At 38.1% G+C, this 576,716-nt stretch overlaps 10 protein-coding genes, 2 non-coding genes and 3 pseudogenes across 32 annotated transcripts; 10 read left to right on the top strand and 5 right to left on the bottom strand.

Annotated features, from left to right (window-relative positions):
- The first annotated feature begins 125,564 nt into the window (after positions 1–125,564).
- On the top strand, positions 125,565–126,058 carry LOC110129826 (ribosomal protein eL22-like; annotated as a pseudogene).
- A 106,049-nt stretch (positions 126,059–232,107) lies between these two features.
- Positions 232,108–236,264, bottom strand: LOC139038634 (uncharacterized). Its single transcript, XM_070477526.1, is given in 4 exon segments — positions 232,108–235,104; positions 235,209–235,478; positions 235,710–236,068; positions 236,223–236,264. Coding segments are annotated over 4 exon segments (3,264 nt in total). The 3' UTR covers positions 232,108–232,511.
- A 9,245-nt stretch (positions 236,265–245,509) lies between these two features.
- Positions 245,510–264,268, top strand: C16H14orf28 (chromosome 16 C14orf28 homolog). 5 transcript variants are annotated; one of them, XM_070477996.1, is made up of 6 exons: positions 245,510–245,967; positions 247,184–247,273; positions 257,325–257,849; positions 259,878–259,967; positions 261,217–261,351; positions 262,142–264,268. In XM_070477996.1, the coding sequence occupies exons 1-6, from the start codon at positions 245,957–245,959 to the stop codon at positions 262,323–262,325; spliced, it is 1,035 nt and encodes a 344-aa protein (XP_070334097.1). In that variant the 5' UTR covers positions 245,510–245,956; the 3' UTR covers positions 262,326–264,268. The 5 variants fall into 5 exon arrangements, with proteins under 5 accessions (XP_070334097.1, XP_070334099.1, XP_070334098.1 ...); XM_070477998.1 differs by lacking the exons at positions 245,510–245,967; positions 247,184–247,273 and adding exons at positions 254,145–254,464; positions 256,896–257,070; XM_070477997.1 differs by lacking the exons at positions 245,510–245,967; positions 247,184–247,273 and adding exons at positions 254,145–254,464; positions 255,957–257,070.
- A 3,336-nt stretch (positions 264,269–267,604) lies between these two features.
- LOC139038712 (endogenous retrovirus group K member 7 Env polyprotein-like) lies at positions 267,605–270,093 on the top strand. The gene has a single exon (XM_070477995.1). The coding sequence runs from the start codon at positions 267,767–267,769 to the stop codon at positions 269,030–269,032; it is 1,266 nt and encodes a 421-aa protein (XP_070334096.1). The 5' UTR covers positions 267,605–267,766; the 3' UTR covers positions 269,033–270,093.
- A 1,798-nt stretch (positions 270,094–271,891) lies between these two features.
- LOC139038711 (endogenous retrovirus group K member 7 Env polyprotein-like) lies at positions 271,892–274,457 on the top strand. Its single transcript, XM_070477994.1, has one exon. It carries the CDS (start codon positions 271,960–271,962, stop codon positions 273,394–273,396), a length of 1,437 nt encoding a protein of 478 aa, XP_070334095.1. The 5' UTR covers positions 271,892–271,959; the 3' UTR covers positions 273,397–274,457.
- An 8,875-nt stretch (positions 274,458–283,332) lies between these two features.
- KLHL28 (kelch like family member 28) lies at positions 283,333–311,396 on the bottom strand. Of its 3 annotated transcripts, XM_020881399.2 has the most exons (6): positions 311,176–311,396; positions 301,068–301,212; positions 294,206–295,104; positions 291,436–291,879; positions 289,155–289,363; positions 283,333–288,002 (listed from the first exon to the last, which is right to left on the bottom strand). In XM_020881399.2, the coding sequence occupies exons 3-6, from the start codon at positions 295,102–295,104 to the stop codon at positions 287,839–287,841; spliced, it is 1,716 nt and encodes a 571-aa protein (XP_020737058.1). In that variant the 5' UTR covers positions 301,068–301,212; positions 311,176–311,396; the 3' UTR covers positions 283,333–287,838. The 3 variants fall into 3 exon arrangements, with proteins under 3 accessions (XP_020737058.1, XP_070334094.1, XP_020737057.1); XM_070477993.1 differs by lacking the exon at positions 301,068–301,212 and having other exon boundaries at positions 294,206–295,131; XM_020881398.2 differs by lacking the exon at positions 301,068–301,212 and having other exon boundaries at positions 311,176–311,393.
- A 117-nt stretch (positions 311,397–311,513) lies between these two features.
- On the top strand, positions 311,514–391,103 carry TOGARAM1 (TOG array regulator of axonemal microtubules 1). 2 transcript variants are annotated; one of them, XM_020881391.2, is made up of 21 exons: positions 311,514–313,795; positions 326,941–327,097; positions 330,449–330,583; positions 337,700–337,993; positions 339,511–339,770; positions 342,115–342,347; positions 347,284–347,384; positions 353,399–353,548; positions 363,446–363,544; positions 364,562–364,734; positions 365,232–365,385; positions 368,423–368,576; positions 375,248–375,353; positions 375,655–375,890; positions 376,291–376,449; positions 379,227–379,353; positions 381,685–381,803; positions 383,520–383,709; positions 385,869–386,088; positions 389,269–389,355; positions 389,962–391,103. In XM_020881391.2, exons 1-21 carry the CDS (start codon positions 311,750–311,752, stop codon positions 390,213–390,215), a joined length of 5,454 nt encoding a protein of 1,817 aa, XP_020737050.2. In that variant the 5' UTR covers positions 311,514–311,749; the 3' UTR covers positions 390,216–391,103. The 2 variants fall into 2 exon arrangements, with proteins under 2 accessions (XP_020737050.2, XP_020737053.2); XM_020881394.2 differs by lacking the exon at positions 353,399–353,548.
- Positions 316,094–316,847, bottom strand: LOC110146986 (protein mago nashi homolog pseudogene; annotated as a pseudogene).
- A 4,262-nt stretch (positions 391,104–395,365) lies between the features above and the next one.
- On the top strand, positions 395,366–430,261 carry PRPF39 (pre-mRNA processing factor 39). Of its 6 annotated transcripts, none has more exons than XM_020881400.2 (14): positions 395,366–395,514; positions 409,396–409,742; positions 410,620–410,745; positions 411,396–411,514; positions 414,511–414,678; positions 419,358–419,523; positions 420,259–420,366; positions 421,678–421,842; positions 422,155–422,281; positions 422,644–422,912; positions 423,802–423,986; positions 428,833–428,907; positions 429,055–429,175; positions 429,515–430,261. In XM_020881400.2, the coding sequence occupies exons 2-14, from the start codon at positions 409,425–409,427 to the stop codon at positions 429,569–429,571; spliced, it is 2,004 nt and encodes a 667-aa protein (XP_020737059.1). In that variant the 5' UTR covers positions 395,366–395,514; positions 409,396–409,424; the 3' UTR covers positions 429,572–430,261. The 6 variants fall into 6 exon arrangements, with proteins under 6 accessions (XP_020737059.1, XP_020737060.1, XP_070334090.1 ...); XM_070477990.1 differs by lacking the exons at positions 395,366–395,514; positions 409,396–409,742 and adding exons at positions 410,933–411,001; positions 411,105–411,267 and having other exon boundaries at positions 410,657–410,745; XM_020881401.2 differs by lacking the exons at positions 395,366–395,514; positions 409,396–409,742 and adding an exon at positions 411,105–411,267 and having other exon boundaries at positions 410,656–411,001.
- LOC139038866 (small nucleolar RNA SNORD127) lies at positions 422,982–423,067 on the top strand. The gene has a single exon (XR_011492004.1). It is a non-coding gene; the product is annotated as a small nucleolar RNA SNORD127 (small nucleolar RNA).
- Positions 430,262–430,582: 321 nt separating the features above from the next.
- FKBP3 (FKBP prolyl isomerase 3) lies at positions 430,583–440,683 on the bottom strand. Its single transcript, XM_020881404.2, has 7 exons — positions 440,512–440,683; positions 438,062–438,163; positions 437,345–437,452; positions 434,288–434,423; positions 433,732–433,799; positions 432,089–432,186; positions 430,583–430,913 (listed from the first exon to the last, which is right to left on the bottom strand). Exons 1-7 carry the CDS (start codon positions 440,617–440,619, stop codon positions 430,859–430,861), a joined length of 675 nt encoding a protein of 224 aa, XP_020737063.1. The 5' UTR covers positions 440,620–440,683; the 3' UTR covers positions 430,583–430,858.
- Positions 440,684–442,055: 1,372 nt separating this feature from the next.
- On the top strand, positions 442,056–540,535 carry FANCM (FA complementation group M). 9 transcript variants are annotated; one of them, XR_011491794.1, is made up of 26 exons: positions 442,060–442,763; positions 443,357–443,529; positions 449,500–449,577; positions 452,484–452,642; positions 456,570–456,701; positions 459,059–459,191; positions 459,636–459,761; positions 460,279–460,365; positions 462,109–462,293; positions 467,533–467,739; positions 469,439–469,652; positions 475,347–475,504; positions 476,766–476,921; positions 480,574–482,491; positions 487,272–487,363; positions 487,461–487,529; positions 489,174–489,302; positions 490,008–490,164; positions 492,180–492,286; positions 494,155–494,679; positions 498,391–498,766; positions 500,349–500,640; positions 501,217–501,332; positions 515,824–516,016; positions 532,533–532,646; positions 532,946–540,535. XR_011491794.1 is itself a non-coding variant. In XM_070477986.1 (25 exons), exons 1-25 carry the CDS (start codon positions 442,247–442,249, stop codon positions 532,576–532,578), a joined length of 6,345 nt encoding a protein of 2,114 aa, XP_070334087.1. In that variant the 5' UTR covers positions 442,060–442,246; the 3' UTR covers positions 532,579–540,535. The 9 variants fall into 9 exon arrangements, 5 of the variants coding, with proteins under 5 accessions (XP_020737103.2, XP_070334087.1, XP_070334088.1 ...); XR_011491795.1 differs by having other exon boundaries at positions 532,928–540,535; XR_011491796.1 differs by lacking the exon at positions 449,500–449,577 and having other exon boundaries at positions 442,059–442,763.
- Positions 533,254–552,861, bottom strand: MIS18BP1 (MIS18 binding protein 1). The gene is made up of 7 exons (XM_070477992.1): positions 552,369–552,861; positions 546,600–547,213; positions 542,025–542,144; positions 541,388–541,854; positions 540,356–540,429; positions 538,053–538,183; positions 533,254–533,345 (listed from the first exon to the last, which is right to left on the bottom strand). Exons 2-7 carry the CDS (start codon positions 547,126–547,128, stop codon positions 533,254–533,256), a joined length of 1,413 nt encoding a protein of 470 aa, XP_070334093.1. The 5' UTR covers positions 547,129–547,213; positions 552,369–552,861.
- Positions 552,862–554,565: 1,704 nt separating this feature from the next.
- TRNAW-CCA (transfer RNA tryptophan (anticodon CCA)) lies at positions 554,566–554,637 on the top strand. The gene has a single exon. It is a non-coding gene; the product is annotated as a tRNA-Trp (tRNA).
- A 15,780-nt stretch (positions 554,638–570,417) lies between these two features.
- On the top strand, positions 570,418–576,438 carry LOC110129812 (cyclic AMP-dependent transcription factor ATF-4 pseudogene; annotated as a pseudogene).
- The last annotated feature ends 278 nt before the right edge of the window (positions 576,439–576,716 follow it).

Raw genomic sequence — 576,716 nt, 5'->3', positions numbered from 1 at the left:
GATCCAACCAGTCCATCCTAAAGGAGATAAGTCCTGGGTGTTCATTGGAAGGACTGATGTTGAAGCTGAAACTCCAATACTTTGGCAAGCTGATGTGAAGAGCTGACTCATTGGAAAAGACCCTGATGCTTGGAAAGATTGAAGGCGGGAGAAGAAGGGGATGACATAGGATGAGATGGTTGGATGGCCTCACCGACTCAATGGACATGAGTTTGGGTAAATTCTGGGAGTTGGTGATGGACAGGGAGGCCTGGCATGCTGCAGTCCATGGGGTCACAAAGATTTGGACACGACTGAATGACTGAACTGAACTGAATACCACATTTGACCCTGGTTCTCTCTATTCTCTGCACAATTTCTCCTTCCTTACTTTTGTTCAATGTGGAAAAGCAATTTATTTCTCTCAGAAATCCTATGTTTTCCTGATAATGGCACGAGAAAGACAATTACTCCAAGAAATTCTATGAATATAGGATTCTTGAGACTAGTCATTATGAATTGTCTTCATTCTTTAGTGTCCTAAACTATAGCTATGTAGTAGAAGGGAAAATAAATTGTAAACTTGCCTCCTCCTACTTAGATTTTATATTTTCATACCTCACAGGCCAAGGAGACAAAATTACCCTTGAAAGTCTCTTAGGAGCCCCCCATCAAAAATTAGTATTACATCTTACAATAAATCAATCATAGCTTTTCTTTCAGGGCTGGACTCCATTACTCTTTTTGGCGTAACACCTGATGAAAGACTTAGCTTGTGTTTGGAGTCTAAATTGTATTAATAAATAATTATCCTTAAACATTAGAATCACAATCTCTCTATAAGATCTTGTGCTATTAGAGGCATGAAAGAACTGAGAACATCTAGGAAGAACAGCAGCTTAACACCTCCCATTACACTCTGGATTATAGACACCCTGAGTAGAAGGGTGAAATTGCCCCTATAATTTAAATTTCACTCTTTACTTCCTCTCTCTCCTGCTTCCTCTTACTAAATTTGCCTTAAATCAACAAATGATGTGACCATAGAACATATATGTAAGGCCATTATCTGTCCCACCAAATGACAACTGCCTTGAAATGGAAGCAAGCACCCTTCCTTGCTTTTAGCTATAATGAGACCCTACATGTAACTTACTTGAGGTTATAAGGAGTGAGTACCAAGTGGGAAACACAAATATAGAATGAATATCAGTATCATATTACAGGGCACATTAAAACAATACCTGTGCTTTCAAATACTATGGTCATCCTATACACAAATAGCTTGAATAATTAGAGTCTCTACTCTTTGGGAGTTCATGAACTACAATAAATTAATAACTGCAGATAAAAGCGTTAATGTGGTAAGACAGTAAAACCAAAATAATATGTCAAGCACATAACTAAAATTTTAAATGTAAGAGGTATGGATCCAGTATTCCTCTGGGTAGTAAGAAAGGAGATGTTCACACGGTATAGCATTTTGCTTAGTTTCTGTCCTTACTTACCAGAGTAATTGCATAATTACTCTTGCTCAGCCACTCAAGAAATGTGAAATATATACTTACACCCTTTATACATTACTTAGTAGATTTTTAGGAACAAACTTTTTATTTTTCACAACTCCAAACCTATGTATAAAAATAAAAGTTAGATAAGCTTCCTACCTGGTAGTTTTAGCAACCTTCACCTTCTCCTTGGAAGGAAAGCAATTAGGTGTTAATTGGATGGTTAGAAGGAAAACCTGCTGATATCAAGGCAAACTGGATATGTCGGGTTAGAAAAAGAATGATTGTTCTCATTGATTTAGCTTGGACACCTGGTAAGTTCTTTAGATGACCCCTTACCAGTCTCAGAAAAGCACAATATGGACTCAAATGACCAACCAGATATACAGAATTATGATCATTTCATTTTCTGCCAATAGTTTTGTAAAAACTACAGGCATAGAAAATTAAAGGTTTTATTGCTGACAGATGGGCATGCATGCTGGGAAGGCATATAGCTGGCCGACTCAAAGCGGATGAACAATCCCTGATTTTTATAACACTGCACTTGAAGACACAGCATATTTCATGCCTGAGCAGTAAGGACAAGGAAATAGGAAAGACTCCTTTCTAAAATTTTTCCAGATAGTTAAATGTGAAGTGTCTAGAGAATTTCCACTTAGAGTTAGCTTGACTGTGCTTGGCATGCCTCCTACTAAGACTCATTATCCTACTCAGTTTCAGGTGCCTCAGGGAGGTGGGGAGAAAGGCTATATCTACATGGTCTTGATCTCTGCTATCTGTTAATCCAGTCTAACGATGACAGCAGCTGAGTTACATTCTTTCTCCTCTAGGGTTATTTATATTTAACACAAGGCACAAGCGATGGTTCCCAAACCCTGGTCTAGGAAACATTCAAATACAGTTTCTTTCCAACACACTGCAGTTATGATTCAGTATGTCGGGTGGATGGGGTAGAGGGTCTGCCAGAAAACTGTATTTTAAGTGGTATTCCCAGTAAAAACACCCCCATTTATGAATCAGTACTTAGGAAATCAAAAAGCAACAGAATCCAAAGTAATAAATCTCTAATAGTGCATTTAACACATGGCAATGAAAACAAAAATTTTGGAGGAACAATCACACATTGGCAGCTATCTTCCCTTGCATGTAACCTAACCAGGTTGAGCTATTTTAAATTTTCATCTAGCCAATATCTGAATGTAAAAAAATTGGACTAAATGACTTTTCCATCCCTGCTTCAAGGATTATATGCAGTGATGAGCTGGTAAAAGTTTAATAACCATATCTCTGGGAAAAGATGCAGTGTGTGGATCTATACATGCTCATTATAAATTTTGCTCGTTAAGAGATAGGTAACACAATTTTAGGCTTCTCTCATGCTTCAGTGGTAAAGAATCCACCTGCCAATGCAGGAGATGCAAGTTCGATCCCTAGGTCAGGAAGATCCCCTGGAGAAGGAAACAGCAACTCATTCCAGTATTCTTGCCTGGAAAACTGCATGGACAGAGGAGCTTGGTGGGCTACAGTCCATGGGTTTATAAAAGAGCCAGACACAACTTAGCCACCAAATAACGACCATAATATACAATTTACAAATAAAAACAAAATATATAATATTCTTTATCGTAAATTCCACATACCCAAAACTTCAGTGTGATGTCACTTTTTGAATATCTACTACCAGTTTTTACAATTCTATTGCCAGCCAAACTGTCACAATGAGGCTATGAATATATGCTTGATTATTATCCAATTCAGCCAAGAATTTCCTCATATCACTAACAAGTGAGTGTAGTTGTAGCACAAAAGTTGATTTATAACTTTGTTTACATGAACTTGATTTATAATTTTCTTTACATTATGGGCGTTCCTGGTGGCTCAGCTGGTAAAGAATCCACCTGCAGTGCGGGAGACCAGGTTCAATCTGTGGGTTGGGAATATCCCCTGAAGAAGGGAAAGGCTACCCATTCCAGTACTCTGGCCTGGAGAATTCCAGACTGTACAGTCGATGGGGTCGCAAAGAGTTGGACACAGCTGAGCAACTTTTACTTTCACTTTACATTAAGGAATAAGATTAAAGTGAAATAAGAAAGGCCATTGTAGGAACTTCATTCATTGATGTTGAGAGTAGTTTCTTGACTAAACTGGAAATTGTTCGTGAATACTAAGAGAAAATTTCCTCATTTTTTAAATGCTATTCACAATTTAATAACTACAGGCATGAAACATTTTATTTAATCATCATCAACATTTTCTCCATAAGTCTGAAAACTGAAACAGTGAACAAGACTAAATCAAGTCCTAACCTGCATTATTTGCTGATTTCTGTGGCCTAAAGACTCCCACTTGATCAGTTTCCAGCTACCAACATGACATCACTGAGGGCCGAGTTTTGAAGAGATGTACAGTAGTTTCTTCCACCAGACAGATGATACATATAACCTCAAAAACAGAGTTAATGATTAAAGGTAATAAAATAATTAGATATTAATGAGTTTTGAGTATTGAATATGTTTCAATATGAATTGCTTATATAATGTATGTGACAATATATGTTTCTATAATTTAATTTTTATAATGGCTGTGTTTAACAACTGGTTAACAAAATTCCTGAAAACTTAACAATTGACTATCACAAACCAGTTAGAATCACTGTTATATGTGTGCTTACAATACACAGATGAGAAGAGGAAAGGCAATATAGGTTAGTCAACCCTTGGGGAAGGGAAGGCAACCCTTGACAAACAAAAGATAGAGGAGAGAGACAATGTAGAGAAAAATGGAGAAAAACTTCCTTATCTCTCTGCAACCTACACTCTCAAATATCCCTATTTCTTAATTACATTGGCAGCAAACCACCAGTAGAACAGGAAGAAGTCAACTAATTAATGGTAGGCCGTGATCATTGGCCATAGCACCTTCTCTAAAAGCTATGGGCCAATGATATTCAGCCATGTTGCCTATGAAACTCAGTTGTGATTCTGTATGTGTGTGTGTGCATATCAAGACCACTCAAACCAGAATTTTCTAAGGTGACTGTACATTTCAAATTACTTTGAAATTTTAACCTGGAAAATTCAGCATTTAATTGTGTCTATGATTCACATTGGAGAGTCTGTTTCTGAAATCTCATCTTGAAATTGGGTAACTACCACATTGATTTCATTAAATAAGTGAAATAATCTATTTCTGTGTTTAAATAGAGAACTAACTACATTGCAGCAAATTCTTTTTAGAATCAGCATTAATAAAAAGGAACACTCACTTTAAAAATTCCTTGAAATTTTTTTCTGATATCTAGTCAAAAATTCCTCACAAGTGAAAAGTTTATAGTCACAATAGTCTGTTGTTTTTCTATATTTTCAAAATTGAAAGATGAAGAATAAAGACTTTGATCTGACTGACAAGATGATGACAAGGACAGAAAGAGTATTTCTTAGGACATATTTTCAAAATTGTGCACATAGAATGATACTTCCAACTTGGAAAATCCCATTATTTTAAATGGCATTTACAAGATCACATTTTGAATGCCTTTGAAATTTTAACCTAGAATATTCAAATTTGATGGGTCTATTTGACTTAAGCTCACATTGGATAACTTACTTTTTTTACAAGTCACTATTTCAACACACAAGTGCTTTGAAGTTAAGAAATAACCATCTAACATTTTTAAGCTTTTAATCAATTTTAACATTATTATCAACTTAAGTAAAAATTAGTTTATAGCAAAAAGCAAAACTATTTCTGAAAAACTTTATGTAATTAAAATAGTATAAAAAAAGAGATTAAAAAGGATTACAATCTGAACTTGGTGATATTAGTAATCATATGATGATTTCATGCTTTGCATTGTAATAAAAACATCACATCAGAACATTTATATTCATGATTCAAGTTGTTAACCTAGAAAGTTTTTACATTTTAACCATTTTTTGAGCTGGTAGTCTCTCATTAGGAGGTCAGTAATCTTCTGATAATTTATTAGCGGTTTTGCTGGAGCTGCTCCCCAGGTTTCCATTTTCTACATTTACATATGGCTTTTCCTACCACCCCCACATCTAACAGTGATGGTGTCAGTACCGGTGACACTGTCTCCAAGAGCATGAATCATTTGGGATGATAATCACTTAAAGTTAGCAGCACAACTACAAGGCAATCTGATGGCCAGATTAGGGTTCAATTATCCATTTGCCCCTGAATTCAGTTCAGTTCAGTTCAGTAGCTCAGTCATGTCCAACTCTGTGACCCCATGAACTACAGCACACCAGGCATCCCTGTCCATCACCAACTTCCAGAGTTTACTCAAACTCATGTCCATCAGGTCAGTGATGCCATCCAACCATCTCATCCTCTGTTGTTCCCTTCTCCTCCTGCCTTCAATCTTTCCTGATTGAAATAACACCCAGTTTTTCAGACGCAATGATTAATTAAACCACCAGGGCATATGCAGAAAATTGTGGACACAAATCATAAAATGTCACTATCTATCCACAGTTACCAACTTACCGATTATCATTTCATTTTTGTTCATTTATTTCCATCTGTTTATTGATTGCAAACCCCTCTAGTCAATACATTAGTCAGATACCACCTAACCTTTGATCCCCTGGAGAAGGGAAAGGCTACCCACTCCAGTATTCTGGCCTGGAGAATTGCATGGACTGTATAGCCCATGGGGTTGCAAGGAGTCAAACACGACTGAGCGACTTTGACTTTCACTTTCTTTCAATTTGGTACTTACTACAGTTCCCATTAAACTAAAATTTGAAAGTAGATTTTCAAATGTTGAGTTTTTCTCTTTACCAATGTAAAACTGTAAAACCTTCCTTATCCATTCATTACATCAAAATCTTGATTTCTCTAGATACTAAATCATTAATCTTATTTGAATATATTGATATTTCAAGATCAAAGCTTCCATTTTAACAAATTTGCATGCAACCAACAACAAATCCTAAGACACCCACCTTTTTGAATCATGATCTGACTAAATCTTTTGTCTGAAGCTGATGCTACAATACTTCTATATTTGGAAACAAAGAACATATTTAGGGGATTATATTTAGACAAGGACAGTAAAAAAAATCTTTCTTTTACATAATTTTCCTTTTTCTGAGCACATGCAGTATATTTATAGCTCTACAGGTTAACAGAAAACATGGATGTTATTATACTTGCTGCTTTGTTCCTGACTTTCTTCAAAACATCTAAGACAAGAGCCTCTCAGAATTTTCTGTAACAGAACTTTGCTGCCACCAACTGAACACATTCACCCAATGCAAGGGGATGTTTTTTACAAAGCAGTGCTGGAAAGGAAGATGACAGGAAACTCACACATTCTCTTGGCCCAGATCCCAGACACTAACCAGAACTCCATTTCTAATCCATTTCTAATTAGGAATGCCATCAGAACAATGGCAGCCCTCCCCTCACAGTACTAAACCAATTTATATTAATATAAAACTCCTTAATTTGTAATCAAAGGGCACTTGTTTTAGTCATACAAACAAGCATAAATCAAAGGCTTGTGCCAGGAATGTCATGTCATGAAACAGTCATGCTGAACTGACCAATGAACTAGACTAAGGTGGTTACCAGGTCAGAAAGGCAGACCCTTCTCATCTCATTGTCACTAACAAATTCTTATTAAAAAGGCGGCAAAGTCTCCACTGCGCTGTGCAGTCACTTCCGTTGTATCCGACTCTTTGAGACCCTATGAACCATAACCCACCAGGCTCCTCTGTCGATGGGATTTTCCAGGCATGAATACTAGAGTGGGTTGCTATGCCCTCCTCCAATGGATCTTCCCTACCCAGGGATCTAACCAACATCTCTTAGATGTCCTGCATCGGCAGGCGGGTTCTTTACCACTAGCGCCAAAGTGTCCACAGATGACTCCAATTTCTTCTCTCTGGACCAAATCCATATGTCTTAGGGATAAGATATCAGTCAGCTAGGGCTTCCCTAGTAGTTCAGACTGTAAAGAATCCACCTGCAATGCAGGAGACCTGGGTTTAATCCCTGGGTTGGGAAGATCCGCTGAAGAAGGGCACGGCAACCCACTCCAGTATTCTTGCCTGGAAAATCCAATGGACAGAGGAACCTGGCAGGCTACAGTCCATAGAGTTGAACAGAGTCAGACACAACTAAACCAGCTTAGCATACACACACACATCAGTTACTTGAGTGGCCCTAGACCTTAGCAACACATCAGAAGCACCTGGTAAGATACAAACTGCAACACCCCCCAGAACTACCAATCAGAACCTCCTAAAAGAGTCTTTGGGCACAGAAGATCCTAGTTCACACCCAACGTTGAGGATCACCAGCTGAGTAAATCCTGTTTTCTATTATTTTTTTTTTTTTTTTTGGAAGAGGGAACAGGCTCAAAAGAGTAAAAGTAATGCACCAAATTTTGTGCCCAGGCCCTCAAGGAAAACCTTGAGAAGACCTGGAGCGCTGGGTTTAGACAGTGTGGTACCAGCTCCACTGTGTGGAAACACCTCCAGCATGTTGACCTTTGCCATACTGCTTTGTCCTCTTGAACAATTCAGCACCAGCAAGATGAAAATGCTGTGAGCATCAAAAAAAATAGTCTTTTGAAGGTAGATAGTAAGGAAAATAACTCCAATTTATTTTATTTCATACCTGCCCTGTTTAGCCTGAAATTTTTTGCCTTAAACCGTATAAGAACTGAAAATATCTTTCCTGTGTGTCAAATACAGTCTATTTTGCTAATTCCCATGACACCAATATTTTTCTCTGAATAGACAGTCATATATGTGCTTTAAATAAATGTTTCACATAAAGTATTTTAAGTAAAGTTAATATATATTTGAAGATTTTCATGTGTTTGGCTTAGTATTTATAGTATAAAAAGGAAACAATTTAAAACGTAATACAATGATATTTGCTCCTACAGTTTTGTAATTTTTTTTAACCTCCCTCTTGGGAAGCTTTATTTTAGGCTTCGTTTAGTGTCTTGTAAAAAGATTCATCTGCCACCATAATGAAAGGGAGTTCATTTTTTATTTCTCCTACTTCTTAGACGCCCCCTCCACTCTACCAGCCCTGTTGCCATCCATCCCTAGCCCTACCTCAGTAACTGTGCTTCAAGGCTAACCCTGGTTCACCTACTCTCCTGCCTAGAGATGATTTTAACCTACTCTCCTAGCAAGCACTCAAGAATCCTTGAAATTAAATGGACACTATTGCTCCCACCTGATTGAGATGGCTCTATTCTCTTTTTAGAATTAATTTTTATAGGAGTACAGCTGCTTTACAATGTTGCATTGGCTTCTACTGCACAGCAAAATGAACCGGCCACACATATACATATATCCCCTCCCTTTTGGTGACCTGAATGAGATGGCTCTATCTGTGATAATAAGATGGCTCTGTTCTTGGCAATTAGAAGAAAAATGTGGTTCTTCCTACTAGGACCTTCAAGCTGACACTGCAAGGATTAGAATTGCATTCTACAAAAAAAAAAAAAAGCACAGAGAAATAAACATTTAGTTGTACTCATCTAGACAACAGAGATTCCTATTTTTGGAAATACAACCACTAATTTCTGGAGGCAGGAGGGGGTGAGAGAGAAGCAAACAAAAGGAGGCTGGTGGTAGAAGTGACTTGACTCCATTATGAATGAGAGCTATAAATCTACACAAGGCAGACTCCTCATCAAAAATCTGATAGGAGGAATGGATGAGGCACCTCCTGGGGATAACTAACCCTAAGGAATGAAGTGGCCAAGCAGACAAATTGCTTCCAGTTAACAAAGCTTCAGTTGTTGAAAGGGAATAGGGATACAAGCAACCCTGCTTTGGCACACGGAAAAGAAAAAAACTAAAAGCAAAAACATATTGTATTTCTGTGTCTTAACAGAATACAGCATGGCTTCAGGAATCGTGAGGACACCTGCAGACACAATGTGACTTTGGCCCCAAAGGACTTCACAATATCAGTGGAAGGCAGAGGAACCCAAAAGATGCGGTTTAACCGAATGCCACTGGACAGATCAGAAGAAAGGCCAAACCAAAAAACGAAAGAAAAGAAAGGGTATTACAGTCATTGGAAGGACTAGCTCCTTCAGGAGTATACACGAAATATTTCTAGAAGATTCCCATTAGTAAGTTAGAAGTCATTTTACAGGGGAATGAAGGTGCTGAAAAAAATAGATAAATTGGATTTCAGGCACAGAAATAGAAATGAGTGGGCTCCACCCACAAGACGTTTCACTTCACTTCCAACCTGGGAACGTATTGTATCTCCTGGAAATACAACAATATGCATTCTCCTTGGTCCTGATATGTCCTTATTATCACAAGCTAAAAGTTCCCATAAGAAATGTTTAATCAGGAGGCAGGAAGGTGATATCTTAGCTAAGTATTGCCATAAAGAATAAATAACTGTGAACCTAATCTACTGTATGGGTTTCCCTTGTAGCTCAGAAGGGCTCCAAAATCACTGCAGATGGTGACTGCAGCCATGAAATTAAAAGACGCTTGCTCCTTGGAAGAAAAGCTGTGACCAACAGCATATTAGAAAGTAGAGACATTACTCTGCCAACAAAGGTCTGTCTAGTCAAAGCTATGGATTTTCCAGTAGTCATGTATGAATGTGAGAGTTAGACTATAAAGAAAGCTGAGCACCAAGGAATTGATGCTTTTGAACTGTGGTGTTGGAGAAAACACTTGAGGGTCCCTTGGACAGCAAGGAGATCAAATCAGTCAATCCTAAAGGAAACCAACCCTGAATATTCATTGGAAGGACTGATGCTGAAGCAAAAACTCCAATACTCTGGCCACCTGATGCGAAGAACTGACTCATTGGAAAAGACCCTGATGCTGGGAAAGATTGAGGGCAGGAGGAGAAGGGGACAACAGAGGATGAGATGGTTGGATGGCATCACCAACTCAATGGACATGAATTTGAGCAAGCTCCAGGAGTTGGTGATGGACTGGAAAGCTTGGCATGCTGCAGTCCATGGGGTCGCAAGGAATCAGAGACGATTGAGTGACTGAACTGAAACTGAATCTACTGTATATGTCACAAACTGAACTCCAACTAATTAAACACAACCAAAATAGTCTCATCTAATAAGCCCACTCTTACAAGAGTATTTTTGCAGCTAACTTATTCTAGTAGAGCCAATAATATAGATTTTTATAAAAATTCAGTCTTCTTCAGAGATTAAACTAAAGTTCTCTTATATCAAGGTAATACTTGACCTTGAATATTTCCAGGCTGGAGTAATAGCTTTGATGTTTAAGGTATAAAAATTCAGAGTTCACAACCAAAAACTTGTCTAAGTTCTTAAAATTGTAAAACTCCTCCATCTTACCTATATATATATATGTGTGTGTGTGTGTGTGTGTGTGTGTGTGTGGTTCTTCCCACTAGGGCTTTTGAGCTGACACTGCAAGGATTAGAATCACATCCTTCCAAAAGAAAAGCAAAGCACAGAGAAACAAATATTTAGTTGTGCTCATCTAGACAGTAAATGACTGTATGTAACATCTGCCATGACTCCACAGGGTCCCTCGAGTCCCATAGCAGTATACTTGGCCAACAGCAGTCTGCTTCAAGTGGTTTTTGACGGGTCTGTGGGGCCCACCACTGCTAGCTCTCCTAGGCAGCTGCTTTTCGGTATTGTGTGGGAAGGTCTATCCGTTACAAAATGCTGTATCATTGTACCAGGGCACTTTGTTACTAGAAAAATTCTCACACATATTTGCTCCGGAGAGAAAGTTTAATAAAAGTGCATCTTCCAAACTTCCACTAATGCTGTCCCTATGACCAACTCATATGGTTGCTATGACCCAACCTTAAGGTAAAGTGGGAAAGCCTACAGAAGAAGAAAAATATAAGCACCAAAATTTTTAAAATAATGTTAGCTTTGTTAACTAAAATATTTTAATTAGCCAATTAATTATCAAAGTTTCAAGAATTTTGTGGAAACTTCTAACAGGATTTCACTAGAATCTAAAACTAACTCATAGAACTGGTGGCATAGGAATACTACAGAAATAAAGGCTATGAAACCCAAACTCAAGGCATCCCCACTCCACTGATTATCAGTAATTCACTGTAACATCAAGTCTACACTAAGTTACATGGAACACACACCAAGTACTTAAGAAACATGGCTGCAGAAGAGGGTGTGGCCCTGCCATACATTCACTGATGGATTCCTATCACTGGAAGGTATCAACAGCCCCATTCCCAGAGATGTACTCCAGGCCAGAATACTGCAGCGGGTTCAGTTCAGTTCAGTTCAGTCACTCAGTCGTCTCTGACTCTTTGTGACCCCATGAACCGCAGCATGCCAGGCCTCCCTGTCCATCACCAACTCCCGGAGTTCTCTCAAACTCATGTCCATCGAGTCAATGATGCCATCCAACCATCTCATGCTCTGTTGTCCCCTTCTCCTCCTGCCCTCAATCTTTCCCAGCATCAAGGTCTTTTCCAATGAGTCAGCTCTTGGCATCAGGTGGCCAAAGTATTGGAGCTTCAGCTTCAACATCAGGCCTTCCAATGAACAGCCAGGACTGATCTCCTTTAGGATGGACTGATTGGATCTCCTTGCAGCCCAAGGAATTCTCAAGAGTCTTCTCCAACACCACAGTTCAAAAGCATCAATTCTTCTGTGCTCAGCTTTCTTTATAGTCCAACTCTCACATCCATACATGACCACTGGAAAAACCATAGCCTTGACTAGACGGAGCTTTGTTGGCAAAGTAACGTCTCTACTTTTTAATATGCTGTCTAGATTGGTCATAACTTTCCTTCCAAGGAGTAAGCGTCTTTTAATTTCATGACTGCAGTCACCATCTGCAGTGATTTTGGAGCCCAAAAAAATAAAGTCAGCCACTATTTCCACTCTTTCCCCCATCTATCTGCCATGAAGTGATGGGACTGGATGCCATGATCTTAGTTTTCTGAATGTTGAGCTTTAAGCCAACTTTTTCACTCTCCTCTTTCACTTTCATCAAGAGGCTCTTCAGTTCTTCTTCACTTTCTGTCATAAGGGTGGTATCATCTGCATATCTGAGGTTATTGATACTTCTCCTGGCAACCTTGATTCCAGCCCAGCATTTCTCATGATGTACTCTACATATAAGTTAAATAAGCAGGGTGACAATACACAGCCTTGACGTACTCCTTTACCTATTTGGAACCAGTCTGTTGTTCCATGTCCAGTTCTAACTGTTGCTTCCTGACCTGCATACAGTTTCTCAAGAGGTAGGTCAGGTGATCTGGTATGCCATCTCTTTCAGAATTTTCCACAGTTTATTGTGATCCACATAGTCAAAGGCTTTGACATAGTCAATAAAGCAGAGGTAGATATTTTTCTGGAACTCTCTTGCTTTTTTGATGATTCAGCAGATGTTGGCAATTTGATCTCTGGTTCCTCTGCCTTTTCTAAAACCAGCTTGAACATATGGAAGTTCATGGTTCACATGTTGCTGAAGCCTGGCTTGGAGAATTTTGATCATTACTTTACTAGCGTGTGAGATGAGTGCAATTGTGTGGTAGCTTGAGCATTCTTTGGCATTACCTTTCTTTGGGATTGGAATGAAAACTGACCTTTCCAGTCCTGTGGCCACTGCTGAGTTTTCCAAATTTGCTGGCATATTGAGTGCAGCACTTTCACAGCATCATCTTTCAGGATTTGAAATAACTCAGCTGGAATTCCATCACCTCCACTAGCTTTGTTCACAGTGATGTTTCCTAAGGCCCACTTGACTTCATATCCCAGGATATCTGGCTCTAGGTGAGTGATCACACCATCGTGATTATCTGAGTCATGAAGATCTTTTTTGTACAGTTCTTCTGTGTATTCTTGCCACCTCTTCTTAATATCTCCTGCTTCTGTTAGGTCCCTACCTTTTCTGTCCTTTATTGAGCCCATGCATGAAATGTTCCTTTGATATTTCTAATTTTCTTGAAGAGATCTCTAGTCTTTCCCATTCTATTGTTTTCCTCTATTTCTTTTTTGTTGTTGTTGTTTTTCCTCTATTTCTTTGCACTGATCACTGAGGAAGGCTTTCTTATCTCTCCTTGCTATTCTTTGGAACTCTGCATTCAAATGGGTCTATCTTTCCTTCTCTCCTTTGCTTGTCACTTCCGGTCTTTTCACAGCTATTTATAAGGCCTCCTCAGACAACCATTTTGCTTTTTTGCATTTCTTTTTCTTGAGGATGATCTTGATTCCTGTCTCCTGTACAATGTCATGAACCTTCATCCATAGTTCATCAGGCACTCTGTCTATCAGATCTAATCCGTTAAATCTATTTCTCACTTCCACTGTATAGTCATAAGTATAGTCATAATGTTCCCTTTTCCAGGGGATCATCCCAACCCAGGGATCAAACCCAGGTCTCCCGCATTGTAGGTGGATTCTTTACCAGCTGAGCCACAAGGGAAACCCAGTGGTAAAGAACCCACCTGCTAATGCAGGAGAAAGTAAGAGACACAGGTTCAGTCCCTGGGTCGGGAAGATCCCCGGAAGAGGACATGACAACCTGCTTCAGTATTCTTGCCTGGGGTATCCCCTGGCCAGGGGAGTCTGCCAGGCTACAGTCCATAGGGTTGCAAAGAGTCGGACATGAATGAAGCAACTTAGCACACATGCACAAGTTTCAGAGGTAAATATAGGTCAATAGCTTTTAAATTATTTTTATTTGATTTCTAATGTAGATTAATTGGAAATCAAGAAAAAAAACAATTCTACCATATTTATCTAATAATGTACATACTTCCTGGTAAGTATTGACTGCATTAGTCAATAATAATAGCGAAACTGAAATAAGGCTCCAAGTTAATATAACATATATTTGAAAGCAATGTAAAATAATACATTGAGGAAAAGTAAGGCAAAGCAAAATACAACAGGAAAAAGAACAAATTATTCAATGAAAAATTAATCAAAGAATATTTGTTGAACACTTACTATATCCAAAAGATACATTTTTTACTTAAGTGCATTATTTTGGTTATTTCTCTATCACTGTAAGAACAGAGATGATATCAGCCCTACCCTTGAGATGAAGTTGAGGCTCAGACATTTTTCCATGGCTACACATCTAGAAAGTTAGGTAGGAGGCATTCAAACTGACACTAAATCCCAAGAATGTTTTCAATATAATAACTTACTTTTAATATAACAGGTTTCTTATTCTATTGGTTGTAGGAACACAGGTTGAAAAATTATGAAATAGGGTGCCCAAAGCCAAAAAATCTAGAAAGTATTTGATGCAAATGCTAAATGATCTTTCCAGCAACTTCGCTAAGTCACTTCAGTCGTATCTGACTCTTAGCGACCCCATGGATTGCAGCCTACCAGGCTCCTCCATCCCTGGGATTTTCCAGGCAAGAGTACTGGAGTGGGGTGCCACTGTCTTGTGCATTCCAGCAACTTTAGAGGACGTGAATAACATGGTTATTTTAGGGACAGATGAAGAAAATAAAATCGAGGTCAATTAATACTTTCAGTGAACATTTTCCATGAAGTAAGAAAGGTAATCACCAAGAGCCACTAATGCCTCAAACAAATGGAAAAATAGAACAGTTTATAAATAATCAACAGGTAACATAGCTTCCCAGGTGACGCAGTGGTAAATCCACCTGCCATTGCAGGAAGCACAAGAGATATGGGTTTGATCCCTGGGTGAGGATGGTCCCGTGGAGTAGCAAATGGCAATCCACTACAATATTCTTGCCTGGGAAATCCTATGGACAGAGGAGCATGGCACTCTACAGTCTATAGGGTCACAAAAAGTCAGACACAACTGAGTGACTGAGCGCACACACACACACTCACACACAGCAGGATAAAGTACCCTTGGCAGATATAAAGAAGTATAAACATGAGAAATAGTTTTACTACAGAAGCCAATAATCCTTGTTTAAAACATGTCTCATTTTCAATGATGTCAGTTATAATCTTTTCATACTTGAAAACAACTTAAACATTGTAAGGACAACGAGGCAGTATTCAAAAGAAACTGGAAGGCTACAGAAAAAAAAGTAAAAAAGAGTACTCTCCTTTTTTGTTCTAGTTTTTTACAGTGTCTTACTTTGGTATCATTCTCTTTCCATCTGACTTCAGTACATCACACTGACAAGTGATTAAGTTACAAAAACAAATTTAAAATATTTTTTAAAACCCTGAGAATTTTCTATTACAAGATAAATGCTAGCAAAGTTAAATTAATCAAAGAGAAATCGACGAACATGCTCAATTTATAAGATTGAAAAATTATTCAAATTTTTTAATAGAAAGTAATTATCATTCTCCTCAAAGACTAATCATGTTATGTCCACACATAGAAAATAACTGGACAAATGAGGCAAACTGAAAAAGACAAACTCAGAACAACAACAAGAAAAAGACCTCCCTATCTTAAACATTCAGATAATTTATACATGACGTAATTTGTAAAACCTCATATTGTAAAACCTACACAATTTTCCCCTTTCAGCATTTACACTAACTGAAATATATAAAAAATGAACATGGAAATAAGCCCAATTGTCTACTCTGTTTTGAGAACAAAAATTAAGTACCAGAGACTTCCCTGGTGGTCCAGTGACTAAGCCTCTGTGTTCCCAATGCACGGGGCTTGGGTTCAATCCTTGGTCAGGGAATTAGATCCCACATCCTGCAATTAAAAGGATCTCACATGCCACAACTTTAAAAAAAAAAAAAAAACCCACTAAAGAATCTCTGATGCCGAAACTAAAGACCCTGCAAACCACAACGAAAATCGAAGATCTCATGTGCCACAACGAAGACCCAGTGTAACCAAATTAATTTTTTTAAATAAAGTACTAATAAAACATGGATGCTGAACTTGAAATATTTGATATAAGACAGATGAACTTCAAAAATACAGCGCTAAGGAAAGAAGCCAGACTCAAGAGACCATATTTTAGATTATTTAATTTATATACACCAACCAGGATAAACAAATCTATAGTGACAGGAAGTAGATTTGTGATTGCCTTGGGCTGGAGGTGGGAATAGAGAGTCACTGAAAATGGACAGAAGGTTTCATCTGGGATGATGGAAATATTCTAAAATTAGACTGTGATGTTGGTTGCACAACTCTATAAATTTACTAAAATTCATTGACTTGTACACTTAAAAGGAGTGAATTTTATGATATGTAAACTATACCTCAATAAAGTTATTACACAAATTGTTTTGGCTCAGACAGTGAGGAATCCGCCTGCAATGCAGGAGACCCAGATTCAATCTCTGGGTTGGGAAGATCCCCTGGAGGAGGAAATGACAATCCATTCCAGTATTCTTGCCTGGAAAATCCCATGGATGGAGGAGCCTGGCAGGCTACAGTACCCAGGGTCACAAAGAGTCAGACACAACGGAGGAAGTTCACTTTCTTTCTACCAGATACCAATTTAAATTCTGAAAGAGTTCCTTTACCCTTTGTTAATGTAAAATAAAAATAGTTCAACCAAACGAATTCTCTCCTGTCATTTCTCATGACTGTGGAGGACCCAATAGAGCAGTATTTTTCTCATCTTCCTCTGAAACTTTCCCTATTCAAATGAAGACAAAAATCTCAGTTGAAACCATGAACCTCTGAAACCATCAGCTCTCGTCCTCTTCGACATCACTCATAAAAGGTTACAAAATAGTTAAATTCAGGGATGGGTCAAATTCTGAACTAGAAGAATGCTTACTACTAAACATGTCTGAGCGTACCTATAATAAATGTACTTAAACATAACTTCTCTCTCTTAACGTCCTTTATATTTTGGTATATAGATACTTCAAAAAATTAATTTTTGAGACTGTGACTCATAAACTTACTTCCTTAAGTTTTCAAAATTAGTGCTAATGCTTTCTTGAACCTGAAAGGAGCTTCTTTTGGTCTCACTTTTATCTTATCTGCCACATCAGGTTGAGTTAGTCACAATTGTTAATGAGAAATCTTGTGATTAAATGGAGCAATCACAAAACCAATTTGAACAGAAAAAAGTATGACAGTAATAGAAATGACTCTTCTTACCTTTGTGGTTTTAAAAAAGATGTGAAGACATGACTCCTAACAGCTAAACAGACTTGGAGCCTGTCCAGGACACCTGAGAAGAAAAAGACTACCACTTCAGTTTTAGCCTTTTCCTGGGCACAGACAGGTAACTCTGAACAGCTACTTCCCCCTTGTGTGTTTTATCCATCCCTCCCAGCTCCAGTCCACCAGAAATTCAAGTCTGTAGTCCAATTTTGGTCTCAGTCCCACTCCATTCTCATACCTACACCTCATTCTCTGCATTTACTTTTAAGTTTATCCTCTTTCTTTCTTTTTTCCTTCCTCCCTTCTTTTCTTTCTTTCTTTTTTTTGAGGAAGGAAATCATACCTCAGAAAAGGTTTTCAAGAGAGGATAAATTTAAGAAGTGCTTACATAAGGAATGTGGTCATTTATACTTTTGTTACTTTGCTATGTTCCAAAGATGTTCCAATATATTTACTACAAGATAATATAAAATTTAAAAGAGGACAAAGTAAGAAAATTGGGATGGGATGTGGACTGCCAGCAAGAAGATAGAAGAAAAATAGAAAAGTCAAGAGAAAGCCAGAAATCAACTTATAACACAAAATGCACTCTATAAGGTGGAACCCACAGTTAACAAAAAAAGTTTTTGGTAACCAACACAAAGAAAATAAAAACTGTTACATATATCATTATTTTGACAAGACAGCAATAGGCCAGCTAAGAAAAGAAATATATATGAGATAAATTTTTATTACAAGCAATATAGTGAATATCTTCAACAATAAATATAACAACAATTTTCATAAAGAAATGCCCAGAGGGTTAGAATAAGCATGAAAAAAAAGCAGTTAACTATGTGCCTGGGAGAGTAATAAAGGTTGCCTAACGAGAAGTGAAATGCTAGTTCTAAAGAAACTCTAATATTCTCTTCTACTTATCACTGTCTTGTGTTTTCACAATAAAGAATTCTATAATATTGAAATCTGTGTATCTTAGAAGTCTGCTAACCCTATTCTCTACTTGTTGCATATTTGAGCAAGTGATTAATCAACTTTTAATCAACATTTCTAGTATTGAGAAATATATTATTTTCCAAGGCAATCCACTTTTTGAAAATTCTATTTATTAAGCACATATCCCTTATATTGAATCAACACGTGCTCCTACTCACTGATCCTCTGCCTGGTTTCTGGAGTTGCATAAATAAACTTCACTGCTAGCCATGTGATAGAGAGCCTGCTGAATGTTTGTAGACAGCTAGCATGGTACCCTGCCTCTCTGAGCTACATATCTCAGATATCCTGTTTATAAAGAAACTAAGAAAATTCATTATGTGCAGATGCTCATCTTCTCTGAATCAGCTAATACAATGAAAGAAAATTGTGTTTAAAAGAAGAAAAGAAGATATTGGCAAATAAGAGAGAGAGCCAAGGCACATTTTATAAAACAGCCTTTAAGTATCAGATTCCTGAAAAATTAAATTCTTGGGTTTTCACTTATAAAAGGATATTCTTAGTAAATAAAGCATAAAATGCCCAAATATCCTTATTTGTACAAGCAACAGTCAGTTTGAATAATTTTAAAAGTGAATTATTAAAGGATCTATTTTTCCTACATTTTCTGAAAAGGTTAGAAGGAGTAATTTAGTACTAAATGTTTTGAAAAGAAAAGGGCAAAGCCTCTATTTAAAGGCTTACTTAAATTAGGATCAAATTTTGAGTGGAGGAGAAATAATTAAACTAGTGATGAGCTATATTTTTTAAGATTTATCTGTTCCTATATAGGAAGAATATTCTTTTAATCCAAAGTGAATTGCTCTCATTTGAAAAGAAAAACATTAATTCAACCACTCTTACATTTTACTTACCAAAAAAAACCACGAGTTTAACTATATATACCACCACCACAACAAATCCAAGAATTTACATTTATTTCCACTTTTTAAATCAAATTTCTGAATAACATGTCATGTGCAAGAAAAGAAAATAAATAAAGAGAATGTATCATCAAAATATTTCAAAATGCACATAAAAAATAAAACAAATAATTTTTTAAAAATATTTCAAAATGTACACAGGAACCTCATTCACCCTCCAGTCCCTCTGGCTTTCAAAGCTGCACAAAGAAAGACAGCTGGATTGTCCAAAAGCTCCCAGTGTCCACCCTTCAGGCTTTGCACACACAATCTAGGGATCACTGGATAAAAAGGCATCCTTTGGTGCTCACACCCCCCATCCCTTTTTCTTGTCTATTGGTGAGTTGTTGGGGCTTATAATATTCTTATTTAGTTCACTCTGGAGTGTGAAATAAGACTGTTATAAAAGAATCCAAAAGAGAAATCAATTGAATGCTACCATGGAGAAAATTGGAAACTATTTAAAGTGCCAAGATGCAGAACCAAATCTAAGTGTCTATGATCCCTGACATTTACAAAAGCAATCAGAGATCCATGGCTCTTTTCAAATATAAAACTCTTTTCCTTAATAGTAATACTCAACTAGACAGTGATAAACAGAAGCATTAGTGAAAATAAATTAAATTATCCCATTCTTTGATAATGAATAGATAATATTATCTGTCCAATTTGGAATCATCCAGTTTCACAATTTCTTAAGACTAAAGGTAGTGCTTGTTACTCTTGTACTTTCCACAAAAAGCATGCCTTGTTTACGTGGTCTCTGCATTGATCCTGTCGCATGGTTTGGAGTTGCACAAAATAAACATTCACTGCCACCATGTGATAGAGAGCCAGTAGTGAATGTTTGTGACAGCTGCACTGGTTACACTGCCTCTGACTACATGTCATCAGTCAGATATTTGTTTGAAATAAGCAAATTCCTTTGTGGATGCATTTGCCAATGCTAAACTGAAATACCAAATTGGCTTAAATGAAGCAAAAGAAGTATTGGGCAATAAACGGAGGAGGAATTTAATCAAGCCTGCCTTTGTATAGATTCCCACTAAAAATAAATCTGTGGTTTTCTTATAGAGGTTTTTGGGTAGTATAAAGCATATGCAATACCTTGTTTGAAAGAACAAGTAGTTTGATAATTAAAAGGAATTATTTATTTATTTTCACTACATTTTTGAAAAGGTATGAGGAACAGATAATGTTCAGTACTATATGTTTTGAATGAATGAAGAAGGGCTAAAGTACTATGTAAACTTACCTTAAATTAGATCAATTTGGGAGTGGATGGAGAAATAATGTTAAATAGTGATGAGCTTTTTGTTTAAGATTTATCTGTCTTAATAGGACATTTCTTTTATCCAATGAAGCTTTTCATTCAGACAAGAAAAAGCATTAGTTCAAACACTACTTAATTTTCTTACCTCCACATTCATCTATATTATAAACCAAACATCAAGAATTTTTTTTTCACTTTTTTAATAATTTGTAGCTGTATGTTCAATGAAAGAACATGAGAGTACATCAAAATATTTCATGCACAAAAAAAAAGAAAATTCTTTTAAAATATTTTATGTACAGGATCTTCATTAACCTCCGTCCCTCTGGCTGTCAAAGCTGAAAAAAGCCTTTTGTAATATATCCCTGTATTAGGCTTAGGCAAACAATCTAGGTCTGGATTAAAAATCATCTTGTGTAACCATGCCTTTTTCTGTGTATTGGTGAGTGGCTTTATAATCTTATTTATTATTGGAGTGTGATGAAGAGTTGTGAAGAGACTAAACCAGATAAAAGTATTCATTCTAAAATGAAATGATGTATCACTAACACATTTTTGGAAAAAAGAAAAATAGAGTAAGTTGTGCTTCTTACCCATTTCATTTAAGCAGTACTTTTCTTTTGACAATTCCCTACAATACTTATCCTAACTTGTCCCGTCACTAAAGACTTAGAAGATACAAATACTTAAATTGGTCATATAATGCTCTTAAATGTCAAAATTTTTGAAGTCAAGAAAGAAGAAAGATTTCAACATATTGACTTAAGGGTATTGCCAACTTTTCTTTTCCATCTCTCATTGTGCTCTAGCTGTTCACTCACAGTTCCCAAATCAATGAAATTATAATGGAATTGATTTCCATTTGCAATTCTATGGTTGGTTTGTAAAAAAAAAAAAAATCCTTCTATTAATAAAAAAATTAAGTGTTCTTAAGGGTATAACTGAAGAAAACAGACTATTTCACAAACAGTTCTTATACATAAAATATTCAATAGCTCATACAGTCTGGGGAAAGAATAATTTTTAATCTCATAACATTGAACTTTTCATGGGGCCCCCATTCATCTTACTGCTTTCTTCCTTGTTTTTTTTTTTTTGTTTTTTTTTTATCATGCACCATCTATCTAGGGTTTTCCTGGTAGCTCACTGGTGAAGAATCTGCCTGCAACGCAGGAGACCCCAGTTCAACTCCTGGGCCGGGAAGATCCCCTGGAGAAGGGATAGGCTGCCCTCTCCAGTATTTTGGGCTTCCCTGGTGGCTCAGATGGTTAAGAATCCGCCTGCAACGTGGGAAACCTGGGTTCAGTCCCTGGGTTGGGAAGATCCCCTGAAGAAAGGCAGAGCAATCCACTCCGGTATTCTTGCCTAGAGAATCCCCATGGACAGCGGAGCCTGGTGGGCTACTGTCCGTGGAGTCTCAAAGAATCAGACACAACTGAGCAACTAAGCACAGCACACACCATCTAAGTACTTAAATTCACGTTTTCTCCACAACCCTGAAGGATTGGTTATCATCCTGACCTCTTTGTTATGCCTGCTGAACATTATAGAGAAAAAGTACAGGGAAGGAGAAAATGATCTATTGGACTCTGTGGGAGAAGGCGAGGGTTGGATGATCTGAGAGAATAGCATTGAAACACAAATATTATCATATGTGAAACAGATCGCCAGTCCAGATTCAATGCATGAGACGGGGTGCTCAGGGCTGGTGCACTGGATGACCCAGAGGGATGGGATGGGGAGGGGGGTTCAGGATGGGGAACACATGTAAATCCATGGCGGATTCATATCAATGTATGGCAAAAACCACTACAATTTTGTAAAGTAATTAGCCTCCAATTAAAATAAATAAATCTTTTTTAAAAAGAAGATGAATTTACATTATCTCATTTGATTGGAATAAAAGAACTCTGAGGAAGGGAAGGAGAGAAGGACAGCATTATGACCATATCCATTTCACATGGAGAGGAAAACTTGGAGGTCAAGAGACTTGCCCTCTTGAGCTAGAAAGTTGCAGTCAGAGCCAGGGCTAGAGTACCTATCTTCTGAGCTCTAGTTTAGCAGTCATTCCACTTTACCATTTGTCTTCTCTATACATTTCTAAGATCGCTAATCCCCATTAAGTTTCATATCTTTCTCTTCATCACAAAGGAAAGGGAAAATCTGATTTGAATCAAAGTATGAAGAATCTGAAATATTTCATATAATTTAAGGGTACATACTTTAAGTTTCAAAAGTCAGTTATGTTAGGATGCAAGAGAAATAAATCTACTTTCACTGTTTTTACTTAAACTTTTGAAAATTAAATTTTCTTCTGTTTAGATATTATTTAAAATACTGGAGTTTCTGATATTTTAGTACATCTGTTCTTCAGCTAAAACTGACTATTTCTAACACACCACCTCTGAAGTACTATCTTATGATTTATCTTATGACTGTGAACACAAACCATGAACTAAACCTGAATATAAAGGTGTCTTCCATGTTCCTCCCAAATGAACAACCACATTTGCAAAGCATGTTTCACCTATGCAACATCAATCAACAATATCAAAGAGAAACATGGCTCATGTGTACATATACATCTTCATTTTGCTGCATATCAAGTGTTTGAGGTACACATGACATTTCCTGAGGCTTATTTGTTTGTTTTCTAAACTTTTTCTTTCATATTGTTTATAGCCAATAAACAATGTTGTGATAATTTCAGGTGAACAATGAAGGGACTCAGCCATACATATATACATGTATCTATTTAAAAAATTTTTAAAAAACTATTAATCAACATTAGCAACCTTAAACTATAAAATGCTTGAAAGCTTTAATCTGCAGCATCCATGTGCTGCCAGGACTGGCACTACCAATAAGCAGACTCTCAAAGCCACAATATCAAATCTTTCTCCTTTTTATTGTAATTCACAGCTTGATCAACCAGAGAAATGTGGCTTTCACATTATTATTCAGCACAATCTCATCAACTTTATCCTTTAGCAATGACCTTATGATAAGAAACTAAGCCCTTTGAAATAGCATTTGTAATTAATCCATTCCATAAGATTAACATGTCAAATATCACAAAAATACATGTAACAGCCTTCTGAAACTTCAAACCCTTAATACCAGTGTGATCAGTGATTACACTGATCACAGTGTAATCAGCAGAAAATAAACTGCTAGGCAACCCTTGTGTTTTATGTTCATTCATTTATTCATTCATCAAACATTTATTAATATGTCCATGTTGCACACACCACACTGCCAGAGTCTAGAGAAATAGACAAAGAAGGCTAAGGTGTGATTCTGAAAGCATTCACAATTTAGAGAGTAATACAACCTTATTTTTAAAAGATAAGCTACTCCAATGAGCTATAAGAGAGATGAATAAAATCAGAGGTCTTAGAAGCATAGATTCAGGAACATCTCTACACATATAACAGGAAATATTCCAAGTAGAAGAAATAAAGCGCTACAAACAGAAGCATAACAATTAGGTATCTCTGAGAATAACAAGCAATTCATGTGAAACATGACAAACCATCAAACACTGTATCCCTCTTCCTTCTAAAGTATTAGCAAAGGTAAGACTACCAGCAGAGTGACAGAGAACAAAGCTAGAAAAATAGGCCTGACACCATAGTTTCTGTGTGGCCTTGTACATTATGCTAAGAAGTTTGGAGAGGATTTTTTAGGTTTTATCCAGAGGTTAGGAAGCCACTTGAAGTTTCTAGCAGAAAAGCCACGTGATAAGAAACACGCTTTAGAAAAATACATGTTGTTACTATGTACAGAATGGATTGTATGAGAAGAAACTGGAGATATAGAGACTGAGTAGAAGACTACTGAATTAACCCCAGCAAAGTTTTGAATAAAAATGGAACTATTGCTAAGGTGGTAGAGAAGGAGAGGTAATGAAAGTGAAAGTGAGAGTTGCTCAGTTGTGTCTGACTCTTTGCGATCCCATGGACTATACAGTTCATGAAATTCTCTAGGCCAGAATATTGGAGTGGGTAGCCATTCCCTTCTCCAGGGGATCTTCCCAACCCAGGGATCTGAACCCAGGTCTCCCACATTGTAGGCATATTCTTTACCAACTGAGCCACAAGGAACGTTTAATCATAGACTTCAAAGTTAATTAACAGTGAGTTAGTGAGTAACTGGGGTAGATGGTAAGGGGGAGAATAATACCAAGTTTTCCTATTTAAAAAGTTATGTGAATTAACTACCTGTGAGGTTGAAACAGGAGGGAAGGGGCCAGGACACAAAATTTGAAAGAATGATAAAAGCGACAGGATATGACCAAGACTGGTTAGAACCAACTGGGTCCAAGATAGCAGCATATTTGACTTCTAGTGGACCTTGAGCCTCATTTTACACCCATTGTATTACATTAGCATATGCTAAATGACACATCACAAGCATCATGATACTTCTGAAGTCGACCACTGAAGGCCAAAAAGTTGGTGGTAGAAATCCCCACCCTTCCCCCAAAATAATTGGACTAAAACCTCACATTCATTTGCCTATGAAATCACCCAGCCCATAAAAACTAAGCACGCCAAATTTCAATGTTGTCTTGCCTACTGAGATGGCCCACACTCTGTCTGCGGAGTGTGTTTCTCTCTAAATAAATCCACTTCATACTATCATTTCATCTCCAGATTCTTTTGTGATAAAGCAAGAGCCTGAAATTCATGAGCAACATTTTAGAAAAGCCAGCCAGGAGAACTGGGTAAGCACAGCTTCGCTGCTATTGTACTTCCCACCAAGGCTCTCCGCTCTCCTATTCTCTCCTTCTTTTTCTTATTCTGTTGCCTTTTCAAACAACCTCTCACCTCCCTTGCGCTTGAGAGGTGCAGCCTTACTCTGCTGGAAATGGTAAAAAGAAATCTGGCCTGCATTTTTCAACCTTGTTGCTAGGTTTTCTACTTTTTACTGTTACATATGCACAAGGAATGACAGGGAACTTTTCCAGCCATCCTCCCAGGCAGCTAGGGACCCAGACCATAGGATTTTTCACTCAAGGTTTCACTTATCCACCATTTAACTAACTGTTAACAGGTCCAACTATGTAAAAACATAAAATACTGCCTTACTTAGAGTTTGCGCCATGATCACAGAGACTGCAATCCACTTGGGAGCTCCCTCATCAGCTGGGAGCTTATGCCCTCAGGATGTAAGGGGGCTGGCGGGGGATGGTCCAGTGCCACACGGTTGGGATCCAGGGTGGTGGAACCATCCTTCATTGCCCATCTCCTGGTGTTTGTCTGGCCCCATCCAGGGCCACCCTGACCCCACCCCCATCCCACCCTGTTAGGGAGGGGCAGGCAATTCAAGATGGGTGGGTCTCGCACATTGCCACACCCCAGGGATACAAGCCCGGACAATGACCCACATTTGCTGTGCTTGCCTCCCCTCTGGTCCTGCGACTGGGAATGTCCTTCCAGGGTCAGAACCCTCCATCCCCCTGACTACAGTCTCAGTGCCTCTGCCTCAGTTTCCACATCCACTAATGCACCCAGTCCCACTGCCAGCTAGTGGCTAGCCGGAGCCTGTGTGTAGGAAGGGGCGGGGGAAGGATGACACTGAGGCCCAGGGGTGCTGCCCACAACAGGGAAGGGAGAAGAGAGTTGTTGTTATTGTTTTTCCACAAACCATCTCCCTTAATGGCCAGTGCCTGTTTTCCAAAATTTAACCACCTTTTTAGAGAAAAAGACTGGAACTTAAACAGGTCTCAGAACCATGAGGAAGTCCATTCCAGGGGAGCATTTCCCAGGACACAGGGATTAATCTATAAAATCTATAAAAAGTCTTCAGGAATGTCAATCATCCTGGGTTACCACAGATGTCAGGATAGGACATAGGCCCTATGATGCTAGGTCCTGGACATGTGGGCAGTATCCACCCTCACTGTGGATGAAGTCAACAGAACTAGGTGGCTGAGGATGCCTGGAACCAGTCCTCCTTTAAAGACCCTCCATGGGGCCTCCTAACACGAGTCCTCTCTGGTATAAGAACATTCTCTCCCCAAAGGGACGATAGAGAACACTTCCTCCATCCCCAAGGACTCATCTCTCAGGTGCATTTTTAGTCACTGCTAAAAGTTTTCTCTCCAATACTTTGGCCACCTCATGCGAAGAGTTGACTCATTAGAAAAGACCCTGATGCTGGGAGGGATTGGGGGCAGGAGGAGAAGGGGACGACAGAGGATGAGATGGCTAGATGGCATCACCAACTCGATGGGCATGAGTTTGAGTAAACTCTGGGAGTTGGTGATGGACAGGGAGGCCTGGCGTGCTGCAATTCATGGGGTCGCAAAGAGTCAGACATAACTGAGCAACTGAACTGAGCTGAAAAGTTTTCTCTAGATTCTTTAAAACAAACAAAAAAAGCTCATTTTCTTTTGGAACACCCACCTATAAACTTGAAAACAATGAGGCCTAACCAGAAACTGGGAGTCTCAACTATAATACAATCCTACAGTTAGACATCTTTTGCAAAGGGTAGGGCAAATGGACAGAAGTTCCATATGTACATGCTTTTACAGCCCAAAGAGAAAACCCAGAGTTATGTAGGTCCTATGTTAGGGAACCTCGCCAACTGGGACCCATTCAGGCTAAACAAAAACCCTTGCTAGGGGCAGCCCTAGAAGAACAGGAGCCCCAGACAGAAGACCCAAGCCTCAACATTCTTCTACCATCTTCAACCTCTCCTCAATCCTATAAGCCTCTTAACCCTTCCATGTCAGAAATGCAGCCAGAGCCTCTTTTCCTCCTTCTGGAAGCAGTAGGTGGGCCTCTGGGAATTACCAGAGTCCACACCCCTTCTTCCTTGTCTGACTTTAACCAATGTCACACCTGCTTAGGCAGATTCTTGAACAACCCTAGCTGGTTCACCAAAGAATTCCAGCCCAAAAGCTTGCCATGGGCCCCAAACTCCTCTAAGCCTTCTTACTGACACAGACTTCAGTGTTCCGAACAGTAGAGACCAGGTTGAGTAGGAAAAGAAGGAAAAGCATGACAAGGAAGGAATGATGGCAAGCCAAGCTTCTGGTAGCTGTCACAACCCACCTCCTGCTCACCCCAAACATACTCCCAGAAGACCCCCTCCAGGGAAGGGAACCAGTTTCTGCTGTGGGAGTTTTGAACCCTGGAGCCAAAAATGCTGTTTCAGATCAGGCATCCTGATAGGCAGAGTCAATGCCCCTGCTCAGCCTTGAAGCAGTTACAGAAGACGGACCATTGCCCCTCTGCTGAGACAAGTGCTCGGGCCTGGTGCACTGGGAAGACCCAGAGGGATCGGGTGGAGAGGGAGGTGGGAGGGGGGACTGGGATGGGGAATACATGTAAATCCATGGCTAATTCATTTCAATGTATAACAAAAACTACTGTAATGATGTAAAGTAATTAGCCTCCAACTAATAAAAAAAAAAATTTAAAAAAAAAAAAAAAGAATGTGGGAATACAACCTCTGAGGAAGGAGTGAAACAGGAGGGAAGGGGGCAAGGCACAACTTTAAAAAAATGATAATAACCATGTCATTGTGTGTGCTCAGTCGTGTCTGACTCTTTGTGGCCCTTTGGACTATATCCCACCAGGCTCTTCTGTTCATGGGAATTTTCAGGCAAGGATACTGTAATGGGTTGCCATCTTCTCTTCCAGGGGATCTTCCTGATGCAGGGATCAAACCTGCATCTCCTGAGTTTCCCACATTGCAGATGGATTCTTTACCCACTGAGCCATCAGGAAAGCCCTGATAATAACCATAGGACATGATAAAGACTGGTTAGCATCAGTTGGATCCGAGATGGCAGAAGATTCAACTTCCAGGGGACCCTGAGCCTCATACACTCATTGTAATACATTAGCTAAATGACACACCCACCAGCACTATGATAGTTCTGAAGCCAATCATAAAAATGCCAAAAAGTGGGTGGTGGCCCAATTCCTAGAAATCCCTGCCCCTTCTTCAAAATAATTGGTGAATAATCCTCCCACTCATTAGCCCTGAAATTGTTTAATAGCTATGTCAGACTCTTTTTCAACCCCATGGACTGTAGCCCACTAGGCTCCTCTGTCCATGGGACTTCCCAGGCAAAAATACTAGAGTGGGCTGCCATTTCCTTCTCCAGGAGATCTTCCCATCCCAGGGATCGAACCTGCATCTCCTGCATTGGCAGGTGGATTCTTTACTACTGAGCCACCTGGGAAGCCCAGCCTATGAAATTACCCAGCCCATAAACACAAATCATACCATATTTTAGGGGCTTCTTGCCTTCTGAGATAGCCCACACTCTCTGAAGTGTGTTTCTCGCCCTAAATAAATCCACTTCTTACCATCACTTGGTCTCCAACTTCTTTTGCAATGAAACGAAAACCTGAGATTCACCAGCAACAAGGTGAAGATGCCATAACCAAAATTAGAAAAGAAGTGCATTTTGAGTGGAGAAGGAATGCAGTCATATTAGTTGAGGAAATGAAAGAGTATTTGTGAGGGAATGAGCTCAGGAGAAAGAATGCTGGTACAGGTTAGAAGTGAAAGCTGTAGAGCCCTTGGCAAATAGGTAGCACTTGCAATCATATTGTTAAATGAAATTGCCTAGGAAAAGCATGTAAATATAAATAAAATATTAAATAACCTTCCTTAGTTCCTCTTAAAATACAACCTCTGCAATACAAAAGGTGAAAACAGGAAAATGTTCAATATTTAATATCCTCACCCTTCTAAGGCAATAGAAAAATTAACTAAAAATATATACAATGCTGTCAGCACTAGCCACTTTACTGTTTAATTCATTTATTGCTTCAGCAGAGGGTGGGGAATAGGTGATCAAAAGAAGAGGATTTAGTAATGATCTAAATAAGTAACCAGAAGTCCCAGGATAGGGGTAAAAAAATAGTTAATTTAGGAAAATATGGAAAGATATATTCTTAATAATTTCCTGATTGTTTTAAGAAGTTATTTTGTTATATAATAATGATAATGGCTTACATTTGTCTAGTGTTACTAGAATAATATTAAGCATTTTGCTGCTAAACTCTTTATATGCATAGTTTACTTAATCCTTATAACAAAACTGTGAGCTAGATACTATTATAATTCCCATTTTATATGTGAAAACTAAGGTTTATAGAGATTAAGTATCTTACCCAAAGTTACAAATAATATAAATGAAAAAATTGAGATTGGAAGACAAGACTCTAACTCCAAAGTACTTCCTCTTAAACACCACCCTGTGCTTCCTGGTTCTGTCCATATTAAATACTTCCTGATTGTTAGATTCAGTTTTCTTCATTGAGCAAACATCTAAGTCTACTATCACTACTTCTATTCAACTTGAACTAGAACTTCAAGTCAGGGCAATAGGTAAGTAAAAGAAAAAATGGGCATCCATTTTGGAAAGAACGAGTAAAATTCTGTTCATTCAAAGACAATGTGATCTTGTATACAGACAATCCTAATAAACTCACTAAATAATTCAAAGACAACGTGATCTTGTAAAGAGACAATCCTAATAAACTCACTAAATAATTCAGAGACAATGTGATCTTGTATAGAGACAGCCCTAATAAACTCACTAAATAAAAAATACTGTTAGAACTAATAAATAAGTTTGGCAAGGTCACAGAATATAAAAGAAAGAAACAAAAATCAATTGTATTTCTATACATTGTCAATGAATAATCTGAAAATGAAATTAAGCAAACAAGCCTATTCTAAATAGCATCAAAAAGAGCAAAATGTTTTACAGTAAATTTAACCAAGGAAGTACAAGACTTGTACACTGAAAACCACAAAATTCATTGAAAGAAAAACAGCCTATGTGCAGGGCTCAGGAGAAGCATATTGTTAAAGTTGTAATACTCCCCAAATTAATCAACATAGTCACTATAACCCCTATCAAAACTCATACCAGCTTATATGCACAAATTGGCAAGCTGATCCAAAAATGTATGTGGAGATACAAGTGACCCAATTACAAGGGACCCAACCACTTCCTAATTTCAAAAGTTACTACAAAGTTAGAGTAGCCAAGAGAGGATCACTTCAGTTCAGTTCAGTCACTCAGTCGTGTCCGACTCTTTGTGACCCCAGGGACTGCAGCACGCCAGGCTTCCCTGTCCATCACCAACTCCCAGAGCTTACTCAAACTCATGTCCATCAAGTTGGTGATGCCATCCAACCATCTCACCCTCTGTCATCCGCTTCTCCTCCCAACTTCAATCTTTCCCAGCATCAGGGTCTTTTCCAACAAGTCAGTTCTTTGCATCAGGTGGCCAAATTATTGGAGTTTCAGCTTCAGCATCAGTTCTTCCAATGAATATTCAGGACTGATTTCCTTTAGGATGGAATGATTGGATCTCCTTGCAGTCAAAGAGACTCTCAAGAGTCTTGTTCAACACCACAGTTCAAAAGCATCAATTCTTCAGCACTCAGCTTTCTTTATAGTCCAACTCTCACAAGACAGAAATATAGGTCAAAGAAGTAGAATTGTGAGTCTAGAAATACACCCATATTTTTATGGTCAACTAACTTTTAACAAAAATGCCAAGAAAATTCAATAGGAAATGGATAGTCTTTACAATATATGGTCCTGAAACAACTGGATTAATGAACATGTGAATGAATGAATGAATGAATAACTCAAAATGGATAGCAGACATAAATGTCAGAACAAAAACTATAAAACCATTAGGAGAAAATATTGGAATAAAACTTTGTGACCTTGGGTTTCTTAAATATGATAAATAGCAAAAGAAAAATAGACAAATTGAACTTTCTCAAATTAAAAACTTTTCAAAAGATACCATCTAAAAAGTGAAAAAACAACCCACAGAATGGGATAAAATATTCACAAGTCATATATTTAATAAAAGTCTTATTATAGATATATGAATAATTCTTACAACTCAATTTAAAAAAGACAATCTTAAAATGGGCAATGGATTTGAATATGTTTCTCCAAAAACAAGGATACACAAGTGGACAATAAACACGTGAAAGATGTCACTAGTCACTGTGGAGATGCAAATCGACTCCACTATGAGATATCATTTCACACACACTAGGATGGCCATAATCTTAACAGAGTGTACCAAGTATCAGTGAGGATGTGGAGAAACTGAAACACTCATACATTGCTGGTAGGACTGTTAAATGGTGCAGTCACTTTGAAAAACAATTTGATGGTCCCCTGAAATATTAAATATAGAATATCTTATGACCCAACAATTCAACTCCTTGGTGTTTACCCAGAAGAGATGAAAACATACGTCCACACAAAGACTTATACACAAATGCTCACAGCAGTATTATTCACAACAGCCAAAAAAGTGGAAACAACTCAAATATCCAGCAACTGATAAATGGGTAAACATAATGTGGTACATTCATACACTAGAATATCATTCAGTCATAAAAATGAAAGACTTGCAGGAGTTCGCTGGTGGCTTATCGGTTAGGATTCAGTACTGTCACTACCGTGGCCCAGGTTCAAACCCTGGTTGGAGAACGCCCACAAGCTGTGTGGCGTGGCCAAGGGAAAAAAGTAGAATTCAGGAAAAATGAAAGACTGATTCACAAACAACATGAATATTAAAAGCATAATTCTCAGCAAAAGAAGCAAATTATAAAAGGCCACATATTGGATGATTCCATTTATATTAAGTGTCCAGAATAGGCCAGTTTATAGAGACAGAAAGTAGATTAGTGGTTGCCAGGGGCTGGGAAGAGAGAAGACTGCTGCTGCTGCTGCTGCTGCTGAGTCACTTCAGTCGTGTCCGACTCTGTGCGACCCCATAGACGGCAGCCCACCAGGCTCTCCCCTCCCTGGGATTCTCCAGGCAAGAACACTGGAGTGGGTTGCCATTTCCTTCTCCAATGCATGAAAGTGAAAAGTGAAAGTGAAGTCGTTCAGTCATGTCTGACTCTTCGAGACCCCATGGACCCCAGCCTACCAGGCTCCTCTGTCCATGGGATTTTCCAGGCAAGAGTCCTGGAGTGGGGTGCCATTGCCTTCTCCAAGAGAGAAGACTAGAGAGTGACTAATGATGGGTACAGACAGAATTTGTTTTCTTTTCTTTAACTGTGTTAAAATATACATTTAAAATGTATCACCACCATATTTAAATATAGTTTGATGGCATTAAATGAATTCATATTGTTGTGCAACCATTATCAACATCCATCCCCAGAAATCATCTTGCAAAAACTCTGTACCGATTAAATAGTAATTCACCTTTCCCCCTCCCCTCACCCCCTGACAACTACACACACCTCAAGGTTCAGCCATGTTGCAGAATGTGTCAGAATTTCTTTCCCTTTTAAAACTGAATACTGTTTCATAGTATATATGTACCACATTTTGTTTATCCATTCACCCACTGATGGACATTCCACTTGCTTCCACCTATTGCTGTTATGAACATGAATGCACAAGTATTTCTTCAAGACCCTGATTTCAATTCTTTGGGGTTTACACCCATAAGTGAAATTATGGGATCATATTAGGTAGGGTTTTTTAATGATGATGACAATGTTCTTGAATTATGGTAGTAATGGCTATATATTTCTTTAAATATATAAAAACCACTGAACTGTACATTCCCAATGGCTGATTCATATTGAGGTTTGTCAGAAAACAGCAAAATTCTGTAAAGCAATTATCCTTCAGTAAAAAATAAATTAATTTTACAAAAAGTGATTATATTTCTCTTTTGAAAGAAAGAAATACAGATGCTTATGCATTTGCTGTTTAATGATAAGTCAAATGAGGCACTTTAGCCACTAAATTCAGCAAACAAAAACTGCTGTAGTTTTATAAATAGTAGATAGAAGAAGAAATGGGGGAAGTGAAGATGGAAGAACAGAGAGAGAAAAAGACATAAAAAGATTTTAATAGAAGAGAAAAAAATAAAAATGGACATAAGCTCACACATAAATTTAGGTTAAAATGTAAATATCCAAATCCTTTCAATCCTGACTGATTCTCATTTTCCCACTATACCACCCCACCACAACCCCCTCAGCCCTCTTTCTGATCTCTGAGTTCCCTCTCACATAAGCATGTGACTCTGAATTAAAGTGCTCATGTTATGATCTCCAATTCACTTAACTTGTAAGGATCAAAGTAAATTACCATTTATTAAGCAGAACAGTTAGCTGGAAAGAAACTTGATTTAGGAGTCAGAAAGCTTGGGTTCAATTCAATTCATCTATTTTTCAATCTTATATGCTGTCAAGCTGAAGTACTGAGAACAGTGCCTGTGGTTGAAAACTCTGAATTTCTCATCATATTAGTAGTAATTGATTAAAAGATCTAATAAAAGGCATTGAGAATTCAAAATAGCATCTATGGTTCATGTCAAGATGTGCCAACTACAAAATGCTATGAAATCAATACAACCTTAGAAGGGAAACTGCAGTTGGCTAAGAAAACTTCAAGAGATTTTCATGACAGGCATGCATAGGTGACAAAGATGACAGAGGTCACAGTTAGTGACCTGTTGGGAACAAAATAAATGATATGAACCACTTCTTAATATACAATGACTTTTAACTTATTTCTTATGAAATATAATTGACACATCATCTGTGCTGCTATTTTCATTGAACTAACATGGGACTTTTCCAGTTTCATTGTCTGCATTCTATGCATAATTTTTTAAATTTTTATTTTGTATTGGAGTAAAACAGATTAACAAACAATGTTCTGATAGTTTCAGGTGAACAGTGAAGGGACTCAGCCCTACATATAGATGCATTCATTCTCCCCAAAACTCCCCTCTCTTCCAGGCTGACACATAACATTGGGCAGAGTTCCATGTGTCTAAGAATAATCTTAAAGACTTAAAGGTAATGTGAAGGATGTGTCTACTAAAAATATTAACATTTCCTTAGATGTTCTAATAATTAAAATCTTAATCCCACTGTTATTGACTCTATAGAATCTATGTTGTTTTTCATACACACCAAAAAAATGGGAGTGTGGGAGTCAAAAAATAGAAGATGAAAATAAGTGACTGACTGGAGACTCCAGTCCTTACTTTCTCTCATAAGTTATCATTCTTATTAATCTTATCACTCACTACTCATGTTCCTCTCAATTCTATAAGAGACTGGCTGGGCTTTAGAATTCAAACAAAAGAATTAGAACCTCTGACAACATTCGGTTCCCTCTTCAGTGTGGCAAAAATTGGCTACAGCTGGGTTGCAGGCACCCTCTAAATGGTTCATGAGTTCTCTAGAGTGACACATTTCCATCTGACCTGTTTCTTTCATTTATGTTCCCTACTTGATCACCACAGGGCTTCTCTATTAGATTGAGTCTTAAGAAATTCTAACATGTAATGGCCTGAAAGAAGACAGATTTGCCGAGGAAGTTGAGAAGGGGTCACAGAGATAGGACAACTTGGAAGTGATGTGAAGAGTGTTGTCAGAAAAGGAGAATGACCAGTGTGTTTCACATGTGGCCAAGAGAACAAATGAGACAAGAACTGAGATATACTCACTGAATTTAGACTCTTAGAAGCTGGCAATTTTACCTTTTTTTGTGGGGTTTTCTGTTGTGGTTTTGTATTTGATGGTTTATTTCATTTTGTTTTTAAGTTGGATCCTACAGCTATATAGAAGTGGGTTTAGGAGCTTCAGAAATTACTGACTTGAGTAATGCTCTCCAACCCCTACCCCTCAACTCATGTCCACCTGGAAACTGTGACTTTGAATGCAATTTTTTGCATCCAAAAATGAATGCAATTTTTGCAGATGCACTTGTGTTAAGATGATGTCATATTAGATTGCTTGTGCATGCTCAGTAGCTCAGTCGTGTCCAGCTCTTTGCAACAATAGACTATAGCCTCCCAGGCTCCTCTCTACATGAGATTTTCTAGGCAAGAATACTAGTGGGTCAAATGATTCTTGTCCTTAGAGAAGAAAATTTAGGCTCTGAAAGACGTCAGATAGGAGAACACCATGTGAAGGCAGAGATAGAGATTGCATCCACAGGCCAAGAAATGCCAAGGGTTTCTGGCAAAACCAAGAGTGAAGAAGAGAACAAGGAAGGACTCATCCTTGAAGACCTCAGAAGGAGCACAGCTTTGCTGACACCTTGATATCGGACACCTAGCCTCCAGAACTGTGAGAGAATGATGCCTGTTATTTTAAAATATACCAAGCTTATGGTGCATTGTTATAACAGTGCTAGAAGCTAATATAGGGAGTGAGAAAATTGAAACCATGAGTACAGAGATATTTGAAGAAGTTTGGGTACATGTAGAAGAAAAAGATAGGATGCTACAAAGAAAGAGAGAATCAAAAATTGATCATAGTAATTAGATATTGTATACTTTTTTTCCAAAACTTCTTGGTTGCTGCAGTGTAGACATAGAGAATTGAAGAGTAAGGTTTACTGAAGAGTAGAATTTCATCAAGTAGTTATAATGGAAAGACAAAGGGATAAGAATTTATAGATTCATAGTTTTACTGAAATGAAGAACTATGGACTCCATACTGCCCAAGAAGGAAAATTAAGAAAAAAGAGGATTGATGGACTTGGAGAAAGTAAAGGGGCCAAAGAACCAGAGAATATCATTAAGTCCATGTTATGGGCTGAAAGGTATCCTCCTAAAATTCTTGTTAGAGCTCTAACTCCCAATGTGACTGTATTTGGAAACAGGGCCTTCAAGGAGATAAGGTTAAAAGAACTCATAGCAGTGGAACCCTACCTAATCCAATAAGACTAGTGTTCTTATAAAAATTACAATAGACTCCAGACTTCCTAATCCCACTTCTATTGAACTGCTGTGAAATAATTCTGATTTTTTATATGTCTGCTTGATTTTTTATTTTATATTATAATATAAATATAATATAAATATAATATATTATATTGTATTGGGATATAGCCAATTAACAATGTTGTGTTAGTTCCAGGTGAACAATGTAGGGACTCAACCATGCATACATATGTATCCATTCTCCCTCAAACTCTCCTCCCATCCAGGCTGCCACATGACAGGCTCAATTTTTAATACTGTGTTAAGCTGACAAGTTATGTGGTTCAGTTTTGGCTTATAGACTATCATTTACAGTGTTTGCCTCAGAGTCTCTCCATGTCCACAACTTCAGTTGCTAATTCAATACCAGCGTTTGTCAAATTTTCTTCTTCTCCAATTTACATAGCATTAGTCGCTCAGTCATGTCCAACTCTTTTTGATCCCATGAACGGTAGCCAGTCAGGCTCCTCCATACTTTGGATTTTCCAGACAAGAATACTGGAATGGGTTGCCATTTCCTTCTTCAGGGGATCTTCCCAAACCAGGGATTGAACCCAGGTCTACTGCATTGCTGGCAGACTCTTAACTGTCTGAACCACTAGGGAAGTCCCAAAGTACATGTTTTGGCTGACAGAAAACATTACAGGACCTCTCAGCTCAGTTCAATTCAGTCACTCGGTTGTGTCCAACTCTGTGAGACTCTACGGACTGCAGCACATCGGGCTTCCCTGTCCATCACTAACTTCTGGAGCTTGCTCAGACTCATGGCCATTGAGTCAGTGATGCCATCCAACCATCTCATCCTCTGTCATCCCCTTCTCCTCCTGCCTTCAATCTTTCCCAGCATCAGGGTTTTTTCTAATCAGTCAGTTCTTCGTATAAGGTGGCCAAAGTGTTGGAGCTTCAGCTTCAGCATCAGTCCCTCCAATGAATATTCATGACTAATTTCCTTTAGGATTGACTGGTTTGATCTCCTTGCCAGTCTAAGAGACTCTCAAGGGTCTTCTCCAACACCATAGTTCAAAAGCATCAATTCTCACATCCATACATGACTACTGGAAAAATCAGATAGCTTTGACTAGACAGACTTTGGTGGAAAAGTAATGTCTCTGCATTTTAATATGCTGTCTAGGTTTATCACAGCTCTTCTATTAATTTCATGGTTATAGTCACCATCCACAGTGATTTTGGAGCCCAAGAAAATAAAGTCTATCACTGTTTTCATTGTTTCCCCATCTATTTGCCATGAAGTGATGGGACCAGATGCCATGATCTTTGTTTTTTGAATGTTGAGTTTTAAGCCAGCTTTTTCACTCTCTTCTTTCACCTTCATCAAAAGGCTTTTAATCCTCTTTGCTTTTGGCCATAAGTGTGGCATCATCTGCATATTTGAGGTTATTGATATTTCTCCTGGCAATCTTGATTACAGCTTGTGCTTTATCCAGCCCGGCATTTCTCATGATGTACTCTGCATAGAAGTTAAATAAGCAGGGTGACAACACACAGCCTGATGTAGTCCTTTTCCAATTTGGAACCAGTCTTTTGTTCTATGTCCAGTTCTAACTGTTGCTTCTTGACTGCATACAGGTTTCTCAGGAGTCAGGTAAGGTGGTCTGGTATTCCCAATTCTTTAAGAATTTTCCACAGTTTGTTGTGATCCACACAGTCAATGGTTTTAGCACAGTCAGTGAAGCAGAAGTAGCTGTTTTTCTGGAATTCTCTTGCTTTTTCTATGATCCAATGAATGTCGGCAATTTTATCTCTGGTTCCTCTGGCTTTTCTAAATTCAGCTTGGTCATCTGGTTAGCCAATCCCCTAATCAAAATTTCTATCTGGAGACCTCAGAGCACCTCAAAATCAACACGACTGTAAGTCTCATGATTTCACTCTCCAGACCTACTCCTTCCTGTTCCAGTGTTTCTAACCTTGGCAAGTAACACACTCATTCATCTGCTTGTGAAAGCCAGAAGTCTAGAGGTCTCTCTCAACAACTCTCTGTCCCTCGGCCTTTATATCCAAGTCCCACAATCTTATCTCCTAAGCATCTTGGTCTTACCTTACTGGTTCTATCTCCTAGTGTTAGTCGATCAGTTGCGTCCAATTCTTTGTGACCCCATGGACTGTAGCCCACCAAGCTCTTCTGTCCATGGGACTTTCCAAGCAAGAACACTGGAGTGGATTGCTATTTCCTTCTTCAGGGGATCTTCCAAACCCAGGGATCAAACCCAGGTCTCCTGCATTGCAGGCAGATTCTTTACTGTCTAGCCACCAGGGAAGCCTTCTATTTCCTAAGCATCACTCAAATCTGCCCTCTCGCAGCTACTAATTTATTCCCAGCTTTGATCATCTCTTCACCATCACAATGCAATGGCCTATTAGCTGATCTTTCCACATTCACTCAGTTTGAATTCAATTCAATCATTTCTCAGCTGCAAACAGTGTAGTGTGATCTTTTCAAAACACAAAACTGATCATGCACCTATGCTTCCCTTCTCCCTCTAGTCCCAATAACTTTGCACATCCCCAAAATCCTTAACATTGCAAGTTAAGTCCCCTTGTGTTCAAGCCCTACACAACTTTCCACTCACATCTCTTCAGAGTTTCCCTCACTCCCAGCCCCAAACTCAGACCCCTATTCCAGTCACACTCACATTGAATTTCTCTCAACTTTTTGAATGTATCATATTAACTTCCATCATGGAATCTTTGTGCATGCTGAAAAGATCTTCCTTTCATCCACAAACCACTCTCCTTACCCTTTTCCCTAATAAAAGGATCTTCACTCAAACACCACTTAGCCTTTAAGACCCAGTCTGAGACTTTGCTGTTGTCCTCATAAAAATGTATGTCTTCACGTAACAGCCTTATCTCAGTTTGTAATTAAATATTCTTCAGGGTGATTATGTGACTAATGTCTGTCTCCCCTACTAAGTGAAAATTCCATTTAGTCATCACTAATTGACTAAGTATATTTTTTTTATCATCCTTGATTTCTTTTTTTTTCTGATTTTTTTTTTTTTGGGGGGGTGGATCTAGGAAATTTTTTTTCCATTTATTTTTATTAGTTGGAGGCTAATCATCCTTGATTTCTATTGCCTAACATAGTGCATGGCACATTATAGGCAGTTAACAAATATTTGCTGAATTACTAAAGGTTACATTCTTCCTAACTAAAACTGCCTTGCTCATAGTCACTGAGAAAGAGGCAAGTAGTCACATTTTTTGCCATAATGCCAGCAAACTGCCTACCAGGGCTGGTTAGACCAAAAGGAATAGTCCTCCCTCAGTATCCATAAGGGACAAGTTCCAGGACGCCAGCAGATGCCAAAATCCAGGATGTTCAAGTCTCTTATATAAAAACAACATAGTATTGGCATGTAACCTATGTACATCCTCCCATATACTTTAAATCATCTCTGGACTACTTATAGGATACAGAATATAATTGCAAATTCTATATAAATAGTTGTAACTACAATGTACATGCTATACAAATAGTTCTCATACATGGCAAATTCAAGTTTTCTTTTTGAAAATTTCTAGAATTTTCTTCCCCGAATATTTTCTATCCATGGTTGGTTGAATCCATTGGTGTGGAACAAGAAAATATAGAGGGTGAACTGTATCTCTTTATTCGTTACTTTTTACTGTTTTGACTAACCCAGATAACCATGATGATGTGATCACTCACCTAGAGCCAGATATCCTAGAGTGTGAAGTCGAGTGGGGCTTAGGAAGCATCACTGCAAACAAAGTTAGTGGAGGTGATGGAATTCCAGCTGAGCTATTTCAAATCCTAAAAGATGATGCTATGAAAGTGCTGTATTCAGCAAATTTGGAAAATTGAGCAGTGGCCACAGGACTAGAAAAGGTCAGTTTTCATTCCAATCCCAAAGAAGGGCAATGCCAAAGAATGTTCAAACTATGGCACAATTGCACTCATTTCACATGCTAGCAAGGTAATGCTCAAAATTCATCAAGCTAGGCTTCAACAGTATGTGAACCAAGAACTTCCAAATGTACAAGCTGGATTTAGAAAAGGCAGAGAAACCAGAGATCAAATTGCCAACATCTACTGGATCATAGTTAAAAAAATAAGAGAGAGAGGGAATTCCAGAAAAATATCTACTTCTGCTTCATTGACTATGCTAAAGCCTTTGACTGTGTGGATCACAACAAACTGTAGAAAATTCTTAAAGAATTGGGAATACCAGACCACCTTACCTGACTCCTGAGAAACCTGTATGCAGTCAAGAAGCAACAGTTAGAACTGGACATGGAACAATGGACTGGTTCCAAACTGGGAAAGGGGTACATCAAGTCTATATATTGTCACCCTGCTTATTTAACTTCTATGCAGAGTACATCATGCAAAAGGCCAGGCTGGATGAAGCACAAGCTGGAATCAAGATTGCTGGGAGAAATATCAATAACTTCAGATAGCAGATGACACAACCTTTATGGCAGAAAGTGAAGAGGAATTAAAGAGTCTCTTGATGAAGGTGAAAGAGGAGAGTGAAAAAGCTGCCTTAAAACTCAACATTCAAAAAACAAAGTTCATGTCATCTGGTCCCATCACTTCACGACAGATGGCGAAACAATGTAAACAGTGATAGACTTTATTTTCTTGGGCTCCAAAATCACTGTGGATCATTATTGCAGCTTGCTCTTTGGAAGAAAAGCTATGACAAACCTAAACAGTGTATTAAAAAGCAGAGACATCACTTTGCCAACAAAGGTGTGTGTAGTCAAAGCTATGGTTTTTCCAGTAGCCATGTACAGATGTGAGAGCTGGACAATAAAAAAGGATGAGTGCTGAAGAACTAATGCTTTTAAACTGTGGTGTTGGAGAAGACTCTTGAGAGTCCCTTGGACAGCAAGGAGATCAAATCAGTCAATCCTAAAGGAAATCAGTTTTGAATATTCATTGGAAGGCCAATACTTTGGCCACCTGATGCAAAGTGTTAACTCATTGGAAAAGACACTAATGCTGGGAAAGACCGAAGGCAGGAGGATAAGCGGGAGACAGAGGATGAGTTGGTTGGATGGCATCACCAACTCAGTGGACTTGAGTTTGAACAAACTCTAGGAAATAGTGAAGGACAGAGAAGCCTGGCATGTTGCAGCATGCGTTTGCAAAGAGTCACATACAATTGAGAAACTGAAGAACAACAACTGTATAGCAAACTATGCTAATACTTAGTAGCTTAAGCAACAGCCATTAATCTACCTCTTGGTTAAATAGGACAGCAATTTGTCCTGGAATAGACTAGTTGATCTGGTTGATTTGGGCTAGACTTTGTTGGCCCCATTCATGAATTTTCAGTAAGCTGCCAGTGCCTGGGGGCTGGCTAGTCTAAGAGGGCTTATCTCTGTTCACTTGGTCTCTCAATTTACGTCAGCCTAGCCAAGGCATGTGGCAGAGTTCCAAGAGGAATAGAGGAAGAGTTGAAGTCTTCCAGAGGACCAAGTATGCAACCCCACTTCTGTTTCCTCCTACCAGCCAAAGCCAGCCTAAATTTAAGCATAGAGAAACAGACTCCATCTCTTGATGAAAGAGGCTACAAAATCACATTGCAAGTATGTGGTTACAGAAAACTGTGGCTCTTTCTGCAATCTACCATACCATCTGTTGGCTAGCTGATGACTTATAGCATGGTGTAGAATACAAGGTGAGCTATGACAATAGGATCCTGACTCTCAGGAACACAAGCCTGAAACACAAGCCTGAGAAATGTACAGTGAGAGCTGAAGCTTGAAAGGAGTCTTTCAGCTGGAGATGAAACAGTGACTACAACAGGCTCCATATCACCCGAAACAACTAAAGCAGAGGAAGAGAAAAAATGGTTCAGACACCAAGAGTGACACAGTGATGCCATAGAAGGGACCCTGAGAAAGATCAAGAAAGAAGCTGGAAATTAGAGCTGTTTTTGTTCCACTCTGCCTTTCATTCCCAGTTCTAATCCATACAGAGCCCTACAATAAGCTTCAGCTTTATTCAGGCTGAGTTCTTTGCAACCAAAAGTCTAACCAGATCAGCTTATGAGAAATGTATGCGCAATCTTTTTCCTTTTTCTTTCTTTCTAAATAGAATTAAGCCACCCACTCACCTATTCTTTTAAAAAATAAGAAAAAAGTGCTTTTTGGATGCATGAACAAATTTTGGACTGAGAGGAGCAATAATTTGATAATGAAAGTTCTGAAATAGTACAGTACACAAGTGATAAAATACAGTTAATTTTTATGAATAAAAATTCTATGAATTTTCTTATATTCATATTCAACTTTCACTCTGTAATGGGTAAATGTTCATGCAGAGGTATGTAAGAGATATATCTTTATGTCCATGTTGCTCTTCTCCACTGTTTTCCACTTGAGAACCACTGATACAAAGAAACATAGGCTTCATTACAAGATGTAAACATTGCAATCTGCATGAAGGAAATCATATTACAAGCTAAATTTGGATTTGCAGCCAAGTTACAGTCCACTAAATTCTAAGTACTTTTTTTTCCAATAAAGCCAAAGAGCTATATTGCATTTCAAGTCTCTTGTTAGAAACTGATGCTAGGAATTGACAAGATAATAGGATGGAGAAAGTTTTCAGATCTCATTTACAGCAGATGGGAGAAGGGTCAGTTTCCTGGGTAATGAAGCATTGTCTGGTTGCCCCTAAATCACTCCAAACTCTGTCTGGTCCCCAGAGGCTTAGAAAAGTATGCGCATTATCCCTATTCTTCAGAGCATTATTCTAACACCTCAAAAAAGAAAAGTTGTGATAAATGATCTGGGAATTGGGAGACACAAACGCCAAACTTCAAATTTTGGCTTAAAAAAAATAATCCATTCTCCTTTTAAGACAGAGAGACTCACAATGCATAGAAACAGCTTTTAATTTATATCTAACACTAGATCTTTTGTCTAATTTGTTCTTACTCAAACTAATGAGTCTTGAAAGCTCCCACTGACAACTTGTTGCTAACAAAACACAGAGGAAAATTAGGGGGCACTGCTTCTGCCCTTCATTCCAGTTCTATTCTCATGGCTTCATTCTTCCATCTGTAGATACTTTCCTTCCACTCTTATCTTGCAGAAAGCTGCCTGATCTTGTGAGTCATGTGTTTGCCTTCCCTGGGAAGGCAGGGAACACGTTGTTGAGGATTAATAAAGGAAAGCATAGTCCCTAATCTTTTAATTTCAGCATCAAAGAGCTGTCTTTGGCCCCCATCCTTGGCTCAGTTAAGCCCTCATGGAGGCCCCTGCCATTTTGAAGGATAGAAGAGTTTTACAGAAATCCAAGGATTTCTGAAATGACAATTTATATACTATTATGAGTACCTAGATAAGAGACTGACTTATCAGGCTCACCAGCATCCACAGATGTAAGGAGAAACAGGATCTATGTGCAAACAGCATTGTATACCAGACAGAATGTCATACTGAAAACCATAAGACCTGGTCCAGAAATTTCTACTCATAAAAATTCATACAGGCCTAAAACCCTTTCAAGGGTTTACCCACTTCTTTCAAGCTTTTATATCTTAGAGCAGTAAATATCAGGAGCCTGAATATGAACTACTGTTGTGAGCCATATTTTACAAATTTTTAAATTTGTGATTTGCATAAGCTTGATTTATCTGAATCCTGGTCTGTGATCCTAGACTAATTTATAGTGATTAATTCATCATTCATGTCCTCACTGATTCTGAAAAGCTATCCCCACCTTCTTGATAGTTTACTCCTCTCCAACTCACATGAATTTCTCTGTTTGCACCAACATTCTTTTGGCTTCTTTACAGATTTGTGTGCATGACCAGAGGAAAGAAAAATGATTTCAAGAGATATCGAAGTAACATCTTCCCAACAATGACTGGGTAGGGGAAAAGATTCCCATATCTGCCTGCATACATGGGAAATTTCTAATCCTAAGGTATGTGGCATATTAGAGAGATATTCACATTCTCTTTCTTCAAAGAAAGACTTTAGTGAACCTGACTCAAATCTAGCTCTTAAATTCCATTCCTAATGTAAAATATAATGGAAATTGTGGCATTACTATTAGTAGTGGAAATATTAGTGTCAATATCAACAGCCTCAGATATGCAGATGACACCACTCTAATGGCAGAAAGTGAAGATGACTAAAGAGCCTCTTGATGAAAGTGAAAGTGGAGAGTGAAAACGCTGGCTTAAAACTCAACATTCAAAAAATTAAGCCTGTGGTATCTGGTCCCATCACTTTATGGCAAATAGATTGGAGGTAAAAGGGGGGAAACATATGGGGGGAAAAAAAACAGTGACAGACTTTATTTTCCTGGGGCTCCAAAATCACTGCAGACAGTGACTGCAGCCTTGACATTAAAAGACACTTGCTCCCTAGAAGAAAAGCTATGAGAAACCTAGACAGTGTTTTAAAAAGCAGAGACATCAGTTTGCCAACAAAGGTCCACATAGTCAAAGCTATGGTTTTTCCAGCAGTCATGTACAGATGTGAGAGAGTGAGCACGGAGAAACTGATGCTTTCAAACTGGTGTCAGAGAAGACTCTTGAGAGTCCCTTGGACAGCAAGGAGATCAAACCAGTCCATCCTAAAGGAGATCAATCCTGAATATTCACTGGAAAGACTAATGCTGAAGACAAAGCTTCAATACTTTGGCCAGCTGATGTGAAGAGCCGACTCATTGGAAAAGACCCTGAGGCTGGGAAAAGTTCAGTGCAGGAGGAGAAGGGGGTGACAGAGGATGAGATGATTGGATGGCATCATTGACTCAATAGACATGAGTTTGGGCAAACTCCAGGAGATAGTGAAGGACAGAGAAGCCTGGCGTGATGCAATTCATGGGGTCACAGAGAGTTGGACATGACTGTTAGTAGTGGAACTATTACTGTTATAAACTCTGCAACATTTCCGTATTTGCTGTTTCTCGTTTTTTATATCCCCTGTTTACTACCACACATTAATTAGCAGAAAATTTCTTAAAAGAAAAACCTTGTTGCCTGTGTCTGGCATAGGAAGAAAGAAAGGAGTTATGGACTGAGACCTATCTCCCTAGTCCTAGGATTCAAAGTGCTGGGTTGGGTGTGATTATCTCCTAAGAAGAGAAAGATTAAAGAGGGGCTCCTGGAGCTGCCTGGGTAAGGAGGAGCCACACTGGGCCAGAGAAACAGCTCTGGGAGTAAAATAGGAAGGTCTATGTGATGTTCTTCAGCAGCTGTGAGCTGTGTTCATTCTATATTCTCAACACTCTTTTCATAATTATCCCAGAACCAGCAGCACTATCCAGCAGGTTCTCCTGAGAATAAAGCTATAAAGAATGTATTCTTAAGATGGAGATGAGCAGCTAGCGTGCTCTGTGCACCAGCAGGCTGAGTGTCATTGAGTTTTTTGTCTTGTTTTGTTTATATGTTTTGCTTTGATTTTGATTGAGCATTTGGATTTGGTGTGATTTGCTTTGGGAGCCAGTGTTCATCCTGTTCTTCCACTTCTAATAATGTGCCAATCTCTCCATGGGTCTGTTCCCAACTTTCCTGCTGTCTTCTTTGCTTTCTTGTTTTCTCTTATATACCCATCTTCTCTGACAGTTCTCAAAATTCATTTTGATTATCAATGTATATTCCATTTACATGGTATTTAGTTTTCAAAGTGCCCACACATGTCATATGCATTTAAATCTGATAATAACCTTAGGTGATGTATATTATGATCATCATTTTATAAATAAAGACAATAGTTAAAACCAAATGCTTTTCTTTCAGATCTATTAACAGTTAACACTACTGAACGCTTGAAACCTTCAAAAAGGGTTTGTGCTAGTCTTTGTATCTGCACTCTTAATTCTCACAGCAGTCCAGTGAGGTAGACATTATTAATTCTCCTTACTTTGCAGAAAACAAGTAACATGTCCACCTTCGCGTGACTAGGAATCGGCATAGTCTTGGGTTTTCCTGAGGTTACATAACCACTAAGCACCAGACTCAGACTAAAACCCCTGTCTTCTGATTCTGAATCAGAAATCTATTACAAATCTATTACAGTTCTTTTGTTTCCTCTTCAAGCCCTGTATCATGGCAAAACACATTTGGTTGTTAGATTCGTTAAAATATTCAAAATAAAATGTGTTGAAAGGCATCGTAATAAAAGGAAGTATTTTCTCTAGAAACTATGCTTCACACATCAGAAAGCAGTGTTAAAGACCCCACTAAGAGTTAAAAAGACCCCACTGAAGCTGATTCACCCCATAATTTATCTAGTGCTATAAAAATGAAAGACTTCTTCAGATTCCTGACCGCTTAGCCGTCTTAAAGGTGAAATGCCCTCGGGGTCTATAAATAGGTTTTGTTCTTTTGCAGTGCTCAATGTTTCAAAGTGTTTTTTATCTTTAAAATATTAAGTAAACACTGCAAAGTACTTAAATGGGCTCTGGGGGCATCTCGGGTTTGATTCTGGCCCTTCGGCAAAGCTACTGAAGTATAGATCTGGAGAACTAATCAAAAGAAAACTAAATTCACAGCTTTCTTTAAATATTTTATAGCATAACGTGTTAATGTTTCACCTGCCAGCTGCTTCACTGGGTTTATAAGCAGCTGTCTAAGCGCATGGATTGAGCTGCCTGCATGGTCACCGCATCCACAAAAGCAAGACCCAGGAGCTGGGGAGCAGCCAAACAGAGGAAGGCCCTGGCCCCTGCCAGTTGCAGCCTCCTTTTCTTTTCCAACTTCCCCTCAGTAGGAAAGTACATTAGGAGCTGCTTGAGATGAACAATAATTTGTCAGGGTTTCGTCATCTCTCTGGCAGCAGTGTCCACAAGGAGCACTTAACATTGCACAGAGAAAATGGTTCCCGGCCATCAACTTCCTCCCCAGAAGCGGCCAACCATTTCACAAATGGGGGCCTGGAGAGTAGCAAGGATGCCTCAGCTCAGACTCGTCCCTGCTGCTGCGAAGAACAAAAATTGCGACTAAATACTTCATGTGCCAACAGTACATGTCAGTATCATCATCATCTATACACAAAGGCTTTTTAATAGCAATTCTAAATAAAACTCCAACACATTCCCCACCCATCTGAACTCTCAAAGTTTCAAGAACAAAATCATTCAAGGGATTTATTTTCGAGCTATGTCCTATACTCAGTAAAGGAAAAAGCAAATAAGACCCTTTTCCCACACACACTCACAGACACAAATACTGAGATCTTTTTCTAGATCTCAGAAATACTCACCCCCAAAAGGTTTTTGCGGTAGTTCAGAGAATCTGAACTCCATTTCTCTTTCTGCCTCTCCAAAGATCTAAGTTACTGTTACTTAACACAGTAAGAAGGACAAAAACACAGAGACCTCACGCTAAACAATACTTCTCCCCTTCTCCAAAATCCATATGTTGCTCTGAACAGTCCCCAGTTGTCTGGAAACACGTGAGACTCGGATCCACCTGGCATGAAGGGTTGGGTCACTCACAGCTTCTGGTATCCCTTTACATTCACTGACTTACATGAGGGATGAGGAGTCTTCAAGGCAAACAACTCAAATATAGTCCAGTCATAGATGGCATGTCTGACCAACAAAGGTGAGCAGAGGGAGAAGGCAAATCGCCTGAGAGCCCTACAAAAGAAATCATTCCAAGCAAAGATGGTGGTATCTGGCATGATGACTCAGCAACAGAGCCTAAAGTTTAGAGGAAGGTGTCAGTTATGGCTGCCTTGAAATAGGTATTTGAACATGCCCATATCCAGAAAAAAGTGAAACAAAAGCAGCCTGCAGTTACAGCGGAGTATACCATGGGCAACCAGGCCAGAGTGGTGGTGTGGTACCCAGTGGGGCAGTGACAGCAGTGACTGAGCACCGATCACTTGTGAAATACCCAGAGACCCACAGAGAAGACTAGAGTCTGAAGAAACTCAAGAGAATGGGGTTGTCATCCTGCCTTGAGGTCAGCATTGGGAGTTATCCAGCCAGAAAAATAACAAGGTTATATTTATAACTTCTGGATATAGCAGGTTACTGAAGAACAATCACTCAACCATCAAATACTTATTTCTAAAAGGTTATGGCTCTCCACTCTAGATCGACAACAGCTACTCGAAGTCCCAGCATGAATTCATGTGGGAACCTCCCTATGTTTTCAGCTGTTCTGAGCTCCTGTTGAATCCCCAGTCATCCTTTCAGACAGGTAGTATCTGAAGTATTGATGCATTCAGAAGTATCTGAAGCCCAAGCTAATATCTGCCTAGGTATCTATTGATACAAATATCTCCATACAGACTAATGTAGGGATTTCTAAAATATAAGGTGTTTGACTCTTTTGGACCCTGTATTTGAAAATCTTGTTCTTTTATCTTCAATGCTACCCTGAATTTTCAAAAAGCAATATAAATTATAAAGAACACATGATTTTGCTTTTAATGGAAAGTATATTTGAGCTTATTTTATTTCTTGACCAAGTCCTTTGAGATATGACATCAAAGAAGTAATGTACCCTGCAGCCCAAACATTTTGTTGCTATGCCTTCTCACAGAATGATATCAAAAGTGATAGGGAAAAGTCTCAAACTTATGTGAAAAAGTAGTAATTACTCCATTTTCTGGCCCCTTTACAACAAAAGCCTTTGGAAAGAATTGCCTCCACATATTTTCCTCTCATTCCTTTCTGAATTCACTCCAATCTGTTCTGTCTCACAAATTATATGTTAACAAATCCAATGTCAACTCTTAGTTGTTATTTTACTCACTCTATGAGCAGCAATTGGCACCTTTGTTCACTCTTTTTCTTGACTCACATATTATTTCTCTGGTCTGGGCCTCTAGCCTAAAGTCCAGATTCATGTATCCAGCTGCCTATCTCACTTCTCCACTTGATAACTAAGGCATTTCAAACTGAACATTTACAAAACCAAAGTCTTCATTTCTTCTTCCTACAGCCTGCTCCTCCCCTCTCAGTTTTCCCCAGGCTCCATAAATGTCAACTCTATTCCTCTGTGGGCCAGAAATCTTGAAGTCGTCTTTGACTCACCTCTTTTTCTCAGACCTCATTATTAAAACCATCATAAAATCCTACAAGACTGACCTTCAAATATATATATCTAGAATCTGATCACTTCTCACCACTGTTCCACTGTCTAAGCTTTCATTATCTCTTATATGCATAATTGCAAATGTCTCCTAACTAATCTTCCTGTCTTCACTCCTTTATTCCTCAACAATCTTTATCCACATAGAAATCACAATGCTTCTGCTAAAATACAACTAGACCATGTCACTTCTCCACTCAAAACCCTTGCCCAACTTGCTGTGTATCATAAAGTCCAGAGTTCTTCTTACTACATCTCCAAGGCCTGACATAATCTGGAGCTCGCCATCTCTTTAAAGTCATCTCCCACTACTCTCTCCCTCCTTTCTTCCACTGCATCCACACTGGCCTACTTTCTGCTCCTCCAACAGCCTAGATGTTCCCATCTCAGAGTCGTTGTTCCCACTACCTGGAGTTATCTCCTATTTCATGATTCATTTTTTCCCTTCCTTCTGATCTCTTCTCAAATATCCCTGATCAGAGCTACCTTCCCTGACTCTGACTGCTGCTGCTGTTTAGTCACTAAGTCATGTCTGACTCTTTGCAATCCCATGGACTGTAGCCAGTCAGGCTCTTCTGTACATAGGATTTCCCAGACAAGAATACTGGAGTGTGTTGCCATTCCCTTCTCCAGGGGATCTTCCCAACCCAGAGATGGAACCAGCGTCTCCTGCTTGGCAGGTGGATTCTTACCACTGAGTCATATGGGAAACTGACTATCTAACTATTCTATAAGAAAAGAACACCCCCACTTCCACTCTCCTTCCCCTTGCCCTATGCTTCCCCTTCAGCGCTAATGATCACCTGACATAATTATTTGCTCCCCACCCCCCACATTAGAATGTGGGCTTCCCCCGTAGTTCAGATAGTAAAGAATCTGCCTGCAATACAGGAGACCCGGGTTCAACTCCTGGTTTGGGACGATCCCCTGGAGAAGGAAATGGCAACCCACTGCAGTATTCTTGCCTGGAGAATCCCATGGACAGAGGAGCGTGGCAGGCTACAGTCCATGGGGTCACAAGAGTCAGACACCACTTAGTGACTAAACCACCATCACCCCCACATTAGATTGTAAGTTCTATTAAAGTAGGGATACTGACTGCTTTGATCACTGAGATATCCTCATCACCCAGAACATTATTCACTCACATTACCACATTTCAGCTTCCCAGATGGTGCAATGGTAAAGAATCCTTCTACCAATGCAGGAGACACGGGTTCAATCCTTGGGGCAGGGAGATTCCCAGGAGAAGGAAATGTCAACCCACTCCAGTATTCTTGCCTGGAAAATTCCATGGACAGAGGAGCCTGGTGGGTTACAGTCCATGGGGTTGCAAAGAGTCGGACATGACTGAGCAACTGAGCACACACACACATCACATTTCATCTCCTCCAAGACTTTCATTTTTACACATTTTAGTATCTCTAAATTGGAGATGCGTCTTATAATGTGCAACTTCTTTTCTTTCTTAGTAGTCCATATAATAGTGGTCTATATTATAATTGACACCTTCAGTCAGTTCAGTTCAGTTCAGTCGCTCAGTCATGTCTGTCTCTTTGCGACCCCATGAATCACAGCAGGCCAGGCCTCCCTGTCCATCACCAACTCCCGGAGTTTACTCAAACTCATGTCCATCGAGTCAGTGATGCCATCCAGCCATCTCATCCTCTGTCGTCTCCTTCTCCTCCTGCTCCCAATCCCTCCCAGCATCAGGGTCTTTTCCAATGAGTCAACTCTTCGCATGAGGTGGCCAGAGTATTGGAGTTTCAGCTTCAACATCAGTCCTTCCAATGAACACCTAGGACTGATCTCCTTTAGAATGGACTGGTTGGACCTCCTTGCAGTCCAAGGGACTCTCAAGAGTCTTCTCCAACACCACAGTTCAAAAGCATCAATTTTTCAGCACTCAGCTTTCTTCGCAGTCCAACTCTCACATCCATACATGACCACTGGAAAAACCATAGCCTTGACTAGACAGACCTTTGCTGGCAAAGTAATGTCTCTGCTTTTTAATATGCTATCTAGGTTGGTCATAACTTTCCTTACAAGGAGTAAGCGTCTTTTAATTTCATGGCTGCAATCACCATCTGCAGTGATTTTGGAGCCCAAAAAAATAAAGTCCTTAGATTCAATGAAATATGGTATTTGCATTCAAAACATATTTCAAATGAACAAATAAATTTTATTTATAATATTTTTAGAAGAAGTGTGGGGCTCAAGCTCTTGGGCAAATGGCTACTGAATTACCGCTTAACATATAACTTTATCTACTGATTTTGAATGCTTATCTAATTTGCACTGAAATAGGGGTAGCAGGGAAAAAAATAGATTAAGAGTATCAAGGAAAGGGAATTGAAATGGCCTAGAGTGAAAAGAGACAATATAGGCAAGAGGATCACCAGAGCTTATTAAAAAATCTAAGGTAATTAATCAAGCAGACCTACATAACTCATTAGCCCCTGAGGGAAACACTATATTAACATATAAAACAAAAATTATTCATAATGGTAACCTGAGACCTAGTCATCTCAAAATGAATAAGATATTTAGTATGCTCCGCTCAAGAAGCAGAAAAATAGATAGCACATTTGTGTTAGGTTTCTTTCAAAAAATGGCTAAAATAAAAATAATTAATTTGGCTTTTAAAGTGATAAAATTTAATAATCTGGAACATTCATTTCAGTGGCACACTTACAGCTCTCTTAATGATATTATCATCAACAGGGTAATTCTCAGAGAACTTCTATTGGTATTCACTGTGCTTTTGAACCAAATTCATCAAGACCCAATACAATCCCATACTAGAAGAAAATCTAGGAAAGTGCAGTTATGAAATCTTTTTACATGAATCTAATCTTACTTCTTATTCTGATAGAAGCTCTGAGTTGAAATGTGTTGGAATACTATTGATCATTTTCTTGTACTTACATGTTACATGCTCCTGCAAATGAATAAAACTTACCTTTGGCCACTTTGTATGCTTCCTGCAAGATGATGGAGGACATTTTTTTCATAATTTTCTAATTGTAATTTTTTCTGCTATGATATTTATACAACCTGTTAAGTTTTTATATCATCATAAGTTTTGAAAAAGTTTTATCTACATGAGAAAATAAAGTAGAGTCAACAGGTAAATCGTGTGTAGTAGAGAGAGGAGGATGGATTGTAGTTTGGGGCAGAGTTAAGAGTATCTTACTGATTTCAGCTCCATATAAATGCAGCCTCATGTTGTCCGTATAAAGTCAGTATTATCAATAGAGCTAATTTCTCACATGTCAGTTACTAAAATATTCATTCCTTGGTATATCTGCTCTTAAAATATGTAATAAAAGAATCCATTCATCAAAATGCTAAGCGGTTACATGGGGATTTGTTCTGTAGTCTCTAAGACATGTCCAGCTCTTTTGCGACCCCACAGACTGTAGCCTGCCAGGTTCTTCTATCCATGAGATTTTCTAGGCAAGGTTACTGGAGTGGTTTGCCATTTCCTTCTCCAAGGGATCTTCCCCACCCAGGCATCAAACCTGCATCTTCTGCATTGGCAGGCACATTCTTTACCACTGAGCCACCAGGGAAAAGAATCATTATGAGGAGACTAAATTATACCAGTAAAGAAATCTGAAAGATATGTGTTACATAGAAAAATTTGAACATTATTATTACTATTACTAGTTTATTGTTGCTGTTATTATTAAGAAATCAGAAAATTGGTTTAAAACATCAACCTTGGAATTGAAGGCAAAAGATTTAATAGAATCTCCCCTTGGGCTGTTTCCACAAGGACTCTGAGGGGATAAAGGCTGACCTCTCAATTAAGTAGTGGAGGAAATGAGAAAAAAGAATGTGGAGGGTTGACTGCATTAGTTACCCGCCCCCCACCCACCCATCCCTTCTTGTACACTTGTCTTTGCCCTGTAAGTTTGTATGGCTCTTCCACTCTAGGCAGGATATTCTGTTTCACCTTTAGTTTCTTGGCTCAGCCAAGTAACTTGTTTTAGCTTTGGGGATGTTATTAAGAAGAAGTGTGAAAAAGCACACATTTCTACTTGACTTTTATTCCTCTGCCTCTGCCACAAGAACACGCCCAAGCTAGCCTGCTAAAGGATGAGAGGAACAGAGCCTCAGTTGTCCTAGCTAAGACTTTCCTAGATTAGATTATAAGCTGTCCAACACTAGAATAGTGAGAGATCCCAATCATGATCAGTCAATACATGAATTACCCAAGCCAAGGCCAAAAACACAATCCAGTTCACCTGAAAATGCATAAGTTAAATAAATGTACTGCTTTCGTCACTGAGTTCTGGGTGGTTGTCACACACATTATGGTGGCACCAGGGCCTCACTTGTAGCACAGTTGGTAAAGAATCTGCCTGCAGTGCAGGATACCCAAGTTCAATCTCCGGGTTGGAAAGACCCCCTGGAGAAGGAAATGGCAACCCATTTCAGTATTCTTGCCTGGAGAATCCAATGGACAGAGGAGCCTGGCAGGCTACAGTCCATGGGGTCACAAGAGTCAGATACTACTTAGTAACTAAACCACCACCACCATGGAACTAATACAGAATTTGATATGCTGCTGAGAGGAAACAGTGAGAAGACAGATGTTATGAGTCCTTGTTGGTGAAAAAGACTATACAAAGTGACAAAATAAATATTAAAAATAAAATATTAAAATTATCCAGGGGCTGGGCGCTCGCCTTTCAATGCATTAAGGAACAAAGGACTGTGTCCCACTATAAACTCAGTCTTGGAAAATCTAAGGAATGAATTGAACAGTGGCAACTTGAAAACAGAAGGGAAACCAGGCAGAAGGCCTGGATGTGCAGCAAGTGGGAAAGGAAAATAGGGGAAATTAGCCTCATCCTGAAAAAGTCCTTTGGGTTCAACAGAAGAAAGCTCCAAATGCTTCCCCAGTACTTATTCTAACAGATTTCCTTGGATCATTCTAATCTTTCAGTCAAGCAAATAGCATTATTTTTTAAATGCTCTTTCTCTTTTGCATGAGTACGTGCTCAGTCGCTTCAAACATGTCCAACTCTTTGCAACCTAATGGACTGTAGCCCACCAGGCTCCTCTGTCCATGGGATTCTCCAGGCAAGAATACTTGTGGGTTGCCATGCCCTCCTCTAGAGGATCATCCCAACCCAGGGATGGAGTCCACATCTCCTGTACTGGCAGGTGGATTCTTTACCTCTGAGCCACTGAGGAAGATTTTATTAGTCTTTCTCTTTTTAATAGTGTCTTTCTCTCTTATTAGTCTCCTATTCATTTTCATCATCAAAAATCTTACTTCCTTTCTTCTCACCTTACTATTGAAAAATAACCATTTTTCTAGCCTAACCTAGTCCACTCTTCGATCATGAAATCTACTGTTAATACTGCTACCAGATAATTTTTAAAGCAAGTTGAATCATCTTTCTTTGCTACCTAAAAATCTTTAGTGGCTAATTGCATGTTAAATTACTTATACTTGGATCACCTTTTCATTTAAGACTCTCCAAAAAATAGCTACAACCTTCCATTCCAGGATGGATGGATAGATGGATGGCTAGACAGATAGATAAGTAGACAGATAGACAGATAGAGGACAGGTAGATAGTTAGAAAGAAAATAGACTCAGAACTTAAACTATTAGTCACAAGAACAACTTGATTTTATGTTTGGGGTTACAAATGTGACTTTGTAGGGGTGGCTTTATATACATATTTCTGAGCTCCATATTTAGAGCTCTGAGGAGCATTGAGACTATAATTCAGTAATCTTAACTTCAACTTTACATTGACTGTAAAGCTTTTGAATTCTCCTTCATATCTGAATGAGATCATTGCTGGGTACAGTAATCTGGATTGTAGGTTATTCTCTTTCATTACTTTAAGTATGTCCTGCCATTCCCTTCTGGCCTGAAGAGATTCTATTGATAGATCAGCTGTTATCCTTATGGGAATCCCTTTGTGTGTTGTTTCTCCCTTGCTGCTTTTAATATTTGTTCTTTGTGTTTGATCTTTGTTAATTTGATTAATATGTGTCTTGGGGTGTTTCGCCTTGGGTTTATCCTGTTTGGGACTCTCTGGGTTTCTTGGACCTGTGTCACTATTTCCTTCCCCATTTTGGGGAAGTTTTCAGCTATTATCTCCTGGAGTATTTTCTCATGGGCTTTCTTTTTGTTGTCTTCTTCTGGGACTCCTATGATTCGAATGTTGGGGCATTTCACATTGTCCCAGAGGTCCCTGAGGTTGTTCTCATTTATTTTTATTCTTTTTTCTTTTTTCCTCTCTGCTTCATTTATTTCCACCATTTTATCTTCTACCTCACTTATCCTATCTTCTGCCTCCGTTATTCTACTGTTGGTTCCCTCCAGAGTGTTTTTTAATCTCATTTATTGCATTATTCATTTTTAATTGGCTCTTTTTTATTTCTTCTAGGCCCTTGTTAAACATTTCTTGCATCTTCTCAATCCTTGTCTCCAGGCTATTTATCTGTAACTCCATTTTGTTTTCAAGATTTTGGATCATTTTTATTATCATTATTGTAAATTCTTTTTCAGGTAGATTCCCTATCTCCTCCTCTTTTGTTTGGCTTGGTGGGCATTTTTCATGTTCCTTTACCTGCTGGGTATTTCTCTGCCTTTTCATCTTGTTTAGATTTCTGTGTTTGGAGTGGCCTTTCTGTATTTTGGTGGTATGTGGCTCCTTTTTATTGTGGAGGTTTCTCCCAGTGGGTGAGTTTGGATGATTGGCTTGTCAAGGTTTTCTGGTTAGGGAAGCCTGCGTCGGTGTTACAGTACATGGAACTGGATTTCTTCTCTCTGGAGTGCAATGGAGTGTCCAGTAGTGAGTTTTGAGATGGGTCTATGTGTTTGGTGTGACTTTGGGCAGACTGTATGTTGATGCTCAGGGCTATGTTACTGCATTGCTGGAGAATTTGCATGGTATGTCTTGCTCTGGAACTTATTGGCTCTTGAGTGGTGGTTCGTTTCAGTGTAGGTATGGAGCCTTTTGGATGATCTCTTATTACTTAATGTTCCCTGTAGTCAGTTTTCTGGTATTCTCAGGTTTTGGGCTTAAGTCTCCTGCCTCTGGATTTCAGTCTTATTCTTCCAGTAGCCTCAAGACTTCTCCAACTATACAGCACTGATAATAAAACTTCTAGGTTAATGGTGAAAAGATTCTCCACAGTGAGGGACACCCAGAGAGGTTCACAGAGTTACATGAAGAAAAGGAGAGGGAGGAAGGAGATAGAGGTGAGCAGGAGGAGAAAAGGGGGACTCAAGAGGAGAGAGACAGATCTACACAGTACTCTGTTCCCTAAGTGTTCTCCATAGCCCAGAACATCCATAGAGATTCACAGAATTGGATTGAGAAGAGAAGGGTGAGGGAGGAAATAGAGGTGATCTAGGGGAGAAAAAGGCGAGTCAAAATGGGGAGAGAGTAATCATCACATTCCTGAGTAAAAATGGGTACTGAATATTGGATTCTTAAATGTCCAAAATTGATATCAAATACTGAAAAACAAAGATTAAAAATCTAGAGTAGAGGTTAGACTCTTAAAAATACAATATTAAAAACAAAAACACAAAAACTTTAAGAAATATATATGAAGTTTGCTTTAAAAATGGGGTCTTTTTTTTTTTGCAAGGTTATAGTGAAATGAAAATGAAAATTAAGGAGTAATGGAGTAATAGAGGTCTTTAAGAGAAAATAAAAGATAAAAATAAAATTAAAAAAAGAAAGAAAAAAGAAAAAAGTTTTTAATTAAAAAAACAGATAGTAAAAATATATCTAGGAATTTCTCTGGAGTTGTTGCGGGCAGTGTGGATTCTGTTCAGTTTCAGATAGCTCATCATTCCAGCTTACACTTCTCAATATCTATAGGCCCCTTCCGGTGTAGTCGGTGTTAACTACAGGGATTTTAATCTGTTGCACTGGTCCCTTCTGAAGCGGTACCCTTTGTTTATTTGGCTTCTGTTTGCAGGTCTCTTCAGTGTCTAATTTCCACCCTGACACAGGCGGGCGGAGGTGGTCTCTTGTTTAGGTTCGCTTGTTCAGTCTTGCTGTGGGGAGGAAGGGGCGCTGCAGACAAATGTCACTGGCCTGTGTGGGGAGCACTCACAGTGTTCCAGCCACACTGGGTTTGCCCCCGTTCACAGCGCGTGTGTCTCCCCGTCTACAATGCTCAGGCTCCAGGCTGCTCCGTAGGGAGCGGGCCCTGAGGTGCGTGCAGTTCTAGTTTTCAGGTACTCCACAAAGACGCAGACTTGGTTGGGCCTGCGTTTTGTGCCTTCCCCACCCGAGCAGCTCAGGCAGCCAGGAGCTTGACCAGCGCACTCTCCCCGGTGCGGCACGCCTTATCCCCTCCACGGTCCCTGCCTCAGTTTCCACTGCGCACTGGTCTGGTGCGCCTTGTGTCTGTTCTGGGGAGCTGTTCTCTAGCCACGACCCTCCCAGTGGATGTCAACCACCCAGAATCTCAGGAAGTCTTTGGTTAGAAGCTGGGAGCCTGTTTGCAGTTTGGTAGGGAGTGCCGTCTCTGGGACCGAGTTTGCCCCTTTCCCCTCCCCACTGCCTCCTGCCTCCTGCGGGGATGGGCCCACCTACCGCCAGCTAGCTCTTCTCCGGGATCGCTCAGTTCTTCCTTTGTTCTGCGAACTGGCCGCTGGCAGTGTGTTCAGTTAGCGCTTTTCGCTGGTTAATTTTCTCTCTCTCTCTTGCCATCCCACAGTTTAAGTTGCTATCTCATGTTAGCTCCCTCCAATTGCCCTCAGGGCATTCGGGCCCGGTCCTTACCCTAAGCAATGCCGCCTGCTCCTCTCCATTCCCCCCCACTTGCTGGTGGGGGATGCGAGCGTCTGGGGTACTTTTCTGCTGGGAGTTGCTTTTAGGCATGTAATCTGTGGGTTTTATTTATTTTTCCTCCCAGTTAGGTTGCCCTCCGAGATTCAAAAAATTCCCCCAGACCCGCCAGTGAGAGGGTTTCCTGGTGTTTGGAAACTTCCTCTATTACGGGACAAGTCTCCGTCCCTAGCTCTTTTGTCTCTTTTTTTATCTTTTATATTTTGTCCTACCTCCTTTCGAAGACAATGGGCTGCTTTTCTGGGCGCCTGATGTCCTCTGCTAGTGATCAGAAGTGGTTTTGTGGCGTTTGCTCAGCGTTCAAATGTTCTTTCGATGGATTTGTAGGGAAGAAAGTGGTCTCCCCGTCCTATTCCTCCGCCATCTTAGCTCCTCCCTCAACTTTACATTGAAATCACCTGAAGGGCTTAATAAATATTCATGTTTGTATTCTGAACTGATTGTTATGGAAAATCGAGTTTGTTTGTTTTTTTTTTAATTCCACTGCTATAACTGAACTTTACTGGAGAATTTTTCTTTCCTTTCTAGTCTTAACAAAGGTGACTGGCTCTTGAACTTTATTGTATAATGCAATGGGAAGTTTTGAATCTTTTTCTTTATATTGAAGTATAGTTGATTTGGACTTCTCAGGTAGCTCAGCTGGTAAAGAATCCACCTGCAATGTAGGAGTCCCCATTTTGATTCCTGGGTTGGGAAGATCCCCTGGAGGAGGGCATGGCAACCCACTTCAGTATTCGTGCCTGAAGAATCCCCATGGACAGAGGAGCCTGTTGGGCTGCAGTCCGTGGGGTCACAAAGAGTCCGACACGACTGAGTGACTAAGGACAGCACAGCATATAGAAGATTTACAATGCTGTGCTAGTTTCTGGTGTACAGCTCAGTGATCCAGTTATTTATATATTTCATATTATTTTCCATTGTAGTTTATTATAAGATATTGACTATAGTTCCCTGTGTTATATAGTAGGATGTTATTGTTTATCTGTTTTATAGATAGTAGTGTGCATCTGCTAATTCAAATTCCTAATTTATCCCTCCCCCACCCCATTTCCCTTTTGGTAACTATAAATTTATTTTCTATATCTGTGAGTCTGTTTCTGCTTTGTAAACAAGTTCATTTGTGTCATATTTTAGATTCTACATAAAAGTAATATCATATGGTATTTGGTACTAAAGAGTTAAGTATGAAATCTTAATAAGCACATTTCAGAGTGTTGGTATCTGTAGAATAGAAATGTGGACTGTGTACTCTATCTTCTTTCTACTATTTCTCTAGAATTCTTTTTTAATAATGGCAAGAGAATGAGAATTTTGCTTCCATTGGATGCAAATTGATGGGGCCCACATGATATGCAACAAGAGGAAACTTAAAAGACACTAACTGATTGGGTTGTGAGTGCCAGCCTGCCCCAGTCATGTAAAAGCAGATGACCTAGCACATACAAGGCTGTTTGCTCTGCACAGACCACGTTTTAGCTGCCCCAATTATTGCCACATATGAATATTGCAAACTTTTATATCAACATGACATTCTAATTCCGTTTGCTCATGCATCTTAAACAGGGTATCTTAGTGGTTTGAATGAGAAACTATTACTTCTGATAAGAAAAAGAGCCCTCTTCCACAGGGCAAGCTTAACAACTCTTTCTTTAGACTATGTCAGCCCCCTGAGGGACAAATTCAAGGGACTGAATGACTGTAGGACTAGGCTGTGTGGTTCCAGTTTTTTGGTGGTGGTTTTTTTTTTTTTCTTAACTCACCCATTCATTTTTTACCCCTGGCCCCCAGCTAGAATTATCAAAAAAGCTTTTTGGAAAAGAATTGGATCACACCACTATAATCAGTTAAAGGCTATGGTTTTTCCAGTAGTCATGTATGGATGTGAGAGTTGGACTACAAAGAAAGCTGACCACAGAAGAATTAATGCTTTTGAACTGTGGTGTTGGAGAAGACTCTTGAGAGTCCCTTGGACTGCAGGGAAATCCAACCAGTCAATCCTAATAGAAATCAGTCCTGAATATTTACTGGAAGGACTGACACTGAAGCTGAAACTCCAATACTTTGGCCACGTGATGCAAAGAACTGACTCATTTGAAAAGACCCTGATGCTGGGAGAAATCGAAGGCAACAGGAACAGGGAGCAGCAGAGGCTGAGATGGTTGGATGGCATCACCGACTCAGTGGACATGAGTTTGAGCAAGCTCCAGGAGTTGCTGATGGACAGGGGAGCCTGGTGTGCTGCAGTCCATGGGGTCACAAAGAGTCGGACACGACTTAGCAACTGAACTGAACTGAATCACAATCAGCAGAAAGATGTGTGTGGCTAATTAGTTCCTTCCCTCGCCCCCTTTATGTGATCCTATGAAGCTCAGGTTACTGCTGCCTTGGCCAATGCTTTTTTGAAGGCACTAATGGCACCTGCCTTGTTGGGAGTTTTCTGTACCTTCTGCCTCAAGTGAACAGCAAAAAATATGACTTTCTTAATGATCTTTGATCTACATGATTATAGCTCTTTTGGCCCTAAAATATAGTCCTACTCTTTTAAGTTTTATAAAATCCTCTGTACCAAAAGTTACACCAAGTTCCCCAGGAGGCTGGGCCAACAGTAGATTCAGGTGGTGCCTCCTACTTCACAGTGACTTCTTTGTCCCCCAGGACACCCCCAATATTTAAAGCAGCCTCTTTTTTTCTCCTTCATCATGAAACAGTCATAAATATAGTATCTGGGAGCCAAATTCTCAGGTCAAAGATCCCCATGGCCACCTCAAAATCACTGCATGTCCTTGTGGTGGTTTGAATCAATTATACAGGGCATTTCTCCCTGGTTTCCTTTGGCCAGTCATCTTGCTTTGCCTGACTCTGAGTTTATACTTGGTTTATCTCAGGGTCCTTTCCCTGTGTGTGCACAGATTTCTTAGCCAAGATGGATTCGAGCAAAGAGACCTATGGGTACATTAACACCACTTACTATGAGGGGACGTCTCTTCCCTTTTGACCTCTGAGGAGCCTTTTGTGCACATCCGTAGTCAAGAAAGTCTCCTTGACCTCAAGACTGAGAAATATGTGGTCTCTTATCTGGACAGGGCTCAGCTCCTGTCTTGCTCCTGCTATTATCTTCATCTTGGGGGTTTCTGTCCACAGGAGACAGAATGCTCAGCCTGAAACCCATCTATCTCCTGCCTCAAGACAGCTGAAACACAATGACCTTAACTTCCTGGAAGCACTGTTGTTTCACTGAGAGGATCTGTGAGACACACCATTAGTCTCTTTTTTTATTTATTTATTTTTTTACCATTAGTCTCTTTTAAAGTGCCCTTTATGTGACTGAATACTACCCTGTGGCATGACCTTTGGTTTTAACAGAAGTTTTGACAGTCACATCCTTTGCTTCTTCTTTAAACTGCTGTTCTCCTGGCAGTGCTCTAGATTTGATCTTTGATTAAAAGTTATTTATTAATTTTGGTACCAGTTGCCATCAAGAAAAACAGAATTTTCAAAACTATCAAGTCTTGGCTCTTATTCATACTTTTTATCCCTACTTCAATTTAATTTGTTCTTCTCCTATCTTACTATAAGCAGCAAGAAAAAACTGGACAGCACCTTCAATACTTTGCTTGGAAATTTCCTAAGCTAGATCACCCAGTTCACAAAGTACAATTTCTACATTTCACATTACTATAAGAAATGAGGTTTCTAAGCTTTCTGCCACTAAATAACAAAGACTCCCCTTTTCTTCAATTTTTGCCACCATTCATCCTCAGTCTTATAAAACCTGGAAGGGTGGGATGGGAGGGGACAGGAAGGAGGCTCAAGAGGGAGGGGACATATGGATGCTTATGACTGGCTCACATGGTTATATGATAGAAACCAACATAACATTATAAAGCAATTATCCTCCATTAAAAATAAATATAAATAAATAAAAGACAAGAAGACTCCTAACAGCTTCTTCAGGAACTTTAGAATTTCACTAACATTTTGCTCAAATTCCAGTTCTAAAACCACTGATACATTGTAGGCTTTCATCATGGCAGCACTTTATTTCTAGACACCAAAATCTGTATTTATAATTGCTGCATAACAAATTACACCAAAAATTTGCAGCTTAAACCAACAAATATTTATTATTTCATTGTTTCTGGAGGTCAGTAATCAGAAGCAGTGTGGCTCCATAATTTTGATTCAGTGTCTCATGTCTCACAGTCAAGCTGACAGCTAAGGCTACTACTATGTCAAGAGTCAACTATTTATCTGGGGATAAGATATCTACTTCCAAGTTCTTGTGACTATCAACAGGCTTTAGTTACTCATGGACTTTCATACTGAGGGCCTCAGTTCTTCTCCACGCCATCTGGCCGTCTCTATATGGCTCCTCAAACCAAGGCACTTTGCTTCCCCTGGCATAAGAGTTGTGAAAGAGAGAGTGTACACACCCAAGATGGAAATCACCATCTTTTTTAACTTAACCTCAAAAGTAACATCCCCCTGCTTCCACCTTAAAAGTGGATCAATAAGTTCAGCCCACACTCAAGGAGAGAAGATTACGTAAGGGCATGAACACCAGGAAGAGGTGGTCATTACGGACCATTTTAGAAGTTGCCTTTCACACAGACCCCAAAATGAGAGATGGAGACCATGTGGCAAGACAGAAGGAAAGATCACCTGATGAATTTCCAGTTTCATGAGAGATGGCGGTTTCCAGTAGTTGCCTTCTGTAAGATGTTTCTGAACATTTAAAATAAATGCACCTACTCTTTAGCAAGCTCAATTGAATTACTGCTCTTTATAACCAAATTATTTCTGAGACTAAATCCTATTTTCTTGCAGAATCTGTATTCCAGCTTTGAGACTGAAAGCAAATATAATACACCCCTCTACAATCTAAACAAGACTCACAGTGTCTGAACTGACTTGCAGATGCTGTAGATCAGGCATGTTCTGTATTCTGCTGACCCTGTCAGCAAAAAGCTCTCTGGCAGCACATTAATGACAGCACACTTATATTAGAAGCTGCACTTTTAATTTCTGTGACATGTAATGAGGCAAGTCTCACTAGCCAGAATATCTTATTAGGTCATAGTGTGTTAAATGTGGTTTAATCAAGAGCTGCCATTAGGTAGCTTCCCAATGAACCTCGGATGTAAGAAGATCATATAACAAATCATCTGTGGAATCCCTCTGAAACTGTGCTAAGAAAGATAGGTCAGTTATGCAATGCAAGTAATAATACCCTCATAACTAGTAATAATAATGATGAAAACAGCATTTATTGAGCACACACATAAGGTTCTCTTATAACTAAAAATGGCTATACCAGAAATGCCCATCATTTTCTACTCACACACACACACACTTTTTAGAAAACTTACTAAACTAGACCAGGAAAGAGAATTTCCATGTAGTAGTTACTAAGTGCAACTACCTGAAATGGTTACACAATCTTCACACTCCTAAAATTCAGTTACCATTATATCCCCATTTCAAAGATGTTGCTTTGAAACTTTGAACTAAAGTTTAGCAATATTGAGCAAACAGTCCAAGATCTAATAACTTGCTTCCTGATAGTCATACCCTAGGTGGTTCCCTTTCACATTGTGTCAGGGATGGTCCGTGGGGGCAATCATTATAGCAAAAGTAATGATGAGGGGCTTTCCAGGTGGTGCAGTGGTAAAGAACCTGCCTGCCAATGCAGGAGATGTAAGAGATGCAAGTTTGATCCCCGGGTCAGGAAGATTCCCTGGAGGAGGGCATGGCAACCCATTCTAGTATTCTTGCCTGGAGAAACCCATGAACAGAGGAGCCTGGCAAGCTACAGTCCCTAGGGTCACACAGAGTAGGACATGACTGAAGAGACTAGTACACAATGGTGAATGACTTATGATGCTGGGTCATAAAAATAATTTCACCAACTTCCACTTTGCTCTCTTGGATCACTCTTTATCAGTCAAGTCAGATGCCTTACTGTGAGAATACACAGATCAAAAGAAGAGGGACATGTGGCAAAGAACTGAGGTCTCTTAACCACCATCAACTTGCCAGCAATGCCAGTGATCCATTTTGGAAATGAATCCTCTAGCTTCACTTGATTCATGAGGTGACAATAGCCCTAACTAGCATCTTGACTGTAACCTCATGAGACACCCGAGGCCAGAACTACCCAGGCGAACCACTCCTAAATTCCTGACCTAGAAACTATAAGATAGTAAATGTTGTTTTCTTGTTAGACATAAATAGTTAACTGACATAAGCAGTGAAACTGGGTGCTCCCATCTCAAATTCTCTTATAGATTGTAGTTGGGATGTTTGCCAAGGCTGAGGTTTCCATTTGAAGGGTTGATGGGAAAGGACCTCTTTCTAAACTCATTCTTGCAGCTGTTGGCAAAAATTTAGTTCTTTGCTGGTTATTGGACAGAGACTTCCTTCACTGTCTTATCAATGGGTCTCTCTATAAAGCAGCTTGAGACATGGCAGCTAGCTGTCCTCCCTTAGAGCAAGTAAGAGAGAATAAAAAGAGAGTACCCAAAATGAAAACTATAGTCTTTTTGTTATGTACTCTCAGAAGGGATATCATACCCAGTCTGCTGTAGTCTATTTCCTAAAAGTTGGTGATCAAATCCAGCTCACACTTTAGGACAGGAGATTACACAAGGGTGTGAATACCAGGAAGCGAGCATCATTGGGGGTCATTCCCCACACTGGCTTATGGCTCCAGTGGGCTGGGTTGGTGCTTTTCAGCATTATCCTCTCTGCCTCTCTTGATCTCGTTGTGGATTCCAGTCATAGAGGTAGGTCCCAAGCATTGGGCATGCCCTCTGATCAAAGCACTCCTCTCCAGGATATTCACAGAAGGGTGGATAGGCTGCAGGCTGCTCCTTAGTCACTCCCACATTACAGCTGTTTCTACTCCCCAGTCACAGTTCTACCTCAGGTCACTGTCTAATCAGCTGAACTCAGACTCTATCCCTTCGCTCTTCAAAGTACCACCAAGTCAAGACTTTATTAACAGACAGCTTTACCATGGCTCCGGGCTAACTGAAATTATGTACTGCCTCTCAGCAGATGTCTTCAAAATTGAACATTAGCCAGTTCTGTCCTTAAAGTTCTTTCAGTCCCCTAAGCACTGGCAACTTCTCAGAGGTCACCTTTCACAGAGGTTCCGCTCGGGACTTCGTTCCTCACTCTTCGGAGGCAGCACACAGTCCTACACCTCGGCTCGTGCTCTGCTCCCCAGTCTGAGGCACACGCCCTGCAGCAGGGCCTCCCCCGCCTCAGGCTGCACAAGCGCCGTCTGGGCGAGGTGGCGCGCTCTGCCCTTTCACACTGCTTTCCAGGCCACCTTCTCTGACGTCTAAGCTGTTCTTGGAAACAAGAAAGAGAAAAAAAATGATAAAAAGCCTACTATTAATCACAATTTACAAATTCTAAGAAAAGTGAATCCTAGAAGTTAAAGAACTTATTTTTTTCTGCTGAGCACATAATTTTTAATGCAATGGTCTTTCACAGACTTGATGAAAGAGTTCGGTGGAGAGTGTGAAGATGAAAAATTAGAAAAACTTGGGAAAAGCTAAATTCCTTTGTTTAAGAAAAGGGATATAAAAATATTGGTAGATATAAAAATACTGGCAACCCAATCCAGTAGTCTTGCCTGGAAAAGTCTGTGAACAGAGGAGCCTGGAGGGCTACAGTCCATGGAGTCGCAAAGAGTAGGACATAACTGAGCACAAACTAGGGCCCACCCTAAATCCAGAGAGATCTCATCTCAAAATCCACAATTGACAGGTGCAAAGATTGTTTTTCCAAATAAGGTCACCTTTGCAGACTCTGGGGGTTACAACTTGGGCATACCTTTGGGGGCCACTATTAAACCTGCTGTAATATGGTAACAAAAATAAAGAAATAAAGGAGTTGGTGAGAGTCTGGAACCAGGAGCTAGAGGCTGCATGGAGACTGAGAAGAGCTACTTTGCAGATAAAAGATATATCTAATGGGCTTTTTTTTTTTTTGGAATGAAATGTTGTTTGCCTGAGACTTAAAACACACTTTCATCTTCCTAAAGTTTACATTACTCACAATTTCCTAATGATATGTGTTTGCTTGGATAGGAGACAGGGATAGAAGTGACACTATAGACATGTTTGGGTTAAAAACTCTAAATTTCTTACTCTATTTCACAGAACACTTTAGTTCTCACATTTCTTCAAATTCTCGTGCATACCCCAAGGCCTATATTCCCATAGCCCCAACAAAAAGATTTGGGCTAAACCAAAGACAATATGTCTTACTTCTCTAAGAAGAGGCTGTTGTCAGTGGCTATTTAAATAACAATTGTTCTTCTCTATCAAATAAACTTAAAACTCCCCACCAAATTACTAATGTGCATCAGGTTAAGTAACTTTGGTTGTATCTCTGGAATTTTCACACATATCATATCATCAAATAACCTAAGAAAACTAGTATTATTCTCCCATGTTACAGATGAGGGAATAACAGCTTAGGGAGGTTTAATAACTTCTAGAAGGTAATGAAGTAAGAAGTAGAAAAAAACAGAAATCAGATCTCTGACACTAGAACTCCACTTTTTTCCCTTCAGCATATATTGCCACAGAAATAGTTTGGTCTCAGGTGAAGCATCAGCAAAGAGCTATCGATATAGAGTATATAGAAAATGCTTGAATTCCTCAGACCAACAAATAATGAGCTTGCTTGTGTTATGCATCCCTATTTTAAGAGCTCCAAGATAGATTGAAAGCTTAGGAGCATATTGTCCTCAGGAAGAAGATTCACAGGCACTCAAAATGACCAAATATTTAACATATGCAAACCTGTGCCCATGGCATGATTTGCACCAGTATGATAATTTACATGAAACAGAATTTTTCAATTTAAGAGTTTCAGCTGAGGCTCTGAGTTAGAATAGATAGTTAAATACCAAAGTGATTTTTGAGAAAAAAAAAAAAACTGTATGCATATTTTCAAGACATTATCCAAAGACCAGATCAAAGTCTGGTTTGTACCCATAGGGAGATATAAAATACTTGAAAAAGTACAGTTGGGGAGAGGACTCTGTGAGAAAAATGAGGATGCTATATTAGGAGCTCTAACCCTTCAGATCACTAACAAGAAAGGATGAAGAGGTTTCTGCTCCTTCACCTCAAGCTTACAGCAAAGAGTGCTTCCATGAGATCACCATGAGAGATGGAGATCTGACTTCTATCAGCTTAGGACACAAAGGTTGACCTCTCCCTAGGAACACTTGGAGAGCTGCTTTGGCATCAAAGCAAAGATGGATTGTTGCTGCATATGAAAGGTATCTGCATTTGCAGTCAAATCATATGTGAGTATTGAACGTATACCAGACAGGTCTCACAGTAGTCAGCTGGCAGCCTGCCTAAGGGTTGATAGCCTGGAAGGGTCACTGGGATCCTTCAGAAAGAGACTATCGAGACTATCATATCTCATAAGTCATGCTTGTTCATACCCCAGTTACAAATGAAACAAAGTTTGAAGAGGTCCAATCAGAGTTTTGTCTTCAAAAATAAGAAAGCTTTTCTTGGTTTAGAACACTTCAACCACAAAAATTACTTTGAAAATGATTAGACTTCATAGCTGACTTTACCTCACAAATTACCCATATGTTCCAGCTCATGTTACAATTTCTTTGGGGAGCATTAAAATGATTTTTCAATTTTCTCACTCAATTTCTTCTATCTCTGCTGAAAATAAGAGATGACATCGTATGATAAGAGCAAATCACTTTAAATTAGACCGACTTGACTTTTGTCTTGCAGTCAATCAAATGCTGATCAAATGTGTTTTTTCTCCAGAGAAAAACAAACTGTAGAGAATTAATAAAGAAACACTTCTTATATTTCTCAAAATATAGAGGTTTGTTTTAAAATTCCTCTATTTTAAATCTTGTCAAACTGATAAGCTGTGAATTTTAATTTATCACTTTATCACATCATCAAAACAAGGACAAAAAGCCAAGAAATTTATTTATTTCTGAAGAATAAACACAATAAGGTTTCTGTTGTGATACATTTCTTTAAAATGTAGAACTGTAATTATTTCAAATAGTCCATGAAAATTAGCCCTTACTGATCAGCAGATTTTGTTTCTGTGACTTTTTGTCAGTAGAACATAATTTTATGCAGAACTTTCAAATCCATGTTCAGAACACAAAATGCTTTAAAAATATTTTGAGAGAACTAATATAAGAAATATGCTAAATTTATATTTAGCAGAAATTCCAAAAATAAAAGCACATGTTACAAAGTTAAATATTAGATTTAGAGCAAACAATGAACAATATATACTATGAACTCAGAGTGTGTTGAAGAATTTGCTGTTGAAGTAAATGTTTATGAATAAATAAATGTGAACCTTACAAGATATGTCTGTCACATACTCTCTGAAATTATGCAGAGGCAGAAAGAAAACTGTAAAATTCACAAATACATGGAAATTAAACCATATATCCCTGAACAATCCATGGGTCAAAAAATAAAAGGTATAACTTTGATACAAATGAAAATGGGAACACAACCCACCAAAATGTATGCAGTGCAAAAGAAACTGTTCTAAGGGAAAACTTTATAATAAAAAATGCCTACATTAAGAAAGAAAGATCACAAATACACAACATAACTTTACACTACAAGGAACTAAAAAAAAAAATAGAAGAAGAAAAATAAACTAAGCCCAAAGTTAGTAGAAGGAAGGAAATAACAAAGATTGGAGCAGAAATAAACAGAATTGAGACTAGAAAAGCAATAGAAATGATAGATGAAACAGCTGGCAGCAGGAGAATGTCTCCACAGCGCACCCACAGGTTTCAGCAATGCAGCAGGAGAGTGCCTTGCCTGTTGTGCACACCTCAGTCCTAGGAATGGGAGAACCAGGCAACCACTCACACTTGCCTGCTCGAGTACTGCAGGGCTGTGGGATAGTGCCCTGCCCGCTCAGCCCTGCCTGTCTCAGCAAGGCAGTAGAAGGGTGCCTCCTCCAAGCCCATGTTCCTACTAAGCAGGGTAGGTGGAGAGTGCAGTAAGGGCATCCACCAGCACCTCCATCTCCAAGGAGACTTTCAACTGACTCTCCACAGATGATTTTAGAGTAGCAAATGAGTCCCTTTCTATAGAGGAGGCATTATTCAGACCTCTTTCTTTGCTGGGTCTCAGAGCAAGTGCGAGCAAGCCCTTTGGAAGAGGAACCCTAGTTTCCTACAGTACTTTGAGTCCTTGGACATTAGTCGCATTGCTTTTCTGACAGATGTTTTAGGGGTTCACCTCTCCAGTGCAGACCCCATCAGCATCCCCTGATGTGGGACACGAACCCATCAGTCCTCTGGGAGAAGCACAGGACTAGTGAAATCATTCCGTATTGTGTGTTGCCATGCCAGGGGTGGAGTTTTGCTGAGACTGTGTTTCTGCCTTTCCTACTCAACCTGATGCAGTCCTTTTATCTTTTATTGTGGAGAAGGAGTTGGTCTAGTTTTCAGATCTTCTTCAGAGGGAAATGATACATATGTAGCTATAGATTTAGTGTGTCCATAGGAGGAAGTAAGTTCAGGATCTTCCTACACTGCCATCTTGGACCACCACCCCCTCCAGGTAATTCTGATATAAACTAAAATTTGAGAAGCAGTGGGTTAGCCCAAGAGAACAAAAGCATTTTTGTGCATATGCACAGTACCTCACAGCCTTATAGATCTTGGGGGAAAGGGAGGGCAGGAAGAAAGAAATGCCCCAAGATGACATGATGAGCTAAGATATCCTATAAGAAAAAATTTAACTAAAGAACTGAAATTTAGGACTTCCCTGGTGATCCAGTGGTTAAGAATTCCCCTTGCGATGCAGGGACACAGGAAGATCCCACATGCTGCAGAGCAACTGAGCCCACACACCACAACTCCTGAACCTGAGTGCCTCGGGCCCCTGCTCCACAACAAGGGAAGCCACTGCAATGCGAAACCTGCTTACTGCAATGAGTATCCCTCCCTTCGACGAAGAGTAGTCCCGCCACAACTAGAGAAAACATGGGCATAGCCACGAAGACCCAGAGCAACCAACAATAAATTTTTAAAAAAGAAGAGCTGAAATCTAGACAGTTGTGGGATTCCCAGGTGCTGCTACTGGTAAAGTAGCCTGTCTGTGCAGGAGACATGAGACCCAGGTTTGTTCCTTAAGTCAGGAAGATCCCTTGGAGAAGGACATGACAACCCACTCCAATATTCTAACCTGGAGAAACATGTGGACAGGGGAGCCTGGAAGGCTATGGTCCATAGGGTCACAGAGCCCAACACGACTGAAGCAACTTAGCAGAAGATAGATTTAACCCTCTAAAATTCAGAAATATATTAAAAATAATTAAGGAATGTTCAATTTATTTTATGCTCATCATATGATATTTTTAGTTATTTGTCACAGACTTCTTTTTCCATTCTTTCTCCTTTGGTTTAGGGAAGGCACCATGGTTAAGCACAGAGGTTCTGAAGCCTGATACTTCTAACTTCAAACCCCAGCTCCCTTACTATATTTATTAGCTATACAACTTGGACATGTAAACCTCTTTCCATTTCCTCATCTTCAAAAGTGTGTGCTTGTGTGTGCTCAGTCATGTCCAACTCTTTGTGACCCCATGGACTGTAGCCCACCCAAACTCCTCTGTCCATGGAATTTTCCAGGCAAAATACTGAAGCAGGGTGCCATTTTCTACTCCAAGGAATCTTCCCAACTCAGGGATCAAACCTGTATCTCTTCCATCTCCTACATTGGCAGGTGGATTCTTTACCTTTCAGCCATCTGGGAAATCCTAAAAGTTCAGATGACTCATAATTGAGAATCAGTCCTCTACATAGCTCTTGATGAATCAATATTCTGTAACTACTTTCCTATTTTAGTTTTTCAGTTTCCTGACATTTTAGTGTATGCATAAGTATGCACACATGCTCAGTCGATCAGTCATGTCTGACTCTTTCCAACCCTATGGACTATAGCCTGCCATAGACTAGGCTCCTCTGTCTATGGAATTTTCTAGGCAAGAATACTGCAGCGGGTTGCCATTTCCTACTCCAGGGGTATCTTCCCGACCCAGGGATCAAACTCGTGTCTCCTGCACTCACGGGCGGATTCTTTACCACTGCACCACCTATAACTAGAGTCTGCAAATGTAGGCATATAATAATTGAACCTCTTTCACAAAGTGGCTATAAGGGTTAAATAAATTCATACATGTAAAGCACTTGGTCCTCTATACATAGTAAGTTCTACATAAGTGTAAGCTATTTAATATGCATTCACTTTTCCACTTCAATCTGATTTTAGGTTATTTACATCTTAACTCATTATGTTTTAATAAAAGAAGAATTTTGTTTAAAATCTACATATTTAGTACATGGCATTGATTTAGTGATTTCAGTTTAGGATTAAAAAAAAATGTGACAGTATCTTGTTGAAGTACTGGAAAATCCTTAACAATCTTTATTTTATTTTAGTTGTTGAAATTAGTTGTGTTTGAAGTATTGGGAGGATTATATAAAGGTTTGATACTTGAAGAGTTTAAAGCTCTTATCAAAGGGAGAAACTAGCTGAATAGAAACAAGTTTAATTAGCAAAAAAAAAAAAAAAGTGATGTGACTGCAGAAGTGTGTGCATGCTAAGTTGTTTCAGTCATGTCCAACTCTTTGTGACCCCATGGATTGTAGCCTGCCAGCTCCTCTGTCCATGGGATTCTCTGGGCTAGAATACTGTAGTAGGTTGCCATGCCCTCCTCCAGGGCATCTTCCCAATCCAGGGATCAAACCTGTGACTCTTAAGTCTTCTGCATTGCAGGCAGGTTCTTTACCACTAGTGCCACCCGGGAAGCCCCACAAAAGTATGCTTTGCATCTACAAATAAGAGTCACAGCAGTCAAAGTATGAAAAAAAAAAGTGTTGATTTAACAAAGTTAAAGTTTCCACAGGGCATACCGAGCCTACAACATTTTTCTTTCATTTCATTTAACTTTCTTCTTGGATATTTTCCTAGGATTTCTGTTAGCAGATTCATTGCACTTCAGCCAAATGTGGCAACTTCTTCCGAAGCACTTTTCTCAACCAGAGAGCGCATCAGATCACAAGGGGAGCTAATTCAATATATACATCCCTGCCAGAGCCCAGTCCTAAGAGTTCATCAGACTTTCTCAGAAGGGGTTCCAGGCACATGTACTTAACAGAAGAATCTCCTCAAAGGACTGGGATATTCTGCAACTCATCTCACATTAAGCCCTCATCTCCCACCAACCATACACACACATAACTACAAACTACTGTTCTAAATGGCAGCTGGTTCCCCAACAGAAATATTCAAACCATGTGTTCCACACAAAATAGCACAGTATGGTTGTTAAAATCTGAGGCTCTGGAGCCAGGTTGGGTTTGAACTCGGGCTCCTGTATGTGTGATCTTGGCCAGTTCACCCTTTAATGCTACTGTTAATTATATCAGCTATAAGTAACATTGAGTGTTTTCTATGTTCCAGGCACTGCAATAAACACTAAACATGGATTAATTCATTTCTACAACAAATCTATGAAGTTGGTGCTATCATTATCTCAATTTTACAGATAAGGAAGTGGGGTCTTAGAGAAAAGGTAAGTAATAGTTAACTTGTTTAAAATTATATACTCAAACAGTAATGGAACTGGAATAGCACCCAGGCTATCTAACACTAGAGATCATGCACTTGATCAATTCATTATATTGACTTTCTGGAACACAAAAGGAGTAAGAGAGAAAAACCTACTAAGAAAAACAGGAGCTCAAAAGTCTAAAATGGAAATCAAAAGGCAAAATGAATTGCAGTATCCTGGCACTGTGCCAGAAAATAAAGTGATCAAAAAACAGGAATGGTGGATAATGTTCTAAGGAAAGTAATGGGGTGGTTTCTCATGAAGGCATTTTACTGATACAAAAGGGATTTCCATACCAGCTTCTTCCCCACAACTAACCTGTTAAATGAAGAATGGCAGAAGTCATATTCACACTTAGCCTTATTAATAGACTTTTCCTGAAAGCACTTCCAGTATGACAGCTGTTCAGCAGGTCTAGAAATCATCAAGTTCAAAAGTGGGACAGGAAGATACAGGGCTCTGGGAGGGAGGTCTCCAGGGGGAAGGAAAGAAAGGGAGACTAGAAAAAACAAGGACTATTTTGGGAAAGTTGAGGTAAAGATTGGGTCAAAAAATGTAGGCTAATTTTACAAATATGCACCCAAAAACAGAACTTCTTGACTTTGTATTGAACAATATTTACCCAAGTATAACTACTAATAATATTTATGGCTCTCAACTTTTTGAATCAACCTATGGACTAGTCACAAAAGACCTAATTTGGGTTACAAAACAGATTGTAACTATTATAGTGTTATGAGTCCAGTTGTGAGAAAAACTCAAACTACTGCTGCCTTAAACATGAGAGTCTATTGTCCCTTCATATGAAAAGAGTCTATAAATAAGTGGTCTAGGGCTCTTATGTTTCCATGAGGAGAGACCCAGGCTTCTTCTACCAAGATGAGGCTTCCACTTAGGACCCACAATGGCTGCTCAAACATCAGACATAACATCCACATTCCAGATAGCAGAAAGGGACATTTCCTGGAAGCCACACTGGACACTTCTACTTGCGTCCTATTGACTAGCCACATGGTCACACCTAATCACAGGGAGACTGGGAAAGGTGGTTTCTATTCTGGGCAGCCACCTATCCAACTAAACAGAAATTCTATTACAAATGTAGAGGTGAGAAATGGATATTGGGTGACAATTACCAGCTTTACCCACAGTTATCATTTATGGCAATGTAAAAGAATAGATAATAGAAATTAGAAGATGAATGTAGGAAAGGGAGCTGAAGAAAAATGTATAAATAGTTACAAAACAAGGAGTTAAGAAATAGTATTTATGTTTACAGAAAAATTTAAGTAGAAGTAAGAAATTTAAAATACTGTAGTGACATAGTCATTGGAAAGAGAAAAATAATTTGTTGTTCAGTCGCTCAGTTGTATCCGACTCTTTGAGACTCCATGGACTATATAACATGCCAGGTTTCCCTGTCCTTCACCATCTTCTGGAGTTTTCTCAAACCCATGTCCATTAAGTCAGTGATGCCACCAACCACCTCATCCTCTGTCATCCACTTCTCCTCTTGTCCTCAATCTTTCCCAGCATCAGGGTCTTTTACAATGAGTCGACTCTTCACATCAGGAGGTCAAAGAATACATATTGATAATTAGTATAACCAATGTTATGCCAAGAGCCAAGTAATTGGAAAAGACTCTGATGCTGGGAAAGACTGAAGGCAAAAGAAGGGGGCAGCAGAGGATGAAATGGTGAGATGGCATCACTGACTGTGGTGATGGACATAATGGACATAAATTTGAGCAAACTCTGAGAGAGAGTGGAGGACAGAGGATGCTGGCTTACTGCAGTCCATGGGGTTGCAAAGAGAAGGATACAACTTGGTGACTGAGCAACAACAATAAGAAAGCTAAATCATAAATCTCTTATGTTCTTTCTGGGAAACAGATTTAGGGAGGGAAGAGAAGGGATGGGAAAGTGGGCTGGAAGATAAGAGAGACAGTGAGAGTCAACCTACTAGGAAAAGGGAGCTCATGAATTTAATACATAACAAATTAAAAATTAAAAGAGAAATTCTGCTTTAAGAGAATACAGTAATTCTTAAGAGAGTATTCTCTTAAGAGTATTCTTTAAAAGAATACAGCAATACAGTAAATCTTAATCTCTAAATTAAAGGCTTATGAATGTATTCCATTTATGAACTTCCTTCCCCTCACCAAAAATAATCAAAAAAATTTAATCTATTCATGGTTTATATGCACAAAAGAAGTGATAATGATGTAACTTTATTAGAAAAAAGTGAAAATTAAAGTTAATTATACATAGAAAAGATACAGTGCCCTTTAGCTTCAAATTCCTTAAAAATGCCAAAAGTCTCTTTCAAAATCCCCTCAAACATTTCTGTCCACTCCATCACTTTTCAGTCACATCTGCTTTTCTAAAAGCACTGACATTTGGAAAAAATTTTAAACCACCTTATTTTCTTTTATGCATCTCCTTCATTATTGATGCTGAAAATGTCAGAAACACATTCTCTAAGTTCTTTTAACATATTCTATGTTTGTTTTAAGATCCTGAAAAAAATGTCACACTGTTTTCATGTAGTTTATATAATATTTTTAAGTATTTCAGTTGCATCATAGGTTAAACAGGCTTGGAATACAACTATCATCTATAGTATAGCTTTTCAATAGGAAAATATGCTCTGAGTGCCAAACAACTGATCTGTAAATAACCTGGAAATGTAAACCCATCCTGGAAGGACTACTCTGCTCAGATGCCTTAATTCATCTAACCCATGAATCTACAGTTACAACCTAAAAAGTTGATGCCATGATGATGAAGATGTGAACTGATAAATAAGATGAAAACTAACACCAGATGTGACTTTTTTATTGTATACTTCATGCTGTCTAAGAAAAATAGCACACATTTCTGGAGCAGCACCATGTTTGAAGTCCTACGATTTTGTGTAACATCAGCAGAATAGAGCCTGATGTCAGCAACAGTTTTCCTGAGCTAGCCATATGTCTTGAAGGGAGGATGTCAGCTTCTCAAAGAGAATATTATATCCCAAGCAATGTGGTATAAAGTACTAAATCCTATCATTCAACTGTATGGAACAAGATTCAGTCATACACACCTACAATCATGGGAGGTAGTGATAAAAAGATGGTATCAATTTTATTGGCCTTTCAATAAAATTAATCTATTAATTATGAATGATTACCCTTCTGTGAAAGTGATTCAGTAAATAAGCTTTTGTCCATCTAACAGAACCCTAAACTTTAAGAATGAATATTAAAGTATGTGAAAATGGACAAAGACTCTGTAATGCTGTATTTCACCAAAAATCCTTAGAAGACATTTTCCCAATTAAAATCAACCTTGTGTTGCAGATGCCTAAAACTGAGAGTTTTGAAAGGCCAGGTGCAGCAACAGAGCTCTGAGCTGACTCACTCGCGACTACACTCCTTGGTTCATGTAAAGGGCCAATCTCTTCTGCTAAGTAGAGCCACTCAGCTTTATTTGCTTACAAAAAACATTTTTAACAATGATACAGGACTAAAGGACAATTTTCACAAATAGCAACTCTTGGGAAGAAAATCTCTGCTAGCCTTGGTTTCTTTTCGTTATACATTACGTTGTTCTGTTGTAACTGACAGAAATAAAATTTTCTTCGGAATTGCTAAGTTTAGAATATTTCAGGCCATCCTGTGACTGTTAGAATAAAATATTTTTTAAAATGAATTTCTTTCAGTAAAATTCTTTATATTTTGTTTCTTTTTTGGCATATTTGTCTGCAACTTAGCTGAAATTGCTCTGAGTACAACACTTTGGCCACCTGATGCTAAGAGCCAGCTCATTGGAAAAGACTCTGATGCTGGGAAAGATTGAAGGCAGGAGGAGGAGGGGATGACAGAGGATGAGATGGTTGAATGGCATCACCAACTCAATGGATATGTTTGAGCAAACTCAGGGAGATAGTGAAGGACAGACAGCCCTGGTGTGCTGCAGTTCATGCGGTTGCAAAGAGTCAGAAATGAGTTAGCAACTGAACAACTGTTCACAGAACAAATAAGATCCTTGAAGAGACTATATATATTTATTATACCCTATTCATACCTTTTTTCTTGTGTTTTAATTCTACTTTGCAATTTATAAATTCTATGTAAGTTCTGAATATGCTCATCATCATGTTTGTATAGTCACTTCTGTCAGCGAAACAAGACTGTTACATTTTCTTGAAAGGAATTCCATTCTTCCCTTGAAGGTAATGTTTTAGATACTTGGAGTGGGGTCAATAAGTGATCTCTCTGGTTTAAATAAAGGAATCCATCTCCAAAAAGCCTCTTCCTCAACTTGCCTCTTAAATTTCAGTGTTTCTCATATCTCCTTCCTCCATCTCCCAGATTACCTTAAGCAATCTTCTGAGTTGATCTGAAGTACATTTTCAGTGAAACCCAGAATGCAGGTGACTCCACTGTCTACACCTCCAGTCACATTTCTCCTGAGTCCTACTACCGTAAAACTATCTGCCCACCGCTCCCACCCCCCGGAAGTCCCAAAGACTCACATCTATACTTATCTTCTTTACCTCACATTTTATAAAGCATCCTATGAAGCTTATCTTAATAAACGACACCTCTGTTACCTGAACTAGACATGAGAATTATCCTACGTTTTTCCCTTTCTCTAATTCCCCAAGCATCCAATCAACCCCATAAATCTTATGGATCTGTTAATGGTCCCAGCAGACCCAAGCAGAAATATGACAAATTGCTACAGACCTCCTCAATTCTATGCCCACCTTCTCACCTCCAATTCACTTGGGAATCTATTCTCTTAAACTTCAGGGGCTTGGGGAGCTGAAGAAAGAGAAAGGAGATCAGTCTGGTGAGACAGTGAAATGGTATAGAAATGAAAGCAGTACAGTATCTATTTCACAATCAGTTCAAAGGGACTATTCTGACCCTGTATAGAGAATGGGATGCATTGCCAGTCACCTGGTTTTCCTGTATTTTATGACACTCCTTCAGCTGACCCTCCACAGAACTACAAGGGTAGTCTTTCTAAACCATTAACTTAACGATTTCATTTTCCTGTTAATGAGATATCAAAAACTTCCCATAGCTTTGAAGTGATACAGCCACTTTGCTGCCCTATTCTCCCCATCAGTCCCATGGTCTTGTTCCATCAGACCACTAGTAGTTACCAGAATATATCCTAGTGTTTCATGTCACTGTGATTTCACATGTACTGTCCCCTCTTCTTGGGTTACCCTCCTCCTTCCTCACACAACCAATATGCTAATATTTATTTATTCTTTAAAATTATTCAGATTTTGCCCTCCAAGGAAAATCTTCTTTGGCCCATAGAATAATTTACATACCCATTGTATGTGCTCCCAAAGCATTCAACATTTGCCTCTATCACACTCACCAACAGTTATAAGGTCTTTGAGGAAGTATTAGTCATCTTTCCTTTATCCCTGTACTGCCTGGCACATAATAAATACACAATAAATTTTTCTGTATAACAATATAGCTATTTTCATAAATGTATATTTTCCTAGTTCCAAACAAATTGGTATACAAATATGTTTTGTGAGCTCAATCTGCTCATAAGTTTTATAGACTCTATTCTGGGATATTGAAAGTCACCTCATATACCACACATAAATAATCAATTGTCAAACAGAATAGAATAAAGCACACTAACTCCAAAACTGCATCAAATGTAAGCTGTTGTTCAGTGGCTCAGTCATGATCACTGACTCTATGCAACCCCATCAGTTCAGTTCAGTTGCTCAGTCATGTCCAACTCTTTGCGACTCCATAGACTGCAGCACACCAGGGTCCCCTGTCCGTCACCAACTCCTGAAGTTTACTCCAACTCATGTCCATTGAGTCGGTGATGCCATCCAACCATCTCATCCTCTGTCTTGCCCTTCTCCACCTGCATTCAATCTTTCCCAACATCAGGGTCTTTTCCATTGAGTCAGCTCTTTGCATCAGCTGGCCAAAGTATTGGAGTTTCAGCTTCAGAGTCAGTCCTTCCAATGAATATTCAGGACAGATTTCCTTTAGGATTGACTGGTTGGATCTCCTTGCAGTCCAAGGAACTCAAGAGTCTTCTCCAGCACCACAGTTCAAAAGCATCAATTCTTGAGCACTCAGCTTTCTTTGTAGTCCAACTGTCACATCCATACACTACTACTGAAAAAAAACATAGCTTTGATTAGACAGAACTTTGCTGGCAGAGTAATGTCTCTGCTTTTTAATATGCTGTCTAGGTTGGTCATAGCTTTTCTTCCAAGGAGCAAACGTCCTTTAATTTCATGGCTGCAATCACCGTCTGCAGTGATTTTGGAGCCCAAGAAAATAGTTTCTCATTGTTTCCCTTGTTTCCCCATCTATTTGCCATGAAGCAATGGGACCAGATGCCATGATGTTAGTTTTCTGAATGTTGAGTTTTAAGCCAACTTTTTCACTCTCCTCTTTCACTTTCTTCAAAAGACTCTTCAATTCCTCTTCACTTTCTGCCACGAGGGTGGTATCATCTGCGTATCTGAGGTTATTGATATTTCTCCAGGCATCTTGATTCCAGCTTGTGCTTCATCCAGCCCAGCATTTCTCATGATGTACTCTGCACATAAGTTGAATAAGCAGGGTGACAATATACTGCCTTGATGTATTCCTTTCACAATTTAGAACCAGTATGTTGTTCCATGTCCAGTTCTAACTGTTGTGTCTTGACCTGCATACAGATTTCTCAGGAGGCACGTCAGGTGGTCTGGTATTCCCCTCTCTTAAAGAATTTTCCACAGTTTGCTGTGATCCACACAGTCAAAGGCTTTGGTGCAGTCAATAAAGCAGAAGTAGATGTTTTTCTGGAACTCTCTTGCTTTTTCCATGATCCAATGGATGTTCACAATTTGATCTCTGGTTCCTCTGCCTTTTCTAAATCCAGCTTCAACATCTGGAAGTTCATGGTTAACATATTGCTGAAACCCGGCTTGGAGAATTTTGAGCATTACTTTGTGGCATGTGAGATAAATGCAATCATGTGGTAGTTTGAACATTCTTTGGCATTGCCTTTCTTTGGGATTGGAGTGAAAACTGACCTTTTCCAACCCTCTGGCCACTGCTGAGTTTTCCAAATTTGCTGGCATATTGAGTGCAGCACTTTCACAGCATCATCTTTTAGGATTTGAAATAGTTCAACTGGAATTCCATCACCTCCACTAGCTTTGTTCATAGTGATGCTTCCTAGGGCCCACTTGACTTCACATTCCAGGATGTCTGGCTCTAGGTGAATGATCACACCATCATGATTATCTGGGTCATTAAGATCTTTCTTGTATAGTTCTTCTGTGTATTCTTGCCACCTCTTAATATCTTCTGCTTCTGTTAGGTCCATACCATTTCTGTCCTTTTTTGTGCCCATCTTTGCATGAAATGTTCCCTTGGTATCTCTAACTTTCTTGAAGAGATCTCTAGTCTTTCCCATTCTATTGTTTTCCTCTATTTCTTTGCATTGATCACTGAGGGGCTTTCTTATCTCTCCGTGCTATTCTTCGGAATTCTGCATTCAAATGGAGGGCACAAACAAAACCTTGTATGCACCAGGACCCAGGAGAAAGGAGCAGTGACACCACAAGAGACTGACCCAGACTTGCCTGTGAGTGCCCAAGAGTCTCTGGTGGAGGCGTGGGTTGGCAGTGGCCTGCTACATGGTCAGGGGCACTGAGTGTGCCAGTGCATGCAGGAGACCTTTTGAAGGACACTGCCATTATCTTCATTACCTCCACCATAGTTTGGTCTCAGGTCAAACAAGGAAGGGAACACAGCCCCGCCCATCAACAGAAAATTGGATTAAAGATTTAGTGAGCATGGCCCCGCCCATCAGAACAAGACCCAGTTTCCCCCTCAGTCAGTCTCTCCCATCAGGAAGCTTCCATAAGCCTCTTATCCTTCTCCATCAGAGGGCAGACAGAATGAAAACCACAATCACAGAAAACTAATCAAACTGATCACATGGACCACAGCCTTGTCTGACTCAGTGAAACTATGAGCCATGCTGTGCAGGGCCACCCAAGTTGGACAGGTCATGGTGGAGAGTTCTGACAAAACGTGGTCACTGGAGAAGGGAATGGCAAACTACTTCAGTATTCCTGCCTTGAGAACCCCATGAACAGTATGAAAAGGCAAAATGATAGGACACTGAAAGATAAACTCCCCAGGTCAGTAGGTGCTCAATGTGCTCCTGGAGAAGACTGGAGTAATAACTCCAGAAAGAATGAAGAGACAGAGCCAAAGCAAACAAAAATCCCAGCTGTGGACATGACTGGTGAAGGAAGTAAAGTCCAACGCTGTAGTGAGCAATATTGCATAGAAACCTGGAATGTTAAGTCCGTAAATCAAGGTAAGTTAGAAGTGGTCAAGCAGGAGATGGCAAGAGTGAACATTGACATTTTAGGAATCAGTGAAATAAAATGGACTGGAATGGGCAAATTTAATTCAGATGAACATTATACTTACTACTGTGGGCAAGAATTTCTTAGTAGAAATGGAGTAGCCATCATAGTCAACAATAGAGTCCAAAGTGCAGTACTTAGGTACAATCTCAAAAACTACAGAATGATCTCTGTACATTTCCAAGGCAAACCATTCAAGTAATCCAAGTCTATACCCTGACCAGTAATGCTGAAATAGCTAAAGCTGAACTGTTCTATGAAGGCCTACAAGACCTTCTAGAACTAATACCCAAAAAAGCTGTCCTTTTCATCACAGGGGACTGGACTGCAAAGTAGGAAGTCAAGAGATACCCGGAGTAACAGGAAAATTTGGCCTTGGAGTACAAAATGAAGCAGGGCAAAGGCTAACAGAGTTTTGCCAAGAAAACGCACTGGTCATAGCAAACATCCCCTTCCAACAACACAAGAGAAAGACTCTACACACGGACATCACCAGATAGTCAATACCAAAATCAGATTGATTATATTCTTTGCAGCCAAAGATGGACAGCTCCATACAGTCAACAAAAACAAGACTGGGAGCTGACTGTGGCTCAGGTCATTAACTCCCTATTGCCAGATTCAGACTTAAATTGAAGAAAGTAGGGAAAACCACTAGGCCATTCAGGTATGACCTAAGTCAAATCCTTTATGATTATACAGTGGAAGTGACAAATAGATTCAAGGGATTAGATCTGATAGACAGAGGGTCTGAAGAACTATGGACATAGGTTCGTGACATTGTATAGGAGGTGTGATCAAGACCATCTCCAAGAAAAAGAAATGCAAAAAAGCAAAATGGTTGTCTGAGGGGGCCTTACAAATAGCTGAGAAAAGAAAAGAAGCTAAAGGCAAAGGAGGAAACGAAAAGATAGAACCATTTCATGTGACCCCATGGACTGCAGCAAATGTAAGTTAACTTTTATTAACTCAGCACCTTCTTCATATCTTAGAATGCGTCATAGGCATAATTATGAACATCAATTTCCCTTGTATTATAAATATAAGGAGCTTACATAGTGATAACAATTTTCAGCCTTAATCCTGGGATATTTAGTATATTAACATTTATTATTTTTGCCAGAATTAATTCTAAGTTATATGGCATGCATTTTATAAGAGATGATCTTAGCAATAGTTGTTATTTTCAAACAATCCTTCCAAGAATTTTGAAATAGAAGATATGGAGAGATCCCAGACTCCAACCCAAACTCAACTGGCATTGCAATGAAAGTCAATTTTTTTTCAAATTGTAACTTAGCTAGATAAATCCAAATTCAGAGTTCATTATGCTGTAAAACACATAAAAAACTCATAAAAAGTCCTGAAGGGCTAAACCCTCTAAAGGCACAAAACATACTCATTTGTCAAAGATCATTTGCTCAACTTGCTGGTGAGCAACTATTTAAACAAAATTAATATGCAAGTCCAAAAGACAAAAATAGTCCTTTCTCTAACTTGCTAAGTATCTTCTATTTTTAAAAATACTAACTACATATTTTTCCAAGTAAACATAAAAGACCTCTTCCTGAACATTGTACTAGAAACACAGCACCTAACTTAAATATTATAATTTTTGAAAAATCCTTTATTTGAATAAGTCATGTATGCCCAATGAGCAATTAGCAGACTCTCTGTATTATAATTTGAAATGCCTTTCACACTAAGGCATGTGTTATTATTTTATGTATGAAAATGAAGATACTGAGTTGCAACGAGTGTGACTTGCGTTTTGAGTTGTTTTTTCAAACAGGAATAAGAGGTTTTCTCTTAGCCACCGCTTTTGATCAGTGGCTGGTACGTGTGAGATGGCCACCTGGAATTCTTGCATTGTCTATAACCTCATAATAGAGATTTAGGCATTTGAAAGGATAGAACTGATGACCTTGACTTCAGCCTCATGAATGGTAGAGTTCAACCAACCAAGATAACTAATCTTAAAGGTACACTAACCATAACTCAATAAAGCAAATTACACATTCAGAAATAAAATTGGATGGATGTTTCCAGAGATATTAATATCATAAGCTTGGTTGTTCTCACTTAAAAATTAAATTTCATTAATGAATATTGCAGCTTCCCTGTGTGCTCATGCGTGCTCAGTTGCTTTGGTCATGTCTGTGACCCTGTGGGCAATAACCTGCCAGGCTCTTCTGTCCATGGGATTCTCCAGGCAAGAGCACTGGCGTGGGTGCCATGCCCTCCTCCAGGGGATCTTCTTGACCCAAGGATCAAATCGGTATCTCCTGAGTCTCCTGCACTTCAGGCATATTCTTTATGGCTGAACCACTGGGGAAGCCCAACAGCCTCCTAAACAGCCAAACTAAAAATAAAAAATCCATTAAATTAGCACATACCTCAGTCTGAACTCTAGTCCTTTGATACATAAAATCTTGGCTGATGGTTTTTGTCACCAGCTAATGTTATATCTTCCCTTTTCAGACAGTTTTTCCCAGATGATAAGTCTCTTCTTCACACTCTGCAATTTTTTATTAGCACTTCTTCATGAAATGGAGCTTTTTGTTTTTAACTTTGCCTAGATTAAATTCCCTTTGATGTATATTTGATGTATATGTCAAGCTTCCTCTTTGACAAGCTCAGCATTATAGAGCTCCTCACTGCCTCCTTATTCAAATGGCAGGCACGACACTGTTCCCTTCTCTAATCACAGCAGCATCTCCTAACAGAAGCTATTTCAAGGTTCTCAGGGGGGAAAATCATGTTTAATCTATGAGAAGACATTTAAGATGGCAGGATTTTATTTTTCTAATATATATACATATGTCTGTTCATGTGTACGAAGTCGGTTCAGTTGTGTACGACTCTGCAACCCTGCAGACTGTAGCCCACACCAGGCTCCTCTGTCCATGGGATTCTGTGGCAAGAATACTAAAGTAAGTTGCCATGACCTCCTTCAGGGGATCTTCCCCACCCAGGGGAAGATTAAACCCACCTCTCATATCTCCTGCACTAGCAGGCAGGTTCTTTATCACTAGCGCCCCCTGGGAAGATACAAGAAACACAAGAAAGTGCTGCTTAAAGCTTTTTGCTTTGTTCTGTTACAAAAGCAACATGAAGGATCGGTGTAATTAATTAGAATTATTGTGGCTTAATTTGACTACTGTGGGACTTGGAATGTAATGTCTAAAGAACACCAACAAGATGAAGTTCAAATGAAGGGTTCAGATCTCAAAGATAAATTCAGAAGTAATAAAACAGCAAAACTGACAAGATTATTCCAGCTTTTGTTTTTCCTGTCAATAGAGGGACATTTATTCACTTTAAGTACTATTTTCAATGAAACATGACAGAAAATTAAAAAGCTATAAACCTCTACAGAAGGGACTATCACTCAAACAAGAGGAAACAGAAGAACCTAAATCCCAAACGTTTGGAAGATCCTCTAGAGTAGGACATGGAAACCTGCTCTAGTAGTCTTGCCTGAAAAATTCCATGGACAGAGGAACCGGGCACGCTACAGTCTATGGGGTCACAAAAGAGTTTGTTGACATGCCGAAATCACTGCAGACAGCAACTGCAGCCATGAAATTAAAAGACACTTGCTCCTTGGAAGAAAAGCTATGACAAACCTAAACATCATCTTAAAAAGCAGAGACATCACTTTGCCGCCAAAGTCATATAGTCAAAGCTATGATTTTTCAAGTAGTTATGTACAGATGTAAGAGTTGGACCATAAAGAAGGCTGAGTGCCAAAGAATTGAGGCATTCGAGTTGTGGTGCTGGAGAAGACTCTTAAGAGTCCCTTGAACAGCAAGGAGATCCAACCAGTCAATCATAAAGGAAATCAACCCTGAATATTCATTGGAAGGACTGATGCTGAAGCTGAAGCTCAAGCTCCAATACTTTGGCCACCTGAGCAAAGAGCCAACTCGTTGGAAAAGTCACTGATGCTGGGAAAGATTCAGGGCAGAAAGAGAAGGGGGTAACAGAGGATGAGATGGTTGGAAGGCACCATTGATTCAATGGACATGAGTTTCAGCAAACTTATAGTGAAGGACAGGGAAGCCTGGTATGCTGCAGCCCATGGGGTCACTCACAGTCAGCTATGACTGAGTGACTGAACAACAACAACAAAGGACATGGAAGCAACCTAGATATCCATTAACAGATGAATGGATAAAGAAGCTGAATGAATGAATGAATGGAATATTACTCAGCCATAAAAAAGAACACATCTGAGTCAAACCTAATGATGTGGATGAACCTTGAGCCCATTATATAGAGTGAAGTCAGAAAGAGAAAAACAAACATCATATATTAATGCATATATATGGAATCTAGAAAGATGGTACTAATGAGCCTATTTGCAGGGCAGCAATGGAGTTGAAGACATAGAGAAGAGCCTTGTGGACACAGTAGAGCAAGGAGAGGAATTGAGAGAGTAGCATGGAAACATATAAATAACCATACTTAAAGTAGATAGCCAGTAGAAATTCACTGTATGATGCAGGAAGCTCAAATCAGGTGCTCTGTGACAACCTAGAGGAGTGGAATGGGGTGGGAGGTGTAAGCGAGGTTCAGGAGGGAGAGGACATATGTATACCTATGGCTTATTCATGTTGATATATGGCAGAAACCAACACAATATTGTAAAGAAAGTATACTCCAATTAAAAAAGAGAAATGTATTGTGCAAAGATCACCTGCTGGCATTTAAAGAATAGATGTAAAATGAGAATGAAAAGAAGCCGAGATTCTATTTAGAAGACTAAGTAGACTTGTCTAGGTGGGAGCTAATGAGGGACTAAGCTGAAGTGAGATAATGAGAATGAACAGAACAGAAGTGAGCAGTATCTCTCAAACTGCTAGTTGTGTGGATGTTGATAAGTGATGTGATGGGGGGAAAAGGTTCTTATTCACTTAATTTTGGAAATGCTAGGTTAAACTGAGGTAAACAAGCATCAGGATTTCTGAGAGCTTTTACCATCCTAATGTGGATTGAGTCTCTTAGAAGGTGACAAAGAAAACAGCATTGTCAAAGTGTTTTAAACAGAGAATTTTTTTTAAAGAAACCACTATTAAAGTAAGCTTTCAGAGAAAACTAGTTGTGAAACACCAAGTCAAAGATATGATAAATGTGAAGGATTTTGTGAGTGATTGTACCAACATGGAAAAGTATAAGAAAAAGAAGTCAAAATTGACTCCAGATTCACTGTCTAAGTGTAGAAAAAGTTGGTTTGTTTCAATACTTCAATTACTGACTATAAATCAGAGTAATATATCCCATCAGTAACAGTAACAATGGTGCACTTGGTGTCCTAACCAAAATCTCTTGTTATGCCATTTCAATACGTTGAAAGGTATCTCTCACAATGATTGGGGAAACTGTTGCTTCTTAAATGGGTGAACATCTTTCAGTACTAAAAGATTTAAAATTAAGTGTAGAAGTGTTTAGGACTGCTCTGGTATTTCAGTAGTTAAGAATCCACCTGCCAATGCAGGGGACACGGGTTCAATCCCTGGTCCGGGAAGATTCCAAATGTCCTGGGGCAATAACCTCATGCACAACTGCTGAACCTGCAGCAAGAGAAGCCACCATAATAAGAAATTCGCACATTGCAACTAGAGAGTAGTCCCCACTCACTGCAACTAGAGAAAGCAGAAACAAAGACCAGTGCGGTCAAATAAATAAATAAATAGTGTAGAAGTGTTTAAAAGAGTTAAACTTTAATAATAAGAATTTTTTTTCTTTGGCACATTGGTATTTTGCATACCTGTATCATTAAAAAACCCCTGGAGGAGGGCATGGCAACCCACTCCAGTATTCTTGCCTGGAGAGTCCCCAAGTACAGAGGAGCCTGGTGGGCTACGGTCCATAAGGTCAAAAGAGTAGGACACGACTGAAGTGACAGCACACACACATATATCATTAAAGAACATTTGGACTATTCAAGTAATATTTCAGACTTATAACTTTAATTTAAAAGGTACAATTGAGTAATTTATTTATTTTACTTTTTCATCATTATTGAGGCATGATTTACAAGTAAAAATTGTTTATCTATAGGTTATACACTATGAATTTTTAAGTAGTACTTGAATAATTGATTTAGACTAGTGATTTTAGTTGGAATCTTACTATTAAGAGAAACCAAATTTTACTGTATTAACAAGTTTACTCATTTTTTTCAGATTTATAAGAAGAGCCTTGAAAAGATTTTGTTTATAAAAATAGATTACAGTGTTTGTGAGATAAAGCAAAGGTATTAAATTCAAAAGTAAAGGTTGAAAGGTTTAAGTGAGTCTAATTAACTATGTTTGTGAATGTTCCTAAATATTAATCCAAAGTTCCTTGAAAAGTGATAGCTAAAAATTGCTAAACTTATAAAAAGAATAAGGTTTGTAAGGTGAACCTGAGAGCTAATGCATGAACTTTTGGGGTTTTTGGTTGTTAGCTTGATATTTTTTTTTCACTTGTAACTTCAAAAATTGAATGATAATTTTAAATATCAAAGTTCTCTTTTTCTGCAAATGAAAGCCTCCGCAATCTCAGAGAAGTCAGCAGGGATTGATGAGTAGACAATGGAAACCTCAGAGAAAACCCTTCGGGTAGACTGGTAGAAGCTGAGCACAAAACTTCCGGTGGTGAAGATACAGAGGCAGGTCATAGATTCTGGTATGACTTTCCTATTGCTGCTGTTGCAAACAAAAGAAGAATAGTACAACTGAGGGACTGAAAAAAACACAAATGTATTCTCTTACAGATCTGAAGGTCAGAAATATAAGATGAATCTCACTGGGCTAAAATCGAGGAGTCAGGAGAGCTGTTTTCTTTCTGGAAGCTCTGAGGAAGAATTGATTTCCTCGCCTTTCTCAGCTTTTAAAGGCATTCTGTGTTCTAGCTTTTGGCCTCTTCACACATTTTTAAAACCAGCAGTGTACCATCTCTGAAACTCTCTTATCTTATGCCTCACTCTTCCGTCTTTTAGGAATCCCTGTGATTACGTTGAGCCCATTCAGATAATCCAGGATTTTCCCATCTTAGGATCCTTAATTCAACCATACATATAAAAATACCTTTTGCCAAGTAAGGTAACATATTTACATGTTACAGGGCTGAGGATCTGAACACCTTTGGGGAGGTCATTATTCTCTGACCATGATTATTATTCAAAACACTTAACAAAGAAGGAAGACAGTTTATGGCATTGATACTTTGAATGAAAAAAAGTTTATTTTATTTATTTGGCTGTGGCAGATCAGATCTTTAGGAGACCCTGGTGGCTCAGACGGTAAAGAGTCTGCCTGCAGTGTGGGAGACCCAGGTTTGATCCCTGTGTCTGGAAGATCCACTGGAGAAGGAAATGGCAATGCACTCCAGTACTCTTGCCTGTAAAATTCCATAGATGGAGGAGTCTAGCAGGCTACAGTCCATAGGGTCACAAAGAGTTGGACATGACTGAGTGACTTCACTTTCACTTTCACTTTGCCAGATCTTTAGTTACAGCATGTGAGATCAAGTTCTTGGACCAGGAATCCAACTCAGGCCCCTACATTAGGAGTGCCACTGAACCACCAGGGAAGTCTGAACAAAAAATATAATGGAAGTGTATTCAGTAGGCAGAGAAATAAAGTAGTTAAGAAGGAAGGAAAAACTTAAAGAATATTGACAAAGTGGGTCCAAGAGAACCCAGATGGAGAGTCACTCATGGAAAGGAAAGATGGAGACTCCTTCTTGGGTCAGGAGCAGAGAACAAGAGGAAGAGTAAAGATGTCAATAGATTTAGATAAAAAAGAAGGCGGTTAAAGGACTTCATCTCAATAATTTAAATTATTTCAGTGGAAATGAGCAGCCCTACAGATAAGATAAAGGAATTTAAAATTCTAGTTAATATTCCTCCTCCTGAACCCTCCCAAGCTCCTACTCACTTCCTTCAAAATCACTAAATCCCCATTAACCCCACTCCATGCCATTTTCATTGGACTTTGTATATATTAATAGTTAACTAAATGTGAAGCAATATAATCTGGATTCAGACTGCCTAGATTGGCATTCTCATTTTATCACTTAATAGCATAACTTGAACTGCATTTTAAGAAAACAGAAAGATAACTTGTCTGTGCCTCAGTGTCTCATATATATAACTAAGATAGTAATAGCATATATATCATAAGATTATTATGAAGATTAAATGTTTTAGCAAATTTTAAATGCTTAGATCAGTGCCTGGCACAGTGGGGGAGGAATATAATAAATATTCAGTTCAGTTCAGTCGCTTAGTCGTGTCTGACTCTTTGCAACCCCATGAATCGCAGCACGCCAGGCCTCCCTGTCTATCACCAACTCCCAGAGCTTACTCAAATTCATGTCCATCGAGTCGGTGATGCCATCCAACCATCTCATCCTCTGTCGTCCCCTTCTCCTCCTGCCCCCAATCTCTCCCAGCATCAGGGTCTTTTCAAATGAGTCAACTCCACATGAGGTGGCCGAAGTATTGGAATTTCAGCTTCAGCATCAGTCCTTCCAATGAACACCCAGGACTGATCTCCTTTAGGATGGACTGGTTGGATCTCTTTGCAGTCCAAGGGACTCTCAAGAGTCTTCTCCAACACCACAGTTCGAAAGCATCAATTCTTCGGTGCTCAGCTTTCTTCACAGTCCAACTCTCTCATCCATATATGACCACTGGAAAAACCATAGCCTTGACTAGACGAACCTTTGTTGGCAAAGTAATGTGTCTGTTTTTTAATATAATAAATATTAGTTCTTGTTATTTCCAAGAACCTTTCATGGATTTATATTGATCAATATTGATATTTACAGCTTTATTTGTGAAGCTCAAATTTGCGATGATTTACTCGTATATTTATAATTTTTGAAAGTCTTTGTACACAACTGCAATATGGTAGACACTGATCAACACTGCACTGAAAACGTAAAATGCTGGATAAAATGTTCTAAAACCTTATTCGATGGATAAGATGGCAAGGAATTAAAGAATAGGCTTCCCCAGTGGCTCTGCAATAAAGAACCCCCTGCCAATACAGGAGACATGGGTTTGACCCCTGGGTCAGAAAGACCCCCTGGATGAGGGCATGGCAATCCACTTCAGTATTCTTACTTGGAAAATCCCATGCACACAGGAGCCTAGCAGGCTACAGTCAATAGTGTTGCAAAGAGTTGGACACAACTGAGCGACTGAATATGCATCCATGCAAGCAAAAAACTTAGTAAAACTGTAACCTAGAGGGGAAAATAGAACAGTGAGGTTCATTTAGGCCTTGAGTCCATTTGCCAAACCAGGTCAACCTGAGTTTTTCATTTTTTACAACCTTGAGAGCCTGAGAAGTAAGACTTAAGTTGAGGCATCTAATAAGAAACTATCAGACATAAAAACGGACTTATGGACATGGGGAGAGGGAAGGAGGGGGAAGGGGAGATGTATGAGGAGAGTAACATGGAAACTCACATCACCATCTGTAAAGTAGATAGCCAATGTGAATTTGCTGTGTGACTCAGGGACCTCAAACAGGGGCTCTGTGACAAGCTAGGAGGGTGGGGCGGGGAGGAAGCTGGGAGGCAGCTGGGAGGGAGAGGAATGGGTTTACCTATGTCTCATTCTTGTTGATGCTTGACATAGAACAACAAAATACTGTAAAGCAATTATACTTCCATTAAAAAATAAATATTTTTTAAAAAAAGAAAAGAAAATCCATGCAAATAAATATGGGACTCTAAAGAACAACACTCCCAAACTAAGAATAAATTAGTAATGATCCCTAAACTCCACTGAGACTTGCAAAGAAAACTGCTTATCTCAAATTTATCTGTAAACATAACTGGCCTTCATGCGGGTTTACAGCCTAAATACATACTATCTGAATGGAGCAGAAAGTTTCATGCCTATATGCTTAAATTTTCAACAACTTTATGTACATATATGCACACTACACTTAGCAGCTGTGGGATTATGAGTAATAGGATAGTTTAAGGACTTGGTTTATGGAAGTTCTGCAACTGAAGTTGACTTATCTTTTTATGGACATAAAATTACTTTTTTTTTTTTTTTTTTTTTTTTTGGTGTAGCTTTTTGCTTGTTGATATCACTTTCCTAAACATGAGCACAGCCCTTTTTCCACCTTGGTCTTATTAAATCAAGTTTTCACTCATGGCAAATATCCACTATTGTGTAAGAACCATTAGAGAGCCATCCACCTAGGAATCTGAATGAGATGAACATAGTTATAACTCCTCTTCTTTTTAAAATGTAAAGTATATTCCATTTCTGTTTCTCTTCCCCGTATTTAGGAAAGTGTCAGAAACAATTTAAGTTACAAAATTGAGGCTACTGACACAGGCTACTTAAATTGAAAAAAGTAGCAAAAACCACTTGACCATTCACTTATGACCTAAATCAAATCCTTTATGACTATACAGTGGAAGTGAGAAATAGATTCAAGGCCTTAGATCTGATAGACAGAGTGCCTGAAGAACTATGGACAGAGGTTCGTGACACTGAACAGGAGGCAGTGATCAAGATCATTCCCAAGAGAAAGAAATACAAAAAGGCAAAATGGTTGTCTGAGGAGGCCTTACAAATAGCTGAGAAAAGAAAAGAAGCTAAAGCCAAAGGAGAAAAGGAAGGGTATACCCATTTGAGTGCAGAGTTTCAAAGAATAGCAAGGAGAGATAAGAAAGCCTTCCTCAGTGATCAGTGCAAAGATATAGAGGAAAACAACAGAATGGGAAAGACTAGAGATCTCTTCCAGAAAATTAGAGATACTAAGGGAATATTTCATGCAAAGATGGGCACAATAAAGGACAGAAATGGTATGGACCTAACAGAAGCAGAAGATATTAAGAAGAGGTGGCAAGAATACACAGAAGAACTATACAAAAAAGATCTTAATGACCCAGATAACCACAGTGGTGTGATCACTCATCTAGAATCAGACATCCTAGAATATGAAGTCAAGTGGGCCTTAGGAAGCATCACTGTGAACAAAGCTAGTGGAGGTGATGGAATTCCAGTTGAGATATTTCAAATCCTAAAAGATGACGCTGTGAAAATTCTGCACACAATATGCCAGCAAATTTGGAAAACTCAACAGTGGCCCCAGGACTGGAAAATCAGTCTTCATTCCAATCCCAAAGAAAGGCAATGCCAAAGAATGCTCAAACTACTGAACAATTGCACTCATCTCACATGATAGCAAAGTAATGTTCAAAATTCTCCAAGCCAGGCTTCAACAGTACATGAACCGTGAACTTCCAGATGTTCAAGCTAGGTTTAGAAAAGGCAGAAAAGCCAGAGATCAATTGCCAATATCTGTTGGGTCATCAAAAAAGCAAGAGCATTCCAGAAAAACATCTACTTCTGCTTTATTGACTGCACCAAATCCTTTGACTGTGTGGATCACAACAAACTGGAAAATTCTTCAAGAGATGGGAATAGCAGACCACCTTACCTGCCTCCTGAGAAATATGTATGCAAAGTAATGTCTTTGCAATAAGAGATTTGTTGGCAAAGTAGTGTCTCTCCTTTTTAACATGCTGTCTAGGTTGGTCATAGCTTTTCTTCCGTGGAGCAAGTATCTTTTAATTTCATGGCTGCAGTAACCATCTGCAGTGATTTTGGAGCCCCAAAAAATAAAATCTCTGTTTCCATTATTTTCCCATCTATTTGCCATGAAGTGATGGGACTGGATGCCATGATCTTAGTTTTTTGAATGTTGAGTTTTAAGCCAACTTTTTTCACTCTCCTCTTTCACTTTTTTTTTTTTTTACATCATGTGAAATGTCAGGCTGGATGAAGCACAAACTGGGATCAAGATTGCTGGGAGAAATACCAATAACCTCTGATATGCAGATGACACCACCACCCTTATGGCAGAAAGTGAAGAAGAACTAAAGAGCCTCTTGATGAATGTGAAACTAAGATCATGGCATCCAGTCCCATCACTTCATGACAAACAGAAGGAGAAACAATGGAAACAGTGAGAGACTTTATTTGGGGGGGCTCTGAAATCACTGCACATGTTGACTGCAACCATGAAATTAAAAGATGCTTGCTCCTTGACAGAAAAGCTATGAACAACCTAGACGGCATATTAAAAAGCAGAGACATTACTTTGCCAACAAAGGTCCATCTAGTCAAGGCTATGGTTTTTCCAGTAGTCACATATGGATGTGAGACTATAAAGAAAACTGAGTGCCAAAGAAATGATGAACTGTGGTGTTACAAGAGACTCTTAAGAGTCCCTTGGACAGCAAGGAGATCCAACCAGTCCATCCTAAAGGAAATCAGTCCTGAATATTCATTGGAAGGATGAATGTTGAAGCTGAAACTCCAATAGTTTTACCACCTGATGCAAAGAACTGACTCTTTGGAAAAGACCCTGATGCTGAGCAAGGTTGAAGGCAGAAGGAAAAGGGAATGACAGAGGATGAGATGGCTGGATGGCATCACTGACTTGATGGATATGATTTTGAGCAAGCTCCAGGTGTTGGTGATGGACAGGGAAGCCTGACATGCTGCAGTCCATGGGTTTGCAAATAATCAGACACAACTGAGCAACTCAACTGGACTGACATTGGTCTCAAGGATAAGACTTCCACACGAATGATTTATCTGAAAAATTCCTCATGAAAGATTCACCTGGCCAGCTCCAGAAGCTTGAGGATCAGGACCATGGAAGTTACATTCTGGGATAATGAGCATGAGGTTGGATGCCTCACCATGCAAACAAGAGCCTAAATTGTTTAGCATGATTTGTTCCTGCTTGACTTATTTCTTTAAGATCTAAATCCCCACTGTCATCTGCAGCCTCTATAGAAAAATATGGAGAGTTCATCCTATGCAGAAGGTAGATTAAACGCGACAGTTGCTTTGTGAATGGAAGTTCCCATCCAGCACTCCCTGCACTGCCACCTTTCTGTTGACTCCAGTGTCTCTACAGGACCACATGCTAGACTGAAAGGGAGCCAATCTGGTTGGTGTGACCCCTCCCAGGGTCATGGGGCCATGAGCCAGCATGGCATGGGGTAACATAGGGACTCTTCATCACTGGATACACCTACTTCTACCAGCAGGATTCTGCCATTTAGGAAAAATTGCATGCAGATATTAGAAGGAAAAGTAAGCAAGTTTCAGTTTGAAGAAGCAGCTAATAAACAGAATCAGTAAAGTAGATCTATTGGTACACCTTTCCAAAGTATGGTAACACCTGCCTAGTGCCAAACAACCTCCCAAGATTCTGGCCACCTGTGATGGTTAATTTTATGTGTCACCTTGACTAGGCTATGGTGCCCAGTTGTTTGGTCAAAGGTGAAGGTACTTTTTAGATGTCATTAACATTTAAATCAGTAGACTTTGAGTAAAATAGACGACTTTTCATAATAAATGGGCCTCATCCAATTAGTTGAAGGTCTTAAGAGCAAAGACTGAGATTTCTGTCTTTGATCTTTATCCTAAAAACCTTATTCTGGGTAGATTTCCTTAGCAAAGCATATGTTATTTTTTTTTTCTTCTTTATATAAAGCTGTAAACAATCTATATATAGAAAACATTGTCATTTTTACAGTTTTAACATTTGGAGTGAATTTTTTAAATACATGTTTTGGTGAGATTTCAAAAATTAGGATGATTTTGTTAACATTATATACAGAATTAAAAAATATGTTTATCACAATTCTGTATAAAGAGGGAAAATACTACATAAAACTTTTTTTTAACATTATATACAGAATTAAAAGATATGTTTATCACAATTCTGTATAAAGAGGGAAACTACTACATAAAACTTTTTTTTTAACATTATATACAGAATTAAAAGATATGTTTATCACAATTCTGTATAAAGAGGGAAACTACTACATAAAACTTAAATAACATTTTCACCACTTTTGCTAATCTGTAAGGGGAAAAAACTAAAGACAAAAGCTTAATTTAAATTAGTCTTGGACTGTTAATACACACAGATATGCAAGCCAAAGAATTACTAATATTCCAAGAAAAATGAGTGACTTACATTTAAATATTAGTGAACACTAAAGAAAACCAGGCACCAAACCTCAGAATTAATACTTTCAATTATTTCAGATATTGGAACCAACAAACAGAATATAAAATCGTAACTATTAACACATTAGATTTAAAGCAAGGAACAACATACTATAAAGAATAAGCAAGGAACTAAATACTATAAAGAATAAGCAAGCCTATTTTACAGAACCAAATAAAATGTCTAAATGTGAAAATAGTAATAACTGAGATTTAAAACTCAGAAGATAGGTTCAACAATAGATTAGACACAAGATAAACAGATAGTTTGTGAACTTTAAAATATACCTGGAAAAAGTTACTAGATGAGAAGGTTTAACAGAAATCTTTATAAATCTGAAAGAAGAGAGAGAGAAAAAGTCTATTTTGAAGAGATAATGGAAATGATAAAAAAAAAAACATGAATCTAGAAATTCAAAAAATCCAGAGAGTCCCAACAGAACAAATAAAAGGGGACGTACACTTGAATCCACTTTGGTAAAACTCCAGAACACCAAAGCATTTCCATGAGGGCAGTCTACTCTGTGCACCATCGCATCCCCTAGAATTGGGCACTCAATATTACTTGATGAATGAATAATAGAAGATTATAGTCAATGTGAAGTTCATGTGTTTGAAAACATGGCTGTGGCATATTTCTGAATAATGATTAAGTCTATATACTCACTGATGTCTGAAATGGGGTAGAATTTAACAGTAGAGTTGAGAAGGTAGAAACATTGTATTTATATTACTCTATATTGTTTAATACCTGGAATATTCAAACAAGACCAAAAAAATCAAATATGCTATAAAAATATTTATTCTTAAAACAAGTTATTGTACCAGGGCAGCCAAAACTATTTTGTTCTAGAATTCATTTCATGCTGGCCTGGAGAAAATATTGTTGAGAACCTGTGGTAGTCATGGGAACTGCTCACAAATATTCTGACCTTCTCTCATTCCAGGAACGTGCCTTTTGTTTTTTTTTGTTTTGTTTTGTTTTGTTTTTTTTTGGAACGTGCCTTTTGATTGCACTTTTCTGCCTATGTGAAGTTAGAGGTTGCCATATGACTTGCTTTGGCCAATAAAACATGAAAAGTGACATGGGTTACTTGTATTGGGGAGTTTTAAGAGCTAGTGAATAATTTGCCATTACCTTTCTTTACCCTCTGCCACGACACTGCTCCTGATAATAACAGCTGCTCAACCTGGGTCCCAGACAGAGCAGACCAAAGCCCCTAGTGCTGCTCCATGTTGGACACATACTATGAGTGAGAAACAAACCTTTATGGTTTTAAGTCACTGAAACTATGGGTTGCTTTTGCTGAATGAGCATGAACCAGCCTTTCTTAATTAATAAAAACTCTCTACAGAGCTTCTACACTTCTGTAGAACATTTGGCCTAACCCGCAGGGCTTAATCTCTAGTGCTTAAGGCCTTCCCAGGTGACACTAGTGTTAAAGAACCTGCCTTCCAATACAGGAGACATAAGAAATGCAGGTTTGATCCCTGGGTTGGAACAGCCCCTGGAGGAGGGTATGGCAACCCACTCCAGTAATCTTGCCTGGAGAATCCCACGGAGCATGGTGGGCTGCAGTCCATAGGGTCACAAAGAGTCAGACACAACTGAAGCGACTTAGCACACATAGTGCTTAAATTCCAAATTAGAAGATCCAGATTTCGTATTCAGAAACATTTTCTCAGTGACACAAAATCTCAGGATGCGGTGCTAAGTAAAGCTGTAGAACTGTCTTTTCAGGCAGTGTTTGAGAAGGGAATGATGTCTAATCTGGTTTAGGTTACAAGCTGACTAATGATAAGGCATTGTATTATATAACCACTCAAATTTCCTCCAGACTTCTGGTTTTACACTCTTTATATAATACCATGGCTAGAAAGAAATAGGTCATAGAGAAAAGCAGTATGGTTCATACTCTAGGCTAATCAGCAAATTCTATAGAACATGTTATTTTAATATTTACAGCGATTCTTCAAAACTATTAAATTAAACTGGTGGAGTATAACAGCCCTTCTTATAAATTAAAAATTAAGGGCCCAACAGTAATGTGTATAGTGTAAAACAGTCACTTTTTCTTTCTTTTAAAAACAAGTTTATCACTAATGAAGCTCCAATCACTAGGCTAGACCCCACAGATAGAAAGATAAATATGAAATGGTTCCTATTCTCTAGGGCCTTATAGAGGCCCAATAATCACCTAAAAATCTGATTACAGGACAATGTGTTAAATGATATAGTTGAGGGGATATAAATATATTCACTTATAAATATATAAATATGTATTTAATATATGTAAATATATAATGTATTTAATTATATTATTATTTTGTATATATTACATTATTATTTTAATTATAAAATATTTTACTTCTATTAAAAATATATACATATATTTAATGTATAAATATATATATTCACTTAGATAAATATATTCACTTAAATACAGCTTTAAGTGATCACAGAAGGATAAAAAAAATAAGGAACAAGATATGTCAAAGAAGACTTCCAAAGAGAAAAAAATCCATGTATTTAATTGGTGATGAAATGTTATGTATGTATGTATACATATACAGAGTGAGAAAAAGAGATACATATTTAAATTCAGATTTTAACTAATGTAAGTGCATGATGTATGCCTTTAAAATGGATGTAAAATGAATTGAACATTTTGGAACAGAAACAGTAAAGCATAGAAAGTTTGGGTTTATCAATTTTCAAAAGATACCTTAAACATGATGACTTCTGTCTTTGATAATTCAAAAGAATTGCACGATCCTAAAAGTTCTTGGGTTGTTACCTAAGGTAAGTAACATTTAACCTCTGAACCTCAATTTCTGATCTATAAATTAGAGACAATACCTACACTGAAGGACTGTTCTGAGGATTAGGAATAACAAAGCATCTGGCATGTAGCTTGCAAATAATTTGCCTTCAGTAAATAGCAGTTACTGTTATAGTTGTTGAATGTGTTATCATTAGAATTAGGAAGACAAACTGAAACTGCACTGACCTTGAAACATGCTGTGGAAGTCATGCTTTTGAACTAAGCTTTGTCAGGACTGTGTTACATATTATCTTTCTATTTTCATTTTTTTGTAAAAGTATGCTATAACTCACAAACACAAATTTAGCATCTGAGCTCTTTGGTTATTTGAATTTAGAATCAAAAGGAGTTTATAGGTTTTAAGGAAATGAAAGTAGAAGCAGAAACATGATAAAGTGGAAAATGGATGAGGAAATGAAGGATTCAAAGACATCTGGCAACTTCAGTCATCAAATCAAAATATTCATGGAGCAATGGTTACTGCTGGAGGCTTCTTCCAGGCATAAAATTTCACAAGCATCTTTAACATTCCTTCTCTGCTCTACAAGTAAGGCAAACTATTCCATAGTTAATAAGTGCCTGGGGTGGTTATTATTTTACCTCTTGGCTACATAAATTACTCAAAAATAGCACCCATGTTTTCTAAATATCTGTGCAATACTTTAAACAGTAGATACAAAATAAAATAATAAGAAATGAGAGCACACATAATCTCATCTAACAAGCTTTTTATATGCACTCCATTTTTGTAAAATAAGATGAGAACACAGTCAAGAGATTAGAATAATTTCTCTTTATCACTGCAGCTGATTAGGAAGTGAAGATTTAGCAATTAGATGGGTAATGTTATACATAAAATAACATCTGTGCTTAGAAACTCAAATCTGTATTGTTGAGATATGTTGAGAGAAAATTCTCTGTGGGTCTCTCATGTTTCTTCAAGTCTTGCAAGCAGAAGCACTGACAGGTTTTGTTCCAGACTATCTCTTCAAGGAAGTTTGTATAGCAAACAACCTTGAAAAATGGATATAGTACCTTTCTGTGAAACAGGAGGGAAGAGGGCATGGCACAACCTTTAAAAGACTGACAGAGCCAGAGGACACAGACATAAACTGATTAGAACCAAATAGGTCCAAGATGGGCAACAACTTGACTTTTACTAGACCTTGAGACTCAATATATGCTTCTTGTAACACATCAACAAGCTAAATGACACACCCACAGGCACCATGACAGTTCCAAGGCTGACCACAAATGTCAAAAAGTGGGCAGTGGCCCAATTCCTGGAAATCCTCACCTCTTCCTCAAAATAGCTGGCATACTCCTCCTATTCATTAGTCTATGAAATTACCCACCCTTATAAAAAACTCTGTGGTGTTGAAGAAGACTCTTGAGAGTCCCTTGGATTGCAAGGAGATCCAACCAGTCCATCCTAAAGGAAATTAGTCCTGAATGTTCATTGGAAGGACTGATGTTGAAGCTGAAACTCCAACACTTTGACCACCTAATGCAAAGAGCTGACTCATTTGAAAAGACCCTGATGCTGGGCAAGATTGAAGGCAGGAGGAGAAGGGGATGACAGAGGATGAGATTGTTGGATGGCATCACCGACTCAATGGACATGAGTTCGAGTAAACTCCGGGAGTTGGTGATGGACAGGGAGGCCCGGCATGCTGCAGTCCATGGAGTCACAAAGAGTCGGACATGACTGAGCAACTGAACTGAACTGAACTGGTAAAAACTGACATCTACATACCCCGCTGCCACTCTCAACTTCTGAGATGGCCTATACTCTCTCTGTGGAGTGTGCTTCTCTCTAAATAAAACCACTTCTTAACTATCACTTTATCTCTCACTGAATTCTTTCTGTGATAAGATGTCAATAATCTGAACTTCATCAAGTCCTGAGATCAGGTGTCTGATCTCAATTAAAACACCATTGGTTCAAGTCCCATTCTGAGTTTTGGCTAGGTTTGAGTCTTCACACATGACGTCAAGTTCCTACCTGAGTTGCATGTTTCACTTGGAAATAGAAGGCAGATTTATTTGCTGTCCATGTAATAAAAAGACTGTCTCTCTACAAGGTAAAGACAAGGCAGTTTGCTTCCCAGGTGTGTCAGTGTTAAAGAATCCACCTGCCAATGCAGAAGTGGATCAGGAAGATCTCCTGGAGGAGGAAATGGCAAGCCACTCCAGAATTCTTTTTTGTTCAAGTGATACTTCTTTTTTTATTTTGTATTACAGCAAGGCAGGTAACAATGTTGTGGTAGTTTCAGGTGAACAGTGAAGGAAGTCAGTCACACATATACATGAATCCATTCTCCCTCAAAGCCTCTCCTATCCAGACCACTCCAGCATTCTTGCAGGGATAATCCCATGGACCAAGGAGCAAAGCAGGCTACAGTCCATGGGGGTGGTAAAGAATCAGACATGACTGAGCATGCACACAGGCAAGTTAGCTTGCAGCCCATTATAAAAGATTGGAGTTCTCACTATGATATACACTTGAAACATCAGCATTGTAAATCAACTATGTGCTGTGCTAAGTCACTTCAGTCGTGTCTGATTCCTTGTGACCCCATGGACTGTAGCCCACCAGGCTCCTCTGTCCATGGGATTCTCCCAGGCAAGAATACTGGAGTGGGTTGCCATTACCTTCTTCAGGGGGATCTTTCCAGCCCAGAGAGCGAAGCTGTGTCTCTTATGTCTCCTGCATTGGAAGGCAGATTCAATACTAATAGCACCACCTCGGTATACTTCAACTTAAAAAAAAAAAACGGAGTCCAGAAGCTCAGAGGTCCTCAGTCGCGTTACATGTCCACTCTGTGACCATCAGCCACCAGAATGACTCCACACTGTCAGTCAGTCAGTTCAGCCGCTCAGTCGTGTCCGACTCTTTGCGATCCCATGGACTGAAGCATGCCAGGCCTCCCTGTCCATCTTCAACTCCTGGAGCCTACTCAATCTCATGTCCATTGAGTTGGTGATGCCAGCCAACCATCTCATCCTCTGTTGGCCCCTTCTCCCACCTTCAGTCTTTCCAAAATTCAGGGTCGTTTCCAGGGAGTCAGTTCTTCACATCAGGTGACCAAACTATTGGAGTTTCTGGTTCAGCATCAGTCCTTCCAGTGAATATTCAGGACTGATTTCCTTTAGGATGAACTGGTTGGATCTCCTTGCAGTCCAAGGGACTCTCAAGAGTCTTCTCCAACACAACAATTCAAAAACATCAATTCTTCATGCTCAGCTTTCTTTAAAGTCCAACTCTCACATCTAAACTACTGGAAAAACCAAAGCTTTGACTAGACAGACTTTTGTTGGCAAAGTAATGTCTCTGCTTTTTAATATTCTGTCTAGGTTTGTCATAGCTTTTTTTTCCAAGGAGCAAGTGTCCTTTAATTTCAAGGCTGCAATCACCATTTTCAGTGATTTTGGAGCCCAAAAAAATAAAGTCTCTCCCTATTTCCATTGTTTCTCCATCTATTTGACTTGAAGTGGTGGGAGCGGATGCCATGATCTTGGTTTTCTGAATGTGGAGTTTTAAGCCAACTTTTTTACTCTCCTCTTTCACTTTCATCAAGAGGCTCTTCATTTAGTTCTTCTTCACTTTCTTCCATAAGGGTGGTATCATCTGCAAATCTGAGGTTATTGATAATTCTCCAAGCAATCTTGATTCCAGCTTGTGCTTCATCCAGCCCAGCATTTTGCATGATGTACTCTGCATATAAATTAAATAAGCAGGGTGACGATATACAGATTTTATGTATTTTCCAAATTTGGAACCAATCTGTTGTTCCACATACAGTTCTAACTGTTGTGTCTTGACCTACAAACAGATTTCTCAGGAGGCAGGTAAGGTAATCTGGCATTCCCATCTCTTGAAGAATTTTCAACAGTTTGTTGTGATCCACACAGTCAAAGGCTTTGGTGCAGTCAATAAAGCAGTAGTAGATGTTTTTCTGGATTTCTCTTGCTTTTTTGATGATCCAACAGATGTTGGCAATTTGATCTCCGGTTCCTCTGCCTTTTCTAAATCCAGCTTGAACATCTGGAAATTAATGGTTAATGTACTGTTGAAGCCTGGCTTGGAGAATTTTGAACATTACTTTGCTAGCATGTGAGATGAGTGCAATCGTTCAGTAGTTTGAGCATTCTTTGACATTGGTTTTCTTTGGGACTGGAATGAAAACTGACCTTTTCCCATCCTGTGGCCACTGATGAGTTTTCCAAATTTGCTGCCATATTGTGTGCAGCATTTTCACAGCATCACCTTTTAGGATTTGAAATAGCTCAACTGGAATTCCATCACCTCCACTAGCTTTGTTCACAGTGATGCTTCCTACAGCCCACTTGATTTCACATTCCAGGATGTCTGGCTCTAGGTGAGTGATCACACCATTGTGAGAATATCTGGGTCATGAAGATCTTTCTTGTATAGTTCTTCTGTGTATTCTTGTCATCTCCTCTTAATATCTTCTGTTTCTGTCAGGTCCATAAAATTTCTGTAATTTACTGATCCCATCTTTGAGTGAAATATTCTCTTGAATTCTCTAGAATTTTCTTGAAGAGCTCTCTAGTCTTTCCCATTCTATTATTTTCCTCTGTGTTTGCATTGATCACTGATGAAAGCTTTCTTATCTCTCCTTGCTGTTCTTTGGACCTCTGCATTCAAATAGGTATATCTTTCCTTTTCTCCTTTTCCTTTAGCTTCTCTTCCTTTCTCAACTATTTGTAAGCCCTCCTCAGGCAACCATTTTGCCTTTTTGCATTTCTTTTTCTTGGGGATGGTCTTGATCTCTGCCTCCTATACAATGTCATGAACCTCCATCTACAGTTTTTCAGGCACTCTATCAGGTCTAATCCCTTGAATCTATTTCTCACTTCCACTGTATAATCATAAGGGATTTTATTTAGGTCATACCTGAATGGTCTGGTGGTTTTCTCTACTGTCTTCAATTTAAGTCTGAATTTGGAAATAAGGAGTTCATGACCTGAACCACAGTCAGCTCCCGGGGTTGTTTCTGCTGACTTTATAGAGCTTCTCCATCTTTGGCTGAAAGAATATGATCAATCTGATTTTGGTATTGACCATCTGGTGATGTCCATGTATAGAGTGTTCTCTTCTGTTGTTGGAAGAGGGTGTCTGCTATGACCAGTGCATTGTCTAGGCAAAACTCTGTTAGCCTTTGCCCTGCTTCATTTTGTACTCCGAGGCCAAATTTTCCTGTTACACCAGGTATCTCTTGACTTCCTACTTTGCATTCCAGTCCCCTACGATGAAAAGGACATCTTTTTTGGGTGTTAATTCTCCACATTGTACACATGGTGTTAGGGAGCAAGAGAAAGTAACATGAAGATGAAAATTATACTACTTGTTGAATCATAAACATTAGTCCTTTTCTCTGATGCAGGAATCTCAAGCCTTTGCTCAGTGTATGGTCAGGCCACTCAGGATGGCTGTTCTCTTGCTTTCCATACATTCTCTGCTCGACCAGTGCCTGCTTCATCTACAGCCTACTCACAAGACTGACCTTCCTACCTACTTCCCGCAGGCCCCAGCTAGTGATTGTTCTTATCAAAGGGTCAGTGAAGGGTATGCCCTTCTGTTGGTTTCCCTGGCAACTAATGAGCCAACTTGATGTTAATGCCTCCCCACAACTGTCAATCTCCCCTTCCTCTGGGGAGCAGAAAGCCACCATATCCTGCCCACCATCTGCTGCACATGGTGGGGTGTTGCTCCAGGACCTTGCTTCAGACGTATAAACTCTCCCTGTCCATTAAATCATTGATTTCTCTGTCACTGACTCCGGGCTCTTTCTTCAGTATTGAAGCTAGGCAAGCAGAGGCCTTGTAGGCCTGCAGAGTACGGCCCAGTGGTCAGCACCCATTAAACTGTGGCAGGCTGACTTGTTCATTTGAAAGTAACTTTAAGTCTCAGACCCATTACAGGTCTTGAGAAAACATAAATTAAAAGTTAAATACTTTGTCAACCACAAGCACACTTCAGAAGAATGGTGCCTTTGAACTAAATAAATACTTAGAATCTAGCATGTACAAAGCACAGTGACTCAATTCCCAAGTTCCAAACTCTGTTCATATTAATATGAGAGTTGACTGAGAATGCAGACATTAGCTTCTTTCAGCAGAAATCTAAGTTTTGAAGACCTCAGGAGACTTAAGAAACAACAAAATTCCACTGAAATGTGGATACAATGCAATGGATTCAAAGTGACACAATTCTAATGTCTCTTGACAAACTTATAAGTTCTAAAATGCATAGATATTCAAATGTCAAGCCTTTGAATGCTTAAGTGTAAATTGACAATGATAGACTTGAACTCTGACTTTCAAGATTGGAGGAAGAAAGTGGCATAACCTACAGCTCAAATTTCTTATCCCTCATCAGATATTGAACCTACTCTTATTACATCCAGTCCTTACTTTTGTTGTTTGGTGGCCAAGTCGTGTCCAACTCTTTGCGACTCCATGGACTGCAGTACCCCAATTCCTACTATGCTCATATAAAAATATGTACTTTTTGAAAAAGAGAAATGTGTTTAACTTCAGCTTCACTATAGAGGGACTATATAGTTTATCATTCAACCAGGGACAGTTTGGGGGAGTGAAAGGAGGCACTATTAATTTTACTGAGACAAGATATTTTGACCTATTTTACCAGCAAAATGGGTTTATTTAGGAAGAACAAAGAATTGTAATTCAGGACATGCAAGCTATGGTGAACCACAGGCAAGTCAGAAGAATGAAAGAGAGGATGGTTGTTTTACAGAGGAGAAAAGGGAGTTAAGAGGGGCTGTTATAAATAGAGTTCACTGGAGAAAAGTGGGAGTTTGAAGTGTAGTGGCTTTTCATTGGCTGCACTGTCACAATCTCTCATTGGCTGAGATGCTGAGCAAGGAGAAATTCTTCCTCCTTCTGGAGGGTAAAGAACTGGCATTCCTCAGAGCTATTGTGGTTTCAGATTCAGACCACCACAATAAAGTGAATATCACAATAAAGCAAGTCACATGAAGTTTCTGGTATCCCAGTGTATATAAAAGTTATGTTGACACTACATTAAGTGTGCAATAGCACTATGTTTAAAAAACAACATAATGCTATGTTTAAAAAACAGTGTATACATCTCAATGATAAAATAATGCTATTGGAAAATGGTTCCAATAGACTTGCTCAATGAAAGGTTTCCAGAAATCTTCAATCTTTAAAAAAAAAAAAAGCAAGCAAGCAATATCTGCAAAGTGCAACACAGCTAAGCACAATAAAATATCTGTAGTAACCTTCTTCCTGTTGGGTCTGCAATCGGTATGGAATGGTAAGGCATGAGCACTCCCCCTTCTGACCTCCTGAGTGCTTTTTTTAAATGAGGCTTCTATTTATTAATTTTCACAGACTTAAACCAAGACTGAGACAAATAACCAGGCTGAAGATACCAACTTCTTCCCTGATGGCTCAGTTGGTAAAGAATCTGTCTGCAGTGCAGGAGACCTGGGTTTGATCCCTGGGTTGGGAAGATCTCCTGGAGAAGGGAAAGGCTACCCACTCAGGACATGACTGAAGATACCAACTACATTTCAAGGAGTGCAAAGAACCAATCCTTTAACAAAAGCATACAGAGTTGGGGGGGATGGGGGGGGAATGTTTTTGTATTCAGCTCTAGTTGCTAACCTTTTCTCACCTTGAGGTTGGTTATAAAGTTATAATTAGAACAAAGCTAACCAAAATCTAACATATTAAACAAGGGAGCTTTGCAAATAATATTTTCAAGTATTTTCTGGGACTAGCTCAGCATACATTTATTTCTCATAGTTATTTTATTTTGAAATGATTTGCAAGATTTCATTCAGTGTCATCCCTGCAGGGAACACAAACTGCAACTAGCATCAAGAGGAATTGTAATGTTAATTCCCTAAATACCACACTGTTAATTAATCTCAGTGAATAATAGGATTTCTGATGCAAATTGTTCTGATGTCATCCATTGCCTAAAGGTGTTTCTAATGATCTATGTGAAATGTCAGAAGCTATGCTTTAGTCACCAAGTGATACAGAATTTGGGCAAACAAGCAAGGAAATCTGGTTGATCTGATGTTGGGGGTAGCTAGTTCAACAGAAACCTGTTAGACAACTTGAAAGAATTTTATTTTCCCAGGAGAGTTTTCTCTTCCTCAGGAGCAATTGCAATGAAATTGGGACAGACATGAAATTTCATTAGGAAGTAACTATAATGGACAATGAGTAATGTAAAACAACTCTGGTCATTTCTCTTCAAGGCATACTTCCAGGCAGATTTGTTTTCCTGTTTTTTAAGCAGGTAGTTGCTGAAGAATTCATCTGGGCATTGATGTTGCCATTTGAACGTTCTGAAGAAAAGGATTTACATTATGTAGAATCAAATTTAGCAATCCAAACATTGTTATTGTTGCTTCTCATTTTTTTCCACATTGTACATCATTGAACTATGTATGAACAATAGATTGAGATATGCTACAGTGGATAAAATGCTTATATCCTCCTCATCTGATTGACTGCTGCCAGCAGAGAATTTCAGGGGTTTTGGCATTCTTCTTATACTTCTTCAATTCTAAACATTGATTTACCCTAAGAAAGTACAGACTAGGCATTTATTTATCTACAGAAAACCTTTCCCTCTTTGGGGTTGCACAACTGTGATAAAGACTGTTCACTGCCTTTCACTATCCATTATCCCTTTCTTTCTTTTAGTATTAAGTGGACATTTTGTGTCCAAGGTAGAGCCTATACTTCCTAGCTCCCTTGGAGTCAAATAAGAGTTCTAAATTCCTCAGCTCCCCTTTGCAGCCAATAGGATGATCTAAAGTAATGTGAAAGCCACATAAGCCACTTCTTTCTCCCTTTCTGAGCATTGGAACTCAGATGTATGGGTAGTGAACTAACTTAAAACACACAACCAAGAGAAATGGAGCCTGCAAGTGATGGACCTCTGTGTGTCTCCCACAACTTGTTTGTAGCAAAAAAAAAAAAAAAAAAAACCTTAGTTTCCTAGGCCTTCCCCAACTTTCCAAAAGCCAACTCAAATTGTTAATGATTAGAGATTTGAGAAGATGTAGAAACAAAGAAGAGCAGTCAAGTAAGAAAAGTAATAGTAGCTTGAATACTGGTTGAATGATAGATAAAACAGAGTCAGCACTCCTAATTCCGTCTCAATGGATATAGACAACAATTAGATGCACATCCTTGAGCTGTTTTACAGAAACCAAGACCCCACCAGATAGACACTGTTGATTACATGCATAGAGCCCAGGCTGATTGTGATCTCAGGTGGCCTTGGCTTGCAACGGATTGGAGCAGGGCTTGGATTCCCAGACAGAGACTGGACTGAGTCAAGGCGATAAAAGCACTAGATCCTAGCCTAGACAGAGTGGTCAGTGACAAGGTCCCTGGCCCTTTGGTTTTGCAGCAAAGAATTTCCACGAAGTCTGAAAGTAGTGAAGCAAGTGTTAGGTAGTTAGAATAGGGAAAAAGAGTCCAAAATGGCGGTGGCTATAAGACCTGGAAGGGAAAGCCCGTGAAAATAGAACAAAGGAAGGTCCGAGGACCGGAGTGAGAACCTCAGGTAAAACAAACAACGCTCCTGCCTAAGCCCAATTTACATAAGGCAGGCCCAGGGACAGAGAAACATATAAAAAGAGGAGCCAAAGCCCTCTTCAGGCCCTTTTGCTCCCTCCCTCTCCCCGGCGCGATGGGGTGATCTTCTCTTCGCGTCTCACGCCTCAAAGATGGATTTTCCTGCTATTATCTAAATAACTAGAGCTGTAACACTGATTTATTTAAGAGCTATAACACGGGCCGTTCGAGACCTGAGAGCTAAAACACGGTCTGTCCTCTGAGAACTGTGACCCACCAAGGGGCTTTAATGTCTGTCACTCCAAATTTTTGTTGTGACGAGACAAAGAACCTAGGAACATACACTCGTGTGACACAAGTAAAGTATTTATTAAGAGGGAAGAAAAGAGTGTGTGGAGAGACACACGGTCAGACTCAAGGAGAGAGAGAGAGTCACTGAGTGGCGCCCTTCTGACAGTCTGAACTACTTTTATGGGGCATTTCTTCTGAGTTTCCTTTGGCCAATCATTTTGATTTGCCTGATTCAGGGTCCATATTTGGTATATCTCAGGATCCTCTCACAAGATGGAGTTTACTTAAAAGGCATCTGGGTAGAGCACCCCTTGACATTACTCACCTCTGGCCTGCAAGGAGCCTTTCTGTGCATGTGTGGTCAGGGAGGTCTCCTGACTTCAAGAATGAGAGATATGTGTTCTGGGCAGGGCCCAGCCTTCTCCCTTAATTGCTTTGCTACTCATCTTGGAGTTTCAGTCAACAGAGAATGAACCTCTGATAGCTTTACCCTGGTAGGGGTGTGGGGTGCATCTGCTTCCTGCCTCAGTTGGAGCCAGAAGATTGATGATTATGATTCCCAAAACATCACGCGGTTGTCTTATCACCAACCAATCAGAAGAATGCCCATGAGCTGATCACGCACTCTGAAACCCTTATCCCTAACTTTGCTTTAAAAAAAAAAGTTCCTATCTTGTTTTAGCCATTTTTATTTTGATCTCTCTTAAAGTAGTCAACTAGTATTCAAGCCAAAAATTGTTACAAACTATTTTAGGATTGTCCTGATTGTTATTTATCTGAGATAACTTTAAAAGTTGACATGTGACTGATGAATATAACTATTAAAGCACAAAATCTAGTCCAGGGATTGATTAGAAAAAAATTTTCTGGAAAAAAAAAAAATTTCTGAACTCATATGCTAACTACATTTCATTGTTCATCAGCAAACCTGCTTGTATTTTCATGCATTCTGAGAAATAGCTTTGAAATTTTAGAGTTGAAATGTAGTTACTTAAAAATAAGCTGTGACTTTTTTTCAGGAAAAAACAAATTAGAATGGGGGGTCTCCCAATTTCACTTTTATCTCTTTATATTTAATATCCACAGAAGAAAAAATGAAATTCTGTTATTAACACAGTAGTATAACAAACATACAAGATATTTGTCAATCATGAACACTGGTGAAACAACTCAGTGTCTATCTACTGAGAATTTACTTTGATAACATCAAGAATTTATGGTGTATGCCATCATTTCTTTAATCTTCATCAAAGTTGTAAGATTTACTTTGCAATTATTGGCTATTTCTGTTATTTTTTTTCTCTTGTAAATTAGTTACTGGGATGAGATAAGTGAAAATTTTACAAGAAGATCTACAAAACAATTTTTAAAAAAAACTAAATTTGTTAAGTTCATTCAGCAAACCTTTTTTGAGCAATATACTAGGTCCAGGAGATTTAGCAATGACTAAGATAAGTATTTCCCTCAATGATGATAACAGATTCTTGGAGATATAGATAAAGAACATAATTACAAAAGAACAAGAAGAAAATTTCAATCACCAGAATTGATTAGTGGAAGGCATTGCGTTGTTGGAAGATTTGGCTATGCCACATTAAATGAGGGTATGACTCCCAAGTTTCATGCTCCAATTGTTTTTTAAATATTGATTATAAAGAATAATGTGGCCTACTAACTGATTGAATCAGTAATGTAAATATGTGTATAAAACTGAAGCAGATCTGGTTTCTTATGCAAAACAGAACTACCAAGAAGGAGGTGGCTTTTGACTTATCAGATCTCCTTTAAAGGATTTCTCAATATGGTAAGAGGTCAGTAGACTGGAAGGTAGAATTAAAAGACAGGGGAAGGAGTGGAAGAGATTAAGAAGTTCTAGGTAGGACCCAAATTGTAGAATCCTATAAGCAATATGTCTATGGGGTTGCACAGAGTCAAACACGACTGAAGCGACTTAGTAGCAGCAGCAGCAGCAGCATAAGCAATATTCAACAGTTTGCACCTTATTCTACAATGAGAGAACTGAAAGAGTTTAAGAAGAAAAGTGAGAATCAGATATGCGTTTATAATGATCATTCTGTGAGGCTGCCAGGGCTAACACTATGACAGGCGGCCCGGACCTAAGTATCGGTTTCCCCTGAAATGGTAAGATTCCCTACCCCCATCAGGCCGCCTGGAGCCAGCCAATCAACAGGCGCCCAAAAGGGAACAAAGGGAACATATCAAGGGAAAGCTGAAAAGCCTAAGTTTGAACTTAAGCGAATGCCTAAGTTTGAACAAAAGCCTGAGAAAGTATGGACCAATAAAGTTGCTTTGCAAACATGTAACCAATCCGCTTAAGCCAGCTACCAACTGCCTATGTTCACCCTATAAATTGGTGTAACAGCTGGGGCTCGGGGCTTTCTGACCCTGCACCACTGCGTTGGATGTGGCAGGAGCCCTGGATCGAGTCAGTAATAAACTTCCCTTTTTGAGAGTTGCATTGTCTTGGAAGCCTTCTCTCTTCCCACTCGGGGATTTGGACATCGGGCATAACATTTGGGGGCTCGTCCGGGATTCCTTAACCAGGAGAAAAGAACGCTTGCAAGACAGAGGGGAAAGATAAATAATAGCACCGGTGCTCAGGCAGGACAGGAAAGTCCAGTGTAAATCCGAGGCCCTGCTGGGAAGCAGGAAGGTATCTGGCACAGGAGAAAGCTTTCTATAAAGGCGGAACGGATTAAACGTTCCAGCCGGCATAAGGCCGAGGCCAGCGGACGCGCTGGAAGGCAGCCGGCTCTGCGGGAAGGAAAGTTCCTCTCCCGACCCCAAGTCTGGTGAACAGTGGACGCCATTCGGTAAGGTGAACCTACTACCGGGAGGCAAGAGAATTCAGGGGGCCTGAAAACCCAGCGCTATGTCATCGGCCGATGTTTGTCTGTCCGTGTGTTTGTCTTCGGCTCTCCATGTTTGTGTGTGTGCCGGTATTGTCTCTGGTCCTCCTCCTCCTCCTTCTTCTTTCAACCTGACTTCCTTTCCTCCTTTTGAAATCTTTGAAGACATCTGAAGTTTTGTGTCTCTATAGAAGCTTTTCTGAGAGACTGTATTCTTGTATTTAAGAGAGTGTCTGATGAGGACTGCCAGGTTTATATGTGTTTTAACTCTGTTCTGTGTTGTGATTTGTGATGGCTATTTTGCTTTGTCTGGCCACCATTTAGACCTGCTGCCATTTTGTTAAAACTTGATTTTCTTTCCCTGTGCCTTGAGACCAGGGCTCTCAAGAACACTCATCTAGACCATCTTTAACTCCTGAGACTGAGAAGAAAAGGAAAAAAAGAAGCCTTTAAAAATGTTATTTATTTAAATTTTTTATTGTAATATCTAATTCATGACCAAACTTAGAAAATGAAGATAGATCTTGCACTGTGTCTGTCTAAATATGTTTTGGTATGTCTTTATCTCTGGAAAATATTTTTAGGTTAATTTGTAAATGAGCTCTATTTAATTGGCTTAAAAAAGGGTAAGCGCTTACAAATCAAATAATTCTAAATTGAACAATAAATTCCAGGTTTAGGAGAACTGGGAAATATTCAGTGTTAAATACCTGATATTAATGTTTGTTTGTTGACCTATCTAGTATAGACATGTCTTAGAGTAATTAACATCAAGTGAAATATTATCATTGTACCTAGGTTTAATATAAGTTAAATATTATACCTGTTACAAGTTTGTTGCAAGGAAATTACCTCGAGTAAAAAAACTTCTAAAAAATGTAAATGAGGTATGAGTTTGTATATAAACTCTATTAAGAATAATTATTCTTTAAGAACATCTGTCTACAATAGGCTCCCCAGATTGGCGTAACTTGAATTTCTAAGGGTTGTGCTAAACTAAGTATTGGAAGTCTATTAAATAATTAGGTCATTTCCAAATGAAATAAGATTTTGAAACATTTATTACTAAACACTGATTTCCTTTTACAGAAAAACTAAAGAGATTTGGGACTATAAATGAATAATGTTTGATGCCATCCTAAAATGTTTTAAGAAAACAAGGGTTTTAAAAATTATCACTGGTATTTATGCTCACCAATCTATAAAATGTTAATATAAAAGTTAGCTCTTGGTTGCTAAAGAAAAGCAAGAACTGTGCTTTCAGTAAAAAAGTGTAATAAAAATACTAAAAAGAGTTATGCATGATCAGGATTTTCTAAAATTAGATTACAATTAGTTAAATAAATGGATTTTGTTAAGAATGACACAGTCATAAGAAAACTGGTTAGAGTCAATTAGGTCCAAGATGGCGGAGCTGACTTTCACTAGACCTTGAGCCTTGGTATTTACACCCATTGTGCCATAACAAGCTAAATGATACACCCATCAACATTGACTAAATCTGACCAAATGTTCTAAATGCTTTTAATTGATCTTTTCGATAAAACTTCTTAACTCAAATTCTTTTGAAGTTCCTTTGACCTCTAGCTAACTTTGGGGTGCTTCAGAGGGCCCCTGAAACATCCCAAAGAGAGATAGTAAACTGTTTATTTGGTTGGTTAAATTACATGAAAAAGATTATCAAGTGAGTAATAAATCCACTCATGTTATAATGTATGAAAAATTACTAATACAGATATCCTAGAAATTATATGGAGTTCTTAACATTTTGATATGTCTTGGTATTCTGATGAAAGACCTGATGACTTCACAAAAGTTAACAAAGGACTGAATGAACCAGCGAATATGCTTATAACTTTTATGGTTTCTATCTGAGAAATTACAGGTTTAAATCGTGTGTTTTCTGGGAGTAGCGAAAACCTTCCTCTCAAACTAATTATAAAAATAATTTGGTAAGATTACACGTTATAAACAAAACAATTATATTTTCTCTCTATCTGACTCCTCCAGAAATTTGAAACTCTTAAGTTTCCAGTAAGTTTATCAAATGAGCTAAAAAGGTTATCTCACTAACAGGTACAAAAATCTGAAGGAATTTTTGAGACCTTAAAAGAAAAGAGTTCACCTAGATTTGTTAGGCAAAATCTGTGATAAGCCTTTGGTGTGAGTTTCCCAGCCCTGTTTTATATTAAAAGTTCAGTCTGAGATCCTATAAGTGTTTCAGCAAAATAAAAAGTTTATGATCAATTCTGTTATGTGATATTAATGTGAAAGTTTGTTTCTGAAGCTTATCTCAGTAATCTATCTTTGGATGAAGATCAGATGCCTCATGACCTGCAACCAGGACTGGAAAAAGACATAATTTAAGAGACTGTCTCCAACCTGAATGGAAGGACTTTTTATCAGGTACTCTTAACTAGCTCATGCACAATGAAACTGAAGGGAAATTAACTCTTAGATTAATTTCCACTTCCAAAGGCCCCTACACTGGATTGGTCTATAGAGAAGACAGCTGACCTGATTTCACCTTAAAGTGATGCTCAAACAAGAGAAACTACAGTACACCAGGATGAGAAGACAACGACATCAGAGGTAGACAGCTTGTCCAAGATGCTTGAACTGATTTGTATGATCGTTTATAGTGTTCTCTTGACTCCTTGGACCTTTGTATATAAATCAAATGCTTTTCTATCATAGGCCTGATTCTATGCCAGTTTTAGAAATCAATCCAATTGTTGGGTTTGTGGCCAATTACCTGTATCTATTTCTGGGTTACCTTGGTAAATTTCTCTACTACAAGACTCTAACTGGTTGGCCCTGAGGAAATTTACCTTAAAAAAAATTATAGTCATATTCAGGTCACTATGATACTACCAGACGGGATCCCCTTACTGGGTCAATTAATAATACCTACTCTGACTCTTGCTATAAATTTGAGCCTTTTTCTATTCCTCAAGCTCAATCAGAGCAACAAGAAAAGTTTTAGTAAAAGAAAAAGAAATCTCCCACAATTATGAGATAGATTTATATAGATAACACCAGGCTATGGTAGTTTAGGCTTAAAGTCTCCTCTGTGTTAAAAATGATTAAATCATACTAAAGATAATCAGTCTAGTAACACTATAAAGCTGGGCTGTGTGCCTTATAGACAGCGGTGCCAATGTATAATTTGCCTGAAAGATAAAGATTCGTACAGAGTAGACTAAGTCAGACAACCTGGGATAATACTGGGCTACATCTAATGGAAGCTCTTAAGTCTTACTTGTGACTTTACTAGTACTGCTGGCTATGTTCTTTGTATTTCACCTGTTTTACAAAATTTCTATTTCTTACAGTGCCAAATGTGTGACTGAGGGCTCTGATAAAATAATATATAGTTCCCTATGAGATCTATGATGATGACAGTGTAACTCTAGATATGAGAATAAGCAACAAGAGGGAATGTTTTCCTGGACCAAGAGGCTAATAAGACAGGTGGTCCAGAGAATTTTAGATACTGTTTTATGGCCTAGTCCAGTAACAGCACATTGAGTGGCTGGCTGACAAAATCTTTGCCAAACCTGAGAATGGACATTCTCAGCACCATGGGATAAAATGGTCCTGAAATGCCCCTCTCAAAGTCGTGGTCAAGTTTATAAACAAAAAGGGGCTCTGCCAACTGAAGATTGACACTTGCCATCTACATCTACAGCGATTATATCCTGGCCACTGCAACTGCTGACTTTCAACGGCCCTGAAAGGAGTTCAGGGTGAAGATCAAGAATGAGGTGTTTCGTGCTCTGGGAAAAACTGGCAGAACAGGCCTTCAGATAGTTAGATCTTTTCAGGAGATTTTATGAGTCCCAATTCTTGCATCTTCTCATACCTAGAGAAACACTGACATCATTAATGGTGCCATCTGCTTTGGCTATTAAAGAAAAATTTTACAATTAAAAGTCAAAACAGAGTACTCAGTTATGGTTCAGACATCCTGGGAAATAACCAGGTGTTACTATGGGTATAATTTCAGATTAGACATTGTATTGCTAAACACTTGAGTTTTCTGAGTCGTGTCAGGCTTAGATGCCACCATTCTCAAAACAATGTCTGCTGGAAGCTAGTAACTTCTACCTTACTTTTTATAAAACTAGGCAACTGGCCACCTGGCTACAAGTCTCCCTGAAGTGCCAGGTCCAGACTGGGTTTCAGGCCTATTCTTCTAAAAGAAAGAGATTTACTTTGTCTATTAAAACTCCAGTTATCCCTTCTCCAGCTACTACTTACTGGGTATGTTACAACAAAATGGCAGGCCAAGGGATTGAGATTTTAATCATACAAGGCTCAGATCTAAGACTTGGAACTCAGGAATACTTCCAATTCAGTGTCTCTTCTCCAAGCTGAGGTGGTCCTATGCCCCATTTTGACAAAAAGTTATCACAGTCATAGTTGCCCTATTCCCTAAATTAAAACTGAACAGGACTCTGCGGGGTGGCGACTCTGGAGTACAGATCTGCTGTACTGTAAAATATAGGCTTTATTCAGCCTCCTTGACCTTCCCTGAGTTCCAAAGGGTAGATTCAAACAATTGCCAATCAGAGAAGGGAGGAAATACAGAAACGGAGGGGAAACAATCAAATGGTGGTACAGCCTTGAGAGGGGTCCTGGTTCCTACTCAAAGAAATATGCATAACAATGTCTTTTGAGTTCTTCTACAGAACTGGAGCCCCCACCCAGGTGGAAGATGGTAACTTCAGACTAAACACAAGATTCCTAGAACACAGCTCTGTTGCTTGACCACCAGCCAATCATCCCAGCGGTGCCTCCTGTTTCTGGGGACCAGTGATGACCATCCTGTTAGGTCTCCTGTTTGGCCCCTGTCTATTTTACCTCTGAGAGGCGCCAACAGTTTCAAACTAAGTTGCTGTTATTACAAGAGTAAAAGCTGGATTCAGATATAAAACATCCCAACTTAGGTCAGGTATAGAGAGACTTCTGCTCTGCTAGGCAGGCCTATGCCCAGGCACAGCAGAAAGAAGTTACAGAAGAAAGAGACCTCCGCTCCTGTCCCCAAAAAGCATCTTAAGTATGAAGTCTCTCAAGGGGGAGTTGTTAGGGAAAACACACTGCCTGTCCATCCACCTAATGTTACTCAGATCTCAATATTTGACTGTCCCCACAGATGATATAGAAGACCCATGATTGGGCCTTCCATAGAAACAAAGACAGGGGGGAATGTCAGGCTGCCAGGGCTAACACTATGACAGGCGGCCTGGACCTAAATTTCGGTTTCCCCTGAAATGGTAAGATTCCCTACCTCCATCAAGCCACCTGGAGCCAGCCAGTCAGCAGGCGCCCAAAAGGGAACAAAGGAAACATATCAAGGGAAAGCTGAAAAGCCCGCGAACACCTAAGTTTGAACAAAAGCCTGCGAAAGTTTGGACCAATAAAATTGCTTTGCAAACATGTAACCAATCCGCTTAAGCCAGCTACCAACTGCTTATTGGTGTAACAGCTGGGGCTCGGGGCTTTCTGACCCTGCACCACTGCGTTGGATGTGGCAGGAGCCCTAGCTCGAGTCAGTAATAAACTTCCCTTTTTGAGAGTTGCATTGTCTTGGAAGCCTTCTTGCTTCCCGCTCGGGGATTCGGACATCGGGCATAACAATTCTAGCTGCAATATAATGGAGACTGTTCCATGGCCAGGTAATAAATAATATGGCATACCCAAAGGTGCTGCCTTCATGATGAGATGAAAGGATGGACTGAAAAGATATTTCTAGCCTGATCAGCTGGATGTGGGAGATAATAAAGAATTTGGGATTTAGGATAACTCTCAGGATTCTTGCATGGAGAACTTGATGTTGAGTTGAAGTGTGTAGGATCAAAATATAGGTGTCCTGTTTACTTTTCCTTCTTTTCTAACAATTGCAGAGATCTGAACAGTATTTCATAAGCTAAAAGGAAGGAGCTAGTGGAAGTAAATTATTTGAAAATAAGAAAGACAGGAGCAACATTTGTGATGCTCAGCACCTGGAACATAGTAAGGATGCAGTAAGTACTTATTATGGTGGATTTCCATGGTGGTGCAGTGATTAAGAATCTGCCTTGCAATGTAGGGTATGTGGATTTGATATCTGATCAGGGAACTAAGATCCCACAAGTCACAGAGCAACTAAGCCCAAACCACAACCACTGTGTCTGGCACTCTGGAGCCCTTGCACCACAACTAGAGAGCCTGCGTGCTTCAACAAAAGAACCCACACACCACAACTACTGAGCCTGCATGCAACTAGAGAGTCCATGCGCTGAAACCAAAGATTCTGCATGCTGCAACTAAGACCCAGCATAGCCAAATAAGTACATATTTTAAAATATGTATTTGTTTGTTCTTGGAATCAAAATTACTTTCCTCTCAATGATTCAAATTTCCAAATTAGTAAGGTTTTACTCTATTTTATTTTGAATATTACATTACTTTTAACAGGATAATTTTCTGTCCTATTTTGATTTCCTGATTTTGAGATGAATAGTCATAATAAAAATAATAGCTACCATTTAACAAGTACTTGGTATGTGCTTTACAGAGAACCTCACCTCTTATAAAACTCATTTAAGTCAATGTTATTTACAAATAAGAAGTCTGAGACTCATAAACATGAAAAAATTTATCTGTGTCACAGTTAGTAAGGTGTAGAGCCAGGTTTCAAGGCCAGGTCTGAGGTCTCTATAATCTAAGTCCTAAATCATTAGGGTCTATTGCCTCCTAGAAAATTTGTGAATACAGGCCTTTCCTGAAACTCTTCTATGAAAGTTTTAGAGTGAAATAATTTAAGCGTTGGTACAAGGAAAAAGATAATTCATAATTACAATTAAAATCAATTGATTTGTTTGTTCTTCGAAGTTAAGATGAGTTTCAATCTTGTCAGCCAAAGAGTGTAGTTTACTTTCTCATCTAAGATAGCCATTCTCACTTGTCAGAGTATAAAATGCAAACAGTATTGAGTATATAATTGGATGGTTTATTGCTACCAATATTATAAATTTTGTTTAAAATGCCTTCTACAGAGTATTTTTATCATAAATACAACTTAATTTTTTGCTTAAAAATATAAAAAGAACATTTTATGCTTTGTAAATTTTGTGTGATGTTGGAAATTATTTATGTATTACATTTGATAGGTGGCACGGATACTGTTCAGAAGTGAGGATGCAATTGCAACTATAAAATAAAATAGGAATTTTCAATTGATCAAAAAAAAATTTTCAGATTAAATGTCGCTGAAATGCAAGTATGTATTTTTCTTAATTGCAAACTTTACAAATGATTTATGATAACCTTGTAAAACATAGGGGGAAATGATGGTTTTCCAAATCATCCCATTGTTATTAATAGATCCTCAATTATTATTGGGTGTCAAAATCCTGAAATTTCAACCCCAAGGAAAAAGATTATCCAGGTTGGAATTACCAGATTAGCTATATGCACATCCAACCCCTGTGAGAATAGAATACACCAGAAGCTTCCAAGGCAATTGCCCTTCATCAACAGGAGAGAAGGCAAACAAAACAAAACAAACAAAAAATGAAAATACCCTATTCAAATCAATTAAGATCCCCTTTCCCTGGTAGCTCATCTGGTAAAGAATCTGCCGCAATGCAGGAGATCCCAGTTCGATTCCTGGGTTAGGAAGATCCCCTGGAGAAGGAATAGGCTACAAACTCCAGTATTCTTGGGCTTCTCTGGTGGCTCAGAAGGTAAAGAATCCACCTGCAATACAGCAAACATGGCTTTGATCTATGGGTTTGGGAGATTCCCTGGAGAAGGGAATGGCTACCCACTCCAGAATTCTTGCCTTGAGAATTCCATGGACAGAGGAACCTTACAGGCTACAGTCCATGGGATCGCAAATAGTTGGACATGACTAAGCCACTTTCACTTCCACAGGGGGGAAAAAAAAAAAAAGCTTCATTTTGGTTTGAGAGGCCCTTGCTCCAAACTGATAATTCAAAGTCCTCTGTTCTTACTGGTTTTATTCCCTTTAATTTCTTGTTTTTGCCTTTTCCTCTTGGAAACCCCATGGACAGAGGAGTTTGGTGGGCTACAGGCCATGGGGGTCGCAAGAGTCAGATATGACTTAGGGACTAAACCACCACCAGCTTACTGACTCCTCTCTCTGCAGGGGCAGAAGTAGCTGAAGAAGCGCTGTTCATGATGTCCACTAATAGTCTGACATTCCAGGTACACTATACCCCTAACTGCAGAGACCCAGAGACCAGGTTAGTCCATTTCCCTGACACTCGCCTCATTTAGAGCTGATGCACAGTGGCTTCTAGCCTATCTCCTGACAGAGGCCAACTCTAGGGAAACAGGGCAACCAAAGAAAGAAAGAAATGAAGGAAAGAAAAGGCCTTCACAGTGAGTGAGGGCTTACACTTTACTGAGTCTCTTTTTGTTTGCTAATCAGGGTGTTTTTGCCTCAAGGTGGAACCCAGAAGCTGTTGAAGCTATCAATATTCCAACTTTCTTCCCATTCTCCACGTCCCTTCTGGCACATATTGTCTTTGATTCTCCAAGAGCTTTATTTTACAGCTGGGGCAGAGAGATGCATTTGCTCTACCAGGAGTGTTAAGACAGGGGGGAGGTGTGGAACGAAAGGGCAGCTGGGGAAAAGGAAAGAATAAAGACCAGGAACAGGGGAAGTTTCTGGAAACAGGTGTTCACGTTGGGAGCTGTTCAAGAGAGAACTGCTAGCCCTGATAACAGAGTGTGACACTCAGCAGGAAAGAATTAGACTTTCCACCTCAGCAGAGAATCCAGAGATTCTCTGGCTTGCCAAGGACAGGATGCCCTTAGAGATGTCATCTTGGACATAGATGTTGGCATTCCAATAAAAGGCATTGTCAACTGGGAGCCCTTCCCAAATGGCAAACTGAACTGTAGGCCTCTGAGGGTCTTATAATGGCTATTAGGAAGGCCTAATATGGGTCAGCTCATTGGTAAGAGTTCTAACTACCATAATGTGGTATTTGAGAGTAAATATATAATCACATTTTGCCACCACAGCCTGGTAAAGTCTGAGACATCATGTTATACCTACATTCCATTCATTTCTGATTAACCAACCAAAGCATCACTTGACATATTAATGTCATTGTGTAATATCAAAAACTATTTTTTCTGACTTTATTATGGGCTTCATCTTTAAAATCTTCACAATTTAATTAAAATTTCTGTTTTTGAAAATGGCTGAATTCCAGGATTTTTAAGGCAAGTGATGGTGAGGCTAAAATAAAAGGCATGGTAAGGTCATTTTGTTAGGGGAAGCACACTGATTGAAACCACCCACCCTGGCCAGGCACCATAGTAACCATTTGCATGAGTTGTTTTACAACAGGAGGTCCTGGTAAGGAACAGGGAACTAATAAGCCTCCACCAACCAGAAGAGTTTAGGAAAGGTCAAAAGGAGACACCACATGTCCAACCACCTCCCAGAATACTTCTCTCTGGCATCCATCTTGGCTGAACAAGGCGTGCACCACCAGGAAGAACTCTGAGTCAGAATGATTGGTTAAGGACAACCCAGAAACTAATCCCATCACCATAAAACCCCGAGACTGCAAGTCATGTGACAGAGCAGTTCTCCTGGGTTCCCTGACCCTACTGCTCTCCACCTGGGTGCCCTTTCCCAATAAAGTCTCTTGCTTTGTCAGCACATGTGTCTCCTCAGACAATTCATTTCCGAGTGTTAGATAAGAGCCCAGTTATGGGCCCTGGAAGGGTCCCCCTTCCTGCAACAATTTCTGCAAAATTTTCAGCAAATATCAAACTTAATTTAGGATGCAAGGGTGGACGTGAGGAGGAAAGTTACAGTTATTGTCATTTGATCAAGCACCTCTTGAGGTGGCTTAAAGCCATGGCCCTTTACCTGAGACTTTGTGTCTCCTGACCCTTGTGACTGAGGGCTGTATATACCCCTGCCCCATTTAATGAGGATGTGATTTACTATAACAATATAATTTAATAAATGATTTAAATAATATAATTTAAAGTCTTGTTGAACCTGGCTCACTGACCCAAAATATCATCCTCACCAAAGAGATGTAACTAGTTAGTTATTATCAGCCAAGATGCTGGGTCCCCAAGATAAGCAGCCACTGCTCCTCCTTGAGATAAAACTTAATGCTTACTGATTCTAGAGAACAAGCCAAATCACTATCTTAGTTTTGTGGGCATTAAGCTGTGTTTCTGAAGAGCCAATAGCTTTTGATTCCACTTATTACTGGCAGATGTTCTCTGGAAAAATCACAGCATTCTTTGGCTAAACCCAAATCAGTAATGAGACATACAACCAAATATCAGAAGTAAGAGGGTGGCATCAAACCAAAGACAGAAAAACCAGCTGGAACAACTGGTTTTGTTGTTCTAGTTCTGAAAGGAGGACCTCCTCATCCCGACAGGAGTTTACTGTTTTTTGGTGACCAGAGAGAAACATGCTGGAAGGAGAGGAGTATATTATACAATTATGCCTACAGTTGCCTTTGGCAGCAATTTCATATATATATATTTGGCAGCAATTTTATATATATGTGTGTATGTATATATGTGTATGTGTGTATATACATATGCATGTATATGCACATACATAGGTATGTATGTATATGTATACATATACATATGTATACATATGTGTGTATATATGTATGTATACATATACATATGTATACATGTGTGTATACATATGCATGTGTATATATATATGCATATATATATATATATATAGGTATACATAGATAGATAGAAAGATAGATGGGCTTAACTCCTAAATGATATTTATTTATAGTTTTTTTAAGGAATCTAATGACAGAGTCAAAACTGAATGCACAACCTTTTCACTCTTAAAATATATCGAAACAGATTTGTAGAGGTTGCAAATAAAGTCAAAAAAAATTATCTGGGGTCTATTGTAAAAGAAGAATTGCACCAGAGCAATTAAACAGTCCAGTGCATGCTAAGTCACTTCACTCATGTTCAACTCTGTGAGACCCTACAGAACTGAGTATAGCCTACCAGGCTCCTCTGCCTCCAGGATTTTCTAGGCAAGAATACTGGAATGGGTTGCCATGCCCTCCTCCAGGGGGTCTTCCTCAACCAAGAATTGAACCTGCATCTCTTGTCTCTTCTGCATTGGCAGGCAGGTTCCTTACCACTACAGCATCTGGGAAGGCCAAGCAGTCAAGGAAGATTTAATTCAAGACTGTTGCAATAAGGGAGAGAGACTATTACAATAGGGAGAGAATGAACACAACTCACTGAGTAAAATGCAGGAAGATTTTTAAGTGTGGCAGTGAGCTACAGGAAAAATCCTGGAGGACATCAGGGTAGAGATTGGTCAATGTGATTAGGCATTTGTATTTGCTAATTGATGTTTATTGAAATTAGACTTCTACCCTCTCAAAAAGAATGGGACACAGGGACTCTATTTTTCTTGTGGATCATATTTCAAATACTGGCTCCCAAGTTGTTGAGAAAAATATTCTATAGTAGAAGATTTACATCTCAAAAGGCAAAGAATTTACAATAGCAAGTTTTCTAAAGTAAATGCTCTAAGAAAAGGGAGGCCAGGGGTCTATTGTCAAGAAGAAACTTTCCAAAGTTTAGTCTAGATGAGAGGAATGTTACGGCCAACCTGGTCACTATTTTCAGCCTTGGAAAGAACATAATGAAAACTATCTGCATCTGGTTCAGTAAAGATTCCCCTTTTCTCTGGTTTAGCCCCATAATTCTATTCTGCAGGTTAATTGCTTCAGTGAATGATTAATCTTAAGGCAAACAGCAATCACACTAAAATCCCCTTTGCAAATGCTGTCTTCCATTTTCAACTTAAATCCTCCTTGGGGACTTGCTACAAACCAAAGCACATTCCATTCGATATTTAAGCTGAGAGTACTCTCCCACCTAGGTAAATCCTTCAAGAAGAGATCCCAAGTTTAATAGTCCACAAAAGGCTTTGGTGAAATCTTTTCTGCAGAGTATTTATAATATATGTAGGAAGCTTTTGACTCAGCTGGCATCTCAACTTAAAACTCTTAATAAATGTTTCACTTCCTTCATGTATGTATGTCATCTATCACTCAATGGGACTAGAGAGCAGGAATGAAAGATTTCTGACAACTGTTCTAACAAAAACATAATGAAATTCTTCTGATGAATCCCATTTTAACAGGTCATGGCATCAGATTGACAAGTCCAGGAATTCATTTGATTACTGGAGCCTTACAAGGGAAAATGAGGTCTGAGAAAACCAGCTGATAAAAAAGCACAGCAAAGGTCGAACAAATCAGAAAAATGATCAGCCTAATGAGCCGCAAAATTATTTATTTGCTTGTAAAAAAGAAATTAGACATAGTGCATCATACATAAACCAATACCTGTCTTAGTTGATGGAACTCAGACAAAAAGAAGTAGGGTGGGGGTGTTCAGGTGTGCAGCCTTTAGAGCAGATTATTGGATTTTTAACAGTTTGAAAACACTTGAGACATACTCTGAGGCAAAATGATTAGGAAACCATGGGAGTTTTTTGTTTTTGTTTATTTATTTATTTATTTTTTATTTTATTTTTTTTTGAAACCACTGTTGATTGAATACAGTATCTTGTCTGACAGGGGTTCCAGTTTGTTAAGGTGGTTACTATACAAACACGATAGGTAAGCATTGAATCTTAGTTCATTTTGTTATTTGACTTCTATTTGTTCATGCCTATCAGAATGTGCCAAAGCTCACCTTGCTACTTCACGCTTCTCCATCAAAATAATCCACTTTTTCCCCCCTAAAATAAACTAATTTGACAATGGAAATTAAGGACCTGCTTGTTTCTCTGGACTAGCTTTAATTTTACAGTACTTACGGCACATTTCTTGACCCAATTGTGGATTGGCAGTGAGGCTCTTGTTCTGTGTTTTATTCACAGACCATCAATGTTTTGCACATAGGAAGTAACATTCCATGTACCATGATCCTTCCTTCAGTTCAGTTCAGTCGCTCAGTCATGTCTGATTCTTTGCGACCCCTTGAACCGCAGCACGCCAGACCTCCCTGTCCATCACCAACTCCCAGAGACCACCCAAACCCATGTCCATTGTGTCGGTGATGCCACCAAACCATCTCATCCTCTGTCTTCCTCTTCTCCTCCTGCCCTCAATCTTTCCCAGAATCAGGGTATTTTCAAATGAGTCAGCTCTTCACATCAGGCGGTCAAATTATTGGAGTTTCAGCTTCAACATCAGTTCTTCCAATGAACACCCAGGACTGATGTCCTTTAGGATGGACTGGTTGGATTTCCTTGCTGTCCAAGGGACTCTCAAGAGTCTTCTCCAACAATACAAGCATCAATTCTTTGGCACTCAGCTTTCTTTATAGTCCAACTCTCACATCCATACATGACCACTGGAAAAACCATAGCCTTGACTAGACAGACCTTTGTTGGCAAAGTAATGTCTCTGCTTTTTAATATGCTATCTAGGTTGATCATAACTTTCCCTCCAAGGAGTAAGTGTCTTTTAATTTCATGGCTTCAATCACCACCTGCAGTGATTTTGGAGCCCAAAAAAATAAAGTCAGCCACTGTTTCCACTGTTTCCCCATCTATTTGCCATGAAGTGATGGAACCAGATGTCGTGATCTTAGTTTTCTGAATGTTGAGTTTTAAGCCAACTTTTTCACTCTCCTCTTTAACTTTCATCAAGAGGCTCTTTAGTTTTTCTTCACTTCCTTCCTTAGAACGAAAGAATACATATACCTACCCTTTTGTCCACTGATCAAATATAGTACAGATGCAAGATGCAGTTTTATATCAGAGCACCGAGTGAAGAGAGTTGCTTCAGTGTGATAATTAGCCTGTATTTCAGTTTAACACACTTTTTACATCTCTATCTGGCACTGGAAGCCAGTGTCTTTTTCTCATATAATTACCAAATGTAATCCTCCAAAATAGTACAAGATGCATTATAAATGACCAGCACAGTAAGTATTTATACTGTAGAAGCAAGGAGACCTTTGATGTTCATCATTAAAACAAAAACAGACTGGTTTTGAAGGTTTTTTTTTTTTTTAAACTAATCATAAGCTCTCGGGAAGATGTAAAATGAGTACATGAAGTCATTTGTACCCTTAACTTAGTTTCCCCAACAGTGACATCTTACACAACGGTAGTATAACGTCAAAGCCAGGAAACTGACATTCGTAAAATGTGTTCCCTAGGCTACTGACTATAAACCACGGAATTTATTCCATTTTTATAATATTTCACATTCATGTGTTTATATGTATGTATATGTTTTGTAGTTCTATGAAATTTTATCCCAAACATATAGATTTATAAAACCACCACCACAATCAAAGATACAAATCTGCTCTCTGATCGTGTGGCAAGCCTTCAAGATGGCACCGAAGAAAGACAAGAAGCCTAAGAAGTCAACCTGGAAGTTTAATTTGAATCTTACTCATCCAGTAGAAGGTGGAATTTTTGATTCTGGAAATTTTGAACAGTTTCTGCAGGAGAAGGTTAAAGTGAATGGAAGGACTGGAAATTTGGGAATAACATTCACATTGAATGCGTCAAGAATAAAATCATAGTGGTTTCTGAGAAACAGTTCTCCAAAAGGTATTTGAAGTACCTTACCAAGAAATACCTTAAAAAGAACAATCTTCTTGATTGGCTTCCTTTGGTTGCATCTGACAAGGAGACGTATGAGCTTCGTTATTTCCAGATTAGTCAAGATGAAGATGAATCTGAGTCTGAGGACTAGATGACGCCATCCTTTATAGGGCTTTGCTTGCTAATAAAACAAATTAAGCATACAAAAGAAAGAAACATCTTGAAATGGACCTTTAGCTTATCAGTGAATAAAAAAACATTACTCTGTATGTTAAACATTCATTGCTTTTATTTAAGTGTATGTTGTTTATGTGGTGCTGGTTTTCCTTTAAAACATTTTTATATTTTTATTGGAGTAGAGTTGATTTACAGTGTTGTGTTAGTTGCAGATGTACAGCAAAGTGAATGAGTTATACATATATCCACTTGTTCTTTAGTCATATAGACCATTACAGAGTACTGAAAAGACCCTGATACTGGGAAAGATTGAGGACAGGAGGAGAAGGGGACGACAGAGGATGAGATGTTTGTTTGGCATCACCAACATAATGGACATGGGTTTGGGTGGACTCCAGGAGTTGGTGATGGACAGGGAGGCCTGGCATGCTGTGGTTCATGGGTCGCAAAGAGTCAGACACGACTGAGCGACTGAACTGAACTAAATAGATTTCCCTGTGCTATACAGCAGTTTTTTAGTTTATGTTTTAAGTATGCTAAGTCACTGCAGTTGTGTCCAACTCTGCAAACCCATGGATTGTAGCCCGCCAGGCTCCTCTGCCCATGGGATTCTTCAGGCAAGAATACTGGACTGGGTTGCCATTTCCTACTCCATCTGTTTTATGTATAGTAGTGTGTATATGCCAGTGTCATATATGTATCCCTCTCCCCTGTATCCCCAGGTAATCGTAAGTTTTCTACATCCAACTTCTGTTTTGTAAATAAGCATTTGTCCCCCTCCCCTTTAAATACTTTGTATAAGCAATATTTAAATAGCTTGTAGCTTGTGGAATTACTTTCAGGATTTCTGTAATGTACTGATTTTACAGATGTCCTCAAGCTAAAAGTATATAGCGAAAAAAGCACAATTTTAAGTATAACTATATAATAAAATATTTAGATTCAAAAAAAAAAAGATACAAATCTGTTCTACCAGTGCCAAAGAACTCCTTCATGCTACCCGTTTATGTTCACACCATACATGTACCCCATCCCTACCACGTCCCTGTCCCCTGCCAACCACTAGGTCTGTTTTATTGTTTAACAAAGGTTATACAAATACAATCATACAGTATATAACCTTTTAAGATCTTTTTCATTAAAAATAATACTGATGAGATCTACCCAGGTTGTTGCAAGTATCAAGAGTTGGTTCCTTCTGCTGCTGAGTAGCATACCATTGTATCGATGTTCCACAGTTTGTTCTATTCAAGCACTGAAGGACAATTGGGTGGTTTCTAGTTTTTGCTGTTACAAAGAAAACTGCTGTGAAACTGAAATGCTGAAAACACATTCATATGTTTTTGTGTGAACATAGGTTTTCATTTCCTTGGGCAAAATAACCTAAAGAGCATTTTCTGGATCATACAATAAATGCACACTTACTTTACAAGAAAATCATCATATTGTTTTTCAGAGTGGGTGCACCATTTTACATTTCCAATAGCAATATATGAGAGATCCAGTTTCTCCATGTTATTAGTAGCATTTAGTACCAATGCTATTTTTTATTTAGCTATTATAATGGTATATAAGGATATCTCATTGTGGTCAGATGAGATTTCTGTACATTATGCCCCCATTAATAAATTATAGCCTTCTACATATTTCCCAGCATTCACCAGTACAGATGCACTTCATATTCATAAGGCTTTAGTTTTCTCTCTCCTACCCAACATTTTCTCCCTTACAGACACATAATTTTATCCAAATATTATCTATAAAACTGCTTTTAATTTTGTCCTTATCTTTAATCACTTGCCCAAAATACTGCAAGACTAGTCTGAAGAGAGGATTTGGTTTGCATTTAGGAATGAGGAGGCAAAGTTAAGTGCTTTAAGGCTCCATAAAGCATTCATGATATGGGTCTGATTCTGTAAATGAAGTATTTACAGGCTTGAAGGTAGGAAAGAGCATGCTTGTAGGGGAAGTTTCCTTCAGTCAGGCCAGTAGCTGTGGATTCTACAGCTTATCAAAAACATGAGGGTCATCATGTTTTGGGAGACAGTTTGGGACTGGGAATGGAACTGATTTATTTGTCGGGATAAAGGATTAATGAGGATGTGAGATCTAGTTGTGGTAAAATCAAAACAGAGACAAAGATTTGATTCTCATGGCTCCTGAGTAGCCCAGGAAATCAATCACCTGCTGTGATATCAGAGGGGACTTTTTATTACAGCAGCTCCACAGTAGTCACTTGAACTCAAACCATATGTCTTAAATGAAAAGGCTTCCGTACAACCTACCCATTTGTTTATACTGTCTTCACAATGTATCACCATGAATCAATAAGGCTACAGAACTTGTTCTGTAGCAAAATAACTTAAAATACAGAAGCACTGACATCTATTTGCATATTATATGTGAAATAATATGATATAATATAAACTGCTGCTTTATTTAAAAAAAAAAAAAAAAAAACTGCTTTGCTGCTCAAAACTCCAGACAAATCCATGCAGTAAAAATATTCTTTATAAATCTGTGCTGGATTTCCTCAAAGTTTGATTGTTCAGAAAAGTGGAATAGGGAATGTGAGTTTATCAACAGTTTTAAATCAGAGAAATAATTAACATTATGGTGAAATCCACCACGTGCATGCTAAGTTGCTTCAGTCATGTCCTACTCTGCGCAACCCTATGGACTGTAGCCCACCAGGTTCTTCTGTCCATGGGATTCTCTAGGCGAGAATACTACAGTGGGTTGCCATGCCCTCCTGCAGGGGATCTTTCCAACCCAGGGATCAAACCCACATCCCTTACGTTTCCTTCATTGGCAGGCAAGTATATAACTACCACTTGTGTGTTAGTTGCTCAGTCATGTCCAACTCTCTGCAACTGTGTATATTATAACCTGCCAGGCTCCTCTGTCCATAGGATTCTCTGGGTAAGAACACTGGAGTGGATTGCCATTCCCTTCTCCAGAGGATCTTCCTGACCCAGGGATCAAACCCTGGTCTCCTGCATTGCAGGCAGACTCTTTACCCTTTGTGCTACAGGGACGTCCTTTACCACTACTGCCACCTGGAAATCCACCACAGCAGAATAAAAACAATAACAAGACTTTGTCATGGAAATAAGGTAATAATGGTATATACCATTTCAAATTGGAAACAACTAAAAAGATTTATAGATTAAAAAATAATCATCATCAAGTGTCTACCCAGAAGAAAAATCTTCAGTTGATGAGCTAATATCAGCTTTTCTAAGAATGGGGCTTAAAATTTGGCAATATGGATTCTAATATACAGTTTGCTATATAAAACACAACATCTCATTTGAAACTTGATACTCAAAATCAGTTCAAACAGAATTGGAACAATTTTCATATTTTTAAAGTTATGTGTATGTATGTGCATATGTGTGTATATAGTCATTACTGATCGCATAACCAATCTTAAGTCTCAGTTGACACATCACATCTGGCAACTAGGAATTTGATGAAGTCATATCACCCTGTATCAGCACATCATAAGCAAGCAAGGGAAAATTTCAGAAGAACTTTAGGAACATAACAGTTAGAGAAAGAGAAATGTGGGGCAGGGAGTGTGGGTGGGAGATAGTTTCAAAGAAGCAGCAAGGGAAAATGTGTCTTCAAGGAAGATATGTTCTTTCCTCCAAAATTATAAAACATACCCATCCTAAGATGATAGACTCCAAAAGTGTCATATATGATGCCATCATAACAGCAACCAATGTCAGTCACCTAGCTGTTGTTAGAATATACCAGACCCACGCATATAGTAGTCTTAAAGAGGTAGAGTTAAAAATTAAAGCTCAGCCTGCCTAATTTACATTTTAATACAAATTCTAAATAGGCACTTTTGGTACATATTCTAAGACATTTGGTTTTAATTACAAAAGGTGACTTGAGAACTAATATTTTTCCCTAAAAGAAAAACTAACATACAAGTTTTCATTCTGGATCTTGTAGCTAAAAGAAAATTTTCTTCAATGGCTTGGTTGAATTCTACTAGTAATGTGTCTATGGCAGCATAACACCATTGTCATCATTTTTCTTCAAGTAGCTGAGTTGACTAGAAGTTTGAGGATAAGGAGGAGATCTGTACAGACATTCAAGACTCAGATGTTTCACATTGCCCATTGACAGTGAATTTGAGAGATATACAATATCACTAGGAACCTGCCTTATGTACATTGAATCATATCTCCTGACAACTCTGAGAACAGTGTACTCAGGATATCTATTTAAGTTTGTTTGAGGTTTTCGTGGAGTGTGCAGAGGGATTCAATGTGATCATGTGCTCAGATATATTCAAGTGAGAATTTATGCTTCTTGTCTCTGTGATTTTTGCTAATCTGAAGTGATGAGTTTCTATACTGACTTAAAAGTTTTTTCACATAATTATCCTAAACCATAAGTGACACTTTAACCTTTAAAATCAAAATGTTGATAGATAGATATTGAAAACTTGTATTTAAAGATAGTGACTGCGCTTCCCTGGTGGCTCAGTGGTAAAGAATCTGCCTGCCAAGGCAGGAGACACAGGTTCTATCTCTGATTCAGGAGGACCCCATATGCCAGGAAGCCACTAAGCCCACGTTCCAGAACTACTGACCCTGCGCTCCAGAGCCCAGGAGACACAACTACTGACCCCACATGCAGCAGCTACAGAGCCTGAGTGCCCTGCAGCCTCTGCTCCTCAGCAGGAGAAGCCACCACCACATGAGAAGCCCGCTCACCACAACTAAGGACTAGCCCCATGCTCCGCAGCTAAGACCAGCAACAAAGACCCAGCACGGCCAGATAGACAGACACAATTATAAAGACAGTGGGCACAGTAACATAAAACCATCTACAATTAATGTAATTTTTCACTCCACTCAGGTAGGATGTTAAAAGAGCCATAAAACTTTTACGATGATGACTTTACTGGAAAAGAAAAATGGCATTATGGTGATATTTAAAGCACTATCATAGAAGACTACTTTATTAAGATATATATATCCCTTTAGACATTGTTCTTTCAGCTGTCCTAGGCTGTTTCTCAGTCAAACTAATAAGTCTGAACTGTTTTCTAATTCCTGTGTAAAGATGAAGGTATTGGAAACTTATCATGAATACTAAAGAAGAAACATGCACTAGGGAAAACGCACCTGTGCATTGCTATTCTCTGTCTGACTCTCTAACTGCCACCATTAATATTTTTTGTGTTTCTCACAGCTGTCAGAACGTGCGGGCTTCTGCTTTATTCTCAGAGCCTAAACACATCTTTTCAAGCTACATGGCTTGCATGCTAATATTCGACCAAGGCATATTATTCACTTTAATTTTGATATTATCAAAGATAGGACAAAGATCTTAAATGCTATGACCATTCATACTAATTAGAAGAACTATTTAACAGCCAGCCTTAGCTTTCTCAAAGACTAAGTCATAAATAAGAAATAGACCTCACAATTAAAAAATGGTAGTAATAGCATAGAAAATTTTTAGATGTTCACATTTATTTATTTTGTGTTTTAAATCAACTGGGTACTATTTTCAAATAATCAGAAATTTGAGGATACACCATTTAGACAAGGTATGATATAGGGGTTTTAAGCCAGTGTTACCTTTAGATCATTTAGCACAACTCCCTAATTTCATGAATGAGGAAGCTTAGAAAAGATAAACATCTACCCAAAATCATACTGTGAGTTAATGGCAGAATTAGGACTTAAAAGCATGCTCTTCTGTCTCCCGGCCACACAATATAAGCTAAAATCAAGCAGCAGAAAAATGTAAGCCACTTTAAAGATTAAAGCACTTAAAAGATATTTTTTAATTTACTAATTCTATACAGAATCTCTATGCAAGTCACAATGTTTGAATTTTCTTCCTTACAAGCTTTTTTATCAGAAGTGATCACATCACCTCGGCCAGATCATATAATGAGAATTTTAACACACCCCATCAATCAATGTGCTACTCTTAAATACCATGCTATCTGGGTGTGGCCTTTTGCCACTTAATTTAGAATACTGATAATCTCAATACTTACAGAGGAATGGCCTTCCACACTTTACTCACTCAAACAAATATGCGGAATGTTAATTAGCTCATGCCTGCATGCTTAGTTGCTCAGTCGTGTCTGACTCTTTGTGACTCTTTGGACTGTAGCCCGCCAGCCTCCTCTATCCATGGAATTTTTCAGCAAGAATACTAGAGCGGGTTACCATTTCCTCCTCCAGGGCATCTTCCAGATCCAGGGATCGAACCCACATCTCCTGTGTCTCCTGCACTGCAGACATATTGTTTACCCACTGAGCCATCAGGGAAGCCTATTAATTAGCTTCAGTTCAGTTCAGTCACTCAGTCACGTCCAACTCTTTGAGACCCCAAGAACCGCAGCACACCAGACCTCCCTGGCCATCACCAACTCCCAGATACCACCCAAACCCATGTCCATTGTGTCGGTGATGCCACCCAACCATCTCATCCTCTGTCTTCCTCTTCTCCTCCTGCCCTCAATCTTTCCCAGAATCAGGGTCCTTTCAAATGAGTCAGCTCTTCACATCAGGTGGCCAAATTATTGGAGTTTCAGCTTCAACATCAGTCCTTCCAACAAACACCCAGGACTGATCTCCTTTAGGATGGACTTGTTGGATTTCCTTGCTGTCCAAGGGACTCTCAAGAGTCTTCTTCAACACTACAGTACAAAAGCATCAATTCTTCAGTGCTCAGCTTTCTTTATAGTCCAACTCTCACATCCATACATGACCACTGGAAAAACCATAGCCTTGATTAGATGGACCTTTGTTGACAAACTAATGTCTCTACTTTTTAATATGCTATCTAGATTGGTCATAACTTTCCTTCCAAGGAGTAAGCGTCTTTTAATTTCATGACTGCAGTCACCATCTGCAGTGATTTTAGAGCCCAGAAAAATAAAGTCAGCCACTGTTTCCACTGTTTCCCCATCTATTTGCCATGAAGTGATGGGACCAGATGCCATGATCTTAGTTTTCTGAATGTTGAGTTTTAAGCCAACTTTTTCACTCTCCTCTTTCACTTTCATCAAGAGGCTCTTCAGTTCTTCTTCACTTTCTGCCATAAGGAAGAAATTAATTAGCTTACCATTACTTAAATTATTTGGCCCACTAGGAGGCTTACGTAAGCAGAAACATCACTTTGCAACCAAAGGTCAATACAGTCAAAGCTATGGTTCTTCCAGTAGTCATGTACCAATGTGAGAGTTGGACCATAAAGAAGACTGAGCACTGAAGAAATTGATGCTTTCAAACTGTGGTGCTGAAGACTCTTGAGAGTCCCTTGGACAGCAAAGAGATAAAACCAGTCAACCCTAAAGGAAATTAACCCTAAATATTCACTAGAAGGACTGATGCTCAAGCTCCAATACTTTGGCCACCTGATGCAAAGAGCCGACTCATTGGAAAAGACTCTGATGCTGGAAAAGATTGAGGGCAGGAGGGAAGGGGGTGACAGAGGATGAGATAGTTGGATGGTATCATCGACTCAATGGACATGAACTTGACCAAACTCCAGGAGATAGTGAAGGACAGGAAAGCCTGGTGTGCTGCTGTCCATGAGGTTGCAAAGAGTCAGACGTGACTGAGTGACTGAACAACAGGAGGCTTACAGTCTGCCCATAAGACATCTAGGTAAAGTACACAATTGGATCTTTAAACACATAGACCTCTGCAATCTTGAAACACAAATTAGACAAGGATTAGAACTTCCCTGGTGGTCCTTTGGCTAAGACTCTGCCCTCCCAATTCAGGTGGCCTAGGTTCCATCCCTGGTCAACAAACTAGATCCCACATGCCACAACTAAAACCCTGCATGCCACATCAAAGATTGAAGAAGACTGAAAAAGATTGAAGATCTTATATGTCACAACTAAGACCAAGCACCACCAAATAAATAAATTAGTTAATAAAAAACATTAGATAAGGATCAAATCTGAATGACATGCTGAGCTTTCTTGCTGCTTTAATTGTGTAGAAGGGTCTATATGTAAAAGAGAAAGAAACACAAGGTAAAGGAGTCCTAAAGAATGTTCAAATTAGTGATTTTATAAGGAGAACATGTTAAATCAATTGTTTATTAAGGTAGACTGATAAGAGTTTGTGAATTTTCTACAAGATATGAGAAAAAAATGTATATACTAACTGGAAATTTTTTGTAGCTATGAAGACAAATAGGGTAAGCCTTTTGAATTCAAGAGGTTATTAATTTCTCATATCTGTGTTAACTGGAAATTCAGAAGGGCCAGTAGAACATTGCCAGACTGGTAGAAGTGAAAAAAGGATTCCCACCATTAATCAATCAGCAAATAACACCCTGATAACTCAAGTTGGTAAAAAATCCACCTGCAATGCAGGAGACTCCCGTTCAGTTCCTGGGTGGGGAAGATCTGCTGGAGAAGGGATAGGCTATCTACTATACTATTCTTGGGCTTCCCTTGTAGCTCAGCTGGTAAAGAATCCGACTGCAATGTGGGAGACCTGGGTTTGATCCCTGGGTTGGGAAGATCCCCTGAAGAGGGGAAAGGCTACCCACTCCATTATTCTGGCCTGGAGAATTCCATGGACTATATAGTCCATGGGGTTGCAAAGAGTTGGACACAACTAAGTGACTTTCACTTCACTTCACAACACAATTCCTGAGGATATGTCATTAATTCATTAGATTGAACTACTTAGAGTTTCATACAAAATATACAATGTTGTAGGGAAAAAGAAAACTTGAGAATAAAGGAAGGACTTCAAGAAGTAAAATACACACAGGGCCAAGATACACTTAAAAGATGTGAGAATCAATAAATTTTCTGTTTGCTTTTTGGTCTGGTCCCAGTGGGGCATGAAAGGAAGTAGAATTTTTCACTTCAGATTTAAAGGAAATGGGGCAACAAAAGTTTAATTTTCCTGTTCTAAGGCTAAACTATATCCTCAGATATCAAGTTTCTGAAAACCAGAATAAAGACATCTATTAAGCTTTTATATTAGACATTCACTCATATTATCACTGTTTTTTTTATAGTCTATAAACAAGGAAAATCAAGTCTCCTCTCTGTTTCGACCAGGGAAAGAGGGCAATGAGTAGATATCTTCAATTGGAAGAGAAACATGGTCCCTAATTTCAAGGTGCTCTTGTACATTCATCTCTCCCTTCTTAATCTTCAAACTAATCTTATATGTCAAATGACTTAATCACTATATTATGTAAGTGTCAAGGATTATACCATGAACACAAAGACAGATAGTAAAAGGCTTCTAGCCCTAGTCCCATCATATGCTTGGGGAACAGTCATAAGGTATACATAAGCCTGTTTGCAAGATAGAGCAACAAAGAATAACACACTCTTTGAATGAAATAGTCATTTAAGTATATGGCATTTCCTCCAAGTGATATAGAAGTCAGTTATTTTTGTTTCAAATTTATTGTACTAACCACTAAAATAAGGACAAAAGACAATGAAAATTAGTTGGAGAAACTTTAGATTATGTAAGTGAAGTTTGACAAAAACATTTTTTCCCCACATAATGGAGACAGTTTGTTGTATTATGCAGTGCTATTCAAGTATTCCCAGGCACATACCAGTGGTTCTGCTCTATAGCACCCACATCATCATGACAAGCAATGAAGTGTGTTTCTGTTATGACTGTCACCATTGTTTTGACTGTCTTTAACCTACTTGGCAATTTGTGAATCCTTTTGTCAGAATCTGCACCCATAAAGTGGTCACAGCATGGCCTTTGTTGATAAACTGTTCTCACTTCACTGACGGATATATTCTGATGTCTCAAATATACTGACAGTGATCCCACAGTGACAGCTAACACTGGAAAAATTCAACAATCCAATTTTAACTACAAGATACAGAAGAAGGCCCAGAAGACCCTGGTGAATTGAATTCATGGGTCTCAAGGTACAAATGCAAACTCCTTCCAGCAATGTTTGAGAATACCTAGTTATATACATTCTTCCCAATATTAGGTATTATGCTATTTTAAAATCTTTGTCAATTGGATTAATTAAAATAATATTTTGCTGTAATTTATCTTTTTTCTTATTTAATATTTTCATATCTTAATCTTTCATTTCTGTTTTTCACTTGTTTATTCTCTTTGCCTGATTTTCTATTGAGGACATTGTCTTTCATTTCTTGAGTTGTATGTACAGAATATCAATTCTAAACTTGGGAATTTATTAAGGGATAAGTGACCAATATCTCTTTGGTCTAAAATACCTGCAACAGGATGAAGAAAACATTATTAATTAAAATTCCAGAGGAGCTGGTAGGGGAGAAATGTATTTCTCCCAAGTCTGTACTTGAAGAAAGGGTTGCTTTGGAACTTGAATTTTTGGAAGTTTGAGGTATAGGATAGGCATGAGAAAAGCAGTGGGATATTGTGGGTGTGTGATGTGATTGGAAGCAATCTAAATGTCCAGGAATATAAGATTGGTTAAGTAATCTTATGGTAGGCAGCTTCTAAAGCAGCCCCCAGTGATACCCAGTCCATTGTATCCTCCTCATCCCTTTATGCTGGCTGGACCTAGTGACTTGCTTCCAACTAACAGAATGTGGCAAAAGTGATGGGATGTTACCTCTGAGATTCTAGCTTCTGTCTTGGTCATCCCTCTTGTTCTCTGACTTTCTCTGATAGAGGCCAGCTGCTATGAGCTGCTCTGTGGAGAAGCCCATATGGCAAGGAACTAAGGTTGGCCTCAAGCCAACAAGTGAGGAACTGAGATCTCAGACCAGTGGCCTACCAGGAACGCAATCCCACCAACAAACATACGTGTAAGTTTGTAAATTCTGCCCCATTTGAGGCTTATGATTTCTGTGATTCATTTAAAGCAGATGTTTGTTGCTTTAAACCAAGTTTTGGGGTAACTGGATAATGCAGCAGACATTAAAAATTATATGTGGATGGATGTGTGGCATTGGGAGGGTGATGTGGATATGGGTGTATGTACATGTAGTCTCTCCTGATGCAACACATGCAAGCCAAGACCCTAAGGACCTCATAAAAGCTCATACCTTCTCTATCCCTTCTAGCACTTTTCACTTTCCATCTCTTCTGAATTACCAATTTTCATACGTTGTGCAACCCTCTGAACCTTGACAAGTTTCACTGAGTATACACTATGCTGCAGCTGCTGTTTTGACTCTGCCCTCACATATCCTTTCCCCTTATGTTTGACTCTTGCAATTCTCTTTACTTTCTCACTCTGCCTTTTCCTTAGGTCAGTCTTAAAAGAGTTTTGTTGTATGTTGTTTAGTTGCTGAGTTGTGTCTGACTCTTTTGCAACCCCATGGACTGTAGCCTGCCAGGCTCCTCTGTCCATGGGATTTCCCAGGCAAGAATACTGAAGTGGGTTGCCCTTTCCTCCTCCAGGGGGGTCTTCCTGACCCAGGGATCGAACCTGCATCTCCTGCATCGGCAGGTGCATTCTTTACCACTGAGCCACCCAGGAAGCCCTCATTAGAGTTAAGGGGCACTAGAAACACTAGGACTCTTTCCATCAGCCCCTTAACACACCTATAGCACAATTACTGACACCCTTGAAGGAAGCTTTTAAGTCTTCCCATAAGCTAATGCTGGAGAAGGCAATGGCACCCTACTCCAGTACTCTTGGCTTGGAAATCCCAGGGACGGAGGAGCCTGGTAGGCTGCACTTCCATGGAGTCGCTAAGAGTCGGACACAACTGAGCGACTTCACTTTCACTTTTCACTTTCATACACTGGAGAAGGAAATGACAACCCACTCCAGTGTTCTTGCCTGGAGAATCCCAGGGACGGGGGAGCCTGGTGGGCTGCCGTCTATGGAGTCGCAGAGTCGGACACGACTGACGCGACTTAGCAGCAGCAGCAGCATAAGCTAATCCTTCTAAATAATTTGTGTCCCTTCCCAAAGTCAACTATGATAACATGATTTTAATATTAATATTATTTCATTCTGGTCTTTAAACAATTAAAAATGGCATAAGTGATAACTCTCAGTTCAGTTCGGTTCAGTCACTCAGTCGTGTCCAATTCTTTGCGACCCCATACACTGCAGCACGCCAGGCTTCCCTGTCCACCACCAACTCCCGGAGTTTACTCAAACTCATGCCCATTGAGTCAGTGATGCCATCCAACCATCTCATCCTCTGTCATTCCCTTCTCCTCCTGCCTTCGATCTTTTCCAGCATCAGGGTCTTCCAGTGAGTCAGTTCTGGTGAGTCGTATCCAATGAGTCGTATCTGGTGGCCAAAATATTGGAGCTTCATTCAGCTTCAGCATCAGTCCTTCAAATGAATATTCAGGGCTGATTTCCTTTAGGACGGACTGGTTGGATCTCCTTGGAGTTCAAGGGACTCTCAAGAGTCTTCTCCAACACCACAGTTTAAAAGCATCAGTCCTTCAGCACTCAGCTTTCTTTATGGGCCAACTCTCACATCTATACATGACTACTGAAAAAAGCATAGCTTTGACTATATGGACCTTTGTTGGCAAAGTAAAGTCTCTGCTTTTTAATATGCTGTCTAGGTTTGTCATAACTTTTCTTACAAGGAGGAAGCATCTTTTAACTTCATGGCTGCAGTCCCCATCTCAGTGGACATGAGTCTGAGCAGACTCTGGAAGTTGGTGAAGGACAGGGAAGCCTGGCATGGTGCTTCATTCAATGGGGTTGTAGAGAATCAGACACAACCGAGTGACTGAACAGCAACAGTAATCATATAAGGAAGTTATCATTATCCTCACCTTACATATGAAGAAACTGAAGCTAAAAGAAATTTGATAACAGACCTGGGATCAGAAGGCCTAGATTAGATGTTGGCTTTTCACCATCTCCTAGTGACCTTAAACAAATCAATTAACCTCTCTCAGTATGAACTGATGTTCTAAATGAAGACAGTAAATTTTCCTCTCTGGTCTTGACTACAGAATCTGTCTCTCTTAAATTTTACCTCTAGATTCGTATTTCCAAATGCCTACTAGATAGATGTTCTTGAAAATAAATGTCCCAAACTGAATTCATTATCTTAATTTAAAATATCTCTCTGCTTCCTAAATTCTTGACTTCATTAAGTGACAGCTATATCATCTTCCAAGCTAGAAACACAGAGTTATACTCAACTCCAGGGATTCAGGACTCCCACAGCCAAATACACACTCTTCCATAAGCAGATACCTAATCCTAAAAGAGACATTTCCCAGAGCAGTCTTCTTGAGTATGTCTTCATGGTCACTCTGTTCATGCTCTCATGTCCTCTAGGCTGCAAATGAGTGACTCTCACCAATAATCACTATCTGCCCCAGTCTGTCCTCTTAATAGTCAAACTGCCATATATATATATTACAAACTGAGTCTGATCATGTCACTGTACTGCTTAAAAACTGTTAACTCTCACTCCTACCAGTGCAATCCAAAGTTCTCAGCTAGGCATTCTAGACCCTTCTCAATCAGCCTCAACTCCTTGCCAAGTGCCACCTCTAATTGCCCCTCCCCACTGAGCATCAGTTAGGAAACTCTCCCTCTGCATCATCTGTTCCCTCTCTGAAATTCCATCCTCTAATTTTGCCCCTGGTCAAATGCTTTCAAGATCCAAGCCAAATGTTATATTTTTCCCTGACTTCCTCTGGCATCATCTCCTCATCCTCCTGACATCCAAGGTACTTTTGTCAATGTCTCTAACATAGTCCCTAATTGCAAAGGAAGTTAATGTCCCATATATCTCTTTCATCAAATGAGAAGCTTCCTAAATGTAAAGACCATGTGTGAGTCACACTATATCTCCTGAGTCTTACTTTATCATAACACCTGCAATACATTTCTTAAGCCACAAAATTAGAGAAAATAAGGTAACTCTTTGTCCATCATTTAAAATCAAGAAAAACAAAGACAACTAAAATTCAATATGCAATGTTAATTCAAACTCAGCAAGGTTCCCATTCATTTAAAAGTAAGGAAAAATAAGATCCAAAAAACTAGTCCCCTAGGATTAAAACACATTATTGTATAATTATAGACTACATTTTAAAAATTGAAGTGTGTTGCTTCTTTAGGGACTTGATTTCTTTCATTCCATTTACTATTTTTATAGCATGTATGATAAGCCTCCTAAAGTCATTTCCTAAGTAACTACTAGAATAAAAGAAATTCAAATTAAATCAAGTTTTTCCTAGGAATATTAAATCATCATTGCCTATGATTACCCAATGTATATTCTGGGTCACTATGATTCTTAGTTAAAACATTAAATTCTATGATAAAAAAACATTAAAAATTCCTCTGCAATAAAGTAATCCTAAATCAATTAATAGCAATGTACAGATATATAAGCTCATTATTTTCAATATTCTTCATTGTTTTAGCTATCAGAGATGAGTTACAAATATTATAAACAGTTTAAAATATATAATTGCTTTATTATTATTTCTTATAAAATATTAAATTTTAATTATTAAACAATGCACTTTAAATTGTAACATAATCTAAATACTTATTATACAATCTGTCACTAAATTTTGTTATCTTAATGATCCATGTTGACCCATCCAGAGTTATTATGAACTGTAATTTGAACCTCTGCTGATACTTAAAACTTTTTCTGAGCAATGTCTTTCAACAGACAGAACAATGTAGATGTTAAATCCATTATTCTTCTGAAGAATTTAACAAATCTTTTTATCTCTAAATTATATTTATCAACTACGCTATATTGTAAAGATCATTTCAAATTCTAAGTAGTTGCGTAGCAGTCTTATTTGCCCCACAGTATGTGGGATATTAGCTCCCTGACCAAGGTTTGAACCCACATTCCCTACATTGCAAGGCAGATTCTTAACCACTGGGCCACCAGAAAAGTCCTACAAATAGACATTTTATCTACCTTTCAGGTATATTTTACTTTGTCAGAGACTGCTGGTTATCTACTCAATGTCCATTCTCCCCCTCTTCGCCATTAATGGGATTCCAACTCTGTTGGCAGCATCCATGTGCTCAAAAAAAGAAAAGAAAAAACAGCACCTATATTTCCTACCTCCCTTGAAGATTGGGATGGTCTTGAGACATAGAACAGGCCAGTGCCATGGAAATAGAATTTGTTGTTGTCTTCTGGAGAAGCTCCAAAATAGGAAATTTAACTCAGTTGACACAGTCATTTTTGAACTTTGCTCTTGTCCCTTCTTCCTTCTTTAGGTCTTGAAAAAAGGGCCCAAAGAATTGCAGACATTTTAGCCCCGACACCTGCAGCCACCAAGGCAACACCAGCAACCAGACTTCTCATTATGTAAGCAAAAAAGAACAAGCCTCTATCTTATTCATGCCACTGTTATTTGAGTTTTCTGTTTCATGCAGCTGAACCAAATCCCCGAGAAATTTGTACTAATACAATAGTGCCAGTTACTAGAATCACACTGCGTACCTATCTACACAAAAGAATGGCACCGCTTTCACCCATAGGTTTTATTAAATTTTAAATTTCAGCACTTTAATAAAAGTCATTAGACAGATCCAATTTTGTCTATAAATGAAAAGTTTTTGAGAGAGTAGGTCCCAAAAAAAGAGTACAGTATACAGTAAAGAAGCAAGACAATGAAAGAAAGGAAGGTCAGCAGCCTCAGAGATAGATTCCTCCACAATAGAGCACTGGAAAAGGATTAGGCAGAGTCCAACAGAGCTGCTTCAGAAAATAATGACTATGTTTAAAAAAAAAAGAAAAGGAAAAAAAGGAAGGAAAAGACTATGAGCCTTTGAAATGTGTAGAGTGTTGCAAAAATAATGATTTGGTCTGTTTTTCTGTTCTTTACATTGTGGCTTCATTATTTTGTTTGAAATTCTCAGAACATCAGACATATTCATAAACACCAAGTCATACATAAAAGATTTTGAATTCATTGTATCTTTCACTGAATATTTTAAATGACTACTCTATGCCAGACACTAACTATTCTAGGTCCTGAAGACAGGGCTGAAAAGGAGACAAAGTTTTTGTTACTAAGGAGGTCATAGTCTGAAGCAGAGGAGAGGAGACAGATGTACACAAGTTAGACAGTGGGAAGTGCTAAAGAGGGGAAAAAAAAGGAAGAGTTGAGAGATGTCAGGACTAGGTATGATTTGCTATGAGACAGTGAGGAAACCTCCCTGAGATGATTTTAAGTAAGTAAATGTTAATCACTCAGTTGTGTCCAACTCTTTGTGACCTCATGGACTATAGCCCACCAGGCTCCTCTCTCATGGAATTTTCAGGCAAGAATACTGGGGTGGGTAGCCATTCCCTTCTCCAGGAGATCTTCCTGACCCAGGGATGGAACCCAGGTCTCCTGCACTGCAGGTAGATTCTTTATCATTGGAGCCACCAGGGAAGCCCAGGTGACTTTAATAAAGGTCTAAAAGGAGTAAGCAAACAGCTTATGTCAATATCTAGGGAAAGAACATTCCAGGTCCGTGGGGGAGGGGAAATGAGCAGAAGTTGGGAAGTTGTGGAGTGCTTACTTCACATGCAGCTCAGAGTATAGTTGGAGGCCAGCAGGCTAGAGGGGAATAAAGCACTAATCTGAGAACAATGTGATTGTGTCACATCTCAGACAGCACATCTATTTGTCAACATTCATCCCTAACATAAAAAGCTTCCGTTAGAGCATCTCAGTTTGCAGTGATATTGGAGGAGGGATGGTTCTTAAAAAGGAATGTTTTTTAAAACAATAATAACAATAGAATTCTTGATATATCATAAGAAAATTTGCTTTTAAATAACTGGTCACAAAAAAAAAACAATATTTTCATATTGTCATCAATTTTTAAAAGGGAGTAGACTCAAATATTTCTTGCACTTTTTAAATCTCAGGGTTTCAAAACTGTACTGGACATATTAAGTACTAGTTTCAACCTTTAGATGATTTTTATCCTGTAATACAAGTAATTTTCTGAGAGAGTATTGCTTGTGTGAAGAAAATTAAGCTCCTGTCTCAATTTAGGAGTATGTCTGAAAGAGTATCCCTTAGAAGGGTTATATTCTTAGGGGTCAGAAATAGTAGATTGAGGTTTGTAATGTGTATCAAAATGGAAATTTTATTTTGATAGATTTTATATCATTCCAATTGCCCCACTGAAATGTAGATATAAGAATACTAAAATCTGCTACATTAAGATTTTCAGCTCGTTGCTCTAAAATGAATGTATCTTGACTGCCTATGTGCTTGGGGTGAGTAATTTATCCTCTTATTCTCCCACAGAGAATTTGATTGCATTCAAACTATCCAGCTGGAGAACTCAGCTACCTTTGGAAACGTTGCTATCAAATAAGGATCTGTGAAGAGCTCTCCTACCCTGCTCAGGAGTTTGAATGTGGCCTGAGATGGCCATCATCACCTCTTCACAGCTAAGGCAGCCAGAACAGGCATCCTGCCATTTCCTTCAGTTACTTGTGTTTGTGAATTTACCACTCTAGAAGATGAGAGAATAGATTTTAGCATGCTTGTGTTTATTTTCAAAACCTTATATGTTACTTTGACTCATCTTTTCCCTCAATATTCATATCAATTAACACTATTCAATTAGATTTTAGAACTTTAATTAGTATTAAAACCATTTAAACCAATATAATTTATAGGTCCACTAGTTTGTAGATTTCTAAATAAATCAATAATGACAATCATCTTTTTCATCTTTGTCTTTAATAACAATCATGGTATAATCTTGTATAGTACTTGTAATAGCAGAGACTATTCCAAATGCTCTAAAACCATTAATTCTTTGATCTTTTAACCTACTCTAAGTAAGCACCATTATCACCTAACAGACAAGTAAACTAAGCAACTTGGAGCTAAGTATCTTGTCTCACATCCCACAACTGTTAAGTAACAGAAACAGGATTGAGACCTGGCATTGTGGGCTCCAGACCCTGGGCTTTAACCCTGATGTCATGCTGTTTAACCTATGTTCTTGGTGCTATATTTTCTTCAAGTGAATTACATCTACACAATGTGAATCTGTTATTCTGCAGATACATAATTGTGCATAAAGTAAGGCACTACCAGATGAGAGGTAGCCAAGATAGTGACCCAAAGATAAGAAACGTAAACATACATCCATGGAAACATACCTAGTGCTACCAACTTATAAACTATAAACAATAGTTAACTAAGCCGAGTGTGTGAAAAGAAATTCCAACTGAGTTTAGGAGAAAAACTCCTAAATCAAAGTTATTAGCAAATGGTCAAAATGAGACCAGGTATCACTGAAAAAAGAGGAATAGGATTTAGGAAAGAGAAGGCATAGAAGGGAAGGTCAGCTTTAGTCAAGAACATGAAGAAGGAAAACAAAGGATTGTTAACAGAACAACAAATATACCAACTATAGGAAAAGTAGATTCACCAACACCAATTCTAGGATTTATTCATTTACATATATCATGTTCTTTTAATATCTTGTGGGTGGGTATTTAAATAAATCCTATTGCTATTACTTTTGCTTATGGATTTTTTTCACCCAATTCTAATTTTCAAACATCAGAGAAACTGCTAGCTCTCCTACAAACTCGGAGCCCTTGGCTTTCAGATCATTCAGTTACAGAATCAGAAAACTGGTGCCAGCTCTGTAATCTAATCCAGCCTTAAAACTTACTCGCTCTGGGGAGTCACTTGAATTCTCTAAATCCCCATTTCCTTCTCTGTACTATTGGAAAACAGCACCTCTCTCCTGTGGTACACTGGGAGAATTAACATGAGCTCATGTCCAAAATTCACTGAGGATCAGTTCTATGTTTTGGCCACCCACTCCCGTGTTCCCTTCCCTGAGCTTCCCTGGTGGCTCATGGATAAAGAATACACCTGCAATTCAGAAGACATGGGCTTGATCCAAAGGTCAGGAACATTCCCTGGAGAAGGCAAAGGCAGCCAATCCAGTATTATCACCTGGAAAATCTCACAGACAGAAGCGCATGGCAGGTTATAGTCTATGGAGTTGCAAAGAGTCAGACACAACTTAGCAACTAAACAACAACCCATTCCCTTGTTCCCTTCCCTACACACACACACACACACACACACACACACACACACACACACACACACACACAACTAGAATTTAAGCGGAGTCTTAAGATCACCTAATACACCTTTCTTGATTCAGAAAGGAAAAACACAGAGGCCAGTAACGTGAAAATGTTTATCAGTGCAGTTCAGTAGCTCAGTCATGTCTGATTATTTGCAACCCCATGGACTGCAGCACGCCAGGCTTCCCTGTGCATCACCAACTCTCGGAGCTTGCTCAAACTCAGGTCCATCAAGTCGGTGATACCATCTCACCATCTCATCCTCTGTCATCCCCTTCTGCTCCCACCTTCAATCTTGCCCAGCATCAGGGTCTTTTCAAATGAGTCAGTTCTTCACATCGGGTGGCCAAAGTAGTGGAGTTTCAACTTCAGCATCAGTCCTTCCAATGAATATTTAGAACTGATTTCCTTTAGGATGGACTGGTTTTATATCCTTGCAGTCCAAGGGACTCTCAACAGTCTTCTCCAACACCACAGTTCAAAAGCAGCATTTCTTCAGCACTCAGCTTTCTTAATACTCCAACTCTCAGATCCATTCATGACTACTTGAAAAACAAGAGGTTTGACTCAACAGAACTTTGTCAGCAAACTGTTTTTTTTAATATGCCATCTAGGTTAGCCAAAACTTTTCTTCCAAAGAGCAAGCATCATGAGACAAGTGCTTGGGCCTGGTGCACTGGGAAGACCCAGAGGGATCGGGTGGAGAGGGAGGTGGGAGGGGGGACTGGGATGGGGAATACATGTAAATCCATGGCTAATTCATTTCAATGTATAACAAAAACTACTGTAATGATGTAAAGTAATTAGCCTCCAACTAATAAAAATAAATGGAAAAAAAATAAATAAAATAAAATAAAATTTAAAAAAAAAAAAACAAAGAGCAAGCATCTTTTAACTTTATGGCTGCAGTCACCATCTGCAGTGATTTTGGAGCCCCCAAAAATAAAGTCTCTCACTGTTTCCATTGTTTCCCCAACTATTTGCCATGAAGTAATGGGACTGGATGCCATGATCTTTGTTTTTTGAATGTTGAGTTTTATGCCAGCTTTTTCACTCTCCTCTTTCACTTTCATCAAGAGTCTCTTTAGTTCTTCTTCACTTTCTGCCATAAGGGTGGTGTCACGTGCATATCTGAGGTTATTGATATTTCTCCTGGCAATCTTGATTCCAGCTTGCACTTCATCCAGCCCAGCATTTCTCATGATGTACTCTGCACATAAGTTAAATAAGCAGGGTGACAATATACAGCCTTGACATACTCCTTTCCCGATATAGAACCAGTCTGTTGTTCCATGTCCAGTTCTAACTGTTGTGTCTTGACCTGCATACAGATTTCTCAGGAGGCAGGTAAGGTGGTCTGGTATTCTGCACTCTTGAAGAATTTTCAGTTTGTTGTGACCCACACTCTCAAAGGCTTTGGCATAGTCAATAAAGCAGAAGTAGATGCTTTTCCGGATCTCTCTTGCTTTTTCAATGATCCAATGGATGTTGACAATTTGATCTCTGGTTCCTCTGCCTTTTCTAAATCCAGCTTGAACATCTGGAAGTTCACAGTTCATGCACTGTTGAAGCCTGACTTCAAGAATTTTGAGAATACTTTGCTAGCGTGTGAGATAACTGCAATTGTGAGGTAGTTTGAGCATTCTTTGGCATTGCCTTTCTTTGGGATTGAAATGAAAACTGACCTTTTCCAGTCCTGTGGCAACTGCTGAGTTTTCCAAATTTGCTGGCATATTGAGTACAGCACTTTAACAACATCATCTTTTAGGATTTGAAATAGCTCGGCTGGAATTCCATCACCTCCACTAGCTTTGTTCGTCGTGATGCTTCCTAAGGCCCACTTGACTTCGCATTCCAGGATGTCTGGCATCTAGGTGAGTGATCACACCACTGTGGTTATCTGGGTCATGAAGATCTTTTTTGTACACTTCTTCTGTGTATTCTTGCCACCTCGTCTCACAAAACCATATACATATAGGAAACATTCTGTTTCTTTGATTTTAACTTTTAACTTGCTGAGGGGAGTAGATTTTCATTGTCTTTCCATTGACTAAAACCACCATCTAGAGAAGGTATCACTACCTGAGGTTGAGCTCACTGACAAGCACTCTGCCTGCTTCATCTTACCTGGAGCTGACCACTCATTTCCCGAGGCCCTGGGCCTCAATTTATTTCAGGCCTTTCTTCCCTCTGGAACTTTCACAATCATAGTCACCCCCCGAAGATCCCAGTTCTGCTCCTGTCAAACCTCTAACATGGCATGCATTTGCTTTAGGGCATTCTTTAAATTGAATCTACAAAGGAATAATAAAATAGAGAAGAAGTGAAGTCACTTCAGTCATGTCCGTCTCTTTGCAACCCCATGGACTGTAGCCTACCAGGCTCCTCCGTCCATGGGATTTTCCAGGCAAGAGTACTAGAGTGGGTTGCCATTTCCTTCTCCAGAGGATCTTCCCCACCCAGGGATTGATCCCGGGTCTCTCACATTATAGGCAGATGCTTTACCATCTGAGCCACCAGGGAAATCTTTAAATAGATAACATAAGCAATATTTTAGATAATATTGGCCAGAAACCTTTCCACATATAAAATGTATTAAATGGCAGCTCAGCTACTTATCTCACTCAGCCAATGTGGACATAAAGTTATAGCTTCATGAAACCTTCAAAATGTGTATACATATGAGTAGCCCTAGAAGAAAACATACCTTCTGCACCACTCTTTCTATTTCTTAATTTTCAGATGCCAAATGGTCTTTCACTCTCTGTGATGAATATCCATACTTTAAAAATGCTCTATTAGTCATTTTTACCTTAATATGAAATTAAATACATAAGTTACCTCAAGTTACCACTCCTGGGAGTATTTGCATTTGAGGTATAACTACTAGTTGTACAAAGAAAATAGATAAAGAGAGATAAGAAAATAACTGGCTAGTCCCCTAAAACCACAGAGCTTACCTATTTACATTGCTCTTCAAAAAATCAGCTTTAGGGAAGGAAAATTATAAAATGACTTAAAAGTTATATCCTTAACATATATTTTCATATATACAATTCAAGTTTTTTTCCTTGTTTATCCCTTAATTCCTAGTCTTTTCCCTTACCCACACCTTACCAAGCCCTTCTCCTCCATGCTCATTCTCTGTTCTGTGCCCCAGCCTGAATTTGCTTTTTACCCATGTAACTAAGTATTGGTTCTTTCTTGGCTTATCTGGTCACTGGGATAACAAATTCTATCTACCCAGTGTGTTAGTCACTCAGTCATATCAAAATCTTTGTGACCCCATAGACTGTAGCCCACCAGGCTCTTCTGCCCATGGGATTCTCCAAGCAAGAATACTGGAGTGGGTTGCCATTTTCTTCTCCAGGGCATCTTCCCCACCCAGGGATCAAACCCAGGTCTCCTGAATTGCAAGCAGATTCTTTACCATCTGAGCTACCAGGGAAGCCCTAGATTGGGTGCAGTTACTGTCATATCAGCATGCAGTGTGATTAACCCTCCGTCTCTCAAGCTACCGTGCTCCCCTAATTAAATCATTCTGTTCCCTAGTCTACTTCCTTGAGGTCAAGTGAACCTTTCTTTAAGATTCTTTATCCCCATTAATAACAAGATTGGAGGGGGGATGGGGAGTTAGTGTTTAGTCAGGACAGCTTCCATTTAGGAAGGTAAAACATTTGGGAGATGGATGATGATAAAGAGTTGCAGAACAATGTGAATGCACTTAGTGCCACTGAACCATAAAGATAAATATGGTTAAAATAGTATGTTTTATATCATATGACTTTTACCACACAAAAAATTTTAGAAAACACTATTCGCAATTTTTTTTTAAATGGCTAGCTAGCATTGATGGAGCCTGTTCTCTGTAGCCTTTCACTGTTATTGCTGTTGCTGTTGTTTAGTCGCTAAGTCATTTCTGACTCTTTGCCACCCTGTGGGCTGTAGCACGCCAGGCTCCTCTGTCCTGCATTATCTCCTGAAGGTTGCTCAAATGTATGTCCATTGAGCATTTCATCAAGTTTTTTCATTAAGTTTTTTATATACACCACTGCATTAAAAACCCTACTAAGCCCACTTTACAGGTTAGGAAATTGACAAATAAGACAGATAATGTCTGATCTCACAGCAAAGTGGTAGAGCCAGGATTAGCTGACATTCAAATTCTCTGTGTCCACTTCTGCCTGTCCCTAATTAAAATTGCCTAGGTGGGCACAGACAAAAGTGACTCAAAGCACATGCTGGAGGAACCAAGTGCCTCAAAAGTATTTTCTCCACACTTGCATTTTTTACAAATCGGGTCCTATAGACCTTAACATTCTTATTCTTGTTAACTGCCGGCATTTCTCAAAGCTTCCTCTTCAGTTTACAGCCCATCAAATTCTCAGCTCACACATCAGGATCCTATGTGCCTGGCACATGCAGATCTATCAGATAGTATTCTCAATCAGCATGGATAAATCTTACATCTGCACTTAATAATGGCTCCCATTTCCTGGTCAGGGGTTGTAATAGCTATACACAGATGGACAGATGAGAAGGTGGAATTTGCCACCAAGTATCACAAGATTGCCAGTCTGAAGCATTTGAATGTACGACTTGTTCATTGGCAAAATCTTGGCAATCTAAGTTCATTTAGTTTTGTTAGTTGTCCCTTTAAATTAAAAAGTTAGGGATAATTTCATTTTTATAATCCCTTAACCACTTCTGACAGACTAAGCCTAGTACACATCTGAAAATGACACTGTATAATAACTGCTTGTAAGACAAAACTGGAGATTAAAACTATAAGCTCACATTTTAATGTTCAAATACATAAAAGGAAACAAAATAATAATGCAGATACCCTTTGTTACACAGAAATCACTCCTGTAGAATTTTGGAGATTACAGAATTAAAACCCAAGGAAAGGCCTCAATGCCCAGAGTCAAATGAAAGTAAAATAGATTTGAATTTTGCTCTTTTTTGCTCAGTACTCATCCATAAGGAAAATATGCTAGTCCTCACTAGGTTATAAGCCTTTTAAAAATGAGATTGTTTAGAAAATGAAATTTAACACTTGGAATATCAATGGCTACTAGGGTAAACTTGATACAAGTGAAAAAGTATGTCAACCATCATGTTTTAAATTCCAACTATGTGAAAAAATGCTCTAATAAAAAGAATGGTTCTTTTCTTGCTATACAAATAGGTGCCATGTCTCTTTGTCAATGGGACATTGACTTCAGTCATACACCCAATAACAATAGCACAGACTCACACCCTCTTTGGAACATTGGTATGTCGGTGTCATCAAACGTCACAAAGAGAGATGAGTCTATAACTATGAGGAAAAAGTCCCATGGTACAAAGCTGACCTGATCAAACAATGACTTTGTCACTGTCCTTTTATGACCAACTAAGCCTGCAGAGTTAAGCTAAAGACAGTACAATAGCTCTCTGTATTCACTCATTTTTACTCTGGCACAATACTATGCAAGATACCGATCAAAGATCCCTAAAGTATCTTAAAACCTTCCAATTTTGCTTTTGCACACATAAAACCCAAACCTCCTCTTTCCCATTGTCTCATTGTATATCCTAACTTCCCCTTCAACATCTTCCATGTCAGACACGGGTACCCAAACTCCTGATCCATCTAGCTCACATCTCTGGGCCAACTCAGACAGAGCTTTGAAGACCCACTCATCCTCATTCCTTCCAAAGCCAACCAGATCTCTTTTTATCATCAACACAGCTCTTTAGAATGTACTATTCTACTTACTACTAAATTTTGAAAGTGAATGGCATGTGTATATCTTCTCCTAAATCATGATCACACTAAAATAATAGGAATTAAAAAAAAAAAAGATATAACAAATGCAAAGACAGTGAGAGGTGGGAGTGAGGCAGAAGGCTGAAAACAGGGAAAGTGATTGAAATTCTGTATACAGAGAAATTTGATTTTCCTCAGGCACACTCCCTTACTGCAAACTGCCATGTTTCTAACCCCACTCACCCATCTCTCACACATATCCCACTCACAGGTGGAGACCAGGAGTAAATTCTCTGTAGAATAAACCTGAGAGGGCTCAGATTCTGGGATATCAGAGGCAGAGAAGGGAAGTGAGGCAAAGTGCTAGAATCAAAAATTTGCATCCTGAAAGCAAGGATCATCTAATCTTTTTTTTTTTTCCATTTATTTTTATTAGTTGGAGGCTAATTACTTTACATCATTGCAGTGGTTTTTGTCATACATTGAAATGAATTAGCCATGGATTTACATGTATTCCCCATCCCGGTTTGCATCATGCTGTTCCCAGAATACTGGCAGCCAGGCTTATGGCCACTGATTAGAAACTGAATCTTTCTCTAATAAAAACTGACCACTTGAGAAAAAGGACTTAGAGATGCTGACATCTAAGAACTAACCTCATCCCCAATCCCAGCTAAAACTCTAGCTTTCTTCCTAATTGCCCTAAAATGATACCCACTAGTAAGTAAGCCCTGGCTTGACATACAGAAAGCTTCCAGCCAGGCTTTCAATTCCCTGCTATAAATAAAAACAGACATGTGCAGATCTCCAGAAAGTTGAATCTCTAACATGAGAGGCATAGAAGAGAACAAACAGGTAGAAAATAGTAGCCTGGAAGAAACATACAATGACAAGTATAAAACAAATAAAACTCTATAAGTAATATCTTAAAAGAGATAAGAAGAGATAGCATTTTTTAAATAATAAATGCTGGGGAGGGTGTAGAGAAAAAGGAAACTTCCTCCACTGTTGGTGAGAATATATATTGGTATAGCCACTGTGGAGGACAGTATATATGGAGATTCCTTAAAAAACTAAAACTAGAGCTACCATACGATCCCAGCAATCCCACTCCTGAGCCTATATCCAAAGAAAACTATAATTTGAAAAGATACACGCACCCCAATGTTTATTGCAGCACTATTTACAATAGTCAAGACATAGAAGCAACCTAAATTCCACTGGCATATAAATGGATAAAGATAAGATACATATATACAATGGAATATTACTCTGTCATAAAAAAATAATGAAATAATGTCATATGCAGCAACATAGATGGACCTAGAAATTATTGTACTAGATGAAGTCAGACAGAGAAAAACAAATATGAAATATCACCTATTTCTTGTTTTAACTCTTCAACCTTTATTTATTTATTTATTTTTAATTGGAGGATAATTACTTTACAATATTGTGTTGGTTTCTCAATACATCAGCATGAATCAGCCATATCACTTATGTGTAGACTCTTAAAAAATGATACAAATGAATTTGTTTATAAAACAGAAACAGATTCACAGACACAGGAAATAAATTTATGGTAAATGAAGGGTAAATGGTGAGGGAGGAATAAGTTAGGAGTTTGGGATTAACCTACACACACTACTTCGTATAAAATAGATAACCAATGAGGGCCTACAGTATAGCATAGGGAACTATACTCAATATTTTATAATGACCTATAAAGGAAAATAACTTGAAAAAGAATATATATATATATATACACACATATATGTCTATATGTATGTGGATATGTGTGTGTGTATAACAGAATCATTTTACTGTGTATTTGAGCTGACATGACATTATAAATCAACTCTACTTCAATAAAAACTTGTTTAATAAAAAAAAAAAGAAAATAGAGCACTTTTAAGAGCAAAAATTAATATGGCAATTTTTTTTTACAAAAGGTAAAATTAGAGAAAAGAAAGTCTTTAGAAATGAAAAAATGACAGTAGAAATTGGAAGTTTTTTAATTTTTAAAATATAAAGCTGAAGAACTCTCCTAGAAAGCCGAATAAAAAGATAGAGTTGACAAAAAAGAAAAAACGATAAAAGATTTAAAGGATTCTTTCAAGATATTCATTATCTGACTGATAATAGCTCCAGAAAGAAAGAGAGAACAGAAGAAAGGAACTAGTAAAATAAATAATTCAAGAAACTTCCCCAAACTGAAGGATACATTCCAGATTTTAAAAGGTGAACTAAGTACCCAATGTCATGAACAACACACATGCACTCTCTCTCTCTAAGACTGATCGTTGTGAGATAGGAATACTGACGAGAAAGATCATTTTAAAAATGGGGCACTGGGAAGACCCAGAGGGATGAGATGGAGAGGGAGGCGGGAGGAGGGATCGGGAAAGGGAACACATGTAAATCCATGGCTGATTCATGTCAGTGTATGGCAAAAACCACTACAATACTGTAATTAGCCCCCAACTAATAAAAAGAAATGGGGAAAAAAATAAAAAGAGATGAAAAAAATTTAAAAATTAAAATGGTACAAATGAACTTATTTACAAAACAAAATTAGAGTCACAGATGTAGAAAACAAATTTAAGGTTACCGGGGGCAAGGATAGAAGGAATAAATTGGGAGATTGGGATTGACAAATACACACTACTATGTATAAAATAGATAATTAATAAGGACCTACTGTATAGCGTAGAAAACTCTATTTAATACTCTGTAATGACCTAAATAGAAAAAGAATCTATAAAACAGTGGATATATGTATAGCTGATTCACTTTGCTGTATAGTGGTAACTAACACAACACTGTAAATCAACTATACTCCAATAAATAATGTTTAAAAGTATAAAAAATATTGGTATAAAAAGGTTAAAAAAAAAGAATCCAGAGTGAAATATATATTGAAAATAATAACAACAGATATCAATATAAAACAAGGCATAAGAAATAGAACGGCAAGCCTCAAGAGCAATGCTGAAATGTAGAATATAAGAAAACAATGTCTTCAATATTCTGAAGAAAATACAATTTTAATCCACAATGCTATAAATAAAACTTAAACATAGGAAGATGAGATAAAGATATTTTCATACATGCAAAAGAGCATAAAAATTTATTTCTCAAACATCCTTTCTCAAGCAGCTATTGAAGAATTTCTTTATATAAAACAGAAATGGGGATTCCCTTGGTGGTCCAGTGGCTAAGAGTTCATTCTCCCAATGCAGGGGGCCTGGGTTAAATCTCTGGTAGCCTCCAACTAATAAAAATAAATGGAAAAAAAAAAAATCTCTGGTCATGTAAGACCTGGTGCAGCCAAATAAAATAAATTTTAAATTTTAAAAGACAGAAATTAAAAAAAAAACAAGGAAGAGGTGGGATCCTAAAACATAGTCCATCATCAGGATGGCAGCAAAAGAAATTTCTAATCCACAATTCAGAAATTCTAATTTGAAAAGAGAAAAATACAAAGTATAAAATGACTCATTTCAAAAAAATTAAAAACAGGGTTTTGACATGCCGGGGAAATGAAATCAATTTACCTGCTTCTAACATTAAATGTCCTCCACTAAAATCACCTATTTCTTGTTTCAACTCTGCAACCTTTCTTTATTATATATTTTTAATTAGAGGATAATTGTTTCACAATATTGTGTTTGTTTCTGCCACACATCAACATGAATCAGCCATAAGCATACATAGGTGTACATATGTCCCCTCCTTCTTGAAACTCTCTCCCACTTCCCACCCCATTCCACCCCTCTAGGTTGTCAAAGAGCACTGTCCCTTTCTTGAAAGCAACACTACAGTGAATTATAGAAGATGCAAAATGTCACTTCAAATATGAAAAAAAAATTGGTATTTCTGAATCAGGAAATATTGATAGCTTATTGTTTTTACAAATTATTTGAACTTTTAAAATGTATCTTCCATATATCTTTCTGGTCTCCAAAACTGGTATGTGAAACCCGGGATTAAAGTTCATCTTTTATTGTAATGCCAAAAGTTGCCAACATAAGATAAGTGTTCAGTGAACGACTATGTAATCTACGAGATACTGAGTTTATAGTAATTAAAGCATAATTAATTCATGTGAATTGCTACTTGAGCTGTTAAAACTCTTAATGGTGTTACAGAAGAAGCTATCAAAGAACTGCACAACAAAGACCCAACAGGAGTAATCAAGTGGAGCTCCAGTATTTTGCACAACGTATTAGAAGAAATCAGCCCTTCCCTGAATATCAAGAGACAGAGGCTCATTACCTATACTATACTTTCAGCAAATACTAAGCAAAGTTTAGGAAATTTCTGTGGTTCTAGTTAGGGTTCTAAAAAAAGAAGTTGACAGTCCAGGACAGATGGCACGGGAAATGTAGGATAATATCCCTGGGGAGAAAGAGAGAAGGAAAAAAGGTAAGAAAGAATGGAGGAAGAGAGGATATTTGGGAAAGAGAAAAGGAAGGAGAATTGAAGAGAGAAATGAAGGATAGGGAAGAAAAGGGAAGGGAAATCCGAAAGGAACAGAATATTCAGAACTATTCTCTTAGTGGCACTAAGTAAATGTTCTTATTAGTATCCTCACAGAAACTATTGTCAGAATCCACTCTTTCTAATGGTACTGATGAACCTGTCTGCAACGCAGGAATACAGACACATACATAGAGAAAGAACCGGTGGACCCAACGGGGGAGGGAGAGGGTGGGATGACTTGAGAGAACACTAAAACACACACATTACCATACGTAAAACAGATAGCTAAGGGGAAGTTGTTGTGTAACACGGGGAGCTCAACCCAGTACTCCCTGACAACCTAGAGGGGTGGGATGGGGTGGGAGGTGGTGGGGGGAGATTCAGGAGGGAGAGGATATGTGTATACTTATGGCTGATTCACATTGTCTTATGGCAAAAACCATGCGCGATCACCATGCTTTACAAAACATTGTAAAGCAATTATCCTTCAATTAAAAAAAAGTTTTTTAAAGAATTCACTATTTCTTTCCTCTATTTAACAAACACACGTTGTAACTCTGCCTCAGGCACTGTGCTAGGAATTAAAGATTCAACAATGAACCCTATACCATGATAACTCTCCTTGTGAAGCTTAAGGTTTGTGTATAGATGTGTGTATACCTCATAAAAACATGTATCTTCCTCCTGTTATTGTTTTTATAATTCTTAACATATCCTTTTGTGTTTTCATCAAAATTTGGAATAAAAAACCATTCCAGACCCTAAATGGATTGGTCTTACTGACCATACTCAGACTTTGGGGGAAAGAGGATGCCAAGGGTATAAAGCCAACTAAGCACCACTCCACAGAATCATGCTTTACTGAGTTTTTTATTTTCTTGTGTACACTGCTTATTACAGCTACTGGTTTGCTTTTATTGCTGCTGTTGATGCTAAAAGGGACATCTGGAAACCAGGGATTAAAAGTTTTCAGCTCCATATGAGCTCAAGGTTATAGCCCTAGACCTTAGGCAAGTAACTCTGATCAATTTTGCCAAGGTTCTCACCAATAGAATCTATAAGATCAAGACTGGGGTGTCAAGGGTCTCTTGTACTAAGAAATATTTTAAAAGCTGCAGTCTTTTGGAATTCTGCTTTCCTCTGTAGCCCACTAAGCCTCAGGGATATACTGAAGCAGGATTTCAATAAAGACTAAGCTTACATTTTACGTGTAGAATTGGAACCAGCAGAGAAGACCTGAGATGCAGTCATAGACAAGTGTTCAGGCAAGTTATTTTATGCATCTCTCCTACACACAGACTAGAAACTACAGCTCTAAAATTGATCCCACTGGGACCTGAGGCAAAACATTTTCCAGGATGAATACGCTGTGCTAATTGCTCTCCTCTATCTATTTGTTCCCCATCCTTTCCTAGTTTTCTGCTTTTCTCTCTACCTTTGCCCCATGGTGATGTCTCATGGGAGTAAATCTGTTTCCTTTTTTCCATTACAGAGTCGAAAGAAATACTCATGAGAAAGGGGTTGTCTGAAATAGGAACGAAGAGGACAAAAGACACATTCAAGAAAAGAGTCCCTTAAAAATTACACATCTGGATATGTTTTATGCACCAACTTGTGTAATTGAATCCTTAGGAGACCAGGAAAAGAAAACACCCCAGTTCTTTTACAGAAGACCAATAAGGTCATTCATTCCTTTGCCTCTTCCTCTCCATTGCTTAAGCCACTCTAATAATGAAATGAATTCCCTTCTCTTCTTTTTATTTTCAATGTGTGTGACAGAGCCTTGGATGGACATTTTGTTATTCTGCAGTCCTTGTGGACAAAGATATCTGAGATGTGAGGGGCATGTTAAGAAACCATTTATAGCTTATACAACAGAGCTTTAAAAAGCCCAGGGTCAGCACAGCAGTGTCTATTTCACCTAAAGCAAAAATTTTAAGGCAAAGGAAAAAGAGAAATGGTGCTTTGAGTTTTATTTACCACTACTGATAATTCAAAGAAAAACAAAAATAGCAGAGACTAAATGCACTATAATTAACCTAGACTCAGAAAAAGGGATTTTTGAATGTGCAAAATAAAAAAATTAAAAATTAAAATGCTTCAAAATTGTTATTTGACAATGTTTCTGTATCCTGGCTTCAATTTAGAAAAATCTCTGGAGCCAGAATTCCACTATTCTAAAACAGTATAAACATCTTTATCCTGAAAAACTTGGTTTCTAAACATCTTAAAGATGATGATTACAAGAATTTATTTCAAAGCCTTTTTTTGTTACCAAAAGACATCATAATGAGAAAATAAATCTGGTTGCCAATGATTTGAATTCTAATAGTGTAATTTGCCTACACAAGTTTGCTATTCACAGCTTTTAAGAGACTGAAACAGCAGTTTAAGGGCTCATAGACATTCTCTTACTTTCCATTAATCCTTACCTCAAAAGACTCTGGTTACTAGCTACATTTGGGCAAACTACCAACCCAAGAGGTATCCAACTGTGAAAGTTTCCACAAAGTCTCTCAGAGTCACATTCAGAAATAGGTGGCTAAATAAGGAATGTGCAGTGTATGGGATTTGGGTTCGAAATAATGCCTAATGGGTTAACCTCTCTGAAAAGAGAATCAAAGCTGCATTTAAAAGTGATAGAGCTGGTTCTGTCAGTAAGTCATCTCCTACCAATCTATCTAACCCACTCTGATCTTTCCTCTTTTCCTACTTACCAATCACCTCTCCTCTCCTGCTCAGAATCTTTCTTCTTCCATCTGCTGACTTCTCTTCAAAGGTCAGGACAAGGTAGAATACATACTACATATGAAAGATTACCACCTCTTAAATTGACTTCTTTAACTTCTCCCCTCCCTCCATTTTAAAGGAAATTCCCACTTGATGTTCCCCAAGAGCAAAATAGTAATTTTGTTGAATTAACACAAAAAGAACTTCTTGGGAGGGCTTGTGATCACAGTGGGCATTAAGCTTGGCGATGCAATCGCCCTGTGTCGCGACCCTTGGTCAAGTCTAGTGAGCGCTATGACTCCAGGCTCTGCCCCTCAAACCAAGGGATCCAGCAACAGTCACTAGCACTGGGGAGCAGCAGGATGACCTGCAGACTCAAGTCAGCCTGCTGGGCTTGTACCCCAGCTCTAGACATGAGCAAGGACCCAGCTTGAAAATGGGATTGCTAATGATAATTGCAGTACCGATACAGTTGTTATGATGTTTAAGTAAATAAAAACTAATAAAGTGCCAAAGTGCTTAGAATATAGTACCTGGATCATAGGCTACATTAAATAGCTTGTCAAAATAAATTTTAGGCTTGTTAAAATTAACGAATTTTAAAACATAGACTGTAATCTATGTACCAATCTCATTTGTGATTAAAATATAATGTCACCTTTGCTAGTTCAGGACTTCCCTGGTGGCTTAGACGGTAAAGCATCTGCCTACAATGAGGGAGACCCGGGTTCGATCCCTGGGTCAGGAAGATCCTCTGGAGAAGGAAATGGCAACCCACTCCAGTACTCTTGCCTGGAAAATCCCATGGACGGAGGAGTGTGGTAGGGTACAGTCCATGGGGTTGGGTTGCAAAGAGTCGGACACGACTGAGCGACTTCACTTTCACTTTGTTAGCTTACTTTTAAATTTTTTTCATGTTTGACATTAAAACTTCTCAGCCCCCATTTTTCTACTTATACAACATAAAATAAAACTCTAAACTGTATTTTTTTTTTAAGTTAAGCATCTTTTTTTTTTTTTTTCTCCTCCTCTTTGGACTGCAAGGAGATCCAACCAGTCCATCCTAAAGCAGATCAGGCCTGGGTGCTCATTGGAAGGACTGATGCTGAAGCTGAAACTCTAATACTTTGGCCACCTGATGTAAAGAGTTGACTCATTGGAAAAGACCCTGATGCTGGGAGGGATTGGGGGCAGGAGGAGAAGGGGACGACAGAGGACGAGATGGCTGGATGGCATCACCAACTCAATGGACATGTGTTTGAGTAAACTCCGGGAGTTGGTGATGGACAGGGAGGCCTGGCGTGCTGAGATTCATGGGGTCGCAAAGAGTTGGACACGAATGAGCAACTGAACTGAACTGAACTGAACTGAAACACTACAGTACCTGGCAAAAGAGCTTAAACTTGAGTGGATTATTGCAAAAATCGACTCTTTCTTAATAACATACTCTCTCATTCTAAATGACATAGGAAAACCTATATAGTCTAAGTTATTTCCCAATGGTTTTTTCATTTGCAGGCTGTGCTTTCAAGCATGAACACAACTAAGTAGAAAAAAAGAAGAAAAAAAGTGGCTTCAGTTACTAAACCCTATAAGCCAGTCCAAAAAGATGCAGCTAAAGGTGCTTTTCCATCAAAATAGCTATCTTAAATGCATTTCACTGTGGTACTTCCAAGTTTGGATGGCATTTTAATGGAAGTGAATGGAAGCTAAAGCCAGTGTGACCAGTACTGTATTACAGGCTGCAGCCATGACTCAGAGTAATTTGATCTAACCAGGTTCAATGCATCACATCATGAACTTCAGATTTTTCTCTGCAGTAAAACCATTTGGAACCCTGATTTCCAGCCAACATTGACTTCGCCTGTTATAATTCCTAAATTAGAGTAGTATGGACCAAAACATGCCAACGTCCAAAATCTCTTACATATTCAGAAAAAAGTTGGTCAGGTGACCTTGCTCAGTAAGGAGGCAAAGAGTAAGAACTCAAGGAGAAAAAATGTATAATAAATCTAGAGATATATAAATATAGAGAGAGAGAGGTTCTTGAAAACAAGGGACTTAATATTTTCAATTCAATATGCACTTAGAGTCAGAGTTCCAAATCTCAGAATCGTTAACTAATCAATTTAACCACAATTTTCACCAATTTTCTCAACCTTTGTAAGGTTGAGACCAGAAGGTTAAGGCACGCCACAACAAAATTACCATCTAGTAAGTCATGGTTCTGTCTCCACTGCTCAGACTCAAGCTGTAATTCATGAAGGGTGTCCATCTAAAGAGCTGACATTTGGTATGAATTAAATTTGGTATGGATAAAATTCAGTGTGATAAAGACACATATAATTCCAATTTAAAAGAATAATTTGATGGTAAAAGCCTTCATTTTAAAAACTTGAAAGCTATTTTAAAAACAAATGACTATGTTTGTGAAGAAACTGCTAAGTAAAATCCCCAGAAGAAAATCTGACACCATGTTGGAATTGTTTAATTGAGCATTCACTGTCTAGTTAGAATTACATGATTTCAATAATGTTCAACATTCATAAAATAAACCAGAATCCTTGTACTGTGCAACCTCACATTAAAAAAAAAAAAAGAACAAATCCAAAAGATCAATCAAGATGGTAAAGAAGCAGAATTAAAAGCAGTAACATTCTAGAATATGCCATACACCACTTTGTGTTCATATTAACAAGAAAACAGACTAAATAGGAACTAAATGGGACAAATTATTTTCGGCCACAAAGGATAGTGCCTATTTTGCATGTTAAACTACACAACGCTTCATGGCCTTTTTTAGAAATACTAAATTGGAACTTTTCCAAGAAACATTTAATCAAAACCTCAAGTGATAATCCTCAAGTTGCATAAGACAGTACCGAAGATTTTTCTTTAATCATCTGACCTTTCCTTTGGACATAGATAAAATTGAGTAACCCTTTTGAGCTATCTCATGCCTCTTGCCGACACACATACTGTGAATTATTAACACTGAACATATTAGAAAACATATGGCAATAATCATCTTTTCTAAATAACAAACCTAAGTTTGAACACAGCTTTTTTAATTGTGTGAAGTTTTTAAAAATATAAATAGCTTGTGGGACTTTTTTTAAATTCATAAGTAACACACAGTACTTACATGTAATTTTAAAAGGAAAAATAAAACAAAGAAAACAAAAGTCACCCATTATCTTATCACCTAAAAAAGTAACCACTAACATTTTGGTGTATACTTCAATCTTCTTTCCAAGTCTGTATATACAAAATGTTTTTGCGTGCATGCTTTTAGTCTCTCAGTCACATTCAAATCACATAGACTGTAACCTGCCAGGCTCCTCTGACCATGTAATTTCCCAGGTAAGAAAACAAGAATATTGGAGTGGGTTGCCATTTCCTTCTCCAGGGGATCTTACCACCCTAGGAATTGAACCCATGTCTCCTGTACCATAGGTGGATTCTTCACCATCTGAGCCACCAGGGAAGCCCCTTATATAATGTTTTTAGTTTGCATAAAATTGGGATTCTCCTAGAATATAGTTTCACAAACTTAATAATACACTACAAATATTTTTTTCACATCATGAAATATTCTTCTAGTAATTATTTTAGTGAAAATGGTATTTAACCAAACTTTATCCAAGATTACAAATTGTTCAATTCTTTATTGCTATAAATAATGCTTTGATAAATATTCTAGTAGATTAATCAAAAACTGTTCTCTTGGGAAACATTCCTAGAAAGGAAATGTTATGTTAAATTATACATATGTTTTAATGTTTTGGAATGTATTGCCCAATATCTAAAAAGGTCTTTTTTCAAGTGCTCCTTGTTTTACTTAGTTGACTGTGCTCCTAGCTAGATTAGTAAAAATGATAGTCACCTAGAATCTTTCCATGATTCGTTCAAAAGGCTTTCACAGTGCTGGCCTCCAGTATTTCAAATAGGTATCAATTAGAGTTCGTATGGTAGCTCAGTGGTAAAGAATCCACCTGCCAATGCAGGAGACCCAGGTTCGATCCCTGAGTCAGAAAGATCCCCTGGAGAAGGAAATGGCAACCCACTCCAGTATTCTTGCCTGGAGAATCCCATGGACAGAAGAGCCTGGTGGGCTACAGTCCATGGGGTCACAAAGAAACAGACATGATGGAAGCAAATTAGCACTAGAGTGTGTATGTCATTGCTCCCACATCAATGCCTACTGTCCAGAGACAACACCAAGAACAAACATCAGGTTACACTTACCTCAAGGGATCATTTAATAAACATTATCCCTTTGCAACTGGGTGAGTATTCTAAAAATATTCAGAAATGAGGCTTTCTTATTCCAGGTGATTCTATGCTATTCTTTACTATAAGACACAATTCAGGGGATTATATTCTATAAGTCATAATTTATACTTACAGTAACTTTTAAATGAGTTTCTTTCATGTTGTTTTCAACAAAGATTTTCCCTGATCGTGATTAGTTTAAATGTGAGTCCACATGGCTTGTGGCTTCGCAAGTGACACAGTAGTAAAGAATCCACCAGCCAATGCAAGAGATGCACGAGTTGCAGGTTTGATCCTTGGGTCGGGAAGATTCCCTGGAGTAGGAAACGGCAACCTACTCCAGTATTTTTACATGGAAAATTCCATGGACAGATGAACCTGGCAGGCTATAGCACATGGGGTCAGAGAGTCGGACTCGACTGAGCAACTGAGCACACACAAATCACACACGGTTGAGTAGTTAAGGGGAAAGTTAAGTTCAGCGGTTGGTCACCCTGTGTTTGAATTCTTTCCAAGCTACTTCCTGGTTCTTGTGGCACTGAGCAAATTAACCACTTTATGCCTCGATTTCTTCACATGTGAAATTTGAGTACAAGAGTGAAATTTCTCCTGAAGTTGTTACATTAAGAGCATTAAATAAGAGAATCTCTGTAAGATGCTTAACACTATGCCTAGCACATAATAAACATTCAATATCTGTTGGTAGTTATTATTAAGCAAAAATTGCCTCTGGCACTTTGAAATTTGTTGCCCTTCATCTACCTAATAAAGTATATTCTGTGTAGCTTGTGCAGATATAAGGTCTTTTTCGTCTCTGTAATACTAAACGAACTTTGGTGACCCTCAGAAGCCAGCAAAGGTGCAGAGTTTTGATTAAGCATTTAGATTAAGCACCTCTCTGGCGCCTCTGGCAACACAGCCAATGCTTAAACTGAAACAACATTGACATCTAGTGGTCATAGAGGTGAATTACATGTATTAAGCAAACTGGCAAATTTAAAAACCCAAATTTTCCTACAATCTCAGGGGAAATACGTTACATAAATCCTTACATAGATTTGTGCCTATGCTCTTTGGTTATATCTCATCCTTTGGTTACATAAAAAGTGTTTTGAATAACTGAAGTCCACATTATCTATCATATCAATCTTTACTCATTTTAATCAATTGATTTATCTTAAAATTCCAAAAAAGAGATATATTTAGAGAAATATTAATATATGTTCACTTTACACTCAAAGCATATATAAAATTGTAACAAGGTAGTGCAAATTAATCCAACATAATACAACAGGCATAAAATACATTAATAGGCCTTGAATATTATATATTAATTTATGAATCCATTTTATACAATTTTATAATGGACATTAAAGAATTGAAACGATTGTGTTAAATAAAATATAGCCAATCAAGAGGTTTTTTTTTTCCATTTCATTTTTCTATAACGAAAAGGAGTTGGAAAATTAGTGTTTCAGGAGAAGGTTTACACATCAATCATGGAGCAAGCTTTAAGAGAATTTCTTACAAGTTAGAAGATTAGTCACAGGAAATCCATCACTATAGGACTATATTTACTGAAGCTGTGCTGGAACTATTTTGCCATGTGTTTTAGTCTCTTGGTTACTTTCCTGAAAGGAAGACATAAGATTTATTCAGCAGCAAGACCCCAGCACTGCTAATTAGAAATGCTAATAGGAAGGACTGATGCTTGAAACTCCAATACTTTGGCCACCTGATGCGAAGAGCTGACTCACTGGTAAAGACTCTGATGCTGAGAAAGACTGAGGGCAGGAAGAGAAGAGGGCAACAGAGGGTGAGATGGTTGGATGGCATCATTAACTCAATGGACACGAGTTTGAGTAAACTCGAGGAGAAAATGAAGGACAAGGAAGCCTGGCATGCTGCAGTCCATGGGGTCGAAAAGAGTCAGACACGACTTAGTGACTGAACAACAACAAATAGGTGCAACTAGATCATGAGAACAAAACTAAGAATGATCCCCTGAGTTAGCTGAACTCACCATCACTGTTAACAGCATCTACTGCTTGTAGAGCATTTATTACATCTCATACTCTGATAGACTCTTCTATTTCATAGTTGCTCATTTATTCAACAGATAGACCACCTATTAGTGCTGCCAGACCATGTAATGACAATGGTGGATCACAACAGATATAATCCCTATCCTAACTGAGTTTATAAATCACTGGAGAAGATAACAATAACCACCAATCTGAAACAAACTTATAACTGTATTATGAGCCGAAATTGCACCCCCCAAAATTCATATGTTGAAGTCCCACCCCCAGTACCTCATCATGTGACTGTATTTGTAGACAGGGCCTTTGATGAGGTAATTAAGTTAAAATGAGGCTTTTAGGATGGGCCCTGATCCAATCTGACTGGTGTTCCTACAGGAAGAGAAAATGTGGACACAGAGACACAGGGGTGCGCGCACACACACAGAGAGGAAAGATCATGTGAGGATTCAGTGAGAAAGCAGCCATCTGCAAGTCAAGGAGAGAGGCTTCAGGAGAAACCAAACTGCTGACACCTTGATCTTGAACTTCTGGTCTCCAGAATTGTGAGAAATAAGTTTCTGCTTTTAAGCCCACCAGTCTGTGTTATTTTGTTATGGCAGCTTTAGCAAACTAACACACTGTGAACAAAATGCCGTTTGAGAAAGGTTCACAGAACTATGAGCACATACAATAGAGCATTCGATTTAGTCAGAGTCAAAGAAAAACGAACTCTAAAGAATGAATGGGGGTTAATAAGTCTGAAAGGGAGAGGCAGTATGCTCCACACTGAAGGGAGAGTTTGCACAGGACCCTGGGGTGAGAAGACACAGGGCATATTTCTGGAACTAACGGGAAATCGACACGGCCAGAATCCAGACAGTGAAGGGACGCATGCTATGAAATGAAGCTGGAGAGGGAAGCAGAGACCAGACTATGCAGATACTTGCACGCCAACAGTTAAAGATGTTGGTCTTTATCCTGTGAAAATTGAAAATCATTAATGTGCTTTAAGCAGAGAATAACATAATTTTGAATTTTAAGATCACTCCAGCTGGAGAAGGGAGAAGAGATTTGAGGACAGCAGGAAAGGAATGAAGAGACCAATTAGGTAGTTATTTCAGTGTCTAGCATAGAGAAGCGATAAACTGAAGGAGGGTGGTAGCAGTGAGCATGGAAACATACACAGACTCAAGAGATATTTAAGAGGTACTGCCACAGAGACACGGCAATAATTTAAGTTCTAGAGGGTGATGGAGAGGTCCTGACAGATTTCTGGCTTGTAAAGTGGAGAAATGAAAAGGGCATCATCCTTTAAGAAAAGGGCTTCCCTTCTGGCTCAGGCGGTAAAGAATCCGCCTGCAATTCAGGAGACCCGGGGTCAATCCCTGGGTCAGAAAGATCCCCTGGAGGATGAAATGGCAACCCGCTCCAGTGTTCTTGCCCGGAGAATTCCATGGACAGAGGGCCCTAGCAGGCTACAGTCCATGGGGTCACAAAAGTCGGATACAGCTTAGCAACTAAACCACAACCACCACCATCCTTTAAGAAAAGGAGATGGATGAGAGCAAGATTTGGAAAGAAAAAGATTTAACTCTTTTTTTAGCTCTACTTACTTGAGTCTGAGGTTGAGTCTGAATCCCTCTACTATGACACATTCACATAGAAATGTCAAGAAGTTGGCTTCGTCAAGTTTGGAGCTCAGAGAAGAGATCTGGGTTACAGATATGAATTTGGGAGTCATCCACCTGTAAGTAGTAAGGAAAGTCCCAGGTGTAAGTAGGAATACCTAGGAAAACAGTATAAAGAAAAAAGGGAAGAATCTAGGACTGAGTTTGAGGAACTCCAAAGACAAGTGAGTGAACAGACATGTAGGAAGAAACCTAGGGAAGCGCAATGTCATGTACTCTAAGAAGGAAATGATCACCAGTGCAGGATGCTACTGAGATGTTAGGGTTGATTCAGGAATATGTGAGAGTTGATCTAGGGCTTAGCTGAGGGGTGAAGGCAAGATGAAATGTGGAAGCAGTGAAAATGTAGAAGCATTTTGAGACATATTCCTTATAAAGGAAGGAAATAGCTGTGAGGCTGACAAAAATGTTTGGGGTATAGTTTCTTTGGTTTTATTAATATGAGTATTATGGACTGAATGTGTCCCCTCAAAATTCATATATTGAGACTCTAATCTCCAGTGTGTTGGTGTTATGAGATGGGGCCCTTGAAACGTGGTATAGACTGAAAGTTTGTCTCCCCAAAGTCAACCATTGAGATCCTAATCTCCAGTGTGGTATTAGGAGATGGGGCCTTTGAGAGGTGATTGGGTCATAAAGGCAAAGCCCTTGTGAATGGGATCAGGACTCATAAAAAGGATCACGAGAGCTCCCCTGCGCTTCTACCAGGTGAGGACACAGAGAGCAGTCGGTAGTCTGCAACCCAGAAGAGGGCCTTACCAGAACTCGACCGTGCTGGCACCCCAGTTTCAGACTTCTAACCTCTGGAACTGTGAGAAATAAAGTTCTGTGGTTTATAAGCCACCCAGTATATGGTATTTTGTTATGGTGGTGGAACTGACTGAGATAGGAGCTAATTAGGTATAGAAGAGGTCATGACGGTGGGTCCTGCATAGTAGGATTAACACCCTTACACAATGAGAAGGCAGCCATGTGCAAGTCAGGAAGAGCCAAATCTGCCTGCACTTTGATCTTGGACTTTCCAGCTTCCAGAACTGTGAGAAAGAAATGTCTGTTGTTGAAACTACCCAGTCTATGGTATTTTATTATACCATCCCAGGACTAGAACAGTGGGGGTTCTGCGGGTAGGGAGGGAGTATTTTGTTTGAATTGGCTAAGATTAAAGGGAGGTAACAGGAGTATGCTTTAAAATTTATGAGAATCACAGAATGTCTGTATCCTTTTGGGGGGGCATGCTACGAGGCATGTGGGATCTCAGTTCCTGGACCAGGGATCGAACCCACACCCTCTGCATTAGAACCACTGGACTACCAGGGAAGTCCTGAATCATAGCATCTCTGAAAGGAAGACATTTTGGTTCACGTACTATAGATCAGGAACCCAAGGATCGTAAAGAGTAAGTAATTAGTCTTAAGTAATACAATTAAGAAGTGATTGAACCAGGTCCTAAAACCAGGACTATCTGACTCCACTTTGACATACTGCCTCCCCACAAATATTAATATCTATTGTGCATCAACTACATGCAAAGCCAGATAATATAACTCAAATCTAATTAGGACTGGGGACACATTCAGTACACAACCTGATGATGACACTCCAAACAAAGAGAATCTGATCTCAAGTTCAGTATATACCAGAAAGATCCTCTCTTGCCCTTGGCACTGACAACTCTGTATAGTGGCAACATGAAAATTTAGAGCTGCCAAGAAATTCTGAGCTGCCTCAAGGAACCAGGAATTGGAGGAAGGTTCAAGAAAGGGCAGATTAAAGAGTAGGAAAGAAGGGAAAAGGCATTCTTAGAGATCCATAGAGAAAAAATGGAATCACTAATTTATGCAATATCCTTAATACTGCTATAGTTCTGATGGTATCACCTCATCTTACTTCTTATACACATGCTCCTCCTTTATGAAGATTTTTAATAAGCATGGTCAAAAGATATTCTCAATGGAAGATACCATCTTCGTAGAGGTTGTAATCCCTAACTACTGCTTGAATTCTAGTCAAAAAGAGCACTCAAGAATTCCAAGCACAGACCTTCCTTAAGACTTAACACCATTGGATATTTGCTCTGTGTTTTTGTACCTCTTCAAGGAGTATTTTGAAAACAAAAAGAATTTAAAGGTTCTATTTCAGTGAGTTTCAACCTTGCCTACACACTGGAATCATCTAAAAAACTTTAAAATTACTGCTTTTAAAAACACTGATGCCTGGGATCCTAACCCCAGAGAATCTGATTCAATGGGTCTCAGGTATGGCCTGTCTATTGAAATTTAAAATTTTCACCTCATTATTCAAATGTATAGCCACAGGCCCATGAAAACCATACAAGGAACGGTATCATTGAATGATTGGGGTAAGATCGTTCTTGTAACAGTCAGTATTCACTCCGAGGTAGATATGGTGCTGGAAGCTGGGACACAGATAATAAGACAAGACCATTACCCTCAAGCAGCTTACTTACATCCTCCTGGAAGAGTCAGACATAAAGCAGACACTCATGATATCTTTACTAAGTCTTGTGGTAGAGATATAGCCCAGGTGCCCACCACACCACCACTCCTTTCAGTTTAAAGGATGCCGTCAGTTAATGGTCGTGGTATTCAAAATTGTTGATCCTATTTTCTCCACAGTGGGGCTTCCCAGATAGCTCAGTTGGTAAAGAATCTGCCCGCAGTGCAAGAGACCCTGTCAATTCCTGGGTCTGGAAGATCCACTGGAGAAGGGATAGGCTACCCACTCCTGTATTCTTGGGCTTCCCTTGTGGGTCATCTGGTAAAGAATCCGCCCACAATGTGGGAGACCTGGGTTTGATCCCTGAGTCGGGAAGATCCCCTGGAGAAGGGAAAGGCTAACCACTCCAGTATTCTTGCCTGGAGAATACTTCCATGGACTGTATAGCCCATGGGGTCGCAAAGAGTCGGACACGACTGAGTGACTTTCACTTCACTTCATTTCTCCACAGCGGGTGAATTTTTCTCCAGGAGCTCAGAATTGTGGCTTCATAGACTCTGCTGCCACTAAGAGCAAGAGGTTCTCTCCATCACAGTCCACTCTGTCAGTAGAAGTTCTCTTCTTTCTTGAGATCCAGGAGGGAGTGAGAAACAGCAAAACATCCTCTGGTAGACACTGTTCTTTGGCTACTACAGATATCTTCCTCACTCACTGCTACCATTTCTTCCATCTGTGTAACTCAAACATCAATTTTGTATTTAGGTAAATAACAGAGAAGTCAGGCTTCCCTCTGCAGGTCCAGGAGCTGAATCATGATCAATATGAAGCAGCCATGGTAACGTCTCTCCTTGCCAGATAAGGTCTTTTCAGCCACCTTTGTAACTCGAGGTAACCATGTGACACAGTTCTGGCCAATAGGATAGAAGGGGAAGTCTGAGAGTGGACGTCTAGAAAGATATCTCCATGATGGGAGAAAGCTTTTGATCTCTTCCTCCTTTTTCCTGTCTTAAAAGCAAATGTAATGTCTGGAGCTAAGGCAGACATCTTGAGACCTTGAGGCAACAAGCCCAGGCACAAAAACAACATGCTGAGAACTGTAAGCAGGAAGAGTGAAACCACCTGAGCCCTGAAATCTTACTGAGCCTCTGCTCCAGCCCTGGACAAACGTCATCCAGATCACTTCCCCTATGCATAAAAATAAAACCCTGTTTGTTTAAGCTACTCTTCACTAGGTTTTCTGCAACTATCAAAATCAGGATTAACTAATACACAGTCCTTCTTTCCTTGTCACTTTTGGCCTCCAGAAGACTAACGTATTAGAGAGAAATGTGATTATAAATGTCTTTACTGAAGGGACATTTTGAAGAGAAATATCATGCAGGATGGACGAAATTAACCTGCCAGTTAATCTGTACTTTCACATGTACCACATAAGTGAAGCATCTCAAGATGTTGGCCTTCATCCCGCACAAGGAAGGTGACCACCTGACAGTTCCCTGTGCCTCTGATCAGGCCCACCGCCCTCAGGTTCACAGACCTGCTGAGGGACAGGATTGCAGCCATTCAACTATGGGACCTCGCTTCCCAGATCCCCTGCCCTGTGTGGTTCTGAGGCAGGCTGCACAGAAGAGGAACTTGCAGGAGATTTGAAAGCAAGGAGTAAAGCAACAGCCACTACTCTCTGAAGGTATTCTTGATAGTCACCGAAATGGACAGATGCAGGAGGAACCAGCCCTTCTCTATCTGTGCCCAAATCTTCTCCCCAAATGCTGACTTGGGAAGGGACTAGCACCCAGCCCCCGTCAGAGGCAGTAGCCACAAAGAGGCAAGAGCCCGCCATAGATCTGCCTTTTCACAGTCTCACTCTGCCTGCTAGACACATTTAGCTTCTCAGACGGACCACTGAATCATTTTGTTTCTGATCCAGCAACTCCCCTTCCAAATCTTCACTCACCCAGCTCCTCAACTCTACAGGTCTTATTCCTATAATAATCCCTTATCCAGTACCCTCTGCTCCCCTGATTGGTATGCCTGTCCACCCACTCCCTACTTCACATGTTAAGAAAAACTCTGTTCTCAATTTCTTCCTCACATCAGGTGGTGATATTACCCCCATTCTATTTCAGTTCTTTAACAAAAGTGAACATGTGTCCCCCAGTTCTAGTTCCAGTTTTCCTCCTGCGATAGTGACAAACCTGCTGATTCTCTTACTAGGGGACCAATTAAGTAAGCACTTTTCTCAGTGACAAACATTAGCTTTCCCTGGAGACAAATAAGTCTCCATGTAGAAAAAAGAACATTTCTCCAGTAGTAGGGATCTGGTTTGCCATGAAGAAACAGCAGGCAGTCCATTTTCACTCAGATTGCTGGGGTTCTGTTCAGCTGGTCTGAGACCAGGCAGAGAATCACACAGATATATCCTGTCTCCCAGGTAATGGACCCAGCTCATTGTATCCTTTTGAGCTAGTGTCTCTCTCTGGTGAAAAGGTTGGGGTGAGGGTTACTTGGCAATCATTCCACCATAAAGTGGGAAGCCAGAACTGACAAAATTCCAAAGATAGAGTAACAAATGTAGCTGGAGAGATCTGGAAAAGGTTTCACATACATGGAAGGTTACACTTTGGCTGGGGCCTAAGGCAAGGAGAACTTTTTTCCAAGTAGAGTATCCCTCACTACCTGATTCTAACCGATCCTGAGTCCACATAATAAGTAAGAGTGAAAATAAGGGGATATAGCATTATCTGAGCCTACTCCAAATTCTGTTTCAAACTGAAATGACTTTGCATCTCCTTGCAAGGAAAGAAGAAGGGAGAAAGTTTTCACAGCAGTGCAGTAAAATATCAACTTTGTTTTCTTACATAAAATTTTTAGGCACAGACTTTTAAATGCTAGAATCCAGTTACTCACAACCCACAACAATTTTGTAAATTAATGTTAGCACGGAAACCTCTTCACAACCATTTTTCAGAGAGGGAGACAACAACTGTCATTTAGACCTTTCTTTCTCAGATTTCAAAGTTGCCCCAAAATGGGTATACCTTGACCTCAAGAATGGAAAAAGTAACATCAAAAGCCAACTATTTCTGCATCATCTTTTCAAAGAAAACAGTAATTGTTTAAAATTAAGACTCAAATTTAGCTTTCCTTAAAGACACATAGCACTTTAACATGTAAAATAGATCATAAAGTCCCACCATAAAATTAAGTTTTACCCCAGTGAACTTTTCTTAAGCAGCTGAAATAGTGCCATAAAAGGTCAAACCCTCCATAAACTCTGGAGAGCAAGATTGTTCAAATAATGTTAAGATTGAAATCAGCAAATAATGTGCTTTCCATTTGAGTAGGATTAGACTGGAGCAGACAGAAGGGAATAAAATGCAGCTGGGAAAGTCATTTAAATATAGTCAATATGGATCTCAGTCAACAGACTCACATGTAAAAGAAAAATCACTTCCATTTACTATCGGTCAATATAATTTCTGGCCAGCGGGAAACTCAAGGCAGTCTCACACACACTCTCCCAGAGCTGAGCCAATGCACCATGCTCTTACCTAACACCAAAGTAGAAGGAAGGGCACTCTGCCCACTGGGCATCTGCCCAAACAAGTCATGCCTGTGAGCTAATCTTCATGGTTTCCTTCAAGTCCAACAGACCTCTCCAGCTTTATTGCTACAAGTGATACATGAGAGTCTACTAAGGCGGAAAACCCAGCACTTGATGCTACCTTCTGTTCGTACTCTCTGGTCTGGCTACATTTTGAGATAGCGCCAAGAGTGGTAGCCCTACAGATTATACCCACAGGTCTCTTTCTCCCTTGGTCTCAGATGGTGCCCCCACGCTCCATCCAGCCTGCCTCTTCCCGCAGACCCTATCATCCCTCCTCAAAAAAAAACACTTCAGTGGCTGCTATAGTCTGTACCTTCCCACCTCCTCTTCTCCCCACCTCCTACCCTCCCAAAACTCATATGTTGAAACTTAATACCCTGTGTGATGATATTAGGAACTGGGGGCCTTTGAGACATGATAAAGTTGTGAGAGTGGAACCCGCATGAATGGAATTTAGCTCTTAAGAAAGAATATCTACGGGGCTCCCTGGCCACTTCTACTGTGTGGCATATAGCAAAAAGACAGCCATCTAGGAAGCAGTCTCTTACCAGACAACAAATCTGTCAGTGCCATGACCTTGAACTCCCCAGCCTCCAAAACCTTGAAAAATAATGTTTGTTGTCTATAAACCACTCAGTTGATGGTATTTGTGTTATGGCAGCCTGAACAGACTAAGACAGTGACTGATTAAACCCAAAGCCTAGTTCAGTTCAGTTCAGTTGCTCAGTCGTGCCCAACTCTTTGTGACCCCATGGACTGCAGCAGGCCAGGCCTCCCTGTCCATCACCAACTCCCAAAGTTTACTCAAACTCGTGTCCATTGAGTCAGTGATGCCGTTCAACCATCTCATCTTCTGTCATCTGCTTCTCCTCCCACATTCAATCTTTCCCAGCATCAGGGTCTTTTCAAATGAGTCAGTTCTTCACATCAGGTGACCAAAGTTTCAGCTTCAGCATCAGTCCTTCCAATGAGCACCCAGGACTGATCTCCTTTAGGATGGACTGGTTGGATCTCCTTGCTGTCCAAGGGACTCTCAAGAATCTTCTCCAACAAAACAGTTCAAAAGCATCAATTCTTCAGTGCTCAGCTTTCTTTATAGTCCAACTCTCACATCCATACATGAGAAACTATAGCTTTGACTAGATGGATCTCACATCCATACAGGAGAGACCATAGCTTTGACTAGATGGATCTTTGTTGGCAAAGTAATGTTTCTGCTTTTTAATAAGCTCTCTAGGTTAGTCATAACTTTTCTACCAAGGAGCAAGTGTCTTTTAATTTCATGGCTGCAATCACCATCTGCAGTGATTTTGGAGCCCAAAAAATAAAGTCTGTCACTGTTTCCTCTGTTTCCCCATCTATTTGCCATGAAGTGATGGGACTAGATGCCATGATCTTAGTTTTCTGAATGTTGAATTTTAAGCCAATTTTTCACTCTCCTCTTTCACTTTCATCAAGAGGCTCTTTAGCTCTTCTGCACTTTCTGCCATAAGGGTGGTGTCACGTGCATATCTGAGATTATTGATATTTCTCCTGGCAATCTTGATTCTACCTTGTGCTTCATCCAGTCCAGCATTTCTCATGATGTACTCTGCATATAAGTTAAATAAGTAGGGTGACAAGATACAGCCTTGACATACATCCCTTTCCCTATTTGGAAACAGTCTGTTGTTCCATGTAAAGTTCTAACTGTTGCTTCTTGACCTGCATATGGATTTCACAGGAGGCAGGTAAGGCGGTCTGGTATTCCCCTCTCTTGAAGAATTTTCCATAGTTTGTTGTGATCCACACAGTCAAAGGCTTTGGCAAAGTCAATAAGGCAGAAGTAGATGTTTTGCTGGAACTCTCTTGCTTTTTCAATGATCCAATGGATGTTAACAATTTGATCACTGGTTCCTCTGCCTTTTCTAAATCCAGCTTGAACATCGGGAAGTTCATGCTTCATGTACTGTTAAAGCCTGGCTTGGACAATTTTGAGCATTACTTTGCTAGCGTGTGAGATGACTGCAAATGTGCAATAGTTTGAACATTCTTTCTTTGGGATTGGAATGAAAACTGACCTTTTCCAGTCCTGTGGCCACTGCTGAGTTTTCCAAACTTACTGGCATATTGAGTGTAGCACTTTAACAGCATCATCTATCAGGATTTGAAATAGCGCAACTGGAATTCCATCACCTCCACTAAATTTGTTCATAGTGATGCTTCCTAAGGCCCACTTGAGTTTGCATTCCAGGATGTCTGACTCTAGGTGAGGGATCACACCATCATGATTATCTGGGTCATGAAGATCTTTTTTGTATAGTTCTTCTGTGTATTCTTGCCACCCCTTCTTAATATCTTCTGCTTCTGCTAGGTTCATACCATTTCTGTCCTTTATTGTGCCCATCTTTGCATGAAAATTTCCCTTGGTATCTCTAATTTTCTTGAAGAGATCTCTAGTCTTTCCCATTCTATTGTTTTCCTCCATTTCTTTGCACTGACCACTGAGGAAGGCTTTTTTATCTCTCCTTGCTATTCTTTGTAGCTCTGCATTCAAATAAGTATATCTTTCCTTTTCTCCTTTGCCTTTCACTTCTCTTCTTTTCATAGCTGTTTGTAAGGCCTCCTCAGGCAACCATTTTGCCTTTTGGCATTTCTTTTCTTGGGGAGGGTCTTGATCACTGTCTCCTGTGCAATGTCACAAACCTCCGTCCATAGTTCTTCAGGCCCTCTGTCTATCAGATCTAACCCTTGAATCTATTTGTCCCTTCCACTGTATAGTCATAAGGGATTTGATTTAGGTCACACCTGAATGGTCTAGTGGTTTTCCCTAGTTTCTTCAATTTAAGTCTGAATGTGGCAATAAGGAGTTCATGATCTGAGCCACAGTCAGTTCCTGGGCTTGTTTTTGCTGACTGTATAGAGCTTCTCCATCTTTGGCTACAAAGAATGTAATCAATCTGATTTCGGTGTTGACCATCTGTGATGTCCATCTGTAGAGTCTTCTTTTGTGTTGTTGGAAGAGCGTGTTTGCTATGACCAGTGCGTTCTCTTGGCAAAACTCTGTTAGCCTTTGCCCTCCTTCATTCTGTACTCCAAGGCCAAATTTGCCTGTTACTGCAGGTATTTCTTGACTTCCTACTTTTGCATTCCAGTCCCCTACAATGAAAAGGACATCTTTTTGGGGTGTTAGTTCTAGAAGTTCTTGTAGGTCTTCATAGAACAGTTCAACTTCAGCTTCTTCAGCATTACTGGTCAGGGCATAGACTTGGATTACTGTGATATTGAATGGTTTGCCTTGGAAACAGAGATCATTCTGTCATTTTTGAGATTGCATCCAAGTACTGCATTTCTTTTGTGGACTATGATGGCTACTCCATTTCTTCTAAGGGATTCTTGCCCACAATAGTATATATAATGATCATCTGAGTTAAATTCACCCTTTCCAGTCCATCTTAGTTTGCTGATTCCTAGAATGTTGATGTTCACCCTTGCCATCTCCTGTTTGACCACTTTCAATTCGCCTTGATTCATGGACCTGACATTCCAGGTTCCTATGCAATATTGCTCTTTACTTCCATCACCAGTCACATCCACAACTGGGTATTATTGTTTTTGCTTTGGCTCCATCTCTCCATTCTTTCTGGAGTTATTTCTCCACTGATCTCCAGTAGCATATTGGATACCTACTGACCTGGAGAGTTCATCTTTCAGTGTCCTATCTTTTTGCCTTTTCATATTGTTCATGGGGTTCTAAGGCAAGAATACTGAAGCGGTTTGCCATTCTGTTCTCCAGTGGACCACGTTTTGTCAGAACTCTCCACCATGACCTGTCCATCTTGGGTGGCCCTACATGGCATGGCACATAGCTTCACTGAGTTAGACAAGGCTGTGGACCATGTAATCAGATTGGTTAGTTTTCTATGATTGTGGTTTTCAGTCTGTCTGCCCTCAGAGAAGGATAAGAGGTTTATGGAAGCTTCCTGATGGGGGAGACTGACGGAGGGGGAAACTGGGTCTTGTTCTGATGGGCAGTAAATCTCATGCTCAGTAAATCTTTAACCCAATTTTCTGTTGAAGGGCAGGGCTGTGTTCCCTCTCTGTTATATGACCTGAGGCCAAACTGTGGTGGAGGTAATGAAGATAATGACAACCTCCTTCAAAAGGTCCCATGCAGGCACTGCTACGCTCAGAGCCCCCAACCCTGCAGCAGGCCACCGCCGACCCACGCCTCTGCCAGACTCCTGGACACGCACGGGCAAGTCTGGGTCAGTCTCTTGTGGGGTTCACTGCTCCTTTCTCCTGGATCCTGGTGTGCACAAGGTTCTGTTTGTGCCCTCCCAGAGTCTGTTTTCCCAGTCCTGTATAAGTTCTGACAGCTCTATGGTGGGTTAATGACAACCTACTCCAAGAAGGCTTATGCCATACCCAGGTCTACCACACCCAGAGCCCTAAGACTGAACAGATTAAGACAGTGGCTGATTAAACCTAAAGCCTAAATCATAACTAAAATCATTTCCTCCCCAAAAGAACCCCAAGCCCTCAACTTTCATTCCTTTACTTGCATTGCTTTCTACATAGCAATTTTTAAAAAATCAGATATTTATATTTTTAATTGTATAGTTCTTCCTATACAATTTCTTCCTATAGATTTTTTATTTGTATACATAAAGTGTAAATTAGCATCTAGAATAATGCCTGATCTGTAATAGACCACTTGATAAATAGCCATTGAATAGGTGTTGAACACACAATTTAGCTACCAAACAGCTAGCTGTCTTCATGAGCAGGGAAGGTTTAATCTCCAAACCCTCCCTGGAAGCAAGGGAAAATATTTGTTTCACATCCATCTAGCACACTGAGTTGAAAAGGGGGTAAAAATCACATTTCCATGTTTAAAATAGTCTGAAAATTCTTACCTTGTTTTCTTATTTTCTGATCTTGTTTTCAAGTTAAATGATTCTTATGCAGTCTCAGGTCTCCAGGAAGCTCCCACATCGTCCTGAAGCTAATTTGTTCCAGGCCTGAGGATCTAGTTTTCTCCCCACGCAGTGCAGTTGGAGAAACATGTGAAAACTGGGAGGAAGGGAAACGGAAGAGAGCAGAGGTGACTCCTGATCTTGCTGTCTGTGTTCTACTTGTGTTATATTTCAATCATCAAAATACATCATGGGGTTCCGAGAAATTACATGAAAACCTTTTCCTTCAGTTAAAGCTAATCAATTAAAGGAATAAAATGCACAGAAATTAAATAGAAAATTATAATTGGCAGATGGGAAAGAAATCATTGAGAGGAAAATGTCTGTTAAAAAATATATTCTTGTTAGTTGACTTTTATCTGGTCTATGGAAAAGTAGGACTCTATTTCACAAAAAAGTCAAATGTCATGTCTCTTTATCACTGTGTGATTGCACTTATAATGCAATCATCAGGCTTGTTGACTCAAGTTATTACATTCTAATATAGATTAGCTAAATTGTTGGAACACAGATGTGCACTCTAAGAGAGCATGAATTTTAAAATCCAGTTCTATATTACATTTCTTGAGAAGTTTTTACTGTTGTTTGAAATCCACCCAGGAAGAGCATCATAGAATATTCTGCCCATTTGTATTTTATGTGACAAAACCAACAGGTTCACCATTTATTCCTAACTAAAATTGAATTGTCTGAGAATTGCAATAACTGTCAGCCTCTAAAGAGCTTATCTCATGTCTCACAGTTTGATTGGATTGTTTTCTGAAACAGTCTTTCCTTTTCAATTTCATAAAGACCATAAATGCTTATATTATTGTTCTTTTGTTCTCTTTCCCAGAACTTTGTTCACTTTAATTTTTACTCATAAAGGCCTAAAATGACCCTGCTTTTCCTTTTAACCCACAATTCAATTAAAGTGCAATTGTGGGGCATTTGACATCTTTCCATCTATGACTGCATGGAAAAGATAAGGACCTTAATAAGGAAAGTAATTAGTGAATCAAGTGATCAGAATCATAAAGTAGCAAAGCAAATTTCATTCTATAAGTAAATGATTCTTAAGCTACAAACCTGAAGCTGAACCAGTTATCAAAAAATCAAAGCACAGAATGACAAAAGGCATTAAGTCATGCCAGAATCCCAACTGTAAGTGCTCTGACCTGAGATAGCCCTGCAGTAGCAAACGAGTTACTCAACAAAGTTTACTGTAAAGCAAGTCTGTATAGTGATTAATATACTTCTTGAGCATTAAAAGCCAAACTAAAATTATACTGGAAAAAAGTCATCCATAAACACATCATAATTTATTGAAGCCCTAATCATGCTAGCATGATTAATATTAGGCATTATAGTAAAAAATGGAGGAGGAAGTGGCAACCCATTCCAGTATTCTTGCCTGGAGAATCCCATGGACAGAGGAACCTAGCAGGCTACAGTGACTAGAGTCACAAAGAATCAGACACAGCCCAAAGCTTCTTAGCATACATGCATGCATGGTAAAAAAAAAAAAAAAAAAAAAAAAAAAAAATTTAAGCTTGGTTATAGTTACAGCACAAATGTAAAAAAAAAAATCAAAAAGAAAAAAGTTTTAAATATTTTTTTAAATATTTACTTCCTTTTGACTGTGTGGGGGGTCTTAATTGCAGCAGGCAGACTTCTCTAGTGCAGGGCATGGGCTCAATTGCCCCCACAGCATGTGGGGTCTAGTTCCCCAATCAGGGATCGAACCTGAGCCCCTTGCATTGGAAGGCAGATTCTTAACCACTGGACTACCAGGGAAGTCCCTTAAATATTCTCTAACTATCAAAAAGTATGTCATAATTAGGGGAATCTAAGCAGTATATCTAGATACACATACAGCTACAAATATGATTTCAATTATACATATAGACACATAGATATTAATTAACAACAAGCACCTCAGAGTAGTTGAATACATTGCTTTTATTTTATTCTTTTACCTTTTACAGATTCACAAAATTCCTAAAATAACTATGTGTTACCATGGCAATCACATACATAAAATCATATTTAAGTCATCTGACTCTCTAAATGATATCTACCTCATCTAACATTCTTTAACCTCGACTATCAAAAAAAATGTTTCATATACTCTATATTAAATACATACTAAGTCTAGAGTATTAGGAATGTAACATTATCACAGTCCCTTCCCTATTTATTATTTTCATGAGAATCTGAAGCTCCCCATCCCTCCCCCACCAACAGACAGATTAGAAAGCAGGCAAACAAGTTCTCCACTTCTTTACACTTGGAAGATAAAATCTAAATTGGAAAATCTTCATGTTAGATAATTTTTGGTAAGATACCCTTGAGATACCTCCAAATTTCACATAGAGGACTACCATCTGCCAATCAAGGGTCATGTTAGGCTCTTCAGAGACCTAAATAAACATTGACGAGATTAGATACTTCACATGTAATTTTTCAAAGTGACACAAAAATCACATATACACTAAAATTAAAATTTCCTGTTTAAATGTTCCACTTACAAAGTTTAGAATTCTCTTTTCAATAGTGAAGGCAGATGATTCTTTTGCTGATGCCCTAAACAAGCCTATTCTCTATCCTTTGCCTAACCTATCCATATACCTAAACAGTGATCAGCTCTGCTCCCCTACTCAATTATGCAGTAAAAGACTGCAGATTAGGGAATTGAATTACCAGCACATTCTCTCTTTGTATAAATATCCCACCTCAAATGTCAAGGTTTTCAGATTAACAATAAAAACACGGTTTATAAATTCTTTTGCCTCCTGTTTGAACCATGCAAAGCCCTTTCTACAAGATCAGGTCCAAAATCATATACCACTCCTCTTGTTTCTTACGGAAGCATTCATTTATTCATAAACTAAATGTAGGACTGAATTGAATAGGACAATTTGGAATAATTTATCCCAATCTGGCTATAGAAACACAAAAGCCATGATAATTAAAATATGTGAGTGTGTATGTTGGTTTTTATACATTTTAGACATTTTAAGACTTGACTTTGAATTCAGAAAGATGCTACAAAGAGCTCATGTGTTTCAGGAAGCAGAGCCTTCAGAATGAAAACCAAGTACTGAATCCAGTTGTCTGAAACAATCAATTGTCAGCAGCTTGAAACAGGTTTGTGTCGTGCTCTGTGTTTAAGTGTTAGCAATTATAAATTTGGAAGTGTAGCTAACACCTAAAGAGAAGGAGAGAGCTTTCAATGCTACTTACTGTTCAAGCTTACTTGACAATAAAGAAAAAGGGAAATTCAGTTTTATTTGTAATCTGAGAGAGCACACACACAAAAAAGAATATGTTTGTACCATCATGCCCTCGTAGCAGCAGTAACTAAAGAATTCAGAAACAGAGGGTTCAGGAATTCAAGAGTTCACTAGACAGAGGGAAGTGTTGGATCCACGGACACTGGCTTCCCTTTCGTCTGAGTTGGGTGTTTGTTCTGTGCCCTGTTTAATAAGGAATGAAGAAGACATTCTGCAGGCCCCAGGTCATCTAAAGAGAGTCTGCAGCTGTCACCTTCATTGCCACATTAGCTATGAGGCAGAACTTCCAGACAATTTCTTCTGTATGGCTCTAAGATATCTTCAAGTCACACCTTCAAAAGAGAGTGACAGGTAATTGCCTCTAACACAATTCTCTTTCATCACCAAATGTATTTTGAAATATAATTCAGGTTTTTCACTTTAATCCACTAAAACTTCTTTTAGAGATGCATTAGCACACATAAATGCTCTTTTATTAATATATACTTATACTAGTTCAGCCTTCTTATATGTGTTTGTATTGTTATTATCAGACTGAGTCTGTGAAGAGAACTGACTTTTGTTTAGGTAAAATCCAAGACTGCCACCTGATATAATGTGAGACGTATGCTAAATGGTTCAATTTTTCAAAATTATTTCTCCTTCCATGAAGCCTGGAAAAGTTCCACCATTTAAAATCTGCTGAATTCAGGAGCCTCCTTAGACTACCCTTGGACCATACCCTTGGAGACAATTATAATTCTCAAGAATTAGTCATTAAATAATATAAAGCCAGATATTTATGAAAATAATTTTCATGTACCAAAAAAGTATCTAAAATTTTCTAATTGATTATATAACAATATCATAACAGACTTTAACTTATTAGGTTACCTTTTCAATGAACAGTTTAAAAAGCAAAAAATTAACCAATCATCTATATTAAAGTATCAGCATCAGAGCTGCGAAATTCAATGGGCTTTTCTCTCAGTTCAGTTCAGTTCAGTCACTCAGTCATGTCTGACTCTTTATGACCCCATGGCCTGCAGCACACCAGGCTTCCCTGTCCATCACCAATTACCAAAGCTTGCTCAAACTCATGTCCATTGAGTCAGTGAGGCCATCCAACCATCTCATCCTCTATCATCCCCTTCTCCTCCCGCCTTCAATATTTCCTAGCATCAGGGCCTTTTCCAGTGAGTCAGTTCTTCACATCATGTGGCCAAAGTACTGGAGTTTCAGCTTCAGCATCAGTCCTTCCAATGAATATTCAGGACTGATTTCCTTTAGGGTGGACTGGCTGGATCTCCTTGCAGTCCAAGGGACTCTCAAGAGTCTTCTCCAACATGACAGCTTTTCTCTGCTCTTATCTTATTCTACCTTCCAGTACTATTTGCCAACATCAATTCCTCCCTTCTCTTTGTTTCTGTTACTCCAATCCTTCCAGGTTTTCTCACTGGTCATTTCTCCTCCAACTACTTCCTGGTTCTTCCTCAAAATTTTGAAGTTGCTGTTCAGTTGCTAAGTTGTGTCCAACTCTTTGCAACCCCATGGATTGCTATACGCCAGACTCCTCTGTCCTTCACTTCTCCTAGAGTTTGCTCAGAGTTTATGTCCATTGAATCAGTTAATGCCATCTAACAATCTCATTCTCCATTGCCTTCTCCTTTGGCCTTCAATCATTCCCACATCAGGGTCTTTTTAAATGAGTCAACTCTTCACATCAGGTGGCCAAAGTATTGGAGCTTCAGGTTCAGCACCAGTCCTTCCAAGAATATTCAGCATTTATTTCCTTTAGGATTAGCTGATTTAATCTCCTCGCTGTCCAAGGGATTCTCAAGTCTTCTCTAGAACAATTCCAAAGCATCAATTCTTCAGCAATCAGCCTTCTTTATGGTCCAACTCTTACATTCATACATGACTACTAGAAAAAACATAGCTTTGACTATACTGACCTTTATTGGCAATGTGATGTCCCCGCTATTTAATATGCTGTCTAGGTTTGTCACCACTTTCCTTCCAAGAAGCAAGCATCTTTTAATTTTATGACTGCAGTCACCATTCACAGTGATTTTGGAGCCCAAGAAAATAAAATCTGTCACTGCTTCCGCTTTTTCCCCTTCTATTTTCCATGAAGTGATGGGACTGGATGCCATGATCTTAGTTTTTTAATGTTGAGCTTCAAACCAGCTTTGTCACCTTTCTCTTTTACCCTCATCAAGAGGTTCTTTAGTCCCGAGGGTTATTCCTGGGCACCCTCCTCTGTCTTCATTCTCTAAGTGGCCTCATCAATTTTCATAGATTCATAGACTATCTGTGTGTTTGTGACTTTCATATTTACATCTTTAGCTCAAATCTTTTTCTCCCTAGACTCAGACAAAAGCAGGCTATTTGAAACCTTTACCTGAAGGTCTTACAGAGATTTTAAACTCAACATATTCAATATGGGAGTTTTCACCATCTTAACTATTAGTTGAGCAAGATGGCACCAGCATCCCATCCAGTTACTAAAGCCAGAAACCAAAGAGTCATCCTGGAATTCCTCAGTTTCTCTCATGCCTTTCAACCAAAAATATATCTTGACTCTCTCCACACATCTTTTGTTCCTCTGTGCCAGTAGCATACTAGATGACCATTATCTCTTAGCTAGATTACTGCAAATTGCCTTCTCCTTACCCTCCCTTCTACCATTCCCCGACTTCAATCCACGAGACACAGAGAAGCAAAACCAATCCTAGCATATATTTTGAAGCAGCCATTTCCTTTCTTAATCCCCTTCCATGGTTTTTTGTTTCACATGCAATAAACCTTCCCACAGTGTCTTCTAAAATCCAGTCTCACCTATGTCTTCATTACTCTCCACCTTTCTCTGAGATCTTCAGGTCTATATTTTATCAAATTCTTCTCCACCTCAGGATGTTTGCATACACCAGAAGTATGAATACATTCCAGATATATTTTTGGAGATGAGTTTAATGACATGAGAAAAAGGGGAGGTTCAAGGATAACCCTTTATTGGCCCTCCTTAAACTCTTCCTATGACTTTCCATGTGGCTAACTCCTTCTCATCCTTTGTATCTCAGCCAGCCCTGAACACCATTGAGCTCAATCCTATAGTCACTCTGAATATCTCCCATCACTCTATATCCCTTCCATCAGGATTGGTAGAACTTCCAGCATAGAAGCAAATACAGACTGAGGAAAGGCTGTGCCAAGTGATGTAGGAGAGTGAACCTCAGGTCACTGTTGCAGCTGGTATGAAGGGAAGAGACATAAACAAGGCAGTAACTCCCAGAATGAGACTATACTTATTATACAACTGCATACAGTTGTTTTGGTTCTGAATTCCCAATCTGCCCAAAATAGGTCATTTAATCTATTTTGTTTTGATAAACACAGTCAAACATAAGAATTTTTTAAAATCACATTTAGTTTAAAATTTGGTTCTCTTCTTTCAATAAAATTAAAGTACTACCTCAGTACTTGAAGATCATGGCATCTGGTCCCATCACTTCATGACTAATAGATGGGGAAATAATGGAAACAGTGAGAGACTTTATTTTGGGAGGCTCCAAAATCACTGCAGATGGTGACTGCAGCCATGAAATTAAAAGACACTTGCTCCTTGAAAGAAAAGCTGTGACCAACCTAGAGGGCATATTGAAAGCAGAGACACTGCTTTGCTGACAAAGGTCCAGATAGTCAAAGCTATGGTTTTTCCAGTAGTCATGCATGGATGTGAGAGTTGGACCAATAAAGAAAGATGAGCACCGAAGAATTGATGCTTTTGAACTGTGGTGTTGGAGAAGACTCTTTAGAGTCCCTTGGACTGTGAGGAGATCCAACCAGTCAATCCTAAAGGAAATCAGTCCTGAATATTCATTGGAAGGACTGATGCTGAAGCTGAAGCTCCAATACTTTGGCCAACTGACACAAGGAGCTGACTCATTTGAAAAGACCCTGATGCTGGGAAAGATTGAAGGTGGGAGGAGAAGAGGATAACAGAGGATGAGATGGTTGGATGGCATCACCGACCTGATGGACGTGAGTTTGAGCAAGCTTTGGGAGTTGGTGATGGACAGGGAAGTCTGGTGTGCTGCAGTCCATGGGGTCGCAAAGAGTCAGACATGACTGAGTGATTGAACTGAACTGACCTGAACTACCTCAGTCACTATTCACAGCTCAAAGGTTTTTCTCTTTGAGCTTTCTTCCCCCACTAAACTCCCAGATGAACCAGCCCATGATGCATCCTGGTAGCAAGTCAGTAAAGACAGACAGAAAGCGTGCATATAAGAGACAGGTTGTGCAGCTGGTTCACATTCCCGTCCAGGCTGCTGGCATCACCACTGACCTGGCTTCTGGTGCTAGTGGTGTCCAATCTCTGGTTCTATTTTTCAACAGGTTTAAAGTTTGCTAAGCATCTCACTGGGCAGTCTCTCCATTACCTCTTACTCTCAGGAGAAAGGTTGTAGATTGCCACCTCAGCTCCCAGGTAGTTGTCCACACAGCCTCTATATTGGGTCTCTTCATCCTGTTGTAAAGCCTTGGAGGTAGCAAGCCAGTCTAGAGCCTCAGGTATTATCTTTAGCCTGCTCTGGGCCTCAGGAAAACCTATCAGTATCAACTCTGACAAGCTCAGCTCTTCGGAAATCTAAGAGCTATCTTTGTCTCCTCTAATAGACTACATCCTGCCCATTTTCTGCTCTTCTTTTCCCAGTTCCAGGGGTGGGTTATACCTGTAGGTTTTGCCTCTGACAGAGCTCTAGACAAGAAGCTAATACCAGGGTCTATATTAAATACTTTTAATTCCAAAAGAGAATTTGGGGAGACCCTAACTTTAGAGTGGGATGGGACAGGTAGAACATTCTCCTCTCCCCGCATGAGGCAATGAAGTGAAATGAAGTCCCTCAGTCATGTCCGACTCTTTACAGACCCCATGGACTGTAGCCCAACAGGCTCCTTCATCCATGGAGTTTTCTAGGCAAGAGTACTGCAGTGGGTTGCCATTTCCTTCTCCAAGTGAAAGTGAAGTCACTCAGTCGTGTCTGACTCTTTGCGACTGTAGCCTACCAGGCCCCTCCGTCCATGGGATTCTCCAGGCAAGAATACTGGAGTGGATTGTCATTTCCTTCTCCAGGAGATCTTCCCAACCCAGGGATCAAACCTGGGTCTCCCGCATTCCAGGCAGACGCTTTACCATCTGAGCCACCAGGAGGCAGTAGGAAGGTATAAAACATCTAACGTTAATGTTTCTTAAACTCTGCCTGACCACAGAAATCTCCATAGTCCATCCACTTGGCATAGATTCTCTTTTGATGTGATCAATCATATTTTCTCACATCTGGTGGGATCAACATCCTGTCTAGATTGCCTTTGTCCTCAGAGATCCTGAGTGGAAAACGAAAAAAATAAGCTCAGTATTTCAATGCCTGAAGTTATTGTAATGAGTAAATACTTCATATCAGTTAAATTCAGTTCAGTTATTCAGTCATGTCTGACTCTTTGCGACCCCATGGACTGCAGCACACCAGACTTCCCTGTCCATCACCAACTCCCAAAGCTTGCTCAAACTCACGTCCATCAGGTCAGTGATGCCATCCAACCATCTCATCCTCCGTTGTCCCCTTCTCCTCCTGCCTTCAATCTTTCCCAGCATCAGGGTCTTTTCAAATGAGTCAGCTCCTCACATCAGTTGGCCAAAGTATTGGAGCTTCAGCTTCAGCATCAGTCCTTCCAATGAATATTCAGGACTGATTTCCTTTAGGATTGACTGGTTGGATCTCCTCACAGTCCAAGGGACTCTAAAGAGTCTTCTCCAACACCACAGTTCAAAAGCATCAATTCTTCAGTGCTCATCTTTCTTTATTGGTCCAACTCTCACATCCATGCATGACTACTGGAAAAACCATAGCTTTGACTATCTGGACCTTTGTCAGCAAAGCAGTGTCTCTGCTTTCAATATGCCCTCTAGGTTGGTCATAGCTTTTCTTTCAAGGAGCAAGTGTCTTTTAATTTCATGGCTGCAGTCACCATCTGCAGTGATTTTGGAGCCCCCCCAAAATAAAGTCTGACACTGTTTCCATTATTTCCCCATATATTTGCCATGAAGTGATGGCACTGGATGCCATGATCTTAGTTTTCAAATGTTGAGTTTTAAGCCAATTTTTCACTCTCCTCTTTCACTTTCATCAAGAGTCTCTTTAGTTCTTCTTCACTTTCTGCCATAAGGGTGGTGTCACGTGCATATCTGAGGTTATTTATATTTCTCCCAGCAATCTTGATTCCAGCTTGTGCTTCATCCAACCTGGCATTTCACATGATGTACTCTGCATATAAGTTAAATAAGCAGGGAGACAATATACAGCCTTGACATACTCCTTTCCCAATTTGGAACCAGTCTGTTGTTCCATGTAAAGTTGTAATTGTTGCTTCTTGACCTGCATACAGATTTCTCAGGAGGCAGGTAAGGTAGTCTGGTATTCCCCTCACTTGAAGAATTTTCCACAGTTTGTTGCAGTCCACACAGTCAAAGGCTTTGGCATAATCAATAAAGCAGAAGTAGATGCTTTCCAGGAACTCTCTTGCTTTTCAATGACCCAACGGATGTTAGCAATTTGATCAACGGTTCCTCTGCCTTCTAAATCCAGCTTGAATATCTGGAAGTTCACAGTTCACATATTGTTGAAGCCTGGCTTGGAGAACTTTGAGCATTACTTTGCTAGTGTGTGAGATGAGTGCAATTGTGTGGTAGTTTGAACATTCTTTGGCATTGCCTTTCTTTGGGATTGGAACGAGAACGAACTTTTCTGGTCCTGTAGCCACTGTTGAGTTTTCCAAATTTGCTGGCATATTGAGTGCAGCACTTTCACAGGATCATCTTTTAGGATTTGAAACAGCTCAACTGGAATTCCATCACCTTCACTAGCTTTGTTCATAGTGATGCTTCCTAAGGCCCACTTGACTTTGCATTCCAGGATGTCTGGGTCTAGGTGAGTGATCACACCATCATGATTATCTGGGTCATGAAGATCTTTTTGTATAGTTCTTCTGTGTATTCTTGCCACCTCTTCTTAATATCTTCTGCTTCTGTTAGGTCCATACAATTTCTGTCCTTAATTGTGCCCATCTTTGCCATGAAATATTCCCTTGGTATCTCTAATTTTCTTGAAGAGATCTCTAGTCTTTGCCATTCTATTGTTTTCCTCTATTTCTTTGCATTGACCACTGAGGAAGGCTTTCTCATCTATCCTTGCTATTCTTTGAAATTCTGCATTCAGATACCCCTGTCCAAGGGCAAAAAAAAGATACCCCTCATACTAGGGCAAAGGGAAGCCCTAGCAAGATGGTAGAAGGGGCAAAATCACATTTAGAATCAAACCCCATCCCCACCAGAGACACTCGGAGGACTCAAACAAACCTAGTGCACACCAGGACCCAGAGGACCGCCCCCCCCCCCCCCAGAGACAGCCAGAACTCTGTTTGAGTGTCTCCTGCAGAGGTATGGGTCAGCAATGGCCTGTTTCAGGGGCAGTGGTAGACCTGGGTAAGGCATAAGCCCTCTTGGAGGAGGTCGCCATTAACTCCACCATAGAGCTTCCAGAACTTACACAGGACTGGGGAAACAGACTCTTGGAGGGCACAGACAAAACATTTTGCACACCAGGACCCAGGAGAAAGGAGCAGTGACCCCAAAAGAGACTAACCCAGACTTGCCTCTGAGTGTCCAGGAGTCTCCTGCAGAGGCGCGAATTGACAGTGGCCTGCTCCAGGGTTGGGGGCACTCAGTGCAACAGTGCATGCATGGGACCTTTTGAAGGAGGTTGTCATTATCTTCATTACCTCCACCATAGTTTGACCTCAAGTCAAGCAACAGGGAAAGAACACAGCCCCGCCCATCAACAGAAAATGGGATTAAAGATTTACTGACCACAGCCCTGCCCATTAGAACAAGACCCAGTTTCCCCCTTAGTCAGTCTCTCCCATCAGGAAGTTTCCATAAGCTTCTTATCCTTATCCATCAGAGGGCCAACAGAATGAAATACTTCATATACAACTTCCCTAATCTATCATTTTTCTCTGACCCTAAGAGCAGTGCGCCCCCTGGTGGCTCAGATGGTAAAGACTCTCCTCACAATGCGGGAGACCTGGGTTTGATACCTAGAGATGGGAATAACTACCAATCCAGTATTCTTTCCTTGGACAGAGGAACCTGGTGGGCTACAGTCCATGGGGTTGCAAAGAGTCGGGCATAACAGCAACTAATACTATGAGTTGTATTTGTTTCAGGTCCTTTGCCAAAGATTGAAACCACTATTTAAAATCTGAAACCAACGGAGCAATGATCAATGTGATGCTTATTTAAAAAGTAATGGAAAGCTATGTTGGTCAAGGAGAGCAAACTTCTGATCATGTAGAACACTTGTGAAAAATCTCTAATGATTACAGAAGTAAGAGTAAGTTGAAAACCTTAGAAGCATGTTTTGTGTTGATTACAGAGGAAGGAATTTTATGTCAGTCTTAGACGTATGCTCACTATTACCCATTAGCAATCATTGTCACTAATCAATCAGACAGGCTTAAAAGTACTTTTAACCTTAACTTTAATCCTGGCGATAGAACTGTCAGTCTTTTTCTACGAGTGAGGAGACTTTTTTTTTACTCTCAATCCCTTTTTGATCCTCTCTCAGACAAAGCTGCCGAAAAGATCATCAAGATTGTCCAAATCTTTTTCATTGTTCTTGATTCCCTTGCAAGTTGATGTTTAATTTGAGAAGGCCTGATTTTCAGTTTGAGTGTTTCTCAGCATGATTTTACCTCTAGTACGCTTTGTATCATCTGTTAGGAGATTGATACACGGAAGAATGCAAGACTCTGGATAATAAACATGATATAACTGTGGGAAAAAAACAAAAATAAAGTACTATAAGAAGGTATCTACAACCATGGCCTAAGATTTCCCAGATTGTCCCAAGAAAACAAGTCTCAACAGCTCCTTAAAATCTACCTTAGATGATCAGGTTGCTTTATTCTTGTTTTACTTGACTGCATTGGGTCTTAGTTGCAGTATGTCAGATCTGTGTTATGACATGCAAGATCTTTCATTGTGGCACATGGGCTTCTCTCTAGTTGCAGACGAGGGCTTAGCTGCCTCACAGCATGTGGGTTCTTAATTTCCCAACCAGGGATCAAACCCATGTGCATTGGAAGATGAATTCTTAACCACTAGACCACCAGGGAAGTTCCCCCTCAGGTTGCTTTGAAGTTTTGCTTAGATACTGATAGTTTCACCACTCCCATGCCTGGTTAATCTATGTAAAAAATAAAGTGTTAGTAATTTCCCACTAACAAACAAACAAACAGGCAAAGCTATGATTTCATCTGTAATAATTTGGGTTAAGCAACTTAAGTGTTTATTCTGCAATATTATTTACAAGATTGGGGACAAATTTTCAGACTATTTAGATTATTCAACTCCTATGAATGGAATTGTTATCCCCCAAAAGATTCTTTGGCGAGTTATTATCCCTAATAAAAGTTTCATCTCTCTAGACATCTCTAAGAAGATATAGCCCATTGAAGCACAGAAGAGCCATTCAATAGGAATGATCTAATTACTCCATAGAACAATTAGCCAAGTACTCAATCAATATTAAAAAGCCTGATTTCCACACAGGTAAAAAAATCCAGTAGCTGATATGAGATGCATGCAACTTTATTATAATTGAAGGCTTAATGACATTGAGTTTATCATTACAGTCACTTTTATATATCCCAAGGATATCTGCAGCCTCCTTTTCCAGTACAAGGACAGTTTCCTTTATTTATACATTGTCTAAAAAGGATGATCATCATGGGTAGGGAAAATGTAACACATATTTATACTATTCTTTAAATTGACTGTAGTAGCAATAGCTTGGGAGAGTTGAACTATAGAGTTACAGTAATAACCATCCCTAGACTCATGTATGTTACTACTGTAGTGAGAGAACTATAACAAACTAAGTCATAAATGTATAACCTTAAACTAGTAAAGAATAAAAATATGACATAATTTGTTATTAGAGGAATATAGCAATAGAGACACAAATGTTCCAGCGTACTAGCCCCAACCTCTGGCGGTTTGGGCCACACCCAGTAAGGAAGGGGTAACAATTTGGAATGTCAAAGTTGATGAGTCCCCAAGGGTAAGGCAGTATGACTGATGTCCTGAGACTAGTCCCCCCCACCCTGAGCTGTATTCTCAGGAGCCTTGAAGTGAATAATCCCAAAGTGGTCACTCTTGTCTCAGAGGTAAGTGGGGAAAAGCTCGCTGAAAATATTCAGCCTTGCTGGTTGAGAGGCTACAGCTTTCTTCGAAGGTATTTTGGTTTGGCTCCAGAAATAGCAAAAATTATCATTAATGAATGGAATGGGCCATTAAATACTTCGAATACTTCCTAAAGAATGGATCATGAAGGCATCTGGTCCTGCCTCAGAAACATCACTCATTTATACACTCATATCCATGATTTCTGCCCCACCCCTACTCTTTTCTACCCATGACAATATTTAACGAGGAGTTTAAAAAACCTCTGCCATTATGCTTTCAAACTTTTACTCCTAAAGCCATGAACTTATTTAGCCTAGAAGTAGAGTGATTACAGCCTGTGTTTCCAGGTGACCCATGTCTATCTGAATGCACCAGAGGGGAAAGATCCTTAGGCTATAAGGGAGAGAATTTGATAAGATGACACCCAGGTGCCTACTTTCCTATCACTTACAAGTTGTCACTAAGAATGAAGTCAGCAGCTTCACTTTCTACTTCCTGATACCATACTCAATGACCTCTGTTTTAGGGAAAGTGACAAAGGGCCAGAAGAGTGCAGTCTCATCCATGCAGCTTATGTGACAGCTATTGGGATCAAGACCAGGTGAAGCCGCTCAGTAGTGTCCAACTCTTTGTGACCCCATGGACTGTAGCCTACCACACTCCTCCATCCATGGGATGTTCCAGGCAAGAGTACTGGAGTGGGTTGCCATTTGCTTCTCCAGGGGATCTTCCCAACCCCAGGGATCGAACCCGGGTCTCCCGCATTGTAGGCAGACGCTTTACCGTCTGAGCCACAAGGGAACCCCCCACCCACCACCCACCCACACACACACCCCCCACCCACACACACACCCCCCACCCACACACCCACCCACACACACACCCCCCACCCACACCCACCCACCCACACACACGGCCCACACACCACCCACCCATGCAGCACCCACACATACCACAGACACCCCACACACATTGCCCACACCCCACCCACATACATACCACACACACCACACACAACCACACTCACACCACATTGGGATAATTCAACATAAATGTGAGCACAAAATTGCCCTTAGGAGAAGGACCTGGCTCCACAGATGAGAGCTTGAATCTTGCCACAGGGTTAGAGAAAATGGTGAGGTTACTTGAGTGAGGACCTGACATTTGGAGATTCATCAGCTGGAATCCCTTTTTCATTTCCCAAAGCACAAGCAAAGATGTGGGCAGGGTTATTGGGTTGATGTTTTCCAATACTCTTCCAACCTTTGTGAAACTTATGCAGAGGGCTCTGTTCTGTAAGACTGAGTTCTTAGTTTCCTTAGCAAAGGTTACTGAAACTAGGCTGAAGCAAGGTAACAAAGAAGAAACACAACTACAACTTCCCAGGCCTGACCAGGGTTCCAAAGCTCTCCACAATACCCAACATGATACTAACCAGTCAAACTCTTAAGAACAATTGAAATAAACACACAGTCACATGAAGGGACAAAAAAAGAAAAAGATCTTAAAAGAACAAGAGACCCTTTGAAATGGGAGAACATGCTAATGTGGCAATTCCCAATCTTTATATCTGAAGAGCTAGTGGGTACCCTCTGTATTGGACCTTAATCCAATACAGCAGCATTTGAACATTGGACCCAGCTAAGAGTCCAGGGCAAAGCTAGATCACTGAGCCTGATGGCACTGCCCAGAATGAGAACTACCTTTAAAAAATGGGGAAAAGGAGGATTTCCTTGGCAGTCCAGTGGCTAAGACATTGTTTCCACTGCACAGGACATGGGTTCAATCTCTGGTCAGGGAACCAATATCCTGAAAGATGCATGATGCAGTCAAAAAAACAGGGGGGAATAAAAAACATTGCTAAAGGATCCAGAAGGAAACCTTTCTGCCAGATTTCAGGGTTGGTCCCAGACCCTTGAAAAAGTTGCATTAAATAGAGAAGTTACACAGCTACACAATACCCTCTGCCACACTCTGACCTGTATATGATGTGTAATATATTGCTTTAGCCTGCACCGCAGGGCTTCACGTGTGACACCAGACGTGTATGACCAGCTAACAGCAAATCCGCCTTTTGCACAGCACACCACTCCTCCCTTCCCTGACACAGCGGTGGTGCTTGGCCTTTACAGACAAGAAGCTAATACCCACAGCAACAAAAGCAAGGGCATGTTTTTATCCCTTACATAGACTTGAGTCTGAAGAAGGCTTCTTTCTTCTTGGGCACACTATAGGGCATATATTTTTTCATCCCATAAACAATAACTAAAGAGAAATAAAGCAAGCAGTTACTTTGCTTATAGAACTCAATTATTTTCTATGAAAGCAAACAGTGAGCACCTATTTTTTGCCAAGCATTTTAGGAAGCCTTCTTTTAAACAGTATCAGTCTGAAAATCAGATGGTACTTCCAACTAAAATCCCCCAGGATTTCGTTGTTTTAGAACTGAAAGTACTAGAGGATGTTTAGAATAGATGGTCTCAAAAGGATATCTGAATTGGGTGCTCCCAAGAAGGAGAATGTGATTGCTCTTATTGCTGCTTGCCTAAAACATCACAGTAAATTCCTAATTGGTGTTCTACCTTCTATCCACTGTCTCCTCTCAGATCCATTTTTCCCAAGCTGTCAGAGCCATCTTACTAAAAAATCAATCTTAGCATTTCATTTTCTCCTTTTTTCTTCCCTCAGTAATCTTCCATAAAGCCCAAACTTGTTATCATGAATCTCACAAGCCTTTTATCACCTAATTCTGACATCCTTTTCCAATCTCATCCCCTTTCCTGCAAAGGCTAGGATATCTTCCTAACCTACAAATGAGAAGTTTAGAAAATGTCATTAATCTTTTTATAATTTCACATTGTCTGTGGCACTGGGACAATAATATAGTAGCTCTTTCCCAGAAACAGTCTTATAAAAACCCCAAAGGAACCAATGGTTAGACTCTGATTCAAAGTACAACTGTTAACAGAAGAATTGCTGTGAGCTGTGGGATTTTTTTTTAAGCAAAGCTACATAGAATATTATTTGTGCCACAGTGAAGGAGATTCAGGCCAGAATTTTAAAGAGCATCATAAAATCTGCTGAGAATAAGCAGTGACCACAAACTTTAACCCAATACCCCTTTGGGTTGTGATAATATAATGGTTCAAAAACGGACCCTGGGGTCTTATGCTGCCATTATTCTCTGAATAGTCCCTTTATTTTCTGGAATAGCCGTGAATAGATTTTCAAAGTAAAAATCAAATCTGGCTTGGGCTTAGAGAAAGGAGATGAGAGGATGCTACTGTCCTTTCTGGCTTGCCCTCCACCTGGTCTGGACCCTCTTGCTGCTCAGCGCCAGACCTGCTAGTATGTGCACCTTGTCTCACTGCCTCCTTCTGCCCCAACCAATGTGACTCACATTCTCCCAGTACCTACTTCCAGCTAAAGGCTGATTGAATTATCGCCCCAAGTCTCCCCTGTTGTAGGATTAAACATCCATACCATGTGACATGTCACTTCGTATGACCTCCCACTGTGGGTAAAATATACTTTCCTGCCCCTTTGATACTGGCTTTGCTCTGGTCACTGGATGTTAGTGGACATGACATGAGCAGAGACCTTAACTGTACTTGCATAGTTTGGCTGGTACTTCTGTGCTCCATGAGGAAAATAACATCCCCAGGTAGCAGCTGTTCCAAGGAGAATGATACAACTGGGGTGTATGTAAATGCAACTGATCCCAGCCAAATCCAGCAAAGCCACAGGCAACCCACAGCCCCATGAGCAAAAAATATATAAATGTCTGTCTTTGTAAAACCCTGAGTTTTTGAGATGGTTGTACTCAGAATTATTGTGATAAGAACTGAGTAATACCCTATCTAATAAATCCAATATTACCTTGTATAGTCAGACTTTTATCTGTGAAATGGAAATAAGAAAAAGAACCTAACTCTAATGGTTATAGCAAGAAATAAATGAGATAAAAATTGTGAAACCCCTAGGAAGCAGCTAGCCCACAGAAAAATACATTATAGTAATTTTGAGGTTATTTGATCAATCTATTACTTTTGCAAGTGTATTTGCATTTTCAAACATTTTCTCCCAAACAGAATGATCACATTTATAAGTTCAGCTAGGTACTCTGCCCACTAATAAGCCACAGTGCCTGTTTGGGAAGGTCCAAAGTGGAAAAATTCAGGAAGAGCTGAGAGCGGAGACAAAAAACACATAAGCATTTACTTGGAATATTAGGGAGGCAGAATACATTTTGGAGGACACTCAGACCAGTCTCCAATGAGATAAGTAGCTTGACCAAAATCCTAGAACTTAGGCTCCTTTTAGTCTTCTCCTGACTAACACAACCAAGACAAGCCTCAACAAGCTCTTCTTAGTACTAAGCATTTGCCTCCAACAAAGCTTCTAATCTGACTCACGATTCTTCAGAGTTCACCTTTGAGGGAAACATTACTGTGTCCTAGGGAAACAGAGGGCTTCCCAGCTGGCTCAGCAGTAAAGAACCCACCTGCAATGCAGGAGATACGGGTTCGATCCCTGGGTGAGGAAGATCCCCTGGAGAAGGAAATGGCAACCCACTCCAGAATTCTTGCCTGGAGAATTTTATGGACAGAGGAGACTGGTGGGCTGCAGCCCACGGGGTTGCGAGAGTCCTACATGACTGACAACCACCACCACAGGAACATAGAGGGACTTAGAATTAACACTGATTCCTCCAGCTCCCTTTCTAAAGAAATCTATTTCTTTCACTAAGTTCTGAGTAAATATGACTGTCAAAGCCAAATGCTTCCCATAAAAACGTCATTCTTTTCTCTAAGTACTTTAAGCGATTTGAACAAAACCACTTTAAACTCAGTTACACAATAGTTTTACCTACAGCATTTTAAAATAGGACAGCACTTTAACCCAGAGAAATGGATATCTGATGGTGAACTTGGAAGCATGGCAGCAAGTGAATAGTGGAGAGAGATTTGAGAGGGAGAGGAAGGTTTATAAGGTCCTGAAAATCATAGCAAATATTCATTTATTTGTTTAATCTAGTGACCAAGCCAATCATGGTGGCTGAATCAGGACAAATGTATGGAAGGATTTCAAGAACCTGAAACATATGCTGTGCTTCTTTCTCTTATAAAACGTAATAGGTCAAATGTGAGTAGTTCTAATCACCCCTTGGGCATCAAGATTCTGGTCGTGCTAACATGTATGCCTATTCTGAAGGAAGCTAATGGTTTTTTTCTATAAGAAAACAGAAGGCCATGTATTGTGCGCCTCCTATGTACTCTTCTAGGAGTCTTACAATGTTACAAAGCAGGTAAAGCGCCAGCTTCATGGGCATATGACAAGTGCGATCAGATAGAGCCTTTCTCTTAATAGCTCTGTTGTTGCCATGTTGAAATTCTTAATGATTCTAATTTTGAGCATGTGTTTTGTAAGTGAAGTTCAGTGGGACAACAGGGGATGCACATGAGCAGAATAAATACATGCATGTGTCAACTATAACTTGCCACTCCAGTCACATAGCCTTCATGGCTTCCATGACATGCTTATTTCCCTTTGAGTCTCACTAAAACTCAATGCACAGTGGGGCCACCAGAATTCTGTGCTCATGTTCCATATGACACAACTATGTCATATGTGTCAGTAGGGTCACTGATACATCGGAGTCCATGCCCTACCCTTTTGAATGGGGCCTTGCTTGGAGCACAAGCAGAAGATAATGGTGTTCTAAGAAACATGAAGAGCAAAGGGACCCAATCATATACTTTTTTAGTCATGTTTTTTAATCATGTTACTTCCCAGTAGCACTAACGCTAAATATCATGACATAGTAAAAAAGGGAAAGGTAAGGCAACCCACAGTTGAGTTCATTTCAGACCTTTCCTCCTCATCACTAAGTTAGACCTAAAGTATATTGGTATAACATGCACATATAAAGAACTGAAATTAAATGTTAGCTTTGTGCAGCTTTTTTCCCCACTGTTCTGATAAGAATGAACTATATATGCATGTACAAGCTATGAAATACTAATGATTCCACATACAAATTAAGTGCCCTTATATTTATATTTATGGGCTTCTCAGGTGGCTCTGATGCTAAAGAACCTGCCTGCCAATGTAGAAGACATAAGAGATGCGGGTTTGATCCCTGGGTCAGGAAGATCCCCTGGAGGAGGGCAAGGCAACTCACTCCTGTATTCTTGCCTGGAGAATCCCATGGACAGAGGATCCTAATGGGCTACAGTCCACAGGGTCGCAAAGAGCTGGACATGACTGAAGAAACTTAACATGCACACAGACATACTTGCATTTACAACTATGTATTGCAAATATGTATTGGCATTACATAGAATAAAGATGAATGGTCAGATCCAAGTTAATAATTTAAAATATTTTTATGAACTTACAATGATTATACCATTATGTTTTATAAGCTATAAAATTTTATAAAGGAAAAAACACCTTATATATCAGTACTTTAATAGCACTTTTTTTCCTGCTTTTTTAACAAGGAGCCAGGCATTTTCCTTTTGCTATAGCTGGCCCTGAGTTGGTACCATTACCCCTCATATATATAAGAAAACTGAGACTCGGTGAGATTAAGTAGCTTTCCCAAGATCACAGAACTAGCAACTGGCAGACAGACACCAAGACTCAAACATAAGCCTGACTCCAAAGATATTGCTCCTCTACCAGTTCATACTGCATCCAAACAGCACCTGGGATAAGAGCCCAGAGAAACTACAGATTCAGGCTTGGGGCTGAATCTGTTGCTTTAACTCCTGTCCAGATAAACTTGTTTGGAGCAAAGATTTTGGCTAAGAGCCCCCTTGTGGTTCAGACGGTTAAGAGTCTGCCTGCAATGCAGGAGACCCAGGTTCGATCCCTGGGTTGGGAAGATCCCCTGGAGAAGGAAATGGCAACCTACTCCAGTAATCTTGCCTGGAAAATCCCACGGATGGAACATCCTGGCAGGTACAGTCCATGGGGTCACAAAGAGTCGGACACGACTGAGCAACTTCACTTTTTTCACTTCACCTCACATACTACAAAGTAGCTGTAAAGTTAAGAAGGCTGTTTTAAGAAACTTCTAGCAGTCTTTTCATTCATCTGTGATCTTTCTTGTTTCTCAACTACAGGCTTGAGGTCATCAATTCAAATAGAAGTTTATCAAGCTCAGTTGTCAAATAAGAACCTTCAGTTATCTTTCAAACTCTTTTTTTCTCAATCTCACATATTTCTAAATTTCATATACTAAGTCACATGAAAATACTTTAACATTTTTATACTGTCATAATTACTAACTGAACAGTCCAAGGAATCATGTTAGTGTGACTGCAATACAAATTTTTCTAATGACTTCTGCCCACTCAATATTTGCCTGATATTTCATAAGCATCCTGTTGTCCACAAGATCTTAGACCACTAATAATTTACCTTCTCGCTTGAGCAGGCATTTTCTTAGATTGACAGCAACAGTTAGTAAGGCCCCTCTCTCAACTTTCCCCTTAGCACTTACAAAGTCAGAGTCAGCAAACATATATGCTAACAATAGTTAAGGGATCATAATTCTTCACAAACTATAAATGGTCAGTGAGTTATCTTTCTACCACACCTGAAGGGGGAAATGTGTTTCTAAAGCTAAAAAATACAGATATTTCCTTTTATCTACTTTAAATAGAAGTCACCATCCATGCTTGATGGTGACACATATATATGCATATGTATACACATATATATGTGTGTATATATACACACACATTCACTTTTTACCTCTATATCGTGAAGCTGCTGCCATAGCTAGAAATGTGAAATACTTATGTCAAAAACTTTATCACAGCAACTCTTCCTTTGAGACTTTCAGAGAACTGAGTATAATTTATAGATATTTCCAGACATAGAACACAAACACTGCTGTCAAAAAAATTTCCTCTAAGAATGATGCAGCAAAGATGTTACTGTCAGAAAAGCAATGAATTCTTCAATGATAATTTCTATAATACATTCCTGAAAGTATAGGAATAACACTACATAAATATTCTTATTTGAGCAACTTGAGAAGACATGCATAAACATAAACTGTATTTATAGGTTTAAAAATTGCACTACATGAAATCCTGAAAAATATTCCTTTTGATTTTTTAAATCCATGGAGTCCCACTGCTAGCTGAAGAATAAAATAAAAAGTGGAGGATGCAAAGACACACAACCAGGGACTTCAAAACAAAACTAAATGTAGTCTACCATCATAAAATGACTTTCAATAAGAGAGAAATTATAATTTTCCTCATGCCAAAAACTGCTCATCTGGTTCCCACAGCTCAAGAGCCATAAAATATTCCAAGAGGGAAAAAAATAGTGAGTCTACTATATAAGAAGAAACTAAAAGCAAATGATATTCTAGAAAATAGAGCCTGAGAAAATATGATTCTAATTTAAAGATGCATACACTATATAGTGATGAGTCCCTAGGTTCATGCCCACTAGATCCAAAAACATATCAGTGTTATTCCTAACCCAAAATATTAATTTAATAATTTATAATGAGAAGTGGACCAGACATTGCTGAGAATGTTCAGTACATTCAAGAGGACAAATTAAAGTCTGATGGTTGTTTATGAGGCTAGAATTAGAAAAAGGATTGGTGCTTCCTTACAGAATAGGTCCAAAACTCTGGGATCTGAATTTTAAAATCCTTTCTTCTTTCCAGAATATTTCTTTCAAAAGAACCTGTCACTAGAAAAGGAGTACCCTGCAAAACATGATAGGTTCCAGGGATCTTTAAAGTAATCAATAATAGAACTATAAGAGCTATTTAAGGAACTCTTAAAAACACTAGAGTAAATCCCTAAGTTTTCAGGGAGAATACTTACAGTCTCCCATAAAACATCTCCTCATTTTACTATAGAAACACCCTGGTGATTGGCTCCAGCCACACCACAATGCTTCTGGGCTGAAGGTACTGCTGGAGTCCATCTTCAAAGCCTCCAAGAGTCCCATCTATCTGAATGTTTCTCCCCTCTTCAAAAGTAAAACCTGACTCAGGTAGACCCAACCAAGAACGTTTCTTTGCCGTTGCTTTTCATTTACTTCCTCCTCCCACTTCCTCAATCAAATTCTTATCTCAGCTCCTTTTTTCTCCAGAAAGCTAAATCACTTAATGTCTGATAGTGTGTTTAATATATTATTCTTCCCAATGGGTTTGCATTTTTACCAGGTAAAATGCCTGTGTAGACATATTTCAGGCTTCAGGGCCTCTGATAAGCTCATGATTTTTTAAACTTCAAGTATCTATAAGAATCATGAAGAACTTATTTAAAATGCCAGTCTCAACTCCTACAGATTTTTAATTTAAGGTAGGACAAAGAAACCGGAACTTATAACAAATAACCTGCCCCCAGGCTCTGTGATGCTTAGGTGAGTAATCTGAAGGACCACTCTTTGCGGAAGTGCTGCAAAACGAGGTCTTTTTTGATTAAGGAAGTCTAGATATCAGAAATCATTGGCAAGTATAGCTCCCTCCCTCTCTCTTCAACCAGTATCAGCACCTCCTTATAATTAGAGCTATTTATTTCCTAACCAGTTATAATTATTCTACTGCTCACCCTGCAAGTCCAGGCCTATAAGTGTCCACTCTGTATGCCAACAGGCATACAAATTGCACCTTGATTCAGATGGACTTCATGTTAAAGTCAGGCTCTTGCTCTCAAGTTCTGAGATTTGTTCTAGTGACACAGTTGATCTAAATGCCATGATTCCTGGCTCGAGGTTCTTTCCTACTATGTCCTCTCAGCATTTGCCTGCCCTCTGGGCTTTCCAAGCTCCACAAACTGTCAGTCTCTGATGACCACAGACTGCATTTTGCTGATCAAGAACTTTGATGCTGACCCTCCTAAGCCCCTCTTTTTCCAGGGTTGGTTAATGGACCACTCACATCTTTTAAAATCTGGGTACCTAGGGGTGGAATCCAGAAACACACGTTTAATAAGTTCCTCAGGTGTACTCAATGTAAATATCATTGGTGTTAAGCAATTTCTCAAAATTGCCTAATGATAAAAAGCATCAGGACACTGAAAAATAGTTTGCTAGACCTCACCATCTGGTGATGCTGAAGGGTGAGGGGGTAAGCTTTATTCTTAATAAGTGTTCCAGGCTAATTCTAATAAAAGCAATTTGAGAAACCCTGACCTAAAGTAACAATGTAAGATTTTAACATCAGGATATCTTTACAAGTTCAGATATATTATTCTGAATATTAAAACTAGGAGCATGAAGGTGGCTGGTATTAGAAAGGTAATCAGAAGATAACAAGTAGCTTAACAGGAAGGCTTGCACTTAAATTTCATCTCTCACATGCAAATATGTTAAGTGGCAATGAACAGATTTTTAAGTAATACTTGAATACTTAAAAACTCATGTTGCAAGAGAAGATTTTTCAGTTTCCTTTTAAAAGATTAATTACTTTGGAAGAGTTTTCCCCATGAACACATCAAAAAGACATCTACATGTGGAGCAATTCTCACTAATAACAGACTGGAGACTCGCACAAAAACTCATATAACCAAGGCTGTAAGAAAAATTCACATGGAGTCAGATAGGTCGGGAAGAAAAGTGGTAAGTTTGGGACCTGGGCCCCTGGCAGGGAACAGAGAAGAGGAGGGGGGTTACACAGTCTTCGAGATCTTCCCTGGGGAGTGAGTGGTATGAGCCACATATTTGTGCAGCCCACCCCTGGGGTCCAACACTAGTAGGTCAAATGCCCTTAGTTGGTTTGAAAACCAGTGAGACTGATAACTGTAAGAAACCTAGTTTCCACTCGTGAAAAGCATTCACACACTAGATTACTCCCAAAACAAGACAGAAGAAGCAGAGTGAAACTGCCCAGGACTCCGTCTCAGTTTCCTGTGACCATCAGAGCACATGCCCCAGACTGAGCCGAGCACACGCTGTGGCCCATCTTGCTCCGTGACACAGCTCCACACCAGGGCAAAGGCTGCTGCAGCCAAGGAAAGTGTGCAGTTTTGAGGGGTAGAGCTGGCTCCCACCTGGAATGGCATCTGAGCAGTATGAGGTTAGCTATTATTAACACTTGCAGAGACAGCAAATCAGGAGTGGTCCAGAATGGTGACTGGTGCCAGAACCACCCCAGCACATACCCCAGTCCACACCAAGCACCTACTCCAAAACTTCTTGCTCAGTACTGCTCTCCTCTGGGCTGAAGGTGCCAATGCTAGGAAAGTAGAGAAGAGAACCAGCTCAGACCCAAACCTCAGGGCTTCTGCTCCAGCAGTTGGGGACCCAACCCTGCCCCTGCTGGAGTGATGTTGGCCACTAAGCAGAGAGGAAGCCCCAGCTCACATCTAGCCCTGGATCTAACCCCTCCACCTCTGGCGCCACCTCCTACTAAGGAGATAGGTGCAAGCACACACTGTAGGAAGATGCAGCTTATGCTTAGTTGAGATCCAGCTCTCCTACCAAAGTCACTGGGCACATGCAGACTGCACAGGAATGCTGCTATAATACAAAAGAACACTCCTTAAAGACCAAGATAGGTAACAGTCTCACATAATTTCACAGAAACAGAGAAAGTTAAGCAAAAGGGAAGGGAAAGCATAAATTTGTTTCAAATGAAAAAAAAAAAAAACAAGAAAAAAAAACTGAAAACCAATAAGACAAAGATAATTTACTAGGTAAAGAATACAAAGCATTAATAATAAGAAAGCTCATCAGCCCAGGTTGGATGCATAAGACAAGTGCTTGGCCATAGCAAAAATTAACAAAGCTAAAAGCTGGTTTTTTGAAAAAATTAACAAAATTGACAAACCATTAGCAAGACTCATTAAGAAACAAAGGGAGAAGAACCAAATTAACAAAATTAGAAATGAAAATGGAGAGATCACAACAGACAACACTGAAATACAAAGGATCATAAGAGACTACTACCAGCAGCTCTATGCCAATAAAATGGACAACTTGGAAGAAATGGACAAGTTCTTAGAGAAGTATAACTTTCCAAAACTGAACCAGGAAGAAATAGAAGATCTTAACAAAACCATCACAAGCAAGGAAATCGAAACTGTAATCAGAAATCTTCCAGCAAACAAAAGCCCAGGACCAGATGGCTTCACAGCTGAATTCTACCAAAAATTTAGAGAAGAGCTAACACCTATCTTACTCAAACTCTTCCAGAAAATTGCAGAAGAAGGTAGACTTCCAAACTCATTCTATGAGGCCACCATCACCCTAATTCCAAAACCAGACAAAGATGCCACAAAAAAAGAAAACTACAGGCCAATATCGCTGATGAACATAGATGCAAAAATCCTTAACAAAATTCTAGCAAACAGAATCCAACAACATATTAAAAAAATCATTCATCATGACCAAGTGGGCTTTATCCCAGGAATGCAAGGATTCTTTAATATCCGCAAATCAATCAATGTAATACACCACATTAACAAATTGAAAGATAAAAACCATATGATTATCTCAATAGATGCAGAAAAAGCCTTTGACAAAATTCAACATCCATTTATGATTAAAACTCTCCAGAAAGCAGGAATAGAAGGAACATACCTCAACATAATAAAAGCTATATATGACAAACCCACAGCAAGCATCACCCTCAATGGTGAAAAATTGAAAGCATTTCCCCTGAAATCAGGAACAAGACAAGGGTGCCCACTCTCACCACTACTATTCAACATAGTTTTGGAAGTTTTGGCCACAGCAATCAGGGCAGAAAAAGAAGTAAAAGGAATCCAGATAGGAAAAGAAGAAGTGAAACTCTCGCTGTTTGCAGATGACATGATCCTCTACATAGAAAACCCTAAAGACTCTACCAGAAAATTACTAGAGCTAATCAACGAATACAGTCAAGTTGCAGGATATAAAATTAACACACAGAAATCTCTTGCATTCCTATACACTAACAATGAGAAAACAGAAAGAGAAATTAAGGAAACAATACCATTCACCATTGCAACAAAAAGAATAAAATACTTAGGAGTATATCTACCTAAAGAAACAAAAGACCTATACATAGAAAACTATAAAACACTGATGAAAGAAATCAAAGAGGACACAAATAGATGGAGAAATATACTGTGTTCATGGATTGGAAGAATCAATATTGTCAAAATGGCTATACTACCCAAAGTAATCTATAGATTCAATGCAATCCCTATCAAACTACCAACAGTATTTTTCACAGAACTAGAACAAATAATTTCACAATTTGTATGGAAATACAAAAAACCTCGAATAGCCAAAGTAATCCTGAGAAAGAAGAATGGAACTGGAGGAATCAATCTGCCTGACTTCAGACTCTACTACAAAGCCACAGTCATCAAGACAGTATGGTACTGGCACAAAGACAGAAATATAGATCAATGGAACAGAATAGAAAGCCCAGAGATAAGTCCACGAACCTATGGTCACCTTATCTTCGACAAAGGAGGCAAGGATATACAATGGAAAAAAGATAACCTCTTTAACAAGTGGTGCTGGGAAAACTGGTCAACCACCTGTAAAAGAATGAAACTAGAACACTTTCTAACACCATACACAAAAATAAACTCAAAATGGATTAAAGATCTAAATGTAAGACCAGAAACTATCAAACTCCTAGAGGAGAACATAGGCAAAACACTCTCCGACATAAATCACAGCAGGATCCTCTATGACCCACATCCCAGAATTTCAGAAATAAAAGCAAAAATAAACAAATGGGACCTAATGAAACTTAAAAGCTTTTGCACAACAAAGGAAACTATAAGCAAGGTGAAAAGACAGCCCTCAGATTGGGAGAAAATAATAGCAAATGAAGCAACAGACAAAGGATTAATCTCAAAAATATACAAGCAACTCCTCCAGCTCAACTCCAGAAAAATAAATGACCCAATCAAAAAATGGGCCAAAGAACTCAACAGACATTTCTCCAAGGAAGACATACAGATGGCTAACAAACACATGAAAAGATGCTCAACATCACTCATTATCAGAGAAATGCAAATCAAAACCACAATGAGGTACCATTATACGCCAGTCAGGATGGCTGCTATCCAAAAGTCTACAAGCAATAAATGCTGGAGAGGGTGTGGAGAAAAGGGAACCCTCTTACACTGTTGGTGGGAATGCAAATTAGTACAGCCACTATGGAAAACAGTGTGGAGATTTCTTAAAAAGCTGGAAATAGAACTGCCATATGACCCAGCAATCCCACTTCTGGGCATACACACCAAGGAAACCAGATCTGAAAGAGCCACATGCACCCCAATGTTCATCGCAGCACTGTTTATAATAGCCAGGACATGGAAGCAACCCAGATGCCCATCAGCAGACGAATGGATGAGGAAGCTGTGGTACATATACACCACGGAATATTACTCAGCCATTAAAAAGAATTCATTTGAATCAGTTCTAATGAGATGGATGAAACTGGAGCCCATTATACAGAGCGAAGTAAGCCAGAAAGATAAAGACCATTACAGTATACTAACACATATATATGGACTTTAGAAAGATGGTAACGATAACCCTATATGCAAAACAGAAAAAGAGACTCAGATGTATGGAACAGACTTGTGGACTCTGGGAGAAGGCGAGGGTGGGATGTTTCAGGAGAACAGCATTGAAACATGTGTATTATCTAGGGTGAAACGGATAACCAGCTCAGGTTGGGTACATGAGACAAGTGCTCGGGCCTGGTGCACTGGGAAGACCCAGAGGGATCGGGTGGAGAGGGAGGTGGGAGGGGGGACTGGGATGGGGAATACATGTAAATCCATGGCTAATTCATATCAATGTATAACAAAAACTACTGTAATGATGTAAAGTAATTAGCCTCCAACTAATAAAAATTAAAAAAAAAATAAATAAATAAAACCACATAGCTAGTAACAAAAAAAAAAAAAAAAAAGACAAGTGCTTGGGGCTGGTGCACTGGGAAGACCCAGAGGGATGGGGTGGAGAGGGAGGTGGGAGGGGGGATCGGGATGGGGAATACATGTAAATCCATGGCTACTTCATGTCAATGTATGGCAAAAACCACTACAATATTGTAAAGTAATTAGCCTCTAACTAATAAAAATAAATGGAAAAAAAATAAAAAATAAAATAAAGAAAGCTAACTGATATTGGGAAAAGAATAGATGAGCACAAGAAGGATTTTAACAAGGAACTGGAAAATTTAAAAAGAACCAGACAGAACTGAAGAATACACCAAATAAAATGAAGAACACACTAAGAGGAATTAACAGCAGACCAGGTGATACTGAAGAAAGCATAAGTGATCTGAAAGGTAGAATAATGAAATCATCAATCAGAACAGCAAAAAGAAAAACAAATTTAAAAAATAATGTCAGTTTAATGGGCCTCTGGGACAATATCAAGCATATCAACATTTATATCATAGGGGTCCCAAGAGGAGAAAACAAAGGGAAAGGAGTTGAAAATGTATTTGATGAAATTATGACTAAAACATCCTGAAACAGAAGAAGGAAACATTTATTCAGGTACAGGAAACACAGACAGTTCCAAACAAGATGAACCCAAACAGACCCACATCAGGACATATCAAGCAAAGGAAATAAATGCAAAAAAGGTGGGGGGCGGGGGGGGGAGAACCTGATTAAATTTAAAAGCTTTTGCATGCAAAAGAAACCATCAACAAAATGAAAAGGCAACATAGTGAAAGTAAAAAAATATTTGCACATGATATGACTAATAGGGGATTATATTAAAAAACATAAAACAGTTCATAAAACTCAACATCAAAAAAAAACAAACAAACAATTTTAAGATGGGCAGAGGACCTAAATAGACATTTTTCCAAAGAGGACATTCAGATGGCCAACAAGCACATGAGAAAAATGCTCAACATTGTTAACCATCAGAGAAATTAGAAACACAATGAGATTTCCCTTCACACCTGTCAGAATGGCTATCATCAAAAAGAACACAAATAGCAAATGTTGGCAAGGATGTAGAGAAAAGGGAACCACTGTACACCACTGGTGGGAATGTTCATTGGTACGGTCACTGAAAAACTGTATGGAGGTTTCTTAAAAAACTTAAAGCAGAAATACCATACAATCCAGTAATTCCACTGCTGGGTATATATCCAAAGAAAATGAAAACACTAATTCAAAAAGATACACACACTCCCACTCTTCATAGCAGCATTATACATTTGCCAATATATAGAAGGAACCCAAGTGTGCAACCACAGACAAATGGATAAAGAAAATGTGATATATATAGATATATATCTCCACACATGCATACGGTAGACCATTCGCCATAAAAAAGTAAAATTTGGCCATTTGCGACAACATAGACAGACCTGGAAAGCATTATGATTAAAGTCAAAGACAAATGCTGTATGATATCACTTATATGTGGAATCTAAACAGTAAAACAAATGAGTATAACAAAACAGAAACAGACTCACAGGTGTAAAAAACAAGCTAAATGGCTACCAGCAGTAACAGGGAAGAAGGAAGAGGCAAGATAGGGGTAGGGGATTAAGGGGTTACACACTGCTATGTATAAAACAAATAAGATACAAGGATATATTGCATGGTACAAAGAATATAGTCAACATTTCATAATAACTATAAATGGGGTATAATCTATTAAAATATTGAATCAGAGAAATTGTACACCTGAAACAAATATAATATTGCCAACTATACTTCAATAAAAACTTTTAAAAATAAGATAAAAGGTGAATTACTTCAATTCTTTAAATCATATTCTGAATTTAGCTTGTAAATAAAGTAATTCAATGGGTAAAATCTTTGGCAATTATAATATATATAATATATGCAATATTTATATCTATATAAATAATATTTTGTTATGTTTACATATTTTACTATTTAAATATTATATGATTATTTAAACTATCTTTGGAATACTACTCTAGATACAAGACTACTACTGGAGCTTATTTTTAAATATTCTGAGTTAAATATTGGAGGCCCATATCTCTGTCATCATTTCAATACATCTCTCCTAAATTTCAGAATATCTTTGGAACTGTTTAAAATAATAAAAATACAAAAAGTTCTAATTTCAGGACTTCCCTGGTGATGCATGCCTAAGACTCCAAACTCCCAATGCAGGGGGCCCAGGTTCGATGCCTGGTCAGGGAACTAGACCCCACAAGCTGCAACTGAAGATCCCACGTGCCACAATGGAGATCAAAGATCCTGAGTGCAGCAGCTAAAGCCTGGCTCAGCCATATAAATAACTAATTTTTTTTTAAAGTTCTAATTTCATAGATTAGAATCATTCTATCACAAGAGGTCTAAAATATTAGAAATACATAGCTAGAAGTTGGAGGCAGAAAATGCTATGAATTCTGTATAGCTATGTGCACAAAGTGGAGAACTACTAATTAACACTGTTAGTCAACTATACTACAATATAAAATAAAACATTTTAAATAAATTAATATATAAAATGATAAAATGAAAGAAAAATAACACTAATTCAAAAAGATACATGTACCTCGATGTTCATAGCAGCATTACTTACAATTATCAAGATATGGAAGCAATCTAAGTGTCTATCAACAGATAAATGGAGAAAGATTTTATACATATATATATGTTATATATATAGTACATATAAAATATATATGTGCTTATACGTACATATTATATGCAGTACATATAATATACATATATATGTATATATAGGGGCTTCCCTGGTAGCTCAGCTGGTAAAGAATCCACCTGCACAGGAGACCCCAGTTTGATCCCTGGGTTGGGAAGATCCCCTGGAGAAGGGCATGGCAACCCACCCCAGTATTCTTGCCTGGAGAATCCCCATGAACAGAGGAGCCTGGTGGGCTACAGTCCAAGGGGTCGCAAAGAGTCAGACATAAAAAAAAACATAAAAAAAAAAAAAAGAGTCAGACATGACTGAGCACAGCACAGCACAAATGTATATATATGATAAGGTACTATTCAGCCATAAAAAAGAATGAAATTTGTCATTTGCAACAACATGGATGGACTTCGAGGGTATTAAGTGAAATAAGTCAGACAGAGAAAGACAAATATTCTATGACATCACTTACAAGTAGAATCTAAAAAATACAACAAACTAGTGAATGTAGCAAAAAAGAAACAGACTCACAGATAGAACAAACTAGTAATTACTGAAGTGAGAGGGGCAATATGGGGTAGGGAATTAAGAGGTACAAACTACTATGTATAAAATAACCTATAAGAGCATATTGTAAAACACAAAGACTATAGCTAATTGTTATATTTTATAATATATTAGTGTAATATATAATAATATATTTTATAATAACTATAAATGGAGTATAATCTTTAAAAATTATGAATTACTATACTGTATACCTGTAACATATAATGTTGTATATCAACTATACTTCCACTTACAAATTTTTTAAAAGATTGAAACAACCAAAAATAAATAAATAAACTTCTTTTAAAACAAGAATTAGCACATTCCTTATGTGGAAGACAATGTGGAGGTCTCCTTCCGGAAATATTACAGGCACCCACTCAAGAGCTGCCCCTACCTCCTCTTCTGGATACCATTTGATAAACAGATTTAAATCCTAGTGTAACCCAACTGTGGGAAATGCTAGGCTTGGTAAGAAAGTAGACAGATTATATATACCCTGAAGGAGCTGCAATAATTGGCTAACATGACCAGGAAGAATTAAGAGTATCAGTGGAATTGCATACGGAGAGTGCCTGATCAAGTGTTTCAGAACTTATGACTGAGTATGCAAGAGTTCATTGACTTGGGGCATGCTCTAGGTATACAGGATTTAACACTCTGGCAAAGACTCCAGTGACAGGGCAAATTTTTTGCTAGAGAGGCTCTTAGAAGATGCATGCTAAAGGAAACAGATGCATGCTAAAGAAAGCTAAAATGCCTGAATTGCTATGTCTGACAGCCATTTTCTAAATGGCTAAGAAAAGTGGTCATGCTTAGAAGGATATTTTATGTAAAGACAGAATACCCAAAAGAGAGCATCTAGTGTCCACATCATTCAACAAGGCCAGGAATATGCTGGTAAGAGAGGTATCAGAATCACTAAGGAATTTAAGAGTGGTTCTCCTCTGGAAGTCAAGGTTGATAGTAGGAGATGTGCTCACATAACATGATGTGCTAATTGCAATGAAGATGATGGGGAACTGAAACAACAGCAGCCAAAGAGGTTTGACTTCTCAGAGATTTGTGGAGCTATTTAACAGAACACAGCATTTCCAGATGAACAGCCAATTCAGGTGCTAATATATCCATTTAAAATGATAGATTTCTGTGCATCAAAGGACACAAAGTGAAAAGGCAACCCATGGAATGGGAGAAAACATTTACAAATCATAACAAGGGATTAATACTCAGAATATATAAAAAAAAAATTCCTACAACAATGACAAAAAACAAATAGATTAAAAAATAGGCAAAGCACTTAGACATTTCCCCCCCCCTCAAAAAAATATACAAGTAACCAATAAGCACAAGAAAAGATATTCAACAGCACTAACTATTAGGGAAATGCAAATCAAAAACACAATGAAATATTACCTAATACTCAAAGATGAATATTATTAAAAAAAAGAAAGTAACAAATATTGGTGACAATGTAGAAAAATTGGAGACCCTGTGCAATGTTAACGAATGTAAAATGATGCACCTGCTATGGAGTACAACATGGTGGTTATTCAAAAATTTTAAATAGAACTACTATATGATCCAGGCTTCCCAGGTATCTCAAATGGTAAAGAATCTGCCTGCAATGCAGGAGAATTGGGTTCAATCCCTGGGTTGGGAAGATCCCCTGGAGAAGGACATGGCAACCCACTCAGTACTCTTGCCTGGAGAATTCCATGGACAGAGGAGCCTGGTGGGCTACAGTCCATGGAGTCACAAAGAATCAGACATGACTGAGCGAGTAACACATATGATCCAGCAACTACACTTTGGGTGCTATGCTTAGTCACTCAGTCATGTCTGAGCAGTTCTTGACCCCATGAGCTCAGTTTGCGACCCTATGGACTGTAGCCCACCAGGCTCCTCTGTCCATGGGGATTCTCCAGGCAAGAATACTGGAGTGGGTTGTCATGCCCTCCTCCAGGGGATCTTCCTGATCCAGGGATTGAACACAGGTCTCTCACATTGCAGGTGGATTCTTTACCACCTGAGTCACCAGGGAAGACATATACCCAAAATAAGTGAAAGCAGAGACTCAAAAAGATTGCTGTATATCCATGTTGATAGCATTATTTACAACAGCCAAAAGGTTTGATCCAAGTGTCAATCAACACATGAAATGAAAGAGAAAGTGCTGCAGAGAGAAAAAGCTGCCAAGCGAGCCAGCAATTCCTCCTCATAGAGAGGGAAAGCTGTCTGTCTGTCTGCTAATAATGAAGGATTTGAACTAAGAATACAAATTCCCAATTCTCATCCACCTCAAAGCCAGGATAATGCACTTTCAAAGAGGCAGTCTAGTGTTACAGGTCCAGGCTGAAGTCATGGAGAGAAGCATAGTTAACTGGCTATGAGAATCAAATTCATCAACAGAGACAAAAGGCCACAGCTACATGTCAAGAGGTTTCAATGGCAGGGTAAAGGAAATGGGTGTCAAATTGACTAGCATCTTCTTGAACATGCTTCCGTAATAAAATTTCACATAACGGCAAAACATTGGAAAGTCCAGGTTAAGTAATGATCTGTTCTGTGAAATAACTATAAATACTACTGATGGATTGTGAATATTTAGACTTGTGATGGTAATTTGAAGTGATTTGCAGAACTGAATTCCTATACTCAGTATCTTAATCATGTATCAATCCATGACAAAGAATTCTTAATATTCTAGGCCACCTTTATTGTTATTATCATTAAAATGCCAAGTTTAATGGATACTAAGATTGTCTTGTGTGGCATCCTAAAACTTGATCAAGCACCTATGCAGCTACCTTGGTATTCTACAATTTTCACCTTGATACTAGATATAATTAGTGATCAAATATTTCAAGACTGGGTGAAAAGGGGAACAATGAAAGGAGAAGCAGCCATCATTTGCAAATGCAGGTCATCATTCTGGAAGCAGGAACATGAGTTGTGTTGTCTAGTGGAAAAATCTGAGCCTCTTTAATGGCACTGTACTGCCATCTAGAGCCACAGCAAAATGACTGTGACAAGCAGCATGGTTAAAATTGTTAACACTGAAAATCTAAAATGAATGCAAGTACATTAAGGTATAAGAGAAAATATGTCAAGTTCTAGAGTAGTCATCTTTTCAAAGAACTCCTGCCTCAACAGGAAATAGGCTTCAGAATAAAAATAAAAGTAAGGGTGTTTCAAATAAAAGATATGCATTTTCCCAGAAATCTGAAATGTAAATATAAGTAAATTAACTATGGAACTTTCAGCAGTGCAAAGATAAAGATATAAATGGGTAAAAATAAATTAGGGGGAGGGTACAATAAGAAGAAAAGTTTTCTGGGAAGGCAAGTTCTATGAATGATGTGAATAACGAAAAATGGTCCAGAATTTTCCACAGGTCATTAAGGTTGCTGTTTTAATAACAAGTAGCTAGCTTAGTAAAATTATGAATCATTTTCATCTTAAAACACTATTTGTAAATGTTCAACAGAATTTCATTTAACATAAAACAATATTATAAAGTATAACCAGGACTCCTGATCAACCCAAATAAAAATCAGTATTTAAATACTGATATTTCTTATATTTAAATACTGGTATTTTCACTGGAAGAGACCCTGATGCTGGAAAAGACTGAAGGCAGGAGAAGAAGGGGACAACGGAGGATGAGATGGTTGGATGGCATCACCGACTCAATGGACATGAGTTTGAGCAAGCTCCGAGAGATGGTGAAGGACAGGGAAGCCTCAAGTGCTCAAGGGTTGCAAAGAGTCAGACATGACTGAACAACAATTTCTTGCCCAAAGTTGCAAGACTGTTCCTCCTTCTGACCAGAGTTCTGATCTTGGGTTCCACTCAGCAGCAATATCTCCTGTATCAGAATTAGGAATTTAGGAACACAGAAGGTAAGTGTCACCTGGATGTCATTTGAGGTCTCTCCAATCTCTGAAATGTATAAGAACTGTTTCACACTCCTAATCCACGTCTAAAGGGAATGTTACTGACTCTTCAGGATTTCTGAGAATTCCTGGGGGCTCATAATCTCAGGTGGTACAGTGGTAAAGAATCTGCCTGTCAATATGGGAGACTCAAGAGACAAGGATTCAATCCCTGGGTCAGAAAGATCCCCTGGAGTAGGAAACGGCAACCCACTCCAGTATTCTTGCCTGGAAAAATCCATGGACAGTGGAGTCTGGTGGGTTGCAGTCCATGGGGCCACAAAGAGTTGGGTACGATCAAGTGACTGATCATGCACACACATATCATCTCAAATTGCCCTGCACTCAATTTTCCTTTTGAATTCTCTAACTCATTCAAATCTCACCTCCTTAGTCGTTCCCTGATTTGGAATAAGCTCTTTCCTTAATTTCATCAAATCTCTACTGCCACCAGGAGGAGTCATACTTAATCAAATGTTTGGAGGACGAGGCCACAAAGCTAATAAACTAATTAACAATTGACAGTTCTGTTCTTTAAAAGTCTAATATGGGGAAATTTTATGACACGCCCTTAAGGCCAAAGCAGGTGCCATCAGTTAGTTATAGTTACAAATAACTTTTTTCTTCTGATTAGTAAGAGTCAATTAACTCAACTCCCTTCATGGCTCAAGAGCCTATTAGCAACCATCTCTGATGTCTTCCAATGTCTTCATATAGTACTTTGAAGAAAATAGTTGTTGAATTACGGAGTTAACTTTTTCTAGACATTTTATACCTTCATATACTCGACTCAGCCTTGATGCCACCGTCTTTCTGAGCACAAGAAATTATTTTTTAAATTCCACCATACAGAGGTATTAAGCATGAATTACTGACTCTAAGATTGAGAGAGTAAAAGTTGATTCTTTTAATGTTACTGATGTATTACTGAATTTTTAAAACCTGTAAGTCCCTTAAGATATTACATACAAGTTCACATTTTCCATTCAGGGCCTGGAACAAACCCCAAGCATACAGAGGTTTTACATATATATATATATATATGTCAATTTTAAATATTTATTTCGTTATTTTTGGCTGTACTGGGTAATAGTTGCTGCACAGGCTTTTTCTCTAGCTGCAATGAGCTGGGGGATACTCTCTAGTTTGGGTACATGGGCTTCTCACTGTCAAGGCTTCTCTTATTGTGGAACATGGGCTCTAGAAACTACACGGTTTCAGTAGCTGCAACTCCCAGACTCTAGAGCCCAGGCTCAGTAGTTGTGGTACACGGATTTAGTTGCTATGTGGCATGTGGGATCTTCCCAGACCAGGAATCGAACTCATGTCTCCTGCACTGGAAGTTGGATTCTTTACCACTGAGCCACCAGGGAAGCTCCCAGAGTTTGTTTGTGAGCTGGAAGTGGGAGGGGAGGTTAGTAGTATTCTACTGTTTCTTATACTTTCAACTTCAAAATGAATCACTCTTCTCTTGTTCTTCCTTTTTCCTCCTCCTTTGGGTCAGGAGTGGCAGGAGGGGGGGGGGTAATGACAACTTATCTAGCATTTGTATTACCTAGATTTAGTTTTGGAGAAGGAAATGGCAACCCACTCCAGTATTCTTGCCTGGAGAATCCTGTGGACAGCAGAGCCTGGTGGACTGCCATCTATGGGGTCACAGAGAATCGAACATGACTGAAGTGACTTAGCAGCAGCAGCAGCAGATTTAGTTTAAGGTATAATAAATGGACTATTTTTTGTCCTCCAAAATTCATGTGTTGAAGCCCCAACGCCCAATGTGATAGCATTAGGAGGTGGTACATTTAGGGTGATTAGGTTATGAGAATGGAGGCCTCATGAAAAGGATTAGCGCCCTTATAAAAGAGATCCCAGAAAACTCTCTCATCTTTCCTACGTGAGGGTACAGGAAAAACACAACTATCTATGAGCCAGGAAGGGGGTCCTCACGAGAACTCAACCACACTGACACCCTGACTTGCAGCCTCTTGAATGGTTAGAAATAAACTACTGTTGTTAATAAGCCACCCAGTCTATCATACATTGTTATAGCAGCCTGAACTCACAAAGACAGATTTTATTTCATGATGTCTGTTCTTACCAAATAAAAATAATCTTTAGATGGGAGGCAGGACAAAGTACAAACAAGTTAGCATTTACCTTTAGATCACCAGACAAAGAATGACTCCAGACATATTCATTTGACACACCAAAAAAATGGTAATTATATGAGGTAATGCATACATTAATTATCTTGATAATGATCATCATTTCACAATGTATCATATATCAAAATATCATGTTGTATGCCTTGAATATATATAATTTTTGTCAATCATTACTCAATAAAACTAGGGGAAAAATATCATCTATGAAGTGAGATCAACACCCTTCCCCTGGCAAAAATTAAATCGGCCTTCAAAATTTTTCTGGTCATTTTAAATACTAACAGTCTTCCCCTAGAGCAGATGCTCTTCAAAGCCTGAGTCACTTCCGGCCTTCCCACCATGTTGGGCTCTCAGACTAGAGATCTTTGGTTCTTAGAAGGTTTTGTTTCCACCAGAGAGCATGGCAAGGACTGCACTGAACTTTACAATTAACAACATGACCACTTTGGAATTGTCAGTGGCCCAGCAGACAATGGAAGAAATCACTGTACTCCAGGGGCCATGAAGTTTGATTACCTCGAGGACCAGGATTGCTGCTGCAGTATGGCTGTATGGAGAGATATACTGGTACCTGGGATATCCCATTGCATCTTCTGGTGCTCTCATATCCAGTGATAACAGCAAACAGGAAATGCAGGAACCAATACCTGATGAGAGCAAGACAACCAAAGACTCAGACCCCCTCAGAGACACAATCTGTGTGAATTACCCTACCGAGTAAGCACGTGACACCCACCAAAGCGGGTGGTAGGAGAGAAGAAAAATATCAGTGATGGCCTTTTGACCCACTGCCACAGCAGAGACAAAAGCTTATTCTTCTAAACCTATGACTGATTCATGTTGATGTTTGGTAGAAACCAACACAGTACTGTGAAGCAATTATCCTTTGATTAAAAATAATTTTTTTAAAGTTTATTCTCTAGCCCACTATATTATCATAGATAATATGACAAGAGATATGGAAAATATGACATAGCTATGGAGATCAGCCATCTCCTTGAAGACTGAGTGAAATGGTGGACTTCCCATGGGATACATGTGAATACAAGCTACGTGAGGACACAGTCCTATATGGACAACAGTAATGCCTCCAGGGTCCACATCTCATCCTCAAGGCCCACCTCTGATTTCAGTTATAACAGTGATAGGCAGCTCCTTGTGACCTCAGACTCAACTTCAGCCCCACTGCTTGTCATTTCAAGCAAACACCACACCTCTTTCTCCTGCTTCCAAAAATCACCTCCCCAAATCACCTGCACCCAAGTCTATCCTCTGGCTCTGCCTCCTGGAGAAAGCTGACTGGAGCAAGCATTTCTCTTCCACCTCCACACTTCCTGGGCACCATTATTGCTGCTGCTGCTTTCACTGCCTCCATCCTGATCCTGCTGCCAAGAGTGTCCTCCACCACTGCTTCCACCTCCTACCTTCTCTTCTCCAAAAGCAAGCCACAGAAGACCAGCAGTTCTACTGTCCCTTGAAAGGCTTGTGCTCAGGCTACCAGACCACCACAAATTAATCACTTGTTAGAGGGTTTTTTTTTAATTGAGATTTTATAGAAAGGATCTCTAATCTGCCTATATTTCCAAGTAGAGAACATTTAACACAATGACATAGTAACCGGAGAAGGCAATGGCACCCCACTCCAGTACTCTTGCCTGGAAAATCCCATGGACAGAGGAGCCTGGTAGGCTGCAGTCCATGGGGTCACTAAGAGTCAGACATGACTGAGCGACTTCACTTTCACTTTTCAGTTTCATGCATTGGAGAAGGAAATGGCAACCCACTCCAGTGTTCTTGCCTGGAGAAACCCAGGGACGGGGGAGCCTGGTGGGCTGCCGTCTGTGGGGTCACAGAGTCGGAAATGACTGAAGCGACTTAGCAGCAGCAGCAACACAGTAACTGTCAGAATCTCAAAAACTATTAGCTCTTTTTTCCATCAATCCCAAAGGATTCATTAACCAAGGACTAATCAGGAATGTTACAATCAAAATTAGCCTTCCAGGCTGCATGTTCTCCTATCATCAGTGAATAGGTAAGGAGGTTTAAAGCCCCAGCATTTCCCTCATTCTTATTTCATTACCCTCTCCTTCCCAGGTGATTCTTTCTATTCCTAGGGTAAAGATGCAGGAAAGTAGGGAAAATAAAACTGTATAGTCTGGACAAGTCATATCAAGAAAAAGAGGAGCTTATGGTGCTTTCTAGTTATCCAACCCACCCTAAATAGAAATTTTAATCTTAAATAAACTCCAAGTACTATGGAAATGGAACTTCCCTGGTAGTCCATTGGTTAAGAATCTGCCTGCCAATGAAGGGGCCACAGTTCCATCCCTGGTCCAGGAACTAGGATCCCACATGCCGCAATTAAGACCTGGTGGGCCTATGAGCCACAGCTATTGAAACCCACATGCTCTAGAGCCTGTGCACCGCAACTACTGGAGCACCCAAGGCCTGGAGCCTGTGCTCCATAAGACACGCCACCACAATGAGAAGCCGCAGCTAGAGGGTAGCCCCTGCTCGCCGCAACTGTAGACAGTCCTCGCACAGCAAAGAGGAGCCTGTGTGCTGCAACAAAGACCCAGCAAAGCCGTAAGTAATGTGTTTGTTTGTTTTTTTTTAATCTGGAATTAAGCTTAGAACCTTGGGAAATGTAGCTTAGAAAAACTAACAAAATCTATAACCAATTGTTGCTGGACTTGGAAAACAATGGATGTACAAGAACACTGTACTATTTTTGCAACTTTTCTGGAAGTCTGAAATTATTTTGAAATAAAAGATTTTAGAAAAAAAAACTCATAGTGCTGAAGTTGCCAAAACAATTTTTAAGAAAGGAGAGTAGCTAGTGTTTAATTGGAATTTTTACATTGCTAACATATAAGCTCTTCCTCACTCTTCCCAAGTCTTGAGTGAAGTCAACTGCATACAAAAATGCCTTTGAGCATGCAGGGTTGAGTCACATTTGGGTCAAGGCTGGAGCAAGAACATACACATGAGCTAGCTAGATAATCCATAAACTGAACTAGCAAAAGTTTTGAGGAATATCACAAACAAGAATTTGTACACCCGTGGGAGAGCTTTGGGCTTCCACAGGACATATAATAGAGATATAAGATAATATTATCTAGATATCCAAGAATCAAGACTATCACCCCAGTTAGCATTTGGATCACATATTAGAAGCTCTTAGTGTAGTGTGATACATATTAACTGTTGGCTATTAATATTATAGTTCAAAATTGGAGCACAAGCAGGAAGGAACATTTGTAGCAACATGAGGAGAAAGAGCAAAGATCTGGTGACTGATCTGTCTGGTAGGTTCTGGAGGGAATAACCAGGCTAAATGCAAAAATTTTGTAAAATTCAAGAGATTATCCAAGGCACATGGCAAGCTCAGGCATAATTCTAGACTCATTTATTACCAAAATGAGCTTGAGTTGAGACTGCAGGATCTCAAAAATAGACAAAATTCAGCAACTTAAAATTCATGCTTGAAAGTTCAGATAAGGAGTCAGTAGTCTGTCTCCAGGATACGTGTCCTAGTTTTTCAAAGGCCTGGGTTGGGGGAAGTGGGAAGTGTGAGGTTGCCATCCTATTTCAAAGGGATTCGGTCATGCCTGAATCCTACCACTCACCTCTCTGCCATTTACTTTTCTCACCTGAGGAACCAGTACACATAGGATGCACAGCCAAATGAGATATAACATGCCAAATTACTGGACTTCCCTGGTGGTGCAGCGGATAAGAAGCCAACGCAGGGGACACAGGTTTGATCCCTGCTTCAGGAAGATTCTACATGCTGTGGAGCTACTAAGCCGGTGAGCCATAACTACTGAGCCTCTGTGCCGCAACTACCAAGCCTGTGTGCCACAACTGCTGAAGCCTGCACACCCGAGAGCCTGCATGCCACCCTTACCAAGCCGGTGTGCTGCAACTATTGAGACCCATGTGCCTAGAGCCTGTGCTCCACAACAAGAGCAGTCACTGCAATGAGAAGCCCACACACCACAACAAAGAGTAGCCCCTGCTTGCCACAACTAGAGAAAGGCCTCGCAAAGCAATGAAGACTCAGTGCAGCCAAAAAACTTAAAATAACTTGGTAAAGTTATTAATGGATGGGCAAGAAAAGGATACTTCTCGTTGTTGGACTTTTCAGTTAAACTGAAAAACATAGTCTCTTCAGTAAATGCATGCATGCAAGCTAAGTCTCTTCAGTTGTGTCGGACTCTGAAATCCCATCAACTGTAGCGCCCCAGGCTCCTCTGTCCATGGGATTCTTCAGGCAAGAATACTGGAGTGGGTTGCCCTGCCCTCCTCCCCTTCAGTAAATGGCATTGAGACAAATAGACATGCACACTCAAAAAAATGAAGTTGGACCCCTACCTTACACCATACGTAAAAATTAACTCAAGTTGGATCAAAGACCTAAATGTTAAAGCTAAAAAGTAACAAAGTTTGACTTCCTTTTTGATGTTTCACTGTTGACAGCTTTTAAGCCTCTCCTCTCTCTTTCTTCCCTGCTGTCCCACATCCTAGCAAGCTGATGAGAAAGTCCATGTGCTCCTCTTTGGTACCAGCAGGAGATTCAAACATAAGTCCTTGCTTAAATGCAGGAAATCTGACCCAATCTCCTGACCTCAATAAAAATCACTAACAAGTCTCTTTTCCTTGTTCTCCCAACACATTTTCAAGTAAGCTTCAGAAGCCTGTGTTGTTCTTAGAGAAAAAGAAAAATTCTTTATGTATTAACAAGTAACAATACTGTTGTTTTCCTACTTTGTTGGTGTGTGTGTGGCATCATGTCTTGAAACCCAAATCAGATTTTGAGTGGACATCCAGCTCTATATGTGGAATGCTCACAAAAATTGGCAGTGTGATCAGGATGACTGAGGCATTCACCAGCACCACTGGAGTCTATCTTCTCTCACTCTTGGTCTGTTAACTTGGTATGAACAACTGCACTGAGTGTGCAAAATGTCTTCACTGCTTGCTGGCAAGTTTACACTTTGAATTATTCTTCATCGTGCAACATGAGTAAAGTCTTACCAAGTCTCTGTTATAGATTTAGCCTATCTAAGTCAGAAGTTTGGATATTTGGCATTTAGGGAAAGGACTGCAGCCCTGGGGCCCTCCATAAAGTGGCCCAGGTTCAGCCGTCTCAGTCCAGATTTAACTGTGTGTCTTAGAATGAAGTTGTGACTTGTCCTAAGCTCTGGGGAAAGACTCTCACCCTGTTACCAATTGGTGGTGTCTCAACCAATTTAGAAAGTGCTCAGGGGATACAGTGCTCCATGCAAGATACAGTGGTCACATAGGAAAGGACAGTCATTACACAGTCAGATAGGGAGGAAAGCAGAGTGGGAAGGAGGGAAAGAGAAAGAGAGAACGGAGAAAATACAGTCACTATGTGATATGCTGAGTGAGATCCTCACTCCTGAGAGCAAATTGCTCACCAGGACCTTTAAATACTGCTGTTGCTGTGCTACACGTGCCTGTGTCATAAATAACATGCTAATACTCAGGGCTACATGAAAAAAAAAATTTTTCCAGGGTACGCTTGAGGTACAGTCAAGGTAACAGTCAAGGTACAGTCAAACCTGACTTAAGACTGGAGTCCTTAAACCCTATAAATACAACCATTGCCACAGGGGAAGCCCCTAACTTTGGTGATACTGATTTGAGGCTCTCTGGAGAAATTAATAAGTATGAGCAGGTTAGAGAACTCTCCCTGCCCTTGAAGAATACACAGACACACAATCTGATATAAATAAATTAAAAAGAAAGAAGCCTAGATACAGGGGAAGGAAACCAAGATCTACAATTTGACCAAAATGATAATCCAAAATTTACAACAAAAGATAAAAGGACACTGATTGGCTTTTGTGCTTATATAACATAGGTTCTGAATTAACTCAGTACCTGATAAAGTACAATAATTGCAAACTTTCATAGACTTGATTATTACTAGGGATTCCACTGCATTTTTAACAAAGTACCCCCTATACTTCTATGGGAGTTACCAAGTATAATAAGCAGACAAATATGTATGCCTCACTTCAATCATTGGCACTATTGTCTTGCCTAAATCCCCCATAGCCTTAGCATTGCTCTAAAATATAACATAATGGGCATGAATGCTCTGACTCAACGAGTAATTTATTAAATTAACTTGTTGGCACTTGAAAAAATAGGATACCATGGATCTTCTCCTCCTCTGTTAAAATATTAAACAGAGTTTAAAATTAAAAAATATTAAACTGTTCAAATACAGTAGGCCAGTTAAGATGGCCTACTGTAAATTAAAATATTCAATGACCAAAATCCATTATACAAGACCTATTTAGAGAAGCAGGTGATTATCCTCACTGCTTCTCCATTTAACAGCCCAATTTTACCTCTATTTGAACTTGGAAAGAATGAACAGTGCCTCGTGGTGAATTAGCACAACCATAAATGCTGTGGGCCTACTCATCAGGTTCCTATACACAATATTAGGGAAGTTACTGGCTCTATCCAATTAACAACTGATGGATACTGTTACAAATGTAGGTAATATGTTCTGTTCGGTGTCTATTTCAACAGCCTCAGATGCTTCAACTCCAAGGGAAACAATATGCCTTTACCCAGCTGCTCACGGGACACCTCAACAACCTTGATATTACACACCATCTTTGCAGGCAAGATCTTAACTGCATCCAGTAGGTCGCAAAGAGTTGGACACAGACTATTACTTGAAAATCAGCCTACCTTCAAAGGTCACCATCCAACAAAAGACTCTAGAATCTATCCAAATGCTCATTAGTGTCCCAGATAATTCTTCATAACAGACATTTTAGCAAGCTCCTCTCAAGTCTCCAGGAGTCTCTGGATCCACCTACCATGGCCATAAGTTGTCCATCAATTTCTTATGCAAGTAACCACTCTTCGCAGCCCTGTGCTATCCACCATTAGAGTAACCATTTCTGTCCACATTCGGACTCTCTTAGAAACATAAAGCTCTCACAGGTCCTGAGTCCATATCCAGCTGTCCATTATGCATGCCTTGGGTCATGAAAGCAGCACCTGCACAGGTTCAGGAGAGCTACAGAGACCACCTTTCTATAGAATGAAACCAAACCTGGACCTGCTGGCATATTCTGCCTTCAGGAGGAAGTGGGTAGCCTCTCTGACCTCAGTTGTTTGCCAGATTCTATGATGCTAGAGGATGTCAAACCTCTCCCAGACAACTTGGCTACCTGAAAAACCCTTTGGAATAAACTGAGTGAACATGAGAAAGTGGTCTCAAATGAAAGGATGAATTTTGAAGGAATAAAAAGTAATGAGCATGGTAAATATGTGGGTGAATTTAAATGAATATTTAGTCAATAATAATAATTTATATGGGTTTCAAATATATATAGAATTAAAATAGCAATAAAAATAGCATATACATCAAGGGGGAGTTAAAGTGTGAGGTTCTAACATCATTTAGGAGAAAAGTAAAAGTATAAATTATCATTAGACACTGATGGGTCAAAAACGCATGTTGTAATTTCTAGGGTAATTGCTAAAGGAACAGTGAAAGAATATTTACCTTTCAAACAAAGGAAAAACTAGAATGTTGCTCCTTCAGCACCACCAAACTTAAATTAACCCTACCTCAATCATCAGGTATCTCATTACTCATCTTCAGCAAATCAGTAAAACACACATGAATATCAATGCCACCCACCAACTCTTAAAATTTAGAACCAAATGTGATAACCGCCTCAGTGGCATTTCCCAGGCAAAGCAAATTTCCTACATTGCTGTCACCTTCCACAAACCACAGAAAAGTTTGGTGTTATTTGAGAAAAGCAGGATAGAGAGAAGTAGCAAGAGAAAACACAGACAATCCTCCATGGTTTCTGTCTCGACAGGATGCTGGTCAGTCCATGCAAAACATTTGGAGACTACAGCTTATAATTTTAAATGCAAGTGAATTCAATTAAATTCAGGCTTATAGAAACTCAAGGCATTGGTCATCTGTAAGGTAGCTGTTGTCTTCTTTTGTTATTAGGAGTCCAAGGAAAAGCAACAATCTCTGCCAAGTGCTCCTCTGCAAAGCTGGTTTTCCTCAGTTTTTCAATCTCCAAGTCTTTGGTTAATCTTCACTACTCCAAAGGCAGCATCAAAAAAGAATTAAAGTCCAAATAAAGAATAATCCCTTGCTACCATGTCATCTCTTTTGAATCTAATCTTCCCTGGAGAACAAAACTCGCCCTTGCTGAAAAACCGGAGGCACAGGTTACGGAAGAGAGCGGGCTGGTGCCGCTAAACTGCAAAATACTTTCTTAAAAAGCCTAAGTACCAAAGCTCTGCCGTCTTAAAATTCGGTTTCTCTGGGCCCAGCAAGAGTTAGCTCTTTCTGTATGTGCTCTGCTCATACATCTGAAACCATCTCTGCAAATTAACAAGCACCTAAAGAGTTTCTCCTCATCACAGCCAAATACTTGTCTCCCTGGGAAAGCCTAGATCCCTGCTGGCTCAGGCTTTGGTCTCACTCAAACCCATCCTGACTCTAAAATGAATACTTTTTCTTGCCAAACCCAACCACAGCTCCATGCCAGCAATACCATCTGCTACATCTAGGCAGCCACAATGTAAACCAGCTGCGGCCACACCACACTCAAGACCAAGCCTTCCCACACAGCACTTTGACTCTAAATTCCAGACTGTTTTTTCTCACTCAGCCCCACAGTGAACAGCAATATTTAGAAATTCAAGTTGAAGTTTAGATGACATTAGACTGGTATTAAGTTCAGATCCTAACTTAGCACTCACCTCTTCTGCTCCTTGGAAGAAAAGCTATGACCAAACTAGACAGCATATTAAAAAGCAGAAGACCTTTGCATTACCAGCAAAGGTTCATCTAGTCAAAGCTATGCTTTTTTCTAGTAGTCATGTATGGATGTGAGAGCTGGACCATAAAGAAAGCTGAGCGCCTAAGAATTGAGGCTTTTGAAATGTAGTGTTGGAGAAGACTCTTGAGAGTCCCTTGGACTGCAAGGAGATCCAACCAGTCCATCCTAAAGGAAATCAGTCCTGAATATTCATTGGAAGGACTGATGCTAAAGCTGAAACTCCAGTACTTTGGCCACCTGATGTGAAAAACCAACTCATTGGAAAAGACCCTGATACTGGGAAAGATTGAAGGTGGGAGGAGAAGGGGATGACAGATGATGAGATGGTTGGATGGCATGACCGATGCAATGGACATGAGTTTGAGTAGACTCCGGGAGTTGGTGATAGACAGGGAAGTCTGGCGTGCTGCAGTTCATGGGGTCACAAAGAGTCAGACATGACTGAGTGACTGAATTGAACTGAACTTCTGCCTATATATTTTCCAGCCAAGAAAGCTACAGTTAAGGAACAGTAACCAGATGGTGATTGCAGCAATGAAATTAAAAGATGCTTACTCCTTGGAAGGAAAGTTATGGCCAACCTAGACAGCATGTTAAGAAGCAGAGACATTACTTTGCCAACAAAGGTCCGTCTAGTCAAGGTTATGGTTTTTCCAGTGGTCATATATGGATGTGAGAGTTGGACTGTGAAGAAAGCTGAGCATCGAAGAATTGATGCTTTTGAACTGTGGTGTTGGAGAAGACTGTTGAGAGTCCCTTGGACTGCAAGGAGATCCATCCAGTCCATCCTAAAGGAAATCAGTCCTGAATATTCATTGGAAGCACTGATGCTAAAGCTGAAACTCCAGTACTTTGGCCACCTGATGCGAAGAGCTGACTCATCTGAAAAGACCCTGATGCTGGAAAAGATTGGGGGCAGGAGGAGAAGGGGATGACAGAGGATGAGATGGTTGGATGGCATCACTGACTCGATGGACATGGGTTTGGGTGGACTCCGGGAGTTTGTGACGGACAGGGAGGCCTGGAGTGCTGCGGTTCATGGAGTCCCGAAGAGTCGGACACGAATGAGCGACTGAACTGAACCGAACTGAACCAGTGAGGAAAATCATCACTTTAATAACAGTCAAGCCAGCACTTGATAAATCCTAATGTTAAGGTCTGACAGAAGCTAGACTTAAGAATGTGACTTAGTGACTTCTGACAGCTTTGGCCACCTGATGCGAAGAGCTGACTCATTTGAAAAGACCCTGATACTGGGAAACATTGAAGGCAGGAGGAGAAAGGGACGACAGAGGATGAGATGGTTGGATGACATCACCGACTCAATGGACATGGGTTTGGATGGACTCCAGGAGTCGGTGATGGACAGGGAGGCCTGGCGTGCTGCAGTTCATGGGGTCGCAAAGAGTCGGACATGAATGAGTGACTGAACTGAACTGAACTGACAGCCTAAATGAGATTCCCATCTCCTCCACCCTATTTAAAATGGCAAGATCTGAAGAGAAAACAGACTCTACCATTATGCAACCACCCAGTAGCAGACATGGAAGTGGAGAAGAAGAGAGAGAGTCTTGTCTGGACAGCTCAACACAATTCAAGGTGCAAAAGAAGAATGTACCAGTTTTAAAAAGACAGCCACCATGGAAAACAGTATGGTGGTTTCTCAAAAATAAAAATAGCACTACATTGTGATTCCACAATTCCACTCCTGGTTATATATCTGGAAAAAAATAAAAACACTAATTTGAAAAGATACATGTACCACCAAGTTCATAGCATCACTATTTACAATAGCAACATAAAGAAACAATCCAAGTGTCTATCAACACACAAATGGATAAAAACAAAGATGTGGTATATTTATACAATGAAATATTACTCAGCCATAGAAAAGAATGAAATTCTGACATTTGCAGCAACATGAATGGACCTACAGAGTATTATGCTTAGTGAAAAGTCAGAGAAAGACAAATAGTGTTTGATATCACTTATACATGTAATCTAAAATTAAAGCAAAGAATGAATATAGCAAATCAGAAGTAGACTCACAGATACAGAAAACAAACTAGTAATTACCAGTAGGGAGAAGGAAGGGGGGATGCAAGATAGGGGTATGGGATTGGGAGATGCAAATTACTATGTATAAAATATATAAGCAACAAGGATACATTGTACAGCACAGGGAATTATTTTGTTTTGTAATAATTTTTAATGCAGTATAATCTATAAAAATACAAAATCAGTTTTTAAAAAAAAGGAAAGAAAGAAAAAGAAAGTCCCTGTGATAAATCACCACCTGAAGTCTTACAGTGTATTCAGATAGGGGGAACTCAGTAGAGGATATTTGTGTTTTTAATCACCCCAACATACTTTCTTCCACTGAAAAACTTTGCCTTCTTCCTATGTTGTTCTGATGAAACTAGTGATTACAGGACACAGTCTGATCCCCAGCTTATCACATGAATATCCTCCTTTTCACCATGACTGGTCAAAGTTACATGAGCCAAGCAGGGCCAGAGTGGACCATGCAATTCTATGTAAGGATAATGGGAGAGGGAAAGTGTCTTCCTTTTGAGTCATGAACAATAAAATGAAAGATTGCAGCTGTCAGAAGTCACCTTTCCCATCACACAAAAGGGCCTGTTGGTAAGAAAGAAGAAAGGAAAGAGAAATCAAATGCTGTCATTTGGGCCCCTGTAGAGGGCTTCCCTGGTTCCTCAGTGGTAAAGAATCCGTCTGCCAATGCAGGAGACGTGGGTTCAATCCCTGGGTCAGGAAGGTCCCCTAGAGATGGAAAAGGCTACCCACTGCAGTGTTCTTGCCTAGGAACTCCCATGGATGAAGGATCCTGGTGAGTTATAGTCCGTGGAGTCACAAGAGTCAGACACAACTTAGCACCTAGACCACCACCACTGGACAGTCTTGGAGCACCCCTGCCAGCTCCACCCTGAAATTTCCAGTTACAAGAGCCAAAGAATCCCATTTGCTCAAGCTTTTTTGGGTTTCTAACATTTGCTTATAACCAAAGAGTCATTACAAATACAGTCTTGCTTCAAGCTAACTCTTCTTACTAATTAATATGTATACTCCAACTCTGTGTAGTTCTCAAACCAGGAAATAAAGCTATTTTATAAAATTTTTCTTTTTAAATTCAGATTTCTAAGATCTAACCAAAAGCACTATTTCAGCATCTATATGGGTGGAATCCTCACATCTGTATTTTTCTTAATTCCACAAATAATCATGAACCCTAACCAGTATGGATAGCCACTAATCTATTCTATTACAAAAAACAAACTCCAAATTCTAAATTGGCTGATCACATGAGCTATTTTAATTGCAGTCTAGAATCTTACAAAGGAAACAGGTAGGTTTCCCTACACCACCCACAAATAAACTCTGTTTCTCTAATAGAAAAATCAATAAAATATATTTTAAAGTTTTATAGCATTTAGTGACTTTTCTTAAGTCTAGTGATAGAAATTTTACTGATAGAAAGTTTACTGATAGAAATTTTACAGTACTATAATCACAAATACATGTTTAATGCTCCCCCAGTTATTTATTATGAAACTAGCATAAGAACCAGAGTGTGTAGTAATGGACATCTAAGGCAAATTCCTGTGTTAAATGGCACACAAAACCAAGTCATGTTTCTGCATCTCTTTACATCTCTATCCTTTCACATGTGTACTTGTACAAATTGATAAACCAATCTATTTTAGCAAGTACAAAGTAAAAGTATCTTTTTTTAAGATTTTTTTATGTGGATAATTTTTAAAGTCTTTATTGAATTTGATCCAATACTGTTTGTTTTATTTTTGGCATTTTGGCCTCAAGGCATGTGGGATCTTAGCTCCCCAACCAGGGACCAAACTCACAGCCTGTACATTGGCAGGCCAAGTCTTAACCACTGGACTACCAGGGAAGTCCCAATATCTTTTTAAAACCCTGACATCAAAGCCTCAGTTGCAAGTTGGTGATATAGGAAACCTCTGGTCAGAAGACCTTGGACAATCCTCCGAGGCAATGTGGTGGGACAGTCAAGGCACTTTTCAACCATTTGCAATGTTGTAATGATTCTTTGAGGACCTGGTGCAGTGGTAAAGAATTCACCTGCCAAGCAGGAAGTGTGGGCTTGATCCCTGGATCAGCAAGATCCCTTGGAGAAGGCAATGGGAACTCATACCAGTATTCTTGCCCGGAAAATCCCATGGACAGAGAAGACTGGCAGTCTACAGTCCATGGGGTTACAAAAGAGTCAGACATGACTGTGCAACTAAACACACACACACAATGATTCTTTTACATCTGAATATACTCATTTGAACCATGACAGCATGGTACAACAAAGTTTAGGCCAGTCATTTCCACAGGATAATTTATATGTCATGTCAAGGGAGAGTTGTTATACAGTCTTTATATCCTGAACAGTTGTAGGAATTTTTGCTGTTTCATATTATCATCTCCTAAAAGAAGACCCCTCTAAGGATTTCAAATTAAAAAAAAAAAAACTAGTGATCATATATCATCACTGGGATCACCTTGGATATAAAATCAGGAGACAGATCACCACAGAGGCACCAAGCAGTAATCAGGTAATTTCTAGAGCTTGACTATAATCATACTCTCAGGCCACATCTTCTAGGATTAAAGACTGATGAGGAAGTATTTTCAGTTCTGCTTCCACTCTTGAAATATTAAGGAAAGGGGAATAAAATTTGTAACTATATATAGTGATGGATGTTAACTAGACTATTGTGGTGATCATTTTGCAATATATATAAATACCAAATCATTATGTTGTATGTGTGTGTGTGCATGCTAAATTGCTTCAGTCATGTCCAACTCTTTGCACATCTATGGACTGTAGCCTGCCAGATTCCTCTGTCCATGGGGATTCTCCAGGCAAGAATACTGGAGTGGGTTGCCCTGCCCTCCTACAGGGGATCTTCCCAACCCAGGGATCAAATCCAGGTCTCTTTCATTGCAGGCAGATTCTTTACCATTGAGCCACTAGGGAAAGCCCATTTTATGTCAATTGTGTGTATGTGTGTATGCTTAGTCGCTAAGTCGTATCTGACTCTTTTTGACACCATGGACTATAGTCCTCCATGTTCCTCTGTCCATGGGATTTCCCAGGCAAGAATACAGGAGTGGGTTGCCATTTCCTTCTCCAGGGGATCTTCCTGGCCCAAGGATTTGAACCCACGCCTCCTGCATTGGCAGGTGGATTCTTTACCACTAAGCCACCTAGGAAGCCCTTTATGTCAATTATATGTCGATAAAAAAAAAAATTAAGTAGAGGGATCTCATCAGCAGAGTAAGGAGGAAGGTATAAGAAATCAATGGATATAATATCTGACTATTAATGCTATCTTTTTTCCAGCTTTACTAGGTATAATCGACAAAGTTGCTAGAAGTTGTGAGACAAAATACCAGAAAGAGAAGAGGGCTGCCCAGAGAGAAAGATCTAGACATCTGCCTGTTATGCCCGCTGTCCGAATCCCCCAGCAGGAAAAGAGAAGACCTCCATGACAATGCAACATGCAAAGGAAGGGAAATTTATTGCTGACTCGAGCCAGGGCCCCTGCTGCAACCAACGCAGTGGTGCAAAGTCAGAGAGCCCCGAGCCCCAGTTTCCACGCACATTTATAGGGTGCTCGATTTCAAACATAAGCAGTGGGTAGTGGGCGCAAGCGGATTGGTTACATGTTTGCAAAGCAATTTTATTGGTACAAACTTTCGCACGCACGGGACTTTCCAGGGGACCTTCTCGGAGGTTTACTGGGCTCGTACTGATTAGCTGGTCTCTGGTGGCCTGTTGAGGGCAGATAATTACCCTACCCTCGGGAGAAACTGAAACTTAGGCCTACTCTTAGTTCAGGGCGCCTGTCATGGTGCTAGTCTTGACAGTCTCACATTTCCCCCTGTCTTGTTGTTCCTGTAGAAGAATCTTTAACTTCACCATCTTGGGCCACTGGCTGATATTGCTGTCTCAACACCATAATCTGAATGGTGTTTATACGTTCTTTAATAAATGACGCTAGCCGGTTTAAGATACAAGGACCAAATGTCAGCATCAATATCAACACTATGAGTGGGCCCAGGAGGGTGGAGACCAAGGTGGTCAGCCAGGGGGAGTGTTGAAATCAAGATTCAAACCACCCCTGCTGGGCCTCTCGTTCCCTCTTTCGCTGTGCAAGTCCCTCTCTTACTTTTGCCATAGATTCTCTCACCACTCCTGTGTGGTCCGCATAGAAACAACATTCTTCTCCCAGAGCCATGCAGACCCCACCCTGTTGGAGAAAGATTAAGTCTAACCCTCTCCTATTTTGCAAATCCACTTCAGATAAGGATGTCAAAGACTTTTCTAAGTGACTAATTTATTCTTCTATGCAGACTATGTCTTCATCTATAGTGGCCCGCAGGGAGGAGAGCCCTTGGCCCTGCAAAGATAATGAAGCTATTCCTGTCCCTGCTCCTGCCAGTCCGAGGCTGAACAGGGCTGCCACAGTGATTGCACTAATGGGCTCTCGTTTCTGTCTTAGTACTTCCCGGTCCCAATGTGAGTACATTACCTCCTCAGAATGGTATAGGATCTTTGGCATCACAGTGACGAGAACACAGAATTCTTGGCTCGGGTTAAAAACCTTCATATTTAAACATGGTGTTAGCCCCGTGTGTGAACAAACCCACCATCCCCCGACTTCCGGCACTAGCCAATTTGCCAGGTAAGCTGATATTACCAATAGTCTGAGCACAAAGAGAGGTCTTATCCCTTGGTACTGTGCCCAAACAGACCCCCTGTCCCCATACCTCTTCCATCGTGAGGCCTATCTCACGCTCTTCCCACCGGCATTGAGGGGGATTGGGGTCTGAAGACAAGTTGTAGGAGACGTTGAGGCCTACGGCCTCATAGAAGGGGGGCGGAGGTTATAACAGAGCCAGCAGGATTGGGTCGCATTTGGGTCAGTATGGTTTAGGGCCATAAAAGGACATTTACTATGGCCCATAGGGGGTCTTGAGTCACTGAGCTGGCAGTTACAGTTAGATGGCCCGGGGTGTTTGTCAGATTACCTCTGGTGCCTGGGGTAGAGGAGCTGCTCTTTGACCTCAGCGAATCTGGCCCGGAGGTGGTCGTCTTAGGGGTCGTCTTGTGCCCCGGTGCCGTTTAGACCAGGTTGGGAGCCAGACTATGTACCTGTACCGGCTCAATCACCTGTTTAATGGTCAAGAGCTCTCCTGGGTAAGAAGCCACATGAAGCTGTAAGCCCCAAGGTAGCCCTGCGGTCCAGCGGCTTTCCTTTTTCGCTCGGTCCTGGTTGAACTGTACCCGTACAAAAGGCCCTTGGTGCTTGGAATCACTAAAGGTGAATCTAACTAAGTCTCTGTTCCCGACATCCCACCTCCAGGGCCCATCACACGAGGTTACACAGCTCCAGCTTTCACAGTAATAGCTTTCCATACCCCCACAAGTTTTCCAATTACCTCTCATGTTGCCTGGGCAAGCGAAAAACCCAGGGAGGTCCCCCACTCCATAAGTGTGGGCGTATGCGTCCCCCATATGTCCACCCAGGCTTCCATATAGTGGAGTGTGTAGCCCGACCTGGTGTACAAAGAGTCTCCTGAGGTTTAAGTACAGGTCTGGCCACCAAGTGTTGAGAGGGTGGATTCCTGAGGTTTCGTTGATCACCTCGTGGGTCTGTCTGTCGCTGAGCTTCCAGGTGATCTTGAATGGTTGATGTGGATTGGATATTCCCGGGTTGATGAGAATTGCCACCAGTAGGAGACTCAGGAGGCCTCTCGTCAGACGAGTTTCAGTTTCAGAGGATTTGACGAGTGAGGACTTGCCTTCCATTCTGCTCGCGCTCTTTCCTGTTCCTCCGGAGTAGCTTGCCACACGTGATTGCAATGAACCCAGGGTCCGATCCCGTCAGCCTTAACGGCGGTAGGGGTGGTAAGGAGAACACCACAAGGGCCTTTCCACCTGGGTTCTAATACTTTAGATCGGTGCCGTTTTACCCAAACCCGGTCACCTGGGCCAAGGTTACCTGCGGGGAGGGCCCCCTTGCTGTGACCCTCGTGTATCTCTCGAATCAGTTTCCAAACATGGTTATGCACCTTACTTAATGCCATCAGAGTTTGCTGGAATTGTCCCAAAGTAGGGGGTGGCAGGCACTTTTCCTCGAAAATAGGACACACAGGAGGGGGTCTTCCATACAGAATTTCAAAAGGGGTAAGATTCAGCTTATAAGGGGTGTCACGCACCCAAAAGAGTGCGAAGGGAAGGAGGGTCACCCAGTCCCCGCCAGTCTCTATTGCCAACTTTGTCAACGTTTCTTTTAGGGTCCGATTCATTCTTTCAACCTGTCCTGAGCTCTGGGGATTATATTCACAATGTAACTTCTATTTTGTCCCCAGAGCTTGGGCCAGCCCTTGTACAATCTGGCTCACAAAGGCAGGTCCGTTATCAGAGCCCATAGTCACTGGCAGCCCATACCTAGGCACTATCTCTTCTAAGATCTTTTTAGCAACCACTATTGCTGTCTCTCCCTTAGTGGGGAAAGCTTCTACCCACCCAGAGAAGGTATCTACCAGAACCAACATATAGCGATACCCGTACTTGCCTGGCCTTACCTCAGTGAAATCTATCTCCCAGTGTTGCCCTGGCTCTTCCCCCTCGGTACCTCATTCCCGTGTGCTGCTTTTTTCCTGTCCTCATCAGCTGGCACGCTTTGCAAGCCTGGATTATCTCTCGCACAGTTGCATTTTGTCGAGGGAACCTCAGGCAGGCTGTCTGGAGAAGTGTTAAGGTCTTTTTCTCTCCCAGGTGTGTAGTCGTGTGCAGGTGTTCACACAAGTGACGACCCAGGGTGGCAGCAATATCAGGTTGTTGTTTTGGTCTTGGTACCATCCATCTTTGTCATCCTTCTGGAAGGTGGTATCCTCGTTGATCCAGGTGAGATCAGGGAGGGAATATTCGGGAACTGGTGGCAAGGCCCCCATACCAGGAGGTGGAAGTCCGACGGCTAATATGGGGGCGGCGTAGTCCCGGCTAGCCGCTTCTCGAGCGGCCGCATCAGCGGCACGATTTCCTCGTGCCTTAGGGTCTTCTCCTTTCTGGTGACCGGGGACATGTACTATTGCTACTGCCCGGGGCAGTTGGACAGCTTCCAGGAGCCTGCGAATCTCAGGCAGATTTTTGACCTCCTTTCCCTCAGCTGTCCGAAATCCCCTTTCTTGGTATATTGGACCTTGAATATGGGCAGTGCTGAAAGCATATCGGCTGTCAGTAAAAATGGTGACTCTCTTCCCTTTGGCTTGCTCCAGAGCCTGTATTAGGGCAATCAATTCTGCTTTTTGCGCAGAAGTGTTTGGGGGAAGTGTCTTAGCCCATATCGTCTGTCCTGAATCATCAACTATGGCGGCTCCCGCCTTCCTTTGCCCATCTTTTACATAACTGCTCCCATCGGTGAACCATACTAGCTCACTGTTGCTTAGGGGTACATCAGTTAAGTCTTTTCGTGCCGCCAGGGCCTCAGCCAGTATCTCACTGCAATCATGGAGAGGGCGGTCTTTCTCTGGGTTAGGTAGGAGCGTGGCTGGATTCAGGAAGCAAGGGGTCTGAAAACGCACCCGTGGGGCATCAAGCAGCAAGGCCTGGTAATGTGTCAAGCGAGCATTGGAGATCCACGTAACCGGAGGCTGCTTTAAAACCCCTTCAATGGCGTGGGGGGTGTAAACCAAGAGTTGCTGTCCATATGTCAACTTGTCAGCGTCGCGGACGAGGAGGGCAGTGGCTGCAATGATGCGAAGGCAAGGGGGCCACCCAGCGGCCACCGGGTCTAATCGCTTCGAAAGGTATGCCACCGGCTGCTTCCATGGTCCCCATTGTTGCGTCAAGACCCCCTTTCCTATTCCTTGCTTTTCATCTACAAACAGCTGGAATGGCTTATTTGGGTTAGGCAGGGCAAGGGCAAGGGCTGGGGCTTCTAGTAGGGCCCGTCTGAGTGTCTGGAAAGCCTGCTTCATTGGCTCAGTCCAAGTCCAGTTTGGGGTCTCTTTACTTCCCTCATACAAGGGCCGGGCCTTCTCAGCAAACCCCATGATCCACAGTCTGCAATATCCAATAGTCCCCAGAAACTCTCTCACCTGGCGGGGGGTCTTGGGCTCTGGTATCTGCAATATCGTTTCCTTCATGGCCTGAGTTAGCCACCTTTTCCCCTGCCTGATCTTATACCCCAAATAGGTGACCTCTTGCCGGGCTATTTGTGCCTTCTTTGCACTAGCGCGATACCCCAAGGTGCCTACAGTCTTTAAGAGGTCACTGGTGGCACGGCTGCATGCCTCCTCTGTAGTTCCAGCCAACATAAGGTCATCTACATATTGCAGCAGGATGACCTCTGGGTGGCGAGTCCGATATTCGTAGAGGTCCTCACTCAAAGCCTCATTAAACAAGGTAGGGGAGTTCTTGAACCCCTGTGGGAGGCGGGTCCAAGTTAATTGTACTACCGGTTGGCCTTCCCCCTCAGTCCACTCAAAGGCAAATATCTCCTGGCTCTGGGCCGCCAGGGGTAGGCTGAAAAAGGCATCCTTCAAGTCTAACACAGTGTACCAAGTGTACTCAGGCAGCAGACTTCTCAGGAGGGTATATGGGTTAGGGAGAGTGGGGTGTATGTCACTCACCCGCTTGTTGACTTCTCGCAGGTCTTGGACAGGTCTATAATCTGTCCCCCCTGGCTTCTTCACCGGCAGTCAGGGGGTGTTCCAAGGGGATTGGCACCGCCTGAGAATTCCGGCATCCATGAGCCGTCGAATGTGGGGAGTGATCCCCCGCCGAGCCTCCTGGCTCATGGGGTACTGTCTCACCCTCACAGGAGTTGCCCCGGCCTTTAGCTCGATGACGACTGGATGTCTCTGTTTGGCCAGTCCCATTCCTGCCGTTTCTGCCCAGGCCAACGGGTATTTGTGGACCCACGGTTGTACATCTGGTGCTATGGTCTCTGCGGGCTTAGGAGCAAAAAGTCTGTATTCATCTCTTAAGGCTAGGGATAAGACATGTATCGGCTGTCCAAGTCCATCCGTGACTGACATTCCCCCAGGGTCAAAATGGATCTGAGCATTAACTTTAGTCAACAAGTCTCTTCCAAGTAGAGGGGCTGGGCATTCTGGTACCACCAAAAACGAATGGGACACCTGGTGGGTCCCCAGATTTACTTTCCGTTCTGTGGTCCAACAATATCTTTTTGTCCCCGTGGCTCCTTGCACTAAGCTGGTTTTCTTAGACATCGGTCCCAGTTTTTGATTTAAAACAGAGTGTTGGGCGCCAGTATCTCCATGAAGCCAACGGGTTTCCCCTCCACATGTACGGTTACCCAGGACTCGGGGAGGGGTGCCGAGTCTTGACTCCCCTAGTCACTGTCTTCCCCCACATATAGAACTCGAGTTCCAGGGGAGATTCCCTCTCTCTGGGTTGTTCCTCTCTTTGGGTCCCTCTTAGGGCACTCGTTTTTCCAGTGCCCCTGTTCTTTGCGGTAGGTGCACTGATCTTTCTTTAGGGCCTGCCTTTTTGGTTTTTCTTTTTCTCCCGTCCGGGGGTCTTGAGGCTCCCTCAATTCTGTTCCGGCCTTCAACCCCGCAAAAAGAATCTGGGCTAGCTCCCTCTGGTTCTTCCGGTTTTCCTTCTTCCTATGTTCCCTATCTTCCTTCCTGATCTTCTCAGCTAATTCCCTTTCCTCCCGTCGAATTCGCTCTTCCCTTTCTTCTGGGGTCTCTCTATTATTAAATACCTTTTCAGCTGCTTTCAGCTGTTCTGTTCTGTTTTGTCTGTTCTCCTAACCCCTCTATCTTTTGTAATTTCCTCCTAATATCTGGGGCTGCCTGATTCACAAATGCTAACAGAACTGCAGCGCGTGACTCCTCAGCCTGGGGGTCCATAGGTGTATATTGCCTAAAGGCTTCCATCAGCCTCTCTAGGAGGCTGCCGGGCTCTCAGTGGGCTCTTGCCTTACTAGATTTACCTTCGCCAAATTTGTCAGCTTTCTAGCTGCGGCCCGCAGCCCTGCCATCAGAGTCTGGCGGTACACTCGGAGACGCTCCCTACCTTCCGTTTGCTCAAAATCCCAGTTAGGCCGCAACAGAGGAAACCGCTCGTCCACGAGATGAGGCTGGGCAGTTGGTCTCCCGTCGGCCCCCGGGACCCGTTTCCGTGCCTCTGCCAGAATTTGCTCCCGTTCTTCTGTGGTGAAGAGCACCTGCAACAGCTGTTGACAATCGTCCCAGGTGGGGTTGTGAGTGAACAAAATGGAATCTAAGAGGTCAATGAGGCCTTGGGGCTTCTCTGAGAAAGGAGGGTTCTGGGTTTTCTAATTGTACAGGTCAGTCGTGGAAAAGGGCCAGTACTGATATGTTCGCTCTCCGCCCAGGTTAGCTGGTCCCACTCAGACAGGGAGCGCCTGAACAGTGGATGAAGGTAACTCTGGGTCCCCAGGGCCTTGTCCACCCCTATCACCCCATCACCCCTAATTCTCCTCCGGGTCCCCAATTCGGGTCCCCCCTCATGGTCAATTCCCACGGGCCCTCCCAACCCTCTTGATTCACCCGGGGGAGTTCCTCTCCTCGGAGGGAATTGCAATGGGGGGGGGGGGGGCATACAGCGGAGGCCTTATCTCTGTTTCTAAATCTATCAGGTTCAGATAAGATGATTCCTGAAGGACCGGTTTTGGGTCCTCTTTCTTTTTAGTTTCTTCCGGGGGGGTCTCCATCACCAGGACCTGTGAATTAGAAGAACTAGGAAGTTTGTGAACGAAAGGTTTTAACCATTTGGGCGGATTTTCCAAAAGATCCTGCCAGACCATGACATAAGGAACCTGATCCGGATGGCCCCAGGGATCAGGAGCCATAATCCTTTTTTTTACAGCCTGTATGATGGACGGTTGAAAGGTCCCTTCCGGAGGCCATCCAACTTGGAAGGCAGGCCACTCTGCAGAGCAAAAGGTTATTAATTTCCTTTTCTTGACTAGCAAAGACAAGTTATGTGCCCTGGCCCTGACATCTGAGAAATGGTCAGTCATGAGAGAGAGTGGGGTAGATTCCCCCTGACCCATGGCTAGAGTGTAAATGGTAGGGAAGAGAGAGAGAAGTCACTGAGAACAGCCACCAAAAATCCTACCGGGAATGGTGACGGCCAAGAGGTTGGGCTTATGGTATGCTTTTGGTACTGTTTATGTGCCTGCGTCGTTGCACGGAAGTTTTCTTGCTGGGGGCGGGCACCCTAGAGGTTTCTAGCCTGTTCCATGACCCCCTTATCCTCTCACGGGAGTCTTCAAGTGGCAGGCGCCCTAATGGCCTTTAAGTGCCTGTCCTGTGCCCACACAAGGAATTTTAGGCCATGTCCTCAGTTAGGGATGTTAAGTTTCACCCGATCGGGCTCCCGTTACTGAGGCTCACTTATTGTAAGGCCTTCAGAGTCCACCAGAGTGTAGCCCTGGCCAGGACTCATCAGTTGCCCCCACAACTGTTCGCCTGTTCACTGAAACTCTTGAAGAGAGTAGGAGTCGAAGGCAGATCAGAGAAGAAGGGGAGAAGGAGAATAAGTCAGAAGAGAGAGTAGAGAACGATACACCAGAAGACAACGAGACCAGAGACAATGGGGGCACACACACAAACACGGAGGGGCATAGACAAACACACAGATAGACAAATGTCGGCCGACAACACAGCACTGGGTTTTTTTGGGCCCCCTGAGTCCTCTTGCCTCCCGGTACAATGTTCACCTTACCAAATGGCGTCCACTGCTCACCAGACTCGGGATCAGGAGAGGAACTCTCCTTCCCGCAGAGCAGGCTGCCTTCCAGCGCGCTCGCTGGCCTCAGTCCTGCACCGGCTGGAATGTCCAATCTGTTCCCCCTTTATAGAAAGCTTTCTCCTGTGCCAGATACCTTCCTGCTTCTCAGCAGGGCCTCGGATTTACACTGGACTTTCCTGTCCTGCCTGAGCACCGGTGCTATATCTATCCTTCCCCTCTGTTCTGGAAGTGTTATCTTTCCCCGGTCAAGGGATCCTGGATGAGCCCCCAAATGTTATGCCCGCTGTCCAAATCCCCCAGCAGGAAAAGAGAAGACCTCCATGACAATGCAACATGCAAAGGAAGGGAAATTTATTGCTGACTCGAGCCAGGGCCCCTGCTGCAACCAACGCAGTGGTGCAAAGTCAGAGAGCCCCGAGCCCCAGTTTCCACGCACATTTATAGGGTGCTCGATTTCAAACATAAACAGTGGGCAGTGGGCACAAGCGGATTGGTTACATGTTTGCAAAGCAATTTTATTGGTACAAACTTTCACACGCGCGGGACTTTCCAGGGGACCTTCTCGGAGGTTTACTGGGCGCGTACTGATTAGCTGGTCTCTGGTGGCCTGTTGAGGGCAGATAATTACCCTACCCTCGGGAGAAACTGAAACTTAGGCCTACTCTTAGTTCAGGGCTCCTGTCATGGTGCTAGTCTTGACAGTCTCACACTGCCAAGTATTAATATTAAGGTGTATGCATGCGCACACACACAGAGAATCTATGAAGCTTCACAAAGAACTACTATCAGAAAAAGGAAAACAACTAGGCTGCTGAACTGAACTACTACTAGTATTCACCCAAGTCTGTTTGAATTCTGATCTCCAGAGTGGAGAGACCTTACTAGAAATCCTGAAGCATTCAGTAGAGACCTCATAAAAATACTGGAGTAGGGCTGTATTAGGAGTAGGGCTAATCTTTTCCTGAAAGATAATCTTATACCACCTTGAAAATACTTTTTAAAAATATAAAAATAATTTAAAAACAAGCTTCATACTAACCATAAACATGTAGAAACTGAAATTTTAATTATTACCATTTACAATTGCTTCAAAGGAAACCAGTTACTTCAGTATAAATACAACAAAATGTGTATGAATCAGTATCTTGAAAATTACAAAATGCTGATAAAAGAAGTTAAAGAAGATCTAAATAAATAGGAGCCATACTATGTTCATGGACTGTAAGATTAAATGTATTAAAGATGTCAATTCTTTACAAATTGATCAATATATTTAATTAAATTTCTATCAAAATGCATTTAGTTTTTTAGTAGACACAGACAAGCATATTCTAAAATTTGTGCAGAAAGGCACAGGACCTAAAATAGCCTTAAAAATTTTTTTTGGAAAAGAATAAAGTGGGAGGAAGCAGTCTATCCGGTGTTAAGGCTTACTGTGTTGAGTCCACAAGATCACCTCCAGGTTCAATGATTTGCCAGGAGGACTCACAGGATTCAGCATAATCATACCAATGGTAATGACTTCTTATAACATAAAGATATTAAGCAAAATGAGCAAAGGAAAATGATGTATGGAGCAAAATTTGGAGGAAATCAGAACAAGTTTCCAAGAGACCTCCCCCATTAGAGTCAAAGGACTTGCTTAATTTTTCTGGTAACAAGTTATGGTAACACGTGTGAAATGTTATCTACCAAAGAATCTCACTAGAGACTCAGTGCCAAAGGTTTTTATTGGGAACTAGTCACATAGCACACTCTGCCTAGCACAATCCAAAATTCCAGATTCCCAGAAGGAAAGCAAGTGTTCAGCATTAACCATCATTATTTACACAGTTTAGGCACAGTGAGCCACTCTTATCAGTTAGGGTAGTCCTTATCAGTTACGGAAGACCTCCTGAAATCTTAATTTCCAGATGCTAGCCAAAGGCCAACCTGGATAGCAGATCTTTCTAAGGACAGCAGTGATAGGTAAGGAGCAAGAATTTTAGCAAATTAGATAGAATCTACATTGTCTTTTATGACCTAGACCCAGAATTCACAAAGCATTAATTCTGCCCTATCCTATCAGTTGAAGCAATCACAAGCTCATGCATTTTAATGAGAAAGAACATAGACCTCTAGATGGGAGGAATGCCAAAGAATTTGTGGAAACAATTTTAAATTGCCACTGTCTACTCTTTGGCCAAAAAGTATTTATATTCTTCCCATCTGAAATATGTATTCACCTCTTCAAGATTCTCCAAAAGCCTCACCCCTATGGCAACAAGCTAGGTTCCAAGTCTAGGCTCTGATCCCTAATCAACTCCAAGCATGGATCAGGCTCCATGCTGTTTCCTGTGCTCAGATCTTGATCTGAAAACCTGAAAATAAAGAGACAAGGTATCTGCCCTACACATATCCAAAATACAGTGGTGGGGATAGCACCAAAATCACAACTAGCTGTTGAACAACCCTCAAACAGTAGGATGCTGGAACCTACCATCAAAACATAACTCCATGTCCAAAGACAAAGAAGCCAAAGCAAGACTACAGTGGGCAATCACGCATTGGAGGGGCACAATCATGATGAAATCAAATCCCATACCCACTGGGTAAGTGACCTACAAACTAGAGAACAATAATACCAAAGAAGTTCTCCCACTGTTGTGAAGATTCTGAACCCCCATGTCAGGCTTCCCAGCCTGGGGATCTGACAAAAGGATTGGGAATCCCCAGGGAATCTGACCTTGAAGGCCAGGGTGATTTAACTGCAGGACTTCCATAGGACTGGGGGAAACAGGGACTCCAGTCTCAGCAGGCACAAACAAAATCTCACCTGTATCAGGACCAAGAAGAGGGGAGCAGTGACTCCACAGGAGACTGAACCAAAACCACCTGCTAGTGTTAGAGGGTCTCCTGTGGAGGTTTGGGTCAGCAGGAGCTCACCACAGGGATGGAGGCACAGGCAGCAGCAGTCCTGGAAGGTCCCCCTTGGCATAAACCCTCTTGGATATTGCCATTAACAATCTATGGAGATTGCCATAGAGCCCAGAGAGGCTGGGTAGCCTCAGGCCAAACAACTATTAGGGAGGGAGTTCAACCCCACCCATCAGCAGATAATTGGATTAAAGTTTTACTGAGTAAGGCTCTGCCCACCAGAGCAAACCCAGTTTTTCCCAGTCCCTCCCAATAGGAAGGTTACACAAGGCTCTTAGCCTCCTCCATCACAGGGCAGACAGAAGAAGCAAGACAGTCCCACAGCAGCTAGAACAAAAACCACGTTTCGGAAAGATAATCAGGATGAAAAAGCAGAAAGTTATGTCCCAGATGAAGGGACAAGGAAAAAACACAGAAAAATAACTAAATAAAATGAAGATAGCAATCTTCCAGAAAAATAACTCAGAATAATGATAATGAAGATGATCCAGGATTTCGGGAAAACAATGGAGAAGATGCAAGAAATATTTACCCAAGATCTAGAAGAACTAAAGAACAAACAGAGATGAATAATACACTAGAAGGAATTAATATCAGGATAACTGAGGCAGAAGAACAGATAAATGATCTGGAGGATGGAATGGTGGAATTCACTGCCACAGAACAGAACATAGAGAAAAGAATGAAAAAAAATGAAGACAGCCTGAGAACTCTGGGGCTTTAAACACACCAACATTTGCATTATATGGGTCCCAGAAGAAGAGAGAGAGAAAGGACCTGAGACAATATTTAGAGAGTTAATAGACGAGAACTTCCCTAGTATGGGAAAGGGAAATAGTCAACCAAGTCCAGGAAGCACAGAGAATCCCAGGCAGGATAAACCCAAGGAGGAAAACATTGAGACACAAAACTGACCAAGATTAAAAACAAGATAAAATGTTAAAAACAATAAGGGAAAAATGACAGATAACATACAAGGGAACTCCCATCAGGTTATCAGCTGATTTCTCAATAGAAACTCTACAAGCCAGAAGGTAATGTCATAATATATTTAAAGTGATGAAAGGGAAGAATCTACAACCCAGAAAGACTGTCCTTCAGATTTAATGGAGAAATCAAAAGCTTTCCAGACAAGCAAAAGTTAAGAGAATTCAGCACCACCAAACCATTCACTACCACACAATGAATGCTAAGGGAACTTCTCTAGGCAGGAAACACAAGAGAAGGAAAAGACCTATAGAAAATAAATCCAAAACAATTAAGAAAATGATAACAGGATCATACACATTGATAATTACATTAAATGCAATTGGTGTATTAAAAGACATTGGTGGCTCAGACATAAAGCATCTGCCTACAGTGCAGGAGACCTGGGTTCAATCCCTGGAATGGGAAGATCCCCTGGAGAAGGAAATGGCAACCCACTCCAGCATTCTTGCCTTGAAAATCCCGAGGACGGAGGAGCCTAGTAGGCTACAGTCCATGGGGTCGCAAAGAGTCGGACACAACTGAGCGACTTCACTTCACTTCAAAAGACATAGGCTGGCTGGGCAGATGAAAACATGTGCATGTATGCATTTCCACTTACATCACTCTGCTTCATCCCCCAAATTGTGTGTAATTATTTTATATTGTTAGGTTAATCATGTTCCCATTATGACTTGCAATCGTAATTATCTTTTTTTGTCTGACTATTGATTGTGAAACTGATAAATTTCTTTTACTATTGTGATTATGTAACTATTACTCATTTAATGCCATTGTATCAGCATTGGTCACAAAAATAACAGAATTGTATATCACCAAAGCTACCATTTGATAGAAAAGCCTGTAATACTTTTTAAAATCCAGAGGCATATCAGAATTATCTTGGAATTTTTTGAAAAATACAAATGCCCAGGTATTGCTCTTTTTTCACCAAAGCTTTAAATATATTTCTAATGAGCAGCCATGCTTAAAAACAACTGGACTATATGATGATCTTTTACTTTTATCTAGTTTCATTTTTTCTATTTCATATTCAGGGGTCCTATTTCATCTAGTTTTTTCCAATTTCTCTGTCTCTTTTTTTTTTTTTAATGATCTTTCTCAGACCTTTATGAACCATAGTAGAAAAGCTTTTGCATACACACATATAAATAACATGTATAATATATATATTTTAGAAAGCTTATGAAGTTTTGCCTAACTAAAAAATTTATGATATTTTGATTCTACTTGTTTGAAACTTAGGATGAACAGAATGCTAGATTTCTAATTTTAAAAAAATATATATGCAACAAGCAACAAAGGTTTACTGTATAGCACAGGAAACTATAATCAATATCTTTTAATAACTTATAATGGAGAATAACTTCAAAAATAACATATGTGTGTGTATATGTATACCTGCATCACCTTGCTGTGCACTGGAAACAATTTAAGTTAACTATATTTCAAAAAAATACATATATTAAGAAAAAAATCATAGTGGTGCAATAGGCATAGGATAATTATAATAAACATCCATTTAAGCCACCAATCCATTGGAAGTCACTCATCTATTGAAATTCTAAAATCCAGCTGGCTATGTGTTACCAGTTCGTGACCAGGGCCCAGTCCTGCTCTCTGGAAATGGCTTTCCATGATTTTTAGCTCTTCCTTCTGAGTTCTTGGATTTGCCCTCTAAGTCATTCTTCCTTCTCCGTAGAGCTGTTCCATTCTTGCAGCTTAGCAGCCTATTCAACCTGCTTCCCATCCACAGAAGTTTGAGGATCCAAAATAAACTTTTCATTTTGTACAGTCTATTTTTTCAGAGAAATAATTACTATGAAAACTTTGTGGGTTTTGTTGTGTGTCAATTTGTAATTTATACCATTAGATAAAGACACAAACACCTTCAAGATAAGTTCTTTTCTACCTGGGGCTCCCTGTGAGGCTACTGTGGGACAAGGTCCTTAATAGTCTTAAGGGTCTTGTTGTTTAAGATTCTTAGAAGCTTATTGCCTAACACTTGTTTGTTTAAACAATTGTTTTCTGTTTATAATTGCTTAAGAGCTTTTCAAGACCTTTTATCTGCTTCTAAACTCTTGAAAGATTTAACAATCACATCCTCAGCTTCTTCCCTATCTTGCGTTCATGCTTTTCTAACAGGCCTTGGACTTGATCTTACTGGAGAAGCTAAGGATAAGAAATCATTTAATTTTCAGATCTTGCTCTACACTATTCCTCTAAATTCTATTTGAAAATTGAATAACTCCTTCTCTAGTACAGCTTTGTCTACTCATAGCTTATGATACATAGTCTAAATGTATATAAACAAAAAACAGTTGACATCTTCAACATTGTGCATGGAAATCTCCTAAGCCAGATCCATTGGTTCATCAAATATATTTTCTAATTCTTCACATGATCACATTTGCTAAACCATCTGCCATGACACAGCAAGAGCCTCCTTTCCTCGAGCTTCCAACAACACTTTTCTTTCTTTCTTTTCAGCCCTTATTGACACCTTCTCTGATGCCTATCAGGATTCTGCTAACAGTCTTCTTGCAGCCCTTTCAATGTCTGCCTGACACAGTGTCCTAAAGTCAATGTCACAGGCTTTAGGTTTTTTTAAACAGCATCCCAAATTTTGTTCCACTTATCTATGCTCTATAACTACTTCAAAAATACAGGGGGAAAGCAATAATTTTATTGTATCTCACAATTAAGAAAGTCAAGAATTGGGGTAGGTTTTAGCTAGGTACTCATTCTATTCTGTGTGACATCAAAGTGTTATCAAATCCAAGTCTGTGTGCCTGACACACAGTGAGGCCAAACAATATCAAAACATCAGAGTTTAGAACAGAGAAAGGTTTACTGCAGGACCGTGCAAGGTGGCTCATGCCTTAAAAAGCCTAAATTCCCAGAAAGCTTTCAGCAAAGCCCTTTTATACGATAGGGGTGGGGGTGGGGGGGAACATGGTTAGTTGTTGCAAACTTCTTGACCTTTATTCTTGAGGTCAGGTCACGGTCAGGTAATGATGTTCCTATAAACGTCTCAAAAACGTTATTCTCTGTTTTGACAAGAAAGGGTAAGGTCCCAAGGCTCAACTTGAGCCCTGAAAGGGCCAGGTCCTGGGCTCAGAGAAGGGGGTCCCCGTGTGGGCTGGTGACCCTTCCCCGGGAGCATTCGTCCAGCACCCTGTCTGGGCTCTCCCACCATTGCCCAGGCCTGGCTGAAGAGGCAGATCTCAGCTAGTGGCACCCTCTGGACCAGGACCTCAGACCCTACCCAGCCGTCATTACTGAGGGAACAAAGTGCCCATGACCCAGCAGCCCTCAGGCTTTTTATTTAAACTGGAACACATCATTTGTATAGGATCAGTCGGAATACATGTTGTACCAAAACCCAATCAGGTTAATTTCCAGCTCAAAGCTGCCCCTCATATGACATGCAACCTCCTTGTACCTTAACCCTGACCTCTGGCCCCCTCTTAGGGGTGACAACTGATCAGAGCTTGACCAATTTTTGAAACTTGCATGGAGAGAGGGAAGTTGGTTGAAGTTATTACCTTAAAGGCAGTGCCCATGCCGTCCAGTTGCTGAGACATCTGTGGACTGTGGCCCAATGAGACTGTCGCCACCATTATGTCACGGAGGTGGGGACAGGAGAGAGGTCCGCTGCTGCTTCGAGGTCTGGGCCCCGCCAGTGGACAGCTGTGGCAAGGACCCCGGCGCTCTGCCTGACACGGCTTTCAGCCTGTCCCGGGCGGCACCCCAGATCACCTGCTATCACCAAAGTCAAAGGACCTGAACGGCCCCAGGGAGACGGCTGCGATCCACCTCTCTGCTGGAAGGACCACTGAAAGCTGACTGGTGACAGAGCGGGACCTCTGACCGCGTGGCTGAGTCTCCTGCTAACAGTCCAGTGTTAACTGCAGAGTTTTAACGGTCAACCGCTAACCCTGGAGCGCTAACCGTCGGGCGCTAACGGTCGAGCGCTAACTAACCCTGAGCGCTAACTCTGAGCACTAACGGTCAGTCGCCAACGGTCAATCGCTAACAGCTGTGCACCGGCCCCTCCTCGCCCCGCCCCTACTGCAGAAGGAAGTTACTCAGTGGTATTCACCAGGCAAATGGGAGGCTTGGAGGGGTCAAGGCAGCTTTACTCACATACCTGGCGCCATGGCAGGAATAGACTTCCAGGCTTAGCTGGCTCTGTTAACCAAAACGTGGTCTCTCCAGTATGGTGGGCTTTTCATATGGTGGCTCAACTCTCTGAGTAAGTATCTAAGTTAGTAAGACAGCAACCTCATGGTCTTTTATTACCTAACCTCTGATGTCAAGAGTTTCATTTCTGCTGTACTGTATAGATCAAAGTTATCACTAGTCAACTCACATTTGAGAGGAGGGGACAGTGGAAAAACGTCCAAGAATGTGCAGCCAGTTTTGAAAACCAATATAACAAATCTATACTATGGAAAACATTAAAGGAAGCTCTTCAGGCTGAAGTGAAATGATACCAGATGAAATTTAGATCTACACAAAAGAATGAAGGGTGCCAGAAATGGTAGACATGTAAGTAAACTAAAATATTTTTTTTAATTCATTTGCATGCAGCCACATATAACAACCACAACACAAAAGACAGGAGTGAGTAAAATAGATCTGACCTTACGTGATTGCAAACAGAGGCACTCTTTCTCTTCTTGGCTATACTGGATCTTCATTGTACACAGGCTTTCTCTAGTTGTGGCAAGTGGGGGCTCCTCTCTATTTGCAGCGAGTAGGGGCTACTCTAGTTGCAGTGCATGGACTTCTCATTGTGGTGGTTTCTCTTGTGGAGATCGGGCTGTAGGGTACGCAGGCTTCAGTAGTTGTGGCTCATGGGTTTAGTTGCTCTTCACCTTCTGGGATCTTTTAGAACCAGGGATCGAACCTGTGTCCCCTGCATTGGCAGGCGGATTCTTAACCACTGGACCACCAGGGAAGTCCAGAATCACTGACTTTATTAATCAGAATTGTCAATACTGTTAACCAGTGAAGCAAGGGGGATAGAAAATGAGCTACTTTCAAATAGTACAATAGTAGCATACTGACCATGTGTCACAATATCAGAGGGTGGAGGAGTAGGATATCAGGGTGATTCCCTCAGGTCTCTTCTTAAGGAGTCACCATGGGCTGACTCTTCAAACAGGCTCTCTGCCTTCAATTTCAGATATCAATATTCTCCTCATGCCTTTTCAGCACTCTTAATATCCCAGGGTACTAACTTCATTAACTCTTGTGATAGGTTCTGAACCTCTTTTAACATCTACTAACCAACTTTACAGATCAAAGCAAAAATTCAATTTTTAGAAATGTGATATTCAAAATAGTTTACAACTACTAATTTGAATCCTAAAGAATATTTATTAAAGCTAATCAACAACTGTGTATTTTCAGTGAAAAACATTACTATTAAGTAGATTACTTAGTATGAAAACTATGAATGGATTGTAAAACTGTTCCTCATTATTATAAGGAATTTCAACCTTCTCAACGAAAGAGTATTAGATTTAGAGTACAATTTTAAAAAATCAAATTATCTACATTCTGATTAATGACAATAAAATATGTTCTGTCAATTGAAGCAAAAGCAATGCATTTTCTTCTGGCATTTGCCATCATCTGCTTAGGTGTACAAATACTGGGCTAGATTTCTGAGGTTAGGCCATAAAAGGCCATGCAGGGTCTGCCTTGTTCACTGATACACTTGCTCTTTTTTTTCTTTTTTGACACACTTGCTTTGTAGAGCACTGAGTCACCACAGAAGCAGACACCGTGCTGGAGAAGCCACGTTTGGTCAACAGAGCCAGCTCAGCTCAGTCTTCTTCCATAAATGGTAACGATCAAGAATCTAAGGAGATGATCATTGATAGGGCTCAAAACAGGACTATATTTTTGTATAGCCATTTCAAGCATAAAACCTAGTATGAAGAAATCATGTTCATGAGGACACACTTCAGGTGGCAGAATATGGAAAATTGTTCAGTTCAGTCGCTCAGTCGTGTCTAACTCTTTGTGACCCCATGGACTGCAGCACGCCAGGCTTCCCTGTCCATCACCAACTCCCCAAGCTTACTCAAATTCATGTCCGTTGAGTTGGTGATGCCAGCCAACCATCTCATCCTCTGATATCCCCTTCTCCTCCTGCCATCAATCTTTCCCAGTATCAGGGTCTGTTCAAATGAGTCAGTTCTTCGCATCAGGTGGCCAAAGTATTGGAGTTTCAGCTTCAGCATCAGTCCTTCCAATGAATATCCAGGACTGATCTCCTTTAGGATGAACTGGTTTGATCTCCTTGCAGTCCAAGGGACTCTCAAGGGTCTTTTCCAACACCACAATTTAAAAGTATCAATTTTTTGGTGCTCAGCTTTCTTTATAGTCCAACTCTCACATCCACACATGACTACTGGAAAAACCATACTTTGACTAGATGGACCTTTGTCAGCAAAGAAATGTCTCTGCTTTTTAATATGCTGTCTAGGTTGGTCATAACTTTTCTTCCAAGGAGCAAGGGTCTTTTAATTTCATGGCTACAGTCACCATCTGCAGTCATTTTGGAGCCCAAAGTCTCTCACTGTTTCCATTGTTTTCCCATCTATTTGCCGTGAGGTGATGGGGCTGGATGCCATGATCTTAGTTTTCTGAATGTTAAAAATTCAGAAAATTGGGAAAATTGTTAGTTCAACTAAAGTAGAATATATACATATCCTAAATCCAGTAATCCACTGCTGTATATATATTCTCAACAGAAATGCATGCATATGTATGTATATATTATCTACCTAAGTAACAAAAGACCTGTACTAGACTTTCAAAACAGAACTTCTCATATTAGTCAAAAACTGAAAACTACCCAAATGCCTATCAACAATAAATTGGAAAAAAATAAATTATGTGCTACTTACAAAATAGAATACTTAACAGTAATAAGAATAATCTACATGGGAAAAAAACATGAATGAACCTCACAATATTGAAAGAAAAAGACTAAACATAAAAAAGTATGTATTGTATTATTCTATTTACATAATGTACAAAAACAGGCAACAACCAATGCAAGCTCTTAAGAATCAAAATAGTGGTTACCCTTGGGGCAGCAGGGAACGACAGGAACGCTAGTTTGGGTCACTAGTTCTTGATCAGGGAGCTGGTTAGATGCGTATGGTGGTTTAAAAACATCTCCATAGATCCTTTTACACACCTCCCATCAGAAAATGAGGACCAGTCCCCTCTCCTTGAATATGCCTGGTCTTAGAGACTCACCTGTAGCAAATTATGCTCTAGAGCTGACACTGTATGACTTTCAAGGTTAGGTTAGAAAAAGCACTACAGCTTCTAATTGACTCTCTTTCTTAGAACATTCACCCTTGGTATCCAGTCACCATGCTTTGTGAAAGTCAGGGAGTCACGTGCAAAGGCCATGGGGAGGTATTCTAATCACAGACATAGCTATAGCTAAGGTTCCAGTCAATAGGCAGGACCGTCAGTGAAACATGTAAGTGAAGGAGACTTCAGATAATTTCAGCCCCCAGCAGAAAAGTTATCCCAGCTAAGCCCTGCCAAATTACAAATTCATATGCAAAATAAATGTTATTTTGCATGCTCAGTCACTAAGTCATTTACAACTCTTTGCAACTGCATGGACTGTAGCCAGCCAGGCTCCTCTGCCCATGGGATTCTCCAGGCAAGAATACTGGAGTGGGCTGCCATTTCCTCCTCCAGGGGATTGTCCTAACCCAGAGATCAAACTTACATCTCCTGCATTGCCAGGTGGATTCTTTACTACTGAGCCACCCGGGAAGCCTATTAAATTTGTGGGTGATTTGTTTTGTAAGTATATGTAACTAGAACACGCAGTCAGTGTGCTTGTTTTGTGAAAATTCTTTAGTAACAAAATTATGATATATAGTTGGATTCCACATTTGTAAATTCAATCATAGATGAAAAATATTTTTTAAGTTCCAGAAAGTTTCAAGAAGCAAAATATGAATTTGCTGCACATTGGCAACTATTCACAGTGCATTTAAATTGTATTAGGTATTATAAGTAATCTAAATATGATTTAAAGTATGTAGGAGGATGTGCATATGTTATATGAAAAACTACACCATTTTATTTAAGAAACTTGATCATGCAAGGCATGATTTGGCATTCCCAGGGGTGGAAGAGGGGCCTGGAACCAATCCCTTATGGATACCAACAGACAATTGTATACACCTTTCCACATGTATATTATACTTAGGTTTGCAATAAAAAATCATATCGTGCAAACAAGCTCAAATTTCTCATCAAATTTTTATATTTTATTGAGGTGTTTTTATAGACTCAATATTTCACATCTCCCTAATAGTGTGCCTTTTTCTTATAATTACATAGTATTAAAGAAAAAGTAATGGATTTTTTCACTACATCCCATATAGACAAGTCCTAATCACCATCAGTTTGCCCTTGCACACTGCCTAATTCTGATCATTTATCATGTGTTGATATAAAAAAAAAAGTTAAGAAGCACTGCTACAGGAGATATCTGTCTAGCACCATTCTCTCTTCTTCTGCAATGTAGAGTATCATTTTCCTTTGAAGAACTATCTCCCTTTGGATGAATCAAGGTTGCTGAGACCTGATTATTTCCCAGCTTTTAAAAAATTCTATTACACCTCACATTCTTCTAGAAATTTTCTTGTTTTATTTAAGTTGGCAATATTTAGTCTATATTCTTCACAAAGAATACCTACTGATATATGGCTCCAATGCTAGCACATTGGGACATATATATAGCTGATGATGAACAAATAAAAAATGTTTATAAAATTATATTGGACAACTGATTTTTGTCAAAAGCACAAAAACAACACAGTGGAAAAAGAATAGCCTTTTCAACAAAATGCCTCAAACCATAAATAAAAGTTAACTCAAAATACATCATAGACCTAAACATACAGCCTAAACTGTAAAACTTCTAGAAGAAAACATTGGATATAGTCTTATTGAGTTTAGGGTAGGTAAAGATGTCTTTAAAATGAAACTAAAAGCACCATTCATAAAATAAATTGGACTTTACTAAAATTCAAAACTTCTGTTCTTAAAAATACACTGCTAATAAAAAAAAAATGCACTCTTAAGAGAATGAAAAGAAAAGCCACATACTGGGAGAATATCTTTGTGAAGCATATATCTGACAAAGAACTTGTATCCAGAATATATAGAGAACTCTCAAAATTCAGGAAAACAAGCCAGTTTTTAAAAAATGTAACAAAGATCTGAGTAGACACTTCACCAAAAAAGATATGCAGATGGCAAATAAGCACATAAAAAGATGCTCAACATCATTAGTCATTAGGAAAATATAAATTAAAACCACAACAAGATATCACTATTACCTATTAGAATGGCTAAAATTAAAAACGACAGACCACTGCAAGTGTTCTTGAGGATGTGAAGGAGATGAAACTCAAACTTACTCCTGATGGGAATGTAAAATGGTTCAACCACTCTGCAAAATAACTTAGCAGTTCCTTAAAAAGTTAAACATACATCTGTCTATGATCCAACCATTCCACTCCTAGATTTTTATCCAACAAAAAAAAGGAAATATATATCCATACAAAGGCTTGTACACAAATGTTCATGGCAACTTTATTGGTAATAGCCCCAAACTAGACACAACTCAAATGTCCAGCAACAGATGATAAACTGCAGTACATCCATATAATGGAATACACATCAATACAAAAGAATGAACTACTGTACATGGATGAATATCAAGATAATGACACTGAGGAAATGAAACCAGGACCCCCCCAAAATGTTATACATACTTCTACATACTCATTTATGTAAAAGTTTAGAAAAGGCAAATGAATCTATAATGACAGAAAGTAAAACAGTGATTGCTTAGGTGTGGTAGGCAAGGAGGAATAAGAGAATCACAAAGGGGTGTGAGGAAACTGCAGGATGATGGATTTATTCACTTGATTACAGTGATTTTAAGTTGGTATACATATATTAAAAATTTACCAATTTATACACTCTAAATATGTTCCATATATTACATGTCAATTATATCTCAATGAAGCTGTCTAAAAAGACTGCAGCTCAGCTGTCCGATTTTGAAAAGAACAGAAAGGAAATCTTGGATAAAGGATTCAGTGAGGTTTGTAAATTATCCAAGTATGCCAGGAATCCATACTTCCTCTGTCTAGCCAAGCTTCAGCAGAGTTTAATGAGCCATCTCCCAGCTATTCTCCAGAAATGGTAACAACTGCGCTATTGGATCTGTTTTTGGTAAGAGAATGACCCAATCAGTATAAAATGAATGTTATGTCTTGTGAGAGATTGTCAATTAAACACATAATCCACACTTATAAACATTTTTAAAGGGCTTTCTTCTTGCAAGATAGCTTTAATATTGAGAGTGAACATTTTGTATGTGAATTCCAATACAGACACACTTGCTACTTCATGCATCAGCACCTCAGTTTCTTTACCTGTAAATTGTCACGAGAATATTAAAACCAGGTGACTAAAAAGAACAGATTTTTTCAGAATTATTAATTCTTTCTTTTTGGGCAGAACCTCTTTCTTCCCCTGTGCTCTGAGAGGTATCTATTTCTTCCCAACTCTACCAGCAGTAATTAATTATCTTGAGTGAGTCAAGCTTCTCTACCAGAAGTTTCATCCTACCATTACTAGACTCCTTGAGAGGTCCAAAAGGACATTCTCTGCCATAATCAAGCTGACCACTAAATCAGTTAAGAAGGTGTCCAAGTCTCTGCCAGACTCAGCTGTGACTGGGTACCACACTGATGTGCTGGGTGGCTTTGAGCTCTGTGCATTGTGTATTCTGGAGGTTGAGCTTCACTTTCCAAACAATCATTTTTGGTTGCACAGCAGGATGAGGAGTATCTCTACAGCATTGACATTTCTAATTGCAGGTGGAGGTAGTTTTCCAGGATGGCCTGTGTTCTCTGGAAGCAGAGTCACGTGGACTTTGACTCTTTACTAGAGGATACAAGAACTAGGACCTTCAGAACATGAATAGTGGTTGTGTCCACAGACTCTAGTATTAAGAGGCTCTAGCTTCAATTTCCAGCTGTCATAATGTGTTTGGCTTTTTCATGTCCAAAACTCAATTTTTTCATCTCTATAACGGGGCCAAAGCTATCTAATTTTTTTTGTTTTTAAGTACATCTTTATTGAAATGAAACATATATAAAAAGTGAAAAAATTGTAAGTGATCAAACCTTTACAAAATAAAGAGAGCTATAATCAGAACAGCTATAACTAGCAACCAGATCAAAAATCAGAATATTATCGACACTCCAGAAGACCACTCTCTTGCCTCATTACAGGCATACTCTCCAAAGGTCAACTACCCTGACTGCTAACAGCACCAATTAATTTTACCTGCTTTTAAACTTTCTATAATGGGATTCATACAGCGTGAGTTCTTTTGTGTATGACTTCATTCTGATTGTGAAGTTTATTCCTGCACTTGAATATAACAGTATCTTTTTGTTTTAGTGAAGTACTCCATTTGGGGGTTATATAATATATGTCAATAAATATTTCATATATCAATATTCATATCTGTACCTATAGTCAAATTAGTTCATTATTTTGTTAAGCCCTACTATGCTGTTCCTGATAACTTGCCTAGTGGTTCTGTAACTGAGAAGGTGAAAGTGTTAGTCCCTCAGTCCTGCAGCCACCCCGTGGACTGTAGTCCTCTAGGCTCCTCTATCCAAGGAATTTCCCAAGCAAGAATAGTGGTATGGGTTGCCATTTCCTTTTCCAGGGGATCTTCCCAACCCAGGAACCGAACCTAGGTCTCCTGCATTGCAGGCAGATTCTTTACCGGGTGGGCCACCAGGGAAGACCACTGAAAAAGCTGTGATAAAGTCTCAGTTACAATCTCTAGAGTCCACTATGATTATAGTTCAAGTATTTCTCCTTTAGGTCTATTTTTGCTTTATATATGAATGTCCACATTTGCGTCTGTGCTGATCCGTGTACGACTCTTTGTGATCCCATAGACTATAGCCCACCAGGCCCCTCTGTCCATGGAATTTTCCAGACAAGAATACAGGAGTGGGTTCCCATTTCTTTCTCCAGGGGATTTTCCCGACCCAGGGATTGAACCCTCATCTCTTGATGTCTCCTGCATTTGCAGTCGGATTCTTTACCACGCTACCTGGGAAGCCCTAATTTCTTTAAATGTTATTAATGTCCACTGTAAATTACAGCAGATTGGCCAGTTAATACCCAGAACACTAAAAATAGTATTTAACACTAACTCAATTTAACTAAATTTAACACTAACTCAATTTTCCTTAAATATATACTTAAATCAAAAGTTTGAATAACTGTAGCTTATAAAGAAAACAAAGCTTTCATTTCTTGACTTAAGAACTTGAAAAGCCCAGAAGCAGAAGCAAACCAAAAATCAAAATAAAGTCCTAAAATGGTACAAACCCGTAAAAGCCAAGCAGGTTTGACAACAAAGCTCCGCCTCCGTGCAAACCCTGCCCACTTCCGGCTGCCCCACCCACTTTCTAACACTGGAACACCGCCCCTTTCAGCGAGGTCCCGCCCCCTGCACCTGATCCTGGTTCCCATTGGGTGAATCCTGCTGCTGTATACACACCCTACACACGCACATTTGGCAGGGCCCTCTTCGCGCCTGCGCAGCAGGGTTGTCAGGCAGCTAGAGACTAGACCCAGGGGTTGGGGGGAGGGGGGAGGAGGTCAGGCCGAATCTTCCTCCGTAATAAGAAGCTACGCGTCCCGCGGTCCTGGCTCCGTGGGTCCGGTCGGATCGGGCCTGGGCGCTGGAGCTGCTGTGGCTCCCACCGCGACGGGTGCGATGGAGGCCGTCTCGGAGCCCAGCGCTCACGCCGGGGGAGGCCGAAACAGCCGGCGGTGCTAGTAAATGAGGTGGCGGCGGCGGCGGCGGCGCGGGCTCTCCATGAGCAAGCGGCGGCGGCGACGGGTGCGGCGGCACCGGCGGTTTTCGGTCCCCGGGGAGGTACGAAGAGTGGGCTTCCTGGTGGACTGAGACTAGCCGGACGCCTTCCGCGGCCCGGCCCTCTCGTCCAATACCCGCAGTCCCAGGCGCTCAGCGGGTCCACTGCTCGAATGCGGGCAGGGGATGCCCAGCCCCTTCCCCGGGTCCGGGTTCGGGGATCCACCCGCAGTCCAGGGCCAGCCTTCAGGGCCGGGCCTTCCCGGGAGCTGCGGGCCGGGGGCGGGGTGGGCGGAGCGGAGGTGGGAGCCCACCGCACACCCAGCCCCGCGCTGCTTCGAGCCGGACTGCGGGCCGCTTTCTCGACTATTTGGGGGCGCTGACTCGGGAGGGAACCTGCAGGACCCCAAACTCTTAGGGTGTCTGGCATTCAGTGCTTTGGGTAAATGGTATGGTCCTCACGACCAGCGTGGAGTAAAGATTGTCACCCTTGGAAACGACCGCAAAAGGTGTCGTTTTTTGCCGAGGAAATAGAAGTCTAGGGAGTTTTCCTGGTTTGTCCAAACTAGGGGGCCTATTGAAGCAGGAAAATAAAGCCAGTAATTCCCCAGGACTTACAAATCATTGTCTAACGAAACGATGTTTTTGACAGTGTGGCGAAAACTTAAAAGACAATTTTAAGTAAAGTGCTTTGCACATTTTCTGGTCTTTTTTAGTAGCTTTTATCGTAATTTACTTTAGAACAAATCACCACGGTACTGCATAAGCTAGACTAAGTGTCCTTTAGTTCTTTCAATGCTCTTTTATCTCCTTTTGTTTTCCCCAGAAAAAGGCTAGAGAAATCATTTTATGTGTGTGTATATATTTTAAAATATATATATGTAGTTAGTTATAAAATATATGTTTAATTCTCTTAGAGTGCATCTTGCTTTACAGAGCAGTACTCATTTAGTCATGTCTAAAAGATAATTTAGCAAAAAATACTACAGAAATTTACAGTTCCTTTCTAATGCAATATTTAAGAATCTGAACGCAGGCTCTTAATCACATGACCTTGCTACAAAGTTCTTTAAAATGCCACGGAAATCAGTCAAACCATGAGGAAACGTTATTTTCATGTTTTAAATATTTAAATACCTTGTGATTTTTTAAAAGAATATGCTCTGAAACATTTCTTCTTCATTAACCAGAAACTGAGTTTGTGTTTCCTTAGCTCTGAATTTGCCACTCCCTCTTATTACTAAGTGGTTGACTGGAGCCAGCATGCTAGCAACTATATATAAACATCTACACTTCAGACTAAATATAGTGTTGAATATTTTAGAGTCCACAGTATCTTGCCTAAGTCAGAAATACTGTGTGTGTGTGGTAAAACTGAATTTTTAGTTTGCTGGCGTTAGAAAATAGGTTTGAGCTTAATTTTCCATACAAAACACATAGGTCTGCAGCATTGAGTATTGGATTTATATTGTACTTGGTAGGATGTGGCACTTGAAACTATGATCAAAATAAGACACTGACCTCAGTCACTAATTTCTGTCTTCCTCCTCCTCAGATGCTTCCCGTTTTCATGAAAATGCAAAACATGAAACATATTGGAAAACCCTGTGATGTTTTTAGTTTAGACATTTGTTTGTTCCAAATAAAGCAAAGCAATTTTTTCAATTCAGTTTCATTAGGACCTCATTCTTTAATTTTTTTCAATTTTGCTTTATATACATACATATGACACCAACATGTTTATTAGAATACTGTCAATGACTTTAAAACCAAGCTGTTAGTTATCCTCAAAGTTGGGGAGAAGATAGGTGCCCATTTAAATAAGGAGGACACCTCAGTTCATTCCCAAAACATGCAGAGAGAGGAATCAGGGTAATGAACCAAGTTCATTACCACAGATTGTCCCAGCATGGCCTCTGTGTTTAAAAATTATAGGATAGCATGGTCCTTCTCAGGTGGCGCTAGTGATAAAGAACCTGCCTGCCAATGCAGGAGATTAAGAGACCCAGATTCGATCCCTGGGTTGGGAAGATCCCCTGGAGAAGGGCATCGCAAACCACTCCAGTATTCTTGCCTGGAGAATCCTGTGAACCGAGGAGCCTGGCCTACTACAGTCCATAGGATCGCACAGAGTCGGACACGACTGAAGCAACTTAGCATGCAGCATGGTCCTAAATTGCAAGTGAAAACCCCCAAGTGCATAGAAATGATTTTTGTATTAGCTATGCTAATACAATTAAGTTCTCACGATTACAGTACTCTTCATATGTTGTCTTTCAAAGCCAGTTGGCCTTTCTCTGTGCCCCAACTAAGAATTCCATTGTATCAGTTTCATAAGTGGAAACATACATATTAACAAGAAAATGAAACACAGCTCATATTTTGGAGGAAGAGGTTTGCATTAGGAATGTACTCAACCAAATTTAGACTGTATCTTTTGAATAGTTTTGTTTTTATTTAGGATTTTTTCATTAACAACGTTTTCCTCTGTCAGTGATAAAACCTGCAATATAACCAATAATAATTGGTTGGATGGCATCACCAACTAGATGGACATGAGTTTGAGCAAGCTCCAGGAGTTGGTGATGGACGTGGAAGCCCAGCATGCTGCAGTCCATGGGGTTGCAAAGAGTCGGACACGACTGAGCGACTGAACTGATAATAAAAAGGTCCATCAAATGACCATTCTGTATTTCATAAAAAGCTTACAACTTCTTAAATGGTCTTTCCAGAGACCATGCATATTGCTGAAAAAATGGCTTATGGCTTGAATTGTTTCAAAATCTTTTTGTTCCTTTAGGAGTCTATCTAAGCAGACTTAGTTTAATCTTTAGATAGCTTTATTTTCATTTAAACATATACCATGCATTTAAAAGATAAAGTCACAAATTTACAAGGACTATCTTAAACTTTTAAAATGCAGGATGAAGACACTGTTTGAAGAGATCAAAGCATCAATTAAAAATAACTATAACCAAGATCGCTCATTTTGGAGGCCTGTTCTTCCTTGGGGAGGTGTTTTTACTATCAAAGCTGGCCGCAAAGCAGTCTCCTGTACGCCACTCTATGTTGAAATAAGACTGAAAAATACCTGCACCATAGATGGATTCTTGATGTTACTCTATGTCATTCTCAATGAAAATGAAAATTTCCCCCGGGAACTCTCTCTTCATTTAGGTAGAGAGTTTGTAGACTGTTTTCTTTATTTAATGGACACCTACAGTTTTACAACCGTGAAGCTACTTTGGATTTGGGACAAAATGGAAAAACAGCAATACAAGTCTGAAGTTCATAAAGCTTCATTAATAATTGATTTGTTTGGGAATGAACATGATAATTTTACAAAAAATCTTGAAAATCTTATGTCAACCATACAAGAGAGTTACTGTTCCAACTGGCGATGCCCCACTCGAGTGCAGGAAGATCAGCAACGCACAATTAATATAAAGTAAGTTGCTCTAAAGTCTGTTTTGTCACTCTTAGCAAAAGTAGTATGCTTATAATGTGTGATATAGATAGATAGGAAAATAGGTAGATAGATAGATATAGTCAGAGTACTTCTTAATGTATAGACCCTTTGTGCAACAACTTATATATAAAGCAACCAGGCAAATGCAAGACTCTTCAGTGGGTTCCATGATAAAAAAAAATGTTACTCTTCTATTATATCTAAGCATCTCAGGATTTACAAAACCAATTGATAACTATTTCACCTGCTAAATAATGACCTACTCAGTACGCACAATGTTTTCCTCTCACTCAGAATTTACTAATATGGCTAGGAAGATAATTCCTTGTGTCACAGATTTAACCTCTCCAACGACACTTAATACTATATTGAAATGTTTCCCTCTCTGAATAGATCCCTGTCAGGTAGGCTAGTTCTACTTGAACAGGAAGATTGAAAGTACTCCATGTCATGGCCAGGGCAAAATTAGAGACAGAATCCCAAAGTTGGGAGTATTAATACCTGAAAAGGATATTGATGTAAGGAAATTTTTTATTGGCTAGAAAGGTACTGATAGCCTGCTGAGGGGAGAAAAGGCAGGTCTTCAAGCTGGTAAAATGACAGGGAGGGAGGCCAAACTGGCAAGCCCTAGTGGAGTATTGGGAAACATTAAAGCCCCAAGGGCAAATGAGCTGGAAAAGGGATAATTGCCAGTGTGGAGGTTGGGGAGGGGCGGGGGGAACAGGACAGAAAAACAGATCCAAACACATTTTTGTCAGAAAGCATACTTGGCCCTGAGGTCCAGGAAAAAAACTGCCTAACAGATTGTTCCCTTGTGGGATTGTATGTCACATACCCAAACTTATTATATTCACCTTTTCTGTATAGCATATTTAGTTTAAGATTATAATATTATATTTAGGATAATGGGAAAGCAGAAGATCTGTTATTATTTTTAGAGACTACCAATCAATGTTTCTCTTGTTCTGAAATACACTTTGGCCATTTTGCTGTATTGCTGATAGGATGATGTTGATTTTGAAACTTCCATCAGGGAAAAAGTTGTTACTGTTAAATCATTATGGACTTTAAAAAAGTGCTTCAGAAGTTTGTCTTGTTTTTTTTAAAAAAAACTAGTATCTTTTAACTTACATATGTTTTAAAACTATAATGAAGTATTTACGGCCCTATATTAATACTAGCATTTTGTGCCTCTCAATAAATATTTTTCATTATACTCTATATAACTTTTTAGTATTTTCCAATCCTGTATTTAAAACAACCTCTGAAGTATGTAGGAAAAGTTTTTTTAAACAAATCAGGAAACTGAGGCCAACAGGGGCTCTCACTAACATTGAGTCAGGTTAACTAATCAGCTGCTCTCCTAATTCTGGATCCTGCTTTCTTACATCAGGACCAGGATCCACTCTATTTAATCCTCTCAGAAATTTTTAAAGTAACAACTGTGTGTTTCAGGGTCAGTTTACATACATATTTAATGTTTCTTAGAAAGTTTCATGCACTAATGTTTATTAAGTTCAACTGGTTTCTGTACTGTCTAGAAGAAATAACAAAGATGAATAACAAAGGTTATACTTTCATATGTGCTTTACTAATAATGAATGGCTTGTAAAATTTGTTATCCACATAATATATTTGGGCTTTCCTGGTGGCTCAGCAGTAAAAAATTCGCCCGCTAATGTGCTTTACTAATAATGAATGGCTTGTAAAATTTGTTATCCACATAATATATTTGGGCTTTCCTGGTGGCTCAGCAGTAAAAAATTCACCCGCTAAGCAGAAGACATGGGTTCAATCCCTGGGACAGGAAGATCCCCTGGAGAAGAAATATCTACCCACTCCAGTATTCTAGCCTGGAAAACGCCATGGACAGAGGAGCCTGGAAGGCTGCAGCCCATGGGGTTACAGAGGCGGACACGACTTAGCAACTGAGCTAAGCAGACGACTTACTGTATTTACATGTAGAATGCTGAAGCATTTCTTACATGCGTTTTGCAATTTTTATAGTCCTCCCCAAGAAATTCCACATGGAAACTTGATACGACTGGCTGTGGATGAGTTATTCTGCTCCAGGATTGAACTGTGTGAAGAGCGTGGGTGAGTATATGATAGACATTTAAGATGAAAGTATTTCTGTGTTTCTTATAAAGAAACCTGGACTGGTATGCTTGTTATAAAACAGGAACTCATAAATGTTTAGGAAGCCTAATCTTTTTGGAATCTTAACACCTTCTAGTTTACAATACCATTTCATGCTGTGCTGCAGTTGCTTGATGAATATCCGCCCCCCCACTCCTGAGTAGGCACAATAAAACCTTGCTTAACCGGAACCCAGCTAATCTGGACCCTCAATTAACTGGATTTTTTCCTGTACTCCTCATTTATGTTCAGTTCAGTTCAGTCGCTCAGTCGTGTCCGACTCTTTGCATCCCCATAGACTGCAGCACGCCAGACCTCCCTTTCCATCACAAACTCCCGGAGTTTACTCAAATTCATGTCCATTGAGTCAGTGAGAAAGCAGTAAATGACAACCAAAAAGTTTAACCTAGTTAAAAAAAGAAAAGAAAAAGGAAATCCAAAGGAGCAGAACATATTCACCCCAGCCTCTTAATTTTTATATCTATAGTATTATACAAGGAGAATTAATATTTAGAAGGACGATCTTACACCTAATTAATCACAAAAGAAGGAAAGAATAAAATACCTTCAGTTAATTGTACGTAAGTTCAGAAAGTGAACTAGGTGTATTTTTGCAACAAATACTGAAACAAAATGGTTTTCAGATAACTTAGTTTAGTCAGTGTTTGTCAACCAAACTACTGTCCCCTGAGCCTTCCAATTAATTGAGATTTTACTGTTTAATTGTATTTGTTTTATTTTAATTCATATGCTTAATACCTGCCGCTACTAGGAAAACAGAATCTGCTGCATCGTAATGGCAAAAGGAACCAATCAGGGAATTTTATCCATTCTAAAGAAGACTGTAAGAATCATTTTATTGCCTCTCTGCCATTATTCTCATTTGAAACCAGCCTAGAGAAAGAAAACCTTTTTTCTGAATAAAAACTTTTCTATCAGTTCAAAAGACTCCATGCTTTTATAAGCTGAGATAAACATAGTTAGCTTTCCTTGGAGTTTTAAAAATGTCATTTTCTTATATATAGACTCTCTTAGCTTATAAACTCTGAGACTTAGACATATAAGGTATTAATGCAGCCATACAATTTTCCCATACCTAAAATAGATAATATGCTTATTATGAAATTAAATGATAAAGACAACTCAGAGTGATAAAAGGCAGCTTTGTCTCAAGTATAATAAAGTTCATGCCTATTTTCAATTTTAGGTGTGGTGGCTTAAGAGAGTTTTCCCAAAGAGTGTTCTGCCATGGGCCACCCCCTTTTGTTGTCTTAAATATGCAGCATTGGAAATCTGAAGATCTGGCATATGTCCCCTATTATTTGGATTTATCTGATCACAAGTAGGTGCTTTTTGTTTGTTTTACAAGACTAATAAGAGAAGTTTATTTATATTTTTCTAGTATTCTATCATGATTTTGACTAGCCCTTAAGAAAATACATATTGTTAAAAAAAAAGAAAGCTATCTCTAAATTTATGTATCCTGAATAAGATCAGAATACACTACAGGGAGTCAGTTGCTGGCAATGTACCTGGCGGTTAGGTACTTAGACTATAGAATAGACTGAACTGGGTTCAAATCCCAGCCCTACCTTTCAAGCATGTGATGTTGATCCAGTAGCAACCAGTTTACAAATCAGTTTTCTTATCTATAAAACAGAGATGATAGTGTCTAAAGTGTTTAGGATAGTACCTAGGACTTAGGAAATAGTAAATACTGTCTGGCCATTACTTGTATTTCAGGCCAAAGTCGTGTATAGTATGAGGTCATTTAAACATAAAATATTACTGTCATAGTTAGATTAAGATCCAAATTAGGATATAAGGGGTTCTTTTAATTTTTTGCCTTTAAACATTTTTTTGTGTTTTCTCTTATATAATAGAACCATGCAGTTCATAAGTTAATCTATTAAAATAATGCCCTTAAAAATGTATCATTTTTTAAAATTCTTAAACATCTTACTCCAAATTATCAATTATAGTACATGATTTTTACAGATGAATGTCTTTTTTCAGATAACAGAATGCAAATAATCTTATTCCTTAGTTAAGAATGTAAGGAATGTTTTTGTAAGAACAAAGTATTTTTTCTTTTCTGTGATTTTCTGCCACACTTTGTCATTTAATTGCAGGTATTTGTTGGAAGGTGCCACATTGTTTAACAAAGAGGAACATCATTATTCTGCAGCCTTTCAAATTGATGGACATTGGATGCACTATGATGGCCTCAGAAATGTGAATTTAATTTTGTTAAATAAACCCCCAGAGTTTCTCCTCTTGTCATCATTGGTTTATATTCGAGCAACAGAGAAATAAATATAGACTGATGCTAAATTATATTGTTTTCCCTCCTGCCCATGCTCCCCCAGATGAAGGGCTTTTGTTTTGTATATACTTGGTATCCAAGGAAATAGTTCAACTATATTAGTTTCAGAGGTGTATTTTCTAGTGTTTAGCCCCAGGTAAAAGTTTTATATAGAGAATCTATGCAAAAATGTTTGTATTTCTTTTTTCTTAATCCCAGGTTATTTTTATACAAGCATATTTTATGTTGAAATGAAATATATCTTGTAGCATTTGTATTTTTTATTTATATGTACCGCAAAGGTTTTTTACAATTCTGTCTTTGAATCTGAGAAAATAATTCATCATTTGAATTCTCAATTTTTCCTTTTGGATATCCAAATAAAACCTGGGTACAAATCAGTTTTCAGTTTATGTAAACTTAACAGTTCAAAATACCTGACTGTATTTATTTGCCCTACCTCATTATAATCCAAAGTGCACTATTGGATCTAGTTTGGATTTGAATGTACAACTTAGAGATGGTTTAGTCTATTTTACCTGACTTGCCTAATGTCCCTGCAGCAGTTTTTTTTAAATACTTTGGTAAGAATGTTTCTCTGGACTTAAATTATTTCTTTATAATGGCAAATAACTTCACTTGCTAAAGTGTTAAAAACCTAGCAGTGGATTTTAAGTGTTAACTAAGCTCCAAGCTTAATTAAGCTTATTTTTACTCAAATTATATAACTAATGTTTAAATGTAATAGAAGTTCTCTAATAAAAATTTATTTTGCAGATAAGACAGCTATAAAAAGTGTTAGGCAAACTGTATGTTTACTAATGTTGAATGAACAATGGAAATGTACTTTGAACATGTACTTAAGAGAAAATGGGTGCCTGAGAATACAGTTGACTCTTGAACAACTTAGGGGCTAGGGCCCTGATCTCCCAAACAGCCAAAATTCCCCCATGTAACTTTACAGTTTTCCCTCCATACCTGTGGTTCCACATCCTTGGATTCAGACAACTTCGGATCATGTAGTACTACTGTACATGTTTACTGAAAAACATACCTGTATAAGCGGACCCACACAGTTCAAACCCATGTTGTTCAAAGGTCAGTTGTCTTTCTCTTCCTAGTAAGTCACATTGGCACAGAGGAAAAAATACTTACATTTTGGGGGTAACATCTGTGTGCTGCCTTAATAATAGTAAATTGATACCATGAGACTTTCTTTGATTTGAAGTATAAATCCCCAGAAGTGCGTAGTTATCAGAATGTTATGTTTCTTTTCAAAGACCTAGGATCTCTCTTCCTTTTGCAATATAAAGGAAAAGTAATAATGTTCTCAAGGGAAAATACTTTTTGAAATCTATCATCATTTATTTTAGTGTTTTCAGTGTGGTTTGGGGGTTGAGATTGAGTGCAATATATTTGGAGATTTCTATACAGCATCACAATTCACTGCCATTTACCAAATTGCTGAGGTTTAATTCAATAAATTAAGTCTTACATTGCATTGGTGCCATGTTAAGATAACTTACTGAAGAATGGATAAATATAAGTGCAACATTGATGAGTATGCCTTTTTATCATATGTAAAAAAGGAATATTCATTGTGTATGCTCAAAGTAGTGATCTATTTTATTTTTTTAAAAATTCACACCAAAGTTTATTTAAATAGTTTCCGCATGTATTTAAATAGGGTTTGATTTATAGTATACTTTTCTGGGAACACCTTACTGCATGAATCAAAGTATACAGAAACACAAATATTAGCATATACATAAATGATATTAACAAAATTATTCCTGATGCAGATTTATTTTTTTGAATTGCACTTTATTTGGAATAATTATAGCTTATCGCGAAACAGTGACATACCTACCTCACAGGGTTGTTGTGAGGATTTAAATGTTTGTTGACATCTTGACTACCTTGAACAAGCTAATAAAAAAAACCATTTTTTCTACCTCTTTCATGTACAGGCAAGTTTCCTAGATTCTCTCTTACTAATGAACTTTTCAGATCTTTTTAAAAATTATTTGAGCAGTAGTTCATATCGGTAATGGAATTAATGTGTAGTGAAATTTAAGTATGCCTTCTGGACCCCAGATGATTAGGATTTAAGGATAATAGGTATTTCATTGTTATGGTGGTAATTGAAGACATTATTCCCTCCAAATAGTGACTAGGAAAGGGGTGAAAAAGTATAAAGTAAACAAGATTATAAAAAAATGTGAAGGTGAGAGTATGGAAAAAATTTTATAGCCTTAAACACTATTAAAGAAATTGGAATGCTGAGAGGGACAAAAGGTATGAGGGAATTGTCGGGAGCCAAGAAGAGGACAAGCGAACGCCCCGCCCATGACAAGGCTCTGGGTAAAGGTCATGGACCCAAGGAGGCCATGAACCCAGGGGAATCCGAGTCCAGCAGGCTCCGGGACACTCCCTATTCTTGCTATATGTGTCTTGTCTGTGCTAATACTCTTTCTTGGAATTCTTGGTGGTCTTTCACTGTTCCTGGTAGACCTCGGGGAAGGTCCCAGGGACATCTCTAGGGTGTAAACGTCTGGGGGCTTCCCAGAAGAGTTAGGCTTACTCTGCCCCCAGGGAGATGGGAACCATATGAATAACCTGGTATGCGGGAGGTATTTAGATTTAGGCCATTTATAGATATGTGGGATTTTATATATAGGAGGTATATTAGGGAATATGGAAATAGATTAGAAGTTAAAACTGCTTATAAATGTGATTGTGAATCCCATCCCTGGACACGCAAACACCATTAGATTTAGTTGTAAGTTTAATAACCACACAATGCTATAATTCTCATATTGTAGAGTAAGGGTTAAGGCAGCTGCGACGCTGCTGCTACTCCATTTCCCCTGCCCATGGTGTGCCTGGGAGTACACTAGGAAGTAGTGTTAGTGCTTTAGGTATCATAGACGGCTGTGTGAAAATAGAATGAATTATGGCTTGTAGATTAAATAGTAAGCAAGATATTGTAGTATGTGTATAATATAAAAGTTAAGTTTTCATAGTAGGTAAAATTATAATAGAAACTATAGTGGTTAAGTGATTGATTATACTGTAAAACTGTTAAGATATTTTTTTCCCTGTAGCTATGTGTTTCTTTGTAGCTGACGTTTGTCCATTCAAGTGAAGCAGTGAAGCAAGAAGAACGTTTAAACCTGAAAACAGAGTGGGCTAAGAGGTCCAAAACAATCCTTGTCACGCACCACTAGAGACGGAAGATTTTGTACCCTGGGAAATTCTGTCTTGGAAAATATCCCCTGACTTGTTTTGTTGATCTAAGGGGACGTCATTTGGAAAGATCTGAAAACAATAATTCGTACCTTGGCCCCAGTAGAAAAAAAGATATATAAGGTGTTAGAGAAAAAATAGAGAAGAAGAAGTTTTTCCACTGTAACTGTGTGTGTGTGTGTGTGTGTGTGTGTGTGTGCATTCGCCGACGCCGCTCATCCCAAGGGTTCCCTGGACCAGCGGAGGCTGGACCCCCGCAGTTGGCGCCCGGAACAGGGACCCGAAGGGTAAGTCCTCCCCCCAAGAAGTTTCCCAAGGCAAGGTCGGGGCGGCTAGGATCTCACCTAGGGTACTGCAGACCCCCCTGCGTAAGATTAAGGTAGGGTGAGAAGGGTGAGGAATCGTGAAAATAACCCTGCGTAAGAGTAAGGTAGGGTGGAAAGAGTGAGTGAGAATAAACCCTGCGTAAGAGTAAGGTAGGGTGGAAAGAGTGAGTGAGAATAAAAAAAAAAAAAAAAGAAAAAAAAGAAAAAAAAAAAAGAAAAAAGAAAAAAGAAAAAAAAAAGGAACAAGAAAAAGGAAAAAGAAAAAGGAACAAGAAAAAGGAAAAAGAAAAAGAAAAAAGCAGAATAATTGTGAAAACAAAATGGGAAACAGTGAGTCAAAAGATAGACGCCTCTTTATTGATATTGTAAAACAGATGCTCTCTCATAGAGGGATTCATGTGAAAAAGAGTAGCCTTTCTACTTTCTTCTCCTTTGTTCAAGAGCAGTGTCCCTGGTTCCCTGATGAGGGCACTGTTAATCTGAGAATTTGGGAACGAGTTGGCAGAGACATTAGGAGGCATTATGATAATGTTGGGCCAGATAGAGTCCCTGCTGACACATTTTCTCTATGGAATCTTATTAGAGATGCCCTAGACCCTGAGCATGAGGGTGAAAAGTTTAGACGAGAGACCAAGAGCCCTGATTCAGACGGAGAAGATCCGGTGACAGACGAGAATAGAGAAAACACATCTGAAGGGCCCAAAATGAGTCCTAGTTCTTCTGATTATCGCTCATTAAGACAAATGTTGGCTTCTATGGCTGTACATAGGTATGATGATGATTCGGATGATGATGTTCTTGATCCTAGAGATCAGGCTGAGTTGGAAGAAGAGGCAGCCAGATATCATCGTGATGATGGTGGCTGGTCCCCGGTGGGAAAAGTAGTCCCTCAATATTTGATTCCACCCTTGAGACCTGAGAAGAAGCCTATAAGACCCAAATTGCCTAAAAAGACAATTATTCATCCAGCAGATGATCCAGATCCCCCGCCTGCTAAACCCCCTCTATCAGGGGACAACAATGGGTCAGACATTACAGAGACTGACAAAACCGGTTAGGCCAGGAGGTGGCATGCAGCCCAGGGAGCTACTGAACTATGGAGGCTGTTTTTCTTGTGGGCAGGCAGGCCGACAATGAAGGGGAAAAATCCCCACCACCACAAAAAGAAAAAATTAAATATAAAGTAAGTAATAAAAAAAACTCTAGATTCTCCCACCCCAACTTGGGGACAGATCAAGAACCTCACTCGTCAAGCCCAGACAGTTGCCGGACCTGGTGCCAGCCCAGAACAACTCTTTCTTGCAATCCTTGCTATCCTGAGTTGCCAGGTAAGTATGGTTACTCCCTTTTCCTCTCAATCAGAGAGCGGAATTTATTGGGCCTATTTCCCTGATCCTCCAACTCTGCAGGTTGTCCCTTGGACAGAGTCACCCCTTCGGGTGACAACTAATGCACCTCGGCTGCTAGGAGGGAGTTGGACATCTCATTCTTTAAAAAGTTATCCTATAAATCTAAATTTCTCTTTCCACGGATTAGTTGAAGGAATCCCAATTTGCTTTAATTTCCCCCGTGAAGGGACTCGAGGCCTTATTACTCCAACTAAAGAGGGATGTGTCCAGACATCAAAAAAGGCCATTATTACTGATTCCCCAGTTAATAAAGGAAAAAAGGGACCAAAAAGATTTGTTTGGGTTTTATTGGGACAAATGCCTGGAATCTCAGATGAGATCCAAACACAATTTGCAAGGTTTAATCATTCTCTCCCCTTTGATGACACTTATGAACGATGCTCATCAGACCCACCTTCAGATGACAGCTGGGGTGGAGTAAATTATCAGATAGGATACCCTCAGTGGAGAGAGTGTATTTATGATTCTATGTTAGCCTATAAAATGGGGAATTCAAATACAATATCCATTCAAGATTGGAGTAATCCAAATCCAAAACACGATCTAAAAACAGTAAAAAATTATACAGATGAGTATGTAAATTGGGAAAACTCTACTGTACCTTGGCCTCTTTCAGCCAGTAGATGGCACCACAACGCCCTAGTTCCCCCCATGGTTGCTTATCAGCAAAATTCAAAGACCTTTTGGCAGCCAGAGCTATGGAGAGCAGTAGCTGCAACTTTCAATGTAACTTTAAAGCGACCTAATTCAACCTTAGAAAAGGTTGTTTTGGCTTGCCTTCCTTCTCCATATGTTTTCCTCTTTGTTAATGATTCAAGTAAGTTACAGATATATCTTAATCAAACTGGAGGACCTACCATTGTTGATTGTGATACCTGCTTCCTTTCTAGCTGTCTGAGCCCTAGGTTTAATGTTTCTGCTTTTATAATTTTAAAACGACCTCCCTATCTCATGGTACCTGTTAATTTGACAACATATTGGTATGATAATTATGGCTTAGCTGTATTACAACATGTTAAAGAGTTAATGAGAATTAAAAGGTTTGCAGGATTGTTAGTTTTAGGAATATCTGCCTTAATTATGGCTATATCTTCTGCTATATTAGCCTCTGTTTCTCTTGCACATCAGGTTCACACAGCCGCTCATGTTAATGATTTGTCAAAAAATGTTTCCTTAGCGCTAGCAACTCAAGAAGCTATAGATAGAAAACTAGAAATGAAAGTAAATGCTTTGGAAGAGGCAGTAATGCATATAGGAACTGAATTGCAGGCTTTAAAAACGAAGTTGGCTTTATCCTGTCATGCAGATTACAAGTGGATTTGTGTTACACCCTTAAAGGTTAATGAAACAGATTATAATTGGGAGCGGATTCAAAATCATATTTCTGGGGTTTGGAATAGCTCTAGTATTAGCTTAGATTTAGAAAGATTACATCAACAGATTTCTAATGTAAAAGATGCTAAGTTAGACTTTACTGTGGTTGAAACAGCTCATGATTTCTTTAATCAGTTAAGCTCCTTCATTTCAGGAAAAGGTCTCATTTCTGGAATTATGACCTGGGTTTCTCTAGGATGTATTGTCTTAGTAATTATTCTTATCCTTCCTTGCATTGTTAGGATCCTCGGAACTAGTATTCAGCGCCTTTCTGTTGAACTTCAGCTGCTTGCCTTAAAAAATAAAAAAGGGGGAGATGTCGGGAGCCAAGAAGAGGACAAGCGAACGCCCCGCCCATGACAAGGCTCTGGGTAAAGGTCATGGACCCAAGGAGGCCATGAACCCAGGGGAATCCGAGTCCAGCAGGCTCCGGGACACTCCCTATTCTTGCTATATGTGTCTTGTCTGTGCTAATACTCTTTCTTGGAATTCTTGGTGGTCTTTCACTGTTCCTGGTAGACCTCGGGGAAGGTCCCAGGGACATCTCTAGGGTGTAAACGTCTGGGGGCTTCCCAGAAGAGTTAGGCTTACTCTGCCCCCAGGGAGATGGGAACCATATGAATAACCTGGTATGCGGGAGGTATTTAGATTTAGGCCATTTATAGATATGTGGGATTTTATATATAGGAGGTATATTAGGGAATATGGAAATAGATTAGAAGTTAAAACTGCTTATAAATGTGATTGTGAATCCCATCCCTGGACACGCAAACACCATTAGATTTAGTTGTAAGTTTAATAACCACACAATGCTATAATTCTCATATTGTAGAGTAAGGGTTAAGGCAGCTGCGACGCTGCTGCTACTCCATTTCCCCTGCCCATGGTGTACCTGGGAGTACACTAGGAAGTAGTGTTAGTGCTATAGGTATCATAGAGGCTGTGTGAAAATAGAATGAATTATGGCTTATAGATTAAATAGTAAGCAAGATATTGTAGTATGTGTATAATATAAAAGTTAAGTTTTCATAGTAGGTAAAATTATAATAGAAACTATAGTGGTTAAGTGATTGATTATACTGTAAAACTGTTAAGATATTTTTTTCCCTGTAGCTATGTGTTTCTTTGTAGCTGACGTTTGTCCATTCAAGTGAAGCAGTGAAGCAAGAAGAACGTTTAAACCTGAAAACAGAGTGGGCTAAGAGGTCCAAAACAATCCTTGTCACGCACCACTAGAGACGGAAGATTTTGTACCCTGGGAAATTCTGTCTTGGAAAATATCCCCTGACTTGTTTTGTTGATCTAAGGGGACGTCATTTGGAAAGATCTGAAAACAATAATTCGTACCTTGGCCCCAGTAGAAAAAAAGATATATAAGGTGTTAGAGAAAAAATAGAGAAGAAGAAGTTTTTCCACTGTAACTGTGTGTGTGTGTGTGTGTGTGTGTGTGTGTGCATTCGCCGACGCCGCTCATCCCAAGGGTTCCCTGGACCAGCGGAGGCTGGACCCCCGCAGTTGGCGCCCGGAACAGGGACCCGAAGGGTAAGTCCTCCCCCCAAGAAGTTTCCCAAGGCAAGGTCGGGGCGGCTAGGATCTCACCTAGGGTACTGCAGACCCCCCTGCGTAAGATTAAGGTAGGGTGAGAAGGGTGAGGAATCGTGAAAATAACCCTGCGTAAGAGTAAGGTAGGGTGGAAAGAGTGAGTGAGAATAAACCCTGCGTAAGAGTAAGGTAGGGTGGAAAGAGTGAGTGAGAATAAAAAAAAAAAAAAAAGAAAAAAAAGAAAAAAAAAAAAGAAAAAAGAAAAAAGAAAAAAAAAAGGAACAAGAAAAAGGAAAAAGAAAAAGGAACAAGAAAAAGGAAAAAGAAAAAGAAAAAAGCAGAATAATTGTGAAAACAAAATGGGAAACAGTGAGTCAAAAGATAGACGCCTCTTTATTGATATTGTAAAACAGATGCTCTCTCATAGAGGGATTCATGTGAAAAAGAGTAGCCTTTCTACTTTCTTCTCCTTTGTTCAAGAGCAGTGTCCCTGGTTCCCTGATGAGGGCACTGTTAATCTGAGAATTTGGGAACGAGTTGGCAGAGACATTAGGAGGCATTATGATAATGTTGGGCCAGATAGAGTCCCTGCTGACACATTTTCTCTATGGAATCTTATTAGAGATGCCCTAGACCCTGAGCATGAGGGTGAAAAGTTTAGACGAGAGACCAAGAGCCCTGATTCAGACGGAGAAGATCCGGTGACAGACGAGAATAGAGAAAACACATCTGAAGGGCCCAAAATGAGTCCTAGTTCTTCTGATTATCGCTCATTAAGACAAATGTTGGCTTCTATGGCTGTACATAGGTATGATGATGATTCGGATGATGATGTTCTTGATCCTAGAGATCAGGCTGAGTTGGAAGAAGAGGCAGCCAGATATCATCGTGATGATGGTGGCTGGTCCCCGGTGGGAAAAGTAGTCCCTCAATATTTGATTCCACCCTTGAGACCTGAGAAGAAGCCTATAAGACCCAAATTGCCTAAAAAGACAATTATTCATCCAGCAGATGATCCAGATCCCCCGCCTGCTAAACCCCCTCTATCAGGGGACAACAATGGGTCAGACATTACAGAGACTGACAAAACCGGTTAGGCCAGGAGGTGGCATGCAGCCCAGGGAGCTACTGAACTATGGAGGCTGTTTTTCTTGTGGGCAGGCAGGCCGACAATGAAGGGGAAAAATCCCCACCACCACAAAAAGAAAAAATTAAATATAAAGTAAGTAATAAAAAAAACTCTAGATTCTCCCACCCCAACTTGGGGACAGATCAAGAACCTCACTCGTCAAGCCCAGACAGTTGCCGGACCTGGTGCCAGCCCAGAACAACTCTTTCTTGCAATCCTTGCTATCCTGAGTTGCCAGGTAAGTATGGTTACTCCCTTTTCCTCTCAATCAGAGAGCGGAATTTATTGGGCCTATTTCCCTGATCCTCCAACTCTGCAGGTTGTCCCTTGGACAGAGTCACCCCTTCGGGTGACAACTAATGCACCTCGGCTGCTAGGAGGGAGTTGGACATCTCATTCTTTAAAAAGTTATCCTATAAATCTAAATTTCTCTTTCCACGGATTAGTTGAAGGAATCCCAATTTGCTTTAATTTCCCCCGTGAAGGGACTCGAGGCCTTATTACTCCAACTAAAGAGGGATGTGTCCAGACATCAAAAAAGGCCATTATTACTGATTCCCCAGTTAATAAAGGAAAAAAGGGACCAAAAAGATTTGTTTGGGTTTTATTGGGACAAATGCCTGGAATCTCAGATGAGATCCAAACACAATTTGCAAGGTTTAATCATTCTCTCCCCTTTGATGACACTTATGAACGATGCTCATCAGACCCACCTTCAGATGACAGCTGGGGTGGAGTAAATTATCAGATAGGATACCCTCAGTGGAGAGAGTGTATTTATGATTCTATGTTAGCCTATAAAATGGGGAATTCAAATACAATATCCATTCAAGATTGGAGTAATCCAAATCCAAAACACGATCTAAAAACAGTAAAAAATTATACAGATGAGTATGTAAATTGGGAAAACTCTACTGTACCTTGGCCTCTTTCAGCCAGTAGATGGCACCACAACGCCCTAGTTCCCCCCATGGTTGCTTATCAGCAAAATTCAAAGACCTTTTGGCAGCCAGAGCTATGGAGAGCAGTAGCTGCAACTTTCAATGTAACTTTAAAGCGACCTAATTCAACCTTAGAAAAGGTTGTTTTGGCTTGCCTTCCTTCTCCATATGTTTTCCTCTTTGTTAATGATTCAAATAAGTTACAGATATATCTTAATCAAACTGGAGGACCTACCATTGTTGATTGTGATACCTGCTTCCTTTCTAGCTGTCTGAGCCCTAGGTTTAATGTTTCTGCTTTTATAATTTTAAAACGACCTCCCTATCTCATGGTACCTGTTAATTTGACAACATATTGGTATGATAATTATGGCTTAGCTGTATTACAACATGTTAAAGAGTTAATGAGAATTAAAAGGTTTGCAGGATTGTTAGTTTTAGGAATATCTGCCTTAATTATGGCTATATCTTCTGCTATATTAGCCTCTGTTTCTCTTGCACATCAGGTTCACACAGCCGCTCATGTTAATGATTTGTCAAAAAATGTTTCCTTAGCGCTAGCAACTCAAGAAGCTATAGATAGAAAACTAGAAATGAAAGTAAATGCTTTGGAAGAGGCAGTAATGCATATAGGAACTGAATTGCAGGCTTTAAAAACGAAGTTGGCTTTATCCTGTCATGCAGATTACAAGTGGATTTGTGTTACACCCTTAAAGGTTAATGAAACAGATTATAATTGGGAGCGGATTCAAAATCATATTTCTGGGGTTTGGAATAGCTCTAGTATTAGCTTAGATTTAGAAAGATTACATCAACAGATTTCTAATGTAAAAGATGCTAAGTTAGACTTTACTGTGGTTGAAACAGCTCATGATTTCTTTAATCAGTTAAGCTCCTTCATTTCAGGAAAAGGTCTCATTTCTGGAATTATGACCTGGGTTTCTCTAGGATGTATTGTCTTAGTAATTATTCTTATCCTTCCTTGCATTGTTAGGATCCTCGGAACTAGTATTCAGCGCCTTTCTGTTGAACTTCAGCTGCTTGCCTTAAAAAATAAAAAAGGGGGAGATGTCGGGAGCCAAGAAGAGGACAAGCGAACGCCCCGCCCATGACAAGGCTCTGGGTAAAGGTCATGGACCCAAGGAGGCCATGAACCCAGGGGAATCCGAGTCCAGCAGGCTCCGGGACACTCCCTATTCTTGCTATATGTGTCTTGTCTGTGCTAATACTCTTTCTTGGAATTCTTGGTGGTCTTTCACTGTTCCTGGTAGACCTCGGGGAAGGTCCCAGGGACATCTCTAGGGTGTAAACGTCTGGGGGCTTCCCAGAAGAGTTAGGCTTACTCTGCCCCCAGGGAGATGGGAACCATATGAATAACCTGGTATGCGGGAGGTATTTAGATTTAGGCCATTTATAGATATGTGGGATTTTATATATAGGAGGTATATTAGGGAATATGGAAATAGATTAGAAGTTAAAACTGCTTATAAATGTGATTGTGAATCCCATCCCTGGACACGCAAACACCATTAGATTTAGTTGTAAGTTTAATAACCACACAATGCTATAATTCTCATATTGTAGAGTAAGGGTTAAGGCAGCTGCGACGCTGCTGCTACTCCATTTCCCCTGCCCATGGTGTACCTGGGAGTACACTAGGAAGTAGTGTTAGTGCTATAGGTATCATAGAGGCTGTGTGAAAATAGAATGAATTATGGCTTATAGATTAAATAGTAAGCAAGATATTGTAGTATGTGTATAATATAAAAGTTAAGTTTTCATAGTAGGTAAAATTATAATAGAAACTATAGTGGTTAAGTGATTGATTATACTGTAAAACTGTTAAGATATTTTTTTCCCTGTAGCTATGTGTTTCTTTGTAGCTGACGTTTGTCCATTCAAGTGAAGCAGTGAAGCAAGAAGAACGTTTAAACCTGAAAACAGAGTGGGCTAAGAGGTCCAAAACAATCCTTGTCACGCACCACTAGAGACGGAAGATTTTGTACCCTGGGAAATTCTGTCTTGGAAAATATCCCCTGACTTGTTTTGTTGATCTAAGGGGACGTCATTTGGAAAGATCTGAAAACAATAATTCGTACCTTGGCCCCAGTAGAAAAAAAGATATATAAGGTGTTAGAGAAAAAATAGAGAAGAAGAAGTTTTTCCACTGTAACTGTGTGTGTGTGTGTGTGTGTGTGTGTGTGCATTCGCCGACGCCGCTCATCCCAAGGGTTCCCTGGACCAGCGGAGGCTGGACCCCCGCAGGGAATAACCAAAATATGTTTTTAATCCGAATGTCACAAACCACAACTACACCTAGGGTAGAGCAGAAATTATTTTACAACCCTACTTCCATCAAAGGGGGATAAAGAACAAAGCAAATTTAAGGGGAAATCTCCAACATATGGGCTTCCTTGGTGGCTCAGATGGTAAAGAGTCTGCCTGCAATGCAGGAGACCCAGGTTTGATCTCTGGGTTGGGAGGATCCCCTGGAGAATTCCATGGACAGAGGAGCCTGGTGGGCTACAGTCCATGGGGTCACATAGAGTTGGACACAACTGAGTGACTTTGACTTTCCACTTTCTCCAACATATAAGTAGAAATCTCCAACTTCTCTTCAAAGAAACTTTACCCTCCACCCAAAACTTAACAAACGACCTTAGATTTATCCTTCAAAGTAGCTTTTCATTACTAATTACTAGGGTTGATTTAACCTAGATTGTCACTGGATCCAATCCCATCAAAGAGGAGGAGAAAGATCATCACCACAGGCATGAATCCTAGGTTCTATTTTATTCCTAGAGTATGAACAAACAGCTAAGCTATATAAGCAGATGATTACTGTGACACATAAAATGCCATATTTGTTGAGCATATTAAACAATTTAATAAAAGTTATTTGACAGTAATTGTAATGCACTATAAGCAGGAAAGGTAAACAGTTCAATGTAAAAAAGACAGCAATTACTAAACAACAGCCTAAACAAACATCTATAACTTACCATCTTCCTTTATTAAAATCAAAAGTTAAAATCACATAGGTTTTGAAATTCACCTTGACAACTTGATGCCTTACTAACAGTTCTACCCACCCAACTGGCCCAGGGTTCACCACCTGCTCAACTGGGCAGCTTTTAAGTTCAAATTTAATTCGATCTGAGGGAAAGCAGCCTTTTACTTTATCTCTGGGAAGTTGAGAAAGTTGGTGGGGAGCTAGGTGATTTCTTCATCTGCTGATATCTACCTGAGGATATATCTTAGATTATTTACCCTCAAAGAGTCATCAGTTCCATAGTCCACCCATTGTTTTCACAGTGAAGTATAATATAAGGTATCAAAAGGAGTACCACTGAAAATGAAAAAGTGAGCTGCTCTGGTAAGGCCCTCAAAAACAATAACGTCTGGAAAACCAACAGCATGGTAAAATTAGAAACCTGCTGTTTGTATGCTTAGCTATATTTTTATTACTTGCCTGTTTTCCTTTTGAATTTTCTAAAGTCTGGTTTTCAAGATTATTATAAAATAATACATAGATAAGTAAGAAATCAGTAACCCCCAAAAAAGGCTAAAGAAGAAAATTATATCTGTGCTATCTCCACCCAATGGTTTACACCAGTAAAGATATTTTGAAAAATCCAGCTCCATAGTACTGAAGAGAACCAAGGAGTTCAGGCTTTGAAGAAAGAAATGTATATTCCTGGGAGCCAGCATGAGGGTGATAGAAATAATTGGCACAACAAAACGTCTAGAAGAAGGTGAGTCTCTGAAGAAAACTGCAGCTGCCACCTATTCAGACATCTCTTTCTACCTGAATACTTGCCTTCAGATGCTTTTTTCTCAAATCTTCAAGAACTCATTATTCTATTTTAGGAAGGATATCATTCCTTTACCTTCCTCTATCAACATCTCAAGACTAGTATCCAGGTTCCAGAGTTGGAAAGGAGTACGTCAAGGCTGTATATTGTCACCCTGCTTATTTAACTTATATGCAGAGTACATCATGAGAAACGCTGGGCTGGAAGAAGCACAAGCTGGAATCAAGATTGCCAGGAGAAATATCAATAATCTCAGATATGCAGATGATACCACCCTTATGGCAGAAAGTGAAGAGGAACTAAAAAGCCTGTTGATGAAAGTGAAAGAGGAGAGTGAAAAAGTTGGCTTAAAGCTCAACATTCAGAAAATTAAGATCATGGCATCTGGTCCCATCACTTCATGGGAAATAGTTGGGGAAACAGTGGAAGCTGTGTCAGACTTTATTTTTTTGGGCTCCCAAATCACTGCAGATGGTTATTGCAGCCTTGAAGTTAAAAGACACTTACTCCTTGGAAGGAAATTTATGACCAGCCTGGATAGCATATTAAAAAGCAGAGACATTACTTTGCCAAGAAAGGTCTGTCTAGTCAAGGCTATGGTTTTTCCAGTGGTCATGTATGGATGTGAGGGTTGGACTATGAAGAAAGCTGAGTGTCGAAGAATTGATGCTTTTGAACTGTGGTGTTGGAGAAGACTGTTGAGAGTCCCTTGGACTGCAAGGAGATCCAACCAGTCCATCCTGAAGGAGATCAGTCCTGGGTGTTCATTGGAAGGACTGATGCTGAAGCTGAAGCTCCAATACTTCGGCCACCTCATGCGAAGAGTTGACTCATTGGAAAAGACCCTGATGCTGGGAGGGATTGGGGGCAGGAAGAGAAGAGGACGACAGAGGATGAGATGGCTGGATGACATCACCGACTTGATGGACTTGAGTTTGAGTAAACTCCGGGAGTTGGTGATGGACAGGGAGGCCTGGCGTGCTGCAATTCATGGGGTCTCAAAGAGGCGGACATGACTGAGCGACTGAAGTTATCCACAAGAATTAGCAATATGAAATATTTTCTAATTCTCACTGGAGGGAAGATAACTTGAGAAAAATGTGAGATGGCCATAGCGACCAGTTCTCTCTAACATTTCTGGACTTGTGGAAGGAGAGGATTGGTGGTTCTAAGCTCTTGCCATTTTCTTCACGAACAGTAGGTGGCAGAAGCTCCTCCCTACAGAGGAGGAGGTGTAAAGGACCAAGACAGACTCAGTCCAGAACTTCCGGCCTTTATCATTTGGGTGAGGTAAGTCCGATTTTCCTTCAGTACTGCGACACTATACGCAATCATAGCTTGGGGATAACATAGAGTGGTGATGTCTTTGATGAAGTTAGCTTGTTCTCTGCCAACAACAACCAGTTCAAATTATACCTGTAAATTGACTCCTAGGGTTTCTTCACTTCCACTGCCATCATGTTTTCAGGCCCCCTCTCTGCTTTTTATAGCTGTTCTTTGAAAAGTACTAGGAATTCCTGTCCTTAGAGAGTTTTTGAAAATCCCAGAAGACCTGATACAGGATTGATATTTCTCACCCAGGGAAAAAAAAAAAGATAATAAAATTTCAGACTTTTGAGGTGAGTCGTGTTATGTGATCACTTTACCATTGGATTCTCTTTATTATCAGTTCTTAGCTACTGATTTTCTTGTCAATAAGAGTCAAGAGTATGGCAGTTAAAATGACTACATTCTGAAACCAGATTGCCTAGGTCCAGATTTGGACTCTGGTTATGTCACTTTGGTCCTATTACTTTAATTCTTAATTCCCAGTTTCCTAACTATAAAATGGAGATAATAATAGAATATATTTTGTAAGATTGTGAAGATTTAATGGTGCTTACATAGTAAGCACCATGAACATGTTCTCTACAGTTATTGTTGATTCCACTTTCAATATTCTATTAAGAAATTAAATTTGTAGGTAAGTAATGCTGCTGCAGAAGATGAACTAAATTCTGTGTGAATATTTCAAGTTTGTTGACTGAAAACCATTGCTGGTATTTCTTTGGCCAATAAGCTCAAAGAACAAACTATAATATCAAACTAGTGGGGGAAAAAAGTTAAATTCATGAATTAGTTTGAAATGCAAAAACAAAGCAAAAGTTAAAATGTTGGAGGAAAATGAATAGCTTAAATTTTCCTAGACACTAAATAATAATGAAATATCACATCTTGTTTCTGCTCAAAATAGTTTATCCACAGATACTGTCCAAAATAGTTTATCTGCCATCTGACTATAAAACTTTTGAGACACAGTTCTCTGTTTATTGGCGAACACCTACTCTATTAAATTGTGTGCATCTTCAAGGCACACACAAGAATATCCTTTCCAATACAGGTGACTGGCACATCCTTATTTCAGTCTTGCCTTATACTCAATAAAGGATTTTCAATAAGTGTTTTTCATGTGCATTAAAAATAAGTTTTCATGTCTTATAGTGTTAGACATAATTTGCGTCAAAAGAAACCTGAGGCCATGTTACCTTTTAATAAGACCCTAGCAGATGAACTAATAAAAACAGCCTGTAAGATACTCTTGTCTGTTACTGATGGGACTGCAAAGTGGTACAACCCCTTAGGAGAACTGGGCAATGTTATGAACTGAAAGGTTGTGTCTCTTCAACATTTAAATCCTGAAACCCTACCCACCCCTGTACTGGTATTAGGTGAGGCCTTTGGGAGATGATCATGACCAGATGAGATCATGAAGATGGAGCCCTCATGAATGGGATTAGTGTCCTTATAAAAGTCATGAGGGAGCTTACTACCCGCCTCTGCTCTCTTTCATGCGAGAATATGAGAAGTTGGCAGGCGGCAACCCTGAAGAGGTTCTCACCAGAATTTGGACTTCCATCCTCTAGAACTTTGAGAAACAAATTTCTGTTCAGTCCATGGCATTTTATCTATTAAAGCCTGAACTGAAACAGGCAAGAGCTAGCAAAATTTCACGTCATCTACACTTTAGCCCAGTAATTCCACATGTAAAAAATTGTGTTAAAAATACAAAATGACAAATGCACAAAGCTATTCAATGTGGCATTATTTGTAAAAGTCAAAAAACAACCCAAATGTCCATCAGCATGAGGCTAGTTAAAATTCTTAAAGACAGTAAGGTGTTGTGCAATTGTGAGAAAGATTAGGAATCATCTTCATATATTGATATGAACTGATCTCCAGAATATTTTAAGTTGAAAATGGTGTTTTTACAATATGCTTTTTTGCTAAGGAAATGGGGAAGGATTTTCTCTAAATGAAATAAAGGGACCAGCACCTGATAAAAGTGATTCCTATGAACAGAGTGAGGGACTTCTCTTGTGGTCCAGTGCTTAAGACTCCAAGCTTCCACTGCAGGGGTCACAAGTTTGATCCCTGGTCAGGGAACTAAGTGGAGAGGGCAATGGCACCCCACTCCAGTACTTTTGCCTGGAAAATCCCACGGACAGAGGAGCCTGGTAGTCTGCAGTCCATGGGGTAGGTAAGAGTCGGACACAACTGAGCGACTTCACTTTCACCGTTCACTTTCATGCATTGGAGGAGGAAATGGCAATCCACTCCAGTGTTCTCGCCTGGAGAATTCCAGGGACGGTGGAGCCTGGTGGGCTGCTGTGTATGGGGTTGCACAGAGTCAGACACAACTGAAGCCACTTAGCAGCAGCAGCAGCAGCAAGGAACTAAGATCCCACATGCCTCTTGGCAAGACCAAAAAATAAAATAAAAATGAACAGAGTGAAAGAAAAGGAAATACACACAAAACTTATGTGAATGTATCTTTTCATATAGTTTCAAATCTGCAGTCAAGTAAATATTCCATATAATTTAAAAATGAAATTTAAAAGTATATTCCTAAAAATTAAATCTTCCATTAAAATAACCTCACTGAAAAAATAAATAAATAAAATAAAATAACCTCACTGAACATCAGTGATGTTTTAACCAAATATTTCTTCATTTCACTCTAAAACCAGTATTTTTATTGTTGATACTTGTGAAATACATTCTAAGGACAAAAAAATCACAAAGGACTCAATGGTACTTATTGGTTTTATTGTTTATATCAGTATTGTTATTTTGAAACCATTCTAAGTATGTTGTAAAATAAAATAATTAAATTATGTTAATGTTGATAGAAACCAAGATTTTCAGGCTAAGAAAAAGTCATTAAAATCCAAAAATTTAAGTAAAATAAAATTTTAAAGGAGGCATTTCCTGATTCTGCTTATTGAATAACCTACAAGCAATGACAACTCAGTAACAGAAATAACCACTAGCAAAACATTGGGATCTCTACATACCATTTCCCAGCAAAAGGTGACAGGGTCCCTTGGAGGAAAGGCTGATTCTAGATTTGAGGATGAAAATGTAAGTGAAAAGCCAAAACACAATTTTAACACCTGAACTGTGGTTACATAAGAGAACGAGTAGCCTTATTCTTGGGATATATGTGTTTAAGTATTAAGGTATAAAAAGATATGCAACATTACAAATGGCTTGAAAAAAATGAAAGGACAATAAAACAAGTGGCAAAATGCCAAAAACTGGTGTATCTTGAAAAAGTTATATAGTAATTTCTGTATTGTCCTTACAACTTCTTTGTAATTATTCTAAATTATGTGAAAATAATTTTTTAAAAGCAAGCAGGCGTTCAATGGAACTTCATGGAGGTATTCACAGGCTTAATATGTGTTGATTAAAACATACAAACATATAAAAATATATCATGAGTTTTATACTTGATCACCTTTGGAGCTTTGTAGAGCACCAATTCATTATTTTAAATATTGAGAAAGGAATGAATCACATATTTTCCCCAGCTTTTCCTGTACAGACCTTATCTCAAGGTACTCAACTAAATGATGAGGAAGAGCCTTCTTTTATAGAATTCCAGCTAATAAATGCAAAAGGAATGGCAGAGACAGAAAATAACCATTTTACCACCCAATATGATGATGGATCCAGTAGTACTAACAGCTGCTAAAACCATCAGTTGAGAGTTTGATGGGGAACTTGATAGTGAAGGCAACAGGCTGACAACTGAACCCAAACTGTGATTAATGTTAGCATCTCTTAAAGTGCTGTAACCAAACATCATGCCTCAGATACAATAGGAAGTATATGCACCATCGACTATGCTTGCCCAAAAGAAAAAAAAAAAAAAAATCTAGAGTCCATAGCCATTAGTTAATATATAGAACATCTGCAGAATAGGACATAAGTTAAACAAAGCACACAAAAAGCAGTCAAATCTAGAACATGGGACAATCTACTAGGCGAACAATCTCATTTATAACAAGTAAATGACATGAAAAGGGGGAGGAGGGCAGTGACTGGTAGGCACAGATTAAAAATAACTGAGGGGTGTTAACTGTCAAATGCAATGTATAAACTTTATTTAGATCCTGACTCAACCAAGTAACAGCAAAAAAAATTCTGAGACAGTAAGGGAAATTTTAATACAGACCATACTACATATTGGGCTTTCCAGGTGGCTTAGTCAATCTGCCTGCTATTGGAGAGAAGCAGATTCAGTCCCTCAGTCTGGAAGATCTCCTGGAGAAGGAAATGGCAACCCACTCCAGTATTCTTGACTGGGAAATCTCACAGACAGAGAAGCCTGGTGAGTTACAGTCCATGAGGTCACAAAAACAGTCAGACATGACTTAGCAACTAAACAACAAATACTAAATATTATAAAAATATTAAATGTTTAAAGTGTGATTATATCAGTGGAGTTCATAGAATGAAATTTTTAAGTGTGTTTATCACTTCGAGATGCAGCCTCAATTATTTACCAGTTATATAATATTGCTTGTTTGGGATTCTCTTTAAAGTATTTCAGCAAAAACAAAAAAAAAAGTAGGGTGAAAAAATGAGGAAAAGTAGGATTAACAAAATGTGCTTAATTGTTGAAGCTGGGTGATAGGTAGAGGAAGATTCCATTTCTATTAAAAAGAGGTGGGGAAGAAGACATACCAAAACCATTTGAACTGTTCTAAGCCTATCTTAACACAGAACTCAATTTTACTCCTGGCCTTAGTAGTTTGGACTCTTGAAACAGTTTTTTGTATCCCATGATGAGTCTACTGCTGACTCCTACAATCCACTCATCCAAACTGAGTTGAAACTTTCACTCCCATTACCGCACTGGCCCCAAACAAGAGAAGCATCTAGTAATTTTAGTAAGAACATAAGAGGCACTGCTAGGGCTCTGCCAGAGTGGCATTCTATTCTCCCTTCCTGAAACAACAAAAACCAAAAAAACAAATGAGATGTCTTTTTCATTCCTTAAGCAGGTTGTAGGATATGCCGTATTACCTCTTTACACCTTCCATTATGTCTTAATATACTAAGCTCTAATGACTGCTGACAGATTTTCTGGGTAACATTAAAGCTATTTGTGAATGTCTTAGAATTCTGGGCTTCCCTGGTGGCTCAGATGGTAAAAGCACCTGCCTACAATGCAGGAGACCGGGATTCAATCCCTGGGTCAAGAAGATTCCTTGGAGAAGGACATGGCAACCCACTCCAGTACTCTTGCCTGGAAAACTCCATGGATGGAGGAGCCTGGTGGGCTACAGTCCTTTCAGTTTCACTAGAATTAAAAAGCAGAATTTCAAAAGCATCCAGTCTAGAAATCTTAAATCCAATATTTTAATGTCTTCCCAAAATGAGTATTTATATGTATCATCTATAATACTTTAAATACTTCAGTATGTATCTGTTTCTACTTCAACTCTAGGAGTTGCCCTCATTAAGAATGCAGTTGAGGGATGGTTAGCTGGCCTTCTAACCAGGAAACCCACGTTCAAGGCAGACACAAATATCTCTCTTACCCATAATTTGATCTGTACCCAATGTTTTGCTGATTAGTATATTAAATGTCAGGGATATTTACTGGGGAAATTAAAGTTTTAAGATACGTGGAATGTCTGAAGATATTTCCAGACCTTGTATGCAAAGGTTATCAGAATTCATTTGTTAATCCTGCTTTGTTAATCTAAAGAGTCTAAATATGCAGTAGAATTTAGTTTAAGACACGTTTTCATTATAACCTGCTAACAAGGACGTACAGGAGTAGCTATCCCACATTCAACTACAATTTTTGTGGCCACTATCTACTGAAAAGAACCTAAGAGTTGAGCATGACAAAGTTAGCTTGGGTTAATTCACAACAATGGATACACACACACCGTCTTGTTTTTCATGTTTATTTTAAATATTTCACATTAAATGAAATTTAACCATAGTCAATACAGAGCATAACCACAATAGTACACACAAAGAACTTTAAAAATAAAAGACAAAAGAATACAACCTTCAACAAGTTAAATGCCACTTTACTATGTAAACAAAAATAAAATAAAACCCTGATGCTAAAAAGATACATATTCAGAGGTAAAATACATATACAAAAACACTTAAACACTAACATAATCCACAACTAGATCACATTCTTTGCAAGAGAGTACAAATATTAGTACTCTACATCTACAAAATTTCATAATCCTGTTAAAATCAAAACCATCTCTGGTTTATGATACAGCACAATTCATAAGGCAAAAATATAGGCATTATCATCCAGTTCTTTAATTTCACTTGTTTTTAAGGCAAACTTGGAACTTTTTGCTTAGTATTTTAAAATAAACGGGACTTACACATGATAATTTGACAAAATTAACAATAAATTATCTCTAGTTAAATATGTATATGATAAAAAGACATATGGATAACAATTTTTCTCTCTGCAGAGATGTAAACTGGATTTTCGACTCCATATTCACACCAGTAAGAAAACTTGTAAACCTATAGTATACAAAAACTTTCTGTATTCCTCACTCTTTTCAAATGTATATCAACACTGAATCAACATACTGTTAGTGAAATCTAATATATACGCAGTCACAAAATAACTGTATCTAATTAAATCATGTCTAACTAAAGTGCTGTTTTACAAAGGAAAAAAAGGTTAAGAAGTAGAACTGGATGCTAACTTGACATGTGACATCTTTGTAAGTTCTTAACTTTCAAACTACAGAGGTTATAGAGGTTATCACAAGTTTATTGAACTTGAAGCAGTATATTTATTGTAGAATCTGATTTTCCTGAAAATGAGCACTTAGGTGACAATACCAGAAATCCAACACCAAAACTGAAAACAAACAGCATTATATTTACATATTTTTTCCTTCAAAGTCAGCCAGAGCCTTGAAAGCATAATAAATATTTTTAAAATTTTCTATAATTCTGTATTTCTACTAGAAAATATATTATCCAATTTTAGGAAAGCTGGAGTTATATAAATATTAGTTTTTTAAATAATTCTATTTTATGTCATGTCAATAAAACCTAATTGGACACTAGAAGAAACAAATGTTTATACATAAATTGGATCTCTGATCACTTCTCATGATGTTGGAAATAAGGAATTAGATTCACACTTTACCATAAGTTATTTGGGTATGTGTCTCCCTCACTATATTTTACTCTTTGAATGAAGACTATATTTGCTTTATATTCCTAGCTCCCATAGCATCTAGCACAGTATCTTGTATGTATAGTAGACCCTCCATATTCGTCAAGTTACCAAAATAATTTTTCAAAATCTAATGCCATTCTATTACTTGATAGTACATCCTATAATGTAATGTTCATTCATGTTTAAAACAGTATTAGCAATAACATGTGGAAACTGTGTAACTAAACTATCCTTTGGACTACATTAATCACTTGAGTTCTATTACTATAGTCAACAAATATTAAATGGCTAAAAAAATTCCTAACAGATTAAGTCTGATCATAATTACAGAGGGTAACTGTCTTCTAGCTGATTAAATTAATTTCTATTTCCCACTGTACTTTTTTCCAAAATAGTTTAGGCAGTCTTAAATAGCCTTTTCCTTTCCTTGAGTGTACAAAATTATTTCTAAAATCTTCAGTCATGGGAATTTATATTAAAACATTTTGATCCTTTTTAACATAAGAAATGTGGCTTTAAATTCACAATTTGTCAGTAAAGTATTCATGATAAAACTTCTCACAAATGCAAACAAGAAGGCTCTATTGTAAGGTTATCAGTTGTCAAATTATGATACCTCTGGTTGTTACGCTCAGTAAAGTAGGTTTACCAAGACTAACATAAATATTTCTAAATTTGAGGGTTTTTTCTCTTCCTTTTCCAGGTTTTCCTAATTGGTTCTCTAGGATATGGCTCGTACTATTGCCCAAGATGTTTTACATTTAGTCTTCACTGAGATGAAATTTAGATTGTTCCAAAACAATGATCAATTTATGCCTTGGTCTAATTTACCAAATGATTATATATTTTATACTAACATGACAGTGGGAATGATATGTGCAGAAAATATTGTGAAAATAAGATGTATAGTATAGATCTGTTTACAATTAAAATAAATTTCTAGTCTTTCAAATTCCCTTATCTTCTGGGGAGAGGGAATTAAAAACATGTAAGAAGATGTATTTAACAACTGATTAACATTTTTAGTATTATCAAGAAAAAATTCTTTTGACAGATATAAACAGAAAGAAAACTGAGTTGGGGATTTAAAATTACATATGTGATGGAATCTATTTTAAATTGCTTTAAACTGCTTTCTTTAAACAAAATCTAGGCCAGTCATAATAGTGCACCTTGTTTCTATTCAACAGATTTATTCAAATCAATTAAAAAGTTATTGCTATATATCATTAAGTTATTCAAACAAGCAACATAGAAAATATTCAGCCTGTCAATTTTATTAGTAGCTCTTGTTGAGTTCTTAATTAGAAAGAGACTAAAATTCACTTGCAAGGTTTTATAATCTGTGCAAATATTTATAAAGCATGAAACTACCTATATGATTAAAGATAAGTTCACATAATTTTGTAGTATATATTTAAATCTACAACTGGCAGTTTATGGAAGAACAAGGAAAACGGAAAACTGCCTGGCTATAAGTAGTTTTCAAGAAATAACACATATGCTAAAATGAACCTATGTTTTATAATTATAAATGGCTTCTTAACAATAGTTCAGAACAATATGGCACTTAAGAATATAGTATGAATTTTTTTTGAGACAAATATATATTAGTTTTATAGAGATTATGGGACAGACAGTGGGCAGTCTTAAAAAAGAAAAAGAAAAAAGAAAGAAAAAAATAAGGAAAGGAAAACAAAATTACTACAGTACCAAAAATACAAGTACCAACACTCTAATGCAAAGTAACGTATTCAAGATTAACAGACATTTACTAAAACATGCAAAACAAAATGAGTTAGCCAGTTTTTTTAAATAAGCTTTCACTTAGTTTATAGCAAACAATTTTACTTTAAAAGATCATTTCTTTAGTCAAAGGAGAACTGAATTAGAACCATTACTCAAGTAAACATCGAGTTCCAGTTTTCCTCAATAACTTTAAAATATTCAGTTACCTAAGAAATGTACAAGGTAATGCTTAACTGCCTAGTGCTTTATATTTAATGCATATATTTCTGTTTTTAAGAAGGGCATATAACATCCAGCACAACAAAAAACGACAAAGTAGATCTTTCTTTAAATCACTGTTCAGGAACCAGGAAAAGCATAACATAGGCTGCTTGATTCATTTTTGGATGTAAATATTAGTATAATCACCAACATTTTTAATAAGCACAAATGAACCAAGCTAGTAAAAATGAAAAATACTATAAAAACATGTCATGCATATTTCATATTTAACATCCAAAAGAACATTGTCACAGCCTTGTAATAGATCCTACAGTTAGCACCATTTTTATATCTGAACACTTTGAAAAAGCAAATAAAAGTCTAAAAACACTAAAATTATTGCAAGGTTACATGAAAAAACTCAATGTGCACTAAGGGTGGCAACATTTGTCAAATATTTACATCAACACCGGGGAGCCTGCCGTACGCCGCGCTGCTCCAAAAAAAAATTGAAACTGATATGTTTAACTCTTTCTACCCATGCTTAGCATAGCATAGATGGGTAACTAAATTCATCCAGCATTAACCTGCCCATATAAAAAAGGCATACACAGTAAATATCTGATTGCTTAAAACAGGATTCCAAATCATGATAGTAAATGCATTTATCTTGCAAACTTATTATATCCCCAGCCCTAAAGCCATTTAGCAGGAAGAAAATCCAGGTGATTCACTATGGTATGTAATTTACAACCCTTCAAAGTACCCGGAGGCGTGGGGGTGGTGGGGTGGGAAGGGACGGGGGGGAAGCAGCCCTTTGTTTAAAATGTGAAGCATCTGAATTTATATCCAACAGACAGTATCAGCACTGTCTAGTCACTCAGTATACTCCAGCATCTAAGCATCTCTCATCATGGTGCACAACAAGGAGAAGGAAGAAAGCTAAAATTTTTTAAAAAGCAGCAAGGTTTTTTCCACATGTACACTTATGAACATAAAACTATTCTATCCCAATATTAGGGGAAAGAAAAAGTGCACAATTCAGTTGGCAAGATCTTTGTTTTTTGTGGGTTTTTTTCTTGGATTACTGATTCACTATGTAATCAAGAGCAATCAAAGCTACTTGTCAGTTCAAAGTACCCAACGAAACTTTGAGTCTTCATGCCATTTTAAGTTAAAAAGAAAGCAGTGTAGCTTTGGGGCTTCAGAACATTGGGCATCCTCTCATGCAGCACAAGGTTCATCACTACACTATTTCCACAAGTCCACACTAGTTAAAGTGCAGTTAGTCCAAAATTGCAGCGACAGTATATCATGCCAGCTGAATCCAGCCACGTATCTGAGAGAGGGTCATATTTCTGCACGGTATTCAGATAGGAAGACCCCGAGTGACCACCAACTACATAAAGGTAGTTATCAATTACTGCAGCACCAACTCCTGGGAAAGGTAGGTAAAAAAGCAGGAGGAAAATACGTTAACCATGAAGCCGACTTCACACTGAAAGTAAATTTGTATGTAAATGTTTTCTTAAAATACATTTCAACAATCTATTATTCATTTTACAAGCAACAGAGCAATATGTGCTTACAGGAAAAAAAATCCCTTGGTGTAACAGCTGAAGTATTCCTTCATCTCTCCTCCCCTATCCTACTCTCCCTCTCCACCATAGTTAAATATTAAGAAGGTAGTATGTATCTTTCCACATGCTTTCTTCCCAATTTAAATTTATATTTTTTAAAAAAATCATTGTTTTCAAATATATTGACATTTCAAACATATATTAAACTATAATTTATGCTTTATAAATTCTACTTTATATACAGTTCTAAAAAGAACAAGGCTACTCAATTATTTTATATTTTCATTTTTTGGGGGCTTTCTCACTCAATTATTTGAAACTAATTATAGTAGATGACTAGAACAGTGCATCCCATTTTCTCTTTTCAATTTCCTTTGTATGTTTATTTTTCAGGAGTTTCTTTAATCATAAATGCAAGGGATACTCCTAAAGCATTTCCAACAGTAAAATATTCCTCTTAAAATCATGTGATTTGAGTTTGGGTTCAAGGATAATTTCTTCTTTTCCTCAAAGAAGTATTTGTTTATCTTTATGAAACCTGACGTCCAATCCTTTCCAGATCAACTGTATCTCTTCAGGAAGAGAGAACATTTGAAAGTGAACAGGCAGATCACTGACGTATAGTGTAAAAAAAAAAAAAAAAAACAAATAGAACAATCCAAAGATTGTGTGTGTGTGTGTGTGTGTGTGTGTGTGTGTGTAACACATAAAACAATGACATTTGTTACATGGACAAAAAGAGCTTCTATAAGATACTTTCTGTTATCAGTATTTCTCAAAATGTATTCTACAAGTTTAAAAAAATAACAATATGTACATTGGCATATTAAAATCACAGTAAAGAAATCTATATAATTTTGTCTAATCAAGTTGTCTGTCAAGTTCATCATAAAAAAAGGTTTTTTCTGGACAAGTCATGTACTGTTATATCCCAAGAAACTACTATTTTAAGAATATCAGTATAAAAACATATTGTCCTATATGTTTAGATATTGGGACATTATTATTACCTGTTCTGGGTTCTTTCATTGGTCTGCACACAGTCCACTGATTTTGATGAGGATCGTATCTTTCAATGCTTGACAAATGCGAAACACCATTATGTCCACCCACCACGAAAATAAAGCCTAGCATGACACCCACACCAAAGTGAATCCTTTTATCTGCCATAGATGCAACCATCTCCCAGGAGTCTTTACTTGGATCATAGCGCTCCACACTGCAAACATTCACAAAAGAAAGAATTAATTCACATATTATTTGTGTTACTCTTCCTCCTAAAGCAACTAAAACCCACCAGAGTTTTAAAAGTGCAAATGGACAGACATAAAACAAGAAGCAGTTTGTTTCAAATATTTATATTTTGCTGATTAAATTGCAGGATAAAGGCTTACCTTGTAGACTGGTGCAATAATAACCATATCCTATTCCATTATACTGTATGAACAGTAAGGTGTATGAAGGGCATATAGAGCATTTGAAGTCAGAAAATTTGGATTCAAGTACTAATAATGCATATCCAGAGCTGAATAAACCCTAGCCCTACTACTTTGGATTTGTGTAATCCTAGAGAAGTCATTTCCTCTCATCTGCAAACATGGGGATAATACAACATCAAGGATTCATGTAAGAATAAAGTCCAACGAGTATGCACGTGAAAGGACTTTGAAAATCACATACTGAACACAGATGTTTCCTAAAGATACTAAGGATCTTCCACACAACTAAGGAGAAGGAAAGATGGTGAGGAGGAAAGAGGATTTCTTCTTATAGATGAATTCATGGTGACTTACTGCGGAATAAACACTACAGATTTCCAAACACAAACTGGCTAATCATAATAATCTGAGTCATTCGGGAGAATTCATTCAGGATTCAGATCAAGTGTGTATTCCACAGAATTCTTGGCATTTCCAAACTGGATTAGGAAATGCAAATCAAACCAGAATTTCCAAAAGTTTCCCTGGAAAATCCCAGAAGGCCTCTAAGCCTATGCTTTGCCTTGAAGGGGTACAAAGGCAAGTGGGCTGAGCCTGTTCTGGTTCTAGCCTAACTTCTCAAGAAAGCCTGAAGCATTTGAGAGTCAGTCTGGAGTTCAGAATAGGCACTAGACTGTAGGCTAGACTGAAAGACCAAACTATAACTATTTCTGAAAGTACACCAGGATAAAAAGAGTAAGAGCAAAATCACCAAACAAGAAGAGTCCAGTGATAAACTTGTAACAAGAACTTAAACTTTTCAACAGCATTATCTCAAAATTAAAGTACTCAATCTTTTATCTTACAAATTTCTGCTAGCAGCTTTTCAAAGAACACAAGTACTTGTCTGGGCTCCAAATATTTTTCCTTCAACTAAAGAAGCAACAAAAAGGAGGAAAAATTTAGTCTGCACAGAAATAAAAATTTACAGATGAAATACTATCGTGTAACTGCTTTCTCAGTCTGTTAACAAACCACCACACACTCTTTCATTAAAATGCTTACAGTAAGTAAAATACATACCACTACTACAGATCAATACTATTAGATTCCTGGTGAATTTTTAAGTAGAATTAAAAATTTTGTGGGGAAAAAAAAAATACTATTAGAGATGGTATTTTTAGAACTTCAACTTTCAACAAAGGTTCAGAATTATAATTTTCCATATAAACAGTCACTTTATACTTTTTTTCTCATATCTATTTCTCCTTTATTAAAAGAATACTACAAAACACAGAAATTTCACATTTAAACTCTAGCACAGCTCAGATACATAATAATACAAGTATGATTATAGAATAAGAATCCAGAAAGACATTTTTAAATAAGGTTTAAAGTTTATGATGCAAAAAATAAAGTTTATGATGCATTATAATACCTTAAAAGTGTATAGAAATGACATTTTTCACTTTTTTATTCTATTAGGCAGTGCAATAACATATAATTCACACACACACACACACACACACACACACACACACACTTATACATACACACATGTCCCAAATCTAAAGTGATCTAACTTCACCATATTTTCAGACTCATGAATTTTAAAACCCAGTCCATTTATACTGAATGAATGAATGTAAAATTTAATAAGTGGGAATTGATTTTTAGGTGTGTATTAAATCTCCATGTAGATCAATTACAGACATACTGGTATGTGGAGAAGACTAAGTTTCCCAAATATCTCTTAACATTATTTTAAAATTAGAGTTCATTTATATGCACAAATCATTTTAAAATCCAGAAATCACTGTCAATGATACTTGCAAAAATCCGCAAGCATGTGCAACTTGATTAAGTTAAATACCTGTTCATGTGGGCAGGACCATACCCTCCAATGGCATATATCATTCCATCCAACACCGCTGCAGCAAAACAACTTCTTGTCGTAGTCATGGGTGCCACAGGTTGCCATTTTCTTACTTTGGGAATATACTTCTCTACAGATTGCAGGTAAGACTGTCCATCATAACCGCCTAAAGCATACAGTTCTCCTGCAAGTACCACCACTCCAAGGGTACTTCTACTCTCATTCATTCTCTCCAGAGAAGTCCAGGTGTTTGTATCAGGATTCCAGCATTCTACTGAATTTTCATGTTTTCTGATAGTGATGCCAGGACGCACGTTAGTCTCAATACCACCTATAACATACACTTTTTGGTCTAAAACGCATATTCCAAATTCATAGCGAGGAATGTTTAGGGGTGCCAAACCAATCCAAGAGTCATTCTGAGGAAAGTACATCTCCACACTAAAGAACAAGCAGACAAACATTAAAATTTAAAACATCAAAATGGCCCATAAACAATATCTGGCAAAACAGAAGATACACATATGCTCTGATACAGCTATTGCATTCTTGTGTATCTATTCTACAGAATGCCTAGACAGACAGTTTTGCAAAAGGACACAAAGAGAGAAATGTTTATAGCAGCACAACACAATCATCTATCAAAAGGAGAATGAGTAAATGTGATGTGTCCATCCTATGACTAAGCAGTTTCATTCCTAGATACGCATGCAAGAGAAATGCACACATATATATATGTACAATGATGTTCACAGTAGCATTATTTTTAATAGTAAAAAACCAGAAATAATCCAAAATTTTCATCAGTTATAAAATGGATAAGTAAACTGTGCATATCTTATAAGAAAATAGTATATAGCAATGAAAACGAACGAACTACAACTACATGCAACAGCAAAGAATCTCACACATATAATATTCAGGGAAACAAGCCAAATTGAATCTGTAATACAGTTTCATTTCCATCAAATTCTAACCTAGAAATGAGGACAGCAGTTACCTTCAGAGAGGACAGGGAGGGACCTTAAGGGTGGCTTCTGAGTGTTGTTCATATTCTTTTCTTGAAATGGTTTGTAATGTTTACTTGCTGATAACTCACTGAGCTGTATGCTTGGGATTTGTGAATTTTTCTATATATGTGGAACATTTCAACTAATTTTTATAGTTATCATATTTATTGTAGAAAGAAAATGTTATATTATGTCCATCTACTATAATATCATATACCAATGAAACTAAATGAACTACTTCGTCATGCAATCTCAATTTTATAAACTTTCTATTAAATGAGAAAACACATCCTTGAAGAATATACATTTATTGCATTTATATATAAAAATATACAAAACCTAACTATATATTGGGGCACATATGTGGCAAAATTACAACAAAATGCAAAGGAATAATCCATTAAAAATTCAGAATAGTGGTTACTTCTGGGGGAGAGAAGGAGATGGTACCAAGGAGGGGCACAAAGGAACTTTAAAGGTATTATTAGCCCAACCTCAACAATACCAGTTTTAAACTACAATTAAAATGTACACTGAGGCTTTTTAAAAGATGAAGGACCCACCAATTGACTTTGATTAAAAAGACAACAGTCTCCTCTTATTGGAGGAAACCCATTCTACTAAATGTCTGGAAATACTTTAGAATATTAAATATTAAAGAAATATATTACACATAAATGTTTTCATAAAGCAATCTCAGTTAAGAGAAAAGCAAAGGTAACATCCAGCTATATTTTCAATGTACAAAAATTATCTGTATAACACAACACTGTTAATCAACTATATCTAATATAAAATAAAAAAGACTAAAGTTACCAGTGGAAAGCTCTAAATCGTGATTACTATGGGTCTAATTCAACCCACCAGCTACTTTTGTAAATACAGTTTTATTGGAACCCAGCCATTTCATTTGTTTACGTATTGTCTATGGCCACTCTTGCACTACAATGACAGACTTAGGCAGTTACAACAGACCATATGGCCACAAAGTTTGAAATATTTACTATTTGGCTGGCTCTTCACAGAAGAAGTCTGACAACTCCTATTTATTAGAAAAGAAAGCATTTTTTTTTACTACTATTGTTAAAAATTATTTACATGAAGAAAAATAAACTGCATGGAAATTCCAAGACTTGTATTAGTATCCTATTTTTTATCTCCTTAGCGGTGATTCTGATTAATTGTACTCGTTCAGACACATTCTTGTCCCAGTCTGCCCTCATCACAGATTCTCAGCTCTCTTCTTTAGTATCGTCTGACATAGTTAGCAATAATAAATCCCCTCTGACCTAGTTTGACTTAAAGATGTAAATGATTTCACAAAGGGAAAAAAGGGCATAAAATGGTAGAAAAGTTCACGAGTAAGTAGGATGGATAAAATTTGGGCACTGGGAGGGAGGAGGGGTTAATTGAGAGTGTTATAGAGAATGGACAACAATCTGATTAAAACGAACGGGTAAGTGCTTTAAGAAGGAGAGAAAAAAAAAGAAGCAAAGAAAATAAACAGGAAAATCAAACTATTTAAAAAACCAGCAAATTTTAAGATTATAAAATCTACTAGTGTGTGTTGTGCTAAGTCGCTTCAGTCGTGTCCGACTATTTGCGATGCTATGGACCATAGCCCGCCAGGCTCCTCTGTCCATGGGATTTTCTAGGCAAGAATATTGGAGTGGGTTGCCATTTCCTTCTCCAGGGGACCTTCCCAACCCAAGGATCAAACCCACGTCACATTCATCCTTTAAAAGCCTTCTATTTACCTATCCAAACAGGCAAACAGTCCAGATTTTCCTCCTACTGCACAAAGTACTTTGGGAGCACAGCGAGGTCGTGTCATCAAGACTGTCTGATGAGACAGTCTGTGCTCGGGCATAAAGTGGTACTTCAGAGCTTCATTCAAAAGATGTTTACAAGTGCGATCGTCACGGATAAGATGATTTGCTTCATATAATCTAGTGAGAAACTTAACACTGAGCAATGGTAATCGCACACTGTTAAGTAGCTGAGCTAAGTACTTCTGGCGTTCTTGGACATCATACTTGATCCAAGACTCAAGTGCATAAAAAACAGTCTCTTCGGTAGCTACATTCAAACAGTCATTGGAAACGATTTCATCCAAATCAGCATGAGTGAGCTCAAAAAACTCTTCAGTCTGACAAACAGCTTCAAAATTCTGGCATATGTATTTAGTGGCTGCCAAATAAAGGTCATGGCAACCATACGTTTCTGCAAAACGAGAAATTCCAATACAATTACCAGGATCAAGCTGGCTTTCAAGAAATGCACAACATTCTTTCAGGACAAGTTTTATCTGCAGGAGGTTTGCTGCTGGAAGGAGAGATTCAACTGTGTCTTGCGAAATAAAAACAGTCCCTGTATAGGCATATTCCACAATGGCCTGGAGAGCAGTCTCATCAATGCACTGAAACTCAACTTCACTGTTCTCTTTTTCAGAGAGGTTTCCAGTGAACATAGCTTTGAAATATGGGCTGATGCTGGCAAGTACCACTTTGTGAGCATGAATTTTAACATCACCTACTCGAAGAATGATGTCACAGAGTTCGTGATGTTGACGAAGAAGATTCAAGCCTTGTAGAAGTTGTTCAGAATGTAAGTGGGTTAAGTTAGCAAGCATGTAGGTCGGGGATGTGTGGTCCATCTACAGAAAAACAAAAGGCACAAACAGCTATTTCAAAATAACCTTACAAATGATTCCTTTTTCAAGTGGCACAAAATAAATGAGATTTGTTGTTTATTTGCATGTTTGTTGGTTTTTAAATACCTTATACTACATACTAGACAGAGGCTTTTAGAGTTATTAATAGAAAGGATGTTAACAATCATTCAACTCCTTTATTATACATATTAGGAAACAGAGGCTCCAAAATCATAAAAGTCTCTTGACATGGACTTTTGAATCAGAACTCTGCCAACTCTTTTGTTTCCCTTCATTAGATTCAAGTCTGAGCTATCCCTGAAACAAAACACAATTGTGAAGTAAAAAAAAAAACTGCTTAAAGGAAAATTAATTTTCAAACAATGCTTATAGTTATTTGGCTATTTTTCTCAATAATGATATAAATGTCTGCCAATCTAAGCAACAGATACTTTAACTGAAATGCAATTTCATGTTAACTCACGTACTTTACCCAAAGATTCAATAATTATTTTAAAAAAGCATGCTGAATTTAACAAAGATACCACTACCATCAACTGATTCGATGACAACAAAAAATTAATGTGAACACAGTCTGGTATTCTATAAGGGCAATAAGGCTCACTTACTGATCTAGACCATACCTACTCAACTCCTGATAAGTCTGGATCATACCCACTCCATCTACCTGAGACCCTGTGCTTCTGGAAGATGAAAAAGAATAAAAATAAAGAGAAAAGAAAAGAATAGACAGGAAAGGTGAAGAAAAAGTGAGAGACAATAAGAATTGGGATATGCTGAATAACTGCTCTGGCAAAAGACATCCCAACCTAATCCTTGGAAGCTTTGAATGGTACTTTACATGGCGGAAAAAAAAAAAAAGACTGTGTAGACATGATTGAGGATTTTGAGAGGGAGACATACACGTACAATCACATGTACTTTATAAGAAGGCAGAAGGAGATCTGACACAGACAGAAGAAAAGAAGGTAATCTGACCACAGAGGCAGAGATTGGAGAGACGCAATCACAAACCAATTAACATTGGCAGCCACCAGAAGCTGGAAGAGGTGAGGCACGCATTCTCCCCTGGAACCTCCAGAGGGCGCAGAGCCCTGCCAACACCTTACTTCAGTCCAGCGTTACTAATTTCAGACTTTTGGCCTCTGTGACTGTAAGAGAATAAAGTTCTATTATTTTAAGCAACTGAGTTTGTGGTAATTTGTTATAGCAGCCATAAGAAATTAAGACACCAATACTTCAGCATGGCTCATAGCAGCTGCTTAGAATAGATGAAAGGAACATAAGGCATCTACATGATAAGAACTGTTTCTTTCCTATCTCATTTACTCTTCAAATACAAGTTTCAGGGATAATAATATTTTTTTAAAAAGCAGAAGATCAGTTCCTATTTTAAACGTATTATCAAATAAATTACAAAATTCTGAACATTAGTAAATAATATGAATGTTGGTAGGCCGGGGAGAATCGAACACTTCATTCCTGGGGCATTTTAAAGTGAAAATATTCAAATATTGAAACTTTGATCTTCACGAAGAATGTCATCATTTCACATTTGTTTCATCTGAATTTTACATATGCTAAAAATTTTTGTTAACATGACACTATAACTGACATCACCAACCTCCACTTCTGACCTCTCCAAATAATCCTATATACATCTAAGAGAATAATTCTCAATCAGGGTACAGAGGAGTCTCAAGAAACTTGTTGGTTTTCCAGTAGGTACTTCATTCCAGAACAGAGTATCTTAAGAAAACAACAACCAGAAGGCATATGTTTAGATCTGGATCTGTTCTTTTTATTTACTATAGTACTGACCTCTTAAACTTATTTAACTTCTTTTTTAAGCCTTCATTTAATAGAAAAAAACTAGCTAATTATCTAGACTAAAAAGAAAAAAATGAACAACAGGAAAGGTGAGTAGACATAGAAAATAAGCAATAGGATTAAGAAAGTGGTCCTGGCTACTTCACATCATCAACTTTACCTTACCTTCAATTTCCTTATCAAAGTGAGATCATAATATTGATAATGCATGAATGTGTGCTAAAGTCACTTCAGTCGTGTCCGACTCTTTGAGACCCTCTGGACTGTAGCCCACCAGGCTCCTCTGTCCATGGGATTCTCAAGGATGCTGAGCGGGTTGCCATGCTCTTCTCCAGGAGATATTCCTGACCCAGAGACTGAACCCACATCTCGTAAGTCTCCTGGCAAAGGCATGCAGGTTTCTTTACCACTAGCACGACCTGGGAAGCCCAATGTTAATAATACCTGAACTATATGTACCTCACAAGGTTTTTGAGGATCAAATTAGATAACGCACATGAAAACACAACAGACTGTAAAAATTATGAGTACAGGACACTATGCTGAGGCAACAGAAATGTAACAGTATCAGTGAAGAATAGGGCCCTTGGAAATACAAGATAATGAGTTTTAGTCCTAACTGGGTCATATACTATTATACGGAATTGGCACATTTCTTAATCCAAGTATTAATTCTTTCATCCATAAATCAAGAATATACGCATATTTCTCAGAAGGTTACATGAAAATGGTTTTATAAAGCTTGCTATGAATACAGCACTTGTCTCATTCTCTTCTCATGATCCTTACTTTCACTAGTTCCATTCTTTCCATAATGACCTTTCACTACAATAGAGCTCACATAATTACAACAGCTCTATATATTTTCTTACCATTTGCCAGATTTTGTCTATAAACTTTCTCCTCTCCCATCTTCTATCCAATTCAAATTTTCAAAAGGCTAAGTCAAAATTAATTTCATCTGAAAGTCTATAAACATTTAGGTACTCAATTCCTTTACATGCAATTAATTTAAAATGGTGTTTTGTGAAACATATCCCTTTCTACTCTCATTCGTCTGATTTAACAAGGAGATGTTATTCAGAATGAAAAGTGAGCAACAAACAGGAAACTGAATGATACAGAAAATAAGAGAAGGGTATGAAAAAGGACACCTGGTTAATACAATGAGACAAGAAAGGGAAATAAAAGGCATATTGATTGGAAAGAAAGAAACAAAACTGTCTTTGTTGACAGATGACATGATTGTCTATGCAGAAAATCCAAAACAAAACAAAACAAAACAAAAAACCCCCAAACACTGGAACTAGTAAGCAAGTATAGCAAGTTTGCAAGATATAAGGTTAATATACAAAAGTCAATTACTCTTCTACAAAGCAGCAATGAACAAATAAAATTTGAAATTTAAAACATATTATCATTTACATTAACACCTAAAATCTGAAATACTTATACATAAATCTAACAAAATATGTAGAAGATCTATATGAGAAAAAGCATAAAATTCTAATAAAAGAAATCAAAGAACTAAATAAATGGAGAGATAGTCCATGTCCATGGATAAGACTCTCAATATTATCAAATGTCAATTCTTCCTGACTTGCACTACAGATTCAATGTAATCCCAATCAAAGTTCTAGCAAGTTACTTTGTGGATGTTGCAAACTGATTCTAAAGTTTTCACAGAGAGACAAAATACCCAGAATAGATACCTCAATATTGAAAAAGAAGAGTAAAGTCAAATGACTGATACTACCCAATTTCAAGCACTATTATAAAGCTATAGTAATCAAGACAGCATGGCACCAGTGAAAGTGCAGACAGACCAATGGAACAGAACAGAGAGTCTAGAAATAGACCCACATAAATACAGTTGACTGATCTTTAACAAAGCAAGAAAGGCAATACAATGGAAATCTTTTCAACAAATGGTGGTGGAATGGTTATCCACAAATTAAAAAATGAAATTACACACAGACCTTACTTACATCCTTCAGAAAAATTAACTCAAAATGGATCACAGACCTAAATGTAAAATGCAAAACTATAAAACACTTAGAAGATAACACAAGAGTAAATTCTAGATGACCTTGGGTATGGCTATGATTATTTTTAGATATGACACCAAGGTACAATTCACACAAGGAAGAATGGTAAGATGGACATCCCTATTAAAAACAAAACAAACACACATACATTCACTTACACACAAAAAAACACAAAAACTTCTACTTTGGGAAAATTATTGTCAAGAGCATAAGAAGTCAAGCCACACACTGGGAGAAAATATCTGTAGAGAAAAACCACAACTGATAAAGAACTATTATTCAATTAAACAAAGAACTTTTAAAATTAAACAATAAGAAAATTAACAACCTGATTAAGAAATGGATTAAAGACCTTAACAGACACCTCACCAGAAAAGATACAGACAGTAAGTAAGCAGATGAAAAGATGTCATGGGTCATCAGGAAATTGCATATTAAGACAACAGTGAAATACTACCACACACCTATTCAGCTCAGTTCAGTCGCTCAGTCGTGTCCGACTCTTTGCGACCCCATGAATCACAGCATGCCACGCCTCCCTGTCCATCACCAACTCCTGGAGTCCACCCAAACTCATGTCCATCGAGTCGGTGATGCCATCCAGCCATCTCATCCTCTGTCGTCCCCTTCTCCTCCTGCCCCCAACCCCTCCCAGCATCAGGGTCTTTTCCAATGAGTCAACTCTTCGCATGAGGTTAGAATGGTTAAAATCCAGAACACTGAGAACACCAAATGTGAGGAACAATATGGGGCAAAAGGAACTTTCATTCACGGCTAGGGGGAATCCAAAATTGTACAGCAACCCAGGAAGACACTTTTGATAGCTTCTTATAAAACTAAACATACTCTTACCATACAATCCTGCATTCGCCTTCCTCGGTATTTACCCAAATGAACTGAAAATTTATGTCCACACAAAAACTTGCACATGGATGTTTATAGCAACTTTATTTTGAAGTGTCAATACTTGGAAGCAACCAAGGTGTCCTTCAGTAGGTGAATGGATAACTATTAAACTATGCTATACCAAGACCGTGGAATATTATTTATTCAGTGCTGAAAGAAATGGGCTGTCGAGCTCCAAAAAGACATAGAGAAAATAAAGTAAAAGAAGCCAACCTGACAATGCTATATACTGCACGATTCCAATTATATGATATTCTGGAAAAGGTAAAACTATAAAGACAGTAAAAATATCAATGGTTGCTAGGGGCTTTGGGGAGGGAGGGTGAATAGGCAAAGCACTCAAGACCTTTAGGGCAGTGAAATTACTCTATATAACACTATAATGGTAGATATGTATCATTATACACCTGTCCCAACCCATAGACTATACAACACTGAGAGTGAACCCTAAGGTAAATTATGGACTTTGGGGGATAATGTGTCAATACAAGTTCATCTATTGAAACAAATGCACTACTCAAGTGGGGGAAGTGGATAAGGGGGGAAGGTATGCACGTGATAGTGAAGGGTATAAATGGGAAACCCTCTGTATGTTCCATAATTTTGCTCTGAACCTAAAACTGTTCTAAAAAATAAAATCATTTAAAAAGTAAATTAAGCAGGAAAAAAAGGAGATCTAGCTACTTTATAAGTTCATATCTCTCCCAGACCAAACAATTATGTCCTATATTTAAAAGAACCTCTGAATGAGACCCCTGAATCACTGCCAGTGCCACAGGACTAAAGACTATTTTAAAAAATAAGACAGTAATTTCTACTAATATCCTGGAAAGGATAATGTTAATTTTAGATAACACTATAAAACAAATTATTAAAGATTTGATTTGTGTATACTGAGAAGAAGATGTAGGGATCTTTAAGACTAGGATGGATGAGCTAACAAGAAGATATGTCACAGATGAATCTTGGGTTGTTTTTTTATGTATTTAGAAGACTTGCAGATCAGAAAAATACATGACCTTTAACTACATGTTTGTAATGAATTTTATAATGCTTTCACAATTTTGAGAACAAACCAGAAGTATAATAAGCTAGTTCAGTAAATTAGCATGTGGTTGCATAACCACACTACAGTATACTACTTAATGGAATGAGGTCTACCTCGAGGGAGGTTTCTGCTGGAATGGTGTAAGGCCAAGATGAAGATACTGGGGGCAAGCCAGTACCAGCTTTGCAGATGATACAAAGTTGCAGAGGACAACAAATCCATCAGCCAGTAAAACATGGATCCAAAAAGACCTGACATCTAACAAGAAGAAATTTAAGAGGGATAAATTTTAAGATTCTATAGTGGATTCCAGAACAACTTTACAAGTATAGAATAAGAGAGAAAAGACTCACCTGTTGGATGTGCTTAAAAGGTTTAGGGAATTTTAATTTTAGCACATTTTAGCACACTAATCTTATGGAGGTTTAATGTGCATTGATAGAACTATAATACATAGAACTAGAGAGGAGACATTCCACTTGGCTCTGCAAATGTCAGACCATATCTGAAATACAGATTTGGAGTACCATCCTTTAAAAGGGATCTAAGCAAAGTAAAACATCTGATGAAGAGAACTTCAAGACATGTATTATGGGTATGGAGTCCTCTAAAAAAAAAAAAAAAAGGAAATCTGAGAGCTATGTGAAAAATCAATGGTTCAAAGTTACTCAATAACAATAATATAGAATTGTTCTGAGGATTAAATGTGTTTATACATATGAAGGGCTTAGAATAGTGTCTATCATTTAGTAAGCTTGTGATAAATATTATCTTATTTATTATTAAGCTATTACTAGTGATTTTTTTTTTACATTGTCTGTTTAAGAGTTACTCTGCTTTTTACATTGTACCATCTCTTATTATTGAGTAAGAAATCTACTTCGTACCACTGACATCTTGGACTACATGAAGTATTAAAGAATTGTTGATTCTCAAAATAAGCTGATGAGTTATTGGTTAGATCCATTTTTAATGTAAGAAGAAATCATACAGTAATAATCAAAAATTAAACTAATTTTTGTGTACCCAATTGAAGACTGGCAAATTACCATTAACATGATATGAAAGTATAACATAATACTGATTTGTAAATAAACACATATATGTACACATGCAAAACACAAAAACATATACATTTGTGTAAATATGACACATATCCAGATATGCAGGACGGTATGATTTTAAGAAACTGGGCTCTGGAAATCAGGCTCCGAGGGTTACAATATTGTCTGTGCTATTTCATAGCGATGTGACCTTAGGAAAGTGATCTTAAAGTCCCAGTTTCCTCACCTATAAAGCACACACAAAATGGGAGCCATTAAGTACCCGAGGCGGAGAAGGCAACGGCACCCACTCCAGCACTCTTGCCTGGAAAATCCCACGACAGGGGAGCCTGGTGGGCTGTGGTCCATGGGGTTGCTAAGAGTCGGACACGACTGAGCAACTTCACTTTCACTTTTCACTTTCACACATTGGAGAAGGAAATGGCAGCCCAGTCCAGTGTCCTTGCCTGGAGAATCCCAGGGAAGGGGGAGCCTGGTGGGCTGCAGTCTATGGGGTCGCACAGAGTCGGACACCACTGAGGCGTCTTAGCAGCAGCAGCAGCAAGTACCCGATGACTGTTACATACTACTTGTTATTATCTTCCTTAGGAATATTCCGTTTTTGCCAGCTCAACCCATGTGACTCCCTTCCGTGCTCACCAAAAAACGAAGCTGACTTACTGTCAAATGAACAAATACAAACAGGTCAAGGCCAAAGTCTGACTAACCTGACCAGAAAATATACAGCAAGCCATTTTTATATTTAGACAGTTTGTTACTCAGACAGTAAAAGACTAAGCTCCCTGGATCCTGCCCCACACATCAAAAAGAAAAGTGCATACAAAGGGGGCTGGACGGATGCAGCAGTTTCGCATCCCACAGCTCTACTTTGCGAAAGGGGACACGAAAGTGCCACACCTCATCACACCTGTGTGTGTTAGCTGCTTAGTCGTGTCTAACTCTGCAGCCCCACGGACTATAGCCCGCCAGGCTTCTCTGTCCATGGAATTCTCCAGGCAAGAACACTGGAGTGGGTTGCCATTTCCTTCTCCAGAGGGTCTTCCCAAGCCAGGAGTTGAACCCAGGTCTCCTGCATTGCAGGAAGATTCTTTACTGTCTGAGCCACCAGTGAAACCCACTCTAAGAAGGTAAAGAGAAATAGCTTCATGGCAGACTTCCAGGGGAGACAGAGAGGCAGGTGGGAGATGGCCTTGTAGCAGTTCCTTAACACCTTACTCTCATGTTCCAAGAGGATCATAAAGTGTTCCAAGACTCACAAGCTTCAGTCCCACAGTCCAAGCTTTGCCTATGTGGATATATGCAAGGTCACCAGAATACCATGTTGAAGCAGTTCCCCTTATACTTATACCCTTTATAGTATTTCTTTTTTTCTCTCCAAAATAATAATAAAAAAAAAATTAAAGTTTTAAAAACCACTCAAAGGAAGGATACTGGTAAAGGTGACTTTGTAAAAGAACACCCATACACATTTCAATCATTGGAGTGGATACAAATGACATGATGTCCACTCCCTTTAAGAACTACTGAGAATAAAGTTTAAGAGATTATACTCTTAGAACCATAATGATTTGAACTATGAACTTTAAAAGAACAAATAAATATAGGGAACTTAAAGTGAATTACATTGAAGATTCGTCATAACACATAATTTTTAACACTTTAGACTTGACTTCTGTCACTCAAGAAATTTGACTTTAGAGAAATTCACAGAACTTTAAAAAGAGGAAGCTTTAAAACAATGGTTCCCAAAATATGATCCTTGCACCAGCAGCATCAGTATCACCAAGGATCTGCTAAAATGCAAATTCTTGAGTCCAAGCACACACCTAACCTCAGGATTCAGAAACTACAGAGAAGAAGGAGCAGCAATTTGTGTTTTAAGAACGTGTTAGCATTCTTATGCACATTGTTTTAAAATCAGTTAAAATATTTCCAACACAAGTGTAACTACTTAAAAATTATTGCAAATTATAACTGTACCTCCTTCAAAACTATGTATTACAACTGTGACTATACTTGGTTCTTATTTACCCATAAACAGCTAAAAATAGCTCACGGAAGCAAGAATTCTTAAACTTCAAAACCTGACCTTTGCCAGCTTTACACAGTTTCATTTATCTTATCAACAACCTTGTGCATAATGAAAGGTAAGCACCATGGAAAACAGAAAAGAACAGTGAGTCAAAGTGTGAATTTCAGGGCCAGAGAGATGAGGTCAACATTTGACTACTTAGTAGCTGTAGACTTTAGGCAAATTACTTACTCTAAACTTGAACATTCTTATTTGTAAAATCTGTTGTGTATTAAATAGAATGCTTGGTTTGGAGAAAGAAATCAGTGGAGAAGAATAGAAAATACAGAAATAGATAATTCAACATAGGAAAATTTATGATAAAGCCAGCATTTCAAAATCAGTGAGGAAAAGTGTGACTTTTAAATAAACATGTTGAGAAAACAGAATAGCCTCAAGAAAAAAAAGATAAAATTAGATCCCTTCCACATATCTATGCCAAGATAAACTCCTAATGGATCAGAGGTATAAATGGAAAAAATGAAAATATACATGTATTTGAATAAAATGGAGTGAATTTCTCTATAACTTGAGGTTGAAGAACAGTTTCCTAACTATGGTACAAGTGAAAAAGACAGGTCAGATTAATTACATTAAAAAACTCTGAATAGTTAAAAAACCCATAAGCAAAGAAAAAACTGTGGATAAGATTGAGAAAAATCTTTATAATATATATAAAGATGCAACATCAATAAATAAAACATTCCTAAAATACTCTAGCACTATAGAAAAAATAGTCTAAAGAAATGAACAGAAGGTTAAAAAATATATGGTTCTTAAGTATATGAAAAACTGTTCAACTTCATTTATAGTCAAATGAATTAAAACTCTATGGGGGCCTCTTTTTCTGCCCAGCACAGCCACGGCTAGAGGTCCCAAGAAGCACCTGGGGCCCGTAGCAGCTCCAAAGCACCTAGGACAGAAAACGTCAAGATAAATTTGGAATCATTACATACTAGATAGCAATAAAGCTATCAATGATGACTAAGGTCATAAAAAACTTTGGAGCCAAACTGAACAGGCCTTCACTAGTCATAGATGGGACAAGCTGATCATCCACTGTAGTAACTGTAATTGATTAAAACATAGCAGACAAGCTTAAACCCATGAGTTCATAATGATAATATAATTATGATAATTTTAAAAATTTGATCACCACTAGAAGATGTTAATGAATCAACTCATTATTTGAAACCAAGCAAATAAAGGGAAAGAATCAAGCATTTATCATACTTTTCCTACATCTCAAATTCTAAAAGATGATGCTGTGAAGGTGCTGCACTCAATATGCCAGCAAATCTGGAAAACTCAACAGTGGCCACAGGACTGGAGAAGGTTAGTTTTCATTCCAATCTCAAAGAAAGGCAATGTCAAAGAATGTTCCAACTACCGCACAATTGCACCCACCTCATATGCTAGCAAAGTAATGCTCAAAATTCTCCAAGCTAGGCTTCAACAGTACACGAACTGAGAACTTCCAGATGCTCAAGCTGGATTTAGAAAAGGCAGAGGAACCAGAGATCAAATTGCCAACATCTGGTGGATCATAGAAAAAGCAAGGGAATTCCAAAAGAACATCTACTTCTGCTTCATTGACTATGCTAAAGCCTTTGACTGTGTGGATCACAACAAACTGGAAAATTCTTAAAGAGATGGGAATACCAGACCACCTTACCTGCCTCCCGAGAAATCTGTATGCAGGTCAAGAAGCAACAGTTAGAACTGGACACGGAACAATGGACTGGTTCCAAAGTGGGAAAGGATTATGTTAAGGCTGTAGACTGTCACCCTGCTTATTTAACTTATATGTAGAGTTCATTATGTGAAATGCCAGGGTGGATTAAGCACAAGTTGCAGTCAAGATTGCCGGGAGAAATATCAGTAACCTCAGATATGCAGATGACACCACCCTTATGGCAGAAAGCGAAGAGGAACTGAAGAGCCTCTTGATGAAAGTGAAAGACAGTGAAAAAGCTGGCTTAAAACTCAACATTCAAAAAACAAGATCATGGTATCCAGTCCCAGAACTTCATGGCAAATAGAAGGGGATACAATGGAAACAGTGAGAGACTTTATTTTTTTGGGCTCCAAAATCACTGCAGATGGTGACTGCAGCCATGAAATTAAAAGGTGCTTGCTCCCTGGAAGAAAAGCTATGACCAACCTGACCAATATGACAGCATATTAAAAAGCAGAGACATTACTTTGCTAACAAAGGTCCATATAGTCAAAGCTATGGTTTTTCCAGTAGTCAAGAATGGATGCAAGAATTGGACCATAAAGAAAGATAGTGCTGAAGAATTGATGCTCTGGAACTGTGGTGTTGGAGAAGACTCCTGAGAGTCCCTTGGACTGCAAGGAGATCCTACCAGTCCATCCTAAAGGAAATCAATCCTGAATATTCATTGGAAGGACTGATGCTGAAGCTGAAACTCCAATACTCTGGCCACCTGATGCGAAGAACTGACTCATCTGAAAAGACCCTGATGCTGGTAAAGACTGAAGGCAGGAGAAGGGGACAGAGGATGAGATGGTTGGATGGCATCACTGACTTGATGCACATGAGTTTGAGCAAGCTCCAGGAGTTGGTGATGGATGGGGACGCCTGGCTTGCTACAGTCCAGGGGGCTGCTAAGAGCCGGACATGATTGAGCAACTGAACTTCCTATATTAACTGTACAAGTGGGTTACCAAACAGATGAGGGTAAGTTTTTCTTTATAAAAAGGACCCCAGTTTTTAGAGAAGGAATGACAGAATATCACCATTTCTCAATCTTAACGAAGTAACAGAGGCAGGCATTGGTTATGAAGGGCTGCTAACATCCCCAAAACAGAGACCACCAGACACCAGGGCCTTCTGATAGAAAATCATAATACCACCCTTAACCCACCACACACATGCCAAAATCAAACCAAGCCAGTAGACTTGATCCAAGTATTAATTTATAAGAAATAAAGAGAAAAGAAAAGCATTTTAAACCATAACAGAAAGATGCAATCAGCAAATGTTAGATAAAATTAGATTCAAACTTTCCATAGTCTACAGCAACTTCACAATTTTATATTCTTAAACCAAGCTAATAAAGGTCAAGTTGTAAGTTGTTATACTTAATTGACACCTAAGCTACAAAACAGTGGGGCTGAAATCAGTTGGGAGGCAATTATCTGCTACAATAAGAGCAAATAAATGGTGAGGAGAAACAAGAATTGTTTAAATTTCTTTTCCACATTTCAATTCTCACAGAATTCAACTAATTATGGCATATAATTTTTTAAATTTATTTATTTTTTAATTGAAGGATAATTGCTTCCCAGAATTTTGTTGTTTTCTGTCAAACCTCAAGAGGCATATAATTTTAACACTGAACCTATGGAACAAGGTGGCATATTTTCCTTTTATCTGAGACTGACTTTCATTATATCTGGAGAAACAAAAGTAAAATTAGAAGCCTGTTATGCAAATCACTGTACACAGATTCCAAAATAATACAGAAGGAAGCAAGTCCCCAAAGCCATTACCACATCCAGTAAGAGCTCGAATTAACCCATCTACTGAAAAACTGGTTAGAAAAAATGTGAAATTCTGTTAATTTATAAAGATTAGTTCTTAAAATGCAACCGTTTTTTTTTTTCCATTTATTTTCATTAGTTGGAGGCTAATTACTTTACAATATTGTAGTGGTTTTCGCCACACATTGACATGAATCAGCCATGGATTTACATGTGTTCCCCATCCCGATCCCCCCCCACCTCCCTCCCCATCCCATCCCTCTGGGTCTTCCCAGTGCACCAGCCCTGAGCACTTGTCTCATGCATCCAACCTGGGCTGGTGATCTGTTTCACCCTTGATAGTTTTTATTGTTTAAAAGTAGTTTTTGACTTGAACAATGGATGTGGGACATAAATCTAAGTAAATGAAATATAACACTGATACCACAGTAAGAAAATCTGTCTAATTCTACGTGGATAAAAATAAGCTCATAATTTCTTAACCTTATTAAAGTTTTGACTCAAGCAAGAAACCAAACAGGCTCAGAATAGAAACTCAAAGAGGAAAATTAAAATACATACAATCAAATAATACACAGTAACAGATATGAATGATTAATGATGGAAAAACCTAATTTTATCCTAGTTTCAACATTCTCCTCCCTCAAAACCTCAAAACTTTTCCAAAGCTCTAAGCAAATAGCTAAAATGACTAATTTCAGTAATTACTTTCCAATGGAAACACCCACAAAATGTGCCGTAGTACAAATGTAGATGATGTAACCTCAGAAAACTGTTGTGAGGATTAAATGAGTTAATATTCATTAAGTACTCAGCAGAGTGTATGGCACATAGCAAACACTCAATAAATAACAGTATAATTATAATTACTTGTTAATGTTAAGAGCACCTTTTATTTGCATAGCATTTCTTCACAATAACTTCTTTAACTATACAAAATTCTCAACAGTTTACAGAATGCACTTATTTCCAGTATCCCTCGATGTCTGTAAATCTGAGTAAGAACAAGGAAAAAACTATAGTGGCTAATTCAACCAATTAATATTTTATTCTGACTGTGGAAATAAAGGATGTTTTTAGGGCAACTCTGTTTATCTTAACTTCAGTTCAAAAAATTAAGGTCTGTATCACACATTCTTATAACCCATTAATTTAACTAAACTTTCTTGAAATAATTATCTTAACTTTTAAAAAATCTGAATTTGCTATTTGCAATGTATTCTTAATTACTTCCTTTCAACTTTCAGAAGTGTACTATTAATACACCCAATAGTGTATTCCACTATTCTGAAATTTAAGAAAACTTTATATACAGATAAATACAAAACACAAGTCAATACACAATGTCTAGAATTCCCTTGATCCCTAGAATTAAAGAATAAGGTTTTTTTTAAAATTTGTTTCATGACAAAAATAAACAGAATACACATTAAATGGATGAGATTTATTTTGCACAAAATAACCCTCAAAGATGGGCTTCCCTGGTGCCTCAGGGGTTAAAAATCTGCTTGCAATGCAGAAGACCTGGGATGGATACTTGGGTAGGCAAGATCCCCTGGAGAAAGGAAAGTCTACCCACTCCAGTATTCTGGCCTGGAGAATTCCATGGACTGTATAGTCAGTGTATGGGGTCTCAAAGAGCTTGACCCAACCCAGGGACTTTCACTTTCAACCCTAAAAGATAATTAGTAAGATATGGGATGCTGGTAAGGTCCCATTTCCTAAAAATCCATCATAGAGAATAATGCATCTTCCAAGTCTTCATCAAGGAAGTAAAAGGTAACAGATATAAAACAGATTGCAATCTATAACACAGTGATCTACTGGGCCCTAAGAAAAGGGGTTAAAATGAAAACTCATCTTGGTTTGTTTCAAGGAAAAGGATATAAGTAGTTGATTTAAGCATTCAAATCCCTTGAAAAGTATTCTTTATAGAGAGAAGAGGTAATTCTTAAACTTCTACCATAATTTTAATGATGCTATATAATACAGGACTTTCCAAGTTCATTTTTTGTTCCATGATTACCACACAACTTCCCAAGTTCTTGGATACAGGAAAGAATGCACTGTAACTTCAATCTGAAAATTCTGATCACTGGAAAGGGTTATCTTCTATTCCAACATAAACTGGCATTCTAATGTTACATTCTGTTGTGTATATCATTCTTTTACTTTAGTCTGAATTGAGTTCCTGAAGTCTTAGCATATGAGTAAAAGTATGAATTTGAACTTCTTCCACTGGAAATGAGAAACTGACATTCTTTCTCATTGACAACTGTCAAAATCATATCTTGGTTTTCACTCTTCTGCCGTTATCCTACCCAAAAAATTAAAAAAAAAAAAAAAAAGTTTTGGTCTACTGAAATCTAGTCAAACCAAATTAAGGGAGATTCATTAAACACTAAAATGATTAATTAAAATCAAGTAACATCCTAGAATTTAAACCAAAGCAGAAGGATGCATGTTTACACAGGCTTCGTTACATTTATTCTACTTCCAAAAGAAAAGGAAAAGAGAAACCTATAATAATCAAATTGTGCTTTAAGACACCATCCAGAAATGATTTTTGAACTTGCCTTACTTATCCAGCAAATTTTTTTATAAAATTGGTTTGGCATACTAAGACTTACAGAACTGGGTAGGAACACTTGCATTTTAAGTGCATAAACTGGAGACTTTAAATGATAACAGAATTTTCTCACTGGGTCATTCAAAAACAAGTGTATTATTCCTTCCCCAAAATATTCTCTTCCACACTTGAAAGAACTCTGCCTCACACTAGGCACTCCAGCTTTTCAATTGTTTCCGCCTACATTTAATTACAAAGAAGAAAGACTGCTTACCAAATTCACAGTTCGCCTAAAACAAAGAAATGTCTATCATCGGCTCTAAATCTATGGGGCGGAATTCTCTTAGGACAGTGAGACAAAGAACTTCAACCGCAACTGAAATTGTCTGTGCAATCTTCGGTTTCCAGGAGACTGAAAGGCTGAAGAGCTGAGCGAAGATCCTGCAGGGAGGTTGGGGTGGCAGAGGGAACTAACGGGGGAAAGGGGTGAGTCCCACAGAGGAGCTGCATTAGACTTTGAGAACCTAAAAGGGACAGAAGTTTAGCTACAAGGAAAAATAGATTTATCTGCAGATCAAGTACGTTTTCAAAGAGAACTTAAAGTGATGAAGACAAGGGAAAACGACAGAAAACCATCAACCCTTCACAACCCGAGGGTAAGAGAAGTAGGAAAAGGGGACCGGGGCGGGGGAGGGGGGAGGTAGGAGAGGACCGGGAGAGTAAGGTCCCAAAACACCGGGATTTGAAAAAAAAAGTACGCGAGCTCTGAGCTTGGCCTTAGTCCGCATCTCTCGTACCGGTATGCGGACGGCAGGAAGAAAGGATCGCCCTTACTCAGGGCTGTAGACCACAGCGCGTTTACTGCGATAACGAGCCCTGCACAAGAAGATGTCGCCTCTGTCCCTGCTTGCTCCCGTTCATTTCTTTACATCTTACTCTAACACCAGCGGCACTCCAGCAGAACTCTGTCAAAGCCCGCGCTGCAGAAGGACAGCAAAGGAAAATACCTGAGTCCCAGGAATCACGCCCGCAGCGACAGGAGGAGGAGGAGCGGTGGACAACTCGAGACCGGGCAAGATCCTTACTTGTCTCTCTAGTCAAACCCTAATTCTTACGGGTGGGGCGGGGAACTTCCGCCCTGAGCGAGGAGAGCGTCACTTCCGCTTAATGCTTTATCTGTTCCTCGCCTTCTCCATTCCAGATACGTTCCTTACGTTCTCACTGTTCTCACTTCCTTTTCCGGAGCCCTTCCGCCTAGCCCGAATTTCTGACGTGGACTACATGACCCTGCATGCATCACGGCAGGTTGATTTCCGGGTCAAGAGGTCCGCCCTGGGTACATCACCATGGAAGCGCTAGGTTTGGTCACGTGGTGCCCCTGGTTACGCCCGGTGGCAGCTGTGGGGTCTGGGGCTCAGGCGGGGGCCATTTTGCCGAAGGCAGCCTCCGGGAGTCAGGGGCTCAAGTTGTTCATTTTCCTCCTCTGCAGGTTGAGGCTTGGAGAGGAACAGGAAGGCTGGGCTCCATCGAGCCCTTCGGAGACGATGGTTTGCTCTAGTCTCCGCCACTTGACGACCCTCCATGGCGGCTGCGCCCTCAGCCCTGCTCCCGCTGCCGCCTCTTCCATCCTTCTGTGCCTATCGCCTCCAGAGCCGCAGTCGTCCTTCCGCCCCAGAGACTGATGATAGTCGAGGTGGGGGCGCCATGAGAGGCGAGAAAAACTATTGCTGCCGTGGAGCTGCCGGAGACCACGGTTCCTGCCCCCCGACACCCTCGCCTCTGGCCTCGACCCTCTTGATGCCCGCGGAGGCAATCTCAAGTAGTTGGTCTGGGCCTGGAGGTGGTTTGTCGGGGGGAGATGAAGAGGAGACTCGGCTCCTTCAACAACTGCGGACCGCGCCCGATCCTTCGGAGGCCTTCCAGGCTTTACAGGCTGCTTTGCCGCGGCGGGGCGGTCGACTTGGCTTCCCCCGACGAAAGGAAGCGCTGTATCGGGCCCTGGGCCGAGTACTTGTGGAAGGAGGTAGTGATGAGAAACGACTCTGCTTGCAGTTCCTCTCGGACGTTCTCCGGGGTCAGGGGGAGTTAGGCCAGCTGGAAGAGGCCTTTAGCTTAGCTCTTCTGCCTCAGCTTGTCGTCTCGCTGCGAGAAGAGAATCCAGCCCTGCGAAAGGATGCGCTGCAGATCCTACACATCTGTTTGAAGCGTAGTTCTGGACAGGTGCTGAGGACGCTTATACAACAAGGACTGGAAAGTACCGACGCCCGGCTTAGAGCTTCCACAGCACTACTGTTCCCTATCTTGCTTACCCCTGAGGATTTGTTGCTCGACCTAGATCTTACCGAGGTGATAATATCCTTAGCCCGAAAGCTTGGCGGTCAGGAGATAGAAGAAGAATCTGAGACAGCTTTCTCTGCACTTCAACAAATAGGGGAGCGTCTTGGCCAAGAGAGATTTCAATCCTATATCTCTCGCCTGCCTTCTGCCCTGAGGAGACACTACAATCGCCGCCTGGAGTCCCAGTTTGGAAGTCAGGTTCCTTATTATTTGGAACTTGAAACATCTGGATTTCCTGAAGATCCCCTTCCCTGTACAGTGAGTCTTTCCAACAGCAATCTTAAATTTGGGATTATTCCTCAGGAGCTGCATTCAAGGTTGTTAGATCAGGAAGACTATAAGAACCGGACTCAGGCTGTTGAGGAACTAAAACAGGTGATGGGACGCTTTAACCCAAGTTCCACCTCTCATCCTAGCCTTGTGAGTTTCATTAGTTTGCTGTATAATTTGTTAGACGATTCTAACTTCAAAGTGGTCCACGGCACACTTCAAGTCCTGTATTTACTGGTTATTCGCCTTGGAGAGCAGGTACAACAGTTCTTGGGACCTGTTATAGCAGCTTCTGTCAAAGTGCTGGCAGACAACAAGTTGGTGATCAAACAAGAGTACATGAAAATCTTCCTCAAGCTCATGAAGGAAGTAGGTCCTCAACAGGTGCTTTGCTTGCTCCTGGAGCATCTCAAACATAAGCATTCCAGAGTGAGAGAGGAGGTGGTGAACATTTGCATCTGCTCCCTCCTGACTTATCCCAGTGAGGATTTTGACTTATCCAAACTGTCTTTTGATCTTGCCCCAGCTCTTGTAGATAGCAAACGCAGGGTACGCCAGGCAGCTCTTGAAGCCTTTGCTGTGTTGGCATCGTCAATGGGCTCAGGTAAAACCAGCATCCTTTTCAAAGCTGTGGATACTGTGGAGCTGCAGGATAATGGAGATGGAGTGATGAATGCTGTGCAGGCCAGGTTGGCTAGGAAAACCCTCCCAAAGTTAACAGAACAGGGATTTGTGGAATATGCGGTCCTCGTGCCATCATCTGCCCAGGGTAGATCGAGCCATTTGGCACATGGAGCAGATGCAGACTGGCTTTTGGCTGGTAACAGAACTCAAAGTGCACACTGTCACTGTGGTGACCACACAAGGGATAGCATGCAAATGTATGGATCTTACAGTCCGACTGTCTGTACTCGAAGGGTACTAAGTGCGGGAAAAGGGAAAAATAAATTACCATGGGAAAATGAGCAGCCTGGAGTCACAGGAGAAAACCAGACTTCCAGTTCCAAGGACATAGAACAGGTATGCATCTTCTCTAATTTCCTTGAGTTGAAACTATGAAAGAATTTAAAATAGAAATATGCCTGTAATGACTGAGGGGTGAGATTGTCATGCTTTGTTTTTACATCAGCTTGCTGATGTATCAATTATAATGGAACAGAATACACAGGAACCTTCAATAGGCTTCCTGCTTGATGGATTTGATTAAATTTGAGGCACAATTTGGTATAGACTACCTGGATTTCAGTTTTGATCTGTCATTTTGGCATAGCTGTTATCTCATTCATGCAACAAACATTGAATACCTAGTAGGTACCAGAAAAAGAACCACGTTCTAGGAATGAAGATCAAACGGGTTTTGCAGAGTTAAGGGGAGGGACCTGTAAATGGGCAGCTACAAATTGGTTAAGTGCTAAAATAGAAATTTCGAGTCCTATGGAAATGCTGAAAGTAGAAAAAATAATTACACTGGCGGGGGAAAAACCTTCCAAGAAGATCAGACATCTGAACTAAGGGTTCCCCCCACCAAAGTCTTTATTTTGAAAATTCCAAGTCTATAGTTTACTTAAAAGAATAGTACAGTGAATATTGGGGCTTCCCAGGTGGCTCAGTGGTAAAGAATCTGCCTGCCACTGCAGGAGACGTGGGTTCTATCCCTGGGTAGGGAAGATGCCCTGGAGGAGGAAATGGTAACCCACTCCAGTGTTCTTGTGTGGAAAATCCGTGGACAGAGGAGGCTAAGGGTCTCCATGGGGTTGCAATGAGTTGGAGACGACTGAGTGCGCATGCGCGCGCGCGCACACACACACACACACACACACACACACACACAGTGAATGTTCATATACTTCATCTGTATTTACCAGTTGTCATGTTGCCATATGTTCTTCGTATTTGCTGAACCATTTGAAAATAAGTGCAGGTATCTTGACATTTCATCCTAAATGTTTCCGTATGTAACTCATAAGAATGACATTGTCATGTATAACCATCATACCAGTATCACAGCCCGGAATACCAGTAGTAATCGCCTCTATTAAATAATTTCTCCAATTGTCCCCAAAATGTGTTTTATACTATTTTGTCTTCCAGGATCCAGTCAATCAAGATTCACATGGTTAATATGTCTTTTACATAGAAGTACATGCCCATCTGTGTGTTTTTTCTTGACATTGACTTATTTTTTAAGAATCTTAATCTGTCTTACTGTTTCTTTATATAGTTATATTCAAGATAAACAGTTTTAGCAAAAATACAACCTTGTGAACTTCACATTGCCTCAGTTGGTTAAGGTGTAATAACCATGCCACTCCATTGCAAAGGTTTATTTTCCTCTTTATAATTAGCATATGATCTGTAAGATAGTTCTGTGACACCAGGAATACCTCAGCAACCTTCCACGCCTGTTCTTAACATCCACTAATGACCCTTACCTGTATCATTTATTACATTGGGAACTACAGAAAAGGGTAACTTTTTTGAAAATTCTAACATTCCTTCTGTATTTGTTACCTGGCATTCTTTTTTATTCTATGTGTAATAATTAAATGCATGAGTATTCCTTTTGATGCTAAAATTGTCTCAAATTCGATTTGACTGGTGGCTGGCTCCTGTATCCTGTAACATGACTCTTAAGTCTTTGAACACTTCCTTAACTTAAACATAGTATGATGCCCAGGGTTACTTTGTATTTTTCTTGCTCCAGACCTGGAGCCAATGTTTTTTCCGAGAGCCCAAGTAGTTCTTTTTGAATTAGAAAGTGAAATTTTAAAACCAAAGTCAGGGTATAGATGTACTCAGTGGTATTGCTTATCATTGTAGATTGACTCTTTCAGTGGATAGAACCTAGGAATACCTTTATTTTTTTTTTTATTTTTTTTTTCTAAATTTTAAATAATTTTTAGAGCTGAGAACTCATTTATTTCCCACAGATATACAAAATATGTGTATTGTGAAATATGGGAATAGGCGCATAATAAAAGATGTGTCTAACTTTGGATACTGACTTTACCTTTGTAACCTTGAGGAAATCACTGCTCACACAAAAACATTTAAATGTGAATAACCCCTAAGGAGTTTGTGACAAACATAAAAAATCTAAAAGCTTGTATAAACAACTTCTATGAGCACCAAAAAATTAAACTCCATCAGGTGTGGCAGAAACAAGGGGAGATCTACAATTGCTTTTAAACAGATGGGAATCTGGCTATATGTTTCTACATAAAAGAGCCTCTGTCACAGGATACACCTTCTAGAACAATTTTCATCTTTAAAATGAATCAGAGATCTGGCCTCCTGAAAGACCAAAAGCACTCTCCATCCAGGCTTTGATGTTTTATTGGAGCAAAATTTCAACAAAAGGTGGCTTTTATTTACAGAGTTTATTGTGTGCAGTAACTGCCCAATCCACTTGGACTCAAGTGAAGATAACCATTAAGCCTGCTTAGATACTGTCTTTTCAATTTGCATACAAAAGTTTGCTTCACATTCATAAAACCCCCAATATTATAAATGAACAAATCCTCCCTCACCCACCCCTTAATTAAATATAAACCCAGTTTCAAAAAACATATAGTTTAGATTGGTTTAATCTTGAAATGTAATCCAATAAGACTAAACACTAAACACTTCAGGTCCTGCACCAAATAGTAAAATACTCGAAGGCCTTCAGGATCCTTTGACTGATTGACATCGATAAGAGAACCTATTTTTGATGTGGTAAAAGAAATGTGTTCATCTGCAATTACAATTTCAAGCTCCTGTCGGCCAACCCTGTCAGGGGGAGGCCACAAAGCATCGTCTTCTTTTGTAATTTCACTGTCATCAATAATTCTCTTCAGTTCTTCCATTATACTCTTGTGTACATAAGCCTCCTTTCTGATCATGACATCATTTTTATAATTGCTGTTGTTGGCATATCTAAGTTTTCCGTCCGGCCGAAACTCAAACTCCAGAAACTCGTGTCCAAACTTGCCCTTGTGCCCTACGTAATAACGCAGGTAGAAATCGCTGGCCATAGACATCTTTGTCCCCGAAAAGCCCGCCGAAGGACCGGCCGACGTGCCTCCCGGCGCCTGGCCCTTTATTTTTTTTTAAACAAATTCATATTGATACCTCCAGTGCAAATCCAGCACTACAAGATTCTTTCTCATATTCCTTTAGTCCATGTTTGTATCTCTCTTCTCTCACAATTTAACCCTGGTCCCTAATTTCATTTCAGTTCAGTTCAGTCGCTCAGTCATGTCCGACTCTTTGGGACCCCATGCACTCATCATGCCAGGCCTCCCTGTCCATCACCAACTCCCGGAGTTTATTCAAACTCATGTCCATTGAGTCGGTGATGCCACCCAACCATTTCATCTCTGTCGTCCCCTTCTCCTTCCGCCTTCAGTCTTTCCCAGCATCAGAGTCTTTTCCAATGAGCCAGTTCTTCTCATCAGGTGGCCAAAGTATTGGAGTTACAGCTCTGGTCTCTTAATATCAGTTACATTTATTTGTATTCATACACAAAACATAATTACTACACCAGTAACACAACAGCTGACTGCCTACTAAAGCTCAGTATTTCTTTGCACTTGTTTGTTTCTATGCTTAGAATTATCCTACACTCATATGGTCAAACTTTTCTTAATTTGTACGTGATTCAAATGACATGATAAAAGATAAAATAGTAATTTGCTAAATGTGGATGTGTCCTGATGAGTTTCAGACTGAAGAAAATGTTCAGAGATGCTAAATTATAAAAGGATTTACCAAATTAGTAAGAAATGGTGTATTTCTGCATAGCTGAACCTGTTTGGTGGAAAGTAGCAGAAGATGAAACTAGAAATGTAGGCAAGGGCCAAGTATGGAGATCATTTGTGTAAATGAGTTCGTGCCTTTTGCAGTATGGATGGAGGTGAACAGTGTTCCCGCTCATTCTTTTTAATTCTAAAGTTATTTTTAAAGTAATTTTCCTATTTACATAATTTAGTGGTATGGTTTTTCTCATGTATTTTAAACCACCTGGGAATGAATGATTTTCTGTAAGCATTGATTTTAACACTGCTTGTTATTTGTCAAATCTAAAATGTTAGTGTAGAAAGTTCTGTGGCAGTCCAGTGGTTAGAACTCAGCACTTCCACTGCCCTGGCTCAGGTTCAGTCCCTGGTCAGGGAACTAAGATCCCACAAGCCGTGCAGCTCAACCTAAAAAAAGAGAAATGTTAGTGTATTAAGATTCTGGTGCTGGCCAAAGTGCCAAGAATCTGAAAATAGTACATTTCTGAAATTCTAGTGTAGACATATATTGCTTTTGAAAGAAGTTATAGTCAAATTAAAAATTATCCCAGAAATTAAGCTATACAGTTGTCCCTCAGTATCTTAGGGAGATTGGTGTCTGGGCCCTGGAGCATACCAAAATCTGTAGATGTTAAAGTCCCTTATATAAAATGGCATGTTTATAGATGCCTATAACCTCCTCCTGTATACCTTAAGTCATTTCAAGATTACTTATAATATTTCATACAATGTAAATGCTATGTAAATAGCTACATAAATACAGTGTAAATGCTATGTATTACCAAAGAATGGAAAATTGAAGTTTTGCATTTGGGAACTTTCTAGAATTTTTTTTTTTTAAATATTTTCAATCCACGGTTGACTCTGTGGGTGCAAAATCCATCGATTTGGAGGATTGACTGTACTTTCTTGCTCAGAAATGGTCTGTGGAAGAATTATTGATACATTGGAAATTATCATAATGGATGACAGGGATTAAATACTTAAATATTTTTATGTATGCAGTTTTTAAAATTACATGTATATTTTTAAAATAATAGGGCAATACTATATTTTAGCAGGTTTAGGTTCACAACAAGATTGAAAATACAGAGGGTTTCCTTAAAGCCCCTTTCTACACCCACACATGTAACCTCCTTCACTAACACCATCTCTCCCAAAGTGGTACATTTGTTAACAACTGATGAACCTCCATTGACATTAGGTTTATTTTTGATATTTGTACATTCTATGGGTTTGGACAAATATATCCATGACCCATATCCATCATTGCAGTATCACACAAAATAATTTCACTGCCCTAAAAGTTCTCTGTGCTCCTTCTATTCATCCCTCCCTCCCTAACTCCTCGCAAACACTGGTCTTTTACTGACTGCATAGTTTTGCTTTTTCCAGAATGGCGTGACCCCTGTTCTAATTTGTACTGACTCACCCAGGCTCAATTGTAACATTTGCAGTCTATTGTTAAAATGTTATTTCTGTCTTGTCCACATAGAGCAAGTTAGTGACATAAGATGCTTCTATAAAAACTCATGAATGTTTCAGTTACATACTCCTATAGCTCATTTTGAAGATAAATAGATTAGTTTGCTTAGAGGGATACAGTGGTAAGAAAAAGGAAAGGTTAAAGAGGAAGCCCTTGCTAGACTGGAGACCCTTGATTGCTAGATTAAAGAGTTTAGTCTATTATTTTGACAGTGATTTGAGACTACAGGGGTTGTTTGGTTTTGGATTTTTTCCTTCTCTTCTTTTTTTAAAACAGTATTTTAGGAAAGCTAATCACAACAGCAGCAATGTCTAAGTTGTGTGGGTTTTTCTTTCTTTTTTCTTTTCTTGAGAAGGTGGAGACTGGAGACTTGGAAGATCAGTTAGTACACTTATTGGACTACTTTACGTATGCATTGTTGAGTTTCATTAGAATTAGCAGGATGTCAGGTAAGAGGTATTTCAAAGGATTTAGTGGCCAAAGTGTTGGAGGAAAGGAAGATAAAGAGAAAGAGGGATAACTCAGATTTGAATGAAGTGACAGTCTACGGCCATACCACCCTGAACACGCCCGATCTCATCTGAATGAAGTGACAAAAATACATAATAAATCCACGAATAATAAAGACCCAACAAGGGAAGTTAATTTGAGGGGAAAATAAGTTTTAGATAGTGGAAGAACACTTAGTTGAATTTGTAGAAGACCGCTATTTAAGAGACAAAGAAAGAACTAGGATGTAGAACTCGGAAGTCACATAATGAGAAGTAATTTGTTGAAACTGTGAGATTTGAGGAGTTCTCAGAACAAGAGCATAGTGCTTAAGACTCAGTCTCCGCATACAGCCCCATTTAGGGAAGAGCAGTAGGAGACAGAACCAAACAAGGTAAAGAGAAAGAGTGCCTAAGAGTTGGAAGAGAATCAAGGAAGAACAAAGGTTTTAGAAGTGAAGTAAAAAGAGTTTCAGGAAGCACATCATTGCTGTTAAAGGCAGGAGAGATTTTTGAGGAGAATGAAATCTGAAAAAGCATGATTTATTCTTATATATCGGTTTGCTACTTGTAAAATAATTTTAGGAGATACTTTTCTCATAATTTTATCTTTCTTAATTTCCTCCTAATAATTCATCTGATTATTAAAAGTTGTATGTGCTTATTATAGAAAATTTGGAAAATATAGAAAGGCACAAAGACGAAACTTAAGATTTTCAGCAGTCTCACTACTGAGAAAAGTACTCAGTGAACATTTTGTTGCCTCGTCTTCAAGTGTCATTTCAATTTGTGTATACTAATGATGTTATTTTTTCCATACATGAACGTCTCTGTCTTTCACTTTATCATGAATTTTTTTCTTTGACATCAAATAATCTATAGTAGGATCTTTAATAGCTATTTCATGTTAGATTGTATAGTATCAGTTGGTTTAGTTGTTCTTACTTTTGAATATTTATACGTTTTAATTTTGTTTCCACCATTTAGTTAACTATTTTTATGCCCTGACATATACTATGATAAGCAGATTCTTGTGGTATTCTAGCTTTGAATCTCTTTCTGTGCTTTTAGGACTATTTTAATAGGTTAGTGGGGTCCAATAATCAGCCATCACTACCTGGCCACCATGTTAGCTTTATTTTTCTTAACAGATTTCTCTACAATGAGTTAAGAGTCATGGTAACCTAGACTGAAAAGTAAAGAACATACTTGCTTCACTTGTATGTAGTTATTAGGTTCTATAGCTTTTTAAAGGTAGAAAACATGGTTACTGAAAAGTCAGTGAGACATGGAAAAAAGTGGTTTTAGAGACTAAATTTATAAGTTTAAGAGATGAACTGATAATAAAATACTAGCAGTAAACATTTATTAAGCATCTTTTTGGTCATCCACTAAGTGTGGAGCCAAGTTCAAGCTTATAGATTACTCTTAAAAGCACTGCCTAGCATTTTTTTCTTCTTTTGGTATTTAGCCCATGTGAACCATGGCTTCTTTCTCTTAAGTGATGGTAAGCACTGTGTTGATAATGACAGTTGTTTGTTTGTTTAAGTAACAGTACTAACAGTGCTGTGTCTACAATCAGTATCCACAAATATCTAAGTGAGAAAATAGAATCTCAGGGTTTGAGGGTGAAAGACAAGACCAAGCAAGATGTAGTAGGATGTAGCAGGATGAGTTATCACTATATTTTATTTTTAAATAGGAACCACCTCATTTAAAAGTAGCAAAGAGCCACTGGTGACTTCACCATACCTACTCTGTACTGTGGTAGACCTTAGAATTCCAAGGAATATATGATTTGATCTCTCTAATCATAGTTGAGAATCAAATTGAGAGGGAAAGGCAAGGAATTAATGTCATTATATACTGAATGAATCAAGAACATGGTTATATAAAAAAAAAAGAACACGGTTATATAGAGAGGTTTATCTTTGGAACAGAGGCAGAAGTCTTTTTTCTTCTGGAACTGGAGGAAAAAAATAAAAGGAAGATAACTTACGATTCAGAAAAACTTTTGAGTCGGCAGTTGTTTTTTTTAACCAGAAGAATGGAGCTCTGGACATTGAAGACAATGAGCTCTGGAATAGTGCTTATCAAATTTTAATGTCGATAAAAATTCCCTCAGGGTCTGGTTAAAGTACAGATTCTGTTTCAGTTTGTCTGGAGAGGAATTCTGAGACTACATGTCTGCTAAGCTTCTGGTTGTTGCTCATGCTGCTGATTGGTGAGTCACATTTTAAGGGCAGGGCTAAAGTATTAGGCTTCCATAATCTTGTAAATGAAGAGCCAAGCTGAGAATGGAAAATGAGAATCAGACATTTGAAGAATGTGGGAAAGATTTAGAATACTTAATGTGACAAATTTAAAGGTAATAGAAAAATCCCAAATCACCAAGTTGCAGTAATGTGTTTGGTGTGAACTTAATCCTAAAAATTGAAATTTCCTTGGATAGTACATTGTTTCCAGCAAGTAGTTTTTGTTTGTTTGTTTTTTATATATTTTTTAATTGAAGGAAAATGGCTTTACAGAAGTTTGTTGTTTTCTGTCAAACCTCAGCATGAATCAGACATAGGTACATATATATTCCCTCCTTCCCTGTTCTTTTAGAAATATGATTGGAGTATCTAAAAGAGAAAAACCTTTAGTTTTAAAACATGTCAAAATCATGAACAGTCCTGAAAATATATCTAATATCAGTGCAGATGTTAGATTGTTTCCAATATGTAATCATTATTTTTCTTCTTAAAATTTTATCAAGATGTCTGAAGTATTTGAAAAACTTTTTTCTGTTTATTTATTTATGTTGTTGTTGTTATTGATTGTACCACACAGCTTGCAAGATCTTAGTTCCCTGACTAGGGATTGAACCTTGGCCCAGGGCAGTGAAAGCACTGAGTCCTAACCACTGGGCTACCAGGGAATTCCTGAAAAACTTATTTTTAGTACTTGTCAAAATTAAGAGCAATCCAAAAGCATATCTATTCTCAGATCTATTTAAAAATTTAAAAGTAATTTTAAAATAAGTTTTGAAAACTAAACCTTAAAAAGAATATTATATAAGATCATGTATACATTATATTGATTTTATGATCTAAAAAAACCATAGCAATTATCATGATAAATGAAGAAAACATACGCATTTCTTTGGGTACCTCCTTTTATTTCCCTGTAACTTTTTAACCTAAGGCAGTGTCAGTTATATATATTAAATATAACTGCACCCGAAGATACCAACTTTTGTTTCCTGACAGGCAAAAAGTCAAAATTCATGTAACCAAGAGTTGTTTTTCATTCTTTTCGTGACTATATATGTCCTTTTTATAATGGTTTAAGTGACAGAAAAAAACATGTATTTGTCATCATCCAGAGGCTTTTGTATATCCTTTAAACCTGTTTGTTGCTGGTTATCCTACAATGTATAACAGACAAGGGTAAATTAAAAACATATTTAACACAGAGAACTATATTTAATATCCTGTGATAAACCATAATGGAAAAGAATATGAAAAAGAATACATACATATAATCAAGTCACTTTGCCATACAGCAGAAATTAACACAATATTGTAAATCAGCCATCAGTTCAGTTCAGTTGCTCATTTGTATCTGGCTCTTTGCGATCCCCTGGACTGCAGCACGCCAGGCGTCCCCATCCATCATCAACTCCCAGAGCTTGCTCAGACTCATGTCCATCGAGTCAGTGATGCCATCCAACCATCTCATCCTCTGTCATCCCCTTCTTCTCCTGCCTTCAGTCTTTACCAGCATCAGGGTCTTTTCCAATGAGTCAGTTCTTCACATCAGGTAACCAAAGTATTGGAGTTTCAGCTTCAGCATCAGTCCTCCCAATGAATATTCAGGACTGATTCCCTTTAGGATTGACTGGGTTGATCTCCTTACAGTCCAAGGGACTCTCAAGAGTCTTCTCCAACACCACAGTTCCAAAGCATCAATTCTTCGGCACTCAGATTGCTTTATGGTCCAACTCTCATATCCATACATGACCACTGGAAAAACCATTTTGACTATACGAACCTATCAACTATATTTGATAGTTTAATTTTTTTCATTCAATTTTATATTAGTCTAAAATCTTAATTAAGAGTCTGGAAATTATAAATAACATATTAAGCATTATAAGATTTATGGCATTATAAAAATTGATCCCTGTTAATAAAGATATTATCTGTTATGAAATTTAATTGAACATGTGATATCTCAATTTTATATTTTGAAAAGGAGTAATGTTCAGGTATCCAACCAGTGAAACCAATAGAGGAAATTTGAGTTAATTAGGTGTTTCCTGAGACAATAAGTTCAAATTTGCACAAACAATTATACTATTATTTTTACATGGTGATAAAATATGGGCAAAAAAAATAGCTGCCTTCTAATGAGTCTGATTTGTCCAAAGAACCATCTTAAGTAGAATTTTTCTGTACAAGTACATGCCATATATTAAAAATTTTTAAGTTTATGAACATTTTTTTCCTTGTTCTTTAACCTAATAACCAAGGTCATTAATTAAACACACAGTCTGTGTTTTTCCTTGAATATGCAAAAGTAGGAGATAAAAGTTGTTGTATATGGTATCACAACTATGCTTTCTTAAAATTTACATAGAAAATGATTTGAAAAAGCATACAAAGATGTTTCAGAAAGTGATTTTGGAGGTAACTGGAAGGTAATTGGAATAAACTTTTTTTAATGGCTATCATTAAGAGGCAAGGTTGAAGTCCAGGTAAAACCAGAAAGAACCAGTAGAAAATGAAGGTCCAAAAACTGGAGGCTGGAGATTAAGATAAATTTAGTATGAGCTCAATAAAGGCAGGAGTGTAGGTGGTTTCTGAGAGAGTTAGCTATTAAAAGGTGTTATCCTAATCATTTGCTACTATCTATACCAAGGTAGAATTGAAACTATTTTTGTGATGTCCTTAACACTCCTTGCCAAAAACTGAACTAAGATGTGTTAGGTCAAAGAAATGTTTTTATGAAAAATATATTAGGAGTCAAGTCCAAAGGTTAAGAGTTAGTAAATAGCGAGATTAAAATAGTAGATTAGACTATGTGAATTTCAAATCATTGTTAATATTAAATGTGAAACTCGCCTTTTATAACACTTTCCTTTCCTACAAGGAATTAAATGAATTATATTTTAAGACATTAACTTCAAACACTGAAAACTCAGTTCTGTCTTTCTAAGCGTCATAAGATCCTCTAAACAGACTGCTTCATATTTTGTAAATTTAGCTCAGAACTTTTGCAAACTATATGTGTACTTTTCCCATTTATGCTAACTCATTCCTTTTCCCTTGTTTATTGTTTAGTCCCATCAAAGCTTATCCTGATGAAAATAATTTACCTACTTTTGAGAAAGACCATTAAGAACCTCTCATGTTAATAATAATTGGTATGTCCTACAGTCTGCTTTCAAATATTTACAGATTTTTCTACAGAAGAGTGTAATTCCTGACTGACTGCTCCTAAACTCTGGAAAATGCCACACTAGCAGATATATTCTCCACTGCTGCTGCTACCCACTTTATGTCCACCCTCATTACCACTATCACTAGTTGTTGTATATCACTGTCATACATTCTAATGTTTTCTTCTCTAAGTAGAAATTAATTACTGGATGGGAGGGGAGTTAAGCGGAGAATGGATATATTATTTGTATGGCTGCATCCCTTTACTGTCCACCTGAAACTATCACAACCTTGTTAATTGACTATACTCCAATATAAAAAAGGTTTTTAAAAAAGAGATTAATTGCAGAGTAAATCTAATGTAAATGCATTCTGTACTGGAGAATTATTCCTGGATTACTCATGATATTAACTGGGTTGGTATATTTTCTTTTAATGTATCTAATCAAAAGTTGACTGTGGTTGGTTTCATTTTTATTCTGTTGTGTCCTTTTCATGGGCTCCCCTGGTGACTCAGCTGGTAAGGAATCCGCCTGCAATGCAGGAGACCTGAGTTCGATCCCTGGGTTAGGAGGCTCCCTTCTTTTCCTACTGACTACTATAAAATCAGTCATCATTGTTGTTTAGTCACTAAGTCATGTCTGACTCTTTGCAACCCTGCCGGATTATAGCCCACCAGGCTCCTCTGTCCATGGGATTTCCCAAGCTGGGATACTGGAGTGGGTTACCATTTCCTTCTTCAGAGGATCTTCCCAAACCGGAGATTGAACCCATGTCTCCTACACTGCAGGTGCATTCTTTACCACTGTGCTCGCAGGGAAGCCTGTAATCAGTCTCAGAAATTATAATATTGGATTTTGAGAAAGTAAAGTCAGGCCTTTTTCAGCTGAAGCATTCATTACTTCTCACTAGTATTTGGGGGGTTAATTTTTGAACGAGTTAACAGTTTTCTCACAAAATTTGATGAGGAATAACAAGTTACTTGTTATCTTTGATAATCTTAATCTTGTAATAGTCAAGTAGCTTAGAAGTTTTCAAATAGATGTATCTGTAATTTTATTGTATTTCGTTTCTATTTGACAATTTACAAAGTTTGCTAAGGATACCTGAGAAGATTTACAGTTCACTGCATGTGTAGATTTGATTGCGTCTTTAAGCTCCAAATAAATATAAGGACAGTAAATAAAATTTCTTGTCTGTTCACTCAGTCTTTAAAATGTTCTGTAGCCATGATCAGTGTGAAATGATCCAGAACAATCGAGGCCATCATTGGTGAAGGATTCTTAACACTTGAATCATGCTTTTACGTAGTTCTTTAACTATGATTAGGTCGAGTTTCAGAATTTTATTCTGGCACTCTTGTACCTTACAGATCAAACTGGGTATGTGGAAAAGGAGTTGGAAATTATAAAGTACTAAGCATATATAAAGTATTATGATTTTGGTTTTAACTAAAAGACCTCTCATAAAAATCTCCTAAGGGAACCATGATATAGATTACATTTACATTTGGGCTGCAGATGATGGATAGTAAATTTGCCTCAGTAAGAAGAGTAAAGTGGGATGCTTGCTGGTTCAGTGGCCTTCAACTAGCATTTATTGTCCACTGCTCAAAGATGGCATAGTGTGACAGGCCATGCTGCTGGATCAGAAATGTTCTTTCCTTTATTCAAGTCATCATTTCACTCTTTTTGTCATTTGCATTCTTTCCTTCCTAGCTATCAGTTGTGTACTCTAGGAAGGTAAGGTACAGAAAACGTTTGCGGTAAGGTTTAAGAAAGGAAAAAAAATTAGCATTTATATCATAGCATGAAAAAATACTGCTAGTGTACTATATGTGGATGTTTATTTGTATCATTGTATATTTGATACATTTATTAATTTTTTCTTTTAATCTGAATTTCATAATTAGGTCTAAATTATTCCATCATATTCATTACCAAGTAGACTTAACTACATTTGCTAATTTGTTATTCCGTTTTTATAGTTTACAGCATATGATTTCATTCCATCTCCAAAATTAAAGCCATCTCAAGGAATGCCAGTCAACGATGATTTATGTTTTAGCAGAAAAAGAGTGTCAAGAAACTTATTTCAGAATAGTCGGGAATTTAACCCAGATTCTCTTCCTATGTGTGCTGCTGGTAAGTGAAAGTTGCAGGTAATGAACATGTTGAACTAAGTTAAAGATTTCTCTAATCTTCACAGGTCATTCAGAACCTCTTAGAACTTATAATCTGGTAGACAGTTCAAATTCAGTAATATTTGTTAAAGACCTGATAAGAATGGACAGTTCGACCCAATCGTCTCATAAGATCCTGGGAGGGTTTCTCATTGAAGCCTTTTGGGTATTAATGTAAGGCAATATTTGCTTCATCAACAACCCATGTTTACTGAGTATATCCTGTGTACAGATATGTTTCTAAGTATGTGCAGATACTTTTCTAAGTACTGGGTATATTTGCTGTTGTCCATGGACTGTAGCCCACCAGGCTTCTCTGTCCATAGGATTTCCTAGGCAAGAATACTGGAATAGTTTGCCATTTCCTTCTCCAAGGGATCTTCCCAACCCAGGGATTGAACCTGTGTCTCCTGCTTGGCAGGCAGATTTTTTTACCAATGAACCACTGTGGAATCTGGGGATATAGCAATCAACAAAATAGGGAAAACTTTCTGCCTAATAGATCTTACATTCTAGTTGGGACAAAGCAAACATTAAGTAAATGCAAAGCAGAATAAATTAGATGGTGATAAATGCTTTGAAAAAAAATAAGCACAGAAGAGGAATATAGAGGAGGGCCTATTTTAAATAGTGTGATGAAAGAAGGCCATATTGAGAAGGGAATATTTGGAGCAAACCACATAGATACCATGAGAGAACAGCAAATGATTCCGAAAAGAGGGAACAGTTAGCGCAGAGTACAGGACATATTTGAGATAGATCGAAGAAGCTAATAAATTTGGAATGAAATGAGTAAGGGGAAGAAAAGTAGAAAATTAAATTGAAGAGAATAATATGGGTTCCTATTTAAGGCCTAATAAGCTGTTGAATGGTCTTCAAAATATTGAAGAATATTTTGAGGAAAGAAGTAACATCAATTGGCTTGCTTTCCAGACTTGGGGGATGTTACATTTGAAATAGATTAATTCAGGCAAGGAAAAAAAACACGGAGTCGATTATGATCCAGGCTGGAGTCAATGGAAGTTTTAACCAATGCAGCAGTGATTATAGTGAAAAGTGATTGGATTCTGAGTATAAGTCAAAGGTACAGTTACTGTGATTTGCTCATGTGTTGTGTAGGAGTGTGAGAGGGAGGGTGAAAGAGCTCTGGCCAGAGCAACTGGGAAGATGTTTAGTTGCCTAAAATACGTGTTATAGAAAGTAAATATTATATTATTCTGAGGACATTGTCACTGTCACGGGCCTTATCAGTTAGAAAAATCATTAAAGAAGAGATAATACTTGAGCTGCATCTTTTGGGGATATATGTATGATTCCAGATGTTAAGGGGAGGTATGAGGAGAGCAAAGCCTCACATTAAGAATGGGCTTGAGATTTCTGACAGCAGTCTAAAGGTAAGATTCATTTTAGGTGGTCAAAGAGAAATTGGAATATGGGGAACCCTTGTGTGCTCGATTCAAAAATTTGAGCTAGTACTTGTAAGCTATAGGGAGCTAATGGAGACTTGTTTCGTTAAAGAACAAAGCAACTAGGGTGACAAGGTTGTTTACAGATTAAATAGAAATGAATAATCAGAAAAATATGATGATGACACAAAATAGGAAAAAGGGGAGTAGAGAAAGATTTCTAGACTTAGCACCTAGGTAATTAGAAAATGGTAATGTGTTGACAAAAGGAAATCATTTAGGAGTGGAAAGTGTAGTATGAGATAAAGATTGAGTTTGTCTTTTACTTAAGATCCTAGTGATACCAGTTATTGAAATTTATTGGCTATGACACAATATTTAGAAAACATTGTTACCCTAGGAGATTTTATAGATCTTTATGCAATAAAATTCCATAATATTTTCATATAAAAACGAGGTCTTACAATGATTGTGTAGTTGAGTGTCTATTTGATAGAGAAAAAGAAATGCAAGAATATATCCAGTTACGTTTGAAGCATTGCTTGGGATTTTTATAAAGCCTGTGTTTTTTGTATCATCTAAAATTTCTTACCTAACTGTACAGATTTTAAATAGAGAATAAGACAGCATGTAACTTAATGTTAGATTGAATGATATAAATTATAAGTACTATAGCAATTCAAAAAAGGAAGAGATCATAGGTATTGAAGTGGTTTATGATAACTCCAAGAAAGAGGTTGAACTTGAGCTGAACTTTAGAGAAGAAAAGGGTTTGTGGGAGGGTTTGTGGTTGGTAGTGAGGCCAGATTTAGGGAGAAAGTATAACCAGAGTATTTAATTCAGTTCAGTCGCTCAGTCGTGTCCAACTCTTTGTGACCACATGAACTGCATCATGCCAGGCTTCACTGTCCATCACCAACTCCCAGAGCTTGCTCAAACTCATGTCCATTGAATCGGTGATGCCATCCAACCATCTCATCCTCTGCCATCCCCTTCTCCTCCTGCCTTCAATCTTTCCCAGCATCAGGGTCTTTTCCAATGAGTCAGTTCTTCAGATCAGATAGCCAAAGTTTCAGCTTCAGCATCAGTCCTGCCAATGAATAGTCAGGACTGATTTCCTTTAGGATTGACTGGTTGGATCTTCTTGCAGTCCAAGAGACTCTCAAGAGTCTTCTCCAACACAGCAGTTCAAAAGCATCAATTCTTCGGTGCTCAACTTTCTTTATAGTCCAACTCTCGCATAACCAGAGTATAGAGTAAAGAATTAACTTAGCAGACATCCAGTTCATGCTGGATAAAGGGGCTTGAAATCACAGAATTATAAAAATCAGAATTTTAGAACTACATACAAGGAATTTTATATAGAGAATTAACTAAACATCAGAGAGGTCAATATCACCTTTTTTCCTTCAGACTTATTCCCCTGCCCAGGAGTAACCTTCAGGAGTCACAGGCGGGAGGGAAGGGATCTGGAAAATATGCCTGGGTAAGCTTGGAAAGTACGTGAATATGTGTTACATGTTGGGAAAGAAAGAAAAAGAGTCCCGCAGTAGACCTTTTGAGTAGAGTGTAAATTTACTACAAATCCTGGGAAGAAGGTAATTGAGGTCCAGAGAAACCTTCCATGGTGAGAGAGGGGAACATCTAGGAAGAAACTGCCTTTGTATATATTTTTCAACATATTTTTCTTTTCTCTATACCTGACCAGTCTGTCTTCTCCTTTAACCCCTGTCACTAATCAGATCTGCCAACAGCAAATCTAATTGCACGCAAATCTTTCTTGCCTGCCTGGCTTAATGTACGTATACTCTTAAATTTATTCCCACACAAAGGACACCAACATTTGTGAAATTAGTTGTGTTCATGAAGTAAAATTTTGATTTTATGTTTTTCTTCTCCTTCCAAAGGCACTAGTGGGACTCATCAGACAAATCTCTCTGGGAAATGTGGACAACTTGGATTTTCACAGATATGTGGTAAAACTGGCAGTGTGGATTCTGACTTACAGTACCTGGGAACAACTAACAGTCATCAAGATAAAGGTTTAAATTCCAACTTTATTTGAATATAAATGATTTATAAATATTTTGTGGGGTTTCCAAATCTGTTATTTTGTATAATTATACTTACTACAGAAAAGGATGTTTTGTTTTTAACAATAATTTTAATCAAATTTTTCATAACTATTAAACTGAAATGTTAGGTTTAGTACTCTTGATATAAATATGACTAATTAGAGACTTTAGAAACTCACGGTAGAGATGAACATTTTCATACCAAGAAATTAAAAATAAAATTATCCCATAAGGAGTACTATAGTAGCAGAAGACAGTTATTTTCCATAATGTTTTTTTTAAATTTATTTATTTTAATTGGAGGCTAATTACTTTACAATATTGTAGTGGTTTTTGCCGTACATTGACATGAATCAGCCCTGGGCGTACATGTGTTCCCCATCTTGATCCCCCCTCCCACCTCCCTCCCCATCCCACCCCTCAGGGTCTTCCCAGTGCACCAGCCCTGAGCACCCTGTCTCATGCATCAAACCTGGACTGGCGATCTGTTTCACATATGGTAATATACATGTTTCAATGCTATTCTCTCAGATCATCCCACCCTCGCCTTCTCCCACAGAGTCCGAATGACTGTTCTATACATCTGTGTCTCCTTTGCTGTCTCGCATATAGGGTTATCGTTACCATCTTTCTAAATTCCATATACATGCGTCCATAACAGTTTTAAATTTTAAAGCTATTTAGAATTTATTATGTCTCCTATTAGGACCCATGACTGCTTAACTAGCTATCATTTTAGATATCTTACATATTCATAAGATAGAACACGAGGGAGAGTTTGAGGCTGGCTGTCAGACATATGAATTTTGAATTTGAAGGCATGTCTTCCATGTCTATGCTAGTTAATAGGTATATCAGTTATTACTTAGAAATAGGATAAACTCAGAAATTTTGAAGATATTTTGTTGTTGTATATCCTTTACTAAAATTTTCTGAGTGATCGGGATGAGTGTCTGTCTGTATTTATTGATGAAAAAACAATGCTTATTTGAAATTAGTAAAGAAGATGGAGTTAATATAGCACTTCCACTTTAGCCACCCTTTCTTCTACCCACTCCAAAGGACCGCATGACTACATAAAGTTTTTCTTTATGGTGTTATTCACACTAAGATAGTTTATCTCTCTTTTTTAGTTTATCTTTCTTAATGATAGAGATTTTTTCCCCAAGTCTGGACAGGATACCTTTGAGACTGCTGATTAGTAGAAATAGAGAGGCTTCTCTGTGTTGCTTCGTCTCTTCTGTTTCCAGATGTCCCTGAATGCTTATGTTACCTTTGTAGACAACCTTCATTGTCAGTGTTTAATCAGATCTTCAGAGTGTCTTTGGTTTTGGTAACCTCTCAGAATACCTATTAGAGCAGCTACTAAAGGAATATTATGTTTTTCTAAAGTCAAGATTTAACTTACTAGTAGGTTGTATATATAAATTTGTGACCATTTAAGTCTCCTATAAGGTTTAGGTAGAGGTAGAGGTCCTAAGCATGTTAGATATGAATTAAAAGTAAATAGTATATGACATACATAGTCAAACAATATAAGTCATACATACATGGCTTCCCTTGTGGCTCAGATGGTAAATAATCTGCCTGCAATGCAGGAGACCCAGGTTCAATCCCAGGGTGGGAAAGATCCCCTGGAGAAGGAAATGGCAACCCACTTCAGTATTCTTGCCTAGAGAATTTCATGGACAGAGGAGCCTGGGGTCACAAAGATTGGATAAGACTGAGTGATTAACACACACTTAGTCATTTATGTCTTCAGAAAAATGTTCTGTTATATAATAAGCTAGGTCTGTTGTCTTGGAAACTCTTCAAAAAGATATAAAGAAAATTGGAAGGAACCTCTAAAAAAATTACAGATTGCCTTTTTTAAAGTTGAAGTGTAGTTGATTTATAGTATTATTTAAGTTAAACGTGTACAATGTAGTGATTCACAATTTTTAAAGTTATATCCCATTTATAGTTATAAAATAATGGCTATATTCTTTGTGTTGTAAAATATATCCTTGTAGCTTATTTTATATAAAATAGTTTTATATCTTATCTCTTATTTTATATCCTGTCTCTTATTCCCCAACCCTATATTGCCCCTCCCCCATGTTGCCCCTCCCCCCACCTCTCTCCCTACTTGTAATCATTAGTTTGTTCTCTATATCTGTGAGTCTGATTTTTTTTTTTACTATCTTCACTAGTTTGTTGTATTTTTTAGATTCATATATGTGATATATATTGTTGCTTTTCAGTCGCTGAGTGTCTGACTCTTTGCAACCTCGTGGACTGCAGCATGCCAGGCTCCCCTGTCTTCACTATCTCATGAAGTTTGCTCAGATTCATGCCCATTGAGTCAGTGATGCCATCCAACCATCTCATCCTCTGCCACGCCTTTCTCCTTTTGCCTTCCATCTTTCCCAGCATCAGAGTCTTTTCCAATGAGTTGGCTCTACACATCAGGTGGCCAAAGTATTGGAGCTTCAGCTTCAGCAACAGTCCTTCCAATGAATATTTAGAGTTGATTTCCTTTAGGATTAACTAGTTTGATCTCCTTACAGTCCAAGGGACTCTCGAGAGTCTTCTCCAGCACCAAAATTCGAAAGCTTCAGTTCTTTGGTGCTCAGCCTTCTTGATAGTCCAGCTGTCACATCTATACCTGACTGTATTTTGACGATATGAATCTTTGTCAGCAAAGCGATGTCTCTGTCATTTCTGCTTCAGCCTATCTGCTTCATTCTTCTGGAACTGTTAGTAATTGCCATTTGTTCTTTCTCAGTAGTGTATTGGATACCTTCCAACCTAGAGGGCTTATCTTCCAGTGTCGTATCTTTTTGCCTTTTGATACTGTTCATGGGGTCCTTGCAGCAAGAACACTGGAGTGGCTTGCCATTCTTTCCTCCAGTGGACCACGTTTTGTCAGAACTCTTCACTATAACCATTTTGTCTAGGATGACTTTGCACAGCATAGCTCATAGCTTCATTGAGTTATGCAAGCCCCTTTGCCACAACAAGGCTGTGGTCCATGAAGGGGGTAATATCAAGTAGTATTTATTTTTCTGTCTGACTTACTTCAGTTAGCATAATATAGCCTCCAAGTCCATCCATGTTGCACCAAATGGCACACTTTTATTCTGTTTTATGGCTGAGTAGTATTCCACTGATAATATACACCACATCTTCTTTAACAATTCATCTGTTGAGAGACACTTAGGTTGCTTCCATATCTTGGCTATTGTGAATTACGCTGCTGTGGACATTGGGGTGCATGTATCCTTTTGAATTAGTGTTGTGGTTTTTTTTTTTTTCCCCAATATATACCCAGAAATGGAATTGCTGGGTCATATTATGGTTCTGTTTGTAGTTTTTTGAGACACCTCTGTACTGTTTTCCTCAGTGGCTGCACCAATTTACGTTCCCACCAACATTGTCTGAGGGTACCTTTTTCTTCACATCACTGCCAACATTTGTTATTTGTGTACTTTTTGATGATAGCCATTCTGACAGATGTGGGGTTACATGTCCTTGTGGTTTTGATTTGCATTTCCTTGATGTTAGCAGAGGCTTCCGAGGAGGCTCAGTGGTAAAGAGTGCACCTGCCAATGCAGGAGGTGCAGGATATGAGGGTTCAATCCCTGGGCCCGGCAGATCCCCTGGAGGAGGAAGCGTTACCCACTCCAGTGTGCTTGCCTGGAGAGCCCTATGGACAGGAGAGCCTGGAGGGCTCCAGTGCATAGAGCCGCAGAGTTGGACACGACTGAAGCGACTGAGCACGCAGCACGGTTTTTCATTCTCTTGGTGGTTTACTTTGCTGTACTAAAGCTTGGAGTCCCATTTGTTTATTTTTGCTTTTATTTCCTATATTTTAAGAGATAGATTAAAAAAAATATGGCTGTGATTTATGTCAGAGTGTATTTTGTCTATGTTTTCTATTAGGGATTTTATAGTATATGGTCTTACATTTAGGTCTTCCATCCATTTTGAGTTTATATTTTGTATGTGGTGTTACAGAAGTATTCTAATCTCGTTCTTTTACATGTAACTGTCCAGTTTTCTTAGCACTACGATTCCCCCAGCTCTGTTCTTCTCTCTTAAGATTGATTTGGTTATTTGGGGTCTTCTGTGTTTCCATACAAATTAAAAAAATTTTTGTTGTGGTTCTGTGAAAAATGCCATTGGTCTCTTGATAGGGATTGCCCTGAATCTGTAGATTACCTTGGGTAGTGTGGTCATTTTAACAATCTTAATTCTTCTTATCTAAGAACACAGTATATCTTTCCATCTATTTGTGTCATCTTTAATTTCTTTCAACATTGTCTGATCATTTTACAAGTATGGGTCTTTTGCCTCCTTAGGTAAGTTTATTTCTAGGTATTTTTTTCTCTTTGATGCGATAGTAAATGGGATTGTTGCCTTTTTTTCTCTCTTTCTGATAGCTTTGTTTTATTTTTGACTATGCCACACGACTTGTGTAATCTTAGTTCCCCAACTGGGGATTGAACCCAGACCCTTGACAGTGAAAGCACAGAATCCTAACCACTGAACTGCCAGGGAATTCCCTGATAGTTTGTTGTTATTGTATAGAATTACAGAAAATTTCTGTATATTTTGTATCCTGCAACTTTGCTGAATTCATTGATGATTACTAGTAGTTTTCTGGTAGTGTCTGTAGGATTTTCTGTATGTAGTATCATGTCATCTGCAAACAATGACCGTTTTACTTCTTCCATTTCAATTTGGATTATTTTTATTTCTTTTCCTTCTCTCATTGCTGTGGCTAAGACTTCAACTACTATGTTGAATAAAAGTGGTGAGAGTATGTATCTTTGTCTTGTTCCTAATCTTAGAGGAAATGTTTTCAGCTTTTCACTATTGAGTAGGTGTTAGCTGTGTGTTTGTTATATGTGGCCTTCGTTAGGTTCAGGTCGGTTTCCCCTGTGACCGCTTTCTGGAGAGGTTTTATTATACATGGATCCTGAGTTTTATTGAGAGCTTTTTCTGTATCTGTTGATGTGATCATATGATTTTTATTCTTCAATTTATTGAAGTTATGTGGTTATGTGGTATATATCACATTGATTTATAGATACTGAAAAATTATAGCATCTCTGGCATAAATGCACTTGATCATGGTGTAGGAACCTTTTAATGTATTGTTGGACTTGATTTACTAGTGTTTTGTTGAGGATTTTTACATCTATGTTTATCAGTGATGTTGGCCTGCAGTTTTCTTTTTTGTGTGATGTTTTCCTCTGGATATGATACCAGAGTGCTGTGGTCCTCATACAATGAATATGGAAGTGTTCCTTCCTCTGTAATTTTTTTTGAATAGTTTGAAAAGGATAGGTAAATTGGTAAAATTCACCTGTGAAAGTCATCTGGTCCTGGACTTTTGTTTGTTGGGAGTTTTAAAATTACTGATTCTATTTCATTACCAGTAATTGGTCTGTTCATATTTTCTGTTTTTTTCCTGGTTAAGTCTTGGAAGGTGTAGCTTTCTAAGCAGTTAAAACATGGTGTAATGTAGTGGTTTAGAGCACAGGATTGGAGCCAGAGAGCCTGAATTCAGTAATTTCCTTAGTATATGATTTTTAGCAATTTACTCTGTCCTTTTTTTTAACCCAAAAAGTAGGAATGGTATTTTCCCCACAGAATTGTTGTGAAGATTAAATTAGTTAATATATAGAAAATACTTGGGACACCCCTGGCACATGAATATTAGCTCAATAAAGATTAGTTCTCATCATTGCCATTGTAGTTTTCATCATTGACATTATTATCATTTTTGGATTATCTATATAAAAAATCCAGAAGGGTATACAGAAAACTATTAAAATAATAAATGATTTAGCAAGGTTGCTAGATATAAAATCCAAACAGAAAGGTGAGTAAAGTTCCCAGATACCAGGAATATTCAGAAACTGATTTTTAAGAAAGAAATTACAGTTATCAACAAAATTTGTAGTTATATGGAGGCCTAACAAAAGACATTCATTATGAAAACTAAAATACTTTTTTGAGAGACATAAAAGAAGGCCTGAATAAATTAAAAGAGATCATGCATTTTTTTTGCAATCCTATATTTTTAAACAAGGAAACTCAATTTCATTTCTATCAAAATCTCAACAGGATCTTTAATGGAGCATGGCAAGCTAACCCCAAAACTCATATGAAAGAACAGAGGACCAAGGATGACCTAGATAATTCTAAAGAGGATCAAAATGGAAGGAGACAATATGATGACTATAGTTAACACTGCTGTGTGGCATATAGAAAAGTTGTTACAAGAATAAATTCTAAGAGTTCTCATCACAAGGAGAAAGTTCTTTTTCCTTTTTTCTTTTCTTTTTATTTTATCTGTGTTAGAAGATGTTAGCTGAACCTATCTTGTTAACCATTTCACCATACATATACATTTCATTCTCTATATATGCTGAAGCCGAAGCTTCGATACTTTGGCCACCTAATGGAAAGAGCTGATTAATTGGAAAACATCCTGATGCTGGGAAAGATTGAGGGCAGGAGGAGAAGGGAGTGACAGAGGACGACATGGTTGGATGGCATCACTGACTCAATGGACATGTGTCTGAGCAAACTCCCAAGAGACTGTGAAGGACAGAAAAGCCTGGCACACTGCAGCCCCTGGGTTGCAAAGAGTTGGAGATGACTCACAGACTAAACAGCTACTATATATATGTCAAACCATCATGGTGTATGCCTTAAACTTATACAGTAATGTATGTCAGCCCTCTCTCAAAACTGGAAAAAAAATGGAAGGAGACTTATCGGTGTGAGGATAAATAAAACATTGTGGTACTACTGTAGAAACAGAAAAAAAGGTTAATGGAACCCATAAGAAGCACCTAAGAATAGACTTAAATATACACGTGGGAGATGAAAGGAAAAGAATGGGTGGCTCAAAAACTGGCCCTGGGAGAACTCCAGTATATCTATAGAAGAAAGTTAAATTAGGTTTTTACCTGCAAAAGTAGGGATGCCAGATAGGATTAAAAACTTCAATGTGAAAAGCAAAAAAACTTAAAACTCTTAGAAGATGTGTATAAATAAATAACATTCTCTTTTGTCTTATTACAGTTTGTGCTAGCCTATGTTTCAGTAGTAAGACACAGCAAACATTTGGTGGTCAAACAGAGCGTTCTTCGTCATACTCTGGTCCAAATTCAAGTTCAGGAGCCGTCCTTCTTCCATCCTATCCTCTCTCGTCCCCTCGAACTAGTCCAAAGCACACGTCTCTTACTGTGTCTCCAAAGAAGTCTCAAGATAATTGCGTTAATTTCTCAAGTTCCTGGCCTCTTAAAAGCTTTGAAGGGCTTTCAAAGCCAAGTCCACAAAAAAAGCTTGTCAGCCAAAAATCATCTGATCCTACAGGTATATGTGATGGTAAAAATTAATACTTTGTTCAAATATTTGTACGTTTGAATAATTATTTGAAGTTAGGGTTGTCAGATCTTTAAAAGCTTGTAAATTGCATTTTATTTCTCTGAATTAGTAAATATTTAGCAAAATATTAATGAAATGTTCAGTAGATCAAATGTGTAATATAAAATTCAGTTAAGATTGTCATTTCTTTTTTTTTTCTTGTATTGCCACTTCAGAATCCTGCTGTAAAACTAAATAAATAATAGTGCTTTATAATGGACATGAATATGAACAGTCTGAGAGCCTACTAACAAGTTTTAGCTTTACAAATATAAAATATTATTCATATATTTACCTCAGTGTCTAGTATTCAACATTTATTGAATGTTATTATCAAAATTATTTTGATGGGTTTTCTACTGTTTGTTGGGCTTCCCAGGTGGCACAGTGGTAAAGACTCTGCCTGTCAATGCAGGAGACACAAGAGATGCACGTTCAGGAAGATCTCCTGGAGTAGGAAAATGGCAACCCACTCCAGTATTCTTGCCTAGAAAATTCCATGGACAGAGGAGCCTGACAGGCTAAGGTCCATGGTGTTATAAAGCGTCAAACATGACTGAGCAACTGAGCGCACACACACTACTGTTTGTTATCAACTAAAATATCCTTAACAATAGCCCACGCCAAAATCATAATATTAGCATGTATGTTTATTCAAGACAGATTCAGTTTCAGAAAGTCTGTGAAAGGTGAGTCCCATGTCCCAAATGCTTCCCTAACCCCAACCCCTAAGGTCAAATATTTCACTTTTAAACTACCCCACAGCACGAATATTCTAGTTTATAACCATAACATCAATTTATTGCATAGTCAGCTGATTTTATTATTGTCCTTTAGCATTGAGCCTTCATTTTCTTCTGTTAATTTTTTTCTGTATTTGTCTTTCCTCCAAAATCAGATACTGTATTGAAAGCTGAAATATTGTTTAACTTGTTCTCCCCAGTGCCCAGTGTTACTGCTTTGCACATAGTGGTCATTCAAGTGTGCTTACATCAAGTGTTGCTTAAATCAAGCCAAATCATTAATGTTTCTAGGTTATTATGGACTTTACTATATGAAAATCATGGTGATGTGTATGAAGATAGACATTTCAGGAAGTTCCCTGGCAGTCCTGTGATTAGAACTATGAGCTTTCACTGCTGACAGCCCGGATTCAATCCCCGTTTGGGGACCTAAAATCCTACAAGCTGAGCAGCATGGCCAAAAAAAAAAAATTTCACTTGTTTTATAATATTTGTATTTCGTATGAAAGGATTCTGGGTGGTCCATTTTTGTTATATTTGTTAGGGAACAATTTCTTGTTTTTGATCTCAAGTAGCAATCTTTATTTCTAATATAATATAGTGTGCTTTTTAATTTAAAAACAACTAATCCTAAACACTCTTGATTTTAATGCTAACTTGTTTTCCAACTTGAAGTTGAAAAAAGAAAAGAAGTAAAAGAAGTAATGTGTCTTTTCCATGCAGGAGAAAATTCTCAAGAGAAACCTCAAGTTCAACTTACTCCTGCTTTGGTGAGATCTCCATCTTCCCGACGAGGCCTAAATGGGACCAAACCTGTACCTCCCATACCACGGGGCATCAGCCTTTTGCCTGATAGAGCTGATCTGAGCACAGTGGGACCCAAAAAGAAAGAGCCTGATGACGTTTGGAAGAGTGAAAAAGATCATCTTACAGTTGATCTTTCAGAATTAAATATCAGGGATAAAGATTTGGATCAAGAAGAGGTTAGAACCAAATATTTTCAATAATTTCTAAATGCTTATAGTTGTTTATAATATAATAGCTGTCATTTAAGGAAAAATCAAGTACTCTGAATCCCGTAACATCTTGTCTTATTGTAAAAATATTCTATGTGTTTACAGTAGAAAACATGGAAACTATAGTGAAGTATTAGGAAGAAAATTTATCACACTAAATTACACTACCCCGAATAGTTCATCATTAACACACTAATGTCTTTCCTTTCAATGTTTCTTCCGTACACATATTATTCCTTTTAAAATAAAAAATACAAATAATACAGCAATACACGTATGCATTAACCCCCCCCAAATGAACAGTTTGTCATATTTTTCCTACTTTTTAAATAAATGAAACATAACATAGTTCCCTCCCCAATCCAGTTTCTCTTTCCTCTTCACCAGAGACAACCACTATTACCATTAATTTGTGTTTTATGTATTTCTGTACTTTTTATGTTAATATATTAATATTTGATGCATTTATTTATAATGTATTACTAGACATTACAATGTATATAATATATATTACAATATATATAGTATATAGTATATATGTATTGTAATGTGTAGTATATATAATGTATGAGCTTCCCAGGTGACACTAGTGGTAAAGAACATCTGAAAATGCAGGAAGACATAAGAGACACAGGTTCGATCCCTGGGTCAGAAAGATCCCCTGGAATAGGGCACAGCTATCCATTCCAGTATTTTTGCCTGGAGAATCCCATGACAGAGGAGCCTGCTGGGCTACGGTCCATAGGGTCACAAAGAGTCATACACAACTGAAGTGACTTAGCACACATACACGTATAACTGTAATACAGAAATACAGCACAGCACATTCATATCATTGATTTTGGCTTATTCCTCATCTTTTGCTATTGTAAACAATGCTGCAGTAAACATTCTTGAGCATATCCCTTGTGCATATGTACAAGTTTATCTTTATGGAATTGAGGTCATATTTTGTATTCACCTTTGAATCCTAGATAACTCCCTTTATACTATAAAAATGTATTGCCAACATGATAGCTATGCATATTAATTATGCCAGAGAAGGAATGTGGCTGCTCTATTACTTTGGATTTAGAGCACTGTTTTCACAGATGCTTCCTTTTTATCATTTCAATTTGTCTGATGTAAGGCTTGAAAGTGTTTTTCATTAAATATGTAAACTGAAACACCCAGTGATGGTATTTGATGGTCTTATTATGGTCTTAGTTTAGCCCATTTTTAAGATCTGAGGCATCGGTACTAATAGTTGACTCAAAAAAAAATTAATGTGTATTTATTTAAAAAGCTAACATTAAGCCTGTGTAAAACTGACTTATAAAGAACCAAAATTGGTTCTTAATGAATTGGTCATTCCAGCTTCTAACTGCTTATTAAGTTTCCTTGGTTTTTTCTTTTTGTTTTTGTTTTTCCGGTTATATTCCAATGGTACTAGAAATGGAATTTATTTACAGAAAAGAAACTTATAGAAGAGGTACTTTTTTTTAATTAAAAATTTTAACTGGAGAATAATTATAATATTGTGATGGTTTTAAAAAGACACTTTCCTATGTAACTCATAAATTTCATCTGATCCTACATATTTTTGTATTTTTTTTATGATAACTTAAAAATAATCCTTTTAGTGGGTAATTGAAGAGGTAATTTCTTTTTTATAATTAGTACATGTAAACAGATACTACTATTTTTAAATATTCAGCTTTCCAAGGACTTACTAAGGAAGTGGCCATACTTAATCAAAATGTAAGCAAAACATAATTTATGTATATTTCTGAGTTCCTTAATTTGTTCAAGGTTCTGTTCCCAAACTTAATATATATGTAATGAAGATTTCTACTCTGCATGTTTGTAAATACTTTTCTTCAGAAGTTACATACATTGATCTATTATTCTCTGAACACTGGCAAGCTTCACGTAAGCTTCAAATTTAGAAAACTGATTACTGCTAAATAGCCACGTCAGCACACTGTTGACCTAAGATGACTTCAGCTGGGCTGTCTACCATCTGATTCAATCATTCACTTTATGAACTGAATTTTTACAATGTATTAGTCATTATACCCAGTGCTGGAAATAGCATGATGAATAATATCTTGAGATCCTTCCTCTTAAGGAACTTTTAGCCTAGGAGGTTGTTTATAAATACCTGAGTACTGAAGTCTGTATTTATACTATATATAGATATTTTAACATCCATCTTGTTAGTGTTAGATTGAAGAGTGGCTAACTCGGTTTAGTTATTAGAGTTTTAAAATCTAAGGATAACTTTTATTTATATAATTAATTTGTAAAGTTTTTTTTTTTTTTCCCTTAGATGCAGAGCTCTCTTAGGTCCCTTCGTAATAGCGCAGCTAAGAAAAGAGCAAAACTGAGTGGCAGTACTTCTGATCTTGAAAGCCCAGACTCCGCCATGAAGCTTGACTTGACTGTGGATTCCCCATCTCGATCTTCCTCTCCAAATATCAGTTCCTACAGTGAAAGTGGAGTTTACAGCCAAGAATCCTTGACTTCTTCTCTGTCGACAACTCCCCAGGGGAAGAGAATAATGTATTTTATTTTTTGATGTGTTAATTGAATTTTTAGTCTGAAGCTCTTGATATCATATTTTTTTAAAACTTTGAAATCATTTATTTACTAGTTTTTAAAACATTGAAATACATTTAAAAGACAACAGGAAAGTTTACAGATATTACCTTGCTTAGCCTTAGTTTGGGGTGTCGGTGGAGAGACAGGACAAAACCCCAACTAAATTAATATAAAGCCTAGTCTCAAAGTTGCATTTGTTATTCTGCCTATCTAAGATTTATCCTAATACTGTTTGTCCTTTAGCTGTATAACTCTTTGGCAGTCGACTAATAGCTGATATTACTGCTTTTGTTTAAAACTCAGCACTGATTTCCTCTCATGTGGATAAACTCCACCCAGCCATTACCCAACTACTTCTTTTTGTGTTATTCCGTTACCTTGTGGGAGTTTAGGACTCCATGCCATAGCTTTGTAGCCCTCTTGGGAATTTCCTTACCACAATAGTGCTAGAATTAGAGTCCTGATCATTCTACACTGACCGCATAGCACTTTGACAAACTTTTCCAGATTACCTCAATAACCTCTCAGTCTTCAAAGAGTGATCCTTCCTTGATTGTTGAAAATGTCTGTCACCCTATTCTAGGATTTTGGGGAATCCTTTCCCTCTTTATTTCATTTTAGTGATTTATTTTTTTAATTTTACTTTATATTGGACTATACTTGATTTGCAATTTTGTGTTAGTTTCACGTGTATTCCTCTTTACTTTAGACGATAACCTAACAGTAGAATTGTTAGGTCTTGGGTATATGGACATTTAACTTTTCAAATAACTGCTAAACAGTTTTCTAAGATGCTTTTGCAGTTTTACACTCCCATCAGCAATGTATGACAGTTTCAGTTGTTTCACGTCCTTTTTAACATTTGTTGTTGTTGGTCTGTTTAATTTCGTTTTCCTTTGATTTTATCCTATACCATGTATATATATGTTTGATAGGTCGCTTCAGTTGTGTCCAACGCTTTGCGACCCTATGCCCACCAGGCTTCTCTGTCTGTGGGATTCTCAAATCAAGAATACTGGAGTGGGTTGCCATGCCCTCCTCCAGGGCATTTTCCCTACCTAGGGATCCAACCTGCATTTCTTACATCTGATGGGTGGGTTCTTTACCACTGTGGCCACCTGGAAAGCCCATGTCTATATATAGCTATTGACATTAGAAGTGAATATTTAAAATTAAATTTAAATTATTTTCACTTAAGTGAACTAGAACCTCTAATAATTTAGGTAGAGATTACATATTTAAAGGAAAGATGGTGTTCTCTGAACATTAATGTGAAAGAGTGTTTTATTTCAGCAGTACATAGAATTAAACCAAATTTTTGTGTCTGTTGTGAAAGGTTTGTCTCATCCCAGATTTTCTTCCCCATATTTTTTAACTTCAATAGCAGCTTATTTTGCATTTGGCAATTTTTTCTTACTGGAAATTCCTTTGTTGTAATTACCTGGGTAGAATAATGTAATAGATTTACAAAATGAATTTGGAATGGCTGTGTGGGCTGGTAAAGTTACCAGATATTTAAAATATATACATTTATCTTTTAGACCTAAAGTTTTTCCTTTATCTTCCAAAGATGTGAAATTTTATATTACATACTCTTACAGTTTCAAGGTTCTGTAAGTAATCTGGAACACAGTTGGGAAGGAAAGTTCATTTTTATATTACAACATTTAGAATTTACTATTCCTGATGTTGTCTCATTGGGTTATCTCTTCAGATATTGAACTCTGTGTAAAAGGAATTCAGTATACCCTCAGTTATGGACTGAATTATCTTTAATGAATTTACTATTTCCACATTTAATTTTATTAGTTTAAGTAATTCTCAACCTGCTTACATCCTACCTTAAGAATCATTACCAAAGAAAGTCACTACTACTGACTGCAGGGCTTTCATCCTTAATGTAGATTGGGAAGGAAAAATTATGGAGAAACACTTTTCTACAGTATGAAATACTTTCTTTCATCCATGTCCAATACACCCAGTATAAATGTAAATTGACAGTCATCTAATCTAGAATAATTATTCTTAAAATTTTTAGCATTGATTTCTCACTAGGCCAATTAACAAATAATGCCTGCCCACCTACAAAAATTGTACTTCTTTGTAAAATCTCTTCTTTATAATATCCATCACTAACTTATTGGTGTACTAGCTCTTATTGATTTTAAACAGTTCCCTTATCTACAGACTTAATATTCTTCAGTTTGATTTCTTGGTGAAACAAGGCCTATAGGCCTTTTTAAAGTCAAAGAATAGCAAAAGATAGTCCAGAAAGAAAGCACGCATTTGCTAAATTCACTTGTTGCTGATCTCTTATTTATTATAAAGTCCCTATTTTTATATTATATATGAAGGTAGATAATATTTTAGATAACTGGAATCATTTGGCTTAGTTCTGGAATGGACTGTTTTTGGATCGGGTTCCCCTCTTCCGACACGTAAAGATTTGTTGTTGTTCAGTCACCAAGTCATGTCCAACTTTTTGCGACCCCATCATACTAGGCTCCTCTGTCCTCCACTGTCTCTCTGAGTTTGCTCAAATTCATGTCCACTGAGTTGGTGATGCTATCTAACCTTCTCATTCTCTGTCTCCCCTTCTCATTTTACCTTCAGTCTTTCCCAGCATCAGGGTCTTTCCCAGTGAGTCAGCTTGTCTTGTCAGGTAGCCGAAGTATTGGAACTTCAGCTTCAGCAGTAGGCCTTCCAATGAATATTCAAGGGTTGATTTCCTTTAGGATTGGCTGGTTTGATCTTGCAATCCAGGGGGATTTTCAAGAGTCTTCTCTAGCACCACAATTCAAAAGCATCAATTCTTTGGCAGTCAGCCTTGTTGATGGTCCAGTTCTCACATGCGTACATGACTCCTGGAAAAACTACATTTGACTGCATCAATCTTTGTTGGCAAAGTAATAACTCTGCTTTTTAATACGCTGTCTAGGTTTGTCATAGCTTTCCTTCCGAGGATCAAGTGTCTTTTAATTTTATGGCTGCAGTCACCATCCACAGTGAATTTGGAGCCCAAGAAAATGAAATTTGTCACTATTCCTACTTTTTGCCCTTCTCTTTACCTTAAAGTGATGGGACCAGATGCCGTCTTAGTTTTTGTAATGTTGAGTTTCAGGCCAGCTCTTACAGTCTCCTCTTTCACCCTCATCAAGAGGCTTTTGAATTCCTTTTCGCTTTCTGCCATTGGAATGATACCGTCTACAGCATATCTGAGGTTATTGATACTTCTCCCTGCAGTGTTGATTCCAGGTTGTGATTCTTCCAGCCCAGCATTTTTTTTTTTTTTTTTGGATCTTGGTTTTTTTATTTTTTATTTATTTATTTATTTTTCCCATTTATTTTTATTAGTTGGAGGCTAATTACTTTACATCATTGCAGTAGTTTTTGTCATACATTGAAATGAATTAGCCATGGATTTACATGTGTTCCCCATCCCAGTCCCCCCTCCCACCTCCCTCTCCACCCGATCCCTCTGGGTCTTCCCAGTGCACCAGGCCCGAGCACTTGTCTCATGCACCCAACCTGGGCTGGTGATCTGTTTCACCCTAGATAATATACATGTTTCGATGCTGTTCTCTTGAAACATCCCACCCTCACCTTCTCCCAGAGTCCACAAGTCTGTTCTATACATCTGAGTCTCTTTTTCTGTTTTGCATATAGGGTTATCGTTACCATCTTTCTAAATTCCATATATATGTGTTAGTATACTGTAATGGTCTTTATCCTTCTGGCTTACTTTGCTCTGTATAATGGGCTCCAGTTTCATCCATCTCATTAGAACTGATTCAAATGAATTCTTTTTAATGGCTGACTAATATTCCATGGTGTATATGTACCACAGCTTCCTCATCCATTCGTCTGCTGATGGGCATGTAGGTTGCTTCCATGTCCTGGCTATTATAAACAGTGCTGCGATGAACATTGGGGTGCACGTGTCTCTTTCAGATCTGGTTTCCTCGGTGTGTATGCCCAGAAGTGGGATTGCTGTAGCCCAGCATTTTGAATGATGTATTCTGCACATCCCCTTCATGAATCACAGCCTTGTTGTGGTGAAGGAGCTTGCATAATTCAATGAAAAGAAAGATTATACAGCACAAATTACAGTGTCTTAATTTCCTTTGGTAATCCTCTCGTGAATAATTAAGGATTGACCATATGTTGAAAATATGCTTACTCCTTGGAAGAAAAGCTGTGACAAACCTAGACAGCATATTAAAAAGCAGAGACATTACTTTGCCAACAAAAGGTCCATATAGTCAAAGCTGTGGTTTTTCCAGTAGTCATGTATGGATGTGAGAGTTGGACAGTAAAGAAAGCTGAGCGCCAAAGAATTGATGTTTTTGAACTGTGGTGTTGGAGAAGACTCGAGAGTCCCTTGGACAGCAAGGAGATCCAACCAGTCCATCCTAAAGGAAATCAATCCTGAATATTCATTGGAAGGACTGGTGCTGAAGCTGAAACTCTAATACTTTGGCCACCTCATGCAAAGAGCTGACTCCTTGGAAAAGACCTTGATGCTGGGAAAAATTGAAGGCAGGAGGAGAAGGGGACGACAGAGGATGAAATGGTTGGATGGCATCACCAACTTGAGGGACATGAGTTTGAGCAAGCTTTGGGAGTGGTGATGGACAGGGAAGCCTGGCGTGCTACAGCCCATGGGGTCACAAAGTCAGGCACAACTGAACTGAACTGATATGTTGAAAAGGTTGGAAGTTCAAAAGGTGAACTAGGAATACCAGTAAGAAATATTCTTAGCCTTAGTTTTTCATTCTTTTTGCTGCCTTATTATCTAAGGCTAGTTAGTTAATTAAAGTATAGAGAATGTTTTATATAAGAATGTTAATAGCTCTGGATCTTCAATGTTTATTGAAATTATCTTGTTTCATTGTAGGTCAGACATATTTCCAACTTTTGGATCAAAACCTTGTCCAACAAGACTTTCTTCGGCAAAGAATAAGAACTCTCAGACAGCTGAACAAAGCCCCAGTACAGGTATTCTATGACTCTGTCATAAATTCGATTTACAGATTTTTAGATAATAAAAAAAGTGAGGGACTGATGGCAAATGCATTTTAGATTTAGAAGTTTTGTAATTAACAATTAAGACTAATCATCTTTTAACTCCTTAAAAGGCCATTGTGGCAAGAATAAATACTGTATTATTTCTGGAAGAAAAAATACTTACCTGTATAATTGGTCCCTCCTTTAAGTCTATAAGTTACCCATGCTGGCTTCTATGCCAGGATATTTTGATTTAATTGATACAGGATGTGACCTGGACATCAAAGTTTTTGAGAACTCTCTAGGTGATTCTAATGTGCAGCATACTTTAGAAACCACAAGGAAACCAAACAACACAGTTTCTTTTAAAAATAATATTTAACTAGTGTATCTTGTGTAAGCATTTTATAGACCAACCTGGAAGTCACTAATTTATAACATCAGTTCCTAGAAAATAGATTCTGTTATTGGTAACAAATTAGAAAAGTATTTGAATTCTCATCCATTTAGGATGGAATCTATATGTGGTCTTCTTTATGATTTGTAAAACTATTGAATTATGAATTAATTGTAACAAGGATTAGATCTGGTAGACAGAGTTCCTGAAGAACTATGGTTGGAAGGTGTAACATTGTACAGGAGGCGGTGACCAACACCATCCCAAAGAAAAAGAAGTGCAAGAAGGCAAAATGGTTGTCTGAGGAGGCCTTACAAATAGCTGAGAAAAGAAGAGAAGCAAAAGGCAAAGGAGAAAGGGAAAGATATACCCACTTGAATGCAAAGTTCCAGAGGGTAGCAAGGAGAGATAACAAAGCCTTTTTAAGTGAACAGTCCATAGAAATAGAGGAAAACAATAGAATGGGAAAGACTAGAGATCTCTTCAAGAAAATTGGAGATACCAAGGGAACGTTTCATACAAAGATGAGCACAGTAAAGGACAGAAATGGCAATGACCTAACAGAGACAGAAGCAATTAAGAAGAGGTGGCAAAAATACACAGGAGAACTGTACAAAAAAAACTCTTAATGACCTGGATAACCACAGTGGTGTGGTCACTCACCTAGAGCCAGACATCTTGGAGTGTGAAGTCACCTGAGCCTTAGGAAGCATCACTATGAACAAAGCTAGTGGAGGTGATGAAATTCCAGCTGAGCTATTTAAAATCCTAAAAGATGCTGCTGTTAAAGTGCTGTACTCAATATGCCAGCAAATTTGGAAAACTCAGCAGTGACCACAAAACTGGAAGAGGTCAGTTTTCTTTCTAATCTCAAAGAAAGCCAATGCCAAAGAATGCTCAAACTACTGTACAATTGTGCTTATTTAACATACTAGCAAGGTAATGCTCAAACTCCTTCAAGCTAAGCTTTAGCAGTATATAAACTGTGAACTTCCAGATGTACAAGCTGAATTTAGAAAAGGCAGAGGAACCAGAGATCAAATTGCCAGTATCCACTGGGTCATAGAAAAAGCAAGGGAATTCCAGAGAAGTATCTACTTCTGTTCCATTGACTATACTAAAGCTTTGACCTTGTGAATCACAAGAAACTGGAAAATTCTTACAAGAGATGGGAATACCAGACCACCTGACCTGTCTTCTGAGAAACCTGTATGCAGGTCAAGAAGCAATAGTTAGAACTGGACATGGGACAGCAGACTGTTTTGAAATTTGGAAAGGAGTATGTCAAAGCTGAATATTGTCACTCTGTTTAAATTATTTGTGGAGTATACCATGCAAAATGCCAAGCTGAATGAATTACAAGCTGGAATCAAGATTGCCAGGAGAAATATCAACAACCTCAGATATGCAGATGATACACCTCTAATGGCAGAAAGTGAAGAGGAACTAAAGAGCCTCTTGATGAAAGTGCAAGAGGAGAGTGAGATAACTGGCTTAAAACTCAATATTTAAAAAAAATAAGATCATGGCATCTGGTCCCATCACTTCATAGCAAATAGATGGGGAAAAAGTGGAAACAGATTATATTTTCTTGGGCTCCAAGATCACTGCAGATGGAGACTGCAGCCGTGAAATTTAAGACACTTGCTAAAAAAAAAAGACACTTGCTCCTTGGAAAGAAAGCTGTAACAAACCTCGACAGTGTATGAAAAAGAAAAGACATCACTTTGCCGACAGTGGTCCATATAGTCAAAGCTGTGGTTTTTCCGGTAGTCATGTATGGATGTTAAGAGTTGGACTATAAAGAAATGTGAATGCCAAAGAATTGATGCTTTTGAACTGTGGTGCTGGAGAATACTCTTGAGAGTCCCTTGGACTGCAAGGAGATCCAACCAGTCAATCCTAAAGGAAATAAGTCCTGAATATTCATTGGAAGGACTGATGCTGAATCTGAAACTCCAGTACGTCACCTGATGTGAAGAATCAACTTATTGGAAAAATCCCGATGTTGGGAAAGATTGAGAGCAGGAGGAGAAGGGGACAGCATAGGATAAGATGGTGGGATGGCACCAGTGGACATGAATTTGAGCAAATTCAAGGAGACAGTGAAGGACAGGGAAGCCCGGCGTGCTGCAGCCCGTGGGGCCACAAAGAGCTGGATACAACTTAGGGACTGAACAAGTTTAGGATATGCAATTTATTTTCTTTTTTTTTTTTTTTTCTATTTATTTTCAAATGATCTCACTGTAAAAGTCCTATAACCTTAAGGCTACTTTAACTTATAAGTACTTTCTTAAAAAGTTGTGTGTGTATCTGATTGTTTCCTAAGATTTTAAATTTCTTCCTCCTAATTATGTCTTAGCTTCATCTCTTTTTAATTCCCACTATCACTCTTAAACATTTTTTACTTTGCCACCTAACATTTCTCTCCACCTTTGGTTTCGTTCACTTACAGTCCACTCCCCATAATGCAAAATTGACTATATTGCCCAGTGTCAACTTATTCAGAGGATTCTTCTGTGATCTGGTCCATGCAAACCTCTCTAGCCTCATTTTCCCTTTTGCTTTGTATCTTGTGATCCATTTAACTCAGACCACATTCAGTACCATTTCCTATCTCTTTGCAGTTGTACATACTGATTCTTCTGGATGAAGTCTGAAATCCATACCATACACCAGGGTACTTTGAAAACAACTCAAGTTGCTTTCTCTGGGATGCCTTCCCAATTCACAAATAAAATTCATATTACCTCTTTTGAAATGTCATTACGTTTACACTGACATTTTTATAGTATATTACAATTATTTTACTTTTTTTGACTCTCAGATTCTTGATTCTCAGAAATTATTTACGCCTGATTATCTCCAAGTACCTGTCGTAATTATAAATGCTGAACTCAACCGCATGTACCTTGTATACTGTCTTCCACAAAGCTTATGTGGTAGACTAAAAGATGGTTATTTTGCTAAGCACAAGAAGACAATGCCTATGTACTTTGGAGTCTGAGAGAACCCAGCTGGAATCTCAGTTTGATATTTAATAATCATATGCATGTTCTGTGGAAGTTACTTAATTGCTTAGAAACTCAATTTCCTTATTTGGTGATGCAAACCTTGAGAAGGGTAGTAAAGATCTAAATGTATAACATACATAAGGCACCTACTACATAGTGGGCACTTGGTAAGTATTTGTTCTCCTAAAGGGAAAGACCCAAAGAAATATTAATATAATACATAAACTTAGTCTTTAGTTCTTTTTTAAGGCTGATCATCCTAAGAAATCATTTATTAGTTCGAAGAGATATTTTCTTGCTATGTTGTATCCAGTTTATAAAATGGAACCTACTTTGGAAGAATATCCTTGGAATTAATGTGAGAGTTGGGCCATAGAGAAGGCTAAATGCTAAGAATTCATGCTTTTGAACTATGGTGCTGGAGAAGACTCTTGAGAGCCCCTTGGATAGCAAGGAGATCAAACCAGTCAATCATCAACCCTGAATATTCCTTGGAAGGACTGATGCTAAAGATGAAACTCCAGTACTTTGGCCACCCGATATGAAGAGCTGATTCATTGTAAAAGACCCTGATGCTGGGAAGGATTGAGTGTGAGAGGAGAAGGGGGCGACAGAGGATGAGATAGTTGGATGGCATCATCAAAGCAATGGACATGAGTTTGAGCAAACTCTGGGAGATAGGGAAGGACAGGAAAGCCTGGAGTGCTACTGTCCATGGAGTTGCAAAGAATCAGACAAAACTGAGTGATTGAACAGCAACTAACTCCAGTTGTATCAGCTTGTGAGTCATTTAAATTTTAGTGGAGTGATAAGGCTTATAATAACATATGCTTCTATATGCAATGTTCAGTGTTTCCCAAACTTGGCTAATAGTGTTTTTCAAACTTGCCTAATACTAGGAATCATGAGCAATGCATATAATATATAAATTCTGGGGCCTCACCTTATACATACTGAATCAATCTTCGGGGTTGGGAATATATATTTTTAACAAATAAGTTAGGTATTTCTAAGATCAAATTTTGGAAATACTGTTATTGAATTTACTATGAGAAATTCTTGGTTAAATTTAATATGCTTCCAAAGTGTTAAGTTTTGCTGGTTTAGGATTTTATTAATTTGGATTTACATTTTTTTATTATTTAGGATAGGTTTTGTGTTGGTTTTAATCAAGTCATTTGTACAATTTATTGTTTAATTGGTGAGACATTAAAATGATAATGCTTAGAATGAGAGCTTCCTGAAGATAAAAATAATCATGTCAGAATTGTAAATCTAATCTGTCTATACTACAGCATCTCCAATAAAGATTTTCACATTGATTACACCACTACCCTACCATAGCACATTGTGCTAAAGTTCCTAATGAATGTTACAGTAAACTTTTTTTCCTGTAGCTTTTGTTATCAACTATTAGTAGAAAGCATTTCCATACAAAGCCAGTATCTTTATGAGGCTTACTTTATGAATTAACTATCAAAACCAAGAAGAATTTAGAAGAATATCCATGTTACTCCCAGAAGCTCTGTATCATTTAATATCAGATATTTTTAAAATCTTCATCAGTGAATCTGACTAGAGCCCTTTACTTTGCAATACTCTCTAGCCAACTGCCACCAGCCATGTCCTCTCTCCACTGTCCTGTTTTTATTAAAATACCATCAATGGTATTAAATTATATTTTATTATTATTACCTAATGGTTTACATAGTAGATACACATAAAAATGGATGGTGACTCAAATATATATTGCCTGGGATTTTCCACTTTGTAGTTTTGTGGTCTTACCAACTGTGAAGTGTTAGTATAGAGTGTTCAGTTTAAACATTCACGTGTAGATAAAAGTTTTAAGTATTTATTAAAAGGAGGCCTACATTAAGGGTTTGATTTGCTTTATATTAAACAGGAATGTAACATTTGGATATTTACCATATGCTAGTCTCTGTGATAAGCCCTTTACATTCTCTTCATTTAATCCTCAGAAAGGTTCTGAAAGAGCTATAATACTTTTATCCCCATTTAACAATACAGTTAAATGTCTTGCCCATTTTCTGTGTAGTTTAAGTGGCAATACTATGATTTAAAGCCATGAAGCATGAGTCCAGATTCTGAGCTCGTTTACAGCATAGTTTACTGCCCCACAAGCTAGATCGTGAGAATGGGAGAAAAGCGAGAAATGGAAAATAGAAATGGAGCCCTTTCTCAGGACATAGTTTAAATATTCTAGATTTTAAACAATTTTCTTTTGCTGCAAAGTGTAAAATTTCATTTAAGCATTAAATGACTATCATATTTTTAAAACATGATTGATTACCTCTTTGATTCATTGAATTTTTAATTTCATTGTCATTTTAAAGCCTGTCTTATAAAATAGGATAGTATAGCATATAAGTGTTCTGATTTGCTAGTAAAGTAAAAAAATTACAATATTTAAAAGAAGGTAAAACTTTAAAAAAATAGTATAATGTTATAATTTCTAGTGCTATTGAAACCTTTCTAAAACGTTAGGAGCCAAGATAGAGAAGAGATCTATACTTCCCTATCGTGTTACCTACATCATTCAGATAAGTTGTTTTATGTATTTTATTTTATAGGGACTACAACATCCAGTGTAAGCATAATTGGTCATCGAATGAACTATGGGTTTGGATGTGGTGACTTTGAAGAGGATAGGTCACATGACATTTCACCTAGTGCTTTAAAAATACAAAATAAGGAACAACCAAGACATAAGCATACAAAAGGTTAGTACATTTCAACCACAAGTTCATTTTTAGAACTGAGTGTCTTTTAATTTCATATCTTCCATTAACATGTCAATAAAGAAAAACTTAACTGAGATTTCTCAGTTTTGAGACTTCTTTTCTTACCCTTCTGATGTGTTGTTGTCAAAATAATTCTGCCAAATAGAACACATAGTTTACATATTAATATATGGTTATGTCTCAGGAGTCAATCCAGGGAACCTGTTACCGAGAGGTTAAATCTAGGGAGTCCTTGCTGATCTTTACCCACATACACATACAGACACACATTTTGTACCTGTGCCCCTTTAAAATGGGGTGGAGAAGTCATATGAACAAATGATTCCCAGATGCCTACTTAGGTTGTAACCACGGAGTAAAACTGTGGAAACATGATTATAATTTTCCTGTGGTAGAACCTGGAAAGTTTTTTTGTTATCACAAACCATTTTTAACAACGTACCCTTTTTTTCTTTCTTTTTTTTTTTTTAAACTTAATAGCAAGCAGCACTTCTGTGACTACTCTTTTTTTTTTTTTTTTTCAGAGATCCTGTTATAACTGCTTTTAACATTTTTTCCTCAGAGTAAGAGGCAATAATTTTGAGCCATCAGGGAAGCCCAATTTTGAAGGGCATAAATATTTAAATAGAGTAAATAGAAGTCACCTGTATTTCAGCATTATAGTCTACCAGTAAATGTAAGGAACTGTCATTTTTGTGTGTGTAGCAACTTTTATAATAAGGTCAACTTTTGTTGTCTCTGGTCATCTTAAGTCATGTATGTCCACATAGTCAGGCATTTTAGTTTATGTATACTTTTTGTGAAACTAATGCAAATCGAGTAAGAGTGAGCTTGACTCTTTTTCTTGTTTTTCGTTGTTTTTGTTTTGGTAAGTTTCTAAAAATTTAATCTGTAAGATAATTCGTAGTATCTGTTCTTTGTGGGAAAGATCATTTGCCCATTGTTTTTATTAATACAAAAGAGGATGACAAGGTTTTTTCGTATTTACTTACATATTTTACTTTTTATATAAGAAAAACCAAGTACAAAAATATTTTTTCCCTAAAGGAAATATAATTTCATTGTTTCAGATAATTGCTGAATATGTTTTTTTACTGCCAGTGGCTTTTTTTTTTTTTTTGGATCATAAAAATATTTGTATCTTTGATCAACAGTTAATTCTACTCCAGAAAATTCCATCAGACTTACACTTCCAACTCTAAACCAAACATCTACTAGATCTATCTGGTCAACAAGAATAAACATATTCAAAACCAAACTTATCTTCCTCTCTAGACCTATTCCTCTTTCTTTTTTTTAATCTGTTTTTATTAGTGGCATTATCATTTTCCCAGTTATGGAGACTTAAAACTTTAGAGTCATCTTTTCTACTTCTCTTTACCCTTCAGGCAGTAACCAGTCCTACCAGTTCTTTTCAGTTTAACTTGGGTTTTCATAACTTCTTCCCTGGGTAATTACAGTAGCCTTCTGATAAGACATTTTGTCTATTTTCACTTCTTTTCAATCCAGTGTACATACTCTTCGAGAATTATCTTTCTAATCATCTCTTCCTTACTCAAAACCTTAAGTGGTTTTCACAGAATGAATTTCCAACTCTGTAGCATCATTTTTTCATACCCTTAATAATTTTGCCTCAGCTTACCTTTCTTGCGTTACCTCTTGAAAGTGAAAGTGAAGTCACTCAGTTGTCTCCCACTCTTTGCGACACCATGGACTGTAGCCTACCAGGCTCTTCCGTCCATGGGATTTCCCAGGCAAGAATACTGGAGTGTGTTGCCATTTCCTTCTCCAGGAGATCTTCCCAACCCAGGGACTGAACCCAGGTCTCCCGAATTGCAGGCAGCGCTTTACCGTCTGAGCCAGCAGGGAAGCATTACCTCTTACTGCACCTCTATTCATGGCCAATCCTCGACATTATGTATTTATTTTTGGTAGCACTGTGTCTTCATTGCTGCGCACAGGCTTTCTTTAGTTGTGGTAAGCGGGGGCTTCTCCTCCTGGCAGTACACAGACTTCTCATTGTGGTGGCTTCTCTTGTTTCAGAGCACAGGCTCTCAGTGCATGGACTTCAGTAGTTGTGTTCAGGCTTAGTAGTTGCTACAGTGTGGCTTAGTAGTTGTGGCTCACTGGCCCTAGAACTTGGGCTTAGTAGTTGCGGTACTTAGTTGCTTAGTTGTGGCTTAGTTGCTCCGTGGCATGTGGAATCTTCCCAACCAGCGATCGAACCCATGTCCGTTACATTGGCAGGTGAAGTCTTACCTACTATATCACCAGGGAAATCCATGTCTGCTTTTTGAATACTGGCTAAAATCCATTGCTTTATAAAGCTTTCCCCATGCTTCTGGTCTGGAGTAGTATAAGATAAAATTAAGATATAGGCATCTTTATATCTGTATTATGCTTTGTATATAGTGGTGCGTGTGTATGTGTGCACTCAGTCACTCAGTTATGTCTGACTCTTTGCGACCCCATGGACTGTAATCTACCAGGCTCCTCTGTCCATGGAGTTTTCCAGGCAAGAATACTGGAGGGGGGTTTGCCATTTCCTACCCTAGAGGATTTTCCTGACCCAGGGATTAAACCTGCATCTCATGTGTCTCCTGCACTGGCCTTTACCGCTGAGCCACCTGGGAAGCCACATATTAAATGAATGGAGTGATGATGAGCCAGCCAAAACTAATAATCATGCAAAACTTGCATCCTCAAATAATCAGGTCAAAGTAAATATTGAGTGCAATGCTAAAAGGGATAAAAAGACTCCCAGGAGAAATATTGGTGATGAGTGACAGATGTGAATGGATTCCTTTTGCAAAAAACCTCAGACTTTTTTAGAACTAGTTCTCAAAACCACCTCTTCTTTCTCTCCTCTGCTGATTGTCCCTTTGAATGTGCCCATTTTCTAGCATAATAACTTTGAACTTCAATTAACGATTTAACAAAGTGATTAAGATGGATGTTTGTTGCTAGCAAACTAGATTCTATAACTTAATATTTTCTCTTTCTCTGAATAAATGGGGCAGAAATAACAACAATAAAAAAGGATAGTTCATATGCAAAGAATCTTTTAAGCATCCTTATTTTAGAATTGAGATTTGAGCAGTATTTCTTTCAATAATTCTTTGCTTTAAAGAAAATATAGGGTAAAAAGTGAAAGTAATATTAAAAATGATGCTATGTCAGACTTCCCTGGTGGTCCAGTGATTAAGACTCCATGCTTCCAATGCAGGGGGCACAGGTTTGATTGATCCCGGGTCAGGAAACTAGGATCTTACATGCTGAGTGGTGCAGTGGAAAAAAAAAAAAATGATGTTATGTCAGTGTTTCTTATAAATAAAATTAAACTACTTAGGTATAGTCTTTATATATTTCCTCCCATGAGATTTGTTTAATTATCAATCACCTCTTAATAGTTAATGTGTAGATTTTATGTTTGTTAACTATTGTGGAGCAAATTGTTCCATTTACTGAGATTTGTTTCTGTGTCACTGAACACTTTCTGGGGCTACCTGATGTTTCTGTCAGTTGATCCTAGATTAATTATATTTTGCTTTCATTTTTTGTCTTGTAACATTCATTTAACATATTTATTGAGCACCTGCTGTGTGCCAAGCACTGTACTAATGGTCTCTGGAAAAGAATGATAATCAAAACTAGACATGAGTCCTATCCCCATAGAGCTTACAGTCTAGTAGGAGAAAGAATAATTAAATAAATAATCATAAACTGAGGTGGAAGTTAATCTAGGAAAGTAAAGATTGCTGTGAGATTGACTTGATCTGTTCCCTGGGGTGAGAAGCTTTCCTTCAAGGTTATCCTCTTTTTGTTTGATTATCATGCTATTATTATTTTCTAACATCTTCCAAACTCTTAATTCTGATATGTATGAACTCCTTAAGTAAAGAAAGTTTTCTTTTCTGTCCAGTGCCTAGTCTGAACTAGGTTTCATTTTTTTTTTAATTAAGGTATAGTTGATTTACAATATTGTGTTAGTTTCAAGTATATAGCAAAGTGATTCAGTTTTATGTATGTATGTATAGAGATATGTAGTTCAGATTAATTTTCCTTATAGGTTATTATTAATACAAGATATTGAATATAGTTCCCTGTGTAAATCCTTGTTACTTATCTATTTTATGTATCAGTTCAGTTCAGTCGCTCAGTCATGTCCGACTCTTTGCGACCCCATGAATCTCAGCATGCCAGACCTCCCTGTCCATCACCAACTCCCAAAGTTTACTCAAACTCGTGTCCATCGCGTCAGTGATGCCATCCAGCCATCTCATCCTCTGTCGTCCCCTTCTCCTCCTGCCCCCAACCCCTCCCAGCATCAGGGACTTTTCCAACGAGTCAACTCTTCGAATGCGGTGGCCAAAGTATTGGAGTTTCAGCTTCAGCCTCAGTCCTTCCAATGAACACCCAGGACTGATCTCCTTTAGGATGGACTGGTTGGATCTCCTTGCAGTCCAAGGGACTCTCAAGAGTCTTCTTCAACACCACAGTTTGAAAGCATCAATTCTTTGGTGCTCAGCTTTCTTCACAGTCCAACTCTCACATCCATACATGACCACTGGAAAAACCATAGCCTTGACTAGACAGACCTTTTTGGCAAAGTAATGTCTCTGCTTTTTAAAATGCTATCTAGGTTGGTCATAACTTTCCTTCCAAGGGGTAAGCGTCTTTTAATTTCATGGCTGCAATCACCATCTGTAGTGATTTTGAAGCCCAAAAAAATAAAGTCTGCCACTGTTTCCACTGTTTCGCCATCTGTTTCCCATGAAGTGGTGGGACCAGATGATCTTAGTTTTCTGAATGTTGAGCTTTAAGCCAACTTTTTCACTCTCCTCTTTAACTTTCATCAAGAGGCTTCTTAGTTCCTCTTCACTTTCTGCCATAAGGGTGGTGTCATCTGCATATCTGAGGTTATTGATATTTCTCCCAGCAATCTTGATTCCAGCTTGTGCTTCTTCCAGCCCAGTGTTTCTCATGATGTACTCTGCATATAAGTTAAATAAGCAGGGTGACAATATACAGCCTTGACATACTCCTTTCCCAATTTGGAACCAGTCTGTTGTTCCTTGTCCAGTTCTAACTGTTGCTTCCTGACCTGCATATAGGTTTCTCAAGAGGCAGGTCAGGTGGTCTGGTATTCCCATCTCTTTCAGAATTCTCCACAGTTTATTGTGATCCGCACAGTGTGTATATGTTAATCCTGTACTCCCTAGTTTATTCTTTTCACATGCCTGTTGGCCATCTGTATGTCTTCTTTGAAGAAATGTCTATTTAGGTCTTCTGCTCATTTTTTGATTGGGTTGTTCAGTTTTTTGGTTATTGAGTTGTATGTGCTATTTGTATATTTTAGAAATTAAGCCTTTCTCAGTCACATCATTGACAAATATTTTTTCCAAGTCCATAGGTGGTCTTTTTGTTTTGTTTATACAGCAGTTTTGGGTAGGTCTAATTTGTTTATTTTTGCTTCTGTTTCTTTTGCCTTTGGAGAATGATCTAAGAAGACATTGATACAATTTATTTCTGAGAATTTTTTGTCTATGTTCTCTTCTAGGAGTTTCATGGTGCCTTGATATTTAGGTCTTATAAGGTTTATTTTTCTGTATGGTGTGAAGTAGTGTTCTAATTTCATTGATTTGCATGTAACTGTCCAGCTTTCCCAACATCACTTGCTGAAGAGACTGAAAACTTCTCAAACATAGAGAAGGAAACAGATATCCAGGTACAGGAAGCACAGAGGGTCCTAAACAAAATGAACCTAAACACTCACACAAAGGCATATCATAATTAACATAGAAAAAGTTAAAGAGAAGAGTCTAAAGACAGCAAGAGGAAAAGAGTCAAAGATTCAGTTACAGGGGAACCCCCATAACACTGTCACCTGATTTTTTGCATAAATTTTGTAGGCCACAAGGGGATGGCATCACATATTCAAAGTCCTAAAAGGAAAGAAACCTGCAACATAGGATATTCTACCCAGCAAAATTGTCACACAAATCAAAAATACACAGATTCACAAAACCAAAAAAGAAAGGAACTCTAGCATAATATAGAAGAAAATCATCAAACCATAAAAAGAAATACAAAAAGAAGAAATGCAAAATCACCTGGGAAGCAAGTTTTCAAATGCCAGCGTGTACATACTTACTAATATTGCCAGAGCCTGCCGGTCACAGACGCAATCACCGAAATACCTAAGAAATAAAAACTCAGAAAGATGGGGTTGAGAGGGACGGAGCCAGCTCTCGACTGAAACCGACAACTGACAACTTTATTGAGGGGTAACATACATGTATATGCTAACAGGACTCACTAAATTTAGATCAAGGACTTGTATACATGCAGAATCGCAGGCATTAGTCTTCGCTCAGGAATTTTATCTCAACTCTTTAAGACTAGCAGAGCAAGGGACTGGTGTCTTAGTATGATTACAATCAGTTAAAGATTACCTAAAGATTACCTAGACATAAACCATACACAGGAGCCTGACAATCTCGTCAGGAAAATGGGTAAAAGGTCGCTACAGCAATTTCCTTGAGGGAGGTAAGAAAGGCCAACCTGCACTTTAATAAATCAGGGGTGGCGGGACAGAGAGGGACCTCTTGATCTCTCTCAGGGCCAAGAAGGAGCCTGAGCAGTCAGGCCGGCTCCCCACATAGTATTACTTTAAATGTCTGTGGACTAAATGCTCTAATCAAAATACAAAGAGTGGAAGATTAGATTAAAAAAAAAACACCAACAACCTGTAATAGGCTGCCTACAAGAGACTCACCTTAGGATAAAGGACACACACAGATTGAAAGTGAGGGGATGGAAAAAGACATGTCATGCAAATAGAAGTAGCAAGAAAATGGGAGTAGTGATAATTATATCAGACAAATTGACTTAAAGTCCATAAAGAGAAATTTTATCATGACAAAGGGATCAATACGGGAAGAGGATATTACATTCATTAACATATATGTATCCAGTATAGGAGCACCTAAATATATAAAATGAATACTAAACACATGAAGGGAGAAATTGAAAGGAATACAATAATAGTAGGCAACTTTAACACCCTACTGATACCAACGGACAGATCTTCCAGACAGAAAAGCAATAAAGGAACAGAGATCATAAATGATACAATAGACCAGGTGGATTTAATTAATATCTATAGGGCACTACACCCAAAACACCAGAATCACATTTTTAAAGTGCCCGTGGAATGTTCTCTGCAGTAGACCACATACTAGGTCACAAAACAAGCCTTAACAAAGTTAAGAAGATAGAAACTATTTCTAGTATCTTTTTGACCACAACAGTATGAAGCTAGAAATCAGCCACAGAAAGAAAAGAAGAAGAAGAAAAAAAACCACTTGGATACTAAACTACATACTACTAAAAAACCAGTGGGTCATCATTGAAATCAAAGAGGAAATCAGAAAACACCTCAAGACAAATGACAATGAAAACACGACCTTACAGAATCTATGGGATGCAGCAAAAACTTTTCTAAGAGGGAAGTTTATAGTGATACAGGCCTTAAGAAAGAAGAAAAATCTCAAAAAATCTCCCACCTAAAAGACCTAGAAGAAGGACAAATGAGACCCAAAATCATCAGAGAAGGAAGGAAATTAAATCAGAGAGTAAATAAATAAAATGAGATAGAAATGCGAAGATCAATAAAATCAAGAGTCCCTCCCTTTTTTAAAAAAATAAAACTTAGTGACCTCTAGCCAAGCTCAAGAAGAAAAGAGATAGGACCCAAAAAACAACATATGAAAGAGAAATAACAACTGATTCCACAGAAATACAGAAACTCATATGAGAATACTATAAAGAGTTACATGCCAACATGTTTTTAGAAATATGCAGTCTGCCAAAATTGAATCAAGAGGAAACAGACATTTGAACAAACCAATTACTAAAAGTGAAATCGAACATCTGTTTTGAAAAACTCCCTATAAACAAGTCTAGGACCAGATGGTCTCACTGAGGAACTCCACCAAACATACAAAGACCTTACACCTATGCTCAAACTATTCCAAAAGACTGAAGAGAAGGGAACACTCCCAAATTCATTCTGTAAAGCCACCATCATCCTTATATCAAAACCAAAGATAATTACAAGGAAAAAAAAGAAGAAAATCACATGTCAATATGTTTGATAAATATAGACGTAAAAATTCTCAACAAAATATTAGCAAACTGAATGCAATACAGTACATAAAAAGGATCAAAAAACATGATCGAGTTGGATTCCCTCTAGGGTCTTGAGGACAGTTAATTATACCTAATCAAATCAATGTGATACATACCACATCTTCAAAAGAAAAAACAGAAACTATATGATCATTTCAATAGATGCAGAAAAAGCATTTGATAAAATTCAACCATTATTTTAAGAAATAATTATTTAAAAATAAAAAAGCCTCTCACCAAAGTGGATATAGGTAAGCAAGTGTTAGTCACTCAGCCATGTCCGACTCTTTGCAGCACCACGGACTTCAGCCTGCCAGACTTCTCTGTCCATGGGATTCTCCAGGCAAGAATACTGGAGTGGGTAGCAATTCCCTTCTCCAGAAGATCTTCCCTACCCAGGGATTGAACTCAAGTCTCCTGCATTACAGACAGCTTCTTTTTTTACCATCTGGGCTACCAGGGAAGCCCTGTAAGTGGGTACAGAGAGAACAAATCTCAAAAGTGATTTACGACAAACCCATAGCCAATGTAATACTCAACGGTGAAATGCTGAATACCTTCCTGCTAAATTCAGTAACAAGACAAGGATGCCTGCTCTCACCACTTCTGTTCAGTGTAGCTTTGGAAGCTCTAGCCACAGCAGTCAGACAGGAAAAAGTAATGAAAGATATCCAAATCAGAAGGGAGGATGTAAAGCTGTCACTATCTGTAGATGATATGATACTCTATATGCTGCTGCTGCTGCTAAGTCACTTCAGTCGTGTCCAACTCTGTGCGACCCCATAGAAGGCAGCCTACCAGGCTCCTCCGTCCATGGGATTTTCCAGGCTAGAGTACTGGAGTGGGTTGCCTTTGCCTTCTCCAGATACTCTCTACAGAGATCCCTAAAAACTCCACACAAAAACTATTAGAACTAATAAGTGAATTCGGCAAGGTAGCAGGATACAAGAGTAATATACAGAAATCTGCTGCATTTCTTTATATTTAAAACCAAATACCAGACAGTAAAAAAAAAAAAAAAAAATTAAAATCACATCCAAGTATTAAATAAAATACCTAGGACTAAACCACAGGGGTGAAAGACCTATACACCGAAGACTATAAAACATTGATAAAGGAAATTGAAGATGATTTTAAGAAATGGAAAGATATCAGTTGTTCTTTGATTTCAAGATTTAATATTGTTATACTGCCCAAAACAAACTATACAGATTTAATGTGATCCCTATCAATATAACCATGTCAAATTTCACAGAACTAGAACAAATAATGATAAAATGTATATGGAACCACAAACACCTAGATTTGCCAAAGCAATACTGAGGAAAAAGAAAAAAGCTGGAGGCGTATTCCTTCCAGACTTCAAACAATACTGCAGAGTTACAATAATCAAAAGCTTGGTATTGGCACAAAAGTGGGTATATCGATCAGTGGAACAGAACACAGCTCAAAAATAAACCCACACACCTGCAGTCAATTAATCTATGACAAAGGACACAGAATATACACCGAACAAACCAAGTATTCTAAGTATTTATTGAATTAATATATATGTAAATATATAAATTATAAATTCTTTGTATGAAGTTAATTTTCAGTTTTAAAAAAAACATGTTATGATATCCTAAAATACTACATAAGTATGTATTTTTAATATGTTTTTTTGTTTGTTTGTTTCTTTAGCATCTACAGGGTCATCATCAAATTTCCACCAAATTTCCAGTTTTGACTTCACGTCTACAAATACCTTATCAGAAGACTCAGTAGTAGTTGTTGGAAAAGGTATTTTAAAATTATTTAGCTTTTTAATTGTATGTTTTCTTCACGTATGAGGAAAGCATATCAACAAAGAATAGAGCAGAGTGCACTTCAGGTGTTGAATAGAACTTTCTTTTTGAAAAAATTGTAAAATTGAAAGAATTAAAAGTGAATACTTAGCACCATATTTCTATCCTCTAATGAAACAATGGTAAATTTATGTCAGTAATTTTCAGAGATATGTATTATGTGACAGGTGCAGTTTAGGCACTTTCTAAGATACTTCTTGGATAGTTTAAATAATTTTATTGCAGTTTAAATTCAAATTGTAGTCCTTTTTGATTGACTTATTAATCAATATAAATGAATATAATTCTATAACATCTCATGCAAAGACTAGACAAATCTTAATTAGCAACCCAACTAGATTTTTTTTTTATTTGCAAAACTAGAATATGATGATGGATGTTGAGGGTGTGTATCTTATTTTTGGTAAATAGAATGAAATGCTTAGGAAGCTTTCCTGACTTCTTTGCTGATATCAAGTTAATTTTAGATCCTCCTCAGATTGACTTCAACCTCCCCTTATAAGCTTATTTCTCTATTTGTCCTGCGCCCAATCAAACTTCACTCCACAAACATGCTTTCTACTTGTTCAGCTCTGCTTATGAACATCTTTATCTCATAGGATGTTCTCCCTGCCTTCCTCACTTGTCTACTCAAATTCTTTGTGTCTTCCAGTCCCAGCTCAAATCCTTGCTCTTTGAAACCATCTTAAACACCCAGCTCACCCAACCTTTCATTCATGTGAACTCAGAACTTACAATATGCAAATATGCAGTTCTCATTTGACATCATCATGAAATGTCTTGTTATTATATTATCATCTTGATAAGGTGTTTTTATATTTTGTGATTATTTAACATGTTTTTCTTATTAATTGTATTGCTTACTTCTTTTAAAACCTTGTCTTAAAACTTTGTTGTCCAGAATAACATCACATAAATACTTAATGACAGTTTGATGGTTGGTTGCTTTCAGGGGTATTTGGAAATCCAATTCCAGCACCAGCAACCTGCAGTCAATCAGTGATAACTTCTGTGGAAAATGGGGTTTCGTTTTCAGTTAAAAATACTGAACCACCATCAGGGATTTATGGAAGAGCAGTTCAGCAGAGTATTCCATCGTATGTTGATTCTGAGAATGAAAAAGATGTAAGATTATTTCCTAATTATTAGGATAAATTCAAGCTTATGATACATCATTGTTTTGTGTATATCAGATTTGGGGTGGTATGATAAAAGTGCTTTGAGGTTATAATTTTTTAAATCTCAATGTAATTGAAATTCCTGAACCTTAGTCATGTAAATGATAGATTATTCTCCTTTTCCACCAAATATATTGTTATTCTGGTGTAAAGTATCTAATGTGCTTTATATTCTACATGTACTTTATATACAGATATATGTGTGTATGTATATATTCGACAGTTTTCTAGGATATCCTCAAGGGGTAACAAACTGGTATCTTTAGGCACAAATTTAGTTTGCAGTTGGTACTATGTAATTCTGTTCAATTTTAGAATTACTGAAATAAGGACTAAGAAATATATAATTTATTTTGTATAGGTTACAGTTGCCTAAGATGAAGATAGTTATTTTAAGTGTCAGACTTTCTAAATGGTTAGAGATATTTCAACTTTTTCATGCAGATTAAAGTTTCTATTTCAAAATCTACTTATGACAAGATGAGACAAAAGAGAAAAGAGGAAAAAGAACTTTTTGACATTAAAGATTCTGAAAAGAAGGAACAGAGTCCCTGGGAACGAATAAAACATACAGGAAATGAAAAAATGGCATCTCAAAGTAAGTGGGATTTAACATTTGGTGTGATTTTATTTAACTCATAATACTCTAAAACTACTGTACTGTGCTTTAACTGAGGGTGATATATAACTAATAGTGGAATATGATGAACTATCATACTGAAATTTGAATGACTCAGTAACGTATATAATTAACTAGTGTGTATATATATTAATAGTATATATAATATATTAATATTGTATATATTATATATATATAGTTAATTACATATAAGTAAAGTGAAAGTGAAGTCGCTCAGCCGTGTCCGACTCTTTGCGAGCCCATGGACTGTAGCCTACCAGGCTCCTCAGTCCATGGAATTTTCCAGGCAAGAGTACTGGAGTGGGTTGCCATTTCCTTCTCCAGGGGATCTTCCCAACCCAGGTATTGAACCTGGGTCTTCCTCATTGCATGCAGACGCTTTACCGTCTGATCCACCAGGGAAACCCCTGGTTTATATATATTTATATATAAGTAACTATATAACTATATATATATAACTATTTGAAATTTGAATGACTCTATTTGAAATTTGAATTTATAACTATTTGAAATTTGAATTTTCAGCATTCTCAAATAATTTCACTATTACTGTCATAAAATCTAGGGGAAGAAAAACCCACAAAACTTCTTACCTAAGCCAGTAGTTCAAAGTAGGAATGGAAGTACAAATATAACAAATAATATATATAGTAACAAATCGCAAATTTGTTGCATATTCATTCTAGAGACATCAACTAATTTTGTGATTTTTCACCTATAATGTAGGCTTTACAGGTTTTATTTCTAAGAAGTATAAGGAGAGTGCTTCCCTGAAGTTACCCTTATATTATTTGAACAGAAGAGTATACTTACAAGATAAATACAGAAAGTGAGAATAACCTTTTAGAGACTGTTGTCATAACACTTTTATTGTATTTTATAAAAGTATCAGTCTGCAAAAATGGAAGTTTAAGAAACAAAACAAAGCCCCTAGCCTGGGCATCACTGCTTTAGATTGATGTTCTGTACACCTCCTTTTCCAGAGTAATATTTTGTTTTGTTTCTCTTTTTTTTCCAGGTAAAAACAGTAGAAACTGTCATATAATGCCAAGGTTGATAATTTGGTGTTACATACGCATCCCTTCCTAATGAATTATTCTCTCTTGAGAATGAAAGTAAAATAGATATAGAGAGGGAGTCCTTAAAACTTTAGCAACAGTTTCTTCACCTGTAATACAGGAATAATAGTAACATAGTAATAATAGTAGTAATATAGGGTTGTCGAATGAATCAAATGAGATGATGTAAATGAAGCATTTAGCACAGTGCAGGCAGAAGTTCAATAAATGATAGTGGTGCTGCTTTGAATTTGCTGTTCTTTCTGGGTTGTATAATTCCAAAGGGTTTTTTTTTTTTTTTAATACATATCAATCTTATTTATGAAATCTAATGAGGGTGCATCTGAACCATCAAAAAATGATTGAGGTCTATTTATTATGTTTATTAATTGTCATGTAATTTTCTTCAGATATGATTTACTCAAACAGAAATTGGTACTAATTTATCACAACAGTAATCCCAAATAATTTTTCATCTTTTTGCATACATCTTCTTATCTGGTATGCGATAAAGTTTGGAAAGCACAAATTCTTTCTTAGACCTCTTTATATAAAATCAAGAGTGATAGTAGGCCTAGATGAAAATCCTGCCTTTCCCAGTCATTAGCATTGAGACATTGAATATATTTCTTAGCCTCTGTAAAACTCAGTTATATTTTCAGCTGCAAATTGGAGATAATGAGAATATATATCGCACCTTTGTTGATAGAATTAAATGTAAAGTTTGTAAAGCATTTGTCACAACATCTAATATGAAGTGTTTAAATATCTCTTTAGGGACTTCCCTGGTAGTCCAGTGGTTAAGAATCAGTGCTTCCAATGCTGGGTATGCAGGTTCAATCCCTGGTCGGAGAACTAAGATCCCGTATGCCATGTAGGGTAGCCAAAAAAAAACTCTTAACATGAAAAAATAACTATCTTTACCCATTTACAAAAGCCATTACACATTCTATTTTATCTTTTTGATTTTTTTTTTTTCTTTCTGACATCTTCACTACATGTGTCTTCCAGTGTACAGTGCCTTTGTGGTAGGTATTACTCTGGGCACTTATTTCCCCAATATCTAGCACAATGCCTTATATTTGGGAAGTGGATAGTAAATGTTTGATTGTGGAAGAAACATTGATCATGCTACTACATATGATCTTAGGATTTTTAGTATATACCATTAATGCTATACCAATAGCAAAAGTGATAATTTATACACAGTTGTTATGAAGCTTTATTTCTGTTATCAATTGTATGGTAAATTAGGTATGCATCCACATTTTTTTTACAAAATGGGATCATATTCTTCTTACCAACTTTTATTGATAGCTCTTAAAGCTAAACTTTGTTGTATGACTCATGACTGCAAAACCACTTAAACATTTATAGTAATGTAATTTAATAGTTTTATATATAAAAATAAGTTTTAAAATAACTTTGATATCAGGTATTACAGTTTTGTTGGAGAATGAACTAATAGTTGGGACTTCCCCACTGGCTCAGCAGTAAAGAATCCACCTGCAATGCAGGGTTCGATCCCTGGGTCAGGAAGATTCCCTGGAGAAGGAAATGTCAACCCACTCCAGTGTTCTTGCCTGGAAAACCCCATGGAACAGAGGAGCCTGGCGGGTTATAGTCCATGAGATCTCAGAAGAGTCAGATACAACTTAGTGACTAAATAACAATAACAACAAACTAAAATAAGTTTCTGTAAGAAATATTTATAGACTCCATGGTCAGAATATTATTTGTACCCCTTTGTATCAGAGTTGCTGCTGCTGCTAAGTCGCTTCAGTCGTGTCTGACTCTGTGCGACCCCATGGACTGCAGCCCACCAGGCCCCTCCGTCCATGGGATTTTCCAAGCAAGAGTACTGGAGTGGGTTGCCATTGCCTTCTCCGGTATCAGAGTTGGTTTATGCTTTATTTAGTATGTTTCTTTTGTTTTAGATGAAGCATCTCCTGGATCCATTCCACAGTATAAAGAAAGGATGCCTTCTGTCACTCATAGTCCAGAAATAATGGATTCATCAGAACTACGGCCATTTTCCAAACCTGAAGTAGCACTGACAGAAGCTCTGAGGCTTTTAGCTGATGAGGATTGGTGAGTTAACCATGCCTGTTTGAAAAGTTTTCTGAAATTGTTTTTTATAAATTGAAACATTTCCTCTTATAATAGTCTTAGAAATGATTATTTAAGTTCTTAGGCAGTCTGGGTTTTTCCCAACTTACAATTAATAGCTGAACTCTGGGCCTCATAGAGTACTATATTACCAGTTTATAACATGTATTATAAGGATATAGTTTAGCTTTATTAACCTTTCAGTATTAAGTACAAATTTCATCATTTCTCCAAGTGTTTCTCTGTGAATATATCCTACAAAAGTCTTGAAAATACTTACTCTGTTTCTACCACAGCTGCATAGCTGCCCAGCCAGTAAATCAAGGCAAACAGAAAGACAGTAGCCTTCCACTTGCTTCAGCTGGAGCATGTATTGACTGCTGTGTCCCATTTCCTCCCCTGTTCCTTCAGTCTGTCTTCATCCTCAGGGTGTACCTCATCATCAGCTTTGCTTTTTGTCCTTGATCATATTCATCAGCATAAAAATGTGCCATGATATTTCTTCTTTTTAAAAATCCTTCCTAAACTGCATACCTTCTTCACATTTTCACATTTATTTTCTCCTCATGTGTTAGCAAAAGACCTTAAAAATGCCAATTCACTTGTTTACTTTTTCGCCTCCTGTTTTCTTCTCAACCTTCTTTAACTGACTTTCAACCCTCCCCTCCACGACCGTCACTTTACTTCACTAAAATTGCAATGGTATCCATTTGCTTAATCTACACTGGTCACGTACTGTGATCGTACTTAGCCTCTCAGCATCGTTTGTAATGCAGTTGACACTCCCCCCCCCCTTTTTTTGTATTAATTTTTCTTTTGACTGCATTGGGTCTTTCTTGCTATGTGCGCACTTTCTCCAGTTGCAGCAAGCTGGGGCTACTCTTGGTTGCAGTGCAGAATTCTCACGCTGCAGAGCACGAGCTCTAGGCATGTGGGCTTCGTAGTCGCAGCTCGAGCTGTAGGCGCGTGGGCTTCGTAGTCGCAGCACGAGCTCTAGGCGCGTGGGCTTCGTAGTCGCAGCACGAGCTCTAGGCGCGTGGGCTTCGTAGTCGCAGCGCGAGCTCTAGGCGCATGGGCTTCGTAGTCGCAGCGCGAGCTCTAGGCGCGTGGGCTTCGTAGTCGCAGCGCGAGCTCTAGGCGCGTGGGCTTCGTAGTCGCAGCGCGAGCTCTAGGCGCGTGGGCTTCGTAGTCGCAGCGCGAGCTCTAGGCGCGTGGGCTTCGTAGTCGCAGCGCGAGCTCTAGGCGCGTGGGCTTCATAGTTGCAGCTCTCGGGCTCTAGGGCAGTCTCAGCAGTTGTGACACACGGGCCTAGTTGCTCCGCAGCATGTGGAGTCTCCCCAGATCAGAGAGCCAATGTATCCCGGCATCGGCAGGCAGTTTCTTAACCACTGGACCACCAGGGAAGTCCCAACACTACCTTCTTGATATGCTTCTTTTTCATTTCACCTTGGAAAAATTAGAGACTATCTTCGTTTTTTTCCTGCTTCAGTACTTAGTGCTTCTTGGTGTTCTGTTTGATTTCAGTATTGAGGAGTGCTCCAGAATTTAATCCACTGACATTCTCTATTTACATTCATTTCCAGGATCCAGGCTGGCAATCTTTTCCTATAAAGAGCCAAACAGTAAAATATTTTAGACTTTGCAGGCCACATGTCTCTGTTGCAGCTACTCAACTTTGCTGTCATAATGAAAAATCAGCCTTGGGCACTTTGAAAACCAATGGGGATGGCTGTGCTTAAATGAACTTTACTTATAAAAATTTGACTTATAGAGGAAAACTGATGGGGCCAGATTTGGTCAGTGAGTCATAGTTTGCCAATCCCTTTCTTAAATGATCTCATTCAGTTTCATAGCTTTAAATTTCATCCATACTCTGATTTCTCATAAGTGCATATCTGAATTCCTGGTATCTTCTTGAGCTCTAAGCTTGTTAGCTCTAAGCTTCTACTTGACACTTCCACTTGGATTACAGTAGACATTTTAAATTTAATATGTCTAAAGAAGAACTATTGAACTCCCACTTCTTGCCAAAATGGATTAACAGGTATTAGATTTGCCTTTGTATTAGAAAGAACTAAAGAAATCATACACAATACATGAAGCAGTGGTTTTGAGAATATTGTTCACCAGGCAGTGAAAGACAGTGGTCCCTGAGAAACAAACAAGGTGAACCCTCCAACTGCCCTTGCTAACTTCCTGCAGAGTTTTCATATCACAGCTTAGGGGGAAAACCATGTACATATCAGCAGAAATGGAGATGAAACTGGGGGTTTGGGGAGGTCAAGATAACTAGACCTTGCAGGGAGAATGCCAGAGGAGGATATAGCTTCTTAAAGAACTCTGAGATCCTTCAGAGAATTACTGTCAAATGTTTAGCTGAGTTTTGGTCAAGGCATGCGTGTGAAGCCAGAATAAGAAATACTCATAGAAGTTACAAAGAACAATCCCTGGAGCATATACAAGGCCAAGAATACTTTTCTCTCCCCACCAGCAGAGTGGAAAACCTTACAAGTCACATGGCATTGGGTACAGTAGTCCAAAGAGTTTTGTTTCATCTATGTAATGAATAAACCCTAGGCTAAAGACTGCTTTTGTTCCACCAAACAGAACATAAAAGCAAGACCTGAGAGGATCAGACTTTCCAAATAACTATATCTCATAACAAAGCTAAGAATATTTATAGGAATATAAAAATATCTAATATAAAAATTCACAGTGCCTGGCATCTGGTAACAAATTACCAGGCATACAGAGAGGGAGGAAAACACAACCGTAATGAGAGCGGGGGCAAAGGAAACAGTGGAAACTAATCCAAACATGGTATGTCAGTTCATTTGCTCAGTCGTGTCTGACTCTTTGCGACCCCATGGACTGCAGCACACCAGGCTTCCCTGTCCATCACCAACTCACAGAGCTTACTCAGACTCATGTCCGTCACGTCAGTGAAGGCATTCAACCATCTCATCCTCTGTTGTCCCCTTCTCCCGCCTTCAATCTTTCCCAGCATCAGGATCTTTTCCAATGAGTCGGTTCTTTGGTGGCCAGAGCATTGGAGTTTCAGCATCAGTCCTTCCAATGAATATTCAGGACTGATTTCCTTTAGGAAGGACTGGTTTGATCTCCTTCCTGTCCAAGGGACTCTCAAGAGTCTTCTCCAACACCACAGTTCAAATGCATCAATTCTTTGGCACTCAGTTTTCTTTATAGTCCAACTCTCACATCCATATGAGACTACTGGAAAAACCATAACTTTGACTGGATGGACCTTTGTTGGTAAAGTAACATCTCTGCTTTTTAATAAGCTGTCTAGGTTGGTCATAACTTTTCTTCCAAGGAGCAAGCGTCTTTGAATTTCATGACTTAAGTCACCATCTGTAATGATTTTGAAGCCCCCCAAAATAGTCTCTCACTGTTTCCATTGTTTCCCCATCTATTTGCTATGAAGTGATGGAACTGAATGCCATGATCTTAGTTTCCTGAATGTTGAGTTTTAAGCCAACTTTTTCACTCTTCTCTTTGAGTTTCATCAAGAGGCTTTTTAATTCTTTGCTTTCTGCCATAAGTGTGGTGTCATCTGCATATCTGAGGTTAATGGTATGTCTCCCAGCAATCTTGATTCCAGCTTGTGCTTCATCCAGCCTGGCATTTCACATGATGTACTCTGCATATAAGTTAAATGAGCAGGGTGACAACAAACAGCCTTGATGTACTCCTTTCACAATTTGGGACCAGTCTGTTGTTCCATGTCCAGTTCCAACTGTTGCTATAGATTATAGAATTACTAAACAAAGACATTATTTTAACTATAGTTATAATTTGAATCCATTTGTTAGAGAAGCTAGAGGAAAGACATGAACAGAGGATTGGTGACCTGTAAGGAGACTTGCAAAATCCCTTTTGCCGTATAATGTAACACGATCGAGGGAAGTAATAGCCCATCATATGCACCCTTAAGGGGAGAGTATTATTCAGGTCATGTATACTGGGGCAGGAATCAAGGTTTAGACTTCTATCTTATCATTTAGACTATCATTAGGCATTTATCATTAGAATCATTTAGACTTCTGTCTATCAAATCACGAATAAAGAGGGCCATTTAATATTGATAAGGGAGTTAATTCAGCAAAAAGACATGGCAGTCCTGAACATTTATTTATCATATACTGGAGCTTCAGAATATACTAAGCAACTACTGGTAGAACTGCAGAGAAATAAGCAAATCCACAATTATAGTTGGAACTCAAACAGTCCTCTCATTAATTGATAGAACTAGAAGAAAGAAAATCAATAAGGATATAGAAGACTTTCAACTTGACCTGATTGACATTTATAGAACATTTCCGCTAAAACAACAGAATTCATTCAAGTCCTGGGGTCTTTACTGAGAAAGACTGTGTTCTGAAACATAAAACAAGTAATTTAAAACGTTTCAGATTATGCAAGGTTTGTTCTCTGACCACAGTGGAATTAAATTAGAAGTTAGTAACACAGACCTGGAAAATCTCTAAATATTTGTAAACTAAGTATCATACTTAGAAATCACCCATGGCTCTAAGAATGGAAAATTAGAAAGCATTTTGAAAAATTAGAAAGCATTTAATGAAATTAAAAATTAAACAAAATTCGTGGAATACAGCTAAATTAGAGGAGAATTTATAGCCCTATAATACCTGTATTTATAAAAGATGAAAAGTTTTATATCAGTGACCTCAGATTTCACCTAAAACTGAAATGCAAATGAAGCCCAAAATAAGCAAAGAAAGAAAATAATAAAGAATGTAATGGAAATCAATGAAATAGAAAACAAACAATTGGAAATACAAATGAAAATAAAAGCAGTCTCTTGGAGAAGATAAATATAATTGATAAACCTTTAGTCAGAATGATGAAAAAAAGAACAAATTACTACATCAGGAATGGGAGAAGGAATATCATCACTACGGATCATACAGCTATTAAATAAATAATGAAGGGAAAAATAAATAATAAAGGAATATGATAGACAGCTTTAGGCCCATAAATTTGACAGCTTAGTGAAATGAACAGATTCTTGGAAAGACACAATCTACCAAAACTCACTCAAAAAGATACAGATAATCTGTATTACCGAATATCTCCTGAGGAAATTATATTTGAATTTCTTTCCCACAAAGAAAACTTCATGCTTGGATAGTTTCACTAATGAATTATATCAAACATTTAAGGAAGAAATCAATTTTACACAAACTTCTAGAACATCGAAGAAGCTGGTGTTCTTCCTGTCTCATTCTTTACCGTCAGCATTACCGTGATACCAGAACTGTGCAGATAGATGTTTCACATGAACTTGAAAAAACAGTCTGCATTCTGGTGTTGGTTGTAGCATTCTGTCAATGTTAAGAAGATCAAGTTGGTTGGTGGTGGTTGAAAGTGTTAAATTTTTTGTATACTTACTGGATTCTTGTTTATTTTTTCTATTAGTTACTGGGCTTTTAAAATCTCTTAGTTTAAGCTTTGTATATTCCTTCTTAAATTAAGTTGATTTTTTTGGTTGTTGTTGGTCTCTCTTTAGCACTTAAATTTTGTTCAGTGTTTTCTGGCTTCCATATTTCTGACCTAAAGTCTTTTATCGTCGTTATCTTTGTTCTGCTATATGTAATTTGCCCTTTTTTTTTTCTATGGCTGTTTTTAAGAATATTCCCTTTAACAGTCTTTTTAGTAATTTGATAATGATGTTCCATTTTGTGTTTTTTTTTTGTGGTTATCCCGTTGAGGATTTGTTCTTGGATCTGAGAATTTAGAGCTTTGATCAAATTTGGAAAAATTTCAGCCACTCTTTCTTAATTTTTCTGCCTTCCTCTCTTGACTCCACTTTCTATTATTCGTGTTTAGAATCTGGTTGTTTATGCATCTGAGTGGTAACTGTAACAGTTTTATGCTTATCCGAAAAATGAAAAGCTTGAACCAGACATCTGCTAAATAGATTTACTGTTGCCACCTTGGAATTTTGGGTCTTTTCTCCCTGTTATCCCATAACTTATTCAGGGATTTAAATGCTTAAAAAAGTAACCACTATCAATATTACCAACTAACGAAATTCAGCTTACATTTTTCAAATGATTAAAATGGAAACCATCAAGTTTGAAATGTAATGTCTCAATCCCACTTAAATCTACTCTCTTGTTAGTATTCACCTACCCTTCATCTGTCTCATTAGGTAAGATAATGAAGAACAAATACAAGTTACATAACCATCTTATTGATATTTTTCTGCTCTTGGATCACCAACAAAATTATGGCTAGTTATTTCATCTCCTTCCATTTTTGTTTTATTGCTTCCCTCACATTTGCCATTCCTTTCCTTTCTATTCTCTAAAAAGAATATGACATGCTTACTAATGGAGAAATGTTCCTTTTTATTTACAAAGCATATGTTTAATTTGACTGTCAGTAGTGATTTTGGCTCATAAATGGTGTTTTGAATCAGGAGTAGAACTATGGGAGTAGATAAAACTTTCCATATCTTTTATTTGAGCTTCCTGCATGATAAGGGAAGATAGACAGGGTCTCGTCATTGGCAATAATCCACACTCACAAAAGAGGAAATCTGAGATCCTGTTCCAGTGGAGCCGCATTTAATACAAGATTTTGTTGTTTATTTCTTTTTCTCATAGGGAGAAGAAAATTGAGGGGCTGAACTTTATTAGATGTTTAGCTGCTTTTCATTCTGAAATACTGAACACAAAGTTGCATGAAACAAATTTTGCAGTAGTTCAAGAGGTAAACTTATTTTTCAGCTGAGTTGAGGAGTGTTTAGATAACAAAATATAAACATGCCATATTTACTTGACCTTAAAAAGAAAAGCTGTACGAAATGAAATCAGTAGGCTTGTATGAAAAGTAACTCATGCCTTACTTTGCCACATTTAAAAAAATTTATAAAATGTTGATTTTTTTTTAAAGACATAGTATTATACATATTAAAGCATGTTGCTTTGATAATAAATTTGGCTTTAAGGTCATTATTACTGATTTTCTTTCAAAATTTCAGAAAAATGTACATTTTGGAAATTTTTTTTAGGTAAAAAATTTACGCTCTGGAGTTTCTCGTGCTGCTGTGGTCTGTTTAAGTGATCTTTTCACTCACCTGAAAAAGAACATGGATCAAGAACTAGATAATACCGTAAAAGTTTTGTTGCAGAAGTCAGGAGAATCAAATACATTTATAAGAGAAGATGTTGACAAGGCATTAAGAGCTATGATCACTAATGTAACTCCTGCACGTGCAGTTGTTTCGCTTATCAATGGAGGACAAAGGTAATGTTCAGAATAACCTGGACATGTCCTTAAACTAAAAACGCAGTTGTTTGTAATCTGGGGTATAGGGGAAAAAAGCGAATTTCAATGTTATTTCAGTCAGAAAACATGTATTAAATAATTCATTATGATAAAAGTCAGATTAGGTACTAAGCATACAGAAGACAATAATGTGATTTTAATAGGTTACTTACCCTCATAGATCTGGAGCTAAATAAATGTCAGTGATTATAAATTTAGTTTTTAACTTCTTGGAAGGGATAGCTAGTGTAAATAATTTGTCATTTTGGCCTACAACAATGATGGCTGAGGCTTAGGAGTAATCATTTAACTTTTAAGGTATATCTTTGGAAAATAGTTTCTACATCAACTCTATTGTAATTGAGCATGTTTCCTCTAGCCACTTACACATTGCAGTAAGAAGATGTGCAGCCCAGCATTTGTCAGATGTGGTAGAATTTATGGAACCAGAGCGTGTTTTATCTGGAACAAAGGATATGGCTGACCGTATATTACCCGCTGCTGCTAAATTTGCTCAGGACAGCTCACCGGAAACCAGGTGAGTAGATGCTAATAGCATTTGTTGAGTCTCTTATTTACTACAAGGGCTTAAATGTGGAAACAAAGGTTAAAGAAGAACGGACATTTTTCTAAATGAAGAAGCGGGACCCCCACAGATTGGTGCTGGGGGGTGATCTTTTTTTGACTGATTTGTAAATGATCTTGAGGGAGTGCACAGTGAATTCTCCAAATTTACAGATGACACTACATACTTCTGGGTAGTGAGATGCCATGTCCCAGGGATGCTCTGCATGAAAACCATACAAGACCATATAAGTAGGCAGAAAAATCACAGAAGAAATTCATTGTGGGCAAATATAAGGTAAATGCATTTAGGGAAAAATGATGTATTTCCAAGCAGTCGGGTAAAATCAAGGAAGAATACAGGAAGCAAACTGAATAGCATGAGATATGTGCACTTAGAAAATTCCATGAATTCTTGATTGCTGTCTGTACTCGACGAACAATTTTATGAACGTTAAGAATGGTCAGAGAAGGGTAACAGAGTAATTAAGTAATGGATGGTACTATAGCTGTAATGCTGACAGAAGTTTGGATGTAATCAGAAGCTTAGGTTCAATTCCTAGATCGAGCCACTGTCAGCCCTTAGCAAGTTACTTAACCTCTGTTAGCCTCTGTTTTATCATCTATAAAATTAGTAAGGTTTGACTAGATGTTTATAACGCCCCATACAGAATCTAAAAATTATGGCAGTTATATGTGAACTCAGATTAAAGGGAGAAGGTAGGATCTTGACTTTGTGGAGACTAAAAAGTAAAGAAGGGCATCAAACTTTTTAACATTTTAAGACAGAGATGTTCATTACTTTAAGTATCTACAGTTAGTCTTGTGGAAGTCATTATGTAAAAAAAATATTATAGAAACTAAATATATTCATTTACTATTACTGCATAACAAATAACCACTAACATAGTGATTTAGGCAACATAGGCTCTTTTAGCTTACCATTTTTAGGTTAGAAGTCTGGGATGCTTAATTGGGTTCTCTGCTTAGGGTTTCCTAAGGCTGATATCAACGTGGTATCAGTGCAGGGCTCTTGCACTGTAGAAGAATCTGCTTGCAAACTCAGCCTGTTGACTGAATTCAGTTTCTTGTGATTTTTGGACAGAGGTTACCATTTCCTTGCTGGCTGTCAACCGGGGTCTTTTCTCAGCTCCCTCACATCCACCTGAATTCCTTTTCATGCAGCCCACCTCCGTCTTCAAGCCAGCAGCAACAAGTCGAATCCTTCTCATGCTTGGAATTTCTTTGACTTCTTTTTCTTCTACCAGCTACAGAAAGCTCTGTGCATTTAAGGGCTCATGTGATTCACTTAGGTCCGCCCAGATCATCTCCCTGTCTTAAAATCAGCTGTACCATTAAATATAACATAATCCTGGAAGTTATATCATATATTCACAAATTGTAGGAATTAGAGCAGGGTATCTTTGGGGAAACCATTTTAGAAGTTGTGCATACCACAGTAAAGTTCAAAACAGTTTAGGAGGGTTGGATCATAATAGACCAGTTAGAAACAAAATGGAATTTACAATAGTTGTTTTTTGTACATTTTGACTTTTCCTTAATGGCATAGTAATTCTTCTAATCCATTTAGTCATTTCTTAGATTCTTATTTAAAGTTTTAAAATTACAAAATAATGACAACTTTCCAGTTATAAATTTCTTACATTTTTTGTCTTTTGCTTGCCCATTTGTTTGTTTTAGCCATTCACATACCATTAAGGTCTCTGGTAGACCTACAGTCCTTACCATTCAGGGATCCAAGGTAGAGTCAGCTTTGAAACTATAACTGCGTACGAGCTGCTTCTCTGGCGTTAACCTTATTCCGGTGGTAGGGCAAGAAAACTAACTTTTATTCTCTGATATTACCTCCCTTTCTGTAATTTCATTACATTTGAACAAGTCTAGTTGATATAAATGATTCCGAGATCATCTTATACATCTCCCCTACAAAAGCTTTGCCTTCTCTGGTTCTTCTAGTGTCATACATTCCAAGTTGTAGGGGAAGGTATAATTGTAATTATTTTAGGGTCAAGTCTCCAAGAAGAAGAAAAATACAGTTTTATGAGGTAATATAAGACCCCCTGTCCAAAAATATCTCCAGTATGCGCTTCCACCACATCATTTACCATTATAATGATATCCTGGCTTAGGGTATTATCCCAAAAGAATTATGTTAAAACTAATGTAGCATTAAAAAAAAAACCTAGTTTTAGAGAACATTAGACATTTCATTAATGTATCAGCCACGATTTACCAGCTAACTCTGGATGTATTTTAGATAGCAAAGAATAGGTTTTTGAAGAATTGAAGCCCAGGTAAGTTTTGGCAAGAAGAAAAAAAGAGAATCAGAAGTACAGAATCTTGGGTTGACTTGGGCCAGGACATCTGGCCAGCCTGTGAGCAACAAAAGGTCACCAGACAAGGAAGTCAGGACAAACACTTATTTTAATTCACAGTTCTGCCAAATGCCAGTCTTGATATGGACTCTTGGGTGCCTGAAAAATAGTCATAGCTTTTGACTCCATGACATATAGCTAAAAGATTTGAAGCTATGTTTTTTTAAAGGTGGGTGGCAGGAGAATGCCAGTTAGTACAACTGCATTTCAGTGGCTTATTTAATATAGGGATGATAATCTTGATGTTGATAGTTTTTTTTTTTTCTACTAGGGGGAAAAAATTAAATCTAAGGACAGAAACTTAAGCTTGTTAAGATTTATAGAATTATTTTACATATTTCTTAAATATCCATAGGTATTATGGTCGAAAGATGCTTTTCCTCATGATGTGTCATCCTAACTTTGATAAAATGCTTGAAAAGTATGTCCCATCTAAAGATTTGCCATATATTAAGGAATCTGTAAAAAGCTTACGGCAAAAGGTATGTATAAGAAATTTATTTTATAACACAACTTTAAAAGCAGTGCTCATTTGCTGAGGAAGGTAAAGGATAGAAATAATTACTTCTTTGGTTATTTCTGTTAACCATTCAAAATAGATCTACAGGAGCATTTCAACAACTGCAGTACTGAGGAGACATTCTAGTGTCAGTAAATGTTTATTGAATAGAAGGTTAATATTTGATAGAATGTAGTAGTGTGGCTTATTGGAATTACAAGACTTGTGTTTGAATCACAACTTGAGAAGTAGCAATTGTATAATCTTACACACATCATTTCTTTAACCCACAATTTTTATTTTTATAAAATGAGGATAATGTTTATTACACTTAGTTCGTACTGTATTTACCTTGTACGTTCCACTGTTAGAGCTTCTACCACATTGCTGATAAAGGAGTTCCCTGAGGGGAAGCCCCACGTCTCATATATCCTTGTAGATAATGAGTATTCCCAAAGGGCTGTAAATGAGTAACTGAGGGACTGTCAAGTGAAATGAAATGTGAAAAGTGCTTTATAAAGTAACCCAAAAGTTGGTAACATTATTTTTCTTACCTTTGAGTTTCTTAACTGTAAAAGAGTGATCAATTTATAATGATCAACTCTATATAGCTAAAGATTATAAACTTTCTGAATGGGTTGATCATGTTCCCCCCAAAACCAAAGGCTTTTTTTTTTTATTTGTTTGTTTTTTGTATTTGTTATTTTTTTGTTTTGTTTTTGTTGTATTATTTTTTTATTTTTTGTTTTTCTTCAAGACAAAAGACAGGGGTGGGGGAGTCTATCAATAGTAATATTAGGCCAGAGCCCTTTTCAAAAGTGTAAAGTCAACCCATTTAAAAGAAAATCTTTTCTTGGGCTTCCGTGGTGGCTTAGTAGTTAAGAATCCACCTACCAATGCAGGAGACATGGTTCAATCCCTGATTCAATCCCGGACGATCCCACATGCCACGGAGCACCTCAGCCCCGGCTCATGAGCCCGAGCGTCACAACCATTGAGCCTGTGCCCTAGAGCCCAGGAGCTGCAACCACTGAAGCCCGCTTGTCCAGAGCCTGTGCGGCACAGCAAGAGAACCACCACGGTGGGAAGCCTGCACGCTGCAGCTGGAGAGTAGCCCCTACTCACCACAGCTAGAGGAGGGCCCGAGGAGTGTGGGTGACCCAGCACGGCCAAAATGCAAATAAATAAATAAAGTTATATATGCATAAAGAAAATCAGTTCTTTTGAGCATTGGGAACACAACGAGAATACAATTCCCTGCACATTTTGTTACCTATAAGGTAATGGAAATGAATGGAGTTGACTTCCTTATAAGATGGGAAAACAAATAGACCTACTTTTCATATAGTTGCTGTTTAGTCACTAAGTTGTTTTCAACTCTTTTGCAACCCATGGACTGTAGTCCACCAAGCTCCTCTGTCCATGGGATTTCCCAGGCAGAAATACTGGAGTGGGTTGCTATTTCCTTCTCTGGAGGACCTTCCCGACACAGGGGTCAAACTTGCGTCTCCTGCATTGGCAGGTGGGTCCTTTGCCATTGAGCCACCAGGGAAGCCCCTTTCATATAGTTACCTGCTCAACATACATTTTTGTTTAGCAGAAGAAAAAATGTAGTCTACTTATGTATTAATTTTTGCAAAAATGTGCTTAGTTTAATGATGTGGAATTTTTCTGTGGTAATTTATGTTCCTCTCTGGTCAACTTAGGTAAAAGATTCATTTTTGAAGGGATACTACTTCAAATATGTGTGGTGATAAACATTTTAGAGTATTTTTTCTTCTTATTGGTATGAGATTTCAGCATAATTCATATAGAATTTATCAAAATAACCATGTAAAAAATTATCTTACTAAAATGAGGCTGATTATATCTGTGAGTTATTTCAAGTACAAGTATCAGAAAAAAATAAATTTTAAATAGTTCTTATTTAAATGTTTATTCACATACTGGTATTGCATAGGAATTCATTGTTTATGTGATGTATTCATATTTTCTATATAAATTCATGATTTCCATATAGATTTTAAGCTTTAAGAAGAGTAGTTATAAAATATAGATATGAAGATTTGCATTTTAAACAGTTATACCAAGTCAATATCACTTGCTAGTGTTGGGCACATATTTTGTTAATTTACTACTAATTGCAAGGTAATTTATATATCTGATACCCTTTAAAGCATAAATATAGCAGATTATTAAAATGCATTCAGTTATAAGAGATCAGCAATGACTACTATGAAAATTACATTGTCCAAGTTAATTTCACTTTTACTAGTTTTAAGACTTTTATTGCACTGCCTCTCTTTATTCACAGGGTTTGGGAGAGATACCACTAGATACTCCTTCAGCAAAAGGAAGACGATCTCATACTGGCAGTGTTGGAAATATAAGGTCATCATCCGTTTCTAGGGATGCTTTCAATTCAACTGAAAGGTAGAATCATTACTCCCTACTGATGATAGTCTCATTTAGTCTCATGGTAGTCTCATTGGAATATTTTCATGAACTATTCCAGGGGTGTTTGTCAGAATTTAATGGAGTTTTGAAAGTTGGTAAGGACTTAGAAAATATGAGATAATTTGATTTAACAAGGCAATTATTTATTCACAGCACCTCACTTTTACGTGAACTAAACTTTAGTAAAACTTTAGTGTTATTGAACTTGTCAATATTAGGCCTGTCTTGGACAACTCTTAATTTTTTTCAATTTATAGCCTTGACTTCCCCCCTTGATTATAAAAGTAATACATAGTTACGGTTAAGGGAGAAAAAAACCTGTATGAAATACAAGCATTGAAAGAGTATAACCAATCACCTGTAATAACCATCAACCAGAAAAAGAGATACTCTTAAAATTTTTTTAAATATAATTATATATGTAATTTTGTAACAGGTTTAAACTACTAAGCAGTATTTAATAGATTGATTATATAGGTTTTAAAAATCTTTCAGAAGTATTACGATCTCTTTGGTGTATTTTAAAATATGTTTTAAACATTACTTTAAAAATTATATGAGTAGATGCGTAGGTATCTTTCACACTTTCTGTGTTTGTATATCTTTGAATAATAAATTTTATAAAAAATAAAAATCCATGGAATTTTGGAGCCTTGCTCTTCAAAGTGTAGTTCACAGAGGAAAGTACTACACGCCCTGAATGTAATGCTATATATGAATGTATTTTATATATGAAAGTTAAGAGAGTATGTTCTGAGTCCTCAAAATAAATAAAAGTTACTTATTAAACTTTTTTTCTATTTCTTTTAATTTTTGCACCTATATGAGATAATGGATGTTCACTGAAGTTATTGTGTTAATTGCTTTGTGAAATATGTAAATCAAGTCTTTGTATACGTTAGACTTACACAGTACCATGTTTCAGTTATATCTCAATAAAACTGGAAGAAAAAAGTGTAGGAGAAACAAAGACTTGCTTAGACAAAAAATGAGGGAATTTGTTGTCATTAGATTTTCTTTGCAAGAAATGTTAAAACAGTTCTTTAGAGAGAAATAAAATACTATAGGAACTAGGTTGCTTCCAGAATAGAGATAGAAAGTTCAGCTTGAGAGTTTAGCCTTTAGCTAGCATCAGGTAACCAGGATTTCAGGAGGATTCCCCACCATTCTCTAACTGATAAGAGTAGTTTACTGTGCCTCTGTTATTTGGGCAAACAGTGTGAAGAACTGCTTTCTTCCTGGAAGTTGGGAATTTTGGTATGTCCCAGGCAGAGGACCAATCATGAACAACTCCCCATTAAAAATCCTGGGTACCGCACCTCTAAGCTTCTTTGGTAGACAACATTTGACATGTGTTGTCACAGTTTGTTGCTGGAGGAATTAAGTTTATACTGTGTGACTCTACTGGAAAGGGACCTTTGGAGGCTTGCATCTAGTTTCTTCCAGACTTTGACCCCATGCACCTTTTCCTTTGCTGATTTTGCTTTATATCCTCCTACTATAATAAATCTTAACCATAAGTAAAACTGCATGCTGAATCTATGAGTCCTCCCAGCAAATTACCAAACCCAGCAGAGATATTAGGGACTCCCAACACAAGTATTGTGGCTATGGGTTGCTTTGTGAATTTTTTAAAAGTGAATACATGATAATTATTTATTATGTTTGTTTTTTACCTTTGTTTCACTTTAGAGAGGTAACTGAAATTCGTGAAATCACCAGAAAATCAATTCCCCGAAATTCCTTAGAAAGTGCTGAGTACATTAAAGTCATAACAGGTTTATTAAATGCAAAAGATTTTCGTGATCGTATTAATGGGATTAAGCAGCTTTTATCAGATACTGAAAACAATCAAGAGCTTGTCGTTGGAAACATTGTGAAGGTAAGGACCATCAAAATAAATTTTTATCTTCAATCAATAATAGTTAATAAAGTTCATCAGTATAATAATTGCCTTATTTCTTAATATTACATATGTATATTATTTTAAAGTGTTAAAATTTAGTGAAAAGTTTTGACTCCTCCCACTAGATGGTGACTCCTTGAAAGCTTTATAATCTCAGCGTTCTTAGAACCTGGCAGTCAGTAAATATATATGTTGAGTAAGAGAGTCCCTTGGTGGCCTAATGGTTAGGATTCTAGACTCGATCATAACCCAGGTTCAGTCCCTGGTTGGGGAACTGAGATCCCCAAAAGCCATACGGTGGGGCCAAAAAAAAAAAAAATATTGAGTAAATCAATCGGTATTTTAAAAACCAGGGCATTTAAGAGACTTGATATTTAGTTCAGTTCAGTCACTCAGTTCTGTCCGCCTCTGCGACCCCATGGACTGCAGCACTCCAGGCTTCCCTGTCCATCACCACTCCCAAAGCTTGCTCAAACTCATGTCCATCGAGTTGGTGATACCATCCAACCATCTCATCCTCTGTCATTCCCTTCTCCTCCTGCCTTCCATGTTTCCCAGCATCAGGGTCTTTCAGTGAGTCAGTTTTCTGCATGAGGTGGCCAGAGTATTGGAGTTTCAGCTTCATCATCAGTCCTTCCAATGAATATTCAGGACTTATTTCCTTTAGATTGACTAGTTGGATCTCAAGAGTCTTCTCCAACATCACAGTTCAAAAGCATCAATTCTTAGGCACTCAGCTTTCTTTATAGTCCAACTCTCACATCCATACATGACTAGTGGAAAAATCATAGCTTTGACTAGATGGACTTTTGTCAGCAAAGTAATGTCTCTGCTTTTTAATAAGCTGTCTAGGTTGGTCATAGCTTTTCTTCCAAGGAACAAGCATCTTTTAAATTTCATGGTTGCAGTCACCATCTGCAGTGATTTTGGAACCCCCAAAAATAAAGTCTGTCACTGTTTCTGTTGTTTCCTCATCTATTTGCCATGAAGTGATAGGACCAAATGCCATGATCTTGTTTTTTGCACGTTGAGTTTTAAGCCAGCTTCTTCATGCTCTTCTTTCACCTTCAAGAGTCTCTTTAGTTCTTCTTCACTTTCTGCCATAAGGGTGGTATCATCTGTGTATCTGAGGTTATTGATATTTCTCCTTGCAATCTTGATTCCAACTTGTGCTTCATCCAGCCTGACTTGATATTACTTAGGAATAAATAATGAAATTTTAATATGTAAATTAGAAATCTGCTTGTGCTAATTTTATGTTAATATATATTTATAAATATGCATTTGTATATTTTATAACTTATATAGAAAGACTAGAAGCAATAGAAAGGGAAAGAGTAATAAATCTTAGTGGTACCAGAGCATAGATTACTTGTGCTTCATCAGAATTTGGTTCAGTTAATTCCATTAGTAATTTAGTCATTAAATTCTACTGGTAACCTACTCCATTATTCTTGCCTGAAGAGTTCCATGGACTGAGAAGCCTGGCAGACTACAGCCCATGGGGTTGTAAAGAGTCAGACATGACTGAGTGGCTAAAACTAACACTTATATATGATGTATATCACAGATTATTAGTTAATAGTCTCAGTCTCACAGAATAGCTCTTTCCTCACCTGACATAGTTAAATTGCTCAGCATTTACTTCATTATATCTTGAATTTACAAAAGCTAAGAATTAGAAGAGGAAGGCTCTACTGTTTAAGTACTCAGGTTAAGAGGTAATAATAAAAACTTAAATCTGAAACTAGGTCAAATCTCTGTAGTAAAACCTACATGTCTACTTCTGTTACAAATAGAGATAAGAATAGAAACCTTTAAGTTCTTAAAGTTAGCTAAACTAACCTACACATTTCAGAAAACAGCATTTTTTATTGAACCAATTTCTCAGCATTAATTTAGTAGGATTTCTTTTTAGGTGGATTTTGAAGCCTTCTCTTTTTGGGGTAAGAAGATTGGACACTAGCATCCAAATTGAAGTTTCTATTATCTCAGTCCAAGTTAAATAAGATGTGTGTGTGTTTTTAAATAGTACATTTATGCTTTAGTAGGATGAATACTATGAAATGCCATTAGGAATTTAAATATAATAGATATCAACATTATTTCACTTTAATTTACCACTTTACTTTCAGATTTTTGATGCTTTTAAATCTCGGCTTCATGATTCCAATAGTAAAGTAAACCTGGTGGCTCTAGAAACAATGCACAAAATGATTCCTTTGCTTAGAGACAACTTATCTCCTATAATCAACATGCTAATCCCAGCAATAGTAGATAACAATCTGAATTCCAAGAATCCAGGCATCTATGCTGCTGCCACCAATGTTGTTCAGGCACTGAGTCAGCATGTAGGTAAGAAATCTTACTTTGGCATTCAAATTATTTTGGCTTTACTTTTGTGCTTTCTCATTCCACGCATTTTCTAAAATGCCAAAAATGTAGCTATTCAATTTTTGTCACTTAATATTGTGATAAAATTTTTAAAATTTTCTCAGTATCAGTTTTAATTTATTTTTAGTGATTAAATACCATTCCATTAAACTGACTTTCTCTATCCTTATTTTTAACTTTTCAGTTCTTTTTTTTCTACCTCAACATCACATCTGATACAAAGTTAACTCAAAATAGATCATAGATTTAAATGCAAGATTTAACTGTATAACTTTTAGAGTATATGAGAAAATCCTTAGAACTTAGGCTTGGTGAAGAGTTGCTAGCATGGCATTAAAAGTATGATCTATATAAAGTTCATAAATTGAACTTCATCAAAATTTAAAACATTTCCTTTGCATCCCATTTCTGTAATGTAGTGGTTATCATGTTTACTTCACATTTACTTTACAAAAGACTTTTTATTTTTTTAGATCAAACTGTTTATTTTTGTGTTAAAAAAATAAGTCCAAATAGATAGTGAAATAAATATAATTTTTAAGTGTCCCATCCTGGGCTCTCTTTTCTAGAATTTAGTAAACAGTTCAAATTTAGGTTGCTTCAGAACCTGTTTAATTACTATGAGGTCTCCATCCTAGAACCATGTTTCTGTAGTTTAGCAAATAATTAACTGGACAAGTCATCCTCTATGATGCCATCTTTCCAGCTATCCTTCCAAACAAATTACAGATTTGCAGAAAATATTTGCAAACCACATATCTGATACATATGCTTATCTAGAATGGGCTTCCCTTGTAACTTAGTCGGTAAAGAATCTGCCTGCAGTGCAGGAGACCCGGGTTCTGATCCCTGGGTTGGGAAGGTCCCCTGGAGAAGGAAATGGCAACCCACTCCAGTATCCTTGCCTGGAAAAACTCACGGACAGAGGAGCCTGGTGGGCTGCAGTCCATGGGGTCGCAAAGAGTCGGGCATGACCAAGCCATTAACCCTAACTCTTATCTAGAATATATAAGGGGCTTCACTGGTAGCTCAGCTGATAAAAAAAATCCACCTGCAGTGCAGGAGACCCCAGCTCCATTCCTGGGTCAGGAAGATCCTTGGAGAAGGAAACGGCTACCCACTCCAGTATTCTTGCCTGGAGAATTCCATGGACAGAAGAGCATGGTGGGCTGCAATCCATGGGGTCACAAAGAGTTGGACACAACTGAGCAACTTACTTTCAGAATATATAAAGAACTTGTGGAAATTCCATGGCACTTCCACTGCAGGGAGTCCAGATTTGATTCCTGGTTGGGAAAGTAAGATCCCACAAGCCACATAGTGCAGCTAAGAGAAAGAAAGAATTCTTAAAACTCAACATTAAAAAAAAAACACTATTTAGAAAATGGGCAAAAGACATGAAGGAAACACTTATATGGATGGAAAATAAAAACATGAAAAGATGTTTAACATCACCAGTCACTAAGGAAATATAAATACAAATTAAGACCATGATTGTTATGCAAATTTATTAGTCTTTTTGGGTAGTTATAACAAACTACCATAGCTTGGATGGCTTATAAACAACACATACGTATTTCTCACAGTTCTTGAAGCCTGGGAAGTCCATGATCAAAGCATCAACAGATTTGTTGTTGGTTGAGGGCCCTCTTCCTGGTTTATAAGTGTCCATCTTCTGGCTGTGTTCTCACATGGTGGAAGGGACTGGGAGCTCTTGGAGCCTCTTTTATGAAGGCACTAATCTCATTGATGAAGGCTCCACCTTCGTGACCTAATTTCCTTCCCCAAAGCCCCACTTTCAAACACCATCACACTGGGGATTAGGTTTCAAGGTATAAGTTTGAGGGGGGCATGCAAACATTCAGTTCATAGCAAGTATTAGAAGAGCTTAAATTAAAAATAGTGACAACACCAAATGCTAACAAGGTGCAGAGAAACTGGATCTGATACATTGCTGGTGAGAATGTAAATAAAAAATCATAGCCACTTTAGAAAATTTTTTGGCTGTTTTTTAAAAAACTAAGCATGTACTTACCTATCTGTTGTTTTCCTAGGCCTTTATTCCAGACCAGTGAAATCTTACGTTCATGCAAAAACCTGTACATGATTGCTCATAGCAGCTTTGTTTGTAATAGCCCCAGACTGTCAATTGCCTAAGTATAATTCAGTGGGTTAATGGTGAAAAAACTTGATATATCCATACCATAAAATACTTAGCAGTAGAAAGGAATGGGTTATAGACACATGCAACAGTTTGGATGAATCTCAAGGTCATTATGCTGAGAGAAAAAAGCCAACCCCAAAAGGTCACCTGCTGTAGGATTCCATGTGTATGACTTTTTCAAAATGACAAATTTGTAGAGATGGAAAACAAATTAGTGGCTATCAGGGTTTACCAGCAGTTTAGGAAGAGTGAGTATATGTATAGCTATAGATCTTTGTGGTGATTCTGTATCTTAACTGTAGTGATAGTTTCATAGATCTGCACATGTGATAAAATGGCATAGAACTATATACACATATATAGTGTATAATATTATATATTATGTGCTATAATATTGTATATTATATATACTATATAATATATATACTGTATATGCATATGTATACTACATGTATACTATATAATACTACTGTATTATTGTTGATTATGTATACTATGTTATGTATACTATAATTATATAAATTTTCACCAGGTTACAAATCTGGGTGAAAGTACACAAAGCCTCTCTGTACTATCTTTGATATTTCCAGTGAAACTATAAAATTAAAAATTTGAAAAAAATCAGTGAAGGTAAAAACTATACCAAAATTTCAATTCTTTAATTCTTTTTCTTTCTTTCTTTCTTTGATAAACCTGTATGCTATCATTTGGAATAAGATGCCTAGGAGATAGGTAGTTCTTTTTCTTTTTTATGCCTTTAATATTCTATGATGTATTTTTACTTTTTATTTGCTGTAAGAATATTACTGTATTAAGGTTGTATCGAGAATTTTTAAAAGTTGTTAACTATGTAGATTAAATCTTTCTAACACATTTTCATCCATTTACATGATTTTTTCCTTTCAATGCTATGTAATGAAAAATAAATAAGATCTTATAACTGTTTAAAATGTCTATGTGTTATTCTTTTTGTTTAGATAACTACTTACTTCTTCAGCCATTTTGCACAAAAGCCCAGTTTTTAAATGGAAAGGCAAAACAGGATATGACTGAAAAGCTTGCTGGTAAAGATTTTTAAATTGTTATTTCTTAAGAAATAGTTGATTAAGGATACACTGATGGGCATTTCAACTCAATTTTAGGATAGCTACTAAGCTCAGTATCATTATCTATGAAGTAGAAATAAATTGTATAATCATCTGTAAAAAGACCTTTTAAGACTTTTACCCCAAAAATTTTCTTCAAAAGAATTTTATTCCTTTTTCCCCCCAGTAAAAAAGTCTTGTTAGGAGAAATAGGATCAATAAAAGATATTAAAATCAAATATTGGTACACATAGAAAACTGCTGTTTCAAATTGTGTTTAATGAAACGTCCAGGAGTTTAAAATGTGTATGACTTGATTAAACTACATTTGGAAAACATTGAGATGAATTTTTGGTTTGATTTCTGTTTTTACTGCTTTTGCCTGTCATATATAGATTTCTAATACTTGAAGATCCCAATCTTTGGCGGTAAAGTTTCTGGCCTTACTTTTTTTAAGATGCTGAACATTTTAGCATGAATGTCAGGGAAGAAGCCTAGTTTATTTTATATGCTTTTTAATTGTCAGAACTTGAATTTGTTTGTTTTTTAAAAAAAACCTCACTGTTTACTATTTTTGTGTTTCAGATATTGTTACGGAACTTTATCAGAGGAAGCCCCATGCAACAGAACAGAAAGTGTTGGTTGTTTTATGGCATCTCTTAGGGAACATGACAAATAGTGGCTCTTTGCCTGGAGCTGGAGGAAATATACGAACAGCCACAGCTAAATTATCAAAAGCACTTTTTACACAGATGGGTCAGAATCTGTTAAATCAGGCTGCGTCTCAACCATCACATATAAAAAAGAGTTTAGAAGAATTGCTTGATATGACAATTTAAAATGAATTATGAGTCTTTGATGAAATATGATGAACAAAACTGTTTACATGATGACAAATGGAAGTTTGTTAAAGTTAGGTTTTCAGTGCCTGCACTTCTCATCCAGTAATTAAGTCAATAACTATTTTTATTTGCAGCCTGTGAGTACACATCCGTCCTACATCAACCCTATCACTTGCGCCCATCACACAAAAATCTAAAATAATATAATCTAGTGCTCATGAAATCTGAGGCATGTGGAGTGAATCCAAAAAAAGTTTTAATATTTTTGAGAAAAGTCCCGCTTATTTGCACTATTCTGTAGAAACTGCAGTTTGTTGCCCTATATGTACAATTAGACTTTTAATTAAAAATACACTTTTTGTTATGTAATCATGTTTTGCTATGTCTCATTACTCAGCCTTGTTTTATGAAGTGGAAGAAAAGTCATTGAACTATGTTGTCACAAACTATGTTTTATGTGCTATTTGTGAAAAACATGTATTTCTGAAATCAGTCTGCTAATATGATTGTTCAGTATTAGCTTGCTTTTGCTGCTGTGTTAAGTGAAATACTTGCTTACCAGTTGGGTTTAATCATCTACATAATTGTGAAATTTTATAAGTTATAATAAAGCATGATGACCAAAGTTTTAGAAAACATTAAACATTAAATGCACGTTTAAGAAAACGTGTCGAATGTAACTTCCCTATTTTTGTGTGCAAACACTAAATTTTATTTCTATATGTCCTGACATTTATAAAGGTGTTATTTTGCTGCCCAGTTGTATAATTCTCAAGTATAGTGCCAGGTCTTCTCTAGCTTTTCTCAGAATTCTTGGGCTACAAGTACTGTATGCATCTTAAAAAAGAAAAGGAATGTTATATAATAAAAGGATTTATTTCTGTAGATGTGTGAGAGGTGTCCTATTTTTCCAACTTAAATGTATATTAAAATGGGAAATATATATATTAGGTATTGACCTATACAGGTATTGACCTATCACTTTCACTTGTTATACTTGATGCAATTTTGACCTATCTCTATTGACCTAATAGTAGACCTGCGTTATAGTTTTACAGAAAATTATCTCTGTGAACTTGCGCAAGCCACTTGCCAGATACAGGCCTCAGTTTTCTCATCTCTGACCTGTGAAGACTAGACTAGATGATTTTTAAGGTTCCATTTTGCTCTAAAATTCTGTGACTCTATGTTGTAGTTTACTCTAAGATCACTTTATTACAATTGTAGACTATTTTCATTCTTTTTCACTTCTTGTGTCATTAACAAATGTATATATTTCTAATGTATTTGGCTACTTTTTAAATTGTGGTTCTTTGTATTAATCTGTAATTTCTGAGCACAACAGTAAAAAAAAGTTTGAAGCTAATCTGAAAGGAAAGATGTGGCTGCTTTCCCTGTATTTATATACACTTTTATAATTACATACATCTAAAATTCATTTTCTTCTAAATGTATTTTATTATATGCCTACTATTTAGGTTGGAAGTTAGCAAACATTTTCTGTAAAGCACCAGAAAATAAATATTTTTGGCTTTGTAAGCCACAGATTGTGGCATATTCTTTGTTTTGCTCTTTTTTTTGTTTGTTTGTTTCTTCTTTTTTTTTTTAAACAATCCTTTAGAAATATAAAAAAGTTCTTAGCTTGGGCCTCTGACGTAGTTTGCCAAAGCACCTGGCCTAGACTTTTGACTTCACTTGTAACTCTGAAATTATCATTAAATTTTGCTTCACCCTTTATGATACTTATTATTAAAATAGTTACAGATTCTAAGTTTTATTGATTTTGACCATTGCCTTTGTTTCATTGCAAATGTGTCTACTAAAGTTACACTGATTGTTGGACACATTGAAGGTAAATTTTAGATTTGAGGCCAAAGAAGAGCACTACTTTATGCATAAACTTAGTCATCCATTATTTTCAGTAGATAAAGAGTTTTAATTTTGCATTGAAAAAAGTACAGTAAGTATATGACTATTAATGTGGAAACTTCATGCAATCTATGTGTTTTTGTTATAAATAAAATATCCATAACAGAGTTCCTCCACACCTTAAATATTTTTCTCTATATTAGCAACTTGTTGATACTGAACATGCAGAAGTCTAGCATTCTACTGCCGAGAATTGTTACCAATCTGGAAATCAAAAAGAATTGGGAGACTGATAGAACTAAAGAAAAGCTGAAGGTGTAAATAAATTGAAATAAAGGAATTTTTTTTACAAGCAGTGATAGTGATAAAGTCTAACCCCACCAGCACTGCAAATAAAAAAAATAAAAGAATTTAAATGGCATATTTACCCAACAGAATCGATAGCATATATTTATTTAAAATGTTAACCACAGGACAGTGTTCACAATATGTTAAAGGCAAAAAGCCTGACTACATACATACAGTGTCTCTATTAAATATACACACACACAAAGCAGAACTGGAATTGTAAACACCAATATGAGAATAATGTTGGTCATCTCTTGATAAAAGTTAATTTTTTCAGTGTACTATTCTGCAATTTTTATTTTTTTTCAGAAATGAACAACATGTATTGCCTGTGTAATAAAATTTAAATTGCATAAAATCTGAAATTAAGGTAAAGAGAAGAAAATAAAGAGACAAAGTAGTGAAAAAGTGCTTAGGAAGGTAGTGATATGACTAGAAGGAAGATGAGAAGAAATGGAAGCAACAAATTATAAAGAGCATAAGACTTCGATTTAGAAACCATGGATTTGGAACCCAGTTTTACTATTACTTGTTAAACCTTACATGTAGCCTGCAGTTGGGGTGAGGTACAAAATTAACATGGGATTATGTATGAGAAGGCATTTGTAAACTCAAATTCTATGCAAAGTTAGCTTTCCCATCAGCAAATGAAGTTGAGGAAAGATGGGCAGAAACCTATAGAAATCTTTAGTGCCAAAATAAGCTAATCCTACTTACTTTGTTGCTAGTTAGGTTAAATAGATCAAATGAAGGGAAAATCTTAAGTACTATATTAACATTAATGAATTAAAGTCTCATAATGTGTACTGTAAAAAGAGTACCTAAACTCTTAATTCATACTTAAACTCTTCTGTGGGCAACAATGGGGTAAATAGATTTCAAGGGATTAAAGTGAATTGTAGGTTTAGCAAAATAGTCTTTTTTTTTTTTTTTTTTTTTTTTCATTTTAAATACTGGAGCATGGAATGTTTGATTCAGTACTATGTAAAATTAAGACAATGGTGTGGTACCAAATTATGACCCAGTCTTGAATGTGCTGTTCACCTCTGTGTATCTTGGGTGCCTTGGCCTATACTGGGTGCTGAATAAATAGTACTTGAATAAAATGTTGAATGTTATATATGTTTGAAGTATATTCTGGAGCAATGTTTTAAAGGGTTGTGCTGAATAAATTAGAAAAGTTAACCAGTAGAAGACAGATAGCTGGACAGAAACACCCAACTGAAGGCATCCTGTAGCAAATGGATTTCCTCCAACGTTCCAGCCTAGTGGATTGATAAAGTATGCCTTTTCAATGTTTTAAAAGATTGGGAGGTTACCGCAAGTTTCAGCAGGAAAGAGGGTAGTGATCTACTTACTAGGCAGGTCTCAGAGCCAGATTCTAGACAGTAAAGGTCTAAAGAATAGAAGCATTGAGAATTGAAAGAATAGGTCTGAAAGGTACTCTCATGGCAGGCTTGACTAAACTGATGACATACTTAGATTTGGAACATAAAGGAATCAAAGTTAAAGTTTCTCACTCTAGAGACATGGATGCTGATACCATTAACTGAAATGGAGAACACTCCGAGGAAAAGCAGTTGGTGAGAAAGAGATAAATGTAATGCTTTCGGACCCCTGTGAGAGAAGTTGACTGTGAAGGCAGAGTTCTGAATCCATTCATTCATTTATTTGCCACTGCCAGGTTTGTGGGATATAAGTTCCCTCAGCAGGAATTGAACCAGGCCTTCAGCAGTGAAAGCGCAGAGTCCTAACCACTGGACTGCCAGGGAATTCCTGGGAGAGTTCTGAATTTAAATTGCAGTTTCAATTTACCAAGTCTATGACCAAGAGGATAAGAGGAAAGGGAAGACAGGGAAAAGGGAAAAAATATCCAGCTGGCATGAGCAAAAAGGAAATTTTTAAATTGATGCTTCTTGTTTAATCATTAAGTCGTGTCCATCTCTTTCGCAACCCCCTGGACTGCAGCCCAACAGGCGCCTCTGTCCATGTGATTTTCCAGGCAAGAATACTGGAGAGGATTATCATTTCCTTCTCCTGGGGATCCTCCCAACCCAGGGATAGAACCTGTGTCTCCTGCATTGGCATGCAAATTCAAGGAATTCTTGGAAAGCATTTTCTGCATCATGCTGGTTGTGGAAGCATTTTCCCTGCAAAAAATTGTTGAGATGCTTGAAGGTGGTTGAAAAGAGGTCAGGTGAATACAGTGGATAACGCAAAACTTCCTGGCTGGTGAAGGGATTTATGATAGAGTTAGAGACAGGAAACATCATCTTGTAGAGCCCTATTTGGGGAGGCAGACAGATTCCAGAGGAGGAAATTACAGCCCAGTTGTTATATTACTGAATCTTGAACAAGAGATTGCCTGGTAAATGGTTGGTTAATTCAGGAATCTTGAAACAGAAACAGGAAAAGCCAGATTTTTAAAAGAAAAAAAAAAATTTTTTTTTTTTGTTTTAAACTTAGTATGGAAGCACAACTGAAGAGTACGGCTAAGCTTGTCAAAATAATGCAGCCTTCATTCGCCCGGGGAATAATCTTACATATCCTTTTAATAATCAGCTCCTCGTGCCCTTAACTCCACTATTGTTTCACTTGCAGAAACCTGGGTGGACCAGAGTCCAAATAACATCGTGAGATTTATGAGTTTAAGGCTGAAGTTTAAGTGGAGGGGTGAAGTTTCGGCAGTTGTTTGCCCAAAAAGGAATAACAGCATTTTTCTTGGGCGGGGCGCTGTCTGTGTTTAGGATCTGAGGTACGAAAAACCCTAAGGACCCGCTTTTTGTTTGGGAAGGCCAAGCAGACGCAACGCCTGGTAGGGGCAGCGGCCCGGCTCTCAGGGCCGCGGGGCGGGGCCTGCCCGGTCCACGTCCCGCGGAGGGCGAGACCTGCGCGCTGCGCAACCACGTGACACCCTCGCCTCCGGGGGCTCCGACGCATGCGCGCCGCGCTCTCGACGAGGAGGCTGTGGTGCTGGTGGCGACTGCTGTGTTTGTGGGAACCGAGACTGTTAAAGTGCCATCTTCGACTCAGCTGGCCCAGACTGTGGCTCATGGAATTCAGTGGCATCCATCGTCAGGTCAGCTTTGGCGGGCGCCTTGGAATTGGCCGGGGGTGGGGGGTGGGGGGCGTGCTGATACGCTGGTCTGGAAGGGGCCTGCCTCGTTTCAGGCCGCGCTGAGGCTGCGGCCTCCCTCTCCAGCCCTGTTTTGAGGCCTGACTTGGCCTCGCGACCCAGCTGTCCATCCCTTCTCTTTCCCACCTGTTGGGTGGAGCAGTGCGAGGTTTCTTTTCTTAGTTCTTAGACCACACGTTTCTCTGCCGGCGCCTTAGGACGGGCGGGGAATTGTGGGCCTCAACTTGGATTTAGGAAGCGCTTTGGGGATAAGTCTAAAGCCCATGCTTTGGCGAGAGCTGGGAACCAGTGTGGCTGGGACGACTGGAAGTGGAAGGGACCGAAAGGTTTGGGAGGATGTGATATAAATTGGGTAAAACTTGTAGGCCCCTTGTAGGGTGCGTTTCGCGTTATGACTGAAGCCACACTCTGGTACTCTTGAGTCACAGCACCCCAAAAATCAGTTAAAGCTTTTGGCAGGACAGGATGGAAGCAGAAAACCAGTGTTTTATCTTTTGTAGCCAGAGACCGACACTGCTGTTTTTCTCGTTCTAAAAATCGCATCTTGAGTTAGTATTATGTACTATATTTATGCCAACTAAAATATTACCTTTACGTTTAATATTCCTGTTCAGAAATACTTAACACTTTTTACGGTTGTAAAGGTTGAAGCCTGAAAAAGCATTGGAACTTAAGTATTTTGGGTTCTGAGAGCTAGTAAATGGATTGAAAAAACAAGCAAAACAGGTCAGGTGTATTCTTCCCTTCCCCCCATTCTAAAGTTGCAGAAGTTGGAACTTTTCCACTGTTTGGCCGCTGGTAGGGATAATGTTAATGAAAGGAGTTCTGCTAAAGAAGACATGTTCTCAAGATTGTGAACTCTGGAATAATTAGGGGTTACCAAAGATGCCTAATTAGTAGGTAGTATGAGATATTTGAAGTGAGAATTGAAAAGCGAATATTTTTGGTGTCATGATATTTGGAAGTGATTTTACTTGCTTACCTGTAATTGAATACGAAAAAGAATCTTATAAATCAAATGATAGAAAGTATGTGTAGCTTTTTTTCAAGGGGAAGATTAGTAGATGTACAAAATAGATAAACAACAAGGTTCTTACTGTATAGCACAGGAAACTGTATCAATCTTACATAATAATGTAAATAAAAGAAGAGAGAAGAGACCTTTCTGTGGTATGCTAGCAAATAATACCCCGTAAAATATAGGATCTAAAAATTTTTTTTGAAAAGTAGCCAGAGCGGGAAGAAAATAAGTCCAGCCAAATGATGATTTTTATTTTCCCCCAAAATATGAAGACGGTGCAAACATTTATGTAAATAAAGTCCAATTTCTGGAACGTAGCAAGTGCTTAATGTATGGAAACTTTAAAAAGGTCAATCTGTATAAACATTCTGCTCAGCCTCTGAAAACAGTTGCCAAAGCCAGTGATTATGATGGTCTCTTTTTTCCCCAGTCACTTTGAGTCTTCAGATTGGCTTATCTGTGGATGAGGCACAGAATGACTTAAGGGTTGCAGAGGTAGTTGATTTGCAGTACTCAGACTCCTGACTTTCAGTCCTTAGTGATGACCTCAGATTTTTATATGTTCTGTTTAATACCTCTGTCAGCATAAATGCCTATAAAGAGATTGAGGTAATAGATCAGATTTCTCATTTTTAATTGAGTATTTCTCGTTTTTAATTTAATTAAAAATTAATTTAAGTCATCCTCCAAAAGAGCTTTTAAGTGTTAAGACGGTATATTGAATTCCTAGATAAATGTATCTCTTAACTGAACTAAAACTTAAAATGTATGATGTAGAATTGTACTTTTTCATGTACTGCTTATTCACATTTAATATATCATTTTTCTCTTATACTTGTGTACTTTATGCATCTCATAGTTTTATATAAGAAAGTGCAAAGTAGTAAAAAGGCGTGAGGAGAACAGAAGGAAATTTTTGTTATTCTGAGAGAATAGCATGAGCACATGCTCAGGCATGAGCATGTGCTGTCATCTGTAAATGACAATAAGGAATACTGTTGGATTAATACCCTTTGAAAAGTTAAGTTGGGACCAGATATACCACTCAGTCATTCAACAATTATTTTCCTGTTGTATACTGGACACTTTCAGATTCTAGGGATATAGTAGTGAACGAAACCAGGGACCCTGTTCTCAGTGAATTTAATATTCTAATAATAATTTATGTGTAGCAGTGTTTTTCCATTTTTTTGACTGCAGCCTATAATATGTACATGTAACATTGCAGTTTCATAATCTAGTAGTTGGATCCTGTGTGTATTTCAACAGTATGCCCTTAATGTGTGCAATGCACTCTAATTTTTTTTTCTTTTCTGTATTAAAAAAAAAAATAAGCTGGTGCAAGGCATTCTGAGGTTTGAAAAACATTATTCAAAAGGGGAGATAATTATATTGTAACAACAGTATAAATGAAGAGGATAGTTAATCTTTATAGCAAGGTATGTGTGATTATTTGTGCATGAGGCTTAGAGAAGTTAAGTAACATGCTCAAAGTTCCCTAAGGAGTAACTGGACCAGATTTTTAATTCCGTTCTATTCAGGTTTTAACCCAAGTGTTTTATTATACAACTTCCCAATTGTTATGAAAGTAATAAGCTAGGTTTAGGACTCTGGGTGGGGAGGGTAAGGACTGTGATGCTTTTTTACTTATGATGCAGTGGATTAAGTGTATATTATATCTCCCTGTGTACTGTAGACCTGAGCCTTAGTGTGAAGGAATTTATACTCTGGAAAGGAAAAGACATCGAATGAGTATCACAAATGTGATTGTGTGCCGTGGAAGCATCATTGGGGGAAATTAACTAATTTGGAGGCTCTGGGAGTACTTTTCAGTCAGGGTGTTTAAATTTGCCCAGATTAGTTAGTGGGCTTCAGTTAGGTTAAAGGCTTTGAGTGGGAGTGTGAGGGTGGGGTAGAGAGGTGGGAACGCAGTCCAGACAGACAGAGGAAACTACAAACGCTAAGGTCCTGAAGCTGAAATGAGCTGAACTGGAAAACACAACAAAACAGGTGAATGTGATATGTTAGAAAAGGGGCAAGAAGAGAGAGCCTTTCAAGGAGAAAGCCATCGTTACTGTTGGATACAGTGAATAGTAGATCAGAAAGATGAATCAGAACATGTCCAGTTGGATTTATAAACAAAGAGATTGTGACTTTGGGAGAATTTCAGAGTGGTAATAAAGAAGAATCCAAATTTAAGGGTAAATGGAGGATATAGAAAATCACTGTGGACAGTGACTTCAGCCATGAAATTAAAGACACTTGCTCCTTGGAGAAAAGCGGTAACAAACCTAGACAGCGTATTAAAAAGCAGACATCACCTTGCCAACATTTGTCGTACAGTCAAAGCTGTGGTTTTTCCAGTAGTCATGTACAGGTGTGAGAGTTGGGCCATAAAAAGGCTGAGCACTGAAGAGTTGATGCTTTCAAATTGTGGTGCTGGAAAAGTCTCTTGAGAGTCCCTTGGACTGCAAGGAGATCAAACCTAAAGGAAATCAGCCCTGAATATTCACTGAAAGGGCTGATGGTAAAGCTGAAGCTCCAGTACTTTGGCCACCTGATGCACAGAGCCGACTCACTGGAAAAGACTCCAATGCTGGGAAAGATTGAAGGCAAGAGAAGAGGGGTGGCAGAGGCAGGATGGTTAGATAGCATCACCAACTCAGTGGACATGTATTTGAGCAAACTCCGGGAGATATGGAGGACAAAGGAGCCTGGTGTGCTGCAGTCCATGAGGTCGGAAAGAGTTGGACACAACTTAGTAACTGAACAACAAGGAGGATGTAGAGATAAACTTAGACAGCTTCATTGGCTTTCTGTTGTACTTGAAACAAAATCTAAATCCTCAACATAGCTTATGATTGTCCTTTGGTTGTTTTATAAGTTAAGCTAAGTTATAGTGTGTATATTATAAATTGTTATATAAAAGAGAGATTTTTACATATTCGAAGGGTAATGGCAGTAATCTAATATAGTAAGAGAAACTGATAAGGAGAGCGGGAAGATAATTTAAGAAGCAACATTTTTGAGAAGATAGGTGGGAGAAGTGATTCAAGTCATTAGTTCAGAGTTTGAGCATTGACCCCAGCAGAGATACTTCATCCATTGTGACCAAGGGAAGGAGGAAAGGCAAATGATTGTAATGTATTTCAGTTTTTATAGTAGTGCTATAATAGGGGTACAGAACAAACACTTTGAGAGCAAAAGGGAGGGAAGATTATTTATAAAAGAGGTGACGGAAAACACGGGCAGAATACTTTCTGACATGAGATTGAAGTGGTCCAGGGATTGAACCCGTGTCTCCTGCGTTGGCAGGCAGAATTTTTTTTTCCCCGAATATTTATTTATTTGGCTGTGTTAGGTCTTAATCGCAGCACATGAGATCTTCATTGCGGTGCACAGACTCTCGTTTTAGTGCTCAGGCTCTGTAGTTGTGGCACACAGGCTCCAGAGCTCAAGGGTTCAGCTTAGTTGCTCCAGCATGTGGGAATCTTAGTTCCCTGACCAGGGATCGAACCCATGTCCCCTGCATTGCAAGGTGGATTCTTGACCTTGGACCAACAAGGAAGTCACAGCAGGTGGGTGTTTAACCTCTGGACTGCTGGGGAAGTTTGACATTGTTGTGTGTTTTTTTTTTTCAACATTGCTTTTTGAAAATAGACATTAGGGATTTCCCTGCAGTCCAGTGGTTATGCTCCCAATGTAGGGGGCATGGTTTCGATCCTTGGTCAGGGAACTAAAATCCTGCAAGCCGCAAAAAATAAATAATAAAATAGGTATTTACATGAGGAGGTTTACTTTGATATACTTAGTAATGGCAAATTTTAGAAAGAATTTAGAAAGAATTCAAGTCGAATTGAGGGATATTTAAGCAAATCCTTTCATACTGCCTCTTACTGATCTGTTTTTCTGTGAACATGCCAAGCAAAGCAGTTATCTCAGAACATGCTCTTTCTGCTGCGTGTGATTTTCTTCCTCTAGATAGCTGCATGACTGGCTTTCCTACTACCTCATCCTCTCTTTTGTTTTATTCTTAGCACTTGATACCACATATATATTAGAAATTTACTTAGGGAAAAAAAGCCTCCATCCCCCGACTGTAATGTCTGCTCCTTGTTTTGTTCACAGCTAAATTGTCCTCCATCTAGTATAGCCAGCAAAAAACTGGATGTTCATTATTTGAAGAGGGTAAAGCCAGAGAAGTTGGCATAGCTGGTGGGAGGTGGGGCAGGGGTGAAGGGTCATAGTGAAAATGGGAAATTGAAAGAAAGTCTGTGTTGAATGGTGAGATCACAAGCCTGGTTTGTCTTCTTTGCTCCCAGAATGCTTGTTGCCTTACTCAAGGTGAAACATTCTTCTTTGGCAAAACATAACCCAAGGGAAATTGTGTAGAACACTGGCATTTAATGGGTTCTACCCTCAAAGAATGCCATCCTAGGAATTCCCAATGGTTAGGACTCTGAGCTTTCATGCTAAAGGTGCAGGTTCAATTCCTGTTTGGGGAAATAAGGTCCTGTGAGCTGTGCAGCATGGCAACTCCCCCCCCCCCCCCCCCCAAAAAAAAAAAAGAAAAAAAGAATGCCGTCCTGCACGGAGGCCCACCCATTGCCAACTTTGTCTGGTGTGTTTGGTATTGCCTCATACTTATTCTTGAACAGAAGTTTGAAGATGACTGTACTTGAGAGACCAAAACAAGTAGTCAAAGACCCTCAGAAGAGAGACTTCTGAGAACAAGAGAATTTAAAGTAAATTACAGAAATAGCAGGAGATGCTGCACCAGTGAAAAAGGAGTATTGATTATTCAGAGAATAAAGAAATGGAAGTTTAAAATTTGGCTTATATAGTAAAAACTCAGTAAAAGGGTTATTGCAGAGTAGAATAAGTGAAAGGACTAGAAGAAAAATGTGGGGAAAGATAAGCAGAGGATCAGTCCAGGAGCTCCAACACCTGAGCAGTGTGACTCCAATAGAGAAAACCAAGAGGAGAAAATTACCGAATAAATAATAGAGAACGTGAGAACTGAATGATGTAAATAGATTAAAATAGGCCTTCCAAATAAATGCCTTTCAGAAAGGTTGGAAAAGACTCATCTTAAGGACATCGTTATGCACTTTCAGAACATCTGGGATAAACAGAGGAACTGAAAGCTTCCGTGGGCAGGCCACATGGAGAGGATAAGAGGTAAAAATGTCAGGTTTTCTCACCCGGGCATCAGATGGGAGGAGGCGGGGGATAGATTGCTTGAAAACTTTAAGGAAAAGTGTTTTCCTTCTAGAATTTTATACTCATTTAATCATGAGGACTTTTTTCACCCCACATACCTTTTTTCAGAGTTACAGAAATGATTCTTTACGAGAGGGAATAAATCAAGGAAGAAGTAGATTTTGTTATAAATGAGATTCACCCCAGGGGATAAGTGAAAGGAATTCTGTATATCAAAATGAAGAGACAAACCTAGGTAAGACAAGCAAATCTAAATTGTTGCAGAAGGTTAGATGATTTCAGAAAGGATGGCACCAGAAGGGGAAATGGAATTGATAAGTATGAGTGACAGTTGTTTTGAAGGACCTTTATAAGGTCTCTTCAAGGATGTGGAGTCAGTTTTCAAAGGCAGTGAAGCATATGAAAATGATAGATTTAAAGAGGTAGAAGCAAGGAAATGGGATTATAGTGTACAAAGTAGCTTGAAAAAAATGTTTACATAGGCATAGTAATGTAAACCTGAATATTGATTTAACCCCAGCCAAATAGAGGTACATTGGAAGCACATGAGAGGAAAGTTGTGCATGTGTATTTGATATAATAACTAAACCTATATTTTATCTAATAGATAGCAAAAAAGATCTAAAATTGAAAAGTCAAGAAATAAAATATTTTCAGATGAATATTGTGTTGATTACCACCAGTTTTTTGAAATCAAAGTCAATAGGTTTTTTCTCACCTCCTAAAATCTCTGCATGACAAATTCTAGATGCACTATAAAGTTCATTTTTATTTTCCTTGTTAATTTTAAAGTTGTTTAGCCACTAAGTCATGTCTAACTCTCGCAACTCCATGGACTGTAGCCCACCAGGCTCCTCCATCCATGGGATTCTCCAGGCAAGAATACTGGAGTGGGTTGCCATTTCCTTCTCCAGGGGATCTTCCCGACCCAGGGATTGAACCTGGGTCTCCTGCATTGCAGGTGGATTCTTTACCAGTGAGTCACCTAGGAGACAGTTTTAAAGTATAACATCTTAAGTCTGAATAACACTTTCCAGGAACTTGTTTGAAGTGATATCTTCACTTATGTGAGTTTATAGTTTTAGGACTTTGGCATGCATTTATCTCATCTGATGTTCTCAACTGCCCTATGAAACAGATAGTGTAAGTGTTACTAGTCTTCTTTCGAAGTGAAGAAAGTCAGACTGACTGGAATCTCATCCTTTTAAGGGAGAGAAGTAGGACTTATCCTCCTCTAACCTCTTGTAATATTTACCGTACTAGTAATGAAAGAATTGAAAGTTCTAATTCCTAGTCTCTTGTATTTCCTCTTTTCTAATTGAATTATAGTTTAGCTGTCATAGTTTAGGTGTTACAGTTATAGTTTAGCTGTTTTGTCTTCCATCAAAAAATTTTTTTGCTGTAGTAAAACCACATGAGATAAAATTGACCTTCTTAATTTTTTTTTTTTTTAAGCTGCACAGCAAGGCAGGCATGTTTGGTTCCCCTGACTAGAGAACGAGCCTGCACCCCTTACAGTGAAAGCCCCAACTCTTAACCGCTTGATCACCTGAGGAAGTCTCTTAACCATTTATAAGTGTACTTATAAGTAGTGCTGTGTATTTCTCCATCTCTAATCCCTCGTAACCACCATCAGCTTTCTGTTTCTATGAAATTGACAACTCTAAATACCTCATATAAGTAGACTCATGTAGCATTTGTCTTTTTGTGACAGGCTTATTTCACTTAGCATAATTTCCTCAGGGTAGCATATGATAGGATTTCCTTCATTTTAAAGACTGAACGATATTCCGTTGTATGTGTATATCACATTTTATTTATTTCTTCATGTATGTTGGACATTACTCCTTTGACTATTTTGGATAGTGTGGCTGTGAACGTGGATATAGAGATAGCTCTCTGAAACCTGGCTTTCAGTTAGTTTGAATATATACTCAGAAGTGGGATTTTGGATTATATGGTAGTTCTATTTTTAGTTTTTTGAGGAAACCCCATTTTGTTTTCTGTATCAGTTGCACCATCTTATAATCCCACCATAAGTGTACAAAGGTTCCAGTTTCACCTCATTCTTGCCAAAACTTACTTCCTGTTTTATTTATTTTTGATAGTAGCCATCCTAATGGGTGTGAGGTGATATTATGAATTCTATTTGCATTTCTATGTTAATCAGTGATATTCAGCATCTTTTCATGTGTTTGTTAGCCAGTTATGTATCTTCTTTGAAGAAATGTCTGTTTAAATCATTGTTTTCATTTTGTAATTGAGTTTTTGTTGTTCAGTTATAGTTCTTTATGTATTTTATGTACTAACTACTAATCAGATATAAGATTTACAGATGTTTCCTCCTTTTCTGCCATTGGCCTTTTAACTTGTGTCCTTTGATTCACAGAAGTTTTAGTTTGATGTAGCTCCATTTGTCTGTTTTTGCTTTTGTTGCCTGTGCTTTTGGTATCATAGCCAAGAAAGCATTGCCAAGTCCACTTTCATGAAGCTTTCCCCCATGTTTTCTTCTAGGAGTTCTATAGTTTTAGGTTTTACTTTTAGGTTTTTAATCCATTTGGGGTTAATTTTTATATATGCTGTAAGTTAAGGGTTTAGCTCCCTTTTTTCTCGCATGTGACTATCCAGTTTTCCCAGCACCATTTGTTTAAGAGACTGTCTTTTCCCCACTGAGTAATCTTGTAACCCTTGTCCAACATTATTTCTGGGCTTTATGTTTTTATTCTGTTGGTCTGTTTATCTTTATGCTAGTACCACACTGTTGTCTTCTTCCTTTTGATAATTATTTTTTTACACCTTTGCCATTTTATGTCACAAGTTCAAAGTTAATGGTTGTTGTTAAGAATATACTGGTACTAGTTAGTAATTGCCACATTATGAAGTATATGTTAGAATAACATTTAAAAGTAACTTTAGTGTGTTTTTCTTTTGGTCCTGTGATTTTTTAAGTAATCAGAAAAATGATCTCCCTGAGGATAAGGCTGATGTTCTTAATTTTTATAACACTATAAATGCAGGGTGTGGAGTAATTGATAGTCTGTGATGATGCAGGGGTGTGGTAAACTTGCTGATTCCAGAAAAAACTTATGTCCCACTTAAGTATGCAGTTAGAATAGGGCAGGTAGTAAATGACTCAGAATGTATCAACAATCTTTTTTGTTTGTTTTGGCAGTATGCTTTGAAATAAAAAAACACAAAATAATGACTATGTCTGGAAAATTAATCTTCAGTAGTGTCTTGTCTTTAATGTAGGGGACAAAAGAGACCAAAATAAGTTGAAAAGCTTCTGTGCCTTTTCCTAGGATCTAAAATGGTAAACCTGGAAAAGTTTATGACAATAGTCAGCAATTCAGTAGAAGGAAACTGTTTTTTCTAGTTGTGACTGTTTATTATTTTTTCTCAAATTCTTCTTGTTCTACCCTGCTTATTTGTATTTCCTTTCCCAGTGCTGCCCTCTTCATTCTGATCAGTCTTATCTCCTTGTCTTGGAACCATTCCTAATTTCCATCTTCTTGTCTGCTGTTAATAAGAAAGGTTGTTCTGTCAAGTCAAGTGGGCTATTTCATATTTTGAAATAATTTATCATTCTTTTTCTGTTGTTCTAAAAGCTATAGCTTTTCAAAGTGAAGGCTAAATTCTGTGTTTCATAAAGTTTTGCTGGATGCCTATGGTTTTCAATAGATTTCTCTAAATTTTGACTTGTTTCATTTGAAATTGCTTTGCATGTTTTTGATCTCTTTCCAACTAGTTCATAAGCCTTAGAATGAAAACTGTGTATTTTCTGCAAGGAATGTAGTATAGTGCTGGATATGCATCAAGTAGTGGAAACTTTATGTCCGCACCCGACCTCTCTCCACTTCCCTTTGTCTTCACCCCTTCTCTACCTCCTTTTAAAAAAATACTCCCCAGAGTTACCTGGTGATAACTAATTCTTTCAGTGGCATTCAGCCTCAGATTCACTTGATTTAACATTTTAAATTTATCCTTTTTTTGGGGAAAAATTTTGCTTCGTACTGCATTTTGAAATGCAATATAATCGTGCTGCATTTTATTTTATTTATTTTTTTTTCCCATTTATTTTTATTAGTTGGAGGCTAATTACTTTACAATATTGTAGTTGTTTTTGCCATACATTGACATGAATCAGCCATGGATTTACATGTGTTACCCATCCTGAACCCCCCTCCCACCTTCCTCCATATCCCATCCCTCTGGGTCGTCCCAGTGCACCAACCCCGAGCACTTGTCTCATGCATCCAACCTGGACTGGCGATCTATTTCACACCTGATAATATACATGTTTCGATGCTGTTCTCTCAAATCATCCTACCCTCGCCTTTTCCCATAGAGTCCAAAAGTCTGTTCTGTATATCTCTGTTTTTCTGTCTTGCGTATAGAGTTATCATTACCATTTTTTTTAATTCCATATATTTGCGTTAGTATACTGTATTGGTGTTTATCTTTCTGGCTTTCTTCACTCTGTATAATGGGCTCCAGTTTTATCCATCTCATTAGAACTGATTCAAATGCATTCTTTTTAATGGCTGAGTAATATTCCATTGTGTATATGTACCACAGCTTTCTTATCCATTCATCTGCTGATGAGCAGTTGTTTCCATGTCCTGTCTATTATAAACAGTGCTGCGATGAACATTGGGGTACACGTGTCTCTTTCAGATCTGGTTTCCTCAGTGTGTATGCCCAGGAGTGGGATTGCTGGGTCATATGGCAGTTCTATTTCCAGTTTTTTAAGGAATCTCCACACTGTTCTCCATAGCGGCTGTACTAGTTTGCATTCCCACCAACAGTGTAAGAGGGTTCCCTTTTCCCCACACCCTCTCCAGCATTTATTGCTTGTAGACTTTTGGATAGCAGCCATCTTGACTGGCGTGTAATGGTACCTCATTGAGGTTTTGTTTTGCATTTCTCTGATAATGAGTGATGTGGAGCATCTTTTCATGTGTTTGTTAGCCATCTGTATGTCTTCTTTGGAGAAATGTCTGTTTAGTTCTTTGGCCCATTTTTTGATTGGGTCATTTATTTTTCTGGAATTGAGCTTCAGGAGTTGCTTGTATATTTTTGAGATTAATCCTTTGTCTGTTTCTTCATTTGCTATTATTTTCTCCCATTCTGAAGGCTGTCTTTTCACCTTGCATATAGTTTCCTTTGTTGTGCAAAAGCTTTTAAGTTTAATTAGGTCCCATTTGTCTATTTTTGCTTTTATTCCCAATATTCTGGGAGGTGGGTCATAGAGGATCCTGCTGTGATTTATGTCGGAGAGTGTTTTGCCTATGTTCTCCTCTAGAAGTTTTATAGTTTCTGGTCTTACATTTAGATCTTTAATCCATTTTGAGTTTATTTTTGTGTATGGTGTTAGAGAGTGTTCTAGTTTCATTCTTTTACAAGTGGTTGACCAGTTTTCCCAGCACCACTTGTTAAAGAGGTTGTCTTTTTTCCATTGTATGTTCTTTCCTCCTTTGTCGAAGATAAGGTGTCCATAGGTACATGGATTTATCTATCTCTGGGCTTTCTGTTTTGTTCCATTGATCTATATTTCTGTCTTTGTGCCAATACCATACTGTCTTGAAGACTGTGGCTTTGTAGTAGAGCCTGAAGTCAGGCAGGTTGATTCCTCCAGTTCCATCATACTGCATTTTAAAATCTGGAGTTCAAATCGCCATGACAATCTAAAAGATGCCCTCCACACACACACAAAGAATATATGAATAATATGGACTGAGGATGTGAAGTAGCATTTAATAAAAATAAGAACATAGAAATTCAACCTCCTTGTAGTCAAATGCACATCAAAATAAGGTACTACTTTCTGTTTTTCATTTTTAATCAGATGAGCAAAAATTAAGTTTCTTGATACCTAGTGCTAACGGGGGGAGATGGAAAAATGGAACATTCTCATGCATTGTTTGTGGGTTAGTTAGGAATGTACTTTTCTGAAAGTAATAGAAAAACCCATTTATTGAAAATAGTTTAAACAAGTAGGGACTTATTTTCTGTTGCAGTATAAAGTTGGCATGTTAGCAGTTTGATGATGTCGGGGCTGGCATTTCTTCATTTTTCTGGCCAGTTCTTTTGACTTTGTTAATATCGGTTGTTTCAGATATGTTCACGTGCAAGGTAAGAAGAAAGTAGTAGAGCCTACACTATTTGCTGACTGTCTTTTTTATCAAAAAAGCAAAATCTCTACAAGAGCTCTGCAGCAGATGTCTTTTCAGTCTCATAATCCTTACACGGGGTTAGGTATATTGCCGTGCTGAACAAAAACAAGCATCAGCCCAGTTATATAGGGAGAACAACCATTAACACCAACTAATATTTTTAGTGTATTTTATTTGGTATAAATTCTTACCGATTTGTGTGTAGCATCTATATAATATATATGTAGTAGATATCCTTCTATTAACACAGGTGCACATATTTCTTGTATTATTTCATTGTACAGATATGGCATTTATTAAAGGAGTGTACTTAATACTGCCATCTCTTTTCGCTATAATACAGTGTTCTAGAGAATGCTTTTAATCAAATGCTTTTTGACTGATTATTTACCTCTTTTAAATTATATTGTACTGTGTGAACTACTTAAGTATTCAGAGTGTAGTTTAGGAGTAAATCAGTTTTATGGTCTGCTTAGTTTTGAGAATAATCCCTAATTTAAAAAAAAGACATGCCGTATAATTTAATGATTCAGGTTCCATTTAAACTGTTAGTGGAAGAGATGAAGTGACTTGTGAAAAAATAATAATTCTTTATTATTTTATGGCTTTAACTGTAAGATGACATAATTTAAAAGACTTCACGATACGTGGTAAAACTTTCATAAGTACAGTGTTTTGTGGGTTTTTTTGGTTTTTCTTCTGGCTGCCTGGCTTGTGGGATCTAAGTCCCCCAACCAGGGATCAAACCCAGGGCCCCTGCAGTGAGAGCACTGGGCTGCCAAGGAATTCTCTCATGAATATGTTTTTAATAATATTTAATCACTTTAAAAGTGACTCTTTAATTTTTTAAAATAATATGTCTTCTATAATAAAATCTTCTAGAATTAAAAATTATAAATATATTTCAACAGTATTAACCTTCTCTTTTCTAAAAATCTGCCTTGAGCTATGTTGTGCATTTCCCTGTGGAACATTTATGTCCATTATCACAGTTTGTTTTATTAGTTTTACCTGTAGTCTCCAGGATAGATATTAAAAATATTGCTGTTTGTCAGGATTGGTAGCAGGATAGAATTCATACATTAAATTTCAGATTCTTAGCTAGCTGAGAAGCATTGAATTCAAGATATGGTTGCTTCTTTAGGGAGCTAGCACAATATTCAGTTGTTTTATAGATGAAAGAACTAGTTTTTGCTCAGCCAACAATAAGTGGCAGAATTTTGGAACATTTATATGTTACAGAATTTAATTTATAATGTAAAAACTATTAAACCTGATTATGACTTATAGGAGAGTTCAAGAATCAAGTTAATGTATTCTTTTAATAGCTAACCTAGGCTTTTAAAAGATGGCTTTGATAATGCCAAATAAACATTTGGAAGATGTTTCTCTTTGTTTCCACAGATCATTAACTGAAGGCGAAATAAACAGCTATGCAAAACTCTCACATGGAGGAGTACAGAAATTCCAGCAATGGCAGCATCGGCAGCAGTTCAGAGGCAGTGGGAGAGCAGTCTGCTGATTTTAGTACTGAGATTATGAATGTTACAGAAATGGAGCAGTCACCCGATGGATCTCCTAATGTGAACGCAACTACAGAAGAAAATGAAATTGCAAGTACTGTGGACCTTCCAGTGACAGAAACAGAAGCAAATTTCCCTCCAGAATATGAAAAGTTTTGGAAAACTGTAGAAAGTAATCCTCAGGATTTTACAGGCTGGGTATATTTGCTTCAGTATGTAGAACAGGAGGTTAGTAATTATTTCAATGGGATTACATTAAACAACTAATATGAGACTAAGCCTTACTGTTTTGTAATTGAAGTTGCCTCTTTTGTAATTTTCAGATTAAGTTGAATAAATTATATGTATTTTAGCTTCAAAAAATAGCTATCATGGCATTTGTACATTATAGAAAGTATTATAATCAAATTCTAATGTTTGTAAAGACTGGTGTGTGTACGTATATGTGTATAAAATTGCTAAAGTTAAAAAAAAAAATTACCCTGCTGTTTGACAGAATGAGTTCCTTCTGTTTCAAAGCTGTCAAGTGTATAGTTTTTAAGCCTGCCGTTTATTTTATTTGAGATAGTACAGGCATACCTCATTTTATTGCGCTTTACTTTATTGAACTTCATAGATACTACATTTTTCGCAAAGGTTTGTGGCAATCCTGCATTGAGAAGGTCTGTTGGTGCTGTTTTTACAACAGTGTTTGCTCACTTCCTGTCTTGTTCACATATTTGATATTTTTTACCATATTTCAGACTTTTTCATTATTTGTTATAGTCATCTGTGATCAGTGGTATTTGATATTACTGTTTTATAATTGTTTTGGCAATTCGTAGCAATAAAGTAGTTTAAAATTAAGGTATGTATGTTGCTTTTTTTAGACATAATACTATTGTGTACTTAGTAGACTACAGTAGAATATAAACAGAATTTTTATGTGCACTTGGAAACAAAAAAAATTGTGTGACCTGCTTTATTGTGATACACATTTTGTAACAGTGGTCTGAAATCAAACCCGCAATACTTCTGAGGTATGCCTGTACATTAGAAAGAATAATAAATGCTTTTGTGACAGAAATTTTCAAGATGTTTAAACACTTTGTTTTATTTTCATCAGAATCACTTGATGGCTGCCAGGAAAGCATTTGACAAATTTTTCATACACTATCCGTATTGCTATGGTTATTGGAAAAAGTATGCAGATCTTGAAAAGCGACATGACAACATTAAACAATCAGATGAGGTACGTACATTACTGAATAAAATTATCTCCATTAGGTACTGTAAGCCAAATAATAACAAAGCAAAGACTGTTTTTTTTTTGGCTGGCAGTACCTACGATTTATGGTCAAACAATTTTACAGGGTATTTTATTTGCATTTGTCACTCTTGTGGCATTTGTAGCTAATATTTTCTCTCTTTGTTGGCAGGTGCGTTAAACCTCTACAGTTTGTCAAGCTTTGCAGTGCAAGCCTCTGTATTACACTGCAGCTTAACAAGTAGGGCAGGGCTTTTCTCTCACTTGCATTTATTTCTCATTTTCCAAACAATATAGTTGGTTTGCTAGTCACATTTGCTACGTCTTATTGCATTTTTGGTCAGACGCTGTCATTGATGCTCTAATGGGTCTGTGCCCTATGGTCTGTAACCCAAAGCCTGCCCACACAGCCCGGTCAGAATGCAGGGACTGCTGCGCTTTGAAGATCAAGACTCTGCACGTGGGGATCAGAACATTGCCATGTTCTATCCAACCTCCACCCAAATGGTAATGGTAGATTATTTAAACAAAATTCCAGTAATTAGTATTTCTAAGGTTCACCGGATAACACAGTGTTGCCTCTCTGTCAAGACATAACTAAATACTTGAAGTGCAGTTTGTTCTTTTCTTCTTAGGTGTATCGCCGGGGACTTCAGGCAATACCTCTGAGTGTTGACCTTTGGATACATTATATAAACTTCTTAAAAGAAACACTGGACCCTGGTGATCCTGAGACGAACAGTACTGTAAGAGGGTATGTGAAAATAAGTATTTAAGTCAGGTATTCTGATATTGATAGTAGAATTAATTGTCAATGCTAAACTGAAAGTTTAACTTTTGTATACTTCTTTTTCACTATAAAAAATACCCTAGTAAACTTATGATTATTAAAAAATGTCCATAATAAAGCCCTCCACCATTCCATACCCTGTTTTCTTATGTCTCCAATCCCTCTCCCTTCAGAGTAAATGACTTGGTGTTTATTTTTTGAGATACACATAGATATACATATATATGTGTGTATACCATTATACATATTTGTCTTTTTTTTTTTTTAATTAACAGTGTTCTAGACTTTCTCCCTACCATTTTTTAACCTTATAGTATCAAGGTAGTGTATTTTATTTAACCAGGTCTTTATAGGAAATAGTGCTGTAGTGAACATCTCTCTAAGTCAGTATTTATGTAGAGACTACAGAAATGGAACTTGTGTCAAAGGAAATACACAGCTACATTTATCACATGTAAAGTGGTACCAGCTTTAAACTGTTGTGGTGTGTGAGGGTATAGGCATTTTCCCAGTCATGGCATATTTTTTTTAACCTCCTGTAGTGTTTCATTATCTGAATTCACGTATCTCTAGGTTTCTTGGTTTACATATCTTGGTTTACCATCTTTTCAGATGCTATGTATATAAGCCATTTTCACATTGCCTGTTTATATGATTTGATTATTTTACTTTGGAATTGTCCTTATTGCTGATTATAGGAGTTTAAAATGTATTTTTGGTTTTTATTTTTATCAAAGTATGTGCATATAGTTTAGACAGTTAATATTAAACTACTTGTAACAAAAAGTGGTCCCTCCACCTCTCTTCAGATATTTTAGCTCTTTCTTCTATTATTTTCCAACATGTTGATAGCAATAGCACTCTACTGCTTTCTGCTTCTCTTTCACTAGCTGTAGATATTATCATTCTGTTATGGTATATGAGAATTTTTAGTTCATTTATACCCTGTCTTCCCATTCCTCATCTTTCCTATATGGATAGGTTTCATAGCTTTTTGTTTTTCCTTTGATTACCCCTTCTCGTACCTCTGCCTCTTTTTCCATTTCCTGTCTTTCTTGGAACACTTAAAATTTTCTACCCCTTCCAGCAGCTACTTTCAGCAGTCAATACTAATACTCACTTTCCACAATTACAAATGCTATCTGTGTAAGTTATTTTTTTGAAAGTAAAAAAATGCATGTATTGTGTTATTCTACTTAATCTGAAAATTATAGAAAGAGAATTATGTTCTGAGATCTGTAAATTCTACCCTGGCCCCTTGGAGATACCCTCCTGGGACCCCCTCTTCTGTAATCTGCACTGGTGGTTCTATTCTGAGTCTTTTGTATGGCAGCTGTTTACAGGTTTCCTTATTACCATCATCCTCTTTACCGTCTAAGTTCTGTTTATTAGTTTATTAATTAGATTCTGTTCTTTCTTGGTTCTTACATACCTTTAGAGGAGTGAATTCCATAACTTTCTGATAAAGGATGCTTGAAATGAAAAAAAATTTTTTTAATTTGTATATCTGAAACACCCAATTGATGAATCCCGTGGGGTATAGAATTTTGAGTTGAAAGTAATACTTCCTTAGGGCCTTAAAGCATTTTCCATTGGGTATTTTTGTCATGTAGAGGTGTTTGTTTTTTTCTTAACGTGGTTCAATTTTCAGTCTTTTATTAGTTTCTGAGTTTTGTGCCTGTCTTGACAAGAATATATAAATCGTGAGTTTTCTACTAATTCTTTTTGTAGACTTTTTTTTTCCTGTCCTTGATTTATCTGATTCTTAGTTTGTACCTTTTGTGAGACAGATTAACCTTAGTTTGTGTCTTTTGTGAATCAGAGATTAACATTTTTTTTTCTTCCATTTGTTGAACTGTCTTTTCTTCATTGGCTTATTTTTTTCTGTATGGATTTAAAATACCAATACTTTTTTATCATATTCTAAATTGTCACATGTATATGGGTTTATTTTCTTGAGAACTGTTTTATTAATTCATTTTGATGATACTGGGTCAGTGTTGTGCCTTTAATTTCTATAGCTTCCTAGTTTCCTTGGAGACCTTTCAGGAAAAAGCCTGCTTCTTTATCCTTTTAGAAAAATATTTTGTATTTTTATGTGTTAGATGAATGTTAGAATTTGTTTTCTCTGTTCCACCTAATTCTTAGTGCTTTGGTTGGGATTCTGTTTAGTTTTAGATTACTTTAGATAGTATATATAGTTCTATGCTGTTAAAACCCCCTCTTGATTATAATATATATTTTGAAAATATGTATCTAAAATTTTATCCCATTGAGGTATCAAATCCTGTGATTAAAATTGCTTACAGAAATCTCTTGAAATGAGCGCAAATATTTTAACATAAAGGACTTTTTAGCAAACTTTAATTGTGGAATTTTAGAATCAGGAGAGAATTTTAAGTTTTAAAGTTTATGTATATTTCTCATTACCCAAAGAGGCAGCTGGGCCCCCTCGTTGGAGGGTTGCTTTGTCAGAAAACTGTTTCTTAAAATAAGATAAATTTTGCCACTTTGTCTTTTGCCCTAGAGGAATCTATTCAACATACATTTCAAGTTTAATGAGTATTTTAGTGTCTGCTCTGTCACTCTTACATGTTTGTAGTGTAACTTGCATTGCAAATTTATAGCATATAAAATAATATACAGCTACATAAAAGTACATTTACCTATTCCCTTTATATTTTCTCTTTTTTTAAGCAGCTGTCACACACACTTGTCTATTATTCCTTCTTTTAATCTGTACTTGTAAAGTTGCCTGTAACTTTGAATTTAACATTATCTTCTAAAACTTAGAAATATTTTGTTTTCAAAATTGAGGTATAATTGACATATAAATTATATTAATTTCAAATGTATGACTTATTGATTTGATACTTGTATATATTGCAAAATGCAGAAATAACATATTTAAAGTGGTTTTTATCTTGGAAAGATAACGTAGAGGTAATTTAATTTTTCAGAACGTTTGAGCATGCTGTTCTAGCTGCGGGAACAGATTTCCGATCGGACAGACTGTGGGAGATGTATATAAACTGGGAAAATGAACAGGGAAACCTGAGAGAAGTTACAGCTATATATGATCGTATTCTTGGTATTCCAACACAACTGTATAGTCATCATTTTCAGAGGTGGGTGGAAAAATCAGATCATTAAAATTTTTTTGTGATTACTCAGGTAATTAATTTCTAATATTGAGGATAATTATTCTCTTGAAATGGAAGATTCTATTAGATGCAAACAGATTTATTTTGCTCAATAATCACAATTTATATTCACTTTAAAATTTTGATATTTTCAATATAGTTGATGAACTTCACTGGTTTTTATAAGGTTCCCTTGATCTGTTTTATGGATGAGGGAACAGCAGGACTTCTCTCTCTTGTTTAGGATGTTTCAGAGTAGTGAAAATAATCTAAGCTTTATTATTCTTACAGGTAGCTCAGTATATAGCACATAATAAAAGCTTATTTGAAATGTAATAATTTACTCAAGGTACATTCTTGTGATTCATACAGTGAAGAATGTATTTTTTGTAGTTAAGTCCTATTTATATTCAAACAATCAAAAATTATTTCGGTTTCATTTTCTATTATGATAATCTGTTATGATTGGTATCATTTCATTTTAATGAACACTGTATAAAACAACTATTTCTGTGTACTGTGATTTGCGTGTTCTGTTTGATATATTCAAGTATCCCACTGATAAAGACTCAGTCTTTCTGAACAAGAAAGTATGAGGACTGTGTTGATAAATGTTTGCTCTTCTTAAGTGCCATATTGTCTATATTTGTGTCATAATTTTTATAACTAGGATTGTGGTAGAACCTGTAAACTTAAGTACTTCTTAAGTAAGTGATTTTCTGAAATTTTCTTTACTGAAAAAGTAGAAAACTTCATGAAGCATTTGCAGATAACTGTGGATCAATTTGCTAAATCTCTGCAGACCCACATTAGAAATAGGAAACGTGGGTCTGAATATGCCATCTCTTTTTTTTTTTTTTTTTTTTTTTTCATGAAATTTAGAGGAGTGTGCAGGTTTCTAGGGTATGAATGATCTAGGAAGATACTTGCTGAAAGAGATTAACACAAGGATTGGCATCTGGAAATTCTTGGTGAATATTTGTTGGTCAAATTTTAAAAGTTAAATATTTTTAATTATTTTTAAAACCTTTAAAAAGAGATTTTAAAAGTCTTCTGGGACAAAGCAGTTTCCTTTCATAAATCAATTCTTCTAGGGTCTAAAGTATAGGTAAAACCTATGATTATAATTTTATTGTTGGTGACTGAGAAAAAATAAGACTAAGAAGCAGTTATACAGACAGTATTCTGAGTGCCTTATAACTTTTAATCCTCACCATGGAGGTATCATACTGGTATTTTCTACATTTTATGAAAGTAGAGGTAAAGAAAGATTAAAATATTTGCATAAGATTACAGAGTTAGTAAGTGCTTGGAAGCTGATTGGAACTTAGCATGGCCCCAAAGTTCTTGGTGTAGTTTTCTAAATCTTTTTTTTTTTTTTTTTAAATGAATATTTCACTGGGTTTTTAAAATGCATGTATACTTACAACAGAGATTTAGTGGGTTGCGTTTTACATACTACTTCTTAATCTTGTCTTTTTTGCTTAATGAGAACCACTTTCCTTATGCGTGTACCAGACTGATAAATAGTATTTGTATCAGTAAATCTTATAGTTTATATAAATAAACTAATTCCCTTGACTAACTGCTTTAATAACTGCTGAAATGGTTTCTTATGTCAAATATACTTGCCCTATTTAGCACTTGCTGTGTACCAGATGATATGCATTTAATTTGAAGGAATAAAGGCCTGTAGAAGATATGTGTGCATTGACTTGGCCCTTAAGTTACTCATAAGTGTAGAAGAGGAAGCATGTGCTAAGAAGTGTTCTAAGTGCTGTAATACAAATACTTTATTGTGTAGGCTTGTATATTGGTTGTACACTGAACATTATCTCTAAGAAAACATCTAATTTAAAATCCCCCTAGCATGAATACTTTTGTGGTATGATCTAACTCCTCAGGTTCAGTCCCTGGTAGTTCCTAAGCTCTAGATAAACTTAAGTACTGATAATTTCCCAATGGGCAGTGTTGATTTATACTTTTATGACTGTAATGCCTTTTCCACTTTTCATTTATCTGGTGAACTCATTCCTCAGGACCCATATAGCTTAATGTTTTCTCTATGACACTTTTTCCAGTTCACCTAAACAGAACTGTTTTATCATTTGTGCCAGCACTCTACCTACATTTATTTCATTTTTCTTACCACTAATAACACTCCTTTGAATTTACGTCTCCTGTATCCTCTACATGTCTGTCATTTTCTGAGGCTTTTTAATTCTTTTTATGATTGAAAAAACCCCTAATGCTGGGAAGGATTGAGGGCAGGAGGAGAAGGGGGAGGCAGAGGATCAGATGGTTGGGATGGCATCACTGACTCAGTGGACATGAGTGTGAGCAAGCTACAAGAAATTGTGAAGGATAGGGAAGCCTGGTGTGCTGCAATGCATGGGGTCACAAAGAGTCAGACACAACTTAGCGACTGAAAAATGCTCATCCTTAATAGGAAGGAAAACAGTTCCATATGTATTAGGCACTCAGCCATTCTATTAATAGATTGAATAAATTAGCTTTATAGTAGAAAAAGCTAATGAAAAAGTATTATGCATATGTTATCACCATGTGAAAGAAGTTTCTAATATAACATGGCAGCTGTTTTAAAATTTATTTTAAAACTTATTTCAAGTTTCTTATCTATATATTGACAATTTTTAATGTTAATATATGAGAATTGTTTATTTTCATACTACACATTTGAGAGTTACTTCCTCATTTAAAATTTTTTTAAAATAAGGCAATCTATATTTTTTTCCTCCTGGTGATAAAATATATCAAGGTAAGCCTCTGTATTCATTGATTTTGCAAAATTTAATTTCCAATGTTATTTACATACATTTGTAAAAGTTTTTTTTTTTTTTTTTGCCATACCTTGTGGCATGCGGCATCTTAGTTCTCTGACCAGGGATCAAACCTATGGCCCCTGCATTAGAAGTGCAGAGTCTTAACCCATGGACTGCCAGGGTGGTCCCTATGGAAGTTTTAAAATCCATGTATCAGTAGCCTACATTAGTTTTAAAAAACTTTGGGGGAAATCCAAAAGTTATGGTACGTGTACAACCATCTCTGAGAATTAGGTTGAAGATGCAGGCCTGGGTCAGAGGCTAGGTCAAAATATGAAAGACTTCATGGAGACTGGATTTTAGTCTGAATGCAGGGTAAGCATTGAAGTGATTTTGGGGATGAGGATGAGATATGATCCTGTTTACTAGCTTCTCATGTTTATTTTTTAATAACATTTTTGATAGCAGTATTGAGGTGGGAGTGGGAGGAGACAATATCAGGACACAGGTTTATGTTTATTTTGGTAAATAATGAGGGGGTCATGGAGCCATATTTAGAAGGTAGACTAAATTGGACCTGGTATGTAAGACCAGGAATGTAGGACCAATGGAATGTAAGAAATAAGGTAGGTGGAAGAGATTGGGAAACTTAGCGGTTGACAATATCAAGATTAGAAATGCCTGAGGGTGTTGATTTGTGGATGAAAGTGATACACTTGAAGACATGTATGTAAGGTTCCAATTTAAGATGGTGTAGATATTTTAGCTCCTCAGCTTTGTGTTTTTGATTAAAATTTGTATGTATGTGTGTATATATAAACTAGTATGTGTAGATAAATGAAATTACATGTTTTTCAAAACAGTCTTTGCTTAAAATCTGTATTTCTTTATGCAGAGTGTTGGCAAGTGAATCTGAAATTTAGGGGAAAGGTTTGGGCTTTCCTGATGGCTCAAATGGTAAAGAATCTGCCTGCAATGTAGGAGACCCGGTTTGATCCCTGAGTCGGGAAGATCCCCTGGAAAAGGGAATGGCTTCCTGCTCCAGTATTCTTGCGTGGAGAATTCCATGGACAGAGGAGCCTGATGGGCTACAGTCGCAAAATGTCGGACACACAAAGATCACAACTGAGCGAATAACATTTTTTTTCACTTTAGGCTTAAATTAGAGTTGTAAAAGTCATCACAATATGCTTATTATTTCAAGCTATATTAATAAGATTGGCCAGAAAGTATATAAAAACATATCACAACTAAATGTAGAGTAGAATCCTTGGGCATACTAGTATTTAGGGGCAGACTGGAGTGGGGACCCCTCAAAGGAGATCAAGGAGCAGTCAGAGACTTGGAGGAAAACCAGGAAGGTAGTAACTCAGAGCCAACAAGTATCCATTTAATTTTTCTTATACGGGGTACTTGGTGACTTTAATTAGGGCAGTTTCATTGGAGTATTTGGCATAGACACATGAATTCAGGAGTAATTGGGAGGTGAGTTCTAAAGGAGCTGCAAAATTTGTTGCTCATTTATAGGTAATCATTTATTATTTAGATATGGATTGCTTATTTAACTTTACAGATGAGAAAACTAACAGAGAAGGGAAAAACTTCAAGTCAAATAATTAGTAATGGACAAAAGTAGGATTTCAGTGTATGACTTGCCTTCATCATTCCATTGCAAAGGCAGGAAGGAAATGAAGATGTCTGTACATTGTTTTATCAAGTGGTGTAGGTTAATGCTATAGAAAAGGAGGAGAAAAGGTGTGGGGGGTTTTTTTGTTTTAAGTCAGAGTTCCTTTGAAAGAATAATGTGTAAGTAGAAATGTGATGTGGGATCTAAAGTTATGCTTTATATATAGAGCTTGTATTTTTATTGTCTTCCATTAGATTTAAAGACCATGTCCAGAATAATTTGCCTAGAGATCTTCTAACTGGTGAACAGTTTATTCAGCTGAGAAGGGAATTAGCTTCTGTAAATGGGCATAGTGGTGATGATGGTCCTCCTGGTGATGATCTGCCATCAGGAATAGAAGACATAACTGATCCAGCAAAGGTAACCAGACTTACTAAAAAAAAAATTTCCATGTGTGAGAAACTATAGACTTTATGTCCCTTGACTGCATGTGTGGTATGATTTGTAGCTCTTATAAAATTAATTTCTGATTAAGGCAGGTAAGAATTATTTAGCTGCTGCTGCTGCTGCTGCTAAGTTGCTTCAGTCGTATCCGACTGTGCGACCCCATAGACAGCAGCTCACCAGGCTCCCCCGTCCCTGGGATTCTCCAGGCAGGAACACTGGAGTGGGTTGCCATTTCCTCCTCCAATGCATGAAAGTGAAAAGTGAAAGTGAAGTCGCTCAGTCGTGTCCGACTCTTAGCGACCCCATGGACTGCAGCCTACCAGGCTCCTCCATCCATAGGATTTTCCAGGCAAGTACTGGAGTAGTGTGCCATTGCCTTCTCCAGGAATTCTTTAGCTAGTGTGGTTTAAATATAGATTTAAAGCAGATGATCTGTTTTACTAAGAGACACCTGAAACTAAATTAGTGTAAAAGGATAATTTCACCTATGTTGTGATGTACTAGACCTGTTGTTTTTTTAAGGCATATAAGAAAGTGGTTTATTATGAAAATCTGTTACTAATTTCAGTATCGTTAATTGTACTTTGCCATAATTGATAACAGAAACCCATCACTAAGATTAAAGTGTGGATAATACTTAAATGTAAGCAGTGATATTTTAAAATTTTAGTATATAACTTACATGTTTAAATTTTTTTTCTTCCCAAGCTTATTACAGAAATAGAAAATATGAGACATAGAATCATTGAAATTCATCAAGAAATGTTTAATTATAATGAGCATGAAGTTAGTAAAAGGTGGACATTTGAAGAAGGTGTAAGTGTTTTGCTTTTTTGTTGTCGTCGTTAATAGGCTTCAAAATACAGATAGGAATAATGTATTTTTCTTTTAGTTTTGAGTGATGTCTCTGCTTTTTATTTTCGCTTGTTTAAGTAATTGTTGCATTTATGGCTGCCATTATCAATTTTCTGTTATCAACTTTAGAAATATTGAATTCAAATTTATTTGAATTACAAGTTACCTGTCTAATCTGAACCGTTTTACTACAATTCAGTTTATAAAATCAACTTCATTGAGTTATTTCATGTAATATAACAAAATGTACCTATTTTAAATAGAGTAAAATGAGGGCTTTTACTTCTTTAAGCATTTTATTGAGATGTAATTCACATGCCATATACTTAAAGTGTACACTTTAGTAGTTAATATATTCACAGATATGTACCTACAGATATTTTTAGAACATTTAATTAATGTTAATTTTAGGACATTTCATCACTTTTGAAAAACTCTTTAGCTTTTACCCCTCACCTGCTTACTCTTCCCTACTACCAACTCCAAGTTACCACCTAACCTACTTCTATTCTTATAGATTTCCCTGTTCTGGCCTTTTATATGAATGGAATCATGTAGTATGTGTTGTTATTTTTTTTGTGATTGGCTAGTAAAATGACATTTGACAAGCATTGTGATTATCACAACAGTAAGCATATAGGACTATCCTGTCACCTCAAAAGGTCCCCTTTGGCTCCTTTTCAAGTCAGTAACCACCTGACTCAGCCCCAGGCAACTGCTTATCTACCTTATTTATTTATTTTTTTAATATTCACTATTTTTTTTTTTAGATTCCACATATAGGTGATAGGACACAGTATTTGTCTTTATCATTCTATTTCACTAAGTATGATGGTCTAGTTACATCTGTGTTGCAGAAAATGGCATTATTTCATTCTTTTTTATGGCTGAGTAGTATTCCATTGTTATGTGTCTGTATGTATATATACCACATCACTTTATCCATTCATCTGTGATGGACACTGATCTGCTTACCGTTTACTCTTGTGTAATTGTTCAGTTCTAAAATACTCAGCAAAGAATAAAATGTTCTGAACATAAAATTGTGTAGTTTTGTTAAAATAACTGGATAATTGGAAAATAATTTTGTTCCTTCAATTTATAAAACCTAAGTAATTAAAGGGATTTTAACTTTAAAAATCTTTTTAATCATGAGATGTGGTGATTAAACTTTTCTGGTTCATTATTTATAATTGAAGCAATTTGCATTACTGTAATAATGCATGTTTGGTGGTGGTTTACTTTCATTGTTATGCCATGCTTCTATTACAGATTAAAAGACCATATTTTCATGTGAAACCATTGGAAAAGGCACAACTGAAAAACTGGAAAGAATACTTAGAATTTGAAATTGAAAATGGGACTCATGAACGAGTTGTAGTTCTCTTTGAAAGATGTGTCATATCATGTGCCCTCTATGAGGAGTTTTGGATTAAGGTAAGAAAATTATATGGTCTGAAACTTGAATATATTATAAACATTGATCTAGTGACTAACCTTTTTTGTACTTCTGTTGAATGTTGTTCATATAACTATATCTGTTGCATTAGGAGATGGTCTGCTTGCAACCAGATTTGACTGCTGCATATGCCAACCTCGTTGCCTCTCCGTCCTTCCTTACAGAAACTAGTCTAGTGGTTCAATAAAGGTGCTGAATGGGTTTAAAAATAGAATTTTATCGTTCTGTCACATATTTAATGGCTTGTTCAACTGTAAATTATTCAGTATTTCCTCTGTTTCTGTATGTAGTATGCCAAGTACATGGAAAATCATAGCATTGAAGGAGTGAGGCATGTCTTCAGCAGAGCTTGCACTATTCACCTCCCAAAGAAACCCATGGTGCATATGCTTTGGGCAGCTTTTGAGGAACAGCAGGGTAAGAATGAGGAAATTCAGTTGATATTTTGGGATTTAAGTTACTTTGGGATAAAGATATAGGAATTGAGTCTCAGGAACTGGTGTAAAGCAGAGGTCAGGTAAACTTTTTCTATAAAGGGCCAGATGGTAAATATTTTGGCTTTGCAGGCTATATGGTCTCTTTCCTAACAACTCTGCCATGGTAGCCTGAAAATAGCCATACAAAATACATAGACAAATGAGCATGGCTATTTTCCATTAAAAAAAAAAAAATGATCAGATAACTGGATTTAGCCTGTGGGCTGTTATTTGCCAATACATGGCATAAAGGATATTTGCTAAGTTTAATCAAAAGCACAAACATTTAATTACTATTTCTAGGTAATATTAATGAAGCCAGGAATATCTTGAGAACATTTGAAGAATGTGTTCTAGGATTGGCAATGGTTCGTTTGAGAAGAGTAAGCTTAGAACGACGTCATGGAAATATGGAAGAAGCTGAACGTTTGCTTCAGGAAGCCATTAAGAATGCCAAATCAAATAATGAATCATCATTCTATGCTATCAAACTAGCCCGACATCTTTTCAAAATACAAAAAAACCTTCCAAAATCAAGAAAGGTGCTTTTGGAAGCTATTGAAAGAGACAAAGTATGTATTTGTGTTTTTTTTAGAGTATCTTCCATAAAAAATTGGTCTTTCTTGGTGGTTTTTTCATTTTGGCAACTATGATGAAAGATTTGGTCTGTATGTAATATATTTTATTACTAAGTGAAGACAACAGTCCCTCTAAACTGATGTTGCCATTCTTTCAAAAAATTTTCACATTATTATTATGCATTAAAACATTGAGAAAATTAACATTATAGGATTAAAACTATGGCTAATATTGTTTTACATTTTCTATTTTCTCCACATTCAGAAATTTTGTGGCAAATTTACCGATTATTAAGTAGATTAGAGGGCCTGGGAGAAACTATAAACAAAGGCATGGTAATTGCCTACATTGTAGCATTATTGCCTACATTGTGAGATTATTCTCCTCTTATGTAAAGTATATAAATTATTTCCTTTTATATGTCAATTAATGCCAAAAGACAGTGCCTGGGAAATTTCTCAGTTTTTAGATTTTCAGCAAATACCGTGTTTGTTTAGCACCCAGGTTTATAACAGGTTTGCTTCCAGCTGCAGTTGAGGATGATCATCTGTGATTGTTACTGGGGCATGTAGAGATCATTTTTTAGTGTTTTACTTCATATTTGTTGTGGTAGGTCAAGCACACTAAATAGGATATAGGATTTTAATTTATTGGCATAACAATGTGCATAGTTTAGAAGATTCTATCTACCAACGTGTGTGTTAGTTTTTTTAACCTGTTTATATGTATGCTGAAAATATTTTAACATGAGTTACATTTTAATACAATTTTCAATATTGAATATTTAAAGTTGAGACATGAACATTAAGGCATTTTAAATATCTATGGTCTAATCAAAATATCTTAGAAATATATGATTAATTGGTACTGCTTTTTACACAGGAGAACACAAAGTTATACCTCAATTTACTTGAAATGGAATATAGTGGTGACCTCAAACAAAATGAAGAAAATATCCTAAATTGTTTTGACAAAGCTATACATGGTTCATTACCTATTAAAATGAGAATTACATTTTCTCAGAGAAAAGTGGAATTTCTTGAAGATTTTGGTTCAGATGTTAATAAGTAAGATCTTAATTATATATTATCTATTTGAATAGTAAAAGAACATTGATTATTTTGGATGGGACTTTGATGATGAGTACAAAGTAGAATATTGTTAAATTTTAAATGTTTCTTAGGTTCTTTTTTTCCTTAGGTATGTATGGGGGTAAATTCAATTTTGCAAACGTTTATGTGCTTAATAAGAGGACATATGGTTTGTCTTTCCTTCAAAACTATTTTCAGAATTTTAGCGTGGTAATTTTAAACAATGAGCAGATGAGAGAAGGCAGGAAGCAGGAATTCTGTGAGAAAGAGAGCGAGTGAAGGAGTGAACTGTGAATCACAGAAACATTTGATATATAGGTCACCAAGGCTGTGTGTGGTTAATCTGGAATAGGAATGCAATCTCAGGTTGGAGAAGAATGAGTGTGGTGCCAAGATCATGCTTAATGGCCTAATTTTCATGTATTGTAAAAAGCTAAAAGATAAGGGTGGTAAGAGTTTCCCCTAGCGAAAAGGACAAGTTTAAGATTTAAATTTGCAAAATAGAGAGAAAAAATACTGATGAGAACGTTGCTGCCATTCCTTTCTTACCTGATTCTAGTATAGAAATACCCTAATTCCTGTTAGGCAAGTGTGTAAACATTTTTGATGGCTGAGTAAGATTTTAATTAAACTAAAAACATTTAACATGAGTTACCTTTTAATACAGTTGTATATATGTGCTTGGCATATTAAATGTTTTATAATTACCTAATGTGAAACACATTGACAGTCTATAAGGAGGGGAAAAGGTACTGTTCTCTTTATAGACAAAGAGGCTAAAGAGAGATTAGGCAGTTTTTCCAAGGTCTCTTAGCTATTTGTGCAGCTGGGATTAGAACCTACTACAGGGCCTATGTTCTTAACCACCTTATGTGATAGTTAAGAAGATACCTATATGTGTCTTTGTTTGTTTTGCACTGATGAAAGTATGCAAAAGAAATAGCATATGTAATTCCATCTTTTAATCTAGGTGGATGGTATGGTGATAGATGTATGTATGTGAGGTAGTGTATAACTATTAAGAAGGCTGTGATCTCTTTGGAACAGAAGCGATTTGGCAACTTTCACAGAAGAGGTGGGGTTTCGTTTAGTTGTTGCTGGATTCTGATAAGCTTTGTTCAGTCACTCAGTCGTGTCCGACTCTTTGCAACTCCATGGACTGCAGCACACCAGGCCTCCCTGTCCACTGTCTCATGCAGTTTGCACAAGCTCATCTCCATTGAATCAATGATGCCATCGAACCATCTCGTCCTCTGTCGTCCCCTTCTCCTCCTGCCTTCTATCTTTCCCAGCATCAGAGTCTTTTCCAGTGAATCAGCTCTTCACATCAAGTGGCCAAAGCATTGAAGCTTCAGCATTAGTCCTTCCAGTGAATATTCAGGACTGATTTCCTTTAGGATGGACTGGTTTGATCCCCTTGCAGTCCAAGGGACTCTTGAGCGTCTTCACCAGCACCACAGCTCAAAAAGCACCAATTCTTCAGTGCTCAGCTGACAGACTTAGGAGAGGCTATAAGTGGTGAAAGCAAATGAAAGTTCATGTAAAAGTAACACCTTCTACATTGGATTGGAGGGTTTTATGAAGCAGTGAAAGCTTGATGCTAAATGTGCTGTCTTGAAAGCTAGACTGAGTTCAGAGCACATGTGATAACATGGTTGACAGTAGGAAGCAGTTAAAAGTTTTGACTGAGATGAAATGACATTTAAATCTGGCAGTAATACACAGACAAATCTGAGATGCCAGTTAGGCCCTTGCGAATAGAGTTGTGGAGGGTCTGAGTATCAGGTCTGTTGTATATGAAATTTTAAAAAGAAATGATATGGAAAATGAACTGCTTAGATATTTAAATATAACTAATGAATTAATAAGAATTAATGTTCAAGTCAGACAAATACAGGCTTAAATCCCAGCTCTTAATGTTTTGTATGTAATGTATGTACATTAATGTAATGTATTCCTCAGTTTCCAGATTTTCTCAAATGAATATTGAGTCTCTTGTTGCCAACCCACAAGTTGTTAAACGTCTTAAGGAAGTTGTGTGTGTGTTTTACTAGCTCAGTTCAGTTCAGTTGCTCAGTGGTGTCTGACTCTTTGCAACCCCATGCACTGCAGCACACCAGGCCTCCCTGTCCATCACCAACTCCCAGAGGTTACTCAAACTTAGTCCATTGAGTCGGTAATGCTATCCAACCATCTCATCCTCTGTCGTCCCCTTCTCCAGCCTTCAATCTTTCCCAGCATCAGGATCTTTTCAAATGAGTCAGTTCTTCACATCAGGTGGCCAAAGTATTAAGAGTTTCAGCTGCAGCATCAGTCCTTCCAATGAATACCCAGGACTTAGCTTCTTCAGGATGGACTGGTTGGATCTCCTTGCAGTCCAAGGGACTCTCAAGAATCTTCTCCAACACCACAGTTCAGAAGCGTCAATTCTTTGGCACTCAGCTTTCTTTATGGTCCACATCCATACTTTATGGTCTCACATCCATACTTACCTACTGGAAAAACCATAACTTTGTCCAGGCGGACCTTTGTTGGCAAAGTAATGTCTCTGCTCTTTAATATGCTGTCTAGGTTGGTCGTAATTCTTCCAAGGAGCAAGCATCTTTTAATTTCATGACTGCAGCCACCATCTGAAGTGACTTTGGAGCCCAAGAAAATAAAATCTGTGTTCACTGTTTCCCCATCTATTTGCTATGAAATGATGGGACCAGATGCCATGATCTTAGTTTTCTGAATGTTGAGTTTTAAGCCAACTTTTTCACTCTCTCCTTTCACTTTCATCAAGAGGTGTTCTCTTTCTGCCATAAGTGTTGTGTCATTTGCATATCTGAAGTTATTGATATTTCTCCCAGCAGTCTTGATTGCAGCCTGTGCTTCATCCAGTCCAGCATTTCACATGATGTACTCTGCATATAAGTTAAATAAGCAGGGTCACAGTGTACAGCCTTAACGTACTCCTTTCCCGATTTGGAACCAGTCTGTTGCTCCATGTCCAGTTTCAACTGTTGTTTCTTGGCCTGCGTACAGATTTCCCAGGAGGCAGGTCAGGTGTGGTCTGGTATTCCCACCTCTCTAAGAATTTTCCACAGTTTGTTGTGATCCACACAATCAAAGGTTTTGGAATAGTCAATAAAGCAGAAATAGATGTTCTTCTGGAATTCTCTTGCTTTTTCGATGATCCAACGGATGTTGGAAGTTTGATCTCTGGTTCTTTCTGCCTTTTCTAAATCCAGCTTGAACATCTGGAAGTTCACAGTTCACATACTGTTGAAGCCTAGCTTGGAGAATTTTGAGCATTACTTTGCTAGCATGTGAGATCGAGTGCAATTGTGCGGTAGTTTGAACATTGTTTGGCATTGCCTTTCTTTGGGACTGTAATGAAACTGACCTTTTCCAATCCTGTGGCCACTGCTGAGTTTTCCAAATTTGCTGGCATATTGAGTGCAGCACTTTCACAGCATCATCTTTTAGGATTTGAAATAGCTCAACTGAAATTACATCACCTCCACTAGCTTTGTTTGTAGTGATGCTTCCTAAGGCCCACTTCGCATTCCAGGATGTCTGGTTCTAGGTCAGTGACCATAACATCGTGATTATCTGGGTCATGAAGATCTCTCCTGTACAGTTGTTGTGTATTCTTGCCACCTCTTCTTAGTATCTTCTGCTTCTGTTTGGTCCATACCATTCCTGTTGGTCGCTTAGTCATGTCCAAGTCTTTATGACCCCTTGGACTGTAGTCCACCAGGCTCCCCTGTCCATGAAATTCTCCAGGCACGAATACTGAAGTGGGTTGCTGTTCCCTTCTCCAAGTGTCACTGGTAATAGCTATTAAATGTGCACATATGCAGGCTGTTCAGGGAAGTTGAACATGCATGTAAATATCAAGGTCATTTTCAGAGAAATTTTAATTTCTGTATTCTCTTTCAGAGAAATCTGTGTTCAGGTTTATGATTACCTTAAAAAATAAGGCCATCTTTGTATTTCTAAAAAATATTTTAAAAGACTGGTGTTCCAGTCTGGGTTAGCAGTCAGTGCTCAAAAAAAGGAAAAAGAAAATTACAAAATCATTGATTTTAAAGTCAGTTTTGCTTCAAGTGACATTGCTTTTGAAGTTGTAAGTTCCAGGTGAAACCTGTAATACATAGCCCATTAAAATTTTTTATTAAAAATTATATTTTTAATCAATGATTATTAAGTATTTTGAAATTTTTAGTTCTCATTCAGTTTATCACATAGCCAAAGTTTAAATATACTTTATCCTAACTGGTGGCAGGTGTCTTTAGTAAGCATTGTTAATTCAGAAGTACACAAATTATAGAACTGTCAGAATTCAAGGTTGTGCTAGACAAAACCAGTGTCAAAGTCGCTGTCTTTGTTGTGTGATATAGCTCCTTAGGCCCTTCCCATGTGTTAAAAATGATAAACACATAGGTCTTGACCAGCGTCCCCTCAAGCTCTAGCCCACTGTAGTGCAGGGAACAGGCACTTCTTCAGTATCTCAATCAAAAATCCTGGGACTTAATCCTGTTTTGGGTCATGTGATCACCTCTGAACCAGTTATTGGTCAGAGACATCTAGTAAGGTAATTGGCCAGGCCTATATCTCTGAAGCCTCATTTGAACCACATGGACTGAGAAGGAAAGTGCAAGGCAAGCAAATAGAAAAGGTATTTAGCGCTAGGTTTGTCTGCTTGTTTTTTCTTCTAAACAGTGTTCATTTCTACTTGCTTTTGTTTCCCTGAGTGGAAGTAACTTGAAAACCTAAAAAAGTTTTAAGTTTGGCTTCTATGTATTCCAGTGGATTGTTTCTCCTTCCCTCACAGGCTTTTGAATGCTTATGATGAACATCAAACACTCCTAAAAGAGCAGGATTCTTTAAAAAGAAAAGCAGAAAACGGGTATGTAACTTCCTGCTGAATCAGGAAAGGAAGCTTAGAAAAACACAGTTCATAGTGGAAATCCCTTTAAAAATAATTATTACCTTTATATTGTGGTAATTTACTTTTTCCATGATTTGAAATAAAGTTTCCATTTTTACCTTTTAGATCAGAAGAACCAGAGGAAAAGAAAGCTCACACAGAAGATACAACTTCATCATCTACACAGATGATTGATGGTGATTTGCAGGCAAATCAAGCTGCGTATAATTACAGTGCCTGGTATCAGGTAAGTTTACATAATTATAATTGATTTTTTTGGTTAATAGATGTTACTCAAAATTATATATATAAATTAGGGTAGTCTTTTTTTCCTTCTTTAGGGTAAAAAAAACCTCTTTACTTTTGATCTGTGTGTAAATACATTGTCTTTTATGATTAAGACTTGGAATTTCAGCAGTGAACACATGCTTGTTTTATTTATTTTTTAAATGAAAACCATTTTTATCTTTAAAACTGCTACATAATTGCTTATTTTCTTTAAATAGAAACCTGCCTTAATTAAACTTTTATATATGGAACCCAGTTATAGCTCTTGTATGCTGATACATTTGCTTTTTCTTTTCAGTACAATTATCAGAATCCTTGGAATTATGGACAGTATTATCCTCCTCCTCCAACCTGATAAGAAAATCAAGTATCAGATGGAGTGTGTGAAAAGTGTGAAATTATTTTTTTTTAATGAGGGATGTAAACATAGTACAAGCTTGTTGTATTTGATAACTTGTCTTCCCTGTTTCTGTGTAACATGATTTGTTTAGTAATAGGGGAAAATGTCACTTAGTAGCTTACCACAGATACTATTTCCTACCATTTATAAAATTTACTTTTTATTGGAGAACTATTTTTTTTATTTTTTGCATTAAGTGGTCTAGAATTCTTTTGCAATGCATTTGCAACAGAGTTTTGTAGCCTTAAGGGTAGGAAAAAAAACTGACTGCAGATCATGTCAGTGTAGTACAAGATTCTGAAAACACATAAGGGCTGGTTATTAAGGATTTACCTCCTCTTTAAAAAAAAAAATGGTTTTTTAACCTTTGCTGACAAGATACTGTCTGTGTGTTTTGATTATACTTGTGAATTTGGATCTAACAGCAGAAACAATTCCTGTTAAAATATTGTCTTGGAATAGAGATAATAAATGAGGAAATGGAAATCTTTGCATCCCTTTGAAAAAATGAAAATCATATCAAAACTATGTTGTTTTGGGAGACTTTGTATTTGGAATATTCATGTTAAACTTGTGAGCAAGCTTTCATTTTGATCAAACTGATCATCTTCATTTTTGTAATAAAACTGAAGACTCATCCAATAATTGTTACGGATTTATTCGGGGGGAAATCACTTAAAAATTTATATTCACCATGCTTAGTGGTTTAATATTAAATTTATATTCACCATGATTCTGAAGTATACTTCTCTCTAATCTTCTTGACAGAATTTCTTAAGTTTTGTAGCTTTTTGCTTCTTCTCAGTCTCTATGCTTTTGCCTGCCTTATACAGAAACACTTAAATATTTTAAGATGAGTATCTCTGGCAAGGCTGTCCAGACAAATTTAGTGTTACTCCCTTGGTTTGGTGAACTCTTAGTACTGGTTAACCTAATCAGAACATTAATACATTTATACCACACAAATCAAGACATTGGATACATTTTTATTGAGCCTTTTAGTTTACAACATGAGGTAAAAGGCAAATCAGTTCTCTTTAAGTGATATTTTACACAACTGTAGTAAAATATTTTAAAGTTCAAGGGTTTATAATGGATTACATTTCTTAAAAGTTGAGGGATCAAGTAAACATGTTCTAACTTGAATTTTCCAGTTGACTCTTATCTTAACAATAGTAACCAGCTCTAATTAGATAAGTTTCTTCACGGCCATGTTTTATTGTTGATGATTTCTTAACTATTTCAGTCAATATCCACTAATTCCACTTCAAAAGTAAGTTTTGCATTTGGTGGAATTCTGTTGAAGAAGTTAAGGTAAATTTGATAAAAGTTGTCTCTTTCCTCACTCCCAATAACCTTCATCTAAAATTAGAATTTTAGATATTGGTAATTAACTGCACAGGGAGGGCTTTATAGTTGACTCAGGGGCTAGTACATACAAACCGAGAGGTTCCTAAAATTATTTTTGAATGAAGGTCAAAACCTGACAAGAGAAGTTGACTAGATAAATTGAGCTTGAACTAGGATCTTCCTGTGTCACTAGGTACTCCCAGCTTAGCCACTACTTTATGAAGACTGCTACTCGGTACCTCCCATCCAGCCCCAAAAAGTGATTTCAGTTTAGCTAGGTGTGTTAAGTTATACTAAAGTTCATATGAGGTAGTACCTGATAGTTGCTGTGAATTTTCAGATGTTGGGTTCAGGAAGAGTGATTTTTATCTAACTGATCTTGAGATACTTCACATGAGACTGTGGGAGCTGCAGCTGGCTGTGGGATTTTGATAGGTTGAGAAGGCTATTGTATTCCCAAGTAACTATATTAATAACTGAGAAGACTAAAAAGGACTTCCAATTCCCTCCTCCCCTAAACTTACTCTCACTGGTCTAACTTTTCCATTGGGAATGGAACCAACAACTAAACTACCTTCCCACTTAGCTACTGGGTTGTTCTGCTTGTAACAGATTGGAATCATGGCTCTTCTCTTTTATTAATGTTCACACTGATGTTGGACCATGGTCTCCTTCATTTCACAACTGGTAATCCCCAACATGTTTTCCATTGCTAAGCTCTGAGAACCCAGTTCAATTGCCTGAAATTATACAGTTCCATGAAAATCACCATGAGTCATATTTGAATCCTACAATTTGCTACAGTTGTTTATATTGAGCATCTTACTCCTTGAAATTTTTCAAACATTAATAGTAGCTTTTCAAAGATAGAAACTTAAATCTCAGTTTAGGTCTTGAAAATTAAGAGCTTAAATAGGAAGGGGAAAAGAGATTCTAGAATCCCTATAACAGTGGAAAACACTGTCTGTATTGGAGGTGTGTTGACACAAAAGCATATAAATATCTGAAGACTGGTCTGGACATGTTCTCTCTTCTAGAGGTTAATAACCTAGATAGCATCTTGCATGCCTTCAAGTGATCTTCAACTGTGTTTTCTTTTAATTACTAAGAAAAAAAGGATACTTGGCATCAGGCTGTCCTTTCTTTCCATAAGCCCATTCTGGTTCAATCTCCAGTCGAGCCTTTTCTCCTTTACTCATAGTCAAGAGTGCTTCATCCCACTACAGATGAGAACATCAAATTAAAACTAATGATACTTCACAAAAAAATACATGCAAAACCAGAAGAAAGGCAAGATTACATACAAAGCATTCTGTTACAGGACTTCATTATGTCCTAAGGTAATGTCCTTGAGTGAGTCCCTAAATCTTTGTCCTTCATTGTCTCAATGGAAAAAAAAAATTTTAAGGACATATTAAACAGTTTTTTAGTATAAATACTTCTTGAAAATGACATAATGTCATTTTGTACGAATTTGGATCTTAGGCCAAATTACCAAAAACAAATCAACATAATGGAAGGATATAGAATGTATTCACTTATATACTCTGTTGAAATGTAACAATTATATAAGCTCAAATGATACAGATTTGTCACATACTAGAAGTTAAGAATTTAGTTGAACAGAACAAACTTACCAGTAAGCACATTAGTTATAGAAACAGAAAAATAGCTCAACTTGATAAATCAACTTGGTATAATCAGGTAGTAGTAAAAAGTGATTTTCAACTAAACCTTTAGTTTCAAGATGTTTTACAATCTATTTTGGACTCTGGATAAGACTGAATAGTATTTTAGGTCTTACCACAGTACAAAGAATAACACATTGAGGGTTCTCGTAACTGCACTTAAATAGGCATTTTTGTTATTAATGTTTGTTCTGAATACAAAGAATTTAGAACAATAAGCAGGCTCTAATATGACAACCTGATTCAGTTGAGGATGATGATCAGCTCTGCTTTTCAATCTCCTTTTGTACAAGGCAATGGTCAGTAGCTCAAACCTAACTTTCCTTTTTCTCAGTTTCCTTCTGTTATTTCTCACACATAAGGGTGGGTAAAGGCATGCTTACATTGGAAAGATCTTTTTTGGTGTTTGAGCAAATTGTGAGAGGTGAGAAGGCTACAGGAAACACTCAAAGGCTTCTGTCAGTACTTCAGTGGATCAGGTATTTTACCTCTCTGAATCATGTATAAGTGGTACAATAGATATGTAACATTTTACAGAAATCATACAGACAAATTCAGAAAACCAAACTTACTTGTCAGTAATTCTGACAATTACTTCATGGAAAAAAATAATAAAAGGGGTAAGCATGGAAGGAAATAATATTTGAGTTTCTATTATATTACATGCTTTAAGTTATACCCATTTAATGTTTTTAACAACCTTGGGGTAGGCTGTACTGTATGAAACCCAGAGAACTTAACTTGTGCCAGATCAGTTAGCAGTGCCGGTGAAGTGAAAGTCGCTCAGCTGTGTCTGACTCTCTGTGACCCCATGGACTACCCAGTCCATGGAATTCTCCAGGCATGAATATTGGAGTGGGTAGCCATTCCGTTCTCCAGGGGATCTTCCCAACCTAGGGATTGAACCCAGGTCTCCCACATTGCAGACGGATTCTTTACCAGCTGAGCCACCAGAGAAGCTCTTGATATGAAACCCCAAAGTTTGTTTTTATTGTCTCCCCAAACCTAATTCATTATGTTATGCCACATGCAGCATGGGCCAGAATATATACTGGTTCATGGCCAGTTTTTACTTACCCCTCTGATAACTTTGCCTATCCCAACCTTAAAACTTAAAGGCTTGGCATTTTTCTTCTTCTTTGAACCTGTAAAACAGATTTTCCTTATAATTAATGATGAAATTAAGTTCCAGTTGAAAAACACAGGGATTTAAGTCTTGCAATTGATTTCAGAACTTACCATGCTATGCATCTGAAAATAAAAATTCAGAAAGCCAATATTCATCAAGAAAATTTTGGATGTAAAAATAACTACAGTCTAAAGGAGGGAGAGGGAAAGGACCTATATTACACCATTAAAATAACACTATTCTGCCTTTTACATTAGAATACAAATGCCTGAATTTGGGGCATTAATAAAGATTAGACTAAGCTTTATTTTTTGCTTTGCAGTGACCAAAAGGTCTTTATTTACATGCAGCCAACACGTAGTGAAGTGAAAACCTCTTACTAGTATTAATAAATTACAAATGCAAAAGACTTCTGGAAAAAATGACAGCCAAAAAAAAGGTACTGCCAACACAAGTGTTTTGCATGTCTTAGAGCCAAAATGATAAGATTACATTTAGACTTACTCGTTTGAATATTAGTATCAAAAACAGTCCCATCTTGTAGTGTTCCTGTATACCAGCAGTGAACAACATCTCCCTTTTTGGGAAAGTTGGTTTTATCTCCTTTTTTAAGAACAGATTTTGTATATTTTGGTGGACCCTAGAAACAAAAAACAGTTGTTAACTCATGTCCTTTTTTTAGAAGGAGGACAAAGAGAATACTTAACACGGCCAACTGTGACCTAAGTCCAGTCAGAGTTTCACATTGGGTAATAAACTATTTTGCCTCTGACTGAGCTCTCAACTTAAAAAATTCACTCTCTCATTTTAAGTCTGTGATGAGAATATTAGTAACTGTTGTTCAGTTGCACAGTCATGCCCAACTCTGTGACCCCATGCACTGCAGCATACCAAGCTTCCCTGTTCCTCACTATCTCCCAGAGTTTGCTCAAATTCATGTCCCTTGAGTCAATGATGCCATCCAACCTCATTCTCTGTTACCCCATAACTAGCATATCTGTAATTTCAAACTTGCAGCTTCTCTGGAAACCAGTGTTCTTTTGATAAGATTAATTATGCATCAAACAATAAAATGAACCAGTTATTCCCAAGGTCAGAAATATTACAAGGACGTCACTGGCAGTCCAGTGTCTAAAACTCCATGCTTCCACTGCAGGGGGCATGGATTCAATCCCTGGGTCAGGAAGATCCCCTGGAGAAGGAAGTGGTAACCCACTCCAGTATTCTTGCCTGGGATAAACCCGTGGACAGAGCAGCCTGGCAGGCTACAGTGCATGGGGTTGCAAAGAGTCAGACATGACTTAGCAACTAAACAACAACAAAGAGCTTTTAGACAAGGTTCTTTGCATTAAGATAAATAAAAGGTAGAGATAAATCTAGGTATCATGAGCTACGAGAACTTCTGACTTACATTAACAGTAAAATGTGGGATGGTAAAAACTCCGGAGAAAGTGATGAGCCCATGACCTGGGCCTTGAAGGGGACACAGAACTGACAAGACAGAAGAAATTGAGAGAAGAAATACACTAAGCAAGAAATAAAAGTATGGACAGTTTACTGACAATGAGCAAACATTTGTGACTCAAGAATATTTCTAAAGTAGTAGTAACTATGGAGCTGGGCAGGAGCCAGACACTGGAAGGTTTTGTAGGCCAGAGATGCAATTCAATAGAAATATGAGTCACTGATTCATGTCAATGTATGACAAAACCCACTGCAATGTTGTAAAGTAATTAGCCTCCAACTAATAAAAAAAATAGAAAGAAATATGAGTCACAAATGTAATCTTAAGTTGTCTAGTTGCCACATTAATATTTCAACATGTAATCAATATTAAAGTATTGAAATATTTCACATTCTTTTTAAAAAATCATACTAAGCTTTGAAATTTCCTATTTTATACTGAAGGCACACTTCAATTCAGAGTGGCTACGAAGTGCTCAGCAGCCACATGTGGTTAATGACTACTCTGGACAATGCAGTTCTAGACAGTATAGAATTACAGAAGATTCTTGAGCAGGGTGAAGTTTGCAAGATATTTTAGAAAGCTTATTACTAGAATAGCTATTTGGGGCTGAATGATGAAGAAAGAGACTGAAGGCAGATTGGTGACTTTTTCCACACTCCACATCTAAGGCCTTGGAATGCCTGAGAATCAAAAAGGAATGGATGCAGATTTGCAAGAGATGTTTGAGAGCCTTAGATCTGAGGGAGACATGAGAAGGAAAAGAAAACCAATTTAGAGAGCTTTTAAGCTGGGAAGACGAGAACAGTTACAACTATTAGTATGTATGTTGATATTTTGGTAAAAGAGAACAAAGGGGTATATAATAAGAAAGGAATAAGACAGAGTTGAGAATTTGTGTGAAAATGTCAAGAAGTTCACATGGGCAATGGATAGGGGATTGAGCAAAGGAAAGTATAAAAGTTGCTGAGTAGCAATGAAACTAGAAAACATGATTAGCTGATTTTAAGAATTTATACTAAGCCAGTAAAAAGTTTTATAATCCTATTTTTCACAAAGCTTGCTCTGCAGTCCCAAAGTATGAAGAGAGAAAGCAAAGACAGCAGGGACCAGCACAATGCTGGCCCAGAGGTTACAGAACCCAGGCACCAGGAAGACAATGAGAGGACATGAAAAAGAGGGCTCATGCTGACCAGTTAAATGAAATGAAAAGAAGTCTTGAAGAAAAGGATATAATTTAGGACTCTCACAAGATCTCTAAATTGTCTCCAACCCTTACAACTTTTCCTTTTAACTCAATCCCTTGATATATTACCTGCCACCTCATACCTCCCTTACTCTAATTTTCTGGAAGATAATCTATGTTTGAATTGCTTTGGTAACCCTTCTAGTAATTATTACACTTCTTTTTACCTTAGTAGCTGCAAAAATTTTGCCCAGTATATAAAACATTTATCAAATTATTGTCACTGATACCAACACTGCTAGGAATGAATGAGCTTAGTTACTAGCAAGATATTATCAAAAGTGGCAAGATAATAATTTAGCTCTACTGAAGCTTTTCTAAGAGCTGTCCTTAGCTCTAGAAAGGCTGTCCATTTGCATAAATAGCTTTATCTGGTTCTTCCAACCTTGTTACCAAAATGTAAAACCTGGGTTGGGAAAGATGAGGCAGATAAACCCACATCCTGCAATGAGGCTCGAATTAATTACTTCCATTGCCAAGGACATCATGTACATTAGAAAAAGGCTAAAAATAATCAAAAGGAAGTTTCTTTCACTCAGTCCAACTTGGCTATAGAATAGGATCTTAAAATAGCTCTGAAAGCTCAGAACTTCTGGCCAGACACAGAGGCAATGTAAAATACAAAGTTAGAGGTACTTCACAGGAAAGGCTTACTAACTGTAAACCATTGGTTCTTAGGGTTTTTTTCTTACTGAGTACACCAAAGGGAGAAAACACATTCCAAATCAGTGTTTGGCTCACTGAAAGTGGCCATACTCAGCCCCATCTTATTATGAGAAACCAGTGCTGTAAAGCAAATACTTTTTCTCATTCACCTGAGAAATAAAGTAAGCATACATTATATACAAACCTCATCCAGAGTCTCTTCAGACTTGGTTTCTTTGGGTTTATCTTCATTAAGCTTCACATTTTTCACCTGTTCAGACACTTTACTTATACTTTCAGTACCCTTAAAACGCTGTAAGGAAAATGATCTGGTGTTTATCAGATTCATTCTGGCTAAAAACAAAACTCTTACGGTAAGCATTTTAATCAACAAATTATGTATCTCAAATTATCTCACAAAATAAATTCTGAAATGAGACCCATAACCTTTAGAAAGACCAACTCAAACTCAGAGATATGAACACTATTCAATTAATTCTTTAATTTGTGTGTGTGTGTGTGAAAGGTGGTCATTTCATTTCATAGTTAACACGTATCAGGAAGAATTTCTTGAAATCTGCTTTTTTAAAGGCTCAGCCTAGATCTAACCAAGACTTTAAATTAATTAATGAAATGCAGCTGATTTTACATTTATAACTTTTCAGCATCCTTAAGGATTTGCTGACTTAATTTAAGCTTCCAGAGAATTATTTTTAAAAAATCTGTTCTCATTCAAAATATCAAAACATCCCACCATATGGCAGATTAGCCATGCTAAATTTGACAATCCATTTATGATTATAGTTAAGAAAAAGTGCAAGTGGAAAAACATCAACATAATCTGCAAGTAAATGCATTTAAAACTTCTTCTGGGAATAAAATATCTAAAGTGATATTGATAATAAAATGTAATAGTACTCACCTTACTTTCGAAAAGATGGTTATAGGCTGTAACCAAATGGTCCTTGTTAGCTGTCTTGGCCACATTTTTAATGTTTCCTAGTAATTTATGTTCTGCAAGAAACTGTAAAGAAAAAATTTTGGTTAGTCAAAATAATTTCCCTCAGTAATTAACCTCCAACTAATAAAAATAAATGGAAAAAAATAATAATTATTTCCCTCATGTAAGAGAAGGGTATAAAACTAGAAAATGAATTTTTATGTTAGAAATTATCAAGCAAGTAAGTTTTCAATCATACTACTAATGATAAATGAAACATTTTATTTTATACTCTGTGTGCATGTGTTAGTCACTCGCTCCATCATGTCCAACTGTCTGCAACCCCATGGACTGTAGCATGCCAGACTCTTCCATCCATGGAATTCTTCAGGCAAGGATACTAGAGTGGGTTGTCATTACCCTTCTCGCGGGGATCTTCCCAACTCAGGGATCGAACCCATGTCTCCTGCATTTCAAGTGGATTCTTTACTATCTGAGCTATCAGGGAAGCCCAATGATAAATGAAACATTATATTTACACTCTACTTCGTAACGAAAACAAGATTTAAGGAAGGTTAAAAAAAAAATACTGTGTACATATGAGCACACTTTAACAGCAAGCACATTTTGGTAACTGGGCAAAGCTACTTCCAGCAGGATGTTACTCGGCCCTGCCCTGGGAGCCTCCAGTCATGTTGGGTTTAGCTATCTTGGCATATATGTAACCCAGTCTTGGCATAACCAAAAGCACTGTTAACACAACGCTGGATACATAGTGTTTGTATAGGCTGTGGTGTCAGACCATTTAGGTTAAAATCCTAGCTGATTTTAGACAAGGGATTAAGCCGTCTCAAGGCTGTTTCTACATCACGTTGAAAGATCAATAACAGCATCCTCCGTCAGAGGCTTCTTGTAAAGATAAATGTAGTAATCCATTTTCAGTCACACAGAATAACTCAATACATATTACCTATTTGACTTATAAAATAATGTATTTAATCTAACAACTCCATTTCTCTCAAATATAAGACTGAGTTGTCAGATGAACACCAAAATACCACTACTGAAATATCAGATCCATGTACCTTCATCTTGAAATCGTGTATTTTATCTACTCTATTATTTCAGTGAAATATGAACTGGCTTGAGAAAATAATTCCACTAAAATGGTACCATAGTATAAAATGGTATCTCTGAGGCATGTTCTTTTTATTTCACCCTTGTTTCCCCAGACAGTATAGTTCCTGCTGTACATGTTGTAAAGTATTTGCAGATGTCAGGATTATCAGGAGTATGAAGCAAGAGGGAGAGTAACTCGATCAATACCTCTCCTTCAAAAACCTGCAAAATTATAAACTACAAGCTTCTCAAAAGAGCCCAGATGCAATTTTTCTAAATGAAGTTTAGAAATTAAGTTAAAAATGGCTGGGATACTACATTTAGACTGTGGCTTTCACTTTCCCCATGTGGGAGACGCTGAGGGCACACAAATTTGTACAGTCGTTCAGCAATTTAAGATATCTCTGCTAAGTCGTTTCAGTCCTTTCAGACTCTTTCCAACCCTATGGACTGTAGCCCGCCAGGCTCCTCCGTCCATGGTTATTCTTCAGGCTAGAATACTGGAGTGGGTTGCCATTTATTCCTTCAGGGCATCTTCCTGACCCAGGGATCGAGAACCCGCGTCTCTTAGGTCTACTGCGTTGAAAAGCGAGTTCTAATTTAAAATATGAATGATATTAATTTCCGAAGGAAAAAAAGCCGTCTGACAAAAATAACTTTTGACTAGAGGATGGTTAAAATGGAGACTGTGATGAAAAATGCGGGGCGTAAAAGTGTGAAGAATGTCAAATAGATTTCTTAGATTATAACAATAGGAGACCACTGAACACAAAATACGCAAATAACTCCCCTAAACGTAAGAGTGAAAAGGTCATTTGAAGCGTCGATATTTTAAGTTAATCCGCAAACTACACGTTGTTAAAAAAAAAAAATTTACACTTTTTAATGTTCAGTGTTCGGGAATCGATGAGAAAGGCAAATCGCAATCCGAAATCTTTTCCCTAGTAATATACACTCCCCTTCAGGGATCTCAACCAAGCCTTCAGTCCTTGGGCTCCCATCTCAACCCCCAATATCTCCTGGGTTCCTTCTGTTTCACGGCCTCCACCCTCACTCAAGGATGTCAATAAGGTTCTAAATCTCCGATTGCTGCGTGCCCCAAAAGATAAAGCTGCTCCACTCGCCCAAGCAAGGCCGACCTGGGGGGCGGGAGCGCGTCTCGGGAGCGCACGCGGGGCCGCTTCGGCCTTCAGGCCGCGGGCCGCTGGAGAGCGAGGGCGGGGGCACGGAGGAATATGGAATGTATGGGCATCTACGGGGGGGTGAAGTGTCCCTCAGCCGCACCAGCCCGGCCGCCCCGCCAACTCCGGTACCGAATCTGAACCGTGATCCTGCAGAAACTTGATAATGTCCTTCTTGGGGAGCTGCTCGCTGCGCAGCTGCTCCACGGTCCAGGCCCGCTGCGGAACGGCCGCCGCCATCTTCCCCCGCTGCCTCCGCTTTACTGAGCCGGCCCGCCTGGCTTCGGCATCGCCCCGCCCCAGGGGCGTGGCGCGAGCGCCACTCGGAGCTCGAGGGGGCTGGGTCACCGCGATACCCCACAGGATTGGGGCCAGTTTTGAGTGACGTCAACGCTCTGCTCTGCGGGCCTCTTTGTTAAGTCCGGGGTAAAACCTGCTGAGGTGGCCCTGAAGACTGACTCCGCGTTTTGGGACTCTTGTGAGGCGACGACCGCCGGTGGTAGCGATTGTTTACCACCCATTATCCACATTTGTATATTACCGACAAGCTGCTGTGCATTTAAAGTCGATAATCTGTTTGAAGAAAACAACAGTATTCAGTCGTCTAATATTATTTTGCCTAGTTCTACCCTAAAAATTCACACCTGAATAGGCTCAGTCCTTGTCCATCAGAACAACCTATATCCTACCACTTCCCTTTTAAAACTCACACAAATGAAACTAGAATAGCAGCCTGTTCTCTTTCCCTTCCCAAATACAAACACACGATAGTTTGTCTAAAAGCAAGTCCAGACACTTGACCAAATAAAACAAAGTAGAGTAGCTACACGCAAGGTGATGCTTGCTGATGGTGGTGATGAGGGGGTGACATTATTAGTGGTCCAGAAAACCTCATGATGAGTGTGTACTTTTCCTCAAAACACAAGGAAACAAATCTACAGAGGTTACTCAAAGTCGCTAGGTTTAGAGAGGAGAAATCCGGAATTGTATCCAAGTTTGGAGGTAGAATGCTATCGCTAGAGGAGAAAAATATCTCCCAGACGCTGATTTTACTGCTCTATATCGTTTATGAAGATGTAATGATGGAGCAACAGGACACTTTTTTTCCTTTGGAATTTTCCAACGAATATCACGACCAAACCATTTACTTCCCTTTAAACAATAAAAATATTAAGATAGGAGGTTGCTGCTCCTGAAAAAGCTGGCATTTTGTTTTCTCAGTCTGCATAAAGAAATGAGGTGTTATTTAATTTTGTCTAAACACGTTTGTTTTTACCTCATCTACCAATTTAAAAACAGCCAACAACAAGGAATAAGGCACGTTAGACGCTCAGTAACGTTAAGTTAAAAAAGGCGGGGGGGTGGGGAGGTATGCATTGTTTCGGAACCTCAAGGTTATTTCAGTTCAGTTCAGTTCAGTTCTCTCGCTCAGTCGTGTCCGACTCTTTGCGACACCATGCACTGCAGCAAGCCAGGCTTCCCTGTCCATCACCATCTCCCTTATTTACTATATCATTTTAAGCAATATCACTTTACCCATGACGCCAGGACATATAATCACTTATTGGAAATGGAACCCAAATTTAGAGTCGGTAAAAAAAATTGACAAGGGGACGAAATTTAGAGTAACTCCACGGTAATGCGCATGCGTCTCCTAGAGGACCGCGGGGTTTCCGGGAGGACCGCCAATCATCTTCCCCACGCAAACTCAGTGGCCGCACTTTCAACAGGATAAACTGGCCTCAGTCCCGCCCACTGGTTCCTCTGTGTTTTTTACGCGAAGGTAACCGATGGGGATTGGAACGGAGGCTGTTGAGCTGCCGCAGTTGCTGGCGTCTGAGGGTAGCCTTCGGTGGTCGTCGGCCTAATGAGCGGACGGCAAAAAACGCTTTTCCAGACGTGGGGCTCAAAAGTTTCTCGGCCCACTGGGGCTCCGAGTTGCAACTCTGGAACTGAGCGGCCTCAGAGCACAGGCATCTCCAGGGCGCGTTTTCCTGCAGTGGCAGAGGCCGCCGAGGTTGAGCCCGAATCAGACGATGATGTGTTGCTGGTCGCGGTGTACGAAGCAGAGAGGCAGCTGAGTCTAGAGAATGGCGGGTTCTGCACCTCAGCGGGCGCCCTGTGGATTTACCCTACTAATTGCCCAGTGCGAGACTACCAGCTGCACATCGCCAGGACCGCCCTCTTCTGCAACACGCTGGTCTGTCTGCCCACCGGGTTGGGAAAGACCTTTATTGCCGCTGTGGTCATGTACAATTTCTACCGCTGGTTCCCTTCTGGCAAGGTGGTTTTCATGGCCCCCACGAAACCCCTGGTGACACAGCAGATCGAGGCTTGCTACCGGGTGATGGGTATCCCGCAGTCCCACATGGCCGAAATGACAGGTATCTTAGAAACAGTGGACTAACTTGAAATTAAGAGCTGGGCACCCAAGGGAAAGCTCGTATTCTGATGGAACTAGCGCCAAAGGAATTCCGGACCCATGTGGAATAGACCCCAGATCACAGTATGCTTATTTTACCTCTTCTTTCTTGAAACATCATCTCCTTGTAGCAAGTCCAGCTCTAATAGGGTTGCTTTATTCAATCTTCAGAGAATTTCTGTAGCTTGTCAAAGCATTTTGAAGTGGTTATGTGTGTATACCCCATTGGTAAGTGAAAGCGAGGTTTTCTGCCTTTCTTGCTCAGAAGGATTTCCCAGGTGAAGAATTTTCTTCTCTTCAAGTATTATGTCATTTTACAAGGCTTCTCTAAAGGTAGTCTAGTTGTGATTTTTGGTAAAAGCTGGCGTTGACATCTGGACCACAACAAAGCTTTAAAATGTTGCTTTCTCCTATTTGTCAAGTTAGCACCTTGGAAGCAGATCACCAATACAGGAATGCATGCTGAAAATAGACCAAGCTCTTTATATTTTACAGGTAACAGTCTGAAGTTTAGAATGTGTGATGTCACTTTTTTTTTTTTTTTTTTTTTTACAGGATCTACTCAAGCTTTCACCAGGAAGGAAATCTGGGGCAGTAAGAGGGTTCTTTTTCTGACGCCTCAAGTCATGGTAAATGATCTTTCTAGAGGAGCTTGCCCAGCTGCTGAAATAAAGTGTCTAGTTATCGATGAAGCTCATAAAGCCCTTGGAAATTATGCTTATTGCCAGGTAATCTTGTTAAAAAGTATTTTATAGTGTAAAATATTGTTGTAGAGCATTTGGGGGAATAAATTTTAATGATGGAAGTTACTGATGGCATTATTATGAAAAGCTTTATACCGATTATCTCAACAGATGGTGATAGAAATACTTTGCTTCATCCATTGAAATCAGTGTCTCTGCTGGTTTCTTTCTTTTTTTTTTTTTAACTTTAACAAGACCATTAGTGTCAGATGTAGATGATAAGAATCTCCTTGATCCAAAGTAGGGTATGGATGGAGACTTGAGACTAAGATAGTAGTCAAAAGACTGTTAGTGGATACACATTGTTATTCCCTGTCAGGTAAAATAGTAACTCAGAGTTATTGTTTTGAGAAATGAATGACATGATATATGTAACATACCTACACTGCCTTCCAGTTAAGTTCTATGGGAATATAAAGTACAAAAGTGAGGAGGTGGGATATAGCTGGAGAGGCACTTAACATCAGGTCATGAAGGCATTTGTATTCTATGCTAAGCAGTTTGAATGCCCTTTGTAGTTCATAGGGGATATAGATGGTAGAGACTAACTGAAAAATGTTTAACTAGGGTGATACTTAGGCCTTCAGAAGCATCACTACAAACAAAGCTAGTGGAGGTGATGGAATTTTCAATTCAGTTCAATTCAGTCACTCAGTCGTGTCCGACTCTTTGCAACCCCATGAATCACAGCATGCCAGGCCTCGCTGTCCATCACCAACTCCCAGAGTCCACCCAAACCCATGTCCATCGAGTCGGTGATGCCATCCAACCATCTCATCCTCTGTCGTCCCCTTCTCCTCTTGCCCTCAATCTTCCCCAGCATCAGGGTCTTTTCAAATGAGTCAGCTCTTTGCATCAGGTGGCCAAAGGATTGAGTTTCAGCTTCAACATCAGTCCTTCCAATGAACACCCAGAACTGATCTCCTTTAGGATGGACTGGTTGGATCTCCTTGCAGTCCAAGGGACTCTCAAAAGTCTTCTCCAACACCACAGTTCAAAAGCATCAATCTTCTGCCCTCAGCTTTCTTTATAGTCCAACTCTCACATCCATACCTGACCACTGGAAAAACCATAGCCTTGACTAGACGCTATTTCAAATCCTAAAAGATGATGCTGTGAAAGTGCTGCACTCAATATGCCAGCAAATTTAGAAAACTCAGCAGTAGCCACAGGACTGGAAAGGGTCAGTTTTCATTCCAGTCCCAAAAAAAGGCAATGCCAAGGAATGTTCAAACTACCACACAATTGTACTCATCTCACACACTAGCAAAGTAATGCTCAAAATTCTCCAAGCTAGGCTTCAATAGTACATGAACCAAGAACTTCCAGTTGTTCAAGCTGGATATAGAAAAGGCAGAGGAACCAGAGATCAAATTGCCATCATCTGTTGGATCATAGAAAAAGCAAAAGAGTTGCTTTTTTGACTGCCTCTTTTTTATCTACCTCTGCTTTATTGACTATGCCAAAGCCTTTGACTGTGTGGATCACAGCAAACTGTGTGGAAAATTCTTCAAGAGATGGGAACACCAGACCTCCTTACCTGCCTCCTGAGAAATCTGTATGCAGGTCAAGAAGCAACAGTTAGAACCGGACATGAAACAACAAACTGGTTCCCGATTGGGAAAGGAGTACGTCAAGGCTGTATATTGTCACCCTGCTTATTTAACTTATATGCAGAATACATCATGAGAAACGCTGGGCTGGAAGAAGCACAAGCTGGACTCAAGATTGCCAGGAGAAATATCAATAACCTCAGATATGCAAATGACACAACACTTATGGCAGAAAACGAAGAGGAACTAAAGGGACTCTTGTTGAAAGTGAAAGAGGAAAGTGAAAAAGTTGGCCTAGAACTCAACATTCAAAAAACAAAGATCATAGCATCCAGTGCCATCACTTTATGGCAAATAGGTGGGGAAACAATCGAAACAGTGACAGACTTTATTTTCTTGGGCTCTAAAATCACTGCAGATGGTGACTGCAACCATGAAGTTAAAAGATGCTTGCTCCTTGGAAGAAAAGCTATGACCAACCTAGACGGTATATTAAAAAACAGAGACATTCCTTTGCCAGCAAAAGTCTGTCTAGTCAAAGCTATGGTTTGTCCAGTAGTCATGTATGGATGTGAGAGTTGGACCATAAAGAATTCTGAGTGCCCAAGAATTGATTCTTTTGAACTGTGGTGTTGGAGAAGACTCTTGAGAGTCCCTTGGACTGCAAGATCCAACCAGTCCATCCTAAAGGAAATCAGTCCTGAATATTCATTGGAAGGACTGATGCTGAAGCTGATGTTCCAATACTGTTGGCCACCTGATGTAAAGAACTGTCTCCTTGGAGAAGACCCTGATGCTGGGAAAGATTGAAGGGGGGAGGAAAAGGGGATGACCGAGGATGAGATGGTTGGATGGTATCACCGACTCAATGGACATGAGTTTGAGCAGGCTCCGGAAGTTGGTGATGGATAGGGGAGCCTGGTGTGCTGCAGTCCATGGGGTCACAAAGAGTTGGACACAACTGAGCGACTGAACTGGGGTGATACTTCAGTTTTAAAAGAGATTAGAGGAGAGAAGAGTAAAGGCAGGGAGTACAGTGAGGGATCAGGGGAATTTAAGATGACTCCCAGGCTTCGAACTTGGAAGATTGTCAGGAGGGTGATGCAGTTAGTCAAATGGAGTTCTGGAAGCAGAGAACATCTGAGGTACTGTGGAAGGAGTGAGTGCAGTTTTAGATTGTTGGATTTGAGGTGTGTGTGAGGAATTTAGGAATAGATATTCAGTAAGGAGTGGGTGACAGAAGTACAGATCTCAATGGAAAGTTCTGAGGTAGAGATACAGATTTGGAAACCATCAACATACAGGTGATAGGTAATTAAAATAGTAATAGCTGGTGATACTAGGGAGAGGGAGTCGAGTCAGCATAGAGAGAAAGTTGATTTTACTTAGTGCGGAGAGATGAATTTTACTGACAGTTTGTGATTTTGTAAAGCAGTTTTTGGGGGAACTTTGAGTATTATATATCTGTATTTTCTTCTTGAGAATTGTCATGTTAGAGTTGATGTCAGCCAGGAAATGGATACATTTTTCCATTCATGTCTTTCCAAGTTAAATTAATACCCAATGTGTTAAAAGTTTCTGCTTGGGGAGGGGCATTTATAAAATTTTATTCTAACTGTATGGAATTCATTTGTACATTTAGCTCATATTTATGCTCAGTCTCTCAGTTGTGTCCAATTCTTTGCAACCCCACAGACTGTAGCCCACCAGGCTCCTCTGTCCATGGGATTCTCCCAGGCAAGAATACTGGAGTGGGTTGCCATTTCCTCCTCCAGGGGATCTTCATGACCCAGGGATCGAACCCAAGTCACTTGCATGTCCTGCATTTGCAGGCAGATTCTTTACCACTGAGCCACCTGCGTAGCCAAGGCTTATATATAGCAACTTAAAAAAAAAATTTACGTATTTTAGTCACACTGCATGCTTTGCAGGATCTCAGTTCCCTGACCAGTGATTGAACTTGGGCCATGGCAGTGAAAGCCTGGAATCCTAACCATTAGGCAATCAGAGAACTCCCATTAGAAAATTTATTTTCAAAAAATTTCTTGGTATTAGGGTGATTTTTTTTTTTCTTAACTACGAGGCCTAGGCTTTTATTGAGTACAGTGAGACATGACTGACTTCTTTAATATCTAAATAGCATTGCAAGTTCTTTGAAGATTTTTTTTTTTAATGTGGACCATTTTTAAACACTTTGTTGAATTTGTTTCAGTATTTCTTATGTTTTATGTTTTTTCAGTATTGAATTTTTTACAGTATTATTTCTGTTTTATGTTTTTTGGTTTTTTTGGCTGAGAGACATGTGGAGTCTTAGCTCCCTGACCAGGGAGTGAACCTGTACCCCCTGCATTGGAAGGCAAAGTCTTAACTGCTGGACCTCTAGGGAAGTCCCAAGCAATGAGAGTTTATACTGCGTTGAATATTCCAGATAGTTTCCAACAGGCACACAGCTTGTTCAAGAAGGTAGCTTCCTGGATTACAAACACAAAACGACTTCTACAAAATGTTTGAGAATCCCTCCTGGAAAGAAAATAATATATCTTGGATTTAAAAAAAAAATATATATATATATATATATCTGGGATTTTATCTTTTATCAGTTAATTAGGACAATTGTTTTTAAGTCTCCTCCCTTAAGTATTATTATTATTATTATTTTTTTTTTGGCCCTTGGCAGCAAAAGTGCAGAGCCCTAGCCACCAGACCACCAGGAGATTTCCTATAATGTTTTATCTTTGATATCTATTCTGTATCATATTTTTTATTTTTTGAGTGTTAATCAATATTCAATTTGCATTTCATTGATTTCATCATTAACATGGGTAAAAATTAGAGCAGTGTTAAGATAACCTGGTTTTAGCACTATTTACAATAGTAAGACATGGAAGTAACCCAAATGTTCATGGACTGATGCTTGGGTTAAGAAGATTTGTCATGTCTGTATGCCAAATGTGTGCTATACACACACCTATACATACATACATATACACACACACTTGGTGCCTCAACTGGTAAAGAATCCTCCTGCAATGCAGGAGGCTCAGGTTTGATCCCTTGGTTAGAAAGATCCCCTGGAGAAGAAAATGGCAACCCACACCTGGAGAATCCTATGGACAGAGGATTCTGGCAGGCTACTGTCCATGAGGTTGCAAGAGTTGAAAGTAACTTAGTAACTAAACCACATACACACACACACACACACAATGCAATATTACTGAGCCATAAAAAGAGTGAAATACTTTTGGCACTCAGTGAAATAAGTCAGAGACAAATACTGTATGATATTAGTTATAGAAACAGACTTATAGACATAGAAAACAAACTTAGTTACCAAAGGGGCGAGGGGAAGGGGGAGGGACAAATTAAGGGTAGTATGGGATTAACAGAATCAATCTACTATATGTAAAATAGATAAGCAGTAAGGGTCTACTGCAGAGCACAGGGAATTATGCCCATTATCCTATAATAATTTATAATGAAGTATAATATGCAAAAATACCAACTCACTATGCTCCACACCTGATACTAAGACAGTATTGTAAACTATACTTCAATTAAAAAATAATAATCTGCTTTTAGTTTCCTCCAGCTAATGTGAAACTATGGATACTAAAAGCTGTTCTGCACCTCAGTTTACTTAGGGTCCTTTGATTCTGTATTGGGGCGTATGGGAATCTGGCAAATTACAGCAGAAGTGGGTGTTGAATTCTAAATGCGAAGCCTAGAATGAAAAAAAAAAACATTTAAAAAAAAAAAGCCTAGAATGATGCTTTGGTGCCACTGAAGAAATGTTTTAGGATTTAAAAGGGGATTTAGATTTTAAGAATTATCCCAAATTAACATTATTCTTTTAGGAATAAACTTAATTTAAAGACTGTGAGCCTTCCACCTGAAATCTAGCTCCTTTAAAATTTTTCCTAAACAAAGCTTTTTTGACTTCAAATCTAATTCCATGTTGGTATTTAATTTTTTTCTATTTTTATGTTATGATTTATCTTAATCTGGCAGATGTACATATGGATATGGCTGTAAGATTAGACTGTGACCTGAGCAATGGACAATAGACTTAATCTTTTTCTACCATTTGCTCTTGAATTATCCCTCTGCATATTTTGATTTGCCTCAGTATAGGCCTTGATGTTATAGCTTTATATGCAAAAATACACTGAATAGTTTAGAAGAAACCCTAAAGTGTTTCTCGTTGGTATAGAGTATAAACCTAAATCATTTGCTCTTCAGACAACATAACTAATGATGGTTCTTTCTGATAGCCCATCAATACTCTAAATAAGGAACAATGATAATGGACCATATATAATAGCTTGTTTAACAGAATTATTTTTACTTTTGTGTTGGATAGATGAAATTAAAAAATTGGTTTTTTCTTTTTCTTTTTTTTAAGGTTGTAAGAGAACTAGTCAAATATACGAATCACTTTAGAATCTTGGCTCTTAGTGCCACACCAGGTAGTGATATAAAAGTAAGTAAAATTTATTACCATTTAAGAAAATAAGAACTTTTGTATGCAACCAAATCAGTTTCCCATTCTAGTATTTAGTTTAACATCAGGAGTACAACATTTCTTATAAGATGCCTTCCTTTTCTTCTATGGTTGCAGGAAATTGCGTTAGTAGTTTTCAGACTTCAGCATGCCAAAGAATCACTTGACACTTAAATTGTTAGTGTTTTCAGTTCTTTTCAAATTTTGTCTTGAAATGACTTTAGACTTCCAGAAAATATGCAAAAATTAAAATCTCTGTATATCATTCATTCAGCTTCCCCTAATGTTATCATTTTACATAATTGTAGTCAAATGATCAAAACCAGGAAATTAATATTGGTACAATACTAGTAACTGATCTGCCGCCCTTATTTGAATATTGCCAGTTTTCCCACCAGTGTCCTTTTCTGCTCCTGGGTCCAGTCCATTATCCCACACTGCCTTTAGTTATCTTGTCCCCTCAGTTCCTTCCCAGCTGTGCCAGTTCCTCGTTCTTTCCTTGTCTTCTGTGACCCTGACGCTTTTGAAGGGTAGGTGTCAGTTGTTTTGTAGAATATCCCTTATTTGCAGTTGTCTGACGTTTTCTTAGGGCTTCCCTGTTGGCTCAGAGATGACTGGAGTGAAACTATGTGCATTTTTGACAGGAATACCCCAAAAGTGATGCTGTACTTTTCTTAGAGCATTGCATCATAGAATACATGATAATTTGTGTTTTTACTGGTGCTGTTAATCTTGACTTGGTTAAGATGATGCCTTTCTGGTTTCTACATTGTAAAACTCCTGATTTTCCCTTTGTAATTAAATCTGTTGTAGGGGAGATATTTTAGCACCCAGTGATGGTTCTTGCTTGTAACAATTATTTTCTGTGCTGTTTGCCTAATCATTATTTCCTTTTTTTCTTTTTTTTTACATTTCTTCTACATTTTTAAATTTTGAATTCTTCTGTAGTGAAGAGCTGTCTTCTTATTTATTTTTATTTCAGTTCTTTACATCAATAGGGATTAATGAGATACATACATATATATATATATATATAAAATGAGCTACAATCAAGTACCATCACTAATAATTTTTTGTTCACATTGTTTCAGGTTTGGCTACTGGGAGTTCCTTGAAGATGGCTCCTGTGCCTTTAGAAAGCACTCTTTTGCTTGTTTGTTTGTTTTGAATACTTCCTAACCTACTGGAATCACAGGATATTTTATGCTCATTTAGTATTTTTCCTGTTCCCTCTGTGGAATGAACCATTTCTCCAGGGAGCTTGGGTTTCCTTTATTGGAGGATGGTAAAAATACAGATATTGAGCTGTGTCCAATGTCACTCTAATTTAGTAGTTCTGAATGGTCTTTTGTGTTGGGTTTTGGATAACTTCAAAGATAGCTTTCAGTTCTGCCAAGCCGTTAAGACTTTTTTCCTTCTGTCTACAACCTCGATTATTTTTAGAAATTTCTGTTCTTTTGTTTCCTGCCACCCTTATTTAAAACATGCTTGATGGTTTTTAGTCATCTTTTAAGTCTCCTCTTAATTATCACCTCTTCAGAAAAACTCACTCTTAAGCTATCGAAAGTCAACTCTTCCTATCTTGTGATTTTCTTCTTAATATCTATCACAGTCTGTTATTCTTTTGCTTATTCACTCCTGTCTTTTTAGCTCCTGCTGAATTAGTAGCTCCTGCTGAATTAGTAGCTACATGAAAGTAGGGATAATGTATGTCTTGATACCTCTCACCAATTCAATATCTAGCATGTGGGAGTTACTCAAATATTTGTTCAGTGATTAAAAGTACTAAAGTATTACTCAATTTTATAAAATGGTCATACATTTACCCTAGATACTGAATGTGTGTGAACCTTAAGTGACTATACTCTACTACTATATTAGGCATTATACTAGGTGTTGGGAATACAAAAGATGTGATTCTTGCCCTAGAGTACTTTTTGTCTGAAAGCCCATGAGGTTTTTCTAGTTTTAAAAAAAAAAAAGAGTTCTTAATTTCTAGATACTTTCAGGATTGATTCTCCCTCCTACCATCTATCCATCCATCTACCTCTCCCTTCCATTCTTTTCATTATACTCAGGAGTACTGTGGTCTATTAGACCAACAGGAATTATACCAACAGGATTTTTGTTTTTTTTCATATTCTCTATTTTTACAATTAAGTTTCTTTATAAGCTTTGGTTGAATGAAATTTAGCTTCAGAAATGGATCGACACATATATATATATATATTTAAATGGCAAATATTTCATTCACTTATTTAAAATATTTTTATTGGCCACACCATGCAGCTTGTGAGATCTTAGTTCCCCGAGACTTAACCGCTGGGTTGCCAGAGACTTCCCTCCACTCATTTATTAATAATTGATTCAGTGTAGGACCTGTTCCCTCAGTTTCTTAGCAAGTCAATTAGTAAAGTATTCTTGAGATACAGTTGTATGCTTTAATACTAAAGGGACTTCTCTGTTTTCCCCATTAAAAATCAGTGGAAAAAAGTATTTGCTAAGGAATCAGGAAGTCTGGGTTTTATTTAGTTCCGGCTCTAAAACTGACTGATATATTTTGAGGATTTGGTTTGCTAATCTAAAATTTCTCTTTTGTCTGACTCTTTATTGATAGGAAAACACAAAGATATATTGAGGAGCTTGCTGAACATTGACTAATATCTTATATCTTGGATGCTTGGCTTGAAGGGCAACATGCAAGAAAGAGGTTATAAAAGCCTTTTTCCTCTGTTGCTCCACTTCTGATGTGCTATACTTTATAGTTTTAAAAATATTTGAAGATCTTTTTCAGAAATTTACTGCTATCTTATTTTTGTTAGTGACAAACTAAAACATTTAACAAGTAATATAATACATAATTGTACTTAATTGATTTCCTGTAGGCTGTGCAGCAGGTTATTACGAACCTACTCATTGGGCAAGTAGAGCTTCGTTCTGAGGACTCACCAGATATTTTGCCATACTCTCATGAAAGACGAGTTGAAAAGCTTGTTGTTCCCCTTGGTGAAGAGCTTGCAGCTATCCAAAAGGCGTATATACAGGTAAGCCATTTTTATCGTAATTCAGGGTTTGTTTGTTTTTTTAATTACTTATTATTTTGGCGGTGCTGGATGTTCCTGTCGGCTTGGGCTTTTCTCTAGCTGCAGCGAGCGGGGGCTGCTCTCATCGTGGTGGCTGCTGGTTGCAGCGCACGGGCCCAGCGGTTGTGGCTTCTGGGCTCTGGCGCACAGACCCAGCGGTTGTGGCACGTGGGGCTCAGTGGCTCCGTGGCACGAGAGGCTTCCCGGACCAGGGATGGAGCCTGTGTCCCTGTGCTGGCGGGCGGAGTCTATACCACCGAGTCACAGCGAAGCTCCGGGGTTTTAATAAATGAGCTGATAATGTAATTATTTTTGTTAATAAAATCTGACTGTGAAAGTATATAGTCATTTTATGTAATTAATATGTTGAAAAATTCTTTGAAATTAAGATTTCTAGCATGAGCACCATGTTCTATTTGTGCTGGCAGACTGTGAGTTAAAGAGGAAATATTTAATGATGGACCGTTTCTAAAGCCAATAATAGGCTTATAGTTTATATTTCTTAAATAAGCCTTTTAATTGATGTTTAACCCTCCCCCACCAAATCTGTGGACAGCAGAGTACACAAAATGTAAGTGTGCAGCTCAGTGAATCTTCACATAGTGAACACACTCAAAACATGTATCCAGATTCAGTTAGAAGTTTCTTTGTAAGGAAATATCTTTCAGTCCCTGGTCCCTGCATAGCAGTGTTTCTCAACTATCTTACCTACTTGGCGGCATTTAGCAATGTCTTGACACATTTTTGGTTGTTCTACTAACGAGGGGGAGTGGGATGTAGACTTGCTACTGGCATCCAGTGTACAGAGGCCAGGAATGCTATTGACATCCCACAGTGGACAGGAAGCCCCCAATAACAAATAATTATCTGGTGCAAGTGTCAGTACTGGAGCTGTAAGAGAAACTGCTTGGACAGTTAACACTTTCAATGGGAGAAATTTGGGATAACAGTTTTCTAAGGTTCATGATTGCTGTCATGCTGGGAGAATACCTTGTTTTCATATCCTTATTGCTGTGGATTAAAGATGGCTACAGATTTCTTTCCGTTGAGGGGCAAGGTACATTTCTCTTTCCCTAGAATCTAGGCCAGCCCTCTGCTGACTTTGACCAATAGAATGGGATGAACCCTGAGCCGTGGTGAGCCTCAAAAGAAAGGAGAAGCCAGTAGATAGCTCGAAGTGAGAGTGCAGACATGTGGTCCCAGCTGACCTGTTTCAGCTGGCCCCAAGCCGTCTGAGGCTCCAGACATCAGAAGCAGAGACAAACTGTCGCTGCAGTGCCCTGACAGATTCCTTTTTGATTTTTAATATTTTGTTTTGCAATAATTTTAGACTTTAAGGGAATTTGCAAAAATAGTGTGGAGAGTTCCAGTGGGGAGATACTTTGAGACTATGCAAATATATCTTGTTTCTCAAAATATTTTGTTCACTAACTTTAAAATATAGTGATAGTTCTTGCCTCCAACAGTTACTTGTGTATTTGCCTAATCATTGTTTCTTGTTTCCCTCATTTTTTTTTTTTTTTTGGCATTTGTTAATTTGAATGCCTGTATAATGAAGAGCTGTTTCTTTTCCCGTTTATTTTTTCAATTCTTTATATTAATGTGGATAATTTTTTTACTAATGGGTAATTATTTTCTCTTGTGGGTTAAGTGCTGTACTATGATTATTAATTTTATTGCTCAGATTGTTCCAGCTGTGGTCTTTAGGAGCTCTTTTAAGACGGCTCCCGTGCCCTTTAGACATACGCTTTTTTGCAAGGGGCCATCAGGGGAGGCCTGTTGCTGTGTAGTTGCTCAGTCTTGTCCGACTTTGCGACCCCGTGGGCTGTAACCCGCCAGGCTCCTCTATCCTTGGGATTCTCCAGGTAAGAATACTGGAGTGGGTTGCTTGCTGTTTCCTCCCATACAGGGGAGACCTACTTCCTCACTTTCTGGCATTACAAGATATTTTATAGTCATTTAGTCGTTGTTCTGTCCCAGCTGTGGAATCAGCCATTTCTCCAAGGAATCCTTGTACCTTTTATGAAAGAGTTGTGTTTAAAGACCAAGACGTGGGAACTAGATATGCTTGTTGTTACTGTGTTTCATCCCTTCTAGGCCCTCTCTGTGACCCGCTTGAATTCTTTCCTGCAGAAAAACCATCAAGAACAAATAAAATGGTTGTTTTAATCTATGGTGTTTTGAATTAGTTTGTTATTCAGGAATAAGTAAACAAAATGTTCTTCTATCATTTAACCTTTAATACGTCTTAAAGAGAAATTTTATAAAAATATGGTTTGATTTTTGTTTCTAAATTACTTGTAACAAACTTCTAAGTGTTAATAATTTAAGATATGGCAGAGTCTTTTTGATCATCATCTCATAAACACTAATACATTTGGTTATGATTAAATCATTCCATTTTTAAGAATATAAAATTGTAATTTGTACAATCACGTGTAATTTAACTTCATTGATTTTTTTAAGATTGCTTCTTTAGGCAACAGGTATGATCAGCAAAGCTGGAAGAGAGGAGAGATTGAAATGTCCTAAAATAGTTGTATTTTAGGAAATAAAACATAGGTACAAATTTGAATGGTTAATTGCATATTGCTATAGTCCGTCTTCATCTGGAGAGCCCTTTTTACCTTCACTGTGAAATCAAGCTCAGGACCTTTTATCTGCTGTTTCCTCTGCCTAGATTGCTGTGTCTTTAGAACTTCTTGTGCTAGACCTACTTATCATTCTGCTGTCAAGTATTACCTCTTAAAAGAAACTATCTTTGGTGGCGTGAACACATGGCGGGCTGTGGGAGCCTGGATGCCCAGCTCTCCCCTGAGAGCACCACTGCTGTTAACCCATGCAGCAGCAAGCTCTGTCCCTTGACCAGCCCAGGTCACCACCTTCCCTGCAGCTCAGAACCAGAAGCAGCCCTGGCCCAGAGGTGTCCACCCCCAGCCAGGGGCTTTCATGGGGAAGGGCTGCCCAGAAGAGGAAGGGTACTGGGCCAGGTCAAAATCCAAGGACCCAATCCTTTCCATCCTGGGGCCAGACACAGGGATGAGGCAGGGGATCATGGCAGCATGGTTGCTGCTGCTCCCAGTGCTAAGCCGCTTCAGTTGTGTCCGACACTTTGCGACCCCATGGACTGTAGCCCACCAGGCTTCTCTGTCCGTGAGACTCTCCAGGCAGGCATACTGGAGTGGGTTGCCCTGTCCTCCTCACTGCTGTTCTCAACCCTCCCGCAGAAAAATAGAAAGAAACCATCTTTGTCCACCTTAAATAATAGTAACCCCCTTCCCCTCCTACAGTATTGCTATGTTTTAAGTTCTTGAATACATTTGTCATAATTGAAATTCTCTACTACTTTATTTCTTTATTCCTTTCTTCCCTCTATTGAATGTAAACTTTATGAAAGCAGCAATTCATTTGTCTCAGCCACAGTATCCCTAGCATCTAGTATATGCTTAATGAATATTTTTGAAAGAATGAAATCAGTGAATGAAATTAAAGGTATTCAAGGCCACTTTGACTGTCATCACTCCGCAGATATTTATCAGACTTGTTCTGGGCACTGACGATGCGACAGAATAAAAAAATCAAGGCCCTCCTTTCATTGTGCTTAGGTTAGGGAAAGGGGAGGAGAGTTAAGAAATAAAACAGCTAAACACAAGTGTTCTTAAATTATAATTGAATCTAATAATTGATTCTGCTGACTCTCATATGGATATTATCTGGGGATAAATGTCAAGTATTTTAAAATTTTATCATCTCTTCTGTGTTTACTTGAAGTTTGCATTTTAAGACTAGTATATAATTTAATATATATAACTATTTTACTATGTGAGGAAATGATTGTATTTGAAAAAGGATTTTAAAACAAAAACTAAATTTCTTTGAAACTTGCAGATTTTGGAAGCATTTGCCAGTTCTTTGATTCAGAGGAATGTTTTGATGAGAAAAGATATTCCCAATCTAACAAAATACCAGATAATTCTTGCAAGAGATCAATTTAGGAAAAACCCATCTCCAAATATTGTGGTAGGTATTTTAAAATAAATTTTCATGATAGACTTAAGTTCTTACTCAAAGCAAGGATGAAATATAAATAATGATTAGTTTTTGATGTATATTAGCTCATCAAGAATTCAGGTATGATTTATATAGTTTACAGTGAAGTGAAAGTCGCTCAGTCATGTCTGACTCTTTGCAACCCCTTGGACTATACAGTCCATGGAATTCTCCAGACCAGAATAATGGTGTAGGTAGCCTTTCCCTTCTTCTGGTGATCTTCCCAACTCAGGGGTCAAACCCAGGTCTTCCTCATTGCAGGCGGATTCTTTGCCAGCTGAGCCACAATGGAAGCCCCAATATTTATACAGTTTATAAAGCACCAAAAAAATCTAGCAGGAACAGTTTGATAATGTGAATTAAGACAAATTAACCTTTTAACATTTTTTAAAGTTTATTTACCTATTTGGCTGTGTCAGGTCTTAGTTGTGGCATGCGGTATGCAGAGCTCGTGGGCTCAGTAGTTGTGGCCATGGGCCTAGTTGCCCCACATCTTGTGAGATTCTATCTCCCTGACCTGGGAGCAAACCCACTACTTCTGCATTCCAAGAAGGACTCCAAACCACTGGACCACTAAGGAAGTCCCTATCTTGTAAGTTTTAAAATTGATCTTTCAGTTCACGTCTGTTCTGCAAAGTCAAAGAAGGGTCATAAGAAGGTAGATCTTAACTGACTCTTAGACCTCTGGCATTTAGTCTTAATTCTCCTTACTGAGGTCAGAGTATGCATTGTAGTAACCTTCATGTTTTTAATCTTCTTTGGGAAAAAAAATAGATGGATAGGGAACAGAGCCATCAAGTTAGGTCCAAAATCAGAAGAGACACTCACAAGCACAAAAAGGCACTGAGTCATTCTTGGAACTGAGAGAATGCATCTGCAGAAGAACAAGGCAATTGAGTAAAGGGATGAGGGAGACAGCGAGCAGGCTGATTGGACTGAGGTGAAGGACTGAGGAAGTCAGACATGTTAGTCACTCTAGTTTGTGACTGCCTGGGAGTAGCTTTAAATGTTACACTAGAAATAAGGACTTTATTCTCTAGTATCTGGGGAACCACAAAGGAAGTCTTCTGTGCAATTGCAGTGTATTATCTTAAACTTTTACTTTTTAAAGAGTTTAAAATAATACACTGCAATCATAGCTCAGTCAGTAAAGAATCTGCCTGCAATGCAGGAGACCTGGGTTCAATTCCTAAGTCAGGAAGATCCCCTGGAGAGGAAATGGCAGTCCATTCTGGTATTCTTGCCTGGAAAATCCCATGGACAGGGGAGCCTGGTGGGCTACAGTCCTTGGGGTCACAAGAGTCGGACACGACTTAGTGACTAAACCACCACCATTTTAAAGTTTAATAAAGTGTTTAAAGTTTATTCTAGAAGTTAAAATTTCATTGAAATTTTAAATCATAAATCTAAACCTGTTGAACTTGATCCACTGATGATATTGTTTTATCCTTTTAGGTAATTAGGGTGCCATTTTAGAACATTTATCACTATCCAAAAAACATTTAAAATGAGTGTAACTGGTGTTAATTGCTAGTAAAAATGTAAGATATTGAATAATATTCCTCATCTCTAATAAAGGAAAATAACTAAAATACATTCTCAGTGGTCTTTAAAGGTTTCTTATCATATAGATATACCCACCTATGCTCCCACAAAAAGAATACAAACTTCACTTTTCCTTGAGAGCAGTGGATAGAAGCACAGCGATACTGGGCCAGAGTTCCTGGGTACAAATAGTGGCTCTACTACCTGTAGGAGCTTCTGCGTCTCTAAACGGGCGTGGCAGTGGTACCTTCCTCGAGGCTAGGTATCAAGATTGCCAAGTTTGTATAAGTAGCGTTCTTGTAACACTGTCTGATGCTCAGTGTCAGATGTTACTGTGGCACGTGTACTTGGTTTTAAATGTTAGTGTTAAAGAATTTGATTAAATATGTGTCCTGAAGTCAGAAACCATATGGATAGGCCCATATCTGTTTTATTTTCCCTTGTATCCCAAATGTCTGTCTCAGTGCTTAGCAAATAGTAGATGCTTATTAAATTGTTTTGAAAGACCAAATGAATTTATATACTGCTAGTAATGTTCCTGTAAAGAAAAGCGGCATATGATAAATATTCACCCCTTCAGTTATTCTCTTTAAAAATGTAAGTTTCCTGTTGAATTAAGTGAAGGGGCAGATATTATATAGAAAATATACTGACACCTTTCTTTAGCAACATCACAGGACATTCAGTAGAACCAGTAAGTTCTGCATGCTGCATGTATCTTCATTTGTTTCTCTGGACAAATTTGATACATGGGTTTTTGTTTTTTGTTTTTTGTTTTTTAGGGATTGCAGCAAGGCATAATCGAGGGAGAGTTTGCTATTTGTATTAGTTTATATCATGGTTATGAATTATTGCAGCAAATGGGAATGAGATCATTATATTTCTTCCTCTGTGGAATTATGGATGGAACTAAAGGTAAATTATATGGAATTATTTAAAGAAGTGATGACATATATTATTTTGGTTAATGATATGTATATTGAACAGTTTGGATTACTTAAGGGGCTTTATTTTAAAAAACAATGAAATAGTTATATAACAGATTTTTTTCTTCTTATTTTTTTCTTCGTTTTATTTTGCATAAACAATGGACATGTATTTCTGACAGTTCTGGAAACTGGGAAGTCTAAGATTAAAAAACATCCCAAACCATGTTTGACTTTTGATATATTGCTGGAAAAAAAGGAAGCCATTCATTAATACAAATGTAAATGTGGAAATGGAAAAAGTTGCTGGTTTTCATTTTTAAATTTGAAAAACTTGCATTCATTGCTGAATTCTAATTTCTTTTAAATAAATAATGCATTTGATTAGTTTGCTATTAAATTTAATGGGAAAATATTTTCTTAATTTCTGAAGGAATGACTCGGGCGAAAAATGAACTTAGCCGAAATGAGGACTTCATGAAACTTTATGGTCATCTAGAGAGCATGTTTGCACGTACACGTAGTACTTCAACAAATGGTGTTTCTGTTATCCAGAAAGGTCTGTTTTTTCTTTTAAAATTTTATATTGTTTCTTCTTTTTCAAGGTTAATTTTAACATTAAGCTCCATTGATCTACATGTCTATTTATACCTACTTACATTTCTTGAAACAATAGACCTGTTAAACGTAAAAGACTTTATTTTTCAACTTAGGATACATATATATTCAAGCAGTTCATGAAAGTTAAACATATAATGAAGTTAGGAGAAGTTGTTACTAGTAGTGAAAATTCTCAGAACTACCAAATACTGATTGTAGCTTAAATAAATGTGAGCTTTTCCTTCTACTTTGCTGCTTATTCCTATTTGGATTATTTCTCAGAATGAGATTTTCATAACAGTTCAAAGTTTATTTTACAGTAAGGTTTGTGTGCTACCCAGGTGCCAGTTACTGTTTAAATAAATTTTTTAAAATGAGTTTTAACAAATCCATTTTGAAAAGGCTAATTAAAATACATGAATGTAACAGAATATGAAAGAAATACAGAAAAGATTTTTGTTTGTTTTTTTTCCCAGGAGGTAAAGATAAAAAGTTCTGCTATAGTCATCCAAAATTAAAGAAATTAGAAGAAGTTGTAGTTGAACACTTCAAGTCATGGAATGGTAGGTGGTATTTAATATCCTCAAGGCAAGGCAAAGTTATGAAAAAGCTAAAACTCTGATTCGTTCATTTTTGCTAACATTTCTTATGGAGAAGATGAGCTTTTAATTATTCTGGATTATGAACGTAAAACAAAAATTAGAAATTTTGGCAGCATACAGACCAGGGAGATTGTAGATATGTTAACAATAGGGTGTTATATGAAAAAGAAAAGTCAGCCTAAGACAGTGTAAGGGAAGCAGATATTAAAAACAATATATAATATTCAGTTCAGTTCAGTTGCTCAGTCATGTCTGACTCTTAGCAGTCCCATGGACTTCAGCACGCCAGGCCTCCATGCCATCCAACCATCTCATCTGCAGTCATCCCCTTCTCCCGCCTTCAATCTTTCCCAGCATCAGGGTCTTTTCAAATAAGTCAGCTCTTCTCATCAGGTGGCCAAAGAATTGGAGTTTCATCTTCAACATCAGTCCTTCCAGTGAATATTCAGGACTGATTTCCTTTAGGATGGACTGGTTGGATCTCCTTGCAGTCCAAGGGACTCTCAAGAGTCTTCTCCATCACCACAGTTCAAAAGCATCAATTCTTCAGTGCTCGGCTATCTTTATGGCCCAACTCTCACATCCATACATGACTACTGGAAAAACCATATCTTTCACTAAATAGACCTTTGTTGGCAAAATAATGTCTCTGCTTTTTAATATGCTGTTTAGGTTGGTCATAACTTTTCTTCCAAGGCGCAAGCGTCTTTTAATTTCGTGGCTACAGTCACCATCTGCAGTGATTTTGGTGCCCGAAAAAATAAAGGCTGTCACTGTTTCTGGAATTTAGCTGAAATAATTTTCCTTACAACTGCACCTGCTTCTTTTTCCTTAGATATCAGATATTAGCTTTATGTGTATTAAGTCATTTAATTCATATGATTGTTATGAAGATTGAATGAGTTAATATATAAAATGCATAGTGGAGTCCCTGGCACACACATGATTAATGTAATATGAATCATGTTTCAGAAGGATTGTCAGAGCCCCCCCCCCACAGCTTGCAATTATTAACCAGTTGCTATACTCAAGTCTGCATACTTTATATTTACTATTTCATCATCATCTCAATCCATTTTAGATATTAAAAAACTAAAGCTTAAAGGGATTAAATGAAAGAGATTAAATCACCGCCATGGTCACACATTGCCTAGAGACTCAGTGGTCCAGCCTCAAAATCAAGTTGTTATTCGTGCATTCTACTCCTCCCAATCACAGAGACCATGGGAGCAGCTTTGTGGCTGCATGTAGGGTATATTCTGCAGTTTTCTTTGGAGAATTTGAAAGTATCAATAATTCAGGGACAGAGTACCATGACCTGGGTTAAGACAGTGCCTAGAGAAGCAGAAAGGAAAGGGAAATTTTACAGAATGAATGACACTCTGCAGACCTGTGCTTCTGGTTTAGAAGGTAAAGAGGCATAAGAAGCATCACGCATAAATTGAAGGACTGATCAAATGGTAATTTTTATTTGATTGGTTTTGGATTTTATTTTACCATAGCCAGTGAGAGATAAGGAGCCAGGTTTAAGATGACTAGAAAAGGTAGAAGGAAAACTGGCAAAGGTTTAAGATGCTTTAAATTACTTTTTTGAAAGAACTGTCAGTTGTCACTCACTGGTATATAGTTTCAGGTTTGTTTCCTTTTGAATTATCTAAATGCTTTTTTTTAAAGCTGTAGTTAAAATATTTTTTTGTTATACAGCTCGAAAAACGTCTGATAAGAAATGTGATGAGACCAGAGTTATGATCTTCTCTTCATTTCGAGATAGTGTTCAAGAAATTGCGGAAATGCTTTTACCGCATCAGCCAATTATTAGAGTAATGACTTTTGTTGGCCATGCCTCGGGAAAAAGCATGAAGGGTTTTACCCAAAAGGAGCAACTGGAGGTAATTATTTTTTGAGTTAATGAATATAAAAATAAAATTGATTAGCTTTGCACTTATGCCATTTTTTTTTCGTTTTAACTCAATACTGAGTTGGCTATAGCGATAATTTTATAGTAAATATATAAATAAATCTAGGCATATTTGGCATTGCCTTTCTTTGGGATTGGAATGAAAACTGACCTTTTCCAGTCCTGTGGCCACTGCTGAGTTTTCAAAATTTGCTGGCATATTGAGTGCAGCACTTTCACAGCATCATCTTTTAGGATTTGAAATAGCTCACCTGGTATTCCTTCACCTCCACTAGCTTTGTTCATAGTGATGCTTCCTAAGGCCCACTTGACTTCACATGCCAGAATGTGTGGCTCTAGGTGAGTGATCATATCATCGTGGTTATCTGGGTCGTGAAGATCTTTTTTGTACAGTTCTTCTGTGTATTCTTGCCACCTCTTCTTAATATCATCTGCTTCTGTTAGGTCCATACCATTTCTGTCCTTTATTGTGCCCATCTTTGCATGAAATATTCCCTTGGTATCTCTCATTTTCTTGAAGAGATCTCTAGTCTTTCCCATTCTGTTGTTTTCCTCTTTCTTTGCATTGATCACTGAGGAAGGCTTTCTTATCTCTCCTTGCTGTTCTTTGGAACTCTGCATTCAAATGGGTATATCTTTCCTTTTCTCCTGTTTTTCGCTTCTCTTCTTTTCACAGCCAACCACTTTGCCTTTTTGCATTTCTTTTCCTCGGGGATGGTCTTGATCCCTGCCTTCTGTAAAATATCATGAACCTCCGTCCATAGTTCTTCAGGCACTCTATCAGATCTAACCCCTTGAATCTATTTGTCACTTTCACTGTATAATCATAAGGAATTTGATTTAGGTCATACCTGAATGGTCTAGTGGTTTTCCCTATTTTCTTCAATTTATGTCTGAGTTTGGCAATAAGGAGTTCATGATCTGAGCCACAGTCTTCTTCCGGTCTTGTTTTTGCTGACTGTATAGAGCTTCTCCACCTTTGGCTGCAAAGAATATAATCAGTCTGATTTTGGTGTTGACCATCTGGTGATGTCCATGTGTAGAGTCTTCTCATGTGTTGTTGAAAGTGGATGTTTGCTACAACCAGTGCATTCTCTTGGCAAAACTTTATTAGCCTTTGCCCTGCTTCATTCTGTACTCCAAGGCCAAATTTGCCTGTTACTCCAGGTGTTTTTTGACTTCCTACTTTTGCATTCCAGTCCCCTATATTGAAAAGGACATCTTACACACTAGCAAAGTAATGCTCAAAGTTCTCCAAGCCAGGCTTCAACAGTATGTGAACCGTGAACTTCAGATGTTCAAGCTGGATTTAGAAAAGGCAGAGGAACCAGAGGTCAAATAGCCAACATACATTGGATTATCAAAAAAGCAAGAGAGTTCCAGAAAATCATCTACTTCTGCGTTATTGACTATACCTAAGCCTTTGACTGTGTGGATCACTGAAAACTGTGGAAAATTCTTAAAGAGATGGGAATACCAGACCACCTGACCTATCTCCTGAGAAATCTGTATGCAGGTCAGGAAGCAACAATTAGAACTGGCCAAAAAAAAAAAGAACTGGCCATGGAACAAAAGATTGGTTCCAAATAAGAAAGGAGTACATCAAGGGTGTATATTGTCACCCTGCTTATTTAACTTATATGCCGAGTACATCATGAGAAACGCTAACCTCAGATATGCATATGACACCACCCTTATGGCAGAAAGCAAAGAAGAACTAAGGAGCCTCTTGATCTTGATGAACGTGAAAGAGGAGAGTGAAAAAGTTGGCTTGCAGCTCAACATTCAGAAAACTAAGATCATGGCGCCTGGTTCCATCACTTCATGGCAAATAGATAGGGAAATAGTGGAAGCAATGACAGACTTTATTTTTTTCGGCTCGAAAAATCACTGCAGATGGTGACTGCAACCATGAAATTAGATGATGCTTGTTCCTTGGACGAAAAGTTATGACCAACTTAGACAGCATATTAAAAAGCAGAGACATTACTTTGCCAACAAAGGTCCATCTAGTCAAAGCCAAGGTTTTTCCAGTAGTCATGTATGGATGTGAGATTTGAACTATAAAGAAAGCCGAGCACTAGAGAATTGATGCTGTTGAACTGTGGTGACAGAGAAGACTCTTGAGAGTCCCTTGGACTGCAAGGAGATCCAACCAGTCCATCCTAAAGGAAATCAGTCCTGAATGTTCATTGGAAGGACTGATGTTGAAGCTGAAACTCCAATACTTTGGTCACCTGATGTGAAGAACTGACTCACTGGAAAAAACCTGATGCTGGGAAAGATGAAGTAGGGAAGAGAAGGGGACGACAGAGAATGAGATGGTTGGATGGCATCACCGACTCGATGGACGTGAGTTTGAGTAAACTCTGGGAGTTCGTGATGGGACAGGGAGACCTGGCATGCTGCAGTCTATGGGGTTGCAAAGAGTCAGACCCGACAGATCGACTGAACTGAGGCATATTTTGAAAGACCAAAAAAAAGTGTTTTTTGTGATTTTGAAGTTTTTTAAGCACATTTGAGAAGAAAGGCCCTGGAATCACACTATATAGATTGGAGTCCTCACTTTTCCACTGATAAATACTTTTACTTCCTGTGCCTCAGTTTTCATTATCTGTAAACACACTCTATAGAGCTACTGTAAACATTAAATGAAATTGTTCAACAGAACCTTCAATGAATGTTTACTATTTATTTAAGTCATTTTAGTTATTTATTCCAAACAAATAATGATTGTTATCACTTTTTTCTTTTATTTAAAAATCTTCAAAATGTGGTCAGAGAAAAGAAACCATGGTGGTATTTAAGGTGTATGCGCTGAATATTGGTCATAAGTTTTCTGAGTGCTCTGCTATGTTTTTGGGGAAATTTTAGACTATTACTTTTTTTTAAAACTGTGTACAGGGTTTTGCAGATTAGCTATAAGTCTGCACGTGAGCAGTCTCTGACAATTAGGTATGTCTTTAATAGCTAATTCATTTTCTAAGATTCCTTCTTGATTCTGTTAACATGAAAAGATGAGGACTCCTACTGTTTACATCCTTCTTATACCAGTCTCCACTCCCCTCAAAAAAGTCTGTTTAAGTAAACATGTGGTGAAGTCACAGAGGAAGTGGGGGGCCAGATTCTTTAGGATCTTGTAGGTCATTTCTGTTTTAATGACTGGCTTTTTCTCTGAGTGAGACGAGCAGAAGCCTTTAGAGAATTTAGAGCAGAGGAGGGTCATGGCCTGGCTGATATTTTAAAAGAATCACACTGGCTGCTGTCTTAAGAATAAACTGTAGAGGCTAGGGGTGGAAATAGGAAGACCAGCTGGAAGACTTATTACAGTAATCCTCAAGCTAAGATAATGATGGCTTGGGCTATGTGGAAGCAGGGAAGTTTGTGAGAAATGATTCGATTATGGATATATTTTGAACGTCAAGTTGACAGGACTTACTAACAAATTAGAGTGGGATCTGAGATAAAGGAGTTGACTTTGACTTTTTCATTAACTCATTGTCATGCTAGTGTAGTTCCCGTAACTTGATCAGGGAATCCTGGTGAAGAGAAGAAAAAATAATTTTCGCTCTACCCTTCTGAGTTCTTAGGTGTGACCTCTGTAATAAAAGACAGATTTACAAGAGAAAAACAAACTGAAGCTTATTAACAAATGTATACTGGGCTTTCCTGGTGGCTCAGTGGTAAAGAATCCACCTGCCAATACAAAAGATTCAGTCTTGGGTTCAGTCCCTGGTCTGGGAAAACCCCACATGCCATGGTGCAGCTAAGCCCAGGAGTCACAGCTTTTGAGTCTGTGCTCTAGAGTCAGAGAGTCCTAACTACTGAAGCCCGTGCACCCTAGAGCTTGTTCTCCCCAACAAGAGAAGCTCCCACAATGAGAAACCCAAGTTCTGCAACTGGAGGGTAGCTCCTGCTCACCTCATCTAGAGAAAAGCCTGAGCACAGCCGAAAAGCAATATAAATAAAAAACAAACAAACATGTATACTTCATGTATGCGTGGGAAAATACCGAGGGAAAAATTAGTAACTCCCTTAAGTGGCTTAGAATTCATATTTAAATAGCATCTTATGGGGAAAGAGGAGTGGCATGCACAAAGGAGAGTAAATAATTTTCAGGGAAGATGAATGGGGATTTAAAAGATGGGAAGTATGAGTGATGGATTGTGATGAAGTTTATTTGGATATGGTGTGGACTTTCAGTCTCTTGCTGAGTTAGTTTTCCCTGGTTGATGAAACTCCTGGGGAAGGGATTTATGACAGTTGAGTTCCTTCTGGAGGATCTGGTTTTAGGCAGATAAGTGGCCAGAGAAACGGCACTTGCTTTTGTTTTGAGTGCCTTTAACTCAAAGTAATCAGTATACCAAAAGCAGTATAGGCTGGGGCAGCATGATCTAAACTCCTACAGTCATATTTGGGTTGCCATATTCTGCTACCCTTCACTGGAATAGCGGTGTAAAAAGCAAAATATAAATTGTATTTTTAACTAAAAATTCTGCTGCCAAAGTATAGTTGATTTATACAATGTTGTATGAATTACTGCTGTATAGCAAGGTGATTCAGTTACACATATGCGTGCGTTATTTTTGTAAATATTGTCTTCCATTGTGGCTTATCACAGGATATTGAATATAGTTCTGGGCTATGCAGTGGGAACTTGTTTGTCCATTCTACATACAGAAATTTTTATCTGATAACCCCAACCCCCAACTTGATCCCTCCTCCAGCCCCCTCCCCCTTGACAGCCACCAGGCTATTCTCTATGGCTGTGATTCTGTTTCTATTTAAAAATATGAATTCTAGAAGTAATAAAACATAGTTTAATTATTAAACTTACTATTATTCTAAAATTGACTGACAATAAATTTAGGTCTAGGATATGATAAATAGCAGTAAGTGCTCTAGGGCCATTTACATGCTCTACCCCCTTTTTAGTGATGTTAAAAATAATATCTGTGCTTTCTCACTCATGTGTAAATGTTTAGAAGAACCTTTTGGAATCATAACCATCATTAAAGGAGTTGGAACTGTGCTTTGCACTGTACCATTGTCTCTCTTGGTTTATATTGCCATTTTGCCGCTTCTTTTCCTATTTGGTAGTATTTTGGGTGCCGATTTTTAATCTGATTGCAGGGGCAAATGGGAAAAGTATGCTTTGATCTGCAATTCTCTTCTAGTTGCATCTAATTATTTTTAAATTTTAATTTTAGGTAGTGAAACAATTTCGTAGTGGTGGTTACAATACATTGGTGTCTACTTGCGTGGGTGAAGAAGGTTTGGATATTGGAGAAGTTGACCTTATAATATGTTTTGATGCCCAGAAGAGCCCAATTCGTCTTATACAGAGAATGGGTAGAACTGGCCGCAAACGTCAGGGCAGGATTGTTGTTATCCTTGCTGAAGGACGAGAGGAACGTGTAAGTAGACTTGTGGAAGCGTAATCTGACAGTCGAAATTTGAGAAACGGAGTCTAAAGACAGGAATCAGTCTGTTCACATTCAAAGTCCAAATAATCTGTAGGTAATTGTGATTGATTTTTGTTTCTCTTTGTGTTAGATACTACCTATTCTTTTTTTGACTAGACTCAGCTTTATAATTTTTATCCATATAAAGAACCATATCTTTGTACTTTAGTATTAATTTAGCAACACATAGATAAAAAAATCAAGTATTACCTTGTCTGACTATTTCCCTGTGCTTCTAAGGCTTATTTTTTTGTGTTGTTGTTTTATTAATAACTACAATGAAGTAAGAATATTTTTTACATTTTAAAGAGTTGCCTAAATCAGTCAAGTTACCCACCAACCAACCAAGAATATGCACTGGGGGTAATGTGTTAGCCAGCAAAGCCTAAAATATTTACTTTCTGACCCTTTGTGGAAATTTACTAGTGTCTATTCTAAGTGAAAAGGCATTGAGTGATATTCATAAATCTTGGGTGACAGGCCTTTCTAAATATGATGTTGTACATAGTATTATTCTGTATATGTACACTAAAGTGTTACCTAACTTTTATAACTGAGTGGGACTATTTCTGTGGCCAAGTAAATATTTTTTAAATAATTTTACATTAAGGAATTTTCACTAATGACGATAGTTTTAAACAGTTGATTTGAAGCATTTCAGAAACCCTATGAAAATCATCCTGAAAAATGAATTTCTTTTTCCACCAATACTTTTTATGTGATTGTAGCATATTCTTATGTAACATCCAATTTATCTCCAAAATAATTCTAATAAATGATATGTCTGGCACCTTTTAAAAGTCTGTGTATTGATCACCAGCCCAGGTTGGGTGCATGAGACAAGTGCTCGGGCCTGGTGGACTGGGAAGACCCAGAGGGATCGGGTGGAGAGGGAGGTGGGAGGGGGGACTGGGATGGGGAATACATGTAAATCCATGGCTAATTCATTTCAATATGACAAAAACTACTGTAATGATGTAAAGTAATTAGCCTCCAACTAATAAAAATAAATGGGAAAAAAGAAAAAAATAAATAAATAAATAAAAGTCTGTGTATTGTCACTGAGTGGAATTGGGTCCTAACTAATGGTGTTACCTTAGGCAACTCACTTAACCTCTGTTTAAGTGTTAGTTTTCTTATCTGTTAAATAGTCATAATGGACCACATTTCATGAGTACCTACTTTGTGCTGGACACTGTTGAAAATGTTTCAAATGCATTGTTTTACTTAAATCATGTTAATAACATTATCAGGGCAGTACTAGGGATTTTCTTGTTGTATACAGTAAAGAAAATTGACACAGAGAGAGATGAAGTAACAAGCTGAAATAAAAAAATAGTATTTTTTTAAAAACAGTTTATACTTATATATAAATATTAACCTTATTCAAAAATAGCAAGATACTAAATAAAAGACAGACTTTGTTGGTACAATATAGTTACTAAGGTAAGCTTTTATAATAATAATCTTGAAATGATTTTCATTAAGACTTAAATAGACTTTAAAACAACATATATTCTGTTCCTCAAGTATTTAAGTGGATCAGAGTTTAATTTGCTGTTTAGAATACACAGGGTGATATAATAACTGCTTGCTATGGCTAGGTTATTATTATAGAAATAAAATGATTTTGCATTTATTTTTTTTTCAGACTTATAATCAGAGTCAGTGCAACAAAAGAAGTATTTATAAAGCTATTTCAGGTAATAGGCAGGTCCTCCATTTTTACCAAGGAAGTCCACGAATGGTTCCTGATGGAGTCAACCCACAATTACATAAGATGTTCATCACACATGGTGTCTATGAACCAGAGAAGCCTTCTCGAAACTTGCAGCGAAAGCCATCTATCTTTTCATATAGGAACGGTAAATACAGTTTTTTGCATTTGAGACACGCAATTGTTTTTCTGTTATTTGTTAGCAGATCGTGTATTGATCTATTTCTTCTATGAGAAAATCAACGCACATTCTAGTATGTTCACTTGGAGAAGGATAGAAGAGAGATGATTAATGTGGCAAAGGGAAGGAGGTACTGGCAGTACAGGATGAAAGAAGCTCAGTGTTGGGAAAATCTAAAAATATAGGCCCAGAGAATACTCTTTACAACATGTAGAAAAGAGGAAAATAGTTTTATTATTGAATAAGCATTAAGCCATATTACAATGTGTGTTGTAAGCAATCCACCAAGTTAAGAGAAAGAAGGAAATTCTACCCTATTCATTTCAGCAGTATTAATCCTTTACATCATGTTCTTAAGATTATAACAGTAACTTGTCTTCTTATAAGAGGACGGCACCATTTGCTTTATGTTCTTTCATTGTTGTTGTTGTTGTAGTTGCTAAGTCATGTCTGACTCTTTTGCGACCCCATGGACTATAGCCCCACCAGGCTCCTCTGGGATTTCCAGGGCAAGAATGCTGGAGTATGTTGCCTTTTCCTTCTCCAGGAGGGTCTTCCTGACCTAGGGGTCGAACCTGTGTCTCCTGCATTGGCAAGCGGATTCTTGGCTCAGCGCCACCTAGGAAGCCCATGCTTCAAGCTCACCCAGTAACTGCGGTGGCCACTTGAGTTAGCTGGTTGCCTTGATCCTCATCCTCCCTGGTGCCTCAAACAGTAAGGAATCTGCCTGCAATGGAGGAGATCTGGGTTCAGTCCCTGGGTTGGGAAGATCTCCTGGAGAAGGGAATGACTACCCACTCCAGTGTTTTTGCCTGGACAATTCCATGGGCAGAGGAGTCTGGCAAGGTACAGTCTATGGGGTCTCAAACAGTTGAACATAACTGAGCACCTAACACTTATCCAAAGAAATAGTAAAACTTCTGTCTCTATGACAAACAGATAGGGAGAGGTCAGAGAAAGATGCCAAGGCTAAACTCCCCAGGTGTCTGGGAGATAGGGACACTGTCTTCCTCGATGTTTACATTTCAAAGAGATGTCTCCTAGGTCCTTAAGAAAATCATTTCTGGTTGAAAAGCTGGCTAGAGACTTGCTTTACCTTTACAAAGATTTGCATGCATATCAGAGAGTTAAATAAAGAATTTAGGAATATTAATAAGTATCTGTGGAATTGCTTTCAGAGAAGCAGGGGGAATTTCTACAAAGGAGAATTTTTTAAATTTTTTTTATTTACTGTTACACCAGATAGTGGTGTAACCAGAAGTTAGACTAAGCCGGTGGTACTGAGCCAGTGAGAAATAAATATTGATCCTTTGGTGCCAGGGAGCATCGTAAGGAGAGGACTAGCTTAAGAATTGCAGAGACTTTGGTGATATCAAGAAAATATCTTGAAATATTAAAGAATCATAAAATATATTCTAAACTTTGGAAGAAACCTCAGGGATCATCTGGTCTAGTTACTTACCAAGGTAGGGATGTTTTCTGTACCATATTTGTTTGTGTTTTTTTTTTCTGTGTACAGTAGATAAAAGTTTTATTAGACTGCAGATTGTTGTTTCATGGAAATTAAGATAAACATGTTTCTCACAAGACATTTTGCCATGAAGTGACGTGAAGTCGCTCAGTCATGTGCAACTCTTTGCGATCCCATGGACAGTAGCCTACTAGGCTCCTAGTCAAGAGTACTGGAGTGGGTTGCCATTTCCTTCTCCATGTACCATGCTTGTTAAATGTGTGTGTGTGTGTGAGTATTCAATCTCTAGGTTGTGTCTGACTCTTAAGACCCCGTGGACTGTAGCCCACCAAACTCCTCTGTCCATGGGATTTCCCAGACAAGAATAGTGGAATGGGTTGCTTTTTCCCTCTTCATGTCAAATGTATATCAAGCCTCAACTTGAACATCTCTGTTAACGGAAATTGTATTCTTTTATGAAAGTTCATTCCATGGTTGACAGTCCATATAAAAGAAGTTCTTTTGTTGAAAAAAAATCTGTCTTTTATCTTTTTTTTTCATTAAGTTTTGGCTTTGTCAACTGAAAAAAATGCATAACGTAAAAGTTGAGAATTATGTTTTATTCAGGGCACTACTGAGGACTATAGCACAGGAAGGAAGCCTCTCAGATAGCTTTGAGGGACTGTTCCAAAGAGGCAAGTAGGGAGCCAAGATATATAGGAGTTTTTGCTGAAAAAAAAACCCAGTCACTGAATATTAAAAGATTACTGCTAATCCCAGAAAACAAGACCTCTCAAGTTTATGATTTTAGTGCTTTTTTATGTATGGGAAGATGCAAGAGTTTCAGCTCACTGAAATTATTCCTTTGACATACATCTTAACTCCCTCGGGCAAGTATTCTGTTTTGTTCCGCTCTGACCCCCTCAGAGGCAGCTGCAGTGGCTGATGTCTGATCTCCCCAGCAACACCCTTTATTTAGTGAAATGGCAGGTGACTTTCTTTGCCCACAGCTTCTAGACACAAAAATGGATTTGATCTTTGAGTTACCTAGGAGGTAGTTTTTTTATACATTTGAAGACAGTACCTCTTAAATTTGTTCAACTGACTGTTCCACTGGTTTTCATTACTATGAAGGTTCTGAATTCTTCCCCCTCCTGGGCACCTTCTTTGTACTTGGTTAAATTTGTTAATGTTCTTTCCCTTAACTCAGAGCCGTTAATCAGTGTTTTGTGGATATGGCTATTAAACCTAATGCAAATTCACTTAATAGAAATATACCTATCATTTTAAAGACTTTGCCAAAATTATGGTTAAAAATGAAAAGATAGTATATATTTGAATTCTCTTGAATTTATTAAACTAATAGTATCATCAAAACTTGGTTAGATTGGTATACATTTTCTTAATGATCATTTAATTTTTATATATGTTAATTAACCATATGTTTAGTAATTGTTTCTAGGAATGTTACTAGTTCGGTTCAGTCGCTCAGTCGTGTCTGACTCTTTGTGACCCCATGGACTGCAGCACACCAAGCCTCCCTGTCCATCACCAACTCCTGAAGTTTACTCAAACGCATGTCCATTGAGTCGATGATGCCATCCATCCATCTCATCCTCTTTCGTCCCCTTTTCCTCCTGCCTTCCATCTTTCCCAGCATCAGGGACTTTTCAAAAGAGTCAGTTCTTTGCATCAGGTGGCCAAAGTATTGGAGTTTCAGCTTCAGCATCAGTCCTTCCAATGAATATTCAGGACTGATTTTCTTTAGGATGGACTGGTTGGATTTCCTTGCTGTCCAAGGGACTCTCAAGAGTCTTCTCCAACACCACAGTTCAAAAGCATGAATTCTTCAGTGCTCGGCTTTCTTTATATTCCAACTCTCACATCCATACATGACCACTGGGAAAACCATATCTTTGACTAGACGGACCTTGGTTGGCAAAGTAACGTCTCTGCTTTTTAATATGTTGTCTAGGTCGGTCATAACTTTCTTTCCAAGGAGCAAGCATCTTTTAATTTCATGGCTGCAGTCACTATCTGCAGTGATTTTGGAGCCCCCTCAAATAAAGTTTTCCACTGTCCCCCCATCTATTTGCCATGAAGTGATGAGATCAGATGCCATGATCTGAGTTTTCTGAATGTTGAGGTTTAAGCCAACTTTTTCACTCTCCTCTTTCACTTTCATCAATAGGCTTTTTAGTTCTTCTTTGCTTTCAGCCTTAAGGGTAGTGTCATCTGCCTATCTAAGGTTACTGAAATTTCTCCCGACAATCTTGATTCCAGCTTGTGCTTCTTCCAGCCCAGCGTTTTTCATGATGTACTCTGCATATAACTTAAATAAGCAGGGTGACAATATATAGCCTTGAGGTACTCCTTTCCCGATTTGGAACCGGTGTGTTGTTCCATGTCCAGTTCTAACTGTTGCTTCCTGACCTGCACACAGATTTCTCAAGAGGCAGATCAGGTGGTCTGGTATTCCCATCTCTTGAAGAATTTTCCACAGTTTGTTGTGGTCCACACAGTCAAAGGCTTTGGGACAGTCAATAAAGCAGATGTTTTTCTGGAACTCTCTTGCTTTTTCGATAATCCAACGGATGTTGGTAATTTGATACTTGGTTCCTCTGCCTTTTCTAAATCCAGCTTGAACATCTCGAAGTTCACGGTTCATGTACTGTTGAAGCCTGGCTTGGACAATTTTGAGCATTACTTTACTAGTGCAATTGTGTGGTAGTTTGAGCATTCTTTGGCATTGCCTTTCTTTAGGATTGGAATGAAAACTGACCTTTTCCAGTCCTGTGGCCACTGCTGAGTTTTCAAAATTTGCTGGCATATTGAGTGCAGCACTTTCACAGCATCATCTTTTAGGATTTGAATTAGCTCAACTGGAATTCCATCACCGCCACTAGCTTTGTTCGTAGTGATGCTTCCTAAGGACCACTTGACTTAGCATTCCAGCATGTCTGGCTCTAGATTGGTGATCACAGCATCATGATTATCTGAATCATGAAGATCTTTTTTGTGTAGTTCTTCTGTGTATTCTTGCCACCTCTTCTTAATATCTTCTGTTTCTTTTAGGTCCATACCATTTCTGTCCTTTATTGAGCCCATCTTTGTATGAAGTGTTCCCTTGGTATCTCTAATTTTCTTGAAGAGATCTCTAGACTTTCCCATACTATTGTTTTCCTCTCTTTCTTTTCATTGATCTCTGAGGAAGGCTTTCTTACATTACTAGTTCATGTACATTTTTCTGTGCTTTTCTTCTTCCATTTTCTCTGATTTTTCAAATGTCAGTGATTCATCTTGCTAATAAGATAGTGTGTATAAATGTCATCTTTTATATATTTGTATATGATTCATTTAGGCTAGAGGTCTGAATATATTTAATGTGACTAGGAGAAGGAAATACGTTTCTGTTTCAAGTCTTAGTGCCTCAGATTGCTAGATCTGAAGAAGACCTGAGAGATCACCTAATTCAAACCTCCTAATTTGCAAAAGCTAAGACAGAAGTTTCCTGATTTTGAATTCAGTATCTTTCTGATTTCTTTTTCTGCCCTCATCTTTATTGGGACCAGAGTTACAGCTTAATATTTTTTAATCCTTTCCATGTTGGTGATTATTTTCCTTTATAAAGATTATGGAAATAATAAAGGATTAACTTATTATACATTTTTTTAAAAGTAATATTATCATGTCTTTTTTAAAAGCAGTAGGTCTTTTTGTCCTTTTTAAACTGTCGTCCCCACATGTCACCCCACATTTAAGACTTTATCTAAAACTCTTTCTAGTCTTGTCATCTCTCCTACATCCATACCTGTTTCAGATAACTTTCTGATAATGTTAGGATAGAATCATGATGCTAGTTTTCATTTGTAAGTGATCTGTTTCCTTCCAGGTCTTAGACAACAAAATGAAGAGAGTCCAAAATAATATAAGACTGAGAGCTACCTGGTGATGTTTTGTTGATGAAGGTTAGGTGTAGTTGGAATGGTGCCCTAGTACTTTCAAAAAGGTGAGAGAAGTTTAGGAGATATGTAGAAACAGGAAGTAATAACCAAAGTGTTTATATGAAGAAATCGAATTTTAAGGACTCAAATCAGTGGTTTAGCAGAAACAAGTAGTCATAAACAGAGAGTTTGAGTTGATGTTTTTTATTTTGTGTTTGTCGAGCAGATTTTTTTAAACCTGTTTTCAATTATTTTTTAAACTTCTAGGAATAAAGCAGAGTAATTCAAAGAATGATTGGTTCTTATCAGAAGAAGAATTTAAATTATGGAACAGACGATATAGGTTAAGAGACACTGATGAAATTCAGGAAATAAGATTGCCTCAAGTTCAGTTTCTGTCTTTACACAATGAAGAGAACAGACTAGTAAGTTAAATGTGTTTTCGATGTTGTTTATAGTGATTATGCAATACCTTTGGGAGTAAAGAGAATGAATATTCATGATCAGAAGATCAATTTATATAAAAATTAAGAATGTAAGCAGTTTATAAAAGAATATTAAAGAATAGTCTGTCTTGATAAAACTACTGATTTTCTTGTATATATATTTTTACATGACTATATTTACATAAATTCTGACTTTATTACTTTCTTCATATGAACATTTCTGTATAGGTGTAATTTTTATGATTGTTATATTACTCTGTAATATACTGTACTTTAACTATTTCTCTGTTGTGTTTTAGAATTATTTTCAGTATATTACTAATTACACTATTATGAATGTCTTTGTACATACTGGTTTTTAATTTTTGTTTTGAAATTACAGTAAAACTTTAAATTGGATATTAGATTTATTTTATTATGAACAAATTATTGATGAGCTTGAGGAAGGTCAAATGAATTGATCAAAGGTTACATACGTACCAGAGAAATCGAAAAACAACTTCAAGGAAGATACCTTTGAGAAGATTTATGGGGCTTGAAATACTTGGCTTTGAGAATCTATATTTTGTTCACTAATTATTTATTCCTCACTGAAGTGAGGAATGGCAGCAGGCATGATGAATTGGGATTGGCATCACTGCGAGATTATAAATACCTCTTTATGAGCTTCCCTGGTGGCTCAGATGGTAAAAGTGTATGATTGCAAAGTGGGAGACCTGGGTTTGATCCCTGGGTCGGGAAGATCCCCTGGAAAAGGAATGGCAACCCACTCCAGTAACTCTTGCCTGGAAAATTCCACGGATGGAGGAGCCCTGTGGGCTACATTCCATGGGGTCAGGGATCACAAAGAATCAAACATGACTGAGTGACTTCAGTTTCAGTTTATTAGATAATAGAACATAATCTAGCAAAAACTCTTAACATGGAATTATATAAACCGGAATATGGCCAAGTAGTAACTCATCTAGCATTTATTTATGTGTTTTATTTTTAATGACATAGTTTTCTTTCTAATTTTATAAGCAATATATGTGACAGTTATTTTTAAAATGTATTTAAAAGGACATCTTTGTACTTCAAAAGTTATTTTATTTTTCACCTGAGATTTTAGTTGAAAATACCTAAGTGAATTAAAATTATTTATGCTATGCCAATTATCTGTATATTAAGTATTTTTTAAATCAGTGTGTGAAATCTGAGTATGTGTGTTTTTTGTTATGTTAAATTATTGTTAATCAAGACTGAAGAACCAACCACTGGAATTCATCAGCTCTCTCTCTCTGAATGGAGACTGTGGCAGGATCATCCTTTGCCTACATATCAAGTTGACCATTCAGATCGATGTCAGCATTTCATAAATATTATGCAAATGATAGAAGGAATGAGACATGAAGAGGTAGGAGCCTACTGTAACTTTCTCTTGCTGGTATGATAGTAAAACTAGAATATTTAATCTTTAGTCTTCTTAATTTGAAGTTGTTATTATAAGAAACAAGTACTTATAAATAATAATAGCTAGACTATTTTGTTTTTCTATGTAGCTTCTTGTGGTCTCAATGGACTAGTTTTCTGTCTTAGGAGAAGTAGGCCTAATTAGAAGAATGCCATCTGTGAATATTGATAGACGAGAGTGAAATTTTAATGTATTTAATGGCTAAAGGGGATCAAGACCATCCCCAAGAAAAAGAAATGCAAAAAAGGCAAAATGGTTGTCTGAGGATGCCTTACAAACAGCTATGAAAAGAAGAGAAGCAAAAGGCAAAGGGGAAAAGAAAAGATATACCCATTTGAATGCAGAGTTCCAAAGAATAGCGAGGAGAGATAAGAGCCTTCCACAGCAATCAGTGCAAAGAAGTAGAGGAAAACAATAGCAAGGGAAAGAGTAGAGATCTCTTCAAGAAAATTAGAGATACCAAGGGAACATTTCATGCAAAGATGGGCTCAATAAAGGACAGAAATGGTATGGACCTAACAGAAGCAGAAGACATTAAGAAGAGGTGGCAAGAATACACAGAAGAACTACACAAAAAAGATCTTCACGACCCAGATAATCACGATGCTGTGATCACCAATCTAGAGCCAGACATGCTGGAATGCAAAGTCAAGCGGTCCTTAGGAAGCATCACTACGAACAAAGCTAGTGGCGGTGATGGAATTCCAGTTGAGCTATTTCAAATCCTAAAAGATGATGCTGTGAAAGTGCTGCCCTCAATATGCCAGCAAATTTTGAAAACTCAGCAGTGGCCACAGGACTGGAAAAGGTCAGTTTTCATTCCAATCCTAAAGAAAGGCAATGCCAAAGAGTGCTCAAACTACCGCACAGTTGCACTAGTAAAGTAATGCTCAAAATTGTCGAAGCCAGGCTTCAACAGTACATGAACCGTGAACTTCGAGATGTTCAAGCTGGATTTCGAAGAGGCAGAGGAACCAAGTATCAAATTACCAACATCCGTTGGATTATCGAAAAAGCAAGAGAGTTCCAGAAAAACATCTGCTTTATTGACTGTCCCAAAGCCTTTGACTGTGTGGATCACAACAAACTGTGGAAAATTCTTCAAGAGATGGGAATACCAGACCACCTGATCTGCCTCCTGAGAAATCTGTATGCAGGTCAGTAAGCAACAGTTGGAATTGGACATGGAACAACACACCGGTTCCAAATTGGGAAAGGAGTACTTCAAGGCCGTATATTGTCACCCTGCTTATTTAACTTATATGCAGAGTACATCATGAGAAATGCTGGCTGGATGAAGCCCAGGTTAGAATTAAGAATGCTGGGAGAAATTTCAATAACCTTAGATATGCAGATGACACCACCCTTAAGGCAGAAAAGCGAAGAACAAAGAGCTTCTTGATGAAAGTGAAGGAGGAGAGTAGAAAAGTTGGCTTAAACCTCAGCATTCAGAAAACTCAGATCATGGCGTCTAATCTCATCACTTCATGGCAAATAGATGGGGAAACAATGGAAACAGTGTCAGACTTTATCTTTTGTGCTCCAAAATCACTGCAGATGGTGACTGCAGCCATGAAATTAAAAGACGCTTACTCCTTCCAAGAAAAGTTGTGCCTCTGCATATTAAAATGCAGAGACATTACTTTGCCAACAAAGGTCTGTCTTGTCAAAGCAATGGTTTTTCCAGTGGTCATGTATGGATGTGAGATTTGGACTATAAGGAAAGCTGAGCACTGGAGAACTGATGGTTTTGAACTGTGGTGTTGGGGAAGACTCTTGAGAGTCCCTTGGACTGCAAGGAGATCCAACCAGTCCATCCTAAAGAAAATCAGTCCTGAATATTCATTGGAAGGACTGATGCTGAAGCTGAAACTCCAATCCTTTAGCCACCTGATGCGAAGAACTGACTTATTTGAAAAGACCCTGATGCTGAGAAAGAATGAGGGCAGGAGGAGAAGGGGATGACCAAGGATGAGATGGTTGGATGGCATCGCCGACTCAATGGAGATGAGTTTGAGTAAACTTTCAAGAGTTAGTGATGGATAAGGACACCTGGTGTGCTGCAGTCCATGGAGTTGCAAAGAGTCGGACATGATTGAGCAAGTGAACTGAACTGAATGGCTAAAAAAATGTTTTTTGGTTGTGCCGCATAGCTTGTAGGATCTTAGTTCCCAGACCAGGGATTGAAAAGCACTGGCAGTGAAAGCACCAAGTCCTAAACACTAGATCTTCAGGGAATTCTCATTTAATGATTTATATAAATGTTTGTAAAGCAAATTTAGTATTCTTGTTAGATCTGTTGAAATTTCTCTATCATACAGGTCATTTGGTATGTTTCCTTTATCCTGGTGTTAGTTTAGAGAATTAGTGATTCCTTGAGTAACATCCTGATTCTTATTCCCTGAGAGAGTCAGAATGGTGAACCTATTGTGAGTGTGAAATCCAAAATGCCTGCGTTAGAATCTTACTTTTTGGATCTAAGTTACTTAACCTCTTTGTGCCTCAGTTTCACCTATAAATTTGCGATAATGATTCTTTCTTCATAATGTTGTTGTGAGGATTAAGTGGCTTAATATATGTAAAGCAATTAGAATAATACCTGGCACCTAGTAATTACGTGATAGATTGTAGCTGGTAATTTTATTAGCTGTTGTTCATGAACACATGTAAATAAAGTAATATTTGTGGATCCCTACAAGTGAAAAAAAGTGTATAATCCTATTTTATGTATTAATTAAATCTGTACTTTCTACAAATATTTGTCCTGGGCTGTGCCAGCAAAGGCTGTGCATCAAAGTAACACATTTATTTAGTGCCTTCTATATGACATGGTCTGTTCTAGGCCCCATGGCTACACTGGTTAAGATTAAATATTCTGTAGGGAGCATATATCCTATTAGAGTGACAGACATTCTAACATTAATATTTATTGTATTTATTATACAAAAAGTGGAGAGTTAACTGCTTAAGTCCCTGAATAGTAGAGGAATCCTGATTAAAGTGGCATTTAGTGGCACGAGGGAAGGGATGGTGGACTGTAGTTTTAGATTTAGATATAAGACTTGGAAATTCACGAGAAGAGTTCTTGAGAAATTTGTTAAAAATAGCATATTCTAGCTTACAGCCTAGAAGACTGTAGGTACCATTATTTCAAATGTTCTAAAATCTGTTCTTAGTTTATCTTCAAGAGAGTAAATTTCACATAAGTATGTGTTTCTCATTTATATATGTTAATTTCTTAAATATCTTTTTAAAGAAGTTAGAATCATTGTTCAGTTAAATGTTAGGAAAAAAGTATTTATAATAATATTCTATATATTAATTAAATTTATACTTTCTACAAATGTTTATCATGGGTCTCTTATGTACTAGGTACTGGGAATACAAAACTATTAACTGATAAAAGATAATTTGTGATAATTTCACAGTAATGTCATTTCTAATTTTGTTTGACTTAGAGTAATTTTTAAGGTAAAATCATTTGAATAATGCAATATTGTTTGGAAAATATTTTAACAGAGTAAGGCTCGTCTCTTAGAATTTTTATTTGTTTTATATTGCTTTCTTGTGACTTTTTCATTTTCCTTCTTTATAGGGAGAATGCAGCTATGAATTGGAAATTAAATCTTACTTACAAATGGAAGATGTTAGCTCAGCATCTAGTGCTCCCAGAAATGAATATAATCCTTTTGCCAGTGGCACCTTTACAAGTAACAAGAAGTCTTCATTTGCAAAGAATATAAATCAAGGGAAATCAGTCTCAATGACAGAATCTGATGAAGAATGTGCTGAAATTTTTAAACAAATTCCTATCAAATCTACCAAAATTCCTTCTTTAAAAAAAAAGGCTTCTGAAATCCTGAAAAAAGATCATCCTAAAAAAGAAAATAAGGATGTTGTCGTGGAGCCTTTAGATACTGATGGCAGTTCTACCGCTGAACATATTCTTCAGGTAGACCTACGAAATGGTAAAAGAGCATCAGATACAGGTGAAGTCACTGCTATGTGTGCTGTCAATGAAAATGGAGGTAATCCGTCATGTGGATTATTAACAGATTGTCAGTTTACAAATAAATCTACTAGTTCATTTACTGGAAGTTTTTTTGATTCTGGTTATAACAGTTTCAGTGATGAGAAATCTTTTTCATCTAGCTTATTTCTTTCATTTGAGGATGAGCTTGATAGAGCAAAAACAGGTGACCAATTTTTTAATTGTCATTCATTAACAAAAGAGGTGCTAGCTAATGTAGAGAGATTTTTATCACATTCTCCTCCACCTCTCAGTGGACTGTCAGATTTGGAATATGAAATTTCTAAGGGTTCTGCACTTGAAAGCTCAGTTTTTATACCCTACTCAGAGTGCTTACAGAATGATAAATCCACCAATTTAATGTCACGTTCAGCTGTAAATTCTCAACAGAATTTAGAATTGAATTCACCTAAGTTTATTACTCATTCTTCTGAAACAACTTGCCTTCATGGTACAACTAATGATAATATTTCTGATGAGCCAAGCTTCTGTGACTCTGATAAAGTACATAAAAATAGTAAAAATGAACATTTAATATCCAGCAATCAAATTCAAATAAACATCAGCCCTTCAAAGGATTTTGCTGAAGAAAAGAAACATGATGTTGATAACAGTGACCTCCCAATATTGCATACTGCTCAGGATGAAAGTTTATTATTATTTGAAGATGTTAATACCGAGTTTAATGATGTGAGCCCTCCTCCCTTGAACAGTAAATGTGAATCTTTATGTATATCAGACAGAACTGCTGTAAGTGAAATGGCACCAGTCTCTCAATTCTTCATTTCTGATGAACTTTTGTTAGAGAATGATTCTGAACCCCAAGATCAAATTGTCTGTGATACTAATGTGACATGGAAATCTCATGAAGGTTTGAGAGGTATACCTGAGGAAAAACTGAATAATGATGAAAACAGTTTTGACTGCTCTAAGGATTTATTTTCTGTTACATTTGATTTAGGATTTTGTAGTACAGGTTCTGAGGATGAAGTAGTGGACCATGCATCAGTTACAAATAATAAAATTTTAGACGATCTACCTGGAAGACATTTAGACATTAGGCAGATAAATGGCACAAATTGTGTTTCAAATCAAGCAGTCATGTCAAGAGCCCATGTTGACACTTCTACAAGTGTAACAACTACTCACCCATCAAGTGAAGATAAGCAGAGTCCAGCTTTTTCATGTTTTGCAAAGAATGTGACAAAAAGTAAAGAATTTATGTCTCCTAGTTATTCTCAGTTTTCATTGCCAGCAGGAGAGAAAGTTATGAGCACACCACTTTCTGAATCAAGTGTATTGAACTCATTTTCTAAAACGAGAATAGAAATGGCTAAAAAGTCAGGTTCTAACATAGGAAAAGTAGATCTACACAGTTTCAAAGAAACATTGAATTCAACTTGTGGTGATTCAGGACTTTCTATAGAAAAGTGTAAAAGCAAGAAACAAATCAATCTGCATCAGTCCTGCCATTCTACTGAAGGTAAGATTCCATCTTTATTTTTTTTTTTTTTATTTTTTAGATTCCATCTTTATAAAGCACAAATTTTCTAGAATATTTTGGATCAGAGTTTATAATTTTTACAAAATATAATTTCTCAGTGTATGATATATTGAATTAGGTAATTGATGTACTATATAGTCCTTATATTGATGTTTATTGATTCAGGATTTTTTTTTCTGCATGTATTTATGGCATGCATGCCATGGGAAGGTACTGTGCTAGACACTGAAATACAGAAGTGTGAGATTTGGCTCTAGCCCTTAATTATAAAACACAAACAATTGTATGACATATAAGTTTGAAAAGATACCAGTAAATATGGAAATAACTACCAGATGAATAATAAGATGGTGGACATTTAGGTTCAGAAGATGAAAACATTTTGAACTGGTTTAGATTGAAAATGTTCACTTCTGATGTAGGTTTTCATCTCGGCTCCTTGGGAATATTAATGATTTGGACTTGTTGAAGATAATCAAAAGAGAATTTGGATGTTGTAAATGATGAAAGCAGAGGGAAAGAAAGCAAGTGTAAAGTTTGGGGGGGTATAAAGTAGGGGATTTATATAACAAAACTGAGAAATAAGACTGTATTTAAAAGATTGAGATAAGGTCATAGAAGATCTGTAGGAATCTTTGGATCTGTATAATCTAATTCTGTAGAAAATCCAGAAAACAGATGATTTAAATACCAGTGATTTATATATCAAAAATATAATGATTTAAATATCCTTTAGATCCTGTTATAGAACTCAACTCTACTCTATGTATAGATTATTATAAAAGGCCACTTATGAATCTTACTTTTTATGGCTAAGGAAAAAGAGTAGTTACAGGATAAAATGAGAATTTCCTCTATAAATCCTATGATTCATGAATGTTTTAAGATAAAAACTTATAAGTTCTGGATATACAGTTAATTTTTAAAGACTAACTTGTCTACATAATTTTGGATATACTCTGACACTTAGTTTTTTTACTAAGTATGTTGCCTAGGTCCTTTAACATTTAGTGCCTTTATATTAAGTCTTTGTTAATGAGCGAGGTAATTTTTCTTTGTGTCAGATTTGCATTAAAACTTTTTCCTAGCATTGCACTTAATGACTGACCGTGGGCAATATTGGTTCTGAATGCATAGCCATTAAGGCGCTATTTATTATGAGTTTGGTTTTTTTAGTGTTTTTTATTCCGCTTAGTTGAAATAGAAGATTTAGGATCATTTACCATGTTATATGTATACAACAATCTGTCTAGATAGATACTTTATTAGCCCAGAGCATAAGGAGAAATATACTGTGTGAGTTTGTATTAGTTTTGTACTGCTGTGTAAAAAATTACTCCCCCTAATTTAGTGGCTTAAAATAGCATTTATCTCACAGTTTCTGTAGTTTAGGAATTTCAGAGTTGCTTAACTGGGTCATTCTGGCTTAAATTTCTCATGAGATTATAGTCAAGATTTCACTTGGGGTTGCAGTCATCTGAAGACTTGACTGGGCATGTAAAATCTGCTTCCAAAGTGGTTTATTTGAAAACAAGGAAGGATGATGGGAAGCACGCAGGAATCTCTAGTCCACAGTGATTCTAAAATCTAGCAGAGCCAAGACTGAAAGTTTCTTGATTAGTACTCAAAGCCTGGGAATAATTCTCCATGGTTCTTGGCTCTATCCTCTGGATGCCTAGTCCAGTTTCCTAATAGGTAGCACTTGTGGAGCTTTCTCAGGTTGTGTCCTTCCAGTAAAAATTTGGGGATCTAAAGGCCTCTTCATTTTGTACTCTCTCTGCCCCTTTTAGTTGTAGCTGGCTGTGGTTTTTTTCCTCATCTAATTCTCATAAATATTTGTGGATCTCTTGTGAATCTTACTTGAGGTTCATTCCGTTAGACACTAGCCATGTCCACAAATCTTTTGGAGCTGAGTTCTTCTCTAACTTTGGCTTCTGCTGAGATGTGTAAAGATAGTTCCTTAATCTTCTTAGAAAATCTGTTGTTTGAGAGCGAATGTAAGAGACATCTTTAAAATGTTTAGAGTACCGTCCGACTGAATGGTACTCTGAGAAACCACCTTTGATCTTTCTGAGATCTTAAATCATTTACAGTTATACCCTCAGCATCATCTGGACTGTAGTTTCCTGGCAGTCTTCTAGATTAGGTCTTTGCCTGGAAGATTTCTTAATTTAACATTGTTTGCCATCTGGAGAAGCTGGTAATTGTCTTTTTTTTTCTTCTTCTTCTTTTTTTCTTTTTTTTTGCGACCTCATGGACTATACAGTCCATGGAATTCTCCAGGAGGGTGTAGTCCTTCCCTTCTTCAGTGGATGTTCCTGATCCAAGAATCGAACCGGGGTCTCCTGCATTGCAGGCGGATTCTTTACCAGTTGAGCTATCAGGGAAGCCCCCTTCTCGGTTGAGTGGTCCCTAACTCCCTCGTTACCCCCTCCTCTGACTCTCACAGCACTTTTTCCGACCATAGTAGGCATCACACACCAAATATTCACCCATTCCCATCTTCCATTTCCTTGTCTCACCCACCAGTCCCAACACACAGACAGAGGTCCTAAAGAACCAGGACTGGGTCCCACTGGCCTTTGCAACCATTACACTCAGCAGGGTACCTGGGACAACAGAAGGCGGCTCAATAAACGAGTGTTTAGTCAACGAATAACCCTCCCTACTAAACCCTAAGCTCCTAGATTATAAAAGCATCAGCACAATTTATAAAGCTGACTTACCTCCAGCATTTCATGCTGGTTTAAGGACAGTCCTCAAGCATCTATAAGCCCTCCTTCCTCCAGCTTCTAACTCATGGCTTTCTGCATGGCGCCCTGCGCAGGACCACCAATGCTTATACGCAGTGGACTCTCAAAATGATGATGATAGTAAGAAAAATAACAATATTACTAATACGTCCAAACCTCACCAACATCAGGAAAGGCTGGGGGAAGCCATTCTTGTGGGGGAAACACAAGTAAGGCCGGAGCCAGGGCGGAGACCAAAGCTGCAGGCAGGGGCTCCGCAGTCCGCTTTGCGAACCTCCCAAAACGCTTACGTCCTACATTCTCACGAGGCCTGCCCGGGCCTGCTGAGGCTGACGGCAGCCCACCCTGTGCTGTCTGATGCGGGAAGAAGCCACTTGCTGCTTCCCAGACTCCTGCTCCTCGCGGCGGAGCCGGCGGCCCGGCGAGAGGAACAGCCAATCACGCGGTGGCCGCTGGTAATTTTCAAAACCAGCAAGTCTCAACTGGTTCATGTTTTGATTGATTGATTGATTGATTTGGCTGTGCCGGGTCTTAGTTGCAACATGTGGGGTCTTTTACCTGTTGGCATGCGAGCTCTTCCGTTGTGGCACGTGGGATCTAGTTCCAGGGATCGAACCTGAGCCCCTACGTTGGAAGTGCGGAGTTTTAGCTACTGGGCCACCAAGAAAGTCCGCCTGTTTCATATTTAATGTACTTTCTTTAATTCCTCTCTCTCCTTTCACATTTAAACAAGAAGCATAGGTGATACCTTAAACATGTTGTCTGGAAATCTTCTTGCTTAGAGCACCTCCTTCATTGTTGTTGTTCACTCACTCAGTTATGTCCAACTCTTTGAGACCCCCATAGACTGTAGACTCCTCTGTCCTTCAGTCTTCCAGATTTTGCTCAATTTCATGTCCATTGAGTCGGTGATGCTATCTAATCATCTCATCCTCTGCCATCCCCTTCTCCTTTTGCCTTCAATCTTTCCCAGCATCAGGGTCTCTCCCAATGAATTGACTCTTTGCATCAGGTGGCCAAAGTATTAAAGTACCAATTCTTTGGCTCTTGGCCTTCTTTATGGTCTAGCTCAGAATTTCCCATGATGTACTCTGCATATGTTAAATAAACAAGGTGACAGTGTACAGTCTTGTCCTACTGCTTTCCCAATTTTGAACCAGTCAGTTGTTTCCTGTCTGGGTCTAATTGTTGCTCCTTGACAGGGGTCTCAGGAGACAGGTAAGATGGTCTCCTTCATGAGGTACATTTTCTACTTTCTGTGTTACTGCAACGTTGTTAAACTTTCTGGCACTATAGTGAGATTTCTCTTTCCTATAATTTCTAATGAGGATTTTCTTACTTCTTTAAGCTGTTACCCATGACCTCCTCAATGGCCATTAATCTTCTATAAACAATTCCTTTGAGGGTCTTCAAACTTTCACAAAAACTCTCCTCAAAAATTCTTTTAACAACAAAAAACAAGTTCTTTTAGCTTCTGCCCACTCTTTAGCTCTAAAACTGTATCCACCGTTTAGGTATTTGGTAATTAATTCCCTATTTCCATGCACCAAAATCTGTATTATTTATCTCTAGCTGCATAACAAATTTACTGCAAACTTAATGGCTTAAAACAGCATGTATGATTTCCGTTTCTCTAGACTAGGAATTCGAGAATGGCTTGGCCGGGAGTTCTGACTCCACATATTTTATGAGATTGCATTCAAAACATTGGCCAGGGCTACAGTTATCTAAAGGCTTGAATCAGCTTATCGGGTCACATTGCTGTTGTATAAGAGGCCTCAGTTTCCTGCCTTGTTTTCGTCCCCGTAGGATTACTTCCTCTATTCTTACCGTATAGCATCTGGCTTGCTCCAGAGTGAGTGATACAAGAATAACTGTCTTTGAGACTGAATAAATGTTGAGATTGCCAGGAACAATTTTTACTGTACCCATCAATAAAATAGATAGCTGCGGTTGGACAAACTTAAATCTGTTGACCAGATTCATTATCTTTAAATAAATTGTAGATGAACGATTATCAAGCCGTGAAAGTGAAGATGATGAGATTTTCCGAAGAAAAAGTAAAAAAACAAAAGGAAATGTTTTAGAATCCCCAGAGGTGAGTTGGTCAGTAATCACAGTAGCAAGATCATATAAAGTTTCTTGTTTCCCTTAAAACTTTTTTTTTTAATTTTTACTTTGTCTGCTTTATCTAGAATCAGAAAAATAGCGAAGTTGATTCTCCACTTCAGGTTGTCAGAAAGCGCAGGGTTCCTCCAAACAGAGTAAGTAAATAACAAATAATAAATAGTAATTCAAATCTTTTTGAGATAAATATTACAAGAGAAATATGTGAATAGTTGAGCATAGGTATATTTGATCTTACAGGTATTTTTAACAGAAAAAGATAGTAAATCTTCAGTGACTGGAATTTCTATTTTAATTTTAAACTCCTTCAAGAAACTGTTCCTATTTTTGTCAGTACACTCCAACAATTCATGAAACATTGATTAAATACCTACCATGTATCTACTGTGTAAGATGCTGGGGATAGTATAAAGAGTATTTCCTGATACTGTTTAAGTGCATAATCTAGTAGGAAGGATAGATAAGTAAATGGATAGTTTCCATATAATTTTTTAAGTGATGAGAGAAGATAAAACTTAACCTAGACCTTGGGAGTTCTGGCAAGCTTCTTGAAAATAACACCTTATACAAATCTTAAAGCGTACATATTTTAGGGGAAAAGAAGGGAGAAGGGAAGGCATTCCCAGCAGCTTAAAGAAGGGTACAGAACAGGGAAATGGCATCTCTTGTTGTGGATTGTAAAGGTAAAAAGTACCAGAAAGTAAAGCTGGAGAAAAATCTGGGTAAGCTTTTGGAAGGCCTTACTCATTCTTTTGCTTACTGAATGAGTTTGAAAGAAGGGAAAGGAGGAGTCCACAATGACTGTTCAGTTTTGGCTTGGGTTTAGTTGGCAGATACATCATGTTTTTAGAGGAAACAAGAAAGAGTGGTGAGTTCAGTGTTGAATATGTTCGAGTTTGAAGTCCAGGTGGGACAGTAAAGTGACAGTGTCTGGCAGGCACTGACAACTATGAAAATGTGAAATTTGGTCAGTGGGCACATCTTAAGGCTTTAGTATTCATTTGTCATCAGTTTATAGCTGACAGCTAAATTTTGAGACTAGGAAATCTTGTGTGTTTTAATTCTCTAATACTAACTAGTATAATTTGTGCAAGATTAATTAAAAATGCAATCAACCCTCATTAACTTTGTGTACTCATATAAAACTCCATTTAAAAAATTGTTTTAACTTGCTACTTTATCTAAAATGTCTGATTGACTTGCTAGACGTGAATTAAAATATTGATAATGCTGATGCTTAATCCACCTTAACCTAAAATTATCCCTGTTAATTGAAGTTACTTTGATAAATTTCTTTTGATTATTTGGATTGGTTTTATATTATTCTGTAAGAGATACTGTAGTAGGCTTCATAGTCAAAAGATTTGTTGGTATATTTTTTCTTAGTTTGTAAGGACTTGTGTATGTTTGAATTGATTTTGACAGCTATATTTATAGACAGCTTTTTTTTGTGAAGCCCTTCAGGATCTTTTAAAGGAAACAGTTAAACTAAACATTCATCAGATACATTCAATTTCATACAAAATTGAATGAATACTGTATTAGTATTACTTATAATTTATTATTTTATTACTTAGAATTATCTAACTTTTAAATTTTAAAATATTATGTATTTGTGCATGGCTCTGAGTTGTAAGAGCATTTTATTTTTCTAACATGAAAATGTTTGGTCAACTATTTAAAAGGGAAACATGATAATAGAAGCAACAACCCTTCAGAAACTAATTAAGATACAACACTTAAATAATATTTTCTTATGCAAGAATTTTATTGAATTATAGTTAGATTTATCATCTAGTGATGAGAGTGATAATTTTCACAAACGAGATCCACTATCAGAAGACTTAAAGGATCATAAGAGGAATGCCAAAAGAAGTATCAAAGTCCGAAAGAGACAGAATCACCTAAAGGTAAACTTTTTTCAGTTTCTTAGTTTTATATAAATATACTATATATTTTTAATTAGTACAGAGAGTAGATTTTACATAGAAGTAGATTTCCCTATGATTTCTTTATAGGAAAAAAACAAAACTTGAAAATTATTTTGACCCTAACTTTACTTTTTTTTACTAGAATTAAAAAGTCAAAGTGTGGTTTTTTAGTTTATCTTTGTGTTTTGAAACTATCTTGCAATGTTGTGACATTTTGAAGAACTAAATGAAGAAACTTTAGTGTACTGAAGATGTAACATTCAAATGGAAGAAAATATAGACAGAAATCTGAATTTTAAAATATTTGCTTTTATAATATTTATATTGTTTTTCTTATCAAATTTTTGGAAAAGAATTCTTAGCACTTTTTTTTTCTGATCAGTCCTTTTGTGGCACTGTATTTTTCCTGGAAAAAATGAATTGTTGAAAGACTCAAGAGACTTTATTAAGAAACATTCAGCAAGCAGACATGCTGACCTGTACTTTATTTTATTTATAACAATTAAAAGAAGACATTTTATATAGATATGCTACTTTATCATTTCTTCTCGAAGTTTTCTATTTTTATTATTTTTGATCTTAAAAGCACTGGCAAGAAATCCATTTTCCAAAACTATTTTCAGTTATTTGAGGACATTAAATGATTTTCTTAAAGGCACTTTCCTGTTTTCTCATTTATCTTAGCTCGTAGCTAGGAAGTTTTTAGATGAAGAAGCAGAACTTTCCCAAGAAGATGCAGAATGTGTTTCATCAGATGAAAATGATGAGTCAGAAAATGAACAAGACTCCTCACTACTTGACTTTTTAAATGATGAGCCTCAACTGTCACAGGCTATAAATGGTAAATGATACAATAATACTTTTTCTTTTCATTTTTAATGCTTTTACTGTGGTTATACTTTTTCCAAAGAACCTTGACTTTAAAGGGAATTAAATTTGATGTGTGTAAAATACTTGGTAATTCTGTAATATTTCCTTTATGTGAGAGTTGTTTGTTTATAGGCTACTAATTTTAAAAATTACTATTTTTAGAAAACAGTCTCTAGAGACCTGGCTGGCTGTCAGTTATTCATTTAAACAAGTATTAATGCCTGGTATGTGCCTAGCACTCTGTAAGGTTCTTGAGAAAGCTGTATCTATGAACAAAATGGACAAAACCCCCTGTGCTTCAAAAGCATACATTAGAATGGAAGAAGAGTAACAATATACACAATAACTAAATTATTTAGTGTAAGACAAGTTTACAGAAAAACAAAAACAAATTGAGTAAGATGAAGATTTGGAGTGTCAGGGGTTGGGGTATTAAGCTATAAATTTGAGCAGGGTAATTAGGGGTTGACCTCATTGAGGTTACATTTGTCCAGACTATAGGAGATGAGGAATTCAACCATGCAGTCTGTTAAAACCAGCTGAGACACAAAGATAAATTTATTAAATTCGTCACGTAAGGGAGACTACTTTTAGAAAACAGTCTCCCCAAATAGTGCTTGAGCAGGTCTTCTATAGATGATTCAGATTGGCTGCAATGGAAATGGGGAAGATTGTAGTGGGCTTTTCTGGATTCTTATCTTTCCCAAATCTTGCCATTATTCTGCTCCTCCAGGGTCTCATATGACTTAAGACGGCAAAGTTTCCCAAGGTCCATGACTTTAAAGAAGAAGGCTTTAAATACAAAGGTCTCAGTAGTGTGTTGCTGATTCAGATATGATTTGCAGAATAAGGCTTCTTTCCCAGGTTTATAGTAGAATCTGGTGGGAGAATGCTGATGCAGAGATGACCAGTGTAAAGGCCCTGAAGCAGGAGTGTGCCTGGCATTTTCAAGGGAACATCATTATGACTAGAACTGAAAGGGAAGAAGTGGGGTAGTAGGAAGTGAAATCAGAGGGGTAATGAATGAGCAGCAACTCATGTTATTTTGTATCACTCCAGCTTCTGTGTTGAGACTGACCTATCTGGGAACAAAGGTGGAAGAAAGGACCATTATATGGCCATGGCAGTAATCTAATCAAGGAATGATGGTGGCAGTGAGAGGAGGGAAAGATTGGGTTCTGGCTATGTACAGCTGATGGGATTTTCTGATGGATTAGAGAGACAAAAAGCAATGGCATCCCACTCCAGTGTTCTTGCCTGGAAAATCCCATGGACAAAGGAGCCTGGTGGGCTGCCGTCTATGGGGTCTCACAGAGTCGGACACAACTGAAGCGACTTAACAGCAGCGGCAGAGAGACAAAGAGGGAGTCAGTGGGCTTGAGCAACAGGTAGGACTTCAGTTGCTGCTATTGGGAAGGTTGAAGGTAGCTCAGTTGTGATAAAGAATAGGGAGATCTGAAACTCCGTTTAGACACAGTACTCTTTTTTCACAGTATGTTTGAAATATGTAGGATTTCAGAGTTGTTGTTTTTTTTTTTTTTAAGAAAATCTCAAAATCCACATTTTTTTTTTTTCATGCCTCATTTCTTAGGTACTCTTTACTATATAACTTTAAAAAATAATCGGCATGTGATTATCACATGAATTGTGCTTTATGAAAAAAGCCAGATTCAAAAGGTTACATACTGTATTGTTGTTTAGTCACTAAGTCATGTCCAATTCTCTCCAACCCATTGGACTGCAGCCTGCCAGGCTCTTCTGTCCATAGGATTTCCCAGGCAAGAATACTGGAGTGGGTTGCCATTTCCTCCTCTATGGGCTCTGCCTGACCCAGGGGTAGAACCCAAGCCTCCTACATTGGCAGGTGGGTTCTTTACCAATGAGCCACCAGGGAATCGCTAATCTGGGATAGGTCAAAGTTAAATACTTATTTACTTTTCGTTTAAGTAATTTGGGTATTTGACAATTTTTTTTATCTTTATACAGATTCTGAAATGAGAGCTGTTTACATGAAATCAGTGCGAAGTCCATTGATGAGCAATCGATACAAAATGGTCCATAAGAAACATAGCAACATAAACATTTTTTCCCAGGTATGAACTATAGAAATACAGTGGAGAATTTCTTGGCGGTGATGTTGGAATATATTCCTGTTAATGAAGCCTTCATTTTGTTTCTAAAACTCCATCAGAACTGTTTGCAGAAGTTTCTGCCCTGAGTAGGGAAGATGGACTATGTGAATTCTCAAAATCCCTTTCAGTCATAATTTGATCACAGTTTCCTTTTGTTAATGAGCTAATTAGAATATACTCTGAATTTGTTTTCCAATTAGAATATTTAAAGGAAGTGAATAGAACTAGTTAAAATTTTAACTCTTCTGTTGTCATATTTCTCTTAGAAATTAATTTTTCCCATTAAAATGGCATATCACAAAAATTACAGATTATTTTTCATTTATGGAATCAATTTTGCATTAGTCTTATTTGTTTATAAATTGCCATATTCAGCTCAGAAATATGGGCATTTTTTTATGATCATTCTTACTCTGTACTTTCATTGTATTTATTATATAGTGTTTTATGAATTACTTACCACAGCATTTTATGAATTACTGTTCATTTTTCTGGCTACTTGCTCTAGACCATAAATTTCTAGAGGGTAAATCAGTATTTTTTTTTTCATTCCCAAACTTCCCATTTTCTTCCATTAAAGAATATACTCAGAAAGAAGATGTGGTATATATAAAAACTGGAAGTTTACTCTGCCATAGAGAAGAAGAAATTTTGCCTTTTGTGACCACATGGATGGACCTAGAGGGCATTATGCTAAGTGAAAGAAGTCAGAGAAAGAAAAATATTGTATGATTTCACTTATATGTAGAATCTGAAAAATAAAACAAATGAACCACCATAATAAGTAAATCCTAGACACAAAGAACAATCAGGTGGTTGCCAGAGAGGAATGGGTGGGGAGGAGAGAAATAGGTGAGAGAGATTAAGGGATACAAATTTCCAGTTGCAAAATAAATGTCATACCTATGAAATGTACAGTGTGGGGAATATAGTTAATAATTATGTAATGTCTCTGTACAGTGATAGAATGTAACTAGACTTATGGTGATCAGTTTGAAATGTATGTTGTGTCACAAAACTAACATCATGTTGTAGGTTAATTATAATTCAAAAACAAACTAACGCATAGGAAAGGGGTCAGGTTTATGGTTATCAGAGGCAGGGGTGGGGGATGCTGTGGGGGAAAGGCGGATTGGATGAAGGCAGTCAAAATGTGCAAAACTTCAGTTGTAAGATAAATAGGTACTTGTGATGGGCTTCCCAGGTGTCACAGTTAGTAAAGCATCCTGCTCAGTGCAGGAGACACAAGAAATGCAGGTTCGATCCCTGGGTTGGAAAGATCCCCTGGAGGAGAAAATGGCAACCCACTCTAGTATTCTTGCCTGGGAAATGCCATGGACAAAGAATCCTGGTGGGCTACAGTCCACGGGGTTACAAAGAGTCAGACATGACTGGGCATTCATGCAGACACAGACCTTGGGATGTAATGTACATGATAAATATAATTAATACTGCTGTATGTTAAATATGAAAATTGTCGAAAGTAAATCCTGAGAGTTCTCACCACAAGGAAAAAGTATGTTTTTCTGTTTCTTTAATTTTGTCTCTCTCTGAGATGAGGACTGTTCACTAAATTTATTTCATGATGTAGTGAGTCAAATCATTATGCTGTACACCTTAAACTTATACGGTGTTGTATGCCAATTATATCCCAATAAAACTGGAGGAAAAAAAGAATATGCTCAGTAAGGAGTCAGCTGAGCAAGTGACTGAATTAATAAAGTAAATGAAATAAATATTCAGAGAGCGATCATGAACTTAAAAGAATATGTTAAAAACATGCTGGTTTTATGAAATCTATTATATTCTTATTTGTGTTTTTATTGTAGATTCCTGAGCAAGATGAAACCTATTTAGAAGACAGTTTTTGTGTTGATGAAGAGGAGTCTTGCAAAAGCCAGTCGAGTGAAGAAGTTTGTGTTGATTTTAACCTAATAACTGAAGACTGCTATACAAATGAGAGTAAAAAATATAAAACCCGACGTGCAGTAAAGCTAAAACAAATGAAGATGAGACAAAATTGTGCACGTTCAAAAAATAAATTATCCAGAATTATTTTACTGGATGATTCAAGTGAGGAGGAACACGATGTAAAGGATAAACAAGAATTCAGGATTGTGGTTAACCCAAGCACAGTGTCTTCTGGGTCTTCATTGCAGTCCAGGGACCACTCTAATCCAGTTGGTAATCAATTGCTAAACCAGAGACAACAGACACCACCTAATTTAAAGGTTCCCATTTCTGATGTCTCAGACTTCAAACCTCAGAACCATACGAACATGGAATCTGCTTCATCATTGTTCACTGCGGTCAGTGCACAGAAAGACTGTGGAAAGTTTCCAGTTCAGTTGAAGGTATGAATCAAACCAGAAAAAAAAGCCTTCATGCGTTTACCAAAAGGTTTTTTTGTTTATTTGTTTTCCTTTCTTTTGTGTTAAATAACTAGATCAAAGAAAAATTAACAAGTAATAGAATTCTTCAGACAAGAAATCAGCATACTAAATTATATAGCTAATTCATAGGATGCTTATTTTTTTAATATGTTAATAGCTTTCTTAAGAACACTGTAAGGAAACATGCTTCTTTTATAAAAAGAATACAGGAAATTAGCTTCTTGCAACAGACATTACATGCTCAGAACTAGTTTCCCCAGATTAAATTTTCTTTCCCTCTCTGAAGGCTTCAGGTATATAACTCTCATCTACTTACTGGGGAGAGGAGGTTAGTTACTTAGTTCAGTCGCTTAGTCGTGTCCAACTCTTTGCAACCCCATGAATCACAGCATGCCAGGCCTCCCTGTCCATCACCAACTCCCGGAGTTTACTCAAACTCATGCCCATCGAGTCGGTGATGCCATCCAGCCATCTCATCCTCTGTCATCCACTTCTCCTCCTGCCCCCAGTCTCTCCCAGAATCAGGGTCTTTTCCAATGAGTCAACTCTTCACATGAGGTGGCCAGAGTATTGGAGTTTCAGCTTTAGCATCAGTCCTTCCAATGAACACCCAGGACTGATCTCCTTTAGGATGGACTGATTGGATCTCCTTGTAGTCCAAGAGACTCTCAAGAGTCTTCTCCAACACCACAGTTCAAAAGCATCAATTTTTCAGTGCTCAGCTTTCTTCACAGTCCAACTCTCACATCCATACATGACCACTGGAAAAACCATAGCCTTGATTAGACGGACCTTTGTTGGCAAAGTAATGTCTCTGCTTTTTAATATATCTAGGTTAGTCATAACTTTCCTTTCAGAGTAAGCGTCTTTTAATTTCCTGGCTGCAGTCACCATCTGCAGTGATTTTGGAGCCCAAAAAAATAAAGTCTGACACTGTTTCCACTGTCTCCCCAACTATTTCCCATGAAGTGATGGGACCAGATGCCATGGTCTTAGTTTTCTGAATGTTAAGCTTTAGGTCAACTTTTTCATTCTCCTCTTTTGCTTTCATCAAGAGGCTTTTTAGTTCCTCTTCACTTTCTGCCATAAGGGTGGTGTCATCTGCATATCTGAAGTTATTGATATTTCTCCCAGCAATCTTGATTCCAGCTTGTGCTTCTTCCAGCCCAGCGTTTCTCATGATGTACTCTGCATATAAGTTAAATAAGCAGGGTGACAATATACAGCCTTGACATACTTCTTTTCCTATTTGGAACCAGTCTGTTGTTCCATGTCCAGTTCTAACTGTTGCTTCCTGACCTGCATACAGGTTTCTCAAGAGGCAGGTCAGGTGGTCTGGTATTCCCATCTCGTGAAGAATTTTCCGCAGTTTATTGCGATCCACACAGTCGAAGGCTTTGGCGTAGTCAATAAAGCAGAAATAGATGTTTTTCTGGAACTCTCTAGCTTTTTCAATGATCCAGCAGATATTGGCAATTTGATCTCTGGTTCCTCTGCCTTTTCTAAAACCAGCTTGAACATCTGGAAGTTCATGGTTCATGTATTGCTGAAGCCTGGCTTGGAGAATTTTGAGCATTACTTTACTAGCGTGTGAGATGAGTGCAATTGTGCAGTAGTTTGAGCATTCTTTGGGATTGCCTTTCTTTGGGACTGGAATGAAAACTGACCTTTTCCAGTCCTGTGGCCACTGCTGAGTTTTCCAAATGCTGGAGTGGAGGTTAGGGGCCTGATTTTCTTCCTTTGAATTTCTTTCCTTCCAGAATGGTTATGTAGTTTACTTTCCAGCTCCTTTTTATTTTACTATTGCTAAAGTAATCCCCAAAACTATTTTCAGTTTTTAGGAGTTTATAGTTGCAGTAATTTTGCTAAAATGGGGGTTAAAGTGACAGTAGTAGGAATCCCCAGACCAAGACTTCTCCCGTTGCTTCCTCTGGGTTTCCAGGCCGTCCCACCTGAGCAGCGTGCTCCGCTGTCCACACAGTGGCCCTCAGATTGGCATTTCCGTACATTATCTCCAGACTTTTTTTTTTTCTTTTGGCATGAAAGTATGTCTGGGAGGAATAATTAGATAAAGTTGACTAGATTGTCTTATCAGTAGATTGGAGAACAACAAAGCACTTCATTTCTCTCAGAAGTATCAGCTCTAGTAGAAAGATGGTAATTCCAAGGGTCAAGGTCGGTAGTCCTTGCACAATGCTTTGAAAAGCGGTAAGCACTCCCTGTATCTCTACTTTAGCGTGCTCCAACCAGAACCATAGATATACCCTAGTAATATTTTGAGGACTGTGAAAAAGGATAGGTAGATTTTTATAGAAGTCTATTTTAATTTCTATCATCTACTGCATGGTATGATTCTTCTTCAAATTAGGAGGGGAAAGAATTTGAGGTAAATTTGAAAAGACAGAAAAGAAACTAAATATCCTGTCAAAAACTGTTACGATACTGAAAATGTTAATATTTATCTGTCACATATATTATATACACAGTGTTCCTTGTTCATCATTTGCCTTTGTTTTAAGTAGGTTTTGCCATAGGAAATTTTAGCTTTTTTATAGAGTTCCAATTTTTTTCTTTATCATTTCTGACATCAGTGTTTAAAAATCCATTTTGCATTCAAAGGTAAATAAATATTTCTAATATTTTTTGTTTCTTTGGTGTCATCTTCCTTCATTAGATTTATTCTTTTCCTTTAAAAATTGAATATTAAATGCATTTTAAAGATTATTCTGAGTGATTAGCACTTCCTCTTTAGCTTTGAATATAGAAGGCTGGAAAGAATGTTGCTCCCATTCTTGCAACAACAACAAAAAAAGGCCAGATAATCTACAAAATCATAAGTTTATCTGGATCTGAGGCTGCATGGTGACCAATTAGCCGGATATCTAAGGAAAGACAAGTGCCTCCATGGAGAGACTTGCTGAGTTGCAACAGTCACTGGACATTGTACAATCTAGTAAGGAGACCTCAGCTAAAACTTTAATGAATTGCTAGTCATCAAGTGTTCACAAAAGAGACTGAGAGAGGAAACCTTCTTCCCATTGCAGGCAGTGGGCAAGTGACCAGCAGCTGCGTGGGCAAGGCACCAAGCCCCATCTAGTTCCTTCTCCCCGCGTTCCCCTGTGGAACAAAAAGCATTTAGCCACTGGGGGAAGAACAACAAACTCTGTAGTCCCCAGGGCCTGGGTGAAGACCCTTTGCAGAGGAAGGAAAGGAGAAAGAGAGAAAGTAGAATTAAGGAGAAGAGAGAGCAAGTAGATTTAGTTGAACAGGCAATGGCTGAGGATTTTCCAGAAGTACTTTGGCATACAAGTAGCTGAGTCTCTGTTTTCAGTTATCATGGCTATGTTATCTTGAAGTGGAATTCCTGGGCCATATGGTAATTCAACATTGAGAACTTGCCAAAGTTTTCCTGAGTGGCTGCATCATTTTCATTCCCACCAACAGTACACGTCCCAGTTTTATTCACATTCTCATCAACGCATTTTCCTTTTAGAAAATGTCTAGCCATCCTACTAGGTGTTAAGGGTAGCTAGTGGTAGCTTCATCTACACAGTACCTTTGGTCCTGTTGAAGGAAGAAGAAGTATGAGTGAGAAAAGTCAGCCTAGGTGTTAGAAGTTTATGGCGTCAACATACGTGTAATTGATGGTGATTGATGTTTTCTACTTTTCAGGGCGCTACTGCTCTGGAGGATTCTGGCACTTCTGTGCCATGCTGTTCCAACCAGCGACCATATTTGGCTGACACACGTGCTTCTCTAAGACTGCCCCAGGAATGCCACAGAACTTGTATTCTTGTAGATAGTCGTGAAATCGTTTCTGGTTCAGAAGTAGTTTCTTCCCTAAGAGCAATTCATGGCTTACAGGTAGAGGTCTGTCCTCTTAATGGTTGTGATTATATTGTGAGTAACCGCATGGTGGTGGAAAGGAGGTCTCAGTCTGAGATGTTAAATAGCATCAATAAGAACAAGCTCATCGATCAGATCCAGTACCTACAGAGCATGTTTGAAAGAATATGTGTGATTGTGGAAAAGGACAGAGAAAAAACAGGTTTGTATTTTTATAAGGCTGTAAAGGAACTTGACTATTATTTAGTTCATTATTCTACTGTCAGGATGTGGGAGGCTCTTAAAATGTGAATACCTGACTCATGAATATTTACATAATGTCATAATATTTTTCATCAGTCACTGTGTTTAAATGCAGCTTATGAGCATTGAAGAGGGTGAATTGAAGGCAAGTGAACCAATCATGTCTTTTTCTGGGAGGAGCCCTGGGAAGGTTGCCAGAAATAAGGCAGCAGTATGGGTGAGGAGGATTGAGGAGTTTAAGAAGGTAGAATTAGCAGGAGTAAGTGGAAGCAATCAAGAATTACTCTTGAGCTGACCAGTTTCTTGATTACTGAGCAGTCAGGTAGTGGTGCTCTTCTTTGAAATTATGAATATAGGAGAAGCAGCAGATTTGAGACTAAAGAGGTGTTTAATGTTGAATACATTAAGATTGAATTCTCAGTGGGTCACTAAAATGGGTGCCTAGAATATTTTAGAAAATGTAGGCTTGGAGCTTCAGCTAGGGAGTTTTATGGGTAATATTTAACTGCATAGGGCATCCCTGAGACTAGTGAAAAGATAATAGGGTATGGAATCAGAAGATGCACTGAGTTCTGATGTCTTTTATAGCTATGTGACATTCCATTTGACAGTTAACTCCTCTGAGGAGTTAATAGTACACTTTTCCTAGTCATCCCGTGGTGTTACGAGAATTCAGTGAAATCATGCAGCTGAAAGCCACTATGGAAGAATTCAAGGATTATACAGTCATTACGTATATAAAAGGAAATAATGTTTATGTAAAACGTTGGTTCAGGAATTGAGCAACATACCTTTTCATCACCACTATCATTATTGAACCAGGTGATCTTGAATAAATCACTCTTTCTTTCAGTAACCCCAATCCAATTTCTTTTTTCTTTTTTAATTTGACAAATGAGGGCTTTAGATTATGTGATCTTTTGGGTCTTTCTAGTGCTAAATTTCTATAGTTTATACTAACATACCCTTTATAAAGGAAATAGATTTTTAATAAAAAGGAAAATAATGTGACAAAAGCTATGGAAAAACTTTTTGTTGTTGGCATAAAGAAGAATGCCAAAAGAAGGATGTAGGTAGACATGGAAAGGAGATGAATGAGAGTAGGGAAGAGTTAAATTAACAGGCAAGAGTTAGAGGTATTATAATGGGTGTGGAATCATTAAGTTATCCTTGAAAGAAATACATGAGAATTGTATATCTGTTAGAAGTATTACTAAGTGAACGCTTCAGTAATGCTAATATTACGAATTTGATAGATGAATATGGTCTTGGCCATCAGGAATGAGCTAAGAATATACTTTCTCCTGTCTACTCGCCTTCTGTTGATTCTAATTTAAGACACTTATAAAGACAGTTTTCCCTATTTTCTCTCTCAGATATTTGAGAATCACTTTAAATCTTTAGCAGTAGGATTTCTCATTAGCATTACGTAGCACTAGTTTAATGATATAGATCATGGGATTTTAATAATGTATAGTATTAACAGTTCTACTCAATGTAAGTTACTAAGGTTTGCATTTTCTTAAATAAAAAATATTTAGGAGACACATCCAGGATGTTTAGGAGAACAAAGAGCTATGACAGCCTGCTGACTACCTTAATTGGTGCTGGGATCCGAATTCTTTTCAGTTCCTGCCAAGAAGAAACTGCAGATTTGCTAAAGGAATTGTCTTTAGTGGAACAAAGAAAGAATGTTGGCATTCATGTTCCAACAGTGGTGAACAGTAAGAAATGTGAAACTCTTCAATTTTATCTAAGTATTCCCAATATAAGTTATGTAACTGCACTGAATATGTGTCACCAGTTTTCATCTGTGAAAAAGATGACAAACAGGTATGTCTGTTTTAATATTGTTAAATGGTTACTTTAAAATTGTTCTAAGAGGGATTTCATTGGAATTTTCATATTTTTTAAAAGTAAAGAGGTGTAGTGCCAGTTAGATTCATTCAGTAAAGACTTTGCTAGTTACCGAATTAAGCTAAGGACATTAATGGAAGGGGGGAGTTAAAAAGGTAAGCATTGTATTTGTAGCTTAGAGCCCTATGTGGAGGTAGACAGCACTTGCAGTCTAACAGTTCTGGGCATTTTAGTTCTGTAACTAAAAAAATGTTCAAGTTGAAAGTTTTACTAGGTTTTAATGACTTTATTGCTTGAAAATCAAATGAAGGTATTAGCAAATACATTAAACTACAGGCCCAAATAAGATGTTGAAATTATAATTTTAAATGATTTCAAATATAGGAAATAAATGTGCTTTTGTTTTATTTAAACCAATGCTAAACACATTAAGTGAATGTAGAAATCTGGGGGAAAAATTATTTCCTTAAAGGCTTTTGTTTGGTGTTCTTTAAACAAGAATATTGAATTTTATAAGTCAGAAGTTCAAGTAGATTTTTGTTTATTTTTCAGCACACCTCAAGAAATTTCCATGTATGCACAAGTAACTCATCAAAAGGCTGAGGAGATCTATAGATATATTCACTATATATTTGACATGCAAATGTTGCCAACTGATCTTAACCAAGGTAGTAGTAAATCTGATACGTGATCAGACTGCTCAGGTTGGGTTATCAAAGAACAATACAAAATGCACTTCAATAATCATTGCTGCAGTTTATGTTGAATACATATATATATGAGAATATTGCCATATCTATTGTTTTATACTGTGTACATGTTTATATAGAATATGTAAATTTTGAAAACATGTGTTTAATAATTATTTTGGTTAATTAGATAATGAAACTTTCTTATTGAATAAAAAGTTTATTTAAGGTGCTGTGAAGAAATAAAAGCTAGAGTGAAAGATGTATTTTAGGAATTTTCCAAAGATTATAGTGCTGTCATTGTCATTTGTTAGCATTATAGGTTGATGTATCTGCTGCCAGCTTAATGGTCGTAAACATTTTTTCCTATACATATACAATATTGAATAGGTATGGGTGGTAGGTGTATTGAGATAATGCCCCAGGAACTAGGAGAAGTCAAAAATTTAACTGAATCCTAGTAGCTGTCAAATTCTAGTAGTATGAACTCCAGTCTATACTACTTTTGTTGTTGTTGAAATACCAAAGAAGTGATATACTGGAGTTGCAAAATTTCAGTATAGGTTGAGCTGTCAAATGCAGGCTTTCATTGTGACCCATCACATTGCATCTGTGATGCTACTAATATTTTAAGATGGTTCCGTATTATTATCTGCAACATGAGTCTCTTCCTTCTAGTCAGTGTAGTGCTAAAGCAGTCTATAATTATGGATATATGTTTTCCCCACCTAAGGTCCTTTATTCTCTGCCTTATTTTTATCTTCTATTACACATTGTTGGGGAGTTGAATCAACCGAACAGCAGAGGGTTTCACTTAGACTTGGCATGGCCTTCAAAGCTGATCTAATTCAGATTGCTTTTCTCTTTCTTATCAGACGATAAAAGAGACACAGAAACAAGTGACTTCCTCAAGTGTAGACTGAGAAATCTAGCTAACAGGAACCCAAGAACTAGATAGTTTTCTTTCACTAAAAAAGCTACTCTGATTGTGAACTTAGCTCCTTTGGGACAGTGTAAATTCTAAGTTCTTCTAAAGCAGTTGATCTCTTCTGCCTGCTGTTCAGTAATTTTGTCAGACTTCTCCTTTACAGAGAGTAAAGGAAGTGATATAAATTATTGGCTGGTGTGCAGTTTTCCGTATATCTCTCAGGATCAGATTCATCCTTTAGGATCTCACTGTGCAGTGGTGGAGTGGACGTTCTGAGCGTTTCCCCCTAGTGAGCATGGTTCTCAGCTTCGTCAGGTAGGAGGAAAGGGGCTTCTCTTTCCAGCCCCAGTGTGCTGTGTTGCTGCCCCTAACACTGCGTGGGTCAGCGGGCGTGCTGGGTAGGGCCGTCTGGCGGAGCCCTGTGCCCCAGCTCCACCAGAAGCACGCAGCCCCCTCAGCAACCTCGCATTGCCGCGGACTGATGGCTTCCCCACAGCCTCTCCCACGCAGACACTAGTGTCCTCAGATGCTGTGTGCACGCTGCAGACAGAGTGTTTCCTAAATGGACATGGTTTGAGGGACATAACTTAGAGGATTTCATTTACTTATGCTTGCTGTGTAGAGACCTCTATCCATTTTTAAACTTCAACAGCCTCATTCTATATTCCCACAGGTTGCACTTATCAACCCTATTGTTTATCAATCCATCTTGTCTGCCTTTGAGCTCTCAAAGTCTTTCTCTTCCAATTTGAAGTCTCCTTTGGATGTTACCTTAAACCTTACTAGTTTATCTAATGACCCAATGGAAAGAAATGGGAGTAACCTGGTACCTGGCAGATACTTGATAGGTCACAGGGAATATGGGGAGTGGGGGTACCTTGTAGTTGACGTCAAGTGTATGCTATTTCAAAATACCCTTTTTGTTTCCTATTATAGAATTGAACTACCTTCTGATTCCTAAAATACTTCCATTAACATCAAACAGCACATTATTACACCAAATATTTGTAACTTAAAGTTCTACAGTAGTTTTTTTAGAGCTACTCTAACATAACCCTTTCATTTTTTTCATCCTTCACCTAGCAAAATTATTTGTGGCAGAAACTATCATGGTAGTTTAAAGGAGAATGATCTCACTTTACCTGCACTATTCTTTTTAAATCTTGTGTTTCTATGAATTCTATAGTTCTTTAGTAGCTGATCATTACTGACTAAATTCTTAAGAAACAAATGTACTTTTTTCTATAAGTTTTGATATTTTTCAAGGAAAGAGCTGAACCATTAACCAAAAAGGTCATTTTTTTCTATGATCCAGCAGTTAGAAAAACCAATCAAAACACAAATATTATTAAAGAAAAAACTTACTTTATTTGAACAAACCTAACTGGAAAGGGTGAGTGATGTACTATAAACAGAGGGAAAAAAATTTTCATGTCAAATTTAAAACATAATGGCAGAATATGCTAAAAGATGTTTATTTCTAAAGAAGCTGTCCCAAAGGAAAACAGTGTTTACTATGACATGACATAGTAACTTGACTTCTTACAGTAGTAAATCTGTAACCTGAATATTTTGTCTAATCCAGTCTTTTAAATACTGAGACCAAATTTTTGCTATGTCTGCTTAAAAATACAAAATGTCTTCTCATTCTATTTAATAAAAATACTTAAAAGCAATAAATGAAATTTACATAGGTTTCACAGATGTGCCAATCACAAGTTTTAAGAAAAACAATCAGGAGAAAGCATGTCAAAATGGTTTAAACAACGTGTAATTAAAACATTAGATCTGACTTGTATACCAACTGGTAACAAATGCTAACCTAAAGTTTTCATGAACTCAGTAGCTACAATCTATATTCTATTCTCCCCCATCTCTCCATTTAACAATAGTAATATTTTCTTAAATGCTTAAAAAAAAATAAGAAAACCTGTATGGAACATGATTTTCTTAAACAGACTAAGATGCTTATGAGAGACATAAAACATGAAACCTTTGAAAAAGAATGTGCAGTTTCTATAAAGAAAATATATATATATACTTCAGATGAAGACACAAATACACTGCTTCTTGATAAACATCCTGGACATGTTCTCTTATTTATACTACGAAGAATCAGAATTTGAAAAATAATAATCGTTCTCTTCTTCATCTAAAGACTCCATAGCCTTTGTGAAAAGTTTTCCAATACCAGAGTTTTCTGCTAATTCTGTAACGAGAAGTTTAATAAAAAAGATTAATATATTTCTAAAAGCAATTTCAAGGAAATTGAAAATAACTATAGGAAACAAATTGATAGGTCTACCCACTTGAGAACAATTAATTTTAATACTGTGTTAATAAAGAGACTACCCTATAGTAGAACAGAGCTACAAAAGAAAAGTACATTACCTTTGTTAAATGTTGTTTTTCTTCTTGATGGTGGAGTTGAAAAATCAGTTTCAAACTACAAGAGAGTTCATATTAGCTAAGTGAAAATTCTTCCAATACCCCAGTTTTCTGCTAATTAACCTCCTGTGAAGACTGCTTCAAACGTAGACAAAATTCAGTATACTTTATCCCAAAGGAAATATTACAAACTAATGCTGTAGTGGTTAAAGGATAACACCTGAAAGTTGCCAAAATCAACTGAATACTTATCCCATTCCATAACACTAGCAAAATTTGAGTTCTCTGTACTTTAAATTCTTGGCTAATGTAGTAATTCGACATATATGAAAAGTTTCAAGTATATAATGCATGCTTATGTACACCAGTACCTTTTAAACTATTGGCCATGGCTATCTTTAAAAAATGAAAAGGAATAGGATAGAAAAGAAAATATGACAGCACATGCCAGACAGAAGTGGCAAGATATAATCAAAGTCCTGATAGGAAAATCTGCAAACTAGGATATTCTACCCAGCAAGGATATAATTCAGAATAGAAGGAGAGATTAAGAATTTCACAGACAAGCAAAAACTGAAAGACTACAGCAATGCTAAACCTATCCTAAAGGAAATACTGAAAGTTCTTCTCCACACAGAAAAGAAGTTAAGAATCTACAGGAAAGAAAATCACAACTGGAAAGTAAATAAATAAGGCAGGACACAGATTTTTTTTAAAAATGAAAACAATTCATGAAAGCAATGATAACCACAAAAAACAGCAAAAGGATGAATATGAAGATTTAAAAGAGGACATCAGAATCATAAAATGTAGGGGCGGAGAGTAAGAAAATGTACATTTTTTTCCCCCAGAATATGTTTGAGCCTATATTACTACCAGTCTAAAGCAAGTGGATACAGGAAGAAGTTAATAGACTTGAAAAACAAGGTAACCACAAATCAAACATACAACAGATTCATAAAAACCAAAAAGAGAACACAAACACAATATGAAAGAAAATCATCAAACCACAAAAGGGAAAACAAAAATGGACAAATAAGAAAATACAAAATCAACAGGCAAACAAGGTTTAAAATGGCAATAAATAATCTATCAATAATTACCTTAAATGTGAATGCACTAAACGTTCCAGTCAAAAAACACATGTGCACCTGTGGCTGATTCATGTCGATGTATAGCAGAAAGCATCACAATATTGTAAAGTAATTATCTTCCAATTAAAATAATTAAAAATTGGATGAAAAAAGAAGAACCTACAGCATGCTGCCTACAAGAGGACCCACTTTAGGGCACATAGGACATTTCATGAAATGGAAATGAGAAAGCTGGGCGGGCGGTGGGGAGTGAAAAGGGGGGCGGGGGGGAGGAATACTCAAATCAGACAAAGTAGACTTTACAACAAACGCTACAAAGAAAGATAAAGAAGGCAAGCTACTAGCACTATTGTAATGACAAAAGGATCATTACAAGAGAATATTACAGTCATCAACACAATGCGCCCAACAGAGGAGCATCCAGATACATAAATACTAATAGAGCAGAGACATCCCTTTGCTGACAAAGATCCATATAGTCAAGGCTACGGTTTTTCCAATAGTCAGGTATGGATGTAAGAGTTGGACAATAAAGAAGGCTGAGTGCTAAAGAATTGATACTTTTGAACTGTGGTGCTGGAGAGACTCTTGAGAGTCCTTTGGACTGCAAGATGAAACCAGTCAATCCTAAAGGAAATCAACCCTGAATATTCATTGGAAGGACTGATCCTGAAGCTAAAGCTCCAATACTTTGTCACCTGATGCAAAGAACTGACTCACTGGAAAAGACCCTGATGCTGGGAAAGACTGAGGACAGGAGCAGAAGGGGGCAACAGAAGATGAGATGGTTGGATGGCATCACTGGCTCAATGGACATGCGTTAGAGCAAACTGGGAGATAGTAAAGGACAGGGAGGCCTGGTGTGCTGCAGTCCAAGGGGTTGCAAAATCGGATACGACTTAGCAAGTGAACAACAGACATAAAGAGAACTGATAGGAATACAATGATAGTAGGAGACTTTAACACCCCACTAAATCAATGAACTAATCTTCAACACAGAAAATCAACAAGGCAGTGGAGATCCTGAATGATATGATATCATCATGATCCCCACTTCACATCATATATTAATGAGACTGGAAAGCTCAAGTAGCTTGCCTTGTCATAAAGCTGGTATGGAGTCAAACTTTGAAATCAGAACCTTTAATACTAAACCCTTTGCTCTATCCTGACCTAGTGGCTATAAATGAAGCCAAAATTTCATTCTTGTAAGGAACGTGGAATTGGAAAAAGGGACTCAAACACTGCAAGGGAGTTTGCCCACATTTTCAATTACAGAGAAGAAGTTTCTTTTGAAGAATTTATAGTCTCCAGGCTGATTTTAAACAGTTTCTTTTGAAGAATTTATAGTCTGCAGGCTGATTTTAAACCAAGGTTCCCAGAGTTATCAACCACTTCCTGTGGACAAATAAAGCCTATAAAGATTAGATCTGGTTAGGTAATCCCAATGTTTAAGTTTAGAGACTCTGAGAGGAACTATACTCTAGCAGGTGTCCTATATAAATACTTCAACATGGGTGAGGGGAAGAAAAGATGGCCATAACCTGGTTTGAAGGAATACACCCTCAGGGAATAAGGTAGTCTCCTCCTTTACCCCATACATTATCATTCTCTAAGACTGGCTATTTACTTTGAGGAAATCTGAGGTGAACTAGCTTTTCCTGAATACTTACAGTTTTATCTGGATATAAATTATTCAAATTAAATGAGAAATCAAAATTTAGATCACTCAAAGGCAATATTGAGTTAAAATTTTTCTATAATTAGATTTTAAATATTGAAATACATACAATACACACATACACATATAAAATCAAGTAGCTGAATCTGAAAAAATTTTGAAATCTGTAGAGTATTTTGAATCTGTAATGAAATTTCTTGTTCCATGACAATCATAACTCAATCAGTATGGATTATTCCCCGATCACTGAATAGATATTATGCTTCTGTGTCTTGCCTGAAATGTCCTTCTCTAACCTATATGTGTTTCTCCTACCCTGCCTGACTCCTCAAATGAAATTTCTCACCTTACTCAAATGCTCCAGTCTATGAACTGCCATCTGTAATCCTATAGCATTTACGTGCTTACCTCACTCATAGCCTCATATTATAATTTACTTATATTAGGCTATCATCAACATGAAGGCAAGGGTTGTTACATAACTTATAACTCCAACAATTTGCCAGGTATTATAGTTGTTCAACAGATGCATGCATGCTCAGTCATTTCAGTTGAGTCCGACTCTTTGCAACCCTATGGACCATAGCCCACCAGGCTCCTCTGTCCATGGGATTCTCCAGGCAGGAATAATGGAGTGGGTTGCTATGCCATCCTCCAGGGTAGCTTCCTGACCCAGGGATCTAAAATATATCTCCTGTGTTTCCTGCATTGCAGGCAGATTCTTTACCGCTTAGGTACTGGGAAGCCCCAACAAAGAAAAATACTTACTGTTTTTTTCTTGATATTGCCCCAGGTAGTGCCACCTTTACTTTTATGGGTTTTTTGCATACGAAAAACATATTTATCACAATCATTCCTGTTTAAATATAATTTCAAATCAACATTAATCACCATACTTTAATCCACCGATTAAACAGCAATTGACAAAATTAATTTAAAATGTTTCTGTATGTTAAAAGTACATTTTATAGTCCATTTTTAAAAAGACAATTGTGTACCGATGGAGATGGACAAAATGCTTCAACCCTATAAGACTGTTCTGAAAATGATGGCTTTTTCCTCATTGTCCATTGTCCCATCTGCTCCTTCTAGTCTCTATCTTGCTGCCTGTCTTTTCTCAAACTCACTAAGACATCTTGTTCATTGATTCCCTTTTGTTATGCCTTTCACTCCTTTCTCTTGTTCATGTCTTCCTTCCCTATCCGGGTTGAATCTCAGAGTTACCACTTTAAGGATATGCATGATGATGAAAACTCTCCATTAATTTATGCCTTCCAATTGTGTTGAGATTCAGTTTGGCTCATAAGCCTTTTATTTTTACATCGTTACATGTTTTTTATACCAACTAAGATGTTAAAAAAAGGTTTTTTTAACCTTACCTCTTTCCCCTCTCATCCTTAGCAAATACACCTGACTCATAATTTACAGATGAAAACTGAAGCCACATAGAATGTTGTTCTCAGTTTCCCCAACAATTACTTAGGACAAATTTTCACTCTAGGCTTCAAGTTCCTTTATGATTGACTATCCATTCCTTTATGACTATTTGGCAACCTTAAAGGTAGGACGTGTAAGAAATATGTAAATATGTGATACATATTAAGATACCAATGTGAACCACAAGCACTGCTGCGCAGTACGTGAATGAGCCTAGCCAGTTGTTCAGGATCAGCACCTCACAAAACTGCTGTCCTGTACAGATACTTTGGGAGTGATAAAAAAAATACTGCTGAATTGCTTAAAATTGTTATGAAAAGGAAGCTAACTACTAGAGTCGGTGAAGTCTAGAGATTAAAGAGGTCTAGGAAACTTGTTTTTTAAAATTAAAGTTTTACAAAATATATTCTTGGTATATGAGTCCATCTTGTGCTCTGTAAGGAAAAAAAGCCATTTTCTATAATTGTGAAAGTGATATATATTAAAAGAACAGTATCACAATCCACATCAGTGTAATCCTACAATCTACAGATAATGGCTGGTGTTTTTGGTTAAGGAATTTCCTATCTCCTATGAATACATGTTACAAAACTGGGATCATACTGTATGTAATGTAGTTTTATTTCTTAAACTGGATCATACTATATGTAACATAGTTTTATGTTAGCTTTTAAAAATTATTCACTGAACATTATTCTATATCATTACAATTTATTGAAAGCATTATCTAATTCTTTTAAACTTTTATTGGAGTATAGGTGCTTTACAATGTTGTTAGTTCTTACTATACAGCAAAGTGAATCAGCTACACCCACACACCCACACCCACACAGAAAGTGAGTTAGCCACACACACACACACACACACACACACACACACAGAAAGTGAGTTAGCTACACACACACACACACACATACACAGAAAGTGAGTTAGCCACACACACACACACACAGAAAGTGAGTTAGCCACACACACACACACACACACACATTTTTGGATTTCCTTTCCATTTAGGTCACCACAGAGCATTGAGCAGAGTTCTCTGTACTATACCTGTAGTTTCTCATTAGCTGTCTATTTTAAACATAGTATCAACAGTGCACATATGTCAAACCTAGTTCTCCCAATTCATCCAACCACCCTCCCCCCTTGGTATCCATGTTTGTCCTTTATATCTGTGTCTCTATTTCACTTTGTAAATGAGACCCATCTATATCAGGAGTTCCTCAAGCAGAGAGCCTGGGACTTGTAATGGTCCATGACCTGTTGGGAACCAAGCTGCACAGAAGGAGGGGAGGGACGGGTAAGTGAGGCTTCACTGCGGTTCCCCACTGCTCACATTACTGCCTGAACCATTCCACCCTCTACCCACCCCCAGGTCCGTGGAAAACTGTCTTCTACAAAACTGGTTCCTGGTGTCAAAAATTTTGGGAACTGCTGGTCTCTACCAATTTTTTCAGATCCCATATTTATGTGTTAACATACAATATTCTTTTCTCTGACTGACTTCACTCTGTATGACAGTCTCTAGGTCCATCCTTGTTTCTATAAATGACCCAATTTCATTCCCTTTTATGGTCATATTCCCTTGTATATATATATCACATCTTTATCCACTCCTCTGTTAACGGACATTTGTTTCCATGTCCTAGCCACTGTAAATAACGCTGCAGTGAACACTGGGGTGCACATGTCTACTTGAATTATGGTTTTCTCTGGGTATATGCTCAGTAGTGGGGCTGCTGAGCTGCATGGTAGTTTCGGTTTTTAGGTTTTTAGTTTTTTGTTTTTTTTTTGGCTGCACCATGTAGCATGTGGGATCTTAATTCCCTGACCAGGAACCGAACCTGTGCCCTCTGCATTGGCAGCTCCGAGTCTTAACTACTGGAATGCCAGGGAAGTACCTCAATTTTTAGTTTTTTTAAGAAATCTCCATACTGTTCTCCATAGTGGCTGTATCAATTTACATTCCCACCAACAGTGCAAGAGGGTTCCCTTTTCTCCATATCCTTTCCAGCATATACTGTCTAGATTTTAATGAGGGACATTCTGACTGATATGATGTGATATCTCATTGTACTCTCACATTCTTTAATAACTAGTGATGTTGAGCATCTTTTCGTGTGTTTGTTGGCTATCTGTATTGAAGACATCATTTTAAATTGTTACATATTCTATTATATGGACAAATCCTAATTTCTTAACTTTCCTTATTATTGGACTGTTAGGTCACTTTCAAAATTTCAGTATTGTTTTGTGATGAACATCTCTGTTCATACAAGTGTACGCTCATACTTGCCCAAATTCATATTTCCTTAGAAATAAAATTCAAGGGCCAAAGGAATGAATATCTTAAAGCTAATGATTTGGCCAAAGTTCTTACCAAAATCCGTCCAAAATTATATGTGCCACAGAAATAAACTCACACACCTATGGTCAATTAATCTTTGACAAAGGAGGCAAGAATATACAATGGAAAAAAGACATTCTTTTCAATAAGTGATGTTAAAGTTGGACAGCCATATGTAAATCAAGTTAGAAAACACCCTCACACCATGCATAAAAATATGGCTTAAGGACTTATAAGACATGACACCATAAAACTCCCAGACCAGAACATAGGCAAAACATTCTCTGACATAAATCATACCAGTATTTTCTTAGATCAGTCTCCCAAGGCAATAGAAATGAAAGCAAAGTTAAACAAATAAGACCTAATCAGACTTACAAGCTTTGGTACAGCAAAGGAAACCGTCAACAAAACAAAAGGACAACCTACAGACTGGAGAAAATAGCTGCAAATGGTGTGACCAATAAGGGTTAATTTCCAAAATATACAAAGAGCTCATACAACTCAACAAGGGAAAAACAAAACAACCCAATCAAAAAATGGACAGAAGACCTAAGAGACATTTTTCCAAAGAAGACATACAAATGCACATGAAAAAATGCTTAACCTCACTAGTTATTAGAGAAATGCAATTCAAAACTACAAGGAGTACTACCTCCCATTGGTCAGAATGACCATCATTTAAAAATCTACAAGTAAGTGGTGGAGAGAATGTGGAGAAAAGGGAATCCTTCTGCACTGTTGGTAGGAATGTAAATTGGTACAGCCACTATGGAGAACAGTATAGAGGTTCCTCAAGAAACTGCAGAGAGTTGCCATATGATCCAGCGATTCCACTCCTGGGCATATATCCAGACAAAACTATAATTTAAAAGGACACATACACCCCCTATATTCATAGCAGCACTATTCACAATAGCCAAAACATGGAAGCAACCTAAATGTCAACTGACAGATGAATGGATAAAAAAGATATGGTACACATATACAGTGAAATACTACTCAGCCATAAAAAGAACCATGAAATAGTGCCATTTGCAGCAACATGGATGGACCTAGATATTATCATACTAAGTGAAGTCAGACAGAGAAAGACAAATAGCACATGATATCACTTATGTGTGGAATCTATGACACAAATGAACCTATCTATAAAACAGAAATAGACTCACAGACAGAACAGGCTTGTGGTTGCCAACGGGAGAAAAGATTGGGAGGGAAATGGATTAGGAGTTTGGAGTTAGCAGATGGAAACTATTATATATAGACTGGATAAATAACAAGGTCCTACTGTATAGCACAGGGAACCATATTCAATATCCAGTGATAAGCCATAATAGAATATTTAAAATATATATATATAAAAAAAACTGAGTCACTTTGGTGTACAGAAGAAAATGACAACACTGTAAATCAACTATACTTCAATTAAATTCTGAAGTATTTTTAAAAATTGTATGCTTAATATACTTTTACTTGTAGTAAATACTTATTTAAAAATGAACAAAAAATAATTTCTGGATTGCTAGGGAAAATTATGTTTTTGCTGAGTAAATGCAAATTCAAATTTTCACTAAGCTTCATGAGAATACTGAATGGTTTTTTTTCTCCCAGTTTTGATCATATGGCTTTGCTCTCTCACACCCCAAGAAAACTGCTTTTATCAAGATCAGTGCTAGCCTGCTGAACTGCCAAATGAATAGTCTATTTTCAGACCACCTTACCATTTTCCATTTTCCCCCTATGTTATTTGATTGTTGGCCACCCATACCATTTCTTATTTTTATTTATTTATAGTGCAAAATAACGTTTATATTCACATAGTGTGGAATTCAAAGTCTTCTTTTTTGTCCCAAGTTATCTTAGTTTGTCTTCCTGAAAGATCACCAATGTTTTCAGTTGCTTATGTATCCTTTCAGAGATATTTGATCAAATAAAAGCAATTACATGTGTGTATACACACACATACATACAAGGATACACACACAGAGCCCCTATTTACACAAATGATAACACATTAACTACATCTAATGGTTTTCGTTTATTTTTTTATTTTTTGGCTGTGCTTGCGGCATGCAGATCTTAGTTCTCCCACCAGGGATCAAACTCACGCCCCCTGCACTGGGAGCTATAGAGTCTTAACCACTGGACTGCCAGGGAAGTCCCCCTTTTTTTCATTTAATATATCTTGAATATCTTACCATAAGTACACAAAGAATTTCTCATTAATTTCTATGACTACATAATGTAGCAGAATTTGATTGGTCCCTAATCGATGGACATTTGAGTTTCCAGCCTTTTGTCATTATAAGCAATACTGCAACAAATTAGCTGTACAATCACAATTCTAGAAGTAGGACTGCTAGGTCAGAGAGTGTATGAATTTATAATTTTGATAGATATCAACAACGTACCACTTTCAGGGACTGAACTAATTTACCTTTTCACTAGTAATGTGTGAGAATGGCTTTCCTTTTCTTGTTAATTGGTAGGAGTGTTGTAACAGGGAAGTTAGCCTTTTTTCCTGTGGTAAGTTCCATAAATTCTTTTTTTTTTTAAATTATAAGTTCAATAAATTCTTTTCTCAGATTCTCATTTGTCTTCTGACTGTTTCTGATGGTTGGTACCAACTAAAACTTTATTTTCTATATGGCTGACTTTATCATACTTTTTGTTAGTGGCTTCTGGGACTTCTAAGATTATGAAATACTTCTCCACAGTTTTCTAAAGATATATTTTATAGTTTAATTTTTACATGCAAAACTTGGACCCATTTGGAATTTATCCTAAGGCAGAGTGTGAACTGTGTACTGACAATGCTGAAAACACCTATACTTGCAGAGACTATCCACCTCTGACCTGTAGGAACCATTCTTTCTTGTTTTTTTAAAAATAATGATGACTTCTCTAATTACTGACATCTACTGTCTTCAACATGGGATGTTAAAAGCTGCTGCAGAGAATTACTGTTCCATGTGCACAAACACTTACCTGTTTATAGAGTCTAGCATGCCAGGTGTGACATGATGGCACTGAGGAGTTTTTGCCAGTGGAAAGATAACTGATGATGGAGTTGTTGGATTTCTGTCCATATTTGGCAGAATATCATCCCCTTCTTGACTGTCCTGGAAACTTGGTAACTAAAAAGCAAATATGTATTATCAAAAGGCACCCCTAAAAACAGAATTCCTCATTATCACAAATTGTTTTTTGGGGGGAGGGATTATGTTATTTTCCTTCTTATAACTTCACCACTGAGATAACTAAAATATTAGTAGGTAGAGAACAGCGCCTTGGTCTCTAAAACACTTAGTAGTTTCTACTGTGTAAAACGGAAATGACACACATTTCTAGTATTGCATAGGCCAAAGGTCAGCAAATATTTTCTGTCGAGTCAGAAAATATTTTAGGTTTTATGGTCTATACAGTCTTTGTCCCACTGCTCAATTCCACTGCTGAAGCAGGAAAGCAGCCACAGCCAACATGTCTGTGGTCCAGTAAAATACTGTTTATAAAAAGAGCTGATACGCCAGATCTGGCCTGTGGGCCAAGTATACTGACCTCTGCACAGACAGAACAAAGCAAAAGTATAATTGATTTACTATTATGCTTGGTACGTAACAGATACTCAAGCAGTATTAAACTTTTGGGGTATATATATTTCCAATAAATAATTTAATCTTTTAATTAAAATTTTACTTACCTTTTTATTAAAACCTTAGAAAAAGTGGGTTTCTGTTTCTATTTTATTATTTTTGCTTTTAAAATACTGCTACTGTTGCACTTAGAACAAAACATAGATAGAACCTGAAATGACGGGGGGAATAATATAAAGGGCACAATGCCTAAAGGATCAGTGTTTTTGTGCAGAGAACACAGTAGGAGCCTCAGATGGCTCCTTTAAAATACTTCCCTTTATAACCTGTCTAGGTAAAAAGGGGCCCCAGATCATGTTGTCACTAAGTTCTAAGTAGCCTTTAAAACTGGATAATTTAACAACACTGTGAAATGGGTAGATGGAAAAATTACCCCAAGTGTGAGCCTTCTGAAGTTTTTTCTTGCCTACTTTTTTCCCCTGTGAACTTGATACTTTTTATTATTCCAGTAACATCTGAATGAGTTCTTACTGTTTTTATATTTATCCCAATCACTGAAGTTTTTAGTTATGTGATTTTTTTCATTCTATTAGTATAAAAATTCTTGTATACATTCAAATCTGTCAATTTTATGCTGCCATGTAATCCCTCCTATGAATTTACTATGCAGTAGGTAATAATCTATACTGGTCACCCCCCTTCTTAAAGTCTGCCTCACTGCATATGAATTTTAAATATATATGCTTGGCCTGTTTCTGGGTTTTCTATTTGGTTCTTTAAGCATTACTTCTGAACCCCACTGAAGGGTAGACCCTGGCCACTGAGGAGAATGGCATAACTGGCAGACTGCTTCTTATACTCCACTCACACTCTACTCTGGCATATCTGTGGCGGCTGTCGGTCCTTGGCCTAAATATTAGGAATGAACACTAACCCTAAATAAAAATGAAAGATACAAAAGTCAATATAAAGAAAACAATGATTTCTACATTTCAGACTCTTACCAGTATTTTTTGATGCTGCAAAGGTGTTGCACTGAAAAAATCATCATGATCATCTTTTGGCAGCTGTTCAAGAAAATCTCTCATCTGCTGCTTCCTTTTAAGAGTTCCCACTTTGGCAGTTATCTTCATGGTTTCCTTCTTATCAGCATCATTGACCTTGCCTTAAGAGTCAGCAAAAGATTTTGGTAAGGATTTGGTCTTGAATAGTAACTGCTCTGTAAAGTTAACAGCCTTTGCAAAATCTAAACTGTACATTCATATTAAATAAACTCGGCATCTGTTGTTAATGTTTACAAGCCTCCTAAATAACAAATGACTCTACACTGTGATTAGGGCAATATGATTAGATTACAAAAATACTCAAGAAGAAATTACATTTCGATTAGGCAGGGTGTGGTTGGAAAGCTTCTTTATCTGTGAGGGAAGTTACCGCTCCTATTTCCCTTTCTGGTTGTCTACCCTATTGTCTTGCTAAAATATAAACCTTATTGAATTAGGACAGGGATACTGAATGTTCCCTAAAGCTTCGTATAAGACTTCTCTGGCATAAACCTGGCCAGGAATGTGTACTCCTGGGGACTATACACTAAACTTATTCTTACGAGTTTTCTTATGAATTACTAAGGGACCCTAACAAAGTGGCCTCAAATTTAACTTAGAAAAATAAGCCAGTTGTTGGAATCTCTGGATCCAACTGCAGATTTCCTAGAACAAACTCAAAGCACAAGGCTGCTAAGGTTACGATTATTACAAGTAAATAGCTAGGTCAGACTTAAAAAATTAAACAGATGATCTTTGGAGTTGTTTCTAGCTTTAAAATTGTAAAAACAAAATCCACCTATTAGAAGACACATGGATAAATATAAATTACATCTAATGAGTGATCAGAAATCAATATTGAGAACTAGGAAAAAACTATTTGCTATAAAGGTTACCATCTTGGCCTTTGGGGTTGGCTGGCTTTTTCTTGGTGTCATGTTTCTGAAATCTTTTTCCTCGGGGATCTTCCATGTACTTCCTCTGGCATTCATCCGCAGATCGAGAACCTACAGCCATAGCTACGTCTGACCAGAAACCAGGCTTGTGCTTTGGCAGAGATGCAACAGCACTACAGAAGACCAAAACCAGTTAAAGAACAAGAAATTCAACTAATTAAAAGTAACCTTTTATTGAAGTGAAGGGATGCCACTAAATCAGGAATTTTATCAAAATCATTCTAGATAGCTATTTGGGAAGAAGTTAGTATTCCCTACACTTAATAATTCTTACTCTAATATGAAGATGTGAGTTTATGTATCTAGTAGATGCCTTCAATTTTGTTGTATTCTATCAAACCTTAAAAACTATGCCCAGTCTTTCAACATATTTTCCTAAGTCCAGCTAAGCCATGATTAGATTTTTGGGGGTGGGAGGTGGGGGCTCTAGCATGATTAACTTTTCTGCATCAATGCATGAATCTTACTGGAGCTAAGTATATAGGAAGACAAGTTCTTAGGTTCTGTATACTCCAGGTTACAAACTCTTACTAAAAAGTGTTATGCTTGCTTTTACTCTATTTTAATTTATAGAACTCAGTATTTTATGTATAGTACTTAACTGAGGGAAATGAAAATTGAAATAGAAAAAAACTGAGTTACATTCTAAAATTTCATTGTAAATGATTATTTAGAGCCTGGTATACATATTACTGCCTCCCCAACTCCCAATAGATTTTATATGTTGTGGTTAGGCTGATATTAATAGTTCTGCCAGAAAAGGTCTATTTAACTCACCAATTAACCTATGCAGTATCGTGCTGGAAAAAATTTAACAACTAGTTCTCTGGGGTTAAAAAGCCCTGTTTGTGGTGGTTGTCAACTTCCATATTGTAAATACTTCTATTGTGGCTGATTTCAAGCTACCAGTTATACAGAATTTCTACCATACAGATATGACAGACATTAAAAACCTCAAGGGCACAGATAAGAATAAAATATAGTAAAATATTTAGGAAGTGATGAGTTTAGAGTTTGTTTCTAGTAAATTTATTTTTAGTTTATATAATTTTTAATAATGACAAATTGAATAAAAACATTCAATTTGTAAAATTCCTAAATATTTAAGAGTCAGCTTTTGTGAATAGATATGATCTAACTACAGAATACCACTTATTCCATACATAAAAGGAGAACAGACAACAAATACTAAGAGCATTGAACTTGTTAATGAATGTTCTGCTTTTGCATAATTAATCATTCCATATGTGTTCTCAAGTGGAGAACTACAGGGAGGGGGCTCAAAGTTCCCTATTTGTATAAACAGCTAGCATGCAAGTCTAGGATTGCCTAAAAGGACTAGTTTGTTATAGTAAAAATACTTAATCCATTTAATATGAAATCATTCTGTAGTTAACATATCTCCTCTAGTCAATCTAAGTAATTTAAAAAGGCAGATGTAATCATATTACTCCAGTCCTACTTAAAAATCATTTCATGGGGATTTCCCTGGTGGTCCAGTGGCTAAGACTTCAAGCTCCCAATGCAGGGGGCCTGGGTTTGATCCCTGGTCAGGGAACTAGATCCCTCATGCCACAACTAAGACCCAATAAAGCCAAATAAACATTTTCTTTTTAAAAAATCACTTCATCATTCTTAGCATAAAAACCAAGTAGGACCTATACTATTCCTTGCCCATCAGTTCTCATCCTCTACTGTTCTTCCCTCACCTTCTGTATGCCAGTCATTTTGGCCTTTTAGTATTTTAAAATATTCTCTCTTACTTTCTACCTCTATATACATGGTTTTAATTTAAAATGTACTTATCCTGGATCTTTGGCTTGAATACTTATTTATCCTTCAAATCTTAGTTCTGGTATCTACCTAAACAAAGTCATTTTCCAGATAAATATTCTCATAAACCTCTTACCGGGATTATTTGCTAAGTATCTGTCTACCCTACTAGGCTATAAGCATGATGAGGGGTATAAAATAGTGGGCTGCAAGTAAGAATCACTTAAGGAGCTTATAGCAAAATTTAAGGAAGCAAGTACAAATAAGCAAACAGATCCATAGACTGTATTCCTGAAGATTTCAATTCAGTAGGACTGGGGTGACAGTCCTTGCATTTTCCAAAAGCTCCTTATGTGATTATTTTGCTGTGAAGTCAGCATTAGAATTGCTTTATGTTGTTTGTAAAAATAAAGTATTACACCTAGTTGAGTGGAAAGCAGGAAGGGGTAATAACAAGGAAAGGTTACAGGGAGGAAGTGACATGTGAGATGAAACTTGAGTGATGGATAAAAATGTAACAGGAGAAAATGAGACAATATTGGCAAAGAAATGAAGACAAAGAAACGGCATATGGCTGCTGCTGCTGCTGCTCAGTCGTATGGCTAGGGAATGGTAAATAATTCATATTTAAAGTCTGGTAAACTTCAAAGAAATGGCTGCAGGTCAGAGTTGTGAAAAAAACTAGAGAAGCGTAACCCAAGCCCAAGTCTTCCAGATCAGAATATTATAATAGTATGCACTCTAGGCACTTATAAATCATTTTAAGTTTATAGTAAAATTGTCCTTTTGGGTATGATTCTCTGAATCTGTATATACATGTAGATACAAAACAGCTCCATCAGACTGGGGGGAAAAACTTCTAGTCCTACCTCTTTGTGGTTCACCACTACAACCACTGGAAATCCCTGATCCATTTTTTTTCTTTTTAATTCTGTCTTTTCCAGAACATCATATAAATGGAGTCATATAATATGTAACCTTTTGGGCTGGCTTTTTTCACTCAGCATAATACCTTTGAAATTAATTCAAATGGTTACAAGAATGGATTGTTTTTCCTTTTTATTACATAGTAGTTCATTCATTGTTAAGATTGTACCATGACTGCCTTTATGCAAACAGGGCCGTGAAAATCAGGAAGAGAAATGAGCTACGTAAAATCAATCTATAATGTTTATGAACTTCTGGGCTCACACTGCAAATTTTGATATATTTTCTTCTTTGTTCAGTTCAGAATATTTTCCCTTGAGACTTCCTCTTTGACCCATGGATTATATACAGGTGTGTTATTTATTTTTCCAGCACTTGGAATATTTTTCTTTTATTGATTTGTAGTTTAATTTAGTTATGGCCAACAAATACCCTTTGTATAACTTCAGTTATTTTCAATTTGTTAACATTTGTCTTATGCTCTAGTAAGTGTTCATCTTGGTGAATAATTCACCTATCCTTGGAAAGAATATTCTTTCCCTACTGTTAGGTACACTATTCTAAAATGTCAGCTAGATACAGTTGGTTGATAATGTTGTTGAGTTCTCCTACACCTTCACTAATTTCCTGTCTACTAGTTCTGTTAATTACCAAGAGAAGAACACTGAAGTCTCCACCTATAATTATGCGTATGACTCTTTTCAGTTCAGTACTTTCCTGAACGACAGGGAAGCCTGGTGTGCTGCAGTTCATGGGATCGCAAAGAGTTAGACGCAACTGAGCAACTGAACAACTTTCCTTTTAGTTCTTTCAGATTTTGATTCTTGTATTTTGAGTTTTTGTTCAGTGCATACACATTTAGGATTAAGCCTTCCTTGTGAAATGACACTTCTATTATTTTGTAATGTCTTGCTTTACCCTTGATATATTCTTCATACTGAAATCTTTGATCAGTATTAGTATAGCCACTCCAGCTATCTATTGGGTTTGCATGGTATTTATCTATCCTTTCACTATTAAGTTGGCTATGTCGTATTTGAAGTGTTTCTTTTATATGACACATTGTGCGATTGTGTTTTTAAATTCATTCTGACAGTCTATTAAATGGTGCATTTAAATTATTAACATAATTAATGCAATTGTTTTTCTTTGCTCCCCATCTTCTATTTCTCTTTTTCTGCCTTTTTAAAAAAGTATTTTATCTATTATATATTTGAAGATATCTGTGTAGTTTTTTAGTGGATGCTCTGAAGTTTACTATATACATACTTAACAGTCTACTTTGAATCAATATCTTACAGCTTCAAGTAAAATCTAACCATCATACAAGTGTCTTCCTCCTTCCTTATTGTTATAGTTATCTTCTGTATTACATTTACAAATATTTAAAAATTCCATCATGCAATATATTTGCTTTAAACCATTAAACATTTAAAAGAACTCAAGAGGAAAATAGTCTGTTATATTCACCCAGAGAACTGCTATCTCCTTCCTATTCCTCCACTCCTGATATTGCCTCTTTTCCTCTCTCATCTCTATTCTGCTATTGAGTCCACCCAATGAGTTTTTAATTTTGATTATCTCATTTTTCAGTTCTAAAATTTCCATTTGAGCTTTCTTTATATCTTCTACTTCTTGCTGAGACATTATAAATTTCTGTTCAAGAATGATTGCTTTTAGTCCTGAAGTGTTTTTTATGAGACTGACATGCTGCTCACTATGCCAAGAAGGCAGGTCTAAAGTGTTTTTATATTCCCGCTCCAGAGTCTTATCAGATAATTCCAACCTCTGTGTCATGCCGTCATTCACACCATTTTGAATGACATTATTCCATGCGAGTTGAAATCTTCATTGTTCTTTATATGTTAAGTAATTCAGGATTACTTCCAAGGCATTTTGAAATAGGAAAGTCTGGGTCTTACACTCTATGCTGGTTTGGTATGCTAAGTCATGTCCAACTCTTTGCAGTCCCATGGACTATAGCCTGCCAGGTTCCTCTGCCCATGGAGTTTTCCAGGCTAGAATACTGAGTGGGGTGCCATTTCCTACTCCAGGGGATCTTCCCAACCCAGAGACTGAACCTGCCTCTCTTCTGTCTCCTGCATTGGCAGGTGGATTCTTTACCACTAGCGCGACCGGGGAAGCACCCTATACATTCTATAGAGAATATTAATATTTTTATTTTAACAGGCAACCAACCTGGCTGTAACCTGAATTATAAATTCCAGTCAGTTTTCTGTGGTTGCAGGTTCAATGTTAGTTCTGTTTTTAAAGCTTTGCAGTGCTGTTAGGATATACTGCATGTTGGCTACTGGGTGGATGGCCTGGAAATTGGATGGTAGTCTACCATTTAGTTCAGTTCTCAAAGCCTCTGGTTATGCTGTCTAGGATCAGACCCACAAATGGACAACACAGGTTGAGTCCAAAAGCCCATAAACAACTTTCTCGGGTTACGTTCCCTAGCTCGTCCCTCTGCAATGTTTGCTTCCCTAGAGTTCTGTTTTTTGCTTCTCTGGCAGAAATCAGGGGTTTTAGTTACCAGCTTTGCTGCATACTTTACACAGCTGCATCTTGCTCCAATGCCAGGCAGAGGACAGACGAGAAAACTGCAAAATTACTCTAATTGGAGAGAGAGGTTCATACTTCCTGAGTTTTACGTATGTGTGGACCCCGACTGCTGCTGTGAAGTTTACCCCTGCTGGACTGTGTGGGTACTGGGTTAGGAGAGAAAGGAGAAAAGAAAACAGAGAACTTCCTCTACTGTTTCTGAGTGGTAGTAACCCCCTTTCCCACTCAGGCCAGAGCCAAAGGGCTTCTCTTTGAGCTCTCTTTGTCTTGCCTCAATGCACACTTCCTGGTTTTAGGTGGTCTTGAGTCTAGCTTGGGGAAATATCAGAGGAAAAACTAGAACTTCACTTCCAGTTTGGTGGTTCTTAAAATTCTAGTCTTTCCCAATCAACTGCTATTATTTATCTTTCTGCATCAACAAAAGCAGTTCCAAGCATTCTGTTCAGGTGTTTATATCTGCATAGAAGAAACAGTGGAGTATGGTTACGTATCTTACTGGGAACTGGCATTTCTGCAGTTCAGGCATTTCAGAATACCCTTAGGTGATCTGAATATACAGTAAAGGAAATAATGGGGGATACAGCTGAAAAGGATAACTGAAGTCAACTATTGCTCTCAATGTAAGGCAGAAGAATCTTTATATAGTTTGAAGATCAGTAAGAATGCAAGTGAAGGGTTTTGACTTGTTAGAACAACAAAATACATTACAACTAATCTGGAGTTGTATACAAATACAAAGCTACTTCCAAAGTTCAGGCAAAAGGCATTAAAGGTCTGAAAAAGAGTGGTGTCAAGAAAAAGGCTACACAGGCATATCTCGTTTTACTGCTCTTTACTGGGGTTTTATTTTTTGAACAAATTCAACGCCTATGGCAACCCTCTGTCAAGTAAGTCTATTGGCACCATTTTTCCAACAGCATTTGGTTACTATATGTCTCTGTCACATTTGGTAATTCTCACAATATTTCAAACTTTTTCCTTATTATATTTGTTATGATGACCTGTGATGTTACTGTTACATGTTTGGGAGCCAAGAACTGTATGTATCTAAGAAAGCAAATTTAACTGATAAACATGATTAAGCTTACTGAAGAAGGCATGTCAAGAGCTGATGTAGGCTGAAAGCTAGGCTTCTTGCACGAGTTAGCCAAATGTGAATGCAAAGGAAAAAAGTCTTGAAGGAAATTTAAAATGCTACTCTAGTAAACACATAAATGATCAGAAAGTGAGACAGCTTTATTGATGATATGGAGAAAGTTTAGCAATCTGGATAGATCAAAGCAGTCACAAGGTTCTCTGAAGCCAAAGTCTAATCTAGAGCAAGGCCCTAACTCTCTTTAATTCTGTGGAGGGTAAAACATGAGAAAGCTGCAGATGAGAAGTTTGAAGTTAGCAGAAATTGGCATGAGGTTTAAGGAAAGAAGTCATCTCTGTAACACAGAAATCCAAAGTGAAGTAATAAGTGCTGATATAGAAAGTGCAGCAAATTAGCCAGAAGATCCAGCTAAGATCATCAATGAAGATGGCTGCACTAAACAACAGATTTTAACCTTGTATTGGAAGAAGATGCTGTCTAGGACTTTTATAGCTAAGGAGGAAAAGTCAATGACTGGCTTCATGCAATTAGGGACTTAAAGTTGAAGCCAGTGCTCATTTACCATTTCAGAAACCTGAGCAACCCTTAAGAATTGTGTTAAATCTACTCTACCTGGGCTCTATAAGTGAAACAACCCTAGAGGACAGCACATTTGTTCTGAATTATTTTAACCTCACTGGGAAAGCAACTCAGAAAAAAAGATTCCTTTCAAAATGCTACTGCTCAATGACAATGCACCTGGTCACCCAAGAGCTCTGAGATGGAGATGTACAAGATTAATGTGGTTTTTTTGTAGTGGTTTTTGCCATACATTGACATGAATCAACCATGGATTTACATGTGTTCCCCATCCTGAACCCCACTACTCCCTCCCTCCCCATCCCATCCCTCTGGGTCATCCCAGTGCACCAGCCCTGAGCACTTGCCCCATGCATCCAACCTGGACTGGCGATCTGTTTCATACTTGATAATATACATGTTTCAACGCTATTCTCTCAGATCATCCCACCCTCGCCTTCTCCCATAGAGTCCAAAAGTCTGCTCTATACATCTGTCTCTTTTTCTCTCTTGCATACAGGGTTATCGTTACCATCTTTCTAAATTCCATATATATGCGTTAGTATACTATATTGGTGTTTATCTTTCTGGCTTACTTCACTCTGTATAATGTTGTTTTCAGTCTGTTAAATAACATCCATTGTGCAACTTATGGGTCAAGGAGTAACTCTGATTTTCAAAGTCTTATTATTTAAGAAATATACTTCCTAAGGTTAAAGCTGTTCTTGATAGTGATTCCTCTGATGGATCTGAGAGAAGTAAATTGAAAACCCCCCTGGTAAGGATTCACCATGAAGATACCATCAAGAACATGTGTGACTCATGAGAAGCGTCATCAACATTCACAGGAGTTTGGAAAAAGTTGATTCCAACCTTTATGAATGACTTGAAGGAGTTAAAGACTTCAGTGGAAGAAGTTACTGCAGATGTGATGGAAGTAGCAAGAGAACTACAATTAGAAGTGGAGCCTAAAGACGTGATTGAATTGCTGCTCCTGCTTCTGCTAAGTTGCTTCAGTCGTGTCCAACTCTGTGCGACCCCATAGACGGCAGCCCATCAGGCTCCCCCATCCCTGGAATTCTCCAGGCAAGAACACTGGAGTGGCTTGCCATTTCCTTCTCCAATGCATGCAAGTGAAAAGTGAAAGTGAAGTCGCTCAGTCATGTCCAACTCTTAGCGACCCCATGCACTACAGCCCACCAGGCTCCTCTGTCCATGGGATTTTCCAGGCAAGAGTACTGGAGTGGGGTGCCACTGCCTTCTCTGATTGAATTGCTACAACCTCGTGAAAAAACTTGAACAGACGAGAAGCTGCGTCTTACGGATGAGTAAAGAAAGTGGTTTCATGAGATGAAATCTACGGAAGATGCTGTGAAGATTGCTGACATGACAATAAAGGATTTAGAATATTATATAAACTTAGCTGATAAAGCATTGCTGAAATGACAATAAAGGATTTAGAATATATAAATTTAGTTGATAAAGCAGTCGCAAGGTTTGAGAGGACTGACTCCCATTTTGAAAGAAGTTCTACTCTGGGTGAAATGCTATCAAATAGCATTGCATGCTACAGAGAAACCATTCATTAAAGGAAGAGTCAATGGATGTGGCAAACTGCATTGTCTTATTTTAAGAAATTGCCACAGCCACCCTAACCTTCAGCAACTACCACTCTGGTCAGCAGTCCTCAATACCAAAGCAAGACCCCCTCCAGCAAAGGAATTACAACTTGCTGAAGGCTCAAATGATAATTAGTATCTTTAAGCAACAAGTTATTTTTAAATTAAGGTACCTGTGTTAGTCGCTCAGTTGTGTCCAATTCTTTGTGACCCCATGGGCTGTAGCTTGCCAAGCTTCTTTTGTCCATGGAATTCTCCAGGCAAGAATACTGAGTGGGTTGCCATTCCCTTCTCCAGGGGATCTTCCTGACCCAGGGATCGAACCCGGGTCTCCTGCACTGCAGGCAGATGCTTTACCATCTGAGCCAGCAGGGAAGCCCAATGAAGGTGCATACAGTGGGCTTTTTATGTTGATACAATGTTACTGCATACTTAATAGACTACAGTATAGTGTAAACATAACTTTTACATGCACCAGGAAGCCAAAAAGTTAATGTGACTTGCTTTGTTGAGATATTCGCCTTATTCCAGTAGTCTGGAACCTAACTAACAACATCTCCTAAGTATACTGGTAGCTTCATGATTTTTTAAAAGGTTAAAAACCAATAATAATAAAGAGTTTAAAGTTAGCTGACTAGGAGAATTACATATTAAGAAACAGGAATGTTAAGCAAAGTGGACAGGCAGAAGAAAGTAAGTTTGGCTTTTGACATTTTAAGTTAGCTGTGAAAGTGAAAGTCGCTCCATCGTGTCCAACTGTTGTGACCCCATGGACTATACAGTCCATGGAATTCTCCAGGCCAGAATACTAGAGTGGGTAGCCTTTCCCTTCTCCGAATCTCCCCAACCCAGGGATCGAACCCAGGTATCCCACATTGCAGGCAGATTCTTTACCAACTGAGCTATCAGGGAAGACCCGAAGTTAGCTGTAGGTGAGATTTATATAGAGATGTCCAGCAGGCAAAGGGAAATACAGACCTAAGTACAAGAATTCAGAACTAGAGACACAGATTTGGGAGTCCCTATATAAAAAAGTAGAGCTTTGGAAGGAAAAGCCCACTGAGGAATACACTTTGCTATAGAGCAAGCAGCCAAAATCAAGAACTTTGGAATATAAGAAAACTTCTGCCTGAAAATAAGACAGAAGGAAAATTTAGGAAATGGAGAAAGGAAGAGTACAGTGGCACAAAGATCCCTTAGGAAGAAAAAGTAGATTTGAAAATGAATTCTAAATGTTATAAAGTTGGGGGTACACAAGAGAATGGAGCACTAAATGTGGTATGTTTTTATGTTATTCTTCCCTCTTTTATCAGTGACCTCTTCCTATCTTTGTACTGGATGATTTTCATCAGCATACCACTATACTCTGGCCTGAGTCATCTAATAAAAAGCAAGCAACTAAACATACATGTTCCCTTATCTCCTCACTCCCTTCTATGACTGTGCTGCCTTCTGTTCCCCATCATCGCCACATATCTTTTGCTGTCCATCTAGGTTGTCTTTACTGTCTCATTCACTTTTCATTGCTCAACTGTGAACCTGGCTTCCAATAGCAACTACCACACTACTGAAACTGCTTTTCAAGTATATGTAGCCAAATCCAATTCTTACCATACCTGGTTTACCAAGCAGCAGTAATTAAGAAACCCTGGACAAATCACCTAATTTTTGAGACTAATTTTTCATTTATCAATGAGGGAGAAAAGACTCTATTAAATAACCTACAAATTTGGGTTCAAATTTAAGGTTTTATAATAGTAAATTTAATTATAAAATATTCCTTAAAATGTGAAGCTAAGTGAGAGAGTTGCATTTGTCTGTTGAAATAGTTTACCCCTACTTTATTGAGGTATGATTGACAGAATTTTATATGTTTAAAATATACATGTGATCATTTGATACACATTTGATACATATACATTGTGATGTGATTACCACAATCGAATTAATTAACACATCTGTCCCCTCAAATAGTTTTTGGGGAGGGAAAGAGGGGACTGTCTTGAAATATTAAATGGGAATGAAAAGAAAAGAAGGTCACTTTCACTTTCTTCATATGTGGGCTGCAGATGGCCATCTAGTTAGATATTATCTGTATTTTCCCTCCACCCTACATAAATTTCCATTTCTCTTCAAGTGTCTTTGGATGACATTTTCCATTTTAATGATTAGAAGTCATAAATCAGCCTCTTGTTGGTGTTTTTATGTTATAAATTGTTTTGTGGCCAGTCTAGATTTCAAAGTCAAATCTAACTACTTACCAATGAAGTTTCTGTAATTCTTTCTTATTCCATTCCTCATCCTGAGTAAGACCAGGCAAACATTCCAAGGAATACCTGTTTGTCTTACAAGATCCCATTTTCTCGGTATTTGGAAGTTCATTACCAACATCAGGTTTCTGAAGATTTTCTTTAGCAGAACATTTAGCTTTCTTTTGTTTCATATAAAATTCATTTTCACTTTCTTCAGTTTCAGATTCAGACATCACTGGGATTGTCTTTGTTTTTCTTGTGCTTTTTCTCTGGTGAACCACTATTTCTTTGTTATTTATTGCTCTGGTTTTCTTAACAATCTCAGTTTTCCTTCTAAATTTCTTTCCTTTTTCACTTTCTTCATTAGACATATCTGGTGAGGACTGATGCTTGTCAAATGACACAGTTACTTGATTTTCAATTTTCTTCAGTTTTGATAACCTTGTATTTTTCTTAAAGTCAGAGGTGACCGTTTGTTCCTTTTTAGGACTGGGTATTTTTATTTTGTTGTTGACAGTGAGGAAATCATGTTCAAAACAATCTTCCGTATTTTCACTATTACGGCCCACACTACACTCAAATGTACCTTCTAAACTCTTTGTGGGCTTACTGACTGGACTTGTAGTTTCATTTGAGTCTGTTTTACTTTCTTTTTGAGGCTTTCCCAATGCAAATTCTGTTACTGCTTTAATGGAGTCAGATGACAGATTATAGTTCATGCATTTTTTCTCTATAATTTTTTTAGATTTAAGTGGTGTCACTAAAATACAAGGTTTCTTCTGATTAACAATCATATATTTTCTTTCTTCATCTGTGAAAAACTGTTCCTTTGATGTTAGAATATCAATGGATACTTTGGATTCTTTAGTTCTCTCTTTAATTTCATTAAGACAAAACCAAAGATCAAAATTTCAAATTAGTAACAAAATATAGAAAAAAAAATTCCACAAATATACTGTTTTTTTCCCCCCACAAACTCCATTTTACACACTTTACTGTCAAATTAAGCTTCCTGAAGCACTGGTCTGTTCAGATCACTGCCCCTTCAACTGTTAACATTTATTAATTTCTATACCAGTCTGTCCATATGTCTCACAGTATACTTAATGTACATAGCTCCTCTCACTGGTCTTTATCAATATAGTTCTAATTGCTCACTGTACTCAATGTGAATGACATTCCATTAATTCACTGTTTCTCAACTTTCATTAATCTCATTCACTCTACTTGGAAAATTTCCTCCACCTACTATCTACTTCAGTTCTGTCCTATAACCTGCTTCATTTCTGTTTTCCAACTCACCTATCCACAAACTTTGTCCTGATTCCCTCAACTGAATGAAAGCTTTCCTTCAAATTTCCAGAATACTTTCAAATAATATCATGTTTGATAATGTGCCCTGTGTTATAATTATATACTTGTCTTTCAACTGAAAAAAATTCTTAATGGTAAGAACTTTGTTTTTACTTTTGACTTGAAAACCACCTGGGTTACTAAAACCTTACTAGGTATAAAATATATGGAACAGAAACTATCCTAGTTAAGGAGAGTCAGAAAAACATGGAGCTCCATCTGCATGGCCCCATTCTCATCACTAGTGGAGGCCACAGAGATACATTTTTGCTGAATCCCCCAAAGCTCCATGAAGAATCATGGGATAACAACAAAAACAGGTCTTGAGAAAACAAATCTTACACTGTGTCATTGGCTAAAGAAAGCAAATTAAAATGAGAGAAAGTCTCCAGTTTGAAACTTAAGAAACCAGAAGCCACACCCACTTAATTTCTAACTTTAAATTATACAATTATAAATATGTACAAGCTTTAAATCATCATACCAACCATCATAGTTAAATACTGTAACAACCTACACATACTGTCTGCCATTTTACAAGATGAATGGCAAAATGAAAGACTTTGGGGAAATACCGAATGCTGGGAAAAAAGGAATCTCTAAATGATAGTTCATGGAGAAGTGACACTAATCAAAAGTAATCAAGGAAGTTACTATATGATTTCTCAATGGAATCATATATTTCTTTCTAATTCCTCATATAAACATGATTCAAATGTTCAACTGGAAATGTGAAAATTCTGAACTTTCTAATTTTGAACACAGCCTTTTTATTCTGAATATTCTTATTCATTTTATTAAATAATTTTAATAAAGATTCAGACCATTCTGGATACTTCAACCTAAGCGGTATGAAGTTGGTAGTGTAAGTAGTATTGTTGCCTCTTTACTTCTTTAAAAACTTACAAATGTTCCTCACTTCATTTCTTTTCATTTAGAAGTAGTAAGAAAAAAAAATGCCATTAAGCAGATGGATTTAACTCAATATGAAATTTTAAACTTGCTAATGTGTAGAGAAAAGGCTCTTTAAATTCTGATAGGCAGGATTTCAATGAAATTACTCTGAAAATCCATATTTACACAAAATTAAGTTACGGCATTAATTTCATAGAAGTCTGTACTTCAAGATGCACAATGGATGGTCCTTGCTCTTGAGATTATTACAGTATGGTGAAGGAGGCTGACATTACAATCATTTATAATAATACTATCAGGTATATTATATATAATAGTAGAGATAAAGCACTTTAATAGCAATACTAAACATATAGATTACAACACAAAATATGCAAAACAAAACTTTAGGTAAATCATTAAAATATATATACACAATTACATCATCTTAAATTATGGTTGACTGGCACCTTTGCATAACCTTAGTTGTTTAATGTTAGATGTGTTGTTTTTTTAACATATATTTTAGTGGTTTTCCCATGGAAAGTATAATGATAATAAAAATAATAGCAGCATCAACTACCACCATTCAAAATAACATATGTGACAAGAGGACATTGAATGTCTTAATAGTTTCATAAAACAATGATTTAATGAATCACAGTGGAAAAATGATACATCCAAAACAGATTGCAGTATTATCTTCCCCTACAGTGAGCTTCTCAAGGAGAAGCATCTCATTTTATTTATCTCTAAGTTCCTAATAGCTAACATAGATCAAGGTTCGTAGAAGATACTTTAAAAATGTCTGTTTAATGATTTTCCTATGGACACAGCTGGCATGTAAAATGGTTTACCAAATTTTAGTCTTTTACTCTGTAGTCTCAAATATTTTACCAATAATATTCACAATTTAACTCAAATTCCTGAAAAACAGTACTATAAGTGAAAGGAAGGAATGGAGGTAGGGAGATGATAAGACCTAAGACTAAAAAAGAATAATAAAGTTAGATATACTTTTAGGGATTTTTTAATTTGGGAGTAAAAAAATACATACCAGGTGCTATAGCCCCAGGACTCCAAAATATTGAAGATGGTTTTAGCAATGACAATAAGCAATATGCCTAATTTATAAGAAATAGGATGACTTGATAAAATGAAGAAGAGTTGAGAAGGAACTGGAGCTACAGTTAAGGAGCGAATTTTGCAAGCATTCATCCATGTATTTAATTTATTCCTTTCTCTGTACTAGAAAGGGTAAGCATAGTTTCAGTGGGGACAGGGGAGTAGGTTGTGGTAGGAGTGAAGGAATAACATACAGGTACATCTACATCCAGTATGGGGTTATGTTTTTGGCAGAAGCAGTCCTGAACTCTTGAAGTTCTGTAAAGCTCTTTGTTATAAGGTCAAGGTAGAAATGGCCTAAATTTATACAACATGGTCTAGTAACTTTTACTCATTATATTATCTAGAAAAGGCTGTAAATACTCTATTTCATCTTGGGGTTGGGTGGATGTGAGGCAGATTATAGTTCTGGTAAAGAACGGACACAGAACAGAAAATACATGTTATTTCCTCCATGAAAGCATATTGGTTTTGTCTATTAATAGGAATAATATTTAGCACAAAAATATAGGTATCTGTAATATAGGTTTGAGGCAAGCTGGCAGCCTAAAACCTTGCATTTAGAAAACTGAAACAACAATCATCTTTCACTGCTGTGTTTATCAGTGTCCTTGATACTGATTAATTAAAAGGAATTAATTAATGAAGTAGGCTGAATGCTGACTATAGGTGATTGCAGTTTCTCCTCTTAACTAGTGAAAAAAATGGAAATTTTAGGGCAGTATAAGTCAAGGACTCAGTACTATATACACTGTAAACAATTAAACAATGTGGAGCTCATTTAAAAATATACCACAATATGAACAAAAGAAAAGAGCAAACATACCCAAAGAATCACAGTCAAGGTCATAAGTGATGGTGGTTCTTTGGAGGACATCTGGTTTTGTTTTCCTCGCATCATTTTTCATTGATTTTTGAATGTCAGGAACACATCTTTCAGCTTTCTGGTTTTGTCTGGCCTTTCCTTTTTCCTTCTCACAAGCCCTAAAAACAAGTATAGTATTTTCTCCTCTAATATAGGTTCTCAAAAAACAAAACCAAAAAACTAAACCCATAAATAAATAAATTCCCTCAGATAAAGCTTTTTTTCCCAAGCAGATTACCTTTAATCTTTACACTATTTAAGCTTTCATGGCTTCTACCCTTTTCCTCCCACAAAGAACTTATGTATGACATCTTAAGTCAAAATATTCAAATATGACTTTTTAAGTTCTTACTATCTTCACTTTTGTATTTCCTATTTAAGCTGATACAAGAAAATAGCAGGACAAATTCTGCCAGCCACCTGTTCTTGTAAATAAAGTCTACTGAAACACAGTCATACTCATTCATTTCTGTACTGTCGATGTCACTTTTCCACTACAAAGGCAGAGTCAAGTAGCTGTGACAGAAGCAGCATACCCATGAAAATACTATCGACCCTTTACAGGAGAAAGCTGCCAGCTGATATTATATGTCATTACACTGTGATGAAATTAATTTACACAACCTAAAGAGTTTTTAAGGTTAAGAATTAATCAAATTCTTGTTTGTTTTCCCAGTGCTGATACAGAGTCGGCTAAGCAGATGACACTTTGTAACAACTGAGGAAATGAATGAAAGGAAAAGGACCGAGAATGTCAGACTCCTGTTTATAGCTACATGCCTCTTAAAGGGTAGGTGATTACAGATGACTCCTTAAATATGTCAAAGGTTTAATTTTTCTTTTAGATTTATTCCACATGACAGAAGTTCCAGTAAAGTATTACTGCCTTCTGAAAATCTAAGGTCAAAGATAGCTCAAAATGGACATTCCCAAAAGCAGAACTTAAAAGCACTTTCCATTGGTTATATCAGTATATACATTTGTAAAGGCTCATCAAATTTTATACCTACAATGGGTGGTTTATCAGATGTAAATTATACATCAGTAAGATTGTTTTTTAAAAATTAAAAGATGGACTGACTTCCCTAGTGGCACAGTGGATAAGAATCCAATGCAGGAGACATGGATTCCATCCCTGGTCTGGAAAGATTCCGCGTGCCTGGGAGCAACTAAGCCTACACGTCACAGCTACTGGGCCTGCGTGCGGCAACTACTGAAGCCCGTGCACCTGGAGGCCGCGCTCCGTAACAAGAGAAGCCACCACGCTGAGAAGCCCGCGCATGGCAACTGAAGAGTAGCCCTCACTCTCTATAATTAGACAAAGCCCATGCATAGCAAGGAAGACCCAGCGCCACCCAAAAAAGAAACAACCCTTGTTTTAAAAGTTAAAAACTACTTTACCTTAACTGTTCTAAAAAATTGTCAATGTACTCTTTCCATTTTTCTGGAAATCCAAACATAAATTTCCTTATGAGATATTTTGGATAACCTATTTATAAACAAACAGAAGTTATCTGAAAGGCTAGATTTTAAACTGATGTCATTCATTTATTAAATAATTTAAATATATACACTATTGCTTACTGTGTGCCAGGCACACAGTGCCTGTGCTGAGGAATTCAGCAGTTAACAACAACAAAAAATCTGCAAAAAAAAATCTGCCTTCATGAAAATTGCCTTCTAAACAGAAAGCAAACCAGTAAGTAATATATCTCATTTGTTAGAGTGGTCATTTATGCTATGGAGAAAAATTATGCAGTTAAGAGGAATAGCAGTATCAGTCTGTTCATTTTAGGGGAGGAGAAAGGGGGGGGCAGGCAGCATTTCAGAAAAGGACAGACAAGTTCTCACTGAAATAGCATCATTTGAGTAAAGCCCTGAAGTACAGGAAGTGAGCAATGTGGCAATATGGGGTTAAAGCACTGGAAGCAGAGGGAACAAAGGGAAAGGCTATGAAGCAAGAGGATGCCTGGCTTGTTTGTAGAACCACAGAGATTGGTGTAGCTGAAGTGAAATGAAGAGAGGCAAGAACTAGGAGGCCACTTAGTACGCAGATGGGTAACAGAGGCAGCTGGGAGAGATTTTAAAGCCTTGGCGTCATTTTATGGACCGGATCTTTTACTTTGGGTGAGATAGGAAGTTATAGAAAATTTCTGAGTGGAGGAGCCAAAGAGTATGACTTACTTTTTAACAGGACTGAATTAGTTGTTATTTTGAGAACAGTCTGTGGAAGTACATGGAGAAGATCAGGTTTTTGACATATTAACTCTGAGACGCCTGTAGACAAACTAGTGAAGATGTCAAATGAAGAGACAAAAAATGAATAAAAAAATATGAAATCAGCACAGCACTGAGTATAGAAAGAGCCCTAGTCTATTCCATTATTTAGAGGCAAAGAAGAAAGAAAAGTAAGCAAAGAAACTATGAAGGAACAGGGAGTGAGGCAGTATGAAATATGGTATTCCAGAAGCCAAGTATTTCAAGAAGGTAGGTGTGATTACCGTGTCAAGTGTACAGTGGATTTAGCAATGTGGGGGCCACTGGTGACTTTGATAAGGGCTGTTGCAGTGAAGAACTGAGGATGAAGGAGAGACTAAAGGGAATTCAAGAAAAAAGATGGAAAAGAATTCAAGAGGAAATAGATCTAAGTATAATGAATTGTCTGAGCCGTTTTGCTGTCAATGAGAGCAATAGTGGCTGAAAGAAGTGTGGTTAAAGGAGGGTTTGCCCTCACCCTATTTTTTTAAGGAATAACTGACACACAGCACAGTGTAGTTTAAGGTATACAGCATGATGGCTTACTAATATATATCTTCCCAAATGATTACAATAGTTAATATCTACCATCTCCTACAGATACAATAAAAAGGAAAAAAGCAATTTTAAAATTTATAAATAAGAGATGAAGATTTAACATCTAAACCTCTCCTTCCAAATCCTCTTCCCACATTTTTACAATACTTTTAACTATATCAAAAATTATTGTATCATAACAATGTGAATATTGTTCACTGCAGAACCCTTCATCCCTGTGACTCATTTATAACTAGAATTCTGTATGTTTTAATCTCCCTCACCTAGTTCACTCATTCCCTGATCCCTCTCCCTTCTGGCAAGCATCTGTTCTCTTTATCTGTGACTCGATTTGTGTTTTGACTTGTTCATTTGCTGTGGTTTTTGGATTCCATATACAAGTGGAATCATACAGTGTTTATCTTTCTCTGATTTCACTTAGTTTAATACCTGTAGGTCCCTCCATGTTGTCACAATAGTAAGATTTCATTCTTTAAGGCTGAATAATATTCTTTTGTATATGTATACACCTCATCGTCTTTATGCACTCATCCATCAGTAGACACTTAAACGGTTTTGGTATCTTGTCTATTATAAATAATGCTGCAGTAGACACAGGCATGCATTTATCTTTTCAATTACTGTTTTTGTTTTCTTCAGAAAAATACCCCAAAGTGGACTGCTGGATCATATGATAGTTCTATTTGACTAATTTTTTGAGGAACCTCCACAGTTTTCCATAGTGGTCATACCAATTTACTTTCTCACCAACATGGCATAAGGGTTCCCTTTTCTCCATAACCTCACCAATGCATGTTATTTCTTGTCTTTTGGATAATAGCTATTCTGACAGGCATGAGGTGGTATCTCATTGTGCTTTTGATTTGCATTTCCCTGATGATTAGTGATGTTGAGCATCTTTGTTTGCCATCTGTATATCTTCTTTCGGAAAATACTTATTCAGCTCTTCTGCCCAACTTCTTAAAAAATTATTTTACTGCACCAGGTCTTAGTTGTGGCATGTAGGATCTTTCATTGCAGCTTATGAACTCTTAGTTGCAGCATGTGGGATCTAGTTCCTTGATCAGGGATTGAACCCAGGCCCCCTGCGTTGGAAGCATGGAGTCTTAGCCACTGGACAACCAGGGGAGTCCCCTGCTCATTTTTTAATAGGACTGTTTCTTTTTGTGATGTTGAATTGTATGAGTTCTTTGTGTATTTTGGGTATTAATCCCTTATCAGCAATGTAGCTTGCAAATATGTCCTCCTACTCAGTAGGTTGCTTTATCATTTTGTTGACAGTTTCTATTCCTGTACAAAAGTTTTTTAGTTTGATGTTGTCCCATTTGTTTATTTTTTGGTTTTTGTTGCCTTTGCCTGGGGAGACAGATCTAGAAAAATATAGCTAAGGCATCTGTCAAAGGGTTCACTATGTTTTCTTCTAGGAGTTTTATGGTTTCAAATCGTACATTTAAGTCTAATCCATTTTGAGTTTATTTCTGGACACAGTGTGAGGAAGTACTCTAGCTTCTTTTGCATGCAGTTATCCAGTTTTCCTAGTATCACTTACTGAAGAGGCCGTCATTTCCCCCATTATATTCTTACCTCCTCTGTTGTAAATTAATTGACCAAATACATGTAGGTTCATTTCTGGGGTCTCTATTCTGTTTAGTTGATCTATGTGGCTGTTTTGGTGCCAGTATCACACTATTTTGATTACTGTAGCTTAGCAGCATAGTTTGAATTCAGGGAGTAGGATACCTTTAGCTTTGTTATTTAAGTATTTAGGTGTTCCGAGGTTGGGCACCTGTATATTTACAATTGTTATAGCTTTTTTTTTGTTTTTGTATTGATCCCTTTACCATTATGTAATATTCTTCTTTGTATTCTATTACAATCTTTGTTTAAAAGTCTGTTTTGTCTAATACAAGCATTTCTAACTTGGTTTCATTTCCATTTACATGGAATACCTTTTTCCATCCCTTCACTTTCTGTCTTTTATTTTTAGATTTGAAAGGAGTCTCTTTGTTTTTGTATCCATTCAGCCACTCTGCTGTGTCTTTGGATTGGGAGCATTTGGTCCATTTACACTTAAAGTTACATTTAAAGTAGTTATAGCTGTTTTAGTAACTGTTTTCTGGTTGTGTTTGTAGTTTTTTATTCCTTCTTTTGATGACTATCTTTTGTGTTACCTTTGGATTCCTTTCTCTTTTGTGTGTATGTGTATGTATATCTAGTATAGATTTTTGGTTTGTGATTACCATTAGGTTACTATATAACATATATATATGATTATTTTAAGTTGATGATCTCTTAAATACAAATACATTCTAACAACCTTGATTTTTTTACACAAAAGAGAGTGTTTCGTTTTGGTTTTCTTTGTGATGGAAGGGAGAATTACTAGAGTGATATTTTTGAGTAAAAGAGGGTCAGAACTAAAGTATAAACAGGTTGACACAGACAGGAACGTGGGAGGCTTGCCCAATAAAAGCAGGTACAAATACAAGCAGATAAGAGATGTGGCAGAAAAGTTCTCTTTTGATTGTTCCTGTTGCTCAAGTCTTCTCCTTGTTCCCCCACCCACCAAGCTGAGAGGAAGGCAGGAGAGATATAGAAATACAAAATAGTCATCGAGGATGATGGGGGAATGAATGGATTAGGGACCTACAGTAGGATACCAAGTGGCCACAGTTTGTTGCTGGTAGTCATAGATTTAAAGTAGACTACTCAGGTGTGTTTTTCTTTAGTCACATTAGCTGTGTACTAGGCATAGACAGGAGAAGGCAATGGCACCCCACTCCAGTACTCTTGCCTGGAGAATGCCATGGGCAGACGAGCCTGGTAGGCTGCAGTCCATGGGGTCGCTAAGAGTCAGACACGACTGAGCGACTTCACTTTCACTTTTCACTTTCATGCACTGGAGAAGGAAATGGCAACCTACTCCAGTGTTCTTGCCTGGAGAAACCCAGGGATGGGGGAGCCTGGTGGGCTGCCATCTTTGGGGTCACACAGAGTCAGACACGACTGAAGCGACTTAGCAGCAGCAGCAGCAGGCATAGACAGAAAATAAGATTGTATCAGGACTAGGGTTATGCCGGGCAGGCTTAACAAAAGAGGAATTAGGGAGCTAAATTATATTCTTCTAGCCAGTTCCTCACAAATAAGGAACATTTCATTTGAATATTTTTGAAATAACTGAACTTAAACTGTCAATAACAGTAAATCATAATAAAGGATCAACATATATAATAGTTTTACATAATTTTGGCAGTATTTTTTAATTTTTAGTGTTGACATGTAATTTTAAAGCACCTAATTAAAAGCAAAAATATGGTTTGAAATATGGTTAATTATTTCACTTAGTAAAGTAATTCTTCCAATTAGTAATGACAGTCATTACCTGCTTCTTTCATGGAAATTTGGTCTATCATTCCTTTTAGTACATAAATGTTGCCTGATAAAGTTCTAAGTTTGTTGTGCTTAATCCGTTCTACAATTACATTACTGTGCCAATATATGTTGGTGATGTCTCTAGGAGAAAAAAAAAGCTTAGTTAAAGCCAAAATATTCACATTTTACCAAGAGTCACAATGTACACATGTAATAAAGTTGTAACAGGAATAAATTTGCACTCCAGCTACAATGCTATCAATCTAATTACAAAACATTTGAGGGCCAAACACTGCAACAGAACTCAACCTCTTGGCTAATGTGAACCTGAGTAACAAGAAACTGTACTATGGCCAAACCATGTGGCTAGTATAAAATGTATCATTAGCAAGAAAGCAAGGAGTTCTCTAAATATCTTGTGGTAATAAAGCTCACAACTCTGTCTCAACTGATGCCAAACCGCCAAAGGATGGTTTCCCTGTCACTCTCCTCAGGGCCTATGCTGAGTTAGATTTCAAGCAGTTATATTGTTTGAATTATTCTACTCTTGTGTTCCCCCCCACCACCATATAGCCAAATGTCTTTTTTTTTTTAGCCAAATGTCTTTACCTTCCTCTTTAGAAAGTACCAAAAGAGGTTCCAATTGTGAAAAAACAAACCGCAGCATCAAACTACTGACCCATAAATCTACTCTTTATATTTCTCTACATGAAGCCAAGAATAAATATAGAGAAAACAAAATTTTAAAATATATTAGATAAATGAACATTCTGACTCATTAGATTAGTAATAAACATTCTAAATATAAGCATAATAAATGAGAAAGTTAAGGTCATTTAGTTTGGTCAAATGGAACTAAACTCATATGTTATACTTTAACACAATATTCTCACATCCTCTGTTCTTTTTTGGGTTTCCCTTGTGGTTCAGCTGGTAAAGGATGCCCCTACAATGCGGGATACCTGGGTTCAATCCCTGAGTTGGGAAGATCCCCTGGAGAAGGGAAAGGCTACCCACACTAGTATTCTGGAATAGAGAATTCCATGGACTTAATAGTCCATGGGGTCACAAAGAGTTGGACACGACTGAGTGACTTTCACTATTTTATTTAACAAATATTTAAATAGTACTCAAGCACTGTTCTTGAAATCTTATAAATATTAACGTATTTAACCCTCAAATAATTAAAAAAGTAGGTCATGTTATATCATCATTACACAAATGAAGAAAATGAGACTGAAAGAGGGTAAGTAATTGGCCTAAGTCATACAGCCAGTAAGCAGTAGTAATGCTGCTGCTGCCAAGTCGCATCAGTCGTGTCTGACTCTGTGCGACCCCATAGACGGAGGCTCACCAGGCTCCCCCGTACCCGGGATTCTCCAGGCAAGAACAGTGGAGTGGGTTGCCATTTCCTTCTCCAATGCGTGAAAGTGAAGTCGCTCAGTCGTGTCCGACTCTTAGTGACCCATAGACTGTAGCCTACCAGGCTACTCCGTCCATGGGATTTTCCAGGCAAAAGTACTGGAGTGGGTTTCCATTGCCTTCTCTGGCAGTAGTAATGGGATTCCAACAAAGGCAATCAGTGCTGCCTCTGGATATTAAGGAAATGAGTGGGTGCAAGGCAAGCAAGAAATAAGGTGAGCAAGGCAGATTTTATATACTCATAAACTTTCAGGTAAGTATCTCTAAACATGATACAGTGTACTGTTTTATTACAACCTTTTATTACATTTTTTTTTTAACCACTAAGAAAATTGGTTTTGAAGAACAGGAAATGGGACTAGCAAAGCCCACTTAGGCAAAGCCCACTTACCAAAGGATGCTTTCATTTTAGGGAAAACCATAAAGTGCCAGTGATTACTTAACATGTAGCAGTGTGGCACTGCTAAATAATTTTGATTTCTTTCCTGGATCAGTAAATACATATCTGGTTTTGGTTTTCCCAACTTAGATGTGAGACTCTGGACTGAAATGCATGCCGTAAACGTTAACTACAAGCAATCATTATCACTAAGCAGATAATCCCAGCCCACTTCATAGAACCTCTGAAAAAATAAAGCACTGTTCATGCAAATTTGAGCGTCACTATTTTAAAAATAATGTGAGTTAACAAATTTCTTGCAAAAGCAAGAAAGCTAGTTACAATCAAAATGGTCATACTCATTTTACTTTTCTGCCATCAGTTTATAACCTCGTTAGAAAGTCTTTCTTTTACAGCAAGATGCGATTTGTCATGTATCTCCTTGTAAGTTCTTACACACAAATATTCTTATTACAGATTTTACTAGAAGAATACTGAAAAGTTATACTTACATCAGTTTTCCTTCTACACATATAGCAGTGTTATTATTGATGACTTTAATCATCCATTCCTGTAGCTGGACTACCTGATAAAGCATAAAATGAAGTATATATTATTTCTTATATTACTTGTACCATATGCATTACAAAATCAGTTTACATTAAATTAAAAGAAAAAACTTATACAAGTAATCCAAATGAGTCTTTCGTGTTCATCTATGTAAGAATCACATTCTATTTTATATAGCAATAAGGTAAAAACTTATGCATAATTAAACAAAAGATGGAGACAGACTGAACTGAAGTTGTACTGCAGTTTGTTCTATTAATAAAATCCAGAATCAATTATACCTTAAATATTCTTATGTCAAATATCTTAACCACTAAGGGAAAAAGTCACCTAAAATCTTGAGGTATCCATTAAAATACCAAAGCCACAAAAGACACAATAACTTAGAGAAAACAAGTTAAGTAGTATGCATTTCACCATCACTTTTATCCCTGTATAATTAGAGCATTTTTTTGGAAAAGTTGATTTGGAGTTGCATTTAATTTCCTGTAAACTATAAAGGTGATTGCTAGTAATCTATACTTAGTATTCTATTTCAAAGCAAACATGTGAACAGCTCCTCTAGCCATGAGATTCTCCAGGCAAGAATACTGGAGTGGGTTGCCATTTCCTACTCCAGTGTTACAACAGTAAAACTGCTCAAATCTTTAGATGCTATAATTCCTTTCCCTTTTAACTGCTCTGTTAATAGAACACCAAGAATCAGGAAAAAAAAAAATTTAAGAACAAGAATACCTCAGTATTCATCCCCAAAGGGAGTTGAAGACTATGCAACTAGTGATAGAGCAAAATAAGACTTCACGCATGGGTCTTCTTACTTTTAATCCACTGCTCATTTCACTAGGCCACATTGCCTCTACACTAAATATTAACAAAAACCCAAAATGAACCTGTTAATGAGAGAGCAAAAGAGCTTATGCACTTTAAGAATGAGGGTGAAAACAAGTATTTATCTGCCTTAAAAGTTTTCCTACCTTAATTTTAACTCCATTTGTAATAGTTTGGCTTGTACTTGGAGAAGGGTTCCAAGCATTTCTTTTTGATCTCTGAGGTATTGTTATATGAAATCGTGGAGTTGCAAGCACAATTTTACAAGTATCATTCATGGAACCTGTAAAATCAGTCTCTCTGTGCATTGTTTTCTCATTTCCTTCCTTAATTTCCTGTTTTGAAGTGTCTTCTGCTGTAATCTTACTATCATCGGAAACCAGTAATTGACCACCATTCTCAACATCAGGACCACAAAGAGTCTCAACAGTGGTATTTGGGGACTTTTCACAGGTAGAATCAATGTCTTCTAAAACAAACGTGTCCTTTTTGGATTTATTGGTTGCAACTGTATTCTCCTTTGAGTGAAGAATTTGTCTAGCCAGCTGAGCTCTAGTTAGTGCCCTGTTTGCAGCTGCAACATTTTTATGTTCTTGGTTCAGAACTGGAAGCTCTGCAAAAAATACAAAACCAAACCAAATTTATAGACGGATAATATGAAATGAAAAGAGAACAACAGAAAAATTTAAAACTTTTAATTGCCTACACAGGGAAAATAATTATCTAGAACATTTAACCATACATTCAAATAACAAACTAAAAACAAAACAAAAAGCACTTTACCATAAGTTAAATTGTGCAGAGGCAACTTCTTTTCCTGCTGATATTTAATCTTTTGCTTGACCGGCACAAAAATATTACTTGATGATTCCAGAGGAACTTCTTGGACTGAGGTTGAGTTTTCTTTTTTTAAAGAAAGAAGTTGTATTAGTCAATAAGAGAAAAAAAATACCTTTAAAAATCTTGGAATAAAGACTTAAATTGAGTAGTGATCAGACCAACAGAGTATATACTTTAATATATGACAGTTATATTAAGTTTTTGCCTTTTATTATCTCATATCTTCAATGCACTCTCTATACCTGTATTATGCTGAGAGAGAATTTTTTAAAAACTTCTCCACATTACCTGTCAGCTCTAGACACAAGTATACTACTGGACTTAGAAGCCTAGAGATCTGGAATAAAATTCTGGTGCTGTCACAAATCAGATATGTTTATGTCAAAGTCATATATCAAGTGCCATCCTGTCTTGAAATTCTGATTTTGCTTCTGGTTGTTGGAAATTTCTAAAATATGGATGAACAGTTGTAACAGGTTTAAAAATCAAAATGTTGAGATTCAGTAGCAGACTAAGTCATAATTTATACTTCTTTGACATCCCTTTAGCAGGTCTTCAAAGACATAAATTTGGTAGGCTTATCACCAGACAAACAGGAACTAATAGCACTGCTTATATTTTATTCTGCTTTACATCCTAGATGGTTAAAGTTTTGTATTTTGAATATAGAAATGAGTTTCTTTCAAATAAAAAGGGGAAGGTAATAGATTTAAAATTTGTACCAGTGACACAAAGACAGAAATATAGATCAATGGAACAGAACAGAAAGCCCAGAGATAAATCCATGAACCTATGGACACCTTATCTTCGACAAAGGAGGAAAGAATATACAATGGAAAAAAGACAACCTCTTTAACAAGTGGTGCTGGGAAAACTGGTCAACCACTTGTAAAAGAATGAAACTAGAACACTTTCTAACACCATACACAAAAATAAACTCAAAATGGATTAAAGATCTAAATGTAAGACCAGAAACTATAAAACTCCTAGAGGAGAACATAGGCAAAACACTCTCCGACATAAATCACAGCAGGATCCTCTATGACCCACCTCCCAGAATATTGGAAATAAAAGCAAAAATAAACAAATGGGACCTAATGAAACTTAAAAGCTTTTGCACAACAAAGGAAACTATAAGCAAGGTGAAAAGACAGTCCTCAGATTGGGAGAAAATAATAGCAAACGAAGCAACAAAGGATTAATCTCAAAAATATACAAGCAACTCCTGCAGCTCAATTCCAGAAAAATAAATGACCCAATCAAAAAATGGGCCAAAGAACTAAATAGACATTTCTCCAAAGAAGACATACAGATGGCTAACAAACACATGAAAAGATGCTCAACATCACTCACTATCAGAGAAATGCAAATCAAAACCACAATGAGGTACCATTACACACCAGTCAGGATGGCTGCTATCCAGAAGTCTACAAGCAATAAATGCTGGAGAGGGTGTGGAGAAAAGGGAACCCTCTTACACTGTTGGTGGGAATGCAAACTAGTACAGCCTTTATGGAGAACAGTGTGGAGATTTCTTTAAAAACTGGAAATAGAACTGCCATATGACCCAGCAATCCCACTCCTGGGCATACACACCGAGGAAACCAGATCTGAAAGAGACACGTGCACCCCAATGTTCATCACAGCACTGTTTATAATAGCCAGGACATGGAAGCAACCTAGATGCCCATCAGCAGACGAATGGATAAGGAAGCTATGGTACATATACACCATGGAATATTACTCAGCCATTAAAAAGAATTCATTTGAATCAGTTCTAATGAGATGGATAAAACTGGAGCCCATTATACAGAGCAAAGTAAGCCAGAAAGATAAAGACCATTACAGTATACTAACACATTATATGGAATTTAGAAAGATGGTAATGATAACCCTATATGCAAAACAGAAAAAGAGACTCAAATGTATAGAACAGACTTGTGGACTCTGTGGGAGAAGGCGAGGGTGGGATGTTTCAAGAGAACAGCATCGAAACATGTATATTATCTAGGGTGAAACAGATCACCAGCCCAGGTTGGATGCATGAGACAAGTGCTCGGGCCTGGTGCACTGGGAAGACCCAGAGGGATCGGGTGGAAAGGGAGGTGGGACGGGGGAACGGGATAGGGAACACATGTAAATCCATGGCTGATTCATGTCAATGTATGACAAAAACCACTACAATATTGTAAAGTAATTAGCCTCTAACTAATAAAAATAAATGGAAAAAATAAATAAATAAAATGTAGCAGTGCTAGTAGTAGTATTGTTAAAAAAAAAAAATTGTACCAGTGAAGGAAAAACTGAATTATTTTATATGTTTAATTTCAAATATTATACTTGAAAAAACTGGTAGTGATTACCCTTTAATATGTATGTTGCTTTACCCTTATAAACCTCAATATAAAGATTTTATTATAATGACATGTCATAAAAGATAGATAAGTTTCTATTTCTTTAAATCATTCTACTAGAAATGGCAGGGCAATGTAGTACAGATAAGTAGACAATTCAATCATATGCAACATGGTACAGAACACAGGCCATTTATTTCAGTTCAGGGATCCATGTAGGGACTCTCCAAAAGATCTCTGAAATTATATACAATATCTGTGTTTGTATATATATGTATTTTCTAGGAAGTCAGCAGATTCTGAAAGCAGTCAGTTATGTCTTCCTCTCTCTAATCCCAGTTTACATATAAAACATGCTATAATGTACATTATTTCTCTTGCTTCTCCCTTTTCTCTTAGACTGTATGAGATTATTTGTATATTCACCTACCTCCATCCTAAGCTCCCTTAGAAAACTGCTTTTGTGTCAAAATACATCACTATCTTTGAAATGCAACAATACACCCACAATCTATTATGTAAGCAGTTAAGAGCATGAGCTTTCTAATAGATATCTGTATTTAATTCTCAGCTTATCACTTACTTACTACCTGTGAGACACATAGCAGACGTTAATTTATTTAAAAGCTCCATTTCCTAGACTATTAAATGAGCATATATCCATAGTGTTTGCTGAAAGGAGCAAATGAGATAATGCACGTAAAGTATCTTTATCAATTACTGGCTTCTGAAGATACCATTCTGGTTTTTCTTCCTCATCTCAGTGGCTTTCACGACTTTCTGCTCTTTATTCTACCTTCTAAATTTCAGGGTGCCCCGGAACTTATCCTTAAATGTTTTCTCTGGAAACATTTCAACATACACAGTTTTTTCAAGTATAATATACTTACTCCTTGATGATCCCATCTAATCTCACAGCTTTAAATACCATTTAGGTGCTAATGACTCCAAATGTATTTCTCAGGTAGGCCATTTCCCTAAATTCCAACTAATTTTTTTCAACAGCCTAATGCACATCTATACTTCAATTTTTAACAGACATATCAAAATTAACATGACAAGAAACATAATTACTGAGTCCTCAAAACTATTCCACCTCTGTCTGCCCCACCTCAGTTAAACTGCTCCATCCTTCCAGTTACTTGAGCAAAAAAAAACCCAAACCAAACCAATCACCAGGTCATCCTTTATACCTCTCTTATATTCCACATTCCCATCTCTCAACATGTATCTGGAGGGACTTCCTTGGTGGTCCAGTGGCTAAGACTCTACGCACTCCCAACGCAGGGGGCCTGGGTTTGATCCCTGCACAGGGAGCTAGATCCCACATGCCACAACTAAAAGATCGTATGTGCCACAATTAAGACCCTGTGCAGCCAAATAAATAAATAAAATATTAAAACAAATTAACACCCACCCCCCACCCCCCCACCCCCACCCCACCCCACCCCCCCCCCGCCAAAACCAAAATCTATCTGGAATTCAGCAACTCCTTATTATCTCCACTGCTACCACCTGACCAAGCCAATGCCATCTCTTACCTGGAATACTAAAATAACTATTTCAAATTAACAGCTAGAGTGATACTTTTAAAATATAAGTCAGACTGCGACATTCCTCTGCTCAAAACCCTCTAGCGGCTCCTTAATTTGCTTACAACAAAAACCCAAACCCTTATATTTACCTATAAGGCCCTTATAGGACCCTCCTAAAAGACACATTACCTGACCCTCTCCTTATTTATCCCCTCCTCCCCAGCTGCCCACTCACTCCTTGGTCATCTCCTAGCTAGTCTGCATGCTTCTATTTCAGGGCACTTGTACCAGCCGCAAGATACCTATCTGCATCTATCGCTTCCTTCAGTTTTTTTGGCTCAAATATCACCTTTTCATTGAAACACTGACCACCCCATGAAAAATTAAAACCTGCTCCAACTCTCCCCATCATGCTTACTCTGCTTTCTCTTTCCAGACCATTTCTATTATAATTCTAAAAAATACTTATTTAATGATCTGTCTGCCACCACCTGAATATAAGCTAGCTTCATGAGGGCAGAGATTTTTGTTCATTTTGCTCACTGCTGTTCCCTGAGTACCTAAAAGTGTCAGACATAATAAACACTAAACACAGTATAGCATTTTAACCAACACATAATAAAACTAACCTCTTAGTGAACTGTTTTCTGGCTGGAATGATTTGTTGTTTTCCTTTTCTTCACAGAGGTAGGTATGCTTTAATATTCTTTCCTCAGCTCCATTAGGAGTGAAACTTTCATTTTGTGTTGGTTCCAAAAAACTGTTTCCTGATGCTTCTTCTTGCTTGCCGCGTAGGACTTTTTCTTTCATTCTTTGAAATATTTTTCCTGGTGATTCATAGCTTGCCTTATTTTTAAATTCATCCTTGTTGGGCTTTATAGCACTGATATCAAGAGAACTGTTAGAAGTGGTAGCCTCCACTAGCATGGTAGACTGAAATACATTTTTATTATTAAAAACTGCCATTTCTACAAACTGACTCTTTTTATGATTATTCAGTTTTAAAGCGGATTTCTGATATTTCACCAAGTCTTTTACAGGAGTAAGTGTGCCTGAAGGAATGCTGTCAAAAAAGATCGCATGCATGGGCATATTTCTTTGAGAAGATGTATCTGAAGACAGGTGAATTCCTGGATGTTTCAAAGGTGTTGCAATCATCTTGATAAACAGAAGCAACAAATTCCCTCTAACAGAAAATTCACACAATTTTCAGGATAGACCTTCAGCAGGGGGCCAGAGGAACCTGCAGTTCAATGTGAAATCAATTTTTATCATGCTTCTGTACAGAAAAAGTTAAGTTTGTTTTCCATAATAACATTATACAAAATAAAAGGTTTAATTGGTTCATAACAACACTGGATAATCTATACCTCACAAAGCAGACTAAGATTTTATATTTTTGTTAAAGTTTCATTTATTTTTTTTCAGTGATAAAACAGTTTTGTTTTTAAATTTATTCTCTGCAAAAAAGCAGCTTCCACCAAGTCTTCTACTTTATCACTCTAAGAGCAGAATTTTTAATATTTGTTTTTGAAATTTACTTGAACCTCAAGTCCTGGAGGTTCCAATCTAATATTTGCATCAAAAAACATTAAATGACAACTGCATATAGCAATAAATTATGAAAAGATTAAGTTTCACAAATATGATTTTTCCTTTTAGGAACTTAAATTTTAAGGCAGCAACTACATGACATATCCTAATGAAGGTTAAAAATCCATTCAATTTTTAAGTTAACAATCTCCAATCCTGATTTCTGTTATGCTGCAGAACTTTTTAATGTGAGATTTTAGTTTTAAAAAAAAGACCTCAAGTCAAAAGTAGATTATATTCATTATAATTTTCTAAACATTTAAAAAATAAATAAATAAACATTTACTGCTGCTTAGAATTTTTAGAGGAAATTATGTACTTGGGCATACATGGTCTTAGACTTGTTTTAGCTTGTTTCTTACATATAAATTTTATTTCCCACACCTACACATTTCTAGGTGATGAACCATACAGTTGGTAAATTAATACAATATTTTAACCTAAAGGAGCCTAGAACTTATAAGTCTAGATTTACAGCATCTCTTATCACTGAATTTATAACTATTTCAATCAGTCTTTGTTCATACAAACATAAGAAATGTATTTCAGAAAATATAAATTCATTCAGACCAAAGACATCAAGTATCTTTATCTACAGCAACTTCTGCAAGAAATATACAAGTTAAAAATTCACATACAAACTACCATTTTATTTGATATTTTATAAGAGAAAAAAAGAAGGAAATATTCCTCAATAACAAGAGCTGACAAAGACACCCAGTATCTTAGAAATGGCACAAAACCCACTGAATTCAGCAAATATGTATTAGCGCATATATTCATGCATTTGGCAAGATATTAGTGACAGGAATCCTGTGCTTGGAGTTATAATATAATACTCACTGGCCATTCAGTTTAAGTTCTCAAAAACAAAAATGAATAAACTGGGACAACTGCATGGAAAGATGGCAAAGTATGTGAAGGTTTACACAATCTCATTTCTTTAGAACCTAATGAAATGCTCAACAATAAGTATAAACTGCTAGTAAATTAGAAGAAATAAGAACATCCAGTCTGTAGTACAATAGTTTCTCCCTCCCCACCTTCTCCCAGGGGGATACATTCCAAGACCACCAGTCAATGCCTGAAATTATGGATAGTGCCAGAGCCATACTATATATACTGTTTTTCCCTTTACATACATACCTATGGTAAAGTTTAATTTGTAAATCAGGCAGAGTAAGAAATTAACAATAGTAAAACAATTATAACAATATACTGTAATAAAAGTTATGTGAATGTCACCTCACCCAAAACACAAATTCAATGCCTTTTCCACTTCACAAAGCATTTATCACGCACTGTAGCTGTAACTTTTGCAGTTTTGGGGGTCAACAGCTAAACCCGCATGCATTTCTTTTTCCTTCTTCACAAATAGGAGATTCATTTTTATCCAGACCTCGGCAATCTCAGCATACAATTTTTTTCCTCATTAAGTCAAAAGCTTTCACCTTTTCACTTAAAGGAAGCAATTGCCAGCAGCACTACTCTTGTGATTTGGGACAACTGCTAAGTAAAATTAGGGTTACCTACACACAAACACTATACTTCAACAGTCCATCTGAGGACTGCTAAGTGACTAGTGCATGGGGTATGCTGGACAGAGGGGTGGTTGACATTCCTAGAAGGACAGTGTGAGATTTCATTATGCTCTTAAGAAAATCATGCAATTTATTTATTTTTAATTGTTTTTATTGGCATATACTTGCCTTACAAACTTGTATTAGTTTCTGCAAAGTGAATCAGTTATACATATACATATATCCATTCTTTTTTACATTTCCTTCCTATTTAGGTTCCTTCTAGGACTGGAGAAGACAAGGTGAACTCTAAAATGGTATGTTTGTGCCTTCATTAAATGCTTAAAACTATTTGAAAAATCTAATACTTAAAATTTACTCTGAAAACTGACATGCTGATATACTAGAGAAAAATTGCTATTTATTCAAAATAAAGACTCAGGCATGGGAAAATCAGCTGTAAGTATGAAAAAGTAGCTATGAGTATCTAGAGTATCTAGAAAGCTGAACAACTGTTATCATGTATATAATACTGAATTTAACTTTTATTCTTCTTCGTAAGAAGACATAAAAAATTCTAGGAATTTACTGCTGTGGTAGTAACATTAATAATAATTACAATGGAATGGGTCAAAACTCCCAAGGCACACTAACCAAAACGGGGAGAGAGAGTTGGGAAAAAATGAGAGAAATAGTAAGTTAACTAACAAATGATATACTTGGAAAAAAGTGCAGCACACAACAACATATTGAGTTGGTCATAGAATTTGTTTGGTTTTTCCTGTAAGGTGGTTCTAGTAGAGCTTATTTGTCTTTAACTTCATTCAAAACAGTTCTGTCAGATTGTATTGTGACAGATGTCATTCACAATGCATTAAAATAAAAAAAAAAAGATTAGTGAACTTTTGTGTAGCCATTTTAATATTAAAAATGGAAGAAAAAGGCCACATTTCTGGCACATTATGCTTTATTATTTCAAGAAAGGTGGAAACACAACTGAAATGCAAAAAAAAAAAAAAAAGATTTGTGCAGTGTATGGAGAAGCTACTGTGACTGATCAAACATCAAACCTGTCAAAAGTGGTTTGCAAAATTTTGCGCTGGAGATTTCTTGCTGGACAAATGCTCCCTGGTACAATAACCATTTGAAGTTGATAGCGATCAAACTGAGACATTGAGAACAATCAACATTATGCCATGTGGGAGATAGCTGACATACTCAAAATATCCAAATCAAGCACTGAAAATCTTTTGCACCAGTTTGGTTATGTTAATCCCTTTGATGTTTGGGTTCCACATAAGTTAAGCACAAAAGCACTTCTTGACTGTATTTCTGCCTGTGATTCTCTGAACTGTAACAAAAACATTCCATTTTTAAAACAAATTGTGATGTGTGATGAGAAGTGAATACTGTACAATAATGTTGAATGGAAGAGACCATGGGGCAAGTGAAATGAACTACCACCAACCACACCAAACGCGATGTGTATGTAGTGGGGTTGGAAAGGAGTTCCCTATCATGAGCTCAAAGAACTGCTCCCAATTAGACCAACTGAAAGCAGCACTCAACAAAAAGCGTCAGGAATTAGTCAACAGAAAACACAAATTCTTCCATCAGGGTAACACAAGCCTCCATGTTTCTTTGATGGCCAGGCAAAAACTGTTAACAGCTTCTCTGAGAAGTTCTGACTTATCTGCCATATTCACCAGACATTGCATCTTCAGATTCCCGTTTATTTCAGTCTTTACAAAATTCTCTTAATGAAAAAAATTTCATTAAGGAGGACTATATATGGCATGTGGAAGAGTTCTTTGCTCAAAAAGATAAAAAGTTTTAGGAAGATGGAATTATGAAGTTGCCTGAAAAATGGCAGAAGGTAGTGGAATAAAATGGTGAATATGCTGTTCAATAAAATTCTTGGTGAAAATGAAAAAGGTCTTTCATTTATACTTAGAAACCAAAGGAACTTTTTGGCCAACCCAATGGATAACATTCAAAGAAACCAAATGAATCAATTTAAAGAAATGATCAACATAAAAAATGACCAAAGGACATGAAAGGCATTTAATAGAATACAAATGGTCCATAAATGAGTCAAAATGACACTCTCTTTTACTAATAAATGAAGAGATGCAAATTAAAAGTGAGATTTCTTATGTTTATCAGTTTGGTAAAGGTTAATTTCAAACTATAGGTGTGCATGCCATTGATCAATAAATTCCACTTAAAATTTTTCTTACTGAAACATCTACAAAAGAATGCAAATACGTCTGTGGTAATAATATTCAACATCTACTGCACCTATGTCAGACACTACTTAATCTTACAGCAATTCATAAGAGTTAAGTATTGTTATTATCCCCATTTTGAAGATGAGAAAACTAAGGCATAAAGTGGTTAAGTAACCAGTCCAAGGTCCCACTGGCAATTAAGAGCAGGACTCCAGTCTATCTGATTTCAAAGCCTAAGTTCTTAAACAGGCCCTATACAAGGATGTTCACGGAAGTACTAATTAGAAACAATCTAGATGGCTACCAAAATTCCGCTATTCACTAAAGCACCGGGCTAACTAGAAACAACCTAGACGTCTATCAATATGGGACAAAATTCTGCTTTTGTCATCCATATAACGGAATTCTATGTATTCAATAAAAAGATATACATACACACTCTGACATATAAAGTAGCTGGAATATTATAAGTTTAAAAAGCAGCAGAACAGGATGTACAATTGAATTTGTTAAAAAAAAAAAAAAACAGTATACGCAAAGACGGAAAAATCTGGAATTAAGATATTGTAAAAACTGTAATTGTAAATAGCACTCATCTTTGTAGAGAGGGATGAAGGGGCCTCCGTTTCCTAAATAATTTTATTTACATCTGAAAATGTTTGCAATATGTAATTTAATCAGAAGAAAACACACACTAGATGGATAAATTGTTTCTTTAGCTCTGTGGATCCTGGGTTCCAAGGTGAAGAATCGGGCAGTGACGCACACAATATTTCTATTTGGAAATCTAATTTTTTTTTCTCGAAGTGATTTTAGAACAAAAGCCTAGGGCGCTCATCACTGAAACGAAATCAGAGGGAAAGAGGTCTGCTCTCTTGATAAATCCAGTAGACACGCAGCAAATACACACCGAATGAACCAGTGGTCGTGATACCGCAGCCGAAGACAGAAACGTACAAAAGTCCGCCAGACCGCAGAAAACTGAAGCGCTGGGACTCGCTGCGCCAGAGGGACCGGAGGCAGAAGCTAGGGTAGAGGGTCGGGGAGGCCGTACCTTGGGTGAAGAGCCTGACCGGGCGAGACGGCAGCAGTCTGGGCTCGGCTTCGGGGCAGCGGGGGACCTGGGCGCCCTAAGATCGCGCCTCTGGCCCAAGTCTGCCCCACCCCTCAGCGGCCGAACCCCAGGTGATTCTCACCTTCTCCGCGAGGTTCCCTAACACGAACTATTAGGGAATTCAAATTTGAAGAGCCCGCCCTCCCAGCCAACCCAGGATTGGCGCGCTCAGGAATTGCGTCACCGTGCGTCTCACTGGGACTCCGGAAGCCTGGGGGCGCTTCCCGCCCCGCGTGGGCAATGGCTGTTTCCACAAAAACTGGGTAACCCCAAGCTGCGACAGGTACTGGGCAGGCACCTCTAGTCGTCCTTGGACTTTGTTTCTTCTTCAGAAGAACGCCAGCTTCGCGTTTCGCGGCTCTTCCCGAAATGCTTTGCGGCAGGAAGGCCTACGTCATACGCGCTACTGCGCATCTTACGTTTGGTCCTTCTCGGCTACTCTCTAGCTCTGTGTGAGAATGGTAATAGCTTTTGGTTATTTGTTACTTCCAAGTGTGAGGAATTAGCTTCCTGAATATGTTTAAGAGAGCTTTTAAGTTTTCCCTGGCCGTCAGATATTTGAGGCCGAGAAGGAATGTTTTTTTCTTGAGGGGATAGTGGACTAAATGCAAAGTTATACTTGCAATAGTTATAATTTTTTAACCTAATCATCTCGAACCCTAAAAGCAATTCATCTTGACTTCTGGGTTGCGATGCAGTTTGTTACAGTCGCGTTCAGACTTATCCCAGCCTTAGACTTCGCCCAGTGTACTGTGCTTCCTTCGGCTCGGCGCCCCGGCACGACGCGTTGCGGGCTGGAAACTGTGTAGAATGCCTTATTTCAGTTTTGGAGGGGGAGGAGCCAGAGGAGTAACTAGAGTTCTCAGCCTTAAATCTGTTCCAGCTCCCGGTCCTGCGTGTTCTCTTCATGGACTCCGCCCCACTCCCCACCAAGTCAACATTTAGGACCGGAGAGTTTATTTTTTGCCTCTTTAAAGTGACGTTTGAGATTCTCTCCTCTAAATCATGTATCCATAAATCTTGTGCTCATCGAATATTCAGAATCTAAAATACACTTTTTAAAACATCGAATGAAAATAAATAAATAAAACATCGAATGAATGCAAGTAAGGAAAAGAAACCAGTTGGGGGTGGGAGGAGAGAAGCAGGTCTGCATAGAAATTTCTGACTGTGCAGCATAATGAGAAAATGGCTGCACATGCATTTGCACCAAATTATGGGAAAAACTAGATGGCATAGTGGTAAAGAACTCGCCTGCCAATTCAGGAGACGTAAGAAACGTGGGTTCAATCTCTGGGTTGGGAAGGTCCCTTGGAGGAGGGCATGGCAGTCCACTCCAGTATTCTTGGCTGGAAAATTGCATGGACAGAGGCGCTTGGTGGTACAGTCCATGAGGTCTCAAAGAGTTGGACACAACTGAAGGGACTTAGCAAGCAAACCAAACTTGAAATACATGTTTAGTGAAATCTATGAAATACACTCTGTGGGATATATGACATTTATATTTCATATAAATGAAATTACTTTGAAAAGAGAGGCATTCATACTTAAAAGCATCTGAAATAGAGGCATGAAAGGTTTCTGTTTCTGATGATGAAGATAACCATGGCTCACATATTCAGCTAAAACAGGAACTTTTAAATATTAAGGGCAGACACAGAATTACAGACTTTAATTTTTTAAATTAGCCACTTCTGTTTGAGAAGTAAGTAGGATCTAGTATGCTCCAGGGTGAACAGCAACAAGAATTTACATAAGAGTGACTAATAATTTTCCAAGGAAGTATGAATAACACTTTGTGGATAAAAGTGCAGTGAGAAGGTATATAGGCCAAAGGACAACCTTCATCTGTCCAATGGAGCATCAACATGCTGCCTTGGATGGATCCTCTTAAGTTTGTGTTTGCAAGGATCAACGGGCTTTTTATGGTCAGAGCCAGGCACCCGGGATAATCTCTCCTCAATCTGTGACACCTGGGAACACATAGAGACCTACTTAGGGTTTAAAATACGTAGCAAGAGAGGATGGAATTCTTATGTTGTGTGGGAGTTGCAGTCAAGAGATCTGTATCTGCTTAGCCTGGAAGAATATTCCCAGAACCATGGTAATATACTATGGTCCAGTTCTATACTGGGCTTCCCTGGTGGCTCAGAGGTTAAAGCGTCTGCCTCCAATGTGGGAGACCCAGGTTCGATCCCTGGGTTGGGAAGATCCCCTGGAGAAGGAAATGGTAACCCACTCCAGTATTCTTGCCTGGAGAATCCCACGGGCGGAGGAGCCTGGTAGTCTACAGTCCATGGGATCGCAAGGAGTCGGACACAACCAAGTGACTTCACTTTCCAGTTGTATACTAATTGACCAAATAGCATTTTGAGAAGAATTAGAAAAAAGATGCTCTTTCATCAAGGCCAGGGATGATTTTGCACTCCAGGGGACATTTGGCAAAGTCTGGAAATATAAATGTCATAACTTATAAGGATGCCACTGGCAGCTAGTGAGTAGAGGGCAGGAATGCTACTAAACATCCTGTAGTGCATAGGACAGCCCTTCCACTACAAAGAATTCTTAAATCTGAAATGTCAATAGTGCCAAAGTTGATAAATCCTACATTTGGAAGATGTAGCCCTGAGTTAGGATTTTAGTCTCCTCTCTCTCAACTGTGTTCCCAATGTAAGACACAGCTATGCAACTACTACTATCCTGTGGACTGAAAGGAGGGATGAGGATTGAGTCAACAGGGTGGTTATCCAGGCTTCTTAGAGGAGGACCCTTCAGAAGGAAAGACTGCCAAGGAGATTGTTATGTGATAGAGACAACATACAAGCACATGAACATAGCATTACAAATTGTAATAAGTGTTATGATGATGTATCAGTTTGAGTGGAGGACGCTGATGGTAACATGGAGTACAAGAGACTTATTGGAAGATAAAGCCTGTGAAAGTTTAAGGGGGAGGAAAAAGAAATGAGCCTGGAAAATCATTAGGCTTTGATGCAGATCAGAAATTTGTGAAAGAAAAAGGGAGAAGGAAGTAGAACTGGGCAAAGGGAGCTAAAGATTGCAGTACAGATTGACGAAGTGTTGGGAGTTGGATTGACAATAGGGAGTTTGGGGGTAACCTATCAGAGGAGATATCCAGTGGGCCAAAATGGAAAGGTCCTGAACTCCATTATGTTGGCAATGGGAAGAACACACTTTGGCTCAAAGGCTTAAATTTTTTTTAAACTGAGATATAATTAACATAATAGTATATTATTATATAAAAGATTGAGGTCAGAAGAAGAGGGCGTCAGAGGATGAGATGGCTGGATGGCATTACTGATGCCATGGACATGAACTTGGGCAAACTTTGGGAGATGGTGAGGGACAGAGAGGCCTGGCATGCTGCAGTCCATGGGTTGCAGAGTTGGATATGAATGGGCAACTGAATGGGCAAAATGATCACCACACTATGTCTAGTTAACACCCATTAAGACAGATACATATAATTTTGTTTTTCTTGTAATGAGAACTTGTAAGATCTACCTTCTTAACAACTTTTAAATATGCAATTCGATATTTTTAATTGTAGTCATCATGTTATACATTCCACCCACAGGACGTCTTTATTTATACCTGAAAGTTTATACCTTTTGACCACCTTCTTCCATTTGCCCATACCTGTGGCAACCATCAATCTGTTCTGTGTGTCTATGAGTTTAAATTTTTTAAATTTCACTTAATTGTAAGACTATGTAGTGTTTGTCTTTCTCTGTCTGACATTTCACTTAGCATAATGCCCTTCAGCTCCACCCATGTTGCAAATGGCAAGATATCCTTCTCTTTCACAGCTGAGTAATATTCCATTGTGTGTGGTGTGTATATATATACATGTATATATGTATATACATATGTGTATACATATACATATATGTATGTATACACACACACACACCACATTTTCTTTATCAGTTCATCCATCAGTGGACACTTACATTCTTTACATGCCTTGGCTGTTGTAAATAATGCTGCAATGAACATTGGGGTACAAATATCTTAGTTTTCTTTTTATTTGGTTAAATACCCAACAGTAGAATTACTGGATCATATCCTAGTTCTATTTTTAAATTTTTAAGAAAATTCCATAGTTTTCTATAGTGGCTGTACCAATTTACATTCCCACCAAGAGTGCACAAGGGTTCTCCTTTCTCCCCATCCTTGCCAACACTTGTTAGTGTGTTGTGTTAGTTGCTCAATCACGTCGAACTCTTGGGATGCCATGGACCATAACCCTCCAGGCTCCTCTGTCTATGGAATTCTCCAGGCAAGAATACTGGAGTGGGTTGCCATTTCCTTCTCCACTACACTTGTTATCTCTTATCTTTCTTATGACAATCATTCATTCCTTTTTTGTGTTTTTCTGGCTGCACTATGCGGCTTGTAGAATCTTATTTCCCCAGCCAGGGATTGAACTTGTGCCTTCTGCAGTGGAAGCATACAGTCTTAACCACTGGACCACCAGGGAAATCCCATGACCGTCTTTCTGACATAACTGGGGTGATAGCTCACTGTGGTCTAAATTTTCATTTCTCTAAGGATTAGTGATGTTGAGTTCTTTTTCCTATATTTATCAGCCATTTCTATGTCTTCTTTAGAAAAATGTCTATTCAGTTTTTCTGCTGGTTTAAAAATCATGTTGTTTCACTATTGAGCTGAGTTCTTCTTATATTTTGAATATTGACCCTTTATCAGGTATGTGATTTACAAGTATTTTCTCCTATTCTGTAGGTTGCTTTTTCATTTTCTTGATGGCTTTCTTTTCTGTGCAAAAGATTTTAGTTTGATATAGTCCCACTTGTTTATTTTTCCTTTTGTTGCCTTTTTTGTTGTTGTTTTGGTGTCAAATCCAAAAAAATCATTGTCAAGATCAGTGCCAAGGAGCTTACTGCTTGTTTTCTTCTAGAAGTTATATGGTTTCAGGTCTTATGTTCAAGTCTTTAACCATTTGAGTTAATTTTTGTATTTAGTGTAAGATAGTGTGTAGGGAATATGCTATGCACAGGCCTGTACTATAATTAACAGGGCTTCTTTGAAAAATAAGAATGACTTTCTCATCACCCCCAGGCGAAAGGCTAGAAGCAGTAAAAAGTACAGCATTGAAAAACATCTTGAAAACAAGATGTTGAAGTACTGATGTGACTGATGGAAAACCATTAGTGACTGTTCTGTAACCAGAGCCTTGAGGGAGTTGCTGAGAAAGGTGTTACTCGCTAAAGGGCTAAACAGAGTCATGAAAGGCCTGAAGGTTTGACATTGAGGACTGTGTATTGTATATCTTTATCCCCGATCTGAGATGGTAAAAAAAAACAGATATCTCTAGAGCACACAAAACAATAAAAAGCACGCAAGGATTAGGATCTGGGTTTTTGCCTGCGAATGGCATCAGCCCCCTGATCCCCACCTTATTTCTGAGTCTTGTTTTTTCTTTATTCTGCGGCACTGCTCCCTCAGGTCTGTTCGTTGTTGGGCTGATCCTGACAATAGTGGTCAAATTTCATTCCTCTGTGTGTGTGTATTCTTTAAATATATATTCTTTACATATATATATTCAGATTCTTTCCCCTTAAAGGTTATTACAAAATATTGAGTACAGTTCTCTGTGCTATATAGAAGGTCCTTGTTGATTATCTATTTTATATGTAGTAGTGTATATATTTCATCTTAATTCCTAATTTATCCCTCCCCCCACTTCCCGTTTTGTAACCATAAGTTTGTTTTCTATGTCTGTAAGTCTATTTCCGTTTTGTGTTTAAGTTCATTTCTTTTTTTTTTAAGATTCCACATATAAACAATATCATGAAATTTTCTTTTTCTGTCTGACTTACTTCACTTAGTATGATAATCTCTAAATCCATCCATATTTCTGCAGATGGCATTATTTCATTATTTTTCATGGCCAAGTAATATTTCATTGTGTATATATACCACTGTTGCTTCCTGACCTGCATACAGATTTCTCAAGAGGCAGATCAGGTGGTCTGGTATTCCCATCTCTTTAAGAATTTTCCACAGTTTGTTGTGACCTACACAGTCAAAGGCTTTGGCGTAGTCAATAAAGCAGCAGTAGATGTTCTTCTGAACTCTCTTGCTTTTTCAATGATTCAGTGAATGTTGGCAATTTGATCTCTGGTTCCTCTGCCTTTTCTAAATCCAGCTTAAACATCTGGAAGTTCTTGGTTCATGTACTATTGAAACCTGGCTTGGAGAATTTTGAGCATTACTTTGCTGGCATGTGAGATGAGTACAATTTGTGGTAGGTTGAACATTCTTTGGCATTGCCTTTCTTTGGGATAAGAATGAAAATTTAATAGGAGTTAAGCAAATAAAACTGGAAGGCTGAATGGTAAGCATGTGGCATATTGAAGTATCAGAGATAGGGGCATTCCTAGGTGTCTTTAAAGTTTAGGAAATAGTAATTGATATGGATAGTCCAGCTGGTTTTAGGCTGAGGTTAGGGTAACATGAGAGGCCTGATGGTACTAACAGTAACTATGTCTGTAATACTTACTATAACTAGTATTTTAGTTATAAGTAAACGTGAAGTGAGGTGTCTATGATTTAATATGATGGCTTCCCTGGTAGATCAGCTGGTAGAGAATCTGCCTGCAACTCAGGAGACCCCAGTTCGATTCCTGGGTTGGCAAGATCCCCTGGAGAAGGGATAGGCTACCCACTCCAGTATTCTTGGGCTTCCCTGGTGGCTCAGATGGTAAAGAATCCGCCTGCAATGCGGGAGACCCGGGTTTGATCCCTGGGTTGGGAAGATCCCCTGGAGAAGGGCATGGCAACCCACTCCATTATTCTTGCCTGGAGAATCCCCATGGACAGAGGAGACTGGCGGGCTACAGTCTGTGGGGTGCGGAGTCGGACAGGACTGAGCAACAAAACCTGCACGCGTGGATTTTGTAAGCTGTATTGTGTTCCTCTTTGTCAGTTCATACTAATAGGTATAGAAACTACACTAAAGCCGACTTGAAGCAAAAGATAAAAATGAAACCAGCTTTTTAAAGAGTCTCAAATTATTAGCAGTTAAACAGAAAATGGTTTGATTTCCCCATCCCTGCTTCCTACTATAGTCTGTCAAATATCTCTCTTTCTAAATTGTGGCTAACTTGAAAACAACTTGGCCTAATTCTGTCATCTGAAACCATAATATCCCAGCACCTTCCCAGTCTTTGGGGAAATGCCCCAAATCTATCTAACTCTAATCCTACAACTTTCATCCCCTACCGCTGCTGAGATGATTCCTAGGAAACATATTGGGGATGAAGGAATATCATCTCTTCCATAGTAACAAAAACAAGCAAAATATGCCACAGCTTAAGTGATAGCTTTGCCCAGCCACCATCTTCCCAGGTGTCTCAGATGGTAAAAGTGTCTGCCTGCAATGCAGGAGACCCAGGTTTGACCCCTGGGTCTGGAAGATCCCTGGAGAAGGAAACAGCAACCCACTCCAGCATTTTTGCCTGGAAAATCCCATGGTTGGAGGAGCCTGATATATTACAGTCCATAGGGTCACGAAGAGTCGGACACAACTAAGTGATTGCAGTTTCACTTTTGCCCAGTGAAGGAGGGTCTAACTAGGGCTCTTCTTAGCTCTTACACCATCATGTGGTTAAATAGGTGGTTGCACTGGGAGCCTTTTATTCTGGTCTCACCTACTTCTTTAAGGTTAAAGGCAATTTTATCTGCCTTTTTTTCTGTGATTTTGCATCTGGCTTCCCAGGTTAAGGAAAGAGGCAAACTCAAGAGTCCAGTGTCTTCCATAGTGACCAGGTTGAGTAGGTTGAAGGGAAGCTCTTTTCTTGTGGTTAGTTTTCCCACAGGTATTTTAAGTTCAACATATTCATAATATGACTACATCAATCTTCTTCCCTTTCCTCTTCTGCATCCCCCTCCTTTCCTCCACCCCAGGCTTCCCCTCAGTAAATCCCAGTCTTAAACTCTTTTCTCCTCGGCTCTTTAGTTCACTCAGAGTGTTTATCCACTGCAGTGACACCCACGTCTCTTATGTCTCCTGCATTTGCAGGCGGGTTCTTTACCAACTGCGCCGCAGGAGAAGCCCTTGCAGTGACACATTGGGCTCCAAAATCACTGGACAGTGACTGAAACAATGAAAGTAAAAGTCACTTGTTCCTTGGAGGGAAAGCTATGACAAACCTAGACAGCGTATTAAAAAACAGAGACATCACTTTGCTGACAAAGGTGAGTATAGTCAAAGCTATGGTTTTTCCAGTAATCATGTATGGATGTGAGAGTTGGACCTTAAAGAAGGCTGAGCTCCAAGGAATTGATGCTTTCGAGCCGTGGTGCTGGAGAAGACTTTTGAGAGTCTCCTGGACTGCAAGGAGATCCAACCTGTCAATCCTAAAGAATATCAACCCTAAATATCCAATGTAAGGACTGATGCTGAAGCTGAAGCTCCAATATTTTGACCATGTCGATTTAAAAACAGTCACAACCTAAAAGTTGAGAATTATTTCAGTGGGATTTTTAGGACTTCAGGCGTGGGCGACAGCATCTCAAGTGACCCTGAGAGAACTGCTCTGAGAAGGCAGGGAGCGGGGAGTAGTCAGATTATATGGAAGTCTGCAACAAAAGGTAGGTAGTCTGAACATCAGAAGTATTTCTGTGGATTAAAAAAAACCAGATACCTCAAGTTAAGGAATTTAGCGCTTTTCTGTATATGAGAAGATACAAGAGTCTGGGCTCACTGAAAACATTGCTTTCATATGCATCTCAGCTATCTGAGGTGAGTATCCTGTGTTTTTCCTCAGTGCTCACTGTAAGGAGTGGCTGTGTTGCAGGAAAGAAGCCACTTCTGACTCCATGTTGGAACTGTTTCTTTGACTTGCTTTTTGTTGCTTTTCTTACTATAATCATTCAAAAGGGCCTACCTCAGAGAATCCTGCCCCTCAGACTGACTGTTGTGCCTTTGTTCAGAACCCTGTCCCCCTGTAGGTGGCAGGAAGGAAGAAATTAACACATCCCCGCCTGAGGCTTGCTATTCTAGATGTTTGCAAGATTAATGGCCTTTTCACCTTGCTTCCTCACTTCCCCATCTTGATCTATAAAAAGAGCCTGGCGTCCAGACCCCAGTAAGACGGTTATTTTGAGGCACTAGCCGCCATCTTCTTGGTCAGCTGGCTCCCCGAATAAAGTCTCTTCCTTGCCTCAACCCCTCGTCTCTCGTATTCGTTAGCCTGTCGTGCAGTGAGCAGAGCATGAGATAGATGACCGCTGAAATTGCTGATGACTGTGACATTCTTGTTTATTGACACGGCAGGAAATACTTCATTTCTCAGCTACCTGATGAGAAGAGCCTGCTCATTGGAAAAGACTCTGATGCTGGGAAAGATTGAAGGCAAGAAAAGGGTGGCAGAGGACTAAATGGTTAGATAGTATCACCAACTCGATGAACATGAATTTGAGCAAACTCCGGGAGATAGAAGACAGTGAAAGACAGAAGAACCTGGCATACTGCAGTCCGTGGTGTCACAGAGGGTCAGACATGACTTGACAACTGAACAAATCAGAACCCAAAAGTCATTCTGGATTCCCCCCTACCCTTTATTCCCTTTTTCTGACTCCCAGTTTCAAACGGTTACTAATTTCCCGTCCTTTTTCTACATTCTTCTGCCACTTTGTGAGTTAGAGCCTTCAATATTTTTCACTGAAACTATTGCAGTTGTCTCTGTCCTGTTACCCATTTTACAGCCTTGCCCAAATCAAAATTTTCCTTCATATTGCCTCCAGCTTGATGGATTTGAAACTCAAATTTGAAATCCTTTGTTAGCTCCCAGGAGCCTACAGGGTAAAGTCCAAGCTCCTTGATGTGGTTTAAGATACCTGTGTATGTATCAGAGTGAAGTGAGTCAGAGAGAAAGGTAAATACCGTATTCTAACTCTTATATACGAAATGTAGAAAAATGACACTGAAGAATTTGTTTACAGGGCAGCAATGGAGAAACAGACATAGAGAATAGACTTATGGACATGGGGAGAGGGGAGGAGAGGGTGAGATGTATAGAAAGAGTAACCTGGAAACTTCCCTTGCCGTTTGTAAAATAGGTAGTCAGCAGGAGTTTGCTGTGTGGCTCAGGAAACTCAATCAGGGGCTCTGTGTCAATCTGGGAGGCAGGTCCAAAGGGGAAGGGACATATGTACACTATGGCTGATTCATGCTGAGGTTTGACAGAAAACAGCAGAATTCTGTAAAGCAATTATCTCAATTTTTAAAAAGTTTTAAAATGATACCTGTGAGTTGGCATTTGTCCGCTTTTAAGCCTCCTCTCTAATCACTCCTCATTTCACACATAACACCTAGTAACTTGTATTAATAGTTCCAGCAACTATTAATATATGAGTCTTTTCATGCCTCTGGCCATTAGTACGTTGTTTCCTTTTGTTTACACACAAACATCTAAAGGTCTTATCTTGGGGTTGTTCAGGTCCAGTAGAGAAACCCTGCAAAATTTCTGTGGAGTATGTATCTGTTTGGACCTGTGTGAAGCAGATGGATCACTCAATGGGGTAATTGAAGAGAGTAATAGAAGGGTCCCTTGAAGAGAATTTAATGAAGGGAATCTTTACCAACAGAAACCATCAAGGGATGGTGAAATACCCAAGGACTAAAACCATTTGGAAGCCTTTATCTCCTCTAGACCTAAAGGGGGAAGAGGAAGGAAAAGCATTCTGGAACTGGGCAAGCTGTAACAGTGTGTGAGAGTACACCCAACAGTTCAGTTCAGTTCAGTCGCTCAGTCGTGTCCGACTCTTTGCAACCCCATGAACCGCAGCATGCCAGGTCTCCCTGTCCATCACCAACTCCCGGAGTCCACCCAAACCCATGTCCATCGAGTCAGTGATGCCATCCAACCATCTCATCCTCTGTCGTCCCCTTCTCCTCCTGCCCTTAATCTTTCCCAGCATCCGGGTCTTTTCCAATGAGTCAGCTCTTTGCATCAGGTGGCCAAAGAATTTGAGTTTCAGCTTCAACATCAGTCCTTCCAATGAGCACCCAGGACTGATCTCCTTAGGATGGACTGGTTGGATCTCCTTGCAGTCCAAGGGACTCTCAAGAGTCTTCTCCAACACCGCAGTTCAAAAGCATCAATTCTTCGGTGCTCAGCTTTCTTTATAGTCCAACTCTCACATCCATACGTGACCACTGGGAAAACCCAACACTCAGTTACTATGTGTGAAAGCAGAGGAGTGCAGCCACTGCCAAAAAAAAAAAAGTGTAGGGGTGAGGGGGAGCAGAATAAATAGCCCAAGTCCTCTCTCCTTCTACCTGTTGTTCTTCTGTTGGTTCCTCTCACTGACTGATTCCAAATGGAAGCCAAAGGCTAAGGAAGCCAAAGTGAAGCCATCCATAGAGGTTATCTCTCCAGGGCGGGGCAGAGAGTGGTAATGGATCAGGAGAACCTAACAGAACAACCAGCACAGAGTGTAAACTTGTCTGCTTATGTTGTATGAGAGGAACAAGGCAAGAGCGCCAGGGATGTCACCTTTCATTATGAAAATGTTCATTTAACCTCCTGTCTTCAGATGGCAGCTAATCTCTGAGCTTTGAGAGGTGTCCCAGGTCTTAGGCTGGGGAGGAGGTCTGGGAAACTATTTTATTAAAATACAGACTTTCAACCATTTCTTCTGTTTTCAGCTCAACTCTACACTTTGCCTTCAAATGTACCTGCAGCCTCCAATTCCTGAAACCTGGGATTTGCAGTACAAATAAGTTCAGTTCTTACTAGGTTCCTTCCCTCTGCAGGTTAGCTCTCTGGTATCTCTTGTCCACTAGGTCAGTTTTCACTAAAACATTCACTAAAAACCTTACCATCCTGTCAGGAAACAAATCTGCCTTCTGCATTAGAAGGAGACATCATTTTCTTTCTTTCAAAACTGTTTTCCACACAAATATCGTTGCAAAAATAGTGTGGGGCAAAACTTGTCAGTGCCTCTTTACAACACAAGCAGAAACAGAAGATCACTGAAAATTGACTCCTCACCATGAGGAAGAAATACAGTCAATTCATGGACTGGCCCTTTTTAAAAAAAGGAATGATTTTCTAAATTTCTGATTGTCGGAGACCCTGTATCCATGACTTCAGAAACAGACAGTGGTGAACTATGCTTTAACTTCTAACTCCTTTTCAGGCAATCTGTTTCATGAAGCAGAAATTATGTGCTTTTTTGCAGCAAAGTTCTATCTGTCTCATAGTAAGTATGATGTCTCTTAGACTCCACTATTGAAATGCCTGTCAGTCTTAGTTTTGGGTATTGATGAGTTTTGGTCTTTTTTGGTCACTTCACAGGTATTTATTTATTTAGGCCATGCTGTACAGCTTGCGGGATCCTAGTTCCCCAATCGGTCGTGTCCATTTGGGTCTCATTCTCTTCCACTTGAGCTGTTATTTGGGGGAAGATGAGCCAGCCCCTGGGTTGGTGGATTGCTGGGAGCCAGCACACGAGATCCCACCCATGACAAGGTCGTGAGGAGGAGACCTGACAAGCAAGGCAGATCAGGACTTCAGGGATTTCAAAAAGCTACCCTGGCGCTCACCTTAAAGATGATCTCTGTCTTTCTGATGCTTGCTGTATTAGACTACTCCCTAATTTCTGTGACATGGATAGAAGGCCTTCCCCGATCTCTTTCCAAACAGAGTTAACTTAGAACTTTTTAATTAATACGTCCGCCGGACGGTGGTATCCTGTAAGATTATCCACGATGAAAGGAGAGTTTCAATTTAGACCCCTTTGCTGGCATTCTAGCCTGCTTGGCAAATGCGTACTAATGCACATGACTGCTCACAAAACCTTAATCATAAACAGCATAAAGAACCTGAACACACAAAAGGCCCTAATAGGCACAGAGCCCTTCGGGGGTGAGGAAGCCCTATTAGAGAACATAAAATATTATTCTAAAAGCAGTTATAGTTAAAGATTTAGAAAAATAAGAGTTTAGAATTGTTAATTTTAACCAGGAATGCTAAACAGGGGCTGCCTCACAGGAGCTGCAGAGTCTTTGTGTGGTAAACCTTTTAGATAAATTTAACTGATAACTTCTGCAAAAGGACTGACCTTTGTGTTCATTAAAGAATAGATTGCGGAAAACAGCTTTGCATTCACCTAGGTCACAAAATGTCAATAGGCCCCAAGGCCAGAAGATAATGTACAGGACCCTCATAAACAAAGAAGTATGCAGAAAACACCCTGGTTTTGTGAAGGACAAGCTGATGTAATGTTAAACTATCTTCCCCTTAGAAATGTACTAACTTAGGGTATAAAAGCTATGGTAAAAAATAAAGCATTGCCAGACTCTACTACACCCCTCCAGTCTGGTCTCTCTCTCTCTCTCTCCTTTTCTCGCTGACGCCGTTCATCCTGAGGGTACCCCTGGATCCTGCTGAGGCTGGACCCCAGCAGTGGATTGCTTTGAGGACTCCTACGTAAGGAGAATGCCGGATACTGCCTTGCTTGCTTGCTGTGCTTTCTGTCCTTGCATCTTTTGGCTCCAAGTGTGACCTGTTCTGATTTTGTGAGACTAAATGTCTAGATGAACTCAGAGATAAGCAAGGAGAAGCACTTCTGAGCCTTTTTAAGAAGTTTATACCTTTTGACTCCATTACCCATTTGCCCATCCCCAACCCTTGCCTCTGGCATCCACCAATCTGTTTTCTATCTGTGAGCTTTTTTTTTTTTTCTTTTAGATTTCACATACAAGTGAGATCATAACATATGTCTTTCTCTCTATGACTTATTTCATTTAGCATAATGCCCTCCAGCTCCTATCAATATGTTGTCACAAATGGCAAGATTTCATTCTTGTTAAGAATAAATAATATTCTGTTTATATACCATAGCTTCTTTATCTATTCACACATCAGTGGACACTTAGGTTGTTCCAATGTCTTGGCTGTTATAAATAGTGCTGCAGTGAATATGGGGGTACTAATGTCTTTCTGAGTTAGTCTTTTTTTCTTTGATTAAATACCCAGCAGTGGAATTGCTGGATCAGATGGTAGTTCTATTTTTAATTTTTTTAAGCTATCTTCATATTGCTTTCTGAGGTTATTGATATTTCTCCCAACAATCTTGATTCCAGCTTGTGCTTCTTCCAGCCCAGCATTTCTCATGATGTACTCTGCATATAAGTTAAATAAGCAGGGTGACAATATACAGCCTTGACGTACTCCTTTTCCTATTTGGAACCAGTCTGTTGTTCCATGTCCAGTTCTAACTGTTGCTTCCTGAGCTACATACAGGTTTCTCAAGAGCCAGGTCAGGTGGTCTGGTATGCCCATCTCTTTCAGAATTTTCCACAGTTTATTGTGATCTACACAGTCAAAGGATTTGGCATAGTCAATAAAGCAGAAATAGATGTTTTTCTGGAACTCCCTTGCTTTTTCAATGATCCAGCGGATGTTGGCAATTTGATCTCTGGTTCCTCTGCCTTTTCTAAAACCAGCTTGAACATCTGGAAGTTCACAGTTCACGTATTGCTGAAGCCTGGCTTGGAGAATTTTGAGCATTACTTCACTAGCATGTGAGATGAGTGCAATTGTGCGGTACTTTGAGCATTCTTTGGGATTGCCTTTCTTAGGGATTGGAATGAAAACTGACCTTTTCCAGTCCTGTGGCCACTGCTGAGTTTTCCAAATTTGCTGGCATATTGAGTGCAGCACTTTCACAGCATCATCTTTCAGGATTTGAAATAGCTCAACTGGAATTTCATCACCGCCGCTAGCTTTGTTCGTAGTGATGCTTTCTAAGGCCCACTTGACTTCACATTCTGAGAGAAATGTCAATAACCTCAGATATGCAGATGACACCACCCTGAAGGCAGAAAGTGAAGAGGAACTAAAAAAACCTGTTGATGAAAGTGAAAGAGGAGAGTGAAAAAATTGGCTTAAAGCTCAACATTCAGAAAACTAAGATCATGGCATCTGGTCCCGTCACTTCATGGGAAATAGATGGGGAAACAGTGGAAACAGTGTCAGACTTTATTTTTTGGGGCTCCAAAATCACTGCAGATGGTGATTGCAGCCATGAAATTAAAAGATGCTTACTGCTTGGAAGGAAAGTTATGACCAACCTAGATAGCATATTAAAAAGCAGAGACAGTACTTTGCCAACAAAGGTCCATCTAGTCAAGGCTATGGTTTTTCCAGTGGTCATGTATGGATGTGAGAGTTGGACTGTGAAGAAAGCTGAGCGCTGAAAAATTGATGGTTTTGAACTGTGGTGTTGGAGAAGACTCTTGAGAGTCCCTTGGACTGCAAGGAGATCCAACCAGTCCATCCTAAAGGAGATAAGTCCTGGGTGCTCATTGGAAGGACTGATGCTGAAGCTGAATCTCCAATGCTTTGGCCACCTCATGCAAAGAGTTGACTCATTGGAAAAGACCCTGATGCTGGGAGGGATTGGGGGCAGGGAAAGAAGAGGACGACAGAGGACGAGATGGCTGGGTGGCATCACAGACTCAATGGACATAAGTTTGAGTAAACTCCAGGAGTTGGTGATGGACAGGGAGGCCTGGTATGCTGCGATTCATGGGGTTGCAAAGAGTCGGACACAACTGAGCGACTGAACTGAACTGAACTGAACTGATACTGCCTTCTATATCGGTTATAACAATTAGCATTTCTATCAACAGTGCACAGGCTTTCTTTTTCTCCACATCTTTACCAACACTTGATGTTTTTTGTCATTTTGATAATAGCCCTTTTAGCAGGGTTAAGGTGATATCTCATTGTGGTTTTGATTTTAATTTCCCACATTATTAGGGATATTGAGCATCTTATCAAAGCCTGTTGGCCAATTATATGTGTCTTTAAAAAAAGGTCTGTTAAAATCCTCTGCCCATTTTTGAGTTTTTTTTTTTCTTTTCTTTCCTGTAGGTTACCTTTTAATTTTGTTGATGTTTCCTTGCTGTGCAGAAGCTTTTTAGTTTAATGTGATCCTAGTTATTTACTTTTGCTTTTGTTGCCTTTGCTTTTGTTGTCAAGTTAAATCATCACCAAGACTGATGTCAAGGAGCTTACTGCCCATGTTTTCTTCTAAGAGTTTTATGGTTTCAAGTCTTTAATCTATTTTTAGTAATTGTTGTGTATGGTATAAGATAGCCGTCCAACCTAATTCTTTTGCATGTGGCTGTCTAGTTTTCCCAGTACTTTTTATTGAACAAACTCTGTAAATTAATTTACTTGATGTACATGAGTTTATTTCTGGGCTGTTTATTCTTTTCCATTGACCTGTCTGTCTGTTTTTATGACAATGTCATACTGTTTTGATTACTGTAATCCAATATATGAAACATAGTTTGAAGTCAGGGAGTATGGTGCCTCCAGCTTTGTTCTTTGGCTATTTGGGGTCAAAAAGATATCACCGTAAAAGAAAAGTCTGATCTTGGTTTGTAAAGTAGTTTAGAACCATCACATTGATAGGGAAAATAATCCTTGCTCATGATTTCTTTTTATTAGTCATTATCTGCAGAGAAAGTTCTCAGACAAATTTCAAACAGCTTTAAATTAATGGGGTGACTCATTGGGAAGATCAAGTAAATGCTAGAGTAGCATTAATGGGCTTCCACAGGACAGTTGACAAGAACTTCTTAAATCTGAGAACATGGGTGATATGTGTACAATTTCTAAAATCACAACTGGCTGATTGATACCCATTAGTGGTTGTTTTAAAAGCTCTCTCTCTTACCCTTGTGAGACTTAGCATTTTTGCTGAAGATATTTATGAGAATAATGAAGAAAGACTAATCAAATGTGCCATCACTATGACTCTATGGTAAAGAGTATATGATATGATAAAATTAAGATCCAAAATATTCTCTAAAAGCTTGAGTAATGGGTTAAATATACCAAATATAATTTGATTGGGGTAGATATGAGTCTTACTGGGGTAGAAATATGGTCGTATATTTGAGTTCCTCAAAATACTAACCAACAGCAGAAATATGATAGAAAAGTAACATAAAAGAAATGCATGCATCCTAAATATTCTCAAATTCTCTAGCCTTCTGAGATTACCTTTTTGTTTGTCAAATAAAATTACTCTATACTCTTTATTGTTTGACTTTAGGAAATCCAAGGATTTTGGCATGAGGAGGGAGGTGGGTATTGAGGAGCTTACTTTCTTCTTATGAACTTCAATAAATCTGTGCTCTGAATTTCTGCTTTTTGCTCAGTTTTCTAATGAATTCTCTGATTTTCTTATTTCTTTTTCTTTCTTTCCCATTTTCAAGAGAAGGAGGGGATAGAAAAGTCCTGATTGAGATGCCAAGTTCTCTGGAGTCCTTCTGGCTCCTGATGTGGAGCAGCTGGTTAGTTTTGCTTCTTGGACTGGCAACTATTGAGGTATGTATCTGTTTTTGGGCCAGCACCATACTTTTGATTACTGTAGCTTTGTAGTATAGTTTAAAATCAGGCTGTGTGATACCCTGAACTTATTCTTCTTTCTAAAGATTGTTTTGGCTATTCAGTGTTGTGTTTCCATACAAATTTCAGGATTATTTGTTCTAGTACTGTGAAAAATGTTACTGGTATTTTCATAGGGATTGAAATGAATCTGTAGATTACTTTGGGTATTATGGCCTTTTTAACAATATTAATTCTTCCAACCCATGAATGTGATATATCTTTACATTTGTCTATGTCATCTTAAGTTTCTTGCTATTTGTGACAACATAGACCTAGGGGATATTACACTAAGTGAATTAAGTCAGATAGAGAAAGACAAATACTGTATTATTTCACTTATATGTAGAATGTAAAAAGCAAAACAAATGAACAGGAGTAACGAGTCATAGATACAGAGAACAAACAAGTGGTTGCCAGAGAGAAGGAAGATAGGAGAGGATGAGTGAAATAGTTGAGAGAGATTAAGAGGTGCAAACTTTCAGTTACAAAATAAATGAGTCACAAGAATTGTTGGTCCTTTAATGGACCGGAACCTGGTGGTTCCGAGAGTAGAGAGAGAGAGGCTGGTACCCCCTGGTTCACGCGGAAAGCCCATAGAGCCCTGTTCTGAGGGCGGCGCTGCTGTGCGGAGGCACCAGGCGCCTCTCGAGTGGGTGAAGGCGCAGTGCGCCTCCTCGGGAGGGTCTCAGAAGCCCGGGCAAGAAAGTGAGCTCAGCGGGCCTCGCGCTCCAAGGAATTAGCCAGAAATAGAGAGAGAGAAAGAGAGAAGGAATAGAAAGAAAGAAAGAAGGAAAGAAAGAAAGAAAAGAAAGAGAGAGAGAGGGAAAGAAAGAAAGAAGAGAGAGAGAAAGAAAGAAAGAGAAAGACACGGGAATCAAAGCTTTGATGGAGCAAAGGTGTTTTAATCAACAGGGCGTGGGCATATATACTGCAGTGATTCTCAGCAAAGATAAAGATTAAAATTCCAGACTTACAAAACATAAGATGATCTCTATCAAAGAGAGAGAGTTGCAAACAATCGTCTTTTACCATTTGGCTCATAATAAGGAAGAGGGTACTTATCACTGTAATGAGAAATGCCTGGATTCCTCAGCCCCGGGAAAGGCGTGCCTCTCCTCTTAATTCCTGAATATTCAGGAATCAATAGGGGCCAGAGGGTTCCTGACAGATCCAAAACAGCACACAGGAAGCCTCTTGTTAATGCTTCCTGACAAAGAATGTAATGTACAGCATGGAAAATAATAACAGTCAATAATAATGTAATATTTTCATAGGTTAACAGATGGTAATGATTTGTCATGGTGATCGTTTTGTCATGTATCTAATCACCATGTTGTATACAAGGAACTAGCATACTGTTGTAGGTCAGTTATACTTCAAAATACAAACAACTTATAGAAAAATAAATAAAATTTGTGCTTACCATAAATGGGGGTAGGGAGAGAGGGAATTTTGAAGATGGTCAAAAGGCACAAACTTCCAGTTATAAGATAAATAAGTACTAGGAATATAATGTACAACATGATTAATTTAATAAACACTGCTCTGTGTTGCATATGAGAGTTATTAAGAGAGTAAATCCTAAGAGTTCTCATCATAAGAAAAGTATATTTTATTTTATTTTGTATCTGTATTAAGTGATGGATATTCACTAAACTTATGATATAAGTCAAATCATTGTGCTGTATACCTTAAACTTATATAGTGCTTTTGTCAAATAAAAATCTCTAAAGCTGAAGGAAAAAGCCCACATATGTTTGGCAACACTATCCTAAATACCAGGTGCTTCCCAGGTGGCGCTAGTGGTAAAGAACCCACTTGCCAGTGTAGGGGACTTAAGAAACACACATTCAATCCCTGGGTCCAGAAGATCCCCTGGAGGAGAGCATGGCAACCCACTCCAATATTTTTGCCTAGAGAATCCCATGAACAGAGGAGCTTGGAAGACTGCAGTCCATAGCGTCACAAAGAGTCGGACATGACTGAATCAACTCAGCACACATGCTTGCAAGGCTATGCATGGTTCCTTGGATTGGAACTGGAACTAGTAAATGGAAGCTACAGAGAGACATTGGCTAAATATAAGAAAATGTTAACAGTCAGAATTTTCTAAGAATGGAGTGCACTACCTTAAGAAACATTAAGTTCTCACATAGGTTCAAATATAGGCCAATGATTACTTGGAGAAACTATAATATCATGAGGGTAAAATATCAGAATGGTATATGCACCAAGTAACTTGAGTTCCTTTTCAACTATAATTCCATGATTTTCTAAAGAATAGACCTTGTATTTTAGATTCATTTTGTTCATGCATTACTAAAAAGGACAATTTTTACTTTTTCAGGTCATAAAACCCTTCACCTAACATATACATAAAATTAAAAGAAAAATATTGTTTTAAATTGTGCATTTTACTCTCACTTCATCTTTGGTACATGTCTAACCAACAAATGAAAAAATTGAGCATTGTATAGCATTACTGTCATCAACTCTTTTCTTTTTTTTTAAATATTTATGTATTTGGCTGCGTCAGGTCTTAGTTGTAGCACTTTGGCTCTCTGGTTGTGGCATGCAGAATTTTTTCGTTTTTAGTTGCAGCATGCACGATGTTTAGTTGCAGCATCCAAACTCTTAGTTGCGGACTGTGGGGTCTGGTTCCTTGAAGAGGGATTGAGCCTGGGCACCCTGTGTTGGCAGGTGGATGCTTAACCACTGGACCACCAGGGAAGTCCCAAAGTCATTCTTCGACTTGAAATATTTCTTTGCTAGTTTCAAGATCTTAAAGTATCTCATGGTAAAAATGATTGCAGTAGAGGAAATTTTTCAGTTTTCTTCTGTTAGTTATGAGTGAGTTAAAGTCACTCCGTTGTGTCCAACTCTTTGCAACCCCATGGACTATACAGTCCATGGAATTCTCCAGGCCACAATACTGGAGGAGGTAGACTTTCCCTTATCCAGGGGATCTTCCCAACCCGGGGATTGAACCCAGGTCTCCCACATTGCAGGCAGATTCTTTACCAGCTGAGCCACCAGGGAAGCCCTTTGGTAGTTATACATTTGACCTTTTTATTACTAATCTCAGATGGTCCCTCTTATGATTAACTGGCATATTTTGAATGATAATTGGGTCTGAGTAATATTAGCAAAAGCTATGACAAACCTAGACAGCAGAGACATCACTTTGCTGACAAAGGTCTGTGTAGTCAAAGCTATGGTTTTTCCAGTAGTCATGTATGGATGTGAGAGTTGGACCATCAAGAAGGCTGAATGCTGAGGAATTGATGCTCTCGAATTGTGGTGCTGGAGAAGACTCTTGAGAGTCTCTTGGACAGCGAGGAAATCAAACCAGTCAATCCTAAAGGAAATCAGCCCTGAATATTCATTGGAAGGACTGATGCTGAAGCTGAAGCTCTAATACTTTGGCTAGCTGATGTGTAAAGCCGACATTTTGGAGAAGACCCTGATGCTGGGAAAGATTGAGGGTGAGAGGAGAAGCGGGCAACAGAGGATGAGATGGTTGGATGGCATCACTGACTCAATGGACATGAGTTTGAGCAAACTCCAGGAGATAGTAAAGGACAGGGAAGCCTGGCATGCTGTAGTGCTTGGGGTCACAAGGAATTGGACATGACTTAGCAACTGAACAGCAGCAAAGTATTAGCAAGTGTGTTACACACATACCAGACTTAATAACACAGAATTAATGGCAACTTGGCCAGGGTAATGAGATACAGAACTAAGAAACATCCATTCAGTCGTAGGAGAAAGTTGATCTCCAAAATATTTCCTTTTACCCAGAAAAAAAAAAAAACAGTTTATATTCATATGGAATGGATAATAATATCCATTTATAGGTTTGTGCAGGGCTGTTTTTAAGTCTCTTGCCTTCTGTCATAATATAGTCTGAGAAGATATGGCCATTTTGACATTTTGCAGTATATAACTTTAATTAGTTACTTTGATAACATTATGTTGATTGGGTTGAATTTGCAAGAGAGTACTGTGGAGGTATTGGTAAGACATGGTGCAGGAATGCGGCTGACGAATCCTATGAAAAGTCAAGTGTCTGCCACATCTGTAAATACGTTAGAGATCAACTAATCAGTGGTATGCCTAGATCTCTCTTCTAAAGTAAAAAAGGAATTATTGTATCTAAGTTAAAAGGTGCAATAAGTGGTGGGTGCTTGAATTCTGGGGGAAGCATAATTCTATAGCTCGGAATGCTTCTCCTGCCCATAAGCATAAAAGGTTGACGACTTCTAAATGGGATCTAGAGAAGACAGAGCTCAGGCCATGGTACCACTTAGCTCATACAGTTGGGCAGACTAAAAAAAAATGTATTGGTAAGAAAAGATGCTGCATGAAGTTTGTGGCAGGCCTCAGTGGGCAAATCATAATGTAAACTCTGAGTTCGGGAGTGAGGCCATGCCATTTTCCATGAAGTATGTGCCTTTTGATATGCCCCTGGTCCCTGGTGAAGGCAGGATACCTGGCCATGGATCATCAGATGACTTTCTATCTAGGACTGAGTCCTTTCAGACTTCTCAAATGATAAGGTCATACAGGCCCAGCCACAGTATGTTGCAAGATGGAAGTGGTATATTTGGGAGCAAGCACAAACATGACCAGATAGCATAAACAAGGTTCATGAGCAGGTGTTATAGACCCCATGGCATGGTGATATCACTGCCCTTCCCTTATCACATGCCTACGATTCTTTGGGGGATTCTCTATGAATACCTGAAGGGTAACTAAAAAATTTAAGTTTGGTTTATGGATAAGCAGCTAAGAATATAGATAAAATAAAAAGTAGCCTCACTGAAAGGTCACGTTGAAAGATAGAACATCCTGGGAACCATTGTCCCAGGACAAATACATTTCTCTCTGTCTCAGTAGCACCTTTCCCCCCATCCTAATCATAGCTCCTGTCTCATTATGTCTTTAAACTATTAACCTTTCAAATAATTTTATGGAATCCACTTACTTGCCTCTTTTAAGAATTATCACCCATATTTTGTCAAGTTTCTTCTTTTTTAGAGAGAAGGAACCTTATTCAACATGTAGGTTAGTTACCTTTCTGATGCAAGAACTGTACATCATTGCCACAGCTCGTGAGCCTACCAGTGTAATTTGTTTCTTGAGATGTGAATTAGTTTCATAAGACCTGGCTACTTCAGGGTTTTATCTCTATGGTGATTAAAGAAGTAATACTGAACTCAACCCAAGAAGTACTTACTAAACATAACACTCTGTTAAGAAAAAAGAAAATTGTTTTGGGTGTTTTTTGATGGTAAAAGGAAATGTTTCCTTGAAAGACAAAATAGGTTGAAACTTCATTCACAAAAAATTACAGAAAGAAAGAATGGAGACTACTTATAGAAAAACTGGGCCTTAAAACCAGATAGAAATCTGGGAGCAAGAATCTACTTATATTCTTGACTCTTCTGTGTGGATACTATGGAAGAAATGCTGGTAACTCAAGCAAATATGTTTCTTTTCTATTATTGGTTATTTTCTGGAATTTTCTTTCAAATCTGACTTAAAAATACTATAATACAGCTTAGGTCTCCTAGATGACTACCTGGAGGGGGCCAAGCACTTCAAACCTCATGGGTTCTCCTGCTACAAGGCTAAGGCAAGCTCCTCCGAATGGCTGGCTGTGGATGGGTTGGTCAGTTTCTCAGACAACAGCAAGGAGGATGCTTTCTCTGGGACAGATTGGATGGTGGAGAAAATGGATTTGAGGGAGTTTGATTTTAATGATACCCTGTTGAGTATAGATGACCTGGAAACCATGCCAGATGAGCTCTTGGCCACGTTGGATGACACATGTGGTCTCTTTGATCCCCTACTCCAGGAGACTAATAAGGAGCCCCCCCAGATAGTGAACCCAATTGGCCATCTTCCAGAAAGTTTACCAACAATTGAGCAGGGTGTCCCCTTCACTTTCTTGCAACCTCTTCCTCCTTCCCCAGGGGCCCTGTCTTCCACTCCAGATCATTCCTTTAGTTTAGAGCTATGCAGTGAAGTGGTTATCTCTGAAGGAGATAGCAAGCCAGACTCCACCACTTGCAGTACTGTGATCCCTCAGAGCATAAAGGAGGAGGATGCCCCCTCAGATGATAGTGGCCTCTGTATGAGCCCCGACTCCTCTCTGGGCTCTCCCCAGCATAGTCCCTCCACCTCCAGGGGCTCTCCAAATAAGAGCCTGCTATCTCCAGGTGCCCTCGGTGGCTCTTCCCGCCCCAAACCCTACGACCCTCCTGGAGAGATGGTAGGAGCAAAAGTAAAGGATGAGAAGCTAGACAAGAAGCTGCAGAAAATGGAGCAGAACAAGACAGCAGCCATTAGGTACCGCCAGAACGGGGCAGAACAGGAGGCTCTCGCTGGTGAATGCAACGAGCTAGAAAAGAAGAACGAGGCTCTGAAAGAGAAGGCAGATTCCTTGGCCAAGGAGATCCAGTATCTTAAAGATCTGATAAAAGAGGTTCGCAAGGCAAGGGAGAAGAAAAGTGTCCCCTAGTTAGGGTAGTCAGGAGTATGTGCTCTTGTATATAGGAGGCTGAAGCTGTGCTTTAATTCTTTTGTAGTGAAAGTAAACAAAAAAATAATATATATATATATGTTATCTTATAAAGCAGATCCTGTCTGATCAAAGGGTAACTTGATATTGATGATGATGATCATTATTTTGTTCTACCACAGAGCCTTTTCCCCCTATAAATCTATACAAGAAATTATATGAAGGAAGTTTCTCACAAAAGATGTAAAATGAACAATTCACTTGAAACCAGGAATTTGCCAGAAGTCAGAAGCA

The sequence above is a fragment of the Odocoileus virginianus genome, chromosome 16, assembly GCF_023699985.2.
Source record: "Odocoileus virginianus isolate 20LAN1187 ecotype Illinois chromosome 16, Ovbor_1.2, whole genome shotgun sequence".
In the NCBI taxonomy this organism is placed as follows: Eukaryota; Metazoa; Chordata; class Mammalia; order Artiodactyla; family Cervidae; genus Odocoileus; species Odocoileus virginianus.
This window is presented reverse-complemented; position numbering and strand designations above follow the sequence as displayed.

Excerpts from the sequence above, each read along its gene's own strand:
- C16H14orf28 (XM_070477996.1), top strand. Across the intron at positions 259,968-261,216 it reads GAACTGTGTGAAGAGCGTGG|GTGTGGTGGCTTAAGAGAGT; the intron begins GTGAGTATATGA and ends TTTCAATTTTAG. Across the intron at positions 261,352-262,141 it reads TTGGATTTATCTGATCACAA|GTATTTGTTGGAAGGTGCCA; the intron begins GTAGGTGCTTTT and ends ATTTAATTGCAG.
- LOC139038712 (XM_070477995.1), top strand. The coding sequence starts at position 267,767 with ATGTTAGCCTATAAAATGGGGAATTCAAATACAATATCCATTCAAGAT.
- LOC139038711 (XM_070477994.1), top strand. The coding sequence starts at position 271,960 with ATGCCTGGAATCTCAGATGAGATCCAAACACAATTTGCAAGGTTTAAT.
- KLHL28 (XM_020881399.2), bottom strand. The coding sequence starts at position 295,104 with ATGGACCACACATCCCCGACCTACATGCTTGCTAACTTAACCCACTTA. Across the intron at positions 289,364-291,435 it reads GGTCCTGCCCACATGAACAG|TGTGGAGCGCTATGATCCAA; the intron begins GTATTTAACTTA and ends GAATGTTTGCAG. Across the intron at positions 288,003-289,154 it reads AATGAAAGAACCCAGAACAG|GAGTTGGTGCTGCAGTAATT; the intron begins GTAATAATAATG and ends TACCTTTCCCAG.
- TOGARAM1 (XM_020881391.2), top strand. The coding sequence starts at position 311,750 with ATGGCGGCTGCGCCCTCAGCCCTGCTCCCGCTGCCGCCTCTTCCATCC. Across the intron at positions 365,386-368,422 it reads TGAAAAAATGGCATCTCAAA|ATGAAGCATCTCCTGGATCC; the intron begins GTAAGTGGGATT and ends CTTTTGTTTTAG. Across the intron at positions 375,354-375,654 it reads ATTTTGCAGTAGTTCAAGAG|GTAAAAAATTTACGCTCTGG; the intron begins GTAAACTTATTT and ends AATTTTTTTTAG.
- PRPF39 (XM_020881400.2), top strand. The coding sequence starts at position 409,425 with ATGCAAAACTCTCACATGGAGGAGTACAGAAATTCCAGCAATGGCAGC. Across the intron at positions 419,524-420,258 it reads ACATAACTGATCCAGCAAAG|CTTATTACAGAAATAGAAAA; the intron begins GTAACCAGACTT and ends TTTCTTCCCAAG. Across the intron at positions 422,913-423,801 it reads AAGCTATTGAAAGAGACAAA|GAGAACACAAAGTTATACCT; the intron begins GTATGTATTTGT and ends CTTTTTACACAG.
- FKBP3 (XM_020881404.2), bottom strand. The coding sequence starts at position 440,619 with ATGGCGGCGGCCGTTCCGCAGCGGGCCTGGACCGTGGAGCAGCTGCGC. Across the intron at positions 433,800-434,287 it reads TGATACTAATATTCAAACGA|GTTCAAAGAAGAAGAAAAAT; the intron begins GTAAGTCTAAAT and ends TCTGTTTTACAG. Across the intron at positions 432,187-433,731 it reads TAGGCAAAGTTATCAGAGGG|TGGGATGAAGCACTCTTGAC; the intron begins GTAAGTAAAAAC and ends TCTCATCTGTAG.
- FANCM (XM_070477986.1), top strand. The coding sequence starts at position 442,247 with ATGAGCGGACGGCAAAAAACGCTTTTCCAGACGTGGGGCTCAAAAGTT. Across the intron at positions 476,922-480,573 it reads AAGGAATGAGACATGAAGAG|GGAGAATGCAGCTATGAATT; the intron begins GTAGGAGCCTAC and ends CCTTCTTTATAG. Across the intron at positions 500,641-501,216 it reads GTGAAAAAGATGACAAACAG|CACACCTCAAGAAATTTCCA; the intron begins GTATGTCTGTTT and ends TTTATTTTTCAG.
- MIS18BP1 (XM_070477992.1), bottom strand. The coding sequence starts at position 547,128 with ATGATTGCAACACCTTTGAAACATCCAGGAATTCACCTGTCTTCAGAT. Across the intron at positions 540,430-541,387 it reads CAAATGGAGTTAAAATTAAG|GTAGTCCAGCTACAGGAATG; the intron begins GTAGGAAAACTT and ends ATGCTTTATCAG. Across the intron at positions 538,184-540,355 it reads TGTGTAGAAGGAAAACTGAT|AGACATCACCAACATATATT; the intron begins GTAAGTATAACT and ends TTTTTCTCCTAG.